Source organism: Rhipicephalus sanguineus, chromosome 9, assembly GCF_013339695.2.
Source record: "Rhipicephalus sanguineus isolate Rsan-2018 chromosome 9, BIME_Rsan_1.4, whole genome shotgun sequence".
In the NCBI taxonomy this organism is placed as follows: domain Eukaryota; kingdom Metazoa; phylum Arthropoda; class Arachnida; order Ixodida; family Ixodidae; genus Rhipicephalus; species Rhipicephalus sanguineus.
The window spans coordinates 11,021,356-11,494,862 of NC_051184.2; the positions used below are offsets into that span (position 1 = coordinate 11,021,356).

The following is a 473,507-nucleotide window of genomic DNA, read 5'->3' on the forward strand; positions in this document are numbered from 1 at the left end:
CTGTAGTGGCGTTATATGTGTATTGCTTGTTGTCGATCAGTAGCTTGTAACGCATTTTGAATGCGGCGTTCCTTTCTTTAGCAAAAGAGTACAGTTTTTTCCGGGCCAATCGTACATGAGCTGAATAATCCTCTCGAATCGAACATTTTGTTTCCTTCAGCTTCGGGCCTGCTGCAAGGATCTTCGACTTGACTTTAAAATGCGCCAGTTTAACAATTATGGGACGGTTTTTAGTATCCTGGAAGCGGCCCATGCGATGTGCACGTTCTGTATCGTCAGTATGTATCGACAATCCAAGATTCTGTGAACAGAAGGAGATAACGTGCGCCTCAGATTGCTCCCAGGTTTCGCCGTTTGTATCTTTTATCCCGAAAAAGATTAAGTTTGACCTGCGCAAGCGATTTTCTGCGTCGTCGCACTTCTCCGTTAGCGTTTTTAATTCGGTGGAAAGCCTGGAAATTTCATCGTTCGAGTTAACCGATACAGTGTGTTCGTTGGCTTGATGTGCTTGTACCACTTTTTCTAAGGCATCAACGCGCATGGAAAGAGTGGTAACGTGATTTTCAATGCTGGTCTGTGCACTACGAATGCCTGTAAGCTCAGCAAGTACAGTGTTTTGTGAAAGCTCGAGTCGTGTTATCGCTGCAGCAATTGATTGCAGAGTTGCTGTTGTATCTTTAGTACCGGGACCTGGGTTCAGTTCAACGTCACCAGAGAGGACAAGCAGAAGGTGAACAACATACGCATTGATACAATATAAGCAAGTCTGGCAAAACAATTTTCGGCAAGAATCAATAAATTCGAGTGGGCATGACACCGCAAGTAAGAATGGGTCGCTTGTACGGGTACAAGCGTGCGGTAAATAACTAACCTGCACAGAGAGCGGTGTTGGCATGACTGTGTTTGATGCAGTGACGTGCCCCACGTGGCATCGGTGCAGTCGTGGCATAGGTAATGACGAGGGTTTCGCGTTGACCATAGCACCAGGTTGCCAGGTGAGTGGCTCGTTCCACAAGGGAAACAGTGGAAATTCGGTGGCTTCTTCAGCGGTATGAATCCCGGGCAAGTGGCAAAGCGGCTTGAAGGGGCGGTGTTCCTCGGACAGCGGGATGTCGGCGAAGCAGAAAGGCAGCGTCGAGACGGTCCATATCAGAACGGCCTGCACAGAGAGCGGTGTTGGCATGACCGTGTTTGATGCAGTGATGTGCAGTGACGTGACGATCTTCTTGTTTTACGTGAATGGTCATATATCTTCGTAATTCAACAAGATCAATGGGTTCCGAGGAGGGTGGCCTGTAAAAAACGCCGATAACATACTTAGCGTTTCCGTGACAGATTCTGCAGAAGAGAGCTTCGACATTAGGTACATCAGGCATTCTAATAATGTTCAAGGAATTTTTGAAGAGGATAATCTTGTCAGTTCAGCCGCTACTTTATCTTGCAGCGTCAGGGGCAAACGTCGAACTTTCGCTGCTACTGGTTTCACGTCTGCGCGCAGCTTCACAGAATGTGCAAAGTTTTTCGCTAGTCCCAACTTATCAGCGAAAAGAAAAGAAAACTCACACAATTCAGGAGGAAGCGACTGGGGGCTGGCCGTGACTTGTAGGCACTCCAATGTAGAACTGATGATGTGCAACTGTAGCTGGTGCACCGCATCTAGTCCCAGTAATGCCATGCCTTGGGGAACAACGTAAAAGCGGAAGCAAGCCGAGTTGTTCCCGCGTACAACTCCGGCTGTGAACCATCCCAAGACTGGAATTTTCTTCTGTGAAAAATCCTGCAGCGTCGCTGTAGCCACAGTCAAAGGAAACCTGTTGGCGAACTTGTCTCAGTAGACGTGGTCTGGCAAAATGGACACCGACGACCCAGTATCCACCAGCAACTGAAGTGGCTCGTTATCAACAATGACGTCAACTACCAAAGTCCTTCGTTCCACTTGTCTGACCGCCAGCACAGTGAGCACGCCTTCTTCGCTAGCGCCATTGTTCCGGACCGTCCGTACGTTCCACTCCGCCCTCATGCCACAGACCGCTTAAAAATGTCCCATCTTGTGGCATTTGGAGCAACGTTTCCCCTGTGCTTTACATTCCTGTGAATTAGCGAGGTGCCTTATAGAGCCGCACCGGTAACACTTGCGCACCGACGTCGTTGTCGAGTCGCCGTCTGGGCATCTGCCTTGGGATACATGCTGTACTATGTCCGTTTGCGGTGACCCTTTGTCATAGACTGCAGCGCCCTCCGCTGCCTGCTCGAATGTCTGCAGCATTTCTACAGCCTCTGCCAGCGTAAGTTGGGACTCCTTCATGAGCAGTTTCTGTCACAGCTCAGTGCTCCGTATTTTGTCAACAACCCTGTACCGCAGAGCCGCCTCCAAGAAATCCCTGAAGTCACACATCTTCGCTAACTGTCCGAGCGTACTGACGTACTCTCGTATAGGCTCATTCGGCAGTTGCCGACGTAACATGAATCCTACCAAAGGACGTTGGGCCAGTAGGCCCAACGCCTCGATGTTACTATCTCTTCCACTTGCCTCTGTCTTATCTTCTGTCGTGTCTGGCGTCCGCGCCGGCTCTGGGCCCAATGTGCGAAAAATACGGCGTCCCTCGACCCCGAGACATTGCAGTAGAATGGCCTTTTCCCATAGTGGCTGTTGCGCGTCCATCCCCGTCACTTCAAGGTAATTTGTGAAATCATCACGCCACTGCTCCCATGAAATTGTCTCATCTCCAGGAGTCTCCAGGAAAGGCAGTAATGGCGGTAGTCCATACGTTGCCATCTCGTAGGTGTTGCCCCTTGGAACGGCAGGAAAGCAGTTCGTCGCTAGCTCACTAACTTCGCCGACTGCGCCAGAATGTGATATCGCCGTATCACGATGCGCCGCGTGATAAGTCAAGCCGATCCATGGACGGGGAACCCCCCCTTTACTTTGATGGCAATCGCTTATATACAGATGATAGCATTGACAGCGCCCCCTATACACTACACAACAGTATCTTCTATATACCCACAGCCATCGCAGTCAGGATCATGCCCCCGAGCCCGCAGCGCCACTCACTGGGCTGTATGGCGTTGAAATAGCTCACATCAAAGCGCGAATGTCCCGCCAAGCGAAATAAACAGAGTCTACGCTGCTCTGGAAGCGAAGTGTGATCAATAAAAGTTAGCATTGTGTAAACAGACTTGAGTTGAACGAAAATTCACACTCCACTCCCAGTTGTAGTCATGTGGACCTGTGTACACAAAACGTTTGCCGACAAAATAAAATTGACAACTTCATCGACCAGCAGGTTATTGCGAACAACTAGCGTAGATAGGGCGAGTTGGATGCACATTAAAACTTGTTACACATACTATCGGCTCCGAATGAAACGTCAGCAGTGGTGTGCGTGGTACAGTTCACATTCTTATGATTAGAGGTACGTTCATGCATGTGCCAGCCTGTCAATGGTGATGACAGGATGGCGCGCAATATACAGTTCCTAATGCTTGGGAAGCGCGCTCCACTGTTCGCGTTCCATATGACCCCTATAGGCACCGGACGGCCGTCATAAGGCGCCAGCTACGCCTCTCCCGAAAAGCGCCCCAAGCGGCGGCAGGGACAGCACTGGCATGTGAAGCAGACGACGCGGAGCAGGCTCTGCTACTTTCAGCACGTATTCGAAGAGAAGCGCGGCGTTTCTTTTTGAGCAATTCGAAGCTGTATGCTGTTGCGTTTGTTGCCGAGAGGCAAAGAGCAGCGCCAGCAACAGTGTTCTTTTGAACAATGCACGAAGCGTTCGACTCTTGGACATGTGTTCAGACAACGGGGCCCGTCGTCAGGCTTCAGGCAGACTCCCGCGGAGTCATTTGTGGTCGTGGACGTGTTTAATGGCCGCCAAGTCATCTAGAAAGAATGACACGGTGTCCCTTTCATGTCCACACCGATGAGAGCTGTCGGAACATCAAACGAGTCCGCTTCTTTGTGTGGTGCTGTGCTTGTAGGCGTTTGTTTTCATTCGGAGACGGACCAGAGGGGGCACGATGCCTCCTCCCTTTCGGAACTGCAAATGAGGCAGGCCCGAATGGCGACACGATGTAAAATAAGCATCTTTGCATTTTAACTGCCGAACTCGCTGCTCCTCATTATTGTCTGGAGGGCCCCTGGCATGAAGGCGAGTCCTGACGGTGCAAGTGCACCCATGACGCTGCCAGTTTTTTTGCGCTGCAGTTTCAAAGACTTAACCAGCTGGCATACGCGTTTTCATGCGTCTGCTCTAGAGAAGGGTCTCCGCTTGCACGAAGCAGGTCACGTGCACGACATCACAGAATATAAAGGCGACAATGAGTGCAAATAGCGTTGCAAGTGCGCCCCGCAGACGAAGCTTAACGCGATAAGCTACGATGTGGAGCTAGATGTAAGTAGCACCATTTCTATTTTTTAAATGCGAAGCATTTCTTAGTGAACCCTATGCACTTTGAGCGTTTCTATCTAGGTATCTGTTTATCTAGCCGCCTACATCTCGTGATCGCCTCCTTAACTTGGTGTAGACCAAAATTGGCATGGGAGGGTAAGCTGATTTGACGAATATGAGTGTCTGCTCATGACATGAATAAAGTGAAAATCCTGTCGCGTACGTCGTCAAACCCTTTCCTCCAGACACGTGTGGCACATACCCGTTTACCACGGGCATCAGTGTACGGGTATGCGCCACAGGTGATTGACAGTTTATATCTACCCAGGAACGGCAAGAACAGACATTGGTAATTCTTTTTTTAATTTCGAGTGTTTGCCCAATGGCATACAGAGTTAAATATACAGATAGAGGCCGGCTTCCGCTATATACATCAACAGTGCTCTATGGTGGGTCCCATAGAGCCACAAATCATAATCCGGTGGTCTTGTCAGATGAAGGCCCACTGTTCTCAGGTAGCGCCGCCGTATCCGATTAAAATTCGAGAGCATTAAGAAAAACCGACGTCAGCATTGACCCGACAAATGCAGAGAATAAAAATTAGGATGCCAGCAGGAATCGAACACAATGGTTCTACGTGGCAGTCAGGTATTCTACCACAGAGCCACGCCAGGTCTAGAACCTGCTTTGGAAAAACACCCTATGCAGGCGTAATGTCGGTGCAATGTCAGTTGTGGTTGAGGTGCTGGCTATCTGATTTTATAACGAAGCAATAAACACTACATATGTACTCCTATGATACAGGCGTCATGTCAGGTTAACGTCTGTGGTTCCAGTGTTCGCTCTGCTTTTATAGCAGTGTAATAAACGGTACATTTGTATTCCTATATGATTCAGCAAGCTAAATTCAAGCGTTTCTCGACCCCGGAGGAATACGCAAACGAAAGTTACGTATGATGTTCACATAATCACACCGTAAAGTGCACTTCACTGCAAAAATACTGACCTATGTGCTATAACGTGGGTGCTGACGTTACGTCAGACCATAAGTTACCCTTTGAACGCCAGTGTAGTCGACGTGCCTGGTAAGACCACGATGTGTACACAACTACTGCACTTACAAAAACACGTCGATCCACCTCGTAACACTTGGCTCAACACCAAAAAAAAAAATGCAGCATAGAACTACTCGCTGACTGCTTCACGTGAAACAGATTCCCACAAGGCGTGGAATCTGCCGAATATTTAATCCCTTGTTATTCTGTCTACACGTTAACATTGTCTCCCAACATTTGAAAAGGATACCTTACGTCTCCTATTCGATTTTCGGCTCTCTTTACTCAATGCTTGGCCGATCGCACATGTTGTTCCTCCGGTGTACATCGTACGAACTCCTGTTCCCGTTTTGCTTTCCTTTTCTTTTCGATGCGTCGCCAATTCTAATATTTCAACAGCTATCTTCAGTCTATGTATTTCATGTAGCTTGACGCAATGAGGGCCGTCGTGGGTGGCCGGTGCGCGAACAAGGCCGTCGGTGACGGCGATTGCAGACGGGAACCGATGGAACTGAATCTACTCCCCAGCTTTATCCATGTTTTCATAGCTGTTTGCACAGCCTACAGTGCAGCCTGTCTGCTTGGGCTTGGTTCCCCGAGGCATTTCGGCAGCGCAGGACACAAGCGATGAGAGCACAATGAAGCGCAGCCAACATCCAGCACCGCGTCCCCGCAGCAAGCGTCTGCTCCTTTCTGGCACTCACATGCCATTAGTTCCGCGTCTCCACCGAAAGAGACGCCACCAGTCCAAACTCGCCCCGCGCCTGGTGCCTATAGTACAGTAAATAGTAGGAAAAATTGGCGAATGTATCCAGGAAGAGAAGAGAGAGAGCTCTTTCCCACCATTCTTTTCGCCCCTTTGGCTGGTTATTGCTATTCTTTACCGCGCTGTAACAAAATTGAATATTTTAAGGTGAAAGCCTTAGATTCCTCATCAAACGCGAAAATTGATCGTCGGTGTCCCGCGTTGGCAGAGTCAACACAAGTGATACAAAAAATCACATGATGACGTCACCTTATGACGTCATAATGACATCACAGACCGTCAGAATTTGTGACACCATAATGTCACGTCACACAATGACGTCATCACATGACATCGTTGCTTTGTGCATTGCCTCTGTGATAGGTGGGCCGATAACGGAGGCAATGCAAAACCAGGTGATGTATAGAAAGCTTGCAATACCTCCGTTCCTTGACGCAGTGCAAAACCACGTTATGTCCAGAAAATATTCGGAGTGAGGCGGGGAAGGAACAGTACATCGACTGAAGAAAAAGAAGAAGATGGCTTTGGCCTTCAAGTCATCTCAGGCAAATGCATAAGGGACCCTATGAGTCATTTTAGTAGTGATCACTGATCACACTACGCCCTATCAGGAGTCGACTGTGTGGGAGAGCACACGCGCCCATTTCCTTTCCTTAAGGCTGGCGCGATCGCGAACTGACGGTGGTAGCCAAGGGACCACTAGGAGAGGAGCACCGTCGCCCTTTCCGGACAACCCCTTCTTCCCCGTCACTCCGCGCGCCAATCCTCGCTTCCCGGCTCGCGGGAAAGGGAACTCGCCCTGCGAGGGAAACAACCCTCGTGGTGGGGAGGGAGACGGGAGGTGAATAAAACAACCGGGCATACGGGCAGACGGCCTCTCATGCCCTGCTGACCTGCGAAGTAACATCTCACCGCCCCGAGACCCGCCAGCCGATCATCGACCGAAGGTGTAAGCGTTACCCTTTGTTTTCTACGAGAGCGGACTATCCCTCTACGCGACATTTACGCGTTATTGCTAGCGTAGCAATAAAGTGTTGTTTGTTGTTCTAGCCTGTTGCCTTATTCGCCCGAACCCATCGTAGCTGCGATGACGCACGCTATGGGAAGGGGACGTTGACACGGTACGACTATTTGCGGCTGGGACCGGAGCTAGGCTTCTGCACCAGCCGTACGTAGAGCGGACCCCCTCAACTGTTGAGAGCGATTTACACTATTTGATTGCAAATACATCTTATTACAACTTTCCGATGTGACCGCTTTGTATTTATCTACGTTAGTATGGTTACCACTAATTCTTTTCAGCATACTTTCAGATGACTATGAATGAGTGAGAAAACGATTTATTAACGTAGGGATTAAAACATGTTGCAAAAAAAAAAAAAAACTCCGCACAACCTACTAATACTTCATATCACCGTCGTGCATCCCCTTTTGACTCGTGCTCTCAACCTCTTTATTTCTTGTTTAAATTTCAAGTACTTATGATGCACATACACAGCAGCCGCTGAAAACTTGGATTTAATCAAAGGTTGTTGCCTGTAACTACCATTTAATTTATTTGAATGACATCAAACATCATTTCTCATGCGCTTAAAACTCCGAACAAAGGAATTGAACTGAAGAAGCAGGCTTGACAACCGAACACGCGCAGCACGCTGTATACATACATTGCGTTATAACACAGACACTGAAACCGAAGCCTGCGTGCTGTAGTCAGTGATCAAAAATGGGCCGGAAGGTCATTTTGAGTGCACCACGACCATATAAAAGTCACGAAAAGAAATCATTGCCATACATACAGATGTACACATTGATGGCTAGCAGACAACACCAAGGGCAATCGACACTGAACATGCTCCTGACAGCAACTCCGCTCGATTTCGCTAAGCATTTTGCTTGAACATGCAGTACAAATTACTCTATGAACTTGCCCACTAACGTTTGAATAACTTGAGCAGGACAGACTGGCCGGCAGCGTCGAGCAGCCTTCACGTAGTGAGCGTGCGTGCGCAGAGCGGCACCAGAGTCCTCTCTTTGACATCACACGCGAGAGGGTGCCACTCAAAGATCTCGAGGCGAATATGAATGTCATGTAGTGGAAGGAGTCTCCTTAATGCCTGTAATATTGTGTAGAAGAAGCGTAGAATTGCGCCAGGCATCAAAACATGTGAATTGCACAACGAGTGTATGTTTTCAAGGCCCACCCATTACAAGGCGCTCAGACATATTTAATCATCATCAGCTGCACAAGCTTCAACAAAGTGAGCAGCTGCATAGGTTCACATGTTGCCTTACAGACGTGTAGTGGGCCCTTCACTGATTTGCAAAAGGAAGAATTATGGCGTAGTGGGCTCTTAACTGTATTTGCAGCAGGCATTCTAGGATAGTTTGAAACGGCCAACGCTACGTGCAGTCGTTCGTTTTCTTATGACCAGCAGTATAGAAGGCGATGTGCACGGGGCCCGATTATGCTTAGTAAAGTGAAGCTTTGGGCTAGTTGGTTTTGCATTATGAAATAGTAACGGCGCGATATTCTACACGGGGGACACAAAAGAGAAGCGACACAGACTGTGTCTGTGTCACTTCTCTTGTGTGTCCCCGTGTAGAATATCGCGCCGTTACTATTCCATAACCGACTATGCCATTGCGTTCTACTCTTGAAGGGGAAGCTGAAACGTCCTCCAAGTTCTTTTGTTTATTTTGTTCACTCAACAGACATTTAGCCTCTGGAGATGGGGGTAAACAGAAAAAGTCATTGTCAAATGTCCTATGCCAGGCGCAGGAAGGCACAGCTCCAGGGGGGCATGACCATTTCTGCCTGGATGCACTCTTCCTTTAATGCCTGTCTCACGTCCTGTGTACATTAGGGCTGAATAAATAGTTGCACACAGAAACCTGACTCCAGTACACATGTAGAAGTTTTCCGATAATTGCTTTTGCTGGGAGTACTACTAAATGCACACAAACACACATATGCACAAGTTTGAGCTTTAAAGCGTCACCATCGTTTTTCTGTCAATTTGCTGTTTTGTGCAATAAAATTTGTTGCTGGGCTAGTTGGTGCATAGTTAAAGTATAACACGGTGGCGCAAAAAGAGACAAGGACGAAACAGGAAGAAGAGACGTATACAAGCGCACACTACCAACTGGTTTATTCTCGAAAAGACACTCAATCTATATGCCATTACGCACATGCGCAGACGGCCAAAATCAAAAGCGATCTTGCAAAAAATCAAACTCACTGCTGCGCAGGACGATAGAGGGAACGCTGACACACCCACTCCCGTACAATTTAATGAAATAGGCCTCAGCCAGTTCTCTTGCGACTGCGTCGCAACTTTGCTTTAAGATTTTCCTGGATGAAAACAGGGGCACACATGCGCAAGATTTACAATGAAATGGCAGATGCGAGCCCGTACCATTTTTTATGGACAGCGTATGTTCCTGTAACCGAACATTAATGCATCGGCCTGTTAGGCCGATGTATACATTGCCACAGCTCAAAGGGATCAAACACGAGAGAACATATTTACGATCTAAAAATCATGACAATGACATCTGTAGTTATATGCTCACTCATTTAAATGGTTGCGCGCTGACGTCAATTCGGCCACTATGATGCCTTTATAATCCCGATCTCACAAAATAATGCATGATGTTTTTACTAGCCTTGTGCGAATAGTAAATTTTAGGTTCGAAGCGAACAGTAATTTGGTCGAAGCGAATTTCAAAACGAATTCGAATATTTAAATCACATATTATAAAGAAAAACGAGCATATTTGTCATGACCCAACTAACCACCGCAATATTTTTAAAGTTGAAACAAGGCATATACATATGTCATTCTTTTTGGTGCAAAGGGAAGTGGAAGCAACTTTCAGTTGTAGCAGGATTTGTCTTTCGGTAGAATGCAAGTGATAACCTGTAAAATATGTTACGTCTTAAAATTTACTATACTTATAGCATATAAGCCGGCATAACAAGCTTTTAAACTTAAAAAACGATGAATCGATGTGAGGGTAATACAGTAAAACCTCAATAATTCGAACTCGGTTATTTCGAAATCCCACATAATTAGAAGGATTTCTGCGGCCCCGTATTTTGCAATGTAAATTTGAGTGGATAATTTGAAGTGGTGGTCAGTACCAGCTCGGTTAATTCGAAAACTTTGGGTGCCATGTGCTAATTCCCGATTTAGCCGCAAATCCGCACTTGTGGCCCTTAGGAGCCACAAGTGACAAGTGAAGCATCCCAGCCTCCCTGCTGCCAGCGCAAGAAAAAAACAAAGCAAAAGGCGGTCTCGTGGTCAGCTGATGTGCACCTGCGGAAAAGAAGACTTGCTTCACTGCAACACAGTGGTGACACGGGGGCAGCATCACGCATGCTTCTCTCAACATCAGCGCTTCATGATTTACCCATTCTTTCTGGGAAAATATATAAGTTAATAAAGGGCGGTCTGACTGAATTCGCGATGTATGTGAACCTCCGATTGGCGGTTGTTCCGGCAATTTGCGCACTTGCACTGCTGGCGGAGTACTTCATCATCATCATTTATTAACCCTTAAGGACCCTAAACAGGGCATTACATAAGGGGGGGGGGGGGTTACAAGGTTGAAATGAGGCACAGTTCAGCAAATGTCTAGGAAAAAAAAAAAAAAAAAAACCAACAGCGCTACAGAAAGTACAAGGCATGCAAGAGAAATTATTTCATGGCCAGTGTTCGCTGAAAAAGAGGCGTACAACGCAATGATGGGAGGAAGCTAAAATTAGAATTAACAAAAACACAACAGACGAAGAGAAGTGAAAACAAGTGGACTTCATGATACACGCCTTAGTGGGCACAAAACATATTAAGTACAATATCTGTACTATACAACGGCGAAATAGTGAAAAAGAATTACATGAATACAAAAAATGCATAATTAAAGTCATTTAACAAAGAGCGTACTTAAGGACTCCTTGAATTTTTCTGGATTATTTTCAATGGCAATAGATTCCGGAAGGCAATTCCAATCCTCGATGGCTGCGGGAAGAAATGATTTATTAAATGTAAGGGTAGAACCGCGAAGGCGTTGGACGCTGTTAGAATTGAACAGCCGGCGAGAAGTTCGAGCAGGTGGAAGTAACAGTGTACCATGCAGGTGGGAAAAGTTGTGGAATAGTTTATGGAACAGGGCGAGTCGGGAGATTTTGCGTCTAACTATTAAAGGAGGAAGTTCAAGAGATGATTTAATGTGGGTTACGCTGGTGTGTGAATTATAGTTTGATGAAATAAATCGGGCAGCACGATTCTACGCCTACTTCGAAAACTCAGTTCGAAAACTTCAGTGATCATCTTTTCCACCCAGAACACATCGCAAATTCCTTCACAGTGGTAATTATTAAATTCTTTATTTTACCAGAAAGATTGGGCGAATGGTCGCATCATGACGCGCTGACGCTGCGAGGAGCAGGTGACATGCTGCCCGCGTGTCACCACTGTGTTGCAGCGAAGCACGTCTTCTATTCCGCGGGCGCACTTCAGTTGACCACGAGATCGTTTTTTTTTTCCTATTTATTTTTTCTTCTTGCGCTGGCAGCAGCGAGGCCCGCCGTTTCCCCGGTTTAGCGGCAAAATTGGGACCAGATATTGCTGGAAAAATCCCTTGCAGCCGCAATCTAGTAGGCACAGCAAACAACCACCTCTGATTGCTTCCAGTAATTCAAAGTTCCTTGCATCCCGCTTTTTTATGTTTGTATGTGGTTAATTCGAAAGCCCACTTAATTAGATTTTTCACAGTCCCAGTGACTTTGAATGAACGAGGTTTTACTGTATGTTCATTTAACCTTGAAGTGGGGCTTCGCGGCAGTGCGGACTTCTCCTGGAAAGGTGCATTCACGGTATAGCACACCTCCGCTGCAGTGAAACCACCTTTACAGGGGGGTTACACGCGGTTTATATATGTCTATTCGTTCATTTCGAATACTTCGAAATTTCCTAGAATTTAAATTCGTTTCGAAGCGAATTCGAATACTGTAATATTCGTTCGAATGTTCGAAGTACTGGAATATTCGCACATTCCTAGTTTTTACAGATTAAGTTAGAACACGCGCTTAGCTTTCATTCTGGGGAATTTAAAAAAAATCGAAGGGGGGCTTTGTTTTTTAAAACTGGTTTTCAAAATACCATTGCATTTTCAGAGACATGCCCTTACATAAGCATTGATGGTTTGACATTATACTCGACAATTATATACGGCACAATTGTTAAGCTAATGAGTGCGAATATTCTGGAAAATTTTGAAAATACTGCCTGTCATACCAGCATAGCAAAAAAATCTGAAATTAAGGCATTATTGGACAGTGTGCCATATTTGCGATATTTTTTTCTTAAAATAAGAGCTCCAATACTGCAAGCTAAAAACATTTTGTAAACGCATACTATTCATAATATGCCAAGAAAAATTTTTAGCTCGACAGGTACAATAGTTTTTTTGCAGGACCTCGTCAAAATTCAATTTTCGCGTAATTCGCAAAAAGTGGTTGTGGCTCAGTGGAGACATCCGAATTTTTTAGACAAAGGCAAAATATTTTTTCGTGGTTTACGTTGTCCTGGGGAATCGGACAGCAAAATATATTTTTTCCAGCTAAATTAACCCTTTCGCGACCGAAAGAAAAGAAGAACGTGTCAAAATTATCGAAACAAATTTTTTCTCTCACTTTGTAGAGTTTTTTTTCTGAATAAAATGGTAACATTCTTTCCATTCAATGGGTTCTTTTATTTCACTAATCGTGTAAAAAAGATAACTCATAGGTGGCTTCACCGCATGGTGTTACAATGAAAAACTGCAATAAAATGAAAGCCGTCACACAAATGGCCCAACATGGACAAGTGTGGCTATCTAGCGTCAAGAAATGCAAGTATGAAGAGTATAGTCTTCATTGGTTCCCTGCGGGACCAATTTTTGTTGATGACAAGTGCAGTCATCATCGGTCATTTTGTTAGAAGATCTCATGATGACTATACTCATCAATGGTCACGAAAGGGGTTAAAGGGGGTCATCGGACATGCACCAATGTTCTTATCAGAACACACACTGTAGTTTATAACTTGAACCTCTGCTATTCAAATGATCACTGCTAGAACAATGTCTCACATACATTTCTGTTTCTTAACAAAGTATTAAAACACTGCTGAAACGACCATACATGCTGCTGACATTGTTGGCCCAAAGTCAGTGAGAACACATGGTTGATCATTTCATAAAGTTTAATGTCCCCAAGCAACAGCTGGGCTCCACACTAATCTTCACCACCTGACATTCTCTAAGTGAAAAACAAGTACACGAAGGATTTCTGCATTGTGCTCCCATTGCTTACAGGCCTGTAACATTGTGCTTGGCAGCAGAGAACTGCAACTGGTGCTCACTCACCCAGGCCCATCTGACAAGCAGAGATGGCTAAGTATGGTTTCGCTGTCAGCAAAGCGAGTCTCGCCAGGTTTGGGCTTTGCAGACAAGCAAGTGCAGCACGTAGATTGCTCAGTGCTCTGAAAAGTATAACACAGCTATGTGGCACAGAAACTGCAGAAAATTTAAACACAAGTAAAGCTGCTATGGGGGCTAGTTGGCAAGACCATGACTGTTCGTGCTGCTAGAAACTGATGCAAGGCGCTTTGTATGGCCCTGCTTGTACTTGTCCTTACATCGCCTGGTAGCGCGAACCGTTATGAAGCTAAACAGAAGACTGCACACCCTTTTCTTCAAGGAAGCCATACATCAAGAGAGTTTAGGGCACAGAGTAAGGCAAAATTAAAAAGAAAAAACTTTTTTTTTTTCCTTTGCAATTTGGGAAGGGTGTCCTTTTTTGCATATTTTCCACATTCATACTTTTCCCAACTATTTTTGTGGCTGAAAACCAGTTTTTTCAAAAACAAGTAATGAGTGAACATGCACCCTAAGACAAGCCCCTCGTATGCACTCCATGCTTACGGTCCATTATTCTAAAAAAAAAAAACTTTGTGTACGACAGTTAAAGTGCTTGTCTAGAGTCAGCTGTGTATAGGAAATTGTCGGGTAACTTCTATGGCAGTCCAAAGACACTGTGCACCTTTTAATTCGCACGTAATCTTCGGAGCGCATCTGTTTGAACACTTTCAGCTCCTAGCTTCTTTACACCTTGTGTCTGTCATGCCCGTCAATATGTTCGGATGCTGAAGGTAAAGAAGGTCTTCAGCAAGTGTAAATTTCGAGACAACCAATACAGTTCTCCTTTAAATGTGAATAAATGCCGGTGACGTACTGCGGTACTGAACGCTGAACCAGCAAGCTCTTCATCGTTGAACCTCTCAGCCTTTTCAGTGTCCTTCAAGGTGAATCGCGTGCAGGGTGACAACGGGTATGCTTTAATGGACATAAATATTATTTGTGATGCAATTAGACTGAACTGCGTGTGCAAACAGTGTGGTGCAAGTGCTGAGCTAATGGGAATTGCGTCGCAGAGTTCTTGCAGTCTTTGTTTATGCTTCAGAGTTAAGGATTGCGACATTGGATGTTGTTCTTTCGTTTAATGATGGCAGTATCGCACGAGTCAAAATTCTGAAATAATTAGGATTGAAGCCTGGTCAATATACAGTCAATCTGCTTGAAAATATTCACCACAATCAATGATACATTGCAGATAGAGCTGCAGGAGAGCTCACAAAAGAAGCAAGGCAAGCAAGACGAGAGGCTCCAAAGAGAAAAATTAACTTTGGCAATGATTACCAAGCTTGTAGCTACTAAATAAAATAGTTTAATGGCGTTTGTGGCCAAGTATGTTTGCTTTTCAGCTGTTTTCTAACTTCAAACTCAATTACCTCAAAACCATGTTTTTTATTACTTAGGTACTATTATTTCCTACGTATTCTCAGATAACCAGTTTATTTTTTGTTGTATTCTGCATAAATGCACACAATTACTGAAGCAGAATTGAAATGATATACTTTACAGTTTCTGTGTTCCAGATTTTCAAAGATGCAAATTAACTCAATATTTAGGTCCTAGTGGTAAAAAATTCCCTAAAATCCTAATATTAGTCAGATTTAAATAAATCTGCTTCAGTTAAAAGAGCTGTAAATTCGGAAGAAAATTATATATGTGTTATGTGGATATCCCTTTTAGTCACTGAGAAAACGGTACCACAAAATGGTCAAAAATGCATGGGACATATAGGGCTTACCCTGCGCCCTTAAAGTTAGACACACATGCCCCAAACAAAAAGCACTGTTTTCAACGTAACTGACCATGGTCCAATATGGAGTGTGCAGTGGTGCCACAACATAATCATTACTTCTGAGGTATAACATGCCATAACTATGATATGATTATGAGGCACACCACGGTGGTGAAACCCTGGAATAATTTGGACCACATGTGGTTCTTTTACAAGCACTTACATAAAAGTATGCAGGTTTCTGGTGACAGCAACTCTTGCCTCATTGTATCACGATAACAGGACAGTAGGATTTCTTCTAATGCCTTGAAACATTCGAAAAAATTTCAGAAAAATGCTCCCTAGACAGTGCCTCACAACTCTGCAATACAGATCAGTAAAAGACTATTAGCCGATCAGTGGCAGAAAGATAAACAGAATAGCATGAAAACTAAAGTTACTCTATTATAAAACGCAGAAAGTAAAGCTACAAAATTATAGGTTCTTTCTTTTCTCCTTAACACAGGCAGGCAAAGTAGTAGGCAAAATTAACGATAGAGCCTGGTGGCTCACAGATCAAAGCCCCTTACTAAGGGGATGCTCATAGCCTCCATCCATAAATTCATAGACAAAAAAATTCACAGTGGGGTCTGGTGAGGTGCCTTTTAAAGGGTTACTGACACCTTTTCTTGAAGGCGAGTTTACTCTGCCATACAAATCTCCTGTATGCAGAGACGGCTCGGAGCAAGTGTGAAGCTCAGCAAATGCCGATAAGATATTTCAGTTTGATATTAAAGTCAATTTTTCCATGGCGCACCTACTGACATCGACACTAGCTTGACGTCAGGCTACAATACAAATTCTGGTGACTTCACGCAGCAGTCTGGCTAGTTGTGATGACGTTAGGTACCAAAACTTCCAAGATGGCCACTTGTGCATCATCAAAACTTCCAAAATGGCCGCTTGTGCGTCGCCAACGTAGCCACGGTGCGGAGCAGCCGTAAAAACGTCACTATATATTGTGTGAGCACGTGACGAGAAGCTCATACTGTGTTGTGACGTCAGGGTACAATAGGAACCGAAACTAGCTTTTAAAAACATACTGTAATTACTTTTTCAGGGCGCTTTCGCATTTAGCACTACCTTTTCTAGGCTCTTGAGGGCTTGACCTTTCATTTGACACAAAAAAATTACAACTGAAAATATTCGTGTCAGTACCCCTTTAAGATCTGGTCACAAATTACAGGGTTTACAGAGAGTGCTTACACTTAGTCCAAGTGTCCACAGGTGTCTTCCCTACCAATTCAGTAAATTTTTACCCATTGAAGGCGATTCTTTCCAAGGAGTGAAAGGAAAGGCAACAAGGCACCATGTCTGATGTACAGCAATGAACATGCACATTTTAGGAGCAAGCCCTAATGGTCTCATGCCTATGACGATATGATGACTGGTAAGTCTCCTACTGAGGTTTTACCACACCTACTGTTCCATGAGTTATTGATAAGCTTTCAAGTTACACCTCTACCTAACACTTGCATATGGCAAAGAATGTCTGTACAAGAGCATGCACCTACATGCTGAAAACATGTTTAGAAAGTAAATGCTGCATAGCAATAATTTGAGCAAAGAACTGACCCCTGCAGCAGCCAACTGAAGCAGTCATCTATGGGCACACTTTTGAAGCCGCTTCGCACTTTATTTTTCACCTAATTAAAATCGCCAGACATGTACATCGGCCAAAGAACATGAGGACTTGGTGCATTAACATATCATTTGCGCAACTGCTGTTCCTGCTCAACCATACAGCATGCACAGGTCCTTTACAAATGAAGTGCCCCCTTGTCAGCAGTTTGCTCGAGTACTGTCACTGCACCATTCCATGGTGCTCGGTCTGTAGGCAGGCTGGAAGATGGCACAATGGTTTGCACGTGAACAATGAATTCCACCGAAAGCCCAAACAGAGGCCTCCGCTTAGATGTGCATCTAGAGTCTTCTTCCTCCAACGAACACAGCCCAGCTTTTGGTCACAGTGCAAGAAGACACAAGGCCAGCACCAACACTGTCGTGCAGTTTCCTGTCCACCACAGCACCTAGGAAAGCCTCTGGACTGCAAGCGGCAACATCAAAAGCACTAACATTGGTAACAGGGGCCACTGGCCAGCAGCTGCACTAGTCTCTTGAGAGTCACAGCTGTCGGTGCGTGTCAGCTCAAAGGACAACCATGGCCAGGGCAGCCCCGGGACGCATGCAGGGGGGCTCTCAGCAAACTGCACACGCTGTGCCAACACAGCAATGCAGTAGTGCCGCTGGCTAGACACTGCACTTGCTACCAGCAGGCGTGTGCCGTTCTCCTCCCAGCTGCCATGGCACCTAAATCCTGCAGGTCAACAACAGCAAAACTGCTTTCACCATGGGCTCAAAAAGTGGTTTTTATTTACATCTGCCGAGGTTGTACACTGGGTGCTGTTCTTAGTGCATAAAAATAGCATGTAGCTTCATATTTATGTTCCTCACATAGATTAAATTTTAATGAACAGTTTTTCATGCATTTCTCACTGACAAATTCATTTATTTACTTATTCAGCAGCGTCAGTCAGCCTTCTGCCAAGGGTAAGCATGCAAAGAATAAAATACAAAACAAATGCATAACTAACTGAACAAGGACACCAGAAGAACACACACAACACAGGCACTACACTTAGTGCCAGTGCTTTGTGTCTTTTTTGTGTTTCTTGTTCAACCAGTGATATATTTCTACGATAATGTAGTACTAACAAGCCCAAATTTCAACCACGCCATTCTAGCATATGCAGTAAAACCTCGGTGATACGATCATGGCTCGTACGAATTTCGGGGTGATACGAATTTTTCTGTGGTCCCGGCCAAGGCCCATTGGCCTTCAATGTATTGGAGTGCGGTTGTTGCGAACCGATTTTCACCCGCGACGTTTGATACGAACGTACGCTAGTGCACAGGTACGAACAGGTGCTGCTCATGCTGTCGCGGAAGACGCGGCCGTCGCGCGCGGGCGCGGACATGCGCGCTGAGCCTCCGAGATTGTGCGCCCTAATCAGGGAGGTCGTTATGCGCCTTCGCGTTTAGATTACAGATGACGTCGCGGTTTTTTTTTTTTTTACGCGTTGACGCGTGCTGCTGTGCTCGAGGCAGCAGCGTCTTTGTACGGCGTCAACACGTGCCTGCCACGTCGATGCAAGCCATGTCCTCGCAATCGAACGTTCTACGAAACAAGACTGAAACTTGGGCTGCGGGTCCATCATGAAGTCCCATGACAGGTGGACCAAGACCCCAAGAGATGAAGCGGGTGGTCTTGGCGAATGAGCAACGCCCGCAGGCAAATTCTCCAATTTGCACGGGAGACTCCCAAATTTCGAGCAAACCTCCCGATTATGTGAGTACGGCCATAAATCTCTCGAAAAGCGCCCCCAACACCACCGCGATAAGAAAATAACAACAAGAAGCGACAGCGATTTCAAGATTTTCTGGTCTTAATTTATAGAGTACAAAGCGCTTCTTACGTTACTTTTGCCGCAGTGCTGTGGTGTCATGCAGAAACGCGTAGAAGGATTAAGAAGGGCTACTAGCGGTCAAGGGTCACAACACATCTTGTTCATTAATTACACATGCGCGCACGCCCCATATATTGATGAGTACAAGTATGATTGTTGACGTCTAAAAACTTTACTGGCAATCATTCAGAGCTGTTGATGACGTAGCTGCGGCCCTCAGAAACACTAAATCAAAACGTATGACAACTTTCTTTTGTCGCATACTAATTTTCTATGTTTCTTGGTGATACGAATTTCGGATGATACGAATATTTTTGGTAACCCCGCGAGATTTGTATCACCGAGGTTTTACTGTACTGATCTAAAAAATGTAAGTCATACTTTACCAGCTCTTTTCCCAGAGCCCAATGAACAGAACACATGCTATGCAAGAGAACTCTAGCATAGAATAACTCGCATCTTCCAGGGTGTCATTTACAATCATGCAGCATGCAACATGAGAAAAAATGCGGCAGATCCTGCACACTGTGATAATCGATGTAAGGCAAAGCAGTCAGTCAAGAGGTACATACACCACATTGTTTGTCTTTGAGGCAAATCAAGGCATTCATGCCACGAGCGCACCATGAGCGTGACATCTAAATCATGCAGTACATGACATGCATCTCACGATTTTTCATGTTACCAACTGTAATTTATGTTTGTTCTACAGTCATGCCACGCCATACCAATTTGAGTATATATTCATTAAAAAAAACGGCCGTGAGTGCCCCCGGACCGTATTGTGTAAATCATGCTGTACATGACATACATGCCAAGATTTGTGTCTCACGACCTGTCACTTATCTTCAACATACACTCTTGCTATGCCATACCAATTTTGGTACACAGTCGAACCCACTTATAGCAATTCCACATATAACAATCTATCGGTTATAACGACCATATTTGGGTGCACTTACGATTTTCCTATGCTAACCATTGAAGCTGCGTCCACATATAGCGAACATTTTTCAAAGCCTCCTACTTTTACAACGAACACTTCAGACACGGTCACGGTAAAAATAAGGCGCATACGAAGCGAAAAAAAGTTAAAACATTCCTTCTAAAGCGTGACAGGGGCGCGCGCTCGCGTGTGCCCCGCTCCGGTTTACTCGCGACTAAGATATCCCAGATCGGCGAGCACCGCACGCAGATTTCGGACGCTGCGAGCGAGGTCGCTCACTTTCCAGGCGTTTCTTATCAGTGGCAGAATGGCAATGAGGAAAAAAAAAAATAGTAGGCAGCATAAAGCCTTGCGGTCAGCTTTTGCACGGTAACCTTTCCTGACGCCGTTTTCTACAGCTACGATCGCCTACAGTGAACCAAACAATGCCTTGGAACGCAAGAAGGCATAAATGCAAGAAGTGATAACCGCGATAACTTTCCATCGCAAAAAGGTTCACTGCGTCCCTAAACTCGTCGACGCCACAATGTGCCGCAAAAGGTCGTCCGCCTTTTCGGTAACGGCAGAGACCGGTCGATCGGTGATTACGACTTCCGCGTGATTGCGAGGATAAGCATCACAAAAGAGCGAAGGCGAGGTGGCAGCCGTCGATGAACGTGCCATTATGACTTACAGCCGACAACCTTATCACAGTCATCTGTAGGTATCTGCTCGGCTGCGCGTGTGGCGTACGCCGTACACTGCGGATTGACGGCTGTACGAGCGTGCCATGCTGCCGTTCGCAAGTTCGCCGCCGCCACGTCGTGCGAGACCGCTTTAAAGTGCACTTTGTAGGAACGAAAGTAGCTCGCTGTTGTTAAGCGGCGTGGGCACCGAGAAACGTCGATGCACTGACAGCGAGCGTATACTGCGTGCTTGACTAGGTGACAACTCAAGTGCGCCGCGCATCGTCGTGCACGGCCGCGAGAGCATCGCGGAGACGTCGAGTGCGCGTTGCTTGCAAAATGCTTGTTTTCCCCGCGTTGAACGAAGAGACTAGTCGCCACACCTGTGCACGGTCCGGAGTGAAGCAAGCACGAAGAACGTACAAACGCGCGCATACGGCATACAGCAAGCGGCCCGGCAGTGATTCTGCAAGCAGAGCAGGCGACGGGCTGCACGCAACTATCCAGGGATGATCGGCTCCACGACGCAGTACCGCGCTTCGGTGAAATGATGTCAGCTCATTGCAAAGGTGGTTAATTCACTCGTGAGCACGCAGCGGGCGTCGCTTCACGACGCGAAAAGGCTTAGCTTGTCACCGAAGGGGTTGTTAGCACTTTAATAAAAGTGCACAAAGGAAAAAAAAAAAAAAACGGCTTGGCCGCAAAACGCACGTTTTTAAGGGCGAGTCCATATACAACGAACTACTGATATAACGACCACTTTTCGCGACACTTTCGAGTTCGTTATAAACGGGTTCAACTGTATATCAAATTAATGAAATGGCTGCAAGTGCATCATGAGTGTCGCACGTAAATCATACTGCACATGACATGCATATAGAGGTTTTCAAGTTACGACCTGTCATTTATGTTCGGTGTATACTCATGTTGCACCATACCAATTTTGATACATATCACGTTAACAAAATGGACACGAGAGCACCATGAGCGTGGCATGTAAATCAAGCCGTACATGACATGCATGTCACTATTTTCATTTTACCAACTGTTTATGTTTGCCATAGAGTCATGTGTCATTTGTCTGTATGACGAACATATTTTCACTACATAACAATTTCGGTATATATATAAAATTAACGAAACAGACGTAAGACCACGAAGGCCATGGCATGTAAATTATGCTGCACATGACATGCATAACGATTTAAATGTGAACATATTCGACAGAGATCTGTATGGCTGGGTGAAAATTCATATGAAAAAATATAATAAACTCTCCAGCCAAAGGTGTTAGAGTTACAATTTAACAACTATAAACTGACCAGACGTTTCGGGACCAATTCGGTCCCTTCCTCAGGGGTGACTGTTTGGCCGGCTCTGAAGCTAGCGAGTTTTTTTGGTGGTGTCCCCCTCTCCATCGTCCTTCTTTTCGCCATTCTTGTTGCTGCGGTGTTTTTTCCACTGGTTTCGTAAACCGTGCACGTACACACTCGGTAAGGTTCCAGTTGAGCGGTTAACATTTCCAGGTGTTGTTTGGATATGCCAGGACTCTAAGAACTCTTTTTAAGAACTGTCTTTTTGTGTGGCTGCCTTCCATGTCAATGACCCGGGCGTCGTCAAAATTGATGCGATGGTCCATCTTTTCGCTGTGCTCTGCGAGAGCGTTTCGCGCAGCGTTGAAGCTACGCACGTCGTTTCGATGTTGCCGTATCCTATCGGGGAAGTTTTTAAATGCGGAGCATTTCTTAGTCGCACCTGTGGCGTCGGCGGCGCCGTCCACACCCCCATTGCGCATGCTCGGCTCGTCTCGTGCCGGCAGCAAGCCTCTCCTCTCCCTCCCTCCCTCCTCTCCCTCGAACGTGGGTGGTGTGTATATAAGCAGTGGAGCGCGCGTTCGGAATTCAGTGAAGGGTGTCTTTACTTGGCTTTCGCTTGACTTGACGCTTTGCTTGACTCGAGTAGATGCGATGGAAGCAACAGTACCTTCAATCAGCGTCCCACCACTCATTGAAGGCAACGTTACCCCACCCTCACCGTCCTCGGCGTCAACAACAGCAAGCAACGCAAAAGACAAGGCTGCGAAGAGACGAGCATGTGACGCTGAACGCAAGCATTTGAAGCAACCTGCGGACCTGGAACTTCGTGCACGCTCGAGCCGTTCAAGTCGTACTTGGTGTGCGCATCGCGTAACAATTAAGCATTCCCAAACCATACCCAATTACGCAAGATTCACGCGATACCCCCACCACTCTGCGACGCATTTACTCGAGTTCCCCCCGTGGGAAGATGTGGGCGACATTTTGTCTCACCGATGTAAGTGGCGTCAAAGTCCATGCATGGAACCTCGTAGACTAACCCTTTCTAAATCTTTCTTTTGGCAACCGGTCTTTTGGCCGTGGCAAGAGTCGCCTGATTGTTGAAAAGGGTTTATGCGCCACCTGGATGCCCTCCTTCCCCAGCACCCTGGACAGTTGCTCGCTGATTCCCGGAACGTATGGGACTGAGACGTGGCAGGAACGTTTGGGGGAGGCTTCATTGTTAGTGTCGCCCTTTGCAGCAGATTGCAGGTGGGGGGCGCTTTCCCGGCCGTCACATCGCTGGCGTACTCGGCGAATAAAGCTCTTCAGGTACCCATTGTCCAGAAGGTCGGTGGTGATCGCTTTTTCTTCGATCTGTATTTCTTTGGAGCTGCAGATGGCCCCTGCGCGATTCAGGAGTGTGTTGACCACTGATGTTTTGTGGGCGGTCAGGTGGTTAGAACTGAACTGCAGATATAGTTCGGTGTGGGTAGGTTTTCCCGCCGTTTGCCATTTCACTAGCACATCCAGAAAAGGAAGAACACTGTTCTTTTCACGTTCCACGGTGAATTGAATTGCTGGTTCCATCGAATTTAGGTGTGCCAGGAAACTGTCGATGTTAGACTCTGTGTTCACGTAAAAGGCATCATCCACATATCTCAAAAATATTTTTGGTGGTTCAGCGAACGTGTCCAAAGCTTGTGTTTCGATGTGTTCCATCGTCAAGTTTGCAGCTGTGGCTGAAATGGCAGCTCCCATGGCGGTTCCACTTGTTTGTTGTTAGAATTCACCTCCGACCGAAAAATATGTTGCATTGAGGCAGAACTCCATCAGACGGCACAGTTCGTCCGTGCTGAGGTTCGTCCTTTTGCTGAGGTTCTCATCCCTCTATAGGGCGGCTTGGGCAGCTGAGACCGCGTGCCTATGCGTGCGTGATGACGCCATAGGAGCGACCACCGACATGGGACGCGGCCCTGTGTCGTATATAACAATAAAAGCGAAACCAAAGCTGCTGGAAACTGACTGAAAAGGCCACCTCCACACTTTATACATGCGGCGGACCTTCTGAAATAATTTTTGGTAGAATAAATCTGCCTCATCTCCAAACAACAGCTCTCCAGTGAATAGTTGGCATAAATTTCAGGCAATTATTACTGCTCAACACTGTCAGATTGCGAAGCTGACCCACATAATTTGATATTTCACTTGCAAAAGATATTTTGCTTACAGAACTTTGATGTTACTCAAGCATAACCACGAGTGGCACGCATTTCTCTGAAGTTCATCAGCCAAGCGCATTTTCCCAACAACATATGCACATTGGTTTGCACAAAGGCCTGTCAAAAATCACTATCTTGCCAAAACGGGCAAATTCAAACTGATTCTGAAAGTGCAGTGGCTGGACTTACCAGTAAGAGGTGCTAGATGCACGAGAAGCAAATTCAGCATGCCAAAATCGACGATTCAAAGCATCGATCACCGGTGATCAATTTGAATAGGCGTGGTAACAAAAGATAAAGGGACCGATAACCAGTTGTTATGGTACCTGTTTTCTTTAGTGCAATTGAAAGATTACCTATCAGAGTGTCTAATCACGGAATGGGAATGTGGAAAAGGCAGTGAAGCATTTATAATCAAGTTCTTCGATCTGTGGTGACTATGAAATCGTATAGTGCACAGAACACGTGCTGTAAACAGTGTGTGGTGAGCACAAGAGCGGGTTGTATTAGTGCCTGGCGGTTGAAGCGCAAACGGCTGAACAACGTACGAAGCAGACGTATGATATGCCGGCACGTCATGGTGGGCGTCGAAGAATCCATGCCGTGGCATCATCCAGGCCTCCCACTGGGCGGCGCCACCCCAACTTCTCATGGCTAATACCGGATCACCGGACAATTGTACAGCAGCAACAGCACTGCCAGCGACATTTTTTGTGACTCATCACGTATATGTAGAGAACATAAATCTGCAATGACTTCTCACATTCTACTTTTCCGCTGACATACTAACGTGCAATCTTTTAACAATTTCTCTTCTATGAGAGTCAAGATTTTAACATCTTTAAAATGTCTCCTATGAAAGAACACGTGGAGCCCAGAAATGTTTCAGACGTATTGTACGGCTACACAAAGTGTCACGGGACGCAGCCGCATTATGCACAATTGGCCCTTATAGCTTTCATTACATGGTGATCAGTGACAAAAAAAAATTATGTAGGCCTAAAAATGGAAAGCAAACATATCAAAGTAAAATAAAGAGGCAGTTCCATGTTAAACAATCACAGTAAATAAGTATATAACCCCGATACAGGTGGCACCATTAATAGCTATGACAATTAAGCATAAGTATCGTCAAGTTACCTCTTAAGGTAAAGCCAACTGAAAATTTAGTACCTGTAAAAAGTAGCCTAAAACTACTCGTAGGTGCATTCATGAGAAAAATGAAGGATTTGGTATAACATATTGCTTCTCGAATCCCCTTCCTAACATCTTTAAGATGGCTCCTAATAATTTCCATTATTATATATGCATACCTGCCTAGTTTGGAGAAACGGAATCCGGGAGATCTACTCAACAGGGCGGGGGGTATGAAGTATGCCGACCGCGGGGGGGGGTACCGCGATAGCAATTATATGGACACTGTCAGCGGAATTTTGCGGTCGCCGCTGATCTGTACAGAGTCCAAACCGATAACATCGCTTACGCATCGTCTGTTTCACGTGCAAGTAAATGCGCACTAGCGCTAGGGACGAACGCGGTTGAAGAAAAGATGAAACGACCCGGCCGTCACCGTCACGTGAAGGGCACATGCGATAACATCGCTCCGCGTGCGAGGCTTGTCGTCGCTTGCTTACCAGTTATTTCGTTGGGCAAGGGACGGGCGCCGTTGAGACGGGGACGGTCGCAAGCGCTGGCGAACACGCTATCTCGTCAGACATCGGTAACGGCTACCCTTTTAAGTGCTGGGGTCTCCACTTAAAGCAGTAGTGACACAAAATTTTGAAGGCGAGATAACTTGTGGGATAGATTTGTGTGTAAACAAACGCATCATCTACGAAATATTAACGGCTGATATAACCTATAACACAATTAGGATCATTTTTTAAATTGCGTGTAGCGCATCTGTATGCGAAACGTCCCACCTTGCGTCACCGTGACGCACGGGGCGCGATGCACTGGACGCGCGGGGCAAAACTGGATTTCCGGGAGATTTTCCTATGACCCGTACAACCGGGAGAAACGTTCAAAATCCGGGAGTCTCCTGGGTAATCCGGGAGACTTGGCAGGTATGTATATGTGATGAAGGAGACACGGCTTAGGAGGTTAATATGGCTCCAGCCAAGTTTAAGAGAGCCCGACGTTTCGGGACCGATTCGGTCCCTTCCTCAGGGGTTGACTGGTTCGGTCATGGAAGCTTCTCCCCGACTTGTTCCGGTTGGGTCATGGAAGCTTCTCCCCGACACGGCGTCAGTCGAAATACCAGTTTAATCCTCCATCTTCCTTCTCTTCGTATCCCACATTCACCCGTGAACTGCCACATATAAAAGATTTCACTAGTTACTAAGTACAGTAGACTCTCAGTAAATGGAAATCTGTTAAACGGAACTGCTGCTTAAATGGAACAACTGAATCTGATATGATTGGTTTCATACATGAATTCTGCACCCCTGTTCATCTCTCAGTAAATGTAACTCCTGTTAAATGGAACACGTTTTCCTGGTCCCTTTAGGTTCCGTTTAACGAGAGTCTACTGTAGTAAGCAGAATTTTTGTTACTGTATACTTCAGTCATGCCCAGATTATTATGTATTTGTCCTTAACACTGCCTTGACATAAGGGGATTGTAAATATGTAAACAGTAGCAGAAATTATGCAGTCAATGTACGTATAAAGCGGAGAGGTTATTTTGGTAGAACATTACAAAATATATATTTGATAAAGAGACCGGAAAAAAATACAGATACTTAGGTACTGTACCGGATGCAAAAGAAGGATAGCTAAAAAAGCACTTGTGCTAACAATCAGTTTATGATTTTAATATCTCTCTGAATAAATATAGAAGGAAGAAAATGATAAGGTCCACGAATATATCTTCTATTAGGTAAATGCTTGTTTTATTGGATCTAGCATCAGCCGCAGTGGTGCTATGGTCGTTAAAAATCTTATTTGCATGAAGTCAATCTCACTGCATCTAAGTCAAACTTACATCCATGAGGTCCTTCAAATCGCTGATGTGTGAAACACGAGATGCAAAGCAACCCCATTCTTGTATTCTTCAGACTTCGTAATGAAGTGCTACGAAAGAGAAACCTTGATAACAACAATATAACAGCATCATAATTTGTGCGATAGGCACCAGAGGCATTGGAGTATGTGGCACAGGACAACGGCTATGAGCAAGTGTCATGGCAATGTCATAACCAAAAAGAAAAATAAAAGCGAGAAAACAAAAGGACAGCTGGGCGCAGATGTTAGTGCGCCTGTTTTTGTCGAGACTGTGCGAACGCCTCCACGTGACTCTGCTCCACCAATAGGGACGAGCAGACCTCACCACCTGCCCTCGCTGGAGGACTCTGGCAGAAATATAAAGGAATATCACAGTCTTTAGTTTTGTTTAGGTGGCTTAGTGGCAGCAGTATCAGCTTGAGAAATTGAGTTCAGCCAACGTTTATTGTCTCTCACAGTGGTGTCACGATTGCAACAGTATCTTAAGGTACACGGTACATTATTTCATGTATCGGAACTAGAGATACTGATACACGTCTAGAGAGACGTATCGCGAGACGGATAAAGGTTGCCCAGAGAGTATTCTCGATACTGCCCAGCGTTGGCAGAATTGGCGCAGCAGCAGTATCACTGTATGCCATGAAACTGAAAATGAATAAGACGCAACAGGTACTGTTTTTCTTAACGAATGTATCTCTTGTGCTGATCTTTTATGATTGCAAAAGAACTCACGGTGGATGTCAGAGCCACATCCCAGCAGCAGTTGCAGCTGTTCCTGATGGTCGCGACAGTCCCAGCTAAGCACAGAGTTGCCACCACAGCCACGCAGCAGCAGGCCTGCTGTGGCCCCTCCTTGAGGTAGCAGGAAGAGACGTCCCAGGATGGGTCCACAGCTGCCTCCTGCCTGCTGCTGCTGCACCAACGTAAGCGGCCGTGATGGCTGCTCACAGTCGCCCAGCCGCAGCTCCACTATGTGCGGTGTCCTCCTCAGGAGCCCCAGGCAGCGCCGCTGGCTGGCACTGCACAGGGAACACCTGCTCAGTCAAGATGGCCAAGACACATGCACAGTGCCACCCACCACTGATGCACGGCCTGGACCTTGAAGCGTGCTTCAGCTGGCTCACTCAGAGCTGGCAGTGGCTCAAGACAGCGCAGCCGTGTGGCACCCATGAGCAGCACATCGGCTGCCAGCACCTTCAGAGGTGCACCAGCCTCCCCGAGTGGCTGCCAAGCACCTTGTGAGAACCAGTCTGGCCAGCTGCACTCACGACCCGTCAGCATCGGAGGTGGCCACAGACGCAATGTGCGTGATCCCTCGGTGGCACCACTCAGGGCATCACACGTCGCATCCCCCGACTGAGCAAGTTGCCAGCCACCGTCGGCCTGCTCGTAAGCAAAGCAACGCAATCGATCGGCATCTGTCTTGGCTGCTGCATGCACCAGTCGGCCAACCAGGTAGCGCACCGAGCCCTCCTTCCAAGAAGCCAGGCACGTCAGCTGCTCCTCTGCATTAGACAGCCAGCAGTCTAGCGAAGCCCAAAGCAGCAAAACAACTCACCTCTACTTTCGGAGCCCAGAACGCTGGCACAGGCCTGGAAGCGTAGCAGCAGCCGGCTGGGCTCAGTGCAAGACTCCAGGTTCGAGGGGGGATTGGCACAGTCACCGCCACCCTGGTTGTAGCTGAAGAGCAGGGGGCCCTGCATGGGGCACTCCTGCTCACTGCCGTTGAGTCGAAAGAGCGAGTACAGGCTGGCATCACCTGCAAACTCAGCACACACGGCTGCGTGCGATGTCTGGTGTGAGCAAGCTGTCTCTTTGTACTGCAGCACATTTGTGTGCTTAGCACTGATGCCCAAGCAGCGCACACAGCCAGTCTCGGACAGCAAAAACTTGCTTTCGCGGCCCTCCAGACAGCGGCCCCGCGTGGATATGTGGGTGCGGTTGATGCGCACAGGTTCCCGTGCTCCTTGCAGGAACCACTCACCCCACCAGGCCACTGGAAAGTCGCAGCCATCTCCTCGGCACACTGTAATTGGTGAATATCTCTTAATGTATACCGTGGAGAATGAGGGGAGCTTTGTTTACACCCTGTGTATGTTCTAATGCTTTCACAAATATGCAAAATAGTTACTGCACTGAAAGGAGTATCAAAACATAGGTACACACAATTGCTTATACTTAATATAGACCCATTAGATACACTCAAACCTCGTTATAACAAAGACACACCTGCCACGAAAATAACTTCGTTATATCCGAAAATTCCTTATAAATATTTATTTTTAACACTGTATCTATGACAAGACTATTCTTCATTTACTTTGTTATAACCGATCATTCGTTATATCCATGTTCGTTATATGGAGGTTAGAGTGAATATGGAGGCCTCTGCACAAATCGTTACAGGGTGTTGCTCCTGAAAGAACGTCATTTTTGACCTTTTCCAATAACATGCATGCATTCAGTTTTCCAGCTATTTTCACAGCCTTCATCCTCAGCATCAAATCAAATCTTTATTTCCACCGTGTATTTTACAGATGGAGGACAATGGAAAAAAAAGCTGTCTATAGGCGGCTTGACTAGTCCACAGCCTATAATGTATGGCGTGTGGCCAACAGCAAAGAAAAACAGTCAATTGACAAGTGAAAACATAGTATTAGTGCAGAATAAAAGTAATACACAACAGCCTGAAAAAATGCATAGAAAAAAAAAATACAATGCCAGAATAAACGAAATTAATTTTCTTCTACAAACATCTATCTAAGTTTTGCATCTTCAGCTATTTCACATCATCCTACAACAGCGTCTCTCCACTGATCGGCTATGGACTGTATGCTGCATACATACCCTAATTAATCCAAGACTGGCAAAATTAGCTTGCCAAACAGCTGTTAGTGATTTGAAGTTCTTTAAAAAGTGTAGCACAATTTTCTTTAAAATCAAAGTACCAAATGCATTTAATTATGGCCCCTCAGGGTAATTGATATTGTGAGGATTGAGGCGCCATCCTGTTCATATTTGCCAGCTCAACATCCGTGAAGTGCTGCTCCCAGTGGCAACATGATGGTTATGGCTATCCTGCTGGAGCTACTTCTGCACACATAACTGTCCGTCCTCTTGATGGCATATCACATCCTACAATTTTGTCATGGAAGCTCTCTGGAATGACTGGGGGGGTTGTTTCGGAATAGCAGATGCCAAAAAGAGATGACATGCGCTCGCCGTCATCTTAGTGAGAACTCGACGAATTGCGATACAGGCACTTGGGGACTACATCTTCGCTAGTCATTACGCTTGGCATTATCTTCTAAAGGTTGTTCCACCTTGCGAGAAGGTGCGATTACGAGTGGCAGCGAACATTTGAAGCTGATATTTATTGCTTTTCTTATTTTATGTGTCCCATGAAGCTTCCGTGAACAACACGGCGGACTGTTGCCTGCTGACTGCGTTGTGCACATGTCTGAAAGTTATGTACACATTCGTACGCACATGTGGAGGCGCCTTTCGAGTTTACTTTTTGTAGTTTACAGTGTTGTGTCTGTTTTCTGCGCAGTTAGCGAAGACTATTGTGATGGAACTAGCTATTTCGCTTGGTCATATATGTTTGCGTGTGTGACCCCTTTTGGAACTTATCCATTCCAACCAGGTCTTCGATGTTAGAATACACTGATGGCATAAAAATGACTGTTTTTTGCGTGACACTGGTTGGTCGTGGACGGCATGCGAGCTTACTTCGGTCTATACGCCAGTATGCATTGTACGACGCGTTGACGTGAAAAAACGGAGAATAATTCAGAAATGTAAACATCCTTTTGCTGTTTATCTCATCTTCGGTTTTGTCTTTTTTCACCTCCTAGTAATTCTACCATGCAGTATCTATGATTATTACCAACTAGCTCAGACAAAAGCTGTGCTACATCAGATTTTCGGAAGTGCCATCTAGGACTGGAAGAGAGGCCCAGGCATCGATCATCAGCCAAAACGACTTCAATTCGCGTAATACAGAAGTTTATTTTAGCTATAACATGCAGTCATGGTGCCGATACCGCCACATGTCTCAAGTTAAGACAGAACGCAAACTGACCAATGCGTTTGTGCGACGTAGTATGCGATAGTCGCAAGCAGGTATATGCTCGAGCTCTCTTGGGGGCATGATCACTTTCGTGAGATTTCGCACCGTGTTGTGCAGTGTTTGTTACATGTACTGCACAGAGGTGAGCTTGTTAAACCGTTAACGGCGCGGCAGCTCACCCTGCATACTTCTCGAGGCGCCATGTGCCTGCTGGCCGTTTTGTGGACGGGGCGAGTTGTGCGTGACCTTGCGAACATACGCGATTGTATCCCAAATACGCATACTTGAGAATATCCCTTCAACTCTTCAGCAAACCTAGCCACATATTTCCAAGTGGGCAATGCAGACAAAACCAATGCGCATGCGGAGCAAGGTTTCGTTTGCTGCCACGGCGGTAGCGTTTGTTTGCATTTACGCTGGATGTCCCAGCGTTCAATTTTGCAATCATCGGGCAGCTTCGGGTTGTCTCAGGATTCCCACACACGTGACCACGATGTTTCCTGTCCCGACCAGAACTAGCTGGCTGATCCTCTGGCTGCCAGCGAACTGCCAGAAGTCTAAAAATCAAAGATCCCCACTGGTACATGACATGATTGGCCTACCAATGATAGCCCCAAGAATGTCAGTTGTGAGGGACCTCTGCTTTTGCTGCCATGACTTGTCATTCTTGCACTTGATAGACTAGTCAGCATAGGACTCAAGTGGTCTTGCAGTGAGCAGCAGAATTGAAAATTGAGCTTGTTGGTGTATACTGAATCTTATTGGGAGATCTGCTAAACAAGTGGCAAGAAAAGACAACACATGGGCGCAGACAAACAACCTGATTTTGGCAGAAGAAACACTGTCATGAGTCACAGGTGGGTCACGAGTGCAGAATGAGAAGACAATGAGATGAGGAAGATGGCTGAACTGGAGGAAAGAAATAGAAATAAGCAATGGATTACATAGAGAAGCAGTTCAGTAAAAGGGAAACATTCTAAGAAACGTAAGCACAGAGCTCAAGAGGCTTGAGGTACAAGAGCCGATACTGCTGACATGTGCCAGGAGCAGGGAAGGCTCATCTAGAGTGGTGTTCTGGGGACGTGAACAAGAGCCACGAGGACCCCGACTGGAAAAGAACCAACCTGGACATGACCAAGAGCAGCTTCAGGTCATGAGCCCTGGATACAGGGCCGTGGCATCATTCCATGTACCCACCTGGTCTAGCCCACGCTATGCCTAGGGCCATGGAAGCAACCACTTCGCAAAGTCATTCAAAGGACCAACCTGCATTTTGCATTCTATGCATTTCGCGTGCAATGGAATACCAAGAGTGAACTGCACATACACATGCCTTTCCGGAGTTAACTGTAAATGCAGGACAGTGTAATGCATTTCTCCATTCCACCTAAGTTGCTGGCATTGGTGTATTCACATGAGGGACTATGCTTTCCTTTCATTTAGATTTGCGTCATGAGGCATTGACAGCACTGTTTTTGGGACAATGTGGCAGTTTCCGAGAGCTGTACTCCAATTGTTGGTGCTATAGACCTTATGCAAAATCTGCTGCCACTTAGTGGCCGCCGCGTGCATTCCCGCCATGTTGAAGATTAAGAGTGTTTCGCATGTGCACTCCCGAAGCGTACGTAGAGGAAAGGCAATCCAGCATATTTTCGTGTGTCGTGTTGCTCAGATTAACGAAATCGGGATGCTGAAAAAAGGTTTGCAGGAAACTAACCTCCATGTTATTATACAGATTTCCTTTAAAGGCCAACTCCGGCGATTTTTCAAGGTCCATGGATCTCAATAAAATTCGCTGGGTACGTTCCTTTTCACGTTCCCGTTATTCATGCCAAATTGCAAGCTGGAGACATACGCAGATTCACTGCAAATGAATTTTATTGATTGCCCCGACTCTCCCCACCTCGCTTCCCAGAATTATAGGCAACATTGTGTGAGTGATGTCATTTTTGTTAAAGCGGAAGTGACGGAACCAAGGGGCCCCTAGAGCGTCTGCTATCCGCAAGGCAACAATCGCGTGTGTTTGGCGAGCGCTTCGTTGGCTGGGCGTGTGAATTCCAGTTCCTTGAGGTAATGCGTGCGATGGGTGGCAAGTGGTGTCGCGTTGTGGGCTGCACACGATTCCCTGTTGGCAGTCATGAAACACTCGCACCTAACGATTACCCTGTGTCTCTATATTAGAGTGTTTTAGCTAGCAATGCCGGTTTACCGCAAGGAAAGTACGGTAATACCGTACCGGCTAAAGAATGCACATGCGTGAACATCACCGAACGCTTTCCGTAACATATACAGGGTGCACCGTGACCGGGTTTATCGGTATATGGTGAGCTGCGTATCGTGCAAAACAACGTAACCTAATCTAGTAACATTGGCGCGAAAGGTGGCTCATAGTTGGCTTATAATAAGTTCCTTCGGCCGTACCAACGCGATGTTGAACGCCGCTATTGCCAAACTTATGGACTCTTCCCATAGCAATATTAAGAAGCTTTAGTTAGTCCGCGAACTTCTCAGTGATAGCATTTTACCCGATCACGGCCTCACAAACTTGAGCTGCCTGGACAGGTGGTGCCATCTGGCAGTGGAATGCGCAACCAGGCAAGCAAAGAGCTAAACAGGTGTGTTCCACTTCATCGAAGAGGAATGGCCATTATAGTTGGCCTCCAAATGTGTCGGAATCGCAGCTGTCATTTTCCGTCAGCTCAGCTTGTGCACGTGACACGGTCAGTCACACACAAGATTTCCCACGGAGTCACCTTTCAACTGAGCGTCAGCTCTTCGCCGCTTTCGCAGCTTTTATACTATGCGCTGGCGGGACCAGTATGCCTTGCATGATTTCTGGTTTTGTCCCCACTTATACGTCACACGCGAAGACAGTATGTTTGGTTGGGTTTCTGTGTTGCGCTTTTTTGCTTATTTAAAATTATTCTCCAATTTGCCGAGTATTTCTGCTATCGGGCCCGTGACAGGAGCGTCTCAGGAACATAAAAGTACCATTACTTTGACATGGCCAAAAAATCGCCGCAGTTGGCCTTTAAGAGAAATGACAGATCGCGCCGTTGCTGTGACTCCTGCTTACGACTAACGCCGTGTTTACGTTCGCTGTTCTTAATAGATGTGGTATGTGACAGCATCGGCGCTCATCAGAGAACACCGTTTCGTGTCATGCCGGAAGGAGACAGTTTTCGCGCAGTGTGCTTGCAGGCACAGACTAACTGGCTTCATGTACGAGTTTCAAAGCTGCATCACGGCTACTCGCGCTGCCTGCACTGCTGTTGACAACATTAGTTTGTTTATTACATTGCAATAACAATTGCATGTTAGACAGGTAGCTCGTGCGCGTCATCGATTCTCAGCGAACGGAGCGATTGTACTGGAGCGTGTAGCTTGTAGTTTGTTTTCGATTGTGGAGTTTAATCATGTAGCGTATGGAGGGATGCTTTGCACGCGTATTGCTTCACTACACGTATTTTTCAAGCATTTCATGTGCTATCGCTGCCAAATTCAGAGGGGTGGCCCGGATGTCCTGATGACCGAGCCCCCCTCTCCATTTTTTAAAATTTACAGCCCAAGAAGAGCACATATAAATAAGGTTCTCCCAAAAGCTGATCCCCCTTCGGAAAAATCCTGTATCCGCCCCTGTCGCTATGAAATATTAACAGATTCTTCAAGTGCATGGCAGTTTTCGTATGAAACCGGAAAAAATGCTGTTCCGGCAAATGTGTTACATTCGACCGTGGGTGTGCTAACGTTGGTTACGTCCTGAGGTGGTTTTGCAGGTGTTCAGCTGGCGACAGAAAACTACCTTGCTGGAACGGGTTGAAATTGTAAGGTGCCAGTGGGCCCCAAAAGCGACGATGTGAGCGCAAATATTCTTGGCATATCGCGTTATTTACGAGCACATGTTAGAAGAATATGGGCTGAGAGGATGGAGGAGGCCTACTTGAAGTAGGTCCTCCCCCCACCCTCTGTCCCATTGCCCCCTTCCCGTTAACCAGGGAAAAATAAAGTTTGCATTCATTCAATAAAATACCAGCTAATTAGCGTCTACTTATTAGAGCAACTAACGCTTTTCATGTTCACTTTTCACGTGCGTGAAACACGAAATTTTTTTACATTTTAATCGTGCGGTAATTCAATACATAACATATGTAGGCTACTACAGCAGTGAAATATTTTTTCTTTCAAAAATAAGAAAAGAGGGCAACGTTTTGTTTGCACAGTACATCAGGTCGGCGTAGGCAATCCCCCATGAAATACGCTTTGAAACAGGTCAACAGCACTTTCTTACCGTCATCGCTGTGCCTAGCCGTGTCATGCGCTGAAGCCTCCTCCCAACCATCCTACACTACACGCATGATATTCAGATAGCTGACAACGCTTCCTTCACTACACTGAAAACACACAAAATTTATAACCTAGCGCAAAGCTTCATTTTCAATGACAACAGGCTTACTGTGACTCGGCGACAAACTTGTACCTTCTCGATGTGAGGCAGTTCTTTACAAATAATAAATAGAAAATGCTGGTAACGTGTACAGTCCCTTACACACTCGTCACAATTTTATGCCCTGATTGATTACTATCAAAGCAGATACAAGCAAGAAGTTATAGCAGCGCCAGCAATACAATTCGGATGCAAGCCTCCAACATGGCGCCGAATTGGTAGCTTCGTCAAACCTCCGACATATTGCAACAATTTTGCATACGGTCTATAGGCTTAGCAAGAGTGGCTGCATTGGCTGGACATGGCCTCAAAGCTGCTCTGGCAGCACATGTGGCAGGTGCTTCCGTAATCTCAAGGACAAGGATTACGGGTTTCCTTGTTTCTATTCTCTACAGCTGAGGCCACTTGATGTCGGCATTTTGTTGTAAGCTAGTTCAAATGATAAAGCAAGGTAAATGGTTAACATACGCAAAAGAAACATGGATTGGCATTGCGTTTGTGGCAGTAAATGCCAGCTTATTATTTTCTACTTTGTGCATACTCAGATGCAGCTAGTAACAGCTACGCACGCATATTAAGGCTCATTTTGGTCGTGAGCATGTTGAAGCTTGTTTGATATCTTTCCTCACATAATAGCGTATACAGTAATTCGATGAGCCATTGCATATATTAGGGGCGAGGCCCACCACTGGGAAGGTGACACCATTCTCGTCGTGATGTGGTATAAAGAATCATGTGGACATAGTGGTCGCATTGGCTGTTTTCGAAGCACCAAAGCAAGCTGAAAATGAAAGACTAAAGTGCCGCCCATGCCGAAGTTCTGATTAAGTGGTGAAGTTTTCCTGCTTCAGGAGTCACCATGTGTGCTTTGCAACTGAACAATACGACTGCCTTTGAAGGCATCTTGTATTGGTAGGCCACTGTTCGGTGCTGCAGTGCTGGCAACAGAGCACAGTGTCAGCCTTCACACATGTCTGCAGGGTAAGGAGCTGTGTGAAGCTGGGACTGCAAAACTTAGAACCAGCAAACAGCCGTCTGCTACAACTGGTGTGCGCAGCCAACACTTCTGTGAGGATTTCTGCTACGGGGATGTTCAGTGTGGAGCAGAAAGCACACACTGAGACGCTCGCCTGTGCACACTGCCCAGATAATGATGCCTATTTCTCGCAAGCTGGCCCATATTCAATTCAATGTCTATTTCCTAGACAAGTCAAGAGGGAGGCGAGCGCTAAAGGCATATGTGCCTGACAAAGGTCCCCTCCCCCACATACACTTCGGTTGTACTCATTGAGATTGCTGGTAGCTGCCTTGTGCACCCTGGCGCCCAACCTCATGGGTTCCATCTCGTAATATTAGGTTCGCCCACTCTGGAATTCAAGTTGGCCAACCCGAACCGCACGGGTTTTCTGTGAAGCCATATGTATTCCTATCAGAAAGGTATCATGCCTCTTGTATTACATATATGATTTTGCTGCTGAACTTGCTGAAAGACAAAGGATGTTGCACATTAAAAATTCTAGTCATCAAGCGTTCTTTTTGCCCTGCTTTGCAGCTCTGAAGTGCTGTAATAACTTCTACAGCCCTTCACTGCATGGGATTTCTAGCTCGTGCAAGTCCTTGTTTACGGCCAACGTATGGAGAGCATGTCCAGTGAGCGTTGCCACGTTGTCTCCTACACATTGCATGCTACCACATGTTTCACCTCATAGCCTGCTCTGAGGTGTCTGAACATGTTAATACAAGATACTGGCAACTATATTGGAATGGTAAAAAGTATGTTTAAAAAGGTATGGTATAGGCACATGTTTGTCTTAGCACCAAACAATAAATGTTCCGAATTAAGAAAAGGAAGCAGTGGGAAAATGTTCACTGTAACGACCGATAAATCTTCAGTGTGATGCAAATTGAGAAATAATGATACTGAAGGGTCTAAGGAGTTAGGAGAAGGAAAACTGGTGTTTGTGACAGTATGTCACAGGTCACCATAGGTGTCGAAGTCCCTATCATATAAAAGGAAATTACTTTCATGCAGGTTTGATAGCGTACATGCAACAAAGGTTCCTTGTGTACAGCCGGATGCTCATATGCTGGGAACCCACGTGATAGCTGCATTGAGGCTTCTTTATGTTATGCCCAAAATACAAGGAACCACAGCACCCTAAAGCTCATGTACATCTAAGTTTTGCGAGTCTGACAGCCATGGTTTAACATTCCTTCTGGTACAATTTGAATGTGGAGGCTAAGTCTACAAAGATAAGTGGGACAGTAGTAAACAATGTTTATAGAACAAAGCTAATGATTTGCATTCATTGCTCAGCAAGCTACACTTAATGGCTTGCATAGTATTAAACTTTTAGTGCATAAGTAGCACAAGGACCAAGAAGAATGTGCATGTCCCTTCTTGGTCCATGTGTTGCCTCTACACTAAAAATTTATAACCAATAATGGTTGGATACTTTAGCAGAGGCAAAGGAAATTATCGATCACGGGTGCAATTTTTTCATAAGGTGTGCTTCATGTTGTAATAGTTCCATAATCAAAACGGCATCCTGAAGTGGTACAAACACATGTAATTGGTGATTTACAAAGAACATACGGCACAAAAAAAGGCAACATAACCGTGCATTATCACCATCGCACACTGTATAATACTGGTGTTATGCAACGTATGGCTGATCGCGATTAAGCTCGATCCTGATAAAATTGCTCAACAGTGATTGGCTCCTTTCTGCAGCTTGCGTAAAGAAGTCAATCATGATCAAGAATTTCCATCTAGATCAGGCCCAACTGCGATCAAAAGTCACCGTTTGACACTGGTGTAACATGATTTTATCAGTGCTTAGAGCAGTCATTTGCAGTGCCCGTTTCTCCTTGTGTGTGCTGTTTAAAGGAACGAAAAAAAAAAGTAATGAATATGAGGGGCTTTTTTTTTTTGTTCCACACAACCATACGATGCCGATAATGGTGTTAAGGAAAGCATAGGGGGTGTCATTTGATTAAAGCGTTGCCCTTATGCGATAAATGGAAACTGAATGAAACTCGCCACCAGTGGGGATCGAGCCAACAATTTTCGCATTGCCCTCACACATTTGTCTGAGCAATCACCTACCAGCACATGTTCTAGGTGAGAAACACACACACAATTTGTTATGACAGATGTGCACTACATAAATATTGTGCATCATGACTGCCATCATGCAAAAGCTCTCGTAATAAGTTTCTTGTACACGAGATGAAAATATTGGCACAAAGGGGAAACAGCCATTGAAATGCGCATGGAAATTAGTGCAGCGATCATCCAGTACAGGTGTTTAAATGAGGCGGTAGTAGGACCAACAATTATGCAACAGCACGCCTATATTTGATGTTGATTGTTAATTATAAGTCACCCAGAGTCCAGTGCATCAGAAATTAAATCATCTGCAGAGCTTTAGCTTCGGCGTTGTACCGTTTGCGAGTCATTCCTCCCTCGATTAAACATAATGTACAGGTGGCAAATGAGCGGGCTTCAAACTTCCTCATGACGCGAAGTCTTAGAATATACGATTTAAATGCAGTCATAAGAGCAACAAAACAAATTGTTTTGACATAACCTGACAGTAAGTCAAACAGGGTTTGTAAAGTTGGATTCCACTCCTACCGCATCGGGGCCGACATGCTGGCTCCAGACCTCCGGACGTGCACTGCCAAGTAACAAATGACTGCTTGCATGCAAGCGAAACCCACCGGCGTGCACCAGCAGCAATAGCAGCAGGAGGAGCGATGGGGCACACCCGGCTGCAGCCATGCTGCTGCGACCGGTCGATGACGGGGACGTGGGTCGTCAACACCGCCACCGTAGCGCCATGGCTCACCGCCGCCCCGCCGACTGGCCGAACCTTTCCATGAGCTTCTCGACAACCGCGGTAGTGCAGTATCTACAGTGCAGCACGAGCTGCTTGGCTGCATCAATCAGCCGTTCCCCGCCATGGCCGCCACCTTTCGATTGTTGTAGCTTCCTTGTCCAGCGCGAACGGCCCCGCATAGCTCCGCCCCCGAAAACGAGCGCACCGCGGAGCCAGCTGCCGCCGCGGCGCTACAGTGGCTAGAATACTAGAGTGCCTCGATGCGCGCGCCCCCGGAGCGGAGGCGAACGAGCGCATCGAGGCACTCTATAGAATACTAGAAGTGTGATCACCGCCAAGCGGCTGCAATGGGAGGTAGTGACGCCGCCTTGCGATGTTTCCGCTAGGTGGCGCGCGCTGTCGTATACACGTCAGGCTCTCAGGCTGCGCATGTTGTTCAATCGGTTCAATGCTGGAACTCGCCGGTTAGACGTGATTCTTTTGACTGTTTACGCTGTTCTTTCGTGCTACATTTGCTGGTCGGACAGCCTTGTCGTGTTTACGTTATGTCTTTTGCGGAGTGTGTGCCATGAGCAGACGTCAGAGCCACTGTTTTGTGCCCAGATGCTCAACTGAGTACAAATCGTGCAAGCAGAAGCTTTCATTGTTTGTAGTCCCGAAGACGACCATTTGTTCCAGCAGTGGCAGCGTAATATACCAAGAGCAGACGAGCCTTTGGAAAAGAATGCTGCCGTTCCAGTCACCGAGATCCAATCGAAAAGCTATTCGGGATGATTCGTCAGTTATCCGGGTGCAATGATCATCCCACATCGACCCAGTTCCTTACTGCCGTGAATTCCCTTAGCTTTTGCAATTTGGTAAAAGCACCAGACACGGGCAACTGTGCAGGTGACACACTTACGTCATTAGTTGGAACTGATGAAGTGGCCATCCATGGACAATTTACTGGACACTGGAAACCTGGACGAAGATTCAAGTGTACTACAGGCATCGACTCTTTCTGAGCATATGTATCCTGTGCAAGTCAGTGACGGAAGACTGGTGTACTATTCGGCCGGCTATGTGGCACGGAGGAAACTTATGGCAACGAAATGCCAGGACTGTTTTGAGCAGGTGCTCAAATCCCGCGAGAACGCAGATAAGGATCTTGCGTCATTCACAGCATTCTGTGATGTTGGAGGGCTTTTGTACCTGTCACCTGAACTATTTTCATTTGTGGAGGCACTGGAGGACACATTCACATCGTGGTTCAGTTATAATAAGCTCTAAAGGGACACTATAGTTGAACTTCTTAACTCAATGCAGACCGTACCATCCGTATAGTGTGCGACGCACACAAGCAAGATCTGACGAGCAACATAATCAAGTTTTTTGTTCTCACACGGCTTCACTTCTTCACGAAATCTCTAAACAAACAGAGAAGTTCTGCAAGAGAAAGATCAAAGCACTTCAAGTTTCGAAGGGCGATGTTATGTGCATCACCCTGTAATGTGCTAGCTTTCTTCCCTACTTTGATTCCCCCAACTTTAAATAAAATGTGTAAGAAGAGTAAAATGCTCTCCGATTTTCTGTGCAGTTGTTAATTGAAAAATATTTCCACTGTGAATACGCAAGAATACTTAAGTTCTTGAAAACTATCTCATGCAAAATGTTAGGTAGAAGAAAATTGATATCAATGTCATAGTAGCATTTTTGTTCGTGCTTCTTGAGGTTGCTTATAACCTTGTGAAATGGCAATCCCCTCAAAATGTTAATCAGTTACATTTCTCAGCATCAAGGAACGATCGCAAGCAGTGGCAAGCTTAGCTGGCCGCGATGTTTGCGAACGATGTAAAGCTTCACTTATGATACTGTGCGTACGGTCATACCATGCGGTGATAATGTTTGATAATATCTGCCGCAAATTTCATTTCTTTATGAGGCACTTACGCCCTGCCTTATAGTAGAGACACTAATAAAAATTTACGGCGCAAACAAAACCATATGAGCCACAAATCAGCCTTGACATGGCAGCTTCGCTGCAGCGAGCCGAGCGAGCGACGTGTAAGCTACAACCAGCGCCACCTAGACAGCGCCGGTCGAGGCATCGGTGGAGAGCGTCAGCGCAGGCGGCGCGGTCTTCACACTTCCCTATTCTAGCCACTGTAGCGGCGCTTTCACAATCCCGACCAACTCCGGATGGATGGATGCTATGAGCAAGGAGGTTTAAAAAAAACTTCTGGAGTGGAGGTCTGGAGGTCCCCTATACGCGCCCACGTGAGCGGGTGAAGCCTGGGAAACCGGTTGGCAGCCATTTTGCTCCGGGCAAGAGGCAGCGCAGCTTGAGTAGCTTGAGCGCGGACAGCGTAATTGTGAGCTTCCGCGGGGGCGCTTCAGCGTGAGACCAAATAAGTGACACTAACTATCCATGGATAGTTAGTGTCACTTATTTGGCCGAATTTTTTTGTTGTCCTGCAGGATTGAAGAAGGCAGTTTTTTCCACCATAATACATGGGCTGAAGCGTGCCTGATAACACGTAGAATTCGCTTCCAGCATTCCCGAAATGAAGCACATGGAGGAGTTAATAAGTGGTACATAAAATTTTATTCACCCCCGGCTTTTACACAATTTCAAAAGAAAAAAGAAGAATATACAATGTGGTTTATACGTGAATCGATAAAGCAACAAATCCAAAATAACTTCAAAATGCATCATAATGCACACAATCACGAAACTAACCGTATGAAACACGCGTCCTTAAAAACTAAGCACAGCAAAAAAAAAGATACAAAAGCAAACTAGTTGACCAGTTTGCTGCTGCTCTGGTTTACGTATAATGCAGACAATCACGAAACTAACCATATGAAACACGCACCCTTAAAAAGTAAACACAGCAAAAGAAGAGATACGAAAGCAGATTAATTGACTAGCTTGCTGCAGCTCTTGTTTACACTCGTCTATAATTTTTTTCAAAATAACAGTCCTTAATTGTCAGCCGTGTTCTTACTCCGCTCTGGGAGTTTTAAATGCGAGGCATTTCTTAGCGAACCTTTGGCACATTCAGCGTTTTTATCTACGAATCTATCTGCCTAGCCACCTACGCCGAGGTGCTCTCATGATCGCCTCCTTTACTTGGTGCACACCAAAATCGGCATGGGAGGGTAAGAGGATTGGACGGATATCAGGGGCGTAGCCAGAAATTTTTTTCGGGGGGGGGGGGGGGGTTCAACCATATATGTTCGTGCGTGCGTTTGTATGCGTGCGTGCCTATATACGCAAGCAAAATTGAAAAATTTCGGGGGGGGGGGGGGTTGAACCCCCCCCCCCCCTTGGCTACGCCCCTGACGGATATGGCTGTCGTATCATGACATGAATAACGGGAAAATTCTGTCGCGTAGGTCGTCAAACCCTTTCCTCCAGACACGTGTGCACATAGCCGTTTACCACTGGCCGTGGTGTACGGGTATGCGCCACATGTGATTGACAGTTTATATCTACCCAGGAACCGCGAGAACAGACATTTGTACTTTAAATGCGAGAGCGTTAAGAAAAACCGACATCGGCAGCGTTGACCCGACGAATGGAAAGAATAAATATTAAGATCACAGCAGGAATCTAACCCAAGCATTTTGCGTGGCAATCAAGTATTCTACCACAAAGGTACGTCGGGTATATAGACTGGTTCGGAAAAACAGCCTATGCAGGCGTAATGTCTGTGCAACGTCAAGTGTGGTTGTGGTGCTGGCTGTCTAATTTTGCAAGAAAGCAATGCACAGTACGTATGTACTCCTACGATACAGGCGTCATATCAGATTAACGTCTGCGGTTCCAGTGTTGGCTCCGCTTTTATAGTAGAGTAATAAACATCACATTTATATTCATATGTTTCAGCACGCTATATTGAATGCATTGCTCGACCCAGAGGAATACATTAACGAAAGTTACGTATGATATCCACATGGTTGCACCATAATGTGCACTTAGTTTCGATAATACTGACGTGTGTGTTCTAACGTGAGGGCTGACGTTACGTTGCACCTCAAAGTTACCGTTTAAACTCCAGTTTTGACGTGCCTGGTAAGCCCACGATGTGCACACAGCTACTGCACTTACAAAAACACGTTGATCCACCTCGTAACGCTTGGCTCAAAGCCATAAAATGCAGCACAGCAGTACTCGCTGACTGCTTCGCATGAAACAGATTCCCACAACGCGTGGGATCTGCCGAATTTTCTTCCGGTTGATTTCTTTTGAAATGTGGTGAAGCCTGATTTTACAGCGAAAGCTTTTATCAAATCACAACAGCTGTGGGATGGTTGTCCGCTGCCGCCGCCGGTGTCCGTAACTACTATCATGCGAAATAAGAAAAATGAAATAAATAAAAATAAACAGGCTCATATGGGATTTAAACCCGGGTCCTCTCCATGGCAGTCGAGTATTCTACCACAGAGCCACGCTAGTGACTGGAACTCATTTGCAAAAACATCCTTACAGGCGTCATGTCGGGCAAGGAATTGCGTTAAATGTGTAATATAGCGTGTCAGAAGAGTAAAATAACGACCAGGCGTCACATAATGCTAATTGCGCAACGAGTGACCGGATCGTTAATTGCTTCAAATCCATTACAAAAGGCTCAGCCATAATTCTTCATCCAGGAACCACAGGCAGCATAACAAAGTTCACATAATGCCTTACAGATGGGTAGCGGCACCTCGCTTATCCGCAGAAAGACGAATAATGCCATAGTGATTGCTTCCGTACTTCACAAAAATGATCATTTGCGACGTAGTGGGTACCTTGAAAGTGTACTTGTATTAGTTTCCCCAAGAGAGTTTGGAACGGTCTCTAGAAAGGCCGCTCTTCCAGCTTTCGCTGTGACTGTGCTGCGCGCAGGCCCGGCGTTTTTTATATACAGCTTGGTAATCTTCGACAAATTGTAAATGTGGTTATCGAGTAGATCGCAGTCCAACAAGTGAGACATCCACAACACTCGCTTGTCACCAAAGGAGCGGAGAAATTCGCCATCTGTGGAACTTCCGCGCGGGCTCAAGCGACGACCGACATGTTTTCTGCCCGGAGCAATATGGCGGTTGTCGGCTTCAGCGGCGGCTCGCCGCCTCCACTCCAGACGATTTTTTTTCAACCTCCTTGGCTCTAGCTGCTCTAGCTGAGCGACGATTGAGCGTGAGGCAGTTTCCTATGGGAGGAGGTGGCAAGGCCGGTGATGCCTTCCAACTTTCGCCGGCAGGCGGCGACACTTGTCGCAAAGGTGTAGCGCGCGCGCCGGTTTGGCCGGTGTGTTAGCAGTGTTAGTACGGTCCCTAGTAGTGTTAGTCTCTCCGCAGCTTTATAAGTGATCCGTGCGTGTCCGAATTTGTCTGTTTTAGGGGCGTATTCGCCTTTTCGGTCGGGAGAGTATTTCGGCCGCGCGTTAAAAAAGTGCGGCCGGTGCGGCCCTCTGGCGGGGGTCTGGCCGTTGCCAGGCGAGCGAGACCGGCGGCACGAGACTAAAAAGCCACCTAAACATCGCCCAATGTTAGCGGTGTAAGCATGTTTCATGTTGGCTACCTTGTGCTGCCGAGCAAAACCAGCGCCACCAGCGCCGTGGTGTACCCAGAAGTTCCCTAGTCAAGTTGGCGAGAGCAGACGAGAGCAACGAGAGGTCGAGTTGAAACTGTTAGAGGCACTTGATGGCGTGTCTTCTTTAAAGATTTTGTGTATCTGTGTCATGCTTTGTTGTGTTACCTCGCGAGTGTTCGCTTAGAAGTGACTGAGATTGCTGAGACATTGACTCTGCTGTCAATTTGGATGAAGCGCGAAAGACAGGGACAGAAAAGGCACACATACAACCACACATACTGCGCTACGTGTGGGTGTATGTGTGCCTTTTCTGTCCCTGTCTTTCGCGCTACTCCCTTAAGTTATGTTGAACCAACTAGCCAACAAGTTCACTCTTCAAAGTATCAGTGGTGTTCCGATGTAAGCGCCTGGTATAATTCAGTGCGCTCCAGAATGAGGGATTTGCCTTGTTAAGCTTCACCGCTGCACAGTGGCGTTATGCGAAGAAAACTAAACGTCACGCTGTGAAGCTCTAGCCCTTCGTGGCCGAGAAGCAGGGGCGTAGCCAAGGGGGGGGGGGGTTGGGGGGGGGGGGGTTCAAACCCCCCCGAAATTTTTCAATTTTGCTTGCGTATGTATACACGCGCACATACAAACGCACGCACGAACATACATAAAGTATGGTTGAACCCCCCCCCCCCCCCCCCCGAAAAAAATTTCTGGCTATATATATATACGCCCCTGCCGAGAAGGATTCGCTGCCGCAAAGTGGTTGATAAACCATTTACGGCTTCGAAGCAACTTAAAGGAATCAGTCATCTCATGAGACTGCCCGAGACGTGTGAATATTAAAGCTTACAGGCGTATTTTCCATTTGTAATAATGGATATATCGAATTGTTTCGCGATCCCCTTCGAATCCGATGAGTCCGACGATCGTCAAGTGAGGTGAAACTTGAGGCACTCGAGAGCGTACGTTGCGTTAAAATGTATGCCCTGCTTTATGTTACCTCGCGAGTATTCGCTTGAATTTATACAGATTCTTAAGACAACCAGCAGCGCTAAGAAATCCGTCATCAGCCCATTTATTATTTGACCTGAAATGTAGCAGCTGGCGTTTGAAGTAGACATCCGTAGCGGCGCCTCGTCGCAATTGTGCAGCAAGTTGACACTATATGCGATCACGCTGAATTCAGGCCACGTGATTCATTGGTATCTTGTAATAATTTCTGTTGGCATAATTAAGTTTCTCCATGACACTATTCCAAGCTATTCCAAGAAGTGGCTTGAATTGGTCTGTTCTCTAATGTAGAGGGTTGCTGCTAATTCGTTTGCCTGGCGGGTAGAAGAATTGAAGAAACCTTTGCTATGCACTTGCGCATTTATTAGACGTTTGGGTGCTCGTACGGTGACTGGAGACTGCGTCGGCGCCTTTTTTTTTGTAATTAAAGAAGACAAAGCATCAGGTAACGTATGTGGCAGTTACGATTTCCCTGCTGGTGGGCTTCGCTGCACAACGAATCATCGATGCACAGTACATGCTTTCTGGCATAACACAGCTGCAATGCCATAAAGCTGACTATAGTGAATCTGTCATCTTGTAGCACGTATATATAATGTAAATATATAGTGCATTGAATCCAAGGGGCAGTGCAAGCATGGCGTAAATAAGCAGGGTACGAGTCAAAATATGGGCGGCGTGCGCAGCACAGATTTCTTTGCGCTCCACAATGAAGGAATTGCTTTGTAAGTTTTACCGCTACACAGGGGTGTAATGCGACGAAAACTAAATGTCACGCTGTGAAGCTTGCTACCTGTGGCTGCAATTAGTTGCCGGAAAGAGTATCCGAGCCGAGACGCATGAATATTTATTGATATATATATATATATAGGAGAAGACACATAAACGACATGGACTGGCTATGTCGTTTATGTGTCTTCTCTTGTCTTCGTTTCATTGAGCTGCACATACTCAGCATATATCAAGATACCAAGACATGTACCAACTATATTTAAGCTTCAGGCAGGCATTTTATGCATTTTTGATTACAAGTATATCGAACTATTTAGCGATGTCCTTTGATTCCGATGCATGCGAGCTTTACTGTATATACACTTAGCCGACAGTGTGCATTCGTAACACATCGGTCGGTTCAGCGAAGCATTATGTGGTGAGGAGCATTGATTTTCCTGGCGTAAACAAATACTTTTTTATTATACGATATTTAGGAGATGTTGGTGCTTCTGTATAGCACCGGCTACTCTTTTTCACTGACGATAGGATATGTACAGCCATGAAAAAAAAAATATTTCATAAAGAACAGCTAGGCAAAAAAAAAGTTATTCACAATGATGTTTCATATATCAGCTTGATACCGCACGCATGCGATGGGAGCCATGCATGCATATGCGACATACATATAGCGGTTGAGGATGGCCTAGATCCATCACCACGATGTGTTCGGTAGGCACCGGGAACTCCATGGACTGATCTGATGAGAAAATAAGTAGGGGTGTGCGAATATCAAAATTTTCGAATACGAATCGAATACGAATATCCACATTCGAATATCGAATCGAATATCGAATATCAAAGGAAAAATGCCTCCACAGTAACAATATTTTATTTAACATGTAGCTATTTGAAAAAAAAAAAAAACATTGACAGCCTGACTGGCAACACAACATACACTGCTATCTCCAGAACACAATGTCCGGGCTAACACAATGCACATCACAACACAAGCAAATATCACGGCACAATGAAAGTAATGACTAGATGTTATCATGAAGAAATATGAGTTGCTCCACATGATCAGGCAGCAGGCGCTCCCTTCTAACAGAGACAACCCCCCCTGCCACTGAAAAGGCACGCTCGCTTGGAACAGAAGTGGCTTTGCCAGACTGGGGTATCTGAAGGTGCCTACAGTCCGCCACCAGTCACATGGGTCACTGTCTTTCTTCAGAAGTGGTCCCGCATAGTGAACGAGTGGTAGTGCGGCACGTTACGGCAGCATAATATTGAAAATGTACGGTTACATGATCGCCAACAGCGCTGCACGACGGAGGTGCACCAGCAATAAATCATGCGTATTGTGGCGCTCGTCGCAGGCAGATATCGTGCCTCCGTGTACTTACGATGTTTATCGCTCCTCTCGGCAACGTTTTTAGCTATACGAACGCAGCAGAAATGTGGAAGACGAGTTATTTTATGCATGATAATCGGATCGCATATTCGATTTTTTCGAACATTCGAAGTTATCGAATATTCGAAACTATTCGAATACACGATTTTCGAATCGAATACGAATATTTCGAATGTAATATTCGATGAATATTCGAAACTTTCGAATATTCGCACACCCTTAAAAATAAGCAATCTGCATCGCTGCGCCTAGTACACACATACTGTGCTCCAAGTAGGGAGGCCGGCTTCGGCGTGACGCTCGTTCGCGTGGTTGCTCGATCGCCGCAAGCATTTGTTTAAAACAAGCAATAATATCGATTATTCGGTGACTATATCACGGAATATATTGGAGCTAAACGTTTTTCTAAGGCACCTTTTGGGAAAAGCTGGCTTTTCTGGAACCACAAAACAAGTTCCGATCATGTCTCAAACTTCGTCGTCCAAAAAGAACCAGCTTCGTAAACTAATGCGCTTGATACGCTAGCAAGGTTAACACAAAAATGAAACCTAATGCACTGTCTCATTGAGCTGAAACAAAACTGATTCCCCCATTCCCCCGCCTTGCGAACTGCGTGTCCCTTAGTCAAAAAGTGGCCCTTCTCAAAGAAAGCAGCAAGTATGCACCTTATCCGTGCGTCCATTAAATCAAGCCACCTGCATTTCCATGGTTAAATCGCGTGATCAACGTCTCGCACGCACGTAGAGCCACGGGACTAGGCTAGGTACATCTCGTTTGGAATTTCCTAGGGACAGCACCAAAAAGTGGTCTGGCAACGCGGGCATGTTTTGGTGGCTTTTTAGTCGCTCCCAGACCGGCGAGACGGAGACGCGTAGACGCGGTGGCCAGTGATGCCATGGCTGCTGATTTATCAGTAGATCTACTGACTTTTTAAAATTCCTGCTGATTCAGTGATAAGGCGTCTCGATCTACTGATTTTTCGTCTTTTTACAGAAAGGAAAGGAACTTGTACTTTTTCATCGCCAACCTTTCTTTGCTGTGGTGCCACGAGGCAAACAAGAATGTTCCTTCATTTCCAGATTCTCAAACGCAGCGCTACCTATGTCTTAAGAGCTATCGAATTTTAACAGTAGTTGGTGTAGGAAGCTCTACGTTATGTGTAAATATCGGAAAATCGCAATGTGAATGCGTTAACGCACCCCACAGCTACGAAGCCAAAACCAATAACTCCATTACTGTTGTGCGTCGAGATCCTTTTCTGTGCTAAGAGGTACTGGCTAGAGAGCCAGAGGAAGATGACCGGCCGGGAGTACGTTCACGCTCAGAAGGCTAATGCTTGCTGGCCACGCTGGTGATTTCGGCAGCCAGTCCCGCTGTGGGCCTCGAGATGATCCTCTTGTTCGCCGCGTCCTCTCTGAGAGCCTCAGCTGGCCACTGGCTCTGTAACTGCGGCCCTTGGTCAGTAAAGGGAACCTAATGGAAAGACCTACATGCTACCTTCTGGTGATTAAGGCTTTTTGCTAGTGAAAGCTGCGGAACAAGGCCAACACGGACGCTATTGTGGCATTCTGCACACGAGACACCTTAAGGCTTCTTCAGCATGTCACAGATTCAACATCCACATGCCATTGATAAGGCGAATAAACAACACGAATCAACATTGAGCATTTAATGTGGTGTTGCTGGTGCATCCACTTCTGGAATGCAACACGTTGGTCGTATTAAAGCTCTGCCAGGAATGTCATTTGCGGAAGCTTTGTGGGCCTCATGCTTTCTTTCATCTCTGGCATAAGTAATGCCTGAAATAATCATGCTAGGACATGGCTCTCGGTTATAGTGAACTAGAACTCGGTATAGCGGGTTTCAGTAATGCGTCATCGCTAATCTCACGGACATTTTCGTGCTATTTGTTAGAAAGTACGATACTGCAGAAACTTCCAATATAAGCGCTGAATTTGTCATTAAAGAAATCCTGCGCAAATACTGAAATTAGAGATTTAATGATTTCTGCTGATTTTTCGCAAAAATATTCGCTACTATTTTTTTATGTGTCGTGGCAACACTGGCGGTGGCTCCGGCCGTCGTTCCCTTCTGCGGTAGTGTTATGTTATTTCGGCAGAGTAAAAAGCTGGGCTTGATGTTCCCTGACTACTGTGCGATGGAGTTAGGAGAGGCCAGGATAGACGCACATCATTATCTTTGTTTATTGCTAGCGTGCATGCTTGTTGACATCCGACCGTCAGTTCGTACGTGTTGCATATCGTGCTTTAATTGTGGTGTTAATTCTAATGCGGCCGGACTGCTCGCACTGAGCTTACAAGAGTGCCCCCTACCTCTAGGCCGCACACCTTGATTTAACAGCACTAACATTGTTTCATTTCGTTGTTGCTGCAAGTATAAATTCTGAGTGAACAAAGCAGTACAAAAGCGTGCACTGTCGGCGCAGAGCATTACGACGTTCGGCGACGAGTATGGCGAGTACGAACAAGGCTCTGTCTTCGGGAGAAGAAGCGGCGCGGCGGGAAATATGATGGGAATTCGCTCGGCGGGGGTTTGGCTACAGTTTGGCCGTTGCTAGGCGAGCGAGACCGGCGAGACACGTAGACGCGGTGGCTCCGGCCATCGTATCGATAGTATGCGCTCCCCTTCTGCGGTAGTGTTATGTTATTTCGGCAGAGTAAAAAGCTGGGCTTGGTGTCCCCTGACTACTGTGCGATGGCGTTAGGAGAGGCTAGGATAGACGCACATCTTCATTATCTTTGTTTATTGCTAGCGTGCATGCTTGTTGTTGACATTCGACCGTCAGTTCGTGTTGCATATCGTGCTTTAATTGTGGTGTTCTAATGCGGCCGGACTGCTCGCACTGAGCTTACAAGAGTGGCCCTACCTCTAGGCCGCACACCTTGATTTAGCAGCCCTAATATTGCTTCATTTCGTTGTTGCCGCAAGAATAAATTCTGCGTGAACAAAGCAGTACAAAAGCGTGCACTGTCGGCGCAGAGCATTACGACGTTCGGCGACGAGTATGGCGAGTACGAACAAGGTTCTGTCTTCGGGAGAAGAAGCGGCGCGGCGGGAAATATGATGGGAATTTGCTAGAGCATGGGCCCAACGACGACGGGCCGACCCCGAGTTCCGAGTGAGGGAGGCGTGTCGCGGCAACTGTAGGGGCAACTGTACGACAAAGCTCATCGGGAAGAGAGACGTTCGGCCGCCCAGCAACGAAGAGAATCCGATCCTGGCTTGCGAGTGGCCAAAGCAGGAGCACACGGACCGTTTAGCGGCGTCATATTATCATCGCTGTATCGACAGCTAAAATAGTACTTGGTAAAAAAGGCACCCCAAAGCCAAGGAAAAGGCATCAGCTCGGCAGTTTCATCAGTCTTCGCGACGACAAGTCAGTGAAGCTGTGCTAAATTTTACCCTTGAATGTTGCATTTGTGCGCTGTGACGTGCAGCTGATGCAGTCCTGCAGCTCGTGCAGTTACTGCGTCATCGCAATGCCCACTGAATGCATTGTAATAACAAAATGAAACATGGCACTGCCGCAGAACCCAACGACGGTCGGAGTGCCGCCGCGGCCGCCAGGGTTGCCAGGTACTCGGAGAGCTGCCCGCCAAATTTCTGCCCAATAATAGCCCAAAAGTAGCCAAACGTAATTTATAAAAAATAGCCCAATATAGCCAAAGAGAGCAAATATAGAAAAAGGTTTTCATTTATTATAATTTATACACAGAGGGTTTATACATGTCTCCAATTGAGCTGCTGCTTGCAAGATCGCGTGTGTGGTGCAGATAGTAGAAATAGAAAGGAAATGTCACTTTATTTGCTGGAATTTCTGTTTTCTTGTTGCTTATTATTAATTTGTTTGTTTTCTTTGAAGTGACGACACAATATGAGGATTCTAGTTAAAGGAATGGAGAACCCCATGGAGGAGACGAATGTTTTTAGTGATTGCTCGTTTGTTATTTCACGGCCGCTACGTTTTTTTATGTAGCGGCCGTGGTTATTTAAAGCGAATAACTAAAGCTAAACGATGCGGATCACATTCAGAGCATGTGTTGGAATCCATATCAAGCTAAGCTAAAGTAAAGCGGTAAATTATATCCTTTAGTATCAACGGCGATGCGTAAAATCTGGTGATAGTAGGCATAGCACAGAAAAACGTTACGAGGCTCCAAGTTACTACGTGTGTGCTATCATTTACACTTTATATTTGAATCCAGAAATTTATTCGCAGTGAGAAGGAACAACTCAGCAGCATCGCGAAACCCGGCAAAGTTACTGACTACCGTAATTGTCTAGTGGAGGCTGCTGATACCTAAAGAATGCAAAAGCACAGGTAAAGGATAGTAGAAAGAGTGAAGTAAAGATAACTGTGTATGTAAACACTTGATTCACAACGAACTTGAGGCACAACCACCACTAAAGAGGAGAAAAGGCACTGGAAAACAAGCGTTTGAAGCGAAGGCAGGTAATAGCCCAAAAGTAGCCAAATAGCCAACGACAAAAAATCCCGCCAAGTCCACAAAAATGTAGCCCAATTTGGCTATTTATAGCCCAACCTGGCAACCTGGCGGCCGCGTCTTCGTCGCCTAGGCAACCGGTGTATCCGAAACATATCCGAACATATCCCCTAGGATGGCTGGGACCCATACTGCGCCGCTATTGGCCAGAGATGATCACGTGACCTACACGCACTTCCGGGATTTTTTTTTTGTTTTTGTTTGTTTTACGTTAACATGGCGGCGTCCATAAGCGAAGCCGCGTAAGCCGCGCCCGCCGTAGAGATGACGCCGATATGTTTGGGCTTTTGGGACGGCGGCGTTTATGTCCGCTGTCGGCGGGCGTGGAAGACGCGGCACTTGTACGCCTTCGGATGTTAGCTGTTTTAAGGGTAAGTAGTTGTCTTACCTGTTGTATTTACGCTGCGGTCTTCTGTTCCGCGCGTAATCTACATGTGTTTCAAAGTTGCAGTCTTTTGTGACGGGGTGCTGCTTCTTGCTATACCGCACGTTCACCCAAGAGTCCTTTGTCATCTTTTTCTTATGACGCGATGCACCGCCTTTGAGCTTTCGCGCTGTATAGTACCACTGCTTATGAAACGCATAGTAGCGGTTGGAGCCTTGGCGTTCTCTAGATACAAGTATACTCATTTAGGAAGGACACTGAGATGCGCATAGCGGGTGCTCCCCCTCCCCTCCCTTTTTTTTAAGTGCGAATGCACTTTATAAGCGACCCTGAATCCGCCGTCCCATAGCAACGGCGTGAAGAGCGGAGGGGAGCGTCTGTAGCAACGGCGCAGCGACGTCACGCCCCACGTGACTGCGCGCGCTCCGCCCTCCGCTCCGTGGCTGCGCGCGCCCCGCGCATTGCCTGTGGTGATGAAGGCCATCGGCGAGACGCCGAACAAAAGCGTGCGAAGCGAGCCGAGCACCCCGAAGCCGATCTGGCGCGGGGACGCGCGATGCGTGAGCGAGCGCGGGCCCTCGAATTCGATCGGCCGGACGCGCGCTTCAAGCGAGACTTCCTGGACCGCAGCTTCGGATACAGCTGCGCGGTGTGCGATCGACTGTGGTTCGACAACAACCTGAGCCCCATCTCGGGCGTGCGCAACGCCGCCAACAAGTTGAACGCGTTGCGGGTTCTTTGGAACGAGTTCGGAAGACAGATCATCATCATCAGTAAAAGTGCTTTGCACTTAAAAACGGCCAGACCTCCGTGGGTCGGCTGGCGCGTGCTCTCTCGCTGCCGTCTCCTTCGCTCGGCTCTGCAGTGTAGTCGCGCGCGCCCCCTCATAAGATCACCCCGTGCTTCGCACTTCCTCATACTCCCCTTCGGGGAAATGCGGGTTTTTTTTTTTTTAACACAGACTAGTGGGATGCTGTCGACATTTAGCAGTAAAAAATACACCGTGAAGATAAATCGTCTTTCGAAAATAGTAACTTAGCCTGTCCGATTATCTCTTCGCCAATCCGTAAAATTTCAAAGCCTTTGATCACTCTATCACATTAAAAGTAGGGAGCGCAGTTCTCCTTCTCATAGACTGATGGTTAAACTAACGTCCAAAAAAGTTTTGTGCTGTTTTAAAAAATTGAAATAAGAAGCAGTAAACGGTACATGCCAGCTTCAATGCATATCTCTGTCATGTTGAATCAGACATGCAGTGCAAGTAGTAGTGTCCACTGTTGCCCATGCAACATGAATATTGAGAAAAAAAAAGTGTATTATTGTGAAACAAAAGTTGGTTATTGAATTCAAAAACATAATTGGACAGTACAGACACGCATGATATTTGCAGACACAGTTATTAGAAATATTGTACACATTCCTTTTATTACTGTCACTGAACATATTACACATGAGTGCTGCTGATACAGATATGAGAAATGAACTGCAAATATGTTTTGCATGAAAAAAAGAACTGCGAGGAAGCATAGTGAAATGACAGACAGTATGAAAAGACAAAGACAAAAGGAGACAGACATGCGCACTCATAAAAAAAAAAAAAGAAACGCTCTATATTTCATGCACTTCTGAAAATGAAATAATTTGCGAGTCAGTGCACACGTCTGTCTCCTTCTGTCTGTGCCATTTCGCGCCGTTTATCATTTCGCTGTGCTTCAAAACCAACTAGCCCACAAACAAGCATTAACTGCAGGAAGCTTTCCTAGACTGTGACATGTTCTGAAAGAAATGACTGTGAGAGAAGAGTACTTCACAGTGCATGTTATCCATGTTATCCAAGACATAATGTCATGACCACATTGAAAGGACACTTCCGGGACCCTATTTAATATACTATGTTAGACGACAAGGCTGAAGATCTTTTACTTGAAGCAGGATTAGAACACCACAATACGTGAAGCGGTGTTAAATTTTGGAACAAACTGTGTGTTCTAATACCTTGAAGAGATGCCATAAAATTGCACCAGAACACCATTCACAGAAAGACATGTGCTCTTGCCCTTTTCTTAAATAGTGTGTTCCCTCGTCCGGTTGATGCAAATGCATGGTCCACCCGATGTAGCTTTCTTTATGGTCTGTCTGCAGCTTAGAGTTAGTCTTAATCGTTCTAGTAATTTTCTGCGTGGTATCATGTTGTTCAGCAAGCATCAACTCCCCCAAGAAAATGTTTTTGAACATCAGTCTTGCCTTGGAGGTAGCACTAGGCATACAATACAGCTTGTTAAGCACAGATTTGAACGTGAAAATCTGATTTATTTATTGATTTATTTGTTTGTTTGTTTTAGTTATCTCGTACGTACTGTCGGTCTTGGGCAGGAGTGAATATAAAACGATGCAAGAATAAATGAAACAACATGAGAATACATAAGAGAAATTGTCGTGTACGGAACCTTACTGCTGCATGTGACAGCACTCGGCACTGCACACGACAAAGTAAATGTTAAATGGCATAGCTAGTTTATCAAAAGCAAGCAAAGAATACTATTACACACCTAGTTGATCAGAAACAAGAAAGAGAGATATGAGAGGAGAAATCACAGCAAGCAGTACGAGATTGTATCTGAAAAAATCACATACACAGCATCTTAATGTCGTCGCGTATGACAAGTAAGGAGTAAAAAAACACAGCTACATAAAACAAACAAAAAAGAATTACCGCATATCAAAGGTGTATGACAAGTGTAAGGAAGGCCGCGAAAACTATTAACGGGAACAATCGAATGCACTCAAGAAAAACCAACTAATTTGGCATTGAGACACCTCGGCAGGCAGATCCTTTGAAATATGGGTACTACTGCGAATGAACATGTTTTGTGCCGATATTCGCTGACCTTCATTGGATGAAAGGCCCACGTTTGCCACTTCTGTACTGTTGGAAAGCACTGTTTCTTATCTGCTCCTAGTTCTGTTGATCTATTCCTACTATCTATGTCAACCATTGTAACTCTGGATTTCAGTAGGCTAGGGACTAAAATTTCAAAGAGATTAGGCAGGATCTGCAGTATAATATAATTCTTTTTATTGCTTGTCATTAAAAATGAAATTACCAACAGGGACATGCCCAGCACGAGGTCCTTTCAAATGGCGTGGTCTAATGTGTACTTAGGGATGTGATCAATTGTAACCAATTTTCCGCAGCTTCTGGAGCAACTAAAACCTCACTTTCGAGCAGGAAAGCAGCCTTTCGGAGCAGTTGCCAGTCACGCATTTTCTAACACACATTTTGTCGCTAAACACGAGTAGTTTACCATGTTTAACAAAATAAATGTATGCACACATGCATGTATACTTGTCTATGATGTCCCAAAAGGTGGAATTAACCCACAGCATCTCGACTTGCTGCTGACAGCCCTAGATTTCTATATATCCATGACATCAGGCTGCCCAACATTTCCTTGTGATACACATCTCATTTGCTAATCAGTAAGGCTTTCCCTGATGGTTCAAGATGCATAAGTTTTCCACTCATATACTGTTTACTATCAGAAAGAACCAGCCTTGTGATGACGCCTGTGCTTTCAATGCAGCCTAGGCATTCGAGTTAAGTGGAGAAGTACATGCTGTCGCACTTTATGGCCAGACTCGTTAGGCTTTTGGTTCTTTTGCAGTTAATAAATAATTGGTATATTGTAAATTCAAACAATGAGCAACATGAAATTTGCTAGAATGAAAGGTTTCGCATTTTATTTAAACAGGTTTTCTTAACTTGCACTTTAGCTGAAAAGTATTTGTATTGTTTTTCACCGTGCTATCCCAGCAAAATCCCGCCGCCCACTGCAGTGGGCTGACATTGTTTATAAATTCTGTCCATTGTATGATATTAAAACTTCAGTGACCTGCATAAATCCGTTAGAAGTCAGAAGAAATAGCAATAAAAATCAAATTTTTTTTCTAAAATTACCGAACTCGAACACCATGTTTTAATCACATGTGCATACTTCTTACTGTAGTTAATATAGGCAGTCCTCACATAAAAGACTGGAGTCACACAAAAACTTGTAAGTCTGTGCTTGTTTGTCTCACTTCCTTCTTAGTCTCCTGCCCCAACAGTCAATTCAACCAAGATGAACGCTCACCAACTAGCCCAAATTTCTACGCTGCTTACTCATGATACATAGCAACTTCAGCTTCCACCTCCCCCTTCCCAGTGTTGCGGTCTGGGTCAGTACAACAAACTCTCATACAACCTTCCAGGTTGCATGAGATGGCGGCAAGCACTGTGTTCATGTCTTTGCTGCTCAAGGTCGTCACAATGGGCAAAGTTGTAGCACAAATGACGGGTAGGTATGAACATTATTGCTGCAATTTACTTGCTCATCACCATTAACTCAATTTAATACATATGCAGACCCTCGTTGGTGTTCGCCCAGCCGTACGTACTTTGCTAAGAGCCGCCCTACTGCTCGTTCACCGTCACCCCAACCACGCCGCTATTCCATGCTGACCAACTAAGTATCATCTCGGACGGAAAACGAGATCATGCAGCTCCTAGAGGTAGTGCTGCATCATTTTCGACTGATCCCAATCCTCTGTTGACACTCCCTACGAACAAGAACCTAATAGAAGTGCATGTTGTCAGTATTTCTTTCACGGCATTAGTCGATACTGGAGCTCAGGTGTCCATAATGAGTGCTCTCTCTGTCGCCGACTCAAAAAAGTACTCATGTCTGCTATAACTAAAGCCGCACACGTCACCGATGGTGGAACTGTTGCCGTCACTGGGATGTGTACAGGTTGAATAAGCATTGCCGGCCACCATGATCCCGTCTATTTACAGTGCTCAACAATTGCTCTCATGACCTAATAATTTTGCTTTTGTGTAAAAATGTTTGAAGAGGAAGACCTTAGAAAGTTTTTGGTACTGGGAAAGCATAGAACGACCCTGCAGTCTGCTGTACGCAGTTTTTTTTTAATTGCCTTTGTCTTGCTCCTATTTTTACTTTCAGCAGAGAGCCAGAAGACTGCACTGGAAACTCCACTCAACACCATATTGCAGAACATACAGTGATGTGACCCCAAGGCCCCCCGAGTATTTTCTGACATTGTTCCCACTATTGCAATAAATGATGAGATCACACACACTCTACTAGAATAAATGCAGTTGTCGTGCGCTTACAGCAAATAAACTTCTTCAAAGTCTAATTTGTTTTGTGACTCATTTATGTTGCTTCCCCAACACCCACCATTATTCACAGCCAGGATACTAACTACCAGATGGACTGGTCCCACCCATGAAAATGTCATAGCTATTTAGCAACCACAGGAGATATACTTTTGTAATTAGAGCACAGGGTTTACGAAAGGACACAGTACATGGGGTCTGCAATTGAAAATACACTATCTGACCTTGGAGTCACTGAAAAGTAAGTAGTGTCTGTGGCCCAATCTAAAATGAGACATGGGACAACTTAGTTACAAGATTCCTTGAGTAAATTCATTCTGTATGTGAATCTAGCAGTACAAATACAAATGAGGCTTATGAGAGCTTTGTTCCTTTATTAAAATATGCTTAGTATAATGCTTTACATTTCACATGGTAAGGGCTCCCAAGAAAGGTAGAAAGTCGTGGATTCCTTGTAATTCTCTGCAAATGTTTCATAAGAGATGCTTCCATATTTCATGAGAAAAAAAGACTAACAGTATTTTGGCAATGAACTAATGCAGATATAACAAAGTGCTTGAAGCGAACTGAAGATGTGCAGATTAGAACCTCTACCACAAGGTAGTGCTCTAGTTGAAAGACGTGACGTGCAAACATAGACACACGAGAGAAGACATTGCAATCACCGCCTAACAACTGAAAAGGCACACAGTGGCCGAAAAGAAAGTACCTAGACACGAAACTTATCTGCGCATGCCCAGGCAAGATGTGATACCTATCAGTCCGCACACGTGGTGGTACACGTGAGAGATAACCGTTCAGGCATTTAATTTCTTCATGCGCGTTAACTGACGGCTGGCTCACGCGTGCACTACCATTATTATTTACACGCCATGCCTGAACTATCAGACGTGTTGCTTCATTCCTGTGCCTGTAGAAAACTGCGCATTCATCGAATTTTGTCGTGCATTTACACTCTCGACAATGTCAAGATAGATGCATGCATCATTAACTTGCATAAAGCAGAAATAAAAATCCTGAACAGTTATCGATAGGTATCACCTCTTGCCTGGTCCTGCGCAGGAAAGTTTTTATGTTTACTTTCTTTTCCGCCGCTATGTGTCCTGTCAGTTGTTAGTCGGCGTTTGTGGTGTCTTGATATCTCTCTCGTGCCCGTGTTTGCACGCCCTGTCTTTTAACATGAATGCGAACTAGCTCAGCTCTCTCTTATTGTAGTGCTCATGCCGATTTGTCTCTTCCTGAATGAATGTCATCCAATTCATTATAAGTAACATAAAAGCATCAAATCTGGAAGCATTCTTAATCTGTATGTCACGCCTGTCATGTTATGACAATTATAAAGCGCCTTGTTATTCATAATAAAAAACACAAGGGCCTTTTAGGAAGCGTAACATGAGTAATGCATATTTCAAACCAGGACCGTACGCAGGAATTTTTTTCGAAGGGTGTTCGTGTGTAGAACGGCTAGCTGCGGCAACTGGTGGTCGCTGTGAAGGCATGGAACTATTTTAGTGTCACACGAAACGTTAAAGCACGAAAAAATTTTGGGGGGTGTCAGAACCCCCTCAACTTCTCCTTAGTTACGGCCCTGTTTCAAACCCCCGTTCATATATATGTCTAATAAATACACTAGTGCCAAATAATGCCAAATGTCTTATAATTTATTCAATTAAGAGCTTACTTGACCTGTTAACCATCCTTGTCCATTTCATTCAAAATTTGTCACGCTTTTTCCCAGAAAAAGTACTATAGTGTCCATATAACTTGTAACCTACTTTGAAAACACACACCTATTTTGTAACAAGAGTCGGTATTTTAGAATAACAGAGAGCTGAGCTAGTTGGTACGTTTTCATTCTAAAAAGACAGGGTGTGCAAACACGGACACAAGAAAGGAGTCAGGACACCACAAAGCACAAACGGCATTTGTGGTGTCCTGACTTCTTTCTTGTGTCTGTGTTTGCATGCCCTGTCTTTTTAGAATGAAGAGTCGGTAATAGTTCATTGAAGCACTTTCACAGATACTTTTGCTTGCATCAAGAACCTGCTATATATTATACTTTTGCTAATAAAACAGCAAATCGTTAACAAAGTATTGAGCCTTAGCAAACAATGTATTGTACTAGCAATCTACTTACTGATGTGATAAGCAAGCCTGATAAAAAACTAGACACAATATACAATTGAATGGAAAGTCGCAGTCAGTGTAAAATGATAATATACAGAAAAATAGCAGCATGGTTTACAAGTTGAAGAGGTTCCAGCTGGCATTTGGTTTCTCGTTAAGAAATATATGTGCTGTTGGGCAGGTAATGATGTATACGTCAGAATGAACAGTGCACTGTTCTGTTAGACAAGCGGAAAGGGAAAACAAACACTTTTTAAGGATGGGATGGGATTTTGCTTGCTATTTTAATGTCATTAGTGAACCTTGAACATCACATTAATAAAGAAGAGTCTGTGCTCCAATTTCACGACATATGTCGTTATTTCTGTACTTTATATTCAAGTGGTATGTGCATCCATTTACTGGAGTAATTACTGGAGGGCAGGGGGTGGGGGGTAGTTCTAGGGGTGCTGTATATTTTGTCTTTGCATATTTCTTACAGTAAACATGTTCCTACTATAATGTACCACGTTGAGGGTTTGCAAAATATAGGTATATATTCTCCAAGTGCATCATTTCTTGAATCAACTTCTGCTTTCTTCTGTTCGTGCTCTTTTTTTTTCTGATCATGTCGTTAAGTTTGTTAACCGTCCTTCATTTCAATGTATGTCCTGTTTTGGTTTCGATATTTGGGCCGTGATGGGCAATCAATTGGCATTACTACTTGGTTCTGCATGTCCAATTCACTGTGATGGATGCATTGCATGCTGACATGTACATAACATGTCCCATTACATGTTGAAGTAGTAGTTCAATGCAGCAGAGCACCCATTAAAATTACATTAGTTCACATAAAAGAGTATGCTTTGCTCCCTGCCTTTTTCAAAATGAGGTACTACACTTTCCAGAAGCTTGGAAGTTTATCATTTAGAAAACGGAATTCCCGAAGCATGTTTTTTTTTTTTTACATTTGCGTGTGCTAAATTTTAATTTTAACGGCATCGAGCTGTGTTGTGAAGAATGAACAAATATCCACAAAGTGCCTCCTGTCTTTTCTTTCTCTTTTTTTTTTTCACCGTAGCTGAATAAGAATGCACTCATACGCCAGCAAAATTAAGTTATAGGGTTTCTTGCGTCGTGTCAATTGTTATTGTTATTATTATTAGGTTTTAATACATAGAGAACACGAAGGCACAGAGGAAACAGAGAGGGTACAGGCTGACAACTGCCACCTAAAGGAGCACAATGCCTGCCTGCTCCTTGAACGGGCAGGGGGAACAGAGGAAATGAACATAGGGGGGAAAGAAAGAGGAGAAAAAAACAAATAACACAGACGTAAACACAAATTAGCACGTGCTCGCTGCATAACGAATGCGGGACACTAAAAATTGTGCTTAGTGTCTCATGACCCACATGACGGACTGTCTACACGTTCTTGACGGAATAATATCCCACGCACTCATACAGAGCCAACTTATATAAGAGGGCTCTGTCACGACGAGGCAATCCACGACCACGAATACGGGGAGGGAACAATCCGCTTGCTACAGGCTGGTCAGGGTGTTGCTTCAGAAGATGTCAGCGGATGAACAGACGAGCGTTGTCATACAGGCATGAAATTCCTCGGCAGTCACATTCGTTGTGGGCACAACTTGAAGCTAGGTGATCGGCGTCTTCATTGTCATCAATACCCACATGCGTAGGTATCCAGTAGGTCCAGTAGCACATGAGGGACAACCCCACGAGAAATAGCACACGATCGCGTTATAAAGCACGCCAAAGGGGGCGACGCCGTGTACACGCTCCCGGATTAATGTTGATTACCACTTCATCCATCGTAAAACGATCGGCGTATGGGCGCTTGTCAGCAAAAGGCTCAAACATTTCAGCGTCATCTCTACGGCGGGCACGGCTTCAGCGCAAAACAAAACGCCAACGTGGGCGCCGCCATGTTGATTGAAAACAAACAAAAACAAACAAAAAATACCGGAAGCGCACGTAGGTCACGTGACCATCTCCAGCCAATAGCGGCGCAGTATGGGCCCCAGCCATCCTAGGGGATATGTTTCGGATACACGCCGCGGAGCAGCTCTGTGTACCACGTGACTTTTTTAACGCGCGGCCGAAATACTCTCTCTTTTCGGTCGGTTTCAATATTGCGATAGAAGCAGCACGTGTTGCACCCAAGAAACTTCCGGTCACTTCAATTATCACTCTCGAACGCCGAAGCAGAAAGCAGATATTTTATGTAGTGCCAAAATAAGGAAAGGCTCTTTTTCCGCTTTCAGGTAAAAGGAAGGCGCTTAAAGTGAAGCCCTATCTCTTGTGATGTTGCGTGTGCAGCTTAGAGGAATATTTATTTAAAATTTTTGGCCACACACAGGGAGAAAAGTGTTGAAAATGTGCGGGCTACTCGCTAAGGCGTGGGTTCCTCGCCAATGCTACTATAGGCAATGCCGGCGCACAAAACCGGAAGCCGTCCGGCAGCTGTGTGTATGAACAGCGAAAGGGCCTATAGCTCCTCTTAGTCTAACCTTGTCACGTCTCCGTTGTCCGGCGTATCTCCCGGCAGCCGGCAGTAAACGGCAGTATCTGTCCGGTGGTGGTGGTGTGCGGCGTGACCACCCTTACTGCGCATGCGCATACCCTCTTTACACACCTCCTCTCCACTTCCTCTCACCATTCCCCATGTCCTCTACCCCTTTCCCTCTCCGCTCACCCTCTCCCCTCCCCCTTTCCACTCTTCCTCCATAGGCCTCCCAAGCTCGGCCAGGGGGCGCTGCGTCGCACGCGTTTCGCCGCCTTTCTTGCAAAAACCGGTCGCTTCTCTCCCTGCGCCTGCCTTTTGACTGCGCTGTCTGAGCGCGTTCAGGCACCCTGCACGCGCTGTTCTCTGCTCGCCGTGCACGTGCAGCTTCACGTGTCGCTTGCCTTGAAGGTTTAGAAAGATCCCAGAGATGGCAAAAAGCGTTTTCACGGAGGGAATCTCACCAGAGGAGGACGGCTGATCGACCACCTTTTCGGAACCGAGCAGGTCGTGAAGGGCGATGCCGTTTGTGCGAGTGCTACGTGCGTGCCGATGCTGAACGGGTACATTTCTTTGACATGAATAGGGAGGTAAGTGCGCGAGTTCTGTAATTATGTTACCGGTAAAACGCACATTCGTTGCGGCAGTCGTGTCTACTCGGAGCTGTCAGCAAACATACAGCACGCTTTCGCGTGCGTTTTCTATTGATAACTTTTCGATTGCTTGGATGCCAAGTTTGTCGTGCGACTTTAAATTTATTATGAGCTCAGTACGAAGAGCATAAATTTACATCTGCCCTGTTGAGTCACTGGCTGCATCGCAATGCGCAGTGTTCAGTTTCGTGGGAGTTTCACTTTTGCCGAGGTTTGCATCGAATGATAACAACGTCGGATCGCAAGTTTAATGTCACCGTGGATTTTTTTAGAGCTCCCTTTGACAGCATAATGATACGCGCAAACAAAAAATAAATAAATATTTCGTGCCCACTTCGACCATGCATGTTTCTTGCAGAGGTGTGTTTCATTTCGAATAATATCCACGCCTGATCACGCACCGTGTTCGCTTATTCGAATGTCACTTTGGTTGTTTCGACAGCTCGCTTGGTCAACTTCATACTATACAGGTGCGTAGCCAAGGGGGGGGGGGGGTTCAAACCCTCCCCGAAAATTTTCAATTTTGCTTGCGTGTATGTACACGCACACATACAAATTTAACGCACGCACGAACATATATAATGTATGGTTGGACCCCCCCCCCCCCCCCCCCGCCCGAAAAAAATTTGTGGCTACGCCCCTGATACTATATACAATACCCACTGGGATCGCGCATGTTTATGATTATGCCGAGATTTGTGCCCGATGATAAGCGCACCTGAAATCGCGAAGCCATCGAAAATTTAATTGCCACCTTGGTTCTTTTTTTCAGCTCGTTTCCAAAGCGGCAACTGTATACTGCCCGCGGCTCACGGACATGCAAGGCTTTTTATTACGTGCCGAACGCATGACATTATTACGAGGCACACCGTGGTGGATTAATTCGGATGAATTTCGGCCACCTGGGGTTCTTTAACGTGCACGTAAATCTAAGTACGACGGTGTTACTGGATTTCGCTCCCATCAAAATGCAATTGCCGTATGCTTAAATCGAACCCATGACCACGATCTCAGCAGCGCAACACTTCAGCCTGCTAAGCAATCACGGCGTGTCGCATGCAAGGCCATTATAAACGCTCAGTGCAAACATGCAGCTTAATTCTGTTTACAGGGAGCCGCGACGGGAAATGTACCGCAATCAGCTGAATTAAACACTTAGTACTCACGGTACGTTATTTAAACTGCGGTGTAATAAGCCCACATGCTCCGCTGCTGTCACATTACAAATGGTTGACTCGGAAAGCCAGCGCGCATCTCGAAACGTACAGCGGCTGTCTATTCGTTGTAGCTTCGGTTCACAAACGCACTTCCTTTTAAAATGAGCACGATCATCGAGTTTCTCCCCGTTAATAGTTCGTAATACTGTGTACGACAAAAATTGCTTCAAGGTGACAAGACCGCGAAAGCATCGCGGCGAACTGCCATAATCCACTCTTGACGCCTCTGCTCCTCGTATTGCTTGCATTGGAAACGGTAGAACATGACAGGAAGTTTTCGGCTCTTCGTCATTTTTAAACTTTTGTGACAGCTCACAATGCAGCAGGACTGCATGCCTGCTTTCGAGTCCTCCTATGCGTGATTAAACAATGAAAATTCACAGCGTACATGTAAAATTAAAGTGAGCTGCAAGTCGTCATAACTCTCATCGAACCTTTAGTATAAACGCGCCCGATCTCACGTCGGTGATGATGTACTGGGCAGAATTCACGGAAGATTCACGGTTTACCGATGAACCTCCGCAGCTTCGCCCACTCATCATAATTCACTCCGTGGATATGCTGTGATTTTTTATCGTGTTTGAGCTGTTCTTTGTGTACGCACGCGTAAATTAGAACTGCAAAGAGTAATGATGCAGCGGGAGAAGCATCAGGGCAGGCAGAAAACATGCTTCGTACCGCTATGGTGTACCGCTGTGTCGGAGTGGCTATCGCATTTTCTGTTGAAGTACAGATCAGGTTTTTCACTATTTTTGTATTCAGCAGTTGTGTGAGTATTTCCCTGCCCGTTAAACATTTTCCACTGTGTTTTGCTCATTTAAGAACTGGTATTATGACTATTTGTATTGTGTCTGTTCTGTTGAGCGTTTTTTTTCACATTTATGTGTGTGTTTTGAACATTACTTATGTTTGATAAGTTGATGGTTATGTTGTGGAAAAGAGGGATTTTTCGTAGTGAAGCTCATATTATATTCCCAGTTATTAAGGTGGGGTCAAACATTGAAAGTGAGTTTCGAAGTTTGGCTGTACAGCAGTGGTAATGAAAGCTATGACTAAAATTTGCGAGGTATTTTAAGGTAGACGCAGGTTGCATTAAAGCTCAAAGATAGTTTGAAATTGTTTAGTATTTTTATGTGTGTTTGTTTTTGTTTTACTGATGTACTTTTTAAATAAGATCTGCCATCTGCAGAGCATTAATTTTGTATAAAGGTACCTACTAACGCTTTACAGAAGTGCAGCTAAAATTGTGAGCGTACAACAAAAACTAGATTTGTTATGTTTTTTTACGTTTGTTGATTTATGGAAATTGCCACTTATGACTGATTTTTTATACTAAAAAATACAAATGCGCATAGGCTACTGGTTCTAGTGCCAGTTATGTAAATGCCATTAGTTAACACGTGGAAATATTTGTTTTCTAAGCCCACTAGTTCCCGAGAAAAAGGTACAGAAATTACAAAAATGTCGTTTTGAAGAAAAAAAAAAACGCAGAAATAACGTAAAGGTACGCGCGCGTTACCTGTCAATGTGTCAAAGAAAAAGAACATAAAATTCTTTTTGAAACAGCGAGTGCCGAAATGTGATATATTTTCTGAAAGATGAATCAATGCTGTATCAGGTAATTTTGAAATCCCAAAATTGAATTTTTTTACCGAAGGAAGTCTCCTCACCTTAAAGTATTAGTTCATTGCGGTTAAAAACAAGAGCCCATATTCACAAAGGTGCCTTGCACTTGATTTTTTTCGGGCAATATTTCAGCCAATCACAATGCTAGACTAATGAAATTATCTAATTGAAATGTCGATCTTGACTAATTACTAGTTTCCTTGCACTTACCTTTCCTTCTGTTAAAATGAAATTCAAGCTCCAGACACGTTCGTAATGTTTTTTGTGGAGTGAGCAGTGCCGCTCAAATAAAATGCTTGCAGACTGGCTTGTGGTCACCGCATGTGGTCTAGAAAATACGGATGCCATGCTGGAAAACACAGAACAGTGAAAGTGACCCCAGCCCACCCTACATTTGCGTATAAACGATGCTCTGTTAACTACACACTTACCCAAGTAGTACAACAATGCAGTAGGCACAACTGAACTGCAGAAACATCGAAACAGCCGATCCGAAAGTATGGGGCATATGCTGATATCTGCAGCACTGGATGAGCAATATGCATCCTGTTTGTGGAAGCGAACAAAGTGCCAAAGCTAGTGTCATAATGTCTGCAAGAAATATTTGTGTAATGCCAGCGTGTGTAATATTTGTATTTGTGTAATACCAGCGTTACACGGGAATTTGCGATTACTGTCGGCCCGCTCCGGATCATATATCTGCTCGCGAGAATTATCGTAGCCACCGATCTGACGGCGCATGATACACTCTGCAAGTCCATGATGCTGCATCATACAAAGTGTGATGCGCCGCTAATATAATAAAATATGACCGCGACTGAGAGGCGCGAATTGCAGTTGACTGGATCGACTTCGAGTAGAATAGCTGCATTGAAAACAGCGCGAAAACGGGATGAAGGCTAGGAAACCGCGCTCTTCCTTAGCCTTCGTCCTGTCTTCGCGCTGTTTTCAACGGAATAATATGTACCAACTGGCCCTTCAAAGCACCCTGCTGCGAGTAAAATCGCCAGCGAATCTTCACGTGTAGCAGCGATGAATCTGAGTCGGACTTGATCGCGATCGAAATTGCCGTGAGCCATCCTTACGACACGATTTTTTTGCGTCTAACGTGTCAACCTTAGCTGATTGTTTTCAACTGGCAAGTTGGGTGTGTCGTAGTATATTAATTGCGACTTTTCTACTTCGCTTTGGTGGTGAAGCACAGAGTCGCGAAAACTAGCAGACGACGTAAGGTACGTGTGAAGCGCTTCGTCGTTCACTCGATCAAAACACTCGATCGGATTCTCTGCGGGCAATAATTTAACGCTAAAATTTCCTTCTTCCGATCGAGTGTTTTGACGACTGTGTTAAAAAGAACGAAGAACACCGTATTTGCAGCAGAAAGCGCCGTGCTACGCAGATGCAAGCGCAGGAGCAGCCGACGCGCGATGGATTTTAGTAGAGTTACTGTATATACTGTATATGCTACCTAAAGGTAGCATATACAGTGACTCTAGACGATGGATGGATGGATGCTATGAGCGTCCCCTTTAAAACGGGGCGGTGACAAGTGTGCCACCAGGCTCGAAAAAAAAAAAAAAAAAAAACCTTTACTTTTTTTTTTTAGCGTTGACCTAGTGTCTTTACTTCAATTAAAACTATTTTACTCCAGAAGAAAAAAAAGAAACCTTAAGTTTTCAGCTCCGTTCTGTGCCCTTTACGGCAGAATGTCCTTATTTTTTCCCCAATATTTATTTTTGTCCTTTCTCTCTAGTTTTCTGCCACCAATACTCTAACATTAGAGAGTTTTAGCACTGGGGACCCCAAGCCACCTGCGTACGCACGCTCTTGCGTTCCTTTGTACTCCCAGCCGCATCCACCGAGAATACAAAAGAGCGCAAGGGCCCGCGCGCCCCCAAGCCCGCGGGAACCCAGCACTAAAACTCTCTAGTCTCTTACTTATTTCAATCGCGGGTGTGTTCAGCTTTCCATTGTCTCTAAAACCCAAGGCGTCATGTAGGCTCGTGCCCAAACGTACACCTGGGTGGATGTCTCCCCATTCAATCAGAACATGCTCCGCCGTTTCCTGATCTTCCCCGCAGCACGTGCATTATTGTTCTTCTTCTTTACTGAATCTCGCTTTATAACTACCCGTTCTAAGGCAACCCGATCTCGCTTCAAACAGTAAAGCGCTTCCCATTGAATTGTCGTAAAATGCCTGCCTCCTTATTTCATTTTTGCCCTTTCGGTAGTTACTCAAAGCCGGTTTTTTCTCCATAGCTGCCATCCAGTAAATCCTCTCCGCCTCTCTGGCTTTTCGCTTAACGCTCTTTGTTGACATACTGCTTACACTACCAGCCGTATATTTACTAGTGAGCCTCCTAGTTTCTTTTTCTCCACTGTGTGTCCACGCTCTTCTTATACAAGTAACGGAACACCTTCTCTGCCCATCTACTCTCCTTCATATTCCTTAGCCTTTCTTCGAACCTTATTTTGCTCTGAGCCTCCCTCGCCTCAAAACGTGCCCATCCCATATCGCCCTTCACAGCCTCATTTGTCGTCTTCCCGTGAGCACCCAACGCGAGGCGTCCCACAGTCCTTTGATTTATATCCATTCCCGATTGCACCTCTGCCATCATGCACACCACTGAGTTCCCAAAAGTAAGCCCCGGAACCATTACACCTTTCCACAGACCTCGAAGCACCTCGTACCTATTGTAGCCCCACAATGCTCTATGCTTCATTATTGCAGCATTCCTCTTTCCTTTTGCTGCTGAGGCTTTTTCCTGTACCTCCATGTACCTGTCACCCTCATTTATCCATACTCCGAGGTACTTGTATTCGCTCACCCTCGGTATTTCTTGGCCCTGTATTGACACCGCCTGATCACAAGAGTCATTGAATACCATCAGGCATCAGCGCGGTGGCCACGCCGAAGCGCGCGCTCAGCACGGCCGCTGGCTGGATAAAGAGCGAACGGTACGGCCTGCCGCGTCGGGCGGCTTTCTATGGGAGAGCGCGTGTTTGCCCTGGTTGCAGTTGCGGCCGCTGCGGCGCGACGGGGCGGGGAAGGGGAAACGGGTGCCGGCGGCTCCGTTGGGGCAGCAGCCGCAGCAAATTAGTTGGTGGTGGTCACAACAGTGATCTCACTCAGCTGTTCTAAGCGGTTTCTTTTTTTTCAATCTCATCTATCGCATTCATGACATATCATGCATTCAGTGGTCCGTTCGCGTAATCTGGTCAAATAGCCACCTAAATTTCCGTGTACGTGCCGAGCTCCTGGCATTTTTTTTCCAGGACTAACTTTTTGCTGTGTGTCTGAAAGAATATTCCACGATGCGCGTAGCAACATTATATGGCGCTGAATGTGTCCAAAAGTGGTTGTTATATTTATGTGCGCGTAATAAATGCATCGTTTGTTATTTTAACATATTGATTTCCGTGACATTTCTTCAGCACCTTTCTGAAAATGCTTGACAAGTATTTATTTGAAACATCTGACAATACGCGTTCATATTCTTTATACACAGGAAGTGCATGTAAAAACATACGTTGAATCTTTTTCATGATGTCTGATACATGATACTGAGCCGAAAATTAATTCAGCTTCGGATGCTTGATACTAGCGGATTCTACAAATATAGTGACGCACTCCTCGTAACTTTCTTGAAAAGGCTGGGGAATTATATATTCATTAGAAGTGGCTTGCAAATATTCTTGACAGTTCTTAGCAGGGCAATGTCATCAAATTGATATATATATATATATATATATATATATATATAGCTGATCACTGGAGTGACTAATATCTCGAAGAATCAAGCTACAACTGAAGTTTTCTTTAACTCAAGGCTCAAGGTACAAAACCACGAAATGGCGGAGATCAACTGAAGCTATATTATATATATATATTGTGAAGGTGTTTAATAGACAGTACTCAACGACAATGAGTAATGGCGACAGTCACGGCAAGGCACGAACTCTCTGCGCGAGCGGCGTTCTTTTTCAAGCAACCAAAGAGGGCGACCCACTAGAAGGCGCTGGAGAGGGTAACCCATTACCATGTCCCAAGGCTTCTCTACAATTACCCCGGGTACGAAAAGGGAGCCGTCCGGCGACCTAACAGCTCGTCACTATGAGTGGGTCATAGTAGGCCTTGAGGCGCTCCACGTTGACAATGTCGCGCCCTCGACGGCGCATGTCCGAAGCTGGTTCGGTGGGTTCGATCAAGTAGTTGACCGGGGATGTGCGCTCGACGATCCGGTATGGGCCTTCGTATTTCGGCAGCAGTTTTGAAGAAAGGCCACTTGCAGTGGTAGGGACCGAGAGCCATACGAGCGCTCCAGGGAGGAACGTGGGTTCAGAAGTGGTGGTGCCATCGCGAATGCTCTTCTGCAGCTCTTGTTCCTGCGTCGTAAATGTCTTGGCAAGCTCGCGACACTCTTCAGCGAGCCTGGCTGTGTCAGAAATAGGCGCACACTCAGATGAATCCGGCTTGTATGGAAGTATCGTGTCGATGGTGTGCGACGGGTGCCTTCCGTACAGTAAGAAGAACGGTGAAAAACCAGTAGTGCTCTGAGGGGCGGTGTTATAGGCGTAGGTGACGAAGGGCAGAATGGCATCCCAATTGGTGAGATCGGCGGCGACGTACATTGACAGCATGTCGCCGAGCGTGCGGTTAAAGCGTTCGGTTAGGCCATTCGTCTGCGGGTGGTAAGCAGCAGTTTTGCGGTGAACAGCATGGCACTCTTTCAGAATGGCTTCCACGACTTCCGATAAGAAGACACGGCCTCGATCGCTGAAAAGCTCTTGGGGTGGACCGTGACGCAGTATGAATCGGTGTAGTAGGAAGGAGGCAACATCGCGCGCTGTAGCCGCTGGGAGGGCGGCGGTTTCGGCGTAGCGCGTTATATGGTCAACAGCGACGATGGCCCAGCGGTTACCAGCCGAAGTCAGAGGAAGTGGTCCATACAAATCGATGCCCACGCGCCCGAACGGACGGTTAGGGCAAGGTAATGGTTGTAGACCTGCTGGCGACACGTGCGTTGCAGGTTTTCGGCGTTGGCAATCGAGGCAGGAGCGAACGAACTTCTGCACGTAGCGGTACATCCCACGCCAGAAGTATCGTTGTCGAATGCGGTGGTAAGTTTTGGATACCCCAGAGTGCGCGCATTGCGGGTCAGAGTGGAAGGCCTCGCATATATCAGAACGCAGACTGCGGGGTATCACTAGTAGCCACTGGCGGCCGTCGGCGTTGTAATTGCGTCGGTGCAGGAGGTCGTCACGAACGGCGAAATGGTGGGCTTGACGACGCAACGCGCGAGTGGATGGTGTTGCCGTCGGATCAGTGAGCAAGTCGATCAGCGAGGCGATCCATTTATCCTTGCGCTGTTCGGTAGCGATGGTGTGAACGCTGATTGAAGCAACAGTTATGTGAGATACTGAGCAGGGGGCATTGTCGTCAGGCAAGGGAGAGCGCGAGAGGGCGTCGGCGTCAGCATGCTGGCGTCCGTTGCGGTACAGCACGCGGATGTCGTAGTCCTGCAGGCGAAGTGCCCAGCGGGCGAGACGGCCTGAGGGATCCTTCAATGACGACAGCCAGCATAGTGCATGATGGTCGGTGATGACATCAAATGGGCGACCATACAAATAAGGTCGAAACTTTGTAAGGGCCCATATGATCGCCAGGCACTCTTTTTCCGTGACTGAGTAATTGGTCTCGGCTCTGGTAAGCGTACGGCTTGCGTATGCCACGACATATTCGGGGAACCCTGGTTTGCGTTGCGAAAGGACAGCGCCGAGGCCTACACCGCTGGCGTCCGTGTGTACCTCCGTTGGGGCCGTAGGGTCGTAGTGGCGTAGTATGGGAGGAGAGGTCAACAAGCGACGGAGTTTTGCGAATGCGTCGTCATACTCGGACGACCACGAATTTAGGGGTCCGTTACTTCCAAGGAGCTTCGTCAGCGGCGATATGATGGTGGCAAAGTTTCGTATGAAGCGTCGAAAGTATGAACACAGTCCGACGAAACTGCGCAGTTCTTTGACGGACGTAGGTTTGGGAAATTCGGCCACGGCCCGAAGCTTGGCCGGATCGGGAAGGATTCCGTCTTTGGACACGACGTAGCCGAGGATTGTCAGCTGCCGTGCCGCAAATCGGCACTTCTTCAGATTCAGTTGGAGGCCGGCGTTGCTCAAACGTGTCAAAACATGCCGCAGACGTTGGAGATGCCTGGAGAAGTCCGGAGCGAAGACGACGACGTCGTCCAGGTAACACAGGCACGTGTGCCATTTCAAGTTACGCAGAACGGTGTCCATCATGCGCTCGAAGGTCGCGGGCGCATTACACAGACCGAACGGCATGACGTTGAACTCGTACAAGCCGTCGGGCGTGACAAAGGCTGTCTTTGGTCGAGCGTCATCAGCCATGGGTACTTGCCAGTACCCCGAGCGCAAATCGAGAGACGAAAAGAATTCTGCTCCTTGGAGGCTGTCAATCGCGTCGTCGATTCGCGGCAGTGGATAAACATCCTTGCGGGTGATCTTGTTGAGCCGTCGGTAGTCGACACAGAACCGCACAGAACCGTCCTTCTTCGCAACGAGAACAACAGGAGACGCCCATGGGCTGTCGGAGGGCCGAATTACATCGCGTCGAAGCATATCGTTCACTTGCTCGTTAATTACCCGGCGTTCTGTGGGAGACACGCGATATGGACGTTGCCGCAGTGGTGGTTGGGCGCCAGTGTCGATGCGATGCGTAACAGCGGACGTGCGGCCGAGGGATGTTTGCCCGACATCGAAAGAATGACGAAATTCATCCAACAAGCACAGAAGCTGCGAACGCTGGACCGACGTAAGGTTGTCAGCAATGGAGGGACCAAATACATCAGTAGGTGACGAATCAGACGTGGAAACAGCACTGATGGTGCGGGAACTGGTACAGTGCGAGTCATCGGGTGCGTCCAGAACTTGTGCGTCTTCAACGGGTTCCACTTTGCCGAGACATTCCCCTCGAACCAACGTAACAATGAACGGGGATGGGTTGGTAACAAAAATAGTGGTGCTGCCCTGAGTGACTCGCACGGTCGCAAAAGGTACCAGCAACCCTTTCCTAGTGCAGACGCGGGCAGATGGCGAAAGGAGTGCAATGGTATCGGAGAGACCGGCGCAGTAGACCGACACAGCCGTTGACGAGTTTGGAGGCACTTTCGTATCGTCTGTGACGAGGATCTTGCTCACTGCCGATGGGCTGTCTGTCGGCGTCAAATGTGAGAACGGTGAGAGTTCGATTTCGGCTGGTGCGCAACGAATTACGGCGTCGTGGCGGGAGAGGAAATCCCATCCCAAGATGACGTCGTGAGAGCATGCCGCAATTATGATGAACTCGACGTCGTACAGAACGTCCTGAATGACGACGCGAGCAGTGCATACTGCTGTGGGATGAATACTCTGGGAGCTCGCGGTACGGAGGGACATCCCAGAAAGTGGCGTCATCACTTTTCGAAGTAAGCGGCAAAGTTTTGCGTCCATAACGGATACAGCGGCTCCAGTATCGATAAGGGCCGATGCGCGAACACCGTCCACAAGCACGTCGATTACATTCGATGGACTTCGCCGAGGGCTTTCACAGTTCGATAGCGTCGCAGCCCTTGCCTCCTGGACTGCGACGACTAGTTTTCCTGCTCTCGTGCGACCGAACGTGGCCGCATGGGTGACAGTGATCGACGTCGTGGAGAGGGAGAGCGGCGAGTAGCTGGAGGTGGGCGTGACGTCGGCGACATAGGTGGAGGTGGGTCGTAGAATGCACGGCTTGACTGGCTGGTGACAGGTGACGCGACTCGAGGCGGCTGCACGCGTTGACAATAACGTGCCACGTGACCGGCGTAACCGCAAGCAAAGCAGATGGGCCGGTTGTCGGGGGTGCGCCATCGGTTCGCCGGGGTAGGTCCCGCCCATGTCGCAGTACGTGATTGACGGGTCGGCTGCTGAAATGACTGCATGGTGGGCTGCAGTCGGGGCCGAGGGATGGCGTCAGGGCACACTCGCCTCAAAGAACGGAGGTCCAGCGGCGGCTTCGGCGTAACTCATTGGGGCAGCCGCAGGAATTACTTGGGGCGTCCTGGCAACAACTGGAGGGTAACTCTGGGGCGCAGGAGCCGGAGGTTGCGGGTGGTACTCAGGCATGACCTCCGCAATTTCCTGCTCAATCGCTCGGCGGAGAGGAGGAAGAAGGGTGGTTGACGACTGTTGAACGTGCGGCGGGTGGGCAAAGGCGAGGAGGGAGACCTGGCGTGCAATTTCCTCGCGCACGAATGCCTTGACGCCAAGCCAGCAAGCTCTGCGTCGCGTGATGGGGAGCGACGGGTCATCGAACGCTGCCGGCGGAGCTCCTCGTAGCTCTGGCACAGCGTTATGACCTCGGCCACTGTGCTAGGGTTTTTGGCGAGGAGCATGGTGAAGGCATCGTCGTCAATGCCTTTCATTACGTTCCTGATCTTGCCAGACTCAGACATGGTTCCGTTGGCCTTCTTACACAAGTCGAGAACGTCTTCGATATAACTTGTGTAAGATTCACCGGCCTGCTAAGATCGTTCACGTAAGCGCTGTTCGGCTTGCAGCTTACGAACTGCTGGGCGGCCAAAAACGCTGATGACGGCGGTCTTGAAGTCGGACCAAGTCGCAAAATCGGACGCGTGGTTGTTGTACCACAAGCTTGCTACGCCCGCGAGGTAGAATACCAAGTTGCTTAACTTGCCTTCTTCGTCCCATTTGTTGGGGATGCTGACGCGCTCGTAAATTGCGAGCCAGTCCTCCACGTCGGTGCTATCGGAGCCAGTGAAGATAGGTGGATCGCGTATACGGGGGACACCGGGACATGTGCTTGTTGCGAGAGGAGGCGTTTGCTGGGCGGCGTCTTGAGGCATGGTAGATGGCAGGGTACGGGATCGGAGCTCCAGGGGCATTGAATGGGAGCAGAGCACTCTCCACCAAATTGTGAAGGTGTTTAATAGACAGTACTCAACGACAATGAGTAATGGCGACAGTCACGGCAAGGCACGAACTCTCTGCGCGAGCGGCGTTCTTTTTCAAGCAACCAAAGAGGGCGACCCACTAGAAGGCGCTGGAGAGGGTAACCCATTACCATGTCCCAAGGCTTCTCTACAATATATATATATATATATATATATATATATATATATATATATATATATATATATATATATATTCATGCGTGACAATCGCTTACCCGGTTTTTTTCGAGACGGCCGGGTCAAGCGACAACGTTTTTATATTTACGCAAGTATACTATATTAGTAGCACGCAAAACCACGGCTGCTGTAGGACAGTCAAGTACGTACCTTTGTTGGAGCGAGCACGGGTGCCTTTGTAGAAAATATATATAGAAAAAATAAACAGTAATAGATGACAGAACCACATGACTGAGACTGCCAGAAGACAATCTCGTTGGTGTGCAACGAAGACTCGCAAGCGTCTGTACAGCGGCTAACGTCAAAGGAGCAAAACGAAAGGTTTTATGGTCTGCACAGACTGGAAGTAGACATGGGAAGCCAAAATTTGGGCTCACAAGCTGGAGGCATAACAAAACAATAATAAAAAATAAGAAAATTAACAGAGACGAGTATAAGAAGCGTACTCCCCCCCCCCCCTTTTTCTTTTGTTAACCGTATAGCTGTCAAAAGCAACCCACCTTAACTTTGTCCCTGTGAGTCGCTCGCAATGTGTGTGTTGGCTGCCACGTATATTTGTTTGAAATGAAATCTTGTCGTCGCCCACCAGCCGCTTTTCTGCACTTTTTTTGTCTCCGCATGTTTTGCTGAGGTAAGTTTGAGTCTGTGCCCCGTACCGCTAATGACCACAGACAACCCAACTCTCTGAATAAAAGGGATACACGTGCTTTTCACGGCAACCAACATAGGTACCACATGGCATCGCGGGGCAACGCACGCCACCGCAACGCGACAGCGTTCGTAAACAACCGGAACCTATGACAAAGGTGCCGCGGGCTGAAAGGTACGTGGGAACTAAAAAAAAAAAAACGAGAGATAAGACAAAACGTGAAGGTGGTGTCACGGCAGCTGGATTTCAACAACGTTTGCAACAAGCCGCCGTTGGCAGCTAGCAGGGATGAGCCCTGAATTCATAATAAATAAAGTCACTTCTCACATTTTGTCCAGATCTTATGTTATAACTTCCAAGGAATATCGTACTCGGCTGTTTCAAGAGGTTGAAACAACTTACACATGTAACTGTACCCGCGATTGAGAATAATTTCATTCTAATTTTAAGCAACTTGCACGCAGCGAGTGCGTGAGATCGAACAGTGGACCATACACTGGGGATGATAATTTTCGTCCTTATTATTTGCAGGTCAACACATCAGAAGAAAGAAAAATGGAAGCGCTTTCGGGTGTGGACGTACAACTGCGGTGTCTAAGCGGCGTCTGTAGTGAACTGGAATCGTTATAGTTTATTATTACATCTTATATTTTTCTTTATATTTCACTACAGCTGCTTCGACTAAGGCGCAGCGACCATATTTCAGACGCCAGTGATACACCAGCCCACGGCGTCTCACCGTTCTTCAACGGCGGCGCCAAGCAGTGCTGTCAGCACTAGACGCTTGTCAAAAAAATAAAATAATAATAACTGCGGGGTAGCAACAAAAAGAGCAACGCATAGTTAGTCCACTATATGCGAACGCATCGGAGCGCTAGAAAAAAGTGCAGCCGCGATCCGCGATCCTGGCGGCGAGGCGACGCGTTCGGTTTCATCCGCTGCATTGCCAGGCTCCTCCGTTCGCACCACTAGGATACAGGGGCGTAGCCAGAAATTTTTTTCGGGGGGGGGGGGGGGGTTCAACCATACTTTATGCATGTTCGTGCGTGCGTTTGTATGTGCGCGTGTATATATATGCCAGCAAAACTGAAAAATTTCGGGGGGTTTGAACCCCCCCCAACCCCCCCCCCCCCTGGCTACGCCCCTGCTGGGATACATGTTCTTTAGAGCCTTTCAGATCGAAAAATACTGCTTGTAAAATAACTACGTGTTTTTGGGATTAACTACTGCAGCTACAAACACTGTGAAGAGTGAGCTTTCTATCGCGCCATAAAAAAAAAAAAAAAAAAAAACACGGGTCGAGAAAAATCAGTTGTCGGTCCCTTTAAAGGGACCCTGAAACGGTTTTGACGATTTTGTACGAACACATTGAGCCGGTAGAGCAAGTCCTAAGGATCATTTACAGACCGATTTAAGCTCTGTGCGTAAACTGTGTAATTTATTACAAGGCTTTGAAGCTGCAAATCGCCACCGATCACAGCGGCTCAGCCAAACGCATTTTCAAACCACCCACTTCCAGTGCGCGTCGTATTGGAAGCGCGACGTCACGCAGGCGGCTGATCTGATTGGATATGTCCAGTACACGTCACTGAACCTCCTGTGGGCAGCGAGCGTCGTCTGCCTGTGTTACAACGTACTCCGTGTTGACGTGAGCTGAGCGACAGTGTTTATCACGAGGTTTCTTTTCTTGGACATAATTAATTTCCCTAGCCGTGTTGTGTACCACATACCTAGCAATCTCTAGCAATTGGTGACTTGTAAAGCTGCGACATCGTGCAATGTTCGTGAGGCATCTGGCGAGCGGAATCCCTTCAGCTCGTCGCTGCAATGAGCGTCGCGCTCTCGCTATCCGTTCAACGGCCACGATCCACGTTTTTGTGGCTGTAACTTCACTCCTGAAGACACAACCACATTGCCCGAGTTTACGCTTATCGGTGATCGTTCTCGAATTATTTTTGTTTGTCCGCATGCTTTTGCAGATTGTCGCCGTACAGGAGAATGAAACAAGATCTGCTGGTAGTGTGGCGGCACCTGTTGGAGCAGATATCAACCACTCCGCGAGCTTCGTCTTTGTTGGGCCTCCGGGACCCGTTGGCGCACATCTGTGGCGCGATCTTGTACGCGTTACAAAATAAACACGGAGGCGTGGCAGTACATCCAGCCGCACGCGATTGGTCAATACAGAGCCGTGACGTCTGTCGCGGTTCAAATGGGCCATTCGCGTGCGGCTGGATGTAATGCCACGCCTCCGTGTTTATTTGGAATGCGTACAAGATCGCACCACTGAGGCCACGACTGGGCGAAGCTCAAACCGTCGAGTGCGCGGAGTGCGCTCATAAGAGCGCTGCGATCGCCGGCGATGTTAGGGTGACTGTGAGTTGAGGGTGCAATGCAGTGGTGAGGAGGAGGGTGTATATATAAATTGCGTAGCGGCCTTGGTAGACAGTGCGTCGCTTAATTTCTGGTGCGAATGATTTGGGGATGCCCCTGCCTAAACGCTGACAAAACTTCAAAAAACCGTTTCAGGGTCCCTTTAAGAACTGCAGTGGCATTCTAACGTCGGCGCTACTGCGGGAATGTCCCGTGGGCTGCCGCTGCTTGCTGTTTCATCTATTTTGAAGCTGACAGCTTAGCGATTACTCACTAGCGCCTTTACACTCGTGAGACGTTGCTGTGTTTGCCCGTGGCAATACCCTGTGAACTGAGCGTATACGCTGCATACACCACTGCGGAACCCCACACACCGGAAGGACGGCGAAACATCGCAGACGCTAGACGGTGCTGCGGCATTGAAGTGCTTTAAAAATGGCAGCCTCCTTGTGAAATTGGTGTATAGGATGTAGTACATAAAGGGTGTACTGACAAACACGGGGACTTCTGTTGGGGACTTGGAGCGTGCATGTTGATTCTGCGGCCCTCGGACTTAGGCCTGCATCCTCGGTCGCCTCAGCTGGAACCTGCCCACCGCAGAAGGCTCAATACGACCGGTCGCATCGGGAAGTGCACTACGATGTCAGCCATCTCGTCCTCAGGCGCAATGACGTCTTGAGTGTCGCCGCCAAAAGGCATCTCTGTCTCCCTGTCGGCCAAGTGGTTGGGCCCATACCGACTGCAGACCAAAGTGTGGCCTCTGGTGTACAAGCTGGCTGACTCCCAAGGAAGACAAGTAATACAAAAGGGATAACTGCGCTACCTGACACACACGTAACAACCATAGACACACACAGGCGCAGACTTGCAACTGAATTTTATTACACACATTCCTCCTATATGTACACTTCGCAGAATTCAATACCGAGCATGCGCTTTTCAGAAAGGTGTCATCACAAAAATCCTATCAACCATAAGACGTCATCTTAACAGCGCTCATCGATGAATCATTTCTGTGTTATGTAAGAACACCGATGACTCACTGACGCATTCATTTCCCTTCTTCCTAATGTGGTATGCTTCGCAAATTTCCCTTGCTCTATTATCTCGGTAGCGGCTCAATATCTTAACATCTTTCAGCATCGGTTCGCACTTGCACTCAGAGCAGTGGGTGGGAAGGTGCCCGCTTGTATTGTTTTTGACTGACAATTCATGTTCACGCATGCGCACGTTCACACATCTTCCGGTCTGTCCTACATAACTTTTTCCACATGACAAGGGGATTTCATAGACAACGCCAACATTGCACTCTGCATATGAATTTGCGTGCTTTTTCCCGCATCCTTGTAACCTGCTATGGCGGTCACCTATGCGCGCGCACAACCCTTCAAGCTCATGAAACCCTTTCTCTCAGTCACGTGTGGCACATACCCGTACACCAGAGTTCATGTTATGCGGGTATGTGCCACAGATGATAGAGTCTCAGCCAACACAGTAACCGCGAACACACACATTGACACGCAAGGAAAGTGATAATAAGAAGTGTTGGTGTTTTATGTCCCAAAACCACTATATGATTATTAGAGACGCCGTACCGAAGTGCTCCGGAAGTTTTGACGATCGGGTATTCTTTAACATGTACCGACATCACACAGTACACGGGCATCTACCATTTTGCCTCCATCGAAATGCGACTACCGCGGCCGGGATCGAATCCGCGACCTTCGGGTCAGCAGCCTAGCACCGTAACCGCTACGCCACTGCGACGGACGCAAGGAAAGTGAGGAAGCTGAAGACAGAACACCCCTGGAAGACGCTCAACTGCCATCCACGCGTTCACGTGGTCCTCAACGTGGACCATGTGGATTATGCAAAAACCGGGGTCAATGCTTTCTACAATAATCCTGCCGAGAGAACCAGGCCTCTCATCATTACCGGTGACTTCAACATTGATTTATCAAGACCGAACAACACTTGGTCCTTATATACTGCGTCAAAGACGGCTTGGATGTGGATAGGGCATCAAAACATCATTTCATCGTAAGAGGCATCCAGGATTTCTACCAGCTGCACTATACCTCGCACTTCACCACACTTAGACTCCTCATAACCGCGATCACGAACGGATCCAATTAACAAGTCCACTCGAGCTGCTGGTGCTCATTGATCACGGTGATGATGACCTTGTTGAAGAACTGTCAAGAACCCTTCTACACATACACACGGGTTCGTGAGACGCGCATGCCGTCTCCCTCATAACGGAGAAGTATAGGCTTCCAAAGCAACGTAGAGCGGCGCCACAGCTCTTATCGCAACTGGGGGCATCCACGGCCACAACACTGCCGCCCCCGCTTCCGTGCACACGCAGAGCTCTCGGATTGCATCTGTGGTTAGTCACGATGTAACTATCGCTGACTAGCGTAGCAGCATCGTTACGCAACTGTAAACAACTGGTTATATAATACGTATGCGACTCTTCAACATATTGAAGACTACGCTCGCACGTGGTATGAGAACCATGAGCCGTCTATCACCAACTGGCAAGAATTCCAGCGACAACTACGCGGAACATTAAGAAATCCAGAAAGAAAAGAGAAAGCCGAGCAGGCTCTGCAGAGCCGGGTTCAGAAGCCAAACGAAGGCGTGCTTATGTTTGTCGAGGACATGTCGCGCTTATTCAGACGCGCTGACCCAGGAATGCATGAGACAAAGAAAGTTCGACTCCTAATGCGGGGTGTGAAGGAGCAACTTTTTGCTGGACTCATGCGCAAGCCCCCAACTACTGTCGATGAGTTCATCGCTGAAGCGACGACAATGGAGCGAGCACTCCAGCAACGCTCTCTGCAGTACGACCGCCAAGCTACTGTCGCCGCTTTGTCACCTTTCACCTGTGGACAGGATTTGGCAGCACTCAGAGAGCTTGTGCGGAGTGTTGTCCGCGAGGAACTCGAGATGGTTCGCCCTACTCCTACTCAGCGGACGGTGACCGTACTGGGTGACATCATTCGAGATGAAATCAAGAACGTGGCTCAACCATCGCTCCCCACACGCGTGGAAGCTCCTGTTCTCTCTTATGCCGAAGCATTACGGAGTCCTCAACCTCCTGCAGCCCGCCGCCCGACCTCTAGTTTTCCGGGAACGCCACGTCCATTCGTTCCTGCAAATGCCTACGAGAACACCTTCCAGTACGACGTCCCGCGCGAAGTCACCCGGAAATCAGACGTATGGCGCACCTCGGACAACAGGCCACTTTGTTACCACTGCGACGAAGTGGGCCACCTGTACCGCCAGTGTGCGTATCGTAGGATGGGCCTTCAGGGATTTCACCCTAACGCGCGTCGACCAAGCAACGGGGAGCGCCCACGCGAGATTGAGCAGTAGCTGGCAGCTCAGCAGCCACTTCCTCCTGCACAAGGCCGCCAGTCACGCTCACCTTCTCCTCGGCGCCTCAGCTCACCTAATCGTTACGCCACGCTCTCTGGTTTTCGAAACAGGTCCTCAAGCCCTCGCCCACGTCAGGAAAACTGAGGACAGCGACCTCCGGGGGTAGGGCCGCTGTTCATCGTTCTGACAAACATCCTCCGACACGACACGTTAACGACGCTGATTTCTCTACCACGCCATTCACTGATACCGACGCCGTACTTTCCGCCGATATTTCTGTAACCGTCGACAATCACCAGGCCACCACTCTCGTGGATAGCGGCGCCGATTACTCCGTTATGAGTGGCGACTTCGCGGCTGCTCTCCGAAAGGTGACGACACCATGGAGTGGTCCCCAGCTCCGTACGGCGGGCCGCCATCTACTGACGCCGGTTGGCAGGTGAGCTGCCCGAGTGCATATTGGTGCCTCGACCTTCATCGGGACTTTCGTCGTGTTGCGGGAATGCTCCAGGCAGGTTATCTTGGGATTAGACTTTCTTCGAGAATATGGGGCCATTATAAATCTCCGAGAGCTGCTGGTGACGTTTTCACGTAACGCGAACTCCCACGAATGCGTATCGCACATAATGGCGTTGCGTGTATCCGACGATTCAGTGACCCTACCACCCCGTTCGAGTGTGCTAGTTAACGTGGTGAGCGACATCAATCGAACCGCTTTCGGAGTTGTGGAAGACAATGTGTCCGTGCTCTTATAGCGTCAAGTATGCGTCGCCCGCGGCCTCATGGAACTGACACATGTGGAGATAGGTTTGCACTAGGCTTACCTACGAGCGCGACCGTGTAGGGACGCGACGTTCTCCACTGCCGCTGCGTGCGACGACGCTGCGGCCGGGTTCGTCGTTTTCTCCGACACGACGAAGTAACCACGCACGAGGCAGGGTAACAACAACAACGGGTTTATTAACCCAAGATGCAACACAGTACGACAGTCACGGGCTTGCAGGCCGTAAAGGGAACTCCGCAAGACCGATCGAGTTCGCTTGCCAGCGGCGCTACAACTATCACACAAAGGGCAGCAGTCGAGCACACCAACGAGAAGCCGCCTGCTAGAGTAGCGCGTCAACCTCTCGTGCTAGCCTGAGAGCATCTGCTGCCACGAGCGAATCGTCGGGCGGATCTTAGCTCGTAGGAGAGGAGGATGTCACCAGCGGCCCAATGGGAAATAGCGCTGCGTTGTGACGTAGGCCCGCGCAGCGCGCCAGCGTAGCGTGCCCGGACAAGCCAGCGCGGGACGGAGCCGACGCTTGGCTCGCCCAGACAAAGAGGCGCCCTGGCCGCCATCTTGGCGATTGCCGGTGCCTATGTGCGCCCGGGCTACGCGGCCGGCACAAGCGCGGCAGCTGGGGAACGAGGCGCCAGGTAGGAGGACGCTCTCGATCCCCACACACAAGAGCCTGCTAAAATTCTACTGATAAATTTCAGTCATGAATACCAGCACTTCATGAGGCTGTGTGTCGTCGCTTACTTCGAAGAAATCAGCGACTCCAGAGCATGCTCCAGAGCCAGCTTATCACTCGCGGAACTCTCTTCCGGTCCTCACGACGACGTCAGACTCTGGAGTTTCCAAGACGTGTGGCGCCACCTGTCGGAGAAGTATTGAGTAGTGCATAGACCGACTCTCTCAACTAGCGAGTGCGAAACAACGATTGAGCTTAATATCGCGTGTGTTTGCGCATTTAGCACTCAGAACGAGAGCTGTGAATTGCTCTCCGCTAGTCGGACGCGCCACCGAACCGTCGTGAAGTGCTAGTGCTAGCTGGATCACTCGCCTGAACGACGGCGAAAACAGCAGCAGACGATACCCCTCCGTACGCTACGAAGAAACTCCGCAAAAGACGCACTGTTGCGTTGTGAATTGCCACGGACGTTAAAAACTTATAAAGACGTTTATTAGCGGGCACTCGGCGATGATACACGATGCGACAGTCAAGGGGGGGTGCCGACTCTGAGCGCGAGGAGCGAGCTGTCCGAGAAGAGCGGAAGAGGACGACCCACTAGTAAGCGCTCGAGAGGGCGACCCATTACAGGCTTGCAACGCTTCGCTACAATTATCCCGGGTGCGAAAAGGGAGCCGCCCGGCGACCTAACAGCTGGTCACTATGAGCGGGTAATGGTAGAGTTTCAGGCGCTCCACGTTGACAATGTCGCGCCCTCGACGGCGCATGTCCGAAGATGGTTCAAGGGGTTCGATCACGTAGTTGACCGGGGACGTGCGTTCGACGACACGGTAGGGGCCGTCGTATTTCGGCAGTAATTTTGAAGAGAGGCCAGGTGCAGTGGTAGGGACCGAGAGCCATACGAGTGCTCCAGGGAGGAACGTGGGCGCAGAAGTGGTGGTGTCACCGCGAATGCTCTTCTGCCGCTCTTGGTCATGCGTAGTAAATGTCTTGGCAAGCTCCCGACACTCCTCAGCAAGTTTTGCTGTGGCAGAAATAGGAGCACACTCAGACGTATCCGGCTGGTATGGAAGGATTGTGTCGATTGTGTGCGACGGGTGCCTGCCGTACAATAAGAAAAAGGGCGAGAAACCAGTAGTGCTCTGGGGGGCGGTATTATTGGCGTAGGTGACGAAAGGCAGAATGGCATCCCAATTTGTGTGATCGGCGGCGACGTACATCGAGAGCATGTCGCCGAGCGTGCGGTTAAAGCGTTCGGTGAGGCCATTCGTCTGCGGGTGGTAAGCAGTAGTTTTCCGGTGAACAACGTTGCACTCTTTGAGAATGGCTTCGACGACTTCCGACAAGAAGACACGACCTCGATCGCTGAGCAGCTCCTGGGGTGGACCGTGGCGCAGCATGAATCGGTGGAGCAGGAAGGAGGCAACATCGCGCGCTGTAGCCGCTGGGAGGGCGACAGTTTCGGCGTATCGCGTAAGGTGGTCAACAGCAACGATGGCCCAGCGGTTACCAGCCGACGTTAGAGGAAGTGGTCCATACAAATCGATGCCCACGCGCCCAAACGGACGGTTAGGGCAAGGTAATGGTTGTAGACCTGCTGGCGACACGTGCGTTGCAGGTTTTCGGCGTTGGCAATCGAGGCAGGAGCGAACGAACTTCTGCACGTAGCGGTACATCCCTCGCCAGAAGTATCGTTGTCGAATGCGGTGGTAAGTTTTGGATACCCCAGAGTGCGCGCATTGCGGGTCAGAGTGGAAAGCCTCGCATATTTCAGAACGCAGACTGCGGGGTATCACTAGTAGCCACTGGCGGCCGTCGGCGTTATAATTGCGTCGGTGCAGTAGGTCGTCACGAATGGTGAAATGGTGGGCTTGACGACGCAACGCGCGAGTGGATGGTGTTGCCGACGGATCCGTCAGCAAGCCGATCAGCGAGGTGATCCATTTATCCTTGCGCTGTTCGATAGCGATGGTGTGAACGTCGATTGAAGCAACGGCTATGTGAGATACTGAGCAGGGGGCATTGTCGTCAGGCAAGGGAGAGCGCGAGAGGGCGTCGGCGTCAGCATGCTGGCGTCCGTTGCGGTACAGCACGCGTTTGTCGTAGTCTTGAAGGCGAAGTGCCCAGCGGGCGAGACGGCCTGAGGGATCCTTCAATGACGACAGCCAGCATAGTGCATGATGGTCGGTGACAACATCAAATGGGCGACCATACAAATAAGGTCGAAACTTTGTAAGGGCCCAGATGATCGCCAGGCACTCTTTTTCCGTGACTTTGTCTCGGCTCTCGTAAGCGTACGGCTTGCGTATGCCACGACATATTCGGGGAACCCTGGTTTGCGCTGCGCAAGGACTGCGCCGAGGCCTACACTGCTGGCGTCCGTGTGTACCTCCGTTGGGGCCGTAGGATCGTAGTGGCGTAGTATGGGAGGCGACGTCAACAAACGACGGAGCTTTGCGAAAGCGTCGTCGCACTCTGACGACCACGAATGGAGGGGCCCGTTACTTCCGAGGAGCTTCGTCAGTGGCGATATGATAGTCGCGAAATTTCGAATGAAGCGCCGAAAGTAGGAACACAGTCCTACGAAACTGCGCAGTTCTTTGACGGACGTAGGCTTGGGGAACTCGGTCACGGCCCGAAGCTTGGCTGGATCGGGAAGAATTCCGTCCTTGGACACGACGTAGCCGAGGATTGTCAGCTGCCGTGCTGCAAATCGGCACTTCTTTAGATTGAGTTGCAGACCGGCGTCGCTCAAACGCGTCAAAACATGCCATAGGCGTTGAAGATGCGTGGAGAAGTCCGGAGCAAACACGACGACGTCGTCGAGGTAGCACAAGCACGTGTGCCATTTCAGGTTGCGCAGAACGGTATCCATCATGCGCTCAAAGGTGGCGGGCGCATTACACAGCCCAAACGGCATGACGTTGAATTCGTATAGGCCGTCGGGCGTGACAAAGGCGGTCTTTGGTCGAGCGTCATCAGCCATAGGTACTTGCCAGTACCCTGAGCGCAAATCGAGAGATGAAAAGAATTCGGCGCTTTGCAGGCTGTCAATCGCGTCGTCTATTCGCGGCAGTGGATACACGTCCTTACGAGTGATCTTGTTGAGTCGTCTGTAGTCCACACAGAACCGCACAGAACCGTCCTTCTTCGCAACAAGAACGACAGGAGACGCCCAGGGGCTGTTAGAGGGTCGAATGACATCGCGTCGAAGCATGTCGTCGACTTGCTCGGTGATTACACGGCGTTCTGCGGGAGATACGCGATATGGACGTTGCCGCAGTGGCAGGTGGTCGCCAGTGTCGATGCCATGCGTAACGGCCGACGTGCGGCCGAGAGAAGGTTGAGCGACATCGAAAGACGGGCGAAATTCTTCCAACAGGTCCAGAAGCTGAGAACGCTGGACCTGCGTAAGGCTGTCAGCTATGGAGGAACCAAATACGTCAGCGGGTGATGAACCAGACGTCGAAACAGCACTGAGCGTACTGGAACGTCGGCCGTGCGAGTCATCGGGCTCGTCTATAACTTGTGCGTCTTCGAGGGGTTCCACGCTGCCGAGACATTCCCCTCGCACCAACGTGACACTGTACGGGGAGGGGTTGATTACAAAAATAGAGGTGCTGCCCTGAGTGATTTGAACGGTCGCGAAAGGCACCAGCAAGCCTTTCCTCGTGCAAACACGGTCATACGGCGAGAGGAGTGCAACGGTGTCGGATAGACTGGCGCAGTAGACTGACACCGCCGTTGACGAGTTTGCAGGCACTTTGACGTCGTCTTTGACGAGTACCTTGCTCGCAGCCGATGGACTGTCTGCCGGCGTCAAATTAGAGAATGGTGAGAGCTCTATTTCGGCGGGTGCGCAATGAATTACGGCGTCGTGGCGGGAGAGAAAATCCCATCCGAGGATGACGTCGTGAGAGCATGCAGGAATTATGATCAATTCGACGGCGTACATAGCGTCCTTAATCACGACGCGGGCTGTGCACACCGCTGTAGGGTGAATACTTTGGGCGCTGGCCGTACGGAGGGAGAGCCCGGAAAGTGGCGTCGTCACTTTTCACAGTATTCGGCTAAGCTTTGCGTCCATAACGGATACGGCGGCTCCAGTATCGATAAGGGCAGATGCACGAACACCGTCCACAGACACGTCTATCACGTTCGACGGGCTTCGCTGAGGGCTTTCGCAGTTCGATAGCATCGCAGCCCTTGCCTCGTGGACTGCGACGACTAGTTTTCCTGGTCGCGTGGGACCAGACGTGGCCGCATCGGTGACAGCGAGCGGCGTCGTGGTGACGGTGAACGGCGGGTAGATGGAGAGGGGCGAGACGTCGGCGACAGAGGCGTAGGCGGTTTGACTGGCTGGTGGCAGGCGACGCGACTCTAGGCGGCTGCACGCGATTGCAGTAGCGCGCCACGTGGCCGGCGTAACCGCATGCGAAGCATATGGGGCGGTCGTCCGGTGTGCGCCATCGGTTCGCTGGGGCAGGGCCCGCCCATGGTGCAGGACGGGATTGACGGGGCGGCAACTGATAGGACTGGATAGTGGGCTGCAGTCGTGTGCTGTGCGTGACGTCGGCGCAGGTTACCGGCACATCCGCTTCGAAAGAGTGAGGTCGAGCGGAGGCTTCGGCGTAAATGTGTGGGGCAGCCGTAGGGATTGCTGGGGGCGTTCTTGCGACCACTTGGGCGTAACTCAAGGGTGCAGGAGTCGTATGGTGCTGGTGGTACTCGGGCATGACCTCTGCGATTTCTTGCTCAATTGCTCGACGGAGCGGAGGCAGAAGTGTGGTCGACGGCTGTTGAACGTACTGCGGGCGAGCAAAGTCCAGCAGAGAGAACTGGCGCGCGATTTCCTCGCGCACGAATGTCTTCATCTCTGCGAGCAACGCAGTGGTCGGATATGGTCGACAAGCCAGCGAGCTCGGCGTCGCGTGATGGAGAGCGACGGGTCATCGATCGCTGCCGGCGCAGCTCCTCATAGCTTTGGCAGAGCGTGATGACCTCTGCCACTGTGCTGGGGTTCTTGGCGAGCAGCATGGTAAAGGCGTCGTCGTCGATGCCTTTCATGATGTGCCGGATCTTGTCAGATTCGGACATGGTGGCGTCGGCTTTCTTACAGAAATCGAGGACGTCTTCAATGTAACTGGTGAATGATTCACCGGCCTGCTGAGCGCGTTCACGTAAGCGCTGTTCGGCCTGCAGCTTACGAACGGCAGGGCGGCCAAAAACATTGATAATGGCGGTCTTGAAGTCGGACCACGTCGTAAAATCTGATGCGTGGTTGTTGTACCACAAGCCCGCCACACCCGCGACGTAGAAAACCAGGTTAGTCAGTTTTCCTGCCTCGTCCCATTTATTGGGGACACTCACGCGCTCGTAAATCGCGAGCCAGTCCTCCACGTCGGTGCCATCTGCTCCAGTGAAGACCGGAGGGTCGCGGATTCGAGGGACACCTGGACATGAGGTCGGTGTAAGCGGGGGCGTTTGCTGGGAGGCGTCTTGAGGCATCGTAGGCGGCAGGGTACGAGATCGAAGAGCGAGGGGCATCGAATGAGGGCCGAAGTTGTTGTGAAAGCCCAGCACCCTCCACCGAATTATAAAGACGTTTATTAGCGGGCACTCGGCGATGATACACGATGCGACAGTCAAGGCGGGGTGCCGACTCTGAGCGCGAGGAGCGTGCTGTCCGAGAAGAGCGGAAGAGGACGACCCACTAGTAAGCGCTCGAGAGGGCGACCCATTACAGGCTTGCAACGCTTCGCTACAAACTGAATAACAACGTTCAGTTTTACCGATTTCCATAGTTGTCGTACGAAGAAGAAAGACGAGAGCGCTGGATACGGGCCGTTGCGAGCGTGTTGGGTAAGCGAAGTACCCGCGTTCTCCACAGCCGGTGGCATGAATGTGTGGCTCTGCTGTTGTTTTGCGTAGCCCTGATGCAAAACCGTGGTAACCTTATATGAAGCTCAGCAGAGGCTCTGACCGCGGTGCTTGTTGTGTAACACGAAGTGAGCAGCTAGAGGCAGACTGGAGACGCGTGATACGCACACCGCGACGAGTTGGTCGTCACAACACAGCATCGCGGACGTACGTTTTGAAGGCTCAGAGTTCTGGTTCTAACTAGCTAACAGCACCACGTGCGTCATACAAGTAAATCGCAGAATGTTGGTCGCGACCCCCTTCAGGTTTGTTTCGCCCGTGTCCTCCGCGGTTGCCGTAGCTATCTCGGAGGCCACGGTTTTGCCTTTGGTTGTACCCCGTGAAAGTGGACACGCACGTATCCCCATTTGCAGTACATACAAACGGAAGACGACCATGAAGAGACCATTTGAGGATGCGTAATAAAACACTCCAATTGCACAGAAAGCGAGAGATGAATAAGGGAGAATGTAACTGAAAAGGCGAAAATCGCCGGAGCCATTCGTCCCTGATGAACCGAGTTTTGTACCATTGATCGTAAGATGCATAGCTAAGTAAATTGATCGTGTATGTAGGTACTTTATCGCTGTGGCATACGTATATACCCGATTTTAACGCATTTAGGCTCTAGAGAACGCATGTCGGAGGGCTTGCCTCGAACTCGGTGTCGTGTGATGCTCGCTTGTACTTGCGAGTTGCAGCGTGCGGTAATAACTAAAACTAATTTTGCATTGTACTCGCAGTTCGCTTTGATCAGCTTCCTTAGTTTCTGAAGCGTGGATTGGCGGAAGAAGCTTTCCAGGTCCTTGATTTTCAGGAAACCGCGCCTCGACACCAACGAAAGAGGAGGGTTATATTGCGGCCTATGCACATTCGCTTGCGGACGGCTCTCTTGGCACTACCCAGTTAGTGCCAGGGCTACGATGAGGGCGCTGGTGGCGGCGTTTTTCGCAGCGCCGCCTGGGCAGAGTCTGACGTCTATTCCGAACTATCGGCTTCACAGCAAGAGAGTCTTCGCTCCCTCCTGCTTTCCTTCAGTGACTGCTTTGCCACGACGTCAAAAATCAAGCAGACACCCGTTATGAAGCACAGAATCATAACCGAGCCCAACGAAAGACCTATTCGACAACATGCTTATCGTGTTTCCCGAAGAGAACAAGACGCCATTCACGAACAAGTTCAACAAATGCTTGCTGACGACATCAGTCGGCCATCTACGAGCCCATGGGCATCACCAGTTGTGTTGGTGAAAAAGAAAGATGGCACATTGCGCTTCTGTGTTGATTATCGCAAGCTCAACAACGTGACAAAGAAAGACGTCTATCCGCTTCCCCGCATCGACGACTCGCTCGACCGACTTCGACACGCCAGATACTTTTCTTCCATGGATCTGCGCAGCGGTTATTGGCAAACTGAGGTCGATGACCGTGACCGGGAAAAGACCGCATTCATTACTCCTGACGGGCTCTTTGAATTTAAGGTGCTTCCCTTTGGATTGTGTTCTGCTCCTGCGACTTTTCAACGAATGATGAACACAGTTTTGTCCAGTCTGAAGTGGCAATCGTGTCTTGTTTATTTAGATGACGTCGTCGTTTTTTCAACGACTTTCGAGCAGCACCTTCAGCGTCTTCGGGCAGTACTTGATGCGCTCCGAACAGCTGGCCTGTCACTCAAGCCCGAAAAATGTCACTTCGGCTACGAGGAGCTCAAATTTCTCGGCCACGTAGTAAGCAGCGACGGAATTCGCCCAGATCCCGACAAAACGCGAGCTGTTGCTGCCTTCCCAACCCCAGCGAACAAACAAGACGTTCGCCGTTTTCTGGGACTTTGTGCGTACTACCGTCGCTTCGTCCCGAACTTTTCAAAGATAGCAGAACCCTTGCACCACCTCACAAGAGACAACGTCGCTTTTGTTTGGGACACAGAACAACGCCAGGCTTTTTGCGAGCTGCAGCGACGCCTTCAGACGCCACCAATATTAGGGCACTTTGACGAAAATGCAGACACTGAAGTGCACACAGACGCAAGCAATATTGGCCTCGGCGCCGTCCTTGTGCAGTGGCAAGAAGGTATCGAGCGAGTGATCGCATCATCGGCTGAATCTAACTATTCGACCACAGAAAAAGAATGTCTAGCTGTCGTGTGGGCTATAGCCAAGTTCCGACCGTATTTGTATGGGCGACCTTTCAAAGTAGTCACCGATCACCATTCTTTGTGCTGGCTTGCAGGCCTCAAAGACCCCTCAGGCCGCCTCGCCCGATGGAGTCTCCGCCTCCAAGAATTTGACGTTACGGTGGTTTATAAGTCGGGACGCAAGCACACCGACGCTGACTGCCTCTCACGCGCCCCAGTCGAGTCGACTCCTCCTGACCAAACTGACGACGAGAGTTTCCTCATGGCCGTCACAGCGTCTGACTTGGCTCAGAAACAGCGTGATGACCTAGAGCTTCGTCCACTCATCGACTATCTTGAGGGCCAGCTTAAGCAGCCACCACGAACATTCAGGCGCACGATTTCATCATTTTTCCTCCGCGACAACATCCTGTACAAGCGGAACTTCGATCCCAGCGCTCGAACCGCCCTTCTGGTGGTACCATCTGCGATGCGAGAGGAGGTCCTAAATGCGTGTCATGACGAACCGTCTTCTGGACATTTAAGGTTCACGCGCACTCTCGCTCGTATTCGCCACAAGTACTACTGGCCTAAACTGTCCCGTACCGTCAAACACTACGTCAAAACCTGCCGAGACTGCCAGCGGCGCAAGATTCCGCCCATGAAACCTGCTGGCTTTTTACACCCTGTAGAGCCACCTCGAGCACCATTTCAGCAAGTTGGCATGGACCTGCTAGGCCCATTTCCGAAATCTGCAGCGGGTAATCGTTGGATAATAGTTGCAACGGATTATTTAACCCGCTATTGCGAAACACGGGCACTGCCACGAGGTACTGCAAGCGAAGTCGCCGACTTCTTCATTCATGCTGTCCAGAGGCGTAGCCAGAAATTTTTTTCGGGGGGGGTTCAACCATACATTATGTTCGTGCGTGCGTTTGTATGTGTGCGTGTATATATGCGCAAGCAAAATTCAAAAATTTCGGGGGGGGGGTTTGAACCCCCCCAACCCCCCCCCCCCCCCCTTGGCTACGCCCCTGATGCTGTCGTCCTCCGCCATGGTGCACCGGCCGTGGTTCTAACCGACAGAGGCACGGCCTTCACCGCCCAACTGCTGGAAGAAGTGATGACACTTAGCGGCACCGTACATCGCCGGACGACAGCTTACCATCCGCAAACGAACGGCCTACCAGAACGGCTCAATAAGATCATTACAGACATGGTTTCCATGTATGTCGACGTGGACCACAGAAACTGGGACAGTGCCCTTCATTTCGTAACTTTTGCGTATAACACCGCCGTGCAGGAAACTACAGAATTTACCCCTTTTCGCTTGCTGCACGGCCGCGAGGTTACTACGATGTTAGACGTCATGCTTTTACCTGACGCCTTTGCGACCACCACCGAAAATGCCGCCCAGTATGCTCAACGCGCCGAAGAAGCTCGTCAACTAGCTCGCTTGCGCATTCGCTCACAGCAACATTACGACGCTCACAGGTACAACCTTCGCCAGAGGGAAGTCGCCTACCACCCCGGAGACAAAGTGTGGATATGGAGTCCTGCGCGTCAACGCGGCCCGTCAGAGAAACTCCTACGCCGTTATTTCGGCCCTTATCGGGTTCTTCAACGCCTCAACGATGTCAACTACCAAGTTGTCGCAGAGACTGGTGCACGATCCTCCCGCCGTGCAGCACAACCGGACATCGTCCACGTGGCCAGGATGAAGCCACACGCTGAAGACTTGCTCTTGCCTAGACACATTCGAAAGCATCGAGTCGATGCTTTTCGAGGGGGAGAGTAGTGACACGGACATGTAGTGAGTATCTGGCTGTTGCGCGGCTAGTTTCGCCATTTTGTGCGTGGCGAAGAGATCGCTGGTGGTAGAGAAAGACGAAGACGTGCTGCTCCATCGGAGCTGTTCCGCTGTTCGCCGTGCTTCTACTTGTTTTCCTTTATTTACCGTGACAATATGAGTGTGCGTATACCTCTTCCACATTTCTCTGCTCTGGCGTCATTCCGTAACGTTTCGCCCAATGGGAAAAATTACGCCAGTCACCATCCCGCGCATGCTTCGCATAACATCGATTCCCACGGTACGTGGGATCTGGCGAATTTTTTTTTTTGTGTTATTCATGTCATGACCAGTGCATCGTGTTCGTCATACACTGATCCCCTGCTATGCGAATTTTGGTATATTACAAGTTATGGAGACGACCTGGAGAGCGCTCAGACGTAGGCGGCTAGATATATAGATAGATAGATAGATAGAAACGGCCAAAGTGCCTGAGGTTCGCTAAGAAATGCTTCGCATTTAAAAACGCGCGTTACATTCGAGTAAAACGGTATTATACGTCACTGTCACGTGCACAGCTCTAGACCGGTTATAAATCCATGACCGCTAGAAAAACCGTGTTGTCTACGCATGTTCCATTGCTGATCACACCCTGCATGTCAAACTCGGAACCACCACGAAGTCAATTACCACTAGGTTCCTCAAAGGCATTTTTTTAAAGTATCAGGCTTAGACGACGGCCGATCGCAAGTTTGCAAACGGTCTGCAGACGATGGCGAGTCGACGTCGTTAAAGCACGAGACCTGCGACATGTTTGTATTTCCGCTAAACACCACTGATCTCCACTTTACACCGGCCTTTTTGCATTTATTTCACGCATCACCGTCAGCTACAAAAACGTTTTTTTTTTAAGACTGCGATACGAGCATTTCGCGGGCACATGCAAGCCGTTAAAAACACCGCAAAGGAAAGCGTGTAGCGAAACAGCTTCTGTAATATAGTACGAGAGCTTTAACTACAGATTACGTAAATGCGATATGCTGGCTCAAAGCAGCTGTCACTCACTGGGCTGCAGGGGCGTAGCCAGGCGGGGGGGGGGGGGTTAAAACCCCCTTTCCCTTGAAATTTTTCGATTTTGCATGTGTATATATACACGCGCACATACATACGCACGCACGAACATAAAAAAAGGATGGTTGAGCCCCCCCGAAAAAAACTTCTGGCTACGCTTCTGCTGGGCTGAATGTTCTCAGTGCTGCCTGAGGCACTAATTTTTTTTTCAACGCGGGTGCACAACGAGCACACTGCATACACCGTCGAGCTTGCTAGCGCAATTTGAACACACTTACCTGTAAGTTTACGTCGTATGGTGCTTGGCACTTCGCCGAAAGGTCACAATCGCTGTCTCTGCGAAAAACAGCTTCGTCCACGTCATAGACATACTTCGCATTTGACAGCTTCCGTCCTTTCGACAGCACACTCTCGCGATGGTACCCGTCCGCACACATCACATCGCTGAAACCGCAGCGGAGAATAATCGGTGGCATCGCTGCTCGCCCGCTGCGCCACAGTGCAGCGAAGTGTCCCGATTGTCGCTAGTCTTGCGCGTTCCAAAGTACCTACAAAACGACGCACATCTAGCAAAAGCCGCGGTAGTGTCGAATGACGTTCAGCATGCGTTTGAACGTGCCACAAGGTATATGAGGGCAAGTTGAAACGTGCCGTCGTACGCCTCGCGGCGGCTCTGTATTACTAGATGTTTCTCAGCTAGCTCGCCAGGGCGGCGCAGCTTGTACATTTTAGGCGCGCCACCTGGGCAGCGCTGGCTACCCATAACGCGGGAGGGCAGTCTCCCGTCACTCTCGTCGAAGCTTGGTCTACGCGTCGTCACTTTACGCACCAGGGGCGTAGCCAAGGGGGGGTTTCAAGCCCCCCCCCCCGAAAATTTTCAGTTGTGCTTGCGTATATATACAAGCACACATACAAACGCACGCACGAACATACATAAAGTATGGTTGAACCCCTCCCCCCACACCCGAAAAAAATGTCTGGCTATGGTCTGGCTACGCCCCTGTTACGCGCCCTCCCGTCGTTCGGCCTCTCCGTCAGCCCACCGCGGGTTAAGGGGTATTCAGACGGAGGAGAAATGCTCGGGGGGTAAAGGCGGAGCCAAGTGACGTCAACTCGCGAGGAGAAGTCTCCACAAATGCCCCCCACTCACACGGACGAGGCAAACGGAGGGGGAGACCAGTGTTACTAGACTACTCTGGTGGCTTGCACCACCCGTTTGACGAGCTGCAGACGACCATCCAGCTGCAGACTGGACACCCACTGCCGCTCTCTGCAGGAGCAAGTGCAACAATGTGGCCAAACAAGAGCCCGAAATTCCGCCATATCCCCCACCGCCGGGGGATTGTTTGTCCTTTCGGGGAAAACCTCCCCGTCTCCTCCGAGGAGGCGCGGGGGGGTCACGCCCACTCGCTAATCCGTGACGTCGCGGTCACGTGATCCGCAACCCCCCCGTCTCCCCCGAGCATTTCTCCCCCGTCTGAATACCCCTTTAAGGGCGAGACAGACGGTACGATTTTTCATGCGATTCGACGTCCGACACGGCGGAGGGGAAACCGGAATGGTGACCTTTCATAGCATCGTACAGCCACCATTCCCTCTCCCCCACCGCGGCGTCGGCCGTCGGATCGCATGGAAAATCGGACCGTCTGTCCCCCGCTTTACGCCGCGCTCCTGCCCTACAGAACAATAGTGAATGGAGAATAACCGCTAAGGTGCAGACACACGTCCGCAAGTGGTAGAAGGCCCTCTTGGCCGAAAATACCCCCTGAATGTGTCGTCCAAGCCATAACCTGGCAAGCGCCCCCTTGTTGGGCAGCACTGTCAGGCAGGCACCCTTTTTGGCAAGCCGGCTATACCGGGGGCACTCCTGTCCACTCCTGCATCGCCCAGTGTTCTCCCTGCACCTGGCTGTACCGTGCCGCCAGTCTGTTCCTGAACCTGTGGCCTGCCATTCCCTAATCTAGAAGAACTTGCTTTTGGGCGAGTTGGTGCCTTATAGTTTGCTGAACATATCGTAACTGGCGCGAAGCTAGAAACATGAAAAAAGCCGGAGGAAAGATACAGAAGAGCGCAAAAATTTGGCGCTCTTCTGTATCTTTCCTCCGGCTTTTTTCATGTTTCTAGCTTCGCGCCAGCTACGATATGTTCAGCATTCCCTGGTCCTACCAGCAGTGGCCTGCTTCCTGCCTTCTGCCCTGCAGTCACCCTCGGCAGCTGGCCCGCCCACTCAAGCTTTGGCTCGGGCCCGAGCATGGTCGCTCTGGCTTCCGTTCCTGGCTGCCGCCTGTACCTAGTTACCTGCCGTTCCTGTCAGCCCTTGTACCAGCGACTTTCGGCGGTTCGCTGCTGCACGCAACTTGCAGTCACGCCTCGTACGTTCCCGGCTGCCAACATCTCCTGAACGACGAACTTCAGGCGAGCCGCCTGCACACATGTGGTCTTCCCGTTCCTCCAGGGCTGCGAACCTTCTCCCAGCAGTGGGCTCTCCCTGGTGGTGGAACTTTTGGTGGGACGTTTGGTGTGATGTAAGGCGACCACAGACTCGTATCAACGGGAGCGTCATGTTTGCCTTTGTGCTGTGTGGCAACGTTCCTTTTGTCGTGGCCTTCAGGAAGACGACACCCCCCTTTTGGACATTGCTCCATTGGGCAGCCCCCTTGCGGCTGAGCTGACCTCGCCACTTGGCCTCAGACAGCCTCTTTCACAGGCTGGCCTCGGTCTTTAGGAGGGGGGAACGTGGGGCTACATGGCTACCGTGGCTATGCCGCCAGGCCTTTTTGCTTGGTGCGAGCCATGCGTTGGTCTTCCCCGCACATTATGCTTGTACACGTCACTGCGCTTCGCCGGCCCTCATTGGCCGCCAGTGACAACCCCCTCTCCCAGGAGCTCACTTCTGTCTGGCGCTGGCTTGCCGCGCGAGATGCTCGCACGCCTGTAACGAGGTAGCTACGCGCTGCTATTGCAGGCGGTTTCTCGTTCACACGCTTCGGTGGTTCCTCCTTTGTATGGTAACCGTAGCGCCGCAGGCAAGTGTACTCGATCGGTCTTGCGGAGTTACCCTGGCGGTCCGCAAACCCGTGATTGTCACACTGTGTTGCATCTTGGGTTAATAAACCCGTGTTTGCTGACATCCTGCCTCAAGTGCTTTTTCTGCGCCGTGTCGGAGAGTCGACGAACCCAGCTGTAGCGCCTTTGTTCGCTGCGGCAGTGGAGGTCGCATCCCTTCCCAGTCGCGTCGTAGGGTAAGCTTCGTGCAAAACCGATCTCCACAAAACAAGCCTCATTTGTGCTCTTCGTTGTCCTGGATTTTTTTCACCTGGGGTTGCATGTGAACCACACTGATCACGCTTCGTTATAGTGAGGTAAAAAATACACAGCGTGCTATGGACAAGTAGTAATAAAGTTGAATAGTTTGTCACATCGAGAATTTCACTATTTCAAGTTTGTTATCGAGGTGTATCTACTCAGACACTATTCTGCCTTCTGACAGGAATAAGGAAATGCCCTTACTGTCGCCAGACAATTCAGCTCACTGAAAGGAGAGATTCCAGGTGGGCTTTATTGCAGTCAACCAAACCTTGTTAGTAAAGCACCATTACCAATCGTTGGGGATGGCTGGCCAGCTACAGTTCCTGTGTTGAGGAGAAGGGGGTCTCTGTCAGACATGGGGTACCAGATTGAACAAACTGCTCACCTGATGATGAGCACTGTTTGTTGCTGACAGGCTCTCCACCAGCTCCAGTTGCAGTGAGCCACTCACTGTTGGTACCTGCAGACAGGCAGCATTCAACTTGGCTGTGGAAGAGGAATATCTCTGCTTCATGAAGATTTCTGAAGTTGACATTTCCTTCAAGCCATTGTTTTTAACATTTCGTTATATTGACTTTAGAATCCTCAAATTAATTTTGAGGAAAGAAATCGACGTCATTAACCAGACCACCGCGACTACCGGTGCACGTGCGTTCAAGTCACCGGAGAGGCGCTGTTTCGAACTCAATCGGTCTGAGGACGCAAAAACGAGCTCTCACTGCGTCGTCTCTTACAACGAGCATCTCGGGTGCGCGCGCGCCTGCTCGGTAGCCTTGCGCTCGTGGCCGCTGCAGTGACCAAATAATTTCAAAATTAACGTCTTCAGTGCCGGCGACACCTTTTTCGGTACCTGCTGGCCTTTTAATAAAAAGCAATTCAATCCTGCCTGCATTTTATACACTTGCTGGGCAAGAAGTCGGAATTGCCAGTCCTTGCCTAAGGGTCTCCTTGGAGGGGTCGTAACTGTTAGTGCAACGACATTATGCAACATGTTTTCAATGATTATGAAAGCTGATGTGGAGGAGAATAAGTGGACAAAGTTTAAGAAATATAAAAAATGGGTTTTTTTTTTAATTGTCGTCAGAAGTTTTCATTGTTCGGTGTTTTCTTTAACTTAGCCCGATCATATCTCTTTACTGAAAAGCTATATAAATATAGGATTCGGCAGTGTGGTAGATAAGCATGCGAAGAACGTAATGCCCAATTTTTGTCGCTCTGCTACAAGGATTTTTCGAGATAAAGACCTTCAAAGTAAAGAAAATAACGTTTCCTGGGCCAATTTTCAGGTTTTTTATAAAAACATCTACACTACACATCAAAACTAAAAATACCTGAGCAGAAGCAAAAGCATGCATATATTTAGTTAAAGAAATTTCAGCTACCTAACTTTAATATATTTTGTGCAATTCATAACGAAAGTTGGCCAAAACAGCAGAGCGGATGAGCGCTCCACTCCACCTCTTCGTCATTATTGATTTCCTGTGCTTCGAAAAAATTTTTGGCGGCAAAACAAATTGCGGATCTCTTCTTTCCACTCATCAGGCAATAATATATAAAATTTTGAAATAAATTTGAGAGGTCGACCAGCCATCGATTGTTCGATCTTACGTGGAATCACCAACCTCCTTTTCACTAAGAGCAACCGACGGATGACTTATCCACTTTTCACCTTCTCAGCCGATGAACAAGGCCTCCATAACCTCCCTCGTGTTCTGATGCTTATGGCGGAACAAACAATCTGTTTTCCCCGCCATCGGCTCGCAACCACATCCTCTGCAGTGTGAAGGCAGGGCCTTGATTTGTATATGTTTTTTGACACAAGGTGTTCCACGTGCCCTGAGAATGTTTTTTGACACACGTTGGTGTTGTTCCACGTGCATGTTAAAGAACCCCAGGTGGCCGAAATTAATCCGAAGTCCCCCACCACGGCATGCCTCTTATAATAATGTATTGGTTTCAGCACGTAAAATATTGTAGCCGCAATGAATGCATGTGAGCCACAGGCGATGTAGAGGTGCCGCTTTGGAAACGAGCTCAAAAAAGAACCAAGGTGGCAATTAAATTTTCGATGGCTTCGCGAAATCAGACGCGCTTATCACTGGGCACAAATTTCGGCATAATCATAAACATGCACAATCCCAGTGGGTACTGCTGTCGAAACAACCAATGCGATATTCGAATAAGCGAACACATTGCGTGATCAGGCATCGATATTATCCGAAATGAAACACGCCGCTGCAAGAAACATGCATGGTCTAAGTGGGCATGAAGCATTTTCTTGCGCATCATTATGCTGTCAAAGGGAGCTCTAAAAAAATCCAAGGCGGTATTAAACTTGTGGGAATCGCCGCCGATAAACCCCCTCGCCCCCAATGGCTACAGCACGAGGCAAGATCCAACGGCTGTGCGCATGCGCCACGCGTCAGGAGGAACATATAAGAAGCGACCGTGGACAGTCAAGAGGGGGTGGCCGACAGACTGTCGCGGGGAGTGCTCATGTACGCGGCGTGCGCCCCGCCGGGGCCAAGGTTAGGGGCCGGAAGTTTTGCTGTTGTTTTGCCTAACCGCTGAAGTTTCGTTTAACTAATAAATGTTGTTCTAGTTGCCCAACAGTCTCCGACGGCGTTCTTTGGGGCGGACGACCACGAACCCCACAAACTTAAGATACAACTTTGTTATCATCCGATGCAAACCTCGGCAAAAGTGAAAGTCTCACGAAACTGAACACTGAGCATTGCACTGCTGCCAGTGACTCAAGAGGGCAGATGTAAATTCGTGCTCTTCACACTGAGCTCACAATAAATTGAAAGCCGCATGACAAATTTGGCATCCAAGCAATCAAAAGTCATCAACTGAAAACGCACACGAAAGCGTGGTGGTTGTTTGCTGACAGCTCCGAGCAGACACGACTGCCGCAACGAAGGTGCGTTTTACCGGTAACATAACTGCAAAACTCGCGCAGTCACCTCCCTATTCATGTCATGGAAATGTGGCCCTTGCACAAACAGCATCGTCCTTGACGACCTGCTCGGTCCCGCAAAGGTGGTCGATAAACTGCTCTCCTCTGGTGAGATTCACATCGTGAAAATGTTTTTTCCATCTCCGATCTCTTTTTAAACCTTTAGAGCAAGTGACACGTGAGGCTGCACGTGCACGGCGAGCAGACAACAGCACGTGCAGGGCGCGTGAACATACTGAGAGAGCACAGTCAAAAGGCAGGTGCGGGGAGAGCAGCGACCGGTTTTTGCAAGAAAGGCGGCGAAACGCGTGCGACGCAGCGCCCCCTGGCCGAGCATGGGAGGGGCCTCCCTTGCAAAAACCGGTCGCTGCTCTCCTCGCACCTGCCTTTTAACTGTGCTCTCTCAGTATGTTCACGCGCCCTGCACGTGCTGTTGTCTGCTCGCCGTGCACGTGCAGCCCCACATGTCACTTGCTCTAAAGGTTTAAAAAGATATCGGAGATGGAAAAAACATTTTCACGGTGTGAATCTCACCAGAGAAGGACGGTTACAGTGGACGGTTGATCGACCATCTTTTCGGGACTGAGCAGGTCGTCAAGGACGATGCTGTTTGTGCGAGCGCTACGTGCGTGCCGATGCTGAACGGGCACATTTCTTTGACATGAATAGGGAGGTGACTGCACGAGTTCTGTAATAGACCCTTTTCATAAATACGCCACCTGACGGTGGGCTTTTCGTCAGTTTCGCTTCGCAAAGGAGCGTGGGATAGCCAGCGCCATCGTGAGGGCATGGAAAGCGAGCCGTCAAATGCGTGAGTGCTGTGATGTTTGTGTTGGCGGCTAGTTCTCCGTGTCATCCGCTGAAATCTCACCGTTTGCGTGCTTGAACGAGCTCTTAGTACTCTCCGTTGGTCTTTCTGAGGTGCTTCCACTGCACAATGAGCAACATTTTGCACCCTTCAACGGGTTGGACGAGCAGTTTGTCTCGACTGCCGCGGTTGCGGGACCGTGACCACAGCCAACTCGCGTGCGCGCCCGGACCGGGAAAAAATGGCTCGCCGAAGCTACAAACTACAAACTTCTCATCGAACGAAAGGAAGGACGTCACTGTCGCGGAACTATGCGACCGCAACCGGTGAAAATCCTGTCTGCCGCAAGCCACACCACGCAACTGTCTTCGGGATACCACGCGTTGGGTATATTTGTATGCAGTGGCGTAGCCAGGAGGGGGGGGGGGTCACACCGGGCCCGTGCCCCCCCCCCCCAAATTCAGATCAAGGTGGTGCCCCCGCCCGAAAAAAATTTCTGCCTACGCCCCTGTTTGCCTGTACTGAAAAATGTTCACACGTGCCTTAGGATATGCGAGTAGTGTCGCTACTAAGTGAACGGTACGCAACTTCATTTTTATTTTTCTCGCTGGCCTTACGAACCCTCGCAGTATTTCTGCACAAACAATCTATCGCAATTAACCGCATGCAGGCACTCGGGAGAAGAATATTCACTCGTAAAAGCAAGGCTACACATGGCGCTGTGAAATAAGCACGTCTGTTTCTGTAGCGCGTTTACAAAACGGCGCCCTTCCTCGCGTTCGTTTGGCATCACGTACGGAGAGAGAGCACGTGCGTTTGTTCAAGTTTTATCGCGTACCTTATTGCTGTTCTCGTCGCGATATCCTCGATGGTGGCAAATGGGAACGCAGCACGTGTGCAGCATTGCAGCACGCCGTCTCTACGAAAAACGTTGATGACAGTTCACGATTCGGCAGTGCTGAAATGTCACGCACTGGCACGTTGCCGAAGCCTGCGTCGTCTGCTACGGTGCCCTCACAATGGCGGCAGACTGTAGTTTGCGTGCGTGGCGCTAGGGGCGCCCTTTTTCGAAAAGGGTTGATGACAGTTCACAAATATAGCCGCAAGAGTCGAGGAAAAAGTAGACGAACTACCAGGCAAAGACTGGAAGTATAGTGAGCTGCTACATGTAATCACGAAAGAAATGGAAATAGAGAAGAAAACCATTTGTTGGAAAGGAAAGAAAAAGCCAAAAAGTTGGTGGAACAAAGAAATCCGGGAAGCGATCGAGATGCGACGTCAGGCATCACGGGAGCACAGACAGGCAAAAAAGGAGAAGCGGCCACAGGACGAAGTCAACCAAATATGGGAAATATATTTAGAGCAAAAATCCATTGTGCAGAAATTAGTCGAGGCAAAAATTGAAGGTGAAAGTGAACGCTGGATGACAGAGATTCGCGAAAAGAAGAAGGCCGCGCCTAGGATTTTTTGGAGCCACCTAAAAGCGCTGGGTAGGAAGTCTGTCACAATGCAACAACATATGGTAGATGAAGGAGGAAATAAATTGGAAGGATATGAAGCGCTAGGTTACATCCGAAAGATAACAGCCGATTCGTTTAAAAAGGTCCCCCAGGGGATTCCCCCGGTGAGTAAAAGTACGCAAAGGAGTGCAACCGAAGAAGATGTAGTACTAGAGAATTTCAATTGGAAGAAGGCCGAAGGAAAAATTCCTAAGCGCACTACTCCGGGCTTAGATGGGGTTCCCGTCAGCCTCATTAACGAACTCGGACATAACACTAAAGAAGCACTGCTGAAAGCCGTAGAAAAGTGCTTACAGGAGAGGGAAATACCAGACAGTTGGAGAAAAAGTAGAATGAACTTAATCTATAAAGGCAAGGGAGAAAAGGATAACATTCGCTCGTATAGACCGCTAACAATTACATCGGTGCTATACAGGTTGGCGATGCAGGCAGTAAAATTAAAAATAGAAGCGTGGGTAGAACAAAATGATATTTTGGGAGAACTTCAGAATGGATTTCGAATCGACAGGCGGTTAGACGATAATCTGTTTGTTCTTACCCAGTGTATAGAAATATCTAAAATAGAAAACAGGCCCTTATACGTAGCTTATCTAGATATCACCGGGGCGTATGACAACGTTAATCAGGAAATTTTGTGGGATATATTGAAGGAAGTGGGCATAGGTGACGACTGTGTACAGCTTTTGAGGGAAATATACCGAGGAAATACAGTTTGTATAGAATGGGAAGGAATAAGTAGCAAGGACAGCGTTGAAATTAGCAAGGGGCTGAGACAGGGATGCCCTTTGTCCCCGCTGTTATTCATGCTGTACATGGCGAGGATGGAAAAAGCGCTAGAAGGTAGCAACATTGGATTTAATTTGTCACACAAACAGGTCGGAGCGATGGTTGAGCAGAAGCTTCCAGGTCTATTTTATGCTGATGATATTGTCTTATTTGCGGACAGTCAAGATGATATACAGCGACTGGCAGATATATGCGTAAGGGAGTGTGAGGCTCTAGGACTAGGATTTAGTGCAACAAAATGTGGATTGATGGTATTCAATGATCACGGAGACCATACGGTATTAATACAGGGCCAAAAAATACCGAGGGTAAGCGAGTACAAGTACCTCGGAGTATGGGTAAATGAGGGGGATAGATATATGGAGGTACAAGAGAAAGCATCGGTAGCAAAGGGAAAGAGGAATGCTGCAATTATGAAGCACAGAGCTTTATGGGGATACAATAGGTACGAGGTGCTTCGAGGGCTGTGGAAGGGTGTGATGGTTCCGGGGCTTACATTTGGGAACTCAGTGGTGTGCATGAAGTCAGAGGTGCAGAGAGATGGACCGGATGGATCAGAGAGGCAGAGAGATGGACCGTGAATTTATATTTTTTGGTATAATAACATAGATTTAATCAATGTAGATAAGGTATTTGGCCAACATGAAACAAGGAAGCTTTTTTTTTTTTTTTTTTTTCTTCGAGCCTGGTGGCAGACATGTCACCGCCCCGTTTTAAAGGGGACGCTCATAGCATCCATCCATCCATCCGGTTTATTACGTTACCGGTAAAACGCACATTCGTTGCGGCAGTCGTGTCTACTAGGAGCTGTCAGCAAGCATCCAGCACGCTTTCGCCTGCGTTTTTTACTGACAACTTTTCGATTGCTTGGATGCCAAGTTTGTCGTGCGACTTTAAATTTATTATGAGCTCAGTGTGAAGAGCATAAATTTACATCTGCCCTGTTGAGTCACTGGCTGCATCACAATGCGCAGTGTTCAGTTTCATGGGAGTTTCACTTTTTGCGAGGTTTTCATCGAATGATAACGTCGGATCGCAAGTTTAATGTCACCTTGGATTTTTTTAGAGCTCCCTTTGACAGCATAACGATACGCGCAAAAAAAAAAAAAAAAAAAATTCATGCCCACTTCGACCATGCATGTTTCTTGAAGAGGCGTGTTTCATTTCGAATAATATCGACGCCTGATCACGCACCGTGTTCGCTTATTCGAATGTCGCTTTGGTTGTTTCGACAGCTCGCTTGGTCAGCATCATACTACACAGGGGCGTAGCCAAGGGGGGGTTCAAACCCTCCCCGAAAATTTTGAATTTTGCTTGCGTATATGTACACGCACACATACAAACGCACGCACGAACATACATAAATTATGGTTGGACCCCCCCCCCCCCCCGAAAAAAATTTCTGGCTACGCACGGGCCGGATTTTACGGCCCGGGCCCGCTTTATGTAGAGTTACTGTATATGCTATTTTTAGGTAGCAGAGTTGCGCATCTGTTTTCCAACGCCGCTAGCAACCATGCATTGCGGAGAAGCTGACGCTTGGGCCAATTTTTGTATTTCTTGACGCCGCCGCTGCAGCTCACTCAATTAACACTAGTTATCGACAGCCAATGTTTATCGCCGCCCTTCGACACGCCAGACATGTTTATCGGCGATGCGGTAGGCATGTCGCCTGCAAAAATGGAGTGCAACTTCACCGCATAGCCGTGGTTGCTTGCCGGACCTATGCGCTACTCTGCTACCTAAAGGTAGCATATACAGTGACTCTAGCTTTATGAAGCCCGAGCCCAGCCCGGGCCCGTGGTTCCAAGCGCGGGCCCGGCCCTGGCCCGGGCGTACATGACCGAACCCAGCCCGGCCCGGGCCCGGGCGTACTTGACCGTACCCAGCCCGAGCCCGGCCCGGGCCCGTCGTTCATTACTAAACTAATCCAGGGCGCGCTTGTTCATGACCGGGTCCGACCCGGGCCCGCTAGAGCATATTAGTTGTTGATGATGATTATTAATGATGCCGTGCTCTTTGTAGCGGGCGATCGGACGGAAAATTCGGTGTGTACATGCATCGAAATGTTGCTTTGCCCGCGGTGGTAGCTCAGTGGTTAAGCTGCTTCGCTGTTAAGTCCTAGGACACGGGTGCGATTCCCGCGGCGACGGCGGCCGCAATTTGATGGGGGCGAAATGCAAGAACACCCGTGTATACATTTACCTTTAGGTGCACGTTATAGAACTCGAGGTGGTCGAAATTGATCCGGTGCCACTACGGCGTGCCTCGTAATCATATCGTGGTTTTGGCACGTAATACCAAGGAACATAAATGAAATGTACCGTATGTGTCAACCTCGAATAAAAGACCGAAATGTTTATTCCTCCCATGGGAACAACAGTGATCTGGCCCATTGTTAGTGCTGTTAATATATATATATATATATATACACACACGTAATCTGGCGTGGTTTTTATAAGGAAACCCACCACGATGTACTTGTTACTTTCACAAAGCCTGGTCCCGCAGACGAAACGTTAGTGAAAATATACAGTGCCAATCTATATCTATGATGGTGAAAAAAATAGCACTTCAACTGCTTTTCTATTTTTATTGCTAAGCTTTACTAAGAGCCAACTCTTTGCACGTGTCACTTCAGCTTGGCGCAGTATACCTTACACCATGCAATGCATAACGTTCGCGTGTGCTCGAAGGCCCGACTTACGCCTTTTAATGAGCGGGTCCGAGTCCGGCCCGGCCCGCAGCCTCAAGCCCGGGCCCGGCCCAGGCCCGCACTTTCAAGCCCGAGCCCAGGCCGGGCCCGTGCAGTGCTCTATACTATACAATACCCACTTGGATCGCGCATGTTTATGATTATGCCGATATTTGTGCCCGATGATAAGCGCATCTGAATTCGCGAAGCCATCGAAAATTTAATTGCCGCCTTGGTTCTTGCTTCAGCTCGTTTACAAAGCGGCAGCTGTATATTGCCCACGGCTCACGCGCATGCAAGGCTTTATATTACGTGCCGCACGCATGACATTATTACGAGGCACGCCGTGGTGGGGGTCTTTGGATTAATTTCGGTCACCTGGGGTTCTTTAACGTGTACGTAAATCTAAGTACGCCGGTGTTCCTGCATTTCGCTCCCATCGAAATGCAGCTGCCGTATGCGTGAATCGAACCAATGACCACGATCTTAGCAGCGCAACATTTCAGCCTGCTAAGCAATCACGGCGTGTCGCATGCAAGGCCAATATAAACGCTCAGTGCAAACATGCAGCTTAATTATGTTTACAGGCAGCCGCGACGGGAAATGTACCGCAATCAGCTGAACTAAACACTTAGTACTCACGGTACGTTATTTAACCTGTGGTGTAATAAACCCACATGCTCCGCTGCTGTCACATTACAAATGGTTGGCTCGGAAAGCCAGCGCGCAACCTCGAAACGCACAGCGGCTGTGTATTTGATGTAGCTTCGGTTCACAAATGCAGTTCCTTTTCAAATGAGCACGATCATCGCGTTTCTCTACGTTAATAGTTCGTAATACTGTGTACGACAAAAATTGCTTCAAGGTGACAAGACCGCGAAAGCATCGCGGCGAACTGCCATAATCCACTCTTGACGCCTCTGCTCCTCGCACTGCTTGCATTGGAAACGGTAGAACTTGACGGGCAGTTTTCGGCTCTTCGTCATTTTTAAACTTTTGTGACAGTTCACAATGCAGCAGGACTGCATGCCTGCTTTCGAGTGCGACGAAGGAACGGCACCCATAGCGTGAAAAATGCGAGATAAAAGCCCCGGGGAGCACATTCTCCGCGCGTGCAATGGGAAAACCAAGCAAGAGTGACCCGTCCGAGCTACCGGAGCTTTCCCCTCTCTCCGCTGGGGCGGCGGACGGCGCTGCGCAAACTTGAGCGTTGGAGGCCTATGGAAGCGCAGTGGAGTGCTTTGATGTGCGTTTATCAAATAGCGTGAAGCCCTGTACAATGAACTAATGCAGCCGTGTATCAATCAAAGAACGCTTGGAAGCGCTTGAGTAGCGGTATATAAGCATGCGTCTATTTCACATTTGGCGTGCTTCACCTGCTTTTATTTTTCCTTGGAAAAGACAACCAGACACATTACAGCCCAAAAATAAATGCTTGATTCTGAGGTTATTTGAGGTACCCTATAAGTTTAGGTCAATATTTTACCGATTCGAGCAAGAATAAGAAAGCTGGCTAATTAAAGTTGATTAGTTCATTAGTGCTTACTACTTAAAAAGTACAGGCTGTATGTACACACGACACCACTAATATAGAGCAGGTAGAACTTCTTAGAGTGCATGCTTTTAAAAAAAAATCTCGGGCTGAGTAAACTCGGACACCCGCTATAAGCGCCTACATTCGCTTCAACGTCTTTCACAGCATGAGCAGTCGATCTCCGGAGCTTGAACTTGAAAAAAGAGAAAATGCACAAATATAAGCTCTGGAACACGTTTTATCGCTTGTAATGGTTCATCTACGCTTTCCTTACACGCATGTGACAAGCTGGAAAGACCCCGAAGCACTGCCCGCAACATATTGCGCCATCTGTCGCAGAACGTGTGACACCATAGTATTAGGTTATCTACGCCGTAACCTATCATCAGCATCCCCTGCAGTCAAACTACTTGCATATAAAACGTTGATTCGATCCAAACTAGAATATGCCTCTGCTATTTATGACAATCACCAAGTTAATGTAAACAATTCCCTTGAATCGGTCCAGAACCGCGCTGCCAGGTTCATTCTTTCCAATTATTCCTACAGGTCAAGTGTATCCGCTCTAAAATCCCAGCTCTGCCTCCCCTCATTTTCTTCTCGTCGCCTCCAGGAAACCAAATCATCATTCCTGCACATCGTTCCTCTCGCCATTCGCACCGAAATGCTGTGTATCTACCACGTGCACATACGACCACCTACCAACGTTCATTCCTCCTGCATACTGCCGGAGAATGGAATGCCCTTCCATCCGATATCGCCCTCATCACCGACATTGCTCAATTCAAAGCTGCCATTGAAGACCATCTTTGAAGTCATGAAACCTAACCTGACCCGCCAGTTTTTTCGTTCGCCCACCCCTCATGTAATGTCCCATGTGGGACCTTTGAGGTATTATGAATAAATGAATAAATCGTCTACTGCGTTTGGAGGCCAGTGCACACACCTCTCTTATTCTTCCACCATGCGAAGGGTGCTATTCTGGACGTTGTCAAATTCCAGCATGTTGTAAATTCCCCTCTGGGAGAAAAGTGTGGAGGAAATGACGTCTTATCGGTAGGGGTGTGCGAATATCAAATTTTTCGAATACAAATCGAATACGAATATCCACCTTCGACTATCGAATCGAATATCAAAGGAACAATGCCTCCACAGTAACAATATTTTATTTAACATGTAGCTATTTGAAAAAAAAAACATTAACAGCCTGACTGGCAACATAACATACACTGCTATCTCCAGAACACAATGTCCAGGCTAGCACAATGCACATCACAACACAAGCAAATATCACGGCACAATGAAAGTAATGACTAGATGTTATCATGAAGAAATATGAGTTGCTCCACATGATCAGGCAGCAGGCGCTCCCTTCTAACAGAGACAACCCTCCCCCCCTGCCACTGAAAAGGCACGCTCGCTTGGAACAGAAGTGGCTGGTATAGGGAGGTACATGGGGCAAAGCTTTGCCAGACTGGGGTATCTGAAGGTGCCTACAGTCCGCCACCAGTCACATAGGTCACTGTCTTTCTTAAGAAGTGGTCCCGCATAGTGAACAAGTGGTAGTGCGGCACGTTACGGCCGCATAATATTGAAAATGTTTGGTTACATGATCGCCAACAGCGCTGCACGTTGGAGATGCACCAGCAATAAATCATACGTATTGGGGCGCTCGTCGCAGGCAGATATCGTGCCTCCGTGTACTTATGATGTTTATCGCTGCTCTCGGCAACGTTTTTAGCTATACGAACGCAGCAGAAATGTGGAAGACGAGTTATTTTATGCATGATAATCGAATCGCATATTCGAATTTTTTGAATATTCGAAACTTCTCCAATACACGATTTTCGAATCGAATACGAATATTTCCAATGTAATATTCGACGAATATTCGAAAGTTTCGAATATTCGCACACCTCTACTTATCGGCCATATGCACTGGGCACAATGGCCGCATTGCTGTGGTTGCGTGGCACGACATGTTGGGTAGCGGCGGCGGCCCCCCCATGTGAACTTCCGTAGGTCTCATACTAAACCGTGGTGGACTGGAGATGTTTGACAGCATCTATTATTTGTGCCGCATTGTTAGCTCCATAGTGTTCTCCTGACTGTTGTTGTAGCCATGGGGTCTAAACAAAAGTGCATGGGATGAGTGCTTATCTACGTACCATGCCGTGGATGAAGCATTTGCAGTGCTTACTGTAATTGTGCTAAGATGCCATCACAGAACGAAGCCACTGTGCTACAGAAAAGAGACATTTTTCGAAAGCCACTTGAAGATTTTGACGGCCGTTGTGGCCGCCTACTTTCAGGGCTGTGTGTGGTTGGCAGAGAGCTTAGGCGACGGCTGAAGGGGCTACCAAGCAATTCAGAGAGGATCGAGAGGGGACAATCGAGCAGTGGCGTAAATCCAGAATCACAAGGGGGGAAGAACATCAGACCATGGTGGCCATTTTGTTTTTATACATATGGGCTTTATTTTTATTTACATAAGAATTAATTCATGCTTTGGAATAAAATTTAAAAAACAAGCAAGGGGTGCCAGCTCGAGCAATTGCATTGTTCTATTCAGTCTTCTTTGAACCTGTCGAGCGGCTTTAGCAATCTTTATAGTCTCACACAGCTGAGGGGTATTGAACACAGGTACACACTAAAAGATAATCAGCCTTTAAAAAAAAGCTGAATGCGCCATACTTAACTGTCAAGTAGTTCAAATATATGATGTTGTGAAGCTAAATCTGAAGGGGAACACTTGAAAGGGGTGTCCCCTATAGCCTGAACACAAGGGGGGGTCAGGACCCCCCTGACCCCCCTATGATTCATGCCAATGCGATGAGTAATTCGGGGAAGGCGCGGAGGGGACAAGTGAGAAAAGTGGAGAAGGCGCGGAGGGGAGAAATTAGGTACTGCAGAGAAGCCACTAGCGCTGCGCGGCGGCAGTCTGCCACTTAGCACTTCACAAGTACACAAGAGGGGCCTTTTTACACCTGAATGAGAGTTTTTGGCTGCAGAATGTACCATATGACCGCAGTTTGCCGCAGTGCTGAACGTCGCTGCCGAATTATCATATTTTCCGGGAATGTATTACCCAGAACGTCTAAACGAATAGCACTAGTGGCTTATTTTTAGTTTTCGCGATTGCGAGCATAGGAGCAGCGATCTCATACTAAGCAGGAACATATCAACGAGATTCTACTGTAGTTGGCATTTGTGTTGTCTTGATCTGTTTTCTTGGGTCCATGTTCACGCAACTGCCTTCTTTTATCGGAAGCTAACTGTTGGCGGCGGCACTTCAGTACTGCTTTGGTGGCAGAACCTCTGGATTCTGGCATTGGTATTATCAAGCCTCTACTCAGGCATTTTGCAGCAGCAGCAGATGAAGCACTTCCACTCGTTGTGCTGCTCATTGTTTAGGGAGACAATTTTGTATTATGAGTACCATGGCTCACAATGTGTTGTGTGGCATACTGCATTGATGCAGGGGCACATTTCCCAGCCGTCGCTGTGAAAAGGCCTTTGCTTTCTAGGTGCTACCTCCCCCTTCTTTTGTTTTCTTGCTTTCTACACTGCCACTGTCAGTCATCTTCTGCAGCTGCACTCCGCATTTGCTATTTTTTATCTTCCCTCAACAGATACGCTGCTGTCATCCTAAGACACACAAACGGGTATTTTTAGGAGCTACACTCTAGCATCAGAAAGAAAAAACGTCACTCGGGGTGCATCACCTCCAAACAAACTTGACACTCAGTGATGCTACCGAGGACTTCTGATTTGGAGCAATTTTTGGAGCAGCAAGATTTTTGTTTTGGAGCACTTTGGAGCAGCAGAAATTTCCATCTTGGAGCACATTGGAGCCGGTAATTTTGAATATGGGAGCACTCTGGAGTAGCTAATTTCACATCTTGGAGTACACTGGAGAAGCAAGTTGCACTTAAATTCAAGCACCTCAATAATTATTATGGGGCTCTTAGGAGCTAGAAATATTTCAATTCATGGCAAATCTCATTGAGAAATTTCAGGAGCGCTCCCTATTTCACTCTATATTGCAAAGATAAAGGCATCATGCAGTTGAGTGTTCTTGACTAACTTCTTCAGCTATTATTTTTGACACTAGCAAATAAACAGAATATTATTGGGTCAATAAACTTGTACTTGATGAAATCACACTATAAATACGTCTATGTGGTTATCAGCAGACTTCGTAGACAAACGACGCGACGTACAATAGCGCCTCAATGCTAAAGAGTCACGCTGTCCCTAATGCCTTCCCCTAAGACAACAAGGCGAAAGCCAGGTTCTTTTCTTCTCGATCAATTGTACTTCTTGGCGCAACGTGACGCCACTTAGCTAGCCTCAAAAAGCCAACCTCCTCTCTTTCTGAGGCCTTTCTGAGCTGTAGCAAGGGCATTCTCGCAGAGCTTCCAGACTATTCTTTGTGCATGCGGCGGGGTGCCTGGAAGATGGAGATCCTCTTCTAGTCGAGCTTCCGCGAAAGTGTCTGAAAATGCGTTGAACGGAGGGGACTACATGATTTAAGAAACTTCATTTTCATTTTACAGCAAAGTTTTATATGGCCAGGACATTCCATTTGTACGTTGAAAACACCCTAGCGCCCTTTAAGGAGCAGTGCAAAAAAAGAAAAAAAAATCGGAGGGCCCCTTAAGCATTCACCTAGGACGACTCGAAGGCGAAAGCCATATTTTTTTTGCTCACTTGATGAATTGACCCAATACCCCCCCCCCCCCTTCCCCGTCGAAAGCTTTCTGCACCTAACATGTTTTTTTGCACCGCCTCCAGGATTGGAGGCATTGCAAGCTTTCTGTACCTCGACTGGTTTTGCATTGCCTCCATTATCGGCGCACCGATCACAAAGGCAGTGCAAAGCGACGATATCATGTGACGACGTCATCACGTGACGTCACAGTGTATGTCATGATGACGTCACAAATTTTGGCGATTCAAGATGGCTGAAGCAGATTTGAAATGAGCCGGCCGTCTTCGTCGCACGGAGGGTGTACTCGATAAAATCAGCCTGCGTGTGAGGTCTGCCATCGAATTGCTCATCAAACAGAGAGGAAACATCCCCCCTGTCTTTCGTAAGGAGCAAGAACTGATGCAGGTGGGGGGGGGGGGGGGGACTGCGACGCTCGAAGGGCGCTGTCGCTGGCGCGCGCGGTATCTTCGACGCATCAGGAGACGGCTCGTAAACTTGCTGCATTTTCAACGCTTACTTCGCGTTAAGAGAATTCTGACAGCAAGAAAAGTGCTTCGGTCTCTAGAGGGGCTATATTCCCTAAAACCAGCGTTTTGTTGAGTTCCACGAGATCGGATCCAAAAGTGTTAGCGGCTAGCCTTACTTCGTATTCTTCTTGGTATTTCTTGGTATCGCATTCACTCCTTTGCAAACTGATTTCTTTTTTTAAAACCGCACGCGAGAGGCAGACAAGTAACACGGCGTAGCCGCTTCACAGTGGGCCTTCCAACGCCAGGGCCGTCAGCGACGAGCCCGCTACTGACAGCTGCGCATATTAAAACCGAATTGCGGCTGCTCCGATTAGGAGGCACACTTTTATTAATGAGATGGCATTTCAAAAAAAGCAAGCAAAAAAAATTTTGAATTGGGACGACATAGCACTCATGAGCTCGAAAGGGCAAAACTTTTAGGTGGGTGTTTACCGCAAGAGCGATGTGCATATTGTTCCATATATCTATTGCAAGCATTCCCAGATTTCATTCTGCGATGTCCAGAAACAGAATGGAGACATTTTAGCAGCACGCGTGTAGTTATTACTGAACAATGCTTTAATAATTAGGTGCTGTGCGACGCTTGACGCAAGCTACCAGCAGCGTTTCTGAAACACGACACTTGCCGATGAATCGCTGCCACACTTTCTCGCTACCGATCGGCCTAGAAGTAACGAGCCTCTGCAGAGAACGCGTCTTGCTGTCAAGCCGACTTGCACAAAGAAGATGCGTCGGCACCCTACATGGCAGCATAAGTGTACGCAGGGTACCCCTACAGGGAGGGGGGGGGGGGAAGGTTCATGGCGGCGCCCCCCCCCCTTCTCAATTAAGTCAATGTATGGGGAAGACTTTGCGCCCCCGTCTTCTTAGGTGACTAGGAAGGGGCGGCTGCCTCTTGCCCTGCTCGAACGTGTAGATCAGAGCCAACATTATCTTTAGAGACCAAATTCATCGCGACAGGAATTAGTTATCTTGAGAAATTGTGCATACCAATCATGATACAGTAGAACCCCGCTGATACGTTTTTGAAGGGACCGTAGGAAATAAACGTAAGAGACGGGAAACGTAAGAGCCGAAAAACAGGAGAAACGGCAAAATATTTAGTGGTACAGAATTTTATTTCAATTCTTACGAGCAGCACGAAAATTAACGCGCTCAGCCGCGATCTAGTCGATGGATAGAAACGCGGAGCTTAGAACGGCCTCATCCACAGAAATGTAATCAACGTATGTGATTTTTTTGACACCAACAGCTGTAGGCATGAAAGAACTAAGCACACGCAATCACGACCGGCGCGGCGAGTCCGACCGCGAACCGCACGCACGACCATGCGAGCTCCAACCAGCTCGAACTCCTCCCGTTCCCCGACAAATAACGATGATGATGAGTCTATGCCAATGCGATGGCAGAAGTGAATGCCAATCTCGAAGGCCTTGCTTTCGCAAGCAATTACGTCATACACGCCATGTTTGTGCAATACAAACCTCAAAGGCTATGCTTTTGTCAATAGTAAATGCCAATCTCGAAGGCCTTGCTTTCGCGAGCAGTTACGTCATAGACGCCATCTTTGCAATTTGAATCTCGAAGGCCATGCTTTTGTGTGCATCAATTGAAGGATCTTGTTGCTTGCGCCTCTCATGCGGCTAATATTACGGTCAAACCAGGCCAAGCTGCGTGAAAATGCACCATGGCCGCTCTCTTCGGTAGTCACTCGGTCGGCTCCGAGCGCACTTCGCGACGTATCATACGGGAACGGTACGACAGTTACGACGTAACAGTGGGGTTCCCAATACATTGTATCCTATGGGAGCTATGCCGGGACCGGCGGAAAACGACGTAACAGCCGGGAAAACGCAGCAGTGAGGAACGTAACAGCGGGGTTCTACTGTACTAAAAAATTTGGTGTCTTGTTTGAATCCGTGAGTACTGTACATCTGCCGACAGACTGCACAGCTTGCAAGTGTGAACCTCGGTTTTATGAGACTACAATTCTAGGCAAGAAAAGAAAGCACAGCAGACAAACCTTTGGAAGCCCTCTATGTTATCAGTGAGAGTCCGGTATGGCTTTCTAAATGTTGTCATTTATGCCTTTTCTTTGCAGTGACCAACTCATGCATACACATGCAACTTTAGTGCACATTTTTTCTAGCCTTCCAGGGGCCTAATAAAGCAAATTAGTGTAGTGCCCATAGTGTCTGGGGCCGTGTTCCTTGTGTTGATTTTATTTGCTCTAAAATGGATTGGTCGAGAACATCACCAAGGAGAGGAATGAGAGGATAATGAGAGGAGTTTGGATTTGAAAAGGTGCACCTGTTGCTTGGGCAAGGCTGCCTGGCGAAGCACATGGGCACTGAATCCACGGACCTTGGCTGTCACTGTCAGTGTACCCGCCTTCCCATGGGGCCGCAACACCTGGAAGTCTATGCCAAATGAACATACAATAACTATGTTGTTCACCGTACAATAACAACAAGCTCACATTGACACCCTGATATGTTAGGGCCAGTTGAATGCAATGAGCCTATGTCATTATCAGGAAAAATTGGCCGCGTATCTGCGTGCTTCACTGCAAATGTCGCTGAAAGACGATAGAGGAGGCGCTGCGCGAGATAGGGACGCCATCTGGCAGTACGTCGGGAAACATGAGCTTGTGCAGAAAGCTTTCGTCGGCAGAGGGCTTTTTCGTGCATAGCGTCGCATTTTCAGCGCAGCCACATATTCAGTGCAGCCTAAGAAACACTAGGGTCTTTAGAATTATGTTTCTATGTATTTTCTAGTAAAGGAACACACTACCTAATACTTACGTATTGATGTTGCCACTCAGATATGCGCAATATTTTTGATCGACAATGTTCACAAGTATGAACTCAGCTACCAGTTCAAGGTGGCTGGGCGTTCAGCAAGTGCTGAAACTTTGGCCGGGTGGCTGAATCGTGTGACAGAGAGACAGACCAAAATTTCTGCATTTAAGTTCCCCAAAAAAAGACTATTGTCTTTAATAACTTCATTTCAACCTATATAAAGTTGATGAGGGCGGTGAGAATAAGTGTGACTATCTACTTGATTATGTTCTCATCCCCTCACGTATAGGATGAAGGGCAACATGACGCAATAAGTGATCACAGTAGGTGCTGAGAATCAGCACCTATTCCGTAAAAACAGGAATATAGGTCGAATTTTTTTTTTCAAGAAACAGCCCTAAAAGTCGACCTCCGTCTTATATCAGTAAAGTTGACAGTTGGGCGAGTTGGTGATAGTTCATGTTAACGTGTGAAGCAGTGCACGGAGACAAGGCACAAAAGGCCCCGTCGTTTCGTTCTTTTGTGCCTTGCCTCCGTGCGCTGCTTCACACGTTAACATGAACCTGTCTTGTATACCGGTCATTGGCAGAAAAACTTTGCAAGTCTGGCCGCGATAGGCAACTGGTGTCAACCGCCTCCATCGCCATTGCAATCATTGGCGTCTCTTTGTTTTCTACTAGCTTTGTGCCGTGGGCGGCCTCATTTTGCGCTTTTGTAGTTGTCTTGTGAATCTATTTGTGCTCCGAGGTGCTGTTTTTCTTGTTCTCGAACGGTGGCCGACGACAGTTCACTGCGAGTTCGCAAAGGCACGAAGAAACCTGGTCTGAACTGTGTGAAAGGTGTGCTGGGATGCTAGCGCACGTGAACGCGAGCGGGAGCCGTGAGTCACAAACAATAACTGAAAGTTTATCTTTGCACGGGTGTTCTTGCTGCTCCAATCTCACCTATCCCCCTTTCTTTGTTGCTTCCTGCGATGCTGGCAGCTGTGGTTACAGCGGCACGTATGGCTATGATCAGGGGGCAGATAAAGAGCACTACAGAAGCATTCGCTACTGGCAGACGCTGAAGGATCACATCACGACCCGCAGTGATCAGAAGAAAACTTCGTTTCGGTGCCAGACTGCAGCGTATCTATTACAGAGATGCAGATCAAGGTTGCACAGCTTATCCGAGAGCCACGCTCGCGTTGTGATAGCTACTGGGGACCTCAGAGTGCATACAAATTAATGCTGTCAAGACGGTTGTGATAATTTACGAAGATAATGCTTGAGCCAGGCCCGTAGCCAGGGGGGGGGAGGCTAGGGGCCTGCCCGCATCTTTCGATGCGCTCAGAGTTCCGATCGCATTGCTCGACGGCCAATTAATCTATTAAGTAGGTGACCGTTACTGCGTACGGTTGTATATATCTAAGATGGACGGCAGGAGAATTGAGGCACGTTACATAACAGTGCATGCTACGTCCGCAAGATGCTTGATCGCTGCTGCTGGGTGACACTCCAAGGTCTGAGCTGGTCGTGGGAGGCGCGACTCGCCGAGCTGTAAATGGGAGAAGGCCCGGCGAGCCACTATACTGCCTACGGGGCCCTGGAAGAGGGGCTCCACCCACAATAATCACGAACGTGCATTCACTGACACTTAGGCTGTTTGTGGTTAGCAAACGCATCATTGTGCATAGTCGACACGGTACGCACACCTAGCTACGAAGAGATTCCTACTTCAGAGGCACGAGTCCGACCGATATGTATTGTACACACACAGTACACAGCGAAGGCAAGCGCCGCAGTGTCCACGTTGTCGCGCATGGTCGCCACGGCGCACCCACTTGTACAAAGAGATTCCCTACTTCTGAGACACGATAGAGCGCGGTTGTTAAAGGAAGCACCCCGCCTTCTGTGATGCTATTCAGTTTCCACAGCAAACACATTGTTGTGCGTAGTTGACATGGCACGCACAGCTACGGAGCTCTTCCATACTTCGGACGGCGCACACAGTGTCGGGACTTCTGCGACGCCATTCAGATTCCCCAGTATACGCGTCGTTGTGCGTGAATTTCCTACTTCTGAGACACGACTGAGTCCGAGCGCGTCGACTTCCCGCTGACCCGATCGAGTCTGATCTGTTAATTGTATGTAGAACGGCGAACACAACGAAAGAAAGGGCCCAGAGATTTGCAACATGCAGGGGCCGTTAATTAAAATGGCCGATGTCAATGGACTGCACTTGGGCACTTGTGAAATGCCAAACAGAACCCTGCCGAAAAACCTTACATGTCAAAGCTTCGCTAACTGAAAACTAAGTGCCGAAGTCTACTCATTATAGTCATTAGTGAACGACAAGAACACCGAAATGCCTTGTACTTTTTTACGACTTTATTGCCTTTATTTGATGTACCGCAGCATTAGCCGCATATGTACCTTCGGAGCTGCATGGTCGCTATCGATTATCGCATTGATAGTGACCACGGTTTCGTGTGCAGTGGTTGCGGCAAACGGTAGTTCTGTTTTTAATCCGTGTGTGCTGGCCGCAGACACGCCTTCAGAACTATGTCATTGCAATCTGGATTGCTTCGATTCGGTGTGCATTGGATGCGTGTGCACTCTCGGAGTTTTGTCGTCTCCATACTTGATGCTTGATTATGTTGACAGCGGTGGCGGCAAATGGTAGCTCCATTTTCAATCTGTGTCCCGTGCATGCTATTGGAGCTTCCGAAGCATGCTGCTGTTGGCTGGTTTCGGTACCCAAGTTCGTATCACCCATCGTGATGCAGAAAAGCGTTCAAAACATCCGAATTTCGGTCCATTGGACATAATGAAATTCGGCAGGGGAATCTTAAATATCAGACCGGAATTCGTATCAACCGAGTTTGTATCACTGTGATTCTACTGTATATATAATGTGGGAATCGAGCACGCCCTCCCCTTCGGCACCTCGTTCCCCAGCTAGCGCGTGTGTTGGCCCCGCGCGGCTCATTGTCTGGTGCGAGCCATGCGTCGGCTTCCCGGTGCGCGGGCACGTGTCCGGGCATGCCTCGACATGCTCACGCCACCAAGCTAGCTTACGTCACTGCGCAGCGCCTGTCCTCATTGGCCGCCAGTGACAACCCCCTTCCCCCTTGAGCTCGCTTCTGTCTGGCGTGGGCTTGCCCGCGGGAGATGCTCTCAGGCTAGCACGAGAGGTTGACGCGCTGCTCTAGCAGGCGGCTTCTCGTTCGTGTGCTCGACTGATGCCCTTTGTGTGATGGTCGTAGCGCCGCTGGCAAGCGTACTCGATCGGTCTTGCGGAGTTCCCCTTACGGCCTGCAAGCCCGTGACTGTCGTACTGTGCTGCATCTTGGGTTGATAAACCCGTGTTGTTTGTTGACATCCTGCTTCGAGTGCCTTTTCTGCGCCGTGCCGGAGTCGACGAACCCGGCCGTAGCATCTTTGTTCGCTGCGGCAGTGGAGAACGTCGCGTCCCTTCACGGTCGCCTCGTAGGGTAAGCTTTGTGCTAAACCTATCTCCACAATATGTACATACAAAACAGCAAACAGGCGAAAATAATAACCATAAATGGACATAACTTTTTGCTGGGCTAGTTAGTGCATGTTAACGTCGTTGACGCCTTATTCCTTCCGATAAATGAGACAGCTTGAACAAAGGTTTCTAGAAGACAGTGACAATAACAGAGAAGACAAATGCATCAGTTGGCGGACATGGATGGATGCAAGTTTAGGCTATACCAAACAGCTTGACAAATCTGAAGTTGAGAAAGTGTGATGTCTGTGATTTCTATGCCTGCAAGAGTCTGTCTATTCAGTCGTGATGACAGCAAAAAAACACTTTGTTCTCCATAGTTCTTGTGTGAAGAAGTATCCACTGCAGTTTATGGCAACGAGGTCACCGTAGCTGGTAAAAGCACGCTGATGCTAATCTTGACGTAGAGATGTTTGTTCTTGATTTTGTAATACCCTAACACCCTATGCTGTATAGTTCGAAGACACCGATAACACCACTTTCAGTAAGCTATTGCTCTGTGTGAAGTTAGGTCTGTGTTAGGCAGGTTATAGATTACGCGATGAACTCCCTTATGCAGAACTAAAATCTTTTTTAGATTGTATTTTGTCATCATAGTCCACACTGTTATGCAAGATATTGCCACATTGCTGTGACGGTGAAGAAAGCAGTCACAGCCGGTAAAGATAAAACACTCAATTTGGGCAAACTTGCGCCCAGAAAAAGAACACTCAAAGTACAACAATATCGGCACGCACAGTCGTCTTTTACACACCAGTCATCGAACCTTCCCAGTGTTATCGCTGGTGCTTGGGTGAGCTCTCACGTAAACTTGAATATGTGAGTCCTGTGCGTAATCTTAACAGAATGATCTCAAACAATCGCGAAGCTTCCCAAACATTGCGGTGTGATGTGCCGAGCGTTGCTAACAGTTCTTATGGGTGAAAACACGAATACATAAAAAAATACAGCCATCTTCTTCGCAAACATTGTCAAAACAGCGAAGCTTATGCCCATCCTTCACCAGGCTATATTGTACTTCTATGTTTTTCAAGACTTCCATTCGTTGGCGTTTAGCTTTGGCCTCTCTTCCGCGACCATCAAGGTTGGCTCGGCGACGACACTCCCGTTCTCACGTCAGCGCTCACTCATGCTCACGTCGGGTGGCTTCTTCATCAGGGGAATGAACAATGTTCGCTATCTTGCAAGCGCAAACGTCTGAACGCTGACATTGACGTGTTATTTTATATTCCACTGCGCCTCACCGTCAGCCCATCTGGGCGCGTTTCTCGAAGGTTCACCACTCGACATCCTTTGCCCTCGCCTCTCGCAGCACATGCAGCCCTCCCCCTTCCTCCTACAGAGCCTCACTCTCGCCACAGTGCGAGGCATAGGCGGAGAGTTTTCATTTTCCTGGAGAGGCTGGGGCCGCACTGCTCTTCAACATTTCTTTCTCACTCCACACAGATACGCGTATATATTATATATATATACCATACCTGCCAAGTTTGGAGAAACGGAATCCGGGAGATCTACTCAACGAGGGGGGGGGGGGTAAGGTATGCCGATCGCGGAGAGGGGGGGGGGGTACTGCGATAGTGCGATAGCAATTATATGAACACTGTCAGCGGGATTTTGCGGTCGCCGCTGATCTGTACAGAGTCCAAACCGATAACGTCGCTTACGTATCGTCTGTTTCACGTGCGAGTGAAAGCGCGCTAGCGCTAGGGACGAACGCGGTTGAAGCAGAGATGAAACGACCCGGCCGTCACCGTCGCGCGAAGGGCACATGCGATAACATCGCTCCGCGTGCGAGGCCTGTCGCCGCTTGCTTACCAGTTATTTCGTCGGGCAAAGGACCATAAGGGGCGCCGTTGAGACGGGGACGGTCGCGAGCGCTGGCGAACGCGCTATCGCGACAGACATCGGTAACGGCTACCCTTTTAAGTGCTGGACTGCGGCGCAAAGTGCACAGCTACTTCATGCGCAATGAAACTGAGTTGAACCTTTCTACCGTCGTAAAAAAAAGAAGAAGAAAAATCCTTTCTACTACGTGGCCAGACAACATTGCTCATGTGGCCAGACAAAACACTGGACGCGCGGGGCAAAACTGGATTTCCGGGAGATTTTCCTATGACCCGTACAACCGGGAGAAACGTTCAAAATCCGGGAGTCTCCCGGGTAATCCGGGAGACTTGGCAGGTATGATATACATACATATATATATATATAGACTTTGACAAAGTCTGGTCCACCAGACGAAACGTTAGTGAAAATATACAGTGCCAAACCAACGAAAGTCGTAGTTTCTTTCTTCATTCCTTACACAACACACACACACACACACACACACACACACACACACACACACACACACACACACACACACACACACACACACACACACACACACACACACACACACAGGGTGTTTCAAGAAATGTGTCCAACCTTCTCAAAAAATCAGGAAAATGCAATATTTGTTCGGGGCTTTCAGAATTGCTTTTTCTGTAGCGGCAGGAATCTTAAGGTAGTTAAGGACATCATTTAGGACAGTAATTAAGAAAGTTACATTAATTAACTTTTTAATTAGTGGAGTTAGGTGATTGTGTCAAATGGTAGAATATAAGTTCTTCACGCGAGCAACTCATCCGAGCTTTGAGATTTCGAAAAAGCGTCCTTTAGTAATTGTTGTGGCGTAATGAAATTCAACAAAATGCAACGTCTTTCAACAGCGAAAGCCATCGAATTCGGTTGAATTTCATTACTTCGTAATTATTACTAGAGGCCGCTTTTTCGAAATCTCAATGTTGGGATGGGTTTCTGGCACGAAGAACTTCAATTCCCCAATTTGACACAGTCACCTAACTCCACTAATTAAAAAGTTAATTAATTTAACTTTCTTAATCACTGCCTCAAGTCATGTCTCTAACCATCTTAAGATGCCTAGCGCTACAGGAAAAGTCATTCACTCGTTTTGGACGTCTCAGAAGAATATGGCAGTTACGTTCTTCCATGTTTCTGTTTAGGTTTCGCCATTGAATTTGGTTATTACTAGATGCCACTTTTTCGAAATCTCAAAGTTGGGTTGGGTTTCTGGCATGAAGAACTTCAATTCTCCCATTTGACACAACCACCTAACTCCACTAATTAAAAAGGTAAATAATTTAACTTTTTTAATTACTGTCCCAAATAATTTCTTTAACCATCTTAAAATCCCTGCCACTACAGAAAAACCAATTCTGAAGGCAGCAATCAAATATCGCATTTTCCTGATTTTTTGAGAAGGTTGGACAGATTTCTTGAAACACCCTGTATATTGCCATGTGCGTTTCTTCAGCAACGCTCAGCGCTAACCGCGCCTCATTGTTCGAGAAGCTTCGCGATTATTGTAGATCGTTTTAAGATTGCGCGCAAGACGCGAACACTCGAGCTTATTCTAGAGCTTACGCGACAACTAGCGATAACGCTGGAATATTCGATGGCACGTGTATAAATGCCGATGCGCTTCACCGCTTCTCAGTTGATCGACGGTCGATGCTTTGTTCGCCGCTATCAGTGCATACCGTGTGTATTGCTGTAAATTAACTTTGTTTCTTGGCCACAAATTCGGCCAAATAAAAGAGTTTCATCTTGGACATGTCGCCTGCGGTCTTCGTCAACGTCACAACCACGTGACATCTGGTGGAGGTGCTGCTTCCTTGACTTTCCGGACACCTACGAAGAGCCGGGAACCAAGCCCACAGTGTGAAGAAGACGTCGAAGACCTCGTGCAACAGCGAGCTAGCCGCAGACTGAAAGGAGGACCCCCCCAATACGGACCCCTACCGGACAACAAAAAAGCCACGGCGACAAAGACAACAGGCACGATGACGGCCGCAGCGAACCCTGCCGCAATAGTGATGCAACCGCCCAGGGAGCCGCCGACATTCCGTGGTTCGCCATGTGAAGACCCTGAAACCTGGCTGGAGACTTTTGAAAGGTTCGCAACATTTAACAACTGGAACGCCGACGACAATCTGTGCCACGTGTACTTCTACCTGGAAGAAGCAGCAAGGACATGGCTCGAGAACCTGGAGTCCACACTTCGAACCTGAGATCTCTTTCGGAGTGCTTTTTTGGAGACGTTCACGAGTGTCGTCCGAAAGGAAAGGACCGCAACCTTGCTGGAGACACGGGTTCAACTCCCGAACGAAAACGTGACCATCTTTGCGGAAGAAATGACCCGGCTGTTCTGCCACGCTAACCCCAACATGCCAGAAGAGAAGAAGGCTCCTTTCCTCATGCAAAGAGTAAAGGAACAGCTCTTCGCTGGACTTATGAGGAATCCACCGAATACTGTCCAGGAATTCGTCTCAGAAGCCATGACCATCGAGAATACGCTGGAAATGCGAACCAGCCAGTACAACTGTCGCTTGATCCAAGACAGCGCAGCGGTTCAAGCCATCGGCTCCGACGATCTGGGTGAGACCATAAAGGCTGTAGTGCGCGAAGAACTTCGCGAATGTTCCCGTCGTGCCAGCCTCAAGCTGCCTCGATCAGAGACATCGTCCGAGAGGAAATCCAGCAGTCGCTGGGCATCCCCGAGTCAGCGCAGCCGCAGCTGCAAGCAATGAGCTACGCTGCTGCAGCCCGATGCACAGCCCCCGCTCCTCGTCCACATCAAGACGCCGCGCCGCCGCCGCAGTTCCGCCGCCACCAACGACGTCATACCATCAGCCAGCCGGCCAGCAATACACGCCGAGGAAAACCGACGTTTGGCGCCCCCCAGACAACTGCCCGCTCTGCTACCACTGTGGGGAAGCCGGCCACACGTACCGCTGCTGCCAGTACCGACAGATGGGGCTACGCCGATTCGCCGTCCATGCGTTGCGCCCGCAGCCAGGCAAACGGCATCGCGACATCGACGACTACTTCACCGGAACACATTGGCAAGAACGACGACCTTCCCGCTCGCCGTCGCCCGGCCGGCCGCTGCATGTCAGCGCACCGCCGGCAGTACACTGGCCAAAACCGGGGCCGGTCGCCTAGCCCGTATCCGGGAAACTAAGGGCAGCAACCGATGGAAGTGCGGTTGCTGTACGACAAAATGCCGAAGATCCTCCGCGGCCGCCGCCGCCGACAACGCGACGAGACCTGCAGAACACGACGCGAAGCAGACGAAGCCCTGCCGACGAAACCTCGCGGACCGAAGAAGACTCGACGACGCAACATGGAAGCAGCAGAACAAACCGACACAAATCGATTCTGACAATGCGTGGGATCTGCCGAATTTTTTTATGGACATGCTTTACATACTTTGCAAAAACATGCACCAGGCAGGAGAGTGAGCTATGCTGGCACAGGAAGCTTTAATTATACCAGTGAATATACAATTTAAGATGGCCAAAAATAATTATCAGATGGTATACATATAGAAAATGCCATTTGCTACCACTAGACCTAGTGCGAAACTGGGTTACGAATTTTTCACCCGAAGGTTGATTTTTGGACGAGTATTTGAGTTGATTTCAGGCCACCGAACTGGTAGTAAAACCATTTGCTCATAAATAAAAAATGCGTACCACCTTTTATCGGCAACATTTATGGGCATGCATGTCGAAATATATAGTGAGAGAAAGAGAGACAACCGGGAAATTACCCTTATTTATTGGAGATCAAGTCTGTGCGAAAACCTTCCGATTGATTCTGTCGGCATTGCTTTGTATTTTCAGTAGCATTTTTGTTTTCTGAAAACGAGTCGCTACGCGATTCAAGAGTCAACATATTCTGCACATACAAATCCGTTTGAGCAGCATTTTCAACTAATGTTTCATTCGTCACTGGTCCATGATCCGAATTTTAAAAGCCTGCAATGAAAAAGAAGTGGCCATAAACAGCCCCCTGTGAAATAGCTGCCAGACAGGATGGCCAACAGTTCGTTGTCAGTAGACCTAAGCCAAGATCTTGACAGCACTGGAGGGGGCACTCCCGTATTCTCCGCCTATGCTGCGAAGCCACGCAATCACCGCTACCACAACCCCGGACATGAAAGCCTCGACTAAGAACAGCTTCACTGTTAACAAAGCAATAAACATGTGCAGCGTTGCCCCCCTCTGAAAAAAGCATTGCTCCGATGCTTAAAACAGAACATGGAAGTGAAAAAATGCAAGCAATACAAAAGAACAAAAATAAAGCAAGCAAAAAACAGGTCCTCAGTGTCCTAACGTACATAGAACGGATTAAGGTGCACGACATGAATGACTTCAGGTCGTGCACTTCGCCGCTGAGAGTTTGCAATGAGGTCCGGAACAACCTTCAAGTCCAGTGTGCCGAGATGTCCAAGTACCTTGTAAGGGCAGAAGTAACAGCAAAGAAGCTCATCGCTAAGTCTGCGTCGACATATCGGCGTTCAGACCCACTCACGGTCACCGGTTTAGTATTGTATGCGTCGTTGTCGAATATTATAATATGGCTGTCGATCCTTTGTTGGTTCTTGATACATACGTGGGCGAGCTGCCGAGCTTCTATGGCACGTTGTAGATAAGCGGCAACATCGAGACTGTCTTCATCAGTGGCAGTTGGTGGCACTGTGCCGAGCGTCGTTGCTGGGCTACTTCCGTACACCAACTTGTGCGGCGTCATCTCTGTCCTTTCTTGAATGGGGTGATTCCACGTAAGATCGAACAATCGATGGCTGGTCGACCTCTCAAATTTACTTCAAAATTTTATATATTATTGCCTGATGAGTGGAAAGAAGAGATCCGCAATTTGTTTTGCCGCCAAAAATTTTTTCGAAGCACAGGAAATCAATAATGACGAAGAGGTGGAGTCGAGCGCTCATCCGCTCTGCTGTTTTGGCCAACTTTCGTTATGAATTGCACAAAATATATTAAAGTTAGGTAGCTGAAATTTCTTTAACTAAATATATGCATGTTTTTGCTTCTGCTCAGGTATTTTCAGTTTTGATATGTAGTGTAGATGTTTTTATAAAAAACCTCAAAATTGGCCCAGGAAACGTTTTCTTTACTTTGAAGGTCTTTATCTCGAAAAATCCTTGTAGCAGAGCGACAAAAATTGCGCATTACGTTCTTCGCACGCTTATCTACCACACTGCCGAATCTTATGCTTATATAGCTTTTCAGTAAAGAGATATGATCGGGCTAATTTAAAGAAAACACCGGACAATGAAAACTTCTGACGACAATTAAAAAAAACCCCCATTTTTGATATTTCTTAAACTTTGTCCACTTATTCTCCTCCACATCAGCTTTCATAATCATTGAAAACATGTTGCATAATGTCGTTGCACTAATACTTACGACCCCTCCAATGAGACCCTTAGGCAAGGATTGGCAATTCCGACTTCTTGCGCAGCAAGTGTATAAAATGCAGGCAGGATTGAATTGCTTTTTATTAAAAGGCCAGCAGGTACCGAAAAAGGTGTCGCCGGCACTGAACACGTTAATATTGAAATTATTTCGTCACTGCAGCAGCCACGAGCGCGGGGCTGCCGAGCAGGCACGCGTTGTAAGAGACGGCGCAGTGAGAGCTCGTTTTCGCGTCCTCAGACCGATTGAGTTCGAAACAGCAACACCTCTGGGGTGACTTGAACGCACGTACACCGGTAGTCGCAGTGATCTGGTAAATGACATCGATTTCTTTTTCAGGGGGCATAAGAATGTCATCGTTAATCTGTGCGTTCCGTGAAGATCTTTCATTGCAGTGGTAGCAAAAGCACGCGTAGCACAAGTAGTCCGTCTCCCTGGCAGTCACTGATCTTTCGGGCGTTAAACGTTTCTTCAAAGCGTATATGCCTAGGTCGGTAACTCTGCGAAATTTTGGCTTCTTTGCAATAATTAAAGGAGTACTGACACGATTTTGAGACATCGCAAAAGGGACATTTTTTGCTTCGTTGGTGTGCAGTGTCAACGCTGTCCACACACTGGAGTCGGAGAACACGTATAAAATATCTTAATTTGACTTTGAAGTTTTCATCGCTGAGCATCTGCAAGCCAGCCCCACTGCAAGGTCATTATCCTGACGATCGAGTCAAGACAGTTCCCCCGAGTATGCGAGTTCTGCGTCCTGCATGCAGCCTAAATCGTAGAAATCACTGTCAGGGTCACAGGACGACAATTCACTCATCGTTGTTTATATGCACCACGAGCAGATGACGAATTTGCTGCTAGTACGTCGCGAGTTTCTGTATCTCCGTGACGTCACACTGCTATGAAACGACACTGAGAAGCCACCCCCTCGATATCTAAACCGAAAGTGTCTTTTTAAGGTGGCGCTAATTAAAATATATACGATGCATTCCCAGGCACCACAATAGTCGTTTTAGGTTTCTCGACACCAGTATTTTTATTCAGAGCAACAATCCGAAATTTTTATGATGATTAGTGGGGCTTTTTGGCGCAAGGGCCATGGGTGGCCAAAGAGCGCCATGTCTGTTATGTGGTGTTGGCGATGACCAATGATTACGGTGACAGGGTGTATTGTGGCTGTATAAAGGCCTAAAATCACGCGCTATAAAGAAGCGTAAAAAATGTGTATACAGTATAAAATTATGGCAGTGACAAGTGGTGTGATCTATGGGTGTGGGATAAATGACTAGTGAGCATGGTATTTACATGTGAGAGGCGGGATAACAGCACGAGTGCCTCCTCAAGGCCTTTGATCCCAAAGGCCGAGAGGCAGGTGCTTCCTTTGATGGAAACCGTAGCAGCAGCCTCAATCATGAGGCCGCGCTACGGAGCGCCTGGAAAAATAACGTTAAAATTGTGTACATCTTTTAGGAATGCAAACAGGGACTGATATTTAAAATGGGGTTCTCTGCCAATGAACATAAAGGATGGAGTGGGTACTGTAGGTATATGGGTGAAAAATGCTTTTTTCTGAGAGCGTCCAGTTCCGTGCATTGCAGTAAGGTGTGGAGTACAGTTAGTGGATCGCCGCAGTGATCACACAGAGGTGGATCGCCTCCGGACAAAAGATATGAGTGGGTACTATGTGTGTGGCCAATCCTCAGTCTGCAAAGTGTAACTTCTGTGTAGCGTGACTTCGATACCGGCGGCCAATTACCTAGATGTGGTTTGATAACGTGTAGCTTATTTCTTGTCTGCATATCCATGTGGTCTGCCAAAAGGCCCTGAGCTTTCTTTTGAGGAAGGGTTTTAAGTCTAGTGGGGGAATAGCTATGAGTGTATTGGGACTGTTTTCGTGGGCGGATACTGCTAGGTGATCCGCCAACACGTTGCCTGCAATCTCGCGGTGCCCTGGCACCCAGCACACTACGACACGTTGTTCGAGTGTGTAGATCGTGCATAAAAGAGAGTATAGCGAGACAAGGACAGGGTTTTTGTGTTTTTTCAGAGTTTTTAAAGCTTTTACCACGCTTAGGGAATCCGTGTAAATAACTGCCTTTTGTAGTTTTGAGTGTCTTATGTGTTTAACAGCCGCAAGTATCGCGTAAGCTTCCGCTGTGAAGATAAATCCGAAATTTTTAAAAATTCGTGTCAGTACTCCTTTAAGCTTCTTGTGCTTCGAAAGGTAGTCTCCACAATAGACTCATTCCGAGCTATACTTTCTCACCACGAGACGCACAGGAGGAGTAGAGTAAGAGCAAAGCACAAGAACCATCCGCGCCGAATGAAGTGTGAACAGCGCTCTGAACGCGCGGCTAGTTCAGGCCATCTGCTGCCGACATCTACGATAGGCAAGCGCATCCGGTTACCGATAGTTTTGCTTTTCTTTCCTTTGACATTCCGTATTTTCCTTTGCCACTGGAGCGCCACGTTAATGCTTTCCACTGATCGCAACTGGCGCAGCGCAGTTTCTCTCGCAGCAGCTTGCGTGAAGCGAGCGCTCATAGCTCCCTTAGAGAGTTCTCATCTTGTTTCCATCTCCGCCTTGTTATCAGCGCCTAGCTGCGATGCGAACAGAGGGTGGATAGAATAGCGAAGCTCCAGTGCACGTGCGTTCAAGTCACCGGAGAGGCGTTGCTGTTTCGAACTCAATCGGTCTGAGGACGCGAAACGAGCTCTCACTGCGCCGTCTCTTGCAACGAGCATCTCGGGTGCGCGCGCCTGCTCGGTGGCCCCGCGCTCGTGGCCGCTGCAGCGACGAAATAATTTCAAAATTAGCGTCTTCAGTGCCGGCGACACCTTTTTCGGTACCTGCTGGCCTTTTAATAAAAAGCAATTCAATCCTGCCTGCATTTTATACACTTGCTGGGCAAGAAGTCGGAATTGCCAATCCTTGCCTAAGGGTCTTATTGGAGGGGTCGTAACTATTAGTGCAACGACATTATGCAACATGTTTTCAATGATTATGAAAGCTGATGTGGAGGAGAATAAGTGGACAAAGTTTAAGAAATATAAAAAATGGGGTTTTTTTTTAATTCTCGTCAGAAGTTTTCATTGTCCGGTGTTTTCTTTAACTTAGCCCGATCATATCTCTTTACTGAAAAGTTATATAAATATAAGATTCGGCAGTGTGGTAGATAAACATGCGAAAAACGTAATGCGCAATTTTTGTCGCTTTGCTACAAAGATTTTTTGAGATAAAGACCTTCAAAGTAAAGAAAATAACGTTTCCTGGGCCAATTTTGAGGTTTTTTATAAAAACATCTACGCAACATATCAAAACTAAAAATACCTGAGCAGAAGCAAAAACATGCATATATTTAGTTAAAGAAATTTCAGCTACCTAACTTTAATATATTTTGTGCAATTCATAACGAAAGTTGGCCAAAACAGCAGAGCGGATGAGCGCTTGACTCCACCTCTTCGTCATTATTGATTTCCTGTGCTTCGAAAAAATTTTTGGCGGCAAAACAAATTGTGGATCTCTTCTTTCCACTCATCAGGCAATAATATATAAAATTTTGAAATAAATTTGAGAGGTAGACCAGCCATCGATTGTTCGATCTTACGTGGAATCACCCAATGGCAGTTTTGTATGCGAAGGTCATGTACAGAATGATAGAATCCCACATCTAGTGTTTGATGTCGACGTGCATGGCCAGCATGTCAGCAATGGTCTTATTTAGACTCTCTGTGAGGCCATTGGTCTGCAGGTGGTAGACGGTGGTCGGGCGGTGGCTTGTCTGGCTGTATCTCAAGATCGACCAAGTTAGGTCAGCGGTAAAGGCCATAACTCTGTCGGTCACGAGGATGCCATGACAAAGGACGATGTTCTCAACGAAGAACTTGGCTACCTCGGCAGCGCTGCCTTTGGGCAGGGCCCTTGTTTCAGTGTAGCTAGTGAGGTAGTCGGAAGCTACACTGATCCATTTATTCCCAAAAGTCGATTTTGGGAACGATCCCAATAGGTCCATCCTGATTTTCTGGAGCGGTTGGTGAGGTAACTTGATGGGCTGCAGAAGTCTGGCTGTCCTAGTCGGCGGTGTTATTCGTCGCTGAAGGTCTCGGCAAGTCCTTATGAAATGGGCAACGTCTGCAGTGAAGCAACACTAATAGTAGTTCTCTTGTATCCTTGTAAGCATGTGGGAAAATCCAAGGTGTCCAGCCGTTGGGCCATCATGCGAAGTTTCCAAAACTGCTGGACGGAGTGCTGAAGGTATAACAAGGAGGTAGTTGGCTTGAAGTGGCGAGTTCTTTAGGAAGACGTCGTTTCGCAAGAAAAAACGAGTCCTCGCTTGAGTACCTTCCGAACAATGGTGGTCTTGCCCTCGAGGTATTCCACAAGGCCACCGAGTTCCGGGTCAACTCACTGTCGTTCAGCGAAGTCGTCGGCACTTACAGTTGCGAAGAAGCAGTCGTTGTCATGGTCGTCCTGCGGCGGCGGGTTAACGGAGGTCCAAGATAGGCAGTCAGCGTCAGAGTGCTTGCTTCTGGACCTGCAAACGACAGTAATTGTCAAATTCTTGAGGTTTCAGACTCCACTGTGCAAGGTGAACTGAAGGGTCCTTCAAGTCAGCTAGCCAACACAAGGTGCGGTGGTTGCTCCCAACCTTGAAGGGCCTGCCGTGGAGGTAGGGGCGAAATTTGGATGTAGCACAGATGATGGCAAGGCACTCCTTTTCTGTTGTCAAATAGTTGGCTTCTGACTTGGATAGTGACCGGCTAGCGTAACTGATAATACTTTCTATTCCGTCAGTACTTTGCACTAGAACGGTGCCGAGTTCTACGCTGCTTCCGTCGGTGTGGATTGCCGTATCGGCGTATTCGTCGAGATGTGCAGGCATTGGAAGCATCTGGAGGCATCATTTCAGTTCTTGAAATGCTTTGATTTGCGCCTTTTCCCACTTGAATTGCACGTCGGTCTTCGTGAGGTGTGTTAGCGGCTCGGCAATTCATGAAAATTGTTTACAAGCATCTGTAATAGGCACACAAGCCGAGTAATCGGTGTACGGTCTTTTTTTCGGTGGGTGGTGGGAAGGCAGCGATGGCAGCTGTTTTCCACGGGTCTGGGCGAACACTGGACTTGCAAATGACGAAGCCGAAAAACAAGAGTTCCTTTTATGCAAAGCAGAACTTTTCAGCCTTCAAGTTGAGGCCAGAGGTCTTGATTGCTTGAAGCACAGCTTCAAGGCGATGGAGGTGTTTGTTGAAGTTTGAGGCAAACACGGCGACGTGTCCAAACACAACGACGTTATCCTGTGCTTTATTGACTTGCTGCTTGTTACGGCAGTTGAAAGACACGTTATCTGCTGCAAGTTCCATCAGGTTGTTTCCCCCATCAGATGTAGAAACGCAGCACCGGCAAAGTGTAGAGGGAGGGGCATTCGTTCGCTCAGCCCCAGAGTCAGCCACAGGTTCCCGAAACGTTTTAGTGATTTTTAGTTAATTATATCAATTATGATTGCAATTAACATGTACCTAACGCAAAATTCTCGAACATATAATTTAAAATCACGTCTGCGAATTTCTGGACAACCATAACATTCTCACAAAACGCCAGCATGGCTTAAAGGGACACTAAGGAGCAAAACGATTTTTCTCATATTAGTAAAGTAGTCTTTCACGATACCAAAAACACCACGCTTGCTGCGAGACGATGCTTAGTAAGCGAGAAAACGCGAAAAAACAAAATGTGGGTGGCGACGCCACCTTGAAGTCTCCGCACTATTCGCCGTGATGTCACATGTTTTGACGGCGCCTACGGACTACGTATTCCTAATCAGTAAAAATGAAGTACATTGTCCTTTGAGGAGGCCATAGACTTAACATACCGAGTTTGGGGTAATTTTGTTGAGCCAATGGCGCCAAAATACGATACACTTTGAAATCCGCGACATCACGTGGGGAGATTTCGGCACGAAATTTAAGATTTTAACTTTCTCATTGATTTTCTCCTTTATTAATAAATCTATGATGGCGAAATTAACGACGTTAGAGTTCTCAGAGCACAATTTATCGATCTAAACCGATTCATTGTTTCTCTTTAGTGTCCCTTTAAGCAAAGGTTATTCCACTAGCACTCAGTCAATTGAGACAATACGTGACTTCGCTAAATCAATTAATAGTAGAACAGAGACTGATTGTACTTTTACCGACTTTTCTAAAGCCTTTAGCAAGGTTTCCAAGAGAAAATTGATATACAAGATAGATAAGATAATAAAAAATTCTCAAATAGTTAAATGGGTTTCAGCATATCAAACAAATCTTGAACAACTCGTCTATGGTGACCACTGCTCCAACAGACTGCGAGTTGACTCTGCCATTTTCCAGGGCTCCGTGCTAGGACCCCTACGTTTCCTCCTCTTTATTATTGATATTGATGATGACATTCCTGTAAAAATCAAACTTTACGCTGATGACTGTGTCCTTTATAAAAAAAATATGCCGTCTCTCTGACCAACTTATGTTAAATAATGCTCTACAAAAAGTGGCTGCTTGGTGTGACCAATGGCAAATGGTTAACTTAAAAAAAAGTGTTTATGCAAATCACTAATAAAAAATCCATTAAAGTTTGACTACTACACTAACGACACCAAATTTTCTGAAGTCACAAATTGCAAATATCTTGGGCTATGACCCGAGATATTTGACCTTTAATGGACGAAACACATTGATACAGCAACTAACACAGCAATCCGAAAATTTTTCTTCCTCAGAAGAGCTATGAAACTTTTAACCCCTTCTGTTTGTCTTCTCGCATATACACCAGAGCACGCCTGTCTCGCACCCAGGCTGCTGGCGAGCCGAGCGGATACTCTCGCACCCAGACGCCGGGCTGGCTGGGCTGCCAAGGCGCGCATAGGTTGCGCCAAGTAAACAGGGCAAGCTACAGTTCTTAGCCTTTAAAGTGCGAAAAAGTACCCATTCAAGCCGCTTCTGTGTATAAGAGCTTGCCTGGGCACTACTGCGTCGTCTTTGGATGCCAAAACAAGCAGTGCAACAGGAGGATATTACTTAGCGCTGTCTGCGACGATCACGACGCTCCACGGGAATAGTGCCGGTGCGGTGTTTTCAGCTTTGCCGCGAGTGGATAATTGTAATTCAAGTAGAAAAACTAGGAGCCCAGTGAAAATGCGCGAGTAAGTACACTAACTGCACGTATTCTATAGTACGACACCCACCTATTCCATTTTACGAACCCTATTTGCATGACACGCAGCTGGCTTGAAGGCAGACGCAAGCTTTCTGTAGGGGGGGGGGCAGTGGACCCCAGGGGAGCGACGGGAGTAGTCGCATACCACGTCAGCTCCGGGAACGATCGCAATTATTTGCGTTTTTCAACTCGTGTCCCTACAAGCCTTCTACCATCGTGTCCAAGAACGTCAGCGGCAACCATGGACACCACATCTGTCCAGGTGGGTCGTCTTCTGATCCTTTTTCGGTCACTCGAAGCTTTCGCCACGCCACCGCAGAGCTAAGCCTAACGGCGGTAAGGGCCGCGCTGGCCCTGTCCGGGGATTCCCCGGCTATGGCTGCTCCAAATCAAGTCACTGGTTACGATCCGGAGTCTCTACGGATCGTAAGCATGGATACCGCTCAAACCGAGGCACCTATGCCAACCGAAGAAGAATACCTCCAGGATATATGCTCTGCGTCTGGCGCGGAAAGAACTCAGCGGTGGCCTCGAGAGACGCAGGGGCTCTTGCAGCCAGACAACACACAGCGTCTCGCTCTCAGCATGCACAGGGCAAGAGCGTGCCGAGCGTCACTTCGCAACGCGTCAAGCAACTCCAGTGGCGGCCGAAGAACACGCCGCGCATCGAAAAAGATGATATCATAGTGGTGCTGAAACCCCGTGAGACGCTCGACATCAAGGCCACTTTTGGTCCTGGACAAGCCGGCGCTGCAGTCCGCAGCATTCTCGGAGCCGACGCAAGTGTGGTCCTTGCGGTATGGCCCATCTGGGACCAAAACGTGCTTGTCTGCATGCTCAAATCAGTGGACGCCGCCGAGAAACTAATCCGGGACATTACGCTGCCGGTCGGGGGCCGCCAGCTACCATTTCGGGAACACCCCAAGCTCTCCGGCGAGTTCTGTCGGGGCGTCGTTCATGTCTCCCAAGACGAAACGTCCGAAACTGTGAAAAGCAAACTCAGTGCTGAACCAAATGTAGTGACTGTGCGCAAGCTGGGCGACACCGCGGTTGCACTGATCACCTTCGCGGGAACCAAAGTGCCACGGACGGTGTTATACAACTGCGAGCGGCCCCCTCTTCACCTACATAGGAAGACAGTGCCTGCATGCCCCCTCTGTGGCACAGTAGGCCACCGAGCAGATACTTGTCCGCGACCGCAACCTGGACGCTGCGCAAGCTGCGGGGTCCAGGTACCTGCTGCTACTCCTGATGGCCCAACAGAACACCAATGCGTGTCGAGCTGCCTCCTCTGCGGCGGTGGCCACAAGACTGGAGCTCCCGGTTGTGCCGGACGGTTCCGGAAGCCAATAAAGTCGGGATCGCCACGCAGATCCAAGCCGAAGACAGCTGGGGGCCACAAACAGGCTACGATTCCCAACACCAGCCCCAAGAAAGCGCCAGCCACCAAGCCGAATAAGCCAGAACCCAAGAAGGCCCACACTGGGCCCTCCACCAATGTAAAATCTGGGACACCATGGAAGCATCCTGTCCTCATGGTCAAGGACTTTCCACCCTTGACACCCGTCCAGGCACAGGTGAGCAGTCTCCGGACCCTCCCTTTCTCCCTCCCCTACCGAAACCGCCCTACAGCAACAGATAGAGGAGCTCAGGTGCCAGAACCGATTTCTTGCGCGCAAAATTCAGGAATTAGAAGCCAAGCAGGTCGGGTCATCAGAGCCAGAGCAGGGAGCCAAGGTAGAGGACGGAGATGACGGATCCTCGGTAACATCCGACCTCACTAGCGTCTCGCGGCGGGACGCGGACACGGTAGTTGGATCAGCTTCCGCTACTGGCGCCACTGGTCACGTCGAGACCCTGGAGCGTAAAACCGAGCAATTAGAGGAGCGCGTGACAGCCCTCCCCGATCAAATCATGTCGGCAGTACGTGCGTCCTTCCAGGACATGTTCACGGCAGCCTTAACGCAAGCACTTCCCGAAATTGTGGCCCAGGTCTCTGAGTCATTCTTGGTCAGGGTACTGCCTCTCAGACGTCGCAACCCATCAATACATATCCTAAATATATACAGCCCCCCGCGTAAGCCGTGCGTAACTTTCAACAAAATCTTCCTTCGCGCAATCAAATTGGCAGACAAAGATCCTTTAGTGATTGTTGGAGACTTCAATGCTCCCAGCCTTCACTGGCACTATCACTACGAGCAGGCCAGAGGGCGTAAGCTGGCGGGGCTTATCTCCACCCTTCGCCTCCCGCTGCTCACGGATCCGGCGTACCCCACTCGAATGGGGCTCGGTAACCCGTGAAACGTGTCCAGACCTCTCTCTCGTAAAAAAATGCTAAGGATGCTACCTGGGAGAACTTGGGCGATTCTCTAGGCAGTGATCACTGCCTTCTCCGGGTTACACTCCTGGAAAAGCCAGCGCATAAAAAATGGGGTCAAGCCAAGCTGACCGATTGGCAACAATTCCGTAATGAGACTATTCCTCCCGTATTATTTTCTGGCGGCTACGTGGAGTGGGCTACACACATAAACCACATTCAGAAAAAACATTACTACACTTCAAACCAACGAAGAGATCCCCGCAATTGACACTCACCTCCTGCACTTGTGGGAGGCGCGCCGAAGCTTAACAAAACGTTGGAAAAAACAGAAGACTAATCGCAAGTTACGCACCCGCATAGCCCAACTCACGGAGCAGGCTGCAGCGTATGCTGCCCAGCTCTCCGATTCAAATTGGATAGCCCGCTGCGACACCGCAGCTCGTCAGATGAGCTCGAAGGGGACATGACGTCTCTTTCGCAGTCTCATAGATCCCTCTCAAACGAGAGGGGAGACGCAAAAGCAACTCCGGCGAGCTCTGCATGGGTACCACGGCACGTCGGCACAGCTTGCGGATGCTCTGTGCGATAGATATCTCTGTCGCACGGAGGACTCGACTGGGCCAGCCTACACGTACTCTGGTAAGCCTAACCACCAACTCGATGCCCATTTTCAGTTGCATGACCTTAAAGCTGCCTTAGCTAAAATGCGCCGGGGTACGGCTCCAGGGAGGGACCGCATAACAGTGAAACTGTTGGCAAACCTCCCTGACACAGCCTATCTTCATTTATTACAATACATGAACCACATCTGGGACGGACATCCGCTCCCTCTCGAATGGAAAACATCACTTGTGACTTTTATCCCCAAAGCAGGCAAGGCCGTGAATACGGAAAATCTGAGGCCCATATCACTGACCTCGTGCACGGGCAAGCTTATGGAGACAATGGTACGGGATCGCCTCTCTCCATACCTGGAGAGTGTCACGTGGTTATTGCCGCAGGGGCACGGGCGCGCAGAGACTGACGCGTACACACTAGTGGCTTGGACGAAAGTGTAACCCACACTTTATTGGGGCACGAACATATATCATGCAAATAACAGGGGGCGCCACGCTCCAGTGGCGGCCTAATCAAAGGGCTGAATTGTGGCGACGTCTACATCTCCCCCCTTGAGAAAGTCCGATGGGAGGATGGAGGACGCCAAACACATCGCAATGTCACAAGTTCAAACGGCGCGGCGGAACAACGCAGCGGCCGTAACGGGTTCGTGTAACACCATCACTACGGTCCCTGGCTGCTGGGGAATGTTGCAAGAGCTGCCCTTGGGGGACCGCAGGTTCCACGCTGTTGGCAGGCTGAGGTTCCTGAAGGGGAACTTCCTGCAGTGGCGATGGTTGCTGTGCAGCTGTCGGCAGCGATTCCCCACTGGAGGCAGAAAGCATGAAAGGCACTAGGTGACGGCGGTTGCGCTGTAGAACACCACCTTTGTTTCAACCATGTAGCTTCTTGGCCTTTGCCCCGGGCTGAGGACCGTAGCTTGCACTTGATCAGGGCGCACCCACACACGCTGACCCGTTTGGAAAGGTGGCAGGTCTCGAGCTCCGTGATGCCTATTGTAGTCGTCGGTCTGCTTACGCTTGTAGGCTACATCCTTGGCGACGACATCTTTCCTAGGCGGCCAGTTGGGACGTAGCTGGGAGTTTTGCTTCGGGACTCTGGTTCTCAGCTGACGTCCCATCAACAGCTGGGCTGGACTGAAGCCATCGACTCCCAGAGTGTCCCGATAACTGAGCAGAGCGAGGTGAGGGTCTTTGGACTTCCAGAACAGGTCCTTGACTGTCCGTACCATCCTCTCTGCCCCTCTGTTTGACTGGGCGTAGTGCGGGTTGCATGGTTGAAGCCATAAGACGTTGCAAATGCCGCAAACTCTTGCGACGAGAATGGTGGGCCGTTGTCCGACCTGACGTCTTGTGGGATTCCGTGGCGTGCGAAGATGCTTTTGAGAGCATCGATGACTGCCCGAGCTGTAGTGCTTCTCAGGGTCACCACCTCGGGAAACCTCGAGTAGTAGTCCACCACCAGGAGGAACGTCTGGCCATTGAGATGGAACAAGTCCATTCCCAGAAATTCCCAGGGACGTCCAGGTAGAGCTGTGGAGACTAGGGGTTCTGCAAGGTTGACCCGGGTGGAAGCGCACTGTTCGCAGTTGGTGACGAGAGAGGCGATGTCTGCTGAGATACCCAGCCACCAAACCGACTCCCGAGCTAGGGCTTTGGTCCTGTTGATGCCCTGATGGCCTTCGTGCAACAGCGTCAAGACCGCCGGCCGAAGAGACGATGGGATGACAATCCGGGGGCCTTTCAGCAGGATACCGTCGCAGACAGAGAGCTCGTCCGCCACGGAGGCGTACTTCGACACATGCAGAGGTAGCTTGGCCTTTCGTGGCCAACCTTGCTGGCAGAAGGAGATGAGGGCCTTGCACTCTGCATCGGATTCTTGTGCCTGTCGTACATCTTCAGGGCGGAGTGGCAAGACTTCCGACATGCAGCCAACTACTTGTGCTGCGAAGAGTTCCACCGTGTCTACAGGAGTGGATGCCTTGTGGGTGATACGTGATAAGGCATCTGCTGTTGCTAGCAGTTTTCCTGGCACAAGCAGCATGCGAAACTGGTACTGCATTGTCTTGAGCCGTAGTCTTTGAATACGAGGTGGCAACGTATCCAGTTCCATCTTGCCCAGAAGTGAAACGAGAGGCAGGTGGTCGGTCTCGACGTCGAAGGTGATGCCACGGACAAACTCGTTGAACCTTTGGATAGCCCACGTCGTTGCCAAAGCTTCTTTTTCGGTCTGGCTGTAACGCTGTTCGGTACTCGTCACTGACCTCGAAGCGAATGCGACTGGGCGACGCTCTCCCGAGGGTTGAGTCTGCAGCAATACTGCGCCGAGTCCGAAAGAGCTTGCATCTGCGGACACTGTCGTGGCATACGACGGGTGGTACTTGGCCATGCACCTGTCTGACGTCAAGAGTCCTTTGACCTTCTTGAATGCTGCCTCTTGCTCATGCTGCCACAACCAACTCGTAGACTTGTTCAGCAAGGCTCTGATGGGTGCTGTGACGTCCGAGATGTGTGGCAGGAGTCTGGCGAGATGATTCACCATTCCAAGCAGTCGTCTCAACGCCAGCGACGTCTGTGGGAGCTTCCATAGCTTTGACCGCTTCAACCTTGCTTGGATCCGGCCTGATACCCTTAGCTGAGACGACAACACCAAGGAAGGAGACCTCAGATACCCCAAAGCGACACTTGTCCTCATTCAATGTGATGCCTGCTTTTGCAAGGCGAGATAGCACCTGGCTCAGTCTGGCGTCATGCTCCTGGCGGGTGTGGCCAAAAACCAGAATGTCATCTATCATGTTGGCGACCCCTTCTTGGCCCTCCAGGATTCTTGCCATCTGTTTCTGGAAGTACTCGGGAGCGGAGGTGATGCCAAAGGGGAGCCGGCAAAAGCAGTATCGGCCATATGGGGTGATGAATGTCGTCAGCCCTTGGGAATTGGCAGAAAGCTTCACCTGGTGGAAGCTTGCGGTTGCATCCAGCCTTGAAAAAACTGTTGCGTCACCAAGGAGGCCAAGGACTTGCTCAACCGTTGGCAAAATATGCCGTTCGCGGAGGACGACTTTGTTAAGTTGAGTCAAGTCGACGCATAGCCGGTAGGAACCATCGTCTTTCCTGACGACAACGAGGCCATAGCACCATGAAGTTGGCTTGTCGATCCTGCGGATCACTCCCGCGCTTTCCAATTTGTCCAGCTCGCGGCGGACGACCTCGAGCAGCGGGATGGGGATCCTGCGGGGGACGTTTAGCGAGAAGGGCACGGCATCGAGTTTCAGCCGAATAACGTACTCGTCCTTGAGAGTGCCCAATCCTTTGAAGAGCTCGGCGTGCAGCGTTGCTTTGGGAGTCTTGAGTTCGTCAAGAAATTTCACAACTTTCAGGGCTTGGAGCGCTGGCAGTCCTAGAAGAGGCACAGTGAGTGAGTGGATTACGTATAGGCGCTGGCAGCTTGTTTTTCCTTGCCACCGAAGTCGTGCCAGATACGAGCCTAGCACGCGAAGTGGCTGTCCTCCAGGGCCGGTGAGCAGACTGTCGACTCGGTCGAGCTTGGCAGGCAGCGCAGGGAAGTCACTGGGTACAGCAGATACTTCGGCGGCGGAGTCAACTTTGAACTGCGCTGTGTAGTTGTCAACGGTCACGTCGACGAACTTTGCAGTGGCGGGCGTGCCAACGGCATGCAGGTGAACGGAGCCGAGCTTGTTCTGCTGGTGCTTCCGCGAGCGGCAAACTTCGGCGAAGTGGCCTTTCTTTTTGCAAAGTTGCAGGCGGAGCGTCGAGCCGGGCAGTCCAAACGTCGGTGAGGCGCGCGGCCGCAGAATTCACACGTGGACGGCTCGCGAGAGCGCTCGGCTGGTGGCTGCGACGTAGTAGGCTTAGCTCCGGAGCGGCGACGAGAGGCGAACTTGCTGGCTTTCGCGGCGTCGAGGTTGAGCTCGCGTGCGTGCTCGGTGCGGTTCTGGGTCAACTCCTTCTCTTTGTTGGCGTCTTCGGACTGACGGGCCTGTGTCCATGCCTCCTTGAGCGTCAGCTTCGCGTTTCGGCACAGCTGATCCGAGAGGCGAGAGTCACGGAGGCCGACGACGAACCGGTCGCGTACGAGCCTTTCCTCGACAGCAGCTGACTGGTAGTTGCAGCGCTTCACCATTCTGCACAGTTCCGCGTAGTACGTGTCGACGCTTTCGCCGGGTAGCTGAACACGCCTGTGGAACCGGGACGACTCGTAGAGCTCGTTGGCTGGGTGCACCAAGTGCTCAGTGAAGCGGGCGGCAACAACTTGGTACGAGGCGAGCGACTGGGCGTCGAGCGAGAACGTCTCGAGGTGCGGACGTGCCTCCGGGCCCATGCAGTACAGTAGCGAGCGTACCTGCACGTCTTCCGACGCGTTGGTCAGTCCCGAAACCGCGGTGAACTCTTCGTAGCGGATGAGCCATGTCGACCAGGTTGCCGGGTTCGCGAAGTGGAACGGTGCCGGTGGCTGAAGGTTGACGCCATACAGTTTCGGCGGCTCGCCGGTCTCGAGGTCCATCGTGCTGCCGTGCTGCCGTTCCGTCGTGGTAAGGCCTAGGGCTGGGGGGCGTTATTCCTACGCTCCGAATTTCCTGTCACACAATGTCACCCCACTTCTGACACCATGTCGCGTGGTTAGTGCCGCAGGGGCACGGGCGCGTAGAGACTGACGCGTACACACTAGTGGCTCAGACGAAAGTGTAACCCACACTTTATTGGGGCACGAACATATATCATGCAAATAACAGGGGGCGCCATGCTCCAGTGGCGGCCTAATCAAAGGGCTGAATTGTGGCGACCTCTACAGAGAGCAAGGGTTTCTTTGCAGACACCATGTTTGGGTTTCGCCCACAAATGTCTGCACAGGACGTCCTTCTCCAGCTGAACAGGGCCGTCATATAAACCACAACTATGCAACACAATGACAAAGCCATCCTCGCCCTTGATCTGAACGGGGCTTTCGACAATGTTAAAACACGATAGCATCCTGGCCAACTTGAGTTCCACCGACTGCGGGGCTAGGACTTTTGCATATATCAGAGATTTCCTCTCTAAACGCCAGGCCCTTCTTCGGATCGAGGATGAGGAATATGGCCCGTACATTATGGGAACATGGGGTACCCCTCAGGGAGCTGTGTTATCACCGCTCCTGTTCAACATTGCTATGATGCGCCTCCCAAACAAATTGGCCCGGGTGGAAGGCATTCAACACGCAGTATATGCCGATGACATTACAATCTAAACCACCGAAGGGAGCATTGGGGAAATGCAGGAACGCCTTCAGCAAGCCGCATCCATAGTCGAGGCGTATGCCAACGATTGTGGATTCCAATGTGCTCCAACCAAATCCGAACTTCTGCATGTTAGAGCGAAGCCAACAGATAAATCAGCCATACACATCTCTCTGTCTGGGGTTCCCATCAGAGAGGTGGAGGAGCTTCGGATTCTCGGCCTGTTCATTCACCACAGACTCAGACCGGACTCCACTATTGCGAAACTCCGGATAGTAGGCGAACAGGTAGGGCGCATGATCCACCGCGTTTCCAACAAGCAGGGCGGTCTGCGGGGCAGGGACGTGCTTTGGCTCGCCCATGCCTTCGTGACTAGCCGGATACTCTATGCCTTCCCATACCTTCGCACTAACAAGCACGAAGATGACAGAATAGATGCCATCATCCGCAAGGCGACTAAGCGAGCTCTGGATCTCCCTGTGGCAACCTACAACGCCAAACTCAGAGCGTTAGGTGTGCTCAACTCCTACCAGGAGTTGCGGGAGGCCCACCTTGTGAATCAATACACGCGGATCGTGCAGACGGCTCCCGGGCGCCACCTGCTAAACCGCTTACAGATCCAACACGCTTGCCCTGCAGAGGAGGCGGAGCGTATTCCAGAATTGTGGCGCCATATGCTCTCGGTCTCTCCGCTCCCCAGTAACATGGATACGCACACGCACGAAAGCAGACGACGAGCACGGGCTCGGACACTTGAAAGACAACACGGCTCTCGACCTGGTGTATTCTACATGGACATAGCAGGGCCTTCGCCCAAAGGATTTTACACAGCCTCTGTAATTCACTAGGAAAAACACGTCAATGGGCTCTCCTTCCGAGCACAAAATTAAGAGCGAGCTGAGGAAGTAGCGATAGCGCTTGCTGCCACGGATCCCAATTCGAAAGTCATCATCACGGACTCCCGTAAAGCATGTGCTCACTACTTGGCAGGGGAGATACCTCCCTTAGCCGGCCAAATTCTGAAACGGGCTGCCATTGATCTGACCCCGAAATGAATTATATGGGCTCCTGGCCATCAGGGCTTACGAGGTAATGAGGCCGCTGACGCGGCCGCCCGAGCGCTTACCCACCGGGCTCCTCACCCTGGCTCTTATGACTCGGAGGCCAATACGCCGCTGCTGCGGTTCAAAGAAATTCTCGCGTATTATCGCGACACTCACCGCCTTTTCCCGGCTCCTGCAAAGGGGCTGAGTAAGGCGGATGAGCGAACTCTAAGGCGCCTACAGACAGGTACTCTACTCTGCCCTGCAATATTAAAGCACTACGATCCGAACACGGATGGGCGGTGCCCACACTGTGGGGAGACTTGTGATATCTCCCACATGGTGTGGGCATGTACTAAAAACCCCCACTTGCCCCTTTCCCCTACCCCTTCACGAGAGGCATGGGAGACTGCCCTCCTCAACTGCTCCTCACTGGAGTCGCAATGGGCTCTGGTGCGACGGGCGCGAGACGGGGCCTCATCATGCGGTGTCCCGGACTAGGGACGCCGACCATGTACCGGGGTCATGCTTTGGCCCCCAAACTCTCTTTTTCTTTCATAATAAATGTTTTTTCATCATCATCTGTGGGGGTGCACTTAATCCCTTTGGGAGTTTCCTTTAACGAAAATGTAGTGCAAGGTAGTGCTTTCAAGCCCAAGCAATCAGCATGCTTTGCCACTTTCAACGTAGTATCAAGCTTTAGTGCTTTTGATGGCATCCACGCCTTCAAGATAATAAGCTTTCGTCTTTAAAAGGTAGTAAATGGTACGGTGTTCCTCAACATCTGGCCAGAATTTCGTGCTTTCATTTCAGTGTTTGATGTCCCCAGATTTATTGGGACACGAGGCATCCAGCTACACATAATACATATATTGGCATGTCAGTAAACAGTACTCCCGCCAGTGTCCATTACGTCGCAGGCATACCGCTAGCACACGCAGCTAATTTTTTAGCATATTTGCACAGCACACATTTAATAAGGTGCAGCTGGGTGCCACCCATTTCAATATCGGCCGAACTAAGAGTAGCACAGTTTCGCGTCTAAAGCATCATCGTTACAGGATTAAAATCACGCAGATAGCTTCCAAAAGGGATCGATTAACGATACTGCAGGTGATACTCTGATAGCACACTTTTGTGTGCAAGACGCATTATTGTAAGAGCGCTCGTGAGACAGAAATTTTGTTCTGCGAAACTGCCCGCAAAGCGTACTCTAATTATTACGCAATGCATGTTGAAATTACGAGTTTTCACAAAACTTTGTGTGCAACTTGTAATATGCGGCAACAAAACATCATTTCACTCTTTCGCGAGCTGCAATTACGAGGGTAGCGATGCGGGCTTGTTGGTCTGTCATGGTTCTTGGATGTGGGCGCGAAAAGACAAGGACGAAGTGTTTGTGTCTTCTTCCCTTCATCCTTGTCTTTTCGCGCCTACATCCAAGAACCTTAAAAAGGGTATGGGCTTGAGCTTGTTGGTAAGGCTTCATGGTTTTGAAACAGCGCGTAAAGTACGAGGACACAGAAAGTAAAACAGGACCAGGCGCGGAACTGCCAACAATGCTTTTTTATTTGTGCGTGTCACGTATCTCGGGAGCGCTTGCAATGTGTGATGGAGTTGGGAGAGTGAGCGAGGCGGGAGACCGTGGCGTCACGGCAAACAAACTTTATATCACCCAACACTGCAAACAAGAAGTTAACACTAAAAAATTTACATCAAAAAGTAACGTTAGAAAACGTGACGCTCTAGCGCGCAATCTCTAACACATCGCAAAGCCTACCAGCTATGCTTAACTTCTACACACTCCAAAGTCTGGCCACTATGGCGCCTCAGTCTCGCTACGCGAATCGAACGTTCTTACGGTTCGTGTTGCCCGTCGCCTCGATTCGATGCGAAGATCGACGCCCTGCCCAGTCGTCGCAGCTGTTGTCGACGTCTTGGGGTCGTCGTCGTCGATCCGCCGCGTAGCTAGCCTTCCTCGTCGCCGATCCTCCGGCCCTTCGTCGAGAACATCCGTCTCGTCCAGTTAGGCCTAACTCCTGGCCTCCCCTTGGTGCCACCGGGTCGAACTGTCGACGTGGCTCTCCGGTGATTGCTGGTGGGTCGCCGTCGTCTTGCCGAGCTGTGGTAGTGCTGCAGGTGCCACGAGAACTGCGTGCTGAGGCTGCCGCAAGCCCAGGACGCCTCGCTCGGTAGACCCCGAGGTCGACGGCCACCCTCCCGGGGCATGCACAACGCTGCCTCCAGAACTCAGCCCTACCGTTCCCGTCGCGGACGCGACGTTGGCTTCCACCACCTTGCTCCTCGACGACTCCACCGAACAATGCCTGCTCCTTCCTCTGGGGTTCCGCACCTCAGTTCGGGTCGCGTGGCACGCGCCTTTCGCCGGCCAATGGCTTGCGTCGACGTGGCGGGGGTGCACACCATCGGGTATTTTTCCATTCCCCGCACACCATCGACGCCTTGTGTTGTCCGGCGCGCGCCCCGTGCCCATTTACTCATGACATTGGGCCCCCTTTTGAAGAGTTTTTTCTTAAAAAACTGCTTTGGTCCTCCTCTTCAGGGTTATGGCCCTCTACTCTTCTGATAGTGTCTTGTAGCTTGTGCTCCTCTTTCCTTGCTTGACCTATGCACACCTTCACTTCCCCACTTTGTCACGCACTTTCACTCACACTTTACTTCACCGCACATAGTTCATACAACACCACTATCATTAGACCTACACACCACATGTTCATTGTCCAGAACACTATAATCTACCAGGTGCGATACTACACAATGTCACAATCGGTCGCTTCATTGGTGACTCTTCACAAAGTGCTTGACATCTTTCTGCATACCTGGCCAAAATGCCTCCTTCGTCACTTCCCTACGCAGGTTCTGTGTATCTCTGAACCCATTCGCATACCAATGCTCTAAAATGACCTGTCTATAACGTGCGGGCACCATCAGTTGTCTAATTAGTGTCCCTCTTTTCCAAAACTTACGGAAAATTAACTCCTTGAGTGATTCGTAGGACACTCCGTCTATACATCCCTCTCTTGTTGGTTCACGGCCAATTCTATCTATCGCGTGCCTCAGAGTTCTGTCCCTCCTCTGTTCATTTGAGAACTCCTCAGAGGTTACACCTACCCACTCCAACATTGGCACTTTATCCTTGCCTCGTGCCTCGCTATTCCCACTTCCCCTACTAGCTTCAATGCTCTCGGGGCTTCCAGTTACCTGTTTCCTTTGTTTAGCATATTTCTCTCGCTGTACGGGGTCATCCACCCTTCTTACCCCTGGCCTATTTCCCAATATCACATCATAGATGGGATCTTCCATACACTTCGCTGTGAGTACACCTACGAAATAAGGAGTATCTAACCTTATTTTCGCCTCGGGTAACTCCTTCTTGGATCCATCTACAAAGACCACTGTGCCTATTCTCCCCGTGAAATCCTTTTTATTCACCAGACTTCTCCTCACTAACACAGTATCCGCTCCTGAGTCCCTCAGCACCGTTACCCGTTTGCCGTTTACTTTACCTTCCACAACTGGCATATTAACACCTTCCGACCTATCTAGCACTGCACTCACTACCTCTTCCTTCTCTTCTGACTTCACTGCACACGCAGTATGCTCTACCGGTCTATTCCTACACTCGTTCGCTTTGTGCCCTCTTTTCTGACACAATTGGCAGGTAACGTGGGATTCTTGTTGACTAGTGCTAGTGCGGCAGTTCATAGCTATATGCCCTAGTCGATTGCACAAGAAACACCGCTGCTGTGCCCTTTGTTTACCCATTGGGACCTCACTGTTGCTCTCTTCTTCGTTGTGATCGCCTCTGTCGCCTTTTTCTAAGTTCCTTAGACCCTGAGCCTCCACGAACTGGTCCGCTTGCTTTGCCATCTCCTCTACTGTGCTTAGCTTCCTCTCTTTCAAAAATACTGCTAAGCTTTTGCTGCACCTGTTGAGGAATTGCTCAGCAACCATTCTATCGCGGACCCCTTCATATGTCATTTCTGTCTCGGACAGCTCTATCCAGCGATCAAAATAGTTAGCTAGCCGACACGCAAACTGCTTGCCAGTTTCTGAATCCTCGGGCCTACATGTTCGGAACTTTTCGCGAAAACCCTCGGCTGTTAGCCGGAACCTCTCCAATAAAGTCTTTTTCACAATGTCGTAGTCCAGAGACTCGTGTGCTGGCATGCGACCAAACACACTCAACGCCTCTCCCACGAGACACAAACTCAGAGCGTTTGCCCACTCGCCCTTCTCCCAGCCTTGCCCAATGGCGATCCTTTCAAATCGATGCAAATACGCATCAAGGTCGTCCCTTCTCTCATCGAAGGGTGCCATTAGCTTACGCGGGCAAATTTGTCTAGGCCTGGGAATAGGCCAGTTGGCCGACGCTGACGTGGGAGTACTCGCGTTACTTGGGTCGCTGCGCGGACAAGCGTTCACCTCGGCTAGCTTCAGCTTAAGCTCGAGGATCTCCTTCTCGCGCTCGTGCTGTTCGCGCGCACGTTCCCTTTCGCGCTCGTGCTCTTCACGCGCACGCTCCTTCTCGCGCTCGTACTCCGCTTCGCGTGCCCGTTCTTGCAGCGCGAGCTCCTTGTCATGCTCCTTCTGAGCGACCTCAAAAAACCTCTTCGTCTCCTCCTTATCCATCCCTACGTCTTTGGCCACGGCCGCCAACTTCTCCCAATCCATCCTTGCAACCCCCGACGATACGTAACTGGGCCAAACGCTGGAAAAATCCTGGCACAGGCTCGCCACTTATTATGTCACGTATCTCGGGAGCGCTTGCAATGTGTGATGGAGTTGGGAGAGTGAGCGAGGCGGGAGACCGTGGCGTCACGGCAAACAAACTTTATATCACCCAACACTGCAAACAAGAAGTTAACACTAAAAAATTTACATCAAAAAGTAACGTTAGAAAACGTGACGCTCTAGCGCGCAATCTCTAACACATCGCAAAGCCTACCAGCTATGCTTAACTTCTACACACTCCAAAGTCTGGCCACTATGGCGCCTCAGTCTCGCTACGCGAATCGAACGTTCTTACGGTTCGTGTTGCCCGTCGCCTCGATTCGATGCGAAGATCGACGCCCTGCCCAGTCGTCGCAGCTGTTGTCGACGTCTTGGGGTCGTCGTCGTCGATCCGCCGCGTAGCTAGCCTTCCTCGTCGCCGATCCTCCGGCCCTTCGTCGAGAACATCCGTCTCGTCCAGTTAGGCCTAACTCCTGGCCTCCCCTTGGTGCCACCGGGTCGAACTGTCGACGTGGCTCTCCGGTGATTGCTGGTGGGTCGCCGTCGTCTTGCCGAGCTGTGGTAGTGCTGCAGGTGCCACGAGAACTGCGTGCTGAGGCTGCCGCAAGCCCAGGACGCCTCGCTCGGTAGACCCCGAGGTCGACGGCCACCCTCCCGGGGCATGCACAACGCTGCCTCCAGAACTCAGCCCTACCGTTCCCGTCGCGGACGCGACGTTGGCTTCCACCACCTTGCTCCTCGACGACTCCACCGAACAATGCCTGCTCCTTCCTCTGGGGTTCCGCACCTCAGTTCGGGTCGCGTGGCACGCGCCTTTCGCCGGCCAATGGCTTGCGTCGACGTGGCGGGGGTGCACACCATCGGGTATTTTTCCATTCCCCGCACACCATCGACGCCTTGTGTTGTCCGGCGCGCGCCCCGTGCCCATTTACTCATGACAGTGCGAACACGAATAAATAGGCTTTTCACATGAGAGGAGGGGGAGAGATATTGCAAAAACGCATGCGCCCTACCCTATACTATATATATAGCTAATCTCTTTGTCTGCCAACGCTATCGAAGGTGAACTGACACATGCTGACCCGACGTTATGCATTTCATAGGCTTCATAGATTTCTCGGGCTCGGGAATCTCGGTAACTGCGAACGATGCGCGTCTGCTGGAAATTGGGGCTACACCCGCACCTAGCGCAGTGGATTGCCAAGTTGCTGCCGGTCTTCGCTCCAAGATTGCTGGCGTGTTCTCGTAGGCGGTCATTCACACACCGGCCGGTCTGACCGATGTACATTCCTCCACAGGACGTCGGGATCTCGTACACCAATCCTGTTTTGCATGGAACAAACCGAGTTGCATGTTTCTTCTGGCACGTGGGTTTCTCAGAGCTTGCCGCATTCACTCGCTTGCAGAGAGAGCTTAGTTTTATAGGCGCCGAGTAAACCACTCTTACACCCGCTCGTGCAGCCGCTTTTTTCACCCGGTGGGATACGCCATGCAGGTAGGGGATGACGGAAACTTTGGCCTTGTCAACTTGCTGTGGGGCTTCTTTTCCTTGCGACCTAGATTCGCGTAGCACTACTTCTGCCAGTCCTGCCAGGAACGGTTCTGGAAAGCCAGCCCTTGCCAACCTTTCCATTTGAAGGGCGAAACTTGAAGCAACTTGATGGGGACAGGAACGACCTAAGGCATTCCTCATGGCGGTCAAGGCGATGGCGCGTTTTACGAGCTTCGAGTGATGAGAAGGAAATGGCAGTAGGTCTTTCTTCGATCGCGGGGTATAAATCCAGCAGGTATGCCGGTCGTCCAGGTGAATCGTGAGGTCAAGGAAGCGTAGTTTTTTGCCTTCAGGCAGCTCCTTAGTGAAGGAAAGTCCAGGGAAGTTAGTGCAGAAGTTGCTGTAAATCTTGTCTGCCGTGATGCTGGCTTCGTCCGGCTTCGCGTCGAATAAAACAAGGAAGTCATCAACAAAGCGAAAAATCTTCACCCACCGGATCGTCGTTAGGCTCTCCTCCAAGCGTCTGTCGTACCTTGCCAAGAGCAAGTCGCTTAGGATGGGGGCAATACACGATCCTATGCACACGCCCTCTTTTTGCACATAGTATCGCCCTTCATGTCTTACGACTGTATTGCTGAGGTAAAAGAATAGGAGTTCTAAAAACCTGGTTACACTGGTGCCGACGGCGTCTTGAAAACGTACTGGACCGTGCTTCTCGATCTCTTCTCGTAAGGTATCAGCGAGAGCAGCCTGAGGTAACGAGTAATACAGGTCTTTGATGTCCATCGAGAATGCATGCACTCCTTGAGGGCAAGACTGCTGCAGAAAGTGACACTTCGGAGGGCCTTCGAACGATGAACGGGTCTTTGACTTCTAACAACGAAAGACCCTTCTGCAGGTACTGACCTAAGCTTTGCTGCCAGGTGCCAACTTGGAATTCCAAGAACCTGCAATTACGACTCACGAGTACTACAGCGAGGACGTTTTTTTATGAATGTAATAGCGTACGTACCTGATGAGGTTGAATTCTCAGCACGTACTGTATAGACGAGAAAACCTGGGCCAGGGGGCGCTGCTGCGCCTTTCTGAAAAGCGCCCCCTTTTTCAGAAATCTCGTTACGCGGTTGCGTGCGGCGCTTCTCCGCCAGTTTGTTTATGTTGGGGCTGCGTGCGTTCTGTATCGCTGCACGCGTGCGCATGCTTTCTCTCCCTCCCCCTCTCGTTTTCTGCTCGCGCTACGCGTGTGCGCTTCAAGGCGCTCATACAGGCGTTCTCTCGCGCTGTGCTGAGCAACAGTGCGCGTGCTCTTGCTCGCGGTGCTCATGTGAGCGTGCTTGCGCGCTAACCTCGCGCTGCGCTTGCTCTAGCGTTATATTAGAGAATTTGAGAGTTGGGACCCCAAGGAGCTTGCGAGCCGGCAGGGCGCATGCGCAGAACCCATGCCACTCTTGGGCTCTTGCGCTCACGTTGACCCAAGACGCAAAAATCGAAAACTAGTGTGGGTTCCCAAGGTACGGTCCCTAGAACATACTGGCTAGTCTGCTGTCTCTGCGCCGTCCCCATGCAAGGCCGTGTCCGTGCCACGGATGCATGCGCAGGGGGCGCTGCGATCCATCAGAGTGCCTGCACGGTGCATGTCGCGCAGGAGGAATCGGTGGAGCATCGCGCCTTGCCTTTTATTTTGCGTTCCTGCATAAACTACACGTTTTCGTTCTGTTCGTGTTGGCAGAGACTGGAACGTCTTGAACTGACCAAACATTGCATTCAACATCGTCTCTTGTCTGGACACTGCCGTCATCACACTAAGATCAGTGGTGGATCCAGACACTCATTTAAGAGCGTGCGGTCGCTCGAAGCAAAACCGATCCAGTCGCCACTGGATCAAGCAGGAGTGGGCACCTCCAGGGGGACTGCTCTGATGCCATGATGCCGAAATCAAGTTGGGCGCCAGTTATGTGGAGATAGGTTTGCACGAAGCTTACCCTACAAGGCGACCGGGAAGAGACGCGACGTTCTCCACTGCCACAGCGAACAAAGACGCTACGGCCGGGCTCGTCGAATCTCCGACACGGCGCCGAAAAGGCACTCGAGGCAGGTTGTCAACAAACACGGGTTTATTAACCCAAGATGCAGCACAGTACAACAGTCACATGCGTGCGCACAGGTGGGGGTGGGAGGGGGGGCAGGGGGACGCCCCCCCCCCCCCCTATTCACCTAAGAGGGGGGGGGGGCGCAAAGTCAGCTCCACACATTGACATAATAGAGAGAGGGGGCACAATGTCAGCGCCATACACTGATATAATTGGGAGGGGGGGAGGCGCTGCGACGAACCTTCGCCCCCCCTTCCCCCCCTGAAGGGGAACCTTCTGCACACCTATAACGACAGTCACGGGCTTGCAGGCCGTAAGGGGAACTCCGCAAGACCGGTCGAGAATGCTTGCCAGCGGCTATGACTGTCACACAAAGGGCAGCAGTCGAGCGCACGAACGAGAAGCTGCCTGCCAGAGCAGCGCGTCAACCACTCGTGGAGGCCTGAGAGCATCTGAAGCAGGGTTACCGATTGGTGCGAGCCTCAAACCGCCAAATTGGACTCCGAGGTAGCCCAAACATAGCCCAACGCGAAAATTTGAAGTAGCCCAAAAATAGCCAAAATCAGCAAATGTGTGCGTGAATCCGTTGTACTGCATAATATATTTTTTTTTTGCTATTCAATCCACAATGATTGAGCGATGGCTGCAGAATCTAGAAAAAAGTTTATTGCCACTTGATAACATACAAATGGGGTTGCATTCCAGGTTGACGCAAATTGTTGGGGTACTTGAACGTCGTTCCACTCTTGTCATAACACGTGAAATGTCAGACGGGCACCCTCTGATTCAGTAAAAACTGTAAATGCACGCGTATTCAACAAAGCATTTCATAAGAAACATAGGTGCGCATTCTACTTAGAGGCACTTCCGCTGCTATCTTGGATTTTGCTCTGGGACTGAGCAAGATGGCCCCCTCCACATCTTTTATTATTTTTCACTGTGTGGTGGGGGGAAGGGGGGGGGCGCTTGCTCGGCATTTTACGGTAGTAGAAGCCAAGAAAGTCTAGAGAAAACGTGAGCCATCAACATGGTTTCAAATTGACGACACGTGAAACCCTTTGTTGGGCTACGTCTCCAGGTGCAGGGATTGTTCAACACACTGGAATGTTTTGATGGCATTAGCGGCATGCGCATGTAAGCCTTGGCGTTCTTTGTATAGAGCTTTTTAACAGAGAGAACGATCACCACCTTTCTTGGCTTCTGCAGTGGAGTACAAAAGCTTGACGTCGCGCCTCGGTACTGCATTTTTGGGGGGTCATGCATGTTAACAACAGCCCTAAGGGTCTCATGGCGGCGGCCAGGGGGCCTTCGATGACAAGGTGCATTAGAGTTTAACTAGAGTTTTAGTGCCAGGGACCCCAGATCGCTCACGTACGCACGCTCCTGCTTTCCTTTGTATTCTCCGTGGGTGCAGCTGCTGGGGGGTCTCCAGCACTTGTATGGCTGGAGGTACAAATGAACGCAAGAGCGTGCGTGCGTACGCCATTTGGGGTCCCCGATACTAAAATTATCTACATTTTGTAGCTTTTTGGAATTCTTGCCTAGTCGATAGCAATGTAGCCCAAAAATAGCCACATAGCCAAAGAGAAAAATCCGACGCCAACTCGAACAAAAAGTAGCCCAATTTGGCTATTAATAGCCCAATCTGGTAACCCTGATTCTGAAGCGGGCAAGTCCGCGCCAGACAGAAGCGAGCCAAGCAAGCTCTTGGGGGAAGCGCGTTGTCACTGGTGGCCAATGAGGACCAGTGAAGCCCAGTGACGTAGGCTAGCGTGGTGTGCAGCGAGCATTGCCCAGACATGTCCGGACACGTACGTGGCGTCGTGCGGGAAGACTGACGCATGGTTAGCACCAGGCAAAAAGGCCTGGCGGTGTAGCCATGGTAGCCATGTCGCTGATCAACGGCGGTTCCCGGCGCTCAAGCCGTGCGGGGCCAGCACACGCGCTAGCTGGGGAACGAGGCGCCAAAGGGGACAGCGCGCTCGATTCCCACAACACCTACCCTTCTTCGCTCCCAAGAAGCCAAGGGAGAAACCAAAACAGGCCAAAGTGGGTTGTTCTACACATTGTAACTTCCTTATTACAGCACTTATTTGCGACATCCTTGCAGCTGTGTGTTCACATCATGGAAGTACGCAGTCATCTCTCCATCACAAATTTTGGACACCGGGGTTGTTAATTGACCCTGTCAGAACTATGTGGCTGCTATCTATGACCACGGTTTTGTCCACAGCTGTTGCGGCAAGCAGCACCGCTTTGACTCTGTGAGCGTTGGATGCATGTGCTGTTTTGGAGTTCGACGTTGCTATACATGATCGTGTCGACAGCGACTGCAGTTTCGTGCACAGTGATTGTGGAAAATGGTAGTTCTATTTTCCATGCATGTATGCTGGCCATGCACATGCTTTCGGTGCACGCTGCTGTCGGCCATTGCTCGATGGCTTCAGTACCTATGTTCGTATCATCTGTCGCGACGCAGAAAAGTGTTTGGAACATCTGGATTTTCACCCATTGGATACAATGGAATTTGGGCGGGAAGTTTTACAAATGCCTATGAGCCGGGTTCACATCACCAAGATTCTGTTGTATATACATGCTTTAACGAAAATTAAGCGCATTGCTGGAAAGAGGGAGAGGGGAAGCGATTTGCCGCAATCTTAAAAAATCACTCGTTTCTCGGGCCAGAATAAGAACATTTCGGGCAAAAAGCGCTCAGCTGCTGTGTGAAAAGCCAAAGCAGTGAACTCAGGTGCAGCTGGTGTAACTTGTACTGTATGTATAATATGTATACTATACTATATGTATAAATATGTATACTGGGATTTGTGCAGCGAGGCACAGACAAGTTAGATTGTAGCAAAATGGCAAAAATGGCACAGTTGGACCACCTCTGTTTGATGCAGCCATGATGTCAAGTGCTTTAAACGAAGGCAAACAAACCCTTAGAAGTGCGGCGGTATCCAGCTGAGCCATCCACATGGCTGGTGACATCCCTGTGGCTGTCCAATTGGGCTAGCCTGTAGTCCGACAGCTCCCACAGCACATCCAGTGAGCTGATGTTGGCCAGCCGACGGCCATTGGACTCTCGCACAACAAGCTCCAGCTCAATAGGACCGCTGTTGCTCACCACCTGTAAGAAGAACATTGTGGCATAAATATGCCCACTCAAACGAAATGCACATACCTGGTTACTGGATGAGCTTAGCCGAAGTTCCAGTGATGAAGGCATTGCACACACAAACCTGCAAAGGCCACACCTGCTTACACAACGGCCCTTGGACAAGCATTTTATTAACAAAAAACGCCAAGCCTGCGCGGAACGCGCAGCAATGTCACAGCGTAAGCTAGTGGAGTGGCCTTCATAGAGCCCCCTGTAAACTATCTTAGGGCGCCTACTGCAAGTACACTTGCGAGGTACCCACAATAAATCAACCCTCTTACGAAGTAGCAAAGCGCCCACTGTAGCATAATAAAGAACCAAGCCCTAGACCACGCAACCCATATCTTTTAACAGTGGAGCTGTTTATGCTTGGAAAAACTTGGTTAGTTGTGAACAAAAATTATCATCATCACGAACATGCTCTCTTCTTCATCTTCTGCTTCGCTCCCACAACACGTGCATCGATTTGTCCGCCGTGGGATGTAATAACTCTGATGGGCAAGAGAACGAGTACAGAGAGAGAGAAAGAAACAGACACAAAAAATTGAAAACCAGAGAGCAAGACAAAAAGAAAAGAAAGAGATAGAAAGAAACAGTAAGCAATAAATAGAGAGAGATAGAGAGCAAGGCAAGAAAGGGAAAGTAATAGGTAGCGAGAGGAAGACAGAAACAAGCAGAGAGAAAGAGGGGAAGAAAGAAATAGAAAAATAAAGAGAAACAAGGAAGGCTGCTAAGCTCCGCAATTCTTTCAGGCTTGGCACCACTAGTTCGAAGCCGCCTTAATTTTTACAGCGAAAGCCGTTATGAGATCATTTCACCGGCCGTTTTTGGCGCCGTAGTTGTCCGCCGCCGCCGCCAGTGTCCGTAATCAGTATCGCTCGAAATAAGAAAAAAAAAAAAAAACGAAATAAGAAAAAAATTCCAGGATGGAACGAGGTTCGAACCTGGGCCCTCTGCGTGGGAGCCCAGTATTCAACCTCTGAGCCATGCCGGTGCTTGAAACTGCTTTGCAAAAAGGTCCTATACAGGCTTCATGTCGGGAAGGAACCACATTAGCATATGCAATATAGCGCGGTAGAAGAGTAAAATAAGCACCAAGCATCGCACAACGCGAATTGCACAACGAGTAGGTTGTTGAATGCTTCCAACCCATTACAAAGGGCTCTGCCACAATTCTTCATCGTCATCAGGCACAGCATCAACAAAGTGCGCATAATGCCTTACATGCGTTTAGCAGGTGCCAACGCTCTCCGTAGAATGACGAAAAATTGCACAGTGCGTGCTGCCCTACTTCTCAAAAATTACAATAATTTATAGCGTAGTGGGTTCCTCGCAAGTGCACTTGTATTGGTTGCCAAGGAAGCCCATAAGCGCATGATCCACTTCCTCGGGGTCTCAGTAAAATTACAATGATTTATAGCGTAGTAGGTTCCTCGCAAGTGCACTTGTATTGGTTGCCAAGGAAGCCCATAAGCGCATGATCCATTTCCTCGGGGTCTCAGTAAAGTTCTTTGTGATTTATGGAGTAGTGGGTACCTTTCTAGTGTACTTGTATTGTTGCCCCAAGAGAGCTTAACGGGCTCTAGAAACGCCGCTCTTCCAGCTTTCGCTGTGACTGTGCTGCGGTTTCAGCGCAGGCCTGGCGTTTTTTTAGAGTGCAGCTCTTAGGCACCCGTTCCTGTATGGAGTGTGCTCTCAAGCTAGAGGTGTGCGTCGCCGCCGCCGCCTGTTTTTGCTCGCGCCGCCGCGCTATAATTGCGGCGCGCTGCCGTTTGTCCTTTCTTTTAATATGAACGGGGAATGTGGTCATAAAATACAACACATCCTTGAGGGAGCTCTTGATGTATCCATGTAATGGACTGTTCATTTCAGCCGCCGTTGATTGGCGGGAGCTCGGCGAGTAGCGCGCCCTCTGCTTCCCGTTCTTTTCTAATTTTGAGGCCACGAAGCTTTCACAACTCCCGACACAAATGAGAGGAACAGAGTGATCTCAGAATAACAGAGAGCTGAGCTAGTTGGTAAGTATACATTCTAAAGAGACAGGGCGGACAAACACGGACACACGAAAGACGTCAGGATACCACAAAAAGTCAAGAATGATCTCCAAACTAGCCCTTACACCTTGGAGAAAAAAAATTAGGAGGGAGCGCACCTAGCGTCCACAAAGCAACCTCCTATAAAGCCGCTACCTCCTCGGGTTTGTGTTTAGTTTCATTTTTGTGGTGGGCACATGGGAAAAAAAATTGACGAGCACGCTCGCCTAGCGTCCACAAGCCAACTTCCTCTGACGCCGATCCCCCCTCGTGCTCCATGCTCTGGTCACAATTCCCAGCATGCCAGTGAACACTTCTTGTTCACTGTAGCTGGGGAGTTATTCTCGATGTGTCCCCCTAGCGGACTGTCCATTTCGGCTGCCACCGATTAATTGGAGTTCGGCGAGCAGCGCGTCCCTTGTTCCCAGTTCTTCTTTCGTAACGTCATTTTGACGTCACGAAGCTTTCACAACCCTTGACACAAATGAGAGCGACGGAATGGTCCGCCGTGGTGGAGAAGTGGTTATGGTGCTCGGCTGCTGACCCGAAGGTCGCGGGTTCTATCCCGGCCACGGTGGTCGCATTTCGATGCAAGCGAAATGCTAGAGGCCCGGGTACTGTGCGACGTCAGTGGACGTTAAGCAACGCCATGCAGATGATAAAAATTTCCGGAGCTCTCCTCTACGGCGTCTCTCATAATCATATCGTAATTTTGGAACTTAACAACCCAGATATTATTATTATTATTATTATTATTATTATTATTATTATTACTGAAGCACGTAAAACGCTTCAACGCAACGGACGCAGCCCCCAGAGATGCGCTTTTGGGTGCACATCTCGGAAGCCAACTCTAATCGCACTAGCCATTGAATTAGGTTTAATGCGACCGCCCGTGTAACGCACCTGTGAAGGTCAGTACGCATTCTGTGCATAGTTCTCAAACAACTGGGACACATTCATATGCAAGTTCAGACTTGACAAGTTCCTGTTTCTGTACATTTCGTCCACTTTCTTCTTACGGTGGGAAGGTGCTGGTGGGTTGGTGCATCGACGTGGTCAAGAGCGAGGTGACATCACGGCTCAGCGCTTTTTCGAGTAACGGAATGCTCTGTGGCGAAATGGACTGTGGACATCTCCTTTAGGTGAACACATCGAGAATGGCTCTCGGGAAGTTGCATCTTTCTCTCCTTCAGAAGTCTCGCGAGTATTGCCTGCACCTCCACTCTGCGGCGTCCTCTACCCTCAAAGGGCGACGACGCAACTCGCTGTATACACTCCGTTCACTTAAGGTCCCTCTATTTTTCAAAGGTAGCGCAAACTCCTCCTCTCAGCGCCGTTTCCTCCTCGCCCGGCCGCCATTATTGGGCGAGACTCGCAAGGCGCGCCCAGCCCGCATGCGGCGCGTCGAAGCGCTTGCTTGTACTTGCTTAGAAACGCGACAATTCTGGGCGCAGATTCACACAGCTATTCGTTTGTAAGATGTGTAGTAAAAATAGTTTGTGGTTGGTCGGTACACTGGCTATCATTTCGCGTTTTATAAGCAAAAATCACACACTGGTGCCGGCATATATAAGAACATTGCGCACACGAACAGCTTTCTGGACCTGAGACCTGTTTTGAAAACGTGAAAACCTAGCATTTGCGCATTGCATTTGAGTTCATAAGTGTAGGATGCGTCGCTCACACCAGGCGAACAAGAGGCAGAACATGTTAAACGCAATCCTAGGAAGTATTTACAGCAGATGTTTTTCTTTTCGGATACCGTTGTGTTCGTTTACAAGACACATTTCGGAAAAATGAGACGCTACGTCAAATTATGAACACACAACACGGCGGAGGCACTTATTTGCTAAATACCCCCAGCGCGCATTCTTTTAAATTTCGAACTGCGTTCACGTGCTTCTATTGCCCCCTCTGGTAAATATCTTTTTGGTTCCATCGCGTGTTGCTCGTGCTCATTAATTGGAGCTAGCTCTTTAATTGGAGACTCTTAGAGACTGGCTGATGCAGAAATATGGAGGGAACTGCATTAGGCTTTAGCTTCTTGCAGCCATTTGTCGCAAGGATGACTGGCTCGAATTGATCGTGTGTGAAGTGTTTCTGAAATATACAGACATCCTCCAATGCACCCACTGCAATTTGCGTAACGAAATACGGCCAAAGTGCTCAAAACTACAACAAATAATAAAGCGCATCAAAGAAAAACATGCAGCAACTGTCTTATGATAATTATTATTGAACACAGAATATCAGTAACACTGAGAAATGTGGATATATTTAAAAAATATAAAAACCGACAACACAAAGAATAAAAACTAACACTTTCTTCAAATAAACATATAGTTCAGGAGAAAAAATTAGAGGGTTAGAGAACAAACATGCATTTAAAATTACAGTTTGCATACGGGCAGCACTGCTAAGTAAATTACGCTCATCAATCGATGCTCCTTACTTGCCATGTCTCTTTCTTTATCGTACACCTCATCACCACATTCTATTTATGAGCGCCAAAAAAAAAAAACAAAAAAAAAAAACAGCTCCGACTTTCTCAGAGTATGTTTTTAACGACTTCTGGCAAGTGAATTTTGTAAAATCTACGGGCCGCGCCAGGGCTGCGCGAGAAAACAGAGATCTTGCAAAAATATTTTTCTCAGACGTTGCAGTAAATTTTCGCAAAACAATGACTAAATTGCGAACACTAAGGAATTCGCTGTAAATATTGTGTGCGAGAAAGTGCGGCCGATAATGTCACGCCGCCTTTTTTTTTTGTCTAACTTAGGCACCAGTATCGAGCCTTAGCTCCATCTAAAAGAGTTCGAATGGCAAATATATACGAAAGGGTTTAGTAGTGGTCGACTTATCTCACAAAGCCTCCCATTGTGGCAATCGAAGTTCTTTCTCCCGATAAAATGGAACCATATCGCTCGCCGTTTGACATTTTCCTTTCCACGAGGAACAGAAAAACCTTGACGCCCTTGGCAATGCTGTTCGAGCAGCCAACAGCGCAACAAGTTGGCACCTGGCTGCATACGATGGCGTCTTGCAAACTAAAAAGCTATAAGAAGCCTGCGCCCACGTACAGCGCGCATGTGCGGCGGTGTTTGTACGCCCAATAATGGCGTCGTTTTCCACCGCTAGAGCAAGAGGCAGAGGGGTCATCGGGAATAACTGGTCACGTGTCGGGCCTGGTCCAATAGGGGAGCACAAAAGGGCGAAGAAGAGAGGAGAGACGCAGAGAGCGGGGAGGAAATTGTCCCTTTCCTTTTTGGACAATGGTTTGCGCTACCTTTGAAAAATACAGGGACCTTACGTTCACTGCGACTGGCGCGCCACCATGCGGCCGTCAGAGAAGGCAGTCGTTGAGAGCCTGAGCAGAAGCGAACGCTTTCCCGCGCCCGCTAGCACGCAGTTGTAGGTGTTCTGTGACGCAGTCATGAACTGCTGCGTCGTCGGTTATACCAACAGGTACACGTCGTGCCCTGTGAGAACGATGTTTCACCGTTTCTCAACTCGTACGTGCTTTCTTGGGCAGCGGCAGAAGTGGATCACGGCTGTGCGACGAAAAAAGTTAGCTTGCTTCCCACTCCCTCTGCCGTCTCGCGTTCTGCGGTTTTGTTTTTCTACTGCCGCTAGCATCAGTACATTTCAGCCATGACGGAACAAACTGGGAGCCCTCTCGGCACTCGAAGACATGCAGTGCACATTTCGTTGGGGGTGTGCCGTCCAAGGATGTGTCGTCCCCGTCGTACGTGCCAACGATATTTCCTGACGGATATCGTAAGCCGTCCGTGCTTGCAGAAGATAAGTTGATAGTCAGCGCTCGTGTCGTCGTATGTGTGTCTTCTACGTCCCGTGCTTTACGTTCGCGCTGTTCTTGCGGTCATGATTTTAGTACTGGCGGAAGCGCAGCTGTTCAATTAGAGATGCGCTAACTGGGAGTCGATCCCCTTCCCCCGAGATGTTGAGGGACAAAAATGTCAGGTGGTCGCGGCTCTTCGGATAGATCCTAGGATTAAAGCAGAAAGACTACGGCTGAGACTTATGCTTATGCTGCAATAAGGTCGTTGCTACGCGCGACAATTTCAAGCAAAATATTTGATGGCTGCGAATCGACATGACACGAAGCCGCCAACAAATAACCACGCCGCCCGGCCACTCGCCGAAGTTTCCACGGCGAGTGGCCGTGGATAATTCTAAATGTTCTGAGCATTTTGCAAGTACACGAGTAGTGGGCATGCACCAATAATATTCTAAGCATGAAAGAATGACAGCTTGCCTCGGATAGCTATGGAGTAAGCCTCTTGTGGGACGCACGCCTGACGCACGCATTTAGCCGTCAGTACTGACGACACCGTAGCAAAGCGTTCACTAACGTCAAAAACGTGGCCACTCTCAAGCAGGTTTTCCCCCTTTTTAATGGTGGCATCGCGGAAGAACGATCCCACCACGATATCTTTAAATCCAGCTCGAAGCACTAACGCACCAGCGATGGGCGCTTGCGCCGCCATAGCTGTCAAAGCAATGAGGCACTGTTGTCTGCTAATGCTCTCAACGTTGCACGCTCGTCGCACCGCAAGTGGCGCCGCGTGCGTCTTTCAAGGCGCCCTCTATAGGTCCCGAACGGAGTGTATAGCATATTCGTGGAGTCTTTGACCTAGTACACTCTGCGTAGATAAATAAAATAGGTAAGTGATATATATAGATGCGTTAGTACACTTTTTTGCTTTCATTTGTACTCGAGTAAATCGATAAATAAATGTAGAAGTAAAGACAATGAAAAACTTGAAATAACAGATAGCTGAGCTAGTTGGTAGATATTCATGTTAAAAACACAGGGCGTGCAAACATGGGCACAAGAGGGAAGTCAAGAGAGGGAACAGTTATCTCTCACGTAGGCCACCACGCGCACCTGATTGATAGGTATCGCCTCTTGCCTGGGAATGCGCAGATAAGTATTTGTGTCTACCTCCTGTTCCGCGGCTGTGCGATTTTTCAGTAGGTAGCGGCGTTTGTGGTGTCTTCACTACTCTCTTGTGTCCGTATCTGCACGCCCTGTCTTTTTAAAGGGCTCCAAAACAAGCTCTGAAAACAAAATTGAGCGCGTTATTCTTTCTTGGCGTTTCTCGCCTTTTTGGCGCACTTCGTGGTGCCACAGCAGTGATTCACGTGACATCATTACGGTACGCACCCTCGATTGTTCCATATGCGAGTAATATTAGTTATGAATTGCCTCCCACCCTGCTTTGCCATGGAGCTGCCACCCTTTATTCGTTGTCTCGAGTGACTATATATTGTGCGCAATCAACTTATTTCGCTCCATTTTGTGCGTGTCCGACTGCGCATGCGGAGATAAAGTGTAGCCGACAAGCGCGAAATCCTTATAGGCTCAACGCTTCGTGCTGTATACGCGTGCTTCATGAAGAAATATCTGGCGATGAGATATCGCCTGTAAGAAGCGTAGTGAAGGCGAGAACGAAACCAGTGGAAAAGGCGTCGGATTATTTTATTCTTCCAACGGACGAACACTTTACAGCGGAGATGATGCAGCTCTCCAGAAAAAAGGCGAGCCCTCTTCCACGGTTTTTGTGTATTTTTTTTTTATTGCGATAACAATTATATGGACAATCTGTACTTTTTTTTTTCACAGTCGCTGTACTGTTCCGTATAAAGTCTAAATCCACAACATCGCTGCGCACATTGTATGGTAAGCAACTGTAAGCATTGTAAGGGTGCGGTCGCTATGTCGGCAGACATAAGCAAACGGCTCGTATACCCTTCTACGCGCCGTGATCTCACCGCTTCGTGCTGTGTCCACTGATACGAGAAACTGCACGAAAACCACTTCTCTCCCAGGACCGGTCGTATTCCCATACACCAGCGTTTTGTTATGGTTATGCGAGATCGGACCAAGAAGAGTTAGCTGCTAACCTTATTTTGTGTAACATTACGACATGGTGCTATCGCATTCACTGCTTTGCCCTTTCGGTGAAACAGATTTTTTTCCAAAATTCAAGGGATTGAATTTTCTCCCCACCATCTCTTGAAACACGGCATCAAAAATCTTGCTGATGTAAATGTCCAACGTAGGTTTGGTCATACTGTGCAAACAGGTATTCAAAGCATAGCGGTTACTTGCTCGCGGAAAGGAGTTTTTTGTTTTGAACATTCACCATTCTCTGTCAAAATTGGATTGCTGTAAACTTTGCTAGCTTGATCTCTCCTTCTATAACGCCACTAGAGAGGCTAACACCGCTCTAAAGAAGGCCATATTGCTACAAAACCTAGCACTGCTAAGCATTGCCGCTATTTTTGTTGACATCTAAGCATTAGTCTCGTATCTTTTCTGGACGTTTTCTGGCACTAATGATGAACAGTTACCAACTTTATAATATATATACATTACAAAAAAGTGTTATTTTTTATTTACAGGTAACAGCCTTACCAATGGCGGTCCAATATAAAGTATAAGTTATCACGATGTCGTAGGGCCTGTTAAGCTTCGATTACGTGAACCCCTTTGGGCCCAAATGCAAGAACACGGACAGCATGCGAACGCTCCCGGGCCTGTAGACGTTCCGGGGATAGAGGCGCAGAAGTGGATGCCCAGACGCCCGAGAAACCCGAGACACTGCTGCTGCGAAGGTGGAGCAGTTGTGCGCCCTTGGCCTTGTGCTGTGCGCAAGAACGTGGTGAGCTCACGGCTCATCCGCACCTGGCTCTTGAGTGTTGGAACGCCGGTGGCGTGATCGGTGGCGTGATCGGTGGCGTGATCAGTGGCGCGGTCGGTGGTGCGAACACAATGTGATGTCCATATTTGGTCATGTCTGGAGGCACCTGACATCACACAAACGTCTGGAACCCTTTAAAAACGCGCAGGGAGAGACTGGGTGGGGCAGACTTGGCTGAGACTCTGACGGAACTCTGCTCCTCGGCTTCTTACCTTTGTCAGTTTGCAAACTTAAATGTCCACTTTGGTCTAACGATGTAGTATTAAACTCTATTGCTTCGCTGCTCTGCGCCGTCTCGCCTGTACTTCCCTTCTCGTCGGTCCTGATGCAAGTTACGAGCACAACCTGCTGATGGTGGCAGTCGAGAGACACCTAACAGGCCGTAGTTTAGTACAGCACACGACAGCTAGTCGTAGCGTCTTCTTTGCATATGTGTGTTCGATGTGTTCGCTAGTGTATCCTAGTGGAATCTGCGCAACATTAACCCTCAAGACGGTAAAAAAACACGCCTTTTCCCATCAGTTTTCTTGCTTGGCATGTGCTTCTTCCACATTGCGGGAATACGTGGAATTTTTTTCTTCTGCCGATGTCTTTCATTTTATGCTTTTTTTACAGCGGTGCGCCGGCTAGTTTCAGTTTCGTGCTTTGGCCGGTTCCTGCTTGTTGAGCCTGCAAAACCATAGCTTCCTGGTTTAAAATCATTCAAAAGGTGACTGATTTGTTACTCTCTTGTTTATTGCTCCTCGGTACGCGATTATGCCTGTGCTCGTGCAGGTGCTGACTGACACAAACGATGCCGCTGTGGTTGCATTTCCTGCTTCGAACTCACAAAAACCATTTCCGCCTCGTTGGCGATAAGACGAATGATTATTACAGGTTTCGGACTTGTTTTTGCTTTCCGGAAGCGCTCACGACTACACAGTTTTCTTCAGTGCGCTCACCTGCGCTGTTTCCTTGCGCAATGGATGTGTGCGCTGGTTTCTCTGCTGCAAGTGAGTATAGCAGCAATTCCTCCAAATTGTTGCTCAATTGCCGAATCATAATCTGATTTGAGTTAATGTCAGCCCATCATACGAGGAGTTACTTTTGAATTAAGACTCAGATGTTCATAAGCAAGCGACATCTCAAAAGTGTGCGTGCTGAGACGATGCTGACTGGATCAAAAGTGACTTTTCTCCCTCCGTGTTTCCACCTGACTCATCTTCAGGCACTTATTTCTGTACGTCTGTGAACTACAGATGTTTATTGCAATGCATAACTTTTTAGCAGTCATAACGGCTTTTTTATAGTATTTATCTCAAGGTTCATAGCAACGTTGAACAAAAAAATTCATGGGTTTTTAAGGACTTTGAAGCACCTGATGAAGAATTTTCAAGGACCCGAAACAACAATTGTTGAGAACGTAGAAAAAAGGAACACCAGCTTTTACAGCATGAAGCACATCTTTCATTGCACACAAGCTAAAGTAGGTACTTTTTCACAATTAATAGCAAACTAAAGGGGTTTTGACAGTTACTTTCTTCACTCGTATTTTGTTCAAAGCAGGTTTCAGTATTCTTCTGCCCGTTTGCTTAAACTGATTCACCTCACAATACGCATGTGTCACAAACGAGCGCCCATAAAGCGCGCGCGCGGCCGCTTTCAAACGGCTACGAGACGGAACGGCGCGATCCGCTCGCCCAAGAAGCGCGAACGACAAAAAAACAAGCATCACAAGGTGCCGACGTGCCGCATCCTCCTCACCTACTCGAGCCAGACACAGACAACGCGATCAAATGCCCGGCAAAGCCTGGATGTTTCTAGAAGGAAGGGGGGACGCATCCCCGAGTGACACCGCCGCGAGTAGAACCGGCGAGAGAAATCTCGAACTATCCTTAGCCTTGGCTGTACTGCACGCCGAACAACCCTCCCGACGCTTCTAGAAACCGGGGGAGAAGGGATAAAAGCGTGCAAACGACGACGAGTCAGACAGTCGAGACAGGAGTGAGTCAGTCGGTCCGGTGATGGTGAAGTTATGCTAAGTGTGGCTCCGTTAGCCAAAGAAGATGTGTTTATGTTGGTGTGCGGTCCATCGATCGTCGATCTGGAAGCATTGGAGGACGACGCCGTGTGAGCCGTGACAAGTTACGACGACGGTTGAGCTACGACGATCAACGCTGGAGCTGGCGTGAGTGTTTCCTTGAAGAGAAGCATTCGATTACCGTCCAAGTATTGTGGACTGGATACGTCATTGTATATTCAGGACTTTAACTGTCATTGAATAGTTGTAATGCATGCGATTGCATTTGTAGCGTGTGATCTGTTTGTTTAGCTCCCGTTGTGTAAACACCACCTGAATTATACTGTGAAGTTGTAACTAGTACCAGCCGAGTGTGCACGTGTTTGTGATATTTGTATTGCCTTAACTGAGAATATATTTCGTTTTCGTTTGTGTTATTGACTCTCGGCTCTGACTCGGTCTTTGGACCACAACTGGCGTTCGCTGGCGCACCAAAGGACCAACTCTAAATTGTCCGCGCTTTCGTGGTGCGTTTTCGGAGGGCCGTGACGCCAGCCCTTAGAATCCGCCCGGCGATTGCCAAACCCGATTAACGGGATCAGTGACAGGATGCATTGCGTGAGCTTGCACACACGCACACACACACAAAATGTGCATCGCCAGCCATAAAATTTTTTCAACTGGTATGAATATACAGATGACATAATTGCCGCTAATATAACAGAAAAACGCGGGAAAGAAACCCAAATATAACTATCCCAAACCTCGGAATCAATTGGCACATTCACTCTCATCCATTCCATAATCTGGATAGTTTCGGTCACTTCTATTACTCCCGCTCCCTTTCATGCTTTCTCACAACCTGTTAACGAAGCATTGCATCATCATCCTACATTGCTGATATCAGATGTCACTGTTTAAGTTTTTTTTGTTGTAGTTTATTTTTTACTATCTTTCACCATGGTAATTATCTGAAAACTGTTTAGGAGAGTTGAATTACCTTTATTTTTTATGTTGTCTAATTTCAGTTTTTGTTGCTGCTTACTGCTAATGTTTTTCTTAAGTAGAACTCCGTTTTCTTTTTTACCTGCGATGTATTTTATTACCTGTTTTCTGTACCACTGTTTGCTGCATGAATTAATTTTTTTCTGTATTCACTATTGTAGGAGGTCCCGATTCAGTCTCTGACTATGGGACCTCCTTCTATATACACAAATTTTGTAATTGATTCGATGACTAAATAAAACCATTTCTGATTCTGAATACAGGCAGCACTTCCAACTCACTTTGTGTCATTTTAAGGGCAATTATGTCACATAGCAAGTACCAACTAGGACATGAACACGTTCACCGGATGAGCATATATGCGCACACACTCGCACATTTAAAAAGGGGTCGGGCACTCTTCTCTCCCCACTGCCACAAAATAAACTCCTCGTTAACCCCACCGATCAAAAGTAGGCTCATGTGAATAACTTTCTAGGCTCATAGTGCATGGCAATTAGTGTTGAATAATTTTGAAGTGAATTCGAATAGTAGCAGGATTTGAATATATGTGTAAAAATACTTTAATATTTAAAATTTCTCATACTCAGGCAATATAAGATGCTCATAAAAAAAGTGACTGAAATGCAGAAGTGTGACTTCGTGCTGGTACGGATTTCCCCTGACAAGGTGGTTTCACGGCACAGCAGTTCTATGGTGCAGTGAAACCATATTTAGGCAGGTTACGTGTGGTAGAATACGTCTGTTCGTTCTTTTTAAAAACAACATATTTCCAAATTTTAAATTAATGCCATAGCGAATTCGAGAACTGTAACCTTTGCTCAATTATTCGCACAGAGCTATCCAAAAAGCTACTGCTAAAACTTGGCTCAACAAAAGTGTATTGACAAAATTCAAGGACATTTAAGGACCTACAAAAATTTAATGGTTTTCAAGGCGTTGAAAACGCTGTTTGAAAATTCCAGAGTTTTCAAGGACCGCTACGAACCCTGTACCTTGCTGTTATACACGAATAAACCATGTGTTTGTTCACAAACACAAACAATTTTCTTGTCACTTTACGGTCACCATAAAAAATACAATTTTTTTCTGAAATAGATTTGCCTGAAGAACTTAAACTGGCAATAAAAAAAATCTACCCTGGCCCTCAGAATATGACCCACAAAGAGTTAACATGTTACATTATTTTTGGTCAGTTTCATCTGTGGAACGCGTTAAAATCAGCCGATTCGAGCCGTTTTTGGTGCTGTACTATGCAGTGTCCGGATTTCATGAGCGCAGATCGAGGGAGACCGATATCCTTAGCTCTCATTCTTACATTTGCAAGTAAGTGCAGGAAGAGAGAGAGAAAGCAATTACAGCGTGCGACAAATCTTTGTAACTCCGCTCTTACTGGATGGATTCTAAAAATGTTTGCGGTGGTCGATTCGTGAGGAAATAAGCTCCTTTAGTGAAGCCATTCCACGGCTACTTTGAAAAGTGTTGCAGGGCCCCTTTAAATAAATACGATGTCAATGTACCTTGGTGTGCGCGATGTTTATATATGCGTGAAGCACAGCACACATCCCGGTTTGTGTAAGCATCCTTTGTCTCCGTGTAAGAGAGTGTGGCGACACAGTGCGCACAAACCGGCGCCGCCTCCGCCTCGTCACTATCTAGGCCGGCGTGACAAGGCTGCATGCTACACCACGCCTCAGATAAGGGACAGCGTCACCGGAGGCTTACGTCACCGACGGTGGCTATAAAACCAAGCTGCCAAGCTCGGAAGAGATCATTCCTTCGCTACCCAACTAAGTGCAGCGTCGGTATGCTCGCCCCGCTGCTGCTACTCCGTTAATAAACAGTTGTTACGTTTTATGTTGGGATGCGTCCTTCCACCGACACGGCATCCCACATCTGGTGACCCGGAAACCGAACAAACCGCACCGCTATGGCCGACCCAGAAGCCCTTGCCGCTCTTCGCCAGCAAGTGGAAGAACTTCAGCATCAACTGCAGGCCCTGCAGCAGCAACATCCCGGCAACGTCTCCGCGCCCCTAGCAGTACCTGCCGGCGCCACTGAAGATGTCAGAGCTTCTGCAGAAGCCATCCCGCACGCTGCCTCGTACGACACCTGGCGTGTCGCCGTCAAGCTTCCACCGTTTTGGGCGGACTCGCCCGAGGTCTGGTTCGCCCAGGTCGAGGCCCAGTTCTCCCTGGCGAGCATCACGCAAGACCGGACCCGCTACAATTACGTCGTCGCCCACCTGGACGCACGTTATGCCAGCGAGGTCCGGGATATCCTGGCCAATCCACCAACGGCCAACCTATATGAACATCTGAAGACCGCACTCATCCGCCGCCTGTCGCTCTCGGAAGAACAGAGGGTACGACAACTTCAGTCCGCAGAGCTTGCCGAGCGCAAACCATCGCAGCTCCTGCGCCACATGCGTGCGCTCACGGGCAACATGCAAGTCCAGGATTCCTTCCTGCGAGCGCTTTGGCTCCAACGACTCCCGCCGCACGTCCAGGCAATTCTGCGGGCTCAGGTTCGGCTACCTCTCGACGAACTTGCGGAAATTGCTGATCGCGTCGTTGTCACGTATCTCGGGAGCGCTTGCAATGTGTGATGGAGTTGGGAGAGAGCGAGGCCGGAGACCGTGGCGTCACTGCAAACAAATCTTTATAAAACACAACACGGCAAACAAGAAGTTAACACCAAAAATTAATTAGAAGTAACATATTCAAAAACGTTCAGCGGTACAACTGAATACAACAACCACTTCTAACTCGGCTCGGCCTGAGCGGCCCGAAAGTCTGGCAACTATGGCGTCTTGGTCTAGCGATGCAAATGGAACGTTCTTACTTCGCGTGAGTCCTTCGCCTCGCTTCCGCGCCAAAGTCGACGCTGAGTCCCGTCGATGCTACTCCTCGACGTCTGGGAGTCGCCGTCGTCGAAGCTGCCGCCTCGCTAGTCGTCCTCGTCGCTGACCCGTCGGTCTTCCTTCGAGAACGTCGTCTCGTCCGGTTAGGCCTAACCCTCGGCCTATCCTCTTGGTGCCACTGGGTCAAACTGCCGACGTGGCTCTCCAGGTGATTGTCGGCGGGTTGCCGTCTCGTCGAGCTGTGGTAGTGCCGTAGGTGCCCTGCGAACTGCTGAATGAGGCTGCTGCAAGCTCGGGGAGCCTCACTTGGGTGACGCCAAGGTCGACGGCTACCCTCCCGAGCCTCTCGTGCCGCTGCCCCCAGAACGAGGCCCTACTTCTCTCGTCGCGGGTGCGACGCTGGCTTGCCACACCTTGCTCCTCGACGACCCCACCGAACAATGACTGCTTGATCCTCTGGGGTTCCGCACCTCAGTTCGGGTCGCGTGGCACGCGCCTTCCTCCGGCCAATGGCTTGCGTCGACGTGGCGGGGGTGCACACCATCGGGTATTTTTCCATTCCCCGCACACCATCGACGCCTTGCGCTGTCCGGCGCGCGCCCCGTGCCCCTTTACACATGACAGTCGTTGAGGTCTCCTTGCCGCAGCTGTCGCCCACCATCCAGGCTGTCGCCGCACCGCTGAACACCGCGGAGCTTGCACGCCGTATCGACGACATCGATCGACAGCTCACCTCCCTTCAACAACGCCTGCATGAACGTCTTCCGATGCGCCAGCGCTGCCACCCGCAAAGCCGCGACCTTAACACCACTTCGTCGCGGCAACCCGATAACGGCCCGTGTTACTACCACCGACGTTTCGGGGACAGAGCCCGGCAATGTCGACCACCGTGTTCCGCTGGGCATGCGGAAAACGCCAACGGCAGCTGGTAGAGACGGCCGCAAGCTGCCAACCCGAAGGCCGTCGCGTCTTCGTCACCGACCAAATCACAATCACGAAGCAGCGGTTCCTTGTCGACAGCGGTTCGGACATTTGCTTCTACCCGCGATCCCATCTTCAAGGTCCTCTTCCGCCTACGTCTTTCGAGCTCAGCGCGGCAAACCGCTCCACAATCAAGACGTACGGCTCGCTCCGCCTGCACATCCAGCTCAGAAACTTACGCCGTGACCTTTGCTGGAATTTTGTCATCGCCGACGTCGCCGAGCTAATCATCGGCTCAGACTTTCTGGCCCACTACAACCTCCTTCCGGACTGCCGCAATGACCTCCTCATCGACGCGACAACGGGACATTCCACACCAGGCCAGCGAACGACCGCCCAACAGCCAAGCATCAAGGTACTCAGTGTTGACAACCATTCGCCGTACCACGCCATCCTCGCCGAATTTCCCGGATTGACGCGCCCCAGCGGACTGCCACGCAAAGTGCAGCACACCACCGTGCACTACATCCGGACCACTTCAGGCCCCCCGGTTTTCTGCCACGCCTGTCGCCTTGCCCCTGACCGCATGCGCATAGCCAAAGCAGAGTTCGAGGCCATGCTCCGCGAAGGAATCGCCCGCCGCTCTGACAGTCCATGGGCCTCGCCACTCCACCTTGTTCCAAAGAAGACCGAAGGCTGGCGGCCCTGTGGGGACTACCGTGCCCTCAACGTGCGCACCATCCTGGACAGGTACCCTGTCCACCACATACAGGACTTCGCCCATCGCATTCATGGCTGCCACGTGTTCTCCGTGCTAGACTTGGTGAAGGCCTACACACAGATACCCGTCAATCCGGATGACGTCCCGAAAACGGCAATCATCACTCCCTTTGGTTTGTTCGAGTTTCCCTTCATGAGCTTCGGCCTGAGGAACGCTGGACAAACCTTTCAGTGCTTCATCGACGAAGTCGTCCGTGGCCTCGACTTCTGCTTCGTTTACCTTGACGACATACTGGTATTCTCCCGCGACGCCGAAGAGCACCACAGGCACCTTCGTCTGCTGTTCCAACGCCTCGATGACCACGGTCTACTCGTGAATATCCAAAAAAGCACGCTAGGTGCTTCCGTCGTCCGCTTCCTCGGCCACGAAGTTTCATCTGAGGGAACTCGGCCCTTGCCCCAACGCATCTCGGACTTGCAAAATTACCCTCAACCCGCCACCGCTAAAGACCTTCGCCGTTTCCTCGGCATGCTGAACTTCTACGGGCGTTTCTTGCCACACGCAGCCGACTACCAGGCTCCCCTCCATGATGCCTTGGCTGGCCTACGAGGAAACCAACCCGTCACGTGGACACCGACGTTAGCAAAAACTTTCGAAGATTGCAAAGCCGCTCTCTGCACCGCAACGCTTCTCACCCATCCCGTGCCAGACGCTCCCTTGGGACTCTTCACGGACGCATCTAGCTTCGCCATCGGTGCCGCCCTCATGCAGCGCGTGGACAACACTTGGCATCCCTTGGCGTTCTTCTCCAAGAAACTCGAAGCTCGGAAAACGACCCCTTCAACCGCCAGTTCCACTGACGAAACCACGACCACCGCCCCGACAAGTTTGCCAGCCTATTACAGAGAACTTCTGGCGATATATGAAGCAGTGCAACACTTTCGCCATATTCTCGAAGCACAGAACTGCACCATCTATACCGACCACAAGCCTCTTACCTTCGCCTTCTCTCAACGTCGCGACAAACTCCCGCCTGTACAGCAGAACCAACTCTCGTTCATTGCACAGTTCACCACCGACATCCAACATGTAAGCGGGAAAGACAACGTGGTCGCCGACGCGCTTTCACGTGTAGCAGCCATCAGTTCTGCGCACATAACAGCGGACGTCCTCGCCGAGGCTCAGACTACGGACGCCGAACTGCAGGAACTTCTCAAGGGCAGGTCCTCACTACAGTTGCAACAAGTCCCCATTCCAGGGTCGACAACCACAATCTGTTGCGACATGTCGACTGGACGAAGCAGGCCCTATGTGCCCGTGTCCCATCGCCGTGGGCTTTTCAACCAGCTCCACAACCTCAGCCACCCAGGCATACGCGCGTCTACACGCCTCGTGGCTGACAGCTATGTCTGGCCCTCCATGCAGCGGGATTGTCGCACCTGGGCGCACTCCTGCATTCAATGCCAACGCGCTAAAGTCACCAGGCACGTCACGTCACCACTCGGAACATTCCCTCAGCCCTCCGGTCGGTTTGAGCACGTCCACCTCGACATCATAGGACCCCTTCCCCCTGCTGGACCCTATCGCTACTGCCTCACCGCCATCGATTGGTACACTCGATGGCCCGAGGCATGGCCCCTCGAAGGAATCACCGCGGAAGACGTCGCCTCGGCCTTCTTCACCGGCTGGATTGCTCGTTTCGGCGCCCCCCGCCGCGTAACCACCGACCAAGGACGACAGTTCGAGTCGCACCTTTTCAGGCTCCTCGGGCTGACCATCGGTTTCGAACGCTTGAGGACCACCAGTTACCACCCCTGTGCCAACGGAATGATTGAGCGTTTCCACCGACAGTTCAAATCAGCCATTATGTGCCACCCGGACTCAACCTGGCTCGAGGCCATCCCAGCCGTCATCCTCGGTCTTCGCGCCACCTTCAAGCCGGACATCCACGCAACACCAGCAGAGCTCGTCTACGGGGAACCACTCCGTCTCCCATGTGAATTCCTCGCCGCACTGCCATCGAGCACTACGACGTCAGACCCCCCCGACTTCGTCGCCCGGCTCCGACGCACCATCGCCGCCTTACGCCCGTCACCTGCAGCCCACCACTGCAAGCCTACACCTTTCGTGTTCAAGGAGTTAGCTTCGTGCATGCACGCTTTCCTCCGCGACGACACCGTCCGCAGGCCTTTCCAGCCACCCTACAGCGGACCCTACCTGGTCGTCCATTGCGACAACAAGAACTTCACTCTGCGCCTGAACGGAAACGACGTCCGCGTCTCCATTGACCGGCTCAAGCCCGCATACATCGCTTCGAACGAGCCGGACAGCGCCACTCCAACCACAGGCATCTATCCACAGCCGCCGACGTCGCAGCCTGCTCCGGTCACGACACGCTCTGGACGTCTGGTACGCCTTCCAGATTTCTACAGACCCTGAGGGCTCTGCACTCCGCGGGGGGGTGATGTGGCGACACAGTGCGCACAAACCGGCGCCGCCTCCGCCTCGTCACTATCTAGGCCGGCGTGACAGGGCTGCATGCTACACCACGCCTCAGATAAGGGACAGCGTCACCGGAGGCTTACGTCACCGACGGTGGTTATAAAACCAAGCTGCCAAGCTCGGAAGAGATCATTCCTTCGCTACCCCACTGAGTGCAGCGTCGGTATGCTCGCCCCGCTGCTGCTACTCCGTTAATAAACAGTTGTTACGTTTTATGTTGGGATGCGTCCTTCCACCGACACAGCATCCCACAAGAGCATAATTATCATGGTTAATTCTAGTTGAGTGAACTAATGGCTGTAGAGATGCAAAATTTATTTCACTTGATATCTGTTCTCACGTTTAGTTCCGTTGTCCATATGTAAAGTAGCACTTTTTTTTTAGTTTCATATCTGCAGTCGTTATCCGCATGTACCATCAAATCTTTTAATTTGTTTTAGATTGCCTGCGTCACCGGGGTGCCCTCAACAACACAGACACCTCTGGTGTGAATCAAGGCCTCCTGCTGATCACTATCCAAAAGGATGCAACGTGTCAAACACAAATCAAAGATGGCACAATGGACTATTTCAAGTGTATATACAGATATTTCAATGAAATATATTACTTCCAATGTACCTTTCTGTGTTACTGTCGCGAGTAAAAGGCGAAGGCGGTACGTAAAGAAGAAGAGAACAGCCGTCTGGTGGTAAAGGCGAAGCACGTGACAAAATAAAGGAAGAGAAAACAGGAGTCCAGGGAGCAGTTCGAAAGAGCACGAGCGCAAAGGAAGCAGCCGCGGCGGGAGACGTATGAGCCGGTTTGGCTGATGTGTGCGGGGAGCAGGGCAGTCGCTTCTCCAGCAATGGCCTGGAGACGTGTATGCTGATCGTAGAAGCCTGGACCATATTTAGGACAAGCTGAAGATGGGCAAGGAAGGCGTGAGGACATGAGCTGTGGCCTCGTTCAACAAGCCCAGTCCAGGCCCCGCAGCCGTCACCTGTGTGCATCCTAGTCCACGGGGCAACTACCTGCTAGCATCTTTTGCCTGGTACGCTACAGACCACGTTGAGTGCCATGCTGGTTTGGTGAAGAAGCTCCATCATCGCCATGGAAGCAAACATCTACGCCGCGTTGACACTGCGGTGACCGACGTCTAACGCCTTGTCAGGGAAACGGCCGTGGACAGTCAAGGCTTCTTCAAACCTTCAAAACGGTCAGGGAAACAGTGGACAGTCAAGACTTCTCAGTTTTCGTTTTTGTGAAAAGTGCCTAAATGGTATTAAGAACAGGCGTTACTGCTTGGTATTTTTATAGTTATTCTTGCATGTGTACATAAGGGTGCAGTATACTGAGTGTTTCGTTGAGTGTTTGATTTCTGAGTTCTTCTAAGACAAGTGCTGTTGAGAGGAGTCCTGTCTGTCCCTTGACTGTGGGAATTCATGACAGTTATGTGCGTACTTAAGGAAATTTTGAAATAATTGCACCTGTGGAACTAGAAGCTATTGAGAACAAACTTAATCTGCACATTGGTACAAATCCAACTCAAAGCATTATGAAGATGGAATGTGACAATTGTTCAGCTGTGAAGGGACTAACTTCCAGCCAGAAACATGCTGCATTCCAGCTGGAAATACAGGAATATGCAGCTGGAATATGGCTTACTTCCAGCTTGTTGCTTGGAGGTGTTCTCCATATCAGTGAGTAACAAGTTGGCTGACTGGCTGCAAAACAGCACTGGAACCAGCAGCTACTGGTTCCGTTGCCTGCTGGCTGCCTGCTAGTTCCATAGCCTACTGGCTCCATCCCCTGCTGGTTCCATCACCTGATGTTTCCATCGCCTGCTGGTTCCATTGGTTCCAGCAGCTGCCAGGAATGTGTTAATAAACCAGCACTACTGGAACCAGTAGCCAACCAGCAGAAAATTGTCACGTGCGTCTTTCTTTCCTTATCTTTTTTTTTCTGCGTTTCTTTATTTCTCTATTTCTCTTTCTTTCTCCATCTTTTTCTCGTCCTCTCGCCCATAGCAACGCAATTATATGGTTCCCATAAATGCTTGTTCTTCCAGCGCGCCTGGACAGCCGAGTGGTTATGACTAGAGACCGGATTTTAGGCAAATGCCTATTTTGTTCCTTGCGTTCCTATTGTGCCACTTTGATATATGAGCATGAATTAGAGGTTAAGAAATGCTTTTATTGTGTTTTTATAGCGCCTATAAATGCCTATTTTTGGGGTTCGTGCCTAAATGCCTATAAGTGCCTATAAATGCCTATTTTCAAAAACGGCGCCTACATGAACACTATTTAACCTCAAATTTCGCTTTCAAGTGCAGTTTGAAACCGTTATTCATGTTACCGGGCAATATTGACCTTTTAAAACTCTATGGGGTTCAACCTAGCCCTCTAGTTCAACCAACTTCGGGAAAAACAACCGCTAGCAGCAGTGAACCTGAATGGAATCCCGTCTCAGCGTCTGCAGGGGAATGGGGAGAGAGAAATAAAGATGGGAATCAGAAAGAAGAAGGAGAGTGGCATCCATTGCCGAGGACGCGGCGGGTGGCTTGTAAAGCCGGTTGTCCAGTACAGTGTGCCCAAGGAAGTCAAGAACAGCCTTGAAGACCTGCGTGTGGTGGTGGGCAGGGTACAGGAGGTCCCTCTGTGCAGCCGCGGGAAGGTGGAGAACGAATGCGAAACCGTGCAGTGCCGTCAGGGGAAAGGAGGGTTTAGATCAAAATAGTAAGTGTGATGCACACGCGGCTATTGTTTTCTTTGAAATTTATTTCTGAAAAAGCCGCTCCGAGCTCACATAAGGAATTGTAGTTAACCACTGGGTGTTGTTGCGTGCCCAATGAAGAGCGTTTTACCACAAGAATGTTTTAAATTGGTTCATTATGAGCCGAGAAACCGCGATGCGAGAAGGCGATCTTGATACCCTTGCCACTAGCCCCGTGTATCCGCGTTGACGAGCTGTGTTGTTTTGGCGTTCGTTTCTGTGGGATGGACTCCCGAGTGCGTACACGTTTGGAGAGGCTGGCTCGGATCACGTATCGTTAAACCGCATCGCACAGCTAGAACTGCTCTAAGGGACGATGCACCAAAAAGGCACCAAAAAGGCGCCAAGCGTTGTCGGGGCTGGCATTGGCACGACGCGGCAATGACGAGAACACGAACGCATGCAGAATCGCGGCAGATAAGTCTGGCATCTCGCTGCAATTAGAAGTAAAAATAAAGATAAAAAAATTGGCGAAGCTTGCGCTAAGCCGAGCAAAGGCTCGACACAGCAAAACTGGACCATTCTGAAGACTAATCTGGTTGCTTCTAGGTTGTTTCTAGGCCTTAGCTAGGTGATGCAGGTTTTTTCTAGGTTGCTTCTAGGTCGTTGCAAGGTTTAGCTAGGTGATTCTGTGTTGTTTCTACGTTAATCCTCAGCGTACAGAGGTTCGAGTTAAACCAGACTGTCACAGACACGACACGGATGTCCAAACTCCCGAGACAGAACCTCGTGCTGAAACCAAGCGTTTACAACTCTCAGATCTACGGGCACGTTGTCGTTGACGTAGGCCTTCCATCGCTTCGGGGTCTTCTCGCAGCCACCGTTGCCTTTCCCGTTCCCTAGTATTGTACGTACTCGGGGTCTTCGGCTCGCCGCCATCGCTTCTCAGCCATTTGTTGGGCTAAATATTGCCTGCTTCATCTTTAGTTGACCAGTGGTGGGATTTACCCAATTTTCGTGGCGCATACCCGTTTATGATGGTGATAGTTTTCTGATAGGCACACATCCATTTTCTGGTAGGCCGCACACATTAAGGCTAGCCTGAACAGCTTCGCTGTTAAATTCCGTTTCTGTGTTTTATTATTTCTCTCAGCTTTCGTTCATTCATTAAAGCAACAGATTAAACAAATTGCACATCTCGAATACTTCTCGCAGCGTCATGTCCTACTGTTAGCGACGTCAGAGCATCAATGTCTACGTAGGTGAGCGACGTCAGTGCCCAAATAACTACGCAGGACCACTCATTGTTGTACGTCAGCCCCTCCATCTGGGAAGCGCGCCTACGAGAAAAAGGGCAACGGCGTTCAGTTTGAAATTTCACGTCTTTTGCGCAGTGCGTAGCGTCGCAAACCTTGGCAGACGTGATCGTGAGCGGCCAGTGCATCCATTACACTGGTCAGCTCGAAATGCTCAAATGTGGTGAGGGGCTCTTCGGGGTGTTCACCAAGAGGGGAGAAATTGACCCTATGCGATTAGCCCCGGCCAATACGAGGCATCCCTCCCTTCTGCTCTTTTAGTAGTTTGGGCATCTGCTGCTGTGCTGCCCTTCTCAGCCACGCTGAAAAGAAAGAGACCCAGGAGTGTGTTGATTCGACGGTGGACACTTGACTCACCATGCCAGACAATAAAAGGAGAGACCGTGTTCTGCGAACCATGTGGGAAAAAGGACAATTTCATGCGTGTGTTCAACCGTAGGAGAGTTTGTGCCATCATGACACTTGCCTTCGGACTGTGGGTATGCGGGTTCGAATCTTGCCTCACCAAGAGCTTTTATTTTGCTTTATTTATTTATTCTCGTTCTCCTCTCTACTTCTCTTTTCCTCCCCTACTTTCCTTCCTCCATCACGTTGCTAGGCGATGCTAGATGCCATATAAGGTAGAGGCCGTTAATGATGATAGTTTTCTGTCGACGCTATGCGGCCCAAAGGAATAATACCCCTGTCACACGGGGCAACTTAAGTGCACTTTGGAGGAGTGCACTTCGCCACTAGTGTCATTCGCACGCTGTCACACGGGAACGTTTAGTGACACTCGTTGCAAAGCGCACTTGCCGGCGAGTGCGTTCGCCAAACTTCATACGAAGGTACTTATGAGTTTTTTGTGTAACGCTGTCAGTCATCACACTGTAGATTGCCATTTTACAGGAGACATTGCAAAGATGCTGGCTGTTTGTAAACACTGTAAGAGGAGAGGATATTGCACAGAGGAATGGAGACTATTGAACCAAGACAAAGCTGCTTGAACAACTTGAACGACTGCGACGATATAGGATAAATGGTCTAAGTAAACTTACATGCCCTGCTTAAATGGGATCATTTAATAGGTCGAAGTGGGCCAAAGTTATCAAGCCAATATACCACTCGAAATTTGCTTCTCACTAGGAGATACAGCGTAGAGTAGTAGAATCACTTTTCTTAATATTTCACACCTTCTCAAATGGCTAGCATCCACAAAACATGACGCGAGAACTAAAAGGTTTCATGTACAAATGAAAGTATGAAATCACAGTTTTGATAGCGAGCGCCTAGATTAGCATTAAAAGCGGTGATGGCTTGCCTGATGGAGACTTCACTGGAGGCTGGGCTTGGGAGGCTGGCCGAGACGTTGTTGCCCACAGACAGCATAAGAACCTGCATCATGGAACTCAGTGCTCCATTTTTTGCCTCCTGCTTGAAACACTCACCGTCTCCCCAATTGCCTGGCACAACACCCGGAACACGTGCAGATCTCCTGCACAATCAGATGCGCTCACAGGCTACACTGCAGACCTTCAGGGTAAGGTACTTACGGTTTCTGCGATAAGGGTCCACCATGCGCATGACACTCACCAGGTCAGTTGTGCTTGAAGACACTGCACAGTACACCATATGACACTCAGTGCTTTTACAAAAGGCATACGCAATGCACAGCAGCCCATCAGTGAGTTCTAAACCGCACAGACACCCAGCAACAGAGGCAGTGCAAGTCCTTGTATAGCAACATGTTGGTGCACAGAGCTCTGTGCAAGCTTTCTTGGATGCTTCACCTCTAGAAGATTTGCCCATCCCCATGGAGACAAGCAGCTGAAGTGGACAACTGTGCCACCATTTCTGAAAAGGGTGCTGGCAGTGTCAGCTATAGTTATAGCAGTGGGACATATTGCATCAGGAGCACTTTTTGAAGCAGGAAAAATAGCATTTTGGAGCAGGGAAGCTGTTTTGAAGCAGCTAGTAAAAAAAAAAAAAGAAAAGCAAGACAACCTTTTTAGTTATGGAATAGCACTGTTAAGAAACTGCTATGATGATGCATTATGATGGCTAGGGCAAATAATGTTCCACACAAGGGTCAATCACATGGTAAAGTTCCAATCTGGAAAAAAAAAAAGATCCCGAACAACCAACTAGCCTGAGCACTCCTAACTTCCTAACGGCTAATAGAGGGGGGTATGGTAGCTAGTCCTTTTTTTTTTCCATATGGTCATGTAACATGGCTCATCAGACAACGGTAATGTTGCGTTTCACTTTCATGAGTGCCCGGGCCCAAAAATCTTCGGGCGCCCATTCACAGCAGCGTTTTAACTGTGCAAAGGAACGATGGGAGTTTGTGAACGAGTGGTGCGCTGCGGCAGTGGTGGCTGCACAGTGTGAACAAATTTTCACATGTGAAGCCAATAGCCGAGGGTTTCACGGGCATAAGTCGGGATGTTTTACAGCGCTTGATGCATGCGCGACCAAACTACGCAATAAGTCTGTGCCATCGTTTCGGGAGTGAAGTTGGGAAGGGCTTGACAGTGGGAAATGACATTATCTTCTTTATAAAAAAACATGCACTTGCTTTTGAACCAGGATATCGGTGAAAGTATTAACGAAAGGCCTGCTGTAACGACGTTAGTGTTAGTTTTAGCCACCCCCTCCAATCATGTGGCACCATTGGCCTTTGTCGCGTTTTAGATATTCGTCCTGTCAAATTATTACAGTCTATTCACATCATGCATAGATAAGTTTGAACAGAACCCTTGCACTCATACTGCAAGACTCAGACGGCACTCAAAAAAAGTAAACAGAAGCAGGTGGTTGTATGGCATTAGTGCATGCTTGGATGGTAAGCAATATTGTCTGCAAGAGCATGGCAATTGCACTAATAAATGACTGCACAGCCTTTTTTATGTAATTTCATTCATTAGTGAGGATTCACATTTTGCACATTCTTTTGCAGACGGCGTGGATACGGAAGATGCTCAGCCTTCGAGTTATTACATTATCTTTCATACATGTCTGATGGTGCTCTTAAACCTCTGCCACACATGCCTCTCCACTGCCTGCACTGTGAAGCTTTGGCACTCCAAGACTTGCATGACAGCAAGAGTCGAGTGCCCTAACACACACAGATACACATAGTGATGTCAACCTCTCGTTGGCGACAAGCCACAGGGGAACACTGACTTGGCCACAGCCAGGCCCATAGCCAGGGGGAGGATCCCCATAGCCTATGTAGAACAATGTAAAAAATGCGCTTGACGGAAAGGATGTTGAAGGTTTCCTAGCCAGTCATTGTATAATGTGTCAGGATTGCGCACCCCAGCTACATAACACTTCCGTCATTAATAAGAGCAAAACGCGAATCACTCGAGAAATCACAGAAGCAGAACGCATTTCCTATCTGGGGGAGAGTTGTGTAAGCATACCATCTCTGCTACTAACTGATAAAGAGTTGGCATTCCTATGCATGTGTAGTGAATGACGTCTGCGTCGGACAGCATAAATACTATATGTGAAACTTTTCCAATAAAGGTTGTTGCAAGTTCAGTGCTCGTCTTCGTCGTTCGTGTTCCGTCCGTTGTATGTTTCTTGTGCTGCAGTGTGCCAGAATTATGTACCAACAAGCCCAACTCGACACTTTAATCAAGAAAGCCTCAATGACCTCTCTTTCTGTTCTTGTTTTTGCCTTAGAAAGGGATTTAGTTTTTTCCAGCTGAGGAAAACAGCTCATGCTGTCTCAGTTCTTGCATCGTACGGCACGATTACTGTCTGAGCCAGTGCCCATGGATGGCTTGTGTTCCTGCGTGCGTTCATTGAAGCAGCGGCCAGTTTGACAAATATACGAGCGACCACAAGGCACAGGAATTTAATAAATAACATTTGACATGCGTTTTGTGTACTCATTTTTGCGGTCCTTTGTGCACGAGCCTTGCTAGATTTTTTTCCTTAGTCAGCGGAGGGCACACTTTTTTAAGTTTGCAAGGCACTAAAAACATGAAACAAATTCCGCACCTTTCTGCTACCTTTCTGATGTTGTGTGATAGGCAATGCAAATATGGCATAACTTAAGGTGGTTGTTGAATTAAGGGTTGCAGTTTCCTTTTGGTAGATTTTATTTTCTGAAGCAGGCTTTCAGAAGTGCTGCGGATTAGGTGATCTGGGTAGCCGGTGGACAGCAGGCACTCAACCTGACTGTTGAAACTGGCTACAACCGTGTGTGAATAGGATTTCTGTAGGGCTGAGAGGAAGCTAAACATGATGATGCCTCGTTTCATGAGTTAGGAGTGTGCACTCTGGTAAGGCAACAGACTTTTGTTAGACCTTGGGTTGTATGACCAGCAAACGAGGGTGCCTGTGAAATACAGTTTAAAATCTAGAAAGCGGGTGCAGTTGATCTTGGTCAACGAACTGTTCGAAGTACACAACATGGAGCACAGCTATGTTTAGACACGAGGTGGAACTACGGGTGCTCTGTGATGCATCCTTCAGGCTGCGCAGCAGTGACAGGGTCTCCCATCTCTCGACAGCAGAGCACTCCTTCTCGCTGAAGTGGTCGAGTACCACGCAATGTCCGCAGTCGCACCTGAAACAGCACCAAACAAGCCCTCAAAATTTTCATATTGGGCTGCGTTCATAAGATAGTGCATGCAATACATAGCTGCTGGAAGCGCCTTTTTCCGTAAGGTATCGTTGGTCGGGAGCTGCGCATGACAAGGTAACGGATCATTCAGTCGAGGTGGAGTCCAATTAAGATTTAATTCCCTGATCAAAATTTAATTCCTTGAGGCATAACTTCCTTGCGGTGTCAATCGTAATAAATAAGTTCTATCCTGGTCCGAGTGAGTTGGTGTCGTTTGACATACAATGCAGGTGTCGCAAGGCGAGCTTTTTTAATCGCAGTCGGCTTATTTCCTGGTTGCGGTTCCTATCGCGGCTCGAATGCGATCGAAAGTGCACGGTGTGATGAAACATTCAGCGTGAATGGCGCATTCGTAGACACGATGGCGTTGAAACCGCTGCTGTCTGCGCTCAATGACATTGTCCTGATACTGCATAAATAAAAAGCCGCAGGAGAATCTCTCCTGCGCACGCGGATGGAATTCCGGCCCTAGAGGTAAACCCTCGCTTTGTCGCATTGACGCACCATCCTACTACCAAGGCCCCTAGCAGAGGAACCATTCCTTTTTCCTGAACGGAAGAAATACGTGGGCAGTTAAACACTTTAGCACTTACCAGTCAGTATGGGTGAGTCGCGAATGAAGCTCTTCACCGACGACGTCGCTTGGCTGACTGGCCGCCTCGCTTTCCGTTGACGAAAATGAGGCTTCACTCTCCGACGGCGTGCGCTGAAACACTAGCCGCGCGAGCTCGAAGAATCATATCGCACTCCACTTGGCTGAAGTCACTGAAATGTAAACCTGTATCCTTTGCGAGGTCTTCGTTGCAAGGTTCAGCGGGTTCAGCGTCTGCACCGCTATCCATCGCAGCCATGATCACGGAAAACACGGAAGCAGCCATGAACCAGTGGCGCCAGCCGCTTACACATGCGGTGACGTATCCTGGCGCCCTCCGATTCGCTGAGAGCAATGAAATCAGTGACGACACAGCTGCCGCGCCAGATTTGGGGCGAGAGAAATTGAGGAAGAGATATTTGGTCTTTGATTACGGATTTCTCCACTAATAAGTCATCTTTTTGCACCGAACAAAAACCTGCACGCATTCTCGAATGCCCATCTTTCGCTCCGTATCAACTTCGAGTTGCTCTTTAGTGTGCCTTTAATACTTATATTTGTTTTACTTTTTTAGGCATCCCTCAACTTTTGGTCTGTTACTAAACTGCAGCTATAAGTAACAATAACGTGAATAGCGGCGGTGTCCTACGGCACTTCGTGCAACTTACATTTTTTGTGCATAGGCGTTTGTTGCTACATTATATAGATCTACAAGAAATTCGTGCATCTTAACACTTTCGTGACCGCGGAAAAATCGGTTGTTTTTGGCTAGTCTAGGAAATATTTTTTCCCTGCCACAGAGTTATAATTGATGCTAAAGTGTAGGGTATCAAATGATAGAGGAAGAATTGGTCTTTCCAACAGTATTAATTTCAAACAACGGTTTTATTTCTAATAAAATAAAAAATATATCATACAAAGAAAAATGCATCAAAAAGAAAGAAAGATTCATAAAAACATCAATGCTACTCCGCAAAGGTTAAACATTGAAAAAAATCGAAATATACGTTTTGAACGCAAAGCCCTCGTAGAATAATAGTGGAAATATAAGCTCTGTAAGTACAAAGATTATTTACATAAATACAAGAATATAGGCACTAGTGCCTATCATGCCTCCGCGCGATGCAGGTTCTCGACGCGGTGAAACAAAGGCTGGCTGCGCATGTTTTGAAAAAAAATTTTTTTTTCTGTTCAGCTTTCCTAGCATAGTTTGCAAATCTGGTATTTTTCAATTGTCCTGTGTATTTGTTGAAATGAACAGTGTAGTCTGTTCCAAATCTGCAAAAATCCATGATTGTACTCTCATTTGACCTCTTTCTCGCTCATATACTGCCGAATACCATACCGACCTTCACGTTTCACCATTTTCTCATTCACTGAAAGGTTTCGACAGGGTTAAAAGATAGCGTAGAAAAATCGTTCATGTGTTGCAATAGAGAAGACACGTGGTGAAGATTCTCGTGGGATGCGACAGTGGTCTTCTTCAGATCAGAGACACTCAAGAAGCCTTGAACCTTTTCCGTGGCATCACTGACGGTAGACGAAGGCCTGGAAATACGTGTCGTCGACCCCAACACCAATGCAAGTGCGGGACTTCAACGATTACCATGTACACATGGAGTGAGACGAACTTGCTCATCTTCTCTTCAGTAACCTCCCTCCATGGATCCGTCCCTCTCGCTGTATGTAGGCTTTTCGAAAGTATGCGTCCACGCATACTTATCTGTGTGGTTGCATGTCTCTCTGACGACTTCTGCGGTAAAAAAACAACATGAAGACGCCGCCGCGCAGCACACCGGAGCGTTGGGTCAAAGTCCGCTCCGCGCAGTCTTCGCGAAGAGAACTGCGCTCTTTCTGCAGCCAGCGCCAAATGCTCCCGCCCGAATGAAGTTAACACCTTGCAGATAAGAGCTGTTATGTTTAGAATGCACTGGATACGTTTACATCGATGCGCGGCAGCGATAAAACGACTCGAGGAAAAGACGAAACTTACCGGCGGATAGCTGCTGATGTTCCGGGGAGGTTTGACGCACTTTCGCCGTTTCGTGTCTGTGCTGCTACCATCATCCAGAGATTCCCGCTCATATTAATGGGAATCCGCCGAAATTCGCCGTTTCTGTGGAGCACCCGCGAGCGGCGTCGACGCGAAGTCTGAAACAACGAGCGCTCACCTACCCGACTGCGAACGAGCTTTAAAAATCTCCCCGCCGTGGAAAAAACAAACTCGCAAACAAAACTGATAAAAAACATGTTATTTTATGTTCTGTATTGCGTTAGCTGTCCGGAACCGCTCAGAGAGTGCCAAAACTTGATCTTGAAGTCTTCGATAACATACTATCGATGGGAATAGGCGCGGTCACGAAAGTGTTAAGATAAAACTGCAAAGTATCATATATGATGCAATAAATTGCTGTGGTATTTTCTATCTGTAATTCAAATACTTTTTGGTATCTTGTATTGCGATACAATTTCAATGCATCTTTGCCCAGCCCTAAGTGAAAGGAACTGTGAACTATCACATGTAACAGAAAAAGGGGCTTTCATGGCAATTTTTTTATTCATTGCCAAAAGCTCATGGGCATAGGCTCATGACAGTATTGAATGCGAAGCATTTCTTAGCGAACCCAAGGCACTTTGGGTGTTTGTTTGTCTATCTATCTATCTAGCCACCTACGTCTGGGTACACTCGTGATCGCCTCCTTAATGTGGTGTAGACGGAAATTGGCATGGGAGGGTAAGAGGGTTTGACGAATATGACTGTCGGGTAATGACATGAATAACGTGAAAATCTGGTTAGAAAATTGTTGGCACAAAACAAGAACGTGGAGGAAGAAGTAACACGGACAAGCACACACTCGCAACTGACTTCTATTAAACCGAGGCTCATCTTCTGAAACCCTCACGCATGCGTACAACACGCACAACAATAAAAAAATGCACAAAGACCTATCATCACAGCCTCTCAAATAGGAAGGCAAACTCATTTTTAAAAAGCAACAAGGACGGGACGCTGATGCATTGGTCTCTAAAATGCTTAATGTACATCGCCTCTGCTAGTTCACGTGCCACTTTGTCTTTGCTTCTTCATAAGATACTCGTGCGGTTCAGCAAAGGTTCACACGAGCACTCCTTGCAATGATGTGGCAAATGCGAACCTGTGCCATCCCCCAGTGACAGCACATGCTCCCTTGGGTGATCATTTATACACCGGCCCGACTGGCCGATGTACACCTTACCACAACTGAGTGGAATCTTATACACAACGCCTACTGAACGCTTCAAAAATCCTTTTGTGTGCTTTTTGACACACTCAGCACTTGGTGCGCCACTCGAACGAGCACAAATGCGTGAGAGCCTCTTAGGTGCCAAAAACACGACAGGGACCTCAAAGCGAGAGTTGGTTTCATATACAGTGAAACCCCGGTGATACGGATCTCCCGGGACCACCAAAAATATTCGTATCGTCCGAAATTCGTATCACCAGAAAGCAGAAAGAAGCACTTTGACGTGATGGATCAAGGACACAGAATTACAGAACCCCGGTCCTGTGTTATGATTTTGTTATCGTGGAAGTTTGGGGGTTGTTTTTTTAGAGATTTACGGCCGCGCCCGCACAAGTGCGACATCAACAGTCGCGCATGTTGATGTTGTGAGGCCTCACTCCTTCGCCAAGACCGTCTTCGCCTTCTTTCGGTCCTCGTCCACATTTCATAGGATGTCTGATGCACGAGGAAGGCACGTGTAAACACAGTACAACGACAGCAGCCCGCGTCGACGCGTTAGAAAAAAATGCATGGCGCTAATGTCCTCTGTAATCCAAACGCGAAGGCACACGGAGGCACATAAGAGCCTCAAAGATTCGCACACACGATCTCGGAGGCCGTGAGACGTCACTGAAGGTATATTGTGACCATAAGAAAAGTGTTTTTCTGACACCGTGATTCTGACGACTTGGCGGGGCGGCGCGCATGCCCACTCTTGCGTTCCCGCGCTGGCACGTGCTTGGCGCGTCTTCCGCGACAGCGCGGACAGCACCTCTTCGTGCCTGGGTGGTAACGTACGTTCGTATCAAATGTCGCTGGGTGAAAATCGGTTCGCAAAAACCGTACTCCATTACATTGCAGGCCAATGGGTCTTGGCCGGGACCAACGAAAAATTCGTATTACCCCGAAATTCGTATGAGCTGTGATCGTATCACCGAGATTTCACTGTATAGCTTCTAGCAGATTGCAACAAGGAAGCTATATACTGAATCTGACCACCAGGACAATATTGCAATACGCAGAGAGAAACTTGTCATGCATATGATCAACATACACTGCACTCGGTATCCTGCAGGCAGCATAGGCCATGGCCGGGGGCCCCCTTCGAAGGCCACCTCCTTGAGTGACCCATAGGCGACTGCTGCAGCTTTGGCTGGGTGTATCGCCTGCAAGGACATTATTGCACTGGCTGGAGAAGTTGAAACAAAGCATAAATGGGTGTGCCCAGGCAGTGCTGTATCTACCTGGCTGCAGCCTAAGCATTACTAGCACGTTCGAACACTCCACTCCACGTGTCCTGAATCAGCGTATGTTCGTAATATGGATGTTTCCAAAAATGATCTAGCAACTAGCCCAAGAACTTCTCTTACATAGTGGATAGTGCCATATGTTCAGCCATGACCAAGGCCCCTATTGGCATGCAGAATGCAGAGAGAGATATTAACTTTGAACACAGTGTTAGTCACCCGTTTGGAAAGACAAACGATTTTCAAGAAACACATTTCTTTAGGCCGCACTGCTATATGTGTCTTGTTTTGGGGAACCAAGAGGCCCCTCTGGTAATAACATAGGCGAGCAGCGCCGGGAGCGGCTCGAAGGGAAAGGTTTGCAATGCATGGTGTGGTGGCATCATGTGGAGATTCCTCATGTAACAAATTCCTGTGATTGAAGCTTGTCAATGATATACTATAAAGTCATTAAAATACTTCTTCGGCAGAGTGGTGACCTGCCCTGGACGTGAAGGAGTGGATGCTGGGTCTCTCTGCTGCTTGTAATCCCGTAAATGGAGTGATCGCCTTGTTCCACGCTCTCTCTCTGGCGCCAGGAAACTCGGGTGTTTCGGGCTGCTGACGGTGAGGTCTGCTGCTGCATTATCCTGAAGGCACGGTTCAGGCACTTTTCGAATGTGCACTCCAAGTGCTGCCACCCACTAGCACCTTGTACAATCGAATACCACACTGTTCCACCACAGTACCCGCTGACCACAATCCGCTTGCATTGGTAGAAACTGTGACATTTGTCCTTTCCTCAATGGGTTGTCATGGTGGAGTGTCATGGTGCATTTCTTGTGATCCACGGCAGGCTCTGACCTTTGGCTCCAGCCTGTCGTGGGAAGGAGTGTCCACATTCTTCTGCTCATCAGGAGTTGAGCTAGACTGGCATTGACGTCTTGAATACTGGATGGTGCAAATTCAACAAGTACTCTCTGTGTGGCCAAAAAAGAGCTTTTACCGTCCGATTCTGCTCATAGTAGGGTAGCCAAATGAGCAGTCACATGTGAATACCTCGAATCGGTGCTGGTAAAGCGCTGTGTTAACTTGGCCCAGGATAGTTTTATTAACCAGATTGAGAGCTTACAAGTGGCTGGGTTCCCCTGCTCGAACTTGACTGCTGTGTCCAAAACCTTCTCAGTGATGCTACCGAGGACTTCTGATTTGGAGCAATTTTTGGAGCAGCAAAATTTCCGTTTTGGAGCACTTTGGAGCAGCAAAAGTTTTCATCTTGGAGCACTTTGGAGCAGATAATTCTGCATCTGGGAGCACTCTGGAGCAGCAAATTTTACATCCTGGAGTGTACTACAGAAGCATATTGCATTAACATTGAAGCACCTGAATATTATTATGGGGCTCTTATGAAGGCTAGAAATATTTCGATTCATTGCAAATCTGATGGAAAAAATCATCTCAGGAGAACTCCATACTTCACTCGCTAATGAAAATATGAGGGCTCATGCAGTTGAATGTTCTGAATTAACCTCTTCGGCGATTATTTTCGACACTAGCAAATAAACAGAATACCGGATCAATAAAATTGCACTTCATGAAATAACACTCTAAATACATCTATGTGGTTATCAGCAGATATTGTAGACAAACGCCATGATGTACAGCAGTGCTTCAATGCCAAAGAGCCAAACTGTCCCTAATGCATTCCCCTAAGAAAACTCCAAGGCGAAAGCCAGGTTCTTTTTCTTCTCGATCGATGTGTTGATCCTCCCCCTCCCTCTCTGCAAGCTTTCTGCACCTCACATGGTTTTGCGCTAGCTCCATGATCGGCGCACCGATCACGGAAGCAGTGTAAAGCGGTGATGTCATGTGATGACATCGTCATGTGACATCACGATATATGACGCCATGATGACGTCACAAGTTTTGACGATCTATGACGTGATGATGACGACATCACAGGATGATTATTTTTTGCATCAATCGAACGCCGCCGACGGTCAATTTTTGTGTTTGATAAAGCATCTAAGGCTTTCGCATTAATATTGCGGATTGAACGTTAACAGCCTGGCCGTTAACAACCTGGTTTTACATACGAAACTGTCCTCCACCATGTCACCTCTGTGCCATGCCCGAAGCAACTTCGCTTATCGTCCACTTCACAGCTCCTCAATTTAAAAAAAAAAATTTATTTTGATAGCAATTATATGGACACACTCGGCGGATTTTTGCCGTCACCGTTGCCGTAATTTTCCGTATACAGTCCAAATTAATAACATCACCATGCTCATTCTAGCCGCGGGTAAAAGCTCGCGAGCGCTGGCGACGAACGCGGCTGAAGCGGAGATTAAACGAGCCGGCCGTCTGTCTCTGTCGCACGGAGAGCGCATGAGATAACATCTTCCCGCATGCGGGCCTGCCGCTCATCAAACAGAGAGGAAACGCCCCGCCCGTCTTTCGTAAGGAGCATGAAAGGATGCCAGGGGAGCGGGGGGGCGGGGGTGGACCGCATCGTTCGAAGGGCGCAGTCGCTTGCGCGCGCGCTATCTCGAGGCATCAGGAGACGGCTCGTAAATTTGCTGTGCTCTCAATGCTTACTTTGCGTTTAGAGAACTAAGAGCACGAAAACGCTTCGGTTCCTGGAGCGGCCATTTTTCCTTAAACCAGCGTTTTGTTGAGTTACGCGAGATCGGATCCAAAAGAGTTAGCTGCTAGCCTTACTTCATTTAACAATTAGAGCTGTGCACGGGCCGTATTTCCGAGCCCGAGCCCGGCCCGGGCCCGCTGACTTTGTCGGAGGCCCGCCCAAGCCCGACGGCAAAGGGCTGCGAGCATGCCCGGCCCGGCCCGACGTACGAAAACACAATCCCAAGCCCGGCCCGGTCCGGCCCGGCTTTTTGAAGGTTCGCTGCGAAAAGAAAACATCGTTTTCCGGTAATTTGGCATTTTATTGAGCATATCAAATATGATCAAACGACACATGACGAACAGTCTCTATTACACAGATTACAAATTACAAGTAGACGGCCTCATGCCAGCAACAATGGAGTTCGCTCGCCAAAGCCGTCACTGTATCAGGTATGCCGATGCAAGCTTCAGCTTGCACGAAGGCGATCTACGTCGGGCCGCTCGTCGCTGTCGCGTGCATTTTCACTCATATGGGATTTGGCCTTAAATCTAACGCGAACAGTCGCGCGGCGCCGTCACTAGCTCAGGTGGTGTTACTTCTCTGTTTGTCGGAGTGCAACAGAGGCGGTGCTTTACCTGCTCCCCTTTTGTTTAAATTAGCGAATGGAAAGGAAAAGTGTTAAAGGGCGGTCGCGGAAAAGGCGCTGTATGCGTGCTGGAAAACAATTCCCGCTCATTCTCTATATTTCGGGCTTGAGTCGGGATTTGCGCCGGGCCCGAGCCCGGCCCGATAAAACTCCAAGTAGCCCGAGCCCGGCCCGGGCCCGAGGTGAAAATACGTCGGCCCGCCCAAGCCCGGCCCGCGGGCCGGGTCGGGCTTTCGGGCTACCCGGAGCCTGTGCACACCTCTATTAACAATACAATTTGTTGGTATCGCCTTCATTGCTTCGCTCTTAAGCGAAACTGAGTTTTTTTAACCGTCAGCTATTGACCCTCGAAAGCGAGGGGCGGACGTGTAACATGGCATAGCCCCTTCACTGTGGGCCGTCAGCGACGGGCCCGCTACTGACAGTTGCGCATTTGCGGCTGCTCCGACCAGGAGATATGCTGTTATTAATGAGATGACATTTTTATAAAAGCAAGCGAAAAATTCGAATTGGAACCCTAGCTAGTGACCTCGAAAGGGCAGGGCCTTTTAAGGGGTATTTAGCGCAGAGTGATTACAAACTCGGATGTGCTGGTGGAGGGAATTACGAAAAAGGCCTTCTGGATGAAGATCCATGGATAAAGTTTATCTGAGGAAAAGTGCGAACGCGTTCCCACCGTTCACGTGCTCTTCCATAAACGCGAAGCAAGGAAAATTCGATATTGTTCCATATCTACTGCTAGCGATCTCAGATTTCATTCCACGATGTCCAGAAACAGAAGTGACAGACATTTTAGCGGCACGCATGTAGTCATTACTGAACATCGCTTTCAAGCGGTGCCGTACAACGCTTGAAACGAGCTATCAGCAGCGTTTCTGGAACAGACGACGTTCGCCGATGAATTGCCGTCGCACTATCTCGCTACCGATAGGCCTAGACGTCACGAGCCTCTGCGGAGAGCGCGTTTTGCTGTCGAGCCGACTTGCAAAACAGAACCTGCGTCGGCACCGTGCATGGCATCATGGCTTACTCGGGACGCACGCGCGAGCACTATTTATTCAGCGGAATAATTCTTGGTCTATGGTTGCGACTTTGGCAGCCCCAAGATCAAGCTGCACATGTTCTGACGCGCGCGCGGTGCGATTGCCGGTGATAGATGCCACCAAACCCGAGACTTTGGCGCAGTTTGGCGCAATTTTTGTCGATATTATCAGGGTGGCGCAGTAAATACAATTTGGCGCACTTTGGCGCAGTTGGCGCAGGAGTGGAATCACTGCCTTCTTTCAGAAACTGAAGCGCAATAAGAAGTCTGACCCTGTTCTTGCAACAAAAAGGCCGCAATTGGTGCTCTATGGGCACAAATTTTTGCGCACTTTAAAGAATGTGGCTAACAGGTACACTTTTATGAAAGGAATAATTGATAACCATCCATTTGTAGCACGAAGCCACAAGGAAATCCACATAGATTTCTCAGAAAGGAAAGCTTCTTAGCTGAAGAAAATTTCATCCTGGTCCTTTCTTCAACTAAGAAGCATTTCTTTCTGAGAAATCCATATGGATTTCTTTGCGGCTTCGTGCTACAAACAGATGGTTATCAATTCATTCCACCCCTTTGCGAGATCCTGCAGATCTTCGCAATATTCTGTGTCTACGTGCTTCGAGCTGTCGAATAATCTGTCCTCGCGCTACCAATTACTAGCAGCCTGGTGTTGTCTGCTTCATACCCTTCGTCCTGTTCAGCCTGGTTAGCTCAACTGGTAAAGCGACTGCCCCGGAAAGGCACTGGTCCCAGGTGCAATCCCCGGACCAGGATGAATTTTCCTTCAACTAGAAGCTTTCCTATCTGAGAAATTCGTATGGATTTCCTTGTGGCTTCATGCTACAAACAGGTGGTTGTCAATTATCCATTTCGAAAAGGTTTATATCAGACAAAATGGTTGATGTGTCAACGATCGAGCACAAGAACACAAGCGAACTGTTAATAAAAATTCACCCTTTCCATTTACCTTTGCATAAGACATTAGAGTTAAGACATTAGAGTTCATTCAACCAAAGGAGCAGGCAGGATTTCGTACAGGCTTCTCAACAATAGACCATATTCATACTATCAATCAGGTGATAGAGAAATGCATGGAATACAACCAACCCCTATACATAGCCTTCATAGATTACGAGAAGGCATTTGATTCGGTGGAGACATCATGCAGGCACTGCGGAATCAGGGCATCGACGAAGCCTATATACAAACATAATAGAAGAAATCTACAGCGGATCCATAGCCACTACAGTCCTCCATAAAGAAGGGCGTACGGCAGGAAGACACGATCTCTCCAATGCTGTTCAACGCGTGTTTACAGGAGGTTTTCAGGGCCCTAGATTGGGAAGAATTAGGGATAAGAGTTAATGGAGAGTATCTCAGTAACCTGCGATTCGCTGATGACATTGCATTGATGAGTAATGTGGGAGACGAATTACAGCTCATGATTACTGAACTGGATACGAAAAGTAGAAGAGTAGGTCTGAAAATTAATATGCATAAAACTAAAGTAATGTGGAACAATCTTGGCAGAGAACAGCGCTTTGCGATAGGAGGCGAGACACTGGAAATTTGTAAATGAGTACGTCTACTTAGGACAGGTAGTAACCGCGAAGCCGAACCCTGAGAGTGAAATAACTAGAAGAATAAGGATGGAATGGGGCTGATTCGGCAAGCATTATCAAATCATGAATGGTAGTCTACCACTATCCCTCAAGAGGAAGGTATATAACAGCTGCATCTTACCGGTACTTACCTACAGAGCAGAAACCTGGAGACTTACAACGAGGGTTCAACTTAAATTGAGGACGACGCAGCGAGTGATGGAAAGGAAAATGATAGGTGTAACTTTAAGAGACAGGAAGAGAGCAGAGTGGGTCCGGGAACAAACGGGGGTTAAGGATATCATAGTTGAAATCAAGAAGAAGAAATGGATATGGGCCGGGCACGTAGCACGTCGGCAGGATAGCCGGTGGTCATTAAGGGTAACTTACTGGATTCCAAGAGATGGCAAACGCGTGAGGGGGAGACAGAAAATTAGGTGGGTAGATGAGATTAAGAAGTTTGTAGGTATAACGTGGCAGCAGAAAGCACAGGACCGGGTTGATTGGCGGAACATGGGAGAGGCCTTTGCCCTGCACTGGGCGTAGACAAGCTGATGATGATGATGATGATGTAGGACCTGTGCCTGTGAGCATTGCTGACTAGTATTCGAGTGGGCTTTCAGGAGACCTTACGGAAGCTTATCACATTAGAATGAAAGAAAGCAACTGCATCAGTGACATGCCTGTTGTGCAGCGAAGAAGAACATTTCTTAGAAAGATGGTTACAACCTGCATTTGTCTTCATCATCCGTAGTTGATGTAAGAGGCAGTGCGCTTGTTAATGCGACTGTGTATATATGAAGGGAAGCTTTTCATAACAAAGATTAGTTGCGAATAGCGCTATAACAGCATCAGTGTTCTCTCTCTGTACTATCTAGTATTTAAGATTATGAACAACTAGCCCAGCAACAAATTTTGTTATAGCATTGATATGTTGTACAGGAATGTTATGGTGATTGAAGCTGCACATCATCACCACTCTCCTTAGCATTTTTAGAAGCACCTTGACAATCTTCACTGCTGATCTATCCGTGCCATTACATCTTGCATAGCCTGGACTTGATGTCGAGTGTTCAAGATTACTCTTGAGAAAAACCATGAAGAGCTTGACAGCAGAACTCAGAGCTGTTGTCTGCGACAAGGACCATTGGCACATCGTGTTTTGCAAAAAGTGCTTTCAACTTGAGAATAACACAGGCAGCCGTCGTAGCTCAAATGGTAGAGCATTGGACGTGTAATTTGAAGGTTGTGGGTTCAGATCCCACCGACAGAAAGGGTGATTTTTCATCCAATTAATTTATGTCCCAATCAGTGCTACATTTAAAGACAACAATTAATGTCCTCCGTGCTTGCCTGGCCTAACTGCCTGTCCAATTCATTTGGTTGTGTATAACATATAAACGAGCCACTAAGAAAATTTCCCCTTTTTCATTCATTCATACTGAGGGCCTCGCCATGGCAGACTTAATGCCTTAGGTTAGCACATGAGGGTTTATTGGTCAGCTGCTGCCTTGTGCAAAGATTACATGGCACATGACGCCCTCTGGCAAGAAAGTGTTTGCCTGTTTGGGCTGCGCTGGCTTATCCTCCCAGGGACTACATGCATGAAAATACCCAGCAGGGAAGCACCTTCTGTCATAGCTCAATTGGTAGAGCATTGGATGTCTAATTCGATGGTTGTGGCTTCTGATCCACTTCGATTATTTCAATTTATGTCACAATTAGTACACTACTGTTAAAGACAACAATTATTGTACTTTTGCGTGCCTGGCCTAAATGTCTGTTGATTTCATTTTGTTGTGTAACACATAAACAAGCTCCTTGGAAAAATTCCCCTTTTTTTGTTCAGGCATCTGTCAAGGCCGAGTTCAGCTGGTCAATATCCCAGAGGTTGCTGTAATAGTCCTCAGTCACTAAGAAGTTCTTGGCCTTGTGTTCTGGTATGTCACAACCAACACGTTTCCAGGAAAAATTCGGTCATGGATGGGGCTTTAGTGCCTCTCATTATGCTGGTGCATACTTTTGGCATGCTTCACATTATCCAACATGATCTTTGATTTCAGTATTCATGCCTGGCTAGCATATGCAATCTCATGCTCGTCATAGAGTGCTCTCAATGCCCATGCGTGTTGCATGTAGCTTCTCCTTGAAGTCAGATAGGACCTGGCTACCGACTAGCCTGGAAGCTACTATTTTATACGCGTTCTGCGACAGAAGGAAGCGAAACGTCACGAGAGGGAGCCACACGGGATCAGTCGAGGCTCGCCTGACGGTTAGATGAGGAAACAGCAGTGCTGTCAATCGTTTTGGTGAAGAACGGGCACAGAACAGACGCAGGCACCGTTCTGTCCGATAGAACAAATATATAACTGTCTCCGGACTACTTGGATTGGAACAAAACATAAGCACTAGGGCCGGAGAATTGAATTAGCCTGCTTTGTGCTTGGCTTATTCTAATCCCTAATATTCTAATAGTTTGCGAAAATCGCAACCAGTCCCCCACCACTGCACGTCTCAAGAAATTGCGACACCACCTAGCGCCAAATCGACACATTAACACAAATAAATTGTTAAATTCATCACACTCTTCAATTTCAAGCTTTGAAAAACAATTCCTGCCAATATTGATGTTCAGCTATAATAGTTCTGTATTTCTTTATGCGATGAAAACATTACTGACTTCCCTCAGCTCACCTATTGACTGTTTGCTCCTTCTCGTACTCTCGGGACATTTCGTTGCACTCTATCACAGAATAAGTACAAAATAGCCCCCATGAGGATCAGTAACTGTTGCCCTTTGTATATGATGTTGTCGTGCACTGCAAGCTCATCGCTGAACGGGAAGTAAGGTTTGGCTTCCAGCAGCACCCATGTTTTGTTTGTGGCCATTTCAACAGAGTAACAGCCTTAAGTTTCTGCCGTGAGCCAGCCATCAGGGTTGTGGTATATATCTTTTCAACCGTATCTTTGCGAACTGGTAAGCAGTGCACAACATTTATGTCCTTTGCTTGTTCTTGGCATTGTTCATTCAGCAGGAATGCTCGGGGTATGTTATGTGGCAGAGGAAGCTCCCTGCCTGGTCAATACTGAACGCCAGTGCTGTATAGCTGGATTTGCAGGATCACCACTTGCAACCTTTTGGGTATTTGATTGAGCTGCTTTTTCACGATTGTTTAAAGTGACGCAACAATACCTTGGTTTGGGCGAGTTGGTCCATCATTAGTGAAAACTTGAAAGCGCGAACGACAAAGACGAAACACATACAACATGTGAAACATGTTGTATGTGTCAAACAAATATCATGTTTTCAAAATAAACCCACGCTATCTTTTGTGGGATGACGAGTGCATATGCATGCGCTTGATCGGGGATATATCACGATGTTCGTTTCCAATAAACGCCAGTTGCAAGTTAAGCGCAAGTCCTGTTGTATGTGTTTCGTCTTCGTCGTTCGCGCTTTCAAGTTTTCACTAATTTAAAGTGACTTGTGGTCAGTCAGCACAGCTGTGTGCTCCCAAAGGTATACTGATGAAACTTGCATCTCTTTATGAATATGTGCACATTGCACCTTAGTAGATGTGAGTGCTCTTTTTGCAAATGCTACTGGCTGATTCTCCTGTATGAGTGCAGCTCTCAAACCAATGCTTAAAGGACCCCTGACAGCGAAATTTTTGTTGGTGACTTTTTTGCTGTAATTTGTAGCTTTGTGTCTGGTAATCTCTAAATTAAATCGTAGATGCTCTAGCGTATCGTACAACTAATTCTAGCGTAGTTAATTGTGACCATTTCAGCATCACTTCAAAACGCCCGCCTAAAAACCACAAGGAACTGGCGCCCTATGCGGGGGAGCGTCAAAGACCACGTGCACTCAAGCTGTGGTGACGTTGACAGCGCGGTTTTCAAATCGGGGCCCCGCGCGCGGTAGAGATTGAAAGTTTGTGGGTGCCTCGGTATGGGTTAAACCTGTTAAGCGCGTGTCCCCTCACGAAAACTACCTCGAGAGCAGCCCGACAACAGAGCCAGAGGGGTGCGGAACAAATGGCCTCGCCGGGTGCCAGTCGTCGTATTGTGCACGTGCACCCCGCAAACCTTCTGTGACGTCCACAGTACTTGCTTTACTCGTGGAACGTCACACGGGCCCTCTATCTACGTCATACCAGGATGTCGCAAGGTGCAGCCAACTCAAGTGAACACTCACGCTTACTTTAAAACCAAATTAAGATATCTTAAAGGCAACGCTCGTCACTAATAATCGGTCAGATGTGCCCCCGTATACAGGAAAGGCAAACAACACAAAGATCTCGAGGTTTCAAATTTGGTGTCAGGGGTCCTTTAAAAGTGCTTCCACTGGGGCTAGTTGGTATGGCATTCTATAACATGCGCTGCATAGATGAACAGAGACGAATCACACAAGAACACGAAATGCACAAGGACCTTGTGCACTAACAACTTTTCAAAGTTTTCAAAAGTTGTTAGTGTGCGAGGTCCTTGTCAGTTTTGTGTGATTCGTCTCTGCTCATCTATGCAGCGCATTGTCACACTTCAGAACACTCAAACCACATTCACTGGCATCGCATTGCACAACAAGTGGTTTGTCTGGATCATAGTACAACAATGCTGGTGCTTTATCAACAAGGCTCTTTGTCTCTTGAAATGCCTTGGCGTGTTCAGTCTTTCCAATCCCACACTTTTCCTGAGTGGCTTGGTGACTTCCGATATTCTTAGTAGGAAACGCGCAAAGTGTTTGATCATACTTAATATGATCTGATGGGCTAGTTGTTGACCCGTAATATTCAATGAAGCAGCGCACGAAAGGACACAATCACGCACACATAAAATGACGCAAACATAAGCACTGTGTTTGCGTCATTTTATGTGTGCGTGATTGTGTTTTCGTGTGCTGTTTCATCGAATATCATGTTTGATCATGCCACAGAAACGATGAATGCCATATACATCACTGGGTGGCGAAATTTCTCATATGGCTTTGACCTTTTCAGGGTCGACACAAAGCCTATCACTTGTTGGCAAGTATTCGAGAACTGTCGTTCTTGTATGGTCAACATAACAGGAAACGGCACGGGCCAAATGGGACAAGACAGGCAGACAAGACTTGGCACCGCCCACAGCTCCAGTTCAAACCCTTTTATTGTATGGTGAAGTTTGGTTTTATACTTGTTCAAGCATACATTGATCTTGTGACACCTGCTGAGCAAGCTGACAAGCTAGTCAAGATGACGTCATGTTTCCTTTTCAGTTTCACCAACATTGAAAAATAGTATGTCATCTGATATGCATCGCACACCAGTGAGTCCTTCCAGGGCTGTCTGGAGCCTTTTCTGAAAGCTCTTACTACTCACAGACAGGCTAAATGGGAGGCAAAGCTGTTTGCAATGTCCCATCGCTGTCTGAAAAGTAGAAGACTATTTTTCATCCAGGATGCACTGCCAGTACCTGTCACGCATGTAGAATTTTGTGAAGATTTTGGCCTTTCAAACTTGTTGCAAAATGTCATCTAGGACACGGAGCAAGTGTCGTTTGCGTTCCAGAGCAATATTCAGGGCTTGTGGGTGCACGCAGATCTTCATTTAGCTATTTTTCTTAATGGCCATGACTATTTGGCTGACCCATAGGGAACCAGCGCTGGAGTTTCCGCGGTGTGGGCAGTGCTGCCCTGGCGGTCAAGGCACGCATACTACAGCCGCTCCCGCGGACGAGAGTGGCGAGTGGTTGAGGCGATGCAGGCGCGTATCGCCGAAACAAAACTAAAGGATGCTGGCGGCACTGTTGCGCATTCAAGTGCCACAATACGTAGACATGAGGGAGGACGTATCCTTCTATGTTTTTTCTTCTAAAACATGAACAGGAGCGGAAGTGGTGTTGCATCCTGGCAGTCAGGCGAGCACAGTATGTTCTGCTCTTGCTCTCCTGTCTAGTGGCGTCGGGCTGGTTTCTAAACCGAATTGCGAGTGTCTGCCAGATTTATTCGATAGTGAGGGCCACCAGTGAAAACCAGGGCCAACGAGCAGAATTTAATTGGTGTTTTGTCGTAAATAAAACATACATATTATGCAGCATGCGGCATATGTAACAATTTTTTCATCTGACCACCACCACCACCACCAAGCTCCTTCTAATGCCACCACGTGCAGTGAATGATACAATAGGCAGGTAGTCTACATTATTTGCAAACAGTTACGCAGAAGGAAAGTTGTCTGTCTACGAGATGCGTACGGAGGCACGTTCGCCGAAGTCGCTGAACTGTTATGAGAAATACGCACGCGATGGATGCCTCCGTTGAACTTCACTTGTGCTACAGACAGAGTTGTTGTGATGAAAAAAGCACCGGACTACTCGAAGCTTAGCTTTCTGGAGTCAGCCGATGCGGTAAAGCTTCTCTGTGCATTGGCTGCCGCGACGAAGTGACATCGGAATTTATGCCTCGATAAAAAAGGGTCAAATGTCTCGAATTTTCACTTGCCGTTTAATTCGCCTAATGTACTGTGTTAGTTTTTTCGCTTGCCTGTGTCTGCTTAGAATGAAGGTGTTTGATCAACATCGAGAATTGCTGGGGTTTTACGAGCCAAACAAAGTATGATTATGAGGCACGCCGTAGTGTGGAAATCGGGATTAATTTTGACCGCTTGGGGTTCTTTAATGTGCACATAAATCTCAGTACGCGGGTGTTCTTTGTATTTCAACCCCATCGAAATGCGGCCACCGTGGCCGGGAATCTATCCCGCGCCCTCGAGCATAACAGCGCGACACCATACATTCTATGCTAGCACGGTGGTTTGCTTGATCAACGTCCGCGTGCATACATACCGCAGGCTGGGCATACATACCATGGCAGAAAAACATTGACGCAGCTACCCCTTGCCTCTTTTTTTTTTACTGCATTAGTGGGCAGCTGGTGTCGACGCAGCACGTACTTATCAATGGAGGCTTGTGAGCCCTGCACTAGCTTGACACAAATCCCAGCACGCAACCAGAAAATGGTGACGACGGAGTCGCCACCACGGCACAGCACTGTCTCTTCGATGCCGTACGCACAGACATAGTCTGCTTTGCAGGGCTTCTCTCCGTTTTCCAGTGCTTTCCTGAGAAAGTAGCCTTCCGACAAAGTTATTTTTTCCTAAACCATAGAGCAGTATTACTGGCGCAATGGCTGCTTGAGCTGTTCGCGCCAAAATGAGGCACGGGTACGGTGCACGCGTGTGCGCTCACCGCGGTACAGTGCGGCCGGTCGTCTGGGCGCGAGCGGCTGAGTTATGTCGCGACTCCCTGCCAGGCACCCTTTTTCGGCGCGCCACATAACCAGCGCTGGTCTCCCATAGAGTAGGTTCGCTGACATTCTTGATTATGCCATAGTGCTCCAAGTTCCTGAATGCTTTCTTGTGTTGTGGCTTGATGCTCAAAGGGATTAGATAGTTTGTAGCTGCTTTTGGACAAGCTGACGGCTTGGTTACAAGGTGCACTTTTCCAGACATTGAGCCTAAAGATGGGTCAAAAACATGTGGGTACTTGTGGAATATGTGATTTGTTGAGCCTTATGTGTGTCCTTCCATGACACTGAGGTTATAACCCACAGTAATTAAGCCCACTGTCTCGGCTGTCTGCCACCCTACGAGTGGTGCAAGGTCATCCTGGACAACAATGAACTCTTCGGCATCTTCGTGTGCCTCTGAAACGATCACATTCAAGTTTGCCTAGCCTATCGGTGTCACTTATGCACCATTCCACATGTGCAGGCTTGTCATCGTCAGCTTCGTGTGACATGGTGTGATTCTTCCGCATGACGCCGTTAACGTTTGCTTCTTCTCTTTCGTCCATCGTTTCCCGTGCACACTGCACTTTACGCATGATGGAGAGGGCCTGGGTTCGAATCCCATCCAATCCCGGGTATTTTTTTCTCATTTAGTTTTTTATTATTTTGTGGAATAGTGGTTATGGACACCAGCGGCGGTGCCAGCGGACAACTACGCCACCAAAATCAGCTGTTGTTGTGATCTCATAACAGCCTTCACTGTAAAAACTGGGATTTCACAGGCACCGCAGTTTTGTTCCGTCACACGGATAAAATTACAAGGAAAATTTGTGAGGCGTTCCATATCAGAAAGGTGTGTGAGCCAGACATGGCTTGCCCTAATAGGTAAAGAGGTACCCTTTCTGGACAACATAGCCTAGCGCCTTGCATGTTTCGACAGATCATTTTTTTAACACCTCGTCATGGTGTCCCACCGATTTTTAAGCAATGTGTGACTAGGGTCGTTGAGTTTTGTATTCTGTGTAGTGACGCATGTGTGGTCCTCTGTAATTTTCTTCTGTTTTCCTTCCTTAAACTTCAGTTGAAAGTGAGCGCTTGTGTCATGTTCTTCTCTCTTTGTCTCCGTCATCAGTGCGCACTCTCCAGTAACAACGAAAAAAAAAACTGGGAACTGGCCCTCGGTGCCTTGCAAGCACCCACAACCAGTTTCCAGATGCCCTACCTCAAGAGCAATACTTTGCCTCAATGCAAATGCAGAGAGGTGCAAGAAAATGTTAAAATTTGCATATCTTCATATTATGGCTTGGGTTGTTCAATAAGACACTGAACGCAGTTAACTGTTTCTTTTGTAAAGAAAAAGGCTGCTCAAACGTCTTTGCCTGCAATCGTCATGCTGAGTTTGATGGCTATGCCTATTTTGACATTTGCTGGCCATCATTTCTCTGCTCCTATCACATGCTGAGGGCTGTAAAATCATTGTGAAATGCTTGCCGAAGGTTCAGCAGCTTATGCACAATATGACTACAGTATGGGAAATTTCGGCAATGTTTGAGCACTAATGGAGCTGCGTTAAGTTCAAAATTTATCTTAAACCAAGAAAATGGAAAACTTGTGTAGCGACTCGTGTAGTTCAAAACAGAGCAGAGTTCTCACTGCTCCGTTTACCAAACCATCGATGACGTCAATGTTTGAGATAAGCATGTAGGGTTTCCCCGGCACGTGTAGAATCTTGTTAGGGAGATTCGCAAACTCTGTGTGCGACATACACACTATTTGATGCTGCCCTTTAGCGACTCCCTGCTTGTTACAGCAGTTGAGATAACTGTCGTCTTCAGCGAGTTCTGTCAGGGTGTTTCCCCCTTCAAATGTAGCGACGAAAGCACCAGAGAAGCGCTGGTGGGAGGAGCAATCGTACACTTGGCGAGGCGGCAGCGCCCTCCCTTGCGCAGTGCAGGTGTCAGCCACATGCTTCCAAAGCATTTTTAGTAGGCGTATGCGAATACTCGAATATACGAATACAAATCGAATTCCAACTTGTCGAATAGTTCGATTCGCGAATCGAATATGAAGTATTCAGTTACTCGAATATTCAATATATTCGGCGAGTCTGTTTGGTTGGCGGGTGAAACACATACACCACTTTGAGACTGCACAGTCCGTTCAAAACTACACAAAGTTTGAATGTCACGAACCTGAGAGCATGCAGATTAATGTGGTTGTGACACAGCCGAGCCGCGAAACTCAACTAAGACAGCCTTTTGTTTGCGCCGCTCGCACAGGCTGCACTATGTCTCACTTCCTACACATGCAACAGTTGTAGATACATTTGGGAGGAATCACAGACTGCAATTCGTGAGCACGAAACGAAAGCGCGCCATTACGAACCGCAAAACCACGCACCACGGCCGCCACAGAGAACATTGCTGGCGTGCGGCATTGGTTGCGTCGCTGCGCGGTCGATGATGATGATAATGTAGCAGTGGCCTGCCCCTTTGCAAAGGGGGAACAAGCTCAGTGTCGTGGCCTCAAAAAAGAAAAAGAAAAAAAAAAAGAAAACGGAATCAATAAAACCTGCACACAACAGCCTAGGTCCCAAGTTCGGCGTACAGTTGTCCACCACTTAGCTGGCCGGGCGGCACTCGCGCCACCTCTCGGCCGCAGAGCCACCCAATTTCTCTTCTACTTTCGCAAACGGGATAGAGGTGGCGCTTGTTTAACTTCTCCGCAGACTCGTCGAAGGTTTTCTCGTGAACATATTCATAGTCAGTGGTGGTTAGTTAACGCATATGTAACCACTCCTGCGTGTGCTTTGTAACTTTTTCATTTTAGGGGCGAAGCTCCTTAAGCCGTGGGTCGTGCGTCCCCGATGTATGTAGTAGCCACCTCTCGTTTAGTTTGTGGAGTGTCCGCTAGATGGCGGTACTTGTATATAATGAAAACACGGCTCAAGGCCGGCTAGATAACTGAGGACGACGAAGTGGGAAGCTCGAGCAGCAACCACGATTTCTCTGAGGAAGATGACGCTGGGGTCTTCGGTTCTTCGGACGTGTTCAAGGCCGGCTAGATAACTGAGGACAACGAAGTGGGAAGCTCGAGCAGCAACCACGATTTCTCTGAGGAAGATGACGCTCGGGTCTTCGGTTCTTCGGACGTGTTCAAAGCCGGCTAGATAACTGAGGACAACGAAGTGGGAAGCTCGAGCAGACACCACGATTTCTCTGAGGAATACGACGCTCGAGTCTTCGGTTCTTCGGACTTCAACGCCTGATGCTCACCACCCCTTCACGAAGTGGTTCTGCCAGTCCGATCCCGCAACCCGTTCCTGCAGTGGATACTCCTGTCCACCGCTACAGTCGCCGACTGCGAGGCCTTAGTCCCGAGGTCATACCCCTGGAACTTCTTCAGCCAAGCCCTACATCAGGAGAAATGGCCACCGCCGGCGCTTCACAGGTGACTGTTGAGCAGCCGATGCGAGATGTTATAAAACTATACTTGTACTATGATGAAATATGATGAAAAGATGTGATGTTATGAAAATATGAATGATGTCATATATCGTCGTACAAGAAAGGTCTCGTCAAGAAACGTAACGTCCACGAGTGGCTCAAACACCTCGAACATTCTCCGTTGTACAAGTACCTCAAAATCAAAATTGATTGGAGCCGCCTCACGAACTTGCAAGACGACGGCGACGGCGTGTTTACTTTAGTGGGGCGAATTACTCGTATTCACGGTTTACCGATGATGCCCTCCGGAGCTTCGCCCCACTCATCATCATTCACCCCGTGGATATGCTGTAATTTTTTTCAATTTAATTTCACTGTTTAGTCCTCTAGGCCAGGGCATCGGTTGATGCCCGTCCGTTACAAAGGGTGGAGCCACAAATCCAATCCAATCCAACCACTGGCTCCGCGCCGTTTGGCCGCTTGCATCATTTCTCCAGGCAATACGAAACCACCAAGTCCCTCGCAATCGGAAACCACGCCGACGTGTCCTGCTACCGAATTGTATCCGCACGAGCTGCCGGAAAACGTCGTCCGATGGTCCTGCTGGTCAGGTGTGACATGAGTGAAGGAACGAAAAGTGCCATTTGGAAACATTTCGTAAAGAACTTGGCCGAAGAGGCAACGTGCAAAAGCTGTGACATGAAACTTCGCACGCCATCGAGTACGACGACGCCACTTGCGAATCATCTCAAGAACAAGCATTTTTCTGTGCACAGTGTGTTCATGAGAGACAGTGGTAAGCAAGAACGACCAGATGGAGCACAGCCGCTCATCAAAAATGCGTTGAAGTCGGGCAAGGACCTATCACAGCGTGAGAGAACGGCAATAACCACAAGGATTGCCCGAATGCTGGCGCTCGACCTCCAGCCTTACAGCTGTGTCGAAAATCGGGGTTTCAATGAGCTGATGAACCACATGGAGCGTTCGTACAAGATACCCAGCCGCACTAAGTTTTCAAGGACAATCATCCCGGAGTTGTACCGAGACACAGTCATGGCTGTGAAGGAGAGAATGCACGCGGACTTCCAGGAAGGCGTAGAGTCGATCTCGTTGACAAGTGATGTGTGGACGTCGAGGTCTAACCAGGGTTATATCAGCCTCATCTGCCACTATTTAACCTCTAACTTCGAGATGAGAAGCTTTGCATTGGAAAACCGGAGCGTGACCGAGAGCCACACTGCTTGCAACATCCTGGAGCACCTGCAAGCAATAATGGATAACTGGGAGCTGCCACTGCAGAAAGTGTCAGTCTATGTGGTGACGGACAACACATGAAACTTTCGCGCGGCCCTTAGGGGTATTTCTTGCGTCGTAATGCAGTGTATGGGCCAGACACTGCAACTAGCTATAAAAGATGCCAAGGAAGAAACAGCAGGAGTGCCTGCCATTCTCAAGAAGTGTCGTGCAATTGTTGGCCATTACAAACACAGTGCCCAAACTGCGGCAAGACTGAAGGACTGCCAGCGACGAATGGAGCTCTCAGTTCTGGAACTTATTCAGGACGTGGAAACAAGGTGGAATAGTGAGCACGATATGCTCTCGCGTCTTGTGCAGCTGAAGGAAGCCACCTGTTTGGAGCTGGCCACCTCTGAGACAACTGTGCCCAACCTGGCACCACAGGAGTGGAAAGTTGTGGCTGGACTAGTCAGAGCTCTTGAACCAATCGCATCGGCAGCCAAAGATCTTACTGGCCACAAATATGCAACTTTGTTGTCAGTGGTACCGTTTTTGTATGGAACACAGACGGTTCTGAAAGACTGTACTGCAGCCGATGATGACACCCCAGAGTTTGCTAGAAATTTGCTGAAAGGCACGAGGGCAATGTTTCCAGGGCAGGACGAGCAAAAGGAGTATGTGCTGGCAACCACCTGTGACCCAAGGTTTAAGAACCTCTTCTGTACTGAAACATTCCAGGAAACAAGGCTCTTGGAGCTTGCAAGAACCGAATTGCAGCTCCCTTCAGAAGAAGAATCAAGTGACTGTGTCAAAGCGTTGACATCTAGCGCTCATAAGGAGATAGTCAGCAGTATCTGGGACAGCATTGAGAAGCTGGCAGAGTCATCAGAAAGAAGACACTCCACCGAAACAGCCAACATTGAGGAGTTTAAGCGATACCTTTGAGAGCCCACTTGCAGCAAGGACCAAGACCCTCTAGCATTGTGGAAAGAAACAGGCAAGCAGCACTTCCCAGGATTGCACAAGATGGCCGTGAAATACATGGGCATTCCCGCAACAAGTGTACCAAGTGAAAAGTTGTTTTCGACGGCTGGTAATATTGTTACAGCCCGGAGGGAGAAGTTGACCTCAGATCACGTACAACAGCTGCAGTTTTTGCATGAGAATTTGTAAACATTCGTGCTTCTTTTAAATAAACTTGTCATTCGATATTTGATTCAATATTTGGCTTTTTTTTTCTTAATACGATTCGGTATTCGATTCGAGACTTACTATTCGGTATTCGCACACCCCTACTTTTTAGTAATTTTAAGTTAATTATTGTGATTACTTCTTGGTTTTTCTGTTAATTATATTGTATTAGAAGTTGTTTGTTTCTTCTAACCCAGTTTCGAGCATAGCTAGCATGATCGTGCCACATGGGATCTACGAATTGATGACAAGCCGAGCCCCTACTGCGCACTTAACCTTTGAGGGGCGAATTTTTTTGCCAAATGCGACCTTCCAGGGTTGATTTTTTTAATTACTTATTTAAATTCTTCCGAAGACTCTATTTCAGAAAAAAAATTGCCGTAATTTTTTTCAGGTGACCATTAAGTAACAAAAAAATTGTGTTGTTACATACACATGGTTTATTCACCTATTTCAGAAAAAGATTGTCGTAATTTTTTTAGGGTGACCATAACTAACAAAAAGATCGTTTGTATTGTTACATACACATGGTTTATTCATGAGTAACAGCAAGATAAGTTCCAAAAAAAGCTTATATGACTTTTTCAAAATATGCGTTGCAATAAACGGGTGTGTAGCTCACAGATGTATAAAAATAAGTGCACAAAGTGGTGTCAAATGGAAACACGAAGGGAGAAAAGTCACCTTTGATCCAGTCAGCATTGTCTCCCCGCGCACGCTTTTGAGATGTCACTTGCTCATGAGCATATGAGTCTTAACTCATAAGTAACTCCTCGTATGACGGGCTGACATCCAATGAATCAGATCCCGATTCGGCAGTCGAGTGGCTATTCGGAGGAATCGCCGCTCGACTCACTTGCAGCAGAGCAACTGGTGCACACTTTCATAGTGCAAGTGAACTGCGTGGGTGAGTTGAGTTGAGCGCATATCCGGAAAGCAGAAACAAGTGAGAAACACATACTAATCCTTCATGTTACCACCAACGAGATGGCAGAGGTTCTTGTGAGTCCCCAAAAGAGGAAATGCAACCACAGCGGCATCGTTTGTGTCAGACAGCGCCTGCCCGGAAACAGGCATAATTGTACACTGGGGAGCAATAAGCGAGAGAGTAATAACGTGGTCACCCTTTGAGACATTTTAAACCAGACAGCTATCACTTTTGCGGGCCCAAGGACCGGGAACCACCCAAAGGATGAAACCGAAACTACCTTTTGCACACAACTGGATGCGCAAGCGACAGCCAGCGCACCGCTGTAAAGCTTACAAAAAGAAAACGGAAAGTCACCGGCACAAGAAAAAAATTCCATGTATTCCCACAATGTGGCAGCACATGTCAAGCAAGAGAAATTGTAAAAAAATACGTGCTTTTTAAACATACAAACGACATGTACGTCATTGACCATCTTGAAGGTGTTCACGGAGGACATACATGTACGTCAATGACCCTGAAAGGGTTAGAATGCCCGTCCTGGCAGGGCCGGGCAAAGATACTTTGAAATTGTATCGCAATATGATACAAGGTACTCAGGCAAGAAGTATTTGTGCGCGAAATAAATTTCAGTTGAGAGTCAGCGCTCGTGTTGTGCATTTCTTGTCCTTCGTCCGTGCCGCGCTGCACATTTTCCCGAAGATGTTAGTACACCAACTCGCCCAGATCGCCGTATTAGTTGAGATACAGATACAAGATACTACAACACTGGTTGTATCCGATACGATACATTCCAACTGTATCTTAAGATACTTCGATACATTTGAAAATTTGTTACTATATATCCATACAATGTAGCACTAAAGGCCTATACACAACAAATTTTGCTCGAAAATTTATTAACTGCGAGCAATTTTGTTTCATTTGAATGAAATGTCTGTTGATATCTCATAAGTTTTGTACTTCTAGCTCAAGCTATGTCAGTTTCATTCCGAAACAACTGATGGCGTTTCTTTAGCTGCTTAACATAATAGCTCTTTATACACTTCGCTGATAGCGGTTTTTGCTTGTCGCTTTTGTTATTGATGAAAATCGGTGCTCTGCTTGCCGACCAGCTAGCGAGTTGCCATCTACTTACAAGAACGTCAATAAGAAGCATCTGCACAATGATGCAAATACCGCTGTGGAGTTCTACTTTGCTCGTAAACATAGTACAGTTTTCAGCATAGCGGATCACCGGATAAGTGTACGCCACCAAGAACATGTGCAGCCCAGAAACCTTTCAGACGTATTGTACACTTGTACAAAGCACCGCAGGACGCCGCCGCTATACACACTATTGGCACTTATAGCTCCGATTACCTGGTGATTAGTAACAGTATACAGAAGAATTTAGGGAAGCTTAAACGAGGAAAACAAATATATCTAAGTAAAATATAAAAGCGGTTCCGTATAAAACACAGCGAATAAGTATACAAACACAATAGAGACGGCCACCCCAAGAACTAGTGATATATTCAAGAGCTAATAATATCATTAAGAATAACTTTTGTGTTTTGCATCGCAAAACCACGATATGATTATGAAAGATGCTGTAATGGAGGGCTCCGGAAATTTCGACCACCCGGGGTTCTAAAACCTCAATATAAGCGCACGGCGCTCGAGCATTTTCCCTCCATCGAAATGCGGCCGCCGCGACCTTTGCGACAGCAATAAAGCACGATAACCACTAGACCGCCGTGGCCAGTGACCCATAATAGCTATGACGATTAGGCAGTTAAGGTAAGACCTTTGAAAATTCAGTGCCTATAGAAAATAGCGTAAAACGGCTCGTCGGGACGCTAATGAGAAAAACGGAGCATTTGGTTTCTTGAATCCCTTTGCCAACAACTTAAGGGGGGACACTGCTCTCAAAATTGTTTTCTCATTTCTTGATCGATTTCTTGATCGATTTTGATGATACTTGGCGAGTTTACGTATATTTGTGTGCTGATTTCAAATATGCAATTATTTTTCTAGTATAACCGGTAGTTTTTAAAATACAATATATTTCATGTGCCTTTTGGTAAGGAAGATTTTTTTTTTAACAGGGAGAGTTACAAAGTAAATCAGCATATCACAATAACCTTTAATCAGAACTGAGTGCAATGAAACAAAAACTGATGTTCTAAGCCCATTAGAACAAAAGTTATGGTATGTTGAACATTCGCGAAGGAAATCGCAGCTTGAAATTGACGCACTCGTGAATGTTCAACATATTGTAACTTTTGTTCTAATGGGCTTAACATCTATTTTTGTTTCGTTGCACTCAGTTCTGATTACAGGTTATTGTGATACGCTGATTTACGTTGTAACTCTCTTTGTTGAAAAAAAATCTGCCTCCCCAAAAGGCACATGAAATATTTTGTATTTTAGGAACTACTGGTTATACTAGAAAAGTAATTGCATATTTGAAATCAGCGCACAAATATACATAAACTCACCAAGTATCATCAAAATCGATCAAGAAATGAGAAAAAAATTTTAAGAGCAGTGTCCCCCCTTAAAGATGGTTCTTATAATGAAAACTCAATTTCGCTAATTTACTTAGCAGTAAGAAGAACTTGTTACTGTATACTCAGGCACACCCGGATAATTATATATTTGTTCTCAACATCGCCTTTACATGACAGTAAATTCAAGTGGAATATAAGTATGTAAAGAGTAGCACAAATGACGCAGACAGCTCAAAGTTAAGAATAAAGCAAAGAGCTTACTTTGGCAGCATGTTCAAGACATATTGCGATAAGCAGACCAAAAAAAAAGAAAAACGACATAGAGACATAGGTAATGTATGGGATGGAAAAGAAGGAAAAGAAGGACGGCTAAGAAAGAACTTGAGCTTATGATTTTAAACACATGATTATGATTTTTTGTGCTTATGATTTCGTGCTTATGATTTTAAAAACTCTTTAAATAAAAGAAGATACAAACACCATGATAGCTTCAGTTAGGTGGATGCCTGTTCTGTTAGATCCAGCATCGGTACTGGTCCGTGATGCTATAGCTGTTAGAATGTTATTTGCATATAAGTCATTCTCACTGCATGTAAGCCAAACTTACATCCGCGAAACCCTTCAAATCGCCGATGCCTGAAAGCCATGATACGCAAAGCAACCCCCCATTCTTGCATCATTTGGACTTCACAACGAAGCACCACGCTAGAGAAGCTTTGACAATGACACTACAGCGGCATCAGGGTGTGTGCGAAAGACGCTGCACGCACTGGAGTACGTCGCACAGGAAGGGCTAAGTGCCGAGCGTCATGGCACTGAGACAGCTAAAGAGAAAAGAAAAAAGTGAGGAAAGAAGATGTCGGCTAGGCATAGACGTTCGCGTGCTTGCCTGTCGAGACGATGCGAGCGCCACCACGTGACTCTGCTCCATCAATAGGGACGCTCAAAGCTCTTCGCCTATCCTCACTGGAAAACTCTGGCGTAAAGGTAAAATAATATGTCGCTGCCTTTATTTTAGATGCGAAGCATCTTATGGCGGAGTTCAAACCGGTGGTGGTGTGCGGTGTGACCACCCTTACTGCGTATGCACGAACCCTCTCCACACACCTCCTCTCCTCTCCCCCTCCCCTCCCACTTTCCCCTCCTCCTCTTAAACGCGGGCTCGACTTGCCGAAACGCTGCTTCGCATCGCCTCATGGTCCCCTTTAGCAGAGATGGTGTGATTTTTTTATTCTGATGACAGTGGCAGCAGTACCAGCTTGAGAAGCGGAGTTCAGCCAGCGTTTATTGTTTCACCCGGTGTTGGTGCAATCGCAGTATCTTGCATCTTAAGATGCACGATACATTCTTCAGTGTATCGTAAATACAGACACCGATACACGTCTTGTGAGACGTATCGCAATAAAAATACAAGATACCCAAAGAGTTATCTAAGATAGTATCTAAGATACATGTATCTTCGATACTGCCCAGCACTGTGTCCTGGTGACACACTTTCAGTAACAAACAACGTAAGAAACTGTTGACTTACATGACGTTTCAAGCCTCTCAGCATGATGTTAGAACATTAGCAAGCATTGAGAGAAACCAGGAAGCTTGCACACTGATAGCTGAGCTTAAAAACAGCCAGAAAACATTTTATAAATCTCGCATCTGCTCTGACAGTCATTCAAACAGATGGAGATGGCAGACAATAATGAAACCAGCGTGTTTTCATCTAGGCTCTTTGGCCAGCCGTTGCTAGGGGGTCATGTGAGTTTATAGACAGGCCTATTACAGTGCCGCTCGTTGCACAATCACAAAACAAATCCTGGTAACAGGTTTTAACCCTTTGCGGTCCGTTGTCGGGCAGCGCCCGACAACGCAACACGGCCGTAGCGGTCCGCTGTCGGGCCCCGCCCGACAAGGGTGTTCGTGGTTTAAATTTTGCTGTTTTCTCACCGCGAGTCGCGCGCATTTTTTGTATACATGAAGGGCCATCTCTTGAGGAATAAGTGAGCTTTGTTTGTTGAGGTTTTACTTTTTTGACACTAGGGTGCAGCACTATGATCAGCACGGGGCCTAGAGCGTACCCACTCGCGCGCGCGGTTCGCTGAGAAGCATGGCCACGTTTTCACCGCGTGCGTTTTACGGCGGTGCTTTTAGCGAAAGCGAGGATGACTTTAGTGAGGAAGAGAATTACGTGCCTCCACCAGACAGTGATGACAGTGATTCGACAGAAGTGAGTGACGAAGACGACGACGGCGGCGGTGGAAACCTGCAGTAATAACCCTGGCCTGCACACAGGGGAATGCTTTGAGCGGTATCATACGTTGCCCAAATATCACTAAAAGAGTTGCCTGCAGAATGCAGGAGCAAAAATAAATATCCTGTGCGTTTGTCTTCCACAGCTTGTGTTTTTATTCGCGGCGCCAGAAACTGGCGAAATAGTTTCGGACCGCTAGAGCCGGAAAGTGGGTAAAGGTTTTGGACCGCAAAGGGTTAAGCCCGTGCGCTTCAGAAAAACCTGTTCACTTTCCCTTCAAAGCACATTTTATGAAAGTTCCCAATGTCAGCAGACCATTAGTTGCACTTTCTAACAAGATTTAGGCATCTCAAATAGACATTTGATGTTACACACACTGCTGGCACATGCCCAGTGGTGGTCGAGCCAGTTTAGGACTCTGAGCAATCTTAAGAGCAGGCATAAGAGAACTTTTCGTTGGGTGAGTTGGTGTACATTCATATTTGACGCTATCTATGAAGAACTGCCTATAAATGTGTCACATCGATAGAATGTTATTTCAAGGCATTTGATATTATATTGCAACAAAAATAATGTTGTAATACGTTAATTTATGTGTGTTATAGTAGTCATTCTTAATTACTTTGTAATTAAATATCTATTTATTCTAAAGCCATTCATGCTCTGTTTTTGCATAAACAGAACAAAATTTCATACTAGAAATACATATAGTGCCAATTTGTTTTCGGTTATGTCCATGTTGAGCACAGAAAAATTATACTTTTCACGTGGGTTGCGGGAAGCGGCATGTCGAACGACTCGCTGAATATCGTAGTGCCTTCAGCAAACTGATCATACGCAACAGTACATTGCAAAATGAACTTAAATGAAGACAAATTTACTATGCAAGAGATTCAATTAATCCAAAACTCAATGTATCTTGCTCTTTCTTAGCCCCTAGTTGATACAAATAGCAAAAACAAGTGGTGTACACAATTGTGTACATAGCGCTGGGGTGGAACCATCCAGGTGCCTATGAAGGGGGGTGGATGGAGAGAGGTAGAGGGCGGGGACAAGATTCTCCTTTCCCCTTTTGGGCAGTGGTAGCCGAAGCAACCTGATAGAGGAGGTGGACGGCAGGCACTGAATGGGGTGGGGATGGGGCCCGACACAGGCTTGGGGGGGGGGGGGGGGGGTGAACGCCCCAAGCACCCCCCCTCTCTGCATTCGCCACTGACAAAGCGTCACAAAGGGTTAAAGGGGACCTGCAACACTTTTTCAAGTAACCATCGGATTGCTTCATTAAAGGAGTTTATTTCCTCATTAATCGACTGCTGCAAAAATTTTTAGAATCTGTCAAATATGAGCGGAGTTACAGACATTTGTCACACGCCCTAACTGCTCTCTCTCGTCCTTGTCAAGAGCCGTGTCAGTGAGAGCCTTGTGAAGCTGACGGATGTTGATTTCATGATCTGTATTAGGCAGTATTAGGACAGACGGACACCCACAAGAGGGGACAGAAGAGAGGACACGGAGTGCTGATCTGTGTCCTCTCTTCTGTCCCCTTTTGTCATTTGCACTGATATGCACTCTTAACCAAAAGTGAACAGTTCAACGACAGCTGGTGCATGCACTCCTGCACCACTGCAGATCTCGAGTTCCAGTAGGCTACGCTTGCATGCATGGTCTCACTCTCCCTTGCTTTGGAGGCGACATCCCTGTTGCTTCCCAGCTATGGCCAGAAAAGACCGCTTTGGCGGCTGCTCAGGAATAAGGGGCACTACTGCGAAAATGCGTTCATGTGCGGCCAAGGAGACAAAACTATGCCAGTGGTAGAGGACGCCATGCCATAAGCTTTCTTGCCCTTTTCAAGTCCTGCCCAACAGACTTGATTCACAGAAGCTTTGAGAACCAAGTTTCCCGTCTGTTAGCCAGGCAATGGCTAACTGTGACCAACACCAGTTAGCCATTACTAGGGCTCTGTGTTTGAGGTTCTATCCGAAAAAATCCGATAAACATTCGCCGGTAAAATTTTTGACAATTCCGATTTATCCGATAAACTCCGATTTCAAGGGCCAGTATGACCTGTTTCCATTCTTCAACGAAAGGGCAAGTTCTAAGTGCTCATTGATACATCTTCTGGTTTGATCGATTTAAAGTTTACCGCGCGTAGCTGTATTGTGCTCCGACTCAGCTTTCTACATGCAGAAGCTTCACAAGGACTTGCAACTCTCCAACCCCGAATTCAAGGCACTTCACTTCATAGACAGTGCTACCTACTCAACAACGCTCTGGAGGATGGGATCAGGACGAGCTCGTTTAATGTAGTTCACGATTTTTTTGTGCACTTTCCTGCCCTATTGAAGCCGTCGCGGGAGCTGCGCCGCAAGTTTGGTCTTGTGTGCTTGGCATTGGGCATGTCCATCAAGTCGCTGAAAAACTTATGTCCATTGAGGTGGTTCTCTTTTTATGAAGCTCTAGAAGATATTTTCGAGTACTGGGGCACCATTTTCTCTTTCTTGAGAAGCAATGAAGCCAAGGGAACGAAGTGTGACAAGCTCAAGAGTCTTATTTCATTGCCTGAAGCTGTGCATGACTTGCTCGTTAAGATGAGGTTTCTGAAGACCCATTCGTATGCCCTGCTCTCAATCATTAAGGACCTTGAGGCAGAGAGTAACCTGGTACACCAAGTTTATCCCATACTAGGGATTCGTTTGCACGCACTCATCGGTCAATAGCGTGATCCAACCGAGGTCTTTGCATCAGATGTCACAAGTCCGTTGGACCTCCTCCTTGACGAGACTGACCGCTTAACGACTATCGCAGACTTTCACAGATACTACGCTGCTGTCAACGAAAAGTGGAGACGGACATCTGAGAGGAACCTGTGCGATCAACTCCAGTACATCTAAGAATCGTTTTGGTACTGTGTTCAAATTGTGAAACCAAATGTGAAGCATGAGCTGCCCTGCACGCTCGAAACCTATGCACCTATTTTTCAATTAGTACTTCTTGAAACTGAAGACATGAAGACATGAGCCAGCTCCTGAGTGATTTTGCGAACTATCAGTGCTATGAAATATGTAACATTGTTGAACCCCTGTCGTTTTGGAGACTTCACAATTTCTAGTGGGCAGTGATTTCTCGCTGCACACTGCGTCTTCTGGCGCTTCCTGTTTCAAGCGCTAACGTTGAAAGGGCATTTTCAAAGCTGAGAGTCGTCAATTGAAAGGAGCGCACTTCGATCCCTGACAGCAACCTCGCAAAGTATGCTTGCGTGTTTTACAATAAGCTTTAAGCAAAAGGTTGTTATATGCACAAATACAAGAGTTATGTGTTCAAGTATTTTGCTTGTGCGTATATGTTGTTGTGCATTCAAAGCTACTAAAAAAAATGTTCTTCGTGTGTTTTGATGTTTTAGTATTCAGATATGAATTGATCTAAGATTTTGGGGTTTCGAGAATAATGCAAAACTCCGAATTTCGGAGAATTGGGGATTTACGAGAAACAAACTCCGATAAACGCCGTATTTCCGCAAAAATATAACTCCGATAAACCTCCGCAGATTTTCAAGAAAAATAAACACCGAAAACACGGAGCCCTAGCCATTACCTATATTGTATGCTGTGGCAGGCGACAGGTAAGAACTATAATCACAATGCCACTGACCAGGTGATGTGCAAAAGAAAAGAAATCGCTACCATGGCTTACCTACAAAGATTTAGTCACAATCTGAAAAAGACTGCGAAATGTCTCTGTGCAGACATATTGTCTCCCCTGCTCCTTCGAGACTGTCCAGTTTGTGCATGCGAGAGCATGCGGCTGGGCACAAGCCGTGTGTGCACAACAAAAAGCACCACGAACCCTTAGTTTCTTGTGTGGAGGGGTGGTTTACTGCATTCCACTGACCTGTGGCAAAGAGTATGGGGATCAGACAGGCAAGTGTATCAACTGAGCATTTGCAGGAGTACAAATATAACGGTGAAAAACTTGCCTCGTCAGGCCATCTTGCTACGGATTGTGCATGCTTGGGATGCAAGCCCCTGTGTAACGGTGCTCATTCACTGTCCAGAAACCTTAACCAGTTCACCAGAGAAATAATAAAAGCTGTAGAGATTAGAATAAGAAATAGTGTTAGTTGCCCATCAGTCACCTTATTGAAAGAAGAGATGCTGTTGAAAGAGAAAGAGATGTTGGAACAGTTCTCTATTTGAAGTCATAGAGTTTCTTACAAACATACCTAGAGGGGAAACTGGCGCTAGTGTCTATGTGGGCTCCTTGAGCGGCGCTTCAATCACCATGGGAATGATGGGAAGTAAAGGCTTTGGATTTGCTTTGGATGGATTAGGTTCTTGAGATTCGCTACGCTTGTTTGCCGAGTGTAAAACAAAGCGATATGAAGTTATTTCCAATTAAAACTTGCTTCATTCTTTTGTACGTAAAACATACTGCAAAAAGTTTGCATGACCGTGAGATGGAACTGAAACCTGGACAAATTCAGCCACAAGGGTATGCATTGCTCTGCACTTGTGTTCCAGATTTGGCATCACAATATAATGAATTATTTTCTTTGCAACACTTAAAACAAACGCGCTTGTCTTTCCCTCGAAAGTATGCATTATCTATTTATGGAAATAACAGTACCGTATTGAGTGAGAAACACTTAACGTATCATTTGCTGTGATGCCAGGTACGTCTGTCCAAGTAGTCTGCCCCCGACGCATCTCTCTTTTGTTGTGAAGTCAGAGGAGCGTGACGGTGCGTCTACTTAGCTTCGCCATCATTTTGCGGTCCATTTGAAAGAGTTTTGACAAATAGCGCTTACCACCAAATTTTAACTCTATGCAATTTCCTGCACTGGCATGGGACGCTACATGTATGCGCGGCGGTGAGTGCACGATGCTTTGCTAAACCTGTCAGATGCAATCTGTAAAGCTGCAACGTGACAGCAAACCAAGAAAACTAGCGGTCTTCAGCCTCTTTGAACAACAAAGGCACTCCTTGAGTGCTTTGCAATGCACCCCACTGCCCTCGCCTCGCAAAGAATGAAACTGAAACTGTAGGAAAAGATCCGTAGACAGTTTGCTAGCTAACGAAATCCAATCCGAAGCCTGTACTTCCCATCATTCCCATGGTGGTTGAACAATCGCAGCGCCAGTTTCCTCTCTAGGATATTGTATGAAACTCTATGATTTAAAGTATAGACGTAGCAGCTGTAACAAAACGTTGTGGGAGAGCACGCGCGCCCATTTCCTTTCCTTAAGGCAGGCGCGATCGGAACTGACAGCGGGAGCGAAGGAACCACTAGGAGAGGAGCACAGTCGCCCTTTCCGGACAACCCCTTCTTTCCCGCTACTCCTTGCGCTAATCCTCGCATCCCGGCTCGCGGGAAAGGGAATTCGCCCTGCGAGGGAATCAACCCTCGCGGTGGGGAGGGACACGGGAGGTGAACAAAACTGCCGACCAGGCAGGCAGACGGTCTCTCGTGCCCTGCTGACCTGCGAGGTAACACCTCACCGCCCCAAGTTCCGCGAGCCGAACATCGACCGAAGGTGTAAGCCATACCCTTTGTTTTCTACTAGAGCGGACTATCCCTCTACGCGACATTTACGCGTTATTGCTAGCGTAGCAATAAAGTGTTGTTTGTTGTGCTAGCCTGTTGCCTTATTCGCCCGAACCCGTCGTAGCTGCGATGACGCGTGCTACGGGAAGGGGATGTTGACACGGTACGACTATTTGCGGCTGGGACCGGAGCTAGGCTTCTGCACCAGCCGTGCGTAGAGCGGACCCCCTCATCTGGCGCCCAACGTTAACGAATTTGGCAACGCGGCTAGTTTTGTGGACGCGAGCGACTACCGACGCTCCGTCAACGTAGGACAACGGGCATGTCTGAATTCCAGGATTTGTTCATGTTGTCTGATGTCGCGTCGCAGAATGTCGATCCTATGGCTAACGCGGGGGCATTGTTTGGACTTTCCGACAGCGTAAATTTTGGTTGTTTCACGCGGGACAACCAAGGTGTTGCGGCGACCGCGTTAGGAGAGATTAGGCCTACGACGGAGAGTGCCACGCCGGGCAGCCCGTCACCTCGCGACGCGAAGAGCGAGATGCCACCACATGTTGCTTCGGCACAAGCCGCAGATGTGGTCGCGTCTTCGGGCAATAGTGTGCCCTCGAGCGAGGTACTCTTACAGAATGCGCTGTCCGTTATGCAGAGCTTAGCCAGCGCATTGCACAACACAGCGCAGCCTCCTTCGCAAAGTGCGGGACCACGTGTCAAGGTAGACATGCCTACCTACAGTGGCTACCACGACTGCAGGAGTGCGAATGAGTACCTCGACCGACTGCTCTACTATCAGCAAGCAATGGGGCTTCCCGACGCCGAACTTCTCGCGCGTGTGGTCCTGGTGTCGCTGACAGAGCAAGCGGCCCGATGGTTCCGACTGACCGGACATCGCGCCCGCACGCTAGAAGAGTTCCGCGAGAGCTTCCACGACGAATTCCTTCCGGCGAGTTATGAGTGGCGTCTGAGGAGGGAGTTGGAGCTACGCACCCAGCATCCGGACGAATCCTTGCTGGAGTACGTACGGGCGATGGACGAACTTTATCGCCTCGCTAACCCTCTCGCCACCAACGCGGAGAAAGTCGAGCGCGTTACACGGCAAGCGCACCCGACTTTTGCGGCTCACTTCAGAGGATGCAAGTTCGCAGACCTAGAAGAGCTCGCCGCCGAAGCGAAGCGCATACAAGGGGGCATCCTTGCGGCGCGAGCGTACCGCCCGCCTCCACCCGCAGCGCAGTCACTCGAGCCTCGCTGCGCGTGGAACGGTGGCGCGGTTGGGTCAGAGGCGTTTAGGGGTAACGCGTCAGCATCGTTCGCTGATGAGCACGTACCGCGCGGTTGGGAACTGTCAGACCGCGCTTTGGACCCCTACGCTTACGCGCTTCGTACGGCCCGTGCTGCGCCTGCACGTGACGTTCCGCGGCAGGAGCACGTGGTCGAGACGAGCCCAGACGAGCGGCGCAACGCGGAGCGAGGCCCGCCGGATCGTGGCGACGAGCGCCCGGGCCGGCGTGGTTTCCGCGGTCCTTGCTACCGGTGCGGGGCTCCGCTCTACGTACGGCTGGTGCAGAAGCCTAGCTCCGGTCTAGCCGCAAATAGTCGTACCGTGTCAACGTCCCCTTCCCGTAGCGCGCGTCATCGCAGCTACGACGGGTTCGGGCGAATAAGGCAACAGGCTAGAACAACAAACAACACTTTATTGCTACGTTAGCGATAACGCGTAAATGTCGCGTAGAGGGATAGTCCGCTCTCGTAGAAAACAAAGGGTAACGCCAGAGTCATTCAATTCTCTTTATGGTCACGAAACTGCACCGTCACGCTATGGGCGAGCTTCATACGCTGCTCGAAAATGCCGCAACGCGCCGCCGCTGCGCCACAGAGGCGATCGTCTGCGCCGTCCGCGTATTGAAATACTCGCGCAGTGCGAGACAAGCTGCTGGATATCATATGTTCAGGTTTGAGGAAACGCTGTCGCAGGACTAGGATACCTAACAGATGTTGCGTGCCGAGGTGCCGTTCCGGCTACAAGGGAAGCAAAAAGGTGTCGTTGTTTTGTTTGCCGTTAGACAAGCAGCGGCGCGAGAAATGGAAGCGGGCCATACCGCTGCAAGAAAGCGGTGATAATTAACTTTGAGTCGAAGTATACACGTGTGTGTGCGAACCATTTCGACGCCTCGGACATTATCACTGCGTATGATTTTAACATCAACGGCGACTCCGTGTCGCAGAAACGCGAGAAACCAACGCTGAAGGATGACACCGTTCCAAGGATTTTTGAAGGACTTCCTTCGTATATCACAAAGCGCAAACCTCGATCTCGCTCATCTGCAGTGCGACCACCATGCAAACGACCATGCGAGTCAGCCTGTGAAGAGGTCCGAGCGTCGCCGACGCCCTGTTTAGACCGCACCGTAGTGCGTGTCGTGCGCAAACGCCTGGCAAGAAAGGGACCAACGGGGAGTGTAACTGCGCGCCGATCACCTGCTAAGTGCTGCACTGCTCGGCCCTGTCGGCTAGACTAAAACAAGTCATATCGGTTGTACGCCAGAGTGAAAGCGAAGCACTATTACAACGAATAGAAGCTGTTATGAGAGTCAAGTCCAACTCTCGCAGCGCACGCAGCGACCGAGCGAGCGCGCTCACCCGCGTTTCTTCCCTAACGAGCTTCCGGACCCAAACATGTGCCAGCCTTCGAGCCCGGACGCCACGGATAACTCGCTTCAATGTGCCGAATGAGGAAGAACTACGAAGAACACTGCCAGCGTTAACAAAAGTAAGCTGTTCGTCAGCGGTTGTATTCCCGCAGAGTTACCTGCTACAACTACGAAGCAATACGAAGTAGGCTTCGCTACGTCGTCGGCACCAAGCCGGCCGGAGGCCGGTCTGAGTGCGTTGCCGGTGCTGGTGAAAGAAACGTTGCGTAGAATATGCTTCCCAGAGAATAATGTCTTCTGGAATAAAGTACAGGTCAAACTGTGTCTTTCTCTACATGCCACAACTGTTAAACATCTAGCGTCAAGGCGAGACGAATCAACTTGCGGCCGGCGGCGTACAGCGAGCGACTTACGAGCATGGTGAAACAGTTGTGCCTGCAGGTGGCAAAAGTCATATAGAAGTCCCCTGCTACGGCGTTCGTAATTATATATCTTGGTATTCTGTCGTTAATCCCCGAATTTTTGTATTTTTTCTGCTGATACCACCGCGAGCTGCATGTTTTAATTGAGCTGTTTTTTTTCCTCCCGGGTGCTCATTTTAAAACAGAAAACGCGTTCAGAAATGTATTTATGCATGCTGAATGCTAGAAGTAAAAGCGTGAAAGCAAAGCGACCGTTGCGGAAGTTTAGAAAGCTTAAACACCGAGGCTTCCCACACACAACCCCAGCGATAGCAGCGTTCGCATCGCCTCTCAAGCACAGCTGCGCTTCTGGCGGCGGCCGCTGGCTCCATATGAAACTGACGCGGCAGTTTCGTGACCATAAGAAGCATTGAATGACTCTGGTAACGCTTACACCTTCGGTCGATGTTCGGCTCGCGGAACTTGGGCGGTGAGGTGTTACCTCTCAGGTCAGCAGGGCAAGAGAGACCGTCTGCCTGCCTGGTCGGCAGTTTTGTTCACCTCCCGTGTCCCTCCCCACCGCGAGGGTTGATTCCCTCGCAGGGCGAGTTCCCTTTCCCGCGAGCCGGGATGTGAGGATTAGCGCGAGGAGTAGCGGGAAAGAAGGGGTTGTCCGGAAAGGGCGACTGTGCTCCTCTCCTAGTGGTTCCTTCGCTCCCGCTGTCAGTTCCCGATTGCGCCTGCCTTAAGGAAAGGAAATGGGCGCGCGTGCTCTCCCACAACGTCCAGCAATCTTAGCATAGTCCCACCATGTAAGCAACATTAGCCAGTGATAGTAAACACGGTGCACAGCACTAGCAAACACTAACTGACAGCCAACATTATACTGACCTAACCAGCAGTGTGGTGGCTAGAAGGAGAGGTGTCAGCATCGTCTCGGCCGCGCCGTGAAAGGAGGCGTGCTGGTATTTCATGCCGCCGCGGGGCAGCGCGCACGTCAGTACTGAGATCTGTCGAGAACACCCGCCAACCGCCGAAGCCGCACGTTTCCTCGCTTGCACGTGTTCTCGCAATGTCTGCGGCAGGGGCGTAGCCAGGGGGGGGGGGTTCAACCCCCCCCGAAGTTTTTCAATTTTGCATGTGTATATATCACGCACACATAAAACGCACGCACGAACATAAGTATGGTTGAAACCCCGAAAAAAATTTCCGGCTACGCCCCTGGTCTGCGGTGTGCCAATTTGAACTTGTTCGGTATCGGTACGTACCGATCTGACCATGCCACAGTGACGACAGTGGTGTGTAAACAGCAAAGACACTGCTTTGCACCTGGATGCATTGTAAGAGTGTGTCAAAATAAATGTCTTGCTTGTACAAATAGACCTTCGTTTTCGATGCGCAAGTCATAAAAGTTAGGGGTGTGCGAACATTCGAGTTTCGAATTCCAATCGAATAATACCTAACCGAATAATTCGATTCGACTTTCGAATAGCTCGTATTCAAAGTCTCGAATAATTCGACAGGACGAATACTAAAACGCGACAAAGGTGCAACTTGGCTAGGGTGGAGTGGATAAAACTAACGCTAACATCGGTACAGTAGGCCTTTCGTTAAAACTTTCACCGATATCCTGGTACAAAAGCGAGCGCATGTTTATTTCAAAGGCGATCATCTGTCAAGCTCTTCACAACTTCGCCTCTCAAACGAAGGCATGCACTTTCCTTGCCTAGTTCGGTCGCGTATGCCGCAGGCGACGACTTCGGCCCGCGAAACCCTCGGTGATTGTATTCATATATGAAAATTTGTTCCCGCTGTGCAGTCGTCACTGCTGCACCGCACCACTCGAACTCCCAGCGCTTCGGCGCGTAGTTGAAACACTGCTGTGAACGAGCGCCCGAAGATTGTTGGGCCCCGAGTGTACATCGAGATAAAGCAGTATTGCGTGACCACAGATAGAGCACAATTGAAGCCGTATTTCGCGACCGTAGGGAAAAAAACTAGCTACCGTACCCCCTTTTTTTAGCCGTTGAGAGGGCTTCTGCTAACTGGAGTGACGGTTCTATCAACATGCCTGCGCGCCCAGAAAAGCAGAATAAAAATACTCTTCCGAACAAGCGCGTAATGAAGCTGCCACCAACCCGTAGCGTACCTGAATTTTCCTTTGTCTTGCAGCAACTGGCGGTACTAGTTTCATGTAAATATACGTACTATTCGATTCAAGATGAAATTTCACTATTCGCACACCCCTACTAAAATAACGCATTCAAGTATGGTTGCTGATACCTTTACCTGCATTGAGACGTCACGGAGAACACCGTGGCATCAAAGTGAAAACTGCACGGACGTTGTTTTTGTGTCAAGCTCACGGCAAGTCATTCATTTGATTCCCTATCTTCGAGCGCTTCGGGGTGCGAGTGGCAAACGTAGCTGATATACAAGGAAGTAAATTGAAAACATTAGTTTTCAGTGCCAATACACGCTTTGCAGCGAGCCGCCAGAAATGTGCCAGCTAGCTTTTGTTATAATCCGCATGGTAACGTGAAATAGTTGCAACGAAAAGCGGCTGCTACGCGCGCGCGGGCGCGAGCGCAGGCATCTCTGAGCTGACAGCAGCGCCGCCGCATCTGGATGAATTCTCGCTCCCTCTCCGGCGCGCCGATGCCGACACCTCTCCTTCTAGCCACCATACCAGCAGGAAGCCACCGCAAGCCAAAATCAGCACATAGTAGCCAACAGTTAGCCAATATTAACCAGCACTAGCCAGAATTTAGTTAATCATATTAGCCAGAGTTAGTCAACAGTTAGCCAACATTAAGCATCATACAATAATACTAGCCAACAGTTTGCCAACTCATGCTAGTTTTAAGCAAGTAAATATGGTACATCTCATGAAATGTATGTCATGTCATATATTACATCATGCATATCCCTGGTATCCCAGGAAATGAAACGACTGCAGTGACATCATGTATACTAAAACTAATATCAATAACCTCGAGAGAGTGCAGCGAAAGGCACCCACAGAACTTATGAAAGCTAACCATATTGAACCACTCCAGATGAGAAGACAGAAAAAGAGAATGGATTTTCTTAAACTGCTTTACACGAACAATTCACCACTAGACACATCTCTGTATCTATCACCCCTATTAACAAGACCCACATGCCACCATAGACAAGATGCACTAACACCTTGCTTCGCGAGAACGAACATATTTAAGAATTCTTTTTCCCTCGTACTATAACCGAATGGAATTGTATAATCGAATTGACATCATAATATTATTATTGATTTGTTTTGTAGCATTTTGCCAAACATATTGACTCTATTTCTGTAACATTGTTTTTGTTTCCTTTGTTCTTTCCAACTTTTTTCCAAACGTGTTCACTGTTGTACCATTTTATTGCCCTCCCTGCTTGGACTACGTGTCCGCAGTATTTGATAAATAAAAATAAAAATAAATAAGGAAGGGGAATGAATTGAGAGGCCAGTTTTTTTTGGTAAGATACAACCCGATGAAGCCAGCGGAAGTATAAGGGGCAATATTTGTATTACAGTGAAATCTCCATATAACGAACATTAGGATAACGAAATTCTTGATATAATGAAATTTTTCGCAACATCATATCCATAGAACACCATGCATTTTGAATCTCATTGTACAGTAAAACCTCAGTGATACGAATCTCGCGGGGCTACCAAAAATATTCGTATCATCCGAAATTCGTATCACCAGAAAACATGAAAAATTAGTATGCGACAAAAGAAAGTTGGCATACGCTTTGATTCAGTGTTTCTCAGGGCCGCAGCGACATCATGAACAGCTCTGAATGATTGCCAGTAAAGTGTTTAGATGTCAACGATCATACTTGTATTCGTAAATACACGGTGCATGCGCGCGTCCGTAATTAATGAAGCAGATGTGTTGTGCACCGTGACCGCTAGTAGCCCCTTCTTAATCTTACTACGCTTTTCTGCATGACACCAGAGTACTGCGGCGAAAGTAATTTAAGAAGCGCTTTGCACACGATAGATAGAGGCCAAGCTCTTTCGCCAAGACCGTCCGCTTCGTCCCTTGGGACCCGCAGCCCAAGTTTCGGTCTTGTTTAATAGAACGTCTGATTGCGGGGACATTGCTTGCATCGATGTAGCAGGCACGTGTTAACACAGTAGAAGGACGCTGCTGCCTCTACCACTGGAGCACGTGTCAATGCTTCGGGGAAAAAAGGCGTTACGTCAACGTCATCTGTAATCCAAAGGCGAAGGCGCCTAAGGACCCCCAAGATTCGCGTGCACTATCACGGAGGCAACGACGCACCGTTGATGGTCGCGCAGCGCGCATGCCCACGCCCACGTGTGACTGCCGCGTCTTCCGCGACAGCGCGGGCAGCACCTGTTCGTACCTGTGCGCTAGCGTACGTTCGTATGGAACGCCGCGGGCTGCAAATCTGTTCGCAACAACCGTACTCCAATGCATTGCAGGCTAATGGGCATTGGCCGGGACCACAGAAAAATTCGTATCAGCCCGAAATTCGTACGAGTCGTGATCGTATCACCGAGGTTTTACTGTATAAAGCATGTTCATCCGTGATTTCATTACAACTGTTTCAGTGTGGCCGCAGATAAAGAGCGAGGTGATAAATTGAAACTTCTGCTGAGGCCAGTGATCATGTCGCTGAGTTATATGCAGTTTTTGTGAATGCATTTTTTGAAATAGCGCATTGCATGATGAACGCAGCGATTACTGAAGTGGCGCAGCGACAGTGGCTTCGAGAGAAAAGGGTGGAACTCAGTGCTTTCCTTGCCTTCGGGGTGGCAGAGAGGGAGAGCATGCAGCTGATTCGTGGCATGCAGGAACCCTGGCACACACACTTTTCTACCAAGTTTATGCAGCATAGTTTCGTAATCTGTGTCAGCACTTGATACTGTATTTGTGTTATCACCACATGTCAAGGAACAAGCATGATAATCCGTAGGGGACATGGCACGTAATACAACAACCTCTTATCTTCTAAGCAATCGTTCAAGAAACTGATGCTGCCAATGTGGCTGGTATTTTGGAACAGATCTCAACTGGCAAGAAAGAGAACATCACTTGTTTCGGGACATCACACAGACCAGTTCCCATGATCTTGAACTCTGAAAGAAGCTATTCGGGACTCTATAAGTTCCCAACGAAAGCAGTCGCAACAGGCGCCTTTACGATTTCTGCAAATTTTTTTTTGGTAAGGGCAGTGTGTCGGAACGGAACGAAAACCAAAAACGAAAAACAAAAGAAAACAACAAGATTTTTGACTGGAACGAAAACGTAACTGAAACTTTATTATTTCATTCCGGAGTGAAATTGAACTTATTTTATCGTTTTTCGCTTCATGGGAAAACTTGGCCATCCAGAACAACCGAGGTCATGCAACGTGAGCAATAATGCAAATCTCAGGGCAGAGTATTGGCGCGTACCTCAGGCAGGAATTCCAAAGAAAAGATATGTTGAAATTGTGTGAAAAACGAAAAACAGTGGCAACCAGAGACATTTATATTAACGCAAGTGGGCTTTTGTGTGCCTGTCCGCAGGCCAAAGTGGAGAGGGCATTCTCGGCGTTGAAGTTTATTTTATCAGAACAGCGGTCTCGCACATCAGAGAGTACACTCGATGGCGTGCTGGTTCTGAGATCGTGCTCACTCTCTTGACACAAAGCATTGTGTCTGCTCAAAATATTCGTAGTTGACTTTTGCGAAAATAATTACTATGACTTTGAAGAGTACTGGTCTGTGCTAGTTGGTAGGAATTCATGATATATTTCCGCCACGTCCATATTTATATCTTACTATACGCTGGCGATGACAAGGAAGACAACCGGTGTGCTCGAGAGGCGCAGCGTGAAAGAGTGAGAAAGACGACGTTTTTGGCGGCTCCATGCCTTCAGTGCTATTTTTTGAGTACGACACGCCGCACACCTTTCTGAATAAAGCCCCTGTGTTTTATAACTCGTGACACTGGTGGAGGCGCTGGATACTATCGCCTCATGATCGGTACTCCTGTGAACAGCCCTGCATCCAGCCCCATGAGACCACCACGCGTGGAGATGCCTGTACACCGCTCAAGCCGTCACCTTCAAGGTCTGAGACAAGAATTTGGCCTTTTACAAAGACCGCCACTGCCGACAGCCACCCCTGCTCAAGAAGTGGCATGTTCAAGGAGCCCTACACAGGTAACGGTCCAGAGCCTTCGAATTCCCGAACCATTTCACGGCCACCCAAACGAAGATGCGGAAGACTGGCTTGAGCAGTTTGAACAGGTAGTGAAGTCAAACCACTGGTGCCCCGACAAAAAGCTCTTCCACGTATACTTTGCCCTTGAAGACGGTGCGAAGACGTGGTTCATAAACCGCAAGGCAACTCTGACAACCTGGGATGAGTCTTGCCGTCGGTTACGCGATACTTTCAGCAACACAGACCGACGTGAAAACGCACGACGCCTTCTTGAGTCACGCATCCAACAGCTACATGAAGGTGTCGCCATGTTTGCCGAGGATCATCATCATCATCATCAGCCTGTCTACGCCCACTGCAGGGCAAAGGCCTCTCCCATGTTCCGCCAATCAACCCGGTCCTGTGCTTTCTGCTGCCATGTTATACCTTGTGGTAGCCTCGATGCTCACCGGAGCTGAAGACTACCGCGGGTTCAGGCTTAGCGAGCCACAGGGCCGCGTCTACCGTCGCCTGCTTACGTTTTGGGCACCGATCCGCGCGCGCTCAGCTAGCAAAGGCGTTGAGCGCCACGCGGCATAAACACAGTGTTCGATCAAACATACACACACAAACACTTTATTTGCCTTCGGCGGCACCCCAACACACACACCGTACACGTCCGCTCCCAGGGCACGGGGAAGCAAAGAGCTTCTCACGCGGACGATACACCAAGGGGAACCGCCAGCACGTCGCAGCTCGCAATGGCGAGCTTTGACACGCCGCTCGGGAAAAGGTCCCTCGCGGCTATGCTGCGCACTCTCGCGATGACCACTGGGCCTGGTCGCGAGGGTTAGGGCAATCTCCGTACGCGTGGGCCTCCGGCAAGTGCGGCTCGGCGTGGTATGACCGCGCACGAGCACTAGGCACCGCTCTTTGGCTTCACGTACGAACCGGAGCTAACACTGAGGTAAACACGCCTGCAAGGATGTCGAGGCACCCAGGCAGGCTACAGTCCAGCGATTCCCAAAGGGGACGTTGGACCGGAAGGAAATACGTGCTTACCCAGCGGCGTCCGAGGAGAGAGAGAGTTCGTCCCGGCGTGCCCGCGCGTCTGTCACGCCGAATTTCGCGGCTCCAAGACCGCGGGCAGCGCCACCACGAGAGCCGGCGCGTAGCGTAAGATGGCGCCACTTGCCGTCGCGGGAGAACGGGAGAGGGAAAGGATTCGCAGAACGGCGAAATGCCCGCGCAATGGCTTAGGGCGCGCCTCGGATCCCCACAACCTACAAACTTTTTAATCTCATCTACCCACCTAATTTTCTGTCTCCCCCTCACGCCTTTGCGATCTCTTGGAATCCAGTCAGTTACCCCTAATGACCACCGGTTATCCTGCCGACGTGCTACGTGCCCGGCCCATATCCATTTCTTCTTGATTTCAACTATGATATCCTTAACCCCCGTTTGTTCCCTGACCCACTCTGCTCTCTTCCTGTCTCTTAAGGTTACACCTATCATTTTCCTTTCCATCGCTCGCTGCGTCGTCCTCAATTTAAGTTGAACCCTCTTTGTAAGTCTCCAGGTTTCTGCTCCGTAGGTAAGTACCGGTAAGATGCAGCTGTTATATACCTTCCTCTTGAGGGATAGTGGTAGACTATCATTCATGATTTGATAATGCTTGCCGAATGAGCCCCATCCCATCCTTATTCTTCTAGTCATTTCACTCTCATGGTTCGGCTCCGCGGTTACTACCTGTCCTAAGTAGACGTACTCCTTTACAACATCCAGCGTCTCGCCACCTATCGCAAAGCGCTGTTCTCTGCCAAGATTGTTCCACATTACTTTAGTTTTCTGCATATTAATTTTCAGACCTACTCTTCTACTTTCCGTATCCAGTTCAGTAATCATGAGTTGTAATTTGTCTCCCGCGTTACTCATCAATGCATCAATCATCAATGCGTTACTCATCAACCGACACATCACACTTATTCACGAATTCTAACTCATCGTTTTCATCTGTTATACAGTGCCTTACACTTGACAATAGGGGACCATGCGGAATGTTGTAATACATACCCTGTACATCAATACTGGAGAAACTGCATTTATCCGGGTTATGAGTGCTTAAATAATCTTTTCACAAGAGTGCGCAAGAACTTGGTCTTTAATCAGTTTATATTGAGGGTTGATTCATTTCTGTGTCGCTCGAGGGTGCTTCGGTGCATATATATTGAAGTATTTTTCCTGAAATAAATTCAGTTGCGAGTGTAGCGAGTGTCGTGTCCTTCCTATTCCGTTTGTCTCCGTCCAAAGTGCACTACTTAACCATATAGGTATAATGATCAGTCACGAGCTAGCCCAGCTCTCAACCTTATTGAACTTTTAGAGGGTATTAAGTGCAAGAAAGATTACAATCCCATATGTGATGGTGGAAGGAATTATGAAAAAGCACTTCCAGACGAAGATTCATGGATAAAGTATGTTTGAGAAAAGTGTCAACGCATTACCACCATTCACGTGCTCTTCCATGGACACGAAGCAGGGAAAATTCAATATTGTTCCATATGTCATGTGGTTTATTCACGTAGAAACGTGAAGGAACGACGAGGAGCGTTGAGGGTCCAAAATCAAAGCAAGCGCAAGCTCGGGTCGCGTGGCTACCACTAACGATGTGGCTTGCTTCCTTGGCTGCTTCGTCGTCGTCTGTATTGTTCACTACATTTGCCCCCGGTGAATAGCGTAGCCATCGTGGCGACCTAAGGCGTTGTCAGTATGGCGGGGTCATAATAGGGCTTGAGGCGACTCACGTGGACGATTTCCCTACCACGACGACGTAAGTCTTGGGACGGTGTCAAAGGCTCAACCTCATAATTGACTGGGGACGTACGAGTGAGAATGCGGTAGGGCCCGTGATATCGGGCAAGTAATTTCGACGAAAGGCCAGGAGTGTTCGGTGGGATCCAAAGCCAAACCAGGGCACCTGTCGTAAAAGTAGGGAGAGGTCGGTCGGTGTCGTGCCTTAGCTTCTGACGGCCTTGGTCCTTGGTCGTCAGCGAACGGGCCAATCGTCGGCAATCTTCGGCGTACCTGGCAACGTCAGAAATGGCAGTGTATTCAGATGAGTCAGGCGTGTAGGGAAGCATAGTGTCAAGCGTGCATGATGGATCGCGTCCGTACAAGAGAAAGAAAGGCGAAAAACCTGTGGTCGCATTCGTAGCGGTGTTGTACGCGTACGTGACAAACGGAAGGACGGTGTCCCAATTGGTCTGGTCTGATGCGGTGTACATTGTCAGCATATCGCCGAGAGTGCGATTAAATCGTTCAGTGAGGCCATTCGTTTGCGGGTGATATGCGGTCGTCATGCGATGAATGATGTTGCACTGAGCGAGCAATGCTTAAATAGCGTCAGACAGAAAAACACGCCCTCTGTCGCTCAAAAGCACACGGGGAGCACCATGGCGAAGGACAAGTTGCGTAAGATGAAAAACGCAACTTCTCTTGCTGTTGCTGTGGGCAGGGCTGCAGTTTCCGCGTAACGTGTGAGGTGGTCTACGCCAACATTTATGCACCTATTCCCAGAAGAAGTCGAGGGGAGCGGTCCGTATAAGTCGATACCGACGCGATCAAATGGACACGCCGGACAAGGCAGAGGCTGAAGTGTACCGGCTGGGCGTTCAGGTGGAGCTTTACGGCGCTGACAAGCACTACAAGCACGTACGTACTTGCGCACAAAAGTATACATGCCGCGCCAGTAGTATCGCTGACGCAGGCGGTTGTAGGTCTTGAGAGTGCCGGCGTGAGCACTTTGCGGGTCGTTGTGGAAAGCAGTACAGATTTCCGTGCGCACGTGGTGTAGTATCACTAGCAGCCACCTCCGACCGTCAGACGCGCAATTCTGCTGATAGAGGAGGTCGTCTCAAATAGTGAAATGCGTGGCTTGACGACGGATAGTTCTTGAGGCTCGATGTGCTAATGGGTCAGTCAGAAAGTCGAGAAGATGGGAAATCCACGCATCCTTGCGTTGCTCCAACGACATGTCTGCTAAGTCAATTGGCGTCAAGACAGCTGAAGAAGCTGACGACGAAGCTGTGTCAGCCGGTAACGGCGAGCGGGATAGGGCATCAGCGTCCGAGTGTTTGCGGCCGGATCGGTACACAACACGAATGTCGTATTCCTGTAGGCGAAGCGCCCAACGACCGAGGCGTCCCGACGGATCCTTCAGCGATGACAGCCAGCATAGGGCATGGCGGTCCGTCACTACTTCGAAAGGGCGGCCATAAAGGTACGGGCGGAACTTGGCCAAAGCCCAGATAATGGCGACGCACTCTTTCTCTGTGACGGAATAATTACACTCGGCTTTCTTGAGGGTTTGACTCGCGTAAGCAACGACGTATTCTTCATATCCTTGTTTTCATTGAGCCAGTACTGCACCAAGACCGACCCCGCTGGCGTCGGTATGGATCTCCGTAGGCGCATTAGGATCAAAGTGACGAAGTATCGGAGGCGATGTTAATAAGCGCCGTAGCGTCATAAAAGACTTGTCACACTCCTGTGACCAAGACAGGCCGTTGAAGGCTGTCAGTAGATTGGTAAGAGGCGCGATGATAGAAGCGAAGTCGCGCACAAATCAACAAAAATACGAGCACAGCCCAATAAAACTTCGAAGCGTCTTCATAGAGTTGGGCTTCGGATATTCGGCCACAGCGCGAAGTTTCGCGGGGTCCGGAAGAACGCCTTCCTTGCAGACGACGTGGCCTATACTCGGCGACAACTTTTCTTGGCACCACTGTGGAAGCTACAGAGCCAAAGTGCCTGCATGCGCGCGCGCGCTAAAAAATAGTACCTATATTTATTTTCTAATTCGAAAAGTTACCTAGCTCGAATAAATAAAGATTTCTTCGTTATAAAAAAAGAACGAGTATGGGAAGCCATTCGTGAAAAAATGTTATTGTAACCTTCAAGTTTGTTTCTGTCTATTTTTTGGACAGCACCACGTTTTCCTCACGCCTGCACCACATTTTCCTCACGCCTGCTCTCTCAGAGTCTCAGTAAACATGGCGTCTGCGATGCCGCCTGAACCGTTGGCCTGAACCGTGTGCGGCCGCAAACTCGCCGTTTCGTTCTCCGAAGAAGCTGTACTCTAAATGTGAAAGAAAGTGGCTATCAAACCAGACCACACAAGTTATCTGCAATGTCATCACTGGAGTGAGGCGCCGTCAGCGTGACTCGTCTGGAAATGCAGTGTGCCGGACTGTCGCCGAGCTCACCGGAGTGAGTGAGCGAACAGTTAAGCGTATCAAGGCTGAAGCTCTGCGGGCCCAACTTGCCTCCCCGAAGCGCAAGAAATTGAATTTCTCGGGCCAAAGTGAGAAGCACATCACCTGCTAGACGTGGCTGCTGCGCTATTACACGTTTGCGTTGGCAGCATTGAGGCGCAAAGTGCACAGCTACTTCATGCGCAATGAAATACCTACGGCTGAGAAACTACGCTCTATGAAGGTGTGTGACCAGCGAAGCTTGATAAAATATTCTGCGTCGGTCTCTTTTTAATTAAGCGTGAGCTCTCCCTAAATCTAAACCCAATTCAGCGGCATCATGGTACTTGCATTCCGTATTTATTCGAATACAATGCAAGCTTTTTCTCCAAATTTTTGCTACTAAAGTCGCCCCTCGCGTTACAATCGTGATCGCGTTACAATCGAGGAAACACCGTATTCAGGCTGCGGTGTGCGCTTGGCGGCGTTCCTCATATTCCCATGTGTCTAATTTTGTTGTCTTCGGGCTTCACCCGCAAAGACTGCGTGGAATGCTCCGCGCAGACCGCGATGCGATGTTCCAGAAGCGTCACAATTGTTTTAGATCTTTCCATTAAGATTGCGCGCGGTACGCGAATAGTCTAGAGAATACGTGGCCACCAGCGATAACGCTGGAACATTCGATAGAACATGTATAAAAGCCGACACGCTTCACCACTGTCAAAATTATTGACGGACGACGCTCTGACTGACTCGTTTCCTGCCCACAAGTTCGGCCAAATAAAGAATTTCATCTTCGACACGCCCACTGCTGCCTTCGTCAACGTAACAACCCTGTGACAATATACAGTACAGTAGGTAGATGCATCTACGCACACTGATGTTCCCATTCTGCATGTAGACGTGGTGCTAAACGCTCTAGCGATGCGAGCAAGCGAAACCGAAACTGGAACTGAAATCGGCTGCAAGATGCCGAACTACTTGCGTAGTAACACAAATGTGCGGATGCCCCACCTCTGTAGCCTTCGCTCCAATGCCAAGATAAGTTGTCGCCGAGTATAGTATTGTGAGCTGGCGCGCCGCAAAATGGCACTTCTTGATGGTAAGTTGAAGGCCAGCAGACGTGAGATACGTGAGAATTGCACGAAGGCGAGTAAGGTGAGTCGGAAAATCGCGAGAAAAAATGACAATGTCGTCAAGGTAGCAGAGGCAGGTATTCCACTTGTAGCCGCGAAGGATGTTGTCCATCATCCGTTCGAAGGTAGCTGGGGCGTTACAGAGTCCGAACGGCATGACGTTAAACTCCTACAGCCCGTCAGGAGTGACGAATGCAGTCTTCGATCGGTCAGGGTCGACCATCGGAACTTGCCAATAACCAGAGCGTAAATCCAACGACGAGAAATATTCTACTCCTTGCAAGCAATCGAGAGCATCGTCGATGCGTGGCAACGGGTATACATCCTTCCGAGTTATTTTATTGAGGCGGCAGTAGTCGACACAGAATCTAATTGATCCATCCTTTTTGCGCACAAGCACAACAGGGGACAACCAGGGGCTCTGGGATGGCTGGATGACACCGCGCTTGAGCATATCGTCGACTTGTTCATTGATAATACGCCGCTCTTCCGCTGAAACTCGATATGGTCATTGGCGTAAGGGAGCATTACCACTGGTGTCAATGTGGTGCGTGATGCTCGTTGTACGCCCCAAAGATGGTTGAGCGCAATCAAAGGAAGAGCGGAACTCTCGAAGAAGGGCTAAGAGTTCGCGTCGATGTGTCGGCGATAGATCAGCGGCAACGGAAGGGTGGAAAATGTCTGGAGCGGAAGAAGTGGCAACAGGTGGTGTTATGGCATTCAGCTGGAGGTCTGGTTGGTTTGCAGCAAACTCCAGGGAACGCAGCAGGTCAATGTCTTGTATGTTGCCGGAACATTCCCCGCGAAGTAATGTAACTGAGGATGTCAATGAGTTCGCAACCAGCATAATTGTAGCACCCGATTCAACGGCGAGTACGGCAAACGGTAGTCGCAAGTCGCGGCGGCGGAGAAATACCTCGGACGGGACGAACAGAACAGTTCCGTCTGGAGTGGCTTTACAGGTCAGGGCTACCAGGGTGGACGTTTTCGGGGCTATATCTGTGTCCGCAGCAATGACAAGCTTGTAAGCATCGGGAAGGGGATCCACCGAAAGAGCAGTTTGCAGCGGCGTAAGGGCGACTTCTGCACGGGAGCAGTCTATGAGGGCACGATGACGCGAAAGGAAGTCCCAGCCGAGAATAACGTCGTGGGTGCATGACGCTAGCATGAAGAACTCGATGACGTACAGTTCGCCTTGAATAATGACACGCGCGGTGCACACAGCAGAAGGTGCTATGTACTGTGAGCTGGCCGTGCGGAGCATTAGTCCCGAGAGCGACATGGTCACTTTTTTTAACTTGCGGCATAGGTTCTCGCAGATTACCAAAACGGCGGCTCCTGTGTCAATAAGCGCTTGTGCGGCGGTCCCTTCAACATTGACGTCGATAACGTTTTGCGGCGAAAAAGATGGAGGCCTTGAGCAGTTCGACTCGCATGCAGCTCTTGCCTCCGGAACTGCAGCGATCAGTTTCCCTCTTCCGTAGTAGGTCGGCGACGCATTGGTGACAGGGAGCGTCGTCGAGGGGATGGTGATCGGTGGTTGGTGTAGGGTCATTGATCGTCAAGGGTGTACCTTGGTGGCGCCCTTGACGACGACGCAACAGGCCTGCCCACGGCGTCAAATGGAGGACATTGGCGACAGTAGCGGGCGACGTGTCCAGCGATACCACAGGCGAAGCAGATGGGCCTACTGTCTGTCGTTCTCCACGCGTCCGAGTGGCGGTAAAATGGAGTCGAACGTCTCGCAAAGGTATGCGACGCGGCGTTCACGGTCGTCGGCAAGGGATGGGGTGGCATGGCAGGCCGGGAATATGGCGTAGGCTGCTGCGGGCGAGCAGCGACGGCGGAGTAGGTAAGCGGTGCAGTGACGGGTGGTTGTTGGAGAATTGGTGGGAGGGCCTCCGCAACTTGGGTTCGAATGGCGTGTTGTGGGTCCGGAGCCAAAGCCTGCGCAGGCTCATGCATGAGCGGCAGTAATGATAGCTGGCGCGCTACCTCCTCGCGGATGAAGTCCTTGATCGTGGACAAAAGCGGCTGCTGATCGGCAGGACGGGCAGCTAGCTGCAAGCTTGAGAGCGTGTCGGGCGTCGTGAGGGCTTGACGGGCGATCGCACGCTGTCTACGCAACTCGTCGAAGCTTTGACAGAGTGAGACGAGTGCCGCGATCGTGGTAGGGTTTCTCGCGAGCAGCATCTGAAAGGCGCCGTCCTCGATGCCCTTCAGGATGTGCCAGATTTTGTCCTCCTTGGTCATGGCGGAGTTCACGCGGTTACACAGATTCAGGACATCCTCTATGTAGCCCGTGTAGTTCTCGCCCGGTTGCTGCGCACGTTGACGCAAGCGCTGCTCGGCGTGAAGCTTGCGAACCGTAGGCCGCCCAAACACGTCTGTAACAGCAGTCTTGAAAGCTGCCCAAGTTGGAATTTCAGCCTCGTGCTTGTGATACCACAGCTGCGCGATGTCCGCGAGATAAAACGTGACGTAGCCAAGCTTCATTTGGTCGTCCCATTTGTTACTGGCGCCGACTCTTTCGTACCTCAACAACCAATCTTCCACGTCCGATTCACCTGAGCCGGAGAAGATGGGTGGATCTCGCTCGGGATACACGGCGCCGCATGTGACGTGGACAGCCGAAGGTCCAGCCTGAGAAGGGGTCTCGTTGGCCATGTTGGTGTCACGGACAGGGGGGAGCTTGCGAGAGCGAAGTTCCAGGTTCGTACGGAGAATCCACGTACCTCCACCAAATGTCACGTGGTTTATTCACGTACAAACGTGAAGGAACGACGAGGAACGTCGAGGGTCCAAAATCAAAGCAAGCGCAAGCTCAGGTCGCGTGGCTACCACTAACGATGTGGCTTGCTTTCTTGGCTGCTTCGTCGTCGTCTGTATTGTTCACTACACATATATCCATTGCTAGTGTTCCCAGGTATCATTCTGCGATGGCCAAAAAAAGAAATGAAAGGAATTTTTTTCGTGGCACACATGTAGTTGTTAGTGAACACCGTAATTACGTGCTGTGCGACGCTTGAAATAAGCGATTAGCAGCGCTTTTGGAACAGACGATGTCCGCCGATGAATTGCCGCCACACTAACTCGCTACCAATTGGCCTAGACATCACGAGCCTCGGCGAAGAGTGCCTCTTGGCGTCGAGCCGACTTGCACAACAGAAGCTGCGTCGGCACCGTGCATGGCATCATGGATTACTCGGGACGCACGTGCAAGCGCTGTTCATTTAGCGGACTAATTCTTGCTCCGTGGCTGTGACTATGGCGGCCCCATGATCAAGCTGCACATGTTTTGACGCGCCAGCAGTGCGATTGCTGGTGATAGACACTAGAGGTGTGCACGGGCTCCGGGTAGCCCGAAAGCCCGAGCCCGACCCGGCCCGCGGGCCGGGCTCGGGCGGGCCGACGTGTTTTCACCTCGGGCCCGGGCCGGGCTCGGGCTACTTGGAGTTTTATCGGGCCGGGCTCGGGCCCGGCGCAAAGCCCGACTCAAGCCCGAAATATAGAGAATGAGCGGGAATTGTTTTCCAGCACGCATACAGCGCCTTTTCCGCGGCCGCCCTTTACCGCTTTTCATTTCCATTCGCTACTTTAAACAAAAGGGGAGCAGGTAAAGCACTGCCTCTGTTGCACTCCGACAAACAGAGAAGTAACACCACCTGAGCTGGTGACGGCGCCACGCGACTGTTCGCGTTAGATTTAAGGCCAAATCCCATATGAGTAAAAATGCACGCGACAGCGACGAGCGATCCGACGTAGATCGCCTTCGTGCAAGCTGACTCTTGCATGGGCATACCCCATACACGTGACGGCTTTGGCGAGCGAACTCCATTGTTGCTGGCATGAGGCCGTCTACTTGTATTTTGTAATCTGTGTAATAGAGACTGTTCGTCGTGTGTCGTTTCATCATATCTGATATGCTCAATAAAATGCCAAATTACCGGAAAACGATGTTTTGTTTTCGCAACGAACCTTCAAAAAGCCGGGCCGGGCCGGGCCGGGCCCGGGATTGTGTTTTCTTACGTCGGGCCGGGCCGGGCGGGCTCGCAGCCCTTTGCCGTCGGGCTCGGGCGGGCCTTCGACAAAGTCAGCGGGCCCGGGCCGGGCTCGGGCTCGGAAATACGGCCCGTGCACAGCTCTAATAGACACCCCCAAACCCAAGACTTTGGCGCAGTAAATCTAATTTGGCGCACTTTGACGCAGTTGGCGCAAAGGTGGAATCCCTGCATAGAAAAAACAGATGAGAGATCAAGAAAGAAAGAAAGAGGGGAGAAAAAAAAAGAGAAAAATAAAGAGAAACAAAGAAGGTCGCCCAGCTGTGCACTTCCTTCAGCCTTGGCATCACTAGTGCGATGCTGCCATAATTTTTGTTTTGTTATGAGGAGACCAGATTGATGAAACATTTTTCAGGTGTGGCCGTACAAACCTTTGGAAGCATGGTAAGTTGGGCCAGTTGGTACTGGTTCATTGTGTAACGTGTGGGAACCGAGCGGGCCCTCCCCTTTGGCGGCTAGTTCCCCAGCTAGCGCCACTGACCTCCATTAAAAAGGCTGGACGGCGCATCCCCGCTCTGCGAGGCGGGCGCTTGTGAAGCCACCGGAAGGTGCCCTTTTTGTCCCGGACGCCGGCGTCTTCTGTGCGTCTCAGTCGCGCAATTCAAATCTTCTCGGGTGGCAGCTGTTGTTATGATCGTTTTTATTTTTTATTTTTTTCAAACTCTGCGATTACGCGTCGCTTTAGACGCCGACGAACGCTACACGAAAGATGACAGACGCCGTGCCGGCACCGTCCGAATAAGGCGGAGTGCTGCAACGGACAAAATGCGTAAAAAGTAATGCAACTTTGAGGTACTTACCCATGAAATATCTTCCCTGACAACTTTTCCGGTCGATTTGTACAGTTTACTGAGCTACAAGTAGGCATTTGTTTGAAAAAAAAAAGAAGAGAAAAGCTCTTTTCCGGGACAAAAACGGCGGCTTCCGGTGGCTTCACGCCCGCGTGCTCGATGCGCCATCCAGCTCCTCCTAGTGGAGATCAGTGGCTAGCGCTTGTGCTGGCCCCGCGCAGCTCGAGCGCTGGTAACCGCTGTTAATCAGTGACATGGCTACCGTGGCTACGCCTGCCAAGCCTTTTTGCCTGGTGCAAGCCATGCGTTGGTCTTCCCCACACGGAGCCATGTGTCCGGACATGTCTGGACAATGTTTGCCACGGGCCACGCTAGCACACGTCACTGCGCTTCGCCTGTCCTCATTGGCCACCAGTGACAATGCCCTCTCCCATGCGCTCGCTTCTGTCTGGTGCTGGCTTGCCGTATGAAATGCTCTCAGGCTTGCACGAGAGGTTGACGCAAGACGCTGCTCTGGCAGGTGCACTTTGTTGATGCTGTGCCTGATGACGAAGAAGTATGGCAGAGCCCTTTCTAACGGGTAGGAGCATTCAACAACCTACTCGTTGCGCAATTCGCATTGCGTGACGTCTGGGGTGCTGTCCTGGACACTGCCAAATTCCACCATCTTGTCAAATTTCATAATGGTGGCATTTTAAGCCAATCGGAGAAGTCGTAGCAGCTCTCCGGGCCTATCAGAGTTGAACAATTGTGGAATTTGACAATGTCCAGAATAGCACCCCTGGTCAATTAGCGTTGTGTGATGCCTGGTTATTACTTTACTCTTCTACGACCCTATAGTACATATGTTAATGTGGTTCCTTGCTGACATGAAGCCTGTATAGGGCCTTTTTGCAGAGTTTCAAGCACCAGCATGGCTCCGTGGTAGAACACTGGGCTGCCACGCAGAGGGCCAAGGTTCAAACCCCGTTCCATCCTGAATATCTTTTCTTATTTCTTTTTTTTTTTCTTACTTTGTGTGATAGCAGTTATGGACACTGGTGGCGGTGGCGTCAGTGGACAACTACAGCACCAAAAACGGCAGTTGTGGTCTCATAACAGCTTTCGCTGTAATAGGCCAATGATGACGATGAAGTAAGTAGGTAAAACTCCAGTGGCATTTTGCACACCCCATACTGCTTAAGGATGAGAGACCCACCCTCAAAGGCTTGTAGCAGCCAAGCAACAATGTAGATCGCAGCGGCCCGTGACTCAGCTGCAGACGTGTGTGACCAGCTGCCTGGCACTGCAGGCGTACACTGGTGCAGCCACGGCCGATGGGGGGGCCCCCTGCACCTGCACATGGTCTCTTTTTAGCTACATATTATTATGAGCACTGGAAAAGTGTATTTGTATTCATAACGGCAGGGTCCCCTAATGCAAAAAAACAAAGCAATGCAAATAAGTAAATTTAAAAAAGAAAATTAAAAGAAAAAAGAACGCTAAGTTTAAAAGAAGATGGGACAGGATTCAAAGACCCGACTGTAGTGTTGGCACATGGTGTGACTGAGGACAACAGATGCGCTCAACCCATGCCACACAAGTCTCACTTATTCCAGCGTGCACTCGCATACATATACAGTCAAAGGTGGCTCCATTTCTTGATCACAGACGGACACAACTAAAGTCTTGACCTTCGACACTACCTATATCCCCCCCAAATAGATAATGTGAGCGCAGTCACTGACTCTTCTTTGTCAGCTGGACATATCATCATCAGCTGTGCCAGCTCGAGCTCGACTCGAATAAAGCGGTTCCTCTTGTGGGAATCGAGCGCGCCCTCCCCTTTGGCGCCTTGTTCCCCAGCTAGCGCGTGTGTTGGCCCCCCGCGGCTCGAGCGCCGGGGACTGCCGTTAATCGGCGGTATGGCGACGGCGGCGGCAGCGCCAGGCCTCTTTGTCTGGTGCGAGCCATGCGTCAGCCTCCTGGCGCGCGGGCACGCGTCCGGGCATGCCTTGACATGCTCACGTGCACGCCACCAAGCTAGCTTACGTCACGGCGCAATGCCTCTCCTCATTGGCCGCCAGTGACAACCCCCTTCCCCCTTGAGCTCGCTTCTGTCTGGCGCTGGCTTGCCCGCGTGAGATGCTCTCAGGCCTCGACGAGAGGTTGACGCGCTGCTGAGCAGGCGGCTTCTCGTTCGTGCGTTCGACTTCGGCCCTCGTGCGTGAGTCGTCGCGCCGTAGGCAAGTGTACTTGCTCGGTCTTGCGGAGTTCCCTATACGGCCTGCAAGCCCGTGAGTGTCGCACTGTGCTGCATCTTGGGTTAATAAACCCGTGTTGTTTGTTGACCTCCTGTCTCAAGTGCCTTTTCTGCGCCGTGCCGGAGAATCGACGAACCCGGCCGTAGCGTCTTTGTTCGTTGCGGCAGTGGAGAACGTTGCGTCCCTTGCCGGTCGCCTCGTAGGGTAAGCGTCTCGCAAACCTATCTCCACACTCTTGTGGTGGAGGTGCTGGGCATCGATCCCAGTACCTTTCACACGTTCTTACTGGAGCTCCGCTCGGGTCGCTGCATAATACCAGCTGCCATGCCCGCTCAAGAAAATCCTGGTTTGTTCGATGCCATCAGCCCACTGCAGCCTCTGCCTTCCGCTCTGGCCATCAACAGCCGCCAGCGTTATTTGGTCTACGAGGGGATGACGTCGAAGACTGGCTACAAAACTTCGACCTCATCAGTGACTTGATAATAATTACAAACAAAGAATTACAAAAACAATCTAAGTTGAAATCCAGGTACATAGTCCTGAAATCTTGGGGTTGGTCTTTGGGGTCTTGTGGACTGACGAAGAAGTGGTGGCTCATCAGCCGGTCCAGTGCCAATAACGGGAGCGCTATCAGCCCCACCATCAAAAGGAGCACTATTATCACCAACATCATGATTGTCATTTGAAGGAAGGCTTTGTGTGAGCCTCTGAATGCATGGACCCTGTAACTGTAATTAGGCTGATGGTGTTGACGGAGCAGAGTCAGAGGACGGTGCAGTTCTGCCTGGTGTTGGTGGACTTCGCGGCCAAGAGACTTGTGACCCACGGTGGTGCCCGTCGTCATCCCATATTAGCGCATTCTGTGGCAATGCTTCCTCAAGAACTGCAATCAATTGAGAGGCATTCCACGTGCAACCATCTTCAAGGCAGAAGGACCAGCGTCCTGTTTGCTTGAGTTTTCAATGGAGGTCCATAACTGGGAATGCCGTATGAACCAGGAACTGGCTTCTTGACCCTCGTGTACTTTCCAACTTGGAACTTTGGTACTCTGGTTGCTCTCCGTCGGTCAACATAATCCTTGCTTTTAAGTTGCCGCTCTTTCACCCTCTCCTGAAGTGAGCACATCTCCTGAGCAGGGTCTGTGAAGAAGTTTGCAGAGGGATGGCCAATGACGTCCAAGGATGTCCTCATGTGCCGGCCATGCAGAAGCACTGCCGGAGAGAGTCCAGTGGTACTGTGAGGAGTGGTTCTAGGTTCCCAAGTACAGTAGAACTCCGCTGTTACGTTCCTCACTGCTGCGCTTTCCCGGCTGTTACGTCATTTTCCACCGGTCCCGGCATAGCTCCCATAGGATACAATGTATTGGGAACCCCGCTGTTACGTCGTAACTGTCGGACCGTTCCCGTATGATAAGTCGTGAAGTGCGCTCAGAGCCGACCGAGTGACTACTGAAGAGAGCGGTCATTGGTGCATTTTCACGCAGCTTGGCCTGGTTTGACCGTAACATTAGCCGCATGAGAGGTGCAAGCAACAGAATCTTTCGATTGATGCAAACAAATGCATCGCCTTCGAGATTTGTACTGCAAGGATGGCGTCTATGACGTAATTGCTCGGGAAAGCAAGGCCTTCGAGATTGGCATTTACTATTGACAAAAGCATAGCCTTTGAGATTTGTATTTCACAAACATGGCGTCTATGACGTAATTGATTGCGAAAGCAAGGCCTTAGAGATTGGCATCCACTGCTGTCATCGTGTTGGCGTAGACTCATCATCATTGCTATTTGTAGGAGGACGGGAGGAGTTCGAGCTGGTTGGAGCTCGCATGGTCGTGCGCGTGGTTCGCGGTCGGACTCGCCGCGCTGGTCGTGATTGCGTGTGCTTAGTTCTTTCATGCCTACAGCTGTTGGTGTTAAAAAAATCACATACGTTGATTACATTTCTGTGGATGAGGCCGTCCCCAGCTCCGCGTTTCTATCCGTCGACTAGATCGTGCCTGAGCGCGCCAATTTTCGTGCTGCTCGTAAGCGTTGAAATAAAATTCTGTACCACTAAATATTTTGTCGTTTTTCCTGTTTTTTGGCTCTTGCGTTTCCCGTCTCTTACGTTTATTTTCTACGGTCCCTTCAAAAACGTATCAGCGAGTTCTACTGTACTCTGTGAGAGTGTTCCTTATTGGCCAACTGAATGTATGATTTGAGGACATGGTTAAACCTTTCAACATGTCCATTTGCTTGGGGTTGGCATACAGCCTAAAAGCTGTGCCTGATCCCTCTGTCTTGAAGAAAGGAATCAAATTCTTGGGACTTAAAGTGTGATCCGTGATCCAAGACAGGTTCAACCGGGTAGCCATCCCATGCAAATATCAACAAAAGGAAATGAAAGTACTGTATGGGAGGACACATCATGACAGAAAGCAATTTCTGACCACTTGGAAAAGTAATAACAGACAGATATCACAAAACGACAATCAGCGGATGTACGCTCAAATGGGCCAACAACATCAATAGCTATCTTGCTCCACTGCCGGTCAGGAAGGGCCACCGGCTGTAGTGGAGTGGGATAGTTTTTAACACTCTTGTCTGCAGCTTGGCAGATTGCGCAGCTGCAGATTTCACTCTCAACCTGCTTGCCTTGACCTGGCCACCAGTACTTTTCATGAAGATGTTGCTTTGTCTTCACTATTCCAGGGTGCGATTTATGGGCTCGCTTAAGAAATGCAGCTGGGAGCTTGGGTGGGACTACAACACGTTCCAAGCACATCAGCAGACCGTCCACTACTCTTCGTTCCTCTCATGCCTCATAGTAATGACTTAGTTCAGCTGGCAGTTTTCTTGGCTGGCCATGCAGTCTGAACGAAATGTGCAACCTGCTAAAGCTTGCAATCCTCGGTTGTAGCAATTCAGAGGTCACTGATGTGAACTGAAGACGTTATGATAGACATTATTTCTTCTTCGATCTTAAGGCCGGCAGTCTTCTGTATCTGGGCAAGAAGCCGCGACAAAGCATCACAACTACTTTGCTGTGTTCTCCATGTTGCTACTGTGCAAAGAAGTCGTAACACAGCAACCGCGCAGTCCAGCTTGTAATGCAAAGTGGTCGTTGTCCTGTGCTTTGTGTTGAAAGCAAAGATACTATGGCCTGGTGATCTGTTACCAAATTGAATGATTGTCCCCGGAGATAAATGTGCCATTTCTTGCATGCCTATAAGCAGGCCAGGGCCTCACGTTCTCCTGTCGAGTACTTCATTCTGTCTCTGTCAGGGCTCTAGATGCAAATGCAACAGTTTGATGGATGGACCATCAGCTTGTTGCAGTACTGCACCCAAGCCATACGCAGACGCATCTGTGGCCGCAATAACAGGCAGCGCCGGGCCGAACATTCTCTTTGGGATGCAAGGAGTTCCTTTACCTTTGTAAAGCTCTTTTCAGAAGCGAGATCAGTTAAAATGAGTCCTTGTGAAGTACTCTATGCCTAGATTCTTCAGCAAGGTGGAAAAAATCTTTGCGTAATACTCAACTAGATCAAGAAATGAACGCACATGCCTGCATCTGTGGGGGTGGCAGTCAGCACAATTGCATCAACTTTTGCTTGAAGGAGGCGCTATTCCTTCTTCAGTGACATGGTGTCCAAAAATGATAGCTCTGATGCATTAAAGACGCACTTCATTGAGCTTAATCCAGCTTTGGAGATGCAGTGCAGAACTTACTCCAGATTCCTCACATGCTCTCCCTCAGCCCTGCTAATGATGATATTGTCTATGTAGCAGAAGACCCAATTGCAACTCTGCAGAATCATGGTCATGCATTGGTGGAATGTGGCTGAAGCCGATGCCAGTCCGAAGCACACTCTTTTAAACCGGAAAAGGCCATCGTGCATAATGAAATCTGTGAGATCTCTGCTGTTCGGGTATAGCATAAATAGGTAATAGGCAGAGGCCAAATCGATCTTTGAAAAGTGGCGTGCACCAGTAAGGCAGTGCAGTAGCTCTTGCGTATGGGGCAGGGGGAAGCTGTCAACTACAATTGCTTTTTTGGGCTCTCTGACATCAACGTAGAGGTGGATGCTGTCGTCTTTGTTGCAGACTACAACTACAGGAGAGATACACTCAGAGGCATTAGCCCTTTCAATTACATCCTCAAAGAGAAGCTGCTGAAGATGGTCGCTAATTGGCTTGGGCAGAGAAAAGTGGTAAACATCACAGTTTCTGCACAACTGGAGGCACCGATAACTCCATTTTGAAGTGATGCTGGATGCCTCTGGCCAGGCCAAAGCCCGGTGAAAACAAATGGGAAAACATAGCAGATAACAAAGCTGGCATATGGAACATTGGTGGATCTGCAGGCACTGCATTGCCCATATATACGATTGTAGCTGCTCTCTGACTCGTGGCATCTGAAGCTTCAGCAGCTGTGTGCATGCAGCGTAACTGTGCACCCACAGTGTGCAGTCCTAAAACTTGCAGAGCGTCCAGACTCATAAGAAGAGTCCCTGTGGGCATGGTATGAATTGCTATCACAGCTGTTTCTTCCTTGAATGAGATGCTTGCTTTAAACTGGCCCAGTACGGGGATCTTCCGGGGTTGGAAGTCCAACAATGCAAGTTCAGAGCTGGTCAACTGAATTCGTTCGCTGAACATGTTTCAAAATTGTTGTTCCCGTATAATTGACACAGCTGATCCAGTGTCGACCAAGAACTTGAAAACATGCGGTTGTGAGCCCGAGGCGACTGGCGCGACTACGACATCAATGTAAATGCCCGTGCGCTTGTCTTCGTGGACAGTGAGTAGGCTAATGACACTTGATGCATCTTGTTCAGGAACTACTTCTTGGACGTGAGCCAAGCATTGTGCTAATGCTCTGCGTGAGCTACGGCAGACTTGCATTCAGTGGCCACGGTGGCCGCATGCGAAGCAGGTTCCACAGTTCCGTGAGCTGATGTTGCCTGCACTGGTGAAATGTCGTGACAGAATCTCGCAGGCCGCGTCATATACGTCTGGGGGACCCAACGCTGCAGTGTCTTGCTTGGAGACCACGTCACGATTTTTAGATTCACTGGCTGGCACAACGTCGGTAGTCAATGGCTCCGTTGTCCATAGCTGGGGCGCGGTTGGCAACGGTGAAAGAGCATCGAGAATGCATTGTCCTTCCGGGCCCAGGCAGTGCAGCTGCAGGGCTCAACGGCAGAGTGCAGACAGGCCGGCTGCTCCAGACGCGAGAAGAAAATTCTCGAAGAGGCATAATCAGCGGGGCCATTGTATGGCTGGAGTCCCGGGGTGGCAAGAAAAGGAGGTCAGATTGTAGTGTCGGCACGCAGTGCGAATGAGGAAACGGACGCACTCAATTCATGCTACACAAGACTCGTTTATTCCAGTGTGCACTCGCATATACAGTAAAACCTCGGTAATTTGTACTCAGTTCATTGGGAATCCCAGATCATTTGTGTTATTTGCGCGGTTCCAAATTTTTACATGTAAATTTAACCGGATAATTGTTGCGGCCAGTCTGCCACTTCCCGGTTAATTGGCACACTTGGCCGCGGCTTCCAAGATATGCAAAGGGTGTTGCGAATCTCGGAAGCTGTAACTAAAACATACGCATTTTTTTACATACAGATCTCGAAGGCCATGCTTTTTTTTTTTACCGGAAATACGTCGTAGATGCCATGTTAAAGCAATTGCCAGACGGCGATGCGTGCGGTTGCAATCATGATCACCATCTTCTCAACAGCAATGTTAGCCACTCTAGCGAAGTGAATGTTTTGCGGAGTCTTTGTGTCATTTCGATGTCGGTTGGCGAGCATTGTGCGATTCGGTGCGATGCTCCGTTTGTCTCCTGTCTCCACTTGAGTGTCTTCCCTGTGAATTGGTTGACTGAGGTGTGCTTGGAAGGAAGATGCCGAAGTACAAGAGCTTGTCCCTGCACGAAAAGGTGTGCTTAATTGAAGAGGCCAGCAAGTCGATGGCGTTGAAAACTGCTCTCGTCAAAAAGCACCACGTGCCTCTGTGAACGCTGTATAAGTGGAAAATTCTCGATGCTTACAGCAAGATTCACTCGTCAAAGCGTACACGAGTACGCCCGCCTACGTACGCCGACGTTGAAGGAGCTCTGACTGGCTGCAGAAAGCCAACGCAGCACACCTTCGTGTCAATGGGATCATATTGCGTGAGAAGGCCAACCAGCTGGCACTGCAACTAGGGCATTCTGAGTTTAAATGCAGCAATGAGTGGTTTTGCCGATTTAAGGAGCGCAACAACCTGACATTCGTGACTGTTTGTGGCGAGAGTGGCAGCGCGGATCAGTCTGTTGTCGACGGCTGGAAGCAGCACACCTTGGCTCCACTACTCGCCAAGTACGAAGCAGCAGATGTTTACAACCTTGATGAAGCTGCTCTATTCTGCAAAATGTTACCTACGAAGACGTTCACTTTGAAGGAGGCAGACATTAGGGGCGAAAACAGAACAAAGACAGAATCACTGTTTTGTTTGGTGCAAGCATGTGCAGTGAGCACAAGCTGCCACTGCTTGTTATTGGGAAGACAGAAAAGCCTCGTTGTTTCAAAAATGCATGACTGCCACCCAAGGATGACCTGATCTATAAAAAGAACAAGAAAGCTTGGATGACGGCTGCACTCTTTGAAGAATACGTGCGGCACCTTGACCGCAAGTTTGCGGCCGCAGGACGCAGCGTTTTGTTCGTCGTCGATAATTGCCCAGCTCACGGCGACATTCAGAACCTGCAGGCAATCAGGCTCGTCTTTCTACCCCCGAACACGACGTCACTATCGCAGCCGATGGATCAGGGCGTCATACAGCACACCAGGAAAATATATCGCTACAACCTGTTGAAGTGAATGCTCCTTTCCTATGACAACGGAAAAGAGTATAACATTGACATCCTCGGTGGTATTTGCCTCATTGTTCACGCATGGAGGCAGGTGGAGGCCACCGTTATTCGACGGTGTTTTGAGCACGCCGGGTTTGTGAAAGAAGAGGCAACCTCCGCTGAGTGTGATGTCACCGCTGTCACTTCCCCGTTTGATGAAGAAGGGGAGACCCTCTGCGCTCGATATGAGGCTTTGCATGCGGAGGACGAGGATTGCACTCCAATCGGATTCTCTGAGTATGCAAATGTCGAGTGCACAGTGCAGACGTGTTACGCCGACATCGACAGCGAGATAGCTGCGAAATCGACCGATTCGGCCTCTAATGTTGACAGTAATGACGAGCCCTCCCGAGCACCCCCTTTGGTGGATGTCATCGACGCCTTGAGTGTTGTGCGCAGCTTCGTCGAGTGCAAAGGCGGCGAGGCTGAGATGCTGCGCCTCATTGAAAGGCTGGAAAACATGACTTTCAGTGCTGGGAACTACCGAACGCGTCAGTCACGCATGGAGAAACTTTTCTCCAAGTAGGCAAACTTGCCACAATGAAGGTGTGACTTTCGTGTATCACGTTTTCTGGCTGATTTCTTTGATTTCGCGTTGTTTCGGATAATTGGGAATCCCGCTTGATTGGGATATTTTTCTCGGTCCCGAGACCTTTGAATTAACGAGGTTTTACTGTATATACAGTCAAAGGTGGTGCCTTCTCTTCATCACAGATGGAAACAAGTAAAGTCACTGACCTCTAGAACGAAAAACGAATACTTTATCCACTACGCTATAGAAGCAACTGTAGACAGGGTGAACAGAAAGGGTCACTAAAGGGACACTAACACAGCAGTGCTTGTTTAATAAAAAGAAAATTCTAAACTTAGGACAAAATCATTCAAGAGTTCACCACACCCCTAGTGCGATCTGAAATGCCCATTCCCGAGGGAGGATGTGGGTCGCTGCATGCACCTTTTACACAAGCCTGAAACAATGCTTTGCCACTTAATAGCATGGCTGACAGATGATGCTATCAAAATTTAGCGTCGTGCTTGGGCAGTGCAAGTTACTTCGAGTGAAACAAATAAAATTGCGCAGCGGATGGAGGACAAGTAGAAGTAGACAAGACAAGCACAGATTAACAACTAGATTTATCGACATCAAACGTCCACTTCCGACGCAACTGTATCACACCATCTTAACAGCCCGTTATATACCCCGAAAATTTAGGCTCTGAGATAAATGGAAGGCTCACGACAGGCTTACATGGGCCAAGCTTGATAATCACAGATGCTTCCAGTATTTCACTTGCCCTTTTCTCTCTTGCACGCCCCAGCACTTTTAACAGCGGAGCTGTTTAAGCTCGACAAACTGCCAGCGCGCGTCCTCAAGTAATTATCATCATCATCAACGGCCTGTACCTGCACAATAATTTGGCCGGCACGCACTCTCTTCGTCTTCTTTTTCATCGTCTGCTTCACTTTCCAATCACGTGCGCCTGGCGCACACTCTCACTGTGCTGATCTGTCCAAAGAAGGTGCAACAAACAGAGAGGAAAAGAGAGAAAGAAACAGACATAAAAAAGAGACAGATAAAGCACACAGGAATACCGAAACAGAAAGGAACAGAGAGATAAATACAAAGACAGAGAAATAAACAGGAAGAGAAAGAGATAAAAAAGACTGCAATAAGAAAGAGAAAGAAAGAAAAAGAATGAAACACATAGAGAAATACGAAGATAGAGAAATAAACAGACAGGAAGAGAAAGAGACAAAAGAACAGACTGCAATACAGAAAGAGAAAGAAACAGACAGGAAGAGAAAGAGATGAAAAAAGACTGCGATAAGAAAATGAAAGAAAGAAAGAAAAAGAATGAAACACACACAGAGAGAAATATGAAGATAGAGAAATAAACAGACAGGAAGAGAAAGAGACAAAAGAACAGACTGCAATACAGAAAGAGAAAGAAACAGACAGGAAGAGAAAGAGATAAAAAAGACTGCAATAAGAAAGAGAAAGAAAGAAAGAAAAAGAATGAAACACATAGAGAAATACGAAGATAAATAAACAGACAGGAAGAGAAAGAGACAAAAGAACAGACTGCAATACAGAAAGAGAAAGAAACAGACAGGAAGAGAAAGAGATAAAAAAGACTGCAATAAGAAAGAGAAAGAAAGAAAGAAAAAGAATGAAACACATAGAGAAATACGAAGATAAATAAACAGACAGGAAGAGAAAGAGACAAAAGAACAGACTGCAATACAGAAAGAGAAAGAAACAGACAGGAAGAGAAAGAGATAAAAAAAAGACTGCAATAAGAAAGAGAAAGAAAGAAAGAAAAAGAATGAAACACATAGAGAAATACGAAGATAGAGAAATAAACAGACAGGAAGAGAAAGAGACAAAAGAAAAGACTGCAATACAGAAAGAGAAAGAAACAGACAGGAAGAGAAAGAGATAAAAAAAAGACTGCAATAAGAAAGAGAAAGAAAGAAAGAAAAAGAATGAAACACATAGAGAAATACGAAGATGGAGAAATAAACAGACAGGAAGAGAAAGAGACAAAAGAACAGACTGCAATACAGAAAGAGAAAGAAACAGACAGGAAGAGAAAGAGATAAAAAAAAGACTGCAATAAGAAAGAGAAAGAAAGAAAGAAAAAGAATGAAACACATAGAGAAATACGAAGATAGAGAAATAAACAGACAGGAAGAGAAAGAGACAAAAGAACAGACTGCAATACAGAAAGAGAAAGAAACAGACAGGAAGAGAAAGAGTATAAAAAAAAAGACTGCAATAAGAAAGAGAAAAGAAAGAAAGAAAAGAATGAAACACATAGAGAAATACGAAGATAGAGAAATAAACAGACAGGAAGAGAAAGAGACAAAAGAACAGACTGCAATACAGAAAGAGAAAGAAACAGACGGAAGAGAAAGAGATAAAAAAAGACTGCAATAAGAAAGAGAAGAAAGAAAGAAAAAAGAAGAAACACATAGAGAATACGAAGATGGAGAAATAAACAGACAGGAAGAGAAAGAGACAAAAGAACAGACTGCAATACAGAAAGAGAAAGAAACAGACAGGAGAGAAAGAGATAAAAAAAGACCGCGATAAGAAATGAAAGAAAGAAAGAAAAAGAATGAAACACACACAGAGAGAATATGAAGATAGAGAAATAAACAGACAGGAAGAGAAAGGATAACCAAAAAGACTGCAATAAGAAGAGAAAGAAAGAAAGAAAAAGAATGAAACACATAGAGAAATCGAAGATAGAGAATAAACAGACAGGAAGAGAAGAGGACAAAAACAGACTGCAATACAGAAAGAGAAAAAACAGACAGGAGAGAAAGAGATAAAAAAAACTGCAATAAGAAAGAGAAAGAAAGAAAGAAAAAGAATGAAACACATAGAGAAATACGAAGATGGAGAAATAACAACAGGAAGAGAAAGAGACAAAGAAACAGACTGCAATACAGAAAGATAAGAAACAGACAGGAAAGAAGATATAAAAAAACCGCGATAGAAAAATGAAAGAAAGAAAGAAAAAGAATGAAACACAACAGAAGAATATGAAGATAGAGAAATAAAACAGACAGGAAGAGAAAGAGATAAAAAAAAGACTGCAATAAGAAAGAGAAAGAAAGAAGAAAAAGAATGAAACACATAGAGAAATACGAAGATAGAGAAATAAACAGACAGGAAGAGAAAGAGACAAAAGAACAGACTGCAATACAGAAAGAGAAAGAAACAGACAGGAAGAGAAAGAGATAAAAAAAGACCGCGATAAGAAAATGAAAGAAAGAAAGAAAAGGAATGAAACACACACAGAGAGAAATATGAAGATAGAGAAATAAACAGACAGGAAGAGAAAGAGATAAAAAAAAGACTGCAATAAGAAAGAGAAAGAAAGAAAGAAAAAGAATGAAACACATAGAGAAATACGAAGATGGAGAAATTAAACAGACAGGAAGAGAAAGAGACAAAAGAACAGACTGCAATACAGAAAGAGAAAGAAACAGACAGGAAGAGAAAGAGATAAAAAAAGACCGCGATAAGAAAATGAAAGAAAGAAAGAAAAGGAATGAAACACACACAGAGAGAAATATGAAGATAGAGAAATAAACAGACAGGAAGAGAAAGAGATAAAAAAAACAGACTGCAATACAGAAAGAGAAAGAAACAGACAGGAAGAGAAAGAGATAAAAAAAGACCGCGATAAGAAAATGAAAGAAAGAAAGAAAAAGAATGAAACACACACAGAGAAATATGAAGATAGAGAAATAAACAGACAGGAAGAGAAAGAGATAAAAAAAACAGGCTGCAATACAGAAAGAGAAAGAAACAGACAGGAAGAGAAAGAGATAAAAAAAAGACTGCAATAAGAAAGAGAAAGAAAGAAAGAAAAAGAATGAAACACATAGAGAAATACGTAGAGAAATAAACAGACAGGAAGAGAAAGAGACAAAAGAACAGACTGCAATACAGAAAGAGAAAGAAACAGACAGGAAGAGAAAGAGATAAAAAAAGACCGCGATAAGAAAATGAAAGAAAGAAAGAAAGAAAAAGAATGAAACACACACAGAGAGAAATATGAAGATAGAGAAATAAACAGACAGGAAGAGAAAGAGATAAAAAAAACAGACTGCAATACAGAAAGAGAAAGAAACAGACAGGAAGAGAAAGAGATAAAAAAAAGACTGCAATAAGAAAGAGAAAGAAAGAAAGAAAAAGAATGAAACACAGAGAAATACGAAGATAGAGAAATAAACAGACAGGAAGAGAAAGAGATAAAAAAAGACCGCGATAAGAAAATGAAAGAAAGAAAGAAAAAGAATGAAACACACACAGAGAGAAATATGAAGATAGAGAAATAAACAGACAGGAAGAGAAAGAGATAAAAAAAACAGACTGCAATACAGAAAGAGAAAGAAACAGACAGAAGAGAAAGAGATAAAAAAAGACTGCAATAAGAAAGAAAGAAACAAAAAGAATGAAACACAGAGAGAGAGAAATACGAAGATAGAGAAATAAACAGGCAGGAAGAGAAAGAGAAAGAGATAAAAAAAAGACTGTCAATAAGAAAGAGGAAGAAAGAAAAAGAATGCAACAGAGAGAGAGAGAAATACAAAGACAGAGAAATAGACAGACAGGAAGAGAAAGAGATAAAAAAACAGACTGCAATACAGAAAGAGAAAGAAACAGACAGGAAGAGAAAGAAATAAAAAAAAGACTGCAATAAGAAAGACAAAGAAAAATAATGAAACAGAGAGAGAAATACAAAGACAGAAAGAAACACACAGGAAGAGAAAAAGATATAAGAGACTGCAACACAGAAAGAGAATGAAAGAAAGAAAGGAAAAAATGAAACCGAGAGAGAGAAAAATTATAAAGACAGAAAGGAACAGACAGGAAGAGAAAGAGATAAAAAAACAGAGCGCAATACAGAAAGAGAAAGAAACAGACACGAAGAGAAAGATTTAAAAAACAGGCTGCAATACAGAAAGAGAAAGAAAGAAAAAAATACGTAGACAGAGAAAGAAATAGGATGAGAAAGAGATAAAAAAACAGACTGCAATACAGAAAGAGAAAGAAAAAAACAGAGAAGGAGAAATGCAAAGAGAGAAAGAAACAGACAAGAAGAGAAAGAGAAAAAACAGAGAGAGAGAGAGAGAGAGAAATACAAAGAGAAAGAAACAGACAGGAAGAGAAAGAGATAAAATAAACAGAGAGAAATACAGAAAGAGAAAGAAATAGAGAGACAGAGAAAGAGATAAATGAACGAGGAAACAAGAAATAGAAATAGAGAAAGAAAGGGAGAAAAGACAAAAAAACATAAAAAGAGCAAGAAACAGAGAGAAAAAAAAAAGCGAACGGAAGAAATAGAAAGAAATGGAGACAAAAAAGTTGCAGGCAGTTTGCACTAAGTTGCGCAAAGTTTGGCACAGCAAAAACATGGACCCGTCGACCGACATGTCTGGCTTCGAGATGCGCGGCTTCCTCCTCAGGAGTACGCAGCCAGGCTATAGACTATAGAGCAGAGGTTGCACGCGATATCTTCGTCAGTGGGTGTGGCTTAGCTACTGTGCTTGCGCGGATTGGTCAGGTGGTGCGGTATCTGGCTGCTAGATCACGCGATGCTTGCTTCCTCTTTTTTTACTTCTCTACCTCTTTCTCTCTCTTTCGTTGATGCTCTCTTGTCTCTTTCTTTCTCGATTTCTTTCTATTTCTCTTGCTCACTCTTTCAGTGCTACACTTTACTCCCCCCCCCCCCCTCCTCCTCAGGATCACATCCCTCCTCACGCCACTTCCCTTTCCCACCCCCTTACTACACTATACTACACAAGGCTATGCTGTGCTCTGCTAGCGTGCCTGGATAGCCGAGTGGTTAGGACACTCGCCTTCGGATCGAGGGTATGAGTGTTCGAATCCCGCCTTGTGAAGAATTTTTTACGGCAAGAATTTTTCTGTCTTCTTTTATATCTTTCTTTCCGTCTCTCTGTTTCTCTCCTTTTTCTTTCCCTCTCTCTTTCTTTCCATCTCTGTACTCGTTCTCAGGTAACCATACAGTGGCACATACCCGTTAAGATGATAGTTTTCTGCGATCGACTCACAAGGAACGATTTGCTAAATAGCTTCGCTGTTAAAAATTATGTCAGCTTCTCACTAGTGGTGCCAAGCTAAAGGAACAGTGCAGCTGGGTGGCCTTCCTTGTTTCTCTATCTGCTTCGTTCTCTCTCTTTCTTTGTTTCTATTTATGTCTCTCTTTCCTTTTCTTTCTGTTTTGCTCTCTGTTATTTCAACTCTTGTTCATGTTTTTCATGTCTTTTTATCTCTTTCACTGCTTCTTTCTCTCTTTTTCTTTGTTTCTCTTTATTTCTTTTTTTTCTCATTCAAACTTGCTTTCAGTTTTTTGCATTTCTTTTTCGTGCCTATTTCTTTCTAAGTCCTTCAATGTCTTCATTCCCTATATTTCTCTTTCTATGGCCTTCTTTGACGCTCCTTCTTTCTCTCTCTCTTTCACATGTTTCACGTGCTCCACTTCACCAAGCAGAGCGTTCGTTTCACGCACGCACCTGCTGTACTCGATGGTGGGGCTGGCCTAATTCCTGTAGTGCACCCACCTGTGGAGATTTTTGTAACACCGCACAAACTACGGCAAGCTGCAAAGGCTTCACTGTTAGGAGATTAAAAAAACAGAGAGAAAGAGAGGAAGAAAGAAAGAAAAAATTTAAAAAAGATGAGGAAGACCACCCAGCTCCGTTGCTGGTTCCCACCTTGCACCACTACTGCAAGCTGTGCAAATTTTTTTCGTTTCACCAAAGAGGGGCATGCGGTTGGAGCAAAACCTACAATGTACCGCCAAATGTTCTCCACTATTGTAGCTTGCAGCATACGAATGCTCCAACAGCCATTCATTCAAGCACCTTCTCATTTGGCACACATCGACCCTGCCACAGCCCAACGGGACCTCATACTACCTTCGTTCTGTATGCTACAAACTTGCGTTTCCAAAAAAAGGCAGGTGTCAGGGGAAGATGAAAACTTGTGATGAAAAATTCGTAAAAAACAGGGGGTGTGCTGGAGCTGACGTTTCAACAAGCGGACTTGTCTCCACGCAACCAGTTGCAGCCTTGAAGAAAAGTTTGCTTGTCGAAACGTCGGCTCCAGCACAACACCCATTTATGAACTTTTCATCACTAACTCCAGTTTGTGGTTTATACCACAGCTGCCATTCTTCCTAACACTAGTAAGGGCACACATGCTAGACAACTTGCACGTTGCTGAGCACAAAATACATCGCCAAATTTTCCTGCCACTTTCTTAATACTATGTGAAGGTGTGGATTTGTGGTTTTGCCTTATGTCTACAAACACAAGTCAAAGTTGTCATACTGCAAGGTACACAACATAGTGCAGCTGTGCCACAGTGAAATACAGTTGGCTAACGCTAAATAAAGGCCCACTTGCCTGGGAGGTGCTTTATGATACGCTTGTCCACAAGTTCCACAGCAAGCGACACCTGGCTGCAGTCATCAAATGGCTTTAGCTCCTGGTCTTCAGCTGCAAAGATCACACAGTTAAATGTACAATGTGTCAAGTTTTTGATCAATCAATGACGCCTGCCTAAAAGACGCCAGGCATGCACAAAGCATGCAGCACAGTCACAGCATGACTGCAGCAGCAGCCTTCATAGAGTCCACTGTCAACTGCCTTAGGGCAGCCACTGCAAGCACGGTTGCACGGTTGCAAGGTACCCGCTATGCAATAAATTATTACATTTTGTAAAGTAGCAAATCACCCAATACGGCAATATGCGCACCTGTGTAGCTGGACACTTTGTTGTTGGTGTGGTGGATGATGCTGAGGATGAATACTTATGGCTCAGCCCTTTGTATTTCATGAGAAGCTCTAATTTACCTGCACAGGCATCGCCACAATTGCACCTTAGTCAGAAGACCTTTTCCAGGACACCATGGCATTGGCCACAGTGCAAGTTGAGGGGCACAGTCAATCTCTATGCAGCCCGCCGCGGTGGTATAGCGGTTACGGTGTTCGGCTGCTGATCCAAAGGTCACGGGTTCGATCCCGGCTGCGGCGGTCGCGTTTCGATGGAGGTGAAATGGTAGAGGCCTGTGTACTTACATTTAGGTGCACATTAAGAACACCAGATGGTCGAAATTTCCGGAGCCCTCCACTACGGCGTCTCTCATGATCATATCGTGGTTTTGGGACGTAAAACCCCGGATATTATTATTATCAATCTCTATGCAACAAAAAGTGATGGCGGTACTCACTAGCCAGAGGCCATAAATCAAGCCAATTTGGTTTAAACGGTCAGCAAATGTGTTAGGCTCTATGGAGAATTGGACGGGTATTCGCCACAGCTATGCTTCTAATTATTTAGTTTAAAACAGTGTGAGGGCATCCATCCATGGTGGTGAAGTAAGTGATGGCTTCTTGCTGCCTAATAAACCTAACAAGTGGATATCGGCTTGGGCTAGTTGGTATGTCATGACGAATTGTATAGCGCAAACGGGGTACTTGGACAGACAGAGAAAACTGACAGTTTTCTGTCAGTTTTCTGAAGACAGCGCCTGTCCTCGTTTTCTCTGTCTGTCCAAGTACCCCGTTTGCGCTATACAATTCGTCATAACAAGTGGAGGTTCATTTGGGACGGAGCTGACATGAATTCTAGATAATCCAATGCAGATGCCTCAGCAGCAAACCATCGGTCAGTGACGGAGCGGGCATTTGACACCACAAGCGCGACAAGCATTAATGGTAGGGCCTGCTTCAGCCTCCAAGGTCTTATCTGCTCCCATGGTGAAAGCAAACACAGCGGCTTCCTTTCTTAACACCATTACCGCCAGATCACATTTGACAACAGTGGTGACACCAGGGATGATGCAGCAGTTTTAAGGATTCTCCTACATGCAGTAGCCACTGGAATAGATTGACAACGGGCAGAACTTTTGTGTGTTGATGAACACTACATGTGAAGACCCCATACAGCCCGCCCTTGCGACCACCTTGTAAGGAAGTGCCAAACTGTGGTGTCACTTTGCTGGGCCCTTTGACTGCTGGGATGCATTCGCTGTTGTATTCAAGGAGGAGTTTGCCACTTTGATGAAAATCTGTGACTTAAGGTGGCATTGGAGCAGCCCATGCAGCACCCCGACGAGAATTTAAGGAAGTTCATGTATGTAGTGGCCGTCTACTACAATCAGCAGCAAACCATACAGTCAGTGCTTCCTTGCTGATTGTGGTAGAAGAGAGACCTTGTCCTGAGCCAACTGCTCACACAAAAGCAATGCTTTCATATCATCAGGACCAGTGGCCTGCCATTTCAGTGCAGCCAATTTGCATGCCGACATAACTAGCAGTAGAGCGATGGCTACAACAAGCATCAAGCCACATTGTTTGCCGATGATGCGGTAGCATCATCCACACTGCATGCAACTGTACTGGTGGATGACGCCAGGACTGTGCCATTTGCTTCCAGTGTGGTTGTGGGCACATTCAAGCAAAATGTTCAGGAAATGGGACCCTGCTGAGTAGGTAACTTCAGTATGTATTAGCCCAGCAGGTGCCTGCAACACTGCTATGTAGATTACATCAGCAGCTGGAAGGAAGGAGCCACCACTCCTTGACATTTGAATAGTGAGAAAGGCATTCGACACAGTGCTCATAACAAACTCCAACATGAGGCTGCTCAGTCTACCAAATTTACTGAACCAGATCCAAGGTGGTCACTGAAAACATGCCAAGAACCTTTTTCCACTGGTGAAGGCACCACCACCATCTGTGCCAACACCAGTCTTCTGGCCACCACTGATGACCTCAGTGTTGTAAACAGTGCAGCGAAACTGGCACAGGCACAACTACAGACATTCTTCACGCATGATTACAAAGACTATCCAGGGCAAATGCCTACAGCAAGGGACCCACATTGTCTAGTACATGGCATCCAGGGGAGCTTTGTCGTGCACGTTCCGTGACAGAACGTCACAAGAGGAGAGGGAATAAAAAGCCAGTAGGAGAAAGGCGAGTGCCCCAGAAGAACGCATCATGTCTTGATCGTCTGCTGAGGAAATTCACAAATGTATTCAACGCACGAAGAAACATAGAATTATGATAACTCAATATCAACATCAGGGGGCATTGTTTTTCAAAGCTGCTAGCATCCAAGGTGCTGAAGTAGCAGGCACCGCCTAGAGCAGCCACGATCGAGTCAACGTTAGGCATAGGATAAGCATCCTTCCTCGTGACCTCGTTTAGCCGGCGGTAGTCCACACAGAGCCGATAGGAGCCGTCTCTTTTGGGGACCATTACCACCGGTGAACCCCAGGGACTGTTTGAGCGTTGGACAACTCCGGTCTCAATCAACTCATCCAACGCCTGGTCAATTGCTTTCCTCTTGGCCACACTGACGGGGCGAGGATTGCATTTCCACGGTTGTGCGTCGCCTGTGTCAATCCGGTGCCTCACAAGAGAGGTGCAACCCGGGCGTTCAGTGAACATGTCACTGAAACGAGTTAGCAGCGACGACAGTCGTGCCTTCTCATGTGTCGACAAGCTGTCCGGCAAAGGCGGCAGCGAGCGATCCGAGCTGCTGCGTACGGGGGTGGTCACCGGCGTAGCTGAGACCTCGTCCACCGCTGCAGCGCTATGCTCGAGAGAAAGCGGTAGGAACGGACCGTTTTCTGCCGCACCGGCCAAAGGGCCAGTCTTGGCGTCTGAGTGAGAGACACGGGCCGAAGGGGCCACGTTTTGTCTCCTCTCCTCCTGCTCTCTCGTGGCGTCCGGCGACTTACGGGCAGCCGAGACCACGGGAGGTGTAGCGAATGGCCGTAGGGCGCCGGAAGGGCCGTCCCTGTAGCCTCCGCTTGCGACGTCTATCACGATACCCGTGTGCGCGAGAAAGTCGCGACCAAGAATCACGGGCACGGAAAGACCCGGGAGATGCACGAAGCGCTGTCGGCGCGCGCGATTCTCCCAGCGCACAACCAACCGCGCAGCGCCGCACGAGGTGGCGGTACCGCTGGCGAGATGGAAGGCAGTGTCGCAAGCTCGAAGGCGGACACAGCGGTCGCGCAAATGAGCCATAACCTCTTCGCCGAACAGCGAGATCGAAGCCCCGCTATCCAGCAACGCCGCAAACTCTCGACCAGCGATCGTAAGGGCGATGAACGGCGCCGGCGTGGCTGGAAAGTCATGTCTAGCGCGACACGCCATCGGTGCCAGAGGTTGGGTTACACCCCCATGCTCTCGTACTGCTGTAGCCGCCGGCGAGGGGGAGCTCACCGACGGCTCACCCCATTTCCCGACGGGTGAGCAGGCCCTTGCATCGGGTGGGGCGCGTTGCATGATCGCGCGGTGTGGCCACGCTCATGACAACGGTAGCAGACGACACCTTTTCCCCCATCAGTGAGGGATTTTGGCGACCCCTGAGAGCTAGGAGGTCTCCGTTCGCTAGCCGCAGGGGGGGCTCCGCGATCGGATCTCTCCTCGTGCATTGGGGCACGGGGGTTCCGTTCTCGTTCGCCCTGCAGTGCAAAGGGGCACGCCCGGGCGTACGAGTACGGGTCGAGCGCGCGGTCCGAAACGTCCGGCGCGTCTCGTTGCTCTCTCACGGCCGAGGCCACCTCGTGATTAGGGGGATTACGGGGTGACGAGTCACCACCAGCCCACGCACAACGAGGCTCGAGAGAAGCGGACGGCGGTGGCGGCGGGCGGTAGGCTCTCGCCGCCAGTATGTCGCCGTGAATACGCTTCGCATCGGAGGCCAGCTCGTTCAGGTTACGATAACGGGCGCTCCGAAGGTAAGCGGCGAAGGTTGGATGAGCCTGGCGAATGGCTCGCTCTACCTTCTCAGCGTCTGATGCCGTAGGGTCGGCAAGGAGGTAGAGTTCCTGCAAAGCCCGGACGTACTCTAGAAGAGATGCGTCGGGATGCTGTGTTCGGAGCTCTAGCTCGCGACGCATGCGGCGCTCGTAGTCAGGAGGAAGGAATTCGCTACAGAAGAGCGCCCTAAACTCCTCCATCGAACGAGCTTGGTGGCCGACAAGTCGGTACCACCGCGCCGCTTGGGCTGTCAGCGATACAGGCAATACACTACCAAGCATAACGCTGTCGCTCAGCCCCATCACCCGCTGATAGCGGTGCAGCGCCTCGAGGTACTCTGTGACACTCATGCGGTCCGAATAACCGCTGTACTCAGGCAGAGGTACCCTTAGGCTACTCGGTGCGCCTGGCTGCGGGGACTCGAGGCCTCCCTTTACAGCACAAGGCTGCGAGCGCGCTGCTTCCAACAGGACGTTTAGGAGCTGCGCCGCAGTTGCGTGCAGCGGTTGCGTGCAATGAGAACAGGCGTTGCGCAGTGACGTAAGCTAGCTTGGTGGCGTGAGCATGTGAGCATGTCGAGGCATGCCCGGACGCGTGCCCGCGCGGGGCCAACACACGCGCTAGCTGGGGAACGAGGCGCCAAAGGGAAGGGCGCGCTCGATTCCCACAAGCTTGAAACTGAAGAGCACAGTGAGTAAGAGCTATGTGGCAAAAAGAAGAGGATGTATTAACGAACAAGAGCACCAGACGGTTTTCATCGAAAGATGTGGTGTTTCTACCGGGGCATTTCTAGAAATCCTTTCCATGTATTTAAAGTCGACGCTGGTAGGTTGGAAGGAAGGCGTTTATGTGCAGAAGTCAGGGATATGTATTGGTTCTAAAGTTGTTCCGGTTCTCAGTGTTTATACCTTAGCAAGATTGACAATCTTTTGGAAGGCGCCTTAGGTAATTCGGTTATTAAGGTTTTTCGTTATGTGGACGATTACTTGATTTTTTGTAGTGGTGAGGACTTTCAAAAGGTGGTAACTTCCGTGAGCGAAAAATTTGAATTAAATGGAGGAGGGCTGAGCTTTACTAAAGAGGTGCCTCAGAATAACGGAATACAATTTCTAGACATTTCCTTAACGTTCCAGAAGAACCACGTGTGCTGGCAGTATTCTCCTAGATCGTCAAAACCGCTGTTAAATTTTTCGTCGAAGCACTCGAAGGTTGTAAAAAACGGCATCGCCATGTCTTGCCTTAAGTCAGCCCTCACCAAGTCGTGTGAGCACAAAATGAGTGATAGCTTTAACGCACAGGTTACGCGTCTTTTAGATGTAGGGTATCCTCGTGATGCAGTGGCCACGGTCGCTGAACGTTTAAAGAAGTCTATTGTATTAAATCCTAGCATGGTTGCAGAAAGCGACAGGAAGAAACGTGTCGTAGGTATACCGTAAATTCATCGCGTATCTCACAGGCTAAAGAAAGTAGGAAGTAGATACGGCGTTAATGTTGTTTTCACGGCTGCCAATAAGCTAGGTAAGATTTGTGCCGCTGTGCAGAGGAAGAATGAGGGAGTAAAAGTAGTGATGCAGAACTATCGGTAAATTGACTATCGATAGTATCGATAGTTTCTTTGAAACTATCGATAGTGCTACTATCGACAAACTATCGATAGTGCAATCGGTAGTACCATCGTTAATATTACTATAGCGATATTACTGCCACGCGTGTTCATTGCTTTGTTTTGACGTATTCGGGTTTCACCTACAAAGACTGTTAGCAACGTTTGACGCAGACCGCGCCGTAATCTTTGAGAAGCTTCACAATTGCTTGAGATCATTCTGTTAAGATTACGAGCCGGACGCGAATAGTCAAGTTTATTCGAGAGCCTACGCGAGCACCAGCGATAACGCTGGAAGGTTTGATGACTGATGTATAAAAGACAACGCGTTCCATCGATGATCAGATTACTCAACGGCTGACGACTGCTCCCGCCACTATCAGTGCGCAGCATGTATCGCTTGTATTTTGAGTTTTGATTTTCTGGGCACAAGTTCGCCCAAATAAAGATTTCCTTATTTCCCAGTCTGGCTGCAGCATTTTTCACCGTCACAACCACGTGACAATACTATCGATAGTGGTGTGAATAATGACGCGGTTGCTGGCCGGCTATATTGCCAAAATAGTTGCGATAGCCTGCTACCAGCTTCGCTGAATTTATGAGCATTTTTTGGCAGAGAAATTAATTATTTCCGCAGTGAAAATGGCGGAAAATATCCATCAATAAATTTGTATCCGAAAGCAACCAGTTACAGCTTACAATTAACTTCTTGATATTTTTCTTATTTTGAAATCCTGAAATGCAATATCAATTTGAAGCCGCGCAGTCCCACTAAATGTAACGTCTTCCTATCCACTACAGCTGAACAGTTTGACTTTATGGTCATGTCTCCGCAAAGCACTCTGGTTAAGAACACAAGCATGTCAACTTTCTTGCCCTTCAGCCTGCTCCTCCGGCTCCACTATGTGCCACGCGCGCGGGGAACCACGTTTATTCTGCATTGAGTCCGCGCTGTTGATTTTATACTATCGATAGTACCATCGGATGTTTTACTATCGATAGCGCTATCGATAGTATTTTTCACCATCGATAGTTCGATAGTGAGTCAGCTATCGATAGTATCGATAGTACCATCGATAGTTCTGCATCACTAAGTAAAAGACAAGAAGCGGACCGATATTTGTTTCGTAAAACACACCAACAAATTCACTGATTGCCGTACGAGTGTGGTGTATAAGATCCCTTTCAGCTGCGGCCGCTTCTACATAGGACAGACGGGCCGATGCATCAACCAGAGATTGTTGGAACATAAGAGATCGCTAACAGGAGGCTCACCTTCTAATCTATCTTTACATTGTCGAGATTGTAAGTGCACGCCAAAATTTGATGAATGCGCAGTGTTGTACCGGCATAGAAACGAAGAAACGCGCCTGATGATTGCAGCATGGCATATCGAGAATAGTGGTAGCGCATGCGTGAGCCAACCGTCGATTAACTTGCATAAAGATGAAATCAGGTGCCTTAACAGTTATCTTCCACGTAGACCGCCACGCGTGCCGGATTGATAGGTTCGCCTGTTGCATGGGCATGCGCAGATAAGTTTTCGTGCCTTCTTTTTTTTCAGCCGTTGTGCGCCTCTTCAGTTGTTAGTCGGCGTTTGTGGTGTCCTGACTTCTTTCTTGTGTCCGTGTTTGCACGCCCTGTCTTTTTAGAATGAATACTTACGAACTAGCTCAGCTCTCTGTTATTTTAAGTCAACATCCGATTGGAAGTTGCCCCTAGATTTTCAGTATGCTTCACCTCATTACACCCCCGTATTGCGGCAAAGCTGCCTTTCAAGCTGCGCTGCAGTCGCAAATGTACTAACTCAAGAAAACGCTGGTTCCAACATGGAGATGAAAGATGTGGCAGAGGTGGGGGCTCAATTTATGCTGCTTTGTACCTGAAATTCAGGCAGGAAGTCCGAAAAATCGGAAGCCGAAGCTTTTTAGCAACCAAAATTTCAGATGTTCTCATATATCGACGTCTAAGAGTCAGATTTGGAACTCCGGACTTCAAGGGAGCACACCCTTGTCCACCACATCAGTTGGGCTTCCACTGAAGTTGAAAGAGGAGGAGAGGCTGAGGAAATGGCATCTTTGCCTATCATGTGTAAAGTGTTGTTGGCAACACTTTGGTTGCACCAAATCATGTACATAAATAGAACTCAGCCTCTACATTGCCCCATTCTTGATAAGACAACTATGAAACACCACCCCACCAGTGCTTCATCAACCTAGCGAAAAGAAACACTTTCATGTTGCTATCTCATAAGCATATGCTTAGGAATCCTCTCTAACTTTGTTTTCTGGAATTTCGCTTCGAAGTATTAGAAAAATATTCGAGAAATATTCGAAAAATATTCGATTCGATTCGCACTCACACTTCAATATTCGAATTCACTTCGCACCCGAAATTTTGCTATTCGCACAGCTCTAGTTTCAACCCAATGCAAGTCGTCCGGAAACTGTTCTGTATCCATTCTATTAGGACGGAACGGTGTCTCCGTCCATTCTGTGCCCGTTCTTTGCCAAAATGATTGACAGCACCGAGTTTTCCGGTTGATATTCTCATGTCTGACTGTCAAACGAGCCTCAACCAATCCTATGTGGCGCAATGTATGCTCCCTCTCGTCCTCTTGTGACGTTTCATTCCGTTTTATCACAGAATGGGTAAAGTATAGCTCCCCAGATTTCTTGTTGATTCATCAGGACTTCTCGTGCAGAGCTATGGCGACTGTACGGTGGCCTGGCTGCTTGCTCACCTTCGCTAGGTGGCCAGGGCGGGCTCAGCGGTGGTCATTCAGCACAATTCACTAACCTTCTCCTTCACATTGTACATATCCATGGATACGTTTCGCTTCATGCGTTGCTGTCTTTACTGGCCATCACCAGTGCAAGGCGACTATGTGATGTGATGACGCAATCATGTGACGTCAAAAGTTCTGGCGATCTATGACGTCATGATGTCATCATGTGATGATAATTTTTTGCATGACTCGTGTCAACGCCGCAGATGCCGAGGGTCAATTTTCGCATTTGATGAAGCGTCTAAGGCTTTCTGATTAATATTGTTACGATGGGGTGTGTTTATTTATGAATGAATAGATGAAAGGGACGAAGGGTTGCCGCGCTGACACCGAGTTGCTTCAAAGACAGACGCACTTCGTTCTCCTCTTCCTTCGACTCCGTTGTCGCTTCAGCGTAACACTCCTCCTTTCCCAGACGAAGCCCTCTGGGTGAGTATAAATTACGTGCGCTAAGAGTCACGAGGATGACAGCGCTTTAGGCGGGTGACGTGAGCAAGCTGCGTCTTCCTAGAACGGTAGCTGTGAGCTACGAGGCGAGCAATCGAACACGTGACATCACTTAGGCGATCGTTGATGACGAAAGGGCCGGTGTAACGAGCCAGAAACTTTTGGCACAGACCACGCTTGCGAAGTGGTGTCCAAAGCCACACTTTGTCCCCTTTTTCGTACGACACGTCCTTGTGTCGCGAATAGTAGGCGAACTTGGAGCGGTCCTGGGACGCCAACGTATGGAGCTGAGCTATGCGACGTGCTTCTTCTGCGCGGCAGAGAGTCTGTGCAATAGAAGAGTCCGCATGAGCGTTTAAAGGTAGAATGGTGTCAAGGAAGCTGCGGGGTGGTCTAACATAAAGAAGATAGAATGGACTGTAGCCAGAGGTTTCATGTTTTGCCGTGTTGTAGGCGTAGGTGATAAAGGGTAATATGTCATCCCAATTTTTGTGCCTGGAATCGACGTACATCGAAAGCATGTTGATCAATGTCCTCTTGGTGCGCTCGACGAGACCGTTTGTCTGCGGGTGATACGGGGTCACGTGGCGAAACTGACAAGCACAGAGACGCAAGAGCTCTTTACTACATCGGCCACGAACTGGCGACCACGATCGCTCACAATAATACGAGGTGGTCCATGGCGCAGTATAACCGAAGACAGGAGGAAACTTGATACATCGATAGCCGTGGCCGTTGGCATCGCTTTGGTTTCCGCATAACGTGTCAGATGGTTAACGCAGACTATAACCCAACGGTTGTTGTTTGATGAACGTGGAAATGGGCCGAGAAAATCCACTCCAACCATTTCGAAAGGTGATGAGGGTGGTGTCACAGGGTGAAGGAGACCGACCGGAGCAGTATTTGGTCGCTCGAATCGCTGACACTTATCACAACTGGCCACATACTTTTCTGTATTGCGTCGCATACTAGGCCAGTAGAATCGACACAGTATGCGGTGGTACATTTTGGCGAAACCCATGTGCCCGGCAGATGCGTCATCGTGCATAGCATGAAGTACGTGCGTTCTCAAATTCTTAGGGACCACTAAAAGAAGGCGGGCACCATCAGCTGTGTAATTCTTTTTGTAGAGCAAGCCATCTTGGATAACAAAGCCGTTTTTACCTATCGGCTGAGCGGCTGGATCAAAGAGGGCATCCAAGCTGCGGTCATTGTGCTGTTCCTTCCGGAAGGTGGCGAGATCAGGAAAAGCAGTATCGTCAATGGCAGCTAGAAAATCATCAAAATTGTCAGCGTCACATGCAGTTGTTGGTAGAGGGAGCCTCAAGAGACAGTCGGCGTCAGCATGATGGCAGCCACTCTTGTAACGAATTTCAAAGTCAAATTCCTGCAAACGTAGCGCCCATTGCGCAAGGCGGCCAGACGAGTCACGGAGACCAACCAACCAACATAGGGATTGGTGGTCAGTAATGATCGAAAAGTGCCGCCCGTAGAGAACGGACGGAACTTATGGACAGCGAAAACCACAGCGAGGCACTCTTGTTCAGTCACGGTGTAATTCTTCTCGGCCTTGCTCAATGAACGACTGGCGTAGGCAACGGCATGCTCGGCGTCATCGAAGCGCTGGATGAGAACAGCGCCGAGACCTATTCCACTTGAGTCGGTGTGCACTTCTGTTGTGGCCGAAGGGTCAAAATGGCGCAGTATGGGCCCGGAAGAGAGAAGGAACTTAAGTTGCCGAAACGAAGAATCACAATCGGCTGTCCAGATGAAAGGCTGTCCAGATGAAATGAAGTCAAAGGGTAGGCAGTATCAGCGAACTTCGGCACAAACCGTCGAAAGTAGGAGCAAAGACCCAAGAAACTTCTTAGTTCGCGCTGTGATTGCGGTTGTTGAAAACTGCTAACTGCAGCAACCTTCTGAGGGTCTGGACGCACAACATGCTTGTCCACGAGATGTTCAAGTACAAGCGCTTCTCGTTGGCCGAAGTGACATGGTAAGGGCAGCTTGTTCAAGGCCCGTCAAAACAACGTGAAGTCGATTATTGTGTTCGGCAAAAGTGCGACCAAAAATGACGACGTCGTCAAGGTAACATAAACAAATCTCCCATTTCAGGCCGCGTAGTACCATGTCCATAAACCTTTCAAATGTCGCAGGAGCGTTGCACAAACCAAACAGCATGACATTGCATTAAAAAAAGCCGTCTGGTGTGATGAAAGTGGTTTTCTCTTTGTTGACGGAATGCATGGGTATCTGCCAATAACCCGATCGGAGGTCCACAGATGAGAATTAGGATGCGGAATGAAGACAGTCGATAACGTCGTCTATACGGGGAAGTGGATACACATCCTTTTTCGTCACAGAATTGAGGCGCTGGTAGTCTACGCAAAACCTCCAGGACCCGTCTTTCTTTTTCACGAGGATGACCGGCGCAGCCCATGGGCTAGCAGTATCTTGGATGATGCCCTTGGCCAGCATGTCGTCCACCTATTCAGCGATCACCTTGCGTTCAGATGCGGACACGCGGTATGGTTTCTGCCTTATGGGATGCGCGGACCCCGCGTCGATCCTGTGGCGAGCCCGCGTATTTGGAACACGAACTTTGGTAGCGTCCTGGGTGAAATCAAACAATGAAGCATGCTTGCTAAGGACGCTGACCAAGGCTTGACGCTTCTCGGAGGGCAGTGCCTTGTTGACCATATTCAGAAACGGTGACGAGTCTTCAGGGACACCAGGGCCAGTTTCATGCGCTCGGCCTTGGAGCGAGGCGTCATTACTTAAGGAGTCTATGCTGAGGCTGGTATCCGCTTCGAACGAGGCAAGTCGCATACCGCTGGGTAGCACAACAGACTGGTTTGATAAATTTGACACCCACAATGCACTTGTTCCACAGTCCACAGAGATAATACAACGAGGTACAAGCACACCTTTCTTCGCAATGACCGAAGGCACGGGCTCAACAATAGCATCAAATGCTTCGGTGTCGACACCACCAACAGTAACTTGGACGCTGGACAAAGAATGTGCCGGTAAGACGGAATCTTCAAGGACGGCGAGGGTGCGTGAACAGGCAGCAGGTTGGTCGGCAAGAGGAGAGAGGAAGAGCTCGCCAGTACCGCAGTCAAGAGTAGCACTGCACTGTTGTAGGAAATCTAGTCCAAGAATAACATTATGCGTGGATTTAGCGAGCACGGCGAATTCGGCTTGATACACGTTATCAGAGAAATGAACGTTCGCGGTGCACACACCAAGGGGTCAGAGCAATTCTCCACTCACAGCACGAAATGTGTTATCGTTATCCCACCGAAACATCACCTTACGGCCTAATTTGGTTTTGAGGTCCATGCTGATAACGGAGACACTCGCTCCCGTGTCCACTAAAGCCAGTGTAGTAACATTGTCCACAGAAACGCAAATCTTGTTATGACACATGGTGACTGGCGGAGGCATACGGGTGTGTAGCTGAAGATGACTGGCGACCTCACCTCCATCGGTCGCGCAGCCTAGTTTCCCGGTGGTGGTGACGTGAGACGTCGTCGAGGAGATGGGGACATTCAGTGGCGCGAAGACGGCGGCGTCAAGCTCTGCACAGAAGCCGGCGAGTCGCTGCGGTAATTCACCCGATGGTTTGTCCTGCTGTCAGAGTCAGAGGGCCAGTGTGCCCGTCAACGAGCTGATTGCTGCGCCGATAGAAAGTACGCGGTCGCCCATAGGACGGTGCTGACGTGCGACGGCGATGAGGACAAAATCGGGCGACGTGGCCGCGGACGTCGCAGTTGAAGCATATGGGGCGCTCACGGGACGCGGGAATGCAACACGGGAATGCAACAAAGAAAAGGCAGTAGTGCTTTCCTACGTGAACGAAAGCGAAGAAAGCTTTGAGCTGCTCCGTCCATACCTACAGCAGTTACGTATTAATGGAAAAACCTGTAGTGTATTAAGAGACAGCGGAGCAACAATGGACCTAGTTCACCCTCCCTTTGTAAACGCGGAGTACTATACAGGGAATGTAATCTGGATTAAATCGGTGCTAAAAAAACACAGCATTCCCTTACCAATAGCAAGAGTGATAATATCTGGTCCTTTCGGAGACCTGGAGACAGAGGCAGGCGTCTCGAAGGCACTGCCAATGGACTACCCATATCTCTTTTCAAACCATTCAGAGTGTTTGTTACGGGAGTGCGGTCGAGAGTTCGGAGAGGGAACGGTGCAAGCATTGACGCGCTCGCCAGCCCGCCAAATCGCCGCTCAGCTAGCGGACGAACCAAGCACAGGAAGGGCCTACCGTAAGGAAACGCATTCTCAACTGGAACCTAATGCCGCAGCAGAAAAAGCAAAGAGAGTGTAGACAAGGAGGCGCGTAAGATGATCCCCGCTGAACACCGTCCCCACGAAGCTATGACACCAGTTGAAATAACAGAAAGGCAGAACGGCTCTGTACTTCTTCCTGGATCGAGTAGCGTTGTCTTGCCTCTCAATGTAAACAAAACGTCCCTGAGCGCCGAACGAAAGAGACCTGATGCTTACAACTTCAAACTACGAAGCAAAAGAATGCCATTCTATGCGGAACGTAAGCATTCGCAAAGAAGGGACGGAATTCATCCGCATAGCTATACTTTGCGTGTGTGTGATTCTAGTGTTTTTAATTATTCATTTAGTCTCTTTAACTTTTCTTTGCAACGACAACGGCACGCGGACCTTCTCGGCGTTTGAGGAAAAATAGAAGGCTGTTTTGAATGGTGGTTCGAATTTTTGTGTCAAAACTGAGAAAAAAGACACTGTTGATTTTGGAGCTGTACTAGTCTGGCGAGTCAAAGGTCAAGGGCCTGCGCTTGTGCATGGAGCAGCACTATGTTGTTTTGTTTGTTTGACACACTTTGTCCAGGACATGGGTCAAGGAAGTCACCGAAAAACGGTCGCCGCCAGTGGGCTACGGGCTTCACTTCCGTTCTTCATGGCCAGCGAATTGTGTTCACCGACCATTCCGAACTTCCGGGGCAAGGGGGAGCTGTTAGATACGAACTGCGCACCATTTCAACATGCAGCTTTTCAGCGGATAAGTGCGGCATTCCCTCAGAGGCATGAGAGTACGACTCATCCTGTGAGCGACGCCTTCACGCTGGAGCCGAGGTGGTTCATGTTCCACGTTCATCGACCCGGGGACGATGGCCTCACCGTGATGCGACATGATGCAAGGAGGTATTGCATCGCTAGGCGCGCGCTCTTTGGATCAACACTGCAAGGAGTGCAGTCCCCCGGCAACACGGCCTGGGTCTCCCTTTGGCCGGAAGTGACGCCACCTGTTTGGGACTGCCGATTGGACGAGCATGACATCACTCGCCCCAGTTCTTGATTGGCTGGAAGTGACGAATTGTAAAGCTTTATAAGAAGCACAACCATCAAAAGACAGGTCGTCTTCTCCTGGCCGTGGTGCGCAGCGTACAATACGCTGCCGGCCAAAACTATGTGTATCTGCAGTCTTTTCACTTTATTCTATTAATGCACCTATTGTAAATAAACCCAAATTTTTCATCATACGTCCGCATCATTCACGGCCAACTACCGCACCTCAGCGGCAAGATGCGATACCATCTATGCCGTCTATGCTGTCGAAGCTCCCCGCTGCATCACCGCTTGCACCCCTCTCCCTGCACTGCGCGCGCAGCACACTCACTCGCTCAGTCGTTCCCGCCACCAAGCGCAGCAGATGCTCTCCCCCCCCCCCCCCCCCCCCCCCCTACAGCCTTCATGAAAGCCAACAGCAAGATCAGGCGCATAGTCGTTTGCATCCCATTTCGAAGGAGCTTAGCTCATCGGTTGTATTCATACACGGAACAACTGCTAGTTTTTAAAATTGTTATTGCGATAGCAATTACATGGACACCCTTGACGGGTTTTTGCTGTCTCCGTTGCCGTCATTTTCCGTATAAAGCCCCAATTGATAACGTCACCCCGCGCATCGTATGTTCTACCCGCGATTAAAAGCTTGCAAGCGCTGGCGATGAACGCGGCTAAAGCGGAGATGAAATGAGCTGGCCGTCACCGTCGTGCGGCAGGCGGATGCGATAACATCAACGTGCGAGGCCTGCCATCGATTGCTTATCAAACAGAGAGGAAACTGCACCGCTCAAAGGGAGCCGTCGCTGGCGTGCACACTATCTCGAAGCATCAAGAGACGGCTCATAAACTTGTTATGCACTCAACGCTTACTTTACATTTACAGAACTGAAAGCACGAAAACCGCTTCGGTCCCTGGAGTGTCCGTATTCCCTTAACCAGCATTTTGTTGAGTTACGCGAGATCGGATCCAAGAGAGTTAGCTGCTAGCTTTACTTCGGATAACAATACAATTTGTTGGTATCGCATTCATTGCTTCGCCCTTAAGCGAAAATGTGATTTTCGTTAACTGTCAGCTATTGACTCTGGATGGCGAGAGGCGAACGTGTAACATGTCATAACTGCTTTACAGTGGGCCTTTCAACGCCAGGGCCGTCAGTGATGGGCCCGCTACTGACAGCTGCGCATATTAACCTCTTCAGGGTTTTCGCCGTACATGTACGGCAGAAGCTTCCTGGTACCAAAGGGTTTTCGTCATACATGTACGGCATAGCGTTTATTTTTAAAACGCGCGCCTTTTTCGATCATTTCTCTTGCTTGGCCTGTGCTGCTACACTTCGGGAATACGTGGAATTTTTTTCATGCGCTGATCTCTCTCCGTTGTATTTTTTTTCGCTTCCCAAAACGGCGCGCCGCTTATTGCTTGCCCATCTGAGCGCGTTCGCGGTGCAGCTGGTTTAAAGTGCGCGCCCTTTTCGATCATTTCTCTTGCTTGGCATGTGCTGCCATGCTTCGGGAATACGTGGAATTTTTTTCATGCGCCGATGACTCTCCGTTGTTGCTTTTATTATGCTTCGCAAAATGGCGTGCCGCGCGCCGGCTATCGCTTGCGCCCGCGGCGCGGTTGGTTTCAACGAGCGCCTTCTCCCATTTCTCTTACTTGGAATGTGCTGCCACGCTTCGGGAATACATGTAATTTTTTTAATGCGCCAATGTTTCTCCGTCTTTTTGTTTTTTCTTTCCAAAGAGGCGCGGCGGCTTGTAGTCTCGCATCAGAACGCGCGCACGCGGTCCGGCTGGTTTCGGTTTCGTCCTTCGGGTGGTTTTCGCTTCTTGCGCCCGCAAAGCTGATGGCTGTTCGGTTTCTAACCTCTCAAAGGGTGACCGCTTGTTACTCTCTCGTTTATTGCTCCCCGGCGCGCGATTACATCTGTTTCCGTGCGGCGCTAAATTACACAAACGACGCCGCCGTGATTGCGTTTCCTGTTTTGGGGTCTCGGAAAAACTAACTACGTCTTGTTGGCGATAAGAAGGCGAAGGATTACTGTAGCTTTTTCACTCGTTTTGCTTTCCGGACGGGCGCACAACCACAGTTTTCTTCCGTGCGCTCCCTGACGCAGTTCGCTTACGCTATGGAAGCGCGCGCCGGTTGCGCTGCTGCCGGTGAGTCGAGCAGCGATTCTTCCGATGCGGACTATTCCCCAAGTGCCGAATCAGAATCTGATTTTTTGGATTTCAATTCGTCAGATGAGGATTTTTTGACGAGTTCAGACTCCGATGACAATCAAAGAGCGACATCTGAAACGCGTGCGCGGCGAGCCATGCTTCAAAGGCTATCACACGCTGAAAAGTTTTTAGTGTTAGAGCACGAACGCTTTTAACAGGAAACGTACTCTGGTGCGCTCATTTTTGTATGTCTGTGAGCTATGTTTAATACAATGCATAATTTTTATTTGTAAGAAACTGTGAGGTTTTTTTTTACGATTCTGCTTGATTTTACTGTGAATAAACCATATGTATGTAACAACAAAACTGATTTTTTTGTCACTTTACGGTCACGAACAAAAATTTTAGACAATTTTTTTCTTAAATAGAATCGTCTAAAGAATTTATTTCAGCAATAAAAAAATTACACATTTTTGGACTAGATTTCGCGAAAAAATTCGACCCTCAAAGGGTTAAAGCCGAAATGCAGCTGCTCCGACCAGGAGACATGCTTTTATTAATGAGATGACCCATTTTTAAAAATAATTAAAAAATTCCAATTGGGATCCTAGCACTCCTGAGCTCGAAAGGAACGGGCCTTTTAAGGGATATCTGCCACAAGAGCGATCACAAACCTGTATGTGCTGGTGGAAGGAATTACAAAAAAGATCTCCTGGATGAAGATCCATAGATAAATAGTATTTGTGGAAAAATGACAACGCGTTCCAACTGTTCAGGTGCTCTTCCATGGCCGCAAGGCATGGAAAATTTGATATTGTTCCATGTATCTGTTGCTAGGATTCCCAGATTTCATTGAGCGATGTGCAGAAACAGAAGTGACAGACATTGTAGCGGCACGTGTGTAGCTATTACCGAACAGTACTTTAATTACGTACGATGCGACGTTTGAAACAAGCTATCGCAGCGTTTCTGGACCCACACTATATCTCTACCGACAGGCCTAGACGTCACGAGCCTTTGCAGAGAGCGCGCTTTGCCATCGAGAGGACTTGCACAGCCAAAGCTGTGTTGGCACCGTGCATGGCATCACGGCTTACTCGAGACGTACGGGCGAGCGCTGTTTATTAAGCGGAATAATTCTTGGTACGTGGCTGCGACTTTGGTGGCGGCAAGATCAAGCTGCACGTTTTTGACGTGCCGGCGGTGCAATTGCCGGTGATAGACACCCCCAAGCTGAGATTCTGGTGCAGTTTGGCGCAATTTTCTTGATATTATAAGGATGGCGCAGTAAATCTAATTTGGCGCACTTTGGTGCAGGAGTGGAATCACTGCAAATTAAAAGACAGCCTTGCCTCCTGACTCTCCAATGCAAAATTCAGATACAGTGGAAACCCGCAATAACGAAATCGGCGGGGAAAGCACAAAATTTCGCTCCTGCGGGAATTTCGTTGGCGCGAGAATGCGACAGAAAAGACATATAATTTACAAAAAACAGATTTTATTTCCAAAAGTCAGTAAGTTTGCTTTGGCAGGCCTTACCATGCAGCAATTTCATGCCTATCGATCTGGAATCTCGTTTGCCACGGCACAAAGTTCACCCCATGCACTGGTCAGTGACGGCGGCACTGCGCTGTCACCAGTACCGCCATCAAGTGCGCCCATAGGCGAACCTTCTTCCGGCTCCGCTGCATCAGCGCAGAATCGTGGACAGTGAGCTGCACGCAACGCCGAATTCTTCGGCGATGTCTATTTTTTTCCTGCCCTTTTTCACCTCACTGATGATTGCAGCCTTATCTTCCAGCGTGATGAACTTCCGCTTTTTCGTTGGAGGCGGCATCTTTGCAGGCAGCAAAATCGGACGAAGCAATTGCAACACACAGTTCACGTTGCACCAAGCGACCAAGCAAACGCTCCACACACGCGACCATGTGCGCCCAAAACCGACAAGCACAGAGCCAAGACAACGAACAAAAAAACTCTATAAGGAATGTCGATTTGGCTACGTAGTCCGCGATAACGAGCAGGTGTTTCGGCAAGCCAACATCATCATCATTGTCGCCAGCTTTATGTTTTTTTGTAAACAATGATGGCGGCTGCTTCTCAAAGGCGCTGTAGCGACAGTTTTGCACAATTTAAGTGTAGCATGAATACATTTCAGCAGTTTTCGAATGTAGTTAATGTTGCGAGAGTAATTATTTGCGCACTCGTGTTTCAAAAATTTCGCTAATGAGGGACTGCGGTATGAATATCTTTCGTAGTCGCGAGTTACAAAATGCATTGACTCCTATGGGCATTCGCCGGTGCTCCGAAAATATTTCGTTGCGGTGAGAATTTCGTTCCCTCGGGATTTCGTTATCGCGAGTTCCGACTGTATTTCACCCATTCAATGCCTGACTTTCTGACAAAAAGCCCTGAAAAATTCTGGCAATATTTACAGCAAACAGACACTATACCCAGTCAAATATCTGTTCATGGTTCCATTGGGAACAGAAATTTATTGCTGAACAGTTTAACACATACTTCTGCTTCGTATTTTCTGCTCCCCAGCATGAATCGCCACATGAAAACCTTCCAGTAATGTCTGCCGAGTTGATAACTTATAAGGGTATATTTTTTTTGCTGCTTAACCTAAAAACTAAATCCTCAGCTGGTCCAGATAATATCCCTAACACATTCTTGCGCAGGTGTGCTGAACCTGTTGCAGAAATATTAACAAACGTTTTTCGTCTCTCCTTCGAAAATTCTTTGATTGCTGATGATTGGCGTATGGCATGTGTAGTGCTGGTATTTAAGAAAGGTGATCGTCTAAATGTTGCAAACTACAGGCCTATTTCTTTAACGTGTACGTCATGTAAGCTATTAGAACATAAAGTCCCACATTACCTCACCACATTTCTTGAAGAATGAAGAAAACAGCTTTTTGTTGCCATTCCGGAACAGATTTAGGAAAAAGTTATCAACCATAACACAACCAGTCACAACAATTCACGAGTTTGCTCTGTTGCTGGATACAGGAAATCAAATTGATGCTATTTTCTTAGATTTTAGTAAAGACTTTGATCTTGTCGCACACAGCAAACCCATTTCTAAATTACATGATGCAGGCCTACTTGTTAATCTCATTAACTGGATCCGTTCTTATGTTCACAATCGTATGCAGTATGTTAAAGTAAATGACTGCGCATGTCTGGCATTTTGCCAGTATCATCAGGAGTCCCCCAAGGCAGTGTTTTGGGACCTGTTCTCTTTTTAGTGTATATAAACGAACATGTTTAACTTAGCGCAACGACGACGTGGACACAAGAGAAGACGAGACAAGCCACAGCGCTGACTTGCAACAATATTTATTAGAAGACAAGAACGAAAAAAGGACACTTCAACCCTCACACCCATGTGACACACAAAACCAATGAAACGGCAGGTCAGCTGAAATCCTGAACAATCTTGTGATCTTGTGTCCACGTCATCGTTGCGCTAAGTTAAACATGTTCAAGTATTATCACCAACTGGCCCAGCTATCAGTTCTTCTACAGTATATAAATGACATTGTTAATTCAATAGATACATCACAAATACATATAAGGCTTCTTGCAGGTGACTGCATACTTTTTAAAAGAATTGCTACTCCGAATGACCAGAAATACCTGCAATCCTAGCCGTGTACCATTTCTAAGTGGTGTGAAGATTGGTCTATGAAATTAAACAGTGATAAATCAGTTTTCATGCATATAACAAATAAGAAACACCATTTTAATCATACATATTCTCTTAACAATTGTCCTTTGACTAAGGTTGACAAATATAAATATTCAGGTGTTACAATTACCAACCGCTTAACATGGTCAACTCACATTAAAAAAACAAGCTCATCTGATTCCAAAATGCTCGGTTTCTTGAGGCACAAATTAAAAACAGCACCCTCAGAAATTAAACTGTTGGCCTACAACGCTTTTAAAAGACCAAAGTTAGATTATGCTAGTGTCGTTTGGGACCCACATTTAAAGAAAGATACTATTAAGAAACTTGAGATGGTGCAACAAAAAGTGGTTCATTTTATCTTAAACGCTTACCACAGAAATGCCACAGCTGTAAAACGTAAGAACATGTCTCTGACACCCGCTAATCAATTTACCTCAAAGCATGTTAACATTGTGGAGAGCACTGTCATATGCGGAGAATTCTTCACGGTTGCCATTGTTGATATAACTGTAGAAGTCTTAGATGAGTCATAAGGATTTCGTCGTACTCGCGTGAACTAAAGGTGTGTCTCGGCCATGGCGCATGTGTTTCTTTCTGCAACGGCGCAGTTCATATTAATGCAGCAGCAAACAAAAGGACGACTTCGACTATGCTTTTCCAAATTGTATGCGGCTGCGATGACACACCTGACACAAGTATCATACAGGGCTGCTCTGGCTGCCGTGCACTTCACGATATTTACGTCCGTCAGAATTCACAGAAGAACAAAACTTGGCAAGTCTTTTATGGGCTGTACACATTTTGCAGTCTCGTACGGAGGAAGCTGCGGAGAAAGCTGAGCGCACGAAAAAAGCTGCGGCCCGCGGTTGGCAGACCTGACAAGTACATAACTGCCTTGTCCCCAGCATGTAGTTGAAGCATTATCGCAAGTGTATTGCCACGCCCACTTCTTGTTTTATTTTGATGTACAGTCGAATCCCGCTATAACGAATGCCGCTACAACAAAATTTCCACCACAATGAATAATTTTCGATTCCCCGTCAGCCCCTCCTAGAAAACAATGCGAAAAAGGTCTCGTCATAACGAATACTTTTTCTGGGTATTCTGCTTGAACGAAGTTTTTGCGAGTGCCACCACATAAGGAAAAGGAGCTTGCTTAGGATTGCAGCGAAATTCCGCTAGAAACTCGACCATTTCTCGTTGCCAGAGCCGTGCGGCCGCATTGCAAGACCCGTGTCATCATCGGAGACATGCTTTCTGCCACCACACGCAGATCCCGGTAAATTATTTGCCATTGAGATGCTCGGCAACGGATCGTCCATCCACCATGATGCTGCCGGCGGGTTTGATGCGCATGCGGGCCACGGAAGAATCGTTCAAGAACTCCCGCCATTGTTTTGACGTAGCACGCAAAACAAAACTACTGCTCTTCGTTACAAGCCCTGCGATCGTGAATGACATCCACGGAGTTTTGAAGGCACACGCGCTGCGAGCGCGCACCTAATCCGAGTGTAACTACATTGTGCCGCAACCGCTGCGAACACAAATGCGGTCGGGTTGACGCGATCATGGGCTACCACGAAAGTATGCGTGCATCCAACGTACACACACAGACTCAAAGCAATGCTGCAGTCAAAACAGCGGTAGACGTGATCACAGATAGCAATGACGCAGTTCTGAAGGCATGCGCACGGCCAGAGCACACAGATTGAAAACGGAACTACCGTTTGCCATAACCGCTGCGCAGAAACCGCGGTCGCGATCATCGATAACGAATATGCTAAAGTACGCAGCTAACACACCGCTCGGAACGCTTCGAGGGTAGCCTGCATATCGTATTTGCTCGTGTATAACCCACGTGTACAACTCGCGTAGTGACGCAAAGCCGCCTTCCTTGCATTACCGTGAAGCCAACTTGCGCACCAAAATTCGCGTATAACCCGCACCCCGAGTTTAGCGCTAAATTTTTTGTATAATTTTGTGCGTGTTATAAGCGAGAAAATACATTCACTCGGTGTGCGGCCAAGTATGTCCGAGTCAGCGAGAGTTATATGCAAAGGACAGTGCATGCGCTTGCCGGGACCGAAGGACTAGTCATGATCATCAGATCTTCCTAACTTTTGTGGTCTACAGATGAAATTTCGCTGCAACGAAATTCCGCGACAACAAACTTTTTCGCGCGTACCGTCAATTTTGTTGTAGCGGGATTTGACTGTATTCGGGTTTGACCAACAAGGACGGTTATCAGTGCTCGACGCTGACCGCGCGGCATGTTCGAGAAGCTTCGCAATTGTGGTAGATCGCTTTGTCAACATTGCACGCAGGACGCAAATAGTCTAGATTATTGCAGAGTTTGCACGACCACCAGCGATAAGACTGGAAAGTTCGATGCGTGATGTATAAAAGATGGCGCGCCCCAGCCATGATCAATTTTTCGACGGCCAACGCACTGTTCGCCGCTATGATGATGATGATGATATATGTTGTTTAATGGCGCAAGGGCCATTGATGGCCAAAGAGTGCCAGGAAATGGTGTCGGATGGGAACAATGATGATGTTTAGTGGCTGTATAAGGGCCTAAGATTCTGCGCACTAAAGGTGCGTAAAACATATACGTATTAAAATCATGAAAGTGGAGTGAAGCGTGCATGGTGTAGAGTTCTATGTGATCATGACACTAAAATATAAAAGTGTTGTATTAGCACGGATGCCTCGTCAGCGCCCTTGGTCCCAAGGGCCTGGAGGCAGGTGCTCTCTTTGATGTAGCATCCGCAGCAGCAGCCTCCCTCATGAGGCCGTGCTACCGATCACCTGCGTAGATGACGTGAAATGTATGTACGTCCTTTAAAAATGCATTCAATTTATCATATTTAAAAAGAGGTTCTCTACCTATGAACATCGCTGGATGAAGGGGTATGTGTTGCTTGAACGCCAGTGGAAAGTGTTCTTTTCTGTAGGCCTCTAGCTCAGAGCATTCAAGGAGTATGTGATGTACAGTAAGTGGATGGCCACATCTGTCACAGCTGGGTGGGTCACCACCGGACAAAAGGTGTGTGTGTGTGCTGTGTGTGTGTCCTATTCTAAGCAGACAGAGAGTGACCTCTGTACGGCGTGTTTTTGATGTAGGTGGCCAGTTACCGAGGTATGGTTTGATCAGGTGTAACTTGTTATGCGTTTGTAGATCCCATAACTTCTGCCAGTAAGCCCTGAGCTTTTTCCGTATGTTTGGTTTTAGGTCCATTACGGGGACAGCAACTGAAGAGTTGGCAGCGCTTAGGTTGGTTGACGTGGCCAGCTGGTCAGCCAACACATTTCCTTCGATGTCGCGGTGCCCTGGCACCCAGCACACGACGATATGTTGCTTGGACGTGTACGCCGCACAGAGTATTGAGTAGAGGGACATAATTACAGGGTTTCTATGTTTTTTCAGATTTTTCAAAGCTTTCACGACACTCAAGGAGTCAGTGTATATAACTACCCTTGGTGTATTCAATTCTTTAATGTGTTTAATGGCTACGAATAATGCGTAAGCCTCGGCTGTGAAAATACTTGTGCTAGTGGGTAGAACGCCGGCATCCGAGAAAGATGGGCCAACCGCTGCATATGACACGCCAGCATGGGACTTGGATGCATCAGTATAATATTCTGGACAGTCATATTTATGTTGCAGCTCTAAGAAATACATCCGAATGTGTATAAGGGGGGCGTGCTTTGTGACAGCTACGAAGGATGTGTCACAGTCTATAAGCTGCAACTGCCATGGCGGGAGCTGCATTGCGGGGGGAATAGGGTGGTATTCAAGCAGTGGGACATTTGTTTCTTCAGCTAGCTCTCTAACACGCAGTGAGAAAGGGCGTCCCATTGTGGGCCGATTGCGAAAAAGTTGAGAGCTGGACAGATTGTTGATGGTAGAATATGCAGCCTGCTCACTGTTTGCGTTCACTTTAAGAAAATATATGAAAGAAGAATATGTTCTCTGCAGATGGAGTGACCACTCGTCCGATTCTACATAAAGGCTCTCAACTGGGCTTGTTCTAAATGCGCCTGTGGACAGGCGGATGCCTAGATGATGAACTGGGTCCAGCATTTTCAGAGTGCTTGGCGTGGCAGAGTGATAGACTATCGCCCCATAGTCGAGGCGTGAGCGTACTAGGCTTTTATACAGATTCATGAGGCACTTTCTGTCGCTTCCCCACATTGTGCGTGACAGAACCTTTAGGATACTCATTGTTTTCATGCATTTATTTTTAAGATGTTTTATGTGCGGTACAAAGGTTAACTTCGCATCGAAAATTATACCTAGGAACTTATGTTCTGTGTTTACGGGCAGACGCTCACCCTTCATGACAATTTCAGGATCAGGGTGCAAGCCTCTTTTTCGTGAAAAAAGGACACAGGTGCTTTTCTGTGGGTTCACTTTGAACCCGTTTTCATCAGCCCATTTGGACACCTTGTTAAGAGCAAGCTGAACTTGTCGCTCACAGATCCCAAGAGAACACGATTGAAAACCTATCTGAACATCGTCAACATATGTTGAATAAAACATATTACGTGGGATGTACAAACGGAGATAATTCATTTTTATAATAAAGAGCGTACAGCTGAGCACCCCACCCTGTGGCACTCCAGTTTCCTGTATAAATGTTCGGGACAAAACACTGCCCACTCGAACACGGAATGTGCGATCAGACAGATAGCTTTCAATGACATTGAACATATTACCACGTATACCTATGTGTGAGAGGTCTCTCAGTATACCAAACCTCCACGTCGTATCGTAGGCCTCCTCCATGTCAAGGAATACAGATAGGAAAAACTGATTATGAAAAAAAGCTTCACGTATGCGTGCCTCGATACGTATGAGATGATCGGTGGTGGATCGGCCTTCTCTAAACCCGCACTGGTATGGGTCGAACAATTTGTTTGATTCAAGGAAGTGTAGTAAGCGGAAATTAATCATTTTTTCAAATACTTTGCAGAGGCAACTTGTTAACGCTATAGGTCTGTAACTTGATACAGCAGAGGGATCCTTTCCTTGCTTCAAAATTGGAATTATAACAGCCTCCTTCCAAGATGATGGGATCACACCCGAAAACCATATGTAGTTGTAGAGCGTAAGGAGGGTCTTTTGTGTTTCAGAGGGTAGCTGCTTCAGCATCTCGTACATTATGCAGTCAGAACCTGGGGTAGATGTATTACAACAGTTCAGTGCCGTTTGCAGTTCTGCTAAGCAGAATGGTTCGTTGTACGCCTCATTTTTTGGAGATTTTCTTTCTAACTTTTCTTGTTCTATTCGTGCTTTGTACTTCTGGAAGGTTTCGGAGTAGTGTGAGGTGCTCGATATGTGTTCGAAATGTGTGCCAAGAAAATTAGCTTGATCCTCCAGGGTTTCCCCGAGGCTATTTACTAATGGCAGGGAATACGTTTGTTGGCCCTTAATTTTTTTCACTTTATTCCACACTTTTCCCTCATCTGTGTACGAGTTAATACTCGATATGAACTTTGTCCAGCTTTCTCGTCTAGCTTGTCGGCGCGTTCTCCTTGCCTGTGATTTGACCTGCTTGAAATGTACTAGGTTTTTTAGTGTTGGGGAATCGCGAAGCAACGCCCACGCTTTGTTCTGATTCATCCGTGCTTTCCTACATGCATCGTTCCACCATGGAACTCGCCGCTTAGAACCCCGGCCGCTTGTTTGGGGAATACATTTAGATGCGGTGTCAAGTATAAAAGCTGTAAAATACGTGACAGCATCGTTTATGGTCAGAGTGGACAGCTCAGTCCATGTCATATGTGTAAGGGTTCGATACTGTTCCCAATCAGCTGAGTCGACCTTCCATTGAGGAACCTGTGGGGGTGGTTGGTGTTTGTTCGGCGTACTCAGGATGATTGGGAAGTGGTAACTTCCATAAGGGTTCTTAAGAACGTTCCATTTCAAAATGGGTAAGAGGGACGGCGATGTAATGCTAAGATCTATGGAGGAGTATGAGTTGTTTCCGAGGCTAAAATACGTAGGCTCCTTCATATTTAAAAGACATAGACTAGATGAACAGTGTAGCTGTACAATGAGATGTCCTCGAGCATCGCAGCGAGAATCGCCCCAGAGGACATTGTGCGCATTAAAATCACCTAGAATCAAAAAGGGCTCTGGAAGTTCATCTATTAATGTATCTAAATCGCGTCTGTAAAGCTGATGATGTGGTGGTATATACACGGAGCATATGGTGATGAGCTTATTAAAAAGTACAGCTCGAATAGCCACTGCCTCAAGGGTCGTTTGGAGCTTCAAATGCTGGCATGCTAGACTTCTATCAGCTATAATGGCCACACCGCCAGATGATACGACTGCATCCTCGCGGTCTTTTCGGAAAGTAATGTATTGGCGAAGGAAGTTGGTGTGTTTGGGGGTTAGGTGCGTTTCTTGCACACACAGCACTTTCGGGTTGAACTTAGAAGTTCTTGGACGTCATCTAGATTTCTAAGCAGTCCTCTTACGTTCCATTGTATGATTTTGTCCATGATGGGGAAAAGAAAAAAGTGCTGTGTGTAAGGAGGTCTGAGATGGGCTCATTTTACGGGGCCTTTGTGAGGCCCAGTAATTGGTGTTTTCTCCTTTTTGGAGCGGTCGAGGGAAGCTCAACGCTCCTTCGGCGCTTCCTGCGCCGTTTGGCTTGAAGTGGTGTCCATAGCCTCTTGCGAGGCACTGGACCCGCTCCACAGAGCGAGCTGCGCGTCGCTGAGACTTCACCTCGGTGGACGAAGTCTTTGTCCCCACCGAGCTGGAGGTCGATGGGACCCCCTTGGCCTCGTGATTGCCCTGGATGCTGCCAGAGCTTGTGGAGGCCACTGGTGTGGACAGGTTGGATGTGGGCAGGGCAGCGCTAGCTGCTCCCACCGTAGGGGCTAGTGGCGTTAGCCTCGGCACGCTAGGCGTGGACTGGGCAACTGCCAGGGGCCTTTGTGGTGCCGCCCCTCGTTGCACCACTTCGGCGAAAGATGTTTTTAGTGCGAATCCGTTGTCTTGCTTCCATGAATGTAATATTTTCCTTAATTTTTATAGTTATTATTTCTTTTTCTTTCTTCCAGGCTGGGCACACTCTGGAGTATGTGGGGTGACTACCTTCGCAGTTTGCACAGAGGACCCCGTCATGACTGCAGTCATCAGCACTGTGGCCGGTTGTGCCACACTTAGCACACCTCAGCTGCCCTCGGCAGCTCTGGCATTGTGGGAATCGAGCGCGCCCTTCCCTTTGGCGCCTCGTTCCCCAGCTAGCGCGCGTGTTGGCCCCGCGCGGCTCGAGCGCCGGGAACCGCCGTTAATCGGCGGACCATGGCGGCAGCGCCAGGCCTCTTTGTCTGGTGCGAGCCATGCGTCAGCTTCCCGGCGCGCGGGCACGCGTCCGGGCATGCCTCGACATGCTCACGCCACCACGCTAGCTTACGTCACTGCGCAACGCCTGTCCTCATTGGCCGCCAGTGACGACCCCCTTCCCCCTTGAGCTCGCTTCTGTCTGGCGCGGGCTTGCCCGCGTGAGATGCTCTCAGGCTAGCACGAGAGGTTGACGCGCTGCTCTAGCAGGCGGCTTCTCCTTCGTGTGCTCGACTGCTGCCCTTTGTGTGATAGTCGTAGCGCCGCTGGCAAGCGTACTCGATCGGTCTTGCGGAGTTCCCTTTACGGCCTGCAAGCCCGTGACTGTCGTACTGTGCTGCATCTTGGGTGAATAAACCCGTGTTGTTTGTTGACATCCTGCTTCGAGTGCCTTTTCTGCGCCGTGCCGGAGTTGACGAACCCGGCCGTAGCGTCTTTGTTCGCTGCGGCAGTGGAGAACGTCGCGTCCCTCCACGGTCGCCTCGTAGGGTAAGCTTTGTGCTAAACCTATCTCCACAGGATGCAAGGCCAAATCGCTGACATTTGAAACAACGCCTCGGGTTTGGAATGAACGGTCGGACATGGAGTTTTACATAGCCAGTTTCAAGAGTCTCGGGTAAGTGTCACGTATCTCGGGAGCGCTTGCAAAGCGGAATGGAATTGGGAGAGTGCGAGAGGCGGGAGACCGTGGCGTCACTGCAAACAAATCTTTATCACACAAGACGGCAAACAAGAAGTTAACACCAAAAATTAATTAGAAGTAACATAATCAAAAACGCCCAGCGGCACAACTGAATACAACAACCACTTCTAACTAAGCTCGGCCTGAGTGGCCCGAAAGTCTGGCCACTATGGCGTCCCAGTCTCGCTACGCGAATCGAACGTTCTTACTTGGGTGTGCTCGTCGCCTTGATCCAGCGCCAAAGTCGACGTTCGGCGTTCGGCCCCGTCGTCGCTGCTGCTGTCGACGTCTTGGGGTCGTCGTCGTCGATCCGCCGCCTTGCTATTCGTCCTCTTCGCCGATCCTCCGGTCCTTTGTCGAGAACATCTGCCTCGTCCAGTTAGGCCTAACTCCTGGCCTCCCCTTGGTGCCACCTGGTCGAACTGCCGATGTGGCTCTCTGGTGATTGTCCGTGGGTCGTCGTCGTCTCGCCGCGCTGTGGGAGTGCCGTAGGTGCCCTGCGAACTGCTGTGACGGGGCTGCTGCAAGCCCGGGGAGCCTCACTTGGATGACGCCAAGGTCGACGGCCACCCTCCCGAGCCTCTCGTGCCGCTTCCCCCAGAACGAGGCCCTACTGCTCCCGTCGCGGGTGCGACGCTGGCTTGCTACACCTTGCGCCTCGACGACTCCAACGAACAATGCCCAACTCTTCTTCTGTGGTCTCCCACCTCAGCTCGGGTCGCGCGGCACGCGCCTTTCTCCGGCCAATGGCTTGCGTCGACGTGGCGGTGGTGCACACCATCGGGTATTTTTCCATTCCCCGCACACCATCGACGCCTTGTGCTGTCCGGCGCGCGCTCCGTGCCCCTTCACTCATGACAGTAAGGTGGTTGAGCTGAAGGTGACTATCAAGTGCTTTGTTGCTATTTCGTTGTTGTTGCGTCTAATTGTGATGCGCTGGACATGTGTTACACCTTGGTCCTTCCATCCATCAAGGAGCTCCTCTTCGTTCAATGTCATCAAGTCTTCGTCCTATACCACTCCCTTCACTGTATTCATGGTACGGTGTGCGCTCACAGAGACGGGGATGTTACCAAAGGCTACGAGGTGTGAGAGTTTATTGTACTGTTCCTTGTCTTTTAGTTCGAGAAGCAAATTTCCGCTTGCCATCTTTGTGGCCTTATAGCCGGTTCCAACGGTCTCTTTCAGGCACTTGGCCACAAGAAAGGGTGAGATTGTTCTAGCTTTTGTAGACGATTGTTCGCAGTGGACGACGTGGTATTTTGGGAAAGTTTCTCTGTTTTTGGGCCAAAGGAGTGAACTTGCATCGGTGCGTACCCGTTTCGGGGCATGATCGGTGGTTACAGAGGGGGTCGAGGATCCCATGGAAAAAGGTGGATTTTTTGGTAACGGCGCCTACCACCCACCACGGAGCCCAACAAGGGGACGTGGCAGAACATGTGAACAAGTCTGCACAACACCAGCAGTACGTGGGGACTATAACCCAATATGGTTTATCCTAGGTTGGATAGCCACACAAGGTTAACCCTTGCCGCCAAGAAGGTTGGAAGTAAGTAGAAGATAGGAGAGGACAGGAAAGGCTAAATGGAAGAGAGATAGATGAAGATCTGGGTAGAGAGATAGGAAAAGGCAACTGCATATTTCCCCTAGGTGGGTCAGCCCAGGGGTGCCGTCTGCGTGAAGCCGGGGCCAAAGGGGTGTGTTGCCTCTGCCGGGGGGCCTTAAAGGTCCAAACACCCAGCGTCGGCTCAACCCCCAGGATCCCCTTTTCCCCGGACACGGCAAAGCCACGCACAGCTAGGCGTGGGAGGGGGTCAACACCCCCCCGTTAGCTCAGGTCCATGGTGTCGCTACACACCAAACGCCTGCTTGTGCAGACGCCCCTGCGGGGCTGTTCGCCGCTATCAGTGTACGCTGTGTATCAGTGAATTGCTGTAGTTGACTTTCAGTTTCCCGGCCACAAGATCGGCCAAATAAAGATGTCACGTATCTCGGGAGCGCTTGCAATGTCGGAATGGAGTTGGGAGAGAGAGAGAAAGAGTCGGGAGACACCGTGGTGGCACTGCAAACAAAACTTTATCTAACACACCACGGCACACAAAAATGAACACTCAAAATTTACAACAATATTGGTACATTAGGAAATTCCTAGGCTAGTGTGCTATCGCTGACAGAACATCGAAAAGCATTCTAGCTCTGCTTGGTTCCTCTAGCCCGAAAGTCTGGCCACTATGGCCTCTCAGTCACTCGCGATACCCATGGAGCGTTCTTGCGGTTCGCGGTGTCCGCTGACTCGGTTCGTGGTCCAAGTCGACACCCGGTCCCGTCGTCGAAGCTCCTGCCGACGTCTCAGGGCCGCCGTCGTTGATCAGACACCTCGCTGATCATCCTCCTTGCCGATGCCTCGTTCTCCGTCGAGAACACCGGTCCTTCCCAGCTAGGCCTAACTTTCGGCCTCTCCTCAGTGCCACTGGCTCGAACTGTCGACGTGGCTCTCCGGTGATTGTCAGTGGGTCGCCATCGTCTTGCCGAGCTGTGGTAGTGCCGTAGGTGCCCTGTGAACTGCTGTGATGGGGCTGCTGCAAGCTCGGGGAGCCTCACTTGGATGACACCAAGGTCGATGGCCACCCTCCCAAGCCTCTCGTGCCGCTGCCCCCAGAACGGGGCCCTGCTGCTCTCGTCGCGGGTGCGACGCTGGCTTGCACCACCTTGCTTCTCGACGACTCAACCGAACAATGACTGCTTGTTCCTCTGGGGTTCCGCACCTCAGTTCGGGTCGCATGGAACGCGCCTTTCTCCGGCCAATGGCTTGCGCTGACGTGGCGGGGGTGCACACCATCGGGTACTTTTCCATTCAACGCACACCATCAACGCATTGCGCAGTCCGGCACGCGTCCCGTGCCCCTTTACTCATGACAAAAGAATTTCATCTCAGAAGCACTGACTGCTGCCTTCGTCGACGTCACAACCATGTGACATCTGGTCGAGGTGCTGTTCATTCATGTTCCGGACGCTCCCATCAAGCCGTGAACCCAGCCCAATTTGTGGCGAAGACACCGACACCATCACGGACAGTCGAGCCAGCCGCAGACTAAAAGTACTACCCCCCCAGTACGGACTCCTATCGGACAAGCCAAGGGCCACGGCGACGAAGGCAACAGGCACGATGACGGCCGCGGTGTCCCCTGCAGCAATCGTGATGCAGCCACCCAGAGAGCCGCCGACCTTCCATGGATCACCAAATGAAGACCCCGAGACCTGGCTCGAGACATTTGAAAGGGTCTCAGCATTCAACAACTGGGACTCCGAGGACAAGCTGCACCACGTTTACTTTTACCTGGAAGACGCAGCAGGGACCTGGTTCGAGAATCGGGAGTCCACTCTTCGAACCTGGGACGTTTTTCGCAGTGCTTTCTTGGAGACGTTCGCAAACGTCGTCCAGAGGAAAGGGCTGCAGCCTTGCTGGAGACAGGGGCCCAACTCCCAAATGAAAGCGTGGCCATCTTTGCAGAGGAAATGACTCGACTGTTTTGCCACGCTGACCCTGCCATCCCAGAAGAGAAGAAGGTTCGTTTCCTCATGCGAGGAGTAAAGGAACAGCTCTTCGCTGGACTTATGAGGAATCCACCGAATACCGCCGAAGAATTTGTCTCCAAGGCAACAACCATCGAGAAGACGCTTGAGATGATGCACCCGGCAGAACGATCGCCCCGCATTTCAAGACAGCGCAGATGTTCACGCTCTCGGCTCCGACAACTTGCGCGAAACGATCCGAGCCATCGTGCGAGAGGAGCTGCGAAAGCTCGCATCTTTTGCACAGCCCAAAGTGACGTCGATTGCTGACGTACGCGAGGAAATCCAACAGTCACTGGGTGTTCCTCAGCCTGCACCACCCCAGCTGCAAGCAATGAGCTACGCTGTTGATGCCCGACGCAACGCCCCACCTCCTCGCCCACGTCAAGATGCCGCACTGCCCCAGCAGTTCCGCCGCCACCACTGACGTCATACCGCCCGCCAGCCGGCCAGCGATACACGCAGAGGAAGACCAACGTTTGGCGTGCCCCCGACCACCGCCCACTCTGCTACTATTGCGGAGAAGCTGGCCAAACCTACCGCCGCTGCCAGTACCGACAGAGGGGACTGCATGGGTTCGCCGTTGATAGAGTGTACTAGAACAGGGGAGTGCTCGGAACGGCCGCAGCACCAATGTATAGAAAGTGAAGCCCAAACAGGGTCAATCCGCTTGTAGCCCTGCGATCGGTAGTCTGCGATGTGTCGTTGTTTAAAGAGTTGCGCACGGCTCCGCGAAAGTGGTGCAGTGGTACAATCCCCGCTTCCCACTCAAAAGGCCCGGGTTCGAATCGCAGCTGTACAGGTTGGGTTTTTATTCGTAGTGTCTACCGTCATAGCTGTATTGGTTTCCCTTACTTTCTTAAAACTAGCTTCAGTTGCTATGTATTGCTACAAAAAGTAACGCAAAATGAGAAGTAAAATAGAAACAAAATTCACAGTGACGTAGTTATTTGAAGCGCCATCCCGCGGAATTCAACAAAAACATAAGGTATGGCCCCCGAGATTGAATCCCAAGAGATGGCGCTGCAAATAACTATGTTAACTGTGAATTTTTTTAAATTTTACTTCTCATTTAGCGTTACGTTTTGCAGCAATACGTAGCAACTGAAACTAATTTTAAGAAAGTAAGGGAAACCAATACAGCTATGAAGGTAGACACTACGAATAAAACCTACCCTGTACAGCTGCGATTCGAACCCGGGCATTTTGAGTGGGAAGCGGGGATCGTACCACTGCACCACTTTCGCGGAGCCGCGCGCAACTCTTTAAACAACGACACATTGCAGACTACCGATCGCAGCGCTACAAGCGGATTGACCCTCTTTGGGCTTCACTTTTTGAAGCTCGTTCCGGGCACTCCCCTGTTCTAGTACACTCTACCGTTGACGCGCCGCGTCCACAGTGGGGTGAAAGACTACATGACATCGCTGACTACCTCGCAGGAGCGCAGTGGACGCCCCGACAGCCTTCCCGTTCGCCATCGCCAGGCCCCTATGTCTCACCGCAGCGCCGCCAGTACACTGGCTCAACTTGGAGCCGGTCATCTCGACGTTCTTATCGACGGCCACAGCGGCACAGCTCTCGTCGACACCGGAGCCGACTATTCTGTCATCAGTGGACCGTTCACCACGAAGCTGAAGAAAGTTAGGACAGCCTGGGAAGGCCCCGAAATCCGGACAGCTGGAGGTCATCTAGTAACGCCGGAAGGAATCTGCACAGCGAGACTCACCATTAACAACCGGATTTATCCCGCGAACTTCGTAGTCCTCCAGCGTTGCTCGAGAGATGTCATCCTTGGTATCGATTTCTTAAGCCTTCATGGTGCAGTCATCGATCTGAGATCCAATTCAATAACACTACCCACAGAAAAAGCACTACCGCAGTACACGCCACCAGGGAAGCGCGCCTTGAATGTGTTGGAAGACCAGGTCACCATTCCCCCTTGCTCCAGCGTCATCATTTCTGTTGGCACTCGGAAATCAGCAGACCTAAAAGCCGTCGTTGAGGGAGGTCAGCACCTGCTTCTGAACCGTCAGATTTGCGTCGCAAGAGGCATAGCCGAGCTGCGTGATGGCAGAGCAAGGGTAGTGCTGACAAACTTTAGCCACGAATATAGGCACCTCAACATTGGTACGACTTTCGCCTACATCGACGAATTCGTGGACGCCAGTAATGCTTTCGCCCTCTTCAATGCTACCGAACCTGCTTCGCCGGATTGAGATCTCCAAACAGATTTCAACGTGAACCCGAGCCTCCCGAAGCACAAGCAAGACCAGCTTAGAGCCCTGCTCCTGCAATTCAAGGACTGCTTCTAGTCGTCGTCAAGAATTCGACAGACCCCAGTCGCGAAACATCACATCATAACAGAACAAGGTGCCCGGCCAATCCGCCAGAGCCCGTACTGAGTTTTGACGAGAGAACGCGAGGCCGTTAAGAAACAGATCGACGAAATGCTACATGACGACGTCATCCAGCCGTCGAAGAGTCCGTGGGCATCCCCTGTGGTGCTAGTGAAGAAGAAGGATGGGAATCTACGTTCTTGCATCGATTATCGTCGCCTGAACACAGTCACGAAGAAGGACGTGTATCCCCTTGCCCCTGGTTCGATTACACAACGCAAAGTACTTTTCGTCAATGGACCTCAAGACCTGTGACTGGCAAACAGAAGTCGACGAGAGAGGCCGAGAAAAGACTGCCTTTATAACACCAGAGGGCCTGTTCAAGTTCAAGGTCATGCTCTTTGGTCTTTGCTCGGCACCTGCGACTTTTCAACGCGTTATGGATACAGTACTGGCCCGCTTGAAGTGGCAGACGTGCCTCGTGTACTTGGATGACATCGTTGTGTTTTCCTCAAACTTCGACGAACACCTTCGGTGCCTTGAAGCTGTACTTCAAGCAATCAAGACCTCCAGGCTCAACCTGACGCCTGAAAAGTGCCGCTTCGAGGAGCTTTTGTTTTTGGGTCACGTGATCAGAAAGGATGGTGTTCGCCCAGACCCGCGGAAAACAGCTGCCATCGCTGCCTTCCCGCCACCCACCGACAAGAAGGTGGTACGCCGTTTTCTCAGCTTGTGCGCCTACACTTCGTCAACGAATTTTCATGAATAGCCGAGCCACTAACGCACCTCACGAAGACCGACGTGCCATTCAAGTGGGAAACGGCGCAAATCGAAGCATTTCAAGAACTGAAACTACGCCTTGAGATGCCTCCGATACTAGCGCATTTCGACGAATACGCCGATACGGAAATCCACACCGACGCAACCAGCGTAGGACTCGGCGCCGTCCTTGTGCAGAAGACTGACGGGCTGGAGAAAGTCATCAGTTATGCTAGCCGGTCACTATCAAAGGCAGAAATCAACTATTCCACAAGAGAAAAGGAGTGCCTGGCCATCATCTGGGCTACATCGAAGTTTCGCACCTACCTCTACGGCCGGCCCTTCAAAGTTGGGAGCGACCACCACGCTTTGTGTTGGCTAGCTAATTTGAAGGACCCTTCAGGTCACCTCGCATGGTGGAGCCTACGACTTCAAGAATTCGACATTACCATCGTTTACAAGTCCGGAAGAAAACGCTCCGATGCTGACTGCCTGTCTCGCGCCCCCGTCGACCCACCGCCGCAGGACAACCAAGAGGATGACTGCTTCTTGGGATATTAAGTGCCGACGACTTCACCGAATGACAGCAAGCGGACCCAGAATTCAGGGGCCTTGTGGAATATCTCGAGGGCAGCACCACCGTTGTTCTGAAGGTATTCACGCTGGGACTTGCGTTGTTTTTCTTGCGCAACGGTGTTCTGCTAAAGAAGAACTTCTCGCCGCTTTGAACCGATTGCCTTCTCGTGGTGCCCTCCACATTGTGACCAGAGGTCCTCCAGGCTCTGCACAACGACCGGACCTCTGGACACGTAGCGTGTGAAAAAATAAACCTTCAGTTGATAGTCTGCGCTTGTCTGAGTCTTCTTGATGCCCGTGTTGTCCACCGCGCAGTATACTTCGATCATGAATCACCACCTGGCCCAAACTTCCACTTTGCTTAGATACTAGGCAAAGCTGTCGTTCACGAAGAGAGGTCCACTTTTTTTAGTTGGGCTAACACAATCCGCAGTCAGAAAGAACAGTGTAGTTGCCATTATAGTAGTAACAGCATCCCCTTTCTTTTCTTCAAGCAACCCATGAAAATTTGAATATTGTTACTTGGGTCAACTTACGGTGATGGCCATACATGGCCACAGCCACCAGCAGCTCTCCACCGGGCAACTCTGCCTCGAGCACTGGTGAGCCCAGGGCCTCCAGCTCCACAACGGGGGCAAGAAACACGTGCATGCTGGCCGGGGCAGAGTGGCCATCGTGTGCCACCAGTTGCACCTGGCCAGGGCCACCACTCGTCACTAGGGTGGCGGCCACAGTGCCGACAGCATCGAGATGCGCCCACGCCGGAGGTGCCTCTAGCTTCCAATCGACTGGGGCACCGGTGCCCCCATGGACATGTGCTCGCACCTTGTGCACTGGCCGCGCCTCTGGGTCCCAAGGAAGCCACACTGCCTTGGGCTGCACCGACAGTGGCTCCTCAATGGACACCTCCTGCTCTCCCGATGCCGTGGCTCGCAACAGTGCACCATCCTGCAATCCACTGGTTCTTGATAAACAGGTTTAAATGCGCACCCCACCCCACAAGTACATGTTTCCTCACATCTGTAAAGCTTTCAGTGATGCTACCGAGGGCTTCTGATTTGGAGCAATTACTGGAGCAGCAAAATTTCTGTTTCGGCACACTTTGGCGCAGCAAAAAATTCCATATTTGAGCAGTTTGGAGCAGGTAATTTTGAGACTGGGAGCACCCAGGAGCAGCTAATTTCACACCTAGAGTACATTGGAGGAGCAAGTTGCATTTACATACAGACACCCAAATAATTATTATGGCGCTCTTGTGAAGAGCCGGACAAACATTTCGATTTGTTGCAATACTCATGGACAAAATGTAGTTTGGGATCACTTGAAGTAGTACAAGACCGTAATGTTTTGGCACATATTCTTACCAGCGAGCAAGCAAGACATGCTGCTCTAATGTAAACAAGGAGACAAGACCAAGAGTCAGGGAGCAGCCATCAGTAAGCCTCTCTACACAAAACAGTGTCATATGTTGGCTTCATCACAATATACAAGATGTGCATTGCAGTGCCCAATGGGCATTGAAGCTCCCTTGGACATCCGAATAAAATCCGAACGTCCACGTCTTAAGCAGTTGTCCAGGGGACATCCGATGGATACCAATGTCAGATTAAATTTTTAAGTCTGTTTGTTTTTCTCCATCGGACATCCTCGGGACATAACGTGCAGGACATATCACCAGTCGCGTACGATTTTAACTTGTTTCGGGCTTTATTTGCGAACTTCTGGTTTTCGGTACTTATGAATCAAGGATATGTCTTTGAGGGCCATCATGCGCGCAATAGGTCGAATTTTCAACAGAAAATGTAATGTACATAATTCACTACGCCTTTCAAGTACTTATAATTACAGCAGCCAAGCCTATATATCGCTTTCAAGAACTCCTCGGTCATTTCTTACAGCGCAGAAAGCGCGCCATGCCCAAGAAAACAAGCACGCTGCCAGTATGGCCAACACGGGTGTTTATTGGAAGCTGCAATCAATGTCGGGGATTAGCATTATGCTTTAAATCATTTTTATTGGCGCGGAACAAGGGAACAAAGGCAGCAAATCCGCCTCCCCTGTAATATATTGTGAGGATCCAAGCTCATGGAGTGCTTAATAATTTTGTTCTGGAAGTATTAAGGGAAATAAATTTTAAGTTGTGGGGGTGCTATCAGCCCTGGTAAAGTTGTCTGCGCCTCATGGCGCACGCGCGCCTCGCGGATAGGCCGTCGGAGGCAGTGGCGCTGGGCTCGCGAGCGTTGGGGTTTGCGCGTGAGCGACGGCCACGCCACCGGAGAGAAGCGAGCGAGGCCGCCGCGGCCGCCGGGCGGGAAAAAGGAAGCCTCTTGGGATTTAGCGGCTGGCGTGGACGGGCGGCTCCCCCGGGGTGGGTCCCGCAGGGGGACGATACCGCGGCTCGTTTCCCTCGGGGCCCCTCGTAACGGTGAGTCGTGCGCCCTCGCGACGCCGCATTCACGGTTATTGCTTGTCTTATGCTGTCTTAGGTTATGGTGTATTTTATGTCTTATGTTGTCTTGAGTGTGTCTTATGTTATCCGGATATTCATTGTCATTATATAAGTTTTAGCGAGTAACTAGTTTGTAATAGGATTCGGCCGGCGAGCTCGCCGTATGTAAAGAAATGGGTAATAAACGAGAGAGTGTTCGTTGAACCAACTGCGTCTGCTGTCTTCCGTGTGTTCCGAGAGCGGCGATTACACCCCTCTCAGATCCCACACTGGCTGCCCAACGTGGGGCTCCTGGGGCATCGGACGACAGTTTTCACGGTTCGGGGCATCTTTTGTGTGAGCCGGGTTAGAGTAGGCCTGGGGGGGATTGTCATCGCTACCGTTGGCGGCGTGCTTTCTTGAGAGCGAGGAGATTGGTTGTTGTGGCATGTTTGAACGCGTCGGCACACTAAGAGTTCTTTTTTTCTGTTCGGAAGTGGTTCATTTTTATTTTTAAGAACGTCGTTGAGTTTTCGGTACGAGCCATGTGGTCCGCATCATGGGAGAGCGAGGCATAGAGTACGTAGATTGTGGGCAAGCCCGAAGCGAGCGAGTATGGAAGCCTCGTAGGTGGTCCGGGTTTCTGTAAATAGTTTCTTCTGTCTCTTTGACTCTGGGAGTCGCGGCTTGTGTAGCCGGGTGGCCAGGGGCGACAGGTGTCGTTGCTGCTGGTATTGCGGCTCGACGCCGGGGCGTCGTGACATCGTCCGGGACGGTGGGCGCCGATCGCTCGGTAAGCTGCTGTGTGCAGCGAGCGCGTAGGGCCACCTCACAGAGCCGATGTCTCCTCGTGGCTGCCTCCTCTGCGCCTGTGCGGGGTGCTCGTTTTGGATGCCGGTTGTTGTCGAGCGACTCGTTAGGCCTAAGGCTCTGTGGAGCCGCCTGTCGCGCGGGGGGCACAACCCGTTGGATCGTGGCGACAAGGTGTTGCACTCTGCTTCCCTCGTTTAATTTAGCTTGCGTTTGCACAAATTAAGAAAAGCAACATTGGTTCACTTAAATTTGTCATCTGTCACCGCCGATATCATTGTTAGCTGTAGTGAACATCGTACTACGTTGGCGCTGCGCCCGTGGCTCCCTTCCCTTTGTCCTGCTGCACCGTTCTGTCGAGAGAGTTTTGAATGTACGCAGCGGGATTGACGTAACCCGCGGCTGGCTGTCCCCTGCACATCATCTTCGCCGCTGGGCAGGAATGCGGTCGAGACATCTTGGGCAATGGACATGCCTGTGACCTGCGCAGCTGCCTTCAAGCTGGAGCCCTCATGAGTGTTGCCCACAACCGGAGGATGTGTCGGTGCGAAGCGACGCTCTCTCGCGCCGACGGTCATGTCGCCTTTGCGGTTCCGGGACTGAAGCCAAGCCGTCGAGCCAGTGCAGCGGTGTCGACCAGCGGCTGTGTCGCGGTGCACGGACATTCTTTAGGGACATTTAGGCCATATGTGTTGTCTGTCGTAGAGCTTGTGTAGCTGTTTGTTTTCAAGGTTTTTTTCGGGATATGTGTTGAATTAAGGTTGGGGGGATGTGGGGGTGCTATCAGCCCCGGTAAAGTTGTCTCCGCCTCATGGCGTACGCGCGCCTCGCGGATAGGCCGTCGGAGGCAGTGGCGCTGGGCTCGCGAGCGTTGGGGTTTGCGCGTGAGCGATGGCCACGCCACCGGAGAGAAGCGAGCGAGGCCACCGCGGCCGCCGGGCGGGAAAAAGGAAGCCTTTCGAGATTTGGCGGCTGGAGTGGACGGGCAGCTCCCCCGGGTTGGGTCCTGCAGGGGGACGATACCGCGGCTCGTTTCCCTCGGGGCCCCTCGTAGCGGTGAGTCGTGCGTCCTCGCGACGCCGCATTCGCGGTTATTGCTTGTCTTATGCTGTCTTAGGTTATGGTGTATTTTATGTCTTATGTTGTCTTGAGTGTGTCTTATGTTATCCGGATATTCATTGTCATTATATAAGTTTTAGCGAGTAACTAGTTTGTAATAGGATTCGGCCGGCGAGCTCGCCGTATGTAAAGAAATGGGTAATAAACGAGAAAGTGTTCGTTGAACCGACCGCGTCTGCTGTCTTCCGTGTGTTCCGAGAGCGGCGATTACACCCCTCTCAGATCCCACAAAGTAAGTGTATTTTCTTTTATAAAAAAAAATGGCCGCATATCTGCGTGCTTCGCTGCAAATGTCGTCGAAAGACTATCTTCTGCAGGCCGTACTACGTGAGTCCTCCTCTTCCTCTATGTTGAATCGCCACATCTGGCTCAGCGTGGAATTTTCAGCAAAGCACAAAAAACACGAATTTTCAGCGCAGCCTCAGAAACACTACGTTCTTTAGAATTACGTGTCTATATATTTTCTACTAAAGGAACGCACCATCTAATACTTACGTATTGATGTTGCGCCTCAGATATGCGTAATATTTGCTTTTTGATCGAGAATGTTCACAAGTATGAACCCTGCTACCAGTTCAAGATGGCTGGGCATTCAGAAAGTAGTTAAACTTTGGCCGGGTGGCTGAATCAGGTGACAGACAGACGGACACCAAAGTATCTGCGTTTGTTCCCCAAGAAAGACTATCGTCTTTAATATTTGACGATATGGCGTGCAAATTTAGTCACGCCAAGATGGCGACGCCCTTTAAAACAAATTACACATATTTTGAAGCAACAAATCTTACTCGATCGTTGCAAGCGACGAAGCGACTACGGTTGATCTGCGGTTGCCACGGGCATTTTTTCCCCTCCATGGCAATGAAGGGGAAAGAGCTCTCGACGAAGAGAGCTCTCGCATTTGTACATTCAGCACGCCATTCGGGCGTTTCAGATTTCTTGGCATGCCATTCGGTTTAGCGTCTGCACCAGAGGTGTACCAGAAGACCATGTCGCAAGTATTTGATGGCCTCTCTGGTGTCAGAGTATACGTCGATGATGTGCTCATATGGGGCTCGAATGAAAAAGAGCATGAAGAGCGTTTGAGGGCTGCGCTGGACGCAGCTCAGAAACATGGTGTCACGTTAAACGCTGAAAAGTGTGAAATGGGCATGAAAGAAATAATTTTCCTGGGCGATAAGATCAGTGAGAAAGGCATACAGCCATCGCCCGAACTCACCAGCAGCGTCTTGCAAATGCCTGAGCCAAGTACAAAGAAAGAGCTTCAGCGCGTCCTAGGCATGGTTACATATTTCGAAAAATACGTGCCACATCCCTCAGACAGGACTACCACGGCCGCTACATAAAAAAACAGGTGCGGCCTGGTGCGTGGCGCCGAAACGGCATCCGGAGCCTAGTTCTCCTTGCACCCGCTCTCGCGCCACCACACCGGTCCAGCTGTTAACGGAGAAGCGTTTCGACAGCCGCGTTTGTACGCCCGACACTTACTCCAATCAGGCCGTAGATAAGGCGTTTTATAGTTGCACATTACAGGCTGAATATTGAAGTCGTTATTAGAACTGCCGATTACCCCACATATGTGAACAGTTTGCCTTGGAGTACCAATGTTTTGTAGAGTGGGCCTCAATACTCTCCACGAATGCTGCCCGTTTCACTCAACTGAAATGAAAAGTGTCACTCAATCACTGATCCCGTTAATGGACAGGCAGTCGCCGGGCAGGTTCCAAGCGCTGACTTATCGGCCCACCGAAACGCACCACGAAAGTACAAACAATTTAAATGTAGGTCCTTTTAGTGCGCCAACAAATGCCGGTTGTGGTCCAAAGCAAGAGTTAGAGCCAAGAGTTGACAACACAAACAAAATATATTCTCAGTTAAGGCAGTACAAGCATCACGCAAACATCCACACTCGGCAGGTATCAATTACAACTCACAACATCACTTAGATGGTGTTTAAAACAACGGGAACAAACTTACCGTGCTACAAGTGCACTCTCATCCATTAGAAACTATCCAAGAACACTTAAAGGCCTTGAATATTCACCAAACGTGTGCAGCCCACAATTCTTCAAACGTTTCTCGAAGATTTTTCTTCCAAGAAACACTCAAACAATATCCAGCTCTGGTCACCGTCATTCGGCGACACTCTTCTAAACAGTGCTCCCACGGTGTCATCACTCCATTATCCAAGATCGACTGACCGCACTACACGACTCACACGAACAACATAACTTCTTCGCCGACTTCACCATACCGTCCTACCCTCCGTCGTCTCTCGTTTGGATCCTTCCCGGTTTCGCAAACATTCCAAGGGATTCTTCGGCTCGTAGCATGCTCGTAGCACGTAGCGCAGCGACAGCCAGGGGAAAGGGATTCGTCTCGCCGGTTCGTCTGCGGAATCGGTCGGTTCCACTTTGATTTCTTGAATTCTCCCGATCTGCGCGGGTGTTAGGCTGTCGCGACTGCGACGACATCTTCGGGGGAGAGGGTAGGGCTCGCCCTGGGCGCCTTTTGATGCTTGTCTTTTTTTTTTTTTCGTTGCGCGCACCCGTTGGGGGTAGCAGTCGGCGCAGTGGCTTGATGCTGTAGTCAGGATGCGGCGGCGCGCGCCTGTTCTAGCGTTCGTTTGTGACAGAAAGAAGTGCCCTGTTACGAATATTACGCTTCCCGACACAGTAGATCGCATGGGAATACGTGGTACTTCACAGTAGCGTCTTTTCACACGTTCGAGTTGCACAGCGGCACACAGCAGCTTCGCGTCATCACACCGCTAGAAAAAACAGTCTGCCACACACGCGCACACCAAAAAACCGTACTCAGGCGCAGGAAACATGAGGCAAGCTGCTCACACGCGTGGTCACACACAAGAAAGACGAGAAAGCACACGAAAAAGCACACGGACACACATAAATCCTGAGGCGACCACATAGTGACACGAACCGAACCGGCGTCTGCCTTGCGGACCGTGCTAGTGGCGCCCTCACCCAAAACAGCTGCCGCTCAGCCGACCCGCGCTCGCCCATTGACGGCAACGCGACGCAGCAGGCCGCACCTGTTTTTTTATGTAGCGGCCGTGGGACTACACTTCTCCGTGAACTGTTAAAGCACGATAGAGACTTCGCAAGGGGACCCGAGCATACAAAAGAGTTAGAAGCCATTAAGGAGGCTATAACTAGCTTGCCTGTGCTTGCAGTCTACAATCCCAAAAGAGAATGTAAAGTCTCTATTGACGCCTCAGGATTCGGGCTTGGCGCAGCATTCTTCCAGAGGCATGGTTTAGATTGGCAACCAGTACTATATAGCTCCAGACGCCTCACAGAATGCGAAAAACGATACTCACAAATTGAAAAGGAGGCGTTAGGCGTTGTCTACAGCTGTGAAAAGTTTCACGAATTTATATATGGCCGTAAGGTGCTCATAGAAACGGATCGTCAGCCGTTGATTTCGATATCAAGAAAATGTATTGGCGACATGCCTCCTCGACTACAACGCCTATTCCTCCGACTGATGAGGTATGAATACCAGTTTGCCTATGTTCCGGGTAAACTTCTAGTCCTGCTAGACACGCTATCCAGGGCTCAAACTCCCTATAGCAATGTAACAGAGGACGAGGATAACGATATGGAGGTACATGCAGTATCGGTCCGGTCCAGTCTGGTCAGTGATAAAACCAGCACGAGACTGGTCGAACAGACAGCAAAAGATCCAATTCTCTCAGATGTGTTCAAAGTAATTCAATCTGAGCATGAGCAACCGCTTACGGGTCCGTACAAAGCGTACGGCTCAGAATTGTCGGTCATTGGAAAACTGTTATTCAAGGGAGCCAAAGTGGTCATACCACGGTCATTACGAACAGAAATGCTGAGTCGCCTGCATGAAGGCCACTTAGGCATAAACAAATCGCTCGCGAAGGCGAGGCTTTTGATGTTCTGGCCAGGAATGACTCATGACATAAAGAACATGATCAGCAGATGTGAGACTTGCAAGATCAATGCATATGCTCAACCTGAGGAATCGCTCTTGATGAGAGAAATCCCCCATTCTCCATGGATTCGCGTCGGAGCAGATCTATGTCAATATGCAGGTAAAACGTACCTGGTGCTCTACGACGCGTACTCCAATCATCCGGAGGTTGAAGAACTACAGAGTACTTCAGCACAAGAAGTGATACGCAAAATGTCGTCCATTTTTGCTAGGCACGGAGTACCACTGGAAGTTCTCAGCGACAATGGGCCACAGTTTACATCAAGAGAGTTTGCCCGCTTCGCAGCATCATATGACTTCAAGCATATGTCAAGTCCTCACTTTCCGCGTTCAAATGGACTCGCGGAAAAAGGCGTGCAAGTGGTGAAACATATCCTAAAGAAGACCCACCATTCAGGAGGTGACTTTTATCAAGGCCTTCTGAATTATCGCACAAGTCCTCTAGAATGCGGTAGCTCCCCTGGTGAACTGCTAATGAATCGCCGCCTCAGATCTGGTCTTCCCGACTTTAATCCCCTTCGCAGCCGAAAGGTCACAAAGCGCCCTCAACGCGATGAACCAAAGGGAACGCTTTCAAGCCTTCAGCCAGGTGACATCGTTCGCCTGAGGGATAAGAAGGGATGGCCACGAAAAGCGATGGTGCTCGACCAGGTTGCACCTCGTTCCTACAGAGTACTCACTGAAGACCGTAAAGAATACAGGCGAAATAGACAGCATCTTCGCCCCTCGTCGGAAGCCTTCAGTTTTAGCAGCCTACCCAATGATGGGATGACAAGAGATGTGCAGCTACCCTGTAATTCGGAAGTGCCTCAAACGCCTGACCAGGATTACAACGACAGTGCTGGTTCATCTGCTCCTGTGACTTAGCCAGCAGAACCAACCACCCGGGCAGAAAGTGCTTCCAACACGCAGCCTCTTCGGAGATCTATGAGCACACATCGTCCAACGAAGTTCCTGTCTTACGACAAACAGTTCAAGCAGATCTTCAAGATGCAGCGTTGACCAATGCATCTTCGCCAAGAAAGGGAGGTGCAGCGGACATTACATAATTGTCTGGCAACCTTGGGTTGCGCCCCCTTCCGAGTGCTCTAATAATAAACCGGCACTTGCATATGAGACGCTCCAGGTGCCGCAGCGCCGTGTGGTCTCTCGTGTCTCGGTTCGTTTGTTCCTATAGCATGGCTTAGGCCCAGCGTCGGTTACACCAACTAATACATCAGACCAGCCTTACTTGGCATTTCTGATGACTTCGTGCATAGCCAAAGTCCTGTCTGGTGTATACGCCGTCCGGTCATTTAACTTGGCATGGTCCTCTCCGTAGCACGATGCACCAGCCGTCTGTCACGATCTGCCCGGGGGACCGGGGACGGGGGGAGGGGGGCGAGGCACCCGTGCTCTAAGAAGTACGACCCAAATGCATGGCGAGGTGAACAGCTACTGATTGCCGAGCCGCGCTCGTCAGTGCTTATTATTCACACGCGACCAAGGTTGCCCGCCAAGCCTGATGAGCTAACGAAACTAAGCTAGGCAGGGCGCCACACGCTCGTTATATCCCTCACCCCCAGTTATTCCACACAAAATAAAAATACAAGTCCCAGCCAGTTCGACATTGGCTTAGGTAGGTGAAAAGCGGTCTGGTGCCCTTCGTCGTCGAGTGCTCCGCCTGAGTACAGGTGTTGAGGGACAAGGTGTGGTAGCACCAGGTGCTGCCTGGGCCGTGCTTGATTCATCCTGAGGCTCTGCCGTGGTTGAGAGAGGTGGCATTGAACTTGGCGGTGGCCCAACTAGTGGTGCACAACTGGAGGCGCCTGTCCGTTGCGAAGTGGTTGTCTCAGTAGCCGCAGCTGGTGCTGCCGTGGATGCAAGCCGGGTCCCGCGGTTAGCCCTCACATGGTCAGCATGCCGGTGCCATGTGGTTCCATCCTGCATTCGTACGAGCAAAGAGGAGGAGCTTGCAGGCGAGACCACTAGTCCAGCAGACCAAGGTGGGCCAGAACGGAAATTCCTGGCGAATACTGGCACTCCAGGCTCCGGCAACGGCCCAGGACGGCACCCTTTGTCAGCAGCCAGCTTCTGCTTCAGCTGTTTGAGGAGCGCCGTGGACCGGAAGTCTGGATGCAAAATGTCCAACGGTGTCTTCACCATTCGTCCGAGCAGGAGCTCACAGGGGGCACAGCCGGTGACATCATGGGGTGTAGCCTGGTATTGGAAAAGTATGCGGGCGACCTGCATACGGAAATCCCCAGCCTGGCTCTTCTTAAGTTTGTCCTTAATAGTCTGCACCACCCGCTCAGCTGCACCGTTTGAAGAAGGGTGGTGCGGAGGAACCATCACTCGGCGGATTCCATTCTTTGTCAGCCAGGCCAGATACTCTGCACTGGCTAAAGCGGGCCCATTATCGGGGACTATGATGTCCGGCAGCCCCTAGGTGGCAAAGGCCTGCCGCAGTGCTGCAATGGTTGCACGTGCTGATGGAGTGGCCACAGGTAGAACTTCCACCCACTTTGAAAATGAGTCTACCACCATCAGGAAGTAGTGGCCTTTGAAGGGCCCCCAAAATCCACGTGAAGGCGGGACCAGGGCCTCTGTAGGAATGGCCATGGGGTGATCTCCACATGACGCGAGGCCCGTTGATGTTCCTGGCAGACTTGGCAGCTCTTTCAGAAGCCACAAAAGTGGCTATTTCGCGCAAAGAAAACACAAGGGGAGGGTTAAGGGGAGCGCAAACTTTCGACTGTTTATTCCAACTTTACTGCAGTAGTATATATATATATGCAAACGCATGCACTTGGCAGCTCTGCACCATGTGAGCGATGTCCTGGTCCAGTCCAGGCAACCAAACGTGGGACTGGGCCACCATCTTGTCTTTTCCTCGCCAGGATGCTCCGCGTGCAGCAACTGCAGGACCCTGGACCGGAGACTTTGTGGGATCACCACCCTAGAACCCCAAAGTAGGCAGCCCTGCTCCAGGCTCAGCTCAGCGGCCTTGTGGCTGTAGGGCTGCTCCACCAACTCCTCCCCTCAGGAAACTGCCTTCATTACCTGGGACAGGACCGGGTCCCGACTGGTCGCCTGCGACACAGAAGACCTGGAGAGTACCTCTGGGTACGCATGCTCCAGCATGAGCACTTCAGCTGGCTCTGGAAAAGCAGCAGGCACCTCTGGCAGCGGCAACCGGCTAGGACATCACCAGGCCCTAGGTCTTTTCCTGGGCAGTACACCAACTGGTAGGTCTAGGCCACCAGCTTCAAGGCCCATCATAACACTCAAGGTGACACCTGCACAGGGACCGCCTTATCTGGCCCCAGTAGCCCCAGCAGTGGTTTGTGGTCTGTGACTGCCTCGAAGTTTCGGCCCCACAGGTACTGGTGAAAACGCTTGACGCCAAACGTGAGGGCGAGGCCTTCCTTGTCCAGCTGGCTGTAACGCTGCTCTGCTGTGCGAAGACGACGAGAAGGAAACGACACCGGCCGTTCCTGGCCATCCTTGTTTCGGTGCGCTAGGACAGCTCCTACACCGTATGGTGATGCATCTACAGTAAGGACGACAGGTTTGGCTGGATCGAAGTGCACCAGCACCGGTGCCTTGGTGATTAGCTGCTTACTGTGCTGAAAGGCCACGTCCTGCTCCTTCTTCCACGCCCAATGCTGACCATCTCGAAGCAGAATGTGCAGTGGCTGTAGATGCGCAGATAGATTGGGCAGGAACCCGCTGTGGAAATTGATGAGACCAAGGTAGCTTTGCAGCTCTCTTGTTTCGGGGCTTCGGTGCCTTTAGAACAGCCTCAACTTTGCGGGGGGCCAGAGTCAGGCCGGCCTGCGAGATGACGTGTCCCAGATATCCTACACTGGGAACCATGAACACGCACTTTCCCCGCTTGAGCTTGAGACCAGCATCCTGAAGTCCGGCCAGAACGGTGTGCAGATTCTACATGTGGCCTCTGTTGTCAATAATGGTGACGAGGATGTCGTCCAAGTACACTGCCACGTACCTCATGCCCCTGAAGAGGTTGTCCATCTCTGAAACATGGCTGGTGCCGAGGCCACGCCAAATGATAAACGCGTATATTAGAAAAGCCCCATAGTTGTCGATATCGTGTGTCACACATCTCGGGAACGCTTGCAATAGTTGATGGAGTTGGGAGAGAGAGAGAAGAGAGACCCGGGAGACACCGTGGTGGCACCGCAAACCAAACTTTATCGCACACACCACAACAAACAAAAGTCGCACCCTGTCAAAATTTACAACAAAAATTCAACAAGTGCAGAAATACAAAGTTAATGCACACTCACTAACATTACACAACATTCGAGCTACGCTTAGCTCCTCTTGGCTAGAGGGTCTGGCCACTGTGGCCTCTCGGTCAGTCGCACTATGAATCGAACGTTCTTACTTCGTTCGTGGAGCCCGCTGAGTCTGTACGTTGCCCAAGTCGACGCCCAGTCCCGTCGTCGAAGCTCCTGTCAACGTCTCAGGGCCGTCATCGGTGATCAGACGCCTCGCTGCTCATCTTCATCGCCGATGCCTCGTTCTCCGTCGAGAACACCGGTTCCTCCCAGCTAGGCCTAACTGTCGGCCTCTCCTCAGTGCCACAGGATCCAACTACCGACATGGCTCCGTGATTGTCGATGGGTTGCCGTCTCGTCGAGCTGGAGTAGTGCCGCAGAGGACATGAGAACTGCGTGATGCGGCCGCAAGCCCGGGAAGCCTCGCTCGGTAGACACCAAGGTCGACGGCCACCCTCCCGGGACTCGCGCAACGCTGCCTCCAGAACTCAGCCCTGCTGCTCTCGTCGCGGGCGTGACGCTGGCTTGCACAACCTTTCTCTTGGCCAACTCCACCGAACAATGACTGCTTGTTTCTCTGGGGTTCACACCTCACTTCGGGTCGCGTGGCACGCGCCTTTCTCCGGCAAATGGCGTGCTGGACGTGGCGGGGGTGCACACCATCGGGTACTTTTCCATTCCCCGCACACCATCGACGCATTCCGCCGTCCGGCACGCGCCCCGTGCCCTTTACTCATGACACTGGGCCCGCTTTTAAGTTTTTTCTCAAAAAAACTGCTTCTTCACATTGTCTAGGGTATCTCATAACCTTCTTCTGTAACTTTTCCGTTCGTTCTCTGTCTGGTGTACACCTTTACTTTGTTGCACACTTGGCTACATTCACCCCGCACTTTCACGAACACCCCACCAAACACTGCACTCAACCGTTCACAGTACCCACAAGTTCATCGTTCGTAACACTCTAGACTACAGTCTCTACACCTGCCGAAATAACTACTCCCAATACGCAACACTCACCCTTCTAAAATATACACAAATTCACTGTCTATCAAGGTCTACTCAATTAAAGACTTCCATTAATATACTCAAACCCTACTTCAATTCACAGAATCTTTTTACCACAATAGCAGCCACCAGTTTGATACATGGGTGAAGAAGAAGATGCGCCTCCATCCAGCAGCATCGCCAACGCTCGGATCGCTCGGCTCGTGTTTCGGATCGCCGCTGTGCCTCTGGACGCTTCTTCTCGCTTGCTTGCCGCTGACGACCATTACGTCTTTCAACGACCAATAAACCTCTTCACACATGATGCTTCAATCTGTGCTTTTTCACATTGCGCACCTTTTTCAACTTCTTCCTGCGCCTATTCGCTACCCATCGTCTCGAACGCTTACTCTAGCTGATGCCTCTGTTTCTGCTCACCCGACGCCTCTTCCGAACAACTTTTCTAGCAAGCGTCCTACCTCTGTGACCATGACTGCTCCGTTGGCCCATTCTATATCCACCCAGAAAATCAGGACATATTTTCTGCATTTTAGGAGCGGTCTTTCTCTTTCTTCTCACAAGTCTACCTCTAGCCTGAGCAACCCTTCTTGCGTTCTGATGAATACAGCCAGTTTTCGGTGCTTTCAGAGCTATCGGCGTTCCCTTTTGGCGCGTTTACCAACATGCATCTGAGACCCTCCATTCCTCCTACTCCTCTCTGGTGTTACCTGCCACGAACGCTGAGTGTTTGTTTCTGCAACAGGCATGTCGCTCAGCGAAACGCTGTCTTCTGTTCCTATGTTGCCTGGATGCTCCGCGTTCTTTTCTTCTATGCCCCCTTCAGGAACACTGGCATGCGACTCACTAACCGTTGATTTACTCTCCCCATATGCAACATTTGGGCCCTTTTTCTTCAGCTCATTCTTAAAAGGACTGTTCTTATTTGCCCACCTAGCGTGCTCACTATGGCTGTTTCCTCTGTTTCTCGTCACGGGACGCCTCTTTGAACTAACTTTCTCTGACTGCGTCCTACATTTATGCCCGAGACTGGTTTCTTGCACCACTCTCTCTGCGTCCAAATCACCAAAACCCCCTTTTCGCGTCTTCACAACTTTCTCTTTCGTCTCCCGCATCTACTGCTCACAGCTTCGGGAACTCTTCTTGCGTTCTGAAAACTGTAACCACGTTTCACTATCTTTGGAGCTGCCTGCGTTCCTTTAACTTTCACGCATTTAGCACTGTGCTTCTGAGACATTCCATTCATCTTACTCTTCTCTATTGTCACATCTCGCGAACGCTGACTACTTCTTTCTTCAACATACATGCTCATCAGTGGAGAGTAGGGGTGTGCAAATATTCGAGTTTCGAATTCGAATCGAATAGTTCCTAATCGAATAATTCGATTCGACTTTCGAATAGCTAGTATTCGAAGTTTTGAATAATTCGACAGGACGAATACCTAAAAGGTGGCAAAGGCCAATGGTGCAACTTGGTTATGGTGGGGTGGCAAAAACTAACGCTAACGTCGTTACAGTAGGCCTTTCCTTAAAACTTTTAAGTGACATCCTGGTTCAAAAGCGAGCGCATGCTGATCTTTAAAGAGACACTAAAGGGCAAAACGATTTTTCTCGTATTAGTAAATTATTCTTGCACGATACCAAAAACACCGCAGTTGCTGCGAGAAGACGCTTAGTAAGCGAGAAAACACGCAAAAAGAAAATGTGGGTGGCGACACCACCTTGAAAGTTTCCGCACCAATCACCGTGACGTCACATATTTTGACGGCGCCTGCTAGGGCCTACGTAGTTCCTAATCGGTAAAAATGAAGTACATTGTCATCTGAGGGGACCATAGACTTGACATACCAAGTTCAAGGAAATTTCGTTGGGCCAATGGCGCGAAAATATATTTACGATAAGTAGACTTAGAAATCCGTGACGTCACACGCGGAGATTTCGGCGCTAAATTTAAAAATGAAACTTTGAACTTCATTTTCTCCTATATTAACAAACCTATGATGGCTAGATTAACGAGATAGAGTTCTCAGGGTACAATTTATCGATCTAAACTGACTCATTCTTTCTATTTAGTGTCCCTTTAAGGAGATTATGTGATTTCCGCAACTTAGAAAAACTGTCAAGCCCTTCACTACTTTGTTCCCGAAACGAAGGCACAGACTTCTTGGGTAGTTCGGTCGCTATGCCGCAAGCGCCGTAAAACGTCCTGACTTTGGTCTGCAAAACCCTCGGTCATTGGCTTTGCATGTAAAAATGTGTTCACGCTGGGCAGTCGCCACTGCCACACCGAACCACTCGTTCAGAAACTTCCATCGTTTCGGCACGCAGTTAAAACACTGCTGTGAACAGGCGGCCAAAGATTTTTGGGCCTGGAGCACCCATGGCGATGAAGCACGACATTACCGTTGTCAGATGAGCCGTATTGCGCGACCATGCGGGAAAAACTAGCCACCGTACCCCCCTCTGTTAGTCGTTAGGAGGTTTGGAGTGGCGCTGCTGACTGGCTGACTGTAGAGTTACTGTATATGCTACCTTTAGGTAGCAGAGTTGCGCATAGGTCCGGCTAGCAACCACAGCTATGCGGTGAAGTAGCACTCCATTTGTGCAGGTCACATGCCTATGGTGTCGGCAATTAACATGTCCGGCGTGTCGAAGACCGGCGATAAACATTGATTATCGATGACCAGTGTTAATTCAGTTCGCTACAGCGGCGGCATCCAAAAATACAAAAATTGGCCCCATCCTCAGCTTCTCCACAATGCATGGTTGCTAGCGGCGTTTGGAAGACAGATGCGCAAATCTGCTACCTAAAGGTAGCATATGCAGTAACTCTAGCTGACTGGAATGGCAACTCTTCTATCAACATGCTTGCGCGCCTATAAAAACTGAAACAAAAGGCACTTTCGAACAAGTACGTAATAAAACTGTCTGCACGCCGTAGCATCCGTGATTTTTCCTTTGTCTTGCCGTAACTGGGGCACACATTTCGTGTAAATATACTATTCGATATTCGATATTTTTGGCCACTATTCAGCACTATTCGATTCGAATTCGATTCGAGGTGAAATTTCACTATTCGCACACCCCTAGTGGAGAGCTATCCTTTGGCTCTTTGTTGTCTGGAGGTGTCGCATTCTGTACCTCTGTCCCCTCTTCAACAACACTGGCATGCAGTTCACTAACCGTTGCTATACTATCACTATATGCAACACTTGATTCCTTTTTGTTCTGCCCATTTCTACAAAGACTGCTCTCATCTGCACCACTAGCAGGCTCACTGGCCCTTTGCTCAGCGGAAACAGAACTCAGTATCTTAGGCACATTGACATCTCCCAATGAAACCTCTATCGACCTTCTCTCATCCTGTCCAATGCACCCTTTGGCTTTGGCTTCTGCCAATCGCAGTTTGAACTCGAGTTCCTGTTTTTCTCGAGCATATGCTTCCAACGCTACCACGCGTTCTGCCTCGAACTCTTGTCGACGGCGTTCTCTCTCTTCTTCAATAAACTGTAGCCCTTGCTCCTTATTCAGCTTTTTCTCCCGAATGACTTAATATCTTCCCCAATCCATCCTTGCAACCCCTGATGACACGTGACTGGGCCCAACGCTGGAAAAATCCTGGCAGACACAACGACGCACTTATTGTGTCACGTATCACGGGAGCGCTTGCAATAGGTGATGAGTTGGGAGAGAGAGCGAAGAGAGACTCGGGAGACACCGTGGTGGCACTGCAAACCAAACTTTATCGCACACACCACGGCAAACAAAACTCACACCCTGTCAAAATTTACAACAAAAATTCAACAAGTGCAGAAATACAAAGTTAATGCGCACTCACTATCACTACACAACATTCGAGTTATGCTTAGCTCCTCTTGGCTCGAGAGTCTGGCCACTGTGGCTTCTCGGTCAGTCGCGCTACGAATCAAACGCTCTTACTTCATTCGTGGAGTCCGCGGACTCTGTACGTTGCCGAAGTCGACGCCCAGTCCCGTCGTCAAAGCTCCTGTCGACGTCTCAGAGCCGTCGTCGGTGATCAGACGCCTCGCTGATCATCTTCATCGCCGATGCCTCGTTCTCCGTCGAGAACACCGGTCCCTCCCAGCTAGGCCTAACTGTCGCCTCTCCTCAGTGCCACGGGATCCAACTATCGACGTGGCTCCGTGATTGTCGGCGGGTTGCCATCTCGTCGAGCTGGGGTAATGCTGCAGAGGAGATGAGAACTGCGTGATGAGGCTGCAAGCCCGGGAAGCCTCGCTCGGTAGACACCAAGGTCGACAGCCACCCTCCCGGGACTCGCGCAACGCTGCCTCCAGAACTCGGCCACGCTGCTCTCGTCGCGGGCGCGACGCCGGCTTGCACCACCTTCCTCTTGGCCAATTCCACCGAACAGTGACTGCTTGTTCTTCTGGGGTTCCACACCTCATTTCGGGTCGCGTGGTACGTGCCTTTCTCCGGCCAATGGCGTGCGTGGACGTGGCGGGGGTGCAGACCATCGGGTACTTTTGCATTCCCCGCACACCATCGACGCATTCCTCCGTCCGGCACGCGCCCCGTGCCCTTTACTCATGACATCGTGACATACTTATGTGAGGCCTCCTGGAGCACCAGCTGCTGGTAAGCGTCTCTGAGGTCGAGCTTCGTGAACTTCTGTCCACCAGACAAAGCGAACCAGAGATCTTCAATCCGAGGCAGTGGGTACTTTTCAATGGTAGCGACGGGGTTGATCGTAACGTTGAAATCCCCGCAGATTCTGACACTACCGTATCGCTTGGGGACTGGAACGATGGGAGCGGCCTACTCCGCAGTCTTCACTGGTACCAGGATGCCTTCTCGCTGTAACCATTGCAGCTCCTGGGTGACCCCGTCCTTCAGTGCGAACGGCAGCGGGCGAGGTTTGAAAAACAGAGGCCGGACTCTCTCGGGTACATGGATGCCAGTAGTCGTACCGGCGAATGTGCCCACCCCTGGCTGGAACAGTGACTGGAAATCTGTTAGAAGGCTCGGGATGTCTTGTACAACATGTAGGGCTGCTTCCTGGCCTTCTGGCAGCCGAACACCCAGTGCGCAAATCCAATTTCTGCCAACAGCGTCGGTGACGACCCCTTGGTCAAATTAAGAGGAAGGGTTGCTTCCCTGTTGCCAAAATGAACGCTGACCTGGGCCTGACCTTGGACCTGGGAAAGCTCTCCAGAGTAACTCCGCAGCATGATGCCTGAAGCCTCGACGGCAACTCCGGGGAAGGTCCTTTTGAAAAGTTTGCCATCCATGACCGACACACTGGCCCCCGTGTCCAGTTCCATGGAAATGGGGCGCCCGCAAACTTCGATGGTCAGCACGTACGGTGGCACAGATGACGGGACAAGGCCTGTGTGCCACATGTCGAAAATCGGCGGGTCCTCGGACAAGACGTTGAGCCTGGCCGCGGAGAAACCCGAGCCTGCTGCTGCACGTCCCCGCCGCCACTTGCGACGCCTACCTTGACCGCGACGCCTACCTTGACCTGGGCTTGATCCAGGCTGCTGCTGTGGTCCGCTGTTCGGCTTCGCCGTTCGGCATACTCGTGCAAGGTGCCCAGTTTTTCCGCACGTGAAGCACTGAGAATGTGCGAACTGGCATTGTGAGGGGGAATGGGCGTCACCGCAGCGACTGCATATACCGCCCCTTGCCACCATCTTGTTGACCGCCGCTTCCGTTGACGCCGCATGCGCAATCTCGCCGGCATCCTTTGCACGTCCATCGCCAGCACTGCTTTCACCACGTCATCCAGCGAGGGGTCGGGAAGTTCCTGTAGACGTGTCTGCATGGCGGGGTTGTTTATGCCACAAACGAAACGGTCCCGGAGCAGCGAGTCCAGCTGGTCCCCGAAAGCGCAGGTACTCGCAAACCTCGTAGCGCAGCAGCACCCGCGCACCCACGCTCTAACAAGGACGACCCAAACGCATGGCGGGGTGAACAGCCACTGACTGCCGAGCCGCGCTTGTCAGTGTTTATTATTACCACGCGACCAAGGTTGCCCGCCGAACCTGGCTATGTAACGAAGCTAAGCTAGGCAGGGCGCCACATGCTCGTTACACCGTCGTTGCCTGTTCACAAGCAGGCACTCCGCACTCCTGAGCACGACCTACTGTACTCCTGACCTGTCCAGATGTCCCCTCTCCAGCACCCACGTTCCAGTTCATACCTCCTGCCGCTAGGGACGTAACCTACGAGTGTTGTGGCGCTAGTCAGCACCTGTTCGCTGACGTCAGCTTTAACGCTCATGGTGATGTTTTGCCAGTGGAGAGCGCTCATATTGCCACGTACGTTTCTTTATCACTTTTGCTCTATTCGGTTTTCGGCCACAAAGACTGTCAGCAACACTCAGCGCGAACCGCGCCTCATTGTTCGAGAAGCTTCGCGATCATTGTAGATCGTTTTGTTAAGATTGGGCGCAAGACGCGCACACTCGAGCTTATTCTAGAATTTGCACGACAGCCAGAGATAACGCTGGAATATTCGACAGCACATGTTTAAATGCCGACGCGCTTCACCGCTTGTCAGTTGATCGACGGTCGACGCTCTATTCACCGCTATCAGTTTATTGCTGTAGTTGGAGTTTCATTTTCCCGGCCACAAGTTCGGCCAAATAAACAGTTTCATCTCGGACGTGCTGACTGCTGTCTTCGTCGACGTCACGACCACGTGACAATATCGTGTAATTATCATGCATAAATGCAAAATACTTCGGAAATAAAATACAGAAAGTGATTAAGATTTTTTTTTGCATTTAAAAGGACGCAGCCGTTCTACACTATGCAAGTCTACGGCTTCTCTCGTTAGTCAACCAGTGTGCAGTAAATACTTAACCGCACTGTATAGCTTACGTATAGCAAAAGTGATAGTAAGAAACGCACGTGGCAATATGGTGTTTAATTGCAGCGTGCGGAACCGTCGCATTTGCTTTTGTTTCCGCCATCGTTCTGGCGAGTGATCCAACAAGCACTTCATGGCGGTACAGTGGCCCGTCAAACTAGCAGAGAGAAATTCATAGATCTCTTTCTGAGTGTTACATCTGCAGAACACATGCAATATTAAGTGTTGTTTCGCACTCACTAGTTGCACCTTGCTCCATAAGAAACTTTAAAAGGGAGTCTGACTTTGCACTACTCAATTCCTTCCTTATCGAAGAGTTCCCACTGCTCCGTTTACCAAAGCATCGATAACGCCAATGTTTGAGGTAAGCATGTAGGGTTTCCCCGGCATGAGTAGAATCTTGTTAGGGAAATTTGTAAACTCAGTGTCCGATATGTGCGCTACTTTTTACTGCACTTTATCGACTTCCTGCTCGTTATGGCAGTTGAGATACGCGTCATCTCCAGTGAGTTGTCAGGTTGTTTCTCCCATCAGATGTAGCGATGCAGCGCCGGTGAAGCGTAGAGGGAGGGGCATTCACTCATTCGGCGAGGCGGTGGCGCCCTGTTATGCGCGGCCCTGGAGTCAGCCGCAGGTTTCCAAACGTTTTCAGCAACTTTTAGTTAACTATTGCAATTAATTCTTTGTTATTTCTGTTAATTTTATTATTTTAGGCCTTGTTCGTTCATTTTAAAGGAGTCCTGACACAAAAATTTTCGCCCCGCGTTTTTTTGCTGCAATGTATTGCTGGGGGCCTGTTAGTCATAACACGGCACATCGTTTGCTGCAGCGCGCGACAGAATTAATTACAAGCTCCTCATTACCGACACAGCCTCAGTTTCGGTTTGACAGAGCTCCAAAAACGACAAGCCGCCGGGTGCAACTATCACCACCTAGCGAGTGAAACGCTCGGTCACGTGAGCACTCAGAACAGTGACGCATTTCCGCGCGGTCTGTCGTCGTCGGGCTCATCGTCGTCTGGTGGCGACGATTTTCTTGCGGCGGGGATGGAAGGAATTTTCGACGTGGCGAATCACTTCAGGTTTGACCCGCTGGCGAGGAGCGATTCGTCGGGAAGCGCGTCAAAACAGAAATGGCGGCTACGACGTCATCATAACTAGTACCGGCTGCAGCGGTTACGTAGGGGAAGTAGGGGGGTCACCTCGGGTCACCTCCGAGGGTGTCGATGCACCAGGTGCGGCCTATAATGCTGGATCGCGCTCGCGAACTTCAAAATTCATATAAAATACCTTCCAAGCTTTATTTGCTGTCGATATTTTGCAGATGGTACACGCACATACACTGGAATCGATCCAGCAGGCTATCTCGGCCGCGAAATTTTGTGTCAGTACCCCTTTAACCAGGTTTTGAGCATTGATAGCCTTGTTATGGCCTGTATCAAGTGCTTTACTGTGAGTGTGATCCCGTCACGAGATGCATGGATGGACAACAAGCCGGGCCCCTAAAGTGCTCCACACTTTAAAAGAGCTGCAAGTTCTTTCACGGGAATCTACCATTACAAAATCAGAAGCTTGCAAACCAGAGAAAAACTGGGATGGAAGTTACTTTCCAAACGCAGAAAAATAGTCAGGTTGAAGCTTTTACAAAACATCTACAGTGGCAACAGAGCAATCGACAAGAACATGTATTTAAAAGAACCTAATTAGCAGTCTAAAAGATGTGACAATTCCAAGAAATTAAGGCCCTACCAATGTTGTATTAAGGTGTTTAAGTTTTCGTTCTTTCCCCAAACATTTGAAAAATGGTGGTTAGAAAATCGTTGGCGCAAAACAAGAACGTGGACGAAGAAGTAACACGGACAAGCGCACTTCGTCCACGCTCTTCTTTTGCGCCAACAATTTTCTAACCAGCTATGCGCCAACTAGCCCAACAGCGTACGTTATTTGAAAAATGGAATCTGCTTCCCGATGAGATAGTGTTTGCATGAAATTTTGCTTTGACCATAGAGAGCTTGATATGGATATGTTTTAAATATTACTCTGAATGTCTTTATCATGGGATATCTTACCCTTTGTATTGATTGTGTTGTCTCTTTTAGCATGATGTCCATATATGCTAGTTCTATGGCTGTTTTGATACTGCTGTTTTGTGACATCCTATTACAGTTAAACCTGCCTATAATGAACCTTCATACAACGAATTCCTCGATATTATGAAGTTTTTCTATTCCCCGCCGTTACTCCATAAGAGCACATGTATTTGCGACCTCTATGTAACAAAGTGGCAGCGGGAGACACCCTTAATAAAAAGAATTCTCACCGCCGACAACTTAGGGATTTTGCCTTGAATTTTGTCATTTTGGCACGAGCAGGAGCCGCATGCATCTTCTGTGGTTGCCCCGCGGACGAGAGCGCGAAGCGGCAGCGGCGCACATGGCGCGCTCAAAGCCCTGGTGCCGTTGTCAGATGGGAGGAGACGCAGCGCCCGGAGGCGCTTTGTCCCAGAGTTCTAAGATACTCATCAACCCATCATCATCCGTACGTCTATCCCGGCACGACCTCCCTCCCCGGGTTGAGGAGGGCAAGATTTGTTTCGGAAAGACGGTCCTTGCCCGGACACGGGGGCTACCGCTCGGCGCAAAGCACCAAACAGATGTAGCCAGTCTCACGGCCCCACGCCAGAGAGACTCGGCCATGGTGCAACAGTTTGGTGCGGCAACTTCAGTCGCCGCACACAAAACAGACGTACCCGAGAAAAACCGCACGGCTGGAAGCCGACGGGGTCCTACCCGGACGGGGGTGCTACCGTTCGGCTCAACGAGTCCAATCGTCGAGCACTGAACTGTGACTGCATAGGGGCTATCGTTTGGTGCAGCAACTTCAGTTACCACACACAAACTGGACGTACCCAGGAAGTACCGCGTGGCTGAGAGCCAGCGGTGTCCCACCCGGACAAGGGGGCCGTCGTTCGGCGCGACGAACCGAGTCGCCGAGCACAGAACAAAAACAACCGACAAGGACCTCGTGGGCGGGGCCCAACAAGACGACTGGATTACCCGGGCGCATGCAAAGCACGGGTAAGCAACAGCGGAGGCCTCGACCGTCATCCCCGCGGTGAAGCAACAAACGTCGCCTGCACCCAGACCGGTTCGGGCTGTTGGTTCCGCAAAACTGCGAGGCGAGAGCGAGCGCTCCCGGCATGTGCAGCGGCCGTATAATGTACTTTTATTCCGTGTTCCGTATTCCGTTTTCCCTGTTACGTCACGCTTGAGGCACCGCCCACGGCGGAAGCCGCGACGTTTTTCGAATTTGGCCAATAAAAAGCGCTCGTAGCCGCCCATAGCTTGTTGAGCAAGACAAGTGCGGCAGTTGGCGTTTTTTTCGTAGGAATTCTGGGGAAATCCCTAGTATTTTGTAGGTATTTTCGGGGAGAAAATTTAGGGGCTTTAGTGACTTTTTGGCTGAGGGCCGCAAAGGGGCCGTATAACTCGTTTATTTCGTCCGCGAGCGTGTGACAAAAGAACAATTGTACGTAAATGAAAATAAATTTGTTTTATGAGCTTCTGGTGCTAAGGTTAATGAAGCGTATTGCAAAGTAAACGCAAAACAAACGTATTTTGAGAGTCGTAGCCACATGGGTGTTGCTTTTGCATCCAATCCAAGTCGCTTAAGGCGGCCGTTGCGAGAAAAACAGCTGATCGTCTCTGCGAGCCGTGTTTTCTGTTCTGTCACCTATAATGCTGCGAAAAGAATGTGATCGCGACTACCGGGGAGTATTTTCGTCGCAGAGGAATATCTGAAGCTGCGAAGAGCAAGGAAAACATGGAATTCTAGCCGCAAGGTGAGTAAACAATGCTGTTACCGCGTTATGTTTACTTTGCTTTGGTTCTTACAGGTAGCGAAAAAAAATCGTTATGAACTGGGGAAGCCTGTACTTCTATCGTCTGATATCTAGTAAGCTTCACCTTTTGATTTCGTGAACGATAGTGCGTGAGCGAGCGTAGTTACAGCGTACATGGACGTGCACATTCAGTTTTTTCCCCTGTGCATTTTACGTACATTTCTGATGAATCGAACTTGCACAGAAGAAACTTGTTGCGTAAAACATTTGTGTTAACATGCACACCACGGTGTTTCATTTGTGATGATATAACGAATAGATTTGATAAGTATAATTGTTGTAGCCTGCAAAGAACTGTATGATATATGCTGCATTGGTTTACCGCGTTGCGGCGAGAACTCTGAAGAAAAAAGGGGGAAAATTTACGGAGCCACCTCTCAGGCTGTTCCAGCAGCGGCGGGCCTGTTTTTGGTGTGTGTGTGGCTAGAAGTGCTACGAGTGTTTCGCCAAGTTCCGAGGTTTTTTTGCCACGTAAAGGAGGCTCAAGTGTGAAGACTTAACGATGCTACTTTGAAGTGCTTGTACCGAGGTTAAGAAGAAGCGGAGTCAATTCAGGGTTACATTTTCATGGAACAAAAATAAGTGGAACCAGCACTTCAAATCTATTTGAGGTCTTGTGGTTGGGCCCTGGTTTAAACGTATAACAAAAAACGGTTGGATTTTTTCTCCAGCTCAATGACAAATGCCTTGTCATCGCTGACGATCCGAATCAAACCGATGGAGCATTAGTTTGGTATCCTGTGTGTTCTTGCATTAAGTGGCCTGTAATACATTGTGAATTTCTCTAGCTGCAGCATCCCGAGCTGGTCGATGGAGTGAGGGGCATGCGTTCGGCTACCCAATGCATCGCAGGCACCCTCTAACATCTCCTGGCTGCCATTGGGCCTGGAGTTCCCCAGTCTTGACTGCTGCTGTAGCCACCTTGTCGGCCATGAACATTAAGACTTTATTTCCGTTTTAACATGTCTTCATTTTTGTGTTCTTTGTTTCATGTTTCTTTACTTGCGTGTCATCTTTTTGGTGTGACAAGTGTAGTGCATAAGTGTTTTTAAATCGATACTCCACTTTCTTGTGGTAGTGTGAGCACGTCTTCACAAGTTGCTTTGACATGTGATCGTCAGCCTTCTGAAATGATGCACACAACACATATCATGTGGCGTCATTTCATGCGGTAAGCCTGTAAGCATAGCCTTTCCCTCCAGTGAAACTCACAGTGCAAGATTTTGTGGCAGTGCTTGCTCTTCATAAGTTTTTTGACATGTGCTAGTGAGCTATCTGAAATGAATTGAAGACCATGCTTAACTGTACACCAAAAGACTGTAGTTTCATGATGTCACTTGAAGTTGAAATGTATATGACACAAGTGTTTTTACAAGTTGCACTAAAGGATGATATGCCTGTTTGCCACTCACAGGAGGTGCTTTTACACTGAGCAAAATAATCACACAGGCTACTATCTGTGTCCTTTTTGAAACTGCAGTTGACTTTTGCGTGGGTGACAGCTATCAATCCTTTTGCAAAGTTATGTCCTCGAAAACCAAACATATACTTTTTTTGCAAACACATTAGGCCAGTTACATTGCAACATGCATTTTACATTTATGTAATGTTGACGCTATATCTGTAAGAAAAAACTTTGCTATTGCCTATTCAGGAAAGCATCCCGTCAATTGCACAGGCGTGTTTTGCACACTGTATACATTGGTTTGTCTTGCTGCTTCATGTAATACCATTGTTATGCAACTGTCCTTTCTTATAAACATTGACAAACCACCATCTTGTGAGGGGTACTATACTACTCTGTAATATATCTGAAATGCATAGCTGTGCACACAATTGCCCACGTACCTTGTGATTCGTATACTGTGCACATTTCATGTGTCCCTCTTTTTTTTTTCATGCGGTATGATGGGACGCAGCAATAAGCAGAGACAACATGTGCCGAACTTAAACCAAAATTTGAGGTGCGCAGACATTGGTTACAGTATTGGTCCCTGCCACACGCTTTGCGACGACAAAGGTGCTCCTTGAAACGCATATAACGCTTTTAGCAACGTGATATGTCATTAGTAGAAAGGCATGCTGATGTTATCTATATTTGCATTATAGTAGTCATTAATTACCCATGCAGTACGATGTCACACTGTGCTTCCTTCAGCACGATGTTTCTTGTAACTTGTGCATGTAATAAATGTGCAGTAATGCTTTAAAAACATGACACTACAGTTTCACAATGTACGTTTATTTACAGAAAGTATGTGCCGTCTTTGCATTGGTGTGAACACGAATAAATTCTTTTTTTTTTTACAAGGTTCTGTCTTGAAGAGACTGCTTACATATTCTTTCACATTACTTCTTCATTCACAAATGAGCACACTTCTGAATGAGAAAAAGGTACTTGAAATGCCAGACGATCTGTTTCAGCATCAGTTGGCCCTTTCAAAAGGAACAGTGTGGTGGATGTGCAACAAAAGAGCACAGTGCCCGCAAGTTGTGCGTGAAGTAAAAGGCAAGCCCTGTGTTGTTATACACGAAGTGAGGAGACAAAGACTTGGTGTGCACTCCCAGTCATAGAGCAGATAACGGTCACAGTGTTCGTGATTAGAAGACGGTCAGCAGCAACAAAAACAATAACAAACCCTTGCTTTCCAGAGAACTGGCTATAGCACTCAGCTGCCGAGTACAGTGCGTTATATTGACAGTTGCTAAATGAAAGGTTCCTATCTACGGCCACATAAAAATGACCCAGTCACGTGTAGTCAAGTTCTGCGAAAGACCTGGTCATACAGCATATGATGAAACCCAGCAGCGATTTATTATTACCAGGAAATTTAACTTCGAAACGTTTTCTTCTACTTGTTAGGTAACATCTTAGCAGGTAAGAAGTCGTGCTGCTAAGCTTCATTCAGCGCATGGGTCGGTTCCTGCTGACAGCGAACATATCTCCATGAGGGTAACGTGCAGGATCACTGCTGTACTTGCATTGAGATTCACGTTAAAGAGCCACAGGTGGTCAAGATAAATTCAGTCCTCCACTGCAGTGTGGCTCACACTTGTATCATGGTTTTGGCACGGAAAACCACATATATTATTGTTACTTCTTAGGCACATGTTTCTCACTGAAATGACACTTGCCTAGTGCTGTTGTCAGTGGTGCAGTTAGCCAAATAGCGGATTACCACTGCGGACAGCTTGTCCGGCAGGAATACATGAGGAGCGTGATGACCTTCCTTGTCTAAGCAGTGGTTCGGGGTCATCCCTGACAACACTGCCATGCTCACTATTGGAATCATCGCTCGCTGAAATCATGAACATTTCTGTCACCTTCTGCAATGTAAAGGCAAGTGCAACACTGCACATGCTGCAGCAATGTGAGATGCACATTCTGATTCGTAATGGAGGGTACAACTGCACTGCTGAACGCAGCGGAAGCAGCTTTTCAAACGCCCAGCACAACGCTTCATTACAGACTGCATTGCAGCATGTGCGGTGTAGCACTTGCCTTTTTAACACCGTTTCTGAGAGGACAGCCTCGGAGAGGTGTCAGGAGCCATGGTCCTGGTTTGGAGCCTCTGTCACCTGCACAAATACAAGTGGTGTGTTGTAAATACTGCTTCAATGTAAGAGATCCACAAGGCTGAGCCACACAAAGAGAGCAATGATAGCATCATCTACATGATCTAATGCTATACACCTCACCAGTCTGACTTACCCGTACTACGCGAAGCATGACTACTACAAATGGGCTGTCATGACAATGTGAGTCATTTGTCGATATTATGGAGCGGATAACCGATAGCTGCAAGATGACACACATGCAGTGAGCGACATCCTGTAAGTTGTCACAGTTACCAAGTACCTGGAGCTAATCAAACAGGGCATTAACCATAGCGCGAGCAAATATTCTGTTACCTCAAACTGTGAATATCCCAACTTTTTGTTCTGCTCACCTAGAAGCCAGAAGGTACGGCCGCGGCAATCCGGGCCCCTTCGATGCGCTCACGCAGCCGCGTTGTCCGCCAGACGTGGGCGTCGTAGTCTGATCCCAGACTCAGTGGTTCACGGCAGGATTCCGATGTCTGCGTCGCAGATCTGACGAAAGCATGAACCACTGTGAGCCACATTTCGCTACGCGGACATGCGCTCGAAAGGATGGGAAGACCGATACTTACTAGCATGACGATGTGGGCATAATGTCCTTTGCGGGGATAAAATGCCGCCTTGTGATGGTCACCCTTCGGTGCAATGATGACGGCAACGCTGCGTCGCTGCCGTCCACGCATCCTATGACGCCGGCAGCCGTAGGAAACATTCAAGGCCGCCTTTTCATCCGGCGTCCACGGGAAGTGAACCCACTTGTTACGGATCCCGGCGTGCACGATTACCTCCGCCACAACATCGCACACAGTCTGCTCACCGCAGCTTGCATGTATCCTCGCTTCCAAACGAGGCTTGAAAGCTGCCACTCGCGAAAAACCGAAGGCCGCACAACACCCACAGGCTGCACCGACAGCGAAGTCGGTCGCGCCGTCGCGCGCCTTCCTCGGCCACTTTGTCGCACAACCGCCGCACCTTCCTTTCTTCGGGAGAAAGTGACGGCGAACTCTTTCATCGACTGGCATGTCGAACGCGTCGTCGGGCGCTCACGGCCCCCACGGTGCTGCCGAGCCGCCGAGCGATCGCCGCCAACAACACGAAAAAGCTCGCCGGCACCGCCATGTTTGCTATTCCGTCGAAACGGGGCCACTCGCAGATTGTTCCGCGCTTGGACGGAACCGATTCCGTATATTTTAGCATAATGAGCGCGTACTCGTCATTTTGACGTCAACAAAATTTGGGCTTCCGACACGTCACTTGAGTGACAGGTGAAACGACCAATCACGGGGCGCTAATGGCGGCCAAAACGGAATACGGAACACGGAACAACGGTTCGTTATACGGCCGCAGGTGTGTGCGAGGTGGGCAGGCAAAGCCTGCGCTCCTCAAGCCTAGAGTGCCTCGATGTGAGGAGGACATCGAAACACTACTCAAGCCGGCTTTCTTGCCACCGCGGGTGCGTGCGCAGGCGTGCCCCTCCCCCTTCCCCCCCCCTCCCTCCCTTCCTTCAGACCTCATCCAGCTAAAGTCCCTAGGTTTTTCCCTGTTCTTCAGCAGGGAAAATCTAGGGACTTTACACCCAGCCGCTTGCGGGTGCCAACACACTAACACACTAACCGTGCTGGCTTTCTTTAAAAAAAAAAGAACGAAAGAACAGAAAATCGGCTTTTGCGTTGGCAGCGCCACTTCGGTTGTTGCAGAAGTCTCTGAACTGCAATTAATTAACGTGACACCAGGTGACGCCACTAAAAAAAGATATCCTTGCTCCGTGTCGTTACGCTTCGAGTTCGCGCCACATATGGAGTGCGCTCTTAGTTGTCGACGCCGCATGCGCCTGCGTCGTTTCACTGCGCACGCCCCTGATGACGTGCAGCTTTTGCTATTTTTTTTCTAATGGCGACAACTGCGTTGTCACTACCGAAGAGATGTCAGACTAGGCACTGGTGAAAACAGTCCGCGACGACGGTGACAACAGATCTTCGAAGGTCGACTCGTCACTGTTGTCACGCGCTTTGCCATCTTGCGGCGCGTAGCAGGTTCGCGAGACCGTGGTCTCCAAGATTGGCTCCGGCAATGCGCCGTCGCGTTGTCGAAGCCAATATCTGAGGCCACGGCTAGACAATGATGGAGCAGCGTTGTAGTGATGTCCTACGAACGTTCATTATTGCCATCCCTCGCAAACAAGCAACAGAGCAAAATAACGCAGCTTTTTCCACTAAATAAATGTTTTGGGTGAGCTCTGCCTTCAATTCTCCTTGCGTTTAATTTGTGCATTTATTTTCCAAATTTTCATGCTCAAACTGGATATAACGAAAGCTGTTTATAACAAATTTTTTCGGGAATTTGGCAATTTCGTTATATCCAGGTTTAACTGTAGAACTTTACATGTCTAATTAACCCCCTATGGTAATGCCCAACTCGCGCACTGTAGGTATTTGCAATAAATAAATAAATAAATAAACAAACAAATAAAATAAATAACCAGCTCAGCAGGGTTTGGCTGTGGCTGAACCGGTATCTTCAGTCTCTTATCTATTACAGCATGTACAAAATTCACAATATATTCAAATTTGTGGAGAGGTTCACTAATTTTTGGTTGGTTTGTTTTCTTCCTTGGTAAAGTCCTAATATTACCTTCCACATGCCTACTCTATTTTCTGCTAATATCTGACGGGCACGTGTGAACAAATAACATTCAAGAGTTTGTATGCCTGCTTGTCTGTTTCATTTATTTTGTCTTGTGTGCGAAAAGTGCAGTGCAGAAAACAGAATGAAAAGAAGAATCGGCGGGGCTGGAGGTAACACTCTACTCCGTACATGAGAAAACGCAGTGAAGGAACACTGCTTGCAGACTCTAGCCAGGGCAAAAAGGGAGGGTGTACGATGACCCTCACTTCCATTGTAAAAGAACAGATTAATTTTTTTCTAGCTCTTCCAAGGAAAGCAGATATGAAAAATATTTCAGCATTAGACAACTCCTTGAATACAACAGAAATTTCTGATTGTGTGGGGTACATCAAAAGCTCTACTCACAGGTCGCCGACAACCTTGAAGCTCGGCCCTAATGACAGTCTTCCCAGTCCGCAGCGGCTGCACCTGGTGAAGGGTGCCATTCTCTGTGGAGCTGAGCACACCAAAGTACTCGGCCGAAAAGTGGACACGCAGCTGCACACCCTGCAACACAGAACACTGTAATGAACCAACACAAGCACCAGATCAACAAGACACCCACCTTGCCTGTGTGAACCTGGTGATGGTGCTCGTCAAAGATCTGAACCAGAACCTGGTATATTCCTTGGCGCTCAAGCACCCAGGACTCCCCTGGGGACACAGACAAGCCTGCCACAATAGATGCCAATAATGCTGAAAAAGAACTTGCTCATGAAAAGAATAACTCGTTAATGCTAGCAGTTGTCCTGTCTCTCTTTCTGTAGTCCTTGTTCGCTAGTAATATGGAAGGATTCATGAAAAGAGCATCTCATAATTAAGAGAAGTTGCATCAATGGTAGCTATCTAATGGTGGAAGAATCAGTGATCTTAGTTTCCATCAAGGGATGCCAGCAAACTACAGTCAACTGCCGATTTTTCGGACTCCCTAGGGACCGCGAAATCGTCCGAAAAATCGGGCAGTCCGAAAAAACAAATTCATGCTTTTTTATTCTGCTCAAGTGGTCAAATCGCCATAGCCACGTCCGAAATAGCTTTAATGCCTCCCAGTACAATTATCAGGCATTTTGGTGCGCGCCCAGGCTCTCGCAAATACATTCGGTACCTGCCGCGAAGCCCGCTTAACTACGTACGTGCCAACCGCCGCTTTTGCATCTCGTGATGAGCGCCGCTGATAACAGCAAAGCGCGGAATAGATTACGGCTATCTCGCATGAAGAGTTTGTAAACGATGACGCGGAACACAATGACTAGCGGAAGAGCGGACGACTCGTCCGGCTTTCCCCGATGCGTGTGCGCAGGCGCACACACATCGCCGAATCGCCGCCGATACGCAGCGTTTGCTGCCGTGTCAAGCCGATCGTTTCTAGTTGTGTGCAGTACATCGCCAACTAAGCTGACGCCGTCACTTTACTGTTGCTGTATCGTACACACGCATTTATCATGAAAGGGTTCGTGATGCGCACTTAGTTCTTCACCGCACACGGGCGCGGCAATGGCGAGCTGGTTTCGTCCGCGAAGGCAACGCGTCTATGCGGCGCACTTAGCGGTCTCGCACAAAGAGGCAGCAGGAATGGCGGCGCGGCGCATTTGGGTTCTCGCCTATTAAATGCGTGCAGTACGCATGCAACTGCGCTAGGCCACGTGCACTACCGAGCAGTTAACTGAAGATGCTTATCGTAAGAGTTGTCAGCGATTAAGTCGTACTGGCGCGTTTGCCAGCTGCCGCCATCATGCCTCCGTGCATTTCTTATCCGTAACATCGCCGCACGGCGCCGCGATAGCGGCCCCTTTGAATTTCTGGTCTGCTTCACCCCATAACGCTTCGGCATTGCGGCAAAGCTGACTTTCGGACTCTGCTACTATCTCAAACAGATCGACTCGCGAAAGCGCTGGTTCGAACCTACAAGATGATAGATGCGGCAGAGGTGGGGGCTTCAAATAATGCCTATCGGACCTGCAATTTGGGCAGAAAGTCCGAAAAATCGGACGCGGAATAGCTTCAGCGTCCGAAATTTTGGACGTTCTAATACATTGAAGTCTGGTGACGGTGCCGCGAAAGCGTCCGAATTTTCGAGCATGTCCGGAAAATCGGGCGTCCGAAAAATCGGCAGTCGACTGTATCACTAAGACTCTTGTCTAGTAGCATCTCCCACACTCAAGCAGTGCACCTGAGAACTTGGTGAGGCATTACGCGTACACGCATTGCATTTCCCATGCCTGCAGTGAAGGGAGCAAACAGCCACATCACACGCTGGCAGGCGAATGTGCCTCAAGCTTTATTTGTGCATATTCTATACACGGTCAAAGTAACAAGACAGCAGACAAATGATAAATATGGCCAGCTGCTGGCAACGTTAGTAGGTTTGAAGCGCCCTCTACACTATATCCCCCGTCAGGGGTGTAGCCAGAAATTTTTTGTGGGGGGGGGGGATTCAACCATACTTTATGTATGTTTGTGCGTGTGTTTGTATGTGCACGTGTATATATACGCAAGCAAAACTGAAAAATTTCGGGGGGCGTTTGAACCCCCCCAACCCCCCCCCCCCCTGGCTACGCCCGTCCCCCGTGTTGAAAATGTGGACTACACGTCTTGACACTTGATTCTCAGCAATAAACGACAGTTAAAGTTTAGTGCTTTATGCTGTCCATTCTTCAACCGTTTTTGTTTCCATTGTGCACTGTCATATCCCATCATGGCGGAAGAACCAGGAAGACGTCATTGGAGATGCAAATTCCAGATCAAATGTAAGCAGTTAGTAAGAGACTAATAAGTTCTTTTGCACTTAGTTCAGTTTACCTATAGTATTTCATAGCAATGAAGCCACCCTGTGGCTCTAACTCGATCTGCTCTTCCATGTGATTGTTTGCTAAATTCTCATGTGCTGGTGGCATTCATGCCATTAGTGGCACAAAAATACAACTGCGATGAAATTCATCGGTTATCCATATCAATTAACTATACAACCTGAAAACCCTGCGTTTTTAAACACAGCAAGCTGAGGAGAATGTTTAAGTAAAAGTTGTGTGTTAAAATGTGAAAATAAATAAATAAAAATGTATTATTATGCAATACTTCTTTTTTTCTTTAACTGCAGCACTGCCACATGCTGACCACTGACACACCGAATGCTGAGCAGACACGTGAACCATCCCTTGACCTCGCTATAGACGGACCGACCAGGCTGCACTAAAGTCCCTAGATTTTTCCCTTCTTGCCTAAGTACCGGCAACTGCCTCCTTTCCCGGCCCTCTCTCACGCGCAGCCAGCGTCTGCCACCATTTTCTTCCTAACTTGGAAGATTTACAAAGCCACGTACGTCTAAGTACATTAGCCACGCATCTTTCAGCGGAGAATATGCTAGCGTGACGCACCTTTCTCCTCTCACCAACCCCCCCGTCATTAGCGAGCGGGGGACGCGTTTCACCAGATGCTTGAAAAGCATTAGGAAGAACATGGCTACCGAAAACGAGGTTAGCGAATGAGATTCGTCGGCGGTGCTTCAACGGTTGTCGGTACTTAAGAAAGAACAGGGAAAAATCTAGGGACTTTAGGCTGCACCTACTCGCGATGCTGCAACACACACAGGCACACCATTCCTTCATCATTTCCAGAGACCACTAATGTCCCTGAAAATACCTGGGATTTCAAAGAAGTTTGGTGTTCCTTGCGCAGCCCACAAGCAATTGACTTTGGCATATTTGAATGAACAATACGATGACTCTCTGCACATACATACCGATGGATTTGAGACTCCATGTGCTTTGACTACGACCTTTGTGGTCCCTCATCTGGATGTTTCCCAGATGTACAAATCAAACTACACGTAATCTTCAAAAGCCACGAATACAGGAAGCTATCCTACTTGAGTTTGGTCAAACACCATTGTGTTTGCATACATGCATCACCTCTTCTTCTCCCCTTTTTCCCCTGTGCAGAGTAGCAGGCTAGAGCATGCTAGCTCAGGCCGACTTCTCTGGCTTCTAATAAATTCTCTCTCTCTCTCTTGTGAATGAAGCAAATTTGAATTTTGCCTTTTCTGTTACAGGTGCCTGAAATCGTGTCACCAAAGAGATAGTAAAGAGGCTCACGAAGGTAGCTTGGTCTGACCACGTGCACATCCGCAGGATTGATGGCCACAGCTGAGAGCCACGGTCAAGGCACCACCGTGGAATGGGCAAAAGGAGTTTCTTTGGCATTAAAGGATACGAGAATCAGCCAGAAGCAGCCGCGTGTGGCCAAGGCCTTGGGCCCAGATGCACATCCCTTCCACACGAGCCACTTGCTCGTCCTCCGCGCGCAGGACATATGGCTGCACAGGTTCCACTGTACACACGCATTACAGAAATTCTTTGCACACTGGCATACTAAGGTCAACGCAAGCCATATGCAACCTAAACACTATAAGTGTGTATATCCAGCTAATACCATGGTCAACCAGTGTTGCACCAATGATGGCACTGAGCAATTCCAAGGCACCTGATCCCAGCATTTGTGTCTGGCAGATTGGCCTTATTAAGCAGACAATAACCAGCAGGCATCACCAGCCGTAAAGACCGAAAAACTATGAAAGCAAGAGCTTTCTGGGCAAGAGAGCATTCACATGCAAAATCTGACGCAAATGAGCTCTTATTTTTTTTTTTCAAAAGAGGTGGAACTTTAAGGGTTCATGAACGGGAGGATGACTGCTGCCGTAGCTCAGTGGTACAGCATTGGACACGTTATTTGAAGGTCGCAGGTTCGGTCCCTGCCGGCGGCAAGTTATCTTTTCGTCCACTTTACTTTCTTCACATTTAAACCATAAATACTACAAATACCATACCCTATTCTTTCCTTGGCTTTCTTGTCTGTCAGTCCTAATTTATTCTTTTGTATAAAATGCCCTTCACGTTTCACGTGCGTCCCTTTTTGTGCAGAGCCTCTAGGGCCATCTACATGGGAGACTGCTCTCCGCGACTGCTCCGGACTGGAAGCCCAAAGGGCCCTAGTCCAAAGGGCAAGAGTGGCGGCCGAGTGTTGCAGTGTCCAGGACTAAGGATGCTGACCATCATGGGCCACGAACACCACCCCCGAAACCTCTCTTTACTTTAAAGTTTGTTCCTCTTCATACAGACTGTGCTCCCTGAGGATATGTGTGGGAAGACCCCCTACTACACAACATGACTACTTAACACTTTCCTGTCCACGAAAAAAGTAACACTTTTTGGATGGTCCAATATCAGTGCTGCTCCAGCCAGTTTAGGGTATGAGCAAATTTTCAGAGCAAGAAAAAAAGTTGTTTTGGAGCATATTTATAGCAGAAGGAACTGTGTTCTGGATCAGGTTTGAGGCTGAAAAAATTATGTTTCGGAGCAGGTTTGGAGCAGACAAAATAGAGTTTGGTATCGCTTGGTGTAGTAGTATATCAAGGACATTGTTACAGCGCAACACTAGACATGGACAAAAGGAGGGAAACAAACAACGCTAATGCTAAAAATGAAGGAAAGAATATGGCTTTTAAGGGCTCGTTTTTCTTTGTTAGACACAATATTAATGAGAACTAACAGACAATAATGCCAAGGAAAGTATAGGAGATGTTATTTGTAATAATTGGTGAGAACTAACAGACAATAATGCCAAGGAAAGTATAGGGGATGTTATTAGTAGTAAATGTAATGTAAATGTGAAGAGAGAAATGTGGACGAAAAGATAGCTTGCCGCGGGCAGGGACCAAACCTGCGACCTTCCAAGTACGCGTCCGATGCTCTACCAACTGGGCTACCACGGCGGCCATCCCCCCGTCCACTTTATGGGGTACTATATATGTGCATTTAAACGTGGGAGCGTCAGTCAGCGCCGCCAGTAGCCATGACGGCGAATGTGGAACACTCTTTTTCTGCCTGTTGGCATCACGTAGCACGTGAACTTATTACGAGCTGGCAGCTGACCAATAATCCCTCGCATACTACCTGAAGGCATCAAGTATGCCAGAACGAGACCCCTGCTATGAATGAAGGAAAGAATATGGCTTTTAAGGGCTCGTTTTTCTTTGTTAGACACAATATTAATCAGAACTAACAGACAATAATGCCAAGGAAAGTATAGGAGATGTTAGTTGTAATAATAGGGATATAAATGTGAAGAAAGTAAAGTAGACGAAAAGATAACTTGGCGCCGGAAGGGACCGAACCTGCGACCTTCGAATAACGCGTTCGATGCTCTACCACTCAGCTATGGTGGCGGTTATCCCCCCGTCCACTTTATAGGGTATATATGCGCATTTAAACCTAGGAGTGTTCCAGACCGATCGCAGCCATGGCGGCGAGTGTGGAACGCTCTTTTTCTGCCTTTTTGGCTTCACGTAGCACGTGATCTTTTTACGAGCTGGCAGCTGACCAATAATCCCTCGCATACTCCCTGAAGGCATCCAGTCTGCCAGAACGAGACCCTCGTTATGAATGAACAGAAGAAGGGAAATTTTAAGGGCTCGTTCTTCTTTGCTAGACACAACATTATTTATTTATTTATTTATTTATTTATTTAATTTACAGTGATGCTACCGAGGACTTCTGATTTGGAGCAATTTTTGGAGCAGCAAAATTTCCACTTTGGAGCACTTTGGAGCAGCAAGAATTTCCATCTTGGAGCACTTTGGAGCAGATAATTTTGCATCTGGGAGCACTCTGGAGCAGCTCATTTTACATATTGGCGTGCACTAGAGGAGCAAATTGCATTAACATTCAAGCACCTGAATAAATATTACAGGGCTCTTATGAAGAGCTAGAAATATTTCGATTCACTGCAAAGCTCATGGAAAAAATCACCTCGGGAGAACTCCATATTTTACTCGATAATGCAAAAATAAGGGCTCATGCAGTTGAGTGTTCTCAGTTAACCACTTCAGGGGTTATTTTCAACAGTAGCAAATAAACAAAATACCGGGTTAATAAAATTGTACTTTATGAAATACTACTCTAAATACATCTATGTGGTTATCAGCAGACGTGGTAGACAAACGCCGTGACATACAACAGTGCCTCAAAGCCAAAGTCACACTATTTCTAATGCATTCCCCTAAGACGACTCCAAGGTGAAAGCCAGGTTCTTTTTCTTCTCGATCGATGTGTTGATCCTCCCTACCTCTCTGCAAGCTTTCTGCACATCACCTGGTTTTGCACTAGCTCCATGATCGGCTCACCGATCACGGAAGCATGACGTCATCACGTGACATTACAATATGTGGCGCCATGATGACGTCACAAGGTCTGACGATCTATGACGTCACAAGTTTTGACGATCTATGACGTCATGATGACGCCATCACGTGGTGATTATTTTCTGCATAAATCGTTTCACGCTGCCGACGGTCAATTTCAGTGTTTGATGAAGCGTAGATCTAAGGCTTTCGCATTTATATTGCGTATTGAATGTTAATAGCCTGGCCGTTAACAATCTGGCCTTACATACCAAACTGTCCCCTAACATGTCACCTCAGTGCCGTGCGCAAAACAGCTTCGCTTATCATTCACTTCACAGAGTGGAATGGCTCCTGATTTTTTGAACTTTTTTTTCTGATAGCAATTATATGGACATTCTCGACAGGTTTTTGCCGTTGCCGTTGCCGTAATTTTCAGTATAACGTCTAAATTGATAACATCACCCCGCACATTCTACCCGCGGGTAAAAGCTCGCGAGCGCTGCCGACGAACGTGGCTGAAGCAGAGATTAAACGAGCCGGCCGTCTCCGTCGTACGGAGTGCGCATGCGATAACATCTTCCCGCATGCGGGCCTGCCGTCGATTGCTCATCAAACAGCGAGAAAACGCCCTGCCCGTCTTTAGTAAGGAGCATGAAGGGGAGCCAGGGGAAGGGTGGCAGGATGGCATCGCTCGAAGCGCTCAGTCGCTGGCGCGCGCTATCTTGAGGCATCAGGACACGGCTCGTTAACTTGCTGTGCTCTCAATGCCTACTTCGCGTTTAGAGAACTCACAAAACGAAAACCGCTTCGGTTCCTGGAGCGGCCATATTCCCTTAAACCAGCGTTTCGTTCAGCTACGCGAGATCGGATCCAATAGAGTTAGCTGCTAGCCTTACTGCGTATAACAATACAATTTTTTGGTATTGCATTGATTGCAAGCGAAACTGAGTGTTTTTAACTGTCAGCTATTGACCCTGGAAAGCGAGAGGCGAACGAGTAACATGGCGAAGCTGCTTCACAGTTGGCCGTCAGCGATGGGCTCGCTACTGACAGCTGCGCATATTAAAACGCAATTGCGCCTGCTCCGACCAGGAGGCATGTTTTTATTAACGAGATGAGATTTTACTGCGATAGCAATTATTTGGACACTCTCGAGGGGTTTTTGCCATCATGTCCCGTATAAAGTCCAAATTGATAGCATCCCCCCGCACATCGTATGTTCTCCCGCGAGTAAAAGCGCGCGAGTGCGGCCGACGAACGCGGCTGAAGCAGGGAACAAACGAGCCGGCCCATCTTCGTCGCTCAGAGGGCACATGCGATAACATCATCCCGCTCGCTCGGAGGCCTGCCATCGAAGCAGAGAGGAAACGCCCCGCCCTTCTTGAATGTGCATGAAAAGACGCGAGAGGAAGGGGGGTGCCGCTAGGGCAGCAACTTTGAACTTTGATTCTAAGGGCGCGGTCGCGATCGCTGGTGCGGAAAGAGCATCTCTCCCTGGAGCGGCCGTACTCTCTCACACCAGCGTTTTGTACAGTTACGCGAGATCGGATCCTTGCTATCGCATTCATTGCTTCACCCGTACAGTGAAACTGTGACTCTTTTAAAAAGCAAGCAAAGAATTCGAATTGGAACACTAACATTGACGAGCTCGAAAGGGCAGGGCCTTTTAAGGGGTATTTACCACAGAGTGATTACAAACCCGGATGTGCTGGTAGAAGGAATTATGAAAAAGGTCTTCTGGATGAAAATCCATGGATAAAGTATATGTGAGGAAAAGTGTCAATGCGTTCCCACCATTCACATGCTCTTCCATAGACGCGAAGCACGGAAAATTTGATATTTTACCATATATATTTTGTTAGTGATCCCATACTTCATTCCACGATGTTCAGAAAGAGAAGTGACAGACATTTTAGTGGCACGCGTGTAGTTATTACTGAACATTGCTTTCATTACGTGCCATGCAACGCCTGAAACGAGCTATCAGCGGAGTTTCTGGAACAGATGACGTCCGCCGATGAACCGCCGCCATACTTTCACGCTGCCGAGTGGTTTAGATGTCACGAGCGTCAGCGGAGAGCACGTTTTGCTGTCAAGCCGACTTGCAGAACAGAAGCTGCGTCGGCACCGTGCATGGCATCATGGCTTACTCGGCAAGCATGCGCGAGCGCTGTTTATTCAGCGTAAAAACTCTTGGTCCGTGGTTGTAACTTTGACAGCCCCAAGATCAAACTGCACATGTTTTCACGCGCCGGCAATACGACTGCCGGTGATAAGACGCCCCCAAACCCTTGACCCTGGCGCAGTTTGGTGCAATTTTCGTCGATATTATCAGGATGGTGCAGTATATACAATTTGGCGCACTTTGGCGCAGTTGGCGCAGGAGTGGAATCACTGAATTTATTTATTTATTTGCAAAGCCCCCACAGGCTCCAGCAGGACTATTGTGTGAGGGGGGAGGGGATTGTGCAGTGTATAATCCCTTCAGGCACAAATTATGATGCACTGTCTGCAAATGCGTCGAATTCGCACGGCATGATTCCAAGGCACTTAGTATTACATCCCAAGAAAGAAAATGAAGGAATGTGTTGTTTTGTGCGAGTTTCAGTAATTAATGTTAATTAGCATGTAATTAAATATATAATTATTCTACAATAAGTCAGCTTCAATCCTTGCATAAAAAGAATCAAACATTAGGCCAAAATGTACGCACATATTGTTTTTACGTTGTATTCGTTTCGAGCGAAGAAAAAAAATATTCGACATTGGTCCAGGTATGGGGCACGTCTAACGATAGTCGAACATGGTACTAGTGTCTCCAACAAATTGGTCCTCTGCAGCAATACGCAGCACAATGATGTTAAATGACCGCTAGTTGTCCACTCAAGAAGCCTGCACAAATGTGCGCGCTGAGTTTCAGGCCATTTGAAGAAACACACGGTATGTGACGTGCCTACGAAGTTGGTGTGTACAATAGACCTTTTTCAAGCACACAAGTGCCACCAACGGGCGCGCAAGCGCTCATGGGAAATGTGTGTACACCGCAGCAGGCACCGCGACGAGCGCACGGGCCTCGCACTGTAGCTTGCCGCTTGCACCGTGCCAGGACTTCTTAGACACATGTCAATTTGGCAAGGTGCAACATGTTACCGCGCAATTCAATCACAAACTTCAGTGTTTAGCTGCGATCAACGGCCTCTCGAGGATTTCCATCTGTCCCACTAGTGGACCAAATGAGCGGCTCAGAAGTGTCACCTTTATTTATTTATTTATTTTTTGGCACCAGTGCGCCTTACGGCATAAATGAAACAAAAAATAGAACTCGGTTGCCTATGAAGCGCAGAAGCGGTCTATGATACGCGGATGCATTTGGAATCAACGTCCATCGACACTGTCGACGAGTACAGTGTGAGGTTCCGATATTTAAAGGGTACACTAGAAAGTGTAGTCGGCATTTGGGGAAATGAGATACATTCATTGCATCGCTCGCACCCTATATGTAACGAACGATAAGTGCCTGCTAACCTTCGTTGGTGCTATAACTACCAGTTGGAATAATACTTAGAGGGAAAAAAGAAAGGAGCAGTACAAAGAAGGAAATGCACAAACCAGCGCTCACACACAACTGAAAGTTTATTGCACGCGTGAAAAAAAGCATATATACAAAAATGGGAGTGCGTTGCGCGTGTCATAAAGAGGCACAAAAAGTGAAACAACCAAGGTGTGTGCTTACAGTCGATTAATAAAGCTAAATTCCTTGTCTCGTAACGACAGAGAAGGTTGACTGACACAAAGTGTGGCGTTATTTGCAGTGATGCTACCGAGGTCGTCCGATTTGGAGCAATTTTTGGAGCAGTAAAATTTTTGTTTTGGAGCACTTTGGAGCAGGTAATCTAGTGATTTGGAGCATCTTGGAGCAGTAAAATTTTCGTTTTGTAGCATTTTGGAGCAGGTTATTTTGTGATTTGGAGCATCTTGGAGCAGTAAAATTTTCGTTTTGGAGCACTTTGGAGCAGGTAGTCTTCCAATTAGCAGCATCTTGGCGAAGCTTTTTTTCATTATGAGGAACTTCGGAGAAGCAAGTTGCATATTACCCTCAAACACCTTAATTAATAGACACTAATGTGAAACAAAGGATCTGTTAGATTGATGAAATGCTCCGAGAAGTCTAACATCGTTCATTTCAGCATTATAGGTTTATTAATAGAAGAGAAAATCCTTGTGAAACTCTCTTTTTTAAGTTTCGCGCTGAAATTTCCGCACGTGACGTCACGAATTTCAATGAGTATGTTTCATATTTTGGCGACATTGGCTCAAAGAAGTTTCCTGAAGCTTGGTACGTCAAAGGGACACTAAAGGCAAATATTAAGTCGACGTTGATTGTTGAAATAGCGGTCCAGAAACCTCGTAGTGCTACTTTTGTGCCAAGGAAGTGCTTATTTTGAAATAAAATCACATTTTAGTGGTCCGCATCACGTTAACACACTTCAAATCACCCGCCTGAAATCAAACTTTCATACGTCACTGCTGCCGTGCCCAGCATTGCCCGCCTTTACTGCGCGGCGGCGTGCACTGGTGGCGTGCACCATTCGGGCATCCGGCAACATCACATGCATGCGGCATTTTGTCGAACTCTGTCAGAGCGACTTTCACGAGCGTGCAAAACAAAACACACGCGACAGTACGCGATACCGAAACTGAGGCGCGACCGCGTGAACGAAGCACGGTGCCGGGCAAAGCGCAGTTCGGTGAAAACGGAACTTTTGAACCACGCGCGCCGTTTCCCATGGCAACACCAAGAGGTTCTTTTTTCCCTGAATCAAACAGAAACGAACAAGCAGCATTTTATTACGTCTCCTGATGCACAGAATGTTCTTTTTTTATTGCAGCTAGTTTTATTACTAGTGATTAATTGTAGTCAGACGCTCATACGTCATCGGGATCACTTCCAAAATGTCCCACTCGTGGCGCTCATTGTGCGATACATTTAGCTTAATTTCTCGGCAAGTAGGGCACTCCTGTTGATAATATTGCCGTTTTAGACATTGTCATACATTGAGCTTTCACTCTGACATAAATTGTTATTTGCCCTTAGTGTCCCTTTAAGGTTTTAGCCATCTCAGGGGACAATGTACTTCATTTTTACTGATTAAGAACTATGTAGGGCCTAGAAAACGCCTTCAAAATCTATGACGTCATGGCATTTGATGCGGGAATTGTAACGTGGTGACGCCGCCCAAATTTTCTTTTTGCGCGTTTTCTCGCTTACGAAGAGTCTTCTCGTGCCAAGCGTGGTGATACTGGAATTGCGAAAGCGTAATTTACTAATATGAGAAAAAGCGTTTTTTCTTAAGTGTCCCTTTAATATGGAACTCTGATAAAGAGCTACATAAACGTTTCCATGCACTGCAAGTCTAATGGAGAAAATGGTCGCAGGAGTAATCGATATTATTGAATTAAAACGGCAAGCTGGGCGAGTTGGTAATTAAACATACTATATATTATTTCACACTATAATGCAAAAGTAAAGGCAGTCATACAGTTTGGAGGTTGTGGAAGAACTTCTTGAGCCATTTTAATCAAAAACATTGAATACTGGGCATATCAACTATATTTAATCAAATAACACTACAAATGTAATTATATGGTTGCTGAAATGCAGGGCTGCTGCCCCAAAGCAATACTCTTGAGGTTATGAAACATTACACTTTCAAACACACTTCGCATCGTTGTCCACACGTTGGACTTCTCGAGCACACAAGTACTAAAGCTGCTGCAGCTTTTGGTTGATGTCTGCCAGCCTTGTCATGTTCTCGGTAAGACTGTCATTTGCCTCAGCTAGAAGCACTTGGCCGCATTCTATATCTTCCATGTTCTTGTTGGCCAGGACTCCTTTGATGAGCCCCTGCGCACGTTGGAGCATTGCTCGAGAAGACTCTAGGCGCCCTTCTAAGCACTGTTTTTCTTCTTGAAGCTTCGCCTTTTTATCAGCGACTGAGCTGTTGTCGGCTGAAGCCTTCCGTTTCCGTCTTTCCTCGTCCTCAGCCTCCAGCTGGAGTCGGTCCAAGTATTTTTTGTGCGAATGTTTTACAGCATTAATTAGTTCTCGTGTTACCGGAACCTGGGAAGCATCACTGTCATAACGCTTCAAATAACTCTTCACATGTCTGATGCCATTGAGCATTACGATTCCGAGATTAGCACGATTGTCTATAATGCGCTTATTCTCACTGAATCCGCACTCGCAATCCGCATTTCCATGTGGCAGGGAGAGCAAGGCACGGATAAATACGGAAAGCAGTGGGTATTCATTAGCCGCTAGCACCGAAGCCCAATAAGTGTCGACGCTGCAGTTGCTGGAAGCAGCGCCTTCATCAGGTGACTTACAGTGAAGACAGTGCCACTCATCCACTAGAGATGCCACCTGTTCGCTCTTGATCATATGGGGCACACTTGCGGCAACATACTTTATAGATTTAACAGTCTCTTCTACTACTAAAGGCAGGGCAGGATCGAGAAAACGTAAATGAAAAAGAAGTTTGTTGTCGAGTGGTAGTTGCTTCAATAAGTGTCGCGCTGTTGCAATGTAGAATGCCCGAGCGCGAACCTTGAATGATTTTTTTTCTTCGGGACTCCAGCTCTGAATTTCTTGCTCAGTGTCGAATCCAATTTCTGGAGCCTGCTCGAGCCCTTCAGGAGCAGCCACATCAAAGCATTTAAGCTCAGCTGCGCTCATAAAGCGGCCTAACAACTTCGTGCCTCATAAAGCGGCCTAACAACTTCTTTAAAAGACTAAGAGACTCGGAGAGTACGATGTGTATAAGGGGTTCCTGCCTTTGGAAAAGTGCTTGGAATCCAGTGAACAATTCAGCTGTGTTCCGCAAAAAGAGCATTTTGGCTAGCAATTGCTTGTCAGCAAGTGCTGCGGCCAGTCGTCTGTGAAGGGCAGAACTTGTTGGCCTGGTATCAGCTGCACGGTGAAAATATGCCTTCAGCGCATCATACTGCTCGAGCACGCGCTCTAGGCTGCACTGAAATGTGAGCCATCTGTTGTTTACGTGCCTTAAAAAAATGTGTTCCGGAATACCAAGGTCCTTTTGCTGGCTGTTAAACTGTGAAGACCGGACAGCATGCTTAAAAAAATAATACACATCCATCACTAGCAGCTCCACATCTGCACCAAAAGCAGTAAGGCCAGTGCCGAAAGAATTATGCACTTTATGGAGATTACACTCTCCAATGTCCAGAATATTTATGTGGACAGATTCCTTCAATTTCTTCTTCACACTTTTCAATTGTATTGGGGCCATCACTGAAGAAGCAGAGTAGCTTTTCCTTGGGAAGCTCCGTGATGCTCCTTTCGATGCAGTCAACTATTATATCTGCTGTAGCACGACCCAGGTTGAATGACTCCAGGTGTTCGATGACAACCCTCTGTTGCTTCCTTGAAAAGTAACGCACGAGTACATCCAGTTGTTGTACTCTTTGTTCAGGTTTGGGTGTCTCGTCGATATGAATAGAGTAGTACACCTCTGGCCTGCTAAGCTCCTCAACGACTTTCTTCTTGAAATATGGCCCTAATCCATCTGAAATCACATAGGATGCTTTTGTTCTTCCACAAGAAACCTTTCCAGCAATCTGGGAGTTAGGAAACATTTGGGGTAAAATCTTCGTTGCTGTGTCAGCATAAGAAAATGGAATTCCTTTAACAGCTAAGGATATGGCAAATAATGCTTCAGCTCGAACGACACTGTCATTCAGTGTGGTGACTTCGGCAGCGTTGCTGAAGCTGATCGTAGGCTGGACAGACTTCAGTGGCTTCAACTTCCCGTCAGCATCACAGTGCTGTTTTCTAGCTAAAAGGTGCATCTTGGATGAAGCATTCCTTGTGACAGCAGACGTCCCATGTTGTGCACAAGAGATCACGAGGTCGCATAGGACGCATTTAGCTTCGAAGCTTTTCAGGCCCCTTCGGCACCAAGACTTGACAATATCGCCGTTGCTGTCCACCTGCTCCAGCACAGACTCGTTGAAGCTCGTGAGTCGTGCTGCAGAGAATAGGAAAGCTACTTAATGACATTTCAACCCAACAAGAGGAGCAGCAATAGAGATAGCAATGTATTTTACAACTACAGGAAGCGTCGTAGCTTTAAAGGGACCCTAAAGGCAAAATACAACTCGGCGTGGACGGCATGAAATACCATTCCAGAAACAACATAGTACTTGTTTCGAGCCAAGAAAATCTTTAGTTTGAAAGAAAATCACGCTTTTGTGTCCAGCATACTGTGCGCAGTTGAAACTACCCGCCTATCAAGGACACGTGACGTAAGACTCCCCAACGCCGCTTTTAACGGGTGCTACGCCAGCACCTTCCGTTATCCGGCAACCTTGCGCCTCCATCAGAAACGCACCCAAGAATTCTTCCTGTTATGCTTGTTTTGCTAGCCTCTGCTGATTGCATTGTAATGTGATGTTTTCCGCGGAAGCGCTTGACACTCGGACACCGCTGTGTAGTGTCGGGAAGCTGCACGCGATCCGGCCGTCAGTGCGGGAATACGGGCGCCTTATGCGCGTGTGTATTTGTGCTGGCGCAGCTCGGTAAGCCTCTGCGCTGGTGCGCCGAACCGCCGAAATGCGACACAATCAACCCATGTATACCGTGAAATCTCTGAGCGCAGCCTTCACTTGTGTGATGCGCGTCGGACCAATGTTCATTCTCCCGAGGCAGGGGCGTATCCAGGGGGGGGGGGGGAGCACACCGAGCCCGTGCCCCCCCCCCCCCGAAATTTTTTCCCCCCACGGGATACAGAGGACAAAATGACACTCGACCCCACTTACCTGCCCGGACCCAATGTCGGATCAAGGAGGTCCCCCCCCCTGAAAAAAATTTCTGCCTACGCCACTGCCCCGAGGAGTCGTGCAGAACGCGCCTGACGACTCATTTCACTTTGAGGTGCGGAGAGGGATAGTTCGCAAAAACATGCACGGAAATGAGACTACGCTAGCGGAAACTACCGCTGAGACGCGAACCGCGTGGGCGGAGCGCATCCCGACGAAAACGGAACTTTTGAATCATCCATGCCGTTCGCCATGGTAACTCCAAGTTATCTTTTCCATGAATCAAAGAGAAACGCATAAGGAGCATCATTTTATCACGTCTTGTAATACACAGAATGTTATTTCTTTTCATGAGTAGTTTACTAGTGATTAATTGTACTCGGGACTCTTGACGTCATCAGGCTCATTCCAAAATGTCCCACTAACCAGGGGCGTAGGCACAAATTTTTTTCGGGGGAGGGGGGGGGGGCACCAAGCAAATGTGGTCAAGTGTCATTGTGGGCTCTGTATGCCATAGCAAAAAAAGTGTCCGGGGGGGGGGGGGGGGGGGGGGGGCACACCGGGGCTACGCCACTGCCACTGACTCAATTTCTGGATTAGTATAGCACTGCTGTTGATAATATTTGAGTTTTAGGCGTTCGCAAACATTGACGTTTCCCTCTGGCATAAAGTGTTATTTGTCTTTAGTGTTCCTTAAACGATAATACAATTGCATACAAATTAACAAGCATCGTATGACGCGCGCTCCGGCAAACATTAAAGATCTCCCTCAATCACCACAAAAACCCGCTGTTACAACAGCGGCGCGATGAAGAGCGCAGAAAGATGGTAGCAAAGGAATCTCGTTGCCTTTTGCTTCAACGCATCTTCGAAGCTGAAATAACGCATCTCCAACCGTATACACGCAAGGAAAGCCACAGTCAACCTTGGCTCCCGATGCAATTTGCATAATCTTTCTTGTTACTTCTTTTTATAAGAAACCGCTTTTAATTCTAGGCTCACCCTGCTGTTGCATTTTTGCAAGGTAAGAGTGCGCGAGCCGCCTATATATATATATATATATATATATGCGCTCACCCAAATGGAAGCCTAGCGCAGCTGCCAGGGCTAAATTGACTGGAGGAGAGCACGCTACGCACACCTACCTACACCCACGACATACCGCAGGCGGGGCATGATTGGACTTCCCATCTAACCTCATCGCCAGTTTATTTTTGTCTGCAGTGTCCCTACAAAGGTGAATCGCCATGCGAGCGTCTTCTCAAGCAACACCGACAAGCGACACGACCGAAATCAATGTTACTGAGCCTGCATGCCGACGACGAGCGACGGCTGCAGGCGCCGCGAACAGTGCGTATAAACTAGTAGCGCGATAGAGCCTTCATCATCTGCTACCGCTAGCAAACGCTGCTGTTATGCTGGGCTCTCATATTGCACTGAAATCAGCATATATCACAAAACTTCTGGTGACTATTATGACACGATTTTTCATGCCAAGCGCTCAAACGGCGCGACCTTGGGGATTGATGGTCGCTACAACACCGTGCTTTCCACATATGTAAACAAACAAAGTTTTGACGCATTAGTGCTTTCCTGGCACCAAACTAAAAGTTTTGTGACTCTTAAATACCATTCGCATAATCCCCTGATACAGCAGATGTGCTTGTTCACTTTTAGTTCTGAGATTCAGCATCAACGGGCATCCAAAACATCGGTCATTTGATGCAAATGAAAAACATGCCCACGGCAAAAAACGCGGAGCTGCGCAGTGCCGAGAAGGCAACATTTCCCGCAACACAAGGAGGAGTGATGCGCAATCGGTGTCCCATTCAACACTTTCGGTTGAGGCATTCTAGGTTTCTAGAACCAAGCAATCATAAGCTAGTGGCGATGGCTTGTTTCGTCGCTCGTCACAGATGCACATGGAATCCCTCCCATTGGGATTAAGCCTTAATGTTATCGTAAAAGAAACTATACAAAGACGAAAAAACTTAATGAAGCTCTGAAGGACCAACACATATTATAGAGGAAGTACAGCAGCCACAGACCAAAACAATATAAGTGATCCAAACCGCGCGCTTGTCGCCGTGCCGACACCCGCAGGAACCGCCGAACAAAGTTTCGTTTTCTCCCGGTATGCGGAAACGAGCTTTGGCCGGGCAGCCATGCGTAGATTCACCGGCCCCCGGACCCGTCCGCGTGCTGCTGTTGTGCTGTACTATCGTGCTACACCGTGATGAGTGCCCTGGGCCTTAACACTTTCATCGCTCATTCACAGCAGCGCTAAGAGGGCTGCTGTTCTCCATGCCGAACGAACTAGCAGCTGTGCGGCGGAACGCACGTTCGGAGTTTCTCAACGGGTGGGGGTGGCTGTTGCAAATACAGTGCGACCAAATTTTTCCAAGTGACGCCAAAGGTCGAGATTTCGCGGGCTGAAGTCAGGACGTTTCGAGAGTTTCGGCACACGTGACCAAAGTGCACGATCCGTCTCTTCTGTGGGGATTCGAAATCGTTATGCAAGAAGCCCTCATCTTCGCTTCGAAAATTGGAGCACTGAGGACGCAAATGTAGGCGATTCAACAAGCATACTCATTGTAGCAGCGCGCAAGTATAATGCGCGCGAGAACCAAGGTCTTGTCGGCCTTTCCAAACACGGGATTCACGTTAATGCTCTCTCAAACTACGCACAAGTGGGTTATTCGAAAAAACAAAACAAAAAAAACATAACTTACCTTTCTTCATCGTGAAGCAGAAGAGCAGAACTGGAAGACGAATGCGGCCACATGCAACAGGGCCCCAATACTAACAAAAGCACAGGGGAGATCTCAGCCGCGTGCGCGAAACTCGAAACAATGAGATCAGCGCTTCCGTAACTTCGCGAGCACGAGGAGTATGTAAGCGCAATGTGCGCTTGGCGCGGTTCAACAGAATAAAAAAAAAATGCTTGGAAGCAACATGACGTCACTCACGTATAGCCTCAGCAAGCTTAACTCCTCTGACACTAGCTTTTCTCTCTCCGAGCCCTCTCTGCGCCATGGCCAATGGCTCTAGGAACACCAGAACACCTCCTATTGGCTCTAGGGGGGCCTCAGCGAAAGCAGAGTCCAATGCTTTTCTGGTCCCGAAATTCCACCGTCACGCTACGGACAAGCTTCATACGCTGCCCAAAGTTGCCGCGATGCGGCGCCACTGTGCCACAGGGAGTAGAGTCATAGAGTCGATAGAGTTGGTAGAGTCAGTGCCTCGATGCGCGCACGCGGGCATCAATTAAGGCACCCTAAACAGGGAGCATTGTTCGCGTGCCAAAACGCTTGCACGGTGCGACACGAGCCGATGGTTGAAATGTTTTCTGTGCACCTGCTGCGCTGTTTTTCGAGGTAGCTGAAGTGTTGGCGTGGGACAACGATGCCTAACACATGTTGTGCGCCGGCGGGGTTTCCGTTTACAAGACAACAACCCAAAGGCGCAGTTTGGTTCACCGAGTAACAAGCAGCGCGAGAAATGAAAGTGGGCTCTACAGGAGCTTTACAGCGGTGATTCCAACTTTGAATCGAAGTGCACACGTGTGTGCACAAAATACTTGGGTGCCCTGGACATCGTCGCTGTTAGCGATTCTAACTTCAACGGCGACGTGATGTCCCTGGAACGCGAAAATCCAGCTATCAAGCCTGTTCATTACTTATGCTTCTTATATCAGTGTCGTGCCTTTAACAATGTTATTCGTTACCTGAGGCCTTGTGTGGTTTCTCAGCGTCTTATATTACAACATAATCAAAATGTCGTGGTTTTTGGTTTTGTTCCCACATGTTATATTCTTTTCCTGGTTGGACTATTGAAGATTATTGTGTTTTTATTCCGGCCTATTTTGGTCACTGTAAGAAAATAAGGATGTAATATTTCCATTCTTTGTAACCCATTAAGAATATTATAACTTGTTGGGCATTAAAAACCAAAAAACTCACAGGGTCCCTTATGCATTCTCTTAAGATGACGCGAATGCGAAAGCCATCTTCTTCTTCTCAGTCGATGTATTGTTTCTCCCCCGCCATCTCCGTATGCTTTCCAAACCTAACGTGGCGTTACACTGCGTCCAGGATCGGAGCCATCGCAAGCTTTCTGCCTTTCACGTGGTTTTGCACTGCCTCCGTGATCGGCCTACCGATCACGGAGACAGTGCAAAGCGACGTTGTCGTGTGGTGACGACATCATGTGATGTCACAAATTTTTGGAACTGCGACGTCATATAGTGAAGTCATCATGTGATGATTTTTTTGCATCACTCGTGTTCACGACTCGCATCCAGACTCGTCTTTTCTGCCTCGGAACCACAAGCAGCGTTGTTTCGCTCGGGGTAAAAAAAAAAAAAACCGTACACTTTCATTTCGTTCAAGGGCCTTACATGATCAAAACTGAATGCGGAGTCTCCAACTACGCCGTGCCTCATAATGGTATGCTGGTTGCGGCGCGTCATACCCAGAATTTGTTTCTTTTAAAATGAAACCGCCGCCAGCTGCATCTTTTGAGCAGCTATTCTTTTCGTCCCGGTGCTCATTTCAAGACTTGCGACATACTCAGGCACTCATTTACGCATGTTGCGTGTTAAAAGTACATATGTGCAAATAAAGCGACCGTTGCGGACGTTTAGAAAGCTAGAATATCAAGGGTGCCCCACGCACAACACAGCGGCAGCAGCGCTCACATACCCTCTCATGCACAGTTGCGCTGTTTGCACCTCTAACGGCGGGTGCTTACTCCATATGAAGCTGAGGCGGGAGTTTCGTGATCAGAAAAACATTGAAGGACTGGCGAAAGCTTTCTTAGAATACTTCTATGCGATCGTTTTGAGCATGCACCTGGTTGCCTGGGAGACGGAAAAATACTGCAAATTGACGTTCTCCAAAAGCGACTACAATGGCACATTCGCCTTCGTAAAGGTGGTGCCAAACAAAGAAACGAGCCCTCACAATTCCCTTCCTTCATTTATATAACAGGATGTTCTGTCCCCAAATTCTCTAAATTAAGGAAAAAGAGATATTTTCACGCCGTCTTCACAATCACCTTTTTTTTGGCGGCAGGTATCTAAGATGAGTAGAGGCATCAATTACGACACTAGATAAAGAAACTAAGCTAATTAACTTTTCACTTAGTGGAGGGAAGCAGTCGGGTCAAATGGGAAAGCTGCAGGCCTTCGAGCGAAGAGCCTCTTGCCGCTTTCAGATTTCACATAAGGAGCCGCTGGCAATAATTAGCGAGTAATGAAATCTGGCAAATTTCGCCGGCCAAACAGAAACTGAAACTCGGAAGGGCGCAAATGCCATACGCTTCTGAGACGTCTAGAACCAGCGATCGTCGTCGTACCAACCATCGACCGACTTCGCTTCGTGGTTGTGTTTCATTTGAGATTAGAGTACGTATGGCGCACGTGAATTAAGGAATACAGAACTAACACCACTGCAATCACCGCCATGAACAGTAACGTCTTTCTGGTCGCCCGCTAGTTGCGCTCATCGAAGCGTCGGTTGCGGTTCCTCCGCAAAATTTGGTTGAATTACGAGAGGCCGATTTTTCAAAATCTCAAAGCGGCAACGGCCTCTTCGCAGGAAGGACAGCAATCCTCCCATTTTCTGGCCCGACCACCTGTCTCCACTAATTAAAAAGTTAATCGAATTATTTTATTTAATTACTGCCCTAATTTCCGTGTCTAGCCATCTTAAGATTTCTGATGTCGTACCGGGGGCCGCATAATAATGCCCCGCGGGCCGCACGCGGCCCGCGGGCCGGAGGTTGCTGACCCCTGATATACCCTTTTTGGTGCAGTTTGGCGCAACCCCTTTTGGCGAAGTTTGGCGCAATTTACGTCGATTTTATCAGGTTGGCGCAGCAAATCCCATTTGGTGCACTTTGGCGCAGTTGGCGCAGGAGTGGAATCACTGTATTTGTGACATGATATGCCTCAGAAATTTCTTGCATTGTCCGATTACACTCATGGTACAAAATTACTGTGCTTTCGAATATGGGATTACATTTTCATGACTGCACATAACGATGCGAGATGAGTGTCACTGATCTCGGAGACGTGTGCGTTGGAGATAGATTGAGAAGGCGCAGGTTGGCACAGCAAACATAATTTAATTGCACACAGGGAAACTATAAGAAAACACTCAAAATTAGGGGTGTGCGAATATCAAATTTTTTGAATACGAATCGAATACGAATATCCACCTTCGAATATCGAATATCAAAGGAAAAATGCCTCCACAGTAACAATATTTTATTTAACATGTAGCTATTTGAAAAAAAAAAAACATTAACAGCAGGACTGGCAACACAACATACACTGCTATCTCCAGAACACAATGTCCAGGCTAGCACAATGAAAGTAATGACTAGATGTTATCATGAAGAAATATAAGTTGCTCCACATGATCAGGCAGCAGGCGCTCCCTTGTAACAGAGACAACCCCCCCCCCCCCGCCACTGAAAAGGCACGCTCGCTTGGAACAGAAGTGGCTGGTATAGGGAAGTACATGGGGCAAAGCTTTGCCAGACTGGGGTATCTGAAGGTGCCTACAGTCCGCCACCAGTCACATAGGTCACTGTCTTTCTTAAGAAGTGGTCCCGCATAGTGAACAAGTGGTAGTGCGGCACGTTACGCCCGCATAATATTGAAAATGTACGGTTACACGATCGCCAACAGCGCTGCACGCCGGAGATGCACCAGCAATAAATCATACGTATTGGGGCGCTCGTCGCAGGCAGATATCGTGCCTCCGTGTACTTACGGTGTTTATCGCTGCTCTCGGCAACGTTTTTAGCTATACGAACGCAGCAGAAATGTGGAAGACGAGTTATTTTATGCATGATAATCGAATCGCACATCCGATTTTTCGAATATTCGAAGTTATCGCATATTCGAAACTTTTCGAATACACGATTTTCGAATCGAATACGAATATTTCGAATGTAATATTCGACGAATATTCGAAACTTTCGAATATTCGCACACCCCTACTCGAAATAACAGTGAAAATCTTATAAACAAAAGAAATATGCAAAAGTCAATCAACGCAATTCTCAGTACTTTCAAACCTACGACTAGCGTCGCTACTAGAGTGTCTGGCCACGTAGGCCTCGCCGTCGAATCATAGTCTGGATGGAACACGCTTACTTGGTTCCGTCAAACTCCATAAGTCCCACCTCCGTGGGGTTGGATCCGCAGTCGATGTATCCGACGATCCTTTTCAATTGTCGCTCCGATACGTGGCGGTAGCAGAAATGTGGAAGACGAGTTATTTTATGCATGATAATCGAATCGCACATCCGATTTTTCGAATATTCGAAGTTATCGCATATTCGAAACTTTTCGAATACACGATTTTCGAATCGAATACGAATATTTCGAATGTAATATTCGACGAATATTCGAAACTTTCAAATATTCGCACACCCCTACTCGAAATAACTAACAGTGAAAATCTTATAAACACAAAAGAAATATGCGAAAGTCAATCAACGCAATTCTCAGTACTTTCAAACCTACGACTAGCGTCGCTACTAGAGTGTCTGGCCACGTAGGCCTCGCCGTCGAATCATAGTCTGGATGGAACACGCTTACTTAGTTCCGTCAAACTCCATAAGTCCCAGCTCCGTGGGGTTGGATCCGCAGTCGATGTATCCGACGATCCTTTTCAATTGTCGCTCCGATACGTGGCGGTTAGCCACGCTGCCGTAAGCTTCTTCCCGGTCGCTGACATGGCCAGGCGTCGCTGCCGCTTAGGCCTAAGTACGAGCTCGACCACTGCTGTAAATGATGACATGGCGTCCCGGGGATTGTTGCTAGCTGAAGCTTGAAGGGGGACTGCTGCTGGTGCGTCCGGAATTGCCGCAAGGTGCTGCAGCACCTCCGAGGAGCCTCGCCCGAGCGTCGTCGAGGTCAACGGACACGCCACGGTGTGCCAGCGTCACGGGCTCCGGAATCGAACGCCCGCTGCCTTCCCGTTAACAGAACATAGCTGCCAATGCGACCTTCTTCTCCAGTAGCCACGCAAACAATGCCAGCTCATCGAACTGCTGCCTTCGTTTACGGCTCGTGTCACGCGCATTGCGCCGTGTGCTATTATGCACGCGCTCGTGTTTGTTCCGCATGTTTCTCCTCCTACTTCGTCGTCTACGTCGTCCATACGTTATCTCCTTACTCATGACATAGGCCCCTTTTTTGAAAGTTTTTTTTTTTCTAAAAAAAAAACTCTACTCTTCTTTCTTTTGTTGTAATGCCCATCTTCTTGTCAACTCACAGGCCTTTCCACTTGACACTTCACCACATACTTGTCACACACACCTACTTCGCTGGTCACTTCACAACACTGCTATATAAGTCAATCGTCTCTATCGCACTATATATACACCACACACATCAATACATCACCATGTATGTTGCACAATTTCCTCCCCTTAGTGCTATCAAGCTTTGCTTTTCCCTGTTTTACCCTCTACACCTATTTTCGCCGCTCAACAACTTCTACTCATAAAATCGGCCCCCACATTTTCTCTCCCTTTAATATATTCTACGCTAAATGAGTATTCTTGCAGTGCAAGACTCCATCGCATTGCTCTTCCATTTGTCAACTTTGCCCTGTTTATGAACTCTAACGGTTGATGATCCGTCTGTACTTTGAAATTCTTTCAGAAAAAATCGCTGCGAAACCTTTTAATACACCCATACTAATGCCAAGCCCTCCTTTTCCACGGTCGAATAATTTCTTTCTGCCTACTCTCCCTTTTGGTACTGTGCGCTGATACCCATCACAAGACTTCACATATCTTATAACTTCTGACTGAATCCCAGGCCAAAAGAATTCCTCGGTAATTCTAGTAAGCGTGTTCTTAATTCCCTGATGCCCTGCCATGGCACTGTCATGCCCCAAGATAAGTATCGCTTTCCTGAAAGCTTTGGGTACCATCAGCTGTAGTACTTCCCTTCCTGAACTAAACTGGCATCTCCTTTACAATAGTCCATCATGTATTTGGAACTCAAATACATTCCTGCTTCGCTGTTTCTTGAATGGTTTCCCTACCTTATGAAAACAACCCTTCAACGATTCATCCTTTTTCTGCTCTTCTCGGAACTCCGTAGGGGTTACATCTATACTCTGCATGTTCGCCACCTTCAATCTTGTGGCCTCTGCTTCTCTCTTTGCCTTCTCTCGTAATTGCTGCCAATGCCACTTCTGCTATTGGCGGCTGCACTTCTCTTACTCTGTTGTGGCATGATTCCTTCTTACCACTCTCCTTTGGTTTACCACTGGTTGCATTCTGTTCATCTACCACGTCCCTGTTGTTTTCCCAGTTCGTATCAGGCTCATCTACTTTCCTGACTCCCGGCACATTACCCAAAATGAGGTCATACATGGGCTTCTCCAAGCACTTTGCTGTCACCCAACCTGTGTAATATGGACTTGCAACTTTTATCCGAGCTTCTGGAAGTTTTCTCACCGAACTATCCACCAAAATGACTGTTGCGTACTCCCCTGTTAGACTTGATTCGTCTACTAAGCTCCTTTTCACCAAAACAATATTTGTGCCTGTATCTCTCAAAACTTTCACCCTTTGTCCATGCACCTCTCCGTCTACGACCGGTAACCATTCTTCTTGCGAGTACAGCTTAATTTCGTTCTTTCCTGACTCTTCTTTCTGTGCCTGTTGCCCTTCTTCCACGCTGTCCCTCTGTGAGTCCACTATACAAGCTACTTTGTCTGTAATCCCAACTTCCTTCGTGCTACCACCCTGGGAGTCCACTATACAGGCTACTTTGTCTGTAGCCCCTGACCTACACTCATTCGCCCGGTGTCCCCTTCTGTTGCACAACTGACACACTACTACTTGTGGATGTGAACGACCATCTCCAGCTCGACAATTCATAGCTCGGTGCCCAATGCGGTTACACAGAAAACACCTGAGTGGTCGCTGTGACGTGTTCGGTACCCCCTGAGGTCTACCCTTTCTCTCATCTGTTCTTGCTTTGTCACAGCCTTCATTTGCCTTCCCTAGGTTTCTAAATCCCTGGGCCTCCAAATACTGATCGGCATGCTCTGCTACATCAAGTGAGGCTACCTTTCGTTCTTTCAGGAAAACACTTAACTTGTTACTGCAGCAATTCAAGAATTGCTCCACGACCATGCAATCACGTATGCCTTCATATGTTTTTTCTACGTTCGCCATCTCCATCCATCTTTCAAAATAATTTGACAAGCGGCACACAAACTGCTTCGCTGTCTCTGCATTCTCTGGCTTGCACCCACGAAACCGCTCCCGGAAGCCTTCCGCCGTCAACCTAAATCTTTGCAACAGTGTTTTCTTAACTTTATCATAATCCATGGAGTCATCGGCGGGCATTCGGCCAAAAACACTTAAGGCTTCTCCTACCAGACAAAGGCTGAGTGCTGTTGCCCACTCCATTCTGTCCCAACCTTGACCCCTGGCAATCCGTTCCAATCTGTGTAAATAGGCGTCCAAGTCATCACGTCTTTCATCGAACAGAGCCATCAACTTCCTCGGACATATGCGGGTAGTTTTGGGTGACTGCGAGCCAGAGAATGCTGATATGACACTCTGGTCATCCTGCAGAACACCATTAAGTTGCGCTAGTCTCAACTTTAATTCGAGAAGCTCTTTCTCGTGTTCAAATTCGCGCTCCTGTTTCCCTCGTTCATACTCGCGTTCCCTCTCCTTCAGTGCTATCTGCTTATCCTGTTCTATTTGGGCATTTTCAAAAAATTTCAAAGTCTCCTCTTCAGTCATTCCTAGATCTTTAGCTACCGCCGTCAAGCGCTCCCAATCCATCTCTGCACCAACTTATTACCAACTGAGAATCGGTGACTGGGCCGGATTGAATCCTGGCAGGCTCGCCAATTGTTTTGTCACTGATCTCGGAGGCGTGTGCGTTGGAGATAGATTGAGAAGGCGCAGGTTGGCACAGCAAACATAATTTAATTGCACACAGGGAAACTATAAGAAAACTGTTGTATATTGTAATATACTTTGTTCTGTTGTATGGCGCCAGGGGGTGCCGCCATTTGATATATATAAACACCCTTGCTACAGCCGAGAGTAAGTTGGGCGTGGTGTGGAACTGTGTGTGTGTCGTTCCTTTTCAGGGCACCACAGGTGCTCGGTGCCTTTCCATCACAAACACTACAATGGCGCAGTCAACATGCGTTTTGAAAGCCTTCCACCCTCCGCCGCTGGCCAACGGCAACCAGCAGCCATGAAGCAAATCATCGGCAACACCAGATGCGGCGATACCCTTTCGGTCTGCTTGCATCGCAGCGAACGGCAGCCCTCGCTCTTCGGCAGCCCTCGCTCTTAGTGCATCGCCGCTTATCGCGCTGCAGATAGCGAGCCACCGCCCCCAGGAAGGTCAGCGAAACGCCAGGTGATAACGTAACGCCACACAGCTGCGACATGGCCGACTTGATAGGAAAGCCGCCCGGGTTTTGGAACCATCCGGGAACACCAACAGTACCGTGGACGCGATGGCTTGAAGATTTTGAAACTTACTTGCTTGCCGCTGGCGGCGAAAGTTTTTCCGCGTAACGCAAAGCCGCACTGCTGAAAACACTGCTTGGAGCCGAAGGTCAGAGGCAGGCATGGGTTGTACTCACCGCGGCATCGGAAACGCCGGGATCAACCAAAGACGCCTACTCCTATTTGGTGCAAACGCTAACGGCCAAGTTCAGCCCTCCAGAGGCAGTAGCCACAGCCAGACTCTCATTTCGGAACCTCACGCAAGGCGAGTCTCACCCCCAGGATTTTCTCTTCGAATTGCAAGATACAGCTAACCAGTGCGACTTCGGTGAACTGAAGGACCAGATGCTGTTCGAACAATTACTCATTGGATTGACTTCTACGCGACTACGGGAACGGTTGCTTGTCGAGGAGGCCACGCTTACGTTTGAGGAGGCCGTGAAGATCATCAACGATGCCGACCGCGTCCAGCGTCGCCTCAAAGAATACGAGCCTGAAGCGCTTGTACAGCTAAACACAGCGCAAGATCAAAGTTCGGCGCAGCGCCGTCCTTTGCCGCGGGTTGTCGCACCTTCTACCGAGCCCAGCCCTTGGCAACTCACTGCACCTTCGTCGACGTGTCAACATTACAACCGGCCACCCCAGTCTGCAACTGGCTGCCCCAACTGTGGCGATCAGCATGCTCCTACTCAGAACTGCCCCGCGCGCGGCAAGGTTTGCTACCAGTGTTCCAAGAGGGGACATTTTGCCACTATGTGTCGCAGCATGCCCTTTGCGCGGTCACCACCAGCATGGCATCAGCAAGCCTCCAGTCCCTCGAGGCCAAGGCGTTTGGATCACGCCGAGTCTATGGCCCTGTCAGACACCCAACCGGACCTCCGCACACCGGGATTTTACGCCGATGTTGAGGTGAACGGAAAGCCTTTATCTTTAATTGTAGACACTGGCTCGTCAGTTTCCATTCTGTCTAAAGAATTGTTTACGCGTTATTTTGTCCAACCGTCAGGTTCTGATTGCAGACTGGTAGCTCCACCTAAAAAACTGAAAGATTATTCAGGGACTATCGTTCCACTTCTCGGGTGTTTTCAAGCTCTGGTAACGTTCCGAAATCGCACTACTGAGATACTGTTCTACGTTGTAAGCAATGGACGATCCCTTCTTGGTAGTGATGCAACCCACAAACTTGATATGATTTTTGCAGGCGACAGCCTTCAATGCTGCGGCACCAGCACACAGCCAATTCCAGTGAATCCCGAGTTTTCTGTGGGCGCACCGGCCTCGCCTCCCCGTGAGTTGCCACGAGTGCCATCTAACACATCTCAAAACATCACATCAGGTACGGTGGGCCACCTACCAGACAGATTCAATCATTTTGAACACTTGTTTACTCCCGGCCTTGGCCTCGTACATGGTGTCACCCATCAGGACAGGATACGTCCTGAAGTCTCACCACAACGCTTAAAGCTCAGGCGGCTGCCTCTCACATTGCGCGAACCAGTCGAACAGGAAATAAAGAACTTATTACGACAAGACGTCATAGAGCGCGTCTCGGCGTCAGAATGGCTGTCTCCCATTGTTGTTGTTCGCACACAGAACGGAGCCATTCGAATGTGTGTGGATCTGCGCACACCTAACCAGGTCATCATTGTTGATAGCTTCCCGTTGCCTCATGCAGAAGACCTGCTGCAGTCTCTTCAGGGTGCTAAATGGTTTTCAAAGTTAGACCTCGCCTCGGCCTATCACCAGGTAACACTACATGAAGACAGTCGCAACTTGACGACCTTTGTAATGCATGAGGGCCTTTTCCGTTTTAAGCGAGTGTGTCTTGGGCTTGCTTCCGCTCCTTCTGCGTTTCAACAACTCATGCACCAAATTCTGTCGGGCTGCTCTGGTGTCAAATTTTACGTTGACGACATCATCGTTTTCGGTAGCACGCAAAAGGAACACGATGACAATCTGGGAAAAGTTCTCACTCGGATTGCTTCCTCGGGGTTAAAGCTAAATGACAAGTGCGTCTTTGATGTCCAAGAGCTGTCATTCATCGGACACAAGATTTCCGCTCAGGGCATATCCCCGCTTGAGAAGAACGTTCAGCAGGTTGAGACCTTTAGCCACCCTTCCAATCCGACCCAACTGCGCTCTTTTCTTGGGTTGACGGAATATTATTCCAAGTTTGTGCCACACATGGCCCACGCAGTGGAGCCACTTCGTCAGTTGCTGCGTAAAGATGTCCCATTCAACTGGGATGTGGCTGCTGAAAATAGTTTTCAGCAGGTAGAAAAGTACCTCCATGATGCGCCCATTTTATCACTGTTTGACCCAACTCTTCCTATTGTGGTGTCCACAGATGCCTCGGATTACGGGCTTGGTGCTGTTTTGCAACAGACCGATGGAGAAAACACTCGAACTATTCAGTTTGCTTCTCGTTCTCTTTCTCCAGCTGAACGCAGGTACTCCACTGGCGAAAAGGAAGCTTTGGCTTGTTTATGGGCTTGCGAAAAGTGTCATGTCTACCTCCGGGGAAGAAAGTTCACACTGATCACGGACCACCAGGCACTGGCTACCCTTTTGTCTGTGAAGGGCTCTGGGAGGAAACCACTGAGAATCGGTAGGTGGACAGCTCGTCTTCTCAACTACACATTCACCGTCCAGTACCGCAAAGGCGAGCAGAATAAGGTAGCAGATGCCCTCTCTTGCAACCCCCTTGATACTTCTGAACCCTCCTTTGCTTTTGAGGAGGAAGTAGTTGCCCAGGTTGAGGCCATGATATCCAGGCATGAGGTACAACAGGCCACGACCTGTAACACAGCACTGAGACAAGTCATGGAATATACGATAAATAGCTGGCCCGCAAGGAAGCAACTTTCTAAAGAACTTCATCCATACTATGAGGTCAGAAGCGAACTTTCGGTGGTAGATAGCATCCTACTGAGAGGGGACCAAGTTGTCCTTCCCAGCCAACTACAAAAACAAGCGCTCGTACTCGCGCATGCAGGACACCCCGGCACAGTGAGAATGCAAGACCTGATTCGCTGCACATACTGGTGGCCAGCTTTTCACAAACATGTCGAGCAGTATGCAAGCGACTGTCAAATTTGCAACAGTGCTGACAAGTCGGCCAAAAGTCAACTGGGGCCCATAGAGCCGACCGAATACCCTCCCCGACCCTGGGTGAAGGTGGCTGTAGACATAATGGGTCCATTTCATTCAGCCCCTCAAGACTGTCGGTACGCCATAGTCATGGTAGACTACTACTCGAAGTGCCCGAGGTGATATTCACATCATGTGTAACCAGTCAATCTGTAATAGGCTTTTTAACCTCAGTTTTTTCCAGAGAGGGACTGCCCGAGGAAATCATCACTGATAATGGCCCCCACTTCACCTCTGTGGAATTCGAAACTTATCTCACTACTGAGGGAATCAAGCACATCAGATCTTCACTTTATTTCCCTCAATCTAACGGCCAGGTTGAGCGGTTTAACCGCGTTCTCAAGTCATTCATTCAGTGTGCCCTTCAGGAACGAAGGCCTCTAAAAAGGACTGTTCTCGACTACGTTGCAATATATCGAACCATTCCGCACACTGCAACTAAGTTGTCTCCGTTTTACTTGCTGCATGGTCGCCAACCGCGAACGCGTCTGCATACTGTAGGCTTCTCCGCGCACAGTTTTCATGAGAACTCATATAACGAGTACCAGGAACTGCGTCAGCGTGTTGAATGCTATCAGCGTAAAATGCAGGAGGATGCTAATCGCAGACGTCCTGCCTACCACAATTCCTTTCAACCTGGTGACCAAGTACGGGTGCATCAGAAAGGACAAGGAGAAGCATCCTACCGGTATTCAGGCCCTAGGGTAATTTATTCCAAGGTAGCCCGTAACACTTATCGTCTGAATGACAGCACTACCTGGCATGCGTCAAAGCTCTCCAAGAGCACACTGAAAGAGCCCCCAACACAGTCAAGACAACGGTACGATTATCCGATACCGATACCCCAGACACTGTGCCACCTTCGTTGCCACCTCCTGTGCCACCCACTGTGTCACCGCCTGTAAGTCTGCAGGTACCTCGAGACACCCAGGATGCGCAGCTTCGGCAAGACGTGGAGTCATCAGAGTCCCGCCAACGATCGTCGTCCCTCACGTCACGACATCAACCACTACACCGATCGGCACGGCCTCAGCGAGAGCGCCGGCATCCACAGTACCTGGAAGACTACATAGCGTAATTCTTTTTGTTAAGGGGAGGAGAAATGTTGTATATTGTAATATACTTTGTTCTGTTGTATGACGCCAGGGGGCGCCGCCATTTGATATATATAAACACCCTCGCTACAGCCGAGGGTGAGTTGGGCGTGGTGTGGAACTGTGTGTGTGTCGTTCCTTTTCAGGGCACCACAGGTGCTCGGTGCCTTTCCATCGCAAACACTACAAAAACACTCAAAATAACTAAGAGTGAAAATCTTATAAACACAAAAGAAATATGCGAAAGTCAATGAACGCAATTCTCAGTACTTTCAAACCTACGACTAGCGTCGCTACTAGAGTGTCTGGCCACGTAGGTCTCGCCGTCGAATCGTAGTCTGGATGGAACACGCTTACTTGGTTCCGTCAAACTCCATAAGTCCCGTCTCCGTGGGGTTGGATCCGCAGTCGATGTATCCGACAATCCTCTTCAATCGTCGCTCCGATACGTGGCGGTCAGCCACGCTGCCGTAAGCCTCTTCCCGGTCGCTGACGTGGCCAGGCGTCGCTGCCGCTAGGCCTAAGTACGAGCTCGGCCCCTGCTGTACATGACGACGTGGCGTCCCGGGAATTGTTGCTGGCTGAAGCTTGAAGGGGGACTGCTGCTGGTGCGTCCGGAATTGCCGCAAGGTGCTGCAGCACCTCCGAGGAGCCTCGCCCAAGCGTCGTCAAGGTCAACGGCCACGCCACGGAGTGCCAGCGTCACGGGCTCCGGAATCGAACACCCACTGCCTTCCCGTTGACAGAACGTAGCTGCCAATGCGACCTTCTTCTCCAGTAGCCACGCAAACAATGCCAGCTCATCGAACTGCTGCCTTCGTTTACGGCTCGTGTCACATGCATCGCGCCGTGTGCTACCATGCACGCGCTCGTGCCTGTTCCGCGTGCTTCTCCTCCTACTTCATCGTCTTTATCGTCCATATGTTCTCTCCTTACTCATGACAATGAGACGGCTCCATTCAATGATTTTCAATGCTCGCTGAGGCACGTATTAATACATCGACCAGTCTGGCCGATGTACATGTGGACACAAGAAAGAGAAATTTGCAGTTAACTCCTACACAGTCTACAAAACAATTGGCATGCATCTGACCGCATTTTTTTTTTTTTTCACCACCGCAGACCCCTGCGACCTTAATGCGACTAAGCTTATTTCGGCCGGCAAACACAACCTTCACCCCACATCGCTTCCCTACATTCTTCAGGCCATGCGACTTATTATACATATGTGGAATAACTGCAATATTTCCAGTTTCTTCATTATTTACGGATGGAGGACATCCGTGTTAATCTTTCTTTGCCATGCGAACAGATTTTCGCGAACAGATTTTCGCAAATCGACACAGCGATACGCAGGATATCCCGCCTCTTTGATCACTTTGCATCTGGAAACTACTGCTCATCTTATGTGCGCAAGTTTTTTTCCAATGCTTTGCGTAATCATGACATCACAATTCCTCGTTTAACAATATTCGAATGCGCCGACGCGAAATTAAGCACCGATTTCGCTCAACGCGGGCTATACTGCCCGCAAACATGCTCCGCAGTGAAACTTAAAAGCATGTATCAAGAAACTGCAAATTACCAGAGCAAGGCATCTCGCAAGTGAATTCTAGTCCCATCCCTTTTCTTTAAACACGTTTAGAATGTGCTCACTTCTTTGTACAGCACGTGACTCGTTAATTAAAGTGAAATAATCATTTCTATACCTGAACACTGTAACACCTCTCTACAGTTTGGTTAAACCTGATCACGAGTCGCTATGCCAATAAATGCATAGCGGCTTGTGAACAAGTAATCATTGAATAAATGCGAATTCGGTGTTCCACCTCACATTGCTCACGATAGCACGCTTGGACTGTATGTATCGGCACGTGATAATTCGCATGCCGCTTAACTGCTACATCCGGTATACATCCGCTCTGTAAAACCTACACGACTGCATCGTTCCTTTCGCATTTCATGCGTAGAGATACATGCAGGTGCGTTCAGACATGTGCAGTATTTAGCATTTAATAATAGTCAACCAGCGGCAACGTGTTTTTTTCGTTTGGTGCTCCCACGGCGCCAACGAGCAGCGAGCGATGGAACAGCCGGCGGGCTCGCCGTACACACTTTTCCCATAGTGCTTCACGCGCCCGCGGAGGGTTCTGGGATCACTTGAAAAAGGTCTATTGTACACACCGCCACTGAAGGTGATAAGATCATATAACTAGAAGCATTAAAATGCGATTATACATGTTACAGTGCATAAAACACCAAAATAATGTTATATAATTGTTGGCGAGAGAAAACATGACATAAATGTTAGAGTGAAAACGTGACAGAAACTTTCTTTCATTCTGTAAGCATTATCCCATTACTACTTCTTTCTCGTGTCCTCTAAGTGATGTAACCTCCGGCGTCCCCCAGGGTAGTGTTTTGGGTCCCTTGTTATTTTAGATGCTTCGCATCTTATAGCGGAGTTCAATCCGGTGGTGGTGGTGTGCGGCGTGACCACCCTTACTGCGCATGCGCATACCCTCTCCACACACCTCCTCTCCACTTCCCCTCTCCACTCATTCTCTCTCCTCCCCCTCTCCTGTACTCCTCTCCCATACCCCTCTCCAATCTTCCTCTGAAACACAGGCTAGACATGCCGACATTCTCTCCTGCGCAACGCCGCAATGAGCGCCAGCGCATACGTGTCCCCTCTCCCTCTCTCTCCTCTCCTACGCTGCCACCCTCTCGCACGCCTGTCGACCGCGTTCCCTGATCGCCCTGTGAGAATTAACGGCGAGGCTACAGGGAGAACAAGGCGCGCGCAGAGTTCCTCTTTGCGTTCGACGCGAGGTCGGTAGCATGCCCAACGAACGCCAACGGAACGCGATCGTGCAAGTGCTCCGGCTTCGCATCGCCTCATGGTCCCCTTTAGCGGGAAATGGTGTAATTTTTTAATTTACATTAATGAACTACCATCGCATATGCCACCTAGTGGTGGCTACATGGTTGAGCATCCACTTCCAATGCGGTAAGTACCGGGTTTGTTTCCCAAGGCCGGCCGGAAACCCACCAGCTTTTCTAAGGAGTAGAGGAGCAGACCGATCTGGCGCTCGGTTGTTCTTGGGTACTCATCTCGAAAGGTGAAGGTGCTGTAAAGGCTGCTGGGCGCACCTTAACCCACCACAGCCTTGGTGAAATAGTTAAGCATCCACCGCTGCTGTGGGAGGCAGAGAATTGCTGCGGCCGGGTACCTACCAGTAAAATAAGTACAAGCGCACTTCTGGCCTGGTGCTCGGCAGAACAAAGTACATGGTCACTTGGGAGGACACCCACCCTGTGGGAAATTAGCGGCATGGGACGGCCGGACCTAATAATAAGGTTATCCTCATTTTTTTTAACATTACTTAGAAACAACAGACAAAAAAGTCAAGGAAAGTAAAGAGGATCTCTGGCAATGGACGTGCCTGTGACCTGCACAGCTGCCTCCACACTGGCGCCCTTGTGGGTGCTGCTCATAACCACAACCAGATAACATGTTGGCGCGAGCGACGTTTTCTTGTGCTGACTGCCACACTGCCTTTGTGGCTCTGAGACTGAGGCCATGTCTTCGAGCCATTGCAGTCAAGCCAGTGCAAGGACATTCCATAGGGATATTTACATCACATGTATTGTCTTCTTTCGTAGAGCTTGTGTAGCTGTTTGTTTTAAGTTTTTGCCGGGGTATGCATTGATTTAAAGGGACACTAACGGCAAATAACAATTTATCTCGGAGTGAAAGCTCAATGTATGACAACGTCTAAAACGGCAATATTATGAAGAGCAGTGCCCTACTTACCGAGAAATTAAGCTAAATGTATCACACGATGAGCGCCACGAGCGGCACATTTTGGAAATGACCCCAATGACGTGAGAGAGTTCGACTACAATTAATCACTCGTAATCAAACTAGCTGCAATAAAAAAAGAACCTTCCGTGCATCAAGATACGTAATAAAATGCTGCTTCTTTGTTTCTGTTTGATTCATGGAAAAAAGAACCTCTGGCGTTGCCATGGGGAACGGCAGGCGTGGTTCAAAGGTTCCGTTTTCGCCGAACTGCACTTCGCCTGGCACCCTGCTTCGTTCTTGCGGTCGCGTCTCAGTGGTAGTTTTGGTATCGCGTACTGCCGCGTGTGTTTTGCGCGCTCTGACAGAAAGTCACTCTGACAGAGTCACTCTGACAGAAAGTTCGACAAAAATGCCGCATTCATGTGACGTTGCCGGATGCCCGAATGGTGCACGCCGCCAGTGCACGCTGCTGCGCAGTAAAGGCGGGCAACGTTGGGCACGGCAGCAGTGACGTGAGAAACACCGCTTTCAGGAGGTTGATTTGAAGTGCGCCAACCCACGGACTCGTGGGACTGAGTGAAACGTGGACGACACTGCATTCACAGCACATTGTAAGTGTTATGTTGTTTTGTGTGTTATGTGCTCTGTGTGTTGTATTGGCATGAAGTATCTGGTTATTTAGTGAGTTACTAGTTATGTATTAGATTTGGCTGGCGAGCTCGCCGTTGTAGAAACGTTTAATAAATGTACTCGCGCTCGGTTTCTCGACGATGTCTGCTGTCTGCGTGTGTTTCGAGAGCGGCGCTCTTCTTCAGACCCTACACGGTTTGTGAACCATTGTAGATTTCTATTTCTCTAAACCAGAACTTCACCAGAGTGAAATGAAGCATGTTGAAACTGAACCAAATTCACGTTTTTTATTTCAACTCTCTAGTGCCAATGATTTACGAGTTTGTCAAATTCACCAACTATGGTGGAGCAAGAACATGGAACATCAAATGTTAACTGTGTATATATGTCACCTTTCAAACATTAAACGTTCAGTTGAGTCCGCGCGAGTCCTGTTTTCCCTGTCTTTGTCTGTGTTTTTAGCGCAGTTTTAGTCGTCACAGTTCATACTTACAGTTCAGGTCATGTTCCTGCTGAAGACGGAAGCATGCCTGGCAGCCAATGAGCAGAAAGACGATGGCGGGCGCCATTCGCACACTGTCCACCACACGCAGCTGTAGCTGTTGGGGCGCAACGTGCGCATAGGTTGCATGAGCGGGTCGCACAGACAGCCACGCTGTGCCCACCGCTTGGCCCTGAACAAGGACAGCCCATACGTGCAGATTGACTGGCCCTTCTGGCACAAACCTGCATTGCACTCTAGTAAGTTTGATTGGAAAACATCACTACGTGGCAGCTCATTCAAGAACTATATATAGTCTCAGTGCAGACAATCATTTATGGGCAAATGCACAGACCACTTTTTACCCAAAGAAATTTTTATCTTTTACACAGCGCAGTACATAAACGCGTTTAACACTTATTTTCCTTTAAGGAGTTCTTTATGTAATGGTAATAGTTCCAAACTACAGAAGTGATTTTCTAGGCCACACATTAGCCATGAAATGTTCTCATGTGCTGACCAAGGAAAACAGATTGCGCATGGCTTGCATGCACAACCTGTTATAACCCTCCAAGATATTTTGCAAGGAACAGAACATGGAACAAACTGCCAATATTTATGATGCACAGGTAGACTGGTTATATGAAAGGAAAAGATGGATGCGCGCAAACTACAGACAAGGACGCAGAAGACACGGAGAAGCGTGAACTTTCAACTCACTAAAGTTGAAAGTTCACGCTCGTCCGTGTCTTCCGCGTCCTTGTCTATAGTCTGCGCATCCATCTTTTCCTTGCAAGCATGAACCAACTCGCCCAGCAGCAAGCTCTACTGGTTATAGGAAGATGCTAAATTAGAAAGAGATGATTAAAGGTTGAAATCACAGTTGATATAAAGCATAAGTAAAGCTAGACACAACCTATTGAATCCAACAGACAATTAAACCAAGGAAAGCATGAGGGACATTATTCATTACGTTTAAATGTAGCATAGTACAGTCACCGACCGATAAATCGGACATGCTCGGTAATTCGGACTGTCGCGCGGCACCGCCGATGATCCCATAGAAGTAATGTGTAAAGACGACCGATATTTCGGACAGCTGCGAGATCTACATTCGATAATCCGGACCCTGTCCGAGACTGTCGCGCACGCCGAATCGCCAGCCATCATCTCCTCCGGCACCCGTACCATACAAAGTATGGCCTCAGAGATCAAAACGAAAGCTAATTGGTGATCTATGAGGCTCTATTTCGATCGCTACTTTATGCCTCAGAATTGTGATTGGAAATGCCGATCTTGGAGGCACTGGTCAACTGTGGGAAATCGTATCGACATCGCGAACATCGTACATTCCGGTTCCTGTATCCCCGCGCTGCGCTGCCATCGCCGCCATTCTGTCGAATGCGTCTGCGGTAAAGCGTTCGGCGCGCGCGTTCTGTTTTATCTCGAGACTTGCTTTATTTTACGATCTGCTGTCTCAAAAGATCTGAGTTAAATGGCGCCAACGGTGCCCTCACAGCCAGCGCCGAAGGCCGCGCCGACGACAACGAAACGCGGCAGATACAGTCAACTGCCGATTTTTCGGACGCCCGATCTTCCAGACATGCTCGAAAATTCGGACGCTTTCGCGGCACCGTCACCAGCCCCATAGACGTCAATGGTCAAGAACGTCGGAAATTTCGGACGCTAAAACTCTTCGGCGTCCGATTTTTCGGACTTTCTGCCCAAATTGCAGGTCCGAAAGGCAATAATTGAAGCCCCCACCTCTGCCGCGTTTATCATCTCGTAAGTTCGAACCAGCGCTTTCGCGAGTCGACCTGTTTGCGACAGTAGCAGAGTCCGAAAGTCAGCTTTGTCACGACGCCGAAGTGTTATGGGGTGAAGCGGACCGGAAATTCAAAGGGGCCGCTTTCACGGCGCCGTGCGGCGATGTCTTTACGGATAAGCAGTGGATGCACGGAGGCGTGATGGCGGCAGGTGGCAAACGCGCCAGTACGGCTCAATCGCTGACAAGCCTTACGATAAGCATCTTCAGTCAACTGCTCGATAGTGCATGTGGCCTGGTGCTATTGCATGCGTAGTGCACGCATTTAATAGGCGAGAACCCAAACGCGCCGCGCCGCGCCGCCATTCATGCTGCCTCTTTGTGCGACCGCTAAGTGCGCGGCACAGATGCGTTGCCTTCACGAACGAAACCAGCTCGTCATCTTATAGCGATCACATCGAACTGGCGGAGATGCAGGCGGACTTGGTTGCACTAAGCGGAAGTGCGGGCAGCAACGCATTGACAACTCTTTTCGGCCACCAGGACCCTGAAGTGTCAATAAAAGTGTTATTTTCTTTTTTTCTGGCGCATTCGTTTTTTCGGACATTCGATAATTCGGACTTATTTACGTTCCCCGTGGAGTCCGAATTATCGGTCGTCGACTGTAATTATAACATATATAAAAACTGATTAAAGCAAACGAACAAACATCCTTGCCATCAATGGGGCCTGATCCCATAGCCTTCAAATGGTGTACCACGGTCTCTGCCTTGGTTATAAGTTGCACTGGTTATCAATTTCAGATTACACTCAGAGAAATACCAAACAAAATGGATGGAGGAATGCTTTCTATTGTAGTTGGATTGATAGAGCATCACACACGTAATTCGAAGGTTGTGGGTTTGGGCCCCATTGATGAAATGGGTGTTTTATCGTACACTTTAATTCATTTCAATTTATGTCATAATTACTACACTGCAGCTAAAAACAAATAACGTCCCTTATGCTTTCCTTGCCTTAACTGTCTGTTGGATTCAAAGGGTTGTGTCTAACAAACGAAACAAGCCGAACAATTTTCCTTGTTTCATTTTTATAACTAAAGCTAGTAACATTGGAGGAAAGGTACTGGCAGAATTAGCGGGAGCTGCAAGTGACGTCTCACAAACCAGATTATGCGAAACATGGAACCGCCATTGATACATGCTACCAGAAAAAGTATGGCCTTTGAGATCAGCTTCTGCTGCTCCAACAGAGTGGCTGGGACATGGATTCAGACACCACCTATTGGACGTGCAAGTAGAGAGTCATGCACAAGAAAAAACAAATGAAACGCTTATTTTGTGCATGGGTTTGTCAGGTAGCATAAAGTCCAGTGATGACAGGGAAGCGAGGTCCAGGCTTATCCTTAATACGAACAGAGAAAGGAGATAAATATGAACAGGCCACCATGGTAGCACATACAAGCAATGCAGTGTCATTTATGTCATTAACAAATATATTAATTCAGAACAGGAGGATGAGCACAGTCTAGTGCTAATGGAGGAGAATGCCTCTTATTTTTAACACTTTTTGTTAGTGATTAACAAATTTTTAGATCTACACTGCTGGTCAAGAGTAAAGGCGCAACCACATGCATGTAATTTTTTAGCTATGATGGCATGCGGCAGGTTTTGCTCTTATGGAAGGCAATCCATCACTTTTGCTTCTTGTATCGCAAGTTTTTGCGACAGCCGGAAAATTTCGCTTTTCACCCTAAAGTCCACTCAGTGGCTTCGGCTGGTTACCACAAGATTGTGCAACTTGGCAATAACCAGGACCCATCTACACATTTGTTCTTGCTACTTGCTGTCCACATTTACAGCAAGAAAAGCAAAGAAAAATCAGCCTCTGCTCCACCTCGTATCCCACCGAGAACAAAATATTAACAATTTTCTGTGGTTATTAGCCAAGTTGTTTGGTTTGATGCTGTTAGGCCTGAGATGCCAATGAAAGCTGTGAAAGTGCTTTAATCTACACTGTTTTTTTTATTATTATATGTATATAAGGAGAGGTTGGTGCCAATGCGTGGCACTGGCTACTCCTCTTCTCTTGCACAATGGTTGTCGTTGCGAAGTAGAAAATAAACACAAGGCAATACAAAGGCACATAGTACAGCACTCAATCCAAGTTCTTCAATAGAATATTCTGTCCACTCAACACAAAAGTTGACAAAACACAAGTATTCACACAATTGAAATGTCTACACAAAACATAACAGTTCAGTAAAATGTTGCCATAGCTTATCATTTCAGTTGGGAATTGTGTCTTAAATACCGCAGTGTAACTGCAGCAATGAGGTTTTCACAAAGAATTTTCTGCTAAAGCGAAAAATACAAGAATATTGTGTCCAAGGATACTGGTTAACATTAACACGAACATAATTTTATTAGATTTAATACTTTTGTGATGTTTCTCATTCCTCCAAAAGTTGCACTACTGCGCGCACAGAAATGTTTTGAGAATTATTATTACTATAAAGACGTTTATTAGCGGGCACTCGGCGACGATAAACGACTGCGACAGTCAAAGCGGGGTGCCGACTCTGAGCGCGAGGAGCGTGCTGTCCGAGAAGAGCGGAAGAGGACGACCCACTAGTAAGCGCTCGAGAGGGCGACCCATTACAGGCTTCCAACGCTTCGCTACAATTACCCCGGGTACGAAAAGGGAGCCGCCTGGCGACCTAACTGCTTGTCACTATGAGCGGGTCATGGTAGGGTTTCAGGCGCTCCACGTTGACAATGTCGCGCCCTCGACGGCGCATGTCCGAAGATGGTTCAAGGGGTTCAATCACGTAGTTGACCGGGGACGTGCGTTCGACGACACGGTAGGGGCCGTCGTATTTCGGCAGTAGTTTTGAAGAGAGGCCAGGTGCAGTGGTAGGGACCGAGAGCCATACGAGTGCTTCAGGGAGGAACGTGGGCGCAGAAGTGGTGGTGTCACCGCGAATGCTCTTCTGCCGCTCTTCGTCATTCGTAGTAAATGTCTTGGCAAGCTCCCGACACTCCTCAGCAAGTCTTGCTGTGGCAGAAATAGGCGCACACTCAGACGGGTCCGGCGTGTATGGAAGGATTGTGTCGATTGTGCGCGACGGGTGCCTGCCGTACAATAAGAAAAAGGGCGAGAAACCAGTAGTGCTCTGCGGGGCGGTATTATAGGCGTAGGTGACAAAAGGCAGAATGGCCTCCCAATTTGTGTGATCGGTGGCGACGTACATCGAGAGCATGTCGCCGAGCGTGCGGTTAAAGCGTTCGGTGAGGCCATTTGTCTGCGGGTGGTAAGCAGTAGTTTTCCGGTGAACAACGTTGCACTCTTTGAGAATGGCTTCGACGACTTCCGACAAGAAGACACGACCTCGATCGCTGAGCAGCTCCTGGGGTGGACCGTGGCGCAGCATGAATCGGTGCAGCAGGAAGGAGGCAACATCGCGCGCTGTAGCCGCTGGGAGGGCGGCAGTTTCGGCGTATCGCGTAAGGTGGTCAACAGCGACGATGGCCCAGCGGTTACCAGCCGACGTTAGAGGAAGTGGTCCATACAAATCGATGCCAACGCGCCCAAACGGCCGGTCAGGGCAAGGTAGAGGTTGCAGACCTGCCGGCGACAGGTGCGTTGAAGTTTTGCGGCGCTGACAATCGATGCAGGAGCGAACGAACTTCTGCACGTAGCGGTACATCCCTCGCCAAAAGTACCGTTGGCGAATGCGGTGGTAGGTTTTCGATACCCCAGAGTGTGCACACTGCGGGTCAGAGTGGAACGACTCGCATATGTCGGAACGCAGACTGCGGGGTATTACGAGTAGCCACTGGCGGCCGTCGCCATAATTGCGTCGGTGGAGGAGTTCGTCGCGAACGGCGAAATGGTGCGCTTGACGACGCAATGCGCGAGTGGATGGTGTCGCCGATGGATCACTCAGCAAGGCTATCAGTGAGGCAATCCAGTGATCCTTGCGCTGTTCAGTGGCGATGGTTTGAATGTCGATAGACGAAACGGCATTGTGAGACACTGAGCTGGAAGTATTGTCGTCAGGCAAGGGGGAGCGCGAGAGTGCGTCGGCGTCAGCATGCTGGCGTCCGTTGCGGTACAGCACGCGGATATCGTAGTCCTGTAGGCGAAGTGCCCAGCGGGCGAGGCGGCCTGAGGGATCCTTCAATGACGACAACCAGCATAGTGCATGATGGTCGGTGATGACATCAAATGGGCGACCATACAAAAAAGGTCGGAATTTCGTAAGGGCCCAGATGATCGCCAGGCATTCCTTTTCGGTGACGGTGTAATTGGTCTCGGCTTTGTGTAATTGGTCTCGGCTCAAAGGTGGCGGGCGCATTACACAGCCCAAACGGCATGACGTTAAATTCGTACAGGCCGTCGGGCGTGACAAAGGCGGTCTTCGGTCGAGCGTCATCAGCCATAGGTACTTGCCAGTACCCTGAGCGCAAATCGAGAGATGAAAAGAATTCGGCGCCTTGCAGGCTGTCAATCGCGTCGTCTATTCGCGGCAGTGGATACACGTCCTTACGAGTGATCTTGTTGAGTCGTCTGTAGTCCACACAGAACCGCACAGAACCGTCCTTCTTCGCAACAAGAACGACAGGAGACGCCCACGGGCTGTTAGAGGGTCGAATGACATCACGTCGAAGCCTGTCGTCGACTTGCTCGGTGATTACACGGCGTTCGGCGGGAGATACGCGATATGGACGTTGCCGCAGTGGCAGGTGGTCGCCAGTGTCGATGCCATGCGTAACGGCCGACGTGCGGCCGAGAGAAGTTTGAGCGACATCGAAAGAAGGGCGAAATTCTTCCAACAGGTCCAAAAGCTGGGAACGCTGGACCTGAGTAAGGTTGTCAGCTATGGAGGAACCAAATACGTCAGCGTGTGATGAACCAGACGTCGAAACAGCACTGAGTGTACTCGAACTTCGGCCGTGAGAATCATCGGGCTCCTCCATAACTTGTGCGTCTTCGAGGGGTTCTACGCTGCCCAGACATTCCCCTCGCACCAACGTAACACTGCACGGGGAGGGGTTGATTACAAAAATAGAGGTGCTGCCCTGGGTGACTTGAACGGTCGCGAAAGGCACCAGCAAGCCTTTCCTCGTGCAAACACGGTCATATGGCGAGAGGAGTGCAACGGTGTCGGGCCGTTGACGAGTTTGCAGGCACTTTTATGTCGTCTTTGACGAGTACCTTGCTCGCAGCCGATGGACTGTCTGCCGGCGTCAAATTAGAGAATGGTGAGAGCTCTATTTCGGCGGGTGCGCAATGAATTACGGCGTCGTGGCGGGAGAGAAAATCCCATCCGAGGATGACGTCGTGAGAGCATGCAGGAATTATGATCAATTCGACGGCGTACATAGCGTCCTTAAAGGGGTCGTGAAACGTCCTCCAAAAATTTTCAACTACGTGTGTATTCAGAATCCTGGCCGTCCATTTAGTACTATACATCGACTCGTTTGATGTCTGGGTTCTGGGTTCGCTGAATTACTAAAAAAGCGCAATTTCGGTTTCCCCGCTCACGTTCCAGTCAACTGTGTAGCTGACGTCATTTTAAGACAGCCAATGAAAAGTCTCTGTCGTTGACAAAACATGGCAACGCAGCAATGTTTTTGAGTTTTAGTTGACCGTGGTTCGTAGCATCATACTGTTTAGATTGTGGTGCCGGCAACACCATAACATCATGGACACACAGCGGGCGATGGCTGACCTTCCCGAACTACAGCGTCGTCTGCTAGAGCGGAGTCGGCTGTTAGGCTTTGAGCCGTACGACCGGCCATCGTCAGAGCAAGACAGCGGCAGCGGCGACGACGGTGAAGAAGCCTGCGCCGTGGAGGCACCTGTATCGAGACCACGTGGAAAAACCTGCGCTAGCGGAAGCCCCGACCATGACCTCACACCTCCTGAGCTTTTTCGGTGGTGCGTCGAGCAAGAGGTTCTGCGTCGGTACGGCGTCACGCTTGAGGCGAGCATTTTTTGTGTCCAAACCGAGACTCCGAAGGACATTGAGGTTGGTTTGGTAGTCTTCTGGCAGAAAGTGGTCGGAACACACGAAACCACTCTCTGAGCCCAGACCATCGGGGCCATCGCGGTTGATAGCTCGAAGCCACACTGCTCTGCGCTGTGGCTCGCTGGGCAGCTTGTGAAAGCGAACGTTGTTTGCACTTTCATAAGTTGTGCGGCACTGTCTGACGACGCACACAGTTGGCATAGCGAGGACTAAGCCACCGAGAACACACAGTAGAACACAACTTGCGACGCTGCACTGACTGCACCGACCGAGCCCAGCAAACCGACGGGAAGGCATGGATACACACGTGAAAGAGCCCGGATGTACTTGAAAGCGGAACCGAGCAGATCACTCACTGTGATTGTACAGCTTAGAACTCAGAGCGCCAAAATAGCTCTGCTGCTTTTTCTTTTTTTAGTATCCTATAATTATATTACTTCAGAGCAAAATAAAGCGAACGCTCTCTTTGTAACTTCTCTTAACATGACGTATCACTGACGTCACATTTTAGTGCTTTTAGCGGCCGACGGTCGCGCATGGTCGCTAGCGATCTCCAAAGAACTGTGATTTCAAATGGGTGTCATTAATTACAGAATGGATATTGTGCCGAAATATTTCGGAATTGGTATGTCTAATCCGTATTAAATCAGGGAAAATTGCAACCGGGAAGTTTCATTTTCGTTTCATGACCCCTTTAATCATGACGCGGGCTGTGCATACCGCTGTAGGGTGAACGCTTTGGGCGCTGGCTGTACGGAGGGAGAGCCCGGAAAGTGGCGTCGTCACTTTTCGCAGTATTCGGCTAAGCTTTGCGTCCATAACGGATACGGCGGCTCCAGTGTCGATAAGGGCAGATGCACGAACACCGTCCACAAACACGTCTATCACGTTCGATGGGCTTCGCTGAGGGCTTTCGCAGTTCGATCGCGTCGCAGCCCTTGCCTCGTGGACTGCGACGACTAGTTTTCCTGGTCTTGTGGTACCAGACGTGGCCGCATCGGTGACAGCGAGCGGCGTCGTGGTGACGGTGAACGGCGGGTAGATGGAGCAGTGCGAGACGTCGGCGACAGAGGCGTAGGTGGGTCGTAATATGGGCGGTTCGCCGGGCTGGTGGCAGGCGACGCGACTCTAGGCGGCTGCACGCGATTGCAATAGCGCGCCACGTGGCCGGCGTAACCGCATGCGAAGCATATGGGGCGGTTGTCAGGTGTGCGCCATCGGTTCGCTGGGGCAGGGCCCGCCCATGGTGCAGGACGGGATTGACGGGCGGCAACTGATAGGACTGGACGGTGGGCTGCAGTCGTGGCCTGTGCGTGACGTCGGCGCAGGTTACCGGTACATCCGCTTCGAAAGAATGAGGTCGAGCGGAGGCTTCGGCGTAAGTGTGTGGGGCAGCCGTAGGGATTGCTGGGGGCGTTCTTGCGACCACTTGGGCGTAACTCAAGGGTGCAGGAGCCGTATGGTGCTGGTGGTACTCGGGCATGACCTCTGCGATTTCTTGCTCAATTGCTCGACGGAGCGGAGGCAGAAGGGTGGTCGACGGCTGTTGAACGTACTGCGGGCGAGCAAAGTCCAGCAGAGAGAATTGGCGCGCGATTTCCTCGCGCACGAATGTCTTCATCTCTGCGAGCAACGCGGAGTGGTCGGATATGGTCGACAAGCCAGCGAGCTCGGTGTCGCGTGATGGAGAGCGACGGGTCATCGATCGCTGCCGGCGCAGCTCCTCATAGCTTTGGCAGAGCGTTATGACCTCAGCCACTGTGCTGGGGTTCTTGGCGAGCAGCATGGTGAAGGCGTCGTCGTCGATGCCTTTCATGATGTGCCAGATCTTGTCAGATTCGGACATGGTGGCGTCGGCTTTCTTACAGAAATCGAGGACGTCTTCAATGTAACTGGTGAATGATTCACCGGCCTGCTGAGCGCGTTCACGTAAGCGCTGTTCGGCCTGCAGCTTACGAACGGCAGGGCGGCCAAAGACATTGATAATGGCGGTCTTGAAGTCGGACCACGTTGTAAAATCTGATGCGTGGTTGTTGTACCACAAGCCCGCCACACCCGCGACGTAGAAAACCAGGTTAGTCAGTTTTCCTGCCTCGTCCCATTAATTGGGGACACTCACGCGCTCGTAAATCGCGAGCCAGTCCTCCACGTCGGTGCCATCTGCGCCAGTGAACACCGGAGGGTCGCGGATACGAGGCACACCTGGGCATGAGGTCGGTGTAGGCGGGGCCGTTTGCTGGGAGGCGTCTTGAGGCATCGTAGGCGGCAGGGTACGGGATGGAAGAGCCAGGGGCATCGAATGAGGGCCGAAGTTGTTGTGAAAGCCCAGCACCCTCCACCAAATTATAAAGACGTTTATTAGCGGGCACTCGGCGACGATAAACGACTGCGACAGTCAAAGCGGGGTGCCGACTCTGAGCGCGAGGAGCGTGCTGTCCGAGAAGAGCGGAAGAGGACGACCCACTAGTAAGCGCTCGAGAGGGCGACCCATTACAGGCTTCCAACGCTTCGCTACACTACAGCTGAAAACAAGCAATTCATATCGGCCATAACGAAGCTATATTACACTCCTAGCCACACAAACACCTTTCGTGATGATATGTGATGTTTATTGGCGCAAGGGCCACTTGATGGCCAAAGAGCGCCAGGTCATATTAACGAATATGAACAATGATTATGGTAAGCGGCTGTAAAAGGGCCGTAAAATTCCTCGCGCAAAAGGCGGGTAAAACATATATGTATTAAAATCATGAGCGTGACGTGAAATGTATGGGTAGTGGGAATGAATAGCGAGAGAATTAATAGCGTAATGAAACTACGGGTATATGGCATGAGCACGAATGCCTCGTCAACGCCCTTGAGACCAAGGGCTGCGAGGCCGGTGCTTCTTTAAGTGTGACTACCGCAGCAGCAGCCTCTGTTAGGAGGCCACGCTACGGAATGCCTGGGTAGATAACGTGAAAGTTACGAACTTCTTCTAAAAACGTGAGTAGTGATTGGTGTTTAAAAACCGGTTCCCTACCGATGAACATTGATGGGTGTAATGGAATTTGTTGTTGGTAGGGCAGTGGAAAGTGTTTTTTCCTAAGTGTGTCTAATTCTTTACACTGTATTAAAATGTGAAGCACGGTTAGTGCTTCACCACATCGTGCACACGAAGGTGGATCTCCACCAGACAGAAGGTGTGTGTGTGTACTATGTGTGTGACCGATTCTAAGTCTGCAGAGTGTAACTTCCGTGTGGCGTGACTTCGATACTGGCGGCCAATTTCCCAGATGCGGTTTGACAACGTGTAGTTTATTTTGTGTCTGAATGTCCCATGTGCCCTGCCAAAAGGCCCTGAGCTTTCTTTTGAGGAAGGGTTTTAGGTCTAGTGTGGGAATAGCTATGAATGTATTGGGACTGTTTTCGTGGGCGGATGCTGCTAGCTGGTCTGCCAACACGTTGCCTTGAATCTCGCGGTGCCCTGGCACCCAGCACACTACGACATGTTGCTCGAGTGTGTATATCGTGCATAAAAGAGTGTAGAGCGAGACAAGTACAGGGTTTTTGTGTTTTTGCAAAGTTTTTAATGCTTTGACCACGCTTAGGGAGTCTGTGTAGATAACTGCCTTTTGTAGTTTTAATTGTTCAATGTGTTTAACGGCCGCAAGTATCGCGTAGGCTTCTGCTGTGAAGATACTTGAATTAGGGTGCAGAATACCGGAATCGGAAAAGGATGGACCAACGGCTGCGTAAGACACAGAGGTATTGGACTTTGAGGCGTCTGTAAAGAATTCTGGACAAGTGTATTTGTGCTGTAGTTCGAGGAAGTATGTACGGATATGTGCAATAGGCGCGTGTTTCGTTACTTCCACGAAAGATACATCGCAATCTATGAGCTGCCACCGCCACGGTGGTAGTTGTGGAGCGGGAGCCATTAGAGAGTGTTCGAAAAGTGGCACACCCATTTCCTCGGCTAAGCCCCTCACGCGAAGCGAGTAGGGCTGTCTCACCGAAGGACGGTGGTCAAAAAGGACAGAACTAGATAAATCATTAATTGTAGGGTGTGATGGGTGTTCCTTGTCTGCGTTCACTTTGAGGTAATATAAAAAAGACATGTAGGATCGCTGCAGGTGGAGCGACCACTCGTTTGCTTCGACGTAGAGGCTTTCCACGGGGCTGGTGCGAAAAGCACCCGTAGAAAGACGAATGCCCGAGTGGTGGACAGGGTCAAGCATCTTCAACGCGCTCGGTGTCGCAGACTGATAAATTACCGCTCCATAATCTAGACGTGTGCGTATGAGGCTTTTATAGAGATTCAACAGGCACTTCTTGTCACTACCCCACGTAGTGCGTGACAATACTTTCAGAATATTCATAGTTTTTATGCATTTGTTCTTAATATACTTTATGTGTGGTATGAAGGTAAGTTTCGTGTCTAGGATTACGCCTAGGAATTTGTGCTCCGTTTTCACAAGTAGCCGCTGACCGTGCAGCTCAATGTCCGGATCCGGATGGACGCCTCTCTTTCTTGAGAATAATACACAAGTGCTTTTTTGCGGGTTAAGGTTGAACCCGTTCTCCTCTGCCCATTTGGTTACCTTGTTCAAACCAAGTTGCACCTGCCGCTCGCACATTGAAAGGTTGCAAGATTTATAACCGATCTGCACGTCGTCGACATATGTGGAATAAAATATGTTACGCGGGATTGACAGGCGCAAGGAATTCATTTTGACAATAAAAAGTGTACAACTCAGTACCCCACCTTGCGGAACTCCCGTTTCTTGGACAAATGTTCGGGAGAGTACATTGCCCACTCGAACACGGAATGTTCGATTCGACAAGTAACTTTCTATTATATCTAACATTCTTCCACGTACACCTAAGTGGGACAGGTCTCTTAATATTCCAAAGCGCCATGTGGTGTCGTAAGCCTTCTCCATATCGAGGAACACCGAAAGAAAAAATTGCTTGTGGACAAAAGCGTCGCGAATTTGTGCCTCGATACGGATAAGGTGGTCAGAGGTAGATCTACCCTCTCGAAAACCGCACTGGTATGGGTCAAGTGATTTGTTTGCTTCGAGGAAATGTATAAGTCGGCGGTTTATCATTTTTTCAAAGAGTTTACAGAGGCAGCTTGTCAGTGCAATGGGCCTGTAGCTCGCAACGGAGGATGGGTCCTTGCCCTGTTTTAGAATCGGAATGATAATGGCTTCTTTCCAGGCCGATGGGATCTCGCCGGAAAACCAAACAGCATTATAAAGTGAAAGGAGGGCTTTTTGAGTTTCAGATGGCAAGTGTTTCAGCATTTCATATACAAGACGGTCGGAGCCTGGGGCGGAATTATTGCAGCAATTAAGCGATGCTTGTAGCTCAGCAATGCAGAAAGGTTCATTGTATGCTTCGTGTTTTGTGGATTTGCGCTCTAGTTTCTGTTTTTCGATTCGTGTTTTGTATCGTTGAAAAGTTTCAGAGTAGTGCGACGAGCTCGACACCTCTTCGAAGTGTGCGCCTAGGAAGTTCGCCTGATCTTCCAAGCTGTCGCCTTGTGTGTTTACTAGAGGAAGTGAATGTGCTTGTCTGCCTGCTACCCTGCTAACCATGTTCCACACTTTGGCCTCCTGTGTGTATGAATTAATGCCCGATAGAAACTTCTGCCAACTTTCCCTTCTTGCCTGTCGGCGCGTTCTCCTGCCTTGAGACTTTATGTTTTTAAAACTGTCGAGATTCTCGGCTGTCGGGGAGTCTCTAAGCAACCTCCATGCTTTGTTTTGTTTTTTGCGTGCATTTTGACACTCAGTGTTCCACCACGGGACACGTCGTTTCCCGGGCAATCCAGTTGTTTGTGGGATGCACTTAGTTGCAGCATCCGTGAGAAAGGCTGTGAAGTACTCTACGGCTTCATCTATGTTTAAACCACACATATCAGTCCAACTTAAGCTAGAAACTTTGCGAAACTTTTCCCAATCGGCTTTTTCAATGTTCCATTTCGGAAACTGTGGGGGGCATTCATACGTTATCGGTGCACTCAGAACTATTGGGAAGTGGTCGCTTCCATAAGGATTATTACCGACTTTCCATTTGAATAAAGGTAGAAGTGATGGAGATGTAATGGTGAGGTCTATGGACGAGTAGGTATTGTTAGCGAGGTTATAATATGTTGGCTCTTTCAGATTCAACAGACACGCACCGGAAGAGAAGAGGAATTGTTCAATCAGACGACCTCGTGCATCGCAGCGAGAGTCGCCCCATAGACTGCTATGTGCATTAAAGTCCCCAAGGACCAGGTAAGGTTCTGGGAGTTCATTTATTAAAGACTGAAATTCGTGTTTTTGCAGTTGGTAGTGTGGTGGTATGTAGAGCGAGCAAATGGTGACGAGTTTGTTCAAAAGAACCGCTCGAACAGCCACTGCCTCGAGGGACGTTTGGAGTGGTAAGTGTGTACATGCTATTCCTTGATTAACTACAACGGCTACACCACCGGATGACGCCATGGCATCGTTCCGGTCCTTTCGGAAAATAATGTAACTACGTAGGAAGTTGGTGTGTTTCGATTTTAGGTGTGTTTCTTGTACACACAGCACTTTTGGTGAGTGTTTGTGTAATAGTTCTTGGACATCGTCGAGATTTCTAAGGAGTCCTCTGACGTTCCATTGTATGATTTGTGTTTCCATATTGGAAGTGAAGTAGTGCTGTGTGTACGAAAAGGAGGTAGCTGTTTTCAAACGGAAAGTTGGAACTTAAGTAACAGAGCCGTCGGCGGGCGCTGTTATCGGCTTTTTTGTTTTCTTGGCGCGCTCCAAGGAGCTACGCCTCTCTTTCGGTACCAGGGGTACCGGAGTTGTGTCCATTGCCTCGTGTGAGGCACTGGACGCCCGCGTACGCGAGCTGCTGGTTTGTTTTTCCGACCTCGCCTGGCGAGGCGTGGTCGTGAGACCCGACGACCCTGGAGTCGCCTGGATCAGTGGCTTGGTAGGTGGAGCAGTCTTGACTGCTGCCACCATGGGGGCAGCCGCCACGGTCGGTGGCTCACTTTGCGTGGGCCGGGACAGTGGCGGTGGCCGATGCGACGCTGCCCCCGGACGCGCCGCATCAGCATAGGTCTGGCCGTGAAAGGCCGAGCACCTTCTGCGTGCTTCCTTGAATGAGATGTTTTCTCGAACCTTCAATGAAATTATGTCTTTTTCCTTTTTCCAGTTTGGGCAGGCACGTGAATACGCAGCGTGGTCGCCGTCGCAGTTCACACAGTGTGGTGTTTCATTACAGGTGTCCGAGGCGTGGCCTTGGACACCACATTTCGCACAGGTAGGTCGACCACGGCAGCTCTGAGAGCCGTGGCCAAATCTCTGACATTGGAAGCATCTGCGGGGGTTCGGGATGTATGGTCTAATAGCTGTTTTTGTGTACCCGGTTTCAATGCTCTGTGGCAGTTCACTTGTAGAAAAGGTCAGTATTAAGTGTTTAGTGGGAATTTCTTGGTTATTTCTCCTGATTATAATTCGTTTCACATTGGTCACGTGCTGATCTTTCCAGCCTTCTAGGAGTTCCGTCTCAGTAAGATCAAGGAGGTCTGTATCTGACACGACTCCACGTGCGGAATTCATTGATCGATGGGGTGTGACAGTGATGGGGATTTCGCCGAAAGTTACGAGGTTCTTTAATTTGTCAAACTGTATTTTGTCATGAAGTTGGAGAAGCAGGTCGCCACTGGCCATTTTTGTAACTTTATAGCCAGCACCTAGGGTAGCTGTCAGTGTTCTGGATACTACAAATGGGGACACGGTTCTAGCTGTTTTTTCAGTCTTTTCACAGTGCACTACGTGATAGGTAGGGAATATTTCTTTTGGTCGGCTTAGAAAGTTCAGGTCTTCGGTGCGTACACGCTTTGAAGCGGCACGATCGCTTATTAATGGGAATGCTCTATGCATAATAATGGAAAATGATTCAGCAGCAATGGCGGCCACCCACCACGGAGCCCAACATGGGGACGCTACAAGATTCACGGAATTGAAAACATGCAGACGCCAGCCGTACATCGCTACTATAACCAAATGCGCATAGACCAAGGTTGGCTACTTGCACAAGGTTAACCCAAGCCACCTATGAAAATTGCGAAGTAAGTGAAGGGAATAGGAGACAGGACAGCTACGAAAGAAGATAGGAAAGTGAAAGATCAGAGAGGGGGATAGGAAAAGGTGACCGCCGATTTCCCCTGGGTGGGTCAGCCCAGGGGTGCCGTCTACGTGAAGCCGGGGCCAAAGGGGTGTGTTGCGTCTGCCGGGGGGCCTTAAAGGTCCAATCACCCGGCGTCGGCTCAACCCCCAGGATCCCCTTTTCCCCGGACACGGCGAAGCACAAACACCTTTCGTCAATAGGCGTTTCAAGGTGGTTTCTGCGACTGCTTCACAATCATGAAATTCAAAGCATGTTACTTCAACTAGAACACTAAATCATGCGGGAAGTGTTATACTGTCATCAGAAGCACAAAGCCTGTTGGGACGCCATCTGTCGTCCTCGCTGTCGATTGTTTGCTTGGCCGAGAAGGTGCTGTGACCGCTTTGGAGATCAATACCAGTGTTACACTCCCGCTTAAAGTCAACATCAAGAATAAAATTGTGGGAGCATTCGTGTAGGACAAGGCAGCTTGATACAAATGTGAATACTCGAATCTGAGCTCCAATCGTGCAGTTGCCCAGGGGAGCTAATCTAGAACTGTCCATCTAATGACCACGTCCACTTTAACCTGATGCCATCAGAGCGTGTTCAGTTGCCGCAAAAAGCGGCAAGTCATAACATAATCGCATGGCTGCATTAATAGAGAGGCTGCGTTAAACCTAGATCGAGGGCTAACGGGATCACAGGAGTTAATGCATAACCTCCGAGGTACGCACAACCAAGAGCGGATCTCAGGAGCCTGCATTTGCCGCATTGAAGTGCGTTCCGTTGCTCTCATTTGCATCAAGAGTTATGGCAGCTCTGTCATGTCAAAATGACATTATGGAATAAGAACTGGCAACAGCAGGCATACTGCTCGTCAAGCTCCGGCATATCAATGGCTGCAGAAATGAACATTCCACCAAGTGGACAGTTTGAGAAAAGCTCCCTACATGAGTGATGACAAAGAGTGCGATCACCTTCTCCTGAAGTAACACCATTTTCCTGCATAATAATACCAAACAGTTCACTAAAGCATTAATTGAGTAACCGTCAATTATCACTGGTATGTCGGGAGAAAGTCAGTCAGCCTGCTCAGTTGCAACTGACATCATATCTGTATCCTTTCTTTATTTGTGATGACCAGAGGTCTTCAGCATGTTTACTGTCAGTGACCTTCCCTCAAAAAGTGTGTTAGTTCTCTCGGAGAGTACTGGGGAACTGCGCGCAATAATATTGCCAGGAGCGAAGTGAAAATCACCCTGGCAAGGCAAGTGCAACTGCCACCCAGCAGGCTGCTGAGCCAGATAGCTTTCAATGTCCCACTGCTGCTGGCACTAGTATGGTCACTGGTGGTGGAACTGATCTGTTTAACTGCAGTGGAACCACAGAAATCAGCGATCCAGGGGGCGCCAAGTATCTGGCTTCCATGGGGGCGCGCATCTATTGTCTATGTAAAGGAGCATCCGGATGGGGCAATTTCTCAGCGGCAGCAGCCTCCCAGCTGGCTTTTATTTTGGCTGCTGGTGGCTGACCATGCACCACAAGCGGCAATCTCTGGCGGGCTGCGAGGACCAATCAGCGCTCGGCTGCATCAGACTTCCGATCGCCAAAATTTGAAATGCCTAGCTAAATTGAGTACAGCCACGAAAGTTGCATGCTTTTTGTATGATGACAGTTAATAGCAGCCATCCACAGGCAACCAATTTTATGGGATTGTTCAAGAGCCAACGACAAAGACATTTGGTAAAACACCAGCTCACAGCACGAGGTTGAAGCAGAGATTGCAAGTAACCCAAACTGTAAGTCAGTGATTATTACGGAGCCTTTATTCACATATCCAATTTGTTTACATTGGCGTGCGCTGTTCCAGTGGCCAGTAAACTGTGCCAAGTGTTGTGTTCCATAAAGTTGGAAGTGAATTGCACTATAATCACTGCTTATTGTAGCGCTGTCATTCGAAGTAGGCAGTCATGTAGCGAGTCCTCTTCTGTATCTTATTCATGGACCAATGGTGCCTCTTTGTTCATATTCGGGGACGGAGTGTCGTCACAGTCTGCACTCGACACAGGAGCAGTGCATGCGATTCCAGTGGCATGGCTGAGACAATTGCAGACTTTGCTGTCTGAAAGTGATTAAAAATCCATCCGGACTATTCGTGGTTGTGATACACGCATGTCAGCTGAGGTCAGTGTCAAATGAAAAAAACTAAGGAGAAATGGCTGCGGTGTGTAATCATGCATGCATGCAAGCTTATAGGCTTTTTTGCAACTATATACACATGCGTTTATATTCTATTGTTAGTAAATAGTGTTGATCTACCTGGTCCCCAGAGTAGCTCAGCAGGAAGGGCACCACACAGCTAAGCTTGAGGGTTCCATTGCTGGCCACATTTTGATGGGGGCAATATGCAAGAACACCCATGTACTTACGGTGCACATTAAAAAACACCAGATATTCAAAATTAATCTGGAGTCCCCCATGATGCCACGCCTCATAATCATATTGTGGTTCTGATGATATGTGGTTTTTAATAGCACAAGGGCCAGGTGTGGCCAAAGAGTGCCATGACTGATAGTGTGGTGTTTACAATGACATGATTTTCGATGATAGGATGTAATATGGCAGTAAAGTGGCCTAAAAACATGTGCTGTGTGGAAGCGTAAAACATATATATACCATAAAATTATGACAGTGGTATGTGGAGTGATCTATAGGCGTTCAATGAATGGCAAGTGATCATGGTACTAAAATGTGAAAACATAGAAATAGCACGCATGTTTCCTTGGGGCCTACGAGACCCAAAAGCTGGGAGGCAAGTGCTTTCTAGTGCGACAGCAGCAGCCTCTGAAAAGAGGCTGTGCAACGGATCACCTGGAAATATAACATGGAAACTGTGTACATCTCTTAAACATGCGAATAATGACTGATATTTAAAAAGAGGTTTCTCACCAATGAACATTAACGGGTGAAGCGGAATGTGCTCAAGATATGCTAAGGGAAAATGCTTTTTTCTAACAGCATCTAGATGAGTGCATTGGATCAAGATGTGAGACACACTTTGTGGCTCACCACATTTCTAACAAAAGGGTGGATCACCACCGGTCGGTCGGTCGGTCGGTCGGTCGGTCGGTCGGTCGGTCGGTCGGTCGGTCGGTCGGTCGGTCGGTCGGTCGGTCGGTCGGTCGGTAGGTCGGTCGGTCGGTCGGCTCGGTCGGTCGGTCGGTCGGTCGGTCGGTCGGTCGGTCGGTCGGTCGGTCGGTCGGTCGGTCGGTCGGTCGGTCGGTCGGTCGGTCGGTCGGTCGGTCGGTCGGTCGGTCGGTCGGTCGGTCGGTCGGTCGGTCGGCGGTCGGTCGGTCGGGTCGGTCGGTCGGTCGGTCGGTCGGTCGGGTCGGTCGGGGTCGGTCGGTCGGTCGGTCGGTCGGTCGGTCGGTCGGTCGGTCGGTCGGTCGGTCGGTCGGTCGGTCGGTCGGTCGGTCGGTCGGTCGGTCGGTCGGTCGGTCGGTCGCGGTTCGGTCGGTCGGTCGGTCGGTCGGTCGGTCGGTCGGTCGGCGGTCGGTCGGTCGGTCGGTCGGTCGGCGGTCGGTCGGTCGGTCGGTCGGTCGGTCGGTCGGTCGGTCGGTCGGCGGTCGGTCGGTCGGTCGGTCGGTCGGGTCGGTCGGTCGGTCGGTCGGTCGGTCGGTCGGTCGGTGTCGGTCGGTCGGTCGGTCGGTCGGCGGTCGGTCGGTCGGTCGGTCGGTCGGTCGGTCGGCGGTCTGGTCGGTCGGTCGGGCGGCGGTCGGTCGGTCGGTCGGTCGGTCGGTCGGTCGGTCGGTCGGTCGGTCGGTCGGTCGGTCGGTCGGTCGGTCGGTGTGTGTGTGTGTGTGTGTGTGTGTGTGTGTGTGTGTGTCCTATCCTAAGTCAGCCGAGTGTGACTTCTGTACGGCATGACCTTGATATCGGCGGCCAATTACCAAGGTGTAGCTTGACAACATGTACTTTACTTTCTCTGCCACACAAGCGCTACCAGTAAACTCTAAGCGTTCTCCTTAGAAGTGGCTTCAAGCCCATTACAGGGACTGCCATAGATGTGCTAGCAGTGTCTGCATGAACAGATATGGCAAGCTGCTCAGCCAGCACATTGCCCTCGATATCACGGTGCCCTGAGACTCAGCATACCACAACGCACTGCTCAGATGCATAAATTGCACACAAAAGAGAGTCAAACAATAAAATTACAGGGTTCTTATGGATTCTTGATGTTTTTAAAGCCTTAACAATGCTTAGAGAGTTTGTGTATATTACTGTTTTTGGTATTTTTTATTTCTTGATGTGCTCAGCTGCTGACAAAATCACGAGCCTCCTCCGTAAATATGCTTGTTTGAAGGTGCAGCATGCCTGCATCCAAGGAGGATGGGGCAACTACTGTGTAGGAGACGCCAGAATGCGACCGATGCATCAATGTAGAACTCGGGGCAAGAATACTTGTGCTGTAGTTCTAAAAAGTGCGCACAGATATGTGCAACAGGGGCGTGCTTTGTTACCACTACAAAAAATAAATCACACTATGAGCCGTGATTGCCATGGTGGGAGCTTCTTTGCGGGAGCCAAGAAACGTTCAAAAAGTGGGACCTCCATTTCCTCTGCCAAACCTTTCGCACACAGTGAGTAAGGCTCTCTCTCTGCAGGACAGCTATTAAACAGGAGGGAGTTGAACATACGATTTATGACACAGTATGTCAGATGTTCATTATTTGCAGTTACTTTCAGAATATAAACGAAAGGAAAATACGATCTCTGCAACTGTAGCAACCACTCGCCTGATTCAACATAAAGGCTTTCCAACGGCCTCATTCTAAATGCACCTGTAGTAATACGGATCCCTAGATGGTGGACCGGATCCAGCATCTTCAAGGCACTTGGTGTGGCAGACTGATAAACTATGGCCTCATAGTCTAGACGCATGTGTATAAGGCTTTTGTATAACTTAATAAGGCACATTTTGTCACTACCCCAGGTTGTCTGTGACCTCACCTTAAGAATGTTCATTGTTTTCATGAGATATTTGATGTGTGGCACAAAGGTTACGTCTGGATCTAAGATTACACCAAGGAATTTGAGTTCCGTTTTGACAAATAGCCGTTGACCAAGCAGGTCAATGTCAAACTCAGAGTCGGACTTTGCTGTGCTTTCCGCGCAGGCCTGGCATTTTTTTTTCTAGATAATAGGACGCATGTTCTTTTTTGTGGACTGAGGCAGAACCTGCTTTCGTCTGCCCATTTGGCCACCTTGTTTAAACATAGCTGCACCTGCCACTCATACACTGCAAGGTTGCACGATTTAAAACCTATTTGTAAATCATCGACATATGCGTAATAAAATATACTGCGTGAGATGCAAAGATGCAAGGAATTCATTTTTATATCAAAAAGAGTACAACTGAGGACACCACCTTGCAGTACACTCCAGTTTCCTGAACAAATGGTCTCGATAAGACATTTCCTACTTGGGCACACAATGTGCTAGTCAACAAGTAACTTTCGATTATATTCAACATCCTGCCTCGTATAACCAAGTGTGAGAGATCTCTCGGTATCCCAAACCGTCATGCTGTATCATAGGCCTTTTCCATGTCAAGGAATACTGAGAGAAAGAATTGCTTATGGACAAATGCTTCACGATTTCGGGCTTTAATGAGTATTAAATGGTCTGTTGTGATTCAACCTTCTCGAAATCCACATTGGTATGGGTCAAGCAATTTGTTTCAAAAAAATGTAGCAGCCGCTTGTTAATCAATTTTTCGAATACTTTGCAGGGACAGCTTGTTAGAGCTATAGGCCTATAACTCGAAACAGAACACGGGTCCTTGCCCTGCTTCAAGATAGGAATTACAATGACCTCCTTCCAAGCAGACGGAATCTCGCCGGAAAACCATACCGTGTTGTAGAGGCAAAGAAAGAGTTTTTTGTGTTTCAGGAGGTAGTTTTTCAGCATATCGTATACTACACTATCAGAGCCCAGGGAAGACTTGTTTCAGCAGTTTAGTGACGCTTCTAGCTCTGCCAAAGTGAATGGAACGCAGTGCCAGACAAGACAAGGGTTAGGACCCTCCTCTACTGGATGGGTCCACAGGCATGCATCATCCTCAGTTCGCTCATGTCCGACGAAGACGTGTACAAGTCCTACGCGGAAGTCACCAGGCAGTTCACGAGCTACTTCGTGCACCCCGTAAACGAGTACAAGAGCTCTCGGTTCCACAAGTGGACGCCACAGCCAGGCGAAACTGTCGACAGCTTCTTCACGGCCCTTCGCAATATGGTACACGAGTGTAACTATCTATCCGTCACCAGCCATTGAAAAGCGCCTTGTTCGCAACCGCTTCATCGTGGGTTTGTCGGATTCTCGTCTCTCATACAAGCTGTGCCCCGAGCCTCTCCCTGAACAACGCACTTGTGCAAGCCCATCAGCACGAAGACACCGAGCGCGAGAAGCAACGCCTGCCCCTCACCGCTGGGCAACCACCAACCACAGCGTATGTGGATGCGGAAACTTCACGTAAACCTGTGCAGCGCGCACCCGGACAGGACCACAGACGGGACTCTGGCAACATTGCGTCACGTGAACAACCCGACAGCCCAGCTGCCAAAGCGGTCTGTAACCACTGCAAGGAGTGAGCCCACTTTACTGCTCAAAGAAGCGCCTCGGATTCATGGAGCTCCATTCCATCATGGCGATGGCTCGGAACGGGCGGTACATTGAGGTTTGGGTCAACGGGTGCCCTCGCGCCTTCAAGGTAGACTCTGGTGCCAACGTTTCGGTGGTTCCGCGTACGTTTCCTGGCTGCCCAGCTGTCCTCGATAAGAGGCATGGCGAGGAACTTTTCGGACCCGGGAAGCAATCCTTGAAGCTTCTCGGCACCTTCTCCGCGGCGCTGTCTCGGAGAGGCAGGCAAGTCACTGAGCACCTCTACGTCGTTGTGGGACAAGTGCAGCCCCTTTTTGGCTATCCCGCCATCGTTGCCCTTGGTGTCAAGTTTTACGGCGCCGTGATGCCAGCTCTGCCGAACACACCACCACGGGAAGCCCCTCCAGCCCTTTTCACCGGCTTGGGCATGTTCCCGGAAGAGTAGACGAGTACCCAGCACAGCACGGCGTATCCTGATACCCCTACGAGACGTCAAAAAGGAGCTCGACAAGATGGAGCACGAGGGCGTGATCCAGTGCGTCGACGAACTGACGGTCTGGTGCGCGGGCCTTGTCGTCGTCCCGATGCCAGTGGGGGGTTACCACCTTTGCATGGATTTGACCAAACTAAACCAAGTCATTCTGCATGAACGCTACATACTTCCGACCGGCTACCAAACCCTCGGACTACTCGGCGATGCCTGTGTTTTTTCGAAGTTGGACGCACCTTCAGACTTCCACTAAGTACGCCTGGTGCGAGACTCCCAGAAGTATACGACCTTCATCACTCCGTTTGGCAGGTACTGCTATCGCCGCCTCCCACTTGGCATAATGTCGGCCCCAGAATACAGTCGACGACCAATAATTCGGACTCCACGGGGAACGTAAATAAGTCCGAATTATCGAATGTCCGAAAAAACGAATGCGTCAGAAAAAAAATACTTTTACTGACACTTCAGGGTCCCGGTGGCCGAAAAATGTTGTCAATGCGTTGCTGCCCGCACTTCCGCTTACGTGCAACCAAGTCCGCCTGTATCTCCGCCAGTGTGATGTGATTGCTGTACAATGACGAGCTGGTTTCGTTCGCGAAGGCAACGCGTCTGTGCGGCGCACTTCGCGGTCGCACAGAGAGGCAGCATGAATGGCGGCGCGGCGCGTTTGGGTTCTCGCCTATTAAATGCGTGCACTACGCAAGTAACTGCCCCAGGCCACATGCACTATCGAGCAGTTGACTGAAGATGCTTATCGTAAGGCTTGTCAGCGATTGAGCCGCACTGGCGTGTTTGCCACCTGCCGCCATCACGCCTCCGTGCATTTCCACTGCTTATCCGCAAAGACATTGCCGCACGGCGCCGTGATAGCGGCCCCTTTGAATTTCCGGTCCGCTTCACCCCGTAACACTTCGGCATCGCGACAAAGCTGACTTTCAGACTCTGCTACTGTCGTAAACAGGTCGACTCACGAAAGCGCTGGTTCGAACCTACGAGATGATAGACGCGGCAGAGGTGGGGGCTTCAATTATTGCCTTTCGGACCTGCAATTTGGGCAGAAAGTCCGAAAAATCGGACGCCGAAGAGTTTTAGCGTCCGAAATTTCCGACGTTCTTGACCATTGACGTCTATGGGGCTGGTGACGGTGCCGCGAAAGCGTCCGAATTTTCGAGCATGTCCGGAAAATCGGCCGTCCGAAAAATCGGCATTGACTGTATCTGCCACGTTTCGTTGTCGTCGGCGCGGCCTTCGGAGCTGGCTGTGAGGGCACCGTTGGCGCCATTTAACTCAGATCGTTTGAGACAGCAGAGCGCAAAATAAAACAAGTCCCAAGATAAAAATGAACGCGCGCGCAGAACGCTTTACCGCAGACGCATTCAACAGAACGGTGGCGATAGCAGCGCAGCGCGGGGAGACAGGAACCGGAATATAGGATGTTCGCGATGTCGATATGATTTCCCATAGTTGACCAGTGCCTCCAAGATCGGCATTTCCAATCACAATTCTGAGGCATAAAGTAGCGATCGAAATAGAGCCTCATAGATCCCCAATTAGCTTTCGTTTTGATCTCTGAGGCCATACTTTGTATGGTATGGGTGCCGGAGGAGATAATGGCTGGCGATTCGGCGTGCGCGACAGCCTCGGACAGGGTCCGGATTATCGAATGTAGATCTCGCAGCTGTCCGAAATATCGGTCGTCTTTACATATTACTTCTATGGGATCATCAGCGGTGCCGCGCTACTGTCCGAATTACCGAGCATGTTCGAATTATCGGTGTCCGATTTATCGGTCGGCGACTGTACTTCTAACGTCAGAGCTCTCGCCTGCTGGAAGGGTTGGCCACTGTTAACTTCATGGATAACATCCTTGTGCTTGGCCAAGGATGTTATCCTTGGTCACGACCAATGCCTCTAAGCAGTCCTCGGTCGCCTCCAACAAGTGGTGGTCACCCTCAACGCTGCCAACTGCAGTTTCGGCGTGTCCAGTGTACAATTCCTTGGCGTCGCCGTCGGTGCCAATGGCATTGCTCCTGATCCAGAAAAGGTGGCAGCCATTCAGCGCATGCCAGCTCCTCAGAATGTTACTAGTATCCAACATTTTCTTGGTCTGCTCAACCATGTGGGTCGCTTCCTCTCGGGTCTCTCTCAGACGACTGCGCCGGTCCAAAGCCTCCTGAACAAGACTGCAGCCTGGACGTGGGGACCAGTGCAAGCCTCGACATTTGATAAGCTTAAGACCATGCTGTCCTTAGACATCTGCCTCACTAGGTACAATCCTGCACTACTGTGAACAGTCTATGCTAGTTCCTTCGGGCTGGGCGCAGTGCTTCTTCAAGACCAGTCATGAGGGGAGCACCAACCGGTCGCATACGCCTCTCATGCACTGACAGAAACAGAACGAAGGTACAGCCAGATCGAAAAAGAGACACTGGCTGCCACCTAAGCCATTAAAATGTTCAACGAGTTCCTTCGGGGCCTCTGCCTCACCCTGGAGACAGACCATAAGCCACTGGTCAAGCTCCTTGGAACTGCGAACCTCGACCTCATGCCGCCCCGGATCCAACACTTTCCCATCCGCCTCGTCCAGTACCAGTTCAACATCAAGTATGTGCCTGGGAAACATTTGGCTACCGCAGATGCACTTTCACGGGACCCGGTCGCCTAGCTGCCAACTGCTCCAGTCGTCAAGAAGGCAGAACAGTACGTCCAAGAAGCACTCCGCGCTATCCCTCCCACGTTTGCAGTCTTCCTCAACGACTTCCGTGCTCACCAGGCTGCAGATTGGGAGTGCGCTCAGCTCAGGTCGCACTGCAAGGGTGGCCTCGGAAGGAAAGTCTGCCTGTCAGCATGGCTCAGTTTTGGGCTCATCGTGCCAAATTCACTATAGGTGATGGCCTTCTCCTCTGCGGGGACGCCTACTGGTGCCCGCTTCTCTGCGGAAGCACGTCCCGTCCCTCATCTACGATGGACACCTTGGAGTGAACTGTTGCCGCGCCATCACTAGGGAGGCTATCTGGTGGCCAACCATGGGGATCCAGATAAAGACCATGGTGAAGTCACGCTGCTACCATAGTGCTCGTCAGGGGACACTTTAGACGCTTTATGCATTTCTTTGCCCACGTCGTGATAAAAAATTCAGAGGCATGCACGTTCTGCATCGCGAAGAATGTCAGTGTTGACACTCTTAGCCCCTGGCGAGCAGTGATGGTAGTAGCGCGGCTTCGCTCGAGCCGGCAATAAGGCAAGCATCAGAGTATCGGGAAGAATGTCAGTGTAGACATTCTTCGCCCCTGGCGAGCAATGATGGTAGTAGCGCGGCTTCGCTCGAGCCGGTGATAAGGCAAGCATCAGAGTATCGGGATGGCTGAGCCGGATATGCCGACGCACTCTTGCTATCTGCAGCTCACCATCTGATAGAGCGCGCTGGCATGCAGTTTTGAACAATTTGGCCATAGCTCGCGCGCTCCGTATTACTTTTGGAGCACCTGTACTTAGGTGATGATGTCAGGTGCAGCTGAGTCACGCGAACTACCATGGTTTACTCACGAGTACAGTACTCACGAATCGAACTTTCAAGTTAACCCACCTTAAATCGACTGCCCACACTCACACCGAAAGATACTTCAGCTAGGGTGGGGTGATGCCAATTGGCGGCAAGAAGACAGGCGATGAGTCCTTTGCTCGCACGGATGCGAACCCATTTGCAGGCGTCGCTCTTATAAAAAATTTGCAGTGGCTTCGCTCGGCTATGCCAGGATATACGTAGCGTTAGCAAAGGTTCAGCTGATTATTCTTAGCTTTCCAGATTGTCTAGGATTATTAGCCTTCTTCTGTTCATTCTTCGTACGCTGATCCGCTAATTGCCAGGCAACTATTTTGGGATCCGATGAGATAAGCTTCTCGGCTCTTCTGTGCCGTCGAGAAGCATCTGCGCTCTCCTTCTCCGTGGCGTTACCCACCTGCAAACGCCACTCAGAGGCGCTATCATGCGACTGCACAGCGAAGGCAAATAGCTGCGCGCGCGCTGGCGCCAACACGTCTGCCAAGGCTAGGACGTCCCTCTGGAAAGCGCAGACTGGCGGCGGCGAGTAGCGCGCGCCGGCGCCAGTGGCGCCAGTTTGTCTGCCGCGGCTACAACACCACTCCTCCTGAACCCGCAGACAAGCAGCGACGAGCCGCACGCGGCGGTGTCGGAGAGCGCGTGAGATGCCTGCTCCGGTGACCCAGCTGTGTGACATCACTGATACTCGCGCATGCGCAGCACGGCTCATGAGGATCCACGCGAAATCGGCTCCGGCTAGGCAAGTGTAGCTAACGCTACAAAAGCAAATGCAACGGCAACAAAACATGGGCACCGCGACGTACACTGTGCAGCGATTCATGTTGCGCGCGGCGGCTTCGGTGTCCCGCGTGTTGCTTCGAACAATACTTATCACTGATGAGGCTCCAACTAGAGGAAACACCTTTACGGTGGATTTTCAGCATTAGCCAGCTTTCACATTTTGCGATTCACTTCAGGCGTCAGTGCACTTATCTGCCACGGGTGGAAGACGACAGTATCCGACATGTTCCTTGTAATTGGGGACCTTCGACTAAAGTCTGAGCATCGTCTCTGTGCCATTAGAGTGCGCCTTGAACTTTACTTGCCTTTGATGAAGTGGACACAACAAATCTACGCACTTTTTGTGGAAATCCAGTTTTCTCGCCTGATTGCTGACGTCCAGGTGCTCTTTCTGCCTTCATCTCTCGGGAAACAGAACGTTTTGACTTGTGATAGCAAATTAGCTCCGGGTCGCAGACTGCACCTTGGCACTACATAGCAGTGCCAGAGCCGCGAGCGCTTCATCGGAAATATTCTATCTGCAGAAAACATCGAAACACAAGCAGCCGCGGCCAGCAACGCAGGCTAAAAGCACACTAAAACAAGGTAAACAGTAAGTTTTATAGGGCGCGCTTCCGGTGAACACACAATGTTGCCAGAGAACGGCAAGCGCTGGCGAAACCGTCTATTGCGATAAACTATATGGACACTCTCGACGAGTTTTTGCCGTCATCTCCCGTATAAAGACCAAACTGACAACATATGCCTGTGCACAGTATGTTCTACCGCAGGTAAAAGCACGCGAGTGCGGGCACGAACGCGGCTGAAGCAGATGTCAAACGTGCCAGCCCATCTCCATCGCTCGGAGGGCGCATGCGATAACACTACTCCACTCGGGAAGCCTGCCATCGAAGCATAGAGGAAACGCCCCACCCCTCATGAATGATCAAGAAAAGACGCGAGAGGGGGGGCGGGGGGCTGTCGCTCGAGCAGAAACTTTGAACTTTGATTCTAAGGGCGCGCGCGCTATCTCGGCAGCCATCGGCAGGCGGCTCGTATATCCTGCTACGTGCTGTGCTCTCAATGCGAAGACACTGTGCACAAACATCTTTCCCTGGAGCGGCCATATTCGTTTACACCAACGTTTTGTAGAGTTACGCGAGATCGGATACAAAAGAGTTTGCTGCCAGGCTCACTTCATATAACATTAGAATTTGTTGCTATCGCATTCATTGCCTCGTCCTTATGGTGAAACTGACTTTTTTCTTTTCTTTCGCGGGGGTGGGGGTTAGGGTTGGGGTCTGCGCGTCTGTATTGGATGACGATGCCCACACTGCAGATGACCAATGCGGCCTCCCTTTCTCGCTCAAATTTGCGCAACTGAGAAAATTTTAAGCTGGTCGGACATTTTGGCCCAGCGGGGCGCAATTTTAACAAATTTCATGGTTTTGGCGCAAAAAAAAGAAATCGTATCACAATGGCGCAATTGGCGCAGCTGTTGCAGCCCTGGACCTTAGCTTAATCTATGTACGAGTTAACACTTGATCAAAACTTGCGCCAGCTTTCTCTTCTACCCTGCCGCCATGTTCTTCTACCTTGGGACTTAACCTGCTTGAAATTAATGAGATTCTCAGCAGTCGCATGATCATGCAGCAATACCCATGCTTTTTTCTGCTTCTCACGCGTGTTGTGGCACACGTCGTCCCAACACTGAACACAACATTTAGAAGTCCCATCACTTGATTAGGAAATACATTGTGAGGCAGCATCAGTCAAGAAGGAGGTAAAATACTGAACACTATTGTCTATGCTTAAAGAAGATATGTCAGAACAAGAAATGTGTGTAAGGTTTTGGACTTTTTCCTAGTCAGCACATTCAGCCTTCCACCGAGGGGCTTGGGGTGGAAATGCAATGGTTGTTGGTGATGACAATACTATGGAAAAGAAATCGCTCCTATAAGGATTTTGAATCGCTCTCCATTTATGTTAAAGTAAAAGAGCCCAAGAAACAGCACTCAGATTGATAGAAGAATGTGTTTTGTTGGAAAGGCTTATAATACGCTGGTTCTTTTGTTATCAATCAACATGCACCAGTGGAAAAAAGAAAGTGCTCAAATAAGCAGCCTCGCAGATCTCTGCGTGAGTCACCCCAAGCTGCTGTGTGCATTGAAATCACCAAAAAGAGCATAAGGTTCTGGCAATTCATCTATGAACAAGCACAACAGAACAAACACAGAAGAAAGAGGCACGTAAACAGGACAGCCGCTAGATGCACAGTTGCGCTTGCGAAGATGCACACCCACCAACTAGCACAAATCACTGCGCTGAATCATCTATTAACCCTTTCAGGGTCAATGACGTACATGTACGTCCTCCTCGAACACCTTCAAGATGGTCAATGACGTACATCTACGTCATCGCTTGCGTGTTTGAAAAACGCCCCTTCGATCATTTATCTTACTTGGCATGTGCTGCCACCTTGCGGGAATACATGGAATTTTTTTCTTGCGCCGATGTCTCTTCGTTTCGTTTTTTAATGCTTTACTAAAGTAGTACGCCGACTAGTTTAGGTTTCGTCCTTCAGCTCATTCTCGCTTGTCGCGCGCGCAATACTGATGGCTGTCTGCATTAGAATCTCTCAAAGGGTGACCATTTATTACTCTCCTTATGAACTCCACAGGGTGCAATTACGCCCGTTTCAGTGCAGGCACTGAGTGACACAAACGATGCCACCGTGGTTGCATTTCCTGTTTTGGGGACTCGTGAAAACAGCTTCTATCTCGTTGGCAATAAGACAAAGAATTATTATAGGCAGGTTTCTGACTTGTTTTCGCTTTCCGGGCACGCGCACAACCATACAGTTTTCTTCAGTGCACTCACCCACGCAATCCGCTTGCGCTATGGAAGTGCGCGCCGGTTTCTCCGCTGCAATTGAGCCTAGCGGTGATTCCTCCGAATCGCCACTCGACTGCAGAATGAGAATCGGATTGATTTGATGTCAGCCCGTCATATGAAGAATTACTTAAGAGTTCACACTCATATGTTGATGAGCAAGTGACATCTCAAAAGTGTGTGCGGCGAGACAATGCTGACTTGATCAAAGGTGACCTTTCTTCTACCGTGTTTCCACCTGACACCACTTCGAGCACTTAAAATTTGCACTTTTTTCCTTGATTCATAGCGAGGGTCTCGTTCTGGCAGACTTGATGCTTTCAGGTAGTATGTGAGGGATTATTGGTCAGCTGCCAGCTCGTAATAAGTTCACGTGCTACGTGACGCCAACAGGTAGAAAAAAGAGTGTTCCACACTTGCCGTCATGGCTATTGGCGGCGCTGACCGACGCTCCCACGTTTAAATGCACATATATATACCCCATGAAGTGGGCGGGGGGATGGCCGCCGCCGTAGCTCAGCTGGTAGAGCATCGGCCGCGTTATTCGAAGGTCACAGGTTTGGTCCCTGCCCGCGGCAAGCTATCTTTTCGTCCACTTTTCTTTCTTCAAATTTATATTACATTTACTACTAATAACATCCCCTATACTTTCCTTGGCCTTATTGTCTGCTAGTGCTCATTAATATTGTGTGAAGAAAAAAAGAGTCCTTAAAATTTCCGCTTCTTTCCTACAGACATTTATAACAACGGGTAATTTTAACAGTGATATAAGCTTTTTTTTGGAATTTATCTTGCTGTTACTCATGAATAAACCATGTGTATGTAGCAAGACGATTTTTTTTGTCACGTTATGGCCACCCTAAAAATATTACGACTATTTTTTTCTTAAATAGACTCTCCCGAAGAATTTATATCAGCAATGAAAAAAATCTAACCTGGCAGGTCACATTTTGCGAAAAAATCTGACCCCCAGAGGTTAAACATTAAAATTCATGTTTGTCTAATTGATACTTTGGGGGTGTGTAAATTGAACAAATGGTAATAAGTTTGTTTAGAAGTACATCTCGCACGGCCAGGGCCTCCAGTGACGGTTGAAGTGGGAAGTGCTGATATGCTATATTTCGGTCCAGTATGGTGGCTACACAGTCGGATGATGCGACAGCACCTTGGCAATCTTTCCGGAAAATAACATACTGACGGAGGAAGTTGTGTGTTGTATTTAGATGTGTTTCCTGCACACACAGCACCTTTGGACACAATTTACTTCAAGGTTCTTGTATATCGTCTAGGTTACGCAGAAGTCCCCTGACATTCCACTGTATTATTGTGTTCATGAATGTGAGCCTGTTCTGTGCATCGCAAAAGAAGATTAGCTTATTTTACAGGGCCTTTATCAGGCCCTGTACTTGGGGTTTTGTCTTTTTTGGAGTGGCCGAGAGATTCTCGCCGCTCCTTTAGAGCTCCCTGCACCTTTCCACTTAGAGTTGTGTCCACTTCCTCTTGGGAGCCATTAGACTGTCACTCTAGCGCGCAGTGTGTGCAACGCATTGGCTTTGCCTCGAAAGACGAAGCCTTTGGCCCCACCAGTCCAGAGGTCGGCGGGACCTCTTAAGCTTCTGGGCTGCCCTGGCTGCTGCAAGAGCTTGCAAAGGCCGCTGGTGTGGCCATGTTGATGGGAGGCAGGACAGCCTCGGCAGCTCCCACCGTGGAGGCAGGGTAGCGGTCGCTTCAGCACACTGCTCATGGCATGGGCAACTGGCTGGGGCCATTGAAGTGCAGCACCTACGTCGGCGAAGCATGTTTTGTTATGAAAGCTCATGGGACATGTCGGGCTTCACGGAAACTTAAGTTCTGAGTGATCATTGTGAAAATTTCCTTCTCTTTCTTTTAGGCTGGGCACGATCTGGAATATGCGGGGTGGGTGCCATCGTAGTTTGCGCAATGGGCCTCCGCCTCAGCCTTGCAGTCATCGATGGAGTGTCCCGAAGTAGTGCATTTTATGCAGGTAAGCTGCCCATGGTAGCAGCTCTGAGACGCAAGCCAAACCTCTGGCACTTAAAACAGCGCCGAGAGTTTGGGATATATGCCCTGTTAAGGTGCTTATTTAACGGCACTCAGCGACAATACGCAGTGGCGACAGTCAAGGCAAAGCGCGGACTCTCAGCGCGAGCAGCACTTTTCAGGAGAAGCCAAAGAGGACGACCCACGAGAAGGCGCTGGAGAGCGCAATCCATTACGCAGTTCCAAGGCTTCGCTACAATTACCCCGGGTATGAAAAGGGAGCCGCCCGGCGACCTAACAGCAAGCCAGTATGAGCAGGTCATAGTAGGCCTTGAGGCGCTCCATGTTGACAATGTCGCGCCCTCAACGGCGCATGTCAGACGATAGTTCGATGGGTTCGATCAGGTAGTTGACCGGGGATGTGCGCTCGATGACACGGTAGGGGCCTTCGTATTTCGGCAGTTATTTTGAAGAGGCCAGTTGCAGTGGTAGGGACTGAGAGCCATACAAGAGCTCCAGGGAGGAACGTGGGCTCAGAAGTGGTGGTGCCACCGCGAATGCTCTCTAAGATGATGTCATATGAGGTAATTTGGTGGTAATCCACCAAACGTCCGTTAACTTACTCTAACAGTTGCGAAACAGGCCATTTGGTGTTTCTTGAAGGGCCAGTTGGTACATGATGCTGAGGGGAACAGCGCAAAAAACGGGACGGAGAAAGATTGAGCACACAACACAAGCGCTGTGTCGTGTGCTCAATCTTTCTCCGTCCCGTTTTTTGCGCTGTTCCCCTCAGGCCATTTGGCCAACAACATTGTATATTCGAAAAATGAACAAGAATAAAAGAACAGAGGGCCCCGCGCTCTTTGTTCCTTGGCGTCAGACTGATGTGGTCGTTTGTTCGAGGACTCTCGCCGAACGCAGTGCGTGAGCCTCGGTTGGACGGTGGAGTGCGATCATAGCTACATGATCGCGATACAACAAAATGGCGACGAGGAAAAACTTGTGAGTGGAACGCTTCAGTTTACATTTATTTACGCTTAACTTCAGTTTCCTGTGTGCGTCACTTGTGGCTCTTCTGGAATGATGTCAATCGTAGCTCCAGCACCATTCTTATCTGCACCTGGTACCCCTCCTGTGCCGTGGAAACGATGGCTAAAGCTTTTCAAGGCGTACCTTGTGTTGGTCGGAGGCAGCGACTGGTCAGCAGAGCGAAAAGCGGCTCTTCTCCTGGCATCACTCGGTGCGGAGGGACAGCGTCAGTACTTTAACAATGAAGAAGTGAAGCAAGCAACAGCAGTCAGCATCCCTACGGATGCAACGCCCACAGCCCCGCAACCTCAAGTTTCAACTGTACCGTTTTCGACATCTGAGCGTTGCACGGGAGAATCGGATGAGTACACGAAGTTACTGAATAGCTTAAACCTGCTCTTCGAGGATGCAACAAATTTCATCGTTGAAAGGCATCAGTTCTGCAGGAGGCTGCAACTGCCAGGCGAGCCTTTCACTCAGTATGTCGCTGAACTCAAACAACTGGCGTTGACTTGTGAATTTGGTTCGACATTTGACAAACGCATACGTGACCAAGTCGTTGAAGAAGTCTCCAGCCCAGCGTTGCGCGAGCGTTTCTTGAACGTCGGCCGAACACTTACGTTGGCCAAGGCTGAAGAAATCGGCAAAGCTTTGGGAGCAATACAGCAAGCTAACGCAGTTTATGATGGAGCACCAGTCCAACGCATCGACGAATCTGCAGTGCAAAATCGGACGCTAGATGAGCAGTGTGTCCCTCAAGCATCTTCTGGATTTCGCGCGCCCGTTCATGAGCCAGATAGCATTCGACGCAACTACGCAGCAGCGGGCTTACGCCATGGCGTCCGTGCAGCAGAAGAAGGTGCTAGAAGCAACCCAGATAACGGTCGTCGATCCTTTTGCTACCATTGTGGTTCCATGAAGCACAAAGAAAATGCAAGAAACTGCCCAGCCCGCACTCAACAGTGCCACAAAGTGGGAAAATTGGACATTTTGCGGTTGTTTGTCGTCAACAACAGTCCGCAGAAGTTGGAGCGTCGCAAGCCACCATCTCTACTGTAGAAGAACATGTCGTCCTGAATTATCCACATGTTCTTGGCATAGAATTGCCACTTTACAAGAAGGAAATCGTCATCCACATAACATTTAAAGGAAATAGGCTTCCTCTTGTGGATATTGGCGCTGCCGTATCCCTCGTAAATAATGCAGATTTTCAGAAATATTTTGCAAGATTTTGCACCTTGTCTCCTTCAGCGCTGGGTCTTCGGGACTATTCTGGCAAGTTGATTCCTAGTATTGGCACCTTCAAAGCGAAAATCGAATACAGCGGCATTCAAGCAACAATGACATTTTATGTTACACAGGAAGGTTCTTCGCTGCTCGGCCTTGACGCCATCCAGAAGCTACAAATTAATATTGTAGGCTAAACCCTGACTTGCCTTCACACTAGTACAAATCAGATGGAGCTTCCAGAAAACACGCCTCCAAGCACAGTTTTCAGAAGGCCTTGGATTTGTCAAAGACTACGTGCATCAGATCAAACGCTGACTGGGTGTAACTTCCGTGAGTGCCAAATTGAGACGCCTTCCTCTGGCACTCAGACAGCAGGCCTCTGACGAACTAGCATGTTTGGAGCACGAAGACATAATCGAACGCGTCGACGCATCGGAGTTCACGTAGAAAACAGCGCTACGAGACGGGACAAAGAAAGGGCACAAACACGGCGCTGACTATCAACCTGTTTTCTACGTGAAGTCATGCACCAACCAGCCCAAATCCGTACCCTACTGCATCGGAGTGGGTGTCTTCACTGGTGGTAGTGAAAAAGAAGGATGGATCACTGCGCCTGTGTGTGGAATTGCAGGAACCCAACAAAGCCATCGCAGTCGACCAGCCCTCCTCCGCATACCAAGGAGCTTTTGCAACTGCTCGCCGGAGCCACATGGTTCTCAGACCTGGACTTGGCCTGAGCATACCATCAAGTAGGACTTACAGAAACCAGTCGTGAGTTGACAACATTCATTTCTCATGAAGGACTATTTAGATTTAAAAGAGTGTGCTTCGAACTAGCTTCCGCCCCAGCTACGTTTCAAAAGCTTAGGTCAAATGTTTTGAAGGGTTGTGCTAACATAGTCTGTTATTTAGATGACATTTTGGTTTGGGGAAGGACCAAGTCGGAGCACGACCGCAACTTAAGGAAGTGCTATCACGCATTTACAATACAGGGATTAAATTGAATCATAAATGCGTTTTCGCAGTGAGAGAATTAACATTTTTGGAACACAACATTTCGGCTGAAGGTCTCTCTCCCATGGAATCGAAAATTAAAGTGATAGTGCATTTGCACCACATGACATCAAGTCTCTTCAGTCATTCCTAGGATTGACCGGCTACTATGCCAAGTTCCTACATCATTATGCAGATTTAGTGGAACCGTTGCGCAAAATGCTCCGACAAGGTCAGTCGTTCGAATGGACGGCTGAAGCTCAGAAGAGCTTTGACCAGCTGAAAGAGCAGTTGGCATGCAAACCTGTCATGCAGATGTTCAACCCTGAGCTACCTGTCATAGTCACTACGGACGCGTCAGACGTCGGGTTAGGAGCGGTCTTACAACAAAAGGAAGGATCACATCTTCAAACAGTGGCCTTTGCATCACGCGCCCTCTCACCGGCTGAAAGGAAATATTCAGTAGGGGAACGTGACGCACTTGCGTGTTTATTCGCTTGCAAAAAATGGCACATGTATCTGTGGAGTAGACGGTTTACACTCAGAACCGATCACCAAGCATTAGTTGCTTTGCTATCAGCTGCAGATTCTGGTTGTCGACCATTACGCATTTCTCGATGGACAGCTCGGGTTACTATATTACAACTTTCAAATAGAGTATTGCAGAGGCACGGAAAATAATGTTGCAGACGCTTTGTCTAGACTGCCCACCAACGAACATAACGCCAGTATTGAGGAAGAAGAAGAAATAGTGTCGCTGGTAACTTCGGCAGTTGACAAAGCTACCGTACAGACTGCAACAGCCAATGACCCTTCGTTGACTAAAGTAATTCAGCAACTAGCAACTCAGTAAAGGCTGATTACATAAGAAGGCACTATCGGCTGACATGATCCCATTTTTTCGCATTCAAGATGAATTGTCCCTGGTAGACGGTCTTCTAATGCACGCAGATCACATACTAATTACCGAAGTGCTTCGCTCCACCTTTTGCAGATGGAGCATGAATTGCAGCCTTGCATAGTCCGCACAAAGGAACTTCTAAGAGATACTGGTGGCCTCATTTAGATAGGCAAGTCGAAGAATGTGTCAGAAATTGTCTCATGACAGTAAGCAGATAAGTCGGCCAAACCGGTTTTGTGCCTTTACAACCTGTTCCTTGGCCAGATCAGCCCTGGCAAAAGTTAGCCATGGATATAGTCGGACCCTTAAACATCACACCCCGCCCAACTTATGCAATAACTGTCATGGATTATTACTCTCGCTAGTCGGAAGTATGTTTTACTTCCTCCACTACATTGCACGACGTCATGGATTTTCTTAACCCTTTAATGCCTGAATTATGAAAGCGCCGAAGAAAAAAAATTGTTTTTTCATTTTTCAGCTTTAAATAGCAACCTTAACTTAAATCAGCAGTTGTATTATCCAAAATGCAACGTTAATGCATACTTTTAGGTATGTTGCGAATTCGCGACAACCGGCACTTAAGCCAATAGTAGCTAAATATGTTCAATGCAACGAAAGTATGGCATCGCCGCATCAATGAAGCGGATCTCTTCAGGGCGACGTACCTTGGCGTCGTCATTGTTGTTAAATGCGAGTTTGACTTTATTTCCTCCTACCAATCACGTGACATCGTGTCGGCCACCCTGTGTGCCCTAGATCCGCCGCCCAGTATAGCCGACTTCTTGGGAGCCGATAGAATGACATGAAGGTGACGGCACCGAGAAATAGATCTAGCTCACCATGAGACAGAACCAGTCCTTTGTTCAGATTTTTCTGCAACACAAACAGATTGCTCTGCTGAACAATGTGTTCCGTGAAGGTGTCATAAAAATTCCTTGAAATATTCAACAGGAGCTCGGACAGTGTCACATTGAGGATGAGCGGTTTTCCAGCGTGGCACTTCTCGTTGTTCTTGAGTCTTTTTTTTTTCCACCGCACTGCATGTTTTAGAAATGCACAAGCTTGGCTGGTCTACCACATCTTCGTCTTCATCCTCACTGCTCGATGAAGACACTCGTGCTTGTGCATGAGGATCGACATCGTCGTCTTCGCTGTCATTGAGACAGCTATCGTCACTTATATCTTCAGGTGGCAAGCGCATGCGAAGCCTTTTTTCCCCATAAAATGAGCGGAAGTTCATCATGAACTTGTCATACCGGCAGTCATCACTGACTGACTCAAATGCCGGATGTCGTGAATTCGCGACATACCACAGAAGCGACGATCGCGCAGGAAATAACGTACTTCAAAACAACGTGACATGTCTTGTGCAACCTCTTGTATGCGTGCACATCAAAAAAATTTTAGAGCAGATGTAACTTACGTCCCTCGGGCAGAAAACAACGAAGAAGTGAGAGCTGTTGCACGTGCTTCGCGCTCTCCGGCAACTGATACACAACACTGGGTTCGAGCTTGCAATACCTTACATGCAATGGCGCTAGATGTCTCGTGCTGAAAGCTACGTTCGCCGCAAATACGAGACAGCCGCCGGTGAAGGCATCAACGCATTTCGTGCGTTACTTAATCGGCGTCTTTCGGTATGTCAGGAATTCACGACAACCGGCAGTAAAGGGTTAAATCTCTCTTCAGCAGAGGGATTCCCAAGTCAAATCGTTACCGACAATGGTCCTCAATTCATTTCCAAACCGTTCCAGGATTTTTCAAAAGAAAGAGGCATTCAGCACTGCAAATCATCGAACTATTATTCGCAATCCAATGGCTTAGTCGAACGGTTTAATAGAGTACTGAAGGAAGCAATATAGGTCGCACAGCTGGAAGGCAAACCAGTGAAACAGACCGTTCTCGAATATCTAGCCTTGTATCGATTTTCACCGCATGCGACAACAGAAGTTTCGCCTGCAGTACTTTTACATGGCAGACAGCCTCGAGTAAAATTGGATTTGAGTAACACGGAATCAAAGTTCCGAAAACCAAATCTGCCGTGGAACGTAACTACCAATCAGTCCCATAATGGAGCGCAATCGGAGGACAGTTCATTGCTGAGATCGCAAACTTGCAACAGAATAGAGAGTAAGCAGAAACAGATGAAAGCCTATGTCGATAAATGTAGAGGCACCAAGTACCCCTTAGTACAAGTTGGGGATTTAGTTAAAATTCGGTTACACCGAACAGGTACAAGCAAGTACTTAGGCCCCTTTCATGTCATGCAAAGGAGAGGTCCAAACTCATTTCTACTTAGTGACTGTAAGACTTGAAATGTTTCGAAATTAGTGCGAATACCGCCGCATTCAGAGAATGATGAATGCCTTCCACACCCAGATTATTCATATGCCGGACTAGCTCGCTGTTTCGGCTGCCCGCTCACAAACAAACAGTCTGATGTTACCAATAATGCCACAAATATTCCGCACAGAAATACTCTGACTGAGGTAGATGTACCAACGCCTGAATACCTGCCATCTACTGCTGCAGAATTCTGCAACCAGGAGGGGGAAGATAACACAATGCCACCATCAGTTGACAATAGCAGCGAAAAGGCAAATTCGAACGCTGAAACTGGGCGTCCAGTACGCAAGCACCACCCTCCAAGATGGACCAAGGACTACAAGATGTAGTTTTTAGCCTCTTGATGCAAGGTCTTGTAATTTTGCTACGCTGTGCATTAATATGTCCATTGTGTTTCTTTTTCTTTCGTTTTGCTGTTCTAATGTGATAAGTACCTCCCAATATTTTTTTTAATCAATATTTCTTTACCTTTCGTGTGTGAATGTCATATCTTCAGACATGCTTGTTGTTTGTAATGTAACGCTGTTATTCTGCTTTCATTAACTAAGAGCACCTTTTTTAAGGAGGGGATGATGTGATGATGTCATATGAGGTCATCTGGTGGTAATCCACCAAACATCCGTTAACTTACTCTAACAGTTGTGCAACAGGCCATTCGGGCAACAACACTGTATATTCAAAAAATGAACAAGAATAAAAGAACAGAGGGCCTCGCGCTCTTTGTTCATCGGCGTCGGACTGATGTGAACGTTCGGTTCGAGGGCTCTTGCCGAACGCAATGCGTGAGCCTCGGTTGAACACCGGAGTGCGATCATAGCTACATTATCGCGATACAACACTCTCGAGCCGCTCTTGTTCATGCGTTGTAAAGGCCTTGGCAAGCTTGCGACACTCTTCAGCAAGCCTGGCTGTGTCAGAAATAGGCGCACACTCAGATGGATCCGGCTTGTATGGACGTATCGTGTTGATAATGTGCAACGGGTGCCTTCCGTACAATAAGAACGGTGAAAAATCAGTAGTGTTCTAAGGGGCTGTATTATACGCAAAGGTGATGAAAGGCAGAATGGCATCCCAATCTGTGTGATCGACGGCGACCTGCACTGAGAGCATGTTGCCGAGCATGTGGTTAAACTGTTCGGTTAGGCCATTCGTCTGCGGGTGGTAAGCAGTTTTGCGGTGAAACCATGGCACTGTTTGAGAATGGCTTTGACAACTTCCGACAAGAAGACAGGGCCTTGATCGCTGAGAAGCACCTGGGGGAGACCGTGATGCAGTATGAATCGATGTAGCAGGAAGGAGGCAACATTGCTCGCTGTAGCCGCTGGGAGGGCGGTGGTTTCGGTGTATCGCGTTAGATGGTCAACAGCGACAACGGACCAGCGGTGTTAGCAGACGTCAGAAGTGGTCCATACAAGTCGATGCCCACGCGCCCAGACGGATGGTTGGGGCAAAGTAATGGCTGTAGACCGGCTGGCGACACGTGTGTGGAAGGTTTTCGGCATTGGCAATCGAGGCAGAAGCGAACAAACTTCTGCACGTAGCAGTACATCCTTCGCCAGAAGTATCATTGTCGAATGCGGTGGTAAGTTTTGGATACCCCAGAGTGTGCGTTGCAGATCAGAGTGGAAGGACTCGCTTATTTTACAATGCAGACTGTGGGGTATCACTAGTAACCACTGGCGGCCGTCAACGTTGTAATTGCGTCGGTGCAGTAGGTTGTCACGAATGGCGAAATGGTGGGCTTGACGACGCAACGCATGAGTAGGTGGTGTTGCCGACGGATCAGTGAGCAAGTCTATGAGCGAGGCTATCCATTTATCCTTGCGCTGTTCGGTAGTGATGGTGTAAACGTCGATGGAAGAAACGGCAATGTAAGATACTGAGCAGGCAGCGTTGTCATCAGGCAAGGGGGAGCACGAGAAGGCGTCGGCGTCAGCATGCTGGCATCCGTTACGGTACAGCACGCGGATGGCGTAGTCTTGGAGGTGAAGTGCCCAGCGGGCGAGACGGCCTGAGAGATCCTTCAATGACGACAACCAGCATAGCGCATGATGGTCGGTGACATCAAATGGGCGCCCATACAAATAAGGTCGGAACTTTGTAAGGGCCTAGATGATCACCAGGCACTCTTTTTCCGTGACGATGTAATTGGTTTTCGCTCTAGTAGGTGTACGACTTGCATATGCCACGACATATTCGGGGAACCCTGGTTTGCGCTGCGCAAGGACAGCGCCGAGGCCTACACCACTGGCGTCCGTGTGTACCTCCGTCGGAGCCATAGGGTCGTAGTGGCGCAGTGTGGGAGGAGACGTCAACAAACGACGGAGCTTTGCGAATGCGTCGTCGCACTCGGATGACCACAAATTTAGGGGCCCGTTACTTCCAAGGAGCTTCGTCAGCGGCGATATGATGGTGGCAAAGTCTCATATGAAGCGTGCAAAGTACGAGCACAGTGCTACGAAACTGCACAGTTATTTGACAGACGTAGGTTTGGGAAATTCAACCACAGCCCGAAGCTTGGCCGGATGGGGAAGGATTCCGTCCTTGGACACAACGTAGCCAAGGATTGTCAGCTGCTGTGCTGAAAATCGGCCCTTCTTCAGATTCACTTGGAGGCCAGTGTTGCTCAAACGAGTCAAAACATGCCGCAGACATTGTGTGGAGAAGTCCGGAGCGAAAACAACGACATCGTCCAGATAACACAAGCATGTGTGCCATTTCATGTTGTGCAGAATGGTGTCCATCATGCGCTCGAAGGTCGCAGGTGCATTACACAGACTAAACTGCATGACGTTGAACTCCTAGAAGACGTCGGGTGTGACAAAGGCTGTCTTCGGTCGAGCGTCAGCAGCCATGGGTACTTGCCAGTACCCCGAGCACAAATCGAGAGATGGAACCTTGGAGGCTGTCAACCGCGTCATCAATTCGCGGCAGTGGATAAACATCCTTGGGAGTCATTTTGTTGAGCTGCTGGTAGTCCACACAGAACTGCACAGAACCGTCCTGCTTTGCAACGAGAACAACAAGTGATAACCGGGTAGTCCTGGGCCATGCCGGTCACCGGACCGAATCACACACACGTACGTTGGCGGGTTCCACCCATTACTGGCTCGTCATGTGCGCCGTATTTATTTCATTGCAACATCAACGACCACGAGCGCCGGAACGACAAACTAATCTTATCACATCCCTCCCCCCTTTAATAACGGATGCAAACAATTTGTTTAGGGTGAGTAGCGCGATATTGGTCGTCGAATTCTGGTACTTCGACGCAAGACAGGAGTACTGGGTGCTGTGACAACAATTTCCGTTTCCCTCGCCACGTCTTCCCTGGGATATTGCCTAGACTCGGTGTCGTGAAGGCGGTCCGGAGTTAGCTGCCTCTGACCCATGTCCAAGCTTGGAGCAAGACCTGCAGCTACTGGGCTGCCTGACTCTTGGTTGTCTGCACTTAGTTCCTCAGGGGGCTCGCGGATGTGATCCAGATGTCGAGTTAAACGCCGTCCGTCCTCCAGTAGAACATCCATGGATGAAGTGCGTTGTTCGGTGACGAGTGCAGGGAGCCACGCAGGACCTGGACGGAAGTTCCTTGCGAACACCTGGTCACCAGGGTGACCCAAAACCCTGAGTCTTGTTCCTTGGTCGCATCTGGTTTTCTGCTTAAGTTGCTTCTGTAGCATCTTAGTCCTGGGGTCTGGGTGTAGCAGGTCCAACGCAGTCCTCAGCTTCTGCCCCAACAACAGCTCCGACGGACAGCAACCCGTGACCTCGTGAGGCGTTGACCTGTAAGTCAGGAGCATGCGGGCAATTTGAGTGTGAATATCTCCAGGGCCAGCCTTCCGCAACTTGTTTTTGACAGTCTGCACTGCCCGCTCTGCAGCACCGTTTGACGCTGGATAATACGGCGGCACCAGCATTCGCCTCACCCCGTTTTTCTTGAGGAATGTGGAGTAGAGCTCACTGGTAAATGCTGGCCCATTATCCGACACGACCACATCTGGAAGGCCTTGGTTTGCGAACATAATTCGCATGCAGGAAACAGTTGCTTCAGCCGAGGGTGTGGAGACCGGGAACACTTCAATCCAATTTGAGAATGCATCGACTGCGATAAAAAAATAGGTGTGCCTGTAAGGACCGGCATAGTCCACATGCAGCCGTGACCACGGTTTCTCCGGGAACGGCCAGGGCATGACAGGCACTGGTCGTGACACTCTTTGATGCTCCTGGCAAATACGGCACCTTTGAATGGTTATCGCTATATCGTTATCCAAGCTAGGCCACCACACATGGCTACGCGCAACTGCCTTCATTTTGGACAGTCCTGGATGACTCTCATGCAGCAACTGGAGGACTTCCCTTTGTAAGGATTTTGGAACAATGACTCTGTTGCCCCACAATAGACAATACCCTTGCACACTTATCTCATGAAAGCACGTCTCGTAGGGTCTTTCCTCTGAGCCTACGTTTATCTGGCAGCCTGACCACAATGCTGCTTTTACTTGCGACAGCACCGGGTCTCTGGAGGTAGCTGCCGCAACAGCATTTGACGACAGCACCCCTGGGTGTACTTCCAGCATTAGCGCTTCGGCAGGGCAGTCAACAACAAATTCGGCAGTTGGCAGAGGTAGCCGGCTTAACCTATCGGCATGTGCAATTTGTGAACCCGGCCTATACTTCAGGTCGTAACTGTACCCCGACAGCAGCAAGGCCCACCTTAGCACTCTCGGAGAACATGATTCGGGAACTGGTTTGTCTGCTGCGAGCAGGCCGAGCAGCGGTTTGTGATCTGTGACGGCCTCGAAATGCCGGCCCCATAAGTACTGCCTGAACTTTGTAACGCCAAATACAAGGCTCAATGCCTCCTTATCTAAGTGGCTGTAGTTTTTCTCCGCGGTTGCCAGGCTGCGGGAGGCAAAACCAATGGGGCGCTCTTCTCCACATGACTCTTGCTGCGCCAGTACTGCTCCAATACCGAAAGGAGAGGCATCAGTGACAAGCACAGTTGGCTTCTCTGGGTCAAAGTGTGCCAATATAGCAGCAGAGGCCAATAGCTCCTTGCTTCTCCGAAATGCCTGCTCTTCATCAGTTTCCCAGCACCATGGTGTTCCCGACGCCAACAAACTATTGAGCGGCTGTAACACGGCAGAAAGGTTTGGCAAAAACCTTCCTATAAAAATTAACCAACCCGAGGTAATTCTGAAGTTCCTTGACCGCTCGGGGTGCGGGGGCTTCCAGCACTGCTTCAGTCTTAGACGGGTTTGGACGCAGCCCAGCCGCACTAATGATGTAGCCCAAGTACTGGACTTCTGGTTTCAAGAATTCGCATTAGGATAACTTCAGTCGCAGTCCCGCGGTTGTCAGGCAATCCAACACTCGGCCCAAACTCTCCCAATGCTCTTTGTCACTGGTTCCTGTGACCAGAATATCGTCAAAGTACACTACGACATGGTCAAGGTCGTGCAAAAGATTTTCCATCTCTCGCTGAAATATAGCCGGAGCTGATGAAACCCCGAACGGCAGCCTTGTGAATCGGCATAACCCCCTCGGAGTGTTAATGGTGACTAGCTCTTGGCACTCCTCATCGAGTGGGACCTGCTGGTAGGCGTCTTGCAAGTCAAGCTTTGTGAACTTTTTGCCCCCTGTAAGTTGCGCAAAAAGTTCCTCTATCCTAGGAATAGGGTAGGACTCGACGACTGTCACCGGGTTTATGGTAGTCTTAGTCAATTTTTTAGCCCGAAATCTCAGATTTGGAGCAGTATAACAACGAAGGCTTATTTTTAGAAAAGAAAAGAAAAATATGTAAAAACCATTCAACATCAGCTAATTCGTGCACAGTGCACGTGAACACTGCTATTTCAATAAAAGCAGTGTGTTGAGCCACCCCAAAGTGAGAACAATGACTAAGTCCACATTAGCACTTGCAGGACCTGTCAAATAATTCGACAGGCACTGGAAATGCTAATGTGGACCTGCGAACCTGGCAACCTGGAAATTTGGGAAGGAGCAAGTGGGGGTAGCAAAAAAAGAAAACTGGCATACGCTTTTGTCTATTGTTTCTCAAGGCCGCAGAAACGCCATTCACAGCAGCTCCAAATGATTGCCAATAACTTTTGAGACATCAGCGGTCATACTAGTACTCGTAATTACACGGCGTGTGCACGAATAAGTTATTAAGGAAAAAAAAAAGTGCTGTGTCCCTGAGAGCTAGTACTAATAGCCCCTTCTAAATCTCAGTATGCTTTTCCGCAGGACACCAGTGTACTGCGGCAAAAGTGGCTTAAAAAGAGTTCTGCACGCAAGAAAACAAGCATGAGAAAAATTGAGAACTACTGTCCTTTTCTATTGCAATAGCAACTATATGGACACTCTCGACGAGTTTTTCCCGTCATCTCCCCCATAAAGTCCAAATTGATAACATATCCCTGTGCATAGTATGTTCTACCGCGGGTAAAAGCACGCGAGTGCAGGCGACGAACGCGGCTCTGTGCACAAAGAGCATCTTTCCCTGGAGCGGCCGTATTCTCTTAAACAAACATTTTGTAGAGTTACGAGAGATCGAATACAAAAGAGTTTGCTGCCAGCCTCACTTCGTATAACATTACAATTTGTTGCTATCGCATTCATTGCTTCATCCTTGCGGTGAAACTGACTTTTTTTTTTTCTTTCGCAAGGGGTTAGGGTTAGGGTCTGCACGTCTGTATTGGATGACGATGCCTACACTGCAGATGACCAACGCGGCCTCCATTTCTTGCTCAAATTTGCGCAGCTGAGAAAATTTGAGAAATGCTGAGAAATGGCGCAGCGTGGCGCAATTTTAACCAATTTCACGGTTTTAGCTCAGCTTGGTGCAAAAATAAGGAATTGTATCAAATTGGCGCAATTGGCGCAGCTGTTGCATCCCTGATTGCAGCCCTTGACTTGTGGACTGCAACGACTAGTTTTCCTGCTTTCGTGCGACCAAACATGGCCGCATGGGCGACAGTGAGCAATGTGGAGACTGAGAGCGGCAAGTAGATGGAGCTGGGCGTGACGTCGGTGACATGGGCGGTGGTGGGTCGTAGGATGCACGGCTGGACTGGCTAGTGACGGCTGATGCAACTCGAGGCGGCTACACACGATTGCAATAACGTGCCATGTGACCGGCATAACCGCATGCAAAGCAGATGGGCCACTTGTAGGGTGTACGCCATCAGTTCACCGGGCCGGTCCTATGCATCTCGCAGGATGCAATCGACGGGGCAGCTGCTGAAATGACTGCATAGTGGGCTGCAGTTGTGGCCTAGGGATGACTTCAGCATACGTAGCCGGCACACCCGCTTCGAAGGACAGAGGTCTAGTGGCGGCTTCGGCGTAACTCAGTGGGGCAGCTGTGGGGATTGCTTGGGGCCTGCTGAGCACGTTCGCTTAAGCGCTGCTCTGCTTGCAGCTTACGAACTGCAGGGCGGGCAAAAATGTTGATGACGGCGGTCTGGAAATCGGACCAAGTCTCAAAATTGGACACGTGGTTGTTGTACCACATGCTTGCCACTCTCGCGAGGTAGAATACCAAGTTGCTCAACTTGCCTGCTTTGTCTCATTTATTGGGTACGCTCACGTGCTCGTATATTGCGAGCCAGTCCTCCTTGTCAGTGCCATCAGCGCCAGTGAAGATAGGTGGATCGCGGATGCGAGGGACATCGGGACATGTGGTCGGTGTGCGAGGAGGCATTTGCTGGGCGGCGTCTTGAAGCATAGTAGATGGCAGGGTACGGGATCGAAGCTCTAGGGTCATCGAATGGGAGCACAGCACCTCCACCAATTTGTTAAGGCATTTATTTGACGGCACTCAGCGACAATACGCAGTGGCAACAGTCAAGGCAAAGCACGGACTCTCAGCGCGAGTGGTGTTCTTTCAGGAGAAGCCAAAGAGGACAACCCACTAGGAGGCGCTGGATAGTGCAACCCATTATGCAGTTCCAAGGCTTCGCTACAACCTTGATGATGATGATATATGGTGCTTTATGGCGCAAGGGGCACAGATGGCCAAAGAGCACCTGTACACAATATAACATGTGAACAATGATGGTGTCAAGTGGCTGTATGAGGGCCTAAAATTCTGCGCACTAATGTGCATAAGCACATATAGTTGTTAAAATCATGGGAGTGATGCGAGTGTGGATAATGAGAATGAGTGGCAAGTGGTCGTGGTAATAAAACTGTGAGAATATTGAATTAGCACGAATGCCTTATCATTCCCTTGATTCCAAAGGCTGGGAGGCAGGTGCTTTCTGTAGTGTAAATACCACAGCAGCACCTTCTGTTGAGAGGGCGCGTTATGGATTACCTGGACATGTGACGTTAAAAGTATGTACATCTTTTAAAAACTTTAATAGTGGGGATATATGCCCTGACATGTAATTTTAGATGGCCTGTTGCGACTGTTTCTGGTGGTGTACTGGTGCCAAAGGTGAGTATTATGTCTCGTGAGAAGTTCCTAGTCACTGCGCCTGATTCTGATTTGTTGTACATGTATGACATTTTCACCCTTCCACCCATCCAAGAGTTCTTCGTTGGTGCAATCCAAGAGGACGCCGTCTGAAACAACACTCTTTCCAGTGTTCACCGTTCGGTGTGCGCTAACGAACATATGCCAATCCGCAAATGCCACAAGGTTGGCTAGTTTGTCATATTGAAACTTGTCTTTTACTTCAATTATTAAGCCCCCACTGGCCATCTTGGTGGCTTCGTAGCCACTTCTAATGGCTTCACTGAGGCATCTGGAGACCAAGAACGGTGAGATGTTTGTCGCTTTTCTTTCGGTACTTTCACAGTGGATTACATGGTATTTTGGGAATGTCTCTGTCTTTCTCAGGAGAAGCAAGGTGTGGAAGCGGGCTAGTTGGTATTCCATAATGTCAAAACTTTAGCGCAAAAAGTACACAGCGGACAAGGAAACGACGAGGGTAAGCACTAACATCCAACTATAATTTATTAAAGCAACGGACAAATATCTACAGACGGGTCCAGTGTTAAAGGGAACACTTGCGTGCAAGGCATGTTTGGATTTCGCTCTCTTGCAAAAACATAGTGGCTTAGATTTGCATAAGACTACACTGGTGGTTGACAGTTCTGCCTCTTCTTGACAGACCCGTGCAGTGCATTAACAATGTTTCCCTGTCCACTTGCTGTTAGAGGGCCAGCAAAATGAAAGGTGCTCATCGGAGTGTTCCCTTTAACAGTGGACCATACTGTACCTGTCACATGTGATCACAACCATATCAGTCAAAGCACAAGGGTGATGAAACAAGCTAAAACCAAAAGGCAGCAAAACGACGTAGGAGCAACACTTGTGGGTGAATTTAAGTAAGCTAGTCCCTTTTTTGTTACTGCGATGAATGGCTTGCTGATGCAGCTTCCATTAGCTATCGCCGCTGCCTCAATGATGAGCCTGGTGCTATCGTTAGGGTGAGTTGCCAACACTGTTGCTTTGTCAAATAGAGGCACGCATTTGCATTCCGCGCAATGAGCCGCCAGGAAACCATCACAGCCTTTTGTCACTTTGTGATTGTGCTTAAGCAATCGCACATTCAGGCATCTGCCTGTCTGTCCGACGTAACTTTGACCCCAGGACAATGGTAAGTTATATACTACGCCCGTCACACATTCAACAAATGCATTTTGGTGCTTAATTTCAGGGTTTTAGGGTTTACATCGGTGCGTCACCTTTTTGGGGCGCAATCAGTTGAGGAGAAATTCGAGGATCCCATGAAATGAGTTGATTGTTTGGCTGGCAGCCATGCCAGCCACCCACCACCGAGACCAACGAGGATATGCTACGAGACGTGAAGGAAATACAGACGCCAGCTGTACATGGCCATTATAACCAAGTATGGTTTACCCAGGTAGGATAGCCACACAAGGTTAACCCTTGCCACCAGGAAAAATGAAGTAATTGGAAGAGAGAAGAGGTCCCGAAAGATTAAGAGTAGGAGAGAAAGACGAAGATGTGGTGAGAGAGAGACTTGAAAAAAGCAAATGCCGGTTTCCCCTGGGTGGGTCAGCCCAGGGGTGCTGTCTGTATGAAGCCGGGGCCAAAGGGGTGTGGTGCCTCTGCCGAAGGGCCTGAAAGGTCAAATCACCCAGCGTCAGCTCAACCTCCAGGATCCCCTTTTCCCCAGACACGGCAAAGCCACGCACAGCGAGACGTGGGAGGGGGCTGAAACCCCCACTTTGGCTCGGGTCAGTGATGACGCCACTCACCAAACACCTGCCTGCGCAGACACTCCTGCTAAAATATATTGTGGTTCTGACACATGAAACCCCCTTTATTATGACAACACAATTTGCATATGCTCCATACATCACATGTTCAATCATGTGGAGACTGATGTAGCTGGTACTACGTAATCTGGCTTACATGTCATTTCGCATGTACACATACTTGACCACCGTTAAGCGCATGCAATACGTTAAGATGACTAAAAGACATGAACAGGCACTAACTTCCAAATAAAGTTTATGTTCAAGGCTAGACGCATATATCATATAAACAAGCAAAAACCAGATGAATGACACAAGTGTGTAGTCTGTAAATCAGTTCTGCAGAATCCCGCAAGGTGGCGGAAGGGTTAAGCAAGGGAAAGTAGACAACCACCCGTTTGTAGCACGAAGCCACAAGGAAATCCATATGGATTTCTCAGAAAGAAAGTCTCATAGTCGCCGAAAAATTCGTCCTGGTCCAGGGTTCCAACCCAGGACCAACGTCTTTCTACCAATTGAGCTAACGAGGAAGCGAGCAACTGGTAGCACGAGGGCAAATTCATTGACTCCTGGCTCTCAATACCACTTGGAGAAGTGTGTGCGCTGTCACGCCCAGTAGTGGGATTATACTCATGGAACCGTGTGCCTTCTTCCTTCCTTCCATGTTGAGAAGGTTGTTGAGACGGTCGCCAACATATGAGCATCGAGCAAATTGAATGAGGAGTTCAACAAGGGGAAAGTAATACCCCCGACACACACGCAAAAGCACTTTTCATGACAGAGAGCTGCGCTAGTCGGTAGATATCCATGTTAAAGAGACAGGGCATGCAAACACGGACAAAAGAGAAGTCAAGCCACCGCAAACGCCAACCGACAACTGCAAAAAGGCGCACAGCAACAGAAGAAAAAATGTAGACACAAAAACTTATCTGTGCATGCCCAGGTGAGAGGCAAACTTATTTCTTCATTTCATTTCTTGATTTCTTCTTTATGCAAGTTAATCGATGGTTAATAATCGATTAACTTGCATAAAGACGAAATCAAGTACCTGAATAGTTATCTCTCACGTAGACCACCGCGCATGCCGGATTGATAAGTTCGCCTCTCGACTGGGCATGCGCAGATAAGTTTTTGTGTCTACCTTTTTTTCCGCCGCTGTGCGCCTTTTTTCAGTTGTCAGTCAGCATTCGCGGTGTCTCCCTTGGGTCAGTGTTTGCACGCCCTGTCTCTTTAACATGAGTACTTTTCAGTAAACCCCTTTGGTTGGTCTACAGAGGAGGGTTGCAACGTGGATTCGGTTACTCACATGAAATGCTTTTGGTGTAGCGCCACACCAAAAGCCTTTCATATGCTCTGAAGAACCCTTTGCAAAAATGAGTTGTGCTGATGACACATGGCACCACACTAAGTTCTTAAGGTGGTTCCTCAGATGAACGTCTTCCAAAGAAAGAAAATGGTGCTGCCTGTTTAAGCAGCAAGAGAGACATTTTAAAAAGCCAGGCAGTATTTGGGGGCTTTTGTTCGTGGCACCGATTGTGCGGACTCCACTGCAACGCACTATCACCCCAAAAACTACAAAGCAAATAACACTGCCAGACTTCAACAAGGCAGCGCTGGTGACATCATGCGGGTGTTTTGAGAGTTTAGCTTAATACCCCTGTCACAATGACAAATTTAATGTCATTTTGAGCTACTGCACTTTGCCCACAGAATGCCCCTTTGGCAGCGCGCTGCTACATAACAAAGAGCGGGGTACTTTGGAAATGATGGTAATAGCAACGGGTAAATAAGTAGCACAACAGGCACTATTTCTTAAGTAATAATGTGCTATAGATACAAGCAGCACTTAAATAATCTTTAGGTACAATCACAACGGATGCAGCCATTACATGGCTATGCTGGGTATGCCTCTGGCGGCCGTGGCCGTAAACTTCCCAAGAGCGAGAATCTCAACCTAACTGCAAAACAATATTCCTAAAAACGAAAACAATAGTTTCAAGGATAATATGAACTCAGCTTTCGATAATAACTTGTGTATTTTTGAGTCACTGCTACTCAGACTAGACACATCAATGGATCGAAGCACTTGCCGTTAAGTGCGCTTTGCAGCAATTGTCACTAAGTGTCCCTGCGTGACAGCGTGAAATTGACACTAGCGGCGAAGTGCACTCCCTCAAAGTGCAATTAGGTTGGGCCGTGTGACAGGGATATAGATCTTTACCGTTCAACAAATTGAATTACTGATAAAAATGAAAACATGTTCTCAAAGTAAAATAAAAAATACTTATGGGGCACCATATTGCCATGCCCACTTCTTGTTTTATTTTGATCTATTCGGGTTTGACCAGCAAGGACGGTTAGCAACGCTCGACACTGACAGTGCCGCAGTGTTCGAGAAGCTTCGCGATTGCAGTAGATCATTTTATTAAGATTGCACGCAGGACGCGAATAGTCTAGATTATTCCGGAGCTTGCGCGACCACCAGTGATAAGACTGGAAAGTTCGATTCGTGATGTATAAAAGACAGTGCGTCCCAGCCATGAGCGGATCATCGACGGCCGACGCCCAGTTCGCCGCCATCAGTGTACAGCGTGTATTGCTGTGGTTTGAGTTTTCGTTTCCTGGCCACAAGTTCAGCCAAATAAACAGTTTCATCTCGACACGCCAACTGCTGTCTTCATCGATGTCACGACCACGTGACATCTGGTGGAGGTGCTGCTTCCATCATGTTCCGGACACCTACGAAGAGCCGGAACCAAGCCCACAGCTTGAAGAATACGTCGAAGACCTTGTGCAACAGCGTGCTAGCTGCAGACTGAAAGGAGTACCCCCCCAATACGGACCCCTACCGGACAACACAAAAGCCACGGCGACAAAGACAACAGGCACGATGACGGCCGCAGCGAACCCTGCCGCAATAGTGGCGCAACCGCCCAGGGAGCCACCGACATTCCGTGGTTCGCCATGTGAAGACCCCGAAACCTGGCTGGGGACGTTTGAAAGGAAACACCGACGACAAGCTGCGCCACATGTACTTCTACCTGGAAGAAGCAGCAAGGACATGGCTCGAGAACTGGGGGTCCACACTTCGAACCTGGGATCTCTTTCAGAGTGCTTTTTTGGAGACGTTCACGGGCGTCGTCCGAAAGGAAAGGGCCGCAACCTTGCTGGAGACACGGGTTCAACTCCAGAACGAAAACGTGACCATCTTCGCAGAAGAAATGACCCGGCTGTTCCGCCATGCTGACCCCAACATGCCAGAAGAAAAGAAGGTTCGTTTCCTCATGCGAGGAGTATAGGAACAACTCTTCGCCGGACTTATGAGGAATCCACCGAATACCGTCCAGGAATTCGACTCAGAAGCCACGACCATCGAGAAGATGCTGTAAATGCGAACCCGCCAGTACAACCGCCACTTGGTCCAAGACAGTGCAGCGGTTCAAGCCATCGGCTCCGACGATCTGCGCGAGACCATAAGGGCCGTAGTGCGCGAAGAACTTCGCCGAATGTTCCCGTCATGCCAGCCTCAAGCTGCCTCAATCACAGACATCGTCCGAGAGGAAATCCAGCAGTCGCTGGGCATCCCCGAGTCAGCGCAGCCGCAGCTGCAAGCAATGAGCTACGCTGCTGCAGCTTGACGCAACGCCCCCCCCCCCCCCTCCTCGCCCACGTCAAGACGCCGCGCCGCCCCAGCAGTTCCGCCACCACCACCGACGTCATATCGCCCGCCAGCCGGCCAGCGATACACGCCGAGGGAGACCGACGTTTGGCGCGCCCCCGACGACCGCCCACTCTCCTACCATTGTGGAGCAGCTGGCCACACCTACTGCTGCTGCCAGTACCGACATATGGGACTGCGTGGGTTCGGCATTGACGCGCCGCGTCCACAGCGGGGTGAAAGACCACGCGACATCGTCGACTACCTCGCAGGAACGCAGTGGACGCCCCGACAACCTTCCCGTTTGCTGTCGCCAGGCACTTATGCCTTACCGCAGTGCCGCCAGTACACTGGCCCAACCCGGGGCTGGTCACCTAGCCCGTATCCAGAAAACTAAGGGCAGCAACCGATGGAGGTGTGGTTGCTGTACGACGAAATACCAAAGATCCTCCGCCGCCGACGACGCCGCCGCGACGAAATCTCAAGAACACGATGCAAACCAGACTTAGCCCTGACGACGAAACCTCCGTCCCTGAAGAAGACCTGCCGACGAGGCGTAGAAGCAGCGGGACAAGCCGACCTAGCCGTAACCCGATGCCACGATTTAACCGCAACGCAAGACGACGGATTAGCAACCTCGACATACTATTCGACGGCCACAATGTCACCGCTTTCATCGACACTGGTGCCAACTATTCTGTCGTCAGTGGACCATTAGCCACAAGATTGAAGAAAGTTAGAACCAATTGGCAAGGCCCCGAAATCCGGACTGCTGGGGGCCATCTAATAACTCCGGCTGGAGTGTGGAGTGTGCACCGCAAGAGTCACTATCAATAACCGGACTTATCCTGCGAGCTTTGCAATCTTACAGCATTGCTCTAGGGATGTGATACTTGGGATGGACTTCCTAAGCCACCACGGTGCTGTCATCGATATGAGGTCCGAGTCAATAACACTAACCTCAGAAAAAGTGCTGCCGCCACAAACGACGCCAGGAAACCTCGTATTGAATGTGATAGAAGAGCACGTCACCATTCCGCCTCTCTCCAGCATCATCATTTGCGCCGGCACCGAAGAACCCGCAAACCTTGAAGGTGTCATCGAGGGCGATCAGCACCTACTTCTACGCTGTTTGCAAACGTATATCCCTAACATTTGAAAAGTAAATGTGGGATCTGCTTTCCTGTAAAGAAACCCCTTTGTTGTGTGTCGCTGCGCATGAACGCCTTTCAGGAAGACGTCCCCTTTCCTAAAGCACTTGAGAGTGCCCGTGGGTCAGAGGTACAAGGCAGGATAAGATGCACCGGCCACAGACAAGGTGTATGATGAAAGACCAGCGACGAGCAAGGACGGCCATGAGCAACTCTGCAGGAGAGCGCAAGTAGGCCTCAACTTTCCCTGTGTGTTTCCTGGATATTTCCCTCATCGTCTGCACAGCCCAGCAAGTGAGTTGGGTCACCATGCTCTCTTCAAGAACTGTTGGCTACCCAAACAGAGGTCAGAATAGTCACAGCGTTGCTCCTTTCTACATCACCAGCTACACAGGCAGAGGCCCGAGTCACTACAGCTCACCGAGCCCATCTTCAAGCGACTACCCAGGCAGGTGTCTGGAGTTATCACGTCCTACCGATGTCACACTCAAGAACGAGAACAAACGTGTTAATGGAAAAGGTCTGTTCTGTGTCATCATGTTGTTCTCTCACTTGCTTTGGTGCAGCTGAGGCATTGCCATTGGGGCAAGCGGACACTGAAGCACGTGGGAGTTATCTAGGCCTCACTAGGCAGGAAGAGTTTAGGTAGCATTTGTGCAAAACTGGATTCCCAAAGAAGGTCTCAACAGGCAGTGTAGTTTGTGGCCCGAGAAGCACTACACCATAGTCTATAGGGGAATGTCACAGCTTATCTCAGGCACATCAATCCTCTGCTTTGCTATGACAAGTTTGTATAGCTACATTAGCCAAGCTATTCCCAAAATCCAACTGGGCACTTTTGGCAATATTGGAGCCATGCCCTTGACCCTGCTGTGGTGATGCCTTAGATGAAGCAAACAAAGAAGATAGGCCGAGATAAGCACCAATGTACTGAGAAGGAGACACACCACAGCACAAGAAAAATCACACATTGTAAGCTTTAAGCAAATAAGGTCACACAGTACTCGTGTGCCACCAACCTGAGCACAGGCTCGTGTTGTTGCAGGCCCCAGTCAAAGGAAATGCCACCCAAGGAGGAGAAGGTATCCCCTGCGTAGAGGAGCATCGTTGGCCACCCTCCCTCCCTTATGCGCACTGACAATACACGCACCTTGTAGGTCCTGCCCAGTCACCTGAAACGGTTGAGGTGAGCCTTCCAGCAGAAGTAGTGTGGCACCAACCAACTTGAGGGAAGCCAACTGGTCGACAATCACAGCACAGTGCAACTTCTCACCTGTGCCTGCGTGAAGCATACAGCCCGCTTTCCAACTCTGGACTTGCAGTGGAATACTCACCAGAACATTAAGCAGCGACTGATCTTTACAGCGCAGGAGCCAAATGTAAGTTGATCAATGTAAGCAAACAGCTGCTGCAGACTGCATAAATATAGCTGACACACCAACAATACTTACACAGGATAGCCTCCCCAGGTAAAACAAAATCCTGCTGGAAATACTTTTCATTGTCAGTTCTCATTTCAAACTGGTCTTTTACAGACACTACTTCTTTTTTTCTCTTATCAAATGGCACAAGCTCACATCAGCCACTCAAGGCACACACACATACAGCCCATTTCTCTAGTTGACTCTGACATAGTGTCTTTTGTTTGTCTCAACATAAATAAAAGCTCAATTTCACTTTTCATTCTGCGTCACCTGGTGGCATTGGAAACAGCCTACACAAAGATATTTCTTGTCATTGATGATAAAAAGTATCAATCTTCTGAAAGGAATTTGCATGAAACATATTGAAATTGTTGACGTGCATGCCTCTACATTTATGTTACACCAAAATATATTATTTCATGTCCATTTTCAAAATAGAGGATACAGTCACACTTGCACATATTGAACTCACAAAAAAAATATAGTAATCAGTTTGATATATTGCATAATTCGATATGAAACCTTTTTAAGCATTTACCATATTTGCAGTGCAAATTTCAGCGTGCAAATTGGCTTTACAGCACTCCTTCATATTAATGCAAGGAAACCAGCTTCAAGACAATTTGCAGGAATTTTTCTTTCGTAATTTTTTTTTCTGCAGTTCGTTGTTTGGGGTGCGGGTTATATTGCAGGGGCGGGTTATAGGCGAGAAAATACAGTATAAATGTAAACAGCGCCTCAACGTTGTTAATGATAATCCCTTTCGCTGGAATCATCACGAGGTGTCTGGCTGGCACCTGCCTTCCCGTGGCAAAGGTTGGATGATTGGGACACCTGCGTGATAATTCTGTGAGCGGGATAATGGCCAGGCTCATACTGCCGTTTACTGAATTGGATGGCACCACTAACAAGAACGAGAGACAGTAAGAGAGAGTGGCTGGTGCGGGTGGACTCGGCAGCCGAGCATAGACGAGAGAGGAGAGACGAGAGACATTCGAACAATGAAGGACGAAAGATTCTCAGCTCCCCTAACCCAGTTGCAAATATGTAGAATAAACTTCTTGTAGCATTTAGAAACCTCAGCGTCAGAGTTATTGATAACGAACCTTTCTAAAAAAATTCTTGGTGTCAACACCCATGATTCTCAGCGGCTACAAGAAGTTGAGCGACAACCGATACAACTGGACCGAACAAAGATGAAGCATCTCCAAACAAAGAGCACCATGTTGCGCGTCGAGTTGAAGAAGCTTGAGCGAGGAGCTCATGCTACTGAAGACCAGAGATGACTTGGAGTCAGACAAACAGGACCGCATCGTGACAGTGAGGGATGAATTGGAGGCAATCACCAAATAAGTGAAGCAGCAAGGTGCACTCATCGAACTGCACGTTAGCGACGACGACTTTGGCAAGAAGTACGCAGGCGTGCGAGAATATGAAGCGCTCATCACACGTATGCGGACCCAACTTGGGCGCTTGCAACGACAGAGCCTGTCCGGTGGAGATGTGGATAATGGAAGCACAACCCCCTTATTGTCCACCAGCTACACAGGGCCCCTCAAGCTGCCAGAACTGGAACTCCAAAAGTTCAGCGGCGACAGACTTGAAAAGCGGCGACAGACCACGCTACTCCAGCAGCAGCAAGTGGCCTATGTGACATCGGCCTGCTGTTCCTACATGACGACTTTCGGCCACTACAAATTGGAAAGGTTGGCCGAATTACTGAAGTTCTTCCGGGGCCCAATGGATGCAACTGCGCCTGCATGATACGCCTGCCAGGTGGAACCAACGTACAACCTGTTAAAGGCAAGAGGTCAATGAGCTACGCTCATTCGGCGGGGAGTATGTTAAAAGGCGCCTAAACCACCCAGCGGTCGAAATTTAGTTGAGGTGAGGAAGTTGTGCTCGAGTTTAGAACGAACACAGCCTAGAATTTTTCGAAACGGTGCCATAATAGCGGAGTTACACGCGTTTGATGATCGGAACGCGACGATCGCTTCTTTCCCTCTTTCCTACGCTACCCTCTTCCAAAACTGCTTTGCCCTCCTCGCTGAGTGCCCCTCCTCATCTCACGTGGCATACGTCACCGCTGACGCGCTGTTCGAGACAGCGTCTACTTCCGGTTGCCGCGACTCCGGCGACTCCGACGCTCCAGCTCGCCGTCAACTCTGTGTGGTATCTGGGTGCACTGTTCGTTGACTAACCGCTGTTGCTGCCGTGCCGGCCCGTGCCCCTACGAATCGTGCCGGTATGGACCCTGTGTTGCACGCACGCCTTCAAAGGATCGCCAACGTGATGGATCCGTACGGGGACACGCCATGCCAGAACACCTCGGCTCGAGATGAGGAGCCGAGCTCGAGTTCACGAAGCTCATCAAACCGCAAGGCATGGATGTGTAATTACGCTAGCGACTTGGCGGTTGCGTTACGGGCCGCAGATGTCGATTCGCAAGCGGCAACACGACCAAGAAAGAACAGCAAGGTGCGCGCGAACAGCTGTTTGCAGAGTAACCGGAAGTCGTCGGTTGTCGTTCGGCCAATCGCAAGCATCGAAAGTGATAACGTCATCGAGTTTCACTGGTGATGCCACACATGTCAGTGGCGGGAATGGCGGGGACCGGAAAGGAGAAGCTATTGTTTTTTCGAAATTGTGGCGCGCCCGCGACCTGTAGCACTGCGGCATGTGGCATCGTTGATCGCGACGGCATTCTGCACGCGATGCGCTTGTTTACTTGAAATGTTTGGGAAAATGTCGGAGGGGGTTTAGGGGCCCTTTAAAGATAATCCCTTTCGCTGGAGTCGTCGCAAGGTCTCTGGCTGACACCTGCCTTCCCACAGGAAAGGTTGGACGATTGGGACACCAGCATGATATTTCTCTGAACGGGATAATGGCCAGGCTCGTACTGCCCCTTGCTGAACCCAATGGCACCACTAACAAGAACGAGAGAGGGAGAGAGAGTGGCCGACGCAGGGGGACGAGAGGAAGACGAAAGATTCTCTGCTCCCCTAACCCAGTTGTAAATATATAGAATAAACTTCTTGTAGCATTTAGAAACCTCAGTGTCATTGAATTATTGATAACGAACCATTTTATAACAAATATCTTTATACGCAGCTGAGCATGCTTGTCATGCACCAGAAGCCTACAGTTTGTCTTGGCCCTTCACCCTCTTCACCCTTGTTCTTCAGTAGTATCGTACTGAGTAGGGATGGGCGAATATTCGGGCGTTTCGAATATTCAAACAAACATTAAAGTATTCGAATTTGCTTCGATACGAATTTAGATTATTCGAAATGAACGAATAGTATATGTATATATTTGACCGTACATAACCCCCTGCAAAGGTGGTTGCACTGCAGCGTCTGGTTGCTGTGCCGTGAAACCACCCATCCAGGGGAAATCTGCACTGCCGCGAAGCGACACTTGAAGGTTAAATGTACATATTTTTTTCTAAGTTTAAAAGCGTGTTATACGGGCTTATATGCGCTAAGTATAGTAATTTTTAAATTGTAACGTATTGGACCACTTATAACTCGCACCCTACTGCTATTCAAATCTTGATGCCTGTCGTTGCGAGGAGACTTTACACCACATCATGTGCGACCGTCCGGTATATAACGTTCAGAGACAGTCACTGGCATCCATACAAGCGCACCTTGACAATAGACTTTATATCTTTATATCTCTTTATATCTCCCCCATCCCTTCCCCTAGTGCAGGGTAGCATACCGGTCCCTCTAGACTGGTTAACATCCCTGCCTCTTTTTTCTCTCCTGTTCCTTCCTTCCTTCCTTCAGCAAAAGCAGCATCGTCCATTTATTTTGTTTGTTTCTCCAGGGTCACTGCAGAAAGGAGTGGTAATAATTATTATGGTGTACTACAAGCAAAATTATTGGTGCACAATGCTAGCTAAATTAAATTATGTAGTGAAGAGGAATGTCCAGCCCTGCATCCACATTGCCAGCACTGCACGAGGCATGAGCTTGAGCTGCCTAGCCTGCTGTTGTTGCAACGCTACCTGCGCCTGTCCAGTTCTTGCTGCTACTACTGTTCGGACGCAACCACCGCTCTCAGTCCAGTGTTTGCATCATATTTTGGTGGAGGCTGCTGCGGTTTTCCCCAGCCCTTGATTTACGTAGCCGAAAGTTGCCGTCCGTCATGCCTGACGACGCCATCTCGACACCCCCACCGGCTTCACCACCCATGGTATGAGCCCAGCTTCTGTGAGAACCCGAGATCTTCAACCGCACCGATGAGAAAGATGTTGAGGATTGGCTTGAATCCTACGAAAGAGCCAGCACTACCAACAAATGGGACAATCCTATGAAGCTTGGAACCGTAATGTTTTATTTAACGGATGTCGCCAAGCTGTGGTATAAAAACCACGAGGCCGACATCCCCACTTGGACGACCTTCAAAATAAGCATAGCCGCAATTTTTGGACGCCCTGTTGTACGCAAACTTTGGGCAGAACAACGCTCCGAAGCCGGTCCCAGCAAATGGGTGAAACGTTCACCTGCTACATCGAGGACATTCTCGACCTCTGCCAGTAGGTCAACCCGACGATCGCTGAAGCGGACAAGGTGTGTCACATCATGAAGGGCATTGCCGACGCCGCCTTTCAATTGCTACTCTCTAAGAACCCTAGCACTGTCTCTAAACTCATTGAGTTTTGCAAGAGTTTCGACAAGCTCAGCAGACAGCATCTTCTCACGCGGCACCAACACGTCTGACAAAACCATCTCAAGCCTGGCTCGCGCTCTTTACCTTGAATCCCTGCTCTCCAAGATCAAGGAGTTTGTTTGTGCTGAGGTCGCTCATCAGCTTTTGCTGCTATCAACCGCTGGCCAACCACCATCGCCTTTGCCAGCAAACCTTCACCAGGTGATACAGGAGCAAGTTTGCGCGGCTCTGCCTTTTGCCTGCAACACTCAGCCAGCACCAACCCCCGTTACCTGTGTCGAGGTAAATGCCGAAGTTGCCGCATGGCTGCCGCCTCAGACCTTTGCACAATTACCACCAGCCGTGCCACTGTGATTAGCTCCCCGCTTCGATCAGGCAAGGTACCTCCAGAGTAGTGACCAATGGTGCACTCTCGACAACCGGCCAATATGTTTTGCGTGTGGGTTACCTGGCCACATCGCGTGATATTGCCGTCGTGTGCGTCCCTACCCCCAGAGCTTTGAACCTGACCCGTATGTATCACCGCGACCATCGTTCTCCGCATCACAGAACCCTGGTCAGATGTCTTCGTACACCAACAACCGCCATCCTGCTAACCGCCGCTCGCCATCGCCTCGACGCCGCTCGTTATCGCCAATGCGTCATCATTCTTCTACACCGGAGCAGAAAAACTAATAAACTAATTGCCGCAGTTCCAGAGGCAGGAACTGCATCCCCTGCGAAATCACCAAGGCCTCTCCCTTCACCGACGAATGTTATTGACGTGCATGTGGACAGCGTAGCTGCCCTCGCCCTTGTCGACACTAGTGCCGCAGTTTCCGTTATTAGTGCCAAACTCTGCCACTTGCTCAGAAAAGTTATGACGTCGCTGTCAAACCTATCCCTTCGTACCCCCAGCACAGATTGCATCATGCCGGCCGCTGCATGTACTGCTTGTCGAATGTAGCGACTTCGTCTACGTCATCGAATTTTTAGTGCTGCATTCTTGTTCCCTCGACCTCATTTTGGGCTGGGACTTTCTCTCCGTTAATAAGGCCGTCATCAACTGTTCTCGCACTGAGGTGGCATATGAAGCACTTATTGTCATGTTCTCTATCTAACACTACTTCGTGGACAGTGCGTCGGGCGTGTCCACTGTGTCGACCCATCGACCATCACTGACATGGTAACTGATTCCACCGCCGAACACGAAGTCCTCGGAGTGACCTGTGACTCCTTGCAGCACACGACTATGCCTGATGTACTGAGCAGCTCCATCACCGACATGTTAACTGTCCCTCAACGCGCCCAGCTTCTATGCCTCCTCGACAAGTTCAATTCATTTGACTGCCAGCATGCTTCCCTCGGCCATACGTCAGCTGTAAGGCATCGCATCGACACGGGTACCAATGCGCCACTTCGACAACGACCGCATCGTGTGTCTGCGACAGAGCGCCAGGTTATCGACGACCAAGTAGCTGAAATGATCAAGCACAGGGTCATCCAGCCTTCGAATAGCCCATGAGCATCTCCAGTTGTCCTTGTTAAGAAGGATGGGTCGATTCGCTTCTGTGTTGATCACAGTTGTCTTAACAAGATAACTCAAAAAGACATTTACCCTTTACCGAGAATTGACGATGCTCTTGACTGCCTCCAACGTGTAGAGTTCTTCTCTTCTATCGACTTACGGAGCGGCTATTGGCAAGTCCTCGTGGTGCCTGACAACCAACCTAAAACTGCCTTCATCACACCCGATGACCTTTATGAATTCTGTGTCATGCCTTTCGATCTTTGCAACGCGCCCGCAACTTTCGAGCGCATGATGGACAACCAGTTGCTGACTTTCCTAAACCTGCGTCTCTAAAAGAACTTCGCACCTTCCTTGGCCTTTGTTCCTACTTTCACCACTTCATTCGGAATTTTGCAACCATCACCTCTCCCTTGAATCAGCTCCTACAAAAAGACTCGAAAAGTTACGCTTGGTCACCCACTTGTGATGATGCCTTTGAAGAGTTACGCCGTCTGCTCACCACACCGCCAATCCTGCGTCACTTCGGCCCTACTGCTCCAACTGAGGTACACATCAACACCAGCGGTGTTGGACTTGGTGCCGTGCTCACAAGGCGCAAGTCTGGATTCCAAGAGTACGATGTCGCATACGCAAGCCGCACGCTCACTAAAGCAGAGAAAAATTATTCTGTTATGGAGAAGAAATGTTTGGCCATAATTTGGGCTCTTGGTAAATTTAGACCTTACCTATATGGCCACCCCTTCGACATTGTCACAGACCACCATGCGCTTTGTTGGTTCAGAAGAACTTGCATTTGGCCTAGTTGGTGCTTACTGTTTGACATTTTTTCGTTCGTCTTTTTTGTGCGGTCAAAATGTCAAACAGCTTTGTTGGTTATCCACTTTGAAAGACCCCTCCGGACGGACGATTAGCTCGCTGGGCTTTACGGTTGCAAGATTTCGACATGCACGTTGTCTACAGGTCTGGCCACCGCCACACCGATGCCAACTTCCTATCACACTCGCCTGTGTCAACCGAAAGCACTGCCTACCTATCTGCCGTGGACGAAGTACTTTCGTTCCCAGCAGGCTGCGACATGGCATCTGAGCAATGCAAGGATGCCTGGATCAGCACTTTTCTCCGCTTCCTTTCTAACCAGTTGACTTTTCCTTCACCTTCTCGAGCGTTGCGCCGTCAAGCTGCTCACTTTAAAGGGGTCATGAAGCACCCCTTGGGCTTCTTGAAAACACACATCCTGCGGAAAGCTGACACGGCTATGAACTGCTCTGCAAAATATTACAGTCGTGCGCGCCGCGTAAAGGCCACAAGCGGAGCGCGAAGTTGCCATTTCCTCAGGCGCCCTCTTTTCAAACAGAGGCCGGTTCTCACTCTCGTCGGTGGGCGGGACGTCTGCACGTTGACGTCGCGGATCTGCCAGTTTACGTCGCAACAGATATAGCGTGCTTATTGGCCGATAGCCGGATGAGATGCGCTTCTTGCCACGGGATGCCGCCACTTGCCCGCGCCGCACTCCTCAGTCTGCTAAATTTGCACGGTAGCCTCACTGCGCACGCGAATCACAGCGGGAGAGCGATCGCGTTTCATGACGCGCGCTGACGTAACTTCTTTCCCCCGTGCCATCCCTCCTTATGTAGCTTCCAGTGCACTCGTCGGCACGAGAAAAGAGAGAAAGCGCTGAGAGCGTGCGCCAAACCCCCGTAACTCCGCTCATTCTTGACGGATTCGAGAAATTTTTGCGGCAATCAATTCGGGAGGCAGTAAACCCCGATACTGAGGTCATTAGATCATTACTTGGAAAAGTGGTTCATGACCCCTTTAAGTTACCAATGTCTGTTCTCGCCGTCCGTGGGTAGATATAAACTGTTAATCACCTGTGGCGCATACCCGTATGCCGTGCCCCTTGGTAAACGGGCATGTGCCACACATGTCTAGAGGAAAGGGTTTGACGACGTACGCGACAGGACTTTCACGTTATTCATGTCACGACCCGACAGTCATATCCGTCAAATCCTCTTACCCTCCCATGCCAATTAGGATCTACACAAAGTTAAGGAGGCGCTCATGAGAGCATCCAGACGTAGGCAGGCAACCGACCGACCAACCGACAGACACAGACAGACAGACACAGATAGATAGAAACGCTCAAAGTGCCAAAGGTTCGCTAAGAAATGCTTCGCATTTAAAACAATGTGCGAGCGGCAGTGCGTGGAAAAGACGATGCCGCGTCGAGCGACAGCTTGGCGCTGTCACTTGAGCTCTACCACAGCATCTTCCTTTCCCCTTATCTGTTGTTGTCCTTATCTGACTTCAACGATTGGGTCCATGTGTTGGGTGCACATCATATGCCGGTACAGAAGACACTTTCCCAAACAAGTGAGTGAGTGAAGACACCAAGATGCACTCACGCAGCTCGTGTGCTACCACAGTGGCCTCTTGGCGGCTAGCCTGGCCCCACACAGCAGACACGTTGGCCTGTCGGGAACAGGGTCCTCCAGTGAACACAGCAGCCACCTCGGGCCTACTAGACTTCCTGCACACCATGAAATATGGACAGATTGGTATAAAGGAGGCAACATGCGCAACTTGGGGTCAATAAAAACTGTGCACAAAATCTCCTGTATAGAGCAACTAGTCCATTGTACTAAAACAATGTGCCAGATGAGCAAATAAGGCACAAGTAGGTGGCCAAACATAGCTTTAAAGGGGCCCGAGAACACTTTTTGACAAGTGGTCATAAATATTGCCAATGTGCGGTCGAGGCTTCTGCAAACAAACACATAAATATCACTTGCTCCCTTCTTCACAGTGACACCACCAGGTACACCAAAAGCAGGCCTAATATGTAGTGGCCAATTTTTATATCATTGAGAGAACATTCTCAGCGACAGTACTTGTACTAATCTTTGTTTAAATAAGTGAAAACTACATATATCTGCAATACTAGAAACCCAATAAATTATCACGTATTTGCTCTTCCTGTTACAATCCACGGCCGTCTGCTTATGTTTTTTTCTCCCTACATTCACACGAGGTGGCACCCAGCTTTACGTGCGTGCCCTTTCAAACAGAATGTGCCCAAGTCTGTCACTTGTGTTGCACTGAGTCGCTGAGACAGCCCTTACTATTACACATCATTGTCTCCAAAACCACCGTTACACTTGGCAACACTCTAGTCAGTGAAACTGCCACTGACTACTACGTTTAAGGCGGAAAGTTGGGCTAGTTGGTAACGTGAACAATAGGACATGTTTACTAGCGAAAAAGACGTAGACGAGAAGAAGGAATACAGGACAACGCTAGACTTCAACTAAACTTTATTACACATATTACATTGATAACTCATCTTTGTTGCTGAATTTTTCAGTATTAACAGGACCTTTGCGCGCATGCGGTCTCCAAGTTTTCTATATATACCTTAATGTTATGTGTAATAAAGTTTAGTTGAAGTCTAGCATTGTCCTGTATTCCTTTTTCTCATCCAAGCTTTTTCGCTAGTAAACACGTCCTATTATTGACTACTACGGCCTTGAAAGAGGTGTTCAGTTGGACATCTCAGGTAGGAGTGCCGCCTCGGATGGCAATAGCTACTCCTTCCGACAAATGGCTACAGCATTCGCAGTCCTTTTGGTTAAAGCCCTTAAGGATTTGATTATGTTTTGTACCAGGTTAGTTTCTTGAAGGCAGAATGCCACTGGTGAGAACTTGTTTATAATGTCCTTTATGTCACCTACATTGTGTAGTAGCCCTCTACAGTTGCAGTAAACGGTAAAAGCTATGACGGATTAAAATTAAGCAAATATACGTTTGTGAAAGAACTTGTTGGGCTAGTTGGTAGATCATTTCCAAAAACTTAATTAGAGCGCAAACACACGACACATTCACAACCACACACACACCCGCACACCGAGGCATCAACCACGAGCGCTGTACGTGGTTGATGCCTGGGTGTGTGGGTGTGTGTGTGGTTGTGAATGTATCGTGTATTTGCGCTCTAAGTTTTTGGAAATACGTTTGTGGATTGTGTGGTCAATTTAAAAGATGATAGGTGACATATGTTGAGCAGCTGTACTGCATACAAGGTTGATAACCATTTAGGTTGTCACTTCTTGCTGAGCATAGTAATCAGGACTTCGTCCATCTTAGTGCGCTCCTCGGAGCCGCTTGTCCTTCAGCATTGTTGACAACGAGGTTTTCAGTTTGACCTCCATTGCCTCCTCAGAGGCGCTGCAGGATCGAGAATTTGGCACCGAGACAGGGGTCTCAGGCCCTGGCGTTCGATTGATTTTAGGGCACAGCGAGACCAGAGTCTACGGGCCCTTTGAGGTGGATGGAGCAGCAGCCACTGCTTCCATCAAGGGGGCTGAAGAAGTCACATCCAGACCACTCCGTGCGGACCTGGAGGACGTCTGAGGCCTCTGTGACGCTGCCCCCGACTGCGTCATATCGATGTAACTTCTGCAAAAAAGGTATGACAGCCGTTTCCACGCTTTGTGAAATGAGATATTTTCTTTGATTGTCAGAGCAATAACTTCTTTTTCTTTCTGCCAGAATGGGCACGACCAAGAATGCGCTGGGTGATCCCCCTTGCAGTTTACACAAAGTGGCGATGAAGTGGTTTTCAGCTGTGTGATTGTTTTCGCTGCATTTTGCGCATGTTTCTTTGCCTCTGCGTGCAAAGGATATGTGACCGATTCTTTGGCATTTGAAACACCGTCTAGGGTTGGGGATGTAAAGTCTAACATTGATTTTCATGTACCCTGCCTCAAGAGGGGTGGGCATTTCGCTAGTTCCAAAAGTTAGTATGACGTGTTTTGTTGGGATTTCCTGGTCCTTGTGGCGGATAACTATTCTCTGTACCTTTATGACATTTTGGTTCTGAAAGCCCTTGAGGAGCACTTCGTCGCTTATACCCAAGAAATTGTCCACGGATATTACCCCCCGCTCGTATTTAGGGATGTGTGGGCAGAAATTGTGACAGTAGTGTCACCAATACGGGCGAGTTCGGAGAGCTTTGGCACTTGGGTCTTTTTTGGCTAGTTTGAGGAGTAGGTCACCACTTGACATTTTAAAAGCTTTGTATGCAGGTCCAATGTTTTTTTTTTTTTAAAGGAGCTTTGCAACACTTTTTCAGCATGGTCAGAAAATGCTGTCGATCGGTAGTCGAGGCTCCCGAGAACAGGCGAGCCGAACATTATAGCACAGCACGTGGCCTGGGATTTACAATAAATTCTCAGTCAGCTAACAATTGCTTCGTCTTCTCTCAACAAATGATGCTATTTAGTGAAAACCACTGCATGACTGACTCAAGTTCCACACCATTGGCTGATTTGTACATGGCGCACTCTGTAGTTACTGCGGCTGCCACGGGAGGCCGGCAATTGTCCGCGCGTGCGTACCATTGCACCAAGCGTTCGAAAAAAAAAAGAAAAAAATCACCGACGATTACGATACTACGTAATGCGAATTCTGAGCGCAGCTGTTGAGATGTTTTGATTTTGCGATAAGTTGAGACAAACAATTTGACATACATTTATGTATGTGCAGTTGCATACCACCATTTATTCGCATTGAGCATCTTCACACCCAGATGTCTCAGTGCCTGCGTGTAATCCATGTCGCCCTTCTCTTTGACCATTCCTTGCACTGCCCAGTTCCGATTGGACATACCTCGGTTGGCCTTATTTACATATTCCACCACATTAGCGGCACAAGTGTACGTGTCAAGCACTATCTGAAGATCCATGTTTCAATTTAGGATGGACGCCACCCATGGGTTAAAGTAATTCACCCACCTTTGCTGCACGGTGGCATGAGGAGTACCGAAATGTGCTTTTCCTTGTCCATGACGCCGTGGTTTTCGCAGAACTGTGCCATTGAATCAGAGTTGGTCATTTCCAGGGCCTCGTGCATGGCTTGGTATATGTTTCAGAGGCTCTCGATGTGTTTCTTCTACACGGCGATGACAAAAGAGTGCCTTTGTTTTTTTCGACCAACACATGTCTTCTTTGCTTGCTTGCTTGCTCCTTATATCTGCCTCATCAGCACTTTGCTTACCCAATTCTTGTGGCACATACTTCGTTTTCGTTGGACACGGTAGTGGGGCTTGCCCAGTTCCTCGTACTCGTTCACGCGGTTACGCCACCGACGGCAATGGTGACGGCGACGCCACTCAACACAGGGACGGGCGCCTAAGAACTGCACTCTAATAAAAGTGCTCAAGGTTACAAGGTGTGCATGACGTACCTTCTTCCCCCTGCCATCCCTCCCTGCTTAGCTTCCAGCGCTTTCGTTGGAATGAGAGAAGAAAGCGAGCAATTACAGCGTGCGACAATCTCTGTAACGAATTCTAAAATTTTTTGCGGCAGTCGATTCGTGAGGCAATAAGCTCCTTTAGTCAAGCCACTCCATGGCTACTTTGAAAAGTGTTGCAGGGCCCTTTTAAAGGGACACTACAGGCAAATAACAATTTATGTCAGAGTGAAAGCTCAATGTATGACAACGTCTAAACGGCAATATTATGAACATCAGTGCCCTACTTACCGAGAAATTAAGCTAAATGTATCACACGATGAGCGCCACGAGCGGCACATTTTGGAAATGATCCCCGATGACGTGAGAGTTCAACTACAATTAATCACTCGTAATCAAACTAGCTGCAATAAAAAAAGAACCTATCATGCACCAAGATACGCAATAAAATGCTGCTTGTTCGTTTCTGTTTGATTCATGGAAAAAAGAACCTCTTTGGCGTTGCTATGGGGAACGGTGCGTGGTTCAAAGGTTCTGTTTTCGCCAAACTGCGCTTCACCCGGCACCCTGCTTCGCTCACGCAGTCGCGTCTCAGTGGTAGTTTCGGTGTCGCGTACTGCGCATGTGTTTTGCATGCTCGTGAAAGTCGCTCTGACAAAGTTCGACAAAATGCCGCATGCATGTGACATTGCCGGATGCCCGAATGGCGCACGCCGCCAGTACCCGCCAGCGCGCAGTAAAGGCGGGCAGCGTTGGGCACGGCAGCAGTGACGTGAGAAACACCGCTTTCCGGCAGGTGAATTGAAGTGCGCTAACGCAATGCAGACCACCAAGACGTGATTTTATTTCAAAATAAGCACTTCCTTGGCACAAAAGTAGCACTACGAGGTTTATGGACCGCTATTTCAACAATCAACGTCGACTTATTGTTTGCCTTTAGTGTCCCTTTAAGGCACTTGGCCACCAAAAAGAAAACGCCAGGCCTGCACGGACAGCGCAGCACAGTCACGGCGAAAGCTGGAAAAGCAGCATTTCTAGAGGCCGTTATAAACTCTCTTGTGGTGACTAATACAAGTACATTAGCAACGTACCCACTACGCCACAAATTATAATTTTTGTGAAGTAGGGAAGCACCCACCACGACATCATTCGTCATTCTGTGGAGAAGCGAGGTACGATCTATAAGGCATTATGTGCAGTTTGTTGATGCAACAGCTGATGACGATGAAGACTTATGGCTGAGCCCTTTGTAATGGGTTGGAAGCTTTAACCCACAAAACACGAAACCTCCATAAAACGTTTTATAGAGGTCCGTAGAGGTTTTAAACGTTTTAAAGAAATTTTATAGAGGTTTTGTGTTTCATGGGAAACCACCCACTAGTTATGTAATTCGCATTGTGTGATGCCCGGTCGTTATTTAACTCTCCCACCATGCTTTATAACATACGCAGTGATGGAAGCGACATTTTGCTTTTTGGAGCACACTCTGGAGCAGAAAAAATGCTAGTTTCGAGCAGCTATTGACATTTTCGGAGCAGACATGGCAAAATATTCCAAGCGACTCCTCGAGTTTAAAGCATTATTTAAGCATCTAAGTATTACTACTTATTAAAGATATTGCACGTACAATTATCACTGCAAATTGCAACAAACAAATAATTAAGCGGATGGGTGGTCACTGAACACTAAGTAAGATGAGCTATATATTTAAAATATTGGGTGCTTGTGACAAAAATGATATAAAACCGATGAACCTGAGCCCCAAATTATAAAAGAAACTAGAATCACATAGAGCAGTTTATAATCGGTAACAGAGCAAAGAAATCTTATTTTTATATTTCACCAAAATAGCCTGCATTTGAAATTTCAAAAAAGAAATAAAAAGGACAAGAAACCAAGTTCGGATAGGTTGAAAAAAACAGCCTTGCCATTTCTTGTGGAAAAAATGAGGTCGGAAATGACAAAGTGACAAGTGTGATCAGTCACACGTCACAGTCCTCCCACCAGCAGTTAGTAATCAGTAAGATATCGAACTAGTATCACTCACATTTTGCCAAAATAGTCTGCCTGTCATGTACACAGCTACATACAGCTAAATCGGAGACATATCAACAATGCCACTACTTGTGGTATTGTCGATATGCCAGTATCGAGCTAGTATAGAAACTCCATGCTAGCATACTATAGTACATACTATACTCGCGGACTTTTCTTGGCAATGAGGAAAAGGTTACGGGAGCTGAGCTACTGCACATTACTGCTCCACGAAGTAGTCCGGTTTGCCGCACGTTTCGAGTTTAGTTTCAGTTTGTGAACCTTCCGTATCTCTTGTGATGGCTGTTGGATTATTCAAGCGGCCATGCTCGAATAATAACATTGCATACTATTTGCTTCGTCTGCTTAGACAGCCATTTGCTAGTGAAACTTGTCACAAGTTCCTTCGGCGAGTCATCGGAAAAGTTGGAGGGCGACGAGTGCTCACCTGAAGACGGAAGGCACCATTTTGTCATTGAGGAGCACATAAAAGTTGCGACGTTTTCACACGTGCAAAAATGTGAAATGACACTGCATATAGTAAAACAAATATAAATTTTATATCTCCTTGGTGTGTGCTGCACCACTTTTCAAACAGTGTCCCATAGAAAATAGAGCAATGTTGTTTTGCTTAATTCTCACGCAGAAAACAAGGACACAATTGTGGGCCATTTTTCTTCAGCAGTAGCACACGCATAGTTTGGCTCTGCAGCGTTCTCTTCATTGCCAACAAAAAGGTCCGCAAAATGTAGAATGATAGTAGACAGCTTGTTTTTTTGTTACGTTTAGGCTCGCTGGATGATCACGTGCTTAAAGTTCATTGTTTTCAGTTTACCAGTGCGATTTCGGAGCAGGTCCGGAGCAGTTACTAACAAAAATTAGTTTGGAGCAGCATGGAGCAGCATTTCTTTTTTGGAGCAGTTTGTAGCAATTGGAGCAGCACTTCCATCACTGCATACGTTAACGTGACAAAGAGAGAGGGAGGGAAATAACTTTGTTGAGACCCTGAGGAAATTGATGATGGAGACCTTATTGGCTTCCTTGGCAACCAATAAAAGTGCATTTGCAAAGAACCTACTACACTATAAATCATAATTTTTGTGAAGTAGGGAAGCAGCCATTATGCAATTTTTCGTCATTCTGCGGAGAACCGTGGTACCCGCTAAACACCTGTAAGGCGTTATGTGCACTTTGTTCATGCTGTGGCTGATAACGATAAAGAATTATGGCAGAGGCCTTTGTAGTGGGTTGGAAGCATTCAACAACACACTCGTTCTGCAATTCGCATTGTGTGATGCCTGGTTGTTATTTGACTCTTCTACCGCACATTACATAAGTTAATGTGGTTCCTTCCCGACATAAAGCCTGTATAGGGTCTTTTTGCAAAGCAGTTTCAAGCACCGGCATGGCTCTGAGGTAGAATACTGCGCTCCCTCGCAGACGGCCCAGGTTCAAACCTCGTTCCATACTGGATATTTTTTCTTATTTCATTTTTTTTTCTTATTTCTCGTAATAGTCGTTACAGACACCAGCGGTGGCGGACAACTACGGCACCAAAAACAGCCCTTCTTGTGATCTCATAACAGCTTTCGCTGTAAAATGAGGACAACTTTCTTGCTGAAGTGGTTTCACTGTGGATCACATAGTAATTGGGGTATGAATTGTTCTGCATGGAGAAATAGAAATTTGCCTCGGTGCAGTCTCTTACGAGACCGATCAAAAACGATGGAAGCTTGTGAAGCCATAAACATGTGCGTTCGGCAACAGTGCCGACCGCCCCGACAAGGGGATGCGGCTGGACTAGTCAACAAGCCTGTACGACACCAGTCGTACGCTGTCACTATAACCTAATCTAACTACCCAAGGTTGGATACCTACACCAGGTTAACCCTTGCCGCCAGGAAACAATGAAGTAAATAGAAGAGAGGAGTAGACAAGACAGATCAAAAGTGAGAGAGAAAGACGAAGATGTGAGAAGAGTGAGACAGGAAAAGGGGACTGCCGATTTCCACTGAGTGGGTAAGCATAGGGGTGCAGTCTACGTGAAGCCGGGGCCAAAGGGGTGTGTTGCTTTTGCCAGCGGGCCTTAAAGGTCCAATCACCCAGGGTCGCCTCAAACCCCAGGATCCCCTTTTGCCCGGACACGGCTAAGCCACGCACGGCGAGGCGTGGAAGGTGGTCGAACCCCTGCCCTCCCATTGGCTCGTGTCCATGGTGACGCCTGCTTGCGCAGACGTCCCTGCGCTGGAGAGTTATTCAATCCTGCACCGGAGAAATCGGCACACGTGTTCTGGGAGCAAAGCAGACGAAGAAGGGAGCAAAGAAAAACTAGGACAGCGCATGCCAGTTCATGATGATGATCATTTTCTGTTTGCAGCTCACGGACTAACGGCCACCTTAAACAGCTCCGCTGCTACAACCAGTGTTGGAATTAAGCCTTAAAAAAGATATAGTATAAAGCTATGACAGTGACATGTGAAGTGGTCTGTGGGTGTTGACTGTACAAGTGATGATAGTAAAATGCAAGTTCATGAAAACAGCACAAAGCCTCATCATGGCCCTTGAGCCCAAGAAGCGGGAGGAACGGGCTCTCTTTAATGTAACAACTGCAATGACGACCTCTGCTACGAGGCCATGTTAGGGACTGCCTGTATAAAGAACATGAAAACTATGTGAATCTTTTTAAAAAGCCCAAACTGATTCATATTTTAAAAAAAAGGATCTGTGCCAATGCACATAGCGGGATGAAGTGGCAGATGCTGCCAGAACGGGAATGGAAAACGCTGTTTGCGGTGCGCTTCGAGTTCACCACATTGCAGCAAGATATGCAGTGGCTCACCACCTTTATCGCATGTAGTGGATCATCTCCACATAAAAGGTGTGCGTGTGTGCTGAGTGTATGTCCTATTCTGAGTCTGCAATGTGTTACTTCTATGCAGCGTGTCTTTGATATTGGCGACCACTTGCCAAGGTGAGGCTTGACAATATGTGTATTTTCTGTTTGCCTATCCCATAAGCGCTGCCGGTAGGCCCCGAGCTTCTTCGCTACAAACGGCTTTAGCTCCACAACAGAGACAGCCATGGATGAGTTTTTGGGTGGACTCGTCACCCTCTTGGGGCCAAATGCTGTGGACAACCTTCCATCCCATGTTTTTACGGTCAGCTGTGTTCAAGCTGTCTTTAGCAATTTCGTCAATTTTGACCTCAAAATGTCCGCAATGACAAGCTTTTCTTGATATTGAATGGTAGGACTCCTATTCCCACGTTTCATGTCTACCTGCGAGGTTCGCGCTCCTGTTTTGTGGAGTTATCGGCTGCTACCAAATGGCTATCATGTCATGCATATGGGTCAAGCAAGGTGGAACTGAGTACCGAACTGAACACGAAAGATACGTAATGATTAAAGGTTACACAGGGGCAGCTTTCATCAAGAAAGAATAGGGTACTGTGGTGCCGCACATTGTGGGGTTTCGGGATAGAGAAGACAGATTGGGTATAAAGAATAAAATAGCTATCTGATTGGTGGCCAAAATAATACATACGCTAAGGTGGCACGATCCGTCCGACATAAAGGGTGCAGCCTTATCCTGCTTGCTCCCTTTTGCCCACCAATCAGACAACCTCCATTTGCATCAAATACTTTTGTTGTATTATGTGCCATGAGCCATTTATTGCACCATTAGAATACTATATCTAGATCGCATTCGGTATGGTTAATCGGTATGGTTAGTAATTTTCTGGTAAAGTAAGCAGTGATCTGCATATAGTTAAAAAAGAAACACAAGTATGAAGATCACTAATATGAATTAAGAAAAGCAGAGAAAAAAATTCCGTAATCCACGCAAGCACACTGGGGTCTATGTTGAGCTGATTAACTTTGGGCATAAGTAGATGGGCAAGACAGAGTCAAATGCTTTAGCAAATCCAAAGATATGCAGACAGTATCAAACTCAAGATCTGCGTTAATGAATCATGAATAAGCCATTAGTGAAACACAGTGATTGCATTTCACACGAAACTGCTTCACGAAATGTACGCTTGCACTAACACACAAAGCAGCGCAGGTGCAAGCGTCGTCTGCCACACTGTTCCTTTCAGGACATAACACTCCCTTTCTTTGTTAAAGGTGCGCACAATGTGCACAGTCGCAGACACATAAACATCTTTTTTATTCCCATGTGTGCTTTCAACAGCAGCACACACAATGGCTCACATTTCCAACAACTCATCGTTCCTGTGTATTACATTTTTATTCCCATTTCCTTGCGCAGCTCCTTTGGCTGCAGCAACAGGAAAGATAAAAAGAATATGCATTGGTATATTACAGTTTTCAGGTGCGTGCACGGTTTTGCTCACACCACCTTTGTTTTCCTTTTTTTTTTATTTAAGGAGACTAGTACAGGGATCATGACATTGTCCTCAAAGAAACAGTGGGGCAGATGACGTTTGCTCTAGCAGTGCTTTGTGTGCCTGAGCATACTACTGCCAGTCTAGCAAATTGTCGCCGTTGTAAGGTGCTAATACTGCATGCGGTTGATGCTCATGCAATATAGTTAAAAATGCTGGAGGCTGTACATCACCACCTTCCCAACCTTCCAGTCAGAAGGCAGTGTAAAAGTCGGTAATGACTGTTCAAAAAGTTTTGACAATATCGATGAAGACTAAACTTGTGTACACTCCAGCATTCTGATTAAATAAAGGCTGTTGCTAGGGTTACGTCCAGACGTAACTGTAGTCACCACTATCGTTACGTCCAGACTAAAGTCCCTAGATTTTTCCCTGTTGAAGAGCAGGGAAAATCTAGGGACTCTAGTCATGTGGCTTTCCACAAACGTGAGTACATTATTTTCCTGTTGCTCAGTGAAGGCCCTCTGCGCCCTTCGGGCGCGGCAACCTAATCGTGGCTTCGCCCTCGCTTCGCGAGTGCGGCCATTTCGCTAACGCTCAATGGCCGCTTGGCAGGGTCACGGTCACGCACTACTGGCCGCTGTCGCGGCCACGCGCTGTTTAGCCCGCGCAGCCTGCCCCTTCGGGGCAGGCGGGGGCGTACGTAACCCAAGAGCCGCGTCGCGCTTCTCTGGCAACAGACTTCAACACCTGAGACAAAAAAAAAAAAAAAAAGCAGCAGCAGCGAGGTTCGAACCAACGTCCTCGCAGTTCCGAGCACGACACGCTAGCCGCTGCGCCACTGAGGCCAATCGCTTCGGTAGGTCTAACGGGCTGTATTTGTATTGCCACGCTGGACGTAACTTCTAAGACTCGTTATTCTTACGTCCAGACGTAACTGCAACGGCTCGTACCATTACGTCTAGACGTAACGCTAGACACTCCCTTAAATAAAACCTGGACCGGCCGATGAAGCCACTTTCAAATTAACAGCCAGCCTTTCAACACCAACAGCGTCAAGAGGGGGCACACTGGCAAGAATCTGTGTTTTGGTAAATGTGGAAATATGAGGGGACGCTTTTACAAAAGTGCTTAGCAAACACATTGCTCAGACCACTGCAGCACCCACTAAGCACAACTGGAACATTAAACTGGATTAATTAAATATGTCGTCTTCCTTTCGCTTTTGTCTATATTGGTTCGGGTTTAGCTCTCGCCAAAACTCCAGTTCGGGTATGGTTTTCGGTGCGACACCCTGTTATGCAATCCGGTGCCTCTATGCAATACTAGTGGAAATGTTAACACAGGGCGCATGAAGGTAAACATTTGACATAATTACGTCTGGTCAGGAACTGAGAAAAAACTTACTTCAACCAAAGTAACTTAATGTTTAGGAACCAGCCTGGTTCCTTCCTCAGGGGAACTGCGGCCATGACCACTGCACAAGTGATAAGACACCGCTCATAAGCCCTTTTCCCAGCCCCGCCAACACTTGTGGTGTCAAATGCAAGCCCACACCTTTCTTACTCCCGCATGCCTTGCACTCTTCCACCCCAGGACATACTCGCCGGCATGCTGCTTGTGTGACAGCTCGAATTATGATCACATCTTTTAAATGCAGAGCATTTCTTAGTCGCACCTGAGGCATCGGCCGCCGTCCACACCCCCACTGCGCATGCTCGGCTCGTCTCGTGCCGGCAGCAGGCCTCTCCTCTCCCTCCCTCGCATGCTCGGCTAGTCTCATGCTGGCAGCAGGCCTCCTCTCCCTCCCTCCTTTCGATCGAACGCGGGCGGTGTGTATATAAGCAACGGAGCGCGCGTTCGTAATTCAGTCGAGGGCGTCTTTACTTGGCTTTCGCTTGACTTGACGCTTTGCTTGACTCGAGTAGATGCGATGGAAGCAACAGTACCTTCAATCAGCGTCCCACCACTCGTTGAAGGCAACGTTATCCCACCCTCACCGTCGTCGGCGTCAACAACAGCAAGCAACACAGAAGACAAGGCTGCAAAGAGACGAGCATATGACGCTGAACGCAAGCGTTTGAAGCGAGCTGCGGACCCGGAACTTCGTGCACGAGAAGCTGCTGCGAGATGGTAACGACGGGCTGCGGATCCTTCACTCGGGGAACGAGAAGCAGCTGCAGCAACGACGGGCTGTGGATCCTGAACGTCGTGCTCGAGAAGCAGCAACCGTTCGTGAACGTCGAGCAGCGGATCCATCACTCGGGCAGCGCGACGCTTCTGCGAAACCCAATTACGCAACGTTCACGCAATAACCCCACCACTCTGCGACGCATTTGCTCGAGTTCCCCCTGTGGGAAGATGCGGGTGACATTTTTTTCTCATGTCCGGCCCACTTGCCCCCTGCCTCTTGGTACCTAAGAGGTCCGCAGCACTGGGAGGCTGCTTTGTCCAGCACCAGAACGGATCTTTCACTTCGGCTGGTGACCTGGGCGGAGGCAACCTGAACAACTGGCAACCTGAAGGTCGTCCACAATGCTGATTTTTAATTTAAAAAAAAAAATTTTTTTTAGCTCTTGGCCTTCTCACAAGTAATGTTATAAGTAGAGACTGGATTTTAGGCAAATGTCTATTTTGTTCTTTGTGCTCCTATCGTGTCTTTTTGATATATGAGCATCAATTAGAGGTTAAGAAGGACCTTTATAGTGTTTTTATAGTGCCTATAAATGCATATTTTAGGCTTTCATGCCTAAATGCTTACAAATGCCTATAAATGCCTATTTCCAAAAATTGGCGCTTTTATGTATGCTATTTAGCCTCAAATTTCGCGTCCGGGTGCTGTTTGAGACCGTTATTCATGTTACCACGTAAGATTGACTATTGGAAACTATGGGGTTCAACCTAGTCCTCTAGTTCAACAGACCCTAGTCCTCTAGTTTAACTAACCAACACCGCTAGCAGCAGTCAAGCGGGACACGCCGGCGGGCATTCGCCGCCGCGCTGACATGGCCCGAGCGGTTGAATGCGAAACCGCAGATAGCCGTCAATGGAGAGTGAAGAGCAAAAAAAAAAAAAAATGTGATGTGCACGCAGCTTTTGTTTTGTTTGTAATTTACTTTTTAAGGTGTTCACTGCAGCAGCGTAGCCAGAATTCTTTTTCGGGTGGGGGGGGCAACCATACTTTATATATGTTCGTGCATGCGTTATGCGTGCGTGTATATAGACACACGCAGACTGAAAAGTTTCGGGGGAGGGGAAGCGGTTGTAACCCCCTGCCTACGCCAGTGTTTCACTGCCAGGGGAGAAATTCGCTCTACGCAATTCGACCCGGTCAACAGGAGGAATCCCTCTCTTCTGGTCTTTTAGCAATCTGGCTGTCTGCTCCTGCTCTGCACTTTAGTCATGCCGGAATGACACACAGGAGTGTATTGATTCGACAGTGGACACTTGACTCACTCTGCAGAACATGGGAGTGCGAACCGTGCGGGACAAAGCAGGCTATGTTCAATTGTTGGCGCCTTTGTGCCATCTTAAGCAATAACATTTTTGTTTTCCTGTCGTAGATAGAGGTCGTGCACGTCTTCGTTTGAAATTATTTGCATTTGTGTGAAAACTTATTGGGCCTATATTTACGATTTTGGAAGCCTAAAACGTTGATTTGCCTGCCTATTTCTGGCACCTAAAACGAGCTTTTTTAGTGCCTAAAAATCCGGCCTCTAGTTATAAGAATCGATAACAGGCACCACGGAATCAGGGAAGACAATCTGATTTGGATTATTCACGCATTCGTGCTATGCCACCTCGCTTATTCGGTGACTATGCACAACTGGCTCATGTAGGAGCACAACAAAATCAATGCCCTAATCAGAAGAGTCCTCAACTTGGCCCTTGGCATTCCCATTCAAACGCACACGGAAGACCTCCTCAAGTTGGGAATCCACAACACGTTCGAACAAATTGTCGAAGCCCAAGAGTTTTCACTCTTGGGATTGGGAAGAATTAGGGATAAGAGTTAATGGAGAGTATCTCAGCAACCTGCGATTAACTGATGACATTGCATTGATGAGTAACGCGGGAGACGAATTACAACTCATGATTACTGAACTGGATACGGAAAGTAGAAGAGTAGGTCTGAAAATTAATATGCATAAAACTAAAGTAATGTGGTACAATCTTGGCAGAGAACAGCACTTTGCGATAGGGGGCGACACACTGGAAGTTGTAAAGGAGTACGTCTACTTAGGACAGGTAGTAACCGCGGAGCCGAACCATGAGAGCGAAATAACTAGAAGAATAAGGATGGGATGGGGCTCATTCGGCAAGCATTATCAAATCATGAATGGTAGTCTACCACTATCCCTCAAGAGGAAGGTATATAACAGCTGCATCTTACCGGTACTTACCTACGGAGCAGAAACCTGGAGACTTACAACGAGGGTTCAACTTAAATTGAGGACGACGCAGCAAGCGATGGAAAGGAAAATGATAGGTGTAACCTTAAGAGACAGGAAGAGAGCAGAGTGGGTCAGGGAACAAACGGGGGTTAAGGATATCATACTTGAAATCAAGAAGAAGAAATGGATATGGGCCGGGCACGTCGGCAGGATAACCGGTGGTCATTAAGGGTAACTGACTAGATTCCAAGAGATGGCAAACGCGTGAGGGGGAGACAGAAAATTAGGCGGGTAGATGAGATTAAGAAGTTTGTAGGTATAACGTGGCAGCAGAAAGCACAGGACTGGGTTGATTAGCGGAACATGGGAGAGGCCTTTGCCCTGCAGTGGGCGTAGACAGGCTGATGAAGAAGAGTTTTCACAGTTTGTCAGACTGTTTGGCACCCCAGCGGGTACAGCCATACTCGGCACGCTGAGACGCAACCCCACAGTTGTCAGTCCTGACACTGTGAAGCTGCCAAACAATGTAAGATCCAAGATTTCCATACACCTGATGCCACGCAATATGCATCCGACCTACAACGAAGCCTGAAGATGAGCCAGGGGTAAAGCTCTGCTCGCCAGTACCCGCTTGGACAAGGATCAAGCCTGCTTTGTACACTCAAGAAGAAGCCTTCTCCTCAGTGGTCATCGACTGTGATTGCAAGGTCATCAGCTGCGCTACCATCCTCACTTCTAATTCCAGCGTTGCAGAGCAGGTTGCCATTGCTCTTGCATTGACGGACGGTGTACATGACAATTTATTAAGACTCCAAGGCCACTATCAAGGCCTTTCAGATGGGCATGGTGGCTACCCAGGTCCTACAGATCATTCAAAATGCCAAAAGACCTCAAAAATCACTCATTGGTCTGGTTTCCTGCACGCCTTGGAACCACTGAGGGTGCCTCGCTCAATCCCTACAAGGAGGCGCACTCGGCTGCACGAGGTTTGACTGACCGTGTGCCGCGTAACGTGTCATCTCCTGGGCGACTCGAGCCTATCTGCTTGTACGGGATATGCAAGCACCACTATCTTTCAAGAAGACTGCTGCCTCTACCACCCCACGAAACACAAAACCTCTAAAAAACTTCTTGAAACGACTAAAAATGTATGCAGACATCTAGGTATATTATGCAACGTTGAATAAACGTTTTTCACAAGAAATTTTTTAGAAGACGTTGAAAAAACGTTTTTTTACAAGAAGTCTTTTTAAAACGTTTAGTGAACATTTTTTTCTAGAGCTTTTGCCATTAAAATGCGCACATATAAACTTCGGTCGCTCGTATACGTTCGTAATCGCAAATATTGGTCGCCTGAACCGCATGCGCAATAAAAAGAAAGGGTAGCGCGTTTATACTTCTCCCCATTTTGACATGTGAAGATCGGTAAACCAAATTTTCCCATCTTTTAGCCCACCATGCACGTGAAGGATACAAAATCATTCGCCGAACATCGATCACCATCGCTTAATTGATGAAATAAAATGTGATACAACGTATGGGCAGTATGGGGACCAAGAGTGCCCCCGGACCCTTCGAGCGTCATCTCCAGTTAGTTCGTTCACGCGCAGACCATGCTTGCTGAGGCGCGCTCCTAGCGAGAGCGGAAGAAAAGAGTCTTTTCCTCTCCACAACCTCGCCTCATCCTCCCGCCGTCGAGAAGCAAGACATGGCCTCCGAGATGGCGGGTGCGTCCGCCATCTCGAAGGCAATAATCGAGACATGTCGCCACCCGTGGTCGCCATTGGTCGCCACACACTTCGTCATTCTACGTCATCGTGTCGTGCCCTCTCATTGGCCACCCGTGACGCCGCTCTGGCGCTCTCGCTCCCTCTCCACCGAAGCCGCCGACGATAACTGCGCAGTATAGTTTCAAGCGTTTCAAGTTGAATATACTTTCTCCGTCTTTTCGGAATGTGCTTCTTGTTCGTCCTGATATTTTTTGGTGTCAAAACTCCAGGACCTCATTGTCTTCCAGACACCCAACAGACGTAAGTGTCATTTTTAGCTTTCCGCGCGAAATGGTCTGCCATGGAAAGAAAAAAGAAAGCTATCGGCTCCCTATCGCATCGGCAAAAACATCGCCGACTTCATGCTACAGTTGAGCCGCTTTTTCGCCAGACCGCCTCGATGCAAAATAATGAAAGTAACCTTTCAGCACGAAACTCAACTACTGAAAGCGTAGATAATGCCTGCCTGGCTACAATCTGTGTTGAGGGTGATGAATGTGAAAGTGCGTCACCTGAACCCGCCGGCAAGTCACCTGAACGAATTATACGAGAGCGCCAGCTCATGCCCGTGTTCAAGTAACTTTCCTGTGAGGCCTTAGAAGGATATGCAGAAGCCGTCAAAACATATGCTTCAAAAATGTTCCGATTTGTCATAATTTTTGAAAGACATAGGGTAAGCTTTTGCACGCACATGCTTGGCTGACTTCATTGTGCCATTTGCGTGCAGGATGAAAATAAAGTTCTGAGCATTGCCGGAACCACGACACGATTGTGATGGCCACTGTTGTGGAAGAACTCGTTGATTTTGCTTACCCGGGATTCTGAAACATACCTAAATTTAAGCGCATTGTGTGGGCAATATCAACTGTTCAGCTGCACTTTCCTTTGGCTGTTACAAGTTTTCTACTGTTAACTAGGTTTTGCTGTTGTGCTTGTGTGTATTTGTGGTTGAAATTTCTAAAGTATCTTGTTTTCTGTACTCATAAGTGACCTCAACACACTTGGTAAAAATTTTTAGCACATAAGCAACACAAAGCCGAAAAAAGAGGGACAATCTGTGCACTAACTTTAAAAAAAATGGTTTATTGCACACGAGGCACTTGTAGACAATGGGGTGGTGCCCTCAAGCATGCAGAGAGATGTGTCTTCTTCCGCTTTATTTTAGCAAAATATACGGCATACTGATCACCTCGCGAACTACTCCATGTTCAAGAAAGTCAGTGCTTCATTCGAGAAGGACAGTCGAGGAGTGCTAACAAAATTGATACCCCCTATTGCAATTTTTGCAGCTTTTATTATCAACTTCGTTAGTTCAACTCTATTAGCTGATAAAAGATTTGTGTTCTGAAAGAAAGGTTCCCACTCACATGCTCTACACTGTAACGCCAGACATCCATCGTGTTTACAAGATTACAATGCTGTCTTATAAATGCCATTGTATGTACCTATTATGTACCTAGTATGTATGTACTTAGTATGTACCTAGTATGTAACTAGGCAGGACAACAGAAAGGAACAGACGAACACTGTTGTCCTGTCTAGTTGCGTTACTTACGATGGTGTTTACTATGTCGAGACACTAACTCACCCAACATTCGCTCGGCTCTTTTAAAAATGCTCTCTTAACCTATCATTCCTGCAGTGGCCCATTTCCCGGCATACTGCTTACCGCATGAAAGAGGTATCTGATAAATGACAGCTTCTCTGCATTCCACAAACTGTGTCCTATGTTGTTTCTTGCAGGCAGTCGTCGTCTTTGGTGCTTGAGTGCTGATTCTGCAAATCAATTTCAGCTTGCATCGAGCTGACAAAAACTACTTGCACATTAGCACGTGATGCCAACCTTTTTATTCTGTACTTGAATAGCGCAACAACTCAACGGAACACATAGCACATTGGAAAGATTCACACACGTCACTCAAACAAAGGTGTTAGTCGCAGAGGTCCCGATTAGGAAGTACTGCTCCATTGCTCTAGTCTGCCATTCCAACAGTGATGTTGCTCAAAAAGGAATAGCTGTTGTGCCACACTTGCATGAAATTTTGCACTACATAATAAGGTTGATGTCACTTGCTAATGTACAAATAGTTTTTCCGCTCCATGAAAGCTGAAATCGATTTGCAGAATTAGCAGCCAAGCATCGAAGAAGACAACTGCTTGCCAGAAACCATATAGAATGCGGTTTGTGGAATGTGGAGAAGCTGTCGCTTTTCAGATACCTCTTTCCTGCAGTAAGCAGTATGTCGTGTAAACAAGCAGCTGCATGAATGATAGGTCAAGAGAGCATTGTAATTTTTTAACTAAAGCCAATGATGGGTGGCTTGCATTGTCCTGCAGAGCGTGTGGGCGTGAACCTTTCTAGCAGAACTCAAAGGTTTTATCAAACAAGAGAGCTTAACTAACGAGATTAATAATACTATAAGCTGCCAAAATCGCAAATATCCGTACCACTTGTGTTAGTACTCTGTCCCTGTCCTTGTCAGATAAAGAACAGACTTTCTGGAATGTACAGTAGTCTGTGAGTTTATGAGTGTTATGTATATCTAAAAATGAAATGGAAAAAGACAAATCTCGGTGCATTGCTTCTTGGTGCAGTGTGAGTGCGCCGGCATTGTGCAACTGTTTGCCCCGTGTGCAATAAACCATTCTACTGAAAGTTAGTGCACATGTTGTGTCTCCATTTTTGTTCTTGTGTTGGTTATGCGAAAAAATTCTTTGCATGTGCTACCAACTAGGGCGAATTTTTCCCTAAACCTGTGTCGCCCTGTGCTACGGTGTTTGTTGTCGTTTAACCAAACTAGCCTCTTGTTTCGTTTTATTTGTTTCTTTGTTATGCTGGTGTAGGTGCATGCTTGACTGAAACATTTTCTTGGCTCATCGTGCCTTTTGTGTGCAGGCTGAAATTAGAATTCCAGGTATTCCCAAAACCACGATATTATTGACACACACCATTGTAGAGGAACTCTAAATTTTGCCTACCCAAGATTCTTTAACATATCTAAATTTACCTCATTGAGACAAAATAAGCCATTGAACTGCTCCTATTGACGTTTAAAAATGTTCGATGATTTAGCAAAGTATTGCTGCTGTGCTCGTGTGTTTGCCAAGACAGCCTTCAGATTTTTGTTTTCCTGATACATGTCTGGTTGATTGAGACACGTTGTACTTTACTGTGCCTTTTGCGCGCAGGTTCTTGAACAAAGTCATCAATTCCATTGCTCCAGCCTATGTCAAGTGGCCAACATATTGTTTGGCATTGCTACAATAAAGGTTATGCATGATAACAACATTTGTTGGAATTTCGCATTTACTTTTGGAAGCGTGGTATAACGCATTCCATAAAACACAAGTAATGAAAATGGCCCGACATCAAAATGCTTAGATGTGTTGGGAACAATGAATTAAGGCAGTCATGTCTGAATAAATAGGGCTAACTAATTCTTTGGCCAGAAGAACACCAATTTTGCTGAGATAAAAAATTCTTGAACACAGGGTGTCGCCGGAGCCGTTTCGACAAGCGGACTTTTCTTCAAGGTTGGAACTTGAAGACAAGTTAGTTTGTCAAAATGTTGGCTCCAGCAACACGCTAGTCAATTCGTTGTATCATGCCAGTGTCTTGCGATCACTTTTAGCTGTTCACTGTCAAGCGTAATAGTTAGGGATGCCTGCAGAATATGGCATCAGGTTTATTTCTGGAGCTTCTGTAGCCAGCAAAATTGATAACTGAAAAAAAGGCAGAAGTTCAAGGGAAGATGTAAGCTTAAGGAGATGAGAAATTTTTCGACAAGGTGTGCCACTGGAGTCAGTGCTTCGACAAGCAAACTTGTCTTCTTCAAAGCTGTGAATTGACAAGTCCGCTTGTCGAAATGGCTCCAGCGACACCCCGTGTCGAAGAATTTGTCATCTCCGTAAGCTTACGTCTTCCCCTGAACTTGTGCCTTTTTTAAATTATCAATTCTGCACGCTAGAGTAGCTCCAGAAATTAATGTGACGCCATATTACGCAGGCATCCCTTTACCTATTACGCTTGACAGTGAACAGCTAAAACGTGATTGCAAAAGCCTGGCATGATGCAACGAATTGACTAGGGCAAGCTCCTCAACAAGCTGGTTTGCATGAAAAATAAATGTCTAAAAAAGCTCTTAAAAAGATCTAGCAAGAAGTTTTTAGAATTCTTGCAAGCAGTTTTCTAGAGTTCTAATAACGTGGCGTTAGCACAGCTACAGGAAGTTTTCAAGCTGCTTACGTCTAAATAACATCTCATCTAAACTTCTAATATACTTTTGGAGTTTCCTTTCTAGATGTTTAGTAGAAGTTTTCTAGCTTTTCTTGTGTTTCGTGGGACACACCACGCTATGCAAGGCCCAGGCTGTTACTCTCATACTGCTACAAACAAGCACTTACCCGAGCACCGCGGCACTGCACACAATGTACCCTGAACTGTTCCCAAGCCCGGACTGCCCCCTGTGTAGTGGTTATGCGGACTTCGAGCATGTCCTGTGGGGCTGCGCCTCCTGCCGGTCTCCCTTTCACCCAAGAGGAAATGCAGAGACTCATTAAGGCCCAGGACCAGACCTCTCAAATCCTGGCCGTCCAGAGAGCCTGTGCGAGGGCCGTCAGGTTTAACCTGATGGTCCCCGAATGGGCCTAGCCAGGTGACGTTGAGTTTACTCGCGTCAATTGTGAACCTAATAAAGTTGTTTCACTGCATTCACTCACCAACACCGCTGAAACATGGCCACAGCCCCGTCTGAGAAAGTAAAGGTTTTTTTTTTTTTTTTTTTTTTTTTTTCCGCCACTCGAGACGCATGAAGCACGTGCGTGCTCAGCCACTGGCCCAGCGGCATCCGTCAAGGTGAAAGTGGGATTGGAACTTTTCGAACGCGGAAGGCATGCAGTACCTCAGCAGCGGCACTTGAATGTACGGCAATAACCCGCGAAACACGAAACCTCTAGAGAACGTTTGATAGAGGTTTTGTGTTTCATGAGTACCGAAGAGAGCGAGAAAGCACGTGCACGCACCACTCGTAGCAGCCACTTTCGTCCACGGCAACAAGGCCCAGGGTGTAGTTGGTGGCAGTTTCGTGGCGGTAAGGCAGCAACACTCGAGAGACGTCCAACCTTGCCGCTTCTGCGGTGCACAACACCACCAAGAACAAAATGTGTGGAGACATGCTACGATGCTACTCGGCGCAACAAGCACACGCGCCACGTTTCGAACTGGTGGGGAGACCCAGAGAACACTCATACCAGGCCCCGGAAAGTCTCAAGTTCTAGCGATCGCCGCAGAGGGCGAAAAAATCGACCGCGGCGAGTTCCATCGATATGCGCGCAAAGTGGAGCTACTAACTCCTCTTTTAGCGGTCGGCTATCTTAGTTTGCACTTTCCCTGTTAGGGGCGCTAAACCACCCAAATTTTTAACTTTAAGAAATTGTTTTGCGCAAGCCAATGAATCATTCAAACATGTTATTTTGCTTTGGATAGCTAGAGAGTTACTTATGTTTAGACTTAATATGTATAGCTGCTTTTTAATTGAAGTGTCAACATTTTAAGACTTCAGTGATGATTAACTGGACCAAAATCCAATTTGTATCCATCTTTTCCGTGGCCGTTGGCGCTCAAATTGTTCGGCGGCAACGTAAATGCGGAAGCACCTTTCGCTTCAGTTCGCAGACGCCCTTTTATCTTTACAGCAATAGTAGCTGACTCAGTTTACCGGCGAATTTAGGAATGCCGCAGCGATCGAGATCGAGGGGTACGTTTGACGCTTTCATGGAGTCGATCTGTTGATTCCGCACCGTAAACAGGTAAGCCGGAGCGCAAGGAGGTTTTAAACCTCCTTGCCGGAGCGTCAGTTATGTTCTTGTTCAATGGTCCGTCGTCGTTTCTTTGACATAGTTTTTACATCAACTAATATATTGCTATAATGACGAATACATAAACCACATATTGTTCAGTGTCAGCTTTGCATTGCCGTGTAACTTGCACACGCGACACGTCTGGTTTGTGATTTCGGTGTACTGTACCTAAAGGGATTGCGCGTGAGGCAATTTGAAGTGGCTATGCGTGCAGCGTTTCTAATAATCGAGCACAAGTTTTTTAAAAGAGATTTTATATCCGCGAGGGGCGCGAACAGCGGTGATTATTGAACGTAATGGTAATCGCATTAGGTGAAAGAGAACGTTTAAGTGCTTTGGGGTTCTTCATGAATGATTAGATTGTGTTAAACATTTAGATTATTATCAGCAGTCCTTAAAGTCAAGGGGGCTTAAAGTTAATGCGGTCTCTGGGGGTCTCATACCCCTCCACCGATATTGAGATCTAAGACCCATCTCGCCAGAATGTAGGGGTGTGTGTGTGTTGGGACCGTCGAGATTGTTCAGAAACTCATCATTTTCCTTGGTTTCACGATTACTATAAAATTTAAATTTTGTAACGAATTTTGCCTGATGAGTATTTTGTACCTTCCACCCTGTAACGGCAGTGGTTTCGCGAATAATATTTCATATGTCACAAGTGTCGAAGCTTCGTTTCGCTGCTTCCATAGATGGTAATTTTCATTGTTTACTTGATTGAAAGTGTGTATTTCATCTGATGTGTTTTTTTTTCTAAAGCGGATATAGAATTAATGTAATGATGTGTACTTTCAGAATACCAAGATTTCCCCGACTTCTCTCCAGAGCTCTCAGCATCAAGGCGTGAGACCAGTAAGTGGGAGCTTTCCAAAAATAAAGCACAATGCCATTGCTCCTGCTTAAACTTATATAGTGATATACAGCATTTTTTTCCAGTGCCCCTCAAAATCTCTCCACCAATACAAGAGCCAGCATCTCATGGGGGCACAGGAGCCATTGCCAACAGCACCGACTACACAGAGTAGGTATTCTTCCTCTTATTAAAGCAAGGTCAATGCAAGATTACATAGTAATTCCAGTAAGTGTGTCTTCATTCTACAAAACAAAAAGGAATTATTCCCACATGCGTCCCCAATATATAAATATTGGCACTACAACAGGTTAATGATACAGCTAATTACATTAAATAGATGCTCTCATTAAATAAATGCACTTTTGTTTTAACGTTTTACTATCTGCCACTGGGTGTGTGCCTACTTTTGGCCAGTCATATACGTGGCTGTGTGACAAAAAATACATTTTGCCCGTGTTTGTTTTGTTGTCATAACATGCCAAAATACCAAATTAGCCTTTTACACTAGCCTGACCTGGTATTTCAATTTGGGCATAGCTTGCAAATTTTGTAAAGGATGCACACAAAATTCCAGGTAATAATACGTTGCATTAAAATACAAATGTACGTGTTTCTAGTGTACCAAACTTAGCAAACCATTTAACCAAAGTGTAAGTTTTAAAGCCTCCTGCTTCGACACAACATTAGTGATGTGGCTTTTTGATTTTCCAGGAACCCCAAGAGCCAGGACCAGGACCCGGAAAGTGCTCACTCCACGTTATATGAAGAGGCTTCAGCACTACTGCGACGAGAACTCCCACCTCCATCAAATTGTTGCAAGACTTAAAAAGTCCAAGAAACCAATTGCATCTCATGCGCAGCTTCTTCTTGAAGCAGGCAGGTACCTAAAGAAGGACTTTTTGGAAATTCTAAGAGTGCAAATGCATCTGCAACCACTGAACAAACATGGGAGACGATGGCCAATGCAACTTAGACAGTTTGCCCTCAGTCTTTACTTTACAAGCCCTGAGGCATATAAATATCTATCAAAGGTACTAAGTAGGGGTGTGTGAATAGTGAAATTTCATCGCGAATCGAATAGTGCCACATAGTGGCCGAAAATATCGCATAGTATTGAAGCGTGCACTGTCAGTAATGACAAGAGAAAGGAAAAATCAAGAAAGCTACGGCATGGTGACAGGTTTGTTACGTGCTTGTTCGGGAGGGTTTTTTTTTTCTTTTTTTTTTTTTTTCAGGTTTTATGGACGCGCAACCATGTTGATAGAAGAGCTGCCATTCCAGTTAGCCATGTTACTCTTAACCTCTTGGGCAACAGAGGGTGGTGGTACGGTAGCTAGTTTTTTTTTCTGTATAATTGTACAATACGGCTCATCTGGCAACGGTCATGTTATTGTGCTCTATGGCCATGCTCTGGGCCCAAAAATCTTCAGGCGCCCTTTCACAGCAGCGTTTTGTTTGAGCACCGGAACGATGGGAGTTTCTGAACGAGTGGTGCAGTACGGCAGTGGCGAATGTGCAGCGTGGTCAAATTTTTACATGTGAAGCCAATCCTCAAGGGTTTCGCATGCCAAATTCGGGACGTTCTACGGCACTTGCGGCATACGCGACCGAACTATTCAAAAGTCCGTACCTTCGTTTTGGAAGTGAAGTTGAGAAGGGCTTGCCACTTTTCTTGTCTTTCTTTTTTTTTACGTGCTGAAATAACATAACCTCCTCTAAAGTAAACACGCGCTCATTTACGAACCAGGAAATCAGTGAAAGTTTTAACAAAGGCCTATTGGAACGACGTTAGCGTTAGTTTTAGCCACCCCACCTTCACCAAGTTGCACCATTGGCCTTTGTCGCGTTTTAGATATTCGTACTGTCGAATTATTCGAAAGTTTGAATACTAGCTATTCGAAAGTCGAATCGAATTATTCGATTAGTTAATTCGATTCGAATTCGAAACTCGAATATTCGCACACCCCTAGTACTGAGCCTTCCCACAGTAAAGTCCTGAAGGGCGTGGCTGTCGGCCGTAAAAATAAAGACAGGAGTTCTGCCTCAGATTCTCGAGTTATTCAAAGAAAAGGCAAAAAAAAAAATTGGGAAATTCAAGACAGAGCTTGCTGCCTAATTTTTGACAAAATTTCATTAAAAAGAAATCTGCAGTATGACCCTAAGGAAGACATCATACATGGATATGTTGATAATGCCAGAGAAAGAACAAATGGCACAGCGCACAGTGCAGCACTTGTGGTCTCTGGGATAGCGAAGAAATGGATACAGCGCCAGTAGCCTTTTTGAGAAGAGAGGGGACAGTTCGCGCAGGGCCCCTTTTAATGTCATTGAAAAAGCTAATCATTGAGCTAAAGGCATGTGGCCTCTTCGTCAAAGCATTGGTTTGTGACCAGGGTAGCAGCAATTGCGTTATTGCAAGGACACGGGTGTGAGCCCTGACAGGCCTTTCTTTATTGCTGATAAATAGATTTCCTTCATTTTTGACGTCCCCCACCTGTTGAAATGTATGAGGAATAATCTGAGGAAGCATGATATTCCTATTGGTGATAAGGTTGCTTCCTGGGGGCATATTAAGATTTGTATGAATCAACACATCACCTGAAACTAAAATGCCTACCTAAACTCACTGAGGGCACATCTATGAAAGTGCATTTGGTAACATGAAAGTAAAGTGGGTGCTCAGCAACAGTGTCTATCTAGCAATAGAAGCATTCATAGCATTTAATGTTCTCCACCAGAAGCCACAAGCACAGCTGAGTTTGTTGTGAAAATAGATCACTTGTTTGATTCATTTAACAATTCTTGTGTAAAGATCGCTGAGAGAAAAATGAGATATAGAATTAATACTTCTACAGGGCACATTGAATTCTTGGATTGCAGGATTAAATCTTGGAAATTCAAAGAACCTAGGCAACCAAGAGCCATTTAGGGCTGGCAGGTGACAAAGCGGTTTGTATGCTGTGGGCAGATATGCAGGAATCTATAACTTCAAGTTTTTGCTCGCTCGTCGTCTGAATCAGGATCCCTTGGAGAACTTGTTTGGGATCATTCGGCAGCAGCATAGCTGTAACGAGACTGCAAGCACATTTCAGTTCACTGCCGGTCTCAGGCATATCATTGTCGGGAAGCTCTTCAAGCTTTCAGATGGCAGCAACTGCCAAGCAGATAAGGCTGTTCTTCTAACTGAGCTAAAGAAATTAAGACTCGATCAAGAAAGTCCTACTGTGGCCGACACCTTCAGCTCAAACCTTTCAGACACCGAAGAACCAGCAGATGTACTTGAATCAAACATAGTTTGTTAGGTGTCAGGATACCTAGTACAAGCATTTCTGAAAAAAGCGCCATGCTTACAGTGCAAGGATCTCTTGAAAGACAAAAGCCAAGATTTGTTTTCACCAAACCAAATCTCCATGATGTTCGAAGCAGTGGAGATGCAGGACAAGACTGTAGGTAATTTAACAGTGCCCACAGAAGCAGCTTTCAATTTTGTCAGAAAATTGGAAGAAGCATTCTATGTTCAAATAGGTGCTGTAGCACACTTGAGAGGGGTGTCAGAGAAACTGCTTCGTATTATGATGGAAGTGACTAATGGCCCATTTTGCAGTGCTCACTGTCGCAAACTGTTTCTGCAATTGTTTGTATAGGGGTGTGCGAATTGTGAAATTTCACCTCAAATCGAATCGAATAGTGGCCAAAAATATCGAATATCGAATAGTATACTTACACAAAATGTGTACCGCCAGTTACGGCAAGACAAAGGACAAATCAGGGACGCTACGGCGTGCCGACAGTTTCATTACGCACTTGTTCGAGAGTGGCTTTTGTTTCAGTTTCTATGGGCGTGCAAGCATGTTGATAGAAGAGCCGCCATTCCAGTCAGCAGCGCCACTCCAAACCTCCTAAAGACTAACAGAGGGGGGGTACGGTGGCTAGTTTTTTCCCCATGGTCGCGCAATACGGCTCATCTGACAACGGTAATGTTGTGCTTCATCGCCAAGGGTGCTCCGTGCCCAAAAATCTTCTGGCGCCCGTTCACAGCAGCGTTTCAACTGCGTGCCGCAACGATGGAAGTTTCTGAACGAGTGGTTCGGTGTGGCAGTGGCGACTGCCCAGCGTGAACAAACTTTTACAAGCAAAGCCAATGACCGAGGGTTTCGCAGGTCAAAGTCGGGACGTTTTACGGCGCTTGCAGCATACGCGACCGAACTGCGCAAGAAGTCCGTGCCTTCGTTTTGGGAACGAAGTTGTGAAGGGCTTGACAGTATTCTCATGTGTTTTCCTACGTGCGGAAATGACAATCTCTTTTAAGATGAGTGTGCGCTCGCTTTTGAACCAGAATGTCAGTGAAAGTTTTAACGGAAGGCCTAGTGTAACGATGTTAGCGTTAGTTTTTGCCACTCCACCCTGACCAAGTTGCACCATCGGCCTTTGTCACGCTTTAGATATTTGTCCTGTCGAATTATTCGAAACTTCGAATACTAGCTATTCGAAAGTCGAATCGAATTATTCAATTAGGTACTATTTGATTCGAATTCGACACTCGGATATTCGCACACCCCTAGTTTGTACATATTAGGATTCTTTGGTATTTGGAATTCAAAAACAGTGAATTAAGCCAGGCAAAGACTTGGAAGTCTGCTGCAAAAATTGACTTAGCAGTTCAAGACTATTGTTTTTGTGCTCATACACTGCTGTGTTATAATTGTTCTAAGCAAAAAGGATAAGCAATCCAAGGAGCTCATGACTTGGTTGTACAATTTTACTTGTTGTCCATGTGTTTACAAGCAATGTACTGATATTTCCTACAGTATTGTTGTGACCATGAAGCGTTTTGTTATGTATCTGTGTTGTGAATTAAGCTGGTTACTTACAATGTGGGAACGCACAAAATGATTAGACCATGCCTATTAATTTCTGGGCACTTGCCGTGCTGTCAAGTGGGCTCTTTACCAAGAAAGGTTGGGATTTTCCCAGCCCACTTGCCTGCGGTCAGCTGCAAGCTGAAACAAATTTTGTGCTACTCCGAGCCATTACTTGCCTCTTTGGACACAACTTAGCCGATTGCCTCTGCAGAGAGAAACTAGACGTTAGGATAATTTTTCTTCCAGGGCGAATTTATTATAGGTTCGCTCCACCAGTTCAAATAGTTTTGAATCCATAGAAATTTAATATATGAATTGTTTTTGGAGAATTACGTGCTGAAACCACGATGCGATTATGACGCGCATCATAGTGGGCACTCCGCATCAGTTTTGACCACCTGGGGCTCTTTAATGTGCACCTTAATCTAAGTACACGTGTTTTCGGTTTTCGCACCCCACCGAAATGCCCGTCACGGCGGCCGCATCCATTTTGTCGCCTAGTTTTCCTAGGCGATAAAACAAAACAAATGCGGCCGTCGTGGAGGGAATTCACACCCACGTCCTCGCATTTACCAGCGCGGCACATTACCTGCTGTGCTAAACTTGTCAAGAAACAAGCCAGTAGTAAGGAAAATACGGATTCGGGTGGTTTCACAATGTGAAGTCAAAAGGTCTAGAGAAGCGAGTTTTGCCAGCCACTGAGTTTTGCGCTGCAAGCTATCGTATTCTCTCCGCAAGGCTACCGGCCAGGTGATGTCCCAAAGAGGCTGCATAAAATTGGCACGAGGAAATAGGGAAATAATTATAGTGTACACGAGCGTATACATACGTTTCGTAGCTCTTCTTGCTCGTGCGTTCGCGCTTTATGAGCCACTACTTCAAGATGCAACCGCGTTGTTTGCTTGTGTGAACGCTCAGTGGTGTACTTTGTCTTGTAATGATTTATGAATATGTAATAAAACATTATCAGGCTTACACATCGCCGGTGTTGTGTGCATTAATACCAGTTGAGGCATTGGCGTCTCCTGGCACCTTCGTAGCATTTCACACAGTTGGGGCACGGAATACACACGAAAGACAGTTCAGAAGATTCATTACGACATTCGCAGGGCTCGGTAAGTGAACAAAACGTGGCATATACATTTATTTCTTTTGTACGAGCACGGGCGACCGGAGCGCACTGCACAGCAACCAAAAACGAGCGACGGCAGCCATATTGCATAAAACTCATTTCCGTTTCCTGTTGTACAACGGCATCTCTTGGTCGGCTACTTTAGTTCACAACGCCACCGCTACCCTTATTTCCGTTGCACTGTCAAAGGTACAGTTTCCCTTCTCTAAGTGTATGGGTGTTCTCTGCTCATACACTTAGAGAGGGGAAACTGTACGACTGTACCTTTGACAGTGCAAGGATAGCGGTGGCGTTATGAACTAAAGTAGCCGACCAAGAGATGCCGCTGTTGGGCTGCCGTTTATAGAGTTACTGTATATGCTACCTTTAGGTAGCAGAGTTGCGCCAAGGTACGCCATCTTGGGCTCCGAAGTCTTGTGGGAAAGCCACTCACCACCCGCGTAGGAGCCGTGCTCGCGCGACAGAGTAACAGTGTTGATTTAAACAGATCTTCATGGAGCTTTTATTGCACTCGTCACATCCTAAAACAATGAACGCAAGCAAATATACAAAAAAGTAGTAATATGGCGTCGTGTGGGTATGCAGGCGAGAATTCTCAGTCTTTTCTGTTCACTTTTTTTTAACGCATTCACCCTCCTCTAGGTGGCGCCACCGTCCCAGCTTGGGCACGTAAGCGCTATTCCGCTAAACTAAAACACGCTGTCCACAACCAACGTTTGCGGCACGGTAACGATATTCCCTTAACCCCCGCTACCACGCTAACGCTGAACTAATAACTGTCTAATAACAACAGCGCCGATGTCAACCGCCCTTGAGCCGCCGGAATCTGCGGAATGTCGGTGTCGCCTGCGAAGTGTTGGCTTCTCCGCAGCGCAAAGGAGCCACCTATGACCACGTGACGGCGCTCGGCGAATAGCGTTGCTGGAATCATCGAAGGCAGAGCGAGCGGCGTCCGGAAAACAGTGGCGCAACTCTGCTACCTAAAGGTAGCATATACAGTAACTCTAGCCGTTTACAACACGCATAGAGTTTCCTAAAATTACGGTCCCTAGAATATACTGGCTAATCTGCCGTCTCCGCGCCGTCCCCATGCAAGGCCGCGTCCGCGCAACGGATGCTTGCGGAGGGGGCGCTGCGGTCCATCGGAGCGCCTGCACGGTGCATGTCGCGCAGGAGGAATCGGTGGAGTATCGCGCCTTGCCTTTTGTTTTGCGCTCCCGCATGAACTCCACGTTTTCGTTCTGTTCGTGTGGGCAGAGACTGGAACATCTTGAACCGACCAAACATTGCATTCAATGTCGTCTCTTGTCTGGACACTGTCGTGATCACACTAAGATCAGTGGTGGATCCAGACACTCATTTAGTACTCTAAGCAAAACCAAAGGGCCAAAAATTGGCTTTTATTTTTTTCTTGCTTAAGGAGTTACTGTTATCACAAGACTGCCATCATTATATATATGCTGTTAAATTGTCCTTACGAAGGTACCAAACATTCCTAAGATCAGTTTTTAATAAGCAAACAATTCTGAGACTAAGAACGTTACTTCAGATATATTTAGTGTGCTAAGTCTCGTAATCATAAAGGTTGGTTCTCGATGTGTTACGGAGACAAAAACGCAATGCAGTTCTCAGAATGGGTGAGTATATTAATTACAGACATTGTAATGTTGGAGATTTTTTTTTTAACGGTAAGCTAAGTTCATGCAATTTCGCTCCAAGTGTTATTAGATCTATTTACTGTCCTACAATATATATATATATATATATATATATATATATATAGACAAAGCTTTATTTTTGTCCAAGCTTGCTGCGGTCCAGGGAGGCGGCAGCCGGGGGACTATATAGCTTGCCTAGAATATACTGTATATTCTAGGCACTATAATATAGCTCTACAATGACGCCACAAATAAGTTGCGCCTCCAACAGGCTGAGACAATTGCAGCAGGAGCTTGGCACATCAGAACCCTGTGTATCAGCCGAAGAACAGACATATGGTATCTTTTCCACGAGTACCTTGCCACAAGATTCGATATTATAAAATGAAAGGGGTGTTGGCTTTCATAATGTGCGTTGTATTTGGTTTTTGGCTCCTCCACTGAAAATAGATAGGTTCGTTCTTTAATGACACTGTTGCATGCCGAAATGAGTGGGAAATAGGCTCGAAGCGCAGCACCAGAACACATTCGCGGCACAAGAAATACTCAACCAGATGTGTCGTTCAATGTCAGTTTGTCGACTGCTCGCGCCCACCGCACATGTTTCGCGCTGCTTAGTTCTTTCGTTTGCTTTTCTTTTTTTTTGAGGTATAGGGATAGCTGACCGTTCTCTCGCATCGTAGTACAAGGTATTCGAAATCGGTTACATTTCCAAAACAGAGAACACACATGACAGACTCGCGCTGCTTTTCGCCTTTCGGCTATTCACGTTTAGGTTGTTCTTCGGTATAGGTGGGTGATTCCACGTAAGATCGAACAAACGATGGCTGGTCGACCTCTCAAATTTATTTCAAAATTTTATATATTATTGCCTCATGAGTGGAAAGAAGAGATCCGCAATTTGTTTTGCCGCCAAAAATTTTTTCGAACCACAGGAAATCAATAATGACGAAGAGGTGGAGTGGAGCGCTCATCCGCTCTGCTGTTTTGGCCAACTTTCGTTATGAATTGCACAAAACATATTAAAGTTAGGTAGCTTAAATTTATTTACCTAAATGTATGCATGTTTTTGCTTCTGCTCAGGTATTTTTAGTTTTTATGTGTAGTGTAGATGTTTTTATAAAAAACCTCAAAAATGGCCCAATCGGCAAAATTTTCTTTACTTTGAAGGTCTTTATCTCAAAAAGGCCTTGTAGCATAGCGACAAAAAATCTGCCATACGTTCTTCGCATGCGTATCTACTAAACTGCCAAATCTTGTATTTATACAACTTTTCAGTAAAGAGATATGATCGGGCTAAGTTCAAGAAAACACAAAACAATGGAAACTTCTGACGACAATTAAAAAAAAAACCCATTTTTTAAATTTCTTAAACTTTGTCCACTTATTCTCCTCCACATTGTCTATCACAATCATTAAAAACATGTTGCATAATGTTGTTGCACTAATAGTTACGGCCCCTCCAATAAGACCCTTAGGCAAGGATGGGCAATTCCGACTTCTTGCCCAGCAAGTGTATAAAATGCAGGCAGGATTGAATTTCTTTTTATTAAAAGGCCAGCAGGTACCTAAAAAGGTGTTGCCGGCACTGAAGACGTTAATTTTGAAAATATTTGGTCACTGCAGCGGCCACGAGCGCGGGGCTACCGATCAGGCGCGCGCGCACCCGAGATGCTCGTTGTAAGAGACGGCGCAGTCAGAGCTCGTTTTCGCGCCCTCAGACCGATTGAGTTCGAAACAGCAACACCTCTCGGGTGACTTGAACGCACGTGCACCGGTATTCGCAGTGATCTGGTTAATTGCGTTGATTTCTTTTTCAGGGGGCATAAGAATGCCATCGTTATACAGTGCGTTCCGTGAAGATCTTTCATTGCACTGGTAGCAAAAGCACGCGTAGCACAAGCAGTCCGTCTCACTGACAGTCACTGATCTTTCGGGCGTTAAACGTTCCTTCAAAGCATTTATGTCTAGGTAGGTAACTCTGCGAAATTTTGGCTTCTTTGCATTAATTAAAGGAGTACTGACACGATTTTGAGACATCGCAAAAGGCACATTTTTTGCTTCGTTGGTATGCAGTGTCCACGCTGTCCACACACTGGAGTCGGAGAACACGTATAAAATATTTTAATTTGACTTTGAAGTTTTCGTCGCCGAGCATTTGCAAGCCAGCCACACTGCAAGGACATTATCCCGACAAGTCAAGACAGTTCCTCCGAGTTCGCGAGTTCTGAGTCCTGCATGTAGCCTAAATCGTAGAAATCACTGTCAGGATCACTGGACGACAATTTACTCATCGTTGTCTATTGCACCACGAGCAGATGACGGATTTCCCGCTAGTACGTCGCGAATTTCTGTATCTCCGTGACGTCACACTGCTATGAAACGACACTGAGAAGCCACCCCCTCGATATCGAAACCGAAAGTGTCTATTTAAGGTGGCGCTAATTAATATATAGGATGCATTCCCAGGCACCACAATAGTCGTTTTAGGTTTCTCGACACCAGTGTTTTTATTTAGAGCAACAATGCGAAATTTTTTTAAATTCGTGTCAGTACTCCTTTAAGCTTCTTGTGCTTCGAAAGGTAGTCTCCACAATAGACTCATTGAGAGCTATACTTTCTCGTCATGAGACGCACAGGAGGAGTAGAGTAAGAGCAAAGCACAAGAACTATCCGCGCCGAATGAAGTGTGAACAGCGCACCGAACACGCAGCCAGTTCACGCCGTCTGTTGCCGGCATCTAATATAGACAAGCGCATCCGGTTACCGATAGTTTTGCTTTTCTTTCCTTTGACATTCCATATTTTGCTTTGCCACTGGAGCGCCACGTTCATGCTTTCCACTGATCGCAACTGGCGCAGCGCAGTTTCTGTGGCAGCAGCGTGCGTGAAGCGAGCGCTCATAGCTCCCTTATAGAGTTTTCATCTTGCTTCCATCTCCGCCGTGTTATCAGCGCCTAGCTGAGATGCGAACAGAGGGCGGATAGAGTAGCGAAGCTCCAGTGCACGTGCGTTCAAGTCACCCGAGAGGTGTTGCTGTTTCGAACTCAATCGGTCTAAGGACGCGAGAACGAGCTCTCACTGCGCCGTCTCTTACAACGAGCATCTCGGGTGCGCGCGCGCCTACTCGGTAGCTCCGCGCTCGTGGCCGCTGCAGTGACCAAATAATTTCAAAATTAACGTCTTCAGTGCCGGCGACAGCTTTTTAGGTACCTGCTGACCTTTTAATAAAATGAAATTCAATCCTGCCTGCATTTTATACACTTGCTGGGCAAGAAGTCGGTTTGGCCCATCCTTGCCTAAGGGTCTCTTTGGAGGGGCCGTAACTATTAGTGCAACGACATTATGCAACATGTTTTTAATGATTGTGAAAGCTGATGTGGAGGAGAATAAATGGACAAAGTTTAAGAATTTTAAAAAATGGGTTTTTTTTTTAATTGTCGTCAGAAGTTTTCATTGTTCGGTGTTTTCTTGAACTTAGCCCGATCATATCTCTTTACTGAAAAGTTATATAAATACAATATTTGGTAGTTTGGTAGATACGCATGCGAAAAACGTAATGCAGAATTTTTGTCGCTCTGCTACAAGGCTTTCTTGAGATAAAGACCTTCAAAGTAAAGAAAATTTTGCCGATTGGGCCATTTTTGAGGTTTTTTATAAAAACATCTACACTACACATAAAAACTAAAAATATCTGAGCAGAAGCAAAAACATGCATATATTTAGGTAAATAAATTTCAGCTACCTAACTTTAATATATTCTGTGCAATTCATAACGAAAGTTGGCCGAAACAGCAGAGCGGATGAGCGCTCCACTCCACCTCTTCATCATTATTGATTTCCTGTGGTTCGAAAAAATTTTTGGCGGCAAAACAAATTGTGGATCTCTTCTTTCCACTCATCAGGCAATAATATATAAAATTTTGAAATAAATTTGAGAGGTCGACCAGCCATCGTTTGTTCGATCTTACGTGGAATCACCCAGGTCTCCCTTTCGCAAGCGGGTAGCGAGCACACATGTCCTCATGAAAGCATCAAAATAGAAACACTATTTTTTATACGCTTTAGACCACCGAAAAATAGCCTAAAGTGTCCCTCCAACAAGCGACGATCGAGGATTCGTCACTGTACAATGGCTTCACGTGAGAAAGCAGAAACATAATGGTTTCATTCCTTCCAGGCTGTCAAAGTGTGACGCTAAAGGTGATGCCAAGCATCACGAATGCTCATATCCATCCCAATGCATTTGAAAAATTAAGGATGGCACCCTTTTCAACTTTTCGGCGATGAATTAAGTCATTGGGGGGTTATTTTTGTATTCCGACAAAGTCGAGAAAGCTGTGGCCCCGTGGATAATTCTCAAAGCTTTATTAAAAATATGAACAGGTTAATTAGAATAATGACCTCCCGTACGCCAAAAAAAGCCCTCTACCCAAATTCGCCTAACTGTGCATTTCTGAAAGAATTTCTGGGTAATTTAAAAGAATGGGAGACACATGCCACCAACACAATTGGCGGTTTCTTTTCATCGAGCACAGCAGAAGGGCTCCGTGTCATAATTGAGAGCACAGTGCAGCTGCTCGAATTCCTCAGGTCTGCTGGTTTTAGATATTTGATGACCTCAAATTTAAGCCAGGACAAGCTGGCAAATATATTTGGAATTTTTCGGCAGTCTTCTGGCACAAATGATCATCCCACTGCTGCTCAGTTTTTGATTACGATAAATGCCCTTGCATTTTACAACCTCGCAAGACCACCAAAGTCGGGGAACTGTTCGCCGCAAGTCATCAGCTATCTTTTATCTGGGAATGACATAAAGTCACACACGCCTGCCACAATTGACGTCGTTGAAAGCCTCATTGATGGTGGAGACTTCAGTGGCGCGGAGACTGCACTAGCGTCAGGCACAGACCACAGTGCATACGTGGAAAAAAAAAAAGCCACGATATGCTGACTTACTACATTGCTGGTTATGTGGCGCGTAAGACACTAAAGAAGACACAGTGCGAGACTTGTGCAACGTGTCTCACATCAGACAGAAACACAGCTACGGAAAGTGATCAGGCCTCCCTATTCACAGCGCACTTCGATAACGGAGGCGGACCTCTCAAAGCAGCTATTGCAAAACTTGAAAATAGCCACTTATTTCAGCGTGAGTAAGCTGCATGAAAAGAGCATTATGGATTTCAGCGCTTTCTTGAAAAAAAAACAGATTTGCCTCATCTGGGATGTGAAGAACATTCGAAGTTCATCACAAAAAGCCTCCATGAAGTTCTGCATTTTACTTAGATTCCACTTCTTCACGAAATCACTGAACAGCGAAAGAGAAGTAAAGCGGCAAAGAATTAAGCTGCTAAAGACGAGAAGATGCAATTAAATGACGCTGACGAAACCCATATGTCAAGGAACCAACAAAGATTAAAAATTCTGATGCTCTCAATTCCGTCTCGTGAAGTGATAAGCAGGACGGATGCACTGAGGGATGGTGGTCATCACTGGGAAACTTGTGTGACGCCAGACTTCGTGCTCTTCTGCAACTGCAACGGAGTCGCCCTCTATCGGACGCGCCTCGATTGCTTGCTAGGCAGGATACCGCCGGCGCGCTCCCCATAGGTTTTGCTGTCGGCGCTCTACAAAAACATCTCGCGGAAGCCCTCCAGGGCATTTCTGTAAGTACTTTCGAAATGAACTGTGTTCTTTACTGTCAAGATAATCATTTTCGACGAACTGAAAGCACAAGACAGTCTACAGTCGCTGTCTCTTTGCAGAAAACCGAGCACCCGCTTCACGCTTTTCACCGCGTTGGAGACCCCTAAACCGGCTTCTTGCGTGAAAGGTAGTCACTCGCTGAGTGCAAACTATGTGAAATATCTCGTTAGAGTAGACTGCCTGTATAACCAAACGGAGCATAACAAAAAGAAGCCTCAAGCCAGCGATCGCACGGGTTCGCGACGACTGACGGTGCCTCTACATGTATGAGTGTAGTGTCGCCGCCGGAGGTACCGTCCGGCGGGCTAGGAAGGCGGCTCAGCGCCGGAGCGCCCGCAGTTGCGTCAAGACAGCCGGAGAACGGGGATGGGACTGTAGTTTATTTACAAAGAGATTTGGTCATACGATTTCGTACATGAAATACCCGTTGTGTGGCGCTCCGCGTCACACAATCGAAACCGAAACTGGTAAGGTGCGACACCACATCATCTCCCCCTAAAAAGGAAAGGAGTTGTACTCTGTACGTGACATTATACAGTGGTAAGGCACTGAAACGTTTGTATGAAGTAACATGTTGGCACACAATCCTTGAACATCTTGTAAGAAAATGCGCAAAAATAAGTAACATCATTATACAATAGTTATCACAGTGCAAACCTATCTCCACAAAACATGCGGAAACACGATAACGATAACAAAATCACGAACGATCATCGAGTAACCAAAGTCTGCCAAAGTACAGTGACACCGGTGACACAGACTTGCTAATACTAAAAGAATGTCTTGTATTTTCTTTTTATTTTTGCAGCTGAAATTTCGGTTCCGCTACGCTTTTTATAACCTTCCAATGTGTCTGCAGCTGAATATTTTCGAGGGGTTGGAAATAGAGCAAAATATTGCAATACAATAGCAAAAAATAAAATTGTTTTTGTGGTATGGCCACGGCACGAGCACCAGCCAGCAAGCGAGCCGACTACAGCCAGCCACAGCCGCAGCGGATGTTTTGGTTACAGTGTTTTGGTCGAGTGTGCGGTGCGGCGTGTTCTCGGTTGGCGTCTGTAGGCTTAGAAATTATGTTTGTGTCTATTGAAGGTTGCACGAAAACGCACGTGTGTAATGATGATGATGATGAAAAACATTTATTATAAAAAGAAAAAAAGAAAGAGTTTGGGGGCCAAAGCATGACCCCGCTACATGGTCGGCGTCCCTAGTCCGGGACACCGCATGACGAGGCCCCGTCTCGCGCCCGTCGCACCAGAGCCCGTTGCGACTCCATCCAGTGAGGAGCAGTTGAGGAGGGCAGTCTCCCATGCCTCTCGTGAAGGGGTAGGGGAAGGGGGCAGGTGGGAATTTTTAGTACATGCCCACACCATGTGGGAGATATCACAGATCTCCCCACAGTGTGGGCACCGCCCATCCGTGTTCGGATCGTAGTGCTTTAATATAGCAGGGCAGAGTAGAGTACCTGTCTGTAGGCGCCTTAGAGTTCGCTCATCCGCCTTACTCAGCTTCTTTGCAGGAGCCGGGAAAAGGCGGTGAGTGTCGCGATAATACGCGAGAATTTCTTTGAACCGCAGCAGCGGCGTATTGGCCTCCGAGTCATAAGAGCCAGGGTGAGGAGCCCGGTGGGTAAGCGCTCGGGCGGCCGCGTCAGCGGCCTCATTACCTCGTAAGCCCTGATGGCCAGGAGCCCATATAATTCGTTTTGGGGTCGGATCAATGGCAGCCCGTTTTAGAATTTGGCCGGCTAAGGGGGATATCTCCCCTGCCAAGTAGTGAGCACATGCTTAACGGGAGTCCGTGCAGCAAGCGCTATCGCTACTTCCTCAGCTCGCTCTGAATTTTGTGCTCGGAAGGAGAGCCCATTGACGTGTTTTTCCTGGTGAATTACAGAGGCCGTGTAAAATCCCCTGGGCGAAGGCCCTGCTATGTCCACGTAGAATACACCAGGCCGGTAGCCGTGTTGTCTTTCAAGCGTCCGAGCCCGCGCTTGTCGTCTGCTTTCGTGCGTGTGCCTATCCATGTTACTGGGAGCGGAGAGACCGAGAGCATATGGCGCCACAGTTCCGGAATACGCTCCGCCTCCTCTGCAGGGCAAACGTGTTGGATCTGTAATCGGTTTAGCAGGCGGCGCCCGGGGGCCTTCTGCATGAGCCGCGTATATTGATTCACAAGGTGGGCCTCCCGCAACTCCTGAGTTGAGCCTACCTAACGCTCTGAGTTTGGCGTTGGAGGTGGCCACAGGGAGATCCAGAGCTCGCTTAGTCGCCTTACGGATGATGGCATCTATTCTGTCGTCTTCGTGCTTGTTAGTGCGAAGGTATGGGACGGCATAGAGTATCCGGCTAGTCACGAAGGCATGGGCGAGCCGAAGCGCGTCCCTGCCCCGCAGACCGCCCCGCTTGTTGGAAACGCGGTGGATCATGCGCCCTGTTCGCCTACTCTCCGAAGTTTCGCAATAGTGGAGTCCGGTCTGAGTCTGTGGTGAATGAACAGGCCCAGAATCCGAAGCTCCTCCACCTCTCTGATGGGAACCCCGGACAGAGAGACGTGTATGGCTGATTTTCTCTTGGTTTCGCTCTAACATGCAGAAGCTCTGATTTGGTTGGAGCACACTGGAGTCCACAGTCGTTGGCATACGCCTAGACTATGGATGCGGCCCGCTGAAGGCGTTCCTGCATTTCGCCAATGCTCCCTTCGGTGGTCCAGATTGTAATGTCATCGGCATATACTGCGTGTTGAATGCCTTCCACCCGGGCCAATTCATTTGGGAGGCGCATCATAGCAATGTTGAACAGGAGCGGTGATAACACAGCTCCCTGAGGGGTACCCCGTGTTCCCATAATGCGCGGGCCGGCCAAGGCCCATTAGCCTGCTATGCAATGGAGTACGGTTGTTGCGAACCAATTTTCACCCAGTGACGTTTGATACGAATGTATGCTACCGCACAGGTACGAAGAGGTGCTGACCGTGCTGTCCCGGAAGATGCGCCAAGCACGTGCGAGCGCGGGAACGCATGCGTGGGCATGCGCGCCGCACCGCCAAATTGTCAGAATCACGGTGTCAGAAAAACACTTTTCTTACGGTCAGAATAAACCTTCAGAGACGCGTCACGGCCTCCGAGATTGTGTGCGCGAATCTTTGAAGCTCTTAAGTGCCTGTGTGCCTTCGCGTTTAGATTACAGAGGACATTAGCGCCATGCTTCTTTTTCTAACGCGTCGACGCGGGCTCCTGTCGTTGTATACTGTGTTTACACGTGCATGCCTCGTGCATCAGACATCCTATGAAAGGTGGACGAGGACCGAAAGAAGACCAGGATGGTCTTTGTGAAGGAGTCACGCCTCACAACGTCAACATGCGCGACCGTTGAGGTCGCACTTGTGCGGGCATGGCCGTAAATATCCCCAAAACATCCCTAGCACCTCCACGATAACAAAATCATGACACAATACCGTGGTTCTGTAATTTTGTGGCCTTGATCCATCGCGTCAAAGCGCTTCTTTCGTTACTTTTACTGCAGTACTCCGGTGTCATGCAAAAAAACACATACTAAAATTTTAAAGGGGCTACTGCTGTCGCGGGTCACAACGCACCTGGTTCATTAATTAAATACGCGCGTATGAGCCATCTATTTATGAGTGCTGGTATGATTGCCGACATCTAAAAACGTAACTGACAATCATTCAGGGCTCTTGCGGACGTTGCTGCGGCCCTGAAAAACAATAAATGAAAATGTACGCCAGCTTTCTTTTGTCGCGTGCTAATTTTTCATGCTTTCTGCTGATACGAATTTCGGATGATACGAATATTTTGGTGGTCCCGTGAGATTCGTATCACCGAGGTTTCACTGTAAAGAGTTTGCAGGGGGAGGTCATAGCACCGCTTCCTCTAACTCATACCTCTGATCAATAAATATTAAGGTGGCACGTGAATCCTAGTGTGTTGAGATATGTGTGAATAGACTTGAGTATGAACTTAAGCCGATATAAGGCTGATAGTAATGCTGAAGATGAGTAGATAGGACCACAAGTCGGCAGCAAAAGGTGGAGCTCACCCGGGCTCACTCAAGAAATATATATTGCGCTTAGAGCTCACTCGAACTCAGACTCACCAATATTTCCCTCAACTGGACTCAGTCGGACTCAGACTCGCTAAAATTTTCTTCAAACCGGACTCACTCGGACTCAAACTCACCAAAATATTACTCACCCAGACTCAGACTCACGACCCGATCTGAGTCAGTCGACTCATGAGTGAGTTTGCCGACCTATGATACATACACATGCAAAATTTTAAAAAAAATTCGGGAGTAAGGGCGAGGAAGGGTGTCAATAGCCAGTGACTTGGATAGAAATCGAAAGAAACTGTGCGAAGACAGGACCAGTTTGCTTATCGGGCGCGCCGAACGGCTGCGATCCAACGTTTTCGCCGATCAGCTTCGTACGAATTCAATGGAAAATGATAAAATTGCACATTCGGTAGTTTCCCGGCCGTGTTCTTGTAGCTCTTATGACATGCGAACTCGCAAGAGCAGATAGAAGTCGACTTTTTTCGCCGCGTACACACGCTTGCGCTGCTAGGGGCCATTGCCAACCTGCTGCGGCCAAGCGCGGCGGTACGGAGGGAACAGGGACATTTTGCCAGCAGCCGCCGCAGTGGCGCTGCATATCCGATTTGAAACAGCAGCGCACGAAGGGGCGCTTATGTGCTCGATGAAAATTTGTGATTAGGAAGTATAGAGCGCGAAGAAGTTGAGCAGAAAAATGGTTTTGTAAAGTAAACCAACAGGATGTCCGCTATCAGACTAGCTGAACGAGGTATTGTTTTCATTTAAAACGCGCCTACTGGGGGCCCTGCACCTGCTCTGACGAAAACCTTAGATGCCTCAGCAAACGCGAAAATTGACCGCCGGCGTCCGCGGCGTCGGCGTCCCGCGTCGGCGGCGTCAACACGAGGGATGTCAAAAATCACCACGTAATGCGTGACCATACGACCAAAGATTGTGACGTCATCAAGACGTCGAATAACGTGACTTCACGCGATGACGTCAGCACATGACCAGATGTGGTATAGGCCTCCGACCTTGGAGGCAGTGCAAAACAATGTTAGGTCACGAAGCTTTCGAGGGGGGGGGGGGGGCGTAAGGAACAATACACAACTGAAGAAAAGGAAGACGGCTTTCGCCTTTGAGTGGTCTTAGGCGAATGCATAAGGGACCCTGTGAGTTTTTTTTTCTCTCAGAGGGTTTTAGTGCCGGGGACTCCCAGCCGCTTCCTTATTCACCCTCTTACGTTCCCTTGTACTCTCAGCCTCACCCATGGACTATACAAAGGAACGAGGGGCTTACGTACGCAAGGAACTTCGGGGTCCCGGCACTAGAATTATCTAAGAGGCAATTTCAGGGCTCAAAATCCCCAAGCCGCTTGTGTACGCCCGCTTTTGCGCTTTTGTGGCCTTAATACAGTTACGTGCGCTGGTATCTCTGTTTCTTTTAAAAGCAGAGCTGTTTAAGCTTGGAGAATCCCCGTTAGTGGCGAATAAAAATTGTCATCATCATGAACCGGCACGCAATCCGTCCTCTTCTTTATCTTCTGCTTTGCTACCAGAACACATGCACAGACTTTTCCGGCGTGGTATGCAATGGTTCTCACGTAACACTTGTCATGTGACATGTTCCAAAAATCACACCTGTTAATATATGCTCGTCACACAGTCACATCATGCAATACCAATTTTGGTGTATATCAATCTGGCGGAACGGCCACCATCGCACCATGAGCGTGGCACGTAAGTCATGCTGTACATGACACGCGTGTCAGGATATTCACATTAACTCCCATTATTTATGTTCGTCACACAGTCATGTCGCGCACTACCAATTTTGGTGTATATCAAATTAACGAAACGGCCGCAAAAGCACCAAGACTGTGGCATGTAAATCATGCTGTACATGACATGCGTGTCATGATTTTCATGTTATGACCAGTCATTTATGTTTGTCACATAGTCACGTTATGCCATACCAGTTTTGGTATACACCCCGTAAACGAAACGGCCAGGAGAGCACAAATTCGTAGGCGGTTACATTGGTATATAGACAGATAGATACCCTCAAAGTCGCAGAAGTTCGCTAAGAAATGCTTCGCACTTAAAAAAAACAAGATAGACGCAAACCCACAGGTCTTCATAGCTCGAAAGATCACGGATGATCACGATACTCCCTCATGCGAATTCTGAGCGCAGCTTTGTGTTGAGGCAACGCGAACTGTTTTTGAATTTCTGGCTATCCGCATTGGAACATTCGTTACATATTGCCACAGAAACTGCCAGTGCTCGAGTGCTACGCACGCCACTCTGTGCATTGAAGGCGTCATCGACGTCCCCGTCACGACAAGCGAGAAAGCAGCAGCGCACCCACCAGCCCTGCATGCGCACGAGCTCCGACCGAAGGGCGAGCACGCATGACGGAGGAAGAAAGCGATGTTAGAGGCCAGTGGCTCGTGATATCGACAGAATCCACGTTCTCTGCTTTTCGACCCCGTTCGCTCTATCGGTTACGCCGACTACGCCAACGGCGATGCCGAACAACGCTGGAACAGACGCCTAAGAGCTGCGCTCTAACAGCACAGCGCGTATCGTAGAACGTCGTGGACTCGAATCGGCATGCACAACTCAGTTTCACGGTGATTTGGGCACGTTTAATTCACTCCATATTCTTCATTAAATTTGTATAACAATGTTCTTGCACAATTTCGCTTTCGCAATTTGTTTAGAAGCGCTAGATTTCACGAATGAACAGCGCGTACATAGCCTCAGCCGTGCGCCCGTCGCGCGGAAAGACTATGGCGGACGCCGCCGGAGCGGAGGCGTGGCGGTGACGTGAACAGCGTCATCGCCGCGCCGCGACGTCACTGCCCCACCCATTCGCCAGACTCTCCCTATCGACGGTTCTGCCCGGAGCCAGCCCCGAAAGGTCTTCTTCCACTGCCTGACGAGAGGCCGTCTTGCGTTTGAGCTGTGTGTGTGTGTGGGGGGGGGGGGGGGGTCGCACCGAGTCGTGTTTTTAATTTGAGTGCTAACCCAGGGCTGCACGGCTTTAAGAACTGAGTCAGAGACCTGGGCCACAATTTCAGGAAGTGCTTGCGTTAACGCTGCCGTGAACATGTCCTGGAAGGACGCGCGCACTGCCGACATGATTTGATTGGGGAGGGCTGCCACGCGCTCCTCTAATTGCTCGGTTTTACGCTCCAGGGACTCGAGGCGACCGTTGGCGCCAGTAGCGGAACCTGATCCAACTACCGTGTCCCCGTCCCGCCGAGAGACGCTAGTGAGGTCGGATGTTACGGAGGATCCGTCATCCCCGTCCTCTACCTCGGTTCCCTGCTCTGGCTCGGATGACCCGACCTGCTTGGCTTCTAATTCCTGAATTTTGCGCGCAAGAAATCGGTTCTGGCGCCTGAGCTCCTCTATCTGCTGCTGTAGGGCGGTTTCGGTAGGGGAGGGAGAAGGGGAGGGTCCGGAAACTGCCCCACCTTAACAGCTCACCTGTGCCTGGACGGGTGTCAAGGGTGGAAAGTCCTTGACCATGAGGACAGGAGGCTTCCATGGTGTCCCAGATTTTACACTGGTGGAGGGCCCAGTGTGGGCCTTCTTGGGTTCTGGCTTATTCGGCTTGTGGCCCCCAGCTGTCTTCGGCTTGGATCCGCGTGGCGATCCCGACTTTATTGGCTTCCGGAACCACTGATCTCCACTAGGAGGAGCTGGATGGCGCATCGAGCACGCGGGCGTGAAGCCACCGGAAGCTTCCGTTTTTGTCCCGGAAGAGAGCATTTCTCTTCTTTTTTTTTAAATAAATACCTGCCTGTAGCGCAGTAAACTGTACGAATCGACCGGAAAAGCAGTCAGGGAAGACATTTCACGCGTAAGTACCTCAAAGTTGCATTACTTTTTGCGAATTTTGTACGTTGCAGCACTCCGCCATATTCGGACGGTGTCGGCACGGCGTCTGTCATCTTTGGTGTAGCGTTCGTCGGCGTCTAAAGTGAGGTGTAATCGCAGAGTTTGAAAAAATAAAAAAGAAAAACGATCATAACAACAGCTGCCACCCGAGAATATTTGAATTGCGCGACTGAGACGGACAGAAGACGCCAGCTTCCGGGACAAACAGGGGACCTTCCGGTGGCTTCACAAGCGCCCGCCTCGCAGAGCGGGGATGCGCCGTCCAGCCTTATTAATGGAGGTCAGTGTCCGGAACAACCGGGAGCTCCAGTCTTGTGGCCACCGCCGCAGAGGAGGCAGCTCGAGACGCATTGGTGTTCTGTTGGGCCTGGGCCATCAGGAGTAGCAGCAGGTACCTGGACCCCGCAGCTTGCGCAGCGTCCAGGCTGCGGTCGCGGACAAGTATCTGCTCGGTGGCCCACTGTGCCACAGAGAGGGCATGCAGGCACTGTCTTCTTATACAGGTGAACAGGGAGCCGCTCGCAGTTGTATAACACCGTCCGTGGCACCTTGGTCCCCGCGAAGGTGATCACTGCAACCGGGGTGTCGCCCAGCTTGCGCACAGTCACTACATTTGGTTCAGCACTGAGTTTGCTTTTCACAGTTTCGGACGTTTCGTCTTGGGAGACATGAACGACGCCCCGACAGAACTCGCCACAGAGCTTGGGATGTCCCGGAAAAGGTAGCTGGCGGCCCCCGACCGGCAGCGTAATGTCCCGGAGTAGTTTCTCGGCGGCGTCCACTGATTTCAGCGTGCACACAAGCACGTTTTGATCCCAGATGGGCCATATACCGCAAGGCCCACACTTGCGTCGGCTCCGAGGATGCTGCGGACTGCAGCGCCGGCTTGTCCAGGACCAAAAGCGGCCTTGATGTCGAGCGTCTCACGGGGTTTCAGCACCACTATGATATCGTCTTTTTCGATGCGCGGCGTGTTCTTCGGCCGCCACTGGAGTTGCTTGGCGCGTTGCGAGGCGACGCTCGGCGCGCTCTTGCCCTGTGCATGCTGAGAGCGAGACGCTGCGTGTTGTTTGGCTGCAATTAAGAGCCCCTGCGTCTCTCGAGGCCACCGTTGAGTTCTTCTTTCCGCGCCAAACGCGAAGCATATCCTGGAGGTATTCTTCTTCGGTTGGCATAGGTGCCTCGGTTTGAGCGGTATCCATGCTTACGATCCGTAGAGACTCTGGATCGTAACCGGTGACTTGATTTGGAGCCGCCATAGCCGGGGAATCCCCGGGCAGGGCCAGCGCGGCCCTTACCGCCGTTAGGCTTAGCTCTGCGGTGGCGTGGCGAAAGCTTCAAGTGACCGAAAAAGGGTCAGAAGACGACCCACCTAGCCAGACGTGGTGTCCACGGTTGCCGCTGACGTTCTTAGAGACAATGGAGAAGGCTTGCAGGGACACGAGTTGAAAAACGCAAATAATTGCGATCGTTCGCTCCCCTGGTGTCGATCCGTGTGTAGAGTAGAGTAGAGTGTGTAATCGCGACGACCATGCAAGGTCGGTCATGAGCGTCAAAGAAGTCAAACATTTCAGCGCTCAATAAAACTTGCTGCTGGGCGAGTTGGTTCATACTTTATTTTTCGTCGTCAACAATATATACCATCAGTCTCGTGGTCACAACGCTAATCGCTTTTCACTGTCAGATCACAACATGCCACGCAAGAATCTCGTTTCACCATGCAATAAGGAAACAGTAGGCTGGCTAACACACGCGTTTCCTCTAGTTGAGATAACATAGGCTTCCAAAAGTTCCCGTGCGGTGCTATCTTTGCTTCGGCCCAAAACTCGGATCGCTCGGAAATTAAAGTTAGTTGAAAGTTTGCGCTCGTCCTTGTCTCCTGAGTCCGTGTTTTTATGTGTGTGCGCATCAATATTCTTTCCTTGCAAATTTCAGCGCTCAAAGCGTCTGACTTCAACAGCAGTAGTGGTACCGAGTGTGCTGACAGGATGCTCACAGATGTGGTTGCTTCTGAGCGCATACCCTGCCGCTGTTAGGTAAGTGAACTGTTTTTATATATTTGCTAGTCAGTAAATGTTGCTCTTGCTGTGCTACTAATTCGCGCATCTGCCAGCGTGCCCACCGGGCAGCGAGGACAAGAGCCAGTGTTTAGTGACGGTTCTTTGCAGATGTATTGAAATACCTCTAGCCACGTAAAATGATTTTGTCGCTGCATGTGCCCAGCTCTCGCGGCCCTAGCATTGTAACTGGTGTGGAATAAGTCTGAGAACTTGGCGTAGGTAAAAAATAAAGTTAGCCCCTTCCTTTGTTCTAGTAGCTTTTCCGCTCCACAGTACAGTAGTTTTGAACATCGTGTGGGCTGGCATAGATGCACGTTATCGACTTGCGCATTGTTTTCGTGATAATCTAAAACGACTAAAATATGTAACCCTTCGTTCAATCTCAATATTACACTTAAGGGTGAACGAGCCTGCACGCGCGCTCGCCGCATTGAAAAGCCCGCTTTGCCGCTCCGTCTTCGGTGTGAACGAGCCTGTACGCGCACTCGCCGCATTGAAAAGACCGCTTTGCCGCTCCGCCTTCGGTGTGAACGAGCCTGTACGCGCACTCGCCGCATTGAAAAGCCCGCTTTGCCGCTCCGCGACGAAATCACATGCGTAGCATGAGCCCATTCGCGTTTCGCAGTACAACGTTAAAATAGCCCTTAAGACAAGCACTCGCAGTTTATGCTGTAGGAAAACTATGTAACGATTATTAACGTTCGCCGTCGCGGCGGTCCATCATTTACAGTGCTCGGCAAGCTGACCCAAAAGAAATGTTTGATCCTGCCCGCAGCGGTCGCATTTCAATGGAGGCGAAATGCGACCCTTACGACAACCGATTATCTTTCATTCAATACTACTCTGAGTAGACGTCAAATGAATTCACTTGCACATAATCACTAGCTCTTTCTACAAAGACACATGTGCGCCATAAGGCACAGGCATTACACAAAGGATGCTCACATCAACCGGCACGTAGTGTACTTCGCGCATTCCATCTCATACTGCAGCAAGGTCCAATGACACCACACCATGCTCATAATAAAGAACACAAATACTCAGGACAAACAGTCGATTTAACTCCAAATATGTAAGTGCAGTACTTACATGGAAGGATCAGAGCTGAGGAAGATGTAGATGTAGATCCTGTACTGCTGGCTCACACCCACTCAGGGGGATATCGGTGACCCTCGATCAATGCTGACGAAGCGATCACCGCATGGTATAACCAATACAACACCAAAAACCGCTCGAACGTGTTGATGTTGCACTTTCCACAGATAAAAGCGACCAAAAATAAATGTCTCATCTTAATGTCACCAAGGTTCCTCTAGCAAACACGCTTCACTATGAAACACGCCGCACGCACACATGGAAAGAGAGCACCACGACTAGCCCTATGTGCGAAACTACCAAAACTACGGTGTCATAATAATATTTGACCACCGCCTGTAATGCTCTTACGTGTAAATAAAAAAAATTCAGCTTAATTTTCATGTAATATTCCTATTATAAAGTACGTTATTATTCAGCATTTGTATCGGCAAACGTGAAGAAAAGATACGAGACTACTGCTACTGAGATGCGGCTATTGCTGCTGTCCATGCTGCTGTCAACAAATATGCCGGCAATGCGGCGTTTGTCGTGGCGGCGCAAAGTTCACTGCGCTCCGATCGTGGCAGATAGGACAAATGTTGATAAAAAAAATCCTCTTCTCGTAGGGAATTAACCGCTATGCTTTAAACATTACCTAGTTGCGCAACGGCTCAGTATGACCAAACTGCTAGTAGATTTCGTGTCGGTCGTTCGCAGATTACGGGAAACGTCGAATAAAGGAAGAAATATTTTTTGCAATACGTTCATGCGGGGTACTTTATATCACGGCTGTAAAATGTGCATCTTTTCTTCACACCATTTAAATTAATGCAACCAATTGGTGCTTGGCACAACAAGTGTATATATAAATAAGCGCTCATTTCAACACTTCGCAAGTAAACGAAGTCGAAGCACTTGATAACTCAAATTCCTTGATCGAATTGTGGACGTAAATTTCCAATGGAACCGCCTGGCCCAACTGAAAACGAGTGTTTCCATTTGGCAATTCCAATTGATCCAAATGGCCTTATCGGGAATTCCATTTGGCCCAATTGGAAGTGAGCTTCCAATTGTGAGCTTCCAAATGGCTCAAGTGAGCTACCACTTCAACCATTTGGTAGTTTCATTTGTTCCATACAGTCCAGTTCGGGATCCCATTTGGCCCAATTGGAAGTGAGCTTATCCTCTTGAACCAATTGGAAATTCCAAATGGTCCTGTTGGGATACTATTTGGCCCAATTGGAAAGCACTATTACCATTTGGACCCATTGATATTTCCAAATGGTTCCAATTGTTTTTTTCAACTGGGCGGTGTGAACGAGCCTGTACGCGCACTCGCCGCATTGAAAAGCCCGCTTTGCCGCTCCGCCTTCGGTGTGAACGAGCCTGTACGCGCGCTCGCCGCATTGAAAAGCCCGCTTTGCCGCTCCGCCTTCCGTATGAATGAGCCTGTACGCGCCGCATTGAAAAGCCCGCTTTGCCGCTCCGCCTTCGGTGTGAACGAGCCTGTACGCGCACTCGCCGCATTGAAAAGCCCGCTTTGCCGCTCCGCCTTCGGTGTGAACGAGCCTGTACGCGCACTCGCCGCATTGAAAAGCCCGCTTTGCCGCTTCGCCTTCGGTGTGAACGAGCCTGTGCGCGCACTCGCCGCATTGAAAAGCCCGCTTTGCCGCTCCGCCTTCGGTGTGAACGAGCCTGTACGCGCCGCATTGAAAAGCCCGCTTTGCCGCTCCGCCTTCGGTGTGAACGAGCCTGTACGCGCACTCGCCGCATTGAAAATCCCGCTTTGCCGCTCCGCCTTCGGTGTGAACGAGCCTGTACGCGCACTCGCCGCATTGAAAATCCCGCTTTGCCGCTCCGCCTTCGGTGTGAACGAGCCTGTACGCGCCGCTTTGAAAAGCCCGCTTTGCCGCCGCATTGAAAAGCCCGCTTTGCCGCTCCGCCTTCGGTGTGAACGAGCCTGTGCGCGCACTCGCCGCATTGAAAAGCCCGCTTTGCCGCTCCGCCTTCGGTGTGAACGAGCCTGTGCGCGCACTCGCCGCATTGAAAAGCCCGCTTTGCCGCTCCGCCTTCGGTGTGAACGAGCCTGTACGCGCACTCGCCGCATTGAAAATCCCGCTTTGCCGCTCCGCCTTCGGTGTGAACGAGCCTGTGCGCGCACTCGCCGCATTGAAAAGCCCGCTTTGCCGCTCCGCCTTCGGTGTGAACGAGCCTGTACGCGCACTCGCCGCATTGAAAATCCCGCTTTGCCGCTCCGCCTTTGGTGTGAACGAGCCTGTACGCGCCGCATTGAAAAGCCCGCTTTGCCGCTCCGCCTTCGGTGTGAACGAGCCTGTACGCGCACTCACCGCATTGAAAATCCCGCTTTGCCGCTCCGCCTTCGGTGTGAACGAGCCTGTACGCGCACTCGCCGCATTGAAAATCCCGCTTTGCCGCTCCGCCTTCCGTGTGAACGAGCCTGTACGCGCCGCATTGAAAAGCCCTCTTTGGCGCTCCGCCTTCGGTGTGAACGAGCCTGTACGCGCACTCGCCGCATTGAAAAGCCCGCTTTGCCGCTCCGTCTTCGGCGTGAACGAGCCCTGCGGGCACAACGGGGTGGCGCGGCGGTGGTCTCGCAGTTACTCGCGATAACACCGCTACTGTAGGTTGTTTTTCTTTCAAAATTGGGTTGCGGCAGTTTATCGGGAGATTTATGGCCGCAATCGCACAATTGGTACGACAGGTCAGAAATCGGGGCAAAACGGTAGAGTTCGCAGGTATGTGCTTACATTAAAACCAGGCACTACTAATAATCGCTCAGAAATGCCCAAGTATGATGCAGGACGATCAAATAACACAAACATCCCGGGTTGGCAATTTTGGTGTCTGGGGTCCTTTAATCGTAATCTCTGCTACCATATTTCGCGAAAATCCCGCTTGCCTTGTGCCTACTGCGTAACCACTTCCCAGAAGCGACTAGTAGTTACAGTTTCTGTGTACTGAATAAATTCTCTCTTATTGTTCGATCCTGGCCCATATGAGTACTGTCGTTATTTTAAAAATATGACGTCATACTTTAAAAAATTTCCAGTGTATTAATTTTGCCAGTCGCCCAAGCTTAGTTCCAGCTGTCCAAGCGGACAGTCACCATGCCTCCGAGAAATGCATCCCAATCGTACGCATGCAGGCGCTTAAAAAGAAGAGAAGGCTTAGCTTGGTGCAGTGAAATATACGCACCTTCGTGTCCACAGTGCATTTACAAATCAGAGCTCATCGGTAGGTCTGTTTTCACGCATACGTAGAATACAGATAAAGAGCACAGGCGTGCTTATTTACAACCAGGTTTTGGCACTTACCATTTTTCTGTTCTTGTTGTGACATCCTCAATTCTGGCACAATGGAATGCAGCACGTTCGAACCATCGTACAACACATTCAAAGTAATAAGCACTCGAGGAACAAACATTGCACTTGACGTTGCTGAAGTTTCATGCAACCGTGCATTGACAGTGCCACTGAAGCTGGTGGATTTGAACACAATTCAGTTCACCTGCTGGGAATGCCGGCTGCTCACGATGCTAGAAGCCTACCCACAAGCCAAAGCATTGATAACAATGTTGATGCATGCTGCAGAGAGTAAGATTCCTCATAGTTTTAAACATTATGTGGCCAAGAAAGGTCGCAGGGGGCTTGCTGCATAGTCGTTCTGGCTGAGATATGTGTAGTGAAAAAAGGTGCGTCCCAAATACACTTGCCTCACTGAGCTTCCCGTCTCATCCGACAAGAAGAGGCTCCCCTGAGCAACGTTCAGGACCCTGGTGGTGGTCTTTACAAATTGAACTGACCAGTTTATAGAGCAAGATTGCGAAGATTATTGCACTTGATAAAAGATGAATATTTTTGACATGTCGTGGCTCAAATGAGTAGCAGTGAAATCATGGCCTGCCCTTTGCCACCATATAGTGCAGCTACATATTTGACTGACATGAGCAATGCATAATACCTTAGCGTATATACCTACTGAGAAAGCAGTTTCCTGCAGCTCCTTTAATTTGCATATATTATTTGAAGACTAGTTTTGTGCCTTCCAAGTTTCTGGAAAACGACATTACTTTTGCATCTCCAAAATT

General features: G+C 48.5%; 2 protein-coding genes and 1 long non-coding RNA gene across 7 annotated transcripts; all 3 read right to left on the minus strand.

Moving 5' to 3' along the window:
- Window positions 1-13,444: 13,444 nt before the first annotated feature.
- Window positions 13,445-39,625, minus strand: LOC119404590 (uncharacterized). Its single transcript, XM_037671139.2, has 5 exons — window positions 39,287-39,625; window positions 28,603-29,070; window positions 28,123-28,549; window positions 27,777-28,063; window positions 13,445-17,761 (listed from the first exon to the last, which is right to left on the minus strand). The coding sequence occupies exons 1-5, from the start codon at window positions 39,345-39,347 to the stop codon at window positions 17,475-17,477; spliced, it is 1,530 nt and encodes a 509-aa protein (XP_037527067.1). The 5' UTR covers window positions 39,348-39,625; the 3' UTR covers window positions 13,445-17,474.
- A 58,157-nt stretch (window positions 39,626-97,782) lies between these two features.
- Window positions 97,783-443,479, minus strand: LOC119404591 (nuclear pore membrane glycoprotein 210). 2 transcript variants are annotated; one of them, XM_037671142.2, is made up of 21 exons: window positions 443,256-443,479; window positions 421,846-421,970; window positions 412,977-413,105; window positions 412,846-412,915; window positions 357,984-358,216; window positions 325,480-325,596; window positions 325,362-325,412; window positions 321,836-321,942; window positions 321,637-321,777; window positions 291,163-291,574; window positions 254,915-255,007; window positions 239,038-239,174; window positions 186,918-187,029; window positions 178,920-178,982; window positions 178,815-178,861; window positions 178,688-178,761; window positions 154,630-154,687; window positions 154,386-154,575; window positions 115,410-115,519; window positions 97,939-98,013; window positions 97,783-97,876 (listed from the first exon to the last, which is right to left on the minus strand). In XM_037671142.2, the coding sequence occupies exons 1-21, from the start codon at window positions 443,405-443,407 to the stop codon at window positions 97,868-97,870; spliced, it is 2,505 nt and encodes an 834-aa protein (XP_037527070.1). In that variant the 5' UTR covers window positions 443,408-443,479; the 3' UTR covers window positions 97,783-97,867. The 2 variants fall into 2 exon arrangements, with proteins under 2 accessions (XP_037527070.1, XP_049274894.1); XM_049418937.1 differs by lacking the exon at window positions 443,256-443,479 and adding an exon at window positions 442,953-442,993.
- LOC125759789 (uncharacterized) lies at window positions 248,628-252,243 on the minus strand. 4 transcript variants are annotated; one of them, XR_007417476.1, is made up of 3 exons: window positions 252,179-252,243; window positions 249,199-249,256; window positions 248,628-248,946 (listed from the first exon to the last, which is right to left on the minus strand). It is a non-coding gene; the product is annotated as an uncharacterized LOC125759789 (long non-coding RNA). The 4 variants fall into 4 exon arrangements; XR_007417477.1 differs by lacking the exon at window positions 249,199-249,256 and adding an exon at window positions 249,519-249,576; XR_007417478.1 differs by lacking the exon at window positions 248,628-248,946 and adding an exon at window positions 249,004-249,100.
- Window positions 443,480-473,507: the final 30,028 nt, after the last annotated feature.

What these genes read in the sequence shown, in the direction of transcription:
- LOC119404590 (XM_037671139.2), bottom strand. Translation starts at nt 39,347, where the DNA reads ATGGCTGCAGCCGGGTGTGCCCCATCGCTCCTCCTGCTGCTATTGCTG. An exon ending in ATTGCTGCTGGTGCACGCCG is followed by an intron (nt 29,071 to 39,286) that starts GTGGGTTTCGCT and finishes CACCAATTACAG; the next exon opens with TGTGCCGAGGAGATGGCTGC. An exon ending in TCTGGGCTCCGAAAGTAGAG is followed by an intron (nt 28,550 to 28,602) that starts GTGAGTTGTTTT and finishes TGTCTAATGCAG; the next exon opens with AGGAGCAGCTGACGTGCCTG.
- LOC119404591 (XM_037671142.2), bottom strand. Translation starts at nt 443,407, where the DNA reads ATGTCTCCACACATTTTGTTCTTGGTGGTGTTGTGCACCGCAGAAGCG. An exon ending in TATCATAAAGCACCTCCCAG is followed by an intron (nt 239,175 to 254,914) that starts GCAAGTGGGCCT and finishes GACCATGTGCAG; the next exon opens with GTGCAGGGGGCCCCCCCATC. An exon ending in TAAGCTCATCCAGTAACCAG is followed by an intron (nt 154,576 to 154,629) that starts GTATGTGCATTT and finishes TTCTTCTTACAG; the next exon opens with GTGGTGAGCAACAGCGGTCC.